This window comes from Myxocyprinus asiaticus, chromosome 8, assembly GCF_019703515.2.
Source record: "Myxocyprinus asiaticus isolate MX2 ecotype Aquarium Trade chromosome 8, UBuf_Myxa_2, whole genome shotgun sequence".
NCBI classification, from domain to species: Eukaryota; Metazoa; Chordata; class Actinopteri; order Cypriniformes; family Catostomidae; genus Myxocyprinus; species Myxocyprinus asiaticus.
The window spans coordinates 27,884,430-28,461,145 of NC_059351.1; the positions used below are offsets into that span (position 1 = coordinate 27,884,430).

Below are 576,716 nucleotides of genomic sequence, written 5' to 3' on the forward strand. Positions count from 1 at the left end.
CCACAAAGAAAAGAGATATAGACATAAATGTTAAATATAGTAAGACTGAAATGAAGAGTTTAATTAAACAACATATGAGCAGTAGGTGGCGAAAACAATTGGAGGAGGATACAGGAAGATGGTTTTATAACATTCAAAGAAATGCAGGTAAAGGTAAAGTAACAGGGCAAAATAGAAGAGAAGAAACAATAATCTCTAGACTTAAATTTGATCATAGAGCACTTAATAGTTCTTTGTATAGAATAGGGAAAAATGATACAGGGAAATGGGACGTTTGTAATCAGGAAGAAACAGTAGATCATGAGAGAAAGATAACCTATTTATTTCTAACCTTAAGAAAATTTATGATTTTTGAATTGACAGGCATTCTGGGAAGAAATTCATGGGACGAATGTTTTACATTTCTAATGCAATATCTGAACGCGACAGATTTAAATAAAAGAATATAGGTCAGTCAGGATGTACAGTGCATTTGTACTAAGAATAGCGTAATTTGATCCCGACCCACACTCCCAGCCAGCAGGTGGCGGTAATGCGCCTTTCGTTGTATGCCAACCGCCATAAAAAATTAAGAAGAAGTAGCAGCTCCGACTGTCATGGCAGCTTACAGAGGCACTGCTGGCTTTCAAAGAGTTTTGCATGTGGTTAAGGTGAGCGATTAATCTCCGAAGTCGGTGCAGGAAGGAAAGTATCTCATATAACGAATCTGAGGATTTGTCAGAATTGTTTTCAAAGCATTGACACGTTCTGTCAAGGTGGTCTGCCTTGTTTAGAGATAATCGAGAATGCTCACTTGTCATTCTGCATGGACAATTTCATTGGAATTGAGGCCCATCAACTTTGAAAACAAATGTTTATAAATGCTTAAATATGTGGGCCCCCTCAACAGCGAACAAAAAAGTATATTATACTACTCGTTGCTATAACGTATGTTTTCCCTAAATTACAAAAAATAACTTGTCTTAGGTGGTTGGGAAAAAGAAAATATTGATATTTTACTTTGTGTGGTTCAGAACTGCTGATTAAACTAGATACGTAAAGTTTGTTGAGACAAACTATATTGTTGATCTGACAAAACCTTGTCTGAAAGTTTAAAATAGTTTTAAATGCTTTAAGTTAGAAATTTTTATAGGTTTTACAGTTAGTTAGTAAGGAAGAAAGAAAAAAGAAAGGAAGAAGAGAGAATCTTAAAGCAGATTAAAGGGCTTATGTGTAAGTTTTGAGAGCTGCAGTTTGAAATTACGAACATTCCAAAACAGACTCTTAGCTCAGTTAAAACATTCTGTCAATGAAATGTAGTCTAGGGCTTTTTGGACACATTGAAAAGGCTTAAATGATGCCTTCACAGGGCTTTTTGATGAAAGAAGGATAATGGTAGCCAAGCTGTAGGGTCATTCTAAACAGAATTTCCCAAAAAAATGACCACTATTTTTGAGCCCCACACTTTTCAGCCCTTCGAAGGTCTCACAATGGAGAATCTTTGAAGGAAACAGGGTGTAGGGATGATCACTTTTGAATGGAACGCACCCCATCATTCAGATGAGTTGAAAAGATGTAGCAGTGCAAGCCAGAACTGCCTGAACTGTTGAATTTCACCAAACCCATGCATACTGTAGGAGCTTACTGTATTTGTTAAATTCATCAATATTTAAAGTGTTTGATGAAGTATTTCATAATTCATTATGGTCCCTGTAAATATCTGCATTTTGTATGCATAATTTGTAGTATTTACATTGAGTTTACATTATGTATAACAAATAATAAAATGGTACTGTCTCTTTAAGAACAGTGGCTGTTCAGCGAACATGTTTTGGTTGATCGGATTCTTTACCACATCCATGCTGTGTGCTTGAATTAATCTGACTGTAAATAACAGGACAGATATTAAAAGACACTTAAATCAATGTAGATCTCAACTTTAAAAGATAATTGGACCAGGGGGCCCTAAATGAAAATTGGCCCTGGTGTCCTTGCTAGTCATTATCCACCCCTGGGTAGGAGTGTTTGTTATTAGTGGGTGTTTGCATGCAAACCGTCGGTGTATAGTATGGCAATGAAGTGGCGCAATTAGCTATTTTCCTGAGAAATAGATCATTGCGCTAAAATCACGTCTGTTTTCAGCGCAAAGTCTAAATTCAGTTCCTGCATTTGCAGTTTGGAGATTCCACCAGCAGGTAGTGATTAAGTTCATGTCCAAACTCTGAAAATATAGTGGAACATCATGTTGTCTCTGACAATCTGCGTTTTATGAAACAAAAATGTATGAGATTTGTGTTTATAGGTCATGGTTTATTTTTTAAACTATTATTATGTGTATTTTTACAATTGTATTTATGATCTAATTTGTATTTTTTATTTTTTTTTCCGACCTGTTGTCTAAGTGATTTTAAGGCTTTGCAAAAGAGGCCAGAGGAAGATATATTTTTGGTTTAATTTTTTCGTGTTTCAGTAAATTGTATTACATTTTTCAAAATTAAAATCAACAGGTAAAAGTAAAATGAGTGCTGGTACAATCACTGTTAATACTAGCCATGATTTGTGTGTCAGTTGATGAAAATGATTAATATGAAAATGATTAATAATACTTACACCTTTAACCAAACATACATCCAAATCATGGTAAAAATAAAAAATGTTATGCTTATAAAAGGAGCGTGTCACTGTCATATAAATATTTATATTCTAATTCATTGCATACAGCCCATTTACACTACCAACTTCTTATGGATGTGCTGTCATTGTTTATATCGCTGGTGCTTGACAGATAATGGACTATATAATAGGAAGTATATGATGCAATAACTGGAGGAGAACCTCAGAATTAAACTGCACTTAGCTCATTAGCGCTTTGCGCTTGAGATTTTGCTAAACCCACTTGCGCCTAGACTTAGCACGAAAATACCAAAATTTCATGGCCATGCCCATTGATGTTGTATTTATGATTTATGGCATAGCACTGTGCTTAGCCCTACCTTTCCTAATATAGTGCCCAAACCTTGTTAGATAAAGCATTCTTTTGCTTTATAATGTTTTCCAAAGTTTTGTCAGTCTGAGCCATGTTCTCATTGTGGGGAGTTTAAAAGTTGAATTCAAACTGATAGTTTGTTTGTTGATGACACCTTTAATGTTTCATTATTGAGACAGAAAATACATTCAGTGCCAGCTGTCATAGCAGGGCTCAAAATTTATTATTTATTTTTTTGTCTGATCAACCTGACAACCTGCCAACATTTTCACTGGCCCCACCACAAAAGATTATGCATTTTATTTTTAGAAATACATTTTGTGTGTTTTATTAACGTTGTTTTAATTAACCAATCAATCATTTACTCACCCTCATGCCATCCAAGATGTGTATGACTGTCTTTCTTCTGCTGAACACAAACAAATATTTTAAGAACATCTCAGCTATGTAGGTCCATTCAGTGCAAGTCAGTGGTGGACAGAACTTTGAAAATCACAGAGTCAGCATAAAATTAATCCATATGACTCCAGTTGTTAAATCCATATCTTCAGAAGCAACTTGATAGGTGTGGGTGGGAAACAGATAAATACTTAAGTCCTTGGTTACAATAAATCATTCTTCTTTTGTTTTTTGTCAATTTGCATTCTTCATTCATATTGCCACCTACTGGTCGGGGCTAGTCAAATGTGTAGATTTAAAGTAAAAAAAGGACTTAAATATTGATCTGTTTTTCACCCACGCATATTGCTTCTGAAGACATGGATTTAATAACTGGAGTCATATGGATTACTTTTATACTGCCTTTATATGCTTTTTGGAGATTCAGTGTTCTGGCCACAATTCGCTTGCATTGTATGGAACTACAGAGCTGAAATATTCTTCTAAAAATCTTTGTTTGTGTTCTGCATAAGAAAGAAAGTCATACACATCTGGGATGGCATGAGGGTGAGTAAATGAGACAATTATCATTTTTGGGTGAACTATCCCTTTAATTTGGAATAATAGCTGGAAAAATTATAATGTAATTCCATGACAACTATACATTCATAAACCCTTTTTGTTTAAAAAAAAAAAAAAAAAAAAATACAACCCAAAACATCACTGATATGTTTATAATTGTCAGTTCATTCTAACTGATGTTTTCACAAGTCATTCTCGCAATTTCAACAATCTGTAGTCTAAGTTATCCAGCTAGATAACTTTACCTTGTTGTCATATTTAAATATTTTTATACATTACAGTGTTTCCAAGGTATAATGAGACATATAATCAGCAAACGTAAGATATAGTGACATCGCAGCACTGGCTGCTCTTGAGCAAGTGACAGTTTAGTCAACTGGCCTCTTACACACTATTACACTTGCCCTGGGCCACCGGTTCATCCTATTTGTTAAATCCTGGATAGTCAATTTATTTTGCCTGTCATTAATGAAGTAAACAATCCCATTCAGTGGTTACAGCACAGTCTCTCTGTCTTTTATCAAATCACTTTTATTGTCACACAACCATATACACAAGTGCAACAGTGGGTGAAAGTCTTGGGTGCAGTTCCGAGCAGCATAGCAGTCATGATAGTGATGAGACATACCAATTTACAATAAACATCAGATTTACACAACACAATTTACATATCTAATATACACATAATTACACACAACACAATATACAAATAATATTATACAATGTACAGTATAAAATACATACAATATAGAATACACATTATACAATAAAAATAGTATATATAGTATATATAAAATATACAATATACAGTAGGTTGTATATAGTATATATAGTATATATATAAAATCTACAGTAGGTTTTAGCATGTCTGTCTTGCGTTGATATGTGGTGTTTTAATCTGTCGGTACTCTATAGTTTATGACCCAACTGAGAAGGTAAGTGCTTTAATCGGAGTGTTTGGTTTTCATATATAAGGCTCAGACTTCTCTTGGCCTCATTTTCTCCATTCCTTATACACCCCCCCCCCAAACAGCCTGTTGCGTCCATGTAGCTTTGATCTGCCATTCTCCAATAATCAGCCTGTGCCTGGAGGGGATTTATGTGTGTGTTTGTGTGTTGTGGAGTTAGGGGAGTAACAAGTAATAAGAGCAAATGGGGAAATATGCTTTTAGTTTAGGAATGTGTTCTGGTGAAAGAGATGAAAAAACTTGGGATTCACTTTTGCCCTAGGCCCATCTTGACACGTGGTTTATAGGCTTCCTTGAGTTTTTCCATAAATTGTTTACATGTGGCTGACAACATGAGCAAAGTCTTGTGCTGATCTTAAAGGCACACTAATATCCACCTAAGCATTAGGAATGCTATAGATTCTTCCACATTAGATCTTGTAAATGTTAAAGGGATACTTCACCCAAAAATGAAAATCCTCTCATGATTTACTCACCCTCCTGGCATCCCAGATGTGTATGACTTTCTTTCTTCTGCTGAACACAAATTAAGATTTTTAGAAGAATATTTCAGCTCTGTTGATCCTCAATGCAAGTGAATGGGCACCAAAATTTTGAAGCTCCAAAATCCACATAAAGGGAGAATAAAAGTAATCCATATGACTTCAGTGGTTAAATCCATGTGTTCAGACATGATATGATAGGTGTGGGTGAGAAACAGGTCAATATTTAAGTTATTTTTTGTCATAAATTCAACCCTCTCTGCCAAGTAGGGGGTGATATGCACGAAGAATGTGAATCACCAAAAACAGGAGGAGAAAGTGAAAGTGAAGGAAAAAGGACTTAAATATTGATCTGTTTCTCACCAACACCTATCATATAGCTTATGGAGGATATGGATTTAACCACCAGAGTTGTCAGAAGTACTTTTATGTTGCCCTTATGTGGATTTTGGAGCTTCACAATTTTGGCACCCATTCACTTGCATTGTATGGACCTACAACTAACCCTTTAATGCACTTCCTGGATCAGATAACACACACTCACATTTACATGCACTTTAGAAGTTCAGTTTCAGTCAGACCAAAACTATAATTCGTATTTTTAAAAATGTTGTTTGAATGCTTTATTCTGACTGAAATCAGACTAACAGATAGAGGTAGACCGATAAATCAGTTTTACGATTAATCGGTGCCGATAGTTGATTTATGGAACTATCATTATTGGCAAAAATCTATGGCGATAGATGCCGATAGTTTTTTTCATCATTTCAAAATAAGAGTCCAAGGTGTGTTTTGGGCTTGTTTATACTTAAAAGTCCCGCATTATGCGCCAAATCTTCATTTGCATACATCCGGAAAGTATTCACAGCGCTTCACTTTTTCCACATTTTGTAATGTTACAGCCTTAATCCAAAATGGATTAAATTCATTATTTTCCTCAATTCTACAAAAAATACCCCCTAATGACAACGTGAAAGAAGTTTTTGAAATCTTTGCAAATTTATAAAAAAAAAAAAAAAAAAAAACCCACACACATGTACATAAGTATTCACAGCCTTTGCTCAATACTTTGTTGAAGCACCTTTGGCACCAATTACAACCTCAAGTCTTTTTGAGTATGGTGCTACAAGCTTGGCACACCTATTTTTGGGCAGTTTCTCCCATTCTTTTTGCAGGACCTCTCAAGCTCCATCAGGTTGGATGGAGAGCGTGCCATTTTCAGATCTCTCCAGAGATGTTCAAGCGGGTTCAAGTCTGGGCTCTAGCTGGGCCAATCAAGGACATTCATAGAGTTGTCTCGGAGCCACTCCTTTGTTATCTTGGCTGTGTGCTTAGGGTTGTTGTCCTGTTGGAAGATGAACCGTCGCCCCAGTCTGAGGTCCAGAGCGCTCTGGAGCAGGTTTTCATCAAGGATGTCTCTGTACATTGCTGCATTCATCTTTCCCTCAATCCTGACTAGTCTCCCAGTTCCTGCCGCTGAAAAACATCCCCACAGCATGATGCTGCCACCACCATGCTTCACTGTAGGGATGGTATTGGCCAGGTGATGAGCGGTGCCTGGTTTCCTCCAGACATGACGCTTGCCATTCAGGCCAAAGAGACCAGAGAATTTTGTTTCTCATGGTCTGAGGTCCTTCAGGTGCCTTTTGGCAAACTCCAGGCGGGCTGTCATGTGCCTTTTACTGAGGAGTGGCTTCTGTCTGGCCACTCTACCATACAGGCCTGATTGGTGGAGTGCTGCAGAGATGGTTGTTCTTCTGGAAGGTTCTCCTCTCTCCACAGAGAAATGCTGGAGCTCTGTCACAGTGACCAACGGGTTCTTGGTCACCTCCCTTACTAAGGCCCTTCTCCTCCAATCGCTCAGTTTGGCCGTGCAGCCAGCTCTAGGAAGAGTCCAAACTTCTTCCATTTATGGATGATGGAGGCCACTGTGCTCATTGGGCCCTTCAATGCTGCAGAAATTTTTCTGTACCCTTCCCCAGATCTGTGCTTCGATACAATCCTTTCCCGGAGGTCTACAGACAATTCCTTGGACTTCATGGCTTGGTTTGGTTTGTGCTCTGACATGCACTGTTAACAGTGGGACCTTATATAGACAGGTGTGTGCCTTTCCAAATCATGTCCAATTAACTGAATTTACCACAGGTGGACTCCAATCAAGTTGTAGAAACATCTCAAGGATGATCAGTGGAAACAGGATGCACTTGAGCTCAATTTTGAGTGTCACGGCAAAGGCTGTGAATACTTATGTACATGTGATTTTGTTTCGTTTTTTATTTTTAATTAATTTGCAAAGATTTCAAACAAACTTCTTTCACGTTGTCATTATGGGGTATTGTTTGTAGAATTTTGAGGAAAATAATGAATTTAATCCATTTTGGAATAAGGCTGTAACATAACAAAATGTGGAAAAAGTGAAGCGCTGTGAATACTTTCTGGATGCACTGTAATGCCTTTTAGACTCTGCTTCGTACCGTATGTATACTCATTACTTGGACCAAAACTGGCCCCGGCATTGTGCGCATGCTAATTGTATTATTGTAACAAGGAAGTCGAGCACAACACAAAAAAGGTAGTGTTATCATGGCAAAAGCTTGGAACATAATTTTTTTTTTTTTTTATGATGAGGAGGCGGAGGAGACGGCTGTTGAGAAGCTAGATAGCTCACTTCTTTTATTTGGTTTTGTGCCCTTATATGACGCAAAAAGTCAACCGGAAAACATTTAAATGACTTCCTCAGCTGACCTCATCCCTTAAAAATACAATATACTTGAACAGACAGGTAAAGACTGCAGCTCGACTATGCATGAAACCCACTTTAGCTTTATAAATGTGTATGTACTGACTGATTTAGTATTTGTGGTCTTGCATTTTATGCAGTTTAATTATGATGGATATCCAACCAGAGTTTGTTCAGTCCCTCACAGAGTTTGGGATGAACATGCAATCTTAGAACTTCTCACCTTTATCTCTGTAGTGTGGTTCGTGTCATCTAAAAAACGGCATGTGTTGTGTTGAACAGCTTTCACTCACTGCTGAATGAGTTGAGATTGAGCCATTGTTTAAAGCACACACACTATAGACAAATCCAAGTGTTGACAAAACAAACGTCTTAATCGCCCTGTTCCCTGTTCCTTTCTACAGACCTTTGATAAAATCCAAATTGCAAACAGAGGCGAGATCGCCTGCAGGGTAAGTGTGTGTGTGTGTGTGTGTGTGTGTGTGTGTTCTTCAGTATAATGCTCCTATTTGTGTCTTTTTTTAAGGCAAAACATTTGATTTTTTTCTTTAGGTCAGTTTTATTTTAAAACATTGAATGGGTGAAGTCCTGCATGTGTGACTATAAATATCTGGTTTGTGGAAATCTAGCGAATTGAAAGTCAAAAAGTTTACGATTTTACTGTGTTGTTAAAGAATGAGGTTATGTGATGGCTCCAGTGTTTTACCATTATGAAGCATACACACTCAAATGTAACAAAAGTTGTCATCTTAAAGGAATATTCCAGATTCAATACAAGTTATGCTCAATCGACAGCATTTGTGGCATGATGTTGATGATTACCACAAAAATGTATTTCAACTCATCCCTCCTTTCTTTAAAAAAGCAAAATTCGAGGGTTCATTGAGGTACTTGCAATGGAAATTAATTTTTAATGTAATCAACATTATACCACAAATGCTGTCGATTGAGCTTAACTTGTATTGAACCCGGAACATTCCTTTAATTTTCATTATTTCCATACACAGGTGATAAAAACATGCAAGAAGATGGGCATCAAGACAGTTCACAGTGTTGTGGACTCCAGTGCAGTGAGAATAAAAAATATTTAGACATACCATAAATATAGAAATATTGGTAAATATATTGGTAGTGGTAATAGTGGTCGACCGATAGGTTTTTTTTAAATGTCCGATGCAGATATCAGGAGAGCAGGGTGTCCAAAAGCCCAATATAATGCTGATATATCACACTTTTTATTAGAGTAAATAACATACATAAAATTGCAAAAAAATGTATTAACTTATTTAGCACTATATTTACTAAAAAGTACACAAAACTTTATAGTACCTTTAAGCTCCTGACAGCTTTCAGTTTACGCTGCCCGGATCACCTGCTAGGAGTGCCACAGTCTGACTGTCATGCAACATTCCTAAATCTGAGGAACAGAGTTTTGATCCAGGCTGATGGAATACACGCTTCAGAGGAAGGTATCGGAGCACTCCAGAGGAAGAAAACACTGTATTTGCTCAAGTTTTATAGGGTTCTTAAAGTACATTTGTTTAAATGAGGTATCTACATATTTGCAGATTGTGTATGATAGAAGTTTTATTGATATTTGCCTTTATGTCATTGGACAAGACAGAGAGAGAGAAAGCGAGAGAGAGCAAGTGAGCACTTTAAAAGTTATGAGCTCTGGCGCATCTGTTGCGGATATGCAGGACAGTTTAAATTAGATGTTGTATGCCGGTCTATTATTGTGGTAACACGGTGGCACATAACAACAAAACAAACAGTGATTGGTCGTTTACATGTCTCAGAAGGCTCCTCCACATGCAAGCTTGACAAATAGGAACATTTTTCTGCCGATAATTACAAAATTCAGAATATTGGCTGATTTATCGGCCTCTGCGATATATCAGTCGACCACTAATTGGTAATTGGAATTAGTTTTTTGAAATTGTGAAGTATCAGAAAACTTTTATTGTGATGTGCAGGCCTGGAAAATTCATGGAAATGAATAAAATCTTAAAATATGAATTTAAATGTTTCTAGGTATACTTGGCTCTAAAATGTTTAATCGACTTGAAGTTTCTCTTTGTGAGTGCAATCTAAATAATATTATTTTTAAAATTCCTTATTTGGTAGTCACAAACAGCTTGAAAAGTTGTGGAAATGTCATGGAAAATCATGAACATTCATTGGTAAAAATGTATGAGAACCCTGTATTTCAAGCAAAAGCTTCCACGCCACTCCGTACTAAAACCATTGAAATGAAATAAATAACTAATACAAATGCAGTTTTTATGGACTGCTCATACAGTAGATGCAGTTTAGGCATATTACAAAGCTTTTGAAATAAACCTCAGTGCACTTTTACAAGCATTGTAAGATAAACCAAAGCTTTTGCTTCTCTCACCTTTATCTTTTCAAGGAGTGTAATACTCTGTCCCCTTGATTGATAGCTGTCAGTTATCACCTCCCCTATTCCATATGCACGAGAGTTTGATAGAGGCAATGTTTTAAACTCTGCTTGGTGCACTTGCGGTGTTCTGTTCTACATTGGGAAGTGATGGGGGGTTGGAGGTGGGGATCTTTTGCATTTGATTTGCATCCTCCAAAGAGCATGTAAATGAAGATGTTTAAACAGAGCAGTGGGGATAATCTGGACTCTGTATGGGGGAACAAATTTACATCAGAAGTCCATATACTGACCCCAGGATTGAGATGTTAAAATTTTTTGCAAAGACATTTCTTATGTAGGATCTTTTTTTTAGCCCACATTATACTTATAATTCTTTAACATAAATGAAGTAAATATGTGATTGTGTGTAATTTAAAGTTTCATCACATGTAGTGGAACTAGGCCTACAGGCTGCTTCATGTCCTCTCTGATTAACAGGGTAGGTGCTGACAGAAAAAGTAGTTTAATAGTTTTCTGAAACAAATGGTGGGAAGCAAGTTTTGTGTCATCTTTAAGCGCCCAGACAGAATGCTGTACCTGTTTAAGTGCTCATTAAAAGCATTAACGATGAAGATGAAAGCATCTCTAGAGATCTGTGGTATGTACACTCACCAAGCACTTTATTAGGAACACTGTGGTCCTAATAAAGTGTCTGACGTGGTCTTCTGCTGTTGTAGCCCATCCGCCTCAAGGTTCGACATGTTGTGCATTTTGAGATGCTACTCTGCTCACTACAATTGTACAGAGGGGTAATCTGAGTTACCATAGCCTTTCTATCAGCTCCGTTGACCTCTCTCATCAACATGGCATTTCCATCTGCAGAACTGCCACTCACTGTATGTTTTTTTTGTTTTTGACACCATTCTGAGTAAGCTCTAGAGCCTGTTTTGCGTGAAAATCCCAGGAGATCAGCAATTACAGAAGGACTCAAACCAGCCCATCTGGCACCAACAATCATGCCACGGTCGAAATCACTGAGATCACATTTTTCCCCATTCTGATGGTTGATGTGAACATTAACTGAAGCTCCTGACCTGCATCTGAATGATTTTATGCATTGCACTGCTGCCACATGATTGGCTGATTAGATAATCACATGAATACGTAGGTGTACAGGTGTACCTTATAAAGGGCTCAGTGAGTGTAAATCTAGGTGCATTTCAAAACCTAAAATCAGACCTGTTAATTTTTTTTAATGTAAAGTCAGGTAGTCCGAGCAGCTAATTCAATAAGCAATGATCAAATATTAAATTATCCATAATATAATTGAAAACCGAAAGTCAGAGTTTGCAGTTGGGTCAATGATGTGACGCTCATTAAAATTTTTTATTTATTTATTTATTTATTTATTTGTAAAGTTATATATCTATTAAGTTATTAAAATACAAATTAAAAATGCAATTTACACAAAAACAGTTACTTGAATACACCTCTACTATGATGAACATGAACACCATTTCTAAATTCAGTATTATTTTGCTATTATTTCTGGGGCTTAAAGTGTTGAAACCATCTGGAGACAGTAAAAGAAAAGCTGAAATTCTGGAAAAAAGAAATGTTGGTATAAATAGTTAGGAATAATCGTTTTAGAAGTAAACTTTTAAAAAAATATTTTAACAAACTATTTTGTTTTAAAGATTATTAATATTTAAAAACTTTTTGGTGGTGTAGCCAACATGTGGGTACCCTGCAAGATTTTGTGGAGTGGCGGTGGGCTAGTGGACTAAAGCACAGAACTGGTAAGCAGAAGGTTGCCAGTTCAATCCCCACAGCCACCACCATTGTGTCCTTGAGCAAGGTGCTTAACTCCAGGTTGCTCCAGGGGATTGTCCCTGTAATAAGTGCACTGCAAGTTGCTTTGTATAAAAGCATCTGCCAAATGCATAAATGTAAATGTATCCATTCTGTTGTCATGAAAAAACAAAAACACCCAGAGATGAGCCCTTTTGACACTCATGACTGTTCATGAAGTCTTTAAAAAAATATCCAGTATTTTCATTTTTATGAAAAGGCACATTTTGTTGAGATCAAATGGAGTAACCCTAAGAAAACTTCTTGATATTTGTGAATTTCTTTTATGAATTATTGATTTGTGTACACTCGTGTATTCAAAATGCAAGAAATGATTTTTATACTGTACAAAGACATTAAATATATATATATATATATATATATATATATATATATATATATATATATATATGTATTTTTTTTTAGAAAATGCTATAATGTTTAATATTTAATGAATTTCCCAAAATAATGAAACCAACATGGACACAAAAATTACAAATGTGTGATACGTGTTTTAAACTAGATTTTTAAGAATTCTTATTTTTATCACCTTGAAAACTTTATTTGTCAATGTTAGTGTGTGGCTACTTCAGTCTCATCTTAACAGTAAACATGGTCTTTGGGCTCATTTGAACATCCAACAAGCACTCCAGTTCTTTGACTGAGCTCCTTCAGTCAACCCTGGTTTGCATCACCCTCATTAAATGTGAAAAAATATGATTTCTCGTCTCCCTCTTTATGCATGTGTGGAAAACATTAGCGGAGAAACAGCAGTTGGCTAACAAGTCTTTTCTAAACCTCCCCTGTTGATGCAGTTGTCAATATCAATGCTTCCCCAGAGTGAGGTCTGTCACTCCGTCAGCTCACGGTCACAGCTGCTTCATACCATGTGTGTATTTGGTGACAACATGGCTACACAGACATTGAAATGTATTTGTGCTTTCTGCAATGAACACAATCATTGTCAGCAATAAATAATTTTTGATTTAGATGATATTATGAATGCCGTGTAAATTTGACCTGTAGGATATTTGTGTGTGTGTGGGTGTTTTTGTTTGACTACTTGTGAGGGCCAAGATTTAAAAAATGTCCTCACAAATACTGTGACATTTAAGGTGGTCCTCACAACTTGAAATGCTTAAAAATCAGCCAAATCATGTTTTGCATCGAATGTAATGCCAACAAGTTTCTGTGCAGGTAGGTTTAGGGATATAGTAAACATTATATAAAAAGTCATTGACAGATAAAAACCAAAGTATACTAGTGTTTTGCGTTCAAGTTCAGGTTGTCCGAGGTGATAAAATGAGAAATCTTTAAAAAGTCAAGTTTAAAAATGTCATGTTTGTAGAAATAACATCTTTGCGTCCATGTTGTTTTCATACATTTTTGAAACATATTTTCTAAAAAATAAAAATATATATAGTCAAATAAAAAATTTAAGATTTAAAATATTAAGTGGTATAAAATGAGAAATATTTTCAAAAACTAGTTTAAAAATGTCATGTTTGTAGAAATTACATCGTTGTGTCGTTTTGTAAATTATTGAAAAACATTTATATTATTTTCTACAAATTTCTTTTTTAAAGATTTAAAATATGAAGTGGTTAACCAAGTACAAGGAACTACAATGCCGTTCTTGCACACTGAAAACACATGAATGTACATCAGTAATTTCCAAAAAGTTTTCAAATAGTTTTCAAGAAAAAAAAAAAGAATACAAATATCATGATTTTTTTTGTAGTCACAAATATCAAGAAGTTTGCTTAGGGTTACTCATTTTGACCTGAACAAAATGTGCCTTTTCATAAAAATATCAAAATATCTGTTATATATATTAATAATAATATTTTCAAATATTTTATTTTTACAAATACTTATGCCAACATTTTTTTTTCAAGAATTTGAGCTTTTAATGAGGCTTATTATTAATATGTATATTTTTTTACTGTCTCCGGATGATGAAACCACTTAAACATGTTTGACTTTAAGCCCAAGAAAATATCAAAGTGACTTTAAACTCAGAAATTGAAAATATGTTCATCATCAAAATAGAAGTGTATTCAAGTAATCGTTTTGTAATGAATAACTTAATAGATCCAGACAAACAAATGAGCAACACGTCTTAGTATGAAAACCATTGTGTTCATGAGAGATCCTCACTAATATAGCTTGTGTATATGTGTTTTCTATTTCTTCAGATTCATGTGAAGATGGCTGACAAGGCTGTGTGTGTCGGTCCTGCCCCTACTTGTCAAAGTTACCTGAACATGGATGCTGTCATGAACGGCATCCAAAAGACTGGAGCTCAAGCTGTAAGCGTGTGAGTAAGACAGACATGCTTTAAGTACATCTTAGGACACTTTAGTACAGTTGGAGCCTAATCCAAGTTAGTGTAAACAAGGCTATATATTATCAACAGTATGGTACACTGATTAAGTTATAATCTATAAACCTAACCGATTGATACAGTGGGGCTGTTGCTGAGTAATTCTTTTCAATAAATAATTAGATTGGAAAACTATTCAAATTATTTTATTCTCATGTTACCTCTCTCTCTCAAAGGTTCACCCAGGCTATGGATTCCTGTCTGAAAGTAAAGAATTTGCGAGGAGATTGGTGAGTCTGCCTCTCCACTACAACAGAAAGAATGAGAAGTTGGAAAATGAGTAGTTGAATATTTAAATGACTAAGTGTTAGAGTTTGGGGAGAGTAGCCATTTCACTTATTGTTTTTCAACAGCCAGTTTCCCTCACACACAATTTGCAATTAACAGCTCGGACCCCCCAATAGTAATTTAATTAAAGGTGTGAGTTCTGAGGTGAGAGGATTATTTGCAACCCAAATAAAGGCAAAAAGGCCAAAAGGGTCATTTGATAAAGAGATTTCCACTGTACCACATTTTGAAGGACAGTGCTGTGTTTATAATAACATGGCCTGTGCTGTTAGCTACCAATTAATTTACACAATAATTAGGTTGTTGTTTAGGGTTAAAGTTCGATATTTAATAATCTTAACACCTGTACCCCAAAATACGTAAACTAAGCTCTTCAGTACCAACAAGTACATGTGCCAACCTCCAGCTTAGCCTCGGTGTTGCCATGGCAACTAAACTCAGAAGCTAACCTCTTCAATGGATTGTGACTAAACAAGGACATGGTCAGTGTCATGTCAGCTCTCAAACTCTCGCATGGGGCCGCGACTCTCTATTATCTAGATCTTTTTGCGTTTAGGATTCCAAATTTCTTCTCCTCTCTGTTACATTTGCTGAGTTTCTACGTTGAAGTACAGAGCAAGGAGGAACTGACAGAATTTGTGAATAGAGACGAGAGAAAACAACATGAGACGAGACATAACATCTTTCTCTCTCTCCCTCTCTCATTTCACATCTCTTGCTTATATTTTGGATAATACACCAGGGCCATAACCACCATAGACATAGGCACATGCTCCTAAATATTCAGATTAGTGGTCAGTCGGTATGGATTTTTTTCTACGGCTGATTTTTCAAACTTCTTCATTTTGTCACCCCAATCTTATTTGGTTACTTCCTTTCTATACACCAATAGATATTGCGATTTGTATCTCCTTTGTATATCATTAAATAATGAGATTTCTGGGAGCACGTCAATGCAGCTTGAAACAACCCCAACGGCTCTGTTACTGTCTGACTCTCTGCAGTGTAGTATGCAGTTTGAAACTCTCCTGGCACAGTTTCTGGCAGCTGTGCTGACGTGCTCCCAGAAATCTCCTTTGATATAACTGGCATGCAAGCAGGAGGGAAACACACACAGGGGCATCGTCACAGCAACTACAGTGTATCCGGAAAGTATTCACAGCGCTTCACTTTTTCCACATTTTGTTATGTTACAGCCTTATTCCAAAATGGATTAAATTCATTATTTTCCTCAAAATTCTACAAACAATACCCCATAATGACAACGTGAAATCTTTGCAAATTTATAAAAAATTTAAAAAAAAACAAAAAAAAATGAAAAAAACAAAAACAAAATTACATTCACAGCCTTTGCTCAATACTTTGTTGAAGCACCTTTGGCACCAATTACAGCCTCAAGTCTTTTTGAGTATGATGCTACAAGCTTGGCACACCTATTTTTGGGCAGTTTCTCCCATTCTTCTTTGCAGGACCTCTCAAGCTCCATCAGGTTGGATGGGGAGCGTTGGTGCACAGCCATTTTCAGATCTCTTCAGAGATGTTCAATTGGGTTCAAGTCTGGGTTCTGGCTGGGCCACTCAAGGACATTCACAGAGTTGTCCCGGAGCCACTCCTTTGTTATCTTGGCTGTGTGCTTAGGGTCGTTGTTCTGTTGGAAGATGAACCTTCGCCCCAGTCTGAGGTCCAGAGTGCTCTGGAGCAGGTTTTCATCAAGGATGTCTCCGTACATTGCTGCATTCATCTTTCCCTCGATCCTGACTAGTCTCCCAGTTCCTGCCGCTGAAAAACATCCCCACAGCATGATGCTGCCACCACCATGCTTCACTCTAGGGATGGTATTGGCCAGGGGATGAGCGGTGCCTGGTTTCCTCCAGACATGACGCTTGCCATTCAGGCCAAAAAGTTCAATCTTTGTTTCTCATGGTCTGAGAGTCCTTCAGGTGCCTTTTGGCAAACTCCAGGCGGGCTGTCATGTGCCTTTTACTGAGGAGTGGCTTCCGTCTGGCCACTCTACCATACAGGCCTGATTGGTGGAGTGCTGCAGAGATGGTTGTTCTTCTGGAAGTTTCTCCTCTCTCCACAGAGAAATGCTGGAGCTCTGTCAGAGTGACCATCGGGTTCTTGGTCACCTCACTTACTAAGGCCCTTCTCCCCTGAGTCCTGGTGGTTCCAAACTTCTTCCATTTATGGATGATGGAGGCCAATGTGCTCATTGGGACCTTCAATGCTGCAGAAATTTTTCTGTACCCTTCCCCAGATCTGTGCCTCGATACAATCCTGTCTCGGAGGTCTACAGACAATTCCTTGGACTTCATGGCTTGGTTTGTGCTCTGACATGCACTGTTAACTGTGGGACCTTATATAGACAGGTGTGTGTCTTTCCAAATCGTGTCCAATCAACTGAATTTACAACAGGTGGACTCCAATCAAGTTGTAGAAACATCTCAAGGATGATCAGTGGAAACAGGATGCACCTGAGCTCAATTTTGAGTGTCATGGCAAAGGCTGTGAATACTTATGTACATGTGATTTTTTTCGTTTTTTATTTTTAATAAATTTGCAAAGATTTCAAACAAACTTCTTTCATGTTGACATTATGGGGTATTGTTTGCAGAATTTTGAGGAAAATAATAAATTTAATCCATTTTGGAATAAGGCTGTAACATAACAAAATGTGGAAAAAGTGAAGCGCTGTGAATACTTTCCGGATGCACTGTACAGACTCACGTTGATAGGTTGCCTAATCGTAGTTGTAGATCAGATTTTTATATCAAAACTGCACCAGAAAAGCTCATTAATTTTAGATTTTGAAGCCTTTTCTAGGCAGAGCATCATACTGTTAATCAACAGAGTCTGTTAAAAATGAATCAGCATGTCAAAAGTGTTAAAGATTAAGCCGTCAGGGACCTGCAGCAGCTCCGCTGAACCCAGATTTGTTTTATGTCTCTTCAAGGTCGTCAGCTTCTGTGTAGAGGAAATTTAGCACTTTAACTGTTATCCTGTGGTGAATCAATCACAAACCACTTTTTTATATGTACATCAACTTTATAAGGGAAATTAAAATCTGCCTAGCAGCTCAGAATTTTTAAAACTGGTTTGAAACCTGTTTGTTGCTACTAATAGCACAGAAATCTTACAGTTTTACAGTCATTTTACAGTTTTCAATCAGTGTCTTCCAGTTACTAATAAAGACTATAGAACACTGTTAAAAAAAAATTTTGTATAGTAAAGAACTGATAATTGGTTGATCTTACCATGTACGGTGATAATACATGTAACTACAGTAAATAGAATGTTTTTTTGTTTTGTTTTTTTTAAGTAAAAGATTTACCTTATATTAACGGTGGAAACTTATGTTTAACAAGACAAAAATTTTACAATAAAATTATGGTGAAAAACAAAAATTTGGTGTCATCTCATTTGATTTTATTGTAATATTTTTTTTATATAACTTAAGTAAACTGGAGTGTTATATGGTACATTTTATGTCGTTTTGTTAATGTTTATTGCAATATATTATTGTCACGTGTGTTACCCTGATTGTGTTTTGTGTGTGTGTGTGTGTGTGAGTGAGTGACACTGTGCACTATCTATACATATTTATTGACCATTAGTCTTGTAAGGGACACTCTTATATAATTGAAGTCCACATGTGTTTTTTTTTTTTTTTTTTTTTTAAACATCCTTTGCTACTGTGGTGGTTAACAGTACATTTAAAAGTGCGATGCAGATTTTAGTAGCTCCAGTAGAATGGGACATTAACATTATATCATTTAATTATATACAGTAGTGAACTGTAAAATATACAGGTACTAAAATGATATTTCGTAATGCCTGAGACTTTGACACTTTATTTTGTTACAGTGATTTTTCTGCAAATACAGCTGCCAGTTATTTACTGTAAATTGCACAGGATTTGTACAGTCAAGTCATTGTTATATGTTCAGCGCTTTTCAAAACACACATTGTTTCAAAGCAGCTTTACAGAAAATTATGATGTAACAGAAAATTATGCTGTCATAGGTCCTCATTGTGCGGTTTAAATGAATAATGCGATTGAAAATGAAGTCTTAAAAATTATTAGTATTACAGTGTACTCTCATCTCAATTTAAAGGGATATTTCACCCAAAAATGAAAACTCTCATCATTTACTCCCTTTCATGCCATCCCAGATTTTGAAGCTCCAAAATGCACATAACGTCAGCATAGAAGTAATCTATAAGATTCTAGTGGTTAAATCGATATCTTCTGAAGCGATATGATAGGTGTGGGTGAGAAACAGTTAAAAATTTAAGTCAGTTTTTACGATAAATTCTCCTCCCAGCCCAGTAGGGGGCGATATGCATGAAGAATGCAAATCAACAAAAACAAAAGGAGGAGGACTTAAATATTGAACTGTTTCTCACCCACACTTATCATATCGCTTAAGAAGGCATGGATTTAACCACTGGAATGAATTATGAATTACTTTTATGCTGTGTTTATGTGCATTTTGGAGCTTCAAAATGTTGGTACCAATTCACTTGCATTGCGAGGAGCTACAGAGCTGAGATATTTTTCTAAAAAGCTTAATTTGTGTTCAGCAGAAGAAAGAAAGTCAAACACATCTGGGATGGCATGAGGGTGAGTAAATGATGAGAGAATTTTCATTTTTAGGGAAACTGTTCCTTTAACATATTTTACCATGTTTAAATACAGTTTAAATATTTTACAATCAGTGCAGAAAAAAAATCACAGATTCTGTTTAGCTTTCAATATGTCACAGGACTGTTAAATCATTGCATCACTTACAGAAAAGTAAATCATATGTATTTTTCATTTGATCTCATATTTTCCCCAAGTTTTCCAGCTTATTTCTCCCAGCTTTGCTCTATATACTCTCTTTATATATTTGCTTTGATAAAAGCACCTACTAAATGAATAAATAACTGTTTTATTCATGTTTCACAACCAGTGCCTCCACCAAACCTATACCTGTCCAGCTCCCTCCACCTTTCCATCCCCCAACACACATACATGCGCGCAGCACACACACACTACCTTCTGTGTGTGTGTGTGGAAATGAAGATGTCATTTAATTTGCAGTTGAATAGCGACACCCCCCTCACATGAATAAGAGGTGAATGAGCCCACTATCCTGAATAGCTGCCCCCTCTTCTCGACTGTTAGTACAGTTTTACCCAGCGCAAATGATTGGCCAGAGCCTCTAGGCATGCGCAGATTCAGCTCTGTTAGGATTACCTCTACGGCCTCATTAGCATGTTAAAAGAGAAGTGCTTTACAATAGGACAGAGGAGTGAGTTTGAGTAGAGTGAGTGTGTGTGCCTGTTTTCATGCCTTTTCACTCTTTGGATGCTGTCTTGCAGAAGATGTTTTCGTTATCCTAGTGTTCTTTCTCACATTCGCTGTTGTACACGAGTTGTTAACATTTCTATACACACTCTCTCACATGCTCTTAACTTTAGGGGCTCACACACGTTTAACTGTTTTTGTAGGGGCTTGCTGGTTAATTTGTCTTTTGAATGTCCACATGCACACACACAACAACACACTAGGGTAGTGTAAAAATGGACAGAAGGAGTGGAAAGAATGACTGACATCTGAATGGGCAGAAGCGCTTTATTGGATTTAAATTTTCAGATTGCAACAAAGACAAGGGTTTGAGTAAAAGGTTTTCAGTGTGTTTGGGGCCAGTTTGATTTTCCAGGACATATCAAAGAATAAACTGTGATATTGTGACTGATTTTATTTAACTCTGTATGTTTGGTTTTACGAACTTGAATTAGAGTTATAAATGGTTGTTAGTTACTCTAAGGACATCATTTGTTCCAATACTTTCACAGACATCAAACAAAAGAGAAAATTGGGAATCTCTTGTTTCTTAGCTCATTGTGCATGTGAACTCTTGATACAGAGAAAAATAAACTCCTCTATTGTATTTCTCCACTTTTTCATATTAGCGATGCATAAGGAACTTTAAGTGATTCATAGAAGTTCAGTTTGTTGACACATGTTTTTTCAAGCACTTGTCAAGCACAAACAGATCACTTTTTTCACCTCATTTAGATTTATCCTTTATCTCATGACACTATGGGTCCAGTTGGAGCTGAAAGAGTCATGGGGTCAAATCCCTCTTTTAATTAGAGAGCTCCGTGGGTTCTGCATGCCTCAGGCATACTATCTGTATTATATTAGCCAGGAAGCAATTGCCTCCCGATTCTCGAGCCCAACAAAGAAAAGAACAGATCTCCTTTTTCCCGTGCTTTTCTTCTGGCTTCGTTATGTAGATGTATGTTTCTGCGGGCGTTACCTGAAGCTACGTTTCTTTACCTCACCAAAGTATATACCCTGGGGTTCTTTTTTGTGAAGGGATTTGGTTGCCCTGGTAACAATAGTATGGTAGCTTACCCTTTTTTAAAGTGTGAATTTTAAAGTTTCAAGATTCAGAGATTTTATATTTTTGTATGCAGTGCGTGACCAGTGCTCTGGAGATGTTTGGTACTCCTAATAAGTTCATGTTCTCCAAATAGCATATGAATAGTTCGAGTATATTATTACTGAAGACGTTTACATGATTTTGTGTGTATCTGTCCAGCTCACCCTTTAAAAAAAAAAAAAATTAAATGTATTGTGTAGTTTTTTTGTGTGTGTTTTTTTTTTAAGTTGAATTTTGTTTAACACTTGTGCACTGTTCGGTCTTTTTGACTGAAAGCAATTTTGTTTCTTTTATTAATTCGTACAGATAACAAAGAAAAACAAAAAATATATACACTGAATCAACATTTAACCCCCACTATTACCCCTCCCCAATCACCAACCCTACCCTGACCCTCAACGATATGTGGTCACTGTAACAACTTCACAGCAGAAGGGAAGGAAAACACAGGGAAGCGGGTTTTATTTAAGAAGCGGGTAAGATTTCTGTGCTATTAGTAGCAACAAACAGGTTTCAAACCATTTTTTACAAATTCTGAGCTGCTAGGCAGATTTTAATTTCCCTTATAAAGTTGATGTACATATAAAAAAGTGGTTTGTGATTGGCCTTCCTTGTGCCAGACTCTCTCTCTCTCTCCTCTGCTGGTTGCGTGGCTGCTTATATGCCGCTCTCCCCATCCTCACTGGAATTAGAGACAGGTGTTAACCATATTCTAGCTCAGGTACAAGCACCGCTTTCTTTCTCTCTGGACGGATGCTTGACCACGCCCCCAATGCCACAGTCACATATAAGTATACACATAAAAAAAATAAAAATATAATCATGCACATTTAAAACTATGCTTCTCTCTCCACATCCCCTCCCCGAGAGTCCCCCAAAAATGCCAAATAACTACCCCTTCTTCAGCTGCCACCCTCCCCATCTCCACACACCACTCCCGAAATGAGGGCGCTCCAGCCGACTTCCATCTCCTTAAAACAATCTGTCTGCCTATCATAACACTGGTCAGGACCCAATTTTTTATGTGTTTATCCCCTATATTGATGACCGCCCCATCGCCTAAAATACAGAGTCTGGGACAAAATGAAATTTGAGTGCCCAATATGTCACACATAAAACTCTGAACCTTCAACCAAAATTCTTAGATCTTAACACACCACCAAAAAACATGGGTTATGTCTCCATCTTCTGATTGGCATCGCTAGCAGATGGGTGTGTCTTTAATACCAAGCCTATACAATCTAGAGGGGGTTCAATAGAATCTATGTAAAATCTTGAATTGCATAAGGCACACCCTTGCATCTCTAGATACAGACTTGATGTTTTTTTAGAATCCTAGCTCACACTCCCTCCTCCAATACCAAGTTTAAATCTTTCTCCCATAATCTCTTGATCGAAGTTAAAGCTCCGTCCCCCAGACTCTGAATTAGCAGGGAGTAATACACTGATGCCTCATGACCTTTTCCAAAAGCAGTAATCACCACTCCCAGAGTATCTGCCGCTTTAGGGGGGTGTATGCTACTCTCAAAAATAGTACAGAGCAGATGGTGCAGCTGTAAATACCTAAAGAACTGAGATCTGGGAATCCCAAAATGTTGAACCAAATTTTCAAAGGATCTCAACACTCCACTCTCATATAGGTCCTCATAATCCACTCTGACCAGCAGAAAGGGGACTTACTAATACATAATTTTGAGTTCAACCATATGCTCGAGGCAACATTTAAATAAATGTCCGAATTAAACACGTTTGTCCATACCGAGTACAAATGCGAGATAACGGGGTGTAACTTAACTTCTCCGAATAGTTTGATAGAAAGGCTTTGCAATGGCGAAATAGGGGCAAGAATTTCCTGTTCAATACAAAACCAGGGAGGGGCTCTCTCAGGTGGAAGTGACATATAAGCCAAATGTCTGAGACTGAATGCATAATTATAAAACAAAATCTTGGGAAGGCCTAGTCCACCTTTGTCAATCGGCCTATGCAATTTACTGAAATGTAATCTGGGACATTTACCATTCCAAATGATGGACTTCGCTATGCTATCAAATTGCTTGAAATAAGAAAGGGGGACATCTATTGGGTGAGACTGTAACAGGTAGTTGAATTTTGGAATACAATTCAATTTAATAACATTAACCTTCCCAATCATAGATAAATGTAATGAAGCCCACCTGCCCACATCGCTTGAAAATCTTTTTAATAATGCGTCAAAATTAACTCTAACTATTCACCCAAATTTGCTGAGAATAAAATACCCAAATACTTAATGCCTTGTTTGGGCCACTGGAAGGCAGCCGGCTGAAAAGCCATTACTGGGTAGTACACTGTTAGAGCCAAAGTTTTGGATTTAGACCAATTAACTCTGTATCCTGAGAAATTAGAAAAGGAATTAATAATTCTGTGGAGGCAAGGCATAGATCTAGTAAGGTCGGAGACGAATAATAAAATATCATCTGCATAAAGCAAAAGCTTATGCACCACACCTCCCACCACCACCCCTGGAAAATCATATTCCTTTCTTATCGCGGCTGCTAATGGTTCCAGGGCAAGACAGAACAATAATGGGGAAATATCCAGAGTAAAATAATCTGAAATGAATCTATTTGTTTGTACTGCCGCTACTCGGTGTCTATGAGGTAACTTAATCCAACCAATAAAAGTATTCCCAAACCCGTACATTTCCAAAATCTTAAAAAGATAATCAAATTCTACCATATCAAATGCCTTTTTGGTGTCAAGTGAGATGGCAGCGACCGGAGTCTGAAAATTCGCCACTGACCACATGATATTGATGTAATGCCTAAAGTTATCAGAAGAGCTATGGCCCCGAATAAACCCCACCTGATCTATATGTATAAGAGATGTCATAACCTAACTTAATCGATTAGCCAAAATTTTTGACAATATTTTAATGTCTAGCTGGATTAGTGAAATTGGACGATAACTCTTACACTCGCTTGGATCTTTGTCCTTTTTAAGAATTAGACTGATCCAGGCTTGTGTCATGGTTGGCGGAAGCTTTCCATTCTTTAATGATTCCGTATAAACTTCTAGCAAATGTGGAGCCAGTTCTGTAGCATAAGATCTAAAAAACTCAACGGCAAAGCCATCAGGCCCCGGAGACTTACCTGTTGACAAAGCCTTAATTTCCTTGCCAAGCTCCTCCAAGATTATCTCAGAATCAAGAGAATTGTTTTGCTCAGCCGTCAGTGTAGGAGGTTCTAATGGTTCCACAAGGTTTCTAATATCCTCATCAGTAGATGAAGACGTGGAACTATAGAGATCAAGATAGAATTATTTAAAAGCATTATTAATATCAATGGCCGAGGTAAATATTTCACCACCAACAGATTTCACTGAGGGAATGGTAGAAAAAGACTTTCTCTGCTTTATATATCTAGCCAGAAGTTTTCCTGCCTTGTCCCCTGACTCAAAGTATGACTGTCTTTCCCTGAACAGCCAAAACACCACCTTCCGTGACAAAATAGTATTATATCTGTATTTCAATCGGGTGAATTCTCTGAAGCCATCAGACGAGATTCGGCACTTCAGCTCTGCCTCTGCACTTTTAATATTCCTTTCCAACTCCACGAGTTCTTGTGCTTTGAATTTTTTGGTGAATGAGACGTACTGTATGATCTGGCCCCTAAGAACCGACTTAAGTGCCTCACAAGCCATGCCCACAGAGGATACTGAGGACCGGTTGATCTCCATATAAACATTGATTTCAGCCTTTAACATTTGTTGGAATTCAGGATTTTGTAAAAGGGATTCATTAAAGCAGCAACTATATGATTACCTTTTCTCCATATGTGGCAACACCTCTTAACTCACCAGGGCATAATCTGAGACTAAAATGTTTCCAATTGAGCAATCAACAACAGATGAAATGAGGGACTTAGATATAAATTAAAAAAAAATCTATTCTAGAATAAATCTTATAGACTGATGAAAAAAATTATAGTCCCTACCATCTGTAAGACCAAGATTTTTACACATCCTATGAAGTGTCAGTGTTGCTCTAGGGGGCTTACACACTTTTGCTTCACTGTGATCAAGAACTGAGTCCATCAAAAGATTAAAGTCTCCTCCCAATATTATACCATGAGGGGTGCCAGTGGCTTGCAACATCCTTTTGAGCTCTATAAAAAAGCTCTGATCATCAGCATTAGGTGTGTAAATATTAGCCAAAATCAACCTTTGCCCCTGAATTTCTGCTAAAACAGTAATGACTTTTCCTAATTTATCTTTAATCTGTTTGAGACATTTGAATTGTAGATGTTTACTTATCAATGTAATGACTCCCCTGCTCTTACTTGAGCCAGCACTAAAGAAAACATGTCCACCCCATATCTTCCCAAATTTTTCAGCTTCCTGCGGGGAAAGATGTCTTTCTTGAAGAAACACTATATAATATTGCTTACGTTTAAGAAAAGAAATAACCTTCCTTCTTTTTATGGGGTGCCCCAGCAGATTCACATTCCACGTGGAGAGAAAATCCACTCATATTAACATTTGACATTCTGACATGTTAGAAATAATAGATTGTGTGTCAAAAATCAAAATTATAAAGACCATATTCCCCATTAGTGCAACAATCAAACACTGAACTTCCCCCCGAATCAAATGAACAGAAAAAAGAAAAATGTGCGCATGACAGCGCCAACTGGCGTCCATCCCTCTAAACTCAAACAGTCCATGCACGCCTATGAGAGCCCCTGTGACAACTTTGCCGTCAGATTGCTCAAGTCCGGTGTTCCTATACAAATTTTTTGAGAAAGAATTACACAACAGAAAATAATCTATAAAACAAACTCCAGCCAATAGACAAAATAAGCACAAAAAACCTGTAGATTAATTCCCAAATCTGTATCAAAGGTGTGTTCCTCCACAAAACTCCTGCTGCTAGCTTTTCAAGGTCTTCCAATTTTTCCAAAACGTGTTCCAAATCCACCTGTCGCTAGCGGATTAGCAGCTAATTCCCTCTCTGATGATTCCAGATAATTGATCCGTCTCTCGACGTCTGACAATCTTGTAACCAACTCAGAAAATTTCGTCTCCATGGAAGTAATCGATCAACGTATTACAGCCAGATCCTCCAAATCTGCAATGACTTTCGTCAGCATTGCTGACACATTCATCAATTCACGCCGGATTTCTTTCAGTTTACCGTCCGAATTAAGTCCGGGGCTTTCAGTCTGTTGCTCCGGGGAATCAGCCTGAGCACGTAAGTGTCTTTTAATATCTCCAGAGCCTGAGGATTTTAAATTTTTTGACATATTGTCTTCCTAGAACAGTTAAGAATCAGGGTGTATCGAATCTCACCGGTTTATGACACAAATAGTAATAAAATTAGCAAAGCGCGCAGAGCTCGCCGCTCACACATCCGCTCCTCGCATGGCATCAAGTGACTCCTCGTTCTGACATATTTCTTAAAATTAAGCCACTTGGTTTAATATTTAGTTATATAATGCAAAGACATTCATACTTTTTAAGTGTGGCTTAGGTGTTCAAATACTTTTTGGGCCCATTACTGGATGTCACTTTCGCAAAGTTGCAAACCCCATAAAAAGCTCAACCAAAATCAAGCAAGCTATTTATACTTTCAATCCTTCAAAACTAGAGAACACACAGTACTTTTAAATGATCTCTTTTCTCTCTATTCCTCTTTTCCTCTAACCCCTCCCTCCATCCCCTCCTCTTCCTCCTCCATGCTATTTTAAATGGCCGTGTGTAGTGGCCGTTTTTACACTTCCTGAGCTGATAGGGCTCTATAAAGCAGAGATGTGCTGCATGACACTCTGATTGTATGGACATTACCATTTGTGAACCTCCCCAATGACCCTGATAAGATCAGCATACTGATCACAGTCTGACTCTCACACACACACAAAAACCTCTCCTTTAGTCCCTTCTGCTGGATTTCGCACCTTAACTTCATTTAATGCCCATGTAGAACAAAGCTGTTAATGCATTTTGACGTCTGGTGACAAAGGCGTTCCACTGTATGTGTTGTAAACATTTCAATAGTTGTTTCACCATTTAAATAAATGTTTGTAAACAGTTGTTTTCACACCATTTGTGAATTAGTTAAAACTACCTACAATAGCTGCTCACACTCTGAAATAAATCACTGCAACCACATATCTTAGAATTTTTGATTTGTATATCAATAACATATTTCCACAGGAAAATATTTAGAACTGAATCTTACAGCTTGCTAAATTCACACAAAATGGTTGATGCCTTTCATTTTTAACTGTTTTAGATCAAATTTAGCAATCTTCTTAGTAAGTATTTGACCTGTAAATACTGGCTTGTATATTGCTTTTTTATTAAGACATAATTATCATAAATGTGGCTGCTTAAAGAGGTGTCTTCTCTCTCTGTTCTGTCTGGTCCTGGTCCAGTGCTGTAACTTTGAATTACATTAAATTATGAATTGTCAGGGTACTAAGAACTATGCTGCAATGTTGCTCCCTCTGCTGGTAAAGTTTAGGAACTGAACTATCTTACCTAAGCTACAATGCACTTGACGGCCACATACAGATGTGTATTTACTGAGCAAGATGTAATGGCTTATTATTTATTTCAGGATGCAGAGGAGGCTGAGAGAATTGCAGGGGAAATTGGTAAGAAATATTGAATTCAGACTGATTTTTTTCTGCTATTTGTACCAAGGAAGATGGCATCTACTGTCCTCAGAAAAGGCCAATGAATTTTATTTTCTTGTATACTTTCATAATTTGGCTGGACAGCAAAGAACACTGATTTTGTCCATGAACAGAAAATTATATACTGTTTTTTTTATTTTATTTTTTTTATGTAGAAATTGTCCTGCAGTGTGACACTATCATGAACTGTGCAAAACAGAAACATATCTAAATTTAAATATATTGTGACTATCTAGTTGTGGTCTATTTTCAGAAATGAGTTGTCATGAATTTATACATTGTAAAATGTAAAAATAATAAATGTCTACAGAATTGTCACCTCTTATTCCTGTTGAATGACTCACAAAATCCATTTCTGAAATGGTAATATATTGGGGATCCTTGAAAATGAAGTTGTAAATAAATAATAAACTGCATTTTTCAAAATGTATTATAATTATTGTGCATGCAGTTTTCATAGCCTCATATTAATTGAGAGACTACATGGAATATTTGTATTTTTAAAAATGTATTTGTCACACAGCTGCAGGGCCATTGAATTGAAACAGAGAAGGCAAATGTTGATCAAAAGTGGTAAAAAACTTGGTGAACCAGTTATAGAGTCTAAAACATGTATACTTTCTCTTATATAAATGCATGCATTTTGACCTAAAAATCTTGATTTAATGCCCATGTTAATTTGTCAACTGTCCATTTGTCCTAGTTCAGGACTCACATTTGTGTGTCTTTCTTGTAGGCTACCCTGTTATGATCAAAGCTTCTGCTGGTGGAGGCGGCAAAGGCATGAGGATAGCTTGGAATGATGAGGAAACCAGGTGAGACATGAGAAGTCCAGACTCAGGGATCTGTTTTATACAGTAGGGTCACAGACATCAGATAACTAGACAGAACCAAAGTCTTTCTAGCAAGTCAGTCCACTGTCGGCCATCTTTTTAATGGTCTCGGGAGACTATTTCCAGTTATGCCAGTGCAGCCTATCTACTTGAATGGGAAAAGACAGAAATCTCCTAAACGGCTGGTCAAGATTATGATCAAATGACATATTTCAAATCAGCAGTAAAATTTGACAACACTGGTATCATAAATTGTGCTTTACCTCAGATTACACACAAAAAAATTATATTTTACACGGCTTGTATAACTAATGCACATGCGGGTTGTCGAGTTGATTGACAGGCAATGTCTGTACCTAAAAGGTGATTGGCTCTTTTACCTTTAAGGCGGGACTTCCTTTCTCCATCTGTTGTCCGTTAGCTGCCATTGGGCGTTCCAATTTCTCCCATTCATTTTAATAGAAGTGGCTCATCTCTGCTAAATAATCTGACAGAACCTGACACCCAGAGTGAGCATGTTTTCTTCAGAGAGAATCGGTCTCAAGTTCCACTAACAAGGAATTTGACTTGGTGCTCCAAGAACACATACACACACCATAAACAGTATATACACAGAATTATTATTATTATTATTATTATTTTAACCATTTTAAGTGCATTTTTGGAGTTCTGTGAACGTTTACATCACAAATTAAATGAAAATGAAACTTCTAGGATTATGGAAACTTAAGTTTAGTTAACTTGGATTTGTGTTGATAAAAAGTAGCATTTTTAATTGCCAGAAACATGTACAATAGTCTGAAATTAACAAGAGATTATCATCTGTTGTCTGTATTTTAATCAGACTTGTACTTTTCTATCAGACACACACATGTCCATCAATACTTAACACACACAAACCACAATAATGATAACAATCTACAAAAACATTAAATACAAAGATTTAGGATCATGGATAGAAAGTGACAACAAACACAATGTGCCAAATAAAACCAGCAAACCATTAAAGAATACAAATATTGCAAAATACAGTCCTGTAAATGATATTCAAATTGACACGATGATATGGTATACCATATATATGATATACAAGACACTCATCTTACCATTGGAAAATTTCAACCCTCTTTCTCTCTTCCTCATCCTTTTCTCTCTCCCTCCCTATCTCTCTTTTCTTGCTAAACTTCAGTGGAATATGTTGCTGTTAATTGCTTCTTTTATAGCTGTAGGCTGAAGACAGGCTTTTGTTTTAGCTCTAATTGGATTTATCTCGAGAGGCAAAACAGTTGCTGACAGCAATTCAGTGGAGACAACACAGAGAGAGAGTGAGAGTCCTCGGGCAAAGAGATGATTATCTGCCAAAAGGAAGCCTCTTGCCACAAATGTCAAGCTCCCTTACAACAGCCACTTGAACCGACTTTCAGGGAGTTTAGCCAATCAGAGAATCCTCTGCTAGTTCACAGTCAATCACTCTTTTCTCTTTGTCAGTAAGGCAAACTCAAGTTAACTTGTTTTGTTGAGATAAAAAAAATAATAAACTGCTTTGTCTAAAGTTTTGGTAACACTTTGTTAATATCTTTTGTTAATAAATTATTAAAATCAAGTCCTCAATATATACACTCATCGGCCACTTTATTAGGTACACCTGTACATCTACTTATTCATGCAATTATCTAATTAGCCAATCATGTGGCAGCAGTGTATTGTATAGAATCATGCAGATATGGATCAGGAGCTTCAGTTAATGTTCACATCAACCATCAGAATGGGGAAATAAATTTGATCTCAGTGATTTAGACCGTGGCATGATTGTTGGTGCTGGTTTGAATATTTCTGTAACTACTGATCTCCTGGGATTTTCATGCACAACAGTCTCTAGAGTGTAAAGAGAATGGCGCGAAAAACAAAAATCATCCAGCAAGCAGCAGTTCTGTGGGCAAAAAGGGCTTGTTAATGACAGAGGTCAGATGAGAATGGCCAGACAGGTCCAAGCTGACAGGAAGGTGACAGTAAAACCACACGTTACAACAGTGCTATGCAGAAAAGCATTTCTGAACGTACAACACGTCGAACATTGAGGTGGATTGGCTATAGCAGCAGAAGACCCCTCCAGGTACCACTACTTCAGCTTAGAACAGGAAACTGAGGCTGCAGTGGGCACAGGCTCACCAAAACTGTACAGTAGATGATTGGAAAAACATTGCCTGGTCTGACAAATCTGGATTTCTGCTGAGGTACACAAATGGTAGGCCTACTCCAGCCTCAGTTTTCTGTTTTTGGCTGACAGAAGTGGAACCCGACGTGGTCTTCTGCTGTTGTAGCCCATCCGCCTCAAGTTTCGACGTGCTGTGCATTCTGAGATGCTATTCTGCTCACTACAATTGTACAGCGGGGTAGTCTAAGTTACCGTAGCCTTTCTGTCAGCTCAAACCAGTCTGGCCATTTTCCGTTGACCTCTCTCATCAACAAGGCATTTTCGTCCACAGAACTGCCACTCACTGGATGTTTTTTGTTTTGCTCACCATTCTCTATACACTCTAGAGACTGTTATGTGTGAAAATCCCAGGAGATACATTTTTTTCCCCATTCTGATGGTTGATGTGAACATTAACTGAAGCTCCTGATCCATATCTGCATGATTTTATACATGACACTGCTACCATACGATTGGCTGATTAGATAATCGCATGAAAATGTAGATGTACAGGTGTACCTAATAAAGTAGCTGGTGAGTGTATATATATGTGTGTGTGTGTGTGTGTGTGTGTGTGTGTGTGTGTGTGTGTGTGTGTGTGTGTGTGTGTATGTATATACAAAGCTGTTGGAAGTTTTGAATGTTTGTTTTGTTTTGTCTTGTTTCAGGGAAGGTTTTCATTTCTCCTCTCAGGAGGCAGTGTCCAGTTTTGGAGATGACCGTCTGCTGATTGAGAAGTTAATAGATAACCCTAGACATATTGAAATTCAGGTATTTGTTAGATAAGACCAGCTAACTTCTGTACACTTTACACAAATCTGTATTATTGGTTCTTTATTATTGCTATTTTATTTGTTTTACAATAACAGAAAAGTCAAAATGATAAAACCAAGAAATGGAAGTATGGGAATTATGTAGTGACCAAAAAATTTTACACATATCTTGCATTTTAGCTTCTTCAAGTAGCTATAGTTTGCCCTTCATGGGGTATCCACCTAGGATGCTTTTCTAATAGTCTTGGAGTCCCCAAATATACAGGACACTTGTTGGACAATTGATCCTTTAAAAACTAAAATAAGTAATTGAAATATTCAAATAAAAATTTTAGTTCATACATGGGCACAATTTATATTTGTCTATACAAAACTAATTTAAATAATTTAAGCCCTTTAGATCCAAAGGTTTTTAAGATTATGGAAAACATAAATTCAGTCAGGTGCGTCCAAACTTTTGTCTAGGAAACTGCTTTTCCACCGTAGGTTCGAACACTTCTGAGCATGGTGGGTAAAGGTTCCAGTAGCATTTCCACTTGAGAACGGTTCAGTATGGTTCTATTACAATCTGTTCCTTTGCCCAGAATTGTCAGCACGGTTAGATAACCATACTCAGGATAGAGCTTTTCTGGTGGAATGGCTTTACTGACATGGTGACTCATGATTTGTCACTTGCCCAATCAGTTCATTCTAAGCCTGATTTTGCAGCACCACAGTGGAAAAAGAAACCTTAAACTTGCCAAAGGATCAGTATGGAATGGCATGGTTCCGCAACAAGAAACTTTAGCCTGATGGTGGAAATGTGTCTGTAGTGTAGATTGGTGATATGAATATTAAAGAACAGATCAGAAAACAATAGAGTAATTTTATATGTCAATATATATGTATATATTTTTTACCCTTTTTTTGGAGAAGTGGCTAAGTGTTTAAGGCTCAGGGCTGGTAACTGGCATTTTCTTACTACAAAAAACAAGCCATGAGTCATCATCTTTGAGCCCTTGAGAAAAGCACTTAACTTCTCTGTAAGTTAATGGCACTGTTCTTTGGGGATATTGCATAAAAGTCAAAACAGTTTCACCAGTCCTTGTCTGATTGTACACACATATTCTAGATTCATTTCTATCTAAAGCTAAGAAGTAGTCTAATGGAAGAGATGTGTGGTACTCTGGGTGTATTCATGGGAGTCTTAAATTCCTCTCTACAAAAACTCATTCACTATGTTGTGGAGCTGCTTTTGAAAGAGAGACTGTCTGGATGGTTTTGAAACCACATGTAGCCATTTTGATGAAAGTGAAAATTTTGTGTTTTTTTATTATTATTATTTACATGTATGATTGTCTTTATGTAATTATTTGTATGGTAATTTTCCACCTGTTGTCAATAGATGGGTACTTTCGTAACTGCAAATGGGGCAGGTGGAGGTAGTAGGAGACCGTGTATGTTTGGATTTGGGGGGATGGTTTTGTATGATTTTTTTTTACCACTTGGATCACTGTCTTTCTCTTCAACAGAGATTGTACACTGCAATGTCATGGGATTTAGTTTGTATTTTTTTGAGGGGTCCACAGTATGGATATTCATGCTAATGGTTTTAATTCTGTGTATGTTGTCTGCAGGTGTTGGCAGACAAACACTCTGTGGCTGAACGAGAGGGAGTGCTCCATCCAGAGAAGGAACCAGAAAGTGGTGGAGGAGTCACCCAGGTTTGTTTGAGAGTTATTTTACTCCAGCAGATTGAGAGAATATTGCCCTAAGGCATGAGTATAGCGTTCCTGACTCATATTTTTTTGTTTTGTTATGACAACATCACAAATTTACCTATCTACTTTATTCCTGTGTTTGCAATAAAATAAAGAAATGAACAACTAAAAATAAGAGTTAAATATAAAATAATAAATGGTTGTCTGTATAAAGTGACAAATTTCTTGAGAAATATAATTTTTATAAAGAACCTAGTAAAATTGCAACTGTATATTAACAGTGAATACATATTAGGAGCCAGGCTGCTTTTTATTTTGTGATTTGACTGACTTGATTTGTATTGGCTTCTAGCAGGTAAAGGGATGATTTTTTCATGGTTGCAGACGTGAGAAGTTAGAGCGGGTGGAGAAGTATAGCACAGGTAGCTGCTCAGAAGTAGTAACCTGCTAGGTTAAAATTTATTAATGAGATGGACAGGCACAACTGTGAAACTGACATGGATGAGAAATAGAGAAGTAGATTGTGTGGGGAGCTGTGTATGGACAGAGAACACTGCTGCCCAAGGCGACTGTCTGGATTGCCTATGCCAGGATCCGCCACTGTGTACCAATTATCAGCGAAAGCTAAGTGTTTGTGTGTGTGCTGTGTGTCTGTTTAGCACCTTTCTGGACCCAGACACTCGAAGAGCAATGGGAGAGCTGTGTCTCTGGCTAAAGCAGTGCAGTACTCCTCAGCTGGCACTGTGGAGTTTCTTGTCGACTCCCAGAAGAACTTCTACTTCTTGGAGTTGAACACTTGTCTACAGGTTTGTATGTGCAGGAGTGTTTTGTCCTACATAGAAAAGTAGAGTTTCTTCAATGCATACAAGTTTTGCTCATTACATTTACATTTACATTTAATAATTTAGCACAAATGAGGAAAAGCACAAGTAATTTATCACACAGGAGCACCAGTGCTGTTGTAACAAAATTAGTACAAAAGTGTAACTGGGAAAAAGTAGAGACTATTGTCTCTGCAGAACAAAAATGGGCATTTCCATTTGGAATTGGAGTTTTTCAACAGCTGTACTCAATTTGTGTTATTGTCTACTTTCATTGGATATTCAAAGTATCTGATCTGAAAGCCCACGGAGGCCATACATTTTTTTTTTTTTTATCTCAACAAAACAAGTTAACTTGAGTTTTTCTTTTTTTGTGACAAAATTGAAAAACAACAGTAATGCCTCTAGGAAACGAAATTTTTTTTTATTGATGAAATATGTATTTATGGAAATGGTTATGCTCTGGTGGCTCAAGGGTCCGGCCAATAGAAATAGGTTTTGCTTAGCAAGGGGAAATGATAGGAAGAAGAGTGGGGAACAGTGACTGACATGAGCTGGACTCAAATTTGTATCCCTGCATGACCACCTCAGCTTAAGCTGGCGCCACAGTAGCAGACCTCAAACAACTCGATTTTGGCTGAGGTTGTCACATATGCAGACTGTTTTGCTATGATCTCGCTCTCTTCAGTCGGAGGTATGACACACTTGCCGATACAAAATGGTGGAGTGATGACAATCATATGTACTAACTCACTGCAACTGTCTGATTCCCTGACACGTGGAGTTCGCCGAAATAACAACAAGAGTACCACATGAGCATTAACAATTGCAATAGAGTGATTTAGGGCATTTTCAGACCTGTAGTTTGCTTGATTTGTTCTGAAACAGCGGTTAAAATAGTTACAATTTTGCATTTTCTTCCTGGTTCGGTTTGCTTTGTCAAGGTTATATTTCAAAACGGACCAAAACTGTAAAAATTCCATTGTGGTTATTTTTATGTGTCATTAGTTGCTTTTGCATTATTTCTGCATTGAAAAGTACCTGTTGCCACGGAGCTCTCTCTCTCCCTTTTGTGCTCGCACACTTGCATACACACAGAAGGAGTAAACCCACATTTTTATCTGTCAAAAAGTTGCTGACTCCGTCCTACCTGTGTCTGTTCTGCCGCTATCCAAAACGGAGAAGGGATCGTGAAGATCACCTTATATCTCAATGACGAGCTGACATACAGATTTCTTCTGCTTCCAGGTAGTCTTGGACCGATTGTCTTGGTGCGGATCAGAGTGCGATTGCCGTGTTCATATATGCCTATACGAACCGATCCAAGGGAGAAAATGCACCAGGTTCAGAAACAAATGCTGTAAATGAGCCAGGTGTGAAAGCGCCCTTAGGAAACGATTCATGGAGTAACTTTACCTTGGGAAAGTGCGTGACTGTATATTTATCCACTCCAGGCTTGCCGTAGAATGCGTATGTCCAAATGCAGTGATGTCTCCGCTTTCTGATGTCAGATTAGTTTACGATAAAAGGCTTGGTGACAGAATCACTTTGGATTATAATCAGCGATTTTTAAAAAACATTTTTTTTAAGCAATCCTGATATGCTTTTTCAGTTTTTTAATCCCCGATAGTCAAGTGATTAACGACCGCCCCCTGGCAGCCACAAATGCACATTTCGTCTCCCTCCGTCTGCCCAGCGATTATGTTAATGAAGCCAACACCCGAAAATCACTGGAAAAATCAGCTAGTGTGGCGTCGGCTTTAGTGTATCAGAGCACATACACCAACCATTAGTCCTCATCTCCAACAAAAATGGCTTTTTAACACTACTTCACTTGCCACCTCACTAGAACCCTGGGCCAAATATGGCATCTTGACTTGTCAGTGGTTCCAGATCAAAGTGTCTACAAAGCTCATTAAGGTGGACCTCCCAAAGGGAGACAGGCAGAGAGGGAAGGGCAGTTCTGCTCTGGGAAGGAAAGGGTTTAATATTTCCGCTCAGGGCTAATGACTAGTTGTTAAAGGGGACTGTCTGGTTAACGAGAGTCTCTTAAACACCCATGTTAGTGTTTTTGTTTAGGGGGATTTTGCTGAGGGGTTTGTGGATGTTTTAAAGTATTACTCTTGGATTTTCTAACTTTCTGGGTTCTTTCTGATTCCTGGACATATTTCAGTAGAAAATAGGATTGGAGCACCATGTACATTTGTCACTGCAAGGCAGCTATTTGTATATTTATTATTGGATGATGTAAGTGAATGTGTGTGTGTCTCTCTCTCTCAGGTGGAATACCCCATCACAGAGTGTATCACAGGGCTGGATCTGGTTCAACAGATGTTCCATATTGCAAAGGGTCATAAACTTCAGTATAAACAATCAGACATACCCATAAAAGGCTGGGCCATTGAGAGCAGAGTGTATGCTGAGGTAAACCAAGAAATAAACTAACAAACAAATAATACAATGAATTGCATTCTTACTTATTACACTGAGAATAGACAAATATATTTTGGACAGGCTGATTAATTAACAAAAATTTGAAATGGCCAAATATTGAAAAATAACTGTACTGGCATAGCAAATCAGGTGCTACGACATACAATTGCAGCCTGGTCAATGAATAATGTGGGTTCCCATGGTCATGGGAATATTAGGAAATATAGAAACTGACTTCCATGCTTGAAGAAGTCATGGATATGGAAAAGTCTTGAAAATATCTGTAGTGATTATAAAATGTTATGCTCAGCTCTTAAATATTTAATTGGCTAAAATTTGCTCTTTGTGAGTGCAATCTCTATTATATAATTTTAAAAATCCTTATCCAGTATTCAAAAATGACTGGAAAAGTCATGGGAAAGTCATAGAAATTCATCGGTCAAAAGGTATGGGAACCTATAATAATATTTATAATGCACATTTTCTTTCTTCAAATATTTTGAGTGATTATTTTTCAACAAATTAATTATTAACAACATAAATTTCCATTGGATTTTAGAAATTTTGTTTATGTCCTATTAAAGGATTTGTCTTTTTGATGATGGATTATTCTTCTATATAATGACATGAAATGCTTCCCGTTCAGCTTTCAAGATTATTTCCATTTACATTTTGGTTTAAAAAAAGTGGGATCCTCAGCATTTTCATTCCTTCTGCAGAAGTGTTTATTCCTGGACTCTCCTTAATCTGTGATTTACATTTTGTTTCTTTTTGTGCTCAGGATTATTATAGTCAAACATTTTTATAAGCCTGAATAACAGCTATTCAGATGATGAGAATATTGAATTCCGTCTGGGTCTTCTCTTCCTCCTGATGATGCTGAAAGGTGCCGAACCGACCCAGTCTGGACGACAGAAGTGTCTGTGGCAGCCGAAGATGAGAGAAAGAGAGCAAGTCTTGTTAATTAGGCCACAGTTTGAACCAGATTGAGACTCATGCTTAGAGGAGAGGCACTTGACCTCTTGTTTCCTGTGTTTTATTTGAGAGCTAATATTTCCTCTCTCTTTCTCTGTGTCTCTGTGTTTCAGGATCCTTATAAATCATTTGGTCTCCCCTCCATCGGCCGACTGTCTCAGTACCAGGAGCCGCTCGACTTTGCTAATGTCAGTACACATATCTGTTCAGCATCATATAGTTGTTGTTTTTTTTTCCTTCATTTTAAGTGAGAACATGTGTTTTGAAGTGATTCCCAGAATCATCCATGCTTAGATGTGTTTATGTATCAGCAGGGACCTGTCGATACAATATTATAACAGTATCTGGGTCATGATACAATAATATGGCAATTCTTTAAGTGTGTGGAAGATTGTATCACATTTATCAATTACTATACAATAGTTTCACTTTCATCTGCATTAGACTTCAATAATTTACACAATTATACGCTTAAAGGAATGTTCCGTGTTCAATACAAGTTAAGCTCAATCGACAGCATTTGTGGCATAATGTTGATTGCCACAAAAATTTATTTTTATTTTCTTTAAAAAAGAAAAGCGTTACAGTGAGGCACTTACAATAGAAGTCACTGTGGGACAATTTTTGAAGATTAAAATACTCATTTTTTCAAAAATATAGCCACATGATATAAAGGATATGCATGTAAACATGATTTTAGTGTAATAAAATCGCTTGCTAACCTTTTCTGTGTAAAGTTGTAGCCAATTTTATAACTTCGTTACCGCGACGATGTAATGTCAACAAACCCTAAAATGACTGTAAAAATAACAATTTATAAACTTTACAGCTCAAATAATACACAAGTTTTAACAGAAGAATTAATGCAAGTGTTTTTATGAAATTTCAAGCTTTACATTTCTGTTTAAACCCTCCAAAAAACTGTAAATTGTAAGTGCCTCACTGTCACCTCAAGTTTTGCTTTTTTAAAAGAAAAGGAGGAACGAGTCATAATACATTTTTGTGGTAATCAGCATTCTACCACAAATACTGTCGATTGAGCTTTACCTGTATTGAACCCGGAACATTCCTTTAATTTGTTCCGAGTTCGGATTTTGGTTGAGAAGGTTTAGTGTGGATTGACCTAATGTTTCAGTCAGTACATTTATACACACTTTGAAAGTTTGATTTCAGTTGGACTAAAGCAATAATTTGCCTTTTTAAATGCCATGTACATTAGGTAAAAATTATTATTATTATTTTTTTTTTTTTTTTAAACAAAGTCGGCTTCACCTGGCGTGTATACACATTAATCAGACCACATTTGGTCTTGCGCATGTAAATGTACTAAACATGCTTAGCCTTCTTACAGACTTGCTCTAAATGTTGAACTGTCTCGTTTTCCCCAGAAAACAATTATGTGAAAAATTTAACTAAAAATATTGATTCTTAACATGAGAAAATCGATACAGAATTGTGAGGTACAATATTGCAGTACTTTGAAATCCCCACCCCTAGATGTGATTTGAAGTGTAGCTGTAGAGTTTGAGCAGTGGGGCGGCTGCCTTCCTTTGACAAATCTCTATGTCTTATGTAAAAATATAATTGATACCAGCTACTAAAGCCAGTCGTCCTGTGAGTGTTTGTGTGTGTGTGTTCTCTGCAGGAACAAGTATTTTAGTATGTTAAAGTGACAGTAGATGTATCTGTGTGTAAGTTGATTCGCATATCTCTCAATACAGGAAGCACAAATGTCTCTTTCGATGAAAGATCATCGGCTTCTACTCAGAACAGGATGTAAAATGTTTTGACTTCAGAAACACACACATCAACATGCACAGGAAGATATTATCCTTTCATTTATAGGCAGGCCCAAAAAAATAACATTGTGTGATGTGTTTTTTTTAGTGATTATTGATAGTTTTGTGTTCTGGTAATTTCTGCCCTAAAAAAAGATTGTTTTTTGATAAGTATATATATATATATACATATATATATTTATCACGTGAAATGCAGGACACAACTAGTCAAATATTGTCTCTTATTTGTGGACTATAGGCAGAAAATAGATAAAAAAAATCGGTCATTATCATATTTCAAGTAATATTTAAAATATATAATATTAGAACACTGTAACATCAACATTTTGCATAAAATATTTACGAATTGGGTTTTAGAATGATGATTCTTTTGCTTTTCTGTTGAAGGTTCGAGTGGACAGTGGAATTCAAGAAGGAAGTGACATCAGCATCTATTATGATCCCATGATTTCTAAGGTAAAATAAATTATCAGACTGTCTGATTTGGTTGAAAATATCATTCCAATCCTTTTATTTGTTGTTGTTGTCATTGAATAGCTGGTCACGAATGGTAACACACGAGCGGAAGCTCTGAAAAAAATGGAGGAAGCGCTTGATAATTACGTCATCAGAGGTAAACTGCATAAAGGCGTATGCACACATTTTTAAATGTAAAAATATTTAACATGCACAGCATTTCTTTAATTTCTTATTCTCTTATTCCTTCAGGTGTGACTCACAACATTCCTCTACTGAAAGAGATCATTGTTCACCTGTGGTTTGTGTCTGGCAATATCAGCACTAAGTTTCTCCCAGAGGTGTATCCTGATGGGTTCAAAGGTCACTTGTTAACAGCTGGAGAAATGCAAGAGCTGCTGGCCACGGCGGCACTCTATGTAGCAGCACAGCTCTGTTCTCAAAAGTTACTGGGAGATCTGAGGTGGGCATCTGGATTACATGCTCACACTTACAAGTTAACATTTTTTTATTTTTCAGTCAGGGGCCATAGTCTTCACTTTTGTAGCACTTTATCCTTTTCTCTGAATCCCACTTATAATCTTAGTCAAGGATTCTTGCATCAAAAACAGTCATAGTTTATGTCTCTGCACTTAAAATTACAGTAGCAAAAATAGCCAATTTTAATTCTTAGACTTCTAAATGCAAATTACTTTTGTTGTTATTGGCTTGCCTCTTTGCATGCTAAATGGCGATTTTTTTTTTTTCCAAGTTGCTGAATACTAAATAGGCTTTAACCCTCTGGGGTCGACGGACGCACCAGTGCATCCTGCTGGATTTTTTTCCTCATAACAGCGGAAACAACTTAAAATACTCCATCATTTTTGGGCATACAGATAAGTGTAAAATAAAGAAATTTTACTTTTGTAAAATAAAGAAAATAAACAGGGTGCACAAGTGCTGCTGGCCCTCTCTGTCTCCGCAAGCATCTTTCTGAAACACATCACAAAAATTAATTGAAACTCAGCGAATTCTTATCACACAAACATCAAACATATGTCTAAAGAAAGCTTAAAATGTCTGCTTTTCAATAAAATTATTCAAATTTAAAACAAATATTCTCCTGCAATGTAATCTGTATGAAACAAAGCGATGTACAGTTTCTCCTGGCTCAGCTAATTATCGCTAATGTGATCACACCCACCAGCAGAGTGCGCTATTCATATGGTAATGTGCTGAGGCGAATCAATGCAAATGGTAAACGCCCCCAACAATGCCTTAAAAAGCATCAAGTTCATCATCAGATTCATTCACTTTCCTGCACGTTTGGAAGATGGCACGCTACACAGGTGAGGAAGCTCTTCAGTTGGTCCTGGATAGTGATGAAGAGTTCACATTTTCCTCAGCAGAAGAGTGGGAATCTGATGAGGAACGTTTGCATTTTGAAGAGCGACTTGATCCAGCCGAGGATACAATTTCGGAGGAGTAAGTCTTTACTTACATTAGTTGACATACTATTTTATATAAACATGTACATATTTTACTAGTTGGACTATTTCCAAACTTGCCAGCCAGTATTCAAAGTATTGAAATTTGAAATATGTCCTAATAGGCAAGTTTTAGTTACATTTAAATGTTGTTTCGGCTACAGCAGGTATTTAAATTGTATGCTGTATGATATAAATATGATATGTAATATGATATAAAAATAATATGAATGTTTATATTATATTTTAACTAGTGTTTATGCTGCCTCATTATCATCAACGAAGCTTGTGCTTGCAAATATCTGTTCGGGTGTAAATGTGTAAAATGTGCTGTAAATATGCCCATATTAGAAAAGCAGCATATTAGAATGAATTCTGAAGGATCATGTGACACTGAAGACTGCAGTAATGATGCTGAAAATCAGCTTTGATCACAGGAATAAATAGCATTTTACAATATATTCAAATAGAAAAGTTATTTTAAATTGTAAAAATATTTCACAATATCACTGTTTTTGCTGTATTTTGGATCAAATATATGCAGCCTTGGTGAGCAGAAGAGACTTCTTTTAAAAACATTAACAAATCTTACAGATCTAAAAACTTTTAAACGGTAGTGTAGGTCTAAAGTTTTTAAGTAAAGTCTTTATGTAAAGAAAATGTATAGTCAGATTACTTTTAACTTAAACTTGATTTTGTGAATAAGCTGCAAACAATACATTCAATCATTAAGTCTCCTCACAATCATTCTCTCTCAGGGGAGGGGTCTTTGTCTCCTCAGGTGTGAATATCTATGATCATCCACGCCTCCTCGCATATGGCCTTTCTAACACTAAAAGTGTCTTACAAAAGTTAAATGACTATATTGTTTTGTATGAATGAGTGATCAGGATGGTTTCACATCATTTTGTAACAAAAACTCTAGGCTACAAGATCCAGTTCTCAAACGTCTTATGAACAAATGTTTAGTATGTGTTATATGGCCTTATTTCAGTGACTTAAAATTTTTGTTTTTTCAAAAACCACGCATAAATGTTATTTTCTCAAAAATACAAACATGTACATACATGTTGTTCACATATTATTGTAGCCCAGTTTGTGCTAAATAGTGTTATCAGACTTTAGCCATTAATATGTTTTTAAGCAACTGAAAAAAGCACAAATGTCAAGGCATGTCAAAACTTCTCCAGGGCCCAAAACACCCTCAGACCCCAGAGAGTTAATATGTAAATATGGATGGTCATATGTTAATGTCCTAATTTGCGCTCATCCGATAAGGGTTTTTTAATGGCCGACGCTGTGACTCGGGTGATCCAATCACATGTGGTCAGGTGAGACACATCGCTGTTTACACCTGGTCGCTTAAATGCTTCTTCTGTGACCACTTCTGATTGGATTTGGAGGGGAGGGACTCTGTTTCATGAGGACATACGTCACTATGTCAGTGTGTTACTGCATGACATTATAGCGCAACAAAGTCAGAAAAGACAATGAAAGTGTGAAAAAAATGGCATGCTATTTCTCCCAGATGCAGCTGAAATTTAATCTAAGCACCAAAGCAACATTTCGAGCATAACTGTCTGTTATTTTAGTGGATTAGTTGTATTTACCTGAGCTGCAGATTAGGGATGGACATTTTTCAATAATTTTGTATTCGAATATTTGAGCTTATAAAAAAAAAAATAATACTTGATTATTCGTTTATTTAAGTTAAGGTAATTAATGAGAAAGAGACGTGAAATTATTTTTTAATCATTATGGTTGTCACCATTTCAAAACAAGCTTTTATTTATATCCAAAACAAGCTTATATTATATCCTGTGTTTTTTTGTTGAAAAGTTTTAAATAAGCAATGTGTGGAAACAAAAAAGTGTAGAACAAAAGCATTTAAGCTCACCCAAAGCGGAGAAACAGAAACTGTTTATAAAGTAAACTGCTGCAATTAACGTACAGAACATATATAATAAACCCTTGGCATTTAATGGTTATCAAGTTTATATTGTTTCACATGTCATGTTCTTGTTGAGGAAAACAAGCACATCCACATGCTCAGGTGAAAGTCAGCTCCTTAGTCTGTTAACAATAAGGCCGGCTGAAGAGAAAACGCGAGCTCTTTTCTCACAGTTATGGTTTTCCATGAGGGAATGTCGTAATCTGGCTTAAATCCATCTCCCCTTGCAAGGAAACATATCTCTCGCGATCATTTTTGCTTTTAGGTGAGTGGTCTTCTCGCTCGGGGCTACATCTGCACCTACCTGCAGTGGTGAATACAGTGATGGGCAGAAGGCTTTCCTCATTCAATTGGTCAAGTGCGGTGTTTAAACTTGATATGATTTCTCATTGTGGTCGTGCTGTCATGATAGCTCAGTTTCACCTGTCAAAGCTTGCAAACGACATGTTGATAATTTTGATCAAAGCAATTCCAAACTTCACTGCGCCTGGAGGCAGACGACGCTATTCTCTCATCAAATGTGACCATCTTGTGTCCACAGCGCCACCCAATGCATTCAATTATAACTGCGAGTTTTAGTTTGAGTGTTCAGGATTTAACGTGGATTTCACTGTACTTACGGCCAGCAAAGCAAAATGTTGCGAAATTCGAGTTGTATTTTTACTTTTCGAATAATTATTGCAGAAAGAATACTTGACTATTCCCTACTGCAGATGTTCGTGCTTATCATAAGTGTCCCTGCATGTTGATATCAGACACACTGAAGAAGATCTGAGAAGTTCTCATGATTGTGTAACTATCCGCTTTTTTGTATTTTTCAGATCGGATGGTTATATCCTTTTAAAGCCGCTCATAACCAGCAAAGTTTAAACTCTTGTTTTAGTGCAGTGGTTGATTGACAGATGAGGGTCGGCGCTTCGCTGCTGCCGGGACACATACAGAAATTATAACTTTTTACACTTTAAATGCCTTTTTGACCACATTTGAATGTGGTTTTTGTGATCCGTTTTAGACCCCATTAAGACCTGTATTTAGCGCTGACCACATGTGATCGGATCACTAAAATGCATATTAATACCAGGTGTAAACGCACACCTAGGGAGCAGTGTGGCCAAAAGGCAATATAATGGTGATATAACCAATATAATACAATTTAATAATAGCAATTAGGATGTACACAAACTTGCAGAATTTAAATGAGCACTTCTTTTACACAATATTTAAGAAGGCAAATGTGACGATTTTTGAATGACTCGTTTTTGCAGCTTTGCTTTCAAAAAAGTCTTGTTGGATGGAGGAGAGAGAGCTTTGTTTGCATAGTTTATCAAACTGTTTTCCTTTAAAGGAGAAGGGAAAATGCTGTTTTTCTTGATTTTGTCTTCCTTAGCAAAGATTCTGTCTCTTATGGTGGTAGTAAATAAATAAAATAGCTGTGTTTTGTAAGTTTAAATGATTATGTGGCCCAATTGTTACACAATCTTCCCTCCATCCAGCTGTTTTAGACAAAGTATCAAACATCTGCTGCAGCCCAATGTGATGTGAGAGAGAGAACTTATGCCTTGAGGGTGCAACATGTTCCATATTAACCGTTTTCTTCCTATTTTCCTCTCTCTGTAAATCCTCTTTCTGCTCCTCTGTCCTTCCACACTTGTACATTTGGCCATTCGTCCAACACTCACTCTTGAAATGTACAACTAGTGTCTCAAAGAGTCCCAGTTTCCCTCCACAACATCACAATTCCATAAATGTTTTAATTTTCAGAAATTAAAGGAAAAAGGATATTCTAGGTTGAAAGGTAAACTATGGACAACATCTGTGGTATCTGTGGCTGTCAATTACCACTGACAGTAATTTAGACTCATTCCTCAGTGGCAGATGGGGGCCGTGTGGGAAACCATTGTTCATTATTTTTGCAGTTCCATTTGGAGACCATAGCAGCACAGGAATTATACTCTTAAGCTTTAAAAATGCAACTACCACACTGTTTCCAAGTAAAAACATGAAGCTTAAACATTACATGTGGAATGCAAGTCGTATTTAAAATGGAATAGTCCTTTAATAATTGTAAATATTAATTGTTTGTGAATGTACATCACAGACCTTGCCATTGAAACTCTTCATCTGGAAAAGAAGACCAAATTACACTTTAAAAAAAAGATGCAGAGAGACCATCTGTCCAAACATCTCTCCAGTTTCCCCCTCCACCGTCTATTTCTTTTCTCTTTTTTATGTGTTCCAAAGTTATTGGTGGGGGGTGGGCTTTCTCTTTGTAATGAATGCATCCCACCACAGTGGAAAAACACTGCATTCCTCCTAGTACGTTAGGTCTCCTAGCAGAGGAGCTGTCAGTCAAACAACCAGTGACCAGGTGGTTAGAGAGTGTGTGTGTGTTGTGTTTGAGCTCATCTGTAAAGGAGAGAAAGCTTTATAAATGAAAATGATGGCAAAGACAGACCTTTTTATAGACTGTAAGGGGAGAGTGTATTTCTAACACCTATGACAGATGATGAACATTCTGCATCTTTGTGTTGCAGGGTGTCCAGCATTCCTCCAGTGAACAGACATTGGGAGTTGTGTGTGGAGCTTGATAAAGGTGTTCAAATGCTGGGCCTGTCTTGCTCTGGGAACAACTGTTCAGTGAGTGGAATTGTCCTTAATTTTCAAAATATTAAATTATAAGTTACATTCCACATGTCAGAGCTGTGATGCAGGACTTAGCACATGTACTTTTGACACATGTACTTTTAATAATGATAACTGAAAAATAAACCATGACCTCTAGGAAATTTAACACAAATCTCATAAATATTTGTTTCATGAAACGGCTTCAACAGTGATTGTCAGGGACAAAATGTGATGTTCCACTATATTTTCAGAGTTTGGACATGAACTTTATTACCACCTGCTGGTGGAATCTCCAAACTGCAAATATAGGAACTGAAATTAGACTTTCTTCTGAAACATCTTAGCGCAATGACCTATTTCTCAGGGAAATAATAAATTGCTCTTTGCGCCACTTCATTAACATACAATACACTCACAGATGGCACAAACACTTCCACCCACAGCCACTTGCACTGTCCGCTGGCATGAAAATTGCTCTTTGAATTAGCGCTCTCACAATAAACTTTTAAATTATCCATCTTGCCTGCACTTGTCTGCACTCGACTCATAGCAGACGGGTGACGTGAGCTCCACTGTTTTCACTCTTGCTGGTAATCGCTCCCGAAAATTGCTCTCTCTTTGCATTAAGTTAAACATTGTCTTGTCGCTCACCACGGCAATCTCTGTCGCCAGTGGTCACTGTCGCTTGTGTCGCTGGAAGTCACTCTGCTCTCATTGAAAATGAATGGGATTGTGTCGCTTTGTCGCTCTGTCGTTTGCATTGTGACGGAGTTAACAGCCACAAAACTTCAAATATGAGTTTTGTCAACTTCTTTGAGATAGTCTGTTCTCTGCTTCTGTTCCAGTGAGTAGTCCTTCCACTTTCCACTTCAACATTCTCTCTATTGGTATTTGCGCTGAAATGAATCCCTCAGCTCTGAGAAATTTTTTTTTTTTTACATTATTTGTGTGTCTTCCTTTTCTGTAACTGAAAGACCCTCACAGAGCGGCTGCTCTCTCCAGCTCTCACACTTTCTCTGAGACGTCACTCACTAACTGTGTGTTTAGACAACTGTGGCCCTTCAGTTAGGGATAAAAGGAGCCTCGGGGGATCAGGGGGCCTCACCTGATCTCCGTGGACTCTCTCTCTCTCTCTCTCGCTCTCTCTCTCTCTTACAGCTGAGGGGTGGATATTTGGTCCTCTTCCAGAACTGCACATCAAACTGGACCCCCCCACTCTAGAGAGGGTCTTGGAGGTTTCAGTGTCCCAGCATGCTTTGGAAATGAAACTGATTATTCAGAACTGTTGTTTATACAAGTGTTTGAGGGCTAAGGGTGATCAGCTTGACCAAAGACATGTATTTAAAGACGAGACTAACATGAAACACCCCCACCTTCCCTTACAGACATCAGTTGGATTTGGGAGAAGAAATTACTAACTGACCTGGCAGGGGCTCAGAAGCTCACATTTGCTGTTTCTCTCACATGTGTGCGCTCACACCCTCACATACATTATGTTTATATGCCGATCCAAATGGGGACATACCATAGACCTCTTGTTTCTATATTAGCAATTAAGAATTTCTATAGACTAAACTTATCTAATTTTAGAGGCTAATTTAAAAACAACAGTAATCACTGGATTTATGAATTCATTTTCTAGTTGTGTAAAATTTACATCCCTGAATGTCCCCAAAGGTTTGGTCAGATTTTTTTCCCTCACTTTTGTGGACAATTCTCCCCCATACTATAGCTGAGTACAAGTATACACACGGATCGTACACCTCAGTCTTATCTCTCACACATAGAGTATCTTAAAAATAATTTGTTGCCCTTCATCTAACTCCAATCATTCCTGTGTGTTTGTTGGTGTAGGTGGAGAAAGATGGAAAGATGTTTGAGGTGTCAGGAGAATGGAATCTGTCCTCAGCACTGCTGCCCATCACCATCAACGGAAAACACAGGACTCTCCAAGTTCACACACACACACACACACACACACACACACACACACACACACTATATTTGGGGGATAACTGAATTGGAGGTGTACCTGTGGATGTATTTTAAGGCCTCCCTTCAAACTCAGTACCTCTTTGCTTGACATCATGGAAAAAACAAAATAAATCAGCAAAGACCTCATAAAAAAAACAAGTCTGGTTCATCCTTGGGAGCCATTTCCAAACAGCTGAAGGTGTGCCACGTTCATCTGTACAAACAATAGTTCGCAAGTATAAACACCATAGAACCACGCAGCCATCATACTGCTCAGGAAGGAGACGCATTCTGTCTCCTAGAGAGGAACGTAGTTTGGTGCGAAAAGTGCAAATCAATCCCAGAACAACAGCAAAGGACCTTGATGCTGGAGGAAACAGGTAGACAAGTATCTATATCAACAGTAAAACGAGTCCTATATCGACATAACCTGAAAGGCTGCTCAGCAAGGAAGAAGCCAGTGCTCCAAAACCACCATTATAAAAGCCAGACTACAGTTTGCAAGTGCATGGGGACAAAGATCTTACTTTTTGGATAAATTTCCTCTGTTCTGATGAAACAAAAATGTAACTTTTTGGCCATAATGACCATTGTTATGTTTGGAGGAAAAAGGGTGAAACTTGCAAGCCAAAGAACACCATCCCAACCGTGAAGCATGGGAGTGGCAGCATCATGTTGTGGGGTGCTTTGCTGCAGGAGGGACTGGTGCACTTCACAAAATCATGAGGAAGGAAAATTATGTGGATATATTGAAGCAGCATCTGAAGACATCAGCCAGGAAGTTAAAGCTTGGTTGCAGATGGGTCTTCCAAATGTACAGTGGACCCCAAGCATACCTCCAAAGTTGTGGCAAAATGGCTTAAGGACAACAGAGTCAAGGTATTGGAGTGGCCATCACAAAGCCCTGACCTCAGTCTGACAGAAAATTTGTTGGCAGAACTGAAAAAGCATGTGTGAGCAAGGAGGCCTACAAACCTCACTTAGTTACACCAGTTCTGTCCGGAGGAATGGGCCAAAATTCCAGCAACTTATTGTGAGAAGCTTGTGGAAGGCTACCCAAAACGTTCGACCCAAGTTAAACAATTTAAAAGCAATGCTGCCAAATACTTACAAAGTGTATGTAAACTTCTGACCCATTGGGAATGTGATGAAAGAAAAAGAAAAGCTTAAATAAATAATTCCCTCTACTATTATTCTGACATTTCAAATTCTTAAAATAAAGTAGTGATCATAACTGACCTAAAACAGGGAATGTTTTCTACGATTAAATGTCAGGAATTGTGAAAAACTGAGTTTAAATGTATTTGGCTAAGGTGTATGTAAACTTCTGACTTCAACCATACAAAACACACTCTGACTTCCATACCAACACACCCACACAATTTTAGCTGTATAATTTATTCAATTGGCCTGCAGTGCTCTATAATACAGCAAACAGAAAATAGGCAAAAAGCATGTATTTTCTCCATAGGCTAAACATGATAAAAATGGCGCCATCAGGGGGAAAATATTAAAAATGTACATTTTGAAGTCAGGGCTCTGGAATGAAAACATAATATCATAGAATTCATGATTTTATGCTTTAATGTCACTGGGATCAAATATTGCAGTTTTAATGGGTTTCAAAGGGGACATTTTTGTACTTAAGGTCCTGAGTGTAACTATTTTGTGTACAAAGTGTATTATAGATGTATTAGAGGAACTGAGGTTGAAATATCAAAATTCCCCCCAAAATACACATCTTTGGCAAAATGTATGCCGTTGGCATTAACACAGCTAAAATTATCGAAAAAACAAAAATGAAAAAGAGAAAAATGTCCCTAAGGTCGCACAAGGGTTTAATGACAGCAAAATATGATTGACCATTGTTTCAAGCACAAATTTATCAGGCAATGTCCATTAATTTATTTATTTAGCCGATTGTTATCCCAAAATAAGTTTTATTTCGCATTGCACAAACAATATGAAAAGACGCCAGTATTACCGGTAATATCAAAAATCAGAATAAACAGTTCTTCTGCCAAGTAATATACTTAATCTTACTGTAGGCTGTTTACAGTGCAAAGTAAAATTCATTAACATAGAATGAGCAATGGCAGGTGTGTGTTTATCAGCATTTTACTACGGATTCGAATGCGGCTCATCCAGTCAGTCAGAACTATCTGTATTGTATTTTGTGATAATGCCACAAAATGCATTACCCTTACTTATACCACAATTACAACATGAACTTGTTTATGTGTGGAAGTGGCAAAAACCTAAATTATGTTTAAATATTGAATATCTTGCAATTTTAATATTTCAAAACTTTAACAATTCAGTAAGGACGTGGCAAAGTAACATTTAACAGTAATATGGTCAGTGAACTACAACAAGCAGCTACTTATAGCCATGCATTTCTGAAAAATATATCAAAACCCTTGGAATGTGTATCAGCCAATCAGAATGAAGAATTCAACAGTACTCTAGGATAAGCATACAGCATTATATATTTAACGACACTGCAACACACATCATGTCTTACTTTTTGTATTGCCTCTGAATGCAGTGCCTCTTGCAGACAGCGGCTGGGGAGATCACCCTGCAGTTTCTTGGCACTTCAGTAATTTCTTTTTTACAGAGCTGCTCCTTTACCTCGCTCACCCTCAGTTTTACTTTTATAGCCAGTGGCATGAAGAAATAAACTTTGTTAATAAAAGTTTTTATTGATTCCATATATATATATATATATAAAAATAACAGAATATTTGGAATCACATTATATTATTTACAACCCTTCCTCCCGAACATTAACCACCCCACCACCCAACACAAACAGATACCCCAGTGGTCAAATACAATTGACTTTGACACACAAACAAACAATAAACAGAAGAAAATATTTAGAAATACATTTTTAAAAAGTATATGTTCAAAAACAAAAAGGCTACAACATACACATTTAAAACAACACATCTCCCTCCACTGCCCCTCCTGAGAGCCCTCCAAAAAGAACAAATAGCTGCCCCACCTTCTGATGAACATATCCATGTTGCCTAGCCTTCTATATGACAACTCTTCCCAAGCTGCCACCCTGCCCATCTCCTCGCACCACTCACGAAATGAGGGGGCTCCAGCTGACTTCCATCCTCTAAGGGTAACCTGTCTGCCCACCATAACACCAGCCAGGATCCAATTCTTCATGTACTTATCTCCTACATCAATGACCGCCCCATCACCCAAAATACAGAGCCTGGGGCAAAAGGAGATCCGAGTACCTAATACGTCGGCCATAAAATTCTGGACCCTCAACCAGAACTCCTGTATCTTACGACAACCCCAAAAAACTTGGGTGGTGTCTCTATACAATTTAGAAGGGGTCCAATAAAATCTATGTAGAATCTTAAATTGCATAAGGCGCACCCTTGCATCTCTAGATGCAGACTTGATGTTTTTAAGATTCCTAGCCCACACTCCCTCCTCCAAAAACTAATTTAAATCTTCCTCCCATAATCTTTTGAGGGAATTTAAAGCTCCGTCCCTCAGACTCTGAATTAGCAGGGAGTAATACACTGATGCCTCATGACCTTTTCCAAAAGCAGTAATCACCACTCCCAGAGTATCTGCCGCACTAGGGGGGTGCGTGCCACTCCCAAACAGTGCAGAGTAGGTGGCGCAGCTGTAAATACTTATAAAATTGAGATCTGGGAATCCCAAAATTTTCAACTAAATTTTCAAAAGGTCTCAATACTCCACTCTCATATAGGTCACCGAGTGTATTAACCCCCCTCACAATCCAATCTGACCAACAGAAAGGGGACTTATTAATGCATAGTTTAGGGTTCTGCCATATGCTCAAGGCTACGTTTAAATAAATATCCGAATTTAACACTCTGGACACTTTTGTCCATATCGAGTGTAAATGCAAAATAACGGGGTGTGACTTAACTCCTCTGATTAATTTGATCGAAAGGCTATGCAGAGGCAAGATAAGGGCAAGAGCTTCCTTTTCAATACAAAACCAGGGAGGGGCTCTCTCAGGTGGAAGCGACCAATGAGCCAAATGTCTGAGACCGAATGCACAATAATAAAACAAAATCTTGTGTAGGACTAACCCAACTTTGTCAATCGGCCTATGTAACTTATTGAAATTTAACCTGGCATACTTACGATTCCAAATGAAGGACTTCGCTACGCTATCAAATTGCTTGAAATAAGAGAGGGGGACATCTATAGGGAGAGATTGTAACAGGTAGTTGAATGTTGGAATACAATTCATTTTAATTATATTAACCTTCCCAAACATCGATAAGTGTAATGAAGCCCACCTGTCCACATCATTTGAAAACCTTTTTATTAAGGGGTCAAAATTAACTCTGACTAAATCAGACAAATTTGCTGGGAATAAAATTCCCAAATACTTAATGCCCTGTTTGGGCCATTGGAAGGCGCCCGGCTGGAAGGCCGTTATGGACAGTATGCTGTCAAAGCCAAAGCTTCGGATTTAGACCAACTGACTTTGTATCCTGAGAACTTAGAAAAGGAATTAAGAATTCTATGGAGGCAAGGCATAGATCTAGCAGGGTTGGAGACGAATAATAAAATATCATCTGCGTAAAGCAGAAGCTTATGCGCCACGCCTCCCGCAATCACCCCTGGAAAATCATCCTCCTTTCTTATCGCGGCTACTAATGGTTCCAGGGCAAGACAGAACAATAATGGGGAATGAGGGCAACCCTGCCGAGTGCCCCTATTCAGAGTAAAATAATCTGAATTTAATCCATTTGTTTGTACCGCTGCTACAGTGTGTTTATAAAGTAACTTAATCCAACCAATAAATGTACTCCCGAACCCATACATTTCCAAAATCTTAAAAAGATAATCTCATTCTACCACATCAAACGCCTTCTCAGCATCAAGTGAGATGGCAGCGACCGGAGACTGATCATTCGCTACTGACCACATGATATTGATGAGACGCCTGATGTTATCAGAAGAGCTGTGGCCCTAAATAAACCCCACCTGATCTATATGTATAAGAGTTGTCATAACCTTACTTAATCGGTTAGCCAAAATTTTTGACAAAATTTTTACATCTAGTTGGATCAGGGAGATTGGATGGTAACTTTTACACTCGCTTGGATCTTTGTCCTTTTTAAGAATCAGACTGATCCGAGCTTGTGTCATGGTTGGAGGAAGCTTTTCATTCTTTAATGATTCAGTATAAACTTCTAACAAAAGTGGAGCAAGTTCTGTAGCATAGGATCAAAAAAATTCTGCGGCAAAACCATCTGGCCCCGGAGCCTTGCCAGCAGGTAGGGACTTAATTACCTCGTCAAGCTCCTTCAAGGTTTCTCAGAATCAAGAGCGTTTCAGTTTAGGAAGATCTAATGGTTCCACAAAGTTTCTAATATCTTCATCACTAGACGAAGACATGGAACTATAAAGATCAAGATAAAATTCTTTAAAGGCATTATTAATATCAATGGCTGAGGTTTCACCACCAGCAGATTTCACTGAGGGAATGGTAGAAAAATACTCTCTCTGCTTTGTCCCCCGACTCAAAGTATGACTGTCTTGCCCTGAATGACCAAAACTCCACTTTCTGCGACAAAATAGTATTATATCTATATTTCAATTGGGTCAGTTCTCTGAGGCATCAGATGACATACAGAGCTTCAGCTCTGCCTCTGCACTTTTAATATTTCCTTCCAATTCCACTAGTTCTCGTGCTTTGGATTTTTTGATGAATGAGGCATACTGTATGATCAGACCCCTAAGAACCGCCTTAAGTGCCTCCCAAGCCATGCCCACAGAGGATACAGAGGACCAGTTGGTCTCCATATAAACACTGATTTCAGTCTTTAACAATTGTTGGAAATCAGGATTTTGCAAAAGGGACACATTAAAGCGCCAACTGTATGATTTATTTTTCTCTATATGTGGCAACACCTCTAACTGCCAACTTTATAAAAGACATCCTTTGTGTGGGCATGTAGATATTTTGTGGTCATCCGTTCATTGTAAAAGTGATCTTCTGTCATTGCAAAAGTTTCTTTAAGGAAAAGTGTTAATCCACAAAACAAAACAAACTCCAGCTGCTCGGCGGAGCCAACGCAAAAGGAAAAAAAATGGCGCCCAGCTTCCTTCGAAAGCCAGAATATGTATAGTGAGTCAATCCACTCACAAGAAAAACACGAGAAACAAGAGTTTCTTGCATTCCTTAAACCGATCGCGTTTCTCTCTTGTCAGGTTTGCAAAGTCCGGGAACAAGAAAATATTGTAATTCTTCCAAGAAATCTTTCCTTTGCTCCTCACCTGGTGTAACACGAGATCTTTATTGGATGACCTAAAAAATTTGGCCAGAATTGATCGGGGCCTTCCTCCCTCAGCAGATCTGTGAGCTGGGACTCTGTGAGCTCACTCTGCTATGTCGAGCAGATTCGGGAAAAGCTAGGAATTTCACCATATCTCTGCCCTCCTCATGCTCAGGAATTCCAACAATTCGAACGTTATTCCTGCGGCTTCTATTCTCAAGATCTTCAAGCTTTTCAAGAACACGTTCCAAATCAACTTTGGTCGTGGGCGGATTAGCGGCTAATTCTCTCTCTGATGACTCCAAATAATCAATTCGTTTTTCAACATCTGTCACTCTTGTGACTAGCTCAGATAATTTTTTTCCATCGCCGTAATCGACATATTACAGCGAGATCCTCCAAGTCCGCAAGTACCTTCGTCAACATCACTGACATGTTGGACAGTTGATGCTGGATTCCTTCTCCCACACAGGCCACACAGGCCTGTCTGGGCTTTCATCTTGAACCTGTAAGTGTCTTTTAATGTCTCCAGAGCCCGAGGATTTTGACTTCTTTGCCATGTTTACATCAAACAGTAAATGTGTAACTGGGTGTATTGAATTTCACCGGATTATATCATTAAAATAATTTCAAAAATTTGCAAAGTGCGCAGAACTGTCTCTCACACGTCTGCCTTTCGCATGGCGTCACCGTGCTCCCATGAAGAAATAAACAAATTCTACATCCTTTTCAGTCTAATTCAGAAAAAAAGAGAGTTGGGAAACTCTACGTCATTGTATTGTAGTAGAAAGTTCTTTAGTTACTCTTATAGGGGTAGTTCACACAGGAAGTGTTCTTGCATCCAAAAACAACCAGACACAGAGCAACAGAATAGAACAGAATGCTAGTGTCTTCAGACACATTTTTAAAAGATAAGAACCTTTTATTTCTACACTGTCTTAAAAATGCGCTGCTCATGATGCAAGATGTGGTGGATGGACATTTGACCGATGCATGGATGTTTACAAGAAAAACAACTAAAAAAAACCCCACAGCTAACAAATTCAAAACATGTCCTGCATGAACCACCCCACAGATATTTCTTTGTTTTTTATATTTACATATCTACAACTGTTAAATAGCTACAATTTGAACCATACAATGATGTGTCTAATGTATATATGTCAATGAACTAGACTGTGTGTGTGTGTGTGTGTGTGTGTGTGTGTGTGTGTGTGTGTGTGTGTGTGTGTGTGTATTCATGTGTAACCAATGGTGTTTTTCTGTGCACCTCATACTGGGAGATATATGCTATATTGTGTCACTCACTGGGGAGTTTATCTTGTCTTTACACTCCAGTCAAATCACCAAACACACAGGGACTCAAACACCCCTCGGTGCAGTCAGAGTTAAAGCAGTGCACAGGTGTAACTACAAATGAAATCAAGCTGTCCCGTCTTTGTTGACCCAAAGGGACCTAAACAATCAGCATCAATGTTTTGCCAGCTTAAACAAACAAACAAGGTTAAAAACAAAACTTTTACTCTGTAAAAGAGGATGAAATGCCGGTTTCCAGAGTGCACACGTGTATGCTACATGTGGGGTCTCTGCTTCAAAGACCCTCTGTGACTGTGAGGCGGTTTGTTTCACTGTGGTCACAGCTATTACGGGATGCCTTCCGTTCATTCTATGTTTATCAGGTTAGTGGGCTGTAGTTGTTGGTGTTTGACTGTTTCCCCATCAAGGCTAGCAGAAACAAAAGTTTCTTCCTGTCATGAGAGCATTTTGGATGTTTCTTCTCAGGACACTCAGAGATACTGTGTGACCATTAGTAGAGCACATTACACCTCATACCACCCTCACAAACCTAACCTTAATGTTAGCAAAAGTGTTAAGGACAGTCCACCCTCATTCATAGAGTGAGAAGCAGGGCCCTGTTTACCAGCATCACAATGACTACGTTTACATGGACACCAGAAAGTGACTTATTGCGAGAAAACAGTGTTTCTGTTTACATGCACTGAATAAGTGGTGTACTCTTTACTCCCATATACATAGAAAATAGATTTGCATCATAAAGGTTGTGAATTTGCCTCAAGCCATGTGAATACATAATTTGTTCAGGGAATATCATCACATAGCTTCATATCATCTATCATCGCATGGCATTTGCAGCTTAAATTTAGCACACATGAAGTTCATCAAAGTGTTTTGAATGCACATTCTAATTTATTACATTTAATAAAAGAGCCACAGTGGCTTCAGTATCCATTTTCATTTTTATTGTGTGCCAATTTCCCCAGAAGTGATGATATTGCTTTCTTAAACACAGAGGATGGAAACGCTGCTTTATATGTATACTGTTTTTAAGATATTCTGATTTTTATAAATAGAATTCATAACTTGGATGGAGGCATACTGTAGCTATTGTTATAGTTTTTATCCCAACTTGCATATTTAATAGATTGCAAGATTAGGATCAGTGTGTCCCAAACCATGGTGGATCGGAAATAGTATGGCAAAGTTGGTGGATTTTCAACATGTGCATCTTGACTCTTTTAGGGCTAATATCACAATTTTGGCTGATTGGCTTTTGACTTTTGATCAGCTATAGAAAAAGGGGAGAAATGTCAGGCCAAATCAGCCACAGCAGTTTTTTGTTAATGAATTTTAAAGTAGTAGATCTAGCCAAGCTAGACAAAGGGGTCAGTGTTATGAGGACAATCTTATTTTAATAAAATGTATGTTTTTATTTTTATTTTATTTTTGTGGTAAATTTTCTGTAAATTTTACAGTATGACAATGTTATGTTATAGTTTACCCCAATACTGGTGCACTGTTTAAATATGTACTCAAAATTTGATAGGGACTAAAAGTTTATAAAGGGCCCAAAAGTATCACAAAAATAGTATATTCAATTTGTGTTCTGAAGTCATACAATAGGTTTTAGTGAAAAACATATTGACATCTGTTGCAAGTTGGTGAGCGCTATGAGAGAAGCTTGTTGACATGGCTTGCAGGTTCATGCGAGAACTTTTGTTGTTTTGCAAGTTGATCACTTTTCCAAGTAGTACATCATGTGTATGTGAATTTGGATGTAGCCATAGTGTATATGTTCATATAAACCTGGTAAAAAAAAAAAAAAAAACAGTTTAAGATTTTGAAGAATTTTAAACAAGGGAAAGTTTATGATGTGAATAAGAAACATTGAAGATTCTGCGCTACTTCTAAGTCACTGATCAAATAAGCAAATTTGTAACATTGACCGTTTTAGCTTGTATACGAAAGGTCAGATATCCTTGCTGCCATTCACACAAGAGGCGCTTGTTGAAACCCTCTCAGACCATGCTGGGATAACATGGAGCATCAGGTTTTGCAACTTGTGTGGTCCATGCAAATTTGAGTTCATGTTTAAAGTACTATAATTTATAAAAAGTATTAAATCAGTGTGGAATGCAAAGAAGCATTTTCACGTGTGGCCTCTGATTGCATTTCAAGACTTCAGGAACTTTGTTGTAGTACTTCTCATAGCTTATGCTGGTGACCTCTAAATATCTCTAGTTGTAAATTTACCTTGTAGCTCAGAAATTTAGTAAGTTGACCATGCTTACAGAATTACCACCCTTCATATGACCATGTGTGACCTCAGTTTACTACAATGATGTAAGGCTTCCTTGGTTGAATTCCTGGAAAGCAAATATATTCCCTTCAGAGAGGTTCCTAATGATTTATGAGTCACCATTTCCTTTTTGCTAAAGATAGCACTGAATTGATGACATCACTAATAGACAGGGCCTTTACAACATTTGTCAGTAAGTGACACTGGACATAAGAAACGTTAAGAAACTAGTTCAACAAAAGCATCTAGGTCTTTTGTTGATCAAAGCAATTAAAAGTTTTTAGAAACTGTTTATATAGCGGATAGTACAGTAAGCTGTACCACTTTTTACTTGTCTTTTAAACAAGTAGAAATGAGATAAAGGGAAAATAAAATATGCCTAATTATATTTCAGAATGTCTGTTATCAGCTGAAATTAGAAGTAAGCATCTATAAGATAGGACCATAGAAATATGTTCCCTCAAAAATATAACAATTTACTAATGCAAAATCCTATTCCATTGACTTTTGTAATTGTGATTATCTGAAAATGGCCCTGGAGGTATGACCCTCTTTGCACCCAAATATCCATCTCACCAACCTCTCTTGCTGTCTCATTCTCACTTTCTCATCCCTATATAATCCTGTTGTGCCAGTCTCATGCTCTGTATCAGGGTTGTAAATTTGAATCTCAAATTAGCAAAAAGTGTTCTTCCACCATGGTCTTAAAAATGTAAATGTATTAAATATAGTGAAATAAATGAAAAAAAAAATTCTATAGGTGGCAATTTAAACATCATTACATTGTATTACATTTACTTTTGATTATTAATACTGTAAAAAGTTATGTTTGTAAAACAAAGAAAAAATAAATTTGTTGAATTAATCTACATTTTAAGGTAATTTTACTTAAAGGAACTTAAAACATCAGCTTTTACATATTAGCTGTACATATTAATGACATATTTAACAATTACATATTTAATTGAAGTTAACTTTAAGAAGATTCCATAAACTCTGTCAACCTAGTCCTATGACAATTGCTTCCCTCATTTGCATGGTTTCAAATGGTTCAATATTCATGCACATTTCTATAAACATATATTTCATTGAGAGTGATGTGCTTGCTGTCGTAAACCAATAATGTCACATTTTTACTCATCACATGAACACTTGAGAAAAAACAACATATAAAGTATTTTAATATAGCACACACAGGGTTAACATTTAACAAATTGATAATTTTATTAGAGAAACAAACTCATCCTGACATCGCAAAACAACTTTACCTACCATGACAACAAAATCAGCAACAACGATGTAAATAAAACAATGCAAATGGCCAAACAATGTAACCAAATTATTCAATTTTGAATGATGCACTGCTCTGTATGTGACTGTATTAATTAGCTCTTCCTATTCTCTGCAGATTGAGAGCTAATTACTCTCCATTAGTGTCTGTACAGAGAGCAGGGGGCTGATGCTCTTGGTTTGGGGCTGCAACTGTGTGTGTGAAAGAAAGTTTGTGTGAGAGTTTGTAATCATTAAATTGACAGCTCTGCTTTTCATTCATTGAACGGTGCATGGTCTGGAGGTCCAGATTTCACTGGTCTGGTAATTGAATTAGGGCACTGACAGAGCTTTTCATCTCTTGAGACAAATTAAGAAAAATAAACGTTGTGTGTGAGTGAGTGCAGAACTATGCTGCCATCTAAAGGTGGAGATGGGAAGATTAGGAAAGTAAACAAGCAGAGACTTCTGAAAAAGTTTAGCATCTGCATACACATATTGCACAAGGATGTAAATGATTTTCAAGATTGGGAGGGAACCAAATGTTTTGCAGCATTGTATCCTTTAAGTAATTGTTACTTATTACATTTAGATGGATTCCTGACCATAAATTTTCTTGGCTGTCTGTACAAACTTGATGTTTTTTTGTTTGTTTTTTAGGGGGTTTCTGTTATACTTGCTTGTGTGTGTAGGTCTGATAGTAGTCAGTCTTGTGGAGGATTGGTCCTTTCTTTTGTTTGTTTGTACCATTACAGTGTGCCATATTTAGTTTATTGCGGTATCTGTGTATACTCATTATGCCTACTTTTTACTTTGTGTTCAGTTTAATTTGCATGTGCTGAGGAAACTGGCGCCGTCTTTCAGTAAGCACATGCCAGAGAAGGTTCCAGAAGACACCAGCAGTATCCTCCACTCTCCCATGCCAGGATCTGTGGTGGCTGTGTCCGTTAAACCAGGGGATAGGGTAAGTGACTAAAATACACTAGTACACTAATACACTACTACACACTTAGTGTAACAGTTGACTTACAGTGCTGTGGAAACTATTTGCCCCCATCCTGATTTCTTTTAGACCATCAAACTAGATATAACATAAAACAAAGGCAACCTGAGTAAACACAAAATACAGTTTTGCCCCCTTAAACTTAATAGCTGGTTGTGCCACCTTTAGCAGCAACAACTGCAACCAAACGCTTCTGATAACTGGAGATCAGTCTTTCACAATGCTGTGGTGGAATTTTGGCCCACTCTTCTTTGCAGAACTGCTTTAGTTCAGCCACAATGGATGGTTTCCGAGCATGAACTGCCTGTTTAAGGTCCTGCCACAGCATCTCAATCAGGTTCAAGTCAAGACTTTGACTAGGCCACTCCAGACCTTTAATTTTGCTTCTTTTGAGCAATTCCAGAGGTGGACTTACTCCTATGCTTTGGTTCATTGTCTTGCTGCATAATCCAGTTGCGCTTGAGCTTCAACTCACGTACTGATGACCGGACGTTCTCCTTTAGGATTTTCTGGTAGAGCGCAGGATTAATTTTTCCCTCAATTATTGCAAGTCATCCTGACCCTGAAGCAGCAAAGCATCCCCACACCATCACACTACCACCACCATGCTTGACCATAGGTATGATGTTCTTTTTGTGGAATTCTGTGTTTGATTTACACCAGATGTAATGGGACCCATCTTCCAAACAGTTCCACTTTCGACTCATCAGTCCACAGAACATTATCCCAAAAGGTTTGAGGATCATCAAGGTGTGTTTTGGCAAAATTCAGACAAGCCTTAATGTTCTTCTGGGTTAGCAGTGTTTTTTGCCTTGCCACACTTCCATGGATGCCATTTATGGCCAGTGTCTTTCTGTTAGTGGAGTCATGAACAGTGACCTTTATTGATACAAGAGAGGTCTACAGTTCTTTGGATGTTGTCCTTGGCTTTTTTGTGACTTCCTGGATGAGTTGTCACTGTGCTCTTGGAGGAATTTTGGAAGGTCGGCCACTTCTGGGAAGGTTCACTACTGTGGCAAGTTTTCTCCATTTGGAGATAATGGCTCTCACTGTGGTTCTTTGGAGTCCCAGAGCCTTTGAAATAGCTTTGTAACCCTTCCCAGACTGATGTATTTCAATCACCTTTTTCCTCATCATTTCTGGAATTTCTTTCATCCTTGGCATAGTGTGCTACTGGGTGAGACCTTTTAGCCAATTCATGCTGCTAAAATGTTTTATTTAGGTGTTGGTTTGATTGAACAGGGCTGGCAGTTATCCAGTCTGGGTGTGTCTAGTCCAGTTGAACCCCATTATGAATGCAGTTTCATCGATTTGGGGATTTAGTAACTAAGGGCAAATACTTTTTCACACAGGCCCAGTTGGTATTGGATAACTTTTTTGCTTCAATAAATAACATTATCATTTAAAATCTGTATTTTGTTTTTACTCAGATTGCCTTTGTTTTATGTTAGATTTTTTTTTTTTTTTTTTTTTTATAAGATATTCACACAAAACAGAAGAAACCAGGATGGGGGCAAATACCTTTCCACAGCACTGTATTCCCTGTTCCCTACTCAGCATATGAGATAAAATTCAGTATGAATTGTTTAAAGGTCTCTAGGTAAAATGTTGCAGATGATTGTAATAAGTTTAAATTACATTGAACTGACCCTTAAATATAAAGGCTCGGACACATTTACCTTTGTGAAATTCCCAACCTGGTCTCATAGAATGAACGTTACTCTATATACATTTTTGCAAATTGACTTGTACGTGCCGCTTTCTAATTTTTGCTGCAGTTTCCTGGTGAAATGAACACTATAGGCGCTACAATATATGTGTGGTTTAAGCATTGTCACACAAATCACAAAGTACAATTTTGATTTTATAAAAAGTTTATACTTGGACTTTGTGCTTGAGACGGCCACAGTTCGAGTCCAGCCAAAGACGCGCAGAAGTGAAAGTGCCATAGAAGCAACACAAAATGCATGGATGATTCAGCTAATGTGTGTTTTCTTTTTTTAGAATTTGCATTTTCAAACACTATTGGTTAGGTGTTGGTTAAGGGTAAGTATGTCTGTTAAACTCTTATTTATATTTTCAGACACTGTTGGTTAGGTTTAGGGTACACTTTTAGGTTAGTACGGTACATTTTACTTATTAAAACCTCCATCTAAAATTCACCTTAAAAACTTAGTCTGATTACAACCTCATTTCACTCGATTTTGACATGCCCCGCTGGACATTTCTCTTTAAAACTGCAGCTAAACATGTAATGAAGCACGTAATTTCAGTTTTACAAAAACGTTGCAATGCTCACGTAAGTTTCATGAAATCGGGCTGGAAATTTCGCAGGCGAAGGCGTGAGCAGATATTAAGAGGTTCTGGCCAAGCAGCTTTTTTTATGCTGCTATTTAAACTCTGCGACAGCGAAAGTGAAGTTATTAAGAAACTTACCGCTAAAATGACTTGCTCGTCCATTGTCAATTTTTAGCATAGCTATTTAGGAAGCGCTGCGCAAGCAGAGGTCACTGGCAAACCAAGCAATTCCTATTGGTCAATGCTGCAAATTTCTGTGTCAGTGTTCATCAAACTTGAAACCCACACAAAATTTGCATAGCGAAATTCCTCAAGTCCATCAAGCACAATTCCTGATCACTCAGATTCCCTTTGAGATGACTGTATTCCGTCCGCAAAATTTTGCAGTGAAAAGGAAAAGTGACTGAGCCTTTGGAAATTAAAACAGTCAGACAAGTAGCCAAATGCCCTTTCTTCTAAGAAACACAGTAGATTGATTGTAGAGCTGACAGTGCACTTGTTTGAATGTCTCTGTGTGCTTGCACATGCGTGCTGTTGTCAAGTTGAATTGAATGAGTCCTGACTCAGTCTGTTAATTACTTGTATATAATGCACAGACTGACTGGCTCCGGCTAATACATCTGAGCCCTTACAGTAAAACATCTCGTTCACTCAGAAACAACACACACACACAGAAGAGCACTCCAATGAAGAGCTCTCACACTGATTAGTCACAACACGCACACAGTAGTGACATGCACGCCACCTGATTTCTGCACTCCTGCATTGATAAGGCAGAAATTAGTCATTGTGGGTGGAGAGGAGACAGCAGTTCCTCAGTGCGTGCTTATTTCCATAATCCATTTCCCTAATGGAGAACTTGATAGATATAAACAGAGATTTCTTTTATTGATTTTGCTCTTGTGTAACACTGAGCACTGTGTTTGTTAACCGTTATCCCCCTTCTAATGCATGTGCCCTTATAAAATTATATTACAATATTCTCTGAGATAAAGTGCTTTTATATACTATACATAAGTCTATAAGTTAAGAAATAGAGTAGCAGGATTCAACTAACCAAGGGCCTGTACCATGAAGCTAGTTGAACAAACTCAGGGCTCCAGGATTGGTTTCGAGTTGACAAACAAACCAGTCAAATCAAGTTTAATTGGTACCATGATGCTGCTTATCAACTTTCTCTGTCAACTAAGACTTTGATCCTGAGTTTAAGATTAGTTCGCACATGCACATGAATGAGACATTTGCAGCGAACAACCAATTGGATTAAACATGAGAGAAACATGATAGAGATCGCAATTCACTTCTCGTAAGAGAGTAAGCGTGATGTACCTCCGCTGAGGCGCTGAAGAGATTGTTACTGTATAAAAATATGAAAAATTTAAATGCATTCACATTGCACAAGAATTCATCATGAAATCAGGAAGAATTAAAACACATGATTTACACAGCACAAGTGATCACTTACCAATTATAAAGAAATTAAAGACATTCACACAGCAAGAAGAAACATAGAGGACCGCTGGAAACTATTAAAATGTAAAACAGCTGATTTCAATGAAAAGTGAATTCGTTGAGGTCACAACAAGAACTCAAAAAAAAGTCTACTATTGAATAATTAAAAAAAATTAACACTCAGAATACTGCATGCAATAATTGTTATGCATTAATAAGACACTTTTTTTTTAAAGACTTTTATTTTTATTTTACAGTTTACAGTATAGTGAACTTCAAGTGAAATACTGTTGTTATGTTCTCTAGTCCATGAATGAAGGGGCTTGGGGGTATTCATCCCTTTCAATAGCCATCTTGCTGAATGATTAAGATTTTAATATTTTAAAATGGATCACTACTGGCAGGTATTATATTAATCCATCTTACTAGTTGTTTTATAGATAGCCTAATGTTATATTATGTTTATATTTTCATAGATATTTTAATGAAAAACAATAATAGTGTATTTTAATGAAATACAAGTCTCCATCTGCTGAAAATCTATATTTAGACTAAATTTATCATGAAGAGTCGATTTTGTGGATTTCTACGATTTTATTTTATTATTATTTTTTTTTTTTTTTATTTAAAATGCGCTTTAAGAGATACGGGGGAGTGACTTCATTGTGACAGAGATGTCACTTTACTCACAGATGATTGGTTCAGTATCCGTTAACGATTTGTTCCCAGCCCAGAACAAAATCTGCTGCAGAGCAGGTTAACCGTGGCGCATGTTACTATATGGTGATGAACACCGGTAAAGATAGACAAAACCCAGGGTTGACGCAAACTAATCTAAAACTTACCTGTCTAGCCATTGAAACCGGCTTCATGGTACAGGCCCCTGGAGTCCAGTCAGTGAGACTGAGTGTTGGTCAGAGCCACTCTGCCCTATGAAAATACAATTAAAAACTTTGAGTGTGCTATTCACAATAATAATTCCTCTGAGGAAAAAAAAAAAAAAAAAAAAAAAAAACATTTTGTGTTGCTTAAAGTGCGTATTGATTTACATTTTCTTAAGTATTTAAAATACTGGCGTGGCACGCGGAGGGCGGGGCCGGGTCGTGATTCCGCACACCCGGCCCCTAATTAGGCTGTTTAAGCCTGAGAGGGATAAGGCCGACCGGAGAGAGAGAGAGAGAGAGAGAGAGAGAGAGAGAATTAAGCACGTATTAAGGCATTTACTAGAACATCATCTTTACCAAAACATTTAAATATCCTTAAAACAAGATCAATTTACCTGAATAGCAAAATTAAGATAATAAATCTTGTGTTTAGAGAAAGTATCTTAAATCAGGTTTAAACCTAGCTTAATTATGATTGTGTAATGAATTATGAACAATTTGTGAATGGGGTAAAATCTAAAATCTATTCAAGATATACTCTGTTAAAAGTCTTAATATATTATGCGATTTTGCTGCTAAGTAAATTTAGCTTGTTTTAAGGATATTTAGTTAGTTTTACTCATAAAACAAGACAAAAAAACAAACAAACAAAAACTGTCTTTGCATTATGCAGCTGTATCTGAAGTGAATAAGTCATGCAGTTCAGGGCATTATTAGTAAGTACTTGTTGTTGTTTGTGTATTTGTCCATGTGTATTTGTGTGTTCTGAAGGTTGCCGAGGGGACAGGAGATCTGTTTTTTTGAAGCCATGAAGATGCAGAACAGCATGACCGCTGCTAAGACAGCCAAGGTGAGCTCACACACACACACACACACACACATTGATACATAATCCTCCTCATTACTCTCTACATCATAAATCAAAATGATATAAAGAACACACTCTTCCACATACCTCAGCTATATTACAGTACCTAACACCATGAAAGAGAAACGACAAGAGAGAGAGATAGTGAGGGGCCTCGGTTCATTATCCACACTATTCGGATCAGACAACTTAGCTACTGAGAAGTCTCTCCCCCCACGGTCAGAAGTCTAAAACCAGTTTGTGGACCACATAGTGTTTATGGATCATTTGATGGAGAGTTTTATTGTACTTCACTCAATTCTTATTCTTAAAATACTCAGGAATTGAAGAACAGTTAAGCACCACTCAAGCACTGACATAGATTAACAACTGATGTTTTTATAAGTCAGAAATGTATTCTTCTTTATGTCTTCTATACTCTAAGGCTTATATACATCACATGGTCAGAACAGTGCCCACCCACTTTATCAGCCTTCTTGGTTTTGGAAGTATTATTCCCATTAATTTTTTGCCCTAGGTTTAAATAATTAATAATTATTTCTGTAGTTATTAATCAATATTTAAATTAATTAATTGGATCTAACTCATTAAAACCTCATATGGGACTCCAGTAAATGTAGTGTGCTACGTTTAGGAGCAAGTCTGGTTATTAGCAATAATTAATAATTATCAAAGATAATTATTAATTATTAAAATCAATAGAACATTGATGAGAATCAGTGTTAGCTTTTTTTTAATCCTTTAAATCAACAGTTATCAAAGATAATCGTTAACTGTTAACGTCGATGAAACATTAATTAAAATTAACACTAGCTTATTGATCATTCAAATTCAATCAAAGATAATGATCAATTATCAAAAATCAATAGAATATTAATAAGGATTAACACTGACGGGGCACCACCCTGGAATCAGGGACTAATAACCGAATATTAAAACAGTCTCAATATTAGATTGTTTTCTTAGGAAAATTGACATCCGAAGAATATCGATTTTCGGGAAAAAAACAATGAATGAAGGTTTGAATCCGAGCACTGACATCCAGTCAGCATGACACAGGCGTATGCAAAACAAACCAAAACACTTCTCTTTGTAATATAAACAAAGTTTATTTATGCAATAATATCAATTAATAATTAATACAATGCAGTCAATAAACTTCTGACTTACAACTACAAACTAAACAGTGATATGATTAGATATGGAAATAAAATAATCCTATAACACATAAGGTGTGTGTGTGACAGTGTGTGTGTGTGTGTGTGTGTCAGTGTGGTTAGTGAGAGAGAGAGAGAGAGAGAGAGAGAGATTATTAAGTGACAGCCCGAAAGCTGATTTCGCGATAGCTGGAGATAAAGCAGCTGTGCTTATCACTCAGAGACGCGGTTTTACGAGCGGGGCTCGTAAAAGTCCTGCGTTATTTGACTCTAATGGATGAACTCAGTTTCTGTCTCACCCGCAATGGCGAAAATGCACAACAATCCAATTTGGTTGGACCACAATACAGCAAAACAAATTTGTGATAATTAATACCCTGAGTATTAATAATGAGCAGACATGGCGGTCCGTAAACTATACAAGCAAAAACCTTGAAACACAAGAATAACACGCTATAATATTCTGTCTCTGCCCAGACGTAACCTCTTACTTGAATTGCATGAGGACACAGGTAGAATGTGTTTTCCTCCGTCCTTTAACTTTGACCTGGTTCCTTGAGGCTCGTGTGATGACGGGAGGCCGTTTCCTCGCGTTGTCGGCGGGCGGTACGGCTGTTGATTCTCGGCGGGCTGGCGGAGAACTCAGAAATGTCGACTTGATTGAAGATGGAAGAGAAATCTTTAATCTCTTCACTTCTGTAGGCCAACGGATGAAGATGCGAATTGCTCGGCGGTCTCCTTCGGATCCCTTAGAGTGTTCGGTTGAACACAGAGTAATCTCAACTCGTCCAGCGAGATGGAGATTGTATGGCTACAGTTTCAAGTCGGACATTACTTCCTTAAGCCACGAGGTTGCACCGGAGAGCAGCAAAAAGCTACGTCCTTATTCGGTGAACGAAGTCGCTGGAAGCAACTCTGGAAGCATTTCAGAATTATTTGAAGTCCTGATGATGTCATGTTTGAGGGACGTTCTGTGGTGTGCCTCATCCAATAGGAGTTGAGCGCTCGATCCTTTAGTGAGCAAGGCTTCATGGATCTGTAGTCTGTTTTGGACTCCCTTTGTTTGATTTTGGCGCGATTTTTATCAGTAAAATTTACGACTTAGAAGGTGGGGGCTTGAGTTATGTTTTTATGACTGTTAGGCCTGCCTTTGTCTTCTATCTGAATACATGAGGCCCAACATGTTTAAGGCTTGGGATAGAGACATTAAAAACATAACTTGCTGTATGTACCTACAGTTGAAGTCAGAAGTTTACATACACTTAGATTAATTTAAAACTCATTTTGGAAAATTCCAGAAAATGATGTCAAGCCTTTAGACAATTAGCCAGTTAGCTTCTGATAGGAGGTGTACTGAATTGGAGGTTTACCTGTGGAAGTATTTTAAGGCTTACCTTCAAACTTGATGCCTCTTTGCTTGACATCATGGGAAAATCTAAAGAAATCAGCCAAGACCAAAAAAATTGTGGACCTCCACAAGTCTGGTTCATCCTTGGGAGCAATTTCCAAATGCCTGAAGGTACCACATTCATCTGCACAAACAATAGTATGCAAGTATAAACACCATGGGGCCACGCAGCCATCATACCGCTCAGGAAGGAGATGCATTCTGTCTCCTAGAGATGAACGTAGTCCCAGAACAACAGCAAAGCACCTTGTGAAGATGCTGGAGGAAACAGGTAGACAAGTATCTATATCCACAGTAAAACGAGTCACATATCAACATAACCTGAAAGGCTGCTCAGCAAGGAAGAAGCCATTGCTCCAAAACCACCATAAAAAAGCCAGACTACAGTCTGAAAGTGCACATGGGGACAAAGATCTTGTCCTCTGGTCTAATGAAACAAAAATTGAACTGTTTGGCCATAATGACCATTGTTATGTTTGGAGGAAAAAGGGTGAGGCTTGTAAGCTGAAGAACACCATCCCAACCATGAAACATGGGGGTGGCAGCATCATGTTGTGGGGGTGCTTTGCTGCAGGAGGGACTGGTGCACTTCACAAAGTAGATGGTATCATGAGGAAGGAAAATTATGTGGATATATTGAAGCAACATCTCCAGACATAAGCCAGGAAGTTAAAGCTCGGTCGCAAATGGGTCTTCCAAATGGACAAGCATACCTCCAAAGTTGTGGCAAAATGGCTTAAGGACAACAAAGTCAAGGTATTGGAGTGGCCATCACAAAGCCCTGACCTCAGTCTGATAGAAAATTTGTGGGCAGAACTGAAAAAGCGTGTGCGAGCAAGAAGGCCTACAAACCTGACTCAGTTACACCAGTTCTGTCTTGAGGAATATGCCAAAATTCCAGCAGCTTATTGTGAGAAGCTTGTGGAAGGCTACCCAAAATGTTTGACCCAAGTTAAACAATTTAAAAGCAATGCTACCAAATACTAACAAAGTGTATGTAAACTTCTGACCCACTGGGAATGTGATGAAAGAAATAAAAGCTGAAATAAATCATTCTCTCTACTATTATTCTGACATTTCACATTCTTATAATAAAGTAGTGATCCTAACTGACCTAAGACAGGGAATGTTTTCTATGGTTAAATGTCAGGAATTGTGAGAAACTGAGTTTAAATGTATTTGGCTAAGGTGTATGTAAACTTCTGATTTCAACTGTAATTTATAACTAGTGGGAAAACTGGTCAGCATGAAACCCATTACTGTAATTAAAGTTTTGATTAAATATGTTGTGTGCATGATGTCATCAACATCCAATCACACCCTCCTCCTCTTTAGCTTTCTTGGTCACTTGGTTTTTCATGCCACAAACTAAACTTACAGAAGTTTGGGAGCTCAAAGACGACTAAGAAAATGCAGTACATAACAGCTGTTGCCTTTTGTACTTAAATCACTGAAGGAATTTTAGCTGCTTGCTGTTTTTTTTTTTTCTTTTCATATACCATATTAAGTGCTGATAAAATGTATATCTGGTTTTTGGAGAGACTAATTTTTGTGGCCAAGAATGTGAACAGAAGGTGATTTATTTGGAGACAAGCAGGTATGAGAAATCCACAATACCATAATTGCTTCCATACCAGAGTTCACTTAACTGTATACCAGATCACCTTTTCAAGTGGGTCAACCCAGGTCCACACCTAAAAAGTGCTAGTGTGAAAGCACCTTTAATTAAATAGACCCTCACACAACAGTTAAACCAGTTTGTCTTTTTTTTTAATTTTTTATGTAGCAACCTTTTTTTTTGCACATATTTAACAAATGTATACAAAATAATTCAGTTGATTTAGATCTGCCTCAAATTGGGCCACTTTTTTCTTTTACATTTTCGAAAAGATTTCAATACTACAGGTTGCCTCCACTGTAATGTGTCTTCCTGTTATTGATGTACAATACTTTCAAAATCAGAGGTTTGATTTACCTAACAGCAGAGCTGACACTTATAAATGCCTGTAAGTGTAAACAATAGTTTGATCCTTCGATATCACATTTGGATTGAACGGTTAGGAAACATATTTAGACTTGCTTATTGTCACAAGTTCTGCATTGACCTTAATAATAAGATTTAATCTGAAAATACAGCTTGTAACCATTTGGAAACCTGTGCAATGTTGTTTTTTATGTACAACACCTTTATTCTTCACATTGCACTGATTTGGTTCAGCAGAATGGCTCACAGACCGTGTAGAAACTTAATGTGGATTGCATTGTTATGGTTGTGCTTCAGAATGGCTACAGCTCTGACTGGCCTTGAGCTGACAACAAGCTCAACACACACACTCAGACTCTGCTTCACTGACCATTCACCCTTCCCACTCTGTCTCTCGATGGCTTATACAACCTCCAGTATGCTTTATGGCATTGGCCAGACTAAATATTTCTTCACACAGCCACTGCGAGAGTAAATGTTTTTCTTGTTTTATTCAATACTGTAAAAAAACAAAAACAAAAACACCTTACACCCAGAATAGTACTGCACTGGGTCCTCTGGAAACACTGTTTAATTTCCTTTCTTTAAATTTGTCACATGCAGAGCTTCAATCATAAACTAGGCCTTAACAGAAGCCTCAGACTGTAGTAACTCTCATGACCAGTTCACGGTTGTTATTGCTGGACTGTCCGCGGGGCTCCTGATGCCTCACGTGGTGGCTAAAGAGATGAAGGATATTGTAAGCACAGTGGTGGTCTGGCAGCAAGGGCTGCCCGTTGCTAGGCTCAGATGAGTCCTGTGCCTCCATAGTGGCACCAGTTGGCAATGGGACAGAGTTTGCAGTGGGGGCCACGGTAGGAGCTGCGGCCACTGCGGCGGCAGCCATGAGGGAGGTGGAGGATTCGCCCTCCATGCCGGTGGGCCCCATGCAGTGCGTCAAGGGCAGGGTGAGGGTCCGGAATGTGGCACCAGTTTTCTGGTGCTCCTCATTGTCTTTTACCTTGTCATAGTTGAGGACTTTCCACTGCTGATTAACAGCCTGCCAACGGTTAAAGATGCGAAATACAGAGGGACCCTCATGCACAATCAGAGCTGAAGGAAGAAGGAAAGATGAATTAACAAGTGTCATAGATATTGATAGACCCTGAAGTCCCTCCCTTTCATTTTAGTCCACTTTAAAAGTCTGACCCTTAAAAATCTGTCATTATGTGATCAAAAGCCATGTAGGGCTGGACTGTTTGTCTGCTCCGAGCATTGCCCTGCAAAGAGTTGTCATAGATGCAAGCTCCATTTCGTTATCTCATCCAAATACTTTCCATTCCTGTGAAATCAAAAAATAGAATAAAAAACAAAAACAAATATGCCACCATTACTGATATACATCAACTGACAAATAAATGTTTTAATACTTTTTTTTTCAGTTCTCGGTAAGATTTAAACTTGCAACCCCTTGCACTTGTGGCAAGAAACCTTTCTCTGAGCCATACACTGACTCATGGTGGGAGAGTGGACTGACCCCATTTAAAGACTAGGGTACATTTAGTCTTTCTTCTTGCTCTTCTGTCTTGCACTCGGTCGACTGCTCTGCATTTCACATTCGATGCAGTACAACTGCCTTGTATGTGGACAACACACAAAGTTGCAGATTGTCCGCATGTCTGGAAAATCTAGGTTGATGTACTATGTTTTGATGACAAAATATGTCTCACACACACTGTGTGCAAGACATACCGGCATGCAGAAAACCAAATATACTCTGGCCTTAAAGGTGCTGTAAGCAATTTTAGCCATTCTGGAACTTCCACAAGACTGAGCCATTGAATGAGGCATGCCCCCTCTTTCCAAAACTCTGCCCTCCAAAGATACGGTTGTATCGTTGAGACCAGCAGCAGTGCATCTTCTCACAACAGCAGCACAATAGTGGCATCAACTGACGACTGTTATGAATCTGAATATGGCATTAAACCTGAATGATCCGCTTCAACTACCACACTATGGGAACATGCAAAATGATTGACAGGCACAAAGCACATCAAAGTCTTCTGACTTCAGAAAGATACTGTTTGCACAGTCTAGTGCTGTCACAGAGACTGGTGTGGTATTTTCAAACATTTTCAAATATATCTATCAGGGAGTAAGAATATTTTATCCATACCATTCTATAAATAAAGCGAATACAGCACCATAAAGGATGCTGAAATCCTAAAATCTTCTCTGACTAGTAGCTTGTTTCCACCACATGTACAAACAGGGCCACACTCGTATAACAATAAACATTGACTCTAGTGACCCAGGAGGTGGAGGCCACTCTAATCATACAAAGCAGGGGCTTGTAAACTTCGGAAACACTCCAAAGAGATTATATAACTTTTAGGATGGAGGGCGTAGAGGTCCAGATGGAACTACACACGAACACACTAAATCCATCCATAAACAGGTTGCTATGCGTTTTCATATTTTCTTGAGAATGCTAATTCTAAGTGCAAATTCTGCCAGTGCAAAGCACAAGTGGGTGGGAGTGATTGCGTCACTGGGTGTACATGTGCAAACTGTGGGTGTGTTGAATGTTAATGAAGTAGTGCAAAGCGCAATTTACTATTTTCCTGAGTGCCTTCTATTTTCCTGTAAATTGCACTAATAAGCAAGATGTTTTTTTCAGCGCAAAGTCTAAATTCAGTTCCTACATTTGCAGTTTGGAGATTCCACCAGCAGGTGGTGAATAAGTTCATGTCCAGACTCTGAAAATATAGTGGAACATCAAATTAAGTTCCTGACAATCACTGTCGTAGCCATTTTATAAAACAAAAATGTATGAGATTTGTGTTAAACTAACTATAGGTCATGGTTTATTAGGGTGCCAAGCAGTGAAGCTGCTGAAACCCTGTTGTAATTGTACTGATTTTCTTCTTATTCCTACTTTTTTTCTGCCCTAAAAGTGTCTGGGCATCAGAGACCGCAAGTCGTGGAGACACCACACTTGGCAGGATTATCCCAAATCCCCCCCACTACTCAGGTGCACAAACGCACACCCATCTGACCCTAGGTGGCGCTATAACAAACATTTTTACGTTTTGGCTCATATCTCTGCAATGGTAAGGGCTAGAAATTATTTTTTTGAAATCTCCAATTTTATTTCCGTCTATAATTTTCTTTTTCGCCATTTTGAATTTTATGAAAAACCTACTTTTTCTAACTCCTCCTAGACCGTTTGTCTGATCAGCAAGCAATTTGGTATACATCATCTACAGACCGCCCTGACAAAAATGGATCAAAAGAATTTCGATACGTGAAATCGTTCTGAAGATATTAACGATACAATTCCTTCGGTTTAACCAATTTGAGTAACTGATCAATATCTACTCAAAGCAAACTCTAAAAGTAACCAAACTCGGTACACATAGTCAACAGGACGTTTAAAAGACATCAGACAAATTTTAGTACAATTTCACCTCTTGGGGGCACTACAACTAAAAAACTCATAACTTTACAGCCATTTGAGTGACAAAGTTCAAATTAAATATGCATCTTCTTTGGTTCAAATGCAAACATATTCTTAAAAAAATCGATTTGTCAAATTAACAAAAATGGCTGCTAACAGCCAATCAAATTTCAGCACCTTATAACTCGTATTGGGAATGGACGAGGGTTATGGAAATTACTATACACAAGCAGGGTGTCAACTCAAAGCCGCATATCAAATTTTCTGACAATCGGCCACACGGTGGTGGTATAATTAGCTAATTCACATTTTTGATCATAACTTCAGAACCGTATAGGATACAATACAAATTTATAGCTTCTCTGAATCCACCAGTGCCCCCAATTATATGGCCACAAGGATTTCCATTCCCGCAAGAACTTTATCACAAATATTTTTTTGAAAACCTACTTTTTTCGAACTCGTCCTAGTCCGTTTTTTCGATTCGCACAAAAATTGTTAAACATCATCTCTAGACCCTCCAGACAACAAGTTATCAAAATAATTTTGATATTTCAAATCGATCTGAAGATATAATCAAATACGTTTTGGGCTGTGGCCCATTATAACTAATTGGCCTGTATCTTGTTAGCACAATTTTCAAACTTAGCAAAACTGAAAAAAAAATAAATAAAAAATAATAAAAAAAAAATAAAAAAAAGGGGGAAAAAATAACAAATTTGGCTAGAGCTATAACAAGAAATAGCTATTTATAAAACTGAATTTTTTAGCTATTAAAAATATGGAGATAAAACAGGCTGTTTTACTGTTTGTCCACCAGAGTGAGCCACACGACAAGACGGTTATATTCGGCCATTCAGCCACTCCTTGTAAATCAGATAAATTATTAAATTAACAGTTTTTATTTTTTCCCTTAATTTCTCCTTTGGAAGAATAGCTTCTGTTGTTCTTATTTGTCAATTGCCAGAGCTTCAGTAATTTTAATTCCTTGTCATGTCACAAATTTTATTTAGACTTTTTATGGTGTGCACGTTCCTGCACTGGTTAAAAAAAAAAACAAAAAAAAAAACAAAAAAATACAGCGTGTTTTATCTACTATAAAACGCCCTATAATAATATGCTTTGGTGATATTAATAGCCTGCGAATTTACATGTTGGTAAAAAAGCCTGTAAATCAGCACATTCAAGCGATGCTGGTTAAAAAGACGCCAGAAAATGTAAGACGCACTTTATGCTGCTGAGTTCACTCCACGAACATACGTAAGATTCGAGTTGGGCTCTCTGCGTCATTATTCAAAACTGTTTGCATCCATATGACCAAAGTAAGTTCATAGTTGTTCTTCCTCGAATACAATTTAATATGTTAATATTGCGATTGTAGACTGTATCAACCACGCACTATTCGGCTCAAAGGTGGTGGGGGCATGGTTGAGCGCCGGTTTGTGAATGGAGAGTGAGATCAGGACCTGGCAATGATTGTGTCTAACAGCTGTTTGTCATTATAGTGAGAGTTGGCGAGGATTAAGTGCGAACCGGACGCCAGCGAAGGGGGAGAGAGCCCCGCACACATCTGTTGCTACTGTGTTTCATGAGTGTGCTAAGAAGCCTGTTTTTTTTATTATTATTATTATAAAAATTAAAGATACCTTTTGAATTCAAGTTGACTGTTCCCCGCTACCTCCTTTTCCACCCCAGGAACCTGAACCATTTACAGGCTCCTAATGAAACCATCCCGAATTTCATTCACAAACTCATGCACATAGGCATAGTAATGGGAGAGTTTATTAATAATATTTAAACAAACAGCATGAAAGACGAGTTTGTGCCCATAATTGCACTAATTTGCACAATGGGGAAAAACAGCTGAAAATAATAATGAGACAGCGGTTCGGTAGACATGGTTGATGTTTTTATTTTCTAATTATTTTTATTAGGCTACTATGTGTCATTGTATATAAAACAGGGCTTGACATTAACGCTTGAGCAAAAAATAAAAATCAGATCTGGGCCACATTCAGCTGCGGTGTGAACGTAGCCCTAGATCATCAGTGCTACAGCTTCTCTTGCAGCAGTCCCCGGCTCAATGGACACGTGTGGAGTTTAAGTGTGAGCCAGCAGTGAGCAGCAGGCTGCCATATTTTTGCTGATTTTCAACTTGTTAATTTGTAATAATATCGATACATCTAGCCTATATAGAAAGAGCAATATCTGCAAACAAGCGACGTAATTAAGCTTTCGCTCCTGTTTTTGAACAACAAAGCACACTAGTGCTACACCTGATATTGGAGTGATCTGATTTTGCCTCATCACATGGTGTGGCTCATATTACAGGACCTTTCACTAGAGGCAGAAATATATATATATATATATATATATATATATATATATATATATATATATATATATAAACAAAAACAAAACAAAGCTTTGTGAACCACTGAACTACTCAGCTGCTGGGTGAAGAGAAATGCTTAAAACAGACAACTTTATCCTTAAACACCCGTTACATCTCTCATCTCCATCTCTCTAGATCTCCATCAGACATATAGAGGTATTTTTTTTCTTCCTTTTGAATAATATAAGTAGGCCTATCTACTGATTTTCGTAACATAGATAATATATTAATAATATACATCTTTAAAACATCATCCTATTATCTACCTTTATATATATGTTGCTGGGATAACATAATGGTTAAACATTCCGTGCATCTTAATTCAGCTCATTTTTAACATAGTGATTTAAAACCGCTCATCAATGTCGTTTGAAATGACCAATCAAATCAGAGGAGAGGAGCAGCAGGCAGCTGGAGGCAAAGCAAGTTGTTCAGCAGTCAGTGCCATGTATGATGTAAGCAGTTAAACTATATGGCTTTGTTTCTTTCAACATACCCTCTGATGTTCATTTGTTTTTTTGTGGGGTTTTTTTCATGCTCTATTTTGGAGAGTGAGGGCATTTTGCCCTGCTCCGTTTGAAATTTTATTGCAATCTGTCACACACAGCATTAAAGAGCATGAATAAAACATTTATTGTTTGAATTTGGTGATAAAAGTGATCAATTGAAAGCTGAAGCTAAAATCGTGTTTCTCATAAATCTACTTCTCACTCACAAATGATGGAGCATATCACATTTATGGATATGTTGCTGTAGCTGGTGCTGTTCAGTGCTTCAAATCTTCATTATGAGTGTGCAGATAATGATGCTGGTTTCTAAGTCAAATCTGGCTTGTTTATTGGTAGTCTGAAGTTCAGTGCAGACTGACAACAAGCAAAACCAAAGCAGAAAGCTAATGGCTATGGCAAACACATTTGGACATCTGTCCAAATTTTTCAAAATAAAAGTCCCACATTGAATGAACTAATTTTTAAATATGAACATGAATTACATAATTACAAAAATAAAATAAATTAAAAGTAGTAATAAATAAAATATTTGACTACACTTTTAGGATATCAAATAATATGGTGAAATTAGCTTTATATTCATATGCTCATAAAAAACAAATAATTGAAGATACATTTTAATATCTACTATATACCTAATGGTAAAACTGTGCATTTTATACACAGTCAATGCAATTTGGAACAAAACACATTTATATTTGTGATCTCTATGATAAATGGTCCTTTTTATTCCAATAAACTTCAGTTTATTTGCACGGTGGGGGTTCTGTCGTTCTGCATGCTTTTTGTTCAGAAACGTTTTTTTTTTTTTACAATTTCAATTTATTTGAAAAACTTACTTTTTTGAACTCGTCCTAGGCCATTTGCTCGATTCTCACGAAACTTGGTATATATCATCAGTGTTGGGTAAGTTACTCTAAAAAGGTAATTAATTATTAATTACTACTAATTACATCTACAGTGTACTTAGATTACTGTACTAATTACTCTGTCTGAAAAGCAATATGCTTTAAGATAATTTCTTTCTTCTAACTACAAGAATTGAAAACTATTTTAAACTTTTAGACAAGGTTTTGTCAAACAAACATTATAGTTTGTTTCAACAGACTTTACATATCTAGTTTAATCAGTACATTTGTACCACACAAAATAAAACATATATATATATATATATATATATATATATATATATATATATATATATATATATATATATATATATATTATTTTTTTTTTTTTTTTTTTTTTTTTTTTCCCAACCACCTAAGCCAAGTTATATTTTGTAATGTAGGGCAAACATGCAGTTCTAGCAATGAATAGTTTGTGTATCTTAAGAGGACACCCTGGGCTTTTCAGTGATGCCAAATGTTTCTGCGTTTGGCCATGACAACTTCCTCTCCTTGCTCTATAGAAATGTATGACATTACAATTCAGCACATCAAATGCAATAATTTAAAAAATCAATGATCATATTTTTATACACCAAACACTAGGGTACAATTGGGTTAAAGGCTCCGCGGGGTAAAAGGCTCCTTTGATTTGATTTTCTACCAAAACACTGAATAGCAACAAAAACTACCACATGACTTTCCTAAACATATACAAGTCAGGAGCTTCAGTTAATGTTCACATCAACCATCAGAATGGGGAAAAATTTTGATCTCAGTGATTTGGACCATGGCATGATTGTTGGTGCCAGATGGGCTGGTTTGAGTATTTATGTAACTACTGATCTCCTGGGATTTTCACACACAACAGAATTGACTCAGAATGTTGCCAAAAACAAAAAACATCCAGTGAGCGGCAGTTCTGTGGACAGAAATGCCTTGTTAATGAAAGAAGTCAACAGAGAATGGCCAGACTGGTTCAAACTGACAAAGTCTACAGCAACTCAGATAACTGCTCTGTACAATTGTGGTGAGAAGAATATCATCTCAGAATGCTATTCTGAGATGTGGGTTGGCGCTGTTTTGGCAGCACAAGGGGGACCTACACAATATTAGGCAGGTAGTTTTAATGTTGTGGCTGATTGGTGTACAGTATATAAAACCATGAGATCTATATAATGACAGAGCAAGATGCATATGTAAAATAAATCACACTTTAAATATAAACTCAGCAAAAAAGAAATGTCCCTTTTTCAGGACACTGTATTTTAAAGGTAATTTTGTAAAAATTAAAATAACTTTACAGATCTTTATTGTAAAGAGTTTAAACAATGTTTTCCATGCTTGTTCAATGAACCATAAACAATTAATGAACATGCACCTGTGGAATGGTCATTAAGACACTAACAGCTTACAGACGGTAGGCAATTAAGGTCATAGTTATAAAAACTTAGGACACTGAAGAGACCTTTCTACTGACTCTGAAAAACACCAAAAGAAAGATGTCCAGGGTCCCTGCTCATCTGCGTGAACGTGCCTTAGTGGTGAATGGAGGCATGAGGACTGCAGATGTGGCCAGGGCAATACATTGCAATGTCCGTACTGTGAGACGCCTAAGACAGCGCTACAGGGAGACAGGAAGGACAGCTGATCGTCCTTGCAGTGGCAGACCACGTGTAACAACACCTGCACAGGATCGGTACATCCGAATATCACACCTGCGGGACAGGTACAGGATGGCAACAACAACTGCCTGAGTTACACCAGGAACGCACAATCCCTCCATCAGTGCTCAGACTGTCCGCCATAGGCTGAGAGAGGCTGGACTGAGGGTTTGTAGACCTGTTGTAAGGCAGGTCCTTACCAGACATCACCGGCAACAACGTCACCTATGGGCACAAACCCACCTTCACTGGACCAGACAGGACTGGCAAAAAGTGCTCTTCACTGATGAGTCGCGGTTTTGTCTTACCAGGAGTGATGTTCGGACTGCGTTTATCGTCGAAGGAATGAGCGTTACACCGAGGCCTGTACTCTGGAGCGGGATCGATTTGGAGGTGGAGTGTCGGTCATGATCTGGGGCGGGTGTCACAGCATCATCGGACTGAGCTTGTTGTCATTGCAGGCAATCTCAATGCTGTGCGTTACAGGGAAGCAATCCTCTTCCCTCACATGGTACCCTTCCTGCAGGCTCATCCTGACAGAATTCTCCAGCATGACAATGCCACCAGCCATACAGCTCGTTCTGTGTGTGATTTCCTGCAAGACAGGAATGTCAGTGTTCTGCCATGGCCAGTGAAGAGCCCAGATCTCAATCCCATTGAGCATGTCTGGGACCTGTTGGAAAGGAGGGTGAGGGCTAGGGCCATTATCCCCAGAAATGACCAGGAAATTGCAAGTGCCTTGGTGGAAGAGTGGGGTAACATCTCACAGCAAGAACTGGCAAATCTGGTGCAGTCCATGAGGAGGAGATGCACTGCAGTATTTAATGCAGCTGGTGGTCACACCAGATACTGACTGTTACTTTTGATATACACAATATATGGTCCAGTGATTGCTAGAGTACATAATCTATGTCAGGGCCGTTTCTGACCATTTTGGCCCCCTAGGTGAAATCACTATTGTCGCCAGTTATCTTCTGAGTTATGCCAAACAAAGGCACAAAACAAATTATTAATTTGTATAAATTATAAATTACAAATATGGCCTACTCTTAATAAGGTCCCCAATTGTGGACCCAGTCACCCTGTCTTTTTCTTCTCTCTCTACTTTGTCCTATCCTATCAACCTGATTTTTGTATCACTATGTATCTGAGTATCATTATTAAATGTAAAATTAATGAAAAACATTGAACATGAGCATTAGAGTTAACACTCTAAAGTTCTGGTCTCTTTGCTTTGAAGTGTTTGTGCTTACTTTAACGCACTTTAACGTATTGTTTGTTACAGACAGCAGTGAGCTGCATTAATCATTTATGTCACAGTAGCTTCCCCTCTGTACATCTGCAAGATGGAGAGACCGTCCATATCTCTACATCCTCTCTTTTTACACATACACACAGAGTGTTGCTATCTTTCTTTCTCTCTCCCCTGAATACACACCTATTTTGATTTTCACTCTAGCACTCTGAGCTTTTCTCTGAGCTCTGATGACAGTGAAGCTCAGTTTTTTTTTTTTTACCCTGAGACCACCTTTACCATTCTTCTGCCAATGTTAGATAACAAAGGCTTGGGTTTTGTCAAGATCAAAATGATCTTGGATCGTTGGGAAAGTGTAGTGCCCTCCCTGGAGCATTGAGGTTCTCAGCTCACTCTAGCTGCTCCTGAATCAATGAGACTGACCACTAACAGACGTTATCACCGTTCACAGCTCACCACTAAAACAACCAGTGTGTAAGAAGGTAATAATAACCCACAGTTTTCTATCGACTTTTCTACAACAGCTGGTGCCTGTTCACAGCCAAAACCCTGAGTGCTTAGAAACTATGAATACTGGAAATAAAACTAGACTGCACAGAAATTGTTTCACCTTCCATGTCACATCAGTAATATCAGTTCAGTTAAATGGGGGAAAAGGCACTTATCTTGGTGTTTGTTCTGTAGTGGTTGCTGTTATTAGCTTTATTGAAACAGATAACAAGAGTTTCAACAGACAGAGAAGAATTAATGTGAGCACAGTGACATTTATATGCAGCAAATGTGTACCAGTTGAAATTAGGTTGTGGAGGAGTTCATTAGCTTTTCTGCAACATGAAGATCCCTGTTACTGCTGCATCCTGATTTCCAGGCTCCCTCTCTCTTTCTCGCAGTCACTCTTCCCCAGTTGGACCTCACATTCTCTCATTACTGGTAGAGAATGTGAGTCATATATTGATTTAACACACACACACAGACTCACGAATACACATATTTTACTTGAGCTGAGACGAAAGCTAAAGGAAATTCTCAGGGCAAAGCTTGAATTTTTATTAGCAGTTTATTTTGCTGTACTGTGGGAATTTTTGGCTTCCAATCAGCTCCACAGTTGATGGGAACAGGACTCAGTGCTCAGAAAATTTGCAACCTGTCTCTTCTCTTAGTTTCGCTTCCAAGCTTTCTCTTTACTTTTCTTTCCCCCCAGGGCTTTCCCTTTCAGATGAACTGCAAGACTGCAGATGATATTAAAATAATGCTCATAATTAGGCACAAAATGACAGAACATTACTCTTTTAAGCAGAAAGAGCTTTCTAAGCAGCTCTCATCTCACCTAAGCAATATAACTTTTCCCCTCATCTGGAAATTAACCACAATAGTGTGACACTCCTTTAAAACAAGCTATTAAGCATTCCTCCATTTGTAAATAATTAGTTTGTACAAGGCAGAATTAGGGGTGTAAATAAATATTGTATCGTATCATACAATACAACGCTCAAGATTCAATACCATATGTATCGTACGATATACAGTGGTGTGAAAAAGTGTTTGCCCCCTTCCTGATTTCTTATTTTTCTGCATGTTTGTTACACTTAAATGTTTCAGTTCATCAAACAAGTTTAAATATTAGTCAAAGATAACACAAGTAAACACAAAATGCACTTTTTAAATGAAGGTTGTTATTATTAAGGGAAAACAAAATCCAAACCTACATGGCCCTGTGTGAAAAAGTGTTTGCCCCACCTGTTAAAACATAACTTAACTGTGGTTTATCACACCTGTGTTCAATTTCTCTAGCCACACCCAGGCCTGATTACTGCCACACCTGTTCTCAATCAAGAAATCACTTAAATAGGACCTGCCTGACAAAGTGAAGTAGACCAAAATATCTTCAAAAGCTAGACATCATGCTGAGATCCAAAGAAATTCAGGAACAAATGAGAAAGAAAGTAATTGAGATCTATCAGTCTGGAAAAGGTTATAAAGCCATTTCTAAAGCTTTGGGACTCCAGAGAACCACAGTGAGAGCCATTATCCACAAATGGCGAAAACATGGAACAGTGGTGAACCTTCCCAGGAGTGGCCGGCCGACCAAAATTACCCCAAGAGCGCAGCGATGACTCATCCAAGAGGTCACAAAAGACCCCACAACAACATCCAAAGAACTGCAGGCCTCACTTGCCTCAGTTAAGGTCAGTGTTCATGACTCCACCATAAGAAAGAGACTGGGCAAAAATGGCCTGCATGGCAGAGTTCCAAGACGAAAACCACTGCTGAGCAAAAAGAACATTAAGGCTCATCTCATTTTTGCCAGAAAACATCTTGATGATCCCCAAGACTTTTGGGAAAATACTCTGTGGACTGACGAGACAAAAGCTGAACATTTTGGAAGGTGTGTGTCCCATTACATCTGGCGTAAAAGTAACACCGCATTTCAGAAAAAGAACATCATACCAACAGTAAAATATGGTGGTGGTAGTGTGATGGTCTGGGGCTGTTTTGCTGCTTCAGGACCTGGAAGACTTGCTGTGATAAATGGAACCATGAATTCTGCTGTCTACCAAAAAATCCTGAAGGAGAATGTCCGGCCATCTGTTCGTGACCTCAAGCTGAAGCGAACTTGGGTTCTGCAGCAGGACAATGATCCAAAACACACCAGCAAGTCCACCTCTGAATGGCTGAAGAAAAACAAAATGAAGACTTTGGAGTGGCCTAGTCAATGTCCTGACCTGAATCCTATTGAGATGCTGTAGCATGACCTTAAAAAGCAGTTCATGCTCCAAACCCTCCAATTACAACAATTCTGCAAAGATGAGTGGGCCAAAATTCCTCCACAGCGCTGTAAAAGACTCATTGCAAGTTATCGCAAACGCTTGATTGCAGTTGTTGCTGCTAAGGGTGGCCCAACCAGTTATTAGGTTTAGGGGGCAATCACTTTTTCACACAGGGCCATGTAGGTTTGGATTTTGTTTTCCCTTAATAATAACAACCTTCATTTAAAAACTGCATTTTGTGTTTACTTGTGTTATCTTTGACAAATATGTAAACTTGTTTGATGATCTGAAACATTTAAGTATGACAAACATGCAAAAAAATAAGAAATCAGGAAGGGGGCAAACACTTTTTCACACCACTGTATAAACAAACACATTAGAGTGTAATTAAAACCAAGCAGCTCAACATTGAGAGCTGTGAAACAGTCGCCTCCCCAGAGAGGCGGCGCTGAGGGCTCACAGGACAACATATCTACAGTACGTAGGCAAGAAGATCGATGGTAAACAGCAAGTAGATTGTATTGTGGCTGTACAGCTTGATGAATATGCCAAACAACATTGCCATGCGCTACAGTACATCAAACACGTTGTTTTATTTACACTGAAATCACAGTGCAAATTGGTGGATTTGCGATGCAGAAACACAGCAGTTGCAACTCACCCCGACGACACGGAGCATGACACTGAGCAAGATGCTCATAAGTAACAAAAACAAGCTTATTCAAAAATCTGACAACAAAAGAAACCCATGATTACATTAGACTTATTATTCTCTGATTTTGATGTCGAATTGTAAACAGGTATGAGTACAACACTTGCACACGTGTTATAAGCTGGTAATAACGCCGGTAAAGTTAACATGCACGTGAAATGGGGAAGAGGCCAAAAAATTTTGTGCCAATTGGTTCCCTATCGATTCAGTTCACTTCGACATTGCGAATCGCTAGGGGATTCTTTCCCTGATTACCTAGTTGAAACCCTTGTACAATAATGCCAATCCTGTGATAGGTAATAGTGTTTAAGCCCCTCTTCTTTAGGTGGGCAGTCAGCCTATACATGCGGGTGCACAAACACCATTTCAGAATTTCTTCCTACAAGGCCGAGGACATCTTTGTTTTGGAAACCCTCTATGCTTCACCATTGAAATACATGTCTCAGCAGACATATCTTCTGTGCGAGAGCAGACAGAACGACTTGTCACCTGCGCCTATAGCGAGAAGGTTCACTGCACCCTGCAAGTGTTCTGGTGAAGAGTTTCTCCGCTACGCCTTCGAGGACGCTCTGGTGTACGGGTTCTTCGCTTCAAATTTTGCCTTTGTCAACACGACGCTCAGCGAGATACCACCCGCCTCCCGCAGTGATCCGGTTGAAGTTACTGTATCCTTTACATATACAGAATATATATTGCTTAAGCTTCAGAGCTTTCACAAAAAGAGTAGCTTGTGTGTACGTGTCTGTGGCAGCGGGGGCGTGGTCAAGCGTCCGTCCGGAGAGAGAGAAAGCGGTAAGGGTGCTTGCACCTGAGATAGATTATGTGTAACACCTGTTTCTAATTCCAGTGAGCATGGGGAGAGCGGCATATAAGCAGCCATGCCACCAGCAGAGAGAGAGAGAGAGAGTCTGGCACAAGGAAGGCCACGGTGCTCCTGAAGCTGCTACGTTTAATCTGTTATGTTTGTGAAGCTGATGTGTTTAAGATACTACGTGCCTGTGAAGCTAATGAGTTTGTGAAGTTGTAAAGCATTGCAGTGGCCGATTAAAAGTCCTACCTGAGCCTGGAAAAACCTGCTTCCCTGTGTTCTCCTTCCCTTCTGTTTGTGAGCTGTTACAGTGTCTTTTTCAAGATGTCATTTCACAAGTGTTCTACATGAGAGCGGCACATTCCATCGTCAGATGAGCATGAGGGCTGCATTCCTTGCCTGGGCTGTGCCCACGCCGAAGCAGCTCTCATGGAGACAAACTGCCCTCACTGCGAGGGCATGAATCTCCAGATGTTACACTCTAGGATCACCCTCGTTCTGGGGGATGATCCAGCCTTCCGTGCTCTCCTGACCACCTCCTCTGTGTTAGATCCCGAGGGTTCCCACAGGGAGGCACGGCAGAGCCGTGAGGTAGATATGGGTGCTTTCGAGGAGGACCTCATGCCGGCGCAAGCCCCCCCAAGCATCCAATATAACGTCCTTGCCTGTGCAATATGCACACGATGAGCTCTGGCCCTCTATTGAAGCACACGGCCTCATTACATTTAGCAGTGGAAGATGGGGATGACGCTGTATCCCTTACAGCATCTGGTGAGTGGTCCACGGAGGATGTAGCCACCCTTTCCCCCAGCGAGGGCAATAAGCATGCACATTCCACTGATAAGGAGCTTCTTCGCATCCTTGTGAGGGCGGTTGAGGAGTTCAGTCTTGAATGTCCCCTCCGGAAGAACCACAAAAATCTTGCCTAGATGAATGGTTCCTGCAAACTGCCCGTCGCCAACAGACCACGGCCCGTAGGCATGCGCCATTCTTTCTGGAGGTCCACACAGAGCTCACGAAGTCCTGGCATGCAGCCTACTCGTCGTGCACTCAGGTCGGAGGGGCTACTGTCCTCACGTCAGTCTGTCTCAGTTCAAACTTGGGAAAACAATTCCTCTTAAGTAATTTCAGAGAATACTGGGGTTTATGGCGGCAGCATCCACCTTCATAACATTAGGTCTGTTACACATGAGACCACATCAGTACTGGCTCAAGCAACATGTACCGCAACACACCTGTTGCCATGGGTGCATGTGCATAGGCATAACTCACAGCTGTCTAGTTGCTCAAGCACCATGGACAGCTCCAGCCTTATACCAACAGGGTGTTATGATTGGTCTGTTTTTCAGGTGAAAAGTAGTGACCACAGATGTGTCCAACACAGTTTGGGGTGCAGTGTGCAAAGGCCGCCCAGTCTTCGGCACCTGGACATGTGCGAAGCGGGCATGGCACAACAACCGCCTAAAACTGCTGGGTGTCTTTCTAGACTTGAAGGCATTTCATTCCGACGTAGTGAATCACCATGTGCTGATTCATTCAGATAGCATGACAGTAGTGGCATATATAAATCACCAAGGCAGAACTCAGTCACTGAGAATGATGAGCCTGACACAGTGCCTCCTCCAATGGAGTGGGCGCCATCTACTGTCCATATGCACTATATATGTCCCAGGTCACCTGAATTGTGGGTCAGATCTGCTGTTGCGCCATGGCACGTTACCGGGGGAGTGAAGACTTCATCCTCAGACGGTTCTGAGGATTTGGGAAATATTCGGCAAAGCGGAAATCGATCTGTTCGCCTCCGTGGAAAACGGCCACTGTCCCCTTTTGGTACTCCATGCCCCAAGCCCCGCTGGCTGTGGACGCCCTAGCCCACAACTGGCCAATGGAACACAAATTAGCATTTCCCCCAGGTTGCGCCGAAATGGCACAATCACTCCTGGTTTCCGGAGATGATAGAGATATTGGACGGCCCTCCATGAGAGATACAGCTGAGGAGGGATCTCCTCTCTTAAGTGCAGGGCATGATTTGGAATCCACAGCCAGAGCTGTGGAACCTGCACGTGTGGCCTCTGAACGTTGCACATCGAACGAACCAGAATTTGCTCTGTCGGTGACGAACACCAAATTACAGGCCAGAGCGCTGTCTACGAGATGCCTCTATGCACTGAAATGGAGCATGTTGACTTATTGGTGCTTCTTCACGTGGTAAGGACACTGTGAATTGCTCTATAGCTGAGATCCTCACATTCCTTCAAGAGTGGTTAGACGCAGGTCTTACCCCGTCAGTGCTTAAGGTTTATGTAGCAACTGTCTTGGCATATCATGTGCTGGAGGCTGGCTCCTCTATAGGCAGACATGATCTTGTCATAAAGTTCCTTAGAGGAGCAAGGTGTTTGAACACCCCCTCGCCCGGCTACAGTGCCAACTTAGGACTTAAACCTGGTGCTGAAAGCACTCAAGAGGCCACCGTTCGAGACATTAGAATTAGCTGAGTTGCGTGTGCTCTCACTAAAGACCACACTCCTGTTGGCTCTGGTATCACTTAAACGGGTGGGTTACATGCAGGCACTGTCAGTCGACAGCTCATATCTGGAGGTCAAACCGGGTCTTTCAAAGGCCACCATTAAACCTAGAAAAAGCTACGTGCTAAGGTTTTATCAATGCCCTTCAAGGCTCAGGTGGTTTGTTTACAATGCCTCTTAACCCCTTTTGTGCACAGGGCTTACCCATGGATTTGTGGGGTCCTAGGCCGAGATCCATGACTGGTCTCCATTAGGTTTTTCACCATTTAATTTACCTTATCACCTTTCAGCTGTTCGCAATTCACTATAGGCTAAATAGAATTGCAGTGTGTGACAAATTATTAAAAGTACAAATAAACCATATAGTTATCAATATGAGGTCATACTGTAAAATGTATTTTAAAAATAGTTTTAGATGGAGTATGTTATACCACAGGACACTGATGATAATGCTTGAAATTTCAAATGAATGTAAACATTCATTTAAAACATCAGTGAAAATCAGGTGCAGCAGTGTGAAAAATAACAAAATAACATATAAATAAAATTTGATAATTTAAATAGGGCCTACACACAGAAACACAACACCTCAAAAATCTATTAAAGCATATACAAATATAAAAATAATATCTAAATACACATACCTCTTAAAGGGCAGATATTTGCAGAAAGGCTAATTTGTTTATTGTGCAGAATAAATGCTCAATTTCATTCTGTATGAATTTTTTGCATCTTTATGTCGCCAGTGTTTGAATTTGTTGCCTAGATTATTATTGAGAATATAATAATGTTTCCTCCATTCAAAAGTGAGTTACTCATCCACATCCACAAAGTTATTTTTTCTGTTTCTGTTGAACTTGAGCACTTTTGAGTAAGGTGCAGCATCATTGTTGGTGGTGTGTTAAGTGATAAGTTCCATGCGCATCTGAAAGAAATAATAAACAAGCACTGCTCGCTTTGACTTTATTTTAAAAAAAGTGAGGAAAACAGTTGCCTTAAAAAAAAATCAAGTAAATATACTTATTTGGCTCAAGTAAAGTGGACTATTCCTAGTTCACTTTAATTGAGCCAAATAAGTACATTTACTTAGATTTTTTAAGTAAGGTTAACTAATTAGATTTTACAGTGTGGTATCTGGAAGCTGAAATAGATTTCACCTTGATAGCTGTAGGAAAAACTAAATTATGTACCTCCTCAGGGTTCCCCTCGGCACGTTGGGGTGCTAGGCGGCTGCCTATATCGCCTATAGGAGGGGCTGGCCTTATTTGCGAAATTCATTCAGGGGGTCAAGATTTGGCTGGATGGCATGGACTAGTTAGCCTCTGCTAGAAAATGACATAACTAAACCATTTGGGCTCAAAAACCATCATTCTTTTGTTACAGTTCAGTGTAGTTGCTAATAAAGGGCTTTGGACCGTGCGCTCTTGTGGTGCATCAGCCAGTCAGTGCTGTCATAACATAATTTTCCTGCTGCTCCAGAGTGATAATTTATTTTGATTAGTCATGATTATGGCATTTATAGCTCAGGCTCCAAAACGTCCTTGCACAGAACTGAGTGCCCCTGAGCAAAAACAATATATTTTAAACCACATACTTCTGGGGTGGGCCAGCCAAGCAACTGCCATTAAAACTTGTTTTAAATGCTGATAAAACTAAAGCCATGTTTTTCTCTAACTCATAGAAATCAACAACAAATCTAGCATCTCTTCACACTTTGCAGATTACTATAACAGAGTCTGTATCTGAATATAAATATCTTGGTTTTACACTTGATGATTATCTTTTAAGTCTCATGTAAATCAGTTAGGGACAAAACTCAAGGTAAAGCTAGTTTTTTTTTTTTTTTTTTTTTTTTTCAGAAATAAGTCTTGTTTTTTATTTGACGCAAAAAAGAAACTAGTCTCAGCTACTTTTCTGCCTGCGCTTGATTATGGAGATGTTTTGTATAAATCTGCACCATCCTATATTTTACGTTCATTAGACACTATTTATAATGGTGCACTTAGATTTATAACAAATTGTAACTTTACTACTCATTATGTGAGCTGTATAATAGGGTCACTTGGCACTCATTGTCCACACATAGACTAAAGCATTGGTATCTGTTCATCTATAAATCTATTTTGGGCTTAGTGCCATCATATCTCTGTCCTCATACCCAACAGAAAATTGCTGTGAAGTATTCCTTATGCTCTCAGAATTTTATACCCTTTTGGTTCCATTTGTTCGAACAGAATTAGGGAAACAAGCTTTTCGGTATGCTGCCCCATGTAACTGGAACATTCTACAAAATGATTTAAAGATAAAAAGGCTGGTGTCAATGTGTACTTTTAAATATCTTATTCAAGAATTTGAGAAAGATGTATCAATTTGCAAATGTTTTTAAATATTTTTTTATCTTTTAACTTCTTTGAGAATGTATTTTTTATTTGTATTTGTATCATTATATGTTATTTAAGACTGTAAACATCTGCGGCTGCCTGTCTTGGCCAGGACACTTCTGTAAAAGAGATTCTTTTTTTTATCCCCTTTTCTCCCAATGTTAGAATGCCCAATTCCCACTACTTAAGTAGGTCCTTGTGGTGGTGCGGTTACTCACCTCAATCCGGGTGGCGGAGGCAAGTCTCAGATGCCTCCGCTGAGACCATCAATCCGCGCATCTTATCACGTGGCTCGCTGTGCATGACACCACGGAGATTCACAGCATCTGGAGGCTCATGCTAAACTCCGCGATCCATGCACAACTTACCACGCGCCCCATTGAGAGCGAGAACCACTTAATTGCAACCACAAGGAGGTTACCCCATGTGACTCTACCCTCCGTAGCAACCGGGACAATTTGGATGCTAAGGAGACCTGGCTGGAGTCACTCAACACACCCTGAATTCGAATTCAGGACTCCAGGGGTGGTAGTCAGCATCAATACTCGCTGAGCTACCCAGGCCCCTGTAAAAGAGATTCTTAATCTCAGTGAGTTTTATTTCCTGGTGAAATAAAGGACAAATTCAAATTCAAATGAATGGGAATGCCAACGGATAACTTTCTGCAGGTATTGTAGACCTTCTTTGGATACATTATTTGTAATACTCAGGGCTGCCCATAAGGGGGGGAAAAGGGGATAGCTTTTAGGGGCCCAGCCACTGAGGGGGCCCAGGAGAGACAGATCAGTGCCATGACGTCCGGAGATCGCCCACCGGAGATCGTATGTGCATTGCCTGTGACAAATACTGCCGCTCCAACATATACCAGCACGCCAGACTGAGGGAGGCCCATTAGGTATAATTTTTCAGGCGCCCAGTCGGGTGTTTGGATGGGCCTGGTAATACTTATATTATTTGTAATATATGTAGACTGGTACCCACTTCCTGAAGGTATAGATATGGGTAGGTAGGTTAAAAAAAAAAAAAAAGCTAATGTTATTGCCATTGGTAAAGTTTTTAATGAAACTGTTGACTTTTGACATTAAGGAAATTAACTTTTGCTCACTCATTTTCTCTTAATTTTCTCTCATCTCATTCAGACAGAATGGATTCTTGCTCAGTCTCTCCTTCTCTGTCTGGCTGCTTACAGAGACAATACATCATGGTGTGAAACTCTGAGGAACTCTGCCATTGATCTACAGCTCACACACACACACACAAATGAATGAGACACTAAAACAATCTGAACACCACTATTGTTCAGCTCTGTTCCATTCACCCTCTCTCTGTTTTGTCTTGCAGTAGCGATTACCCAAGGTAGCGATGCTCTTCTGCTGCTCTGAAAGAGCTCAGTATTCCCCCTGAGCCACAACACACCCTCCACTTCATTCTACAGCTTTGTGATTCCTATTTGGACTGTAGGCAATTGGGCAGAAGACATTTTATGTCTCAGCTGTCATTGGTGGATGTTAAAGAGTGGACTGCAGTTGTTGACACTCTTGTTGTAATTTCTGTTTGACTTTGTCAAACCTGCAATACAATAGTAAAGAGCATGAGTGCTCTCAAACCCTAGTCAAAAGTCTGCTGGCACAGATGCTGTGCCCAATACCCATGTATTTATTAATTATATGTAGAACAGTGTCAGAAATTAACTTTTTATTAAGGTACAATATCTATACCCTGAAATTAATTTCAGGGGCATTTTTACCTTTTAAGAGGCCATTTTTTCTATAGCTATATAAAAATAAAAATAAAAACATAGCATTCTGTCCATTTATGTGTAGGGCTTTACTGGTTGTTTAGATCAGTGTTACTATCAGAAATAATTAATAATTATTTCTTTAGTTATTAATTAATATTTAAATTAATTAATTGAATCTAACTCATTCAATCCTCATATGGTGCTCCAGTAAATGTAGTGCACTACGTTTAGGAGCGGGTTTGGTTATTATCAATAATTAATAATTATCAAAGATAATTATTAATTATTAAAATCAATGGAACATTGATGAGTATCAATGTTAGCTTTTTTTAATCCTTTAAATCAACAATGATCAAAGATAATCGTTAATTGTTAACATCGATGAAACATTAATTAAAATTAACATGAGCTTATTGATCATTCAAATTCAACAATCATCAAAGATAATTATCAATTATCAAAAATCAACAGAATATTAATAAGGAGTAACATTGACGGGGCACCACCCTGGAATCAGGGACTAATAACCAGATAGTATAACAGTCTCAATATTAGATTGTTTTCTTAGGAAAATCGACATCCGAAGAATATCGATTTTCGGGGAAAAAACAATGAATGAAGGCTTGAATCCGAGCACTGACATCCCGTCAGCATGACACAGGCGTATGCAAAACAAACCAAAACACTTCTCTTTGTAATATAAACAAAGTTTATTTATGCAGTAATATCAATTAATAATTAATACAATGCAGTCAATAAACTTCCGACTTACAACTACAAACTAAACAGTGATATGATTAGATATGGAAATCAAAATAATCCTATAACACATGAGGGTGTGTGTGTGAGAGAGCGAGTGTGTGTGTGTGTGTGTGTGTGTGTGTGTGTGTGGTTAGTACGAGAGAGAGAGAGAATAAAGTGACGGCCCTAAAGCCGATTTCGCGATCCTGGGAGAGAAAGCAGCTGTTAGTTTATTGCTCAGAGATGCGGTGGACGGCTCGTAAGAGTTCTTTGACTCTTTAATGGATAAACTCAGTTTGCCGGTCTCACCTGCGATGGCGAAAATGCACAACAGTCCAGTTTGGTAGGACCACAATACAGCAAAACAAATTCATGATAATTAATACCCTGAGTATTAATAATGAGTGGACATGGCGGTCCGTAAACTGTACAAGCAAAAACCTTGAAACACAAGAATAACACACTATAATATTCTATCTCTGCCCAGATGTAAACCTCTTACTTGAATCGTATGAGGATGCAGAATGTGTGTTCATCCGTCCTTTAACTCCGACCCAGTTCCTTGAGGCTCGGGTGATGATGGGAGGCCGTTTCCTCGATCTGTTGGCGGGCACGGCTGCTGATTCTCGGCGGGCTGGCGGAGAACTCAGAAATGTCGACTTGATTGAAGATGGAAGAGAAATCTTTAATCTCTTCACTTCTGCAGGCAAACGGATGAAGATGCGGATTGCTAGGCGGTATCCTTCGGATCCGTTAGAGTGTTCGGTTGAACACAGAGTAATCTCAACTCGTCCAGCGAGATGGAGATTGTATGGCCACAGTTTCAAGTCAGCCGTTACTTCCTTGTGCCATGAAGCTGCACCTGAGAGCAGCGATGAGCTGCGTCTACACCCGGCAGGCAAAGTTGCTGGAAGCAAATCCCGGAAGCATTTCAGAGATATTTCTACTCCTGATGATGTCATGGTTTGAGGGACGTTCTGTTGTGTGCCTCATCCAATAGGAGTTGAGAGTTTGATCCTTTAGTGAGCAAGGCTTCATGGGATTTGTAGTCTGTTTTGGATTCCCTTTGTTCGATTTTGGCGCGATTTTTATCAGTAAGATTTACGACCTGGTATGTGGGGGCTTGAGTTAGGTTTTTACGACTGTGTTAGGCCTGCCTTTGTCTTCTATCTGAATACATGAGGCCCAACATATGTCAACTGAATCAATTAATTTAAGTAAATTCTCAGTCTAAATTTGTATGGCTGTTAATTATAAAATCAAATCAACGTCAAATATAAAAGTAGCAGTAAATAACACAAAAGCTGTGTTTCAAATGACACACTATACACTATGTACTTACAAAATATATTCTGCACTCAGCCATGTAGTGTATGAATTTTCAAAGTGTAGTATCATCCCAAATGGAACACTTACAGTTTTTTCACTAAACGGAAGTGTTCGCCGTTTAACAGCTGATGGAAGTGACGTTTCAAGCACACGTGATGTGTTGCTGCTAGCTTTAGCGCGTTAGCCAACCTCAGTTCAACACTTGTATCTTAAACAATGTACATATTCACACAGCTTGGGGTGATGATAAAGCATTCAACTCACATTTGTAAGGTGCTGTAAGTTTTGCTAGTTGCTACATCCTTCATTATTTACAACTGTTTTGTCAGAATAGCAGCACAGCCAGGTAACTCCACCCCTTCTGCAAGTACGGCAAGCCGCGTGTGCTGAGTGCATGAAGTGTCCAACATTCCACACTCAGTTTTGACAGTTGAAAAAATGCATTATCTGTGTACTTAAAGTACACTTCTTTTTGCTGCATTTACAGTGTTAACATACTACTCGCACTACTTACACTACAAAATGGCATAGAATAGTGCAGAAGTGTGCGGTATAGGATGCACCTAACACTTTGCTAGAACACGTTAAAGGTGCTGTAATGATTTTAGCCGTTCTGGAGCTTTCACGAGACAAAATCGTTGAATTAGACATGCCCCCTCTTTTCAAAACACTGCCCTCCAAAGATAGTGTTGAGACCCTCACTTTTTGGTTCTTTGCACATAGCCAAAAAGACGTTCGAAACAGCAGAGCAACGGCATAATGTCACAGAGCAACGGCCACACTGCTGTGGGAGGCATTTAGAGGTACATTTACACTGGTGGCCAAAAGTTTGGAATAATGTACTGATTTTGCTGTTTCGGAAGGAAATTGGTACTTTAATTCACCAAAGTGGCTTTTACATTACTGATGTAAAAAACAGTGCCATCACTATTTGAAAAAGTCATTTTTGATCTAATCTAAACAGGCCCCATTTCCAGCAGCAATCACTCCAACACCTTATCCTTGAGTAATCATGCTAAATTGCTAATTTGGTACTAGAAATTATTATTATTTTTTATTTTTTTTGCCATTATAACAAACACAGTTGAAATATATTTGGTTCATTAAATGAAGCTTAACAATGTCTTTGTGTTTGTTTTTGAGTTGCCACAGTATGCAATAGACTGACATGTCTTAAGGTCAATATTAGGTCAAAATGGCAAAAAAGAAACAGCTTTCTCTAGAAACTCATCAGTCAATCATTGTTTAGAGGAATGAAGGCTATACAATGCTTGAAACTGCCAGAAAACTGAAGATTTCATACAAAGGTGTACACTACAGTCTTCAAAGGACAACTGGCTCTGACAAGGGCAGAAAGAGATGTGGAAGGCCCAAATACAACTAAACAAGAGGATAAGTACATCAGAGTCTCTAGTTATAGAGAAATAGACGCCTCACATGTCCTCAGCTGAGAGCTTCATTGAATTCTACCCGCTCAACACCAGGACTCAGGCCTTATGAGAAGAATTGCAAAGAAAAAGCCACTTTTGAAACAGAAAAACAAAAATAAAAGGTTAGAGTGGACAAAGAAACACAGACATTGGACAACAGATAATTGGAAAAGAGTGTTATGGATCATAACCCCATTGAACTTTTGTGGGATCAGCTAGACTGTAAGGTGTGTGAGAAGTGCCCGACAAGACAGCCACATCTATGGCAAGTGTTACAGGATGCATGGGGTGAAATGTCACCTAAGTATCTGGACAAACTGACAGCTAGAATGCCAATGATCTATATATGCAGTAGATAATGAGTAATTTGTAATGTTTAGTTTTTGCATTAATGGCGCTAATGCCCTAACACGCTAGGCCTGTACGTGACCATAATATGCACTGATTACACTCTGTTATTGTAATGTATGATGACACTGATATTACTGCAAATATGGATGTACAAAAGAGTGTTAATGGGCAGAATACAGACAAAAGAATGATGTTTGGCATATCTCACTTTGGGCAGATGTGTGAATGGCTTTCGTCTGCAGAAGGCACATGTATGAAGCAGCATTTCATACAACAGAGTAAGTGGGTACTTGAATTAGTTTTCAGCCCTAAAGTAGGTGGAGCTCAAGGACCAATGGCAGTAAAAAGGCGTTTAGCAGCTGGTACAAAGTTTTCCTGAAACTATGGCGGGCTGTTACAAACAAACTCAAAAATACCTTTGTTTTGGACAGATTGTGATCTAAAAGATGTCACACCCATTTGTTCTTCGATTTCGTATGAGGTGTGCAGGGGCCCTCACAGTTGTCAAACACAACAGTAGCAAAATAGCGCACTCAGCTGACTATTATTATGAACCTGAATATGACATAAAACCTGAATGATCCGCTTCAACTACTACACTATTAAAACGCACAAAATGATTGACATTTTGGCAGAAAGCACATCAAAATCATCTTATTGGCTGATCAAAGAATGTGTCCATGGCCACATTTCTGTTTGCTTTTTACACAGTCTAGTGCAGACCAGTAAGATATCTCATTTCAGTGATATCTTTCAGGCAGAAGGAACATTTTCTGCACACCATTCCATAAAAAATTTGCTTCACCTTTAAATGGTCAGTCTCTATGTTAGGTTATGTACAGTGCATTCATAAAGTATTCATTTTTTCACATTTTGTTATGTTGTAGCCTTGTGCTAAAATGCTTTAAATTATAATTTTTTTCCACATCAATCTACACTCCATACCCCATAACAAAAATCAGATTTTTGATAACTTTGCAAATTTATTAAAAAGAAAAGCTCTCTATTCTTAACACCACGGTAGATTGAAATGTAATCGATTTTTATCGAAAAACACTTTATATATCCACACATTCAACAACACTATCCTCCGAGACACCAAATACAGAACTAATCTGAGAGCTACAGATCACTACGGTGTATGCAGAGGTCCTAAAACTATACAAATGTAAGGAATTCACTACAGGGACATTTTTGGCCCTTACATTTTAAATATCTGGAGCATTTTTGAAATGTTGTGCTTTGATGCACAGTGTAAGATGTTTAGGCTTTTCTTGAACTTTTTCTTTGTTTTGGTAATAATTAAGCCCAGCATTAGACAAAATATAGGGAAAATAAGACCTGCCATTTGTGGTGAAAATGGTTATGGTGTTTAAACTCTGTTTTTAAAGTGTCTTCATACTTTCGTAGACATGCAAATTCCATTTGTCTTCCTTTGTTGTCCTTCTAAAGATTGACTTCGTGTGAGCCAATAGCATTAGAGAGTTTTTTTTACAGGATTATGATTGGCCTACAAGGTGCACGTGATCCAAGTTGACCGTTACACCCAGGGGTGACACTAGGGCAAAACATTTGGGGCTCGAGCCATAAATGATTTAAAAGTGCACTCAGTAATTTATTTCCTTATTTTAAAAATGTTTAGTAATTTTATATCATAAGTACAAAATCATAACTCTTGTGACATGAAAAGTTCAATCATATCAGTAACCTTATAAAAGCTCTTTTATTCTATATGGATGGGGTGCCTCATGGAGGCAGCCGTGTTAGAATCACACGACCAGCTAAATACTACTCGCTTCATCTCAGTAACTGCCCTGTTATTGGACACTTTAATTCACAGATTAAATTAATCCTGGTTTACTGTGCATTGTGAATTTCTACAATGGCATCTGTAACTGAAAATTACTGTGTATGAATTATGCAGCAACCACGCCACTAGGTGTCAGTGTAAACCATACTTTGACATACTTCAAAAAAATTACTGCACCTATAAGTCTTGAAAGTTTTTTGTTCAGAACTGCCCAGGTGTTGGGGTGGAACAGAAGTGGGAGTTATTAAGCAAGGTGTAGTGATGTTTCGTTAGTGAATTAATCTGTCTTTTTGAACAAATCTTTAAGGTGAATGAATCGTTCTCACTCACCTCCATACACTGACTCATATTTTTCATTCACTGATGCCTCTCCCTTTCGAAGCCAATGAGGTCTGCTGCTTTTCATGCCTGTTAAGACTGACTATAGCACAAGCCAATAGCATTCGTGTGCACTCTGAACGAATACACCCCTTCACTGAACTATTCAGTAATTTGAGTCTGAACGAGTTGAGAGGTGTCATTCATGAACAAACAGAATGTACTGGTAAACTCGTTCGTGAATGACTCGTGAGCGAAGATCTGCTGAATGACTGAACGAGATAGTGGCGTGTCATTCCTTCAGTTCGGCATGTGAGTCAATCATGTTCAACAAGAGAAAGGGGTGAAATGCACTTAAAGTAATAGTACACCCAAAAATGAAAATTCTCTCATTATTCACTTACCCTGATGCCATCCCAGATGTGTATGACTTTCTTCAGCAGAACACAAATTAAGATTTTTAGAAAAATGCTGAAGCTCTGTTGGTCCTTATGATATAAGTAAATGGGTACCATTAGGCTGCTGGCTATTTGATAGTCCAAAAGGCATATTTAGGCAGCATAAAAGTAATCTACACGACTCCAGTCGATCAGTTAATGTCTTCTGAATCAAATCGATAGGCTGGTGTAAGAAACAAATCGATAATGAAATTTTTTTTAACTTTAACTTTAATCGTTGCTTCTGTCCGGCGCTGTATTTCTGTTTGAAGTGAACTAACTCTCGCATGGTGTTCGTTCCTCAGTTGTTTACAAAGCGCCCGCATAGGGCAGAACAGTTCTCATTGTGAAAAACTATACCATTCCATGCTGATCTGGGCCAGTTGGCAGTTATGGTGCTTGAATATATGTAACAAATACATCAGTTGGCGATGACGAAAGATGTACACTTTGGAATGTATGCACTATGGAGGATGATCGCATATTCCAGTTTTTATTACTGCTTTTCCCCTGGTTTTTACTCTGCTAAAGCACAGGAAAGACATATCCCATGTCGCAAAAAGGAAAGCAATGAGAAAAAGGTGAGAGGTTTACATTCATTTGCTGAAGGGTTGTGTATGCCAATGAACACAGAAAGGTAAAAGTTCCCAGACTAGCTAAAAAGGACATTTATTGACAAAATATTATAGAGTAATACAATGATATATTGGTAACACTTTACAATAAGGTTCCATTCGTAAACATTAGTTAATGCATTAGGTATCATGAACTAACAATGATCAATATATATTTCTACTACAAGTTTTAATATTTGTTGAAGTTAGTTGATAAAAATACAATTGTTCATGTTAGTTCATTAACTAATGTTAACATATCCAACTTTTGATTTAAAAAAATGTATTGGTACACAATATGTTGAAATTAACATGAACCAAGATTACTAAATGCTGTAAAAATAATGTTCATTGCTTGGTGTGCACATCAGTAAATGGCAGCGCTTAATAAATAAGAGTGGGACAATTTTGTATTCGAACAGGAGGAATCATGACCATATAGCCCAATACCCAACCGACTGGCCCCACCACTCAACAAGCCCACCAGGAAAAGTCCCGGTGCTCCAGATGGCCTAACATTTTGTTATTTGATAACTACTGCTCTAAGTTCCACCCCTACCCTCACCCTAGCGGTTTTGTTACAACAATGCAAATTTAAGCTCTTCAGCTGCTGCTTAATTGAAACACAATTTTATAATTTAATTAGGAGCAGATCTCCTTTGAGAGACAAAAAGACCAATATCTCTGTGTGTGAGTGTGTGTGTGTGTGTGTGTGTGTTATTTACTGCTTTAATTGTGTCGGAATCGTGAGGGAGAAGTGTTTGTTTTCTCTCATAGCGACCCATTAAAAGGATCACGCTGGCCTGATTGGACTCTCCCTCATTGTCTAGTCTGTCCTACAGAGATCAGACTCAGCATGTCTTTCCCTGTAATACTTTGGACCAGCGTAACAATGAATTACCACAGAAAGCCCTGAATATTTGATCTATTCACTTCCTAAATGAAACTTACAATAATCCCTTGCTTGGAGATGTTTTAGCTGCAAGATAAATACACCTGTCAGATTTGAGAAACCGTGAATTTGTTCATATCTGCACGCTCATCATTTAAGACTGAAATTGTCCAGTCTTAAGGCCCATTTGTACTTCTACATCAAACCTACGCTGTAGGCTATGCATAGCTATGGCGGTTACAGCGTAGCCTATGCCATAGCCTGACATCCACCTCCAAAAATGTAACATCGTGTTGCGTTAATGCAGACCACAACAGCTGTAATTGGTCAACTTTGTGACCAGATGCTGTCCCCAGGATGACAAAAAGATATCTGAGGTAGCGTTGCATTTTCTCCAGGATTATTTTAAAATCTATGCATTGTATTCACTGATCAGTAACCGTGTCACATTGTATTTGGACCCGTTTCACTTTACAGAAGCACCTGCTGTTTTTTTATTCTGTTTAAAACTAAAAATGAAATGTTTTTCTATCGGTTCGTTCTGAGCAAAAACTGTATCTTTTTCATTCCGGTTCAAAAGTTCCACAGCTTCCTTTCCAAATGGTTACCAGTTAGAACAAAATAAAAGAACGCTTAATAACATATTTTTTTTACCGACAGCACTCTGCGTGAAGGGGTGGGTGAAATACCAATTGCAGCCTTGCCAGATCTCACAAGAGAAGCAAGCAATCTGGTCTGTAAAAACAAGCTCAAAATAAGCCATTTGCCGATATATCACAAAAGAATTCATAACAAGCATACAGTTAATTAACAGTTCAATAAAAACCCAGCAGCATCAAATCTGTATTAATGCATCATATCTGACAACAATTCAGTGAAGACTTGGAAACAAATGAGAAAAGTACTTTTTACATCTAATAATGCTTTCCTCGTACCTGAATTAGCCGTGCATGTATATGTAGTAATTATACATACGTAGTTGTTAAAAAGGTCTTCATTCACAGAATACAACGGACAATTAGGCAAAGAAATGTGTGATGCAGCAGTTTCCTTCAGGTTCAAACAAGTTTAATTTTTTTGAAAATCACTTTGTTCCGGTTTTCGGTTACTGTCTACTAAAAATTTTGTTCATTTTCGTTTTTCGATTTTGTTCCTTGTACCGTTTTTAGTCCCTGACTCCCTGGTTTAAGTTTCATGAAGTTACAACCGAAAATGCGAGAAAAGACATCTGTTTACAACTTAACATATAAATTCTGTACTTTTTACTGTGGCTTTTACTTGATATATATTTGGTATGTGAGCGACACAATATTTGTTGTATTTTACTCAAGACCTTTCCGACCTGTATGATGTTTTGACCGTATATGTTTGACAGTATTTTGTACAGTAAAATAATGATATTTCATAAGTTATTAAAACTTAACACTTCTAATTTGTCATAAAATTAAAAAGCACCTGTTGGTTATGTTGCCTATAAGTATTGTAAAGTCCAGCTTAGAAGCTTTAAAATGACATGCATTTTGTGTTGCACAATCGAGTAGTTATTTATTAATTTGATGGGGATATTTTTTCAGTAAAGCACATCAAAGAGTGACAAAATATTTATTTATTATAATTTAAACGACTCAAGAGCTAGCATACAGTATATGACTGATTTATTTCTATCTGTATGGCAGACAACATGTATAGTATGTACCTAAATATAACATAAATTGATGAACATATTTTGAATGCTACAATAATTTAATAAATACTTTTTATTCCATGAATGGCACTGCTTTTGTTTATTTATGAATTGTATAATTATTTCAGAAATAAAGACATTTTCTCTCAATTCACTAGCATTTTGTCTGTGTAGGCCTACACACAGATCAACGCACAACAACCCAGAACTATAAATGCAAACCACCGCTTTGGCCACTACGCAGAGCCTACATTGTAGGTTTGATGCAGAAGTATAAATCGTTTTTTACTAGCGGGAATGGACTATATAATAGGATGCACCTTACCTATGCACACCAGGTCCATGAAGCCGTACATGGCGTAACAGATCTGGAAAAGCAGGTCCTGCCGTTGCCACCTGGCCGATGGGCTGAGGGAGGACCACACCAGCCAAGAGATACTGGCTATCAGGAACAGGGAACCCAGTATAGCTGCAGCTATCTGTACTTTCTCAATCACTGTCAAAGAGATAGCCTGCCACTGCATGGAGACAAAAGAAATCCATCAGAGACATCATTAACTGATGCACTAACAGATAGATATCAGTCAAACTGATCTTGAAAGAATGAAACAAACAAACAAATTAATTAATTGACACACAATTTAACACAGCATTGGCTTACCTGAAGTGGGTTTTTGGTGCTGATGGCAATGACCTGGTATTTGTAGTAGCAGAGTTCACAGCTCCAGGAGCCTCTCTCACTAATCCACTTAATAAGACAGGGTTCATGAGTGCAGCGAACAGAACCACTACAGCGACACGGGCTCAGTAACTCCCCCTACAGGATACACAACATATTCTCTCATTAGTAACAGCTAACCCAAGCTGCTGTTAGACATTACATCAGTGTTGGCTTGGCTTGAACGTGAATCATAAAACATTTTAACAACAATATATAATTACTGTATGCATAAATAGTGGTGTAGTAAAGCAAAAGCAATAGGGTTCCAGGAGCCTTACTAGCTATATTGAAAATATAGTCATCATCAATAAAGGCCGTTGTGTACGATGTGCAGCAGAGTGCCTGCAACCCCTTTAGCCTTGAGAATATAACATGGCCTTGAGTGCCTTATTGCCTTTATAAAACATTTACTACATAATAAGTGTAATAAGGGGAAGAAACAAGCAACAAAAATAGCGAACAGCTATAGGTGCTACACAATGATATGCATGCACGTCACATGTGCAGCGTTCTGTGTGTGTCAAGTGCGAGGAAGTGTAATCGAGTTTCAAATCATGATTGATTGAACTGACTGAATTTCTTGAGAAGCCATGAATTAAACCACTGGAGTTCTATGAATAATCTTTATGCTGCCTTTATGTCCTTTTTGGACCTTGAAAGTGTTGGACCCCATTGACATCCATATTCACATAACAGTATATGTTCATCAGAATATCTTTCTTTGTGTTCCACATGTTACGTCCCTGGACATATTTTAAGTGTATTTTTATTTGTGATCATTTGTTAATTACATCCATGGATGTATGGCTTTGGCCTTGCCCCCTCCTGAAGCCTTTGATATTTCCTTTTTCTGTTTCTTTAATAAATGTACTTTGATTTTAAAATAGTTTAATTATTTTTAAGTGCTGGGACGGGAGAAGGCAACCCACAACCTTTTTGTTACTCCTCCCCAACCCTAGACTGGGGTGGGTTGTAACACACAGAACAGACAAGGTCATAAGTGTTTGAGACGCAATAACGATGAGTAAATGATGAGATAATTATCATTTTTGTGTGAACTATTCCTTTGAACCAGTCTTTTCAGTCATGTTTGTACAGTAACTCCTTCGGGCAGACTGTGAGGCACCATTTTCTATACATGTACAGCTCCTATCTACTTGAATGGGGAAAAAGCGAAATCTCCAAAATGGTTGGTCAAGATTACAAGCAAATAACCTATTTCAAATAAGACAATAATTGTTTCATAAATTGTGCTTCTTAAGCTCAGATTGTGCTAAAACAAATTTTTTTTGCAAGGCTGATTCAGTTAATGTGTATGTGCATTCTCGAAGAAAACTGACAGGTGATGTGTCTCTATTAAAAAGGTTATTAGCTCTTTCAACTGTAAGGCAGGACTTCCATTCCTAGAGCCATACAGCATTAAAAAATGTTCCCATTCCTAAATATACCAGTGGCCCATATCATTCTATACAGTTTCTGGCTGTATTCACCAATCAGCAAACTGGGGCATGGTTATGTCCCACCCACTTTTAAGTATAAAAGTATTTCTATATTTGTCCCCCACACGTTTTGGGAAAGAAAGTATTTTTAAAAAAAATCCATGTGCTAATGTGTCTCCCCTGACTTTTCAAATTGTTCTGATACCCCTGCACATAAACATACATTAGTACAAATTTATGGGATCCATTTAACAGTCCTCAAATGCTGGTTGAAATATGACCCTTGTAATCCTTACAAAATCTATACCTATGAGACATTCATTTTGGAAAGATGGTTTTTACAATATTGCTTGCCTTGATAAAGCACTCAAACAGAGCTGTGTCCAGTCTCACTTCAGAAGATAAATACAACTTGTGTTCCCAAATCTCTCTTATGAGCAGGCATGGGATTGTAATTTGATCGATTGCTGCTTTGCAGTCGGTGTGAATCATGCCTTGAAATCACACTTCTTACTACAGGCTTATCCATTTCAAGTGCTGTATGTCAAATTATCTTCACAGAAGCATTGCAGCAGTATTTACAATGTTTCAAAACACTGCACATCTCAAATGTGCCACCAGTGAGGTTTGTGTGGGTGGAAAATGGTTGCCTAAACCAGTGTTTATTCTGAGATAATTTAACCAGTGCATGTTATTTTCTGCAAATCCATTTGCTAATGTCAAAATAACACAATTAATTACAGAAGTACAAACACTTATTGCAGCAAATTCCTTTAATTAACACCACTGCTTTATGAATAGGAACCAGATACCATGGTTGCACTTGCATCCATCCATCCATCCATCCATCCATTTGGCCTTACGAACACACACATATACAAACGTCTACACATGATAATGAGGGATGATCAGATAAAAGCAACTGTTGGGTCCCTGACAACAGTGTTGGGACTGGCTCACTGATCAATCTGGCTCATGAGTCAATCTGATCCACATTGCACTTATAGAAATTATCATCCTGTGCTGATCAGATTCTATGCAATCTCCTTAAAATTGCTTAAAGGGATAGTTCACCCAAACGATGTAAATTCTGTCATCATTTACTCCCCTTCATGTTGTTCCAAACCTGTAATACTCTTTTGTTTCTGTGGAACACAAAAGGGGGTGTTTGGCAACATGTTAGCCTCAGTCACCATTCACTGTAATAAGATGCATAGAAAGTGAACGGTGTAGAGGCCGTGATTCACATCTCCTTTTGTGTTTCACAGAAGAAAGCCATACATATTTGGAACAACATGAGGGTGAGTAAATGATGGTGAACTATCCTTTTAAGTTTAGTACCAAAATAAGGGTGGCTGAATCAGCATAAAGTATAAATTATTTACCCAGACTGTTCTCAGATGGAGCTGTTTAGGAAGATATCAGGACATAAGCTGGCTAAGAAAGTACAGATCACCTGACCTCTGGAACTCTGTGGAGCAGTACTAATGAGCAGTGTTTCCTACAGTCCCTCACTGAACTGACACCCTTGTTTAGCTCTACATACACATATTTGTGAAGTCTTTAAAGGGTTACGAAACCCACCTAGTTGAGCCCCAATTTTTCACACCTCAGACTGAGAAACGACTCTCAAAATGGGTGGTAAAATATGTAAAAATCTGGGCAGGTATTGTGGGCTGGAAGAGGTAAAACAGTTATTCCATCAATGTGTGCTACCCCGATGGCTTTCACTGTTGCGCACTGTCTCCGTGTTTATATCCGCATCTCCTGCTGAACACGTTTAGATGCGCTCTACAATATGGAACAGCCTTTCTGTGGGCCCCCACTCCAGTCCGGGCCCCCCTCAAGCCCGGGCCCGGGACAAAGGTCCAGTTGTCCCCCCTTATCAGCGGCCCTGAGAACAGCACTCAGAGCAGAGATTACCATCAAAACCAGCACTGCTTTAAGACTTTATGACAATTCAACAATTAATTGATATTTATTCTTATATATTCTTATATTATATTTATTCTTACATGGAGTGTTCCATTGACATTGATTAACAAACTGCTGAAAAATCACCCCAAACTAGCACACACAAACAAATGCTGTTAATTGGTTTGCATATGTTTTCCAGTGTTGAGTTCATTAGATCTTCCTTCCCTTCACCAGCAAAACTGAGCTGGTGAAAATTGATGTCCAACAAGTCATCAAGGCCAACAAGTCGAAACCTTCGGACATATTTTCGCTGCCGTTTAGCGAGGTTAGAAACCAATTTAAATGTGTTTTTATGCCAATTTAAAATCTATCAAAAACTGTTGCTTTGCATAAAACTGGAAAGGGTTGCAAAGTTATTTAGAAGTGCTTAGATATTCATCTGTCCCAGTTAGACAACTTGTGTATAAATGGAGAAGTAGCCATCCAGCCAAGATGACTCAAAGGGCACACTGCAGAATGCTCAATGAGGTAAAAAAGAACTCTAAAGTGACAGCTAAAGACTTGAATGTATAATTGAAACTATATTAACATCTCTGTTCATGAGTTCACTATGAGGAGAACATTAAACAGGCATGGTGTCCATGGCAAGACACCATGAAGGAAGTTGCTTCGTGCCTGAAGTTTGCCAAAGACCACTTTGACACTCCACAATGCTACACAGAATGTTTTGTGGACTGATGAAACTAAGGTTGAACTGTTTAAGAAGAACACGCAGCACAGCACATACCAACATAAAAACATCATCCCAGAATGGCTTCAAAAAAAGAAAGTCTACCTTTTGGAGTGGCCCAGTCAGAGCCCAGACCTTAACCCAACAGAGATGCTGTGGATTAACTTCAAGATCATTCACATCAGACATCCAAAGAATATGGCTCAGCTGAAGCAGTTCTGTAAGGAAGAACTGTCCAAACTTCCTTCTGAACTTCTGGAAATGCCTGGTTGAGGTTACTGCTGCCAAAGGAACATCGACCAGTTATTAAATCCAAAGGTTCACTTACTTTTTACACAGCACCGTGAATGTTTAAAGGGATGTGTTCAATAAATACATGAAAGATAATAATTGTTTGTGTGTTATTAGCATAAGCACCAACATCTTTTTCTATACTTGTGACTTTGATGAAGATGAGATCACATTTTATGACCAATTAATGCAGAAAACCAGCTAATTCCAAAGGGTTCACATACTTTTTCTTTCCTCTGTATTTGCGAATGGCTTTCTTTCTCCATTTGACATTCAAGTTTAAAAATGCCATTGGACGGTTGACTCTTGGGAGCAACCAGTTATAAGATATAACTGAAATATGCCCATCCCTACCTAATAGCAAGGTGGTCGATGGCTGATATCAACGTAACTTACAGAATTCTGGCTTTGAAGAGGGGAAGCCCAGCACCGCCACTAAATTGCGGTGCAGGAAACACTGGTACATAATATAATTTAACAACAGCAAATGATATGTACACAAAATTGCTGAAATTAAATTGATTTTACACAATATTTACTCAAAATTCACTAAAATATTTGATAACATTAAATATTTATTATCCATTGACAATGTTTACAAAAGATTTAGCAACTGACACAAAGGTCAAGTAAAACTTTTATTCATCGGCTAAGGAGATATCCGATAATCTGAAAAGAACTAAATATCAGCCAAGATATATCGGTCTATCACTAATTAAGATCAAACAAAATTCAAGATCAACATCAGAAACATTAACCCTCTGCAATAAAAAAAAAAAAAAATGTTTTTTTTTTTTGCACATCCCCACTTTGTCATGGCTCCACCTCTCACCACTCTCTCCGTCAGCTCTCGCTATCTCTGACACCTTGGCAATGTGTGAACATTTATACCCCAACTCCTCTAATATGTTTCTGTCTGTCCTGACATCCCAGGCACCCTGCTACTGCTGATACTGAATCTTTTCATTCATATACTTGTATTTTTTGAGGTTGTTTATTCTTCCATCAAATTATGATACAGGCCTGTAAATATTCTAGAGTGATATGTCACAAGCTCAGCAGTCACTATGAGGAGACAAGTTTCCCTAAACCACATAACAACCAAGTTGCTGGCATGCCATACAGAAGCACATAAATGACAGTAATGTTAGCATCATATCAGAGATGTTTCATTTTTATCCAAAGCACACTTAACAAGGGTACAGTGATGGTAATTCAATGATCTCCCCTTGTGTGGTCCGAATCTAACGTTGTCTGAGCTCTAACACTGCTGATGTGATGTTGAACTAATTTGTGTACACAGGGTCCAAAATAATACTAGCCAAGAGCCAAATGCAAGTAAAGATTGGGTTTGGCGTGTTAATAAAACGGAATAACTCGCCAGTTTGGTCTATTACTTTAAAAGGAACTGCAACATAATAAATTATTAAAGTTGAACTGTAGGGCTATAAGAATGACAGTCTGACCTTTACTGATGACTTGCGCAATTAAATTCACATAGTCACCAAAAAATAAAGAAAGAAAGAAGCATAAATGCTATTCCACCATCAAGTTGAATGGTTCAGCATGGTAACGGTTCCAGCAGAAGCTCACAGCTCAGTACAATTACAAACCATTTCCTTTACACGATTATAAAATGTTCAAATTTTAACTATTTTTGAAGTTTATCTAAAGTTTATTCTACAGATTTCCACGTGCCATCACTTGTAGAATATATCTTGTATTAGGGGCTGTTCATACACCCTATTGTGTCCAACTGCGCTGTTAATTAATTGTTTGTCGGTATAAATATTAGATCAATGGATGTCTTTGCCCATTGCACCATGCCTCACTGATTACTTCAGCTTTAGCTGCAACACACACTAATGTAGGCATCCATTGATCTATGAAATCTCAGAGAGACTGCTCTAGTTGTTCTTTCTGAAGTACAACTTGCTGTATTCCCACTTGATTTCAAACTGACACAGCTCTTTCCACACCCTCCAAACTGAGTTGACACATTCCTATCTGTCAAACACTCCATCTAAGCTTTCCCTAGTGTGTAGGCACCCTTAGCCACAAAAATGAAACCCAGAGGCAGAGACTAGCTTGCTCATGCTGTGAGTAACACAATGACCTGCCTTAAATGGATTTAATCCACTACTTAGTCGATTTCCGTAACGTAACGTAACACAGTCGGCCATTATTTTTTAAAGCTGTTCAGTGTCTTACTTTTCCCACAATGAAATGCGAATTTGACTGTTTTACTAAAGACAACTGTGAGCTTGATTTATGCAACAGGCTTTCTATGTCATCTTTAGCTAGTCAGACTAATTGTTAGATGAAGTCTTAAGTTAATGACTGTTTATGCATCCGGCCCCAGCAGTTACAGAAATACTCAAACCAGCCCGTCTGGCACCAACAATCATGCCACAGTCAAAATCACTGAGGTCAAATTTTTTCCCCATTCTGATGGTTGATGTGAACATTAACTGAAGCTCCTGACCCGTATCTGCATGATTTTATTCATTGCACTGCTGCCACACAATTGACTGATTAGATAATCGCATGAATAAATAGGTGTACAAGTGTACCTAATAAAGTGGTCGGTGAGTGTATAGATAGATATTTTCAGTCACTAATTTTTGGACAGCACAACAAGGACAAATAAAAATGTGTAGTACATTTTTATTTCCAAAACGAAGTTAAGATTTTATTCACAAATCAAATTAAAGTAATAGGGCTGTATATGTTCTCAAAACATATCAAACAAATAAAAAAACAAAACAAAGCATACTTACTGTATATTGGTCATCATCCATAACAAACAAATTCATTAAAAATACTTAGCAGTAATACCTCTCATATTCTTTAGAAGACTAAAATCCCAGATGCTTAAAAGTTGTTAGTACGCTATCCTATAATACTAATATTAAACACTGATTAAGAAAATGCAATCGTTATTACATTCTCTCACTCTTTATTTACACATAATGCTACATACTGTACACGCTGAATAAAATGTTTGCATTAAAAATATCTTGGCTCTGAACATTTTGCACATTTGCATTAAAACATCCACTATGTCACGAATATCCATTACGTAGTGGATAAATCCACTTAAGAAAACGGTTTATTCCAGGGTTTTAGTATAACCCCAATTCTGAAAAAGTTGGGACAGTATGAAAAATGCTAATAAAAACAAAAAGGAGTGATTTGTAAATTATATTCACCCTTTGCTATATTGAAAGCACCACAACTACACATAATATGATGTTTTACCTTGTGAATTTTATTTTATTTTTGTATTTTATTTTAATTTCTTTTGGAAAATCTACAGTCATTTAAAATCAGATGATTGCAACGCACTCCAATATAGTTGAAACAGGGGCAATTTAAGAATAATAACAATTTGATGAGTTGAAATAACAAGGCGATGTGAAACAGGAGATGTTAAACAGGTGAGGCAATTGTGTCATAGTACTGTATACTGTATAAGAAGCCTCCAAAAACAGCCTAGTCCTTCAAGAGCAAGGATCATTCAAGACTTGTCAATTTGCCAACAGATGTTTCTGCAAATAATCCAGTACTTTGAGAACAATGTTCTCCAAAGACAAATTGGAAGGAGTTTGGGCATTTCACCCTCTACAATGCACAATATAGTTAAAAGATTCAAGGAATCTGGTCAAATCTCGGTGCGTAATGGGCAAGACGAAAACCACTTCTGAATGTACGTGATCTCTGATCCCTCAGACGTCACTGTCTTAAAAAATGTCATTTATCTGTAATAGATTTCATGAACATGGACTTGGGATAACTTTAGTAAACCTTTGTTAGTCAACACCACTCTCCACTGCATCCAAAGATGCAAGTTAAGACTTTACTATGCAAAGCAGAAGCCCTACATCAACACTGTCCAGAAGCGCTGCTGACTTCTCTGGGCTCGGTCTCATCTTAGATGGAAAGTAAAACAGTGGAACTGTGTTTTTTGGTCCGAAGAATCCACATTTCAAAAGGTTTTTGAAAACACAGCCATCATGTTATCTGGGACAAAGAGGAAAATGACCATCCAAGCTGTTATTAGTGTCAGGTCCAAAAGCCAGTGTCTGTATGGGCCAGGGGTGTGTCAGTGCCCATGGCATGGGCAACTCGCACATCTATGGGAACACCATGAATGCAGACAGATTTGTAAAAATTTTGGAGAAACTTATACTGCCATCCAGCACCGTCTTTTCCAGGGACGTCCCTTCATTTTCCAGAAGGACAACTTCAAACCACATACTGTCCAGATTACAAGTGCATGGCTGTGTAAGCAGAGAGTGGGGGTGCTAGATTGGCCTGTCTGCAATTGTGCAGCTAAAGATTTACATATTGGATTAATGGGGGAAATTTCCACTTTCTAAACTTAACAAACTTGCCTTCAGTGCCCAAATGCTTAATAAGTATTATTAGAAGAAATGGTGATGTTTCACAGTGGTAAACACTCGAATGTCCCAACTTTTTTGGAGTATGTTGCAATCATCTGATTTGAAATTACTGTACATAAAAAAACAATAAACAATGAAATTCACAGGGTATCATATAATGTGTAGTTGTAGAGATTTCAATATAGCAAAGGGTTATTATAATTTACAAATCACTTTTTTGTTTTTAATAGCATTTTTCATACTGTCCCAACTTTTTCGGAATTGGGGTTGTAGAAAGCGGCATTCTGAAACGTCATGTAAACAAGAACACTGATTTCCTTAGGCCGTTTAAGGGATTAAGAGAAAGTGGTTTAACACACCTAGGTTTCTCTCGGAGAGCACAGCTTAATTTAGCCATTTAAACATATAAGCGGTGTTCTAATGGGTGTTTGAAGAGTGCGCATGCGTGGAACAGACAACAAACGTCATTGGATGGAGCCCAACGAAATGTCAAAAGTGGAAAGAATTCAACATTTCTGGGAGTACAGTGGGAAAATCACACACACTATAAACTATACCCATTTATACACACGAATGTAAAATATCGACTGTCCCCAATGTCCACATATACAGTTGTGCTCAAAAGTTAGCATACCCTTGGAGAATTGGTAATATATGTACCATTTTAAAGAAAACATGAGTGAGCAGGCAAAACACATTTCTTTTATTTCTTATGGATTCATATTCAACTGTAGGTTATAACAGAATGGCAAAATCATAAAACAAAACATGGCAACAAAGAAAAAAATGAAATTACCCCTGTTCAAAAGTCTGCATACCCTTAGTTCTTAACACTGTGTATTGCCCCCTTTAGCATCAATGACAGCGTGCAGTCTTTTGTAATAGTTGTCTATGAGGCCCAAAATTCTTGCAGGTGGTATAGCTGCCCATTCGTCTTGGCAAAATGCCTCCAGGTCATGCAAAGTCTTTGGTCATCATGCATGAACCGCATGTTTGAGATCTCCCCAGAGTGGCTTGATGATATTAAGGTCAGGAGACTGTGATGGCCACTCCAGAACCCTCACCTTTTTCTGCTGTAACCACTGGAGGGTCAACTTGGCCTTGTGCTTAGGGTTATTGTCTTGCTGGAAAGTCCAAGAGCATCCCATGCGCAGCTTTCGTGCAGAAGAATGCAAATTGTCTGCCAGTATTTTCTGATAACATGCTGCATTCATCTTGCCATTAATTTTCACAAGATTCCCCATGCCTTTAGAGCTCACACCCCCCCCAAACATCAGTGAGCCACCACCATGCTTCACTGTGGGGATGGTATTCTTTTCACTATAGGCCTTGTTGACCCCTCTCCAAACATAGCACTTATGGTTGTGACCATAAAGCTCTATTTTGGTTTCGTCACTCCAAATTACAGTGTGCCAGAAGCTGTGAGGCATGTCAAGGTGTTGTCGGGCATATTGTAACCGGGCTTTTTTGTGGCATTGGTGCAGTAAAGGCTTCTTTCTGGCAACTCGACCATGCAGCACATTTTTGTTCAAGTATTGTCGTATTGTGCTCCTTGAAACAACCACACCGTCTTTTTCCAGAGCAGCCTGTATTTCTCCTGAAGTTACCTGTGGGTTTTTCTTTGTATCCCGAACAATTCTTCTGGCAGTTGTGGCTGAAATCTTTCTTGGTCTACCTGACCTTGGCGTGGTATCAAGAGATCCCCGAATTTTCCACTTCTTAATAAGTGATTGAACAGTACTGACTGGCATTTTCAAGGCTTTGGATATCTTTTTACATCCTTTTCCATCTTTATAAATATTTTGACAGTTCTTTTCTGCTCCCCATGGCTCAGTATCTAGCCTGCTCAGTGCATCCTCGTGAGAGCTAACAAACTCATTGACTATTTATTCACAGACACTAAAAGTAATTTTAAAAGCCACAGGTGTGGGAAATTAACCTTTAATTGCCATTTAAACCTGTGAGTGTCACCTTGTGTGTCTGTAACAAGGCCAAACATTCAAGGGTATGTAAACTTTTGATCAGGGCCATTTGGGTGATTTCTGTTATCATTATGATTTAAAAAGGAGCTAAACAACTATGTGATAATAAATGGCTTCATATGATCACTATCCTTAAATAAAAGCATGATCAGTCATATTTTCAAAATCAATGCCAAAATTTCACAATTTCTGTCAGGGTATGCAAACTTTTTAGCACAACTGTATGCGCTGGTACACTGGGGGAATCCCAGAGTTTATGTAAGAGGGAAAACCCCACGTCTGAGTCGCAATTCACCTGCAGGTTGCGATAGTAAGTTAAGGAAACAAACACAGCAACAACTCTGGAATATCTGGAAATAAAGCAAATCAACAGAGAGTAAAATAGTGAAGTCTTACTCGGATGCCCTGTGTGTTATTTACACAGTGTCGCGGGGCTGTGGAGAAAGCTGCTTCCTGACGGAGCCACATATATACAGGAGTAAAGAGTATGCAGCTTATACAGTGCATGTAAACCGGAATGCTGTTTTCTCTGTTTTCTCGCAATAACCCACTTTCTCGCAGTAAGCCACTTTCTGGTGTCCGTGTAAATGTAGTCAGTCACTCGAATGATGTAGCAGTGATCAAATATCCATACAGAACTGCTTTCAAAACTCAGTGCAGATAATTCCCCATGCATAGTCTCACTGATTTCATTTGACATGTATTATTATGAGTGTAATCTGGATGGGGGCATTCTAGAATTAAATGTAGATCCATTTGTCAAGTAAATTCAGATACACTTGATTTTCTCCATGCTAATTATTCATAATTACTGATGGTTTGGAGTTGTAATGATATGTTGTGCAGCAGGGAAGTGAGATGGAAGAGATGAGGCAAGAACAGGCCGCCAGAGTGTCAGAAGAGGCCACTTTAAACTGGAACTATCAATACAATCTGAATGAGGGATCCTTTATACATAACCCCTAACAGCCCTTGGCGGTGAATGCAGCCTCATTTTATTGCACTGGACATTAGGTCAGCATTACATGGCAGCAGATTCAAGGGAGCAGAAAGGAATGAGCCCTCAGTAAGCAATGAGCCCACATTCTATAATGACAGAGATGCACTACAGTACACACAAGTTTGTGAATTAGAGAGGCATGAAGGGGACAGAAAAAAATTAGAGAAACAGGTCAGTAGTTCCTGTCAATAGCCTACTTGAAGGGTGGTGAGAAAATGTTTGAGACAGTGAGAGAGAGACTTTTTCTTGTTTTTTGCATTGCCCTGTGTGTACGGTGCTTCCTTACAATATATTTCCATACAAATTTTCCTTTCAGCTCCAGGTCACACCTACCGATGATGTGGACCAGTGGCAGTAAGGTGTTTAGCAGCCATCAGCTGGTAAGAAGTTTTCCTAAAAGTACTCCCCGGCAAGCTGTTACAATCCACCAAATGAACTCAAAAACAGGTTCTTCTTAGACAGATTTTGTTCTAAATTATATCACACCTGTTCATTCTTCGATTTTGTAGGAAGTATGCAAGGGCCTTCAGACTTTATAAGGAAGAAATTTAGAAATTTGAGACATGCTGAAAATTTCATTAGACTCGTTTTCACTATTCTTGTATAATAACATCAGTTTCACTACATATAAGGTAAACAGATTCACATTGCAATGTAACAGATACACATCATAATCCCGTTGTATCTGTTTTTGTCCACTTTGTGATAGGATCTTAGCCCACTTTTCATCATTATGTTTTGGAACCCAATAATATTATTATAATAAATAATAGTGAAAATATTTTATATATTATTATCATTATTATTAATAATATCGTTATAAAACAGTAGCATATTCATGTACTAAATTTATGTATGTACTAATTTACAATTTACATGCTGCATAGCTATGCTGTCCGGTTAAACCCTCAAGCCTTTATTTTGGCAGAAGCTTTTATTTTGGTGGAACACGGAAGGAAGACGTTTGCAGTACAGTTGATAATGCCTTTTAATGCAGAGAAATGGGCTAATCCACTCTTCTGTCCACAAAAACCCTTTGTTATGGGGCTACTTTAGATGTGGATTTTAACTTTTAGGGGCCCAGTGTATTTGAAACTATGAATATTAATTTGAATTCAAATAGCATTATTCTAGGTGGTCCTGTGCCAGCCGAGCAACTGTCATAGAGATGATTGGAAATGCTAACAGATTGCTTTCTCCAGGTATAATAGGCCTCCATGAAGTGTTTGTGAAACCATTTGATAATATTCATTATTTTTGCAAATCTGTTTGGTGCAGCTAGTGGTGCAGAAATTGCACACTTCACATTTCCCTAACAACAAATACAGCAGTCAACTATTTTCCACTGTACATATCGGAAGCTTCACAAGTAGAACTTAATGTGAACTGGATTTATATTTTAATAATGCTACACTAAGGGTCTGTTCCAAAACTTAGTGAGCTTCGGAGGCAGCACTTTAGGGCATCATAGGCGTGCTCCCGACACTAAAGGTGAAATGATGTCCACATAAGTCGCTCCTGATATTAGGGTGTGAACAAGAGTTATGCTACTTGAAGCACCTCCAGGATCTCTCTCTCCCTCCCTCCTTTTCTTGTTTTCACACTGGTTAAAACAAGACCTAAGAAGTCCAGGGCATTTTTCCTCTGTGGCTGAGAGAGAGCAAGAGGACAGGTGTGAAAAACAAAACCATTATTTCTTTTCTCAAGCATGTAATTATTCTTGCATGCTCTGTGTACACAAGAGAAAGAATAGGGAGCCCCCCTTACTCTCCCTGTTGGATTTAGGAGAACAGGTACATCAGGAGACCTTCCTTATCTACTGCTTGGGTGTTTGAAAGGGAGAGAGATTGATCTTGAGAAAGAGAAAGTGAGAGTGAGGCTAAATAGGTAAACCAAAAGCAAACCAAATTCACTTGCTTAAATGACTGGCGTCCTGTTGCTCTGACTCCCATCATCAGCAAATGCTTTGAGAGACTAATCAGAGATTACATCTGCTCTGTGCTGCCTCCCTCACTGGACCCACTGCAGTTTGCTTATCGCAACAACTGGTCCACTGATGATGCCATTACATCTACACTACACACTGCTCTCTCCCACCTGGAAAAAAGGAACACTTATGTGAGAATGCTGGTTGTAGACTACAGCTCAGCATTCAACACCATAGTGCCCTCCAAACTTGATGTGAAACTCTGGGCTCTGGGCTTAAACAGCTTGCTGTGCAGCTGGATCCTGGACTTCCTGTCAAGCAGACACCAGGTGGATAGAATGGGCAGTAACATCTCCTCAACACTGACCCTCAACACTGAAGCCCCACAGGGCTGTGTTCTCAGCCCACTCCTGTATTCCCTGTACACACATGACTGTGTGGCAACACATAGCTCCAATGCCATCATTAAGTTTGCTGATGATATGACGGTAGTAGGTCTGATCACTGACAATGATGAAACAGCCTACAGAGAGGAGATGCACACTCTGACACGCTGGTGTCAGGAGCACAACCTCTCCCTCAACTTCAGCAAGACAAAGCAGCTTGTAGTGGACTTCAGGAGAAGAGAAAGAGAACACAGTCCCATCACCATCAATGGAGCACCAGTGGAGAGAGTCAGCAGCTTCAAGTTCCTCAGTGTCCACATCACTGAGGAACTCACATGGTCTGTCCACACTGAGGCCATTGTGAAGAAGGCTCATCTGTGCCTCTTCTTTCTGAGACGGCTGAGGAAGTTTGGAATGAACTGCCACATCCTCACACAGTTCTACACCAGCACTGTAGAGAGCATCCTGACTGGCTGCATCTCCACTTGGTACGGCAATAGCACCGCCAACAACCACAAAGCCCTGCAAAGGGTGGTGCAAACTGCCAAACACAACATCGGAGGTGAGCTTTCCTCCCTCCAGGACATATACCGTATATTCTCTCTTGACAACACACTGGCAACTGACTATCAACCGACAGCCTGAATGTCAATACAGTACAATACAACCTACTGTACATTTTATATATACTATATATACTATTTTTATTGTATAATGTGTATTCTATATTGTGTGTATTGTATACTGTACATTGTATGTTATTATTTGTATATTGTGTTGTGTGTAATTATGTGTATATTAGATTTTAAATTGTGTTGTGTAAATCTGATGTTTATTGTAAATTGTTATATGTCTCATCACTGTCATGACTGCTATGTTGCTTGGAACTGCACCCAAGAATTTCACATACTATTGCACTTGTGTATATGGTTGTGTGACAATAAAAGTGATTTGATTTGATTTTAAATAAATGAGTGAGGCAGCATGAGCAAGTCAAAAAGTATACAGTAGAGAGAGAAGAGTGAGAAAGAAAGGGTGTATGTGTCTGGACTGGAGACGTACACATAGCTCAGTCAGAGCAGAGAGAATCTCCTCAGTCCCATCTGCTGTCTACACAGCTATCATTACACACATCAACCCTTAGCCACACTACACCACCACAGCCCACATAAATGGAAAGAGGAAAGGGAAAGAGACATGGAGAGAGTGAAAAGAGAGACAGGAAACAACAGAGAGAGAATGAGAGAAAGTGGGGGAGAGGAGGAGAAAATAAAATAATTTCACATGCATTTACAGGTTCAGTGACAGTGCTAAATCAGCCTGTGAAAAAGAAAGAGACTCTTTAATTCTGAATGTGTAAAACTGTCACAACAGATCGAACAGAACACACCGTTAAAAGGAGGGCAAGTAGCCAACCAGACAATAATAATACCATTCTGCTACTACGAAGGTGTCCAGATGGCAGTTGTAAAATGGGCGATGTGGTGCTATTCTTTTTAATGGTCCTCAATCTTTGATCAATGCTTTGAGTCCAAACCCTTGACCTTTTAGTAATGTGTTGCTTACAGTTAGAACAGATCGCATCAGCTATGGATAAATGCCACTGCCATAAAACCATTGGGGCAGAGTAGCACTTTATGGGGACAAATCACTTCAAGAATAGGAGCAATCACTCACATACATACAGAATTTCACATGCAGTACCAAAACGTACAGTATTTGGACACATGTGACAGATAAACGTTTCTCGACCTTTTATCAGATCAAACTTTCTAACACTTTTTCTAGCCATTCAACCAACTGGTCCCAAGGCCATTTTAGTATATGAAGCCAGTTTACCTCAAGTTCACAAAGGTGTCCTAACAGAGAAACCAAAAATGAAAATTCTCATATCATTTACTAATACTATTTTATAGTATTATAAAACTCTAAAGTAGTAGTGCAGCCAGCTTTCACAATGTCTCGCACCCTTAGAGGACAGGGCGGGAATTTGTTTCCTGAAATAGTTTTGCATGCCATTGCAATAAGTTTTGAATGGTGAATTTCTTGCGAGAGAATGCAAACTATTGTGAGGGCATGCAAAATGTCTCCGGTTACACATGTGAAAGAAATAATAATAGTTAGGTATATTAGAACATTATTATTTATGTGCAAAATACTTTAAGCTAGAAAATGCAGTTTTGGAGCAGCCCTGTGTTGTGCTTATGAGTTGAAATGGATGACCAGTTTGTTTTTCAGGCAGAAGACAATATCTCTTTGTTCATACTGCTAAGGGTCTGATCGTGTGACAACTTGTTTGTTCAAGGATATACAATACATCCCTAGCAAACATTTTGCTGAGTTCTTATCACATGAGAAATCTGCTGAGGTCAAATCACATACAACTTGTTAACAACCTATATAAGCCTGCCATGTATGTGTGTTCGGGAGAAGCCACAGGAGCTTCTCTTCCAGGCCAGTTGATATGATTAAAGCGCTGAGGAAAAGACTGCACTGTGTCCTGTAATGTGTTTGGAACACTCTCACTCATGTGAATTCCAGGTGGAGAATTTCTATGACACACATGTAACCTAAGTTCCCTGAGATGAAGGAAACAAGACATTGCTGTAAGCACTATGGGGAGTGTCCTTATCACGACCTTGTTGAAACCTTTATACAATCACGCCAATCTTCTGATTGGCAATGGTGTCTGAGCCCCGCCCCTTAATGCACGCAGTAGGCCTAAATAAGTGCTCAGTCACCATTTCTTCAGAATTTTCTGACTGAGGGACAAGAGTGAGTCACTCATATTATAAAACTATGAAGTAGAATTGCAGCCAGCTTTCATAATGTCTCGTTCCCTTCATCTCAGGGAACCGAGGTTACATGTGTAACCAGAGACATTCCCTTTCAATTCAGTTCACTCGACATTGCTATTAGCATTAAGGGGAATGATATCCCATCATGCCGCTCTACATGACATTAAATAGATATATTCATAAGGAGTCACAGGCCACAGCAAACAGCTCTTTAGTTAATATTGTATATATATATATATATATATATATATATATATATATATATATATATATATATATATATAAAGGATACAGTAACTCTGGCCGGAGCTCTGTGGGAAGCAGGTAGGAGTTCCGTTGAAATGCAGCATTGATCAACAATGAGCGTTGCGATGAACTGAAGCGAAGAATCCATTCACCGAGAGCATTTTTGACCGTAATGTGGAGAACTCTTCACTGCAACACACAAGGGAGCGGAAAGCCTCTCGGTGCAGGTGCTGAGCACAGGTGACGAGTCGTCCTGTTTGTGTCTTGCTGAGAAGTTTCGTCCGCTGTAAGTGTATATCGACGACGAAGCAGAAAGGGTTCCAAGATGAAGACGAAGTTCGCAGACTTGAAGGAAGAAAATTCGGAAAGTGCCCGCTTAAATAGGCCTACTGCGTGCCTACAGGGCCGGGGCTCAGACACCATTGTCAATCATAAGATTGGCGTGATTGTACAAGGGTTTCAACAAGGTCGTGTGAAGGACAATGCCCATAGTGCTTACAGCAATGTCAAGTGAACTGAATCAAAAAGAAACTTAATGCAAAGGCACGCAAAACTATTTCAGAAAAAAAATTCCCACCCTGTCCTCTAGAGGGCTCCGTACCCTAATGCACTCCCAGCTGCATATGACTTTCTTTCTTCTGCTGAACAAAAAACAAAGCTTTTTATACAAATATCTCAGCTCTGTTGGTCCATACAATGCAAGTGAATGGTGACCGGAATTTTGAAGCTCTAAACAGAACATAAAGGCTGCATAAAAGTAATCCATATGACTCCACTGGTTTAATCCATGGATGTCAAATGATAGGTGTTGGTGAGAAATAGGTCAATATTTAAGTGTTTTTTTTTTACTATCAATTCTCCTCCCTGCCCAAATGGTGATATGCACGAATATGAATCAACAAAAACAAGTATGTGAAAGTGGAGATTTGTAGTGAAAAAAGGACTTTAATATTTATATGTTTCTCACCCACACCTATCATAGTGCTTCTGAAGACATGGATTTAACCACTGACATTGTATGGATTACTTTTATACTGCCTTTATATGCTTTTTGGACCTTCAAAGTTCTGGAGACCATACACTTGCATTGAATGGACCTACAGAGTTGAGATATTCTTCTAAATATATTTCTTGGTGTTCTGCTGAAGAAAGAAAGTCATACACATCTGGGACAGCATGTGGGTGAGTAAATGATGTGAGAATTTTCATTATTGGGTGAACTAACCCTTTAACTATATTTTGACTTAATTTTGAATGGAACATCTGTTGTTTTATCATTTGAAGCCTAATTCAATTTTTGTTAAATGATTTGCTTAAAAAAGTGTGCTTACACTATATTTTCTTTAAAATAAATGCCACTTGGTTTTATATTTTAAAATCTAATGTAATGACATTCATACATTTTAAGCATGGCTTAAGCGTCCAAATACTTTTTGGGGCCACTGTATGTATATATTATTGTACTACTAAGCAATTTTCAGATGTTATGTAATATGGAGAAAATTTCTGTCACAAACCATCGACATACACACAGCCTTGAACGCAGTATAAAGAAACAAACATAAGCAGCATGTGGGCTTCCTACCTGCTCTGGGCCCTGAAAACAGATCCGACACAACGGGGTTCTGACTCCACTGTCCGTGCTGCTGTTCAGAGATAACCTCTCGTCAAGCTTCTCTTTAGAACAATCCTCCGATGAGCTGCAGCAGTCCAGCGTCCTCGGCGGATCCACTGCGTTATGAGTCCAGTCTTCGTTCTCTCTTGTATCCTCAGCCTCACCTGTTGGCGTCCAGCCCGCCGGCTGATAATGTCCGTTGGCTAAAGAGTTGCTCTCCGTGGCGCTGCTCGTCGCATTGTCCTCCGCGTTTAGTTCGTTCATGGGTGTTAAGGCAGATGGCGACGCCGATGGTGCCGGTGGCCTGAGTAGGAAAACCTTCAGGTCACTCAACAAGACGCAACAGCGGACTTTCTGCTTGCCCTGCCGGCGCAGCATCGGTCTGCGACTCAACAATCCCCAACACCATACAATGACACCGATAGCCAACAACATGTGCCCGTCTTATGAATAATGGAAAGGCGGTTTATGTTTTAAAACGTCCTTTAATGTTAAGGCTATCTGTTACTGGACTCCAGCAGGTCACATAACAGAGCGTGTAAGGATAAAACTTACTGTTTGGTTTCCAAAGAGGAAAAATAAAAAACTGTATCGCTGGTTCGGTTTCTTGATCGTTAACTCTTTCTACTTACCCTCACTGTAAGTGACCGCTTGGCTCATTCTAAGTGTTTATTTTCAGTAGTTCAACGTTCTGAGCGCAACGCCAGTGACTTCAGATGCACCAATGAGCGAGCCTCGAACGCTAGTGTTTCCATTGAAAAGGTAAGGGGCCGTTCAGACCGATCGCGTTTATGAGCTAAATAGAACAGAACACATGTGTCTCGAGACGCGTTTTTAAAAATGTAAGTTCATTTTAATTTGACACTGCGTCTAAAAACGACGTAACTGTCGAAGCAGTCCATCTAGCGCATGTTTATATAGAGAAACAAATTAAAAACAGCGCAGACGGACGCAAAAACGCGTTCGATGTGAACGGTCCCTAATGATGCACACGCTGAAACAATGCCGCATGTAATAGTACCTGTCAGGTATATTGGAGCTGTTTTAACTTCTGACAAAGGGCGTTCACAGCAGCTGGACCAGCATATCTAGCCTATAAACAACAACAAGCTTACCTGACCCTATCATCACAGTTGCGCATATCAAGCATGTTCAAGTAAACCAGCTGGTTTAGAACACAAACAAATCGATATGAATGAAAATGTTGGGGATTCCCGTGAACAGTCTCTGACAAAAAGCTTTTACCATGAGGTTACTCTTGCCAATGGCATAGATTCATCAAAGCAGGAAAACAGAAATACGGGCTATAGGTTAGCAGAGCCAAATAAATGACTGCCTTGGGTTGTCTAAAAATGAAACCACTGGAAGTCTAGGATATGCCAGGAGTGAAATGCAAAAACACAGAGGAAAAGCCATGAAATGTCAATTTCTGTTCGTCAATTCACATTCTCCTTGATAATTAGCAATCTTCCAAAAGCGATACGAATACACCTGACTACCATGTAATTGGGTTCATGTAAAAGCAAAGTGTCTCGCGTGAAACGGTATTAGCCAAATTCCTGCCAATTAGCCAACAATTGTCCTTGGCGATCATCTCATGTTATCATCAGCAGGTATAGGTCCTGATCGCTTACAAATGCATCCCGCACTATCAACCAAGTCCCCTCCGGAAAGATATAAGGTGCCAACGTCTTGTTAGTAAAGGCAGTCTATCTCCTCAAACACCCAACCATTGTGGAAGAAATCCCAAGGCAATTTGGATCACTGTCCCGTGTAATGTCAGACATGTCTCGCGAAAATCTGTCCAGATCAGAACCAGTTGACGGAGAGGAAATGTTTTTGCCATCCACAGCCCGTCGTTTTGTCACAGCATCCTTTTTGCGTACTGTAACTAACGCTCTATTGCCTTCCCTCTTAGCCAGATTGATGCCAAAAAATATTAAAGTGTCTCCTTAGTGGTAATCCAAAGCGATGCGGATCAAGCGACGTGCAGTTTTAACTCGAGTTGTTTTTATGATGTAAAGCCGGAGAATGCTCGTGCTTGCTGCGGTTTCAGCACCATGTTGCCTGGGACAGCTCCCAGGCGTGCGGGCCCGTCTCTCTACGAGAGTGTGATGCAAGCAAAGGGGGCGAGCGTATGGGCATCAAAATTAATTTGATCACAGACCCCATTTTAATCCACCCGGACATTCAAATCCCTATTTCGGAATTAGAAGTTTTCTAATTTAAACCTGTGGGGATAATTTTTTGTCTGAATTCCTTATATATTTGACCAGACAAAAACGGATTTGTTATTAGCCCTCATGTGGGACCTGTTCATAAGAACACAAGATATGGACTAAATGTTTTGTACACAGTTCCTGAACATTAAGTACACGCCTGCAAGTGCACCATATTTTCCAGCGTAAAGCTACTGTTGGAGATCACAGAATCAGTCTAATTGAGTCTAATATCATCTGATGCAAATTTTGTTCTAAAAATTAGAGGTTTTGAACAATCACTTCAGAATAATTGCAACATACATGTTGAAATAACTATTTTTTATAGCACTATGTGTCAGAATACAATTCACATACTGTAATAATGGCATGACTGGATACAGTAGGCCAGATTGAGCCATTACAGTTAGTCTTCAGATAACCTGTAATAGTTTAAGGTAGCACTGCTGACAGGATATGTTTTCTGTTGAGTTCTTAAACAGGTTATACCAGCCAAATAACAAAATAAACTCCCTCAATTTAATATAGATCAATTCTACATATCAAGAATACAAGATTATAGATTCTTCCTTTGGGGAAACGACTACCCAAGGTGTCTTGCAGAGCATAATAATCCTTAACAAGTGAAGCTGAGAGAAGTGGATAGAGGGAAAATATACAGAATAGAAGAAATATTTGTCTTGCTGAAACACTAACACTCTTTGGCAGACTGACCTGTATCTTTCACTGGATGTGAGCCATTTAAGCCATGATATGAGGGAGAAAATCAACTTGGTATAGTTTCAACATTTCTACTGTATGAGCCAATAAAAAGAATTGAATGATCCCCTGGGTCTCAGGAAACTAAATGATTATTTATCTTAATTAAAGATACAGGTATTTTAAGTAAAGTCATGCTGTTTTGAATATCCCATGAGATTCCTGGGCTATTGCACACTATTTTTTCTGTGCTTTTGTAGTATACACTACCTATGGCGCTTCAATAACACAGCATTGATCATAATATTAAGACTTAATGGCACTTACTATTTATTTAATAAAACAACAAACAAACAAACAATAATAATAATAAAAAAACCTTTCTGTAAAAAGTGTCCTGCCATTTTAAAAGAATGCAAAAATGCTACAGTAAAAAAAAAAAAAGAGAGAGAAGTTAATTGGTTAACGGGTAGTTACCTTAACATATATGGTAGAAAATTTGAAAATATTTAACAAGACAATGCATAAAAAAGCTGTATTTTTAGATGTTAAAAGTGTGATTTTACTGTATAATTAACTGTACAAATGTGTATTATGTTTAACAAGAGAATACATGTATACATGGTGTTCTGTGTTATATTTTATGTAGTTTAGCTAATGTTTATTGCATTATTTTAGTGTCACATGTGTTGCCCTGATGGTGTTTTGTGTTTGGGTGAGTGACATTCACTGCACTGTCTCTACATGTGTATTAATTATTGCTCCTGGAAGTTATTCATAATAATTATAATTATTATGATTATTGCTACTGTTCTCTTGATGAGCTTTAAGTTATCATGTGGTCTTTTGTAGTGACTACGGTGATTTTAAAGTGAAAAGTAGACTTTTATAGTACAGGCATCAAAATTACATCCCGTAAAGCCTGAAACATGGTCATCATATTTTTTATTTTTCATAGAAATGAATGGCTTTGTGCATGTTCTAGAAGGAATTGTGGTGGCTCACAGCCTCCTCCACACTGCTGTGAAGATAAGCCATGGAGACAGAGCAAGGTGAAACAGGGCAATAGAGCCACAGGAAGATTAAATCAAGGCTAAGAGAACCAGTCGTGAGTGAACTGATGGCCCTATCTGATTGGTCATAGTTTTCATAAGACTGAGGGGTTCACAACTGCTTGACAAAGAGGTGTTGTAAGGGAGAGCATTTTATTATGCCAAGTAGAGAGAAGCATGATGCTTATGATTATGATGTCTTGTGTTTGTCAGCAGTAATTTAACAGACACATTTAGACATGCAACTAACAGTATTTTTTCCATTTTTAATTATTACTACCCCCTGGAACAACCTGGGCTCTTATAAGGACACAGTTGTAATGGATCATTCCTTTCGAGGTTTGAAATATAAAAATACTATCTTGGAAATCCTCAAAATCAAAAGTAATAGTCAGTATCTGGTGTGGCCACCATCTGCATTAAGTACTTCAGTGCATCTCCTCCTCATGGACTGCACCAGATTTGCCAGTTCTTGCTGTGAGATGTTACCCCACTCTTCCACCAAGGCACTTCCACCAAGTTCCCAGACATTTCTGGGTGGAATGGCCCTAGCCCTCACCCTCCGATCCAGCAGGTCCCAGACGTGCTCAATGGGATTGAGATCCGGGCTCTTCGCTGGCCATGGCAGAACACTGACATCCCTGTCTTGCAGGAATCACGCACAGAATGAGCAGTATGGCTGGTGGCATTGTCATGCTGGAGGGTCATGTCAGGATGAGCCTGCAGGAAGGGTATCACATGAGGGAGGAGGATGTCTTCCCTGTAACGCACAGCGTTGAGATTGCCTGCAATGACAACAAGCTCAGTCCGATGATGCTGTGACACACTGCCCCAGACCATGACGGCCCCTCCACCTCCAAATTGATCCCGCTCCAGAGTACAGGCCTCGGTGTAACGCTCATCCCTTCGACGATAAATGCGAATCCGACCATCACCCTTGGTGAGACAAAATTGCGACTCGTCAATGAAGAGCACTTTTTGCCAGTCCTGTCTGGTCCAGCGAAGGTGGGTTTGTGCCCATAGGTGACGTTGTTGCCGGTGATATCTGGTAAGGACCTGCCTTACAACAGCCCTCAGTTCAGCCTCTCTCAGCCTATTGCGGACCGTCTGAGCACTGATGGAGGCATTGTGTGTTCCTGGAATAACTCGGGCAGTTGTTGTTGCCATCCTGTACCTGTCCCGCAGGTGTGATATTCGGATGTACCGATCCTGTGCAGGTGTTGTTACATGTGGTCTGCCACTGCAAGGACGATCAGCTGTACTTCCTGTCTCCCTGTAGCGCTGTCTTAGGCGTCTCACAGTACGGACATTGAAATTTATTGCCCTGGCCACATCTGCAGTCCTCATGCCTCCATGCAGCATGCATAAGGCACGATCACGCAAATGAGCAGGGACCCTGGGCATCTTTCTTTTGCTGTTTTTCAGAGTCAGTAGAAAGGTCTCTTTAGTGTCCTAAGTTTTTATAACTGTGACCTTAATTGCCTACTGTCTGTAAGCTGTTAGTGTCTTAACGACCGTTCCACAGGTGCATGGAAAACATTGTTTAAACTCTTTACAATAAAGATCTGTAAAGTTATTTGGATTCGTACAAAATTATCTTTAAAATACAGTGTCCTGAAAAAGGGACGTTTCTTTTTTGCTGAGTTTATATCTTTTGCTTAATTTTTACAGTGATGCATTAAGAATGTTTTTGGTATAAAGGGAGAACATCAACAACTATTTGACCGTTAGTACATGGGAGGTTGTGTTTTTAAAAGAAAGCTTGCTCTAGGAACATATTGCAATCTATTGCAAAGATTCTTAGAAATGTTCTGTCTTCACTTATCAGTAATGAGACAAATGTGACTCTGTTTGAAACAATAAAGACCTGTGAGAGTAGCTTTGCTGTATGTAAAGTGGCAACCAGCTGTGTGCACTGATGTGCAGATACGTTTCTTTGAGTTGTTAGGAGGATAGACACATTCGGTTATAAAAGGTATTTTAGAGGATTATCTCAGATTTAATCGCAGAGCTGCTCAACACTGATACATGCCTTACCATTCGTTTGAGCAGAAAAACATGTACACATCGGCACATGTACACACAAATACATTTGCTCAAACGTACAAAGGCACACAAAAGAGGGCACATCTCTGTTTTTAATGGTCTGTGCTGCTCAGGAACAGTTTGCTGAGAAAGTTTTTTTCTCCTCTCATAGGAAAAGGCTTACTGTAAGTGCAGTCATGTGACAGACAGAATTTTTTAAGTTCTTTAGAACTGGTCGTCTCTTTCAGCTTAACGAGACCCACTTTTCTAAGAGGTGGAAAATGAATGTGGATGTCTCTCTGTGTCTGCTTTTGGCAGAATCAGAAACCAGACTGAGTCCGGCCCTGCTGAAAAGACCTGGTCACCAGCATATGTTTTGGATGCTGGTCCCCAGAAAGTGAGACTGGTGTGCTGGTGTCCCCAACAGGCTTCTTCACTAGCTAAAAATGTTAACAACATGCACATCCGAAAAAATCTTGATACAGGTGCTCGACTAAAACACACACACGCACACGCACACGCACACGCACACGCACACACACACACACACACACACACACAAATATTTTCACCACAAAGGTTTCGCTTCAGTAAGTGACATTCTGTGTAGAAAGCTCTTTATTAGACTAAATATTTTAAACTGCAATTCAAAAATACAGTATATCACCTGGCAATGTCACATGCAACTATACACCTGGTCAAAAATCAGATGTTCAAAACACGGACACACCCAAACACATGAATAAAGTTACAAAATATACACATAACCACATATTACAAACATACAATGTTCTAGAAGCAAAAATATATTATACAAATACAAACAATGCATAGAAAAATATGTAAATTTAAACATCCCTCACCAGCTGTTTTGGCATAAACAATGCTGGACCAGCACTATACCACTGTCTAGACCAGCACAGAAAGTAGTACTGGTCTTAGCAGTTTTTATACATCACATCCTGATCTCGTTCCCCCTTTCTGACCCCAACTTTCCTGTCTACTCAACACTATCCTATAAATTAAGGCAAATTACCCAGAAATAACATAATAATTAAAAAAACAAATCCCACCTTACATGCATTGCATCACTTAATGAAGTATTTTGAACAAACAGCATTATCTAATGATCCTGCAAAAGACCTTGAACCAGACGTATATTTTTGAACATGCATGTCTCCCTTTTGAAGCATAAGAGAAGTTTTTTAAGCCCTCGACTGAAATTATAATGCTTTTGCATGTCTATCTCTCCCGTTGTTGCTCTATATCTACTCACACTCACCCATAAACACACGCACGCACACATGCACAGATTTGTTTCACTATATAAGTGAGGACATCTCATAGACATCCACTGATTTCATTGCAGGCTAATTATATTTTCTATTCCCTAACCCTACACCTAAACCTATGCACATCAGTAGATTTAAAGCTAAACATAATTGTGGCAGTGGGGTCAATTAATAGTTCCCTACCTGTGTTTGAAGAATCCAGTTCCCAGTGTCCTTCATTGTTACACTGGTGCTGAAACCCGGGACCTGATTTGAAGACTGCACACCCCATGGAGTCCTTCACGCTGACCAACATCATGAAGTCCCTCGCCGACCTACATCACACCCACCAACAGGCTCTGCTTGAACTCCGGCAAGATCAGGAACGCCGCTTCCATGAAGTCCTTAGAGTTCAGGCAGAGAACCGGCAGGTCATTTGGAGCCTCCTCACCCAGGAGAAAGCCTCGGCAGTGACCCTGGACAACAGCAGACCCCTGCCTCTGCCCACGCTGTTGAAGATGGGGGTAGAAGACGACCCTGAAGCCTTCCTTAACATATGTGAGCATACCGCTAAAATCTGGGGCTGGCCGCATGCTCAGTGGGTGGCCTGGCTCATCCCTCTGCTGTTCAGGGAAGCCCAGCTTGCAGCACAACAACTGCCAGCGGCTAATCTCCTGGTCTACATCGATATGAAGAAGACCATCCTGTAGCGGGTCGGCCGGAGCCCAAAGCAATACCATCAACTGTTCCGCTCGATGAAGTTGGAAGGGGCCGGTCACCCATTTGCCTATTCTCAGTGGCTCCAAGATGCCTGTCTGCGGGCGGGGGACCGCGACGTTGAGGGAGTGGTTGACCAAGTGGTGCTGGAACAGCTGATCCGCTTGCTTCCAGAAGGGATGGCAGAGTGGGTCCTGTGCCATCGCCCGGCGTCACTGAAGGAAGCGGTCCAGCTGGCGGAGGCCATATGGTGGCATGCTCAATCGCGGAGGAGCCCTCTCTCTCTCTCCCCCCTCCCGCTGTGTTTTCTCCCATCTCTTTCCACTCCCCTCTCCCCTCTCACTCTGTCCTCTCTCCAGGCCCTGTTCCTGCACCCCGGAGGGGTGGAAACCCGCCAACGAGCCGGCTCCTCACTTGCGCCAGTTTATCCCTTTCCCGGCGACTTCAGGGTCAACCCGCTCTCCCTCTCAGGTGGATGTACCAGCCCCCACAAGTTCGAGTGTAGCACCTGGGCCGGCCTGCTGGCATTGCAGGGATCCGAAACACTTCTGGGATCAGTGTCCTGTGATGGAGCTGGGAACTGTAGTCCGGATCCCCGATGGAGCTTGAAACTGTAGTCCGGATCCCTGACGCACCACAGGCTGCCCCCGATTGGGCTGGAGGGTACAGGATACTGGTAAGAATCAAAGGGAGTACACACCAAGCCTTGGTGGACATGGGTTGTAACCAGACCACTATCCACCAATGCTTGATTCAACAAGAGGCTTTGGGCACAACTAAAAGTGTCAGGGTGAAAAGTGTACATGGGGATATTCACAACTACCCTGTGGTGACCCTCATTATTAAATTTCAGGGAACAAAGCATAGAGTGGAGGCCGCGGTTAGTTCCCGCATCACCCATCCGCTGATTTTGGGGACTAATTGGCCTGATTTCAGAAATGAGTTAAAGGGAATATGAGCGGATGGGTCCTGCACAAAAGTGACGAGATTTGAAATGTGCAATGCTCTGGTAGGGGAGGCGGAGCAGGGGCCGTCTTTGTCAGCTTCATGTCAGGATGACGTGGGGGGGGGAAAGAGGCTGCAGCCCATCCCATCCTCGGGGGATTTCCCAAAGGAGATTTCCCTTTGGAGCAGTCACGAGACGAAACCCTCAAGCACACCTTTGACCAAGTGAGAGTGATCGATGGTCAACAACTGTTGCACTTTCTTATCCCTATTTCGCAATTATAAATGAGCTGTTGTATAGAGTAATGCAGGACGCTCAAACAAAGGAAGATACAACCTAGCTCTTAATACCGCGGCGCTGTCGGGAAATGGTGTTTCAGGCAGCTTATTATAATCCCATGGCAGGGCATCTACGGGAGAGACAAACACTGAACTGACTAATAGCCCATTTTTATTGGCCGGGCATTGGCGAGAGAATTGGCATGGACCTCGTCGGGCCATTAGTGCAGTCAGCACACAGATATCTCTCTGTATTGGTCCTAGTGGACTATCCGGGAGCAGTACCCCTGCGCAACATCTCAGTACGCAGTGTTGCGGAGGCACTCTTCAAAATAATCTCCCGGGTGGGGATCCTGAAAGAAATCCTCACCGATCAGGGCATAACCTTTATGTCACGGACACTATGCAAGCTTTACGAAGTTCATGCATGAGGATGCTAGGAATTGGGACAAATGGCTCGATCCCCTGTTATTTGCAGTACGAGAAGTCCCGCAAGCCTCCACAGGGTTTTCCCCATTCAAGCTGCTATATGGGCGGCGCCCGCACGGCGTGCTTGATGTCATATGCGAAGCATGGGAGGAGGGACCTTCAAACAGTAAGAATGAAATTCAATACGTTCTTGATTTTAGAGCAAAACTCCACACCTTGATGCAACTAACACAGGAGAATTTGCTCCAAGCTCAAGAACGACAGAGCCGACTGTACAACAGGGGAACTTGGCTAAGGGAATTTGCACCGGGAGATAAGGTACTCGTATTACTCCCCACATCGAGCTCCAAAATACTCGCCAAGTGGCAAGGACCCTTTGAGGTCACACGATGAGTGGGGGATCTCGATTATGAGGTAAAACAACCCAATAGAGGGAGCACACATCAAATTTATCACCTTAACCTCCTGAAATTGTGGAGGGAGGCGGCCTCTGTGACGTTGGCTAAGGTAGTTCCGGAGAGGGCAGAGCTTGGGCCGGAGGTAAACACAAAACACAATCATGTCACCCCGGTCACTTGCGGAGACCACCTCTCACCGTACCAACTCGCAGAGGTTGCCAAACTACAACAAGAATTCGCAGATGTATTTTCCCCTTGTGGAATATTTTTTATCAAGTTAAATATAAATTAATCAAGTATAATCAATGTAAATATAGACATTTTTGTCTACAATTATTTCTAATGGTTAAGCATGGATTTTACTATGTGTGTGTGTGTAGAAGCCTGTGTAAAGGAGGCCCCTCAAAATGGAATATGTGATCACATATGGTACTCATATAAGGTAATCTTGAGTCTCATGTTTTGACACTAGAGGAAATATAGGATAAGGCCCCGTAGAGAGATGGAAAGGGCCCTCTCAAATAGTTTCATGTTCTCTAACAGTCTGAAGACATAGAACAAAATGTATGGGGTGTATTGGTCACGCCCTAGGTGAATATGTGTATACAGGCCTGTTTGAATACAGAAAGTCAGTTGTGCAGGGAGCAACTCGGCTTTGCTATCTCTGATAATAAAGTCTATCTTCTGGCATCAAAACCCCAAGACTTCAAGAGTGATGTTTCACAGAGGTGGCAGAAGCCACAACAAATTGCCGCCCAACGTGGGGCACTGGAAAGGAGCAGATCTGTAGCCACAATGGGCTATCTGGACAAGCAACTGAAACAGTGGCCACTTAAAAAGGTAAGCATTTTTTGCTTATATAATTAGTTTGTGTTGCTTGCCAGAATCTGCCCGTGGTGGTAAGGACATAAAGCTCCTCCAAATTCAAATAACAAAAAAGAATAAAGGGTTCTGATTCCAGAAGAAATAATTGCATGCAATGATCTGTTTTTACTGTTAAGGGGGCCTTGACGGTTAACAGTAAATGAAGAGCAGATAAAATTTTAAAATAAAAAAGCCAGGAAGGCAAGAGAGACAGGTTTTTGACCAGGTAGGCAAATCCTGCAATGATCTGTTTTTACGGTTAAGGATGAATAACAGTAAATGAAGAGCAGATACAATTTTAAAATTTTAAAATAAAAAAGCAAGGAAGGCAAGAGAGACAGGTTTTTGACCAGGTAGGCAAATCCTGCAATGATCTGTTTTTACGGTTAAGGATGAATAACAGTAAATGAAGAGCAGATACAATTTTAAAATTTTAAAATAAAAAAGCAAGGAAGGCAAGAGAGACAGGTTTTTGACCAGGTAGGCAAATCCTGCAATGATCTGTTTTTACGGTTAAGGATGAATAACAGTAAATGAAGAGCAGATACAATTTTAAAATTTTAAAATAAAAAAGCAAGGAAGGCAAGAGAGACAGGTTTTTGACCAGGTAGGCAAATCCTGCAATGATCTGTTTTTACTGTTAATGGAGCCTTGATGAATAACAGTAAATGAAGAGCAGATAAAATTTAAAAATAAAAAATAAAAAAGCCAGGAAGGCAAGAGAGGCAAATCCTGCAGGTCACCTAAGAGGGGTGTTTGAATAGTTGCGTTTAAGAATTTTATAGTATTTTTTTGAGAGCTCTGTGTTTATAAAGGCCTTGTGTTTGTAAAAAGTGTGAAAGTTGCTGTGTCTGTGAGAGTGTTTGTGTCTGTGTTTGAAAGTGTGTGAAGTGTGACTGAAGTGCAATTGCGTATGGAAGTGTATGATTGAGTACAAATATGAGCCCAGTAGAGGGACTGGAATGTATGATGTGTCCTTAAAATAAAAGGAACACAAAGTGTATGTTATAGGAGTCCTATAAATAAGAAAGCAAGTGTGAATTTGAATGAAATATGAGCCCTAAAAATAAAAAAAATATTTTTTAAAGGGACACGATGAATGGAGTAAATGTCTAATAAAGAAGGATTGTCTTTTATATGTTGAATGACTATTGGGAATGAAAGTCTATCTCTTGTGAAAATTTGGAAAGGAATTTCCTTTGTTAACACAGAGAAAACTAAAATGTTTCAAGATATTGGCATTGTAGATTATTCTAGAAGCAAATAAATTATAGTAAGATATAAGTTTATCCTCTAAATTTAATGATTTATCTAAATGAACGGTGATCAATTAATTTTTCATTCTTTATATGCCAAGTAAAAATAACAGTGAAAGAAATAAAGACTCAGCTAATCTAAGAAAAAACAGCTGTTATTGTGATTTGGCACTATTTGGATACAGAGTGATCCTAAAAGTAAATTGACAACATGTAGACAATTTGGACATGTATGTGGCATAATAATTATTAAAGTGCATGTTATAGAAGAAGAAAAGGGAAATTGGTTGATAAATAAATGAAATAAATTTTTTTTACATTTCTTTGGGAAGATGATGTTATTTGAACAAATAAAAAATTGTTACAAAAACTGATACATTGGTAAATTTGTAAGGGTTTGTTGTATTATAGGAAAAATCATGGCAGCCACTCCTGTGGACAAATTAAAGATTAAAATATCCATTGTGTAGAGAACTCATAAATAAGCTCTCAAGCAAATGGCAAAAGAGAACAAAGATATGTTGACAAAATGGCCAAAGGAAGGGACATCTGATGTAGCGTTGTGTGAGAAAATGGAAACTTTGATAAAAAATTATAAAACTAAAGATAAGAGTAAAAAAGTAAAAAGAGAAATGTGCTAGCACTGAAAGGAGAAAATTCTAAGAAAAGATATAAGACTGGCAAGAAAAATACTGAAGGATGCAGAAAAAGAGATAAGTAAAAAAGGAGAAGCGCTTGTCAAATCACCTCCATATGTGCCCTCAGAAGGTCAGTTCCCAATACTCAAGGGAACTGTAGAAGTTTTAGGAGAAATGCAGATGGAGGGTCGTGTGGAGTTAGAAAATAATGAAAAACAAGACTGGGACCAAAGAAGGGAAAGGATAGAAAAAATGAGAGAAACAGAAAAATTAATACGAGACACAGATAAATTGGTGAGAAATAAAAGTAGACTATTAGACAGTAGGGAGAGAAAAAGTGAAAAGTGGGCACAGGGAAGAGAAAAGGGCTACAAATCAGACTCCTGTTAATGTGTTAGGGAGAGGTTCATTATGTAAATTGGGAATGTTTTTTGGAATTGCAATAATGATAGGAGGGCTATTGTTTTGTTGTGTACTTCCTTTATTGAGGTCACTAGTTATCAAAGCCACGGTTAAGCAAATGGAAATGTAAGATGTCAAGAAAATGAGGAAGAGAAATTAAAAATAAGGGTGAAAATGACTAATAAGAAAATTATATTTTGTAACTTGAGTATGAAAAGTAAACCATAAATGTGAAAACCTCACATTCATGTGTCTGTTTTATGTTCTGTCTGGTCCAGTTTATGAGAGAATACAATTTTTAATATTAAATTAAACTATAAAGTCTTGATATCTAAATGTAAGAACCCATGATTATTTGTTTTGTTTTTGATTTTCTGTGTTTAAATATGTCTGGAACACAAATTTACATGTGAGTTGCAACTTCATCGGTGTAAACTTGATCAACCAACAAAACTAAGATAGGTAGAGTTTATTATTTTTGTTAGGGACTGTCTGATGGAGAGATTGAATGAGACCTGAATAAACAGGGACTTATGCTCTGTAAGGAGAGTGAGTGGGAGGGGTTAAACCCTTTACTCTCTAAGGATGGTGTCTGCAGACTTTGAATGGGAGAACTCATCTCTCTTGGTGTCTCCACTCAGACAGGGGCACCCCAAATTTAGAAAAGGAAAAAAAAAAAATAGATAGCAGATTGTTTTAGTTAAGATTAGATATTTTTCTTTTATTTTCTTGTTTTATATAACAGTGTAGGCATTGGTTGATCATGAGTACACTGAGAAGATGCCTTTGAAACAAAAATTAAAGGAAAGAACATTAAGAATAATTTGGATCATTTCATGTTCTCTGTTTTTTCAATTTGCTGAAGTTGTGCTCTTAATATCTGTTCTCATGATCTTTGTGTGACAACCTTACCAACATAGTGATGCATTTTCTTAGGTTTGTTCTGTGACCAATCATGCCAGATAAAATGGAAAATAAAGTCCCAACCTCCAATAAGGAGGCAGAACTAAGCAAACATTGTAAATAGTTTTGCTCAGATGTTCTGATATCTAACAAAATAGAAGTTTACTCGCGCTAGAAGTTCTGATTTGAAGATTTAAGAAATATCTTGGACCTATTTGATTGTAAAAATTATTGATAATGCTAAGGAAAAAAAATTGGTGATTGGTAGTAAGTGAAACCCATGAAGAAACATTAAGATTAAATTGAACATCATAAATAACTTCATACTCATGCATCTAGTCTTTGATACTAACTATGTTGTATTTCTGTTATCATCATTATGTGTATGTTGTTTCATTAACTCAGTCTGGAACCAGTCTCTCACCATTGCAGATGGCTAGGCCAGATGATTTATTGAAGCTGATAATACTGCAGGAAGAAGTCCAGAGAAAAAACACTGAGAATGATGTGGGCTTTTATACGATTGATCCTCCCGCTCACATGACTGCTGGTAATCATTACTGATTTAACATTTCAAATGTGGATTCAAATCTCTCTGGATAAGTTGATTTCAGTCTTATACCATCAATGAGATGTATAATTTACCAGACTGCCATCAATGGGTTGAATACCCAGGTCTAAATTGTTCTGAGGGTCTAAATTTAAATCCAGCATCTAACCGCTGATTTATTGATTTAAAGAGTAAATATTACAAACTTGATGGCAAAGTTAGAGTTATCTATTGGATTGGTTACTCCCCCAAATTTTCCAGAGAATACCCTCACTTTAAAGAAAAAGGTTAGTGGGTGCTACAAAGAGTTGATTGAGTTTCTTTTTCTAGTAAACTATTTCTATTTGGAGATATATCCATTAAAGTATCACTTTAGAGGCCTACAGTTTCTGCACTGTGAATCTTGGTTTTGCCATTTAACTGAATCATTTGTCAAAAAATGCTGAGAAGTATAAAAGAATAATAACTAAAAAATCTTATTGTTAAATGATGCTGAAACAGTAAATAAAAAAAAAATTATAATAATTAAAAAAAAAAAAAAACAAGAGAATGAAGGGAAAAAGAAAGTTGTATTAAATGTAAAGAGAATGTTGGGGAAAGAAAGGCAAAGGTTGTGTTTTACTAAAGATTTGATAATTTTTGTTTTAGGGATCATTTGGGAAATCATGCAAGATAAACAGTTGTGAAAAAAGACAGAGATTATTTTCACAATATTGCATTCGATCTTGTTCTGCTCAACTAACAGAATTAAAATCTCTTACCACTGCTTGTCAGTTAGCTAAAAGACAAACAGTTAACATTTTCACTGACTTGGCTTATGCTCATGGTGTTTGACATCTATTTGGAGCAATATGGAATACAAAAGAATATAAGGAATGAGTAGATTGAAAGTTCTGGAAGAAGTTTTCGTGAAGATGATTTAAGATGGGTAAGTTTGAAAGCAGTTAATATAATGAATTATTATAATAATCACTATTTTTACTGTTGAAGAATAACTTAAATATATTATAGTTGTAAAATGAAAAAGAAGGAGTGACTGTAATAACAATGGAGACAGTGTGGGGGAGTGGAGTGTCCCCCTCCGAGTTCCTCCCTCACCCGGCACTCTTTCACACTCTCAGTCTAAGTTTGATAAGTGTCTGCTTGAGACAGAAAGACATAAGCAGATGTTGAAGAGTGTGCTAAAAGCACATCTCTAAACTGTTTTATATTCTTTTGATTTTCTTTTCTTTTCTTTTTATATGTAAAATGATGTGATTTGGCAATGATGTTAGATACAGTGAAATGAAGGAGAGGTTCAAACAGCTTTCCTCATCATGATTAGAGATTTTATATATTCAGAGGACATTTTGAAGTTGTGTTTATACTAAAGATAAGAGATTCAGTTTAGCGTTCATATGAAAGAATAAATGTACCTTCAAAAACTATCTAGAGACTATTATTGAATTAAGGTGATGTTTTTTAATTAAGCTTCCTAGAAGTTTGACAGAGGCTACACTTTATTTTGTTTTGTTTTGATGTTAGTCCCCACCATGATACATGGTCTTTTGTGATGTTTGCTAAAGGAGCAGAAATACAACTTGAATGAAAATTAATGATCTGTAAATGAGTTCAATTGTAGCATTCTTACTTTTAATTTGGACAATTTTAATAGATTGTTGAATTTTGAATAATGCTTTGTGAATTTAACCATGTTTAGAACTGTCTCCATATTTAAGCAGTTGTAGATGGCTCTATTGGCTGTGACAGTTCTCAGGTGATACTCCCTGAAACAACAGAAAATATCTGTTTACTGATACCAAATTATTAAGGATTGGCTAATAGGACTGAGCATTATCAAGACCAGTGGCAAGAGGTGATGGCCCAATGATGGGTAAGACTCTCCAATGGCAAGAAAGGGGGGCAACCTAAGGCAGGGCATCACCATCCTGGAAGGGGTGATATGGGTTTAAGGAAGTGGATGGATGTCTTTAGGTCGGAAGCATCAAAAGGGAGGTATAGAAGAAACCTGCCCGAAAATTGTGAGTTCCACTCAATCCGACTGCATTTTATTAACCGCTTTATTAAAACAAATTATCATAGTGTTAAATACCAAGCATTCTGTCACTGTGCCATCAGGGGATCATACCCTGTGTGGAAGATTAATTATAGAATTTGGGGGTAAAGTTTTGAGAACCGTTGCAGACAAATGAGTGCCTGACTTATTAAAGAAGTATTAAACAAACCTGGGAATATTTGTATGATGAAGAATTAAGATTGAAAGATGATTTTTTACTTTTACTTATGCTTTTATTGAACTCATATACATTTAATATTAATGAAGAATGGAAAAAGAAGACATGGTGGTGACTAAAGATTAACATTGCTTGTCTTGTTTGTTTATAACCATTTAAATAGAATTGTTTAAGAAATGGGGTACACGATTGGCTAAAATTAATATAATGATTGGAATAACAATCCTTGTGGGAGGAATAATATTCTGTTGTTTGTTACCATTAGTAAAATTATTCTTGATCCAAGCAATAGTGAAGCAGATGACACTGATCAATGTGAATGATCCAATGCAATGCAATTACAACTACCCTGAATGGACAGAAAGACCAAATTGGGAGGAAATTGATTCCTCCAATGAATATATATGATGAAATGAATGATGAGCCATGCCCCGGGATGAAAGTGCTAGCCTAACCTCTCCCCGAAGGTGACCCTCTACGATGCGCAAAGTATCTGGGTTGAAGATATCTACACTACAAAAGAGAACTCTTAATATGATAATGAATATTTGTTTCATGTACTCTACATAACTATGACAAACACAGGCAAGGCTGAACCAATTGCACGCTCATGATTACAGTATAACGTGCTTATAGGTTTAAGAGGTATAAGAGATAAGGAGACAGAATATTTTTAATCCGTTCTTAATCAAACATGGATGGAGACGTTTGGTTCTGTAATCTCCACCGGAGTGCGGTTGCATAATCTGGTCATTGGTAATGAAGCTGTGTGACTTAACTTAGTCACTACATAGCATAACTGACACAACTGAATTATGAAACTGCACTCTGGATAAAGACAGTGAAGGTGAGACTTATGTAAGTCTCAGAGGGGGGATATGTGGAATATTTTTTATCAAGTTAAATATAAATTAATCAAGTATAATCAATGTAAATATAGACATTTTTGTCTACAATTATTTCTAATGGTTAAGCATGGATTTTACTATGTGTGTGTGTGTAGAAGCCTGTGTAAAGGAGGCCCCTCAAAATGGAATATGTGATCACATATGGTACTCATATAAGGTAATCTTGAGTCTCATGTTTTGACACTAGAGGAAATATAGGATAAGGCCCCGTAGAGAGATGGAAAGGGGCCTCTCAAATAGTTTCAAGTTCTCTAACAGTCTGAAGACATAGAACAAAATGTATGGGGTGTATTGGTCATGCCCTAGGTGAATATGTGCATATAGGCCTGTTTGAATACAGAAAGTCAGTTGTGCAGGGAGCAACTCGGCTTTGCTATCTCTGATAATAAAGTCTATCTTCTGGCATCAAAACCCCAAGACTTCAAGAGTGATGTTTCACAGAGGTGGCAGAAACCACAACACCCTCTACCGGGTCGCACAAACCTCATCCAACACCACATTGAGACCGAGCTGGGGGTGGTGGTACGTACCCGTCCCTACCGATTGCCCGAACATAAAAAAAAAAAATTGTTCGGGAAGAATGCAATGCTCGATATAGGAGTAATAGAGGAATCCCACAGTGACTGGTCCAGCCCAGTTGTTCTGGTGCCTAAGAGTGACGGGTCTGTACGGTTCTGTGTGGATTATAGAAAAGTCAATGCGGTGTCTAAATTTGATGCCTACCCAGTGCCTCGTATTGATGAGTTGCTCGATCGGTTGGGCACTGCTCGTTTTTACTCGACACTGGATTTGACAAAGGGTTATTGGCAGATCCCCTTGACACCAATTTCCCGTGAAAAAATGGCTTTCTCCACTCCATTCAGATTGCACCAATTTGTGACACTTCCGTTCGGTTTGTTTGGGGCTCCGGCCACATTTCAGCACCTCATGGACCGAATCCTCAGACCGCATTCGGCTTACGCCGCTGCCTATTTGGATGATATCATTTATAGCAATGATTGGCAGCAGCATATGCATCATCTGAGGGCGGTTCTGAGGTCGCTGCGATGGGCGGGCTCACAGCAAACCCAAAGAAGTGTGCGATTGGGCAGGTGGAGGTACGGTATCTGGGTTTCCACCTGGGCCATGGGCAGGTGCGTCCCCAAATTGACAAGACGGCGGCGATTGCGAGACCCAAGACCAAAAAGGGGGTGAGACAGTTCCTGGGGCTGGCTGGCTATTATAGGAGGTTTGTGCCTATCTATTCAGATGTCACCAGCCCGCTGACTGATCTCACTAAAAAGGGAACTCCAGACCCAGTCCAGTGGACGGAGCAGTGCCAACAGATGTTTACGCAGGTTAAAGCCGCACTTTGCGGGGGGCCGCTTTTACATGCACCTAATTTCTCTCTCCCTTTTGTATTGCAGATGGACCCTTCAGAGAGGGGCCTGGGGGCCGTACTCTTGCAGGTGGTGGAGGGGACTTCCTGTCCAGAAATGGGGGGGGAGTGGTAGGCAGTCCGGATGTCTCCCCGGCCTGAGTTTGGTGGTGGGGATATGTGGCAGCGGGGGCGTGGTCGAGCATCCTTCGAGAGAGAGAGAGCGGTAAATAGTCAAATTATGACTAACACCTGTCTCTAGTTGCAGTGAGATTGGGGAGAGCGGCATAAAAGGACCATGCCAGCGCCAGATCGGAAGAGAGTGACTGGGTCGAGAACATTACTGTGAAGCTGATGAGTTATTGTGAAGCTGTAAACCAGAGAAGTGGTCAATTAAAAGTTCCCTACCTATGTTTGAAGAATCCAGTTCCCGGTGTCCTTCCTTGTTACTCTCCATAGACTTCCATGCATTTTATGGATTTTATATAGATCTAACGATAATTGCTATCCCCTAACCCTACCCCTAAACCTAACCCTCACAGACACTTTTTTTTTGCATTTTTACATTTCCAAAAAAAAAAAAAAACATTGTTTAGTATGTTTCATAAGCCATTTTCCTCGTGGGGACTGCTGGCTGGGCCCCACAAGGTAGGTGATCTCAGGTTTTACTATTCTTGTGGGGACATTTGGTCCCCACAATGTAGTATAAACATGTACACACACGCGCGCACACACAAGCACCTTATTTCTTCTGTTCCACCAGGGACATTGGAAGGCCAGTCTCTGCTGCTATAGCTCTGGTCTCTGGTCCTTTGTGAAAAAAACTGGCCTGGCTCATTAACAGTCATGCCAGAGAATTCTCCATGAATTATACAGCTCTCTTCTTATAGCTAGATTAAATTATATCTGCTTCCTTTGGGTGTTTCTCTGTTACAGATGACATTTAGTTATTTATTCTTTCTTGATGAGGTTCAATTAGAAATGTATGTTTCCACCCCCTCTCCCTATCGCTCTGTTATCTTGCAGTGAATTGAGATAATGATGTTGACATTTGCCATGGCATAAGACAACTTTTGTTGCACCTCACTACCCCATAATTTCATAATGTGGGTCAAATATGACCCGTATTTGTTTTCTATGGTATACATATTTTTATCCAACGTGCATGTCATTACACCTATTACAAGGACAGACCCCATGGTATAATATAATATTTAGTAATTATTATACAATATATTATAATTGTTATAAACATCATAATAAAAATTAGGGGTGTAACAATTTTCTCATGGTTTGGTTTTATATTTTTCAAAGAGCCACTTTCTACTGCAATATAGAAAACATTTTATATCAGTTGTATTTTCACAGTCAAAGACACCCAACTAACAAAATGAGTGTCAGCATCACACTCACCTGAGATATGTTCAAAAACAAGAGGGATATCCAATACTAGATCCAAAACTAGGATAAACTATTGATTTTTCAGTTATTACTGTGATTCGCGCTCTGAGTCAAGTGAGATTCAGAACGCGCATGTTTGACAGGTAGCGTTTCTGTGAACTCACGCGCAGACTGACCGCCGCTCTCATATAACATCAGTTTACTCAGATATTCTTTGTTTAATCCATTTGTTGCATCCTTTTAAGTTTATTTCTCCAAAAGTACTGAAACTAGCGATACAGAGGTTGACCGTAAATACTTTGAAAACTGACACCTCAGAATTCATACACATTTGATATTGATCAATATATTTTTGATGAGGACAACATAAACTGGGTCACAAAAAGTTGGCTCGAGGCTGCATGTTGAGTAGCGCTGCTGTGTTTGAACCTGCAACTTGCACTCCCAACAACAAATAAAGCTTTTTGAATACATCATGTTGTTATTTTACATGCTTATAATTGAATTGTTAGTAAGAAACATGTGATCCTAGTACTTTTATGTGTTTGTGTGTGTAGGGTTGTTGAGACATTTCAGCTGGTAGCCAACAACCAGACATGGAAATGGTATGAAATACAGCTTTCTGTATATTATCACTCACAAATTCTACTCCATTTTGAATGTGTGTGAAACTCCTCAGAATTAAAGCAAAATCTTTCTAGCAAGTCTGTCCACCATTGGCCATCTTTGGAATGCTCTAGGGAGGCTATTTCCAGTCATGCCAGTGCAGCTCCTATCTACTTGAATGGGGAAAGGCAGAAATGTAAAAAATGGTTTATGATCAATTTAACGGCTCTATGAAAGCTTCAGAATGCTAAAATCGCTTACAGCACCTTAAAACAAAGATATACCAACCAATTACAAATGTAAATTATTTACAAAATTATCACATTTTTGATCTGCATATGCATTCTAAGGGGTTAAAGTGTTAAAAATGTATTTGGCAACACCATAGAAAAATTAAAATGAGCACCTAAAGAAATTAATTGTAATTTTGAAACATATGTATAAAATCATGACCACTCACATGAGATGAGGACCCTTGTCATATCAGTAAACTTATAAAAGATGTTTTATTTTATACATGGGGAGGGAGGCCGCCATTTTAAAATCACATGACCAGCTGAATAATACTGCTTAATCTCAGTAACTGTCTTGTTATTGGACAGTTTCACTCTTGGATTAAATTAATCACGGCTGATTGTGAAAAGTGAATTTCTAAAATGGCACCTGTAATTGAAAACTATTAATTTTGAATGATACTACATCCACACCACTAGGTGTCACTGTAAGTCCAAGATGACACAAAAAGTTATTGAGTGCACCTTTAAAAATAACAACTGAAGGCAAAAAGGTATCAAAAATGGTGAATGGTGGTCAGTTACAAGACATAAGATATACTCTCTCTTACATTCATATAAATCTTGATGTTTATGTTGATAAAAAGTCCATGGACATGTTAAGTGTCAGTCACCCATATGCCCTCTGCAAACAGTATACAGGTGCATCTCAATAAATTAGAATGTCGTGGAAAAGTTCATTTATTTCAGTAATTCAACTCAAATTGTGAAACTCGTGTATTAAATAAATTCAGTGCACACAGACTGAAGTAGTTTAAGTCTTTGGTTCTTTTAATTGTGATGATTTTGGCTCACATTTAACAAAAACCCACCAATTCACTGTCTCAAAAAATTAGAATACATTATAAGACCAATAAAAAAAACATTTTTAGTGAATTGTTGGCCTTCTGGAAAGTATGTTCATTTACTGTATATGTACTCAATACTTGGTAGGGGCTCCTTTTGCTTTAATTACTGCCTCAATTCGGCGTGGCATGGAGGTGATCAGTTTGTGGCACTGCTGAGGTGGTATGGAAGCCCAGGTTTCTTTGACAGTGGCCTTCAGCTCTTCTGCATTTTTTGGTCTCTTGTTTCTCATTTTCCTCTTGACAATACCCCATAGATTTTCTATGGGTTCAGGTCTGATGAGTTTGCTGGCCAGTCAAGCACACCAACACCATGGTCATTTAACCAACTTTTGGTGCTTTTGGCAGTGTGGGCAGGTGCCAAATCCTGCTGGAAAATGAAATCAGCATCTTTAAAAAGCTGGTCAGCAGAAGGAAGCATGAAGTGCTCCAAAATTTCTTGGTAAACGGGTGCAGTGACTTTGGTTTTCAAAAAACACAATGGACCAACACCAGCAGATGACATTGCACCCCAAATCATCACAGACTGTGGAAACTTAACACTGGACTTCAAGCAACTTGGGCTATGAGCTTCTCCACCCTTCCTCCAGACTCTAGGACCTTGGTTTCCAAATGAAATACAAAACTTGCTCTCATCTGAAAAGAGGACTTTGGAACACTGGGCAACAGTCCAGTTCTTCTTCTCCTTAGCCCAGGTAAGACGCCTCTGACATTGTCTGTGGTTCAGGAGTGGCTTGACAAGAGGAATACGACAACTGTAGCCAAATTCCTTGACAAGTCTGTGTGTGGTGGCTCTTGATGCCTTGACCCCAGCCTCCATTCCATTCCTTGTGAAGTTCACCCAAATTCTTGAATCGATTTTGCTTGACAATCATAAGGCTGCGGTTCTCTCGGTTGGTTGTGCATCTTTTTCTTCCACACTTTTTCCTTCCACTCAACTTTCTGTTAACATGCTTGGATACAGCACTCTGTGAACAGCCAGCTTCTTTGGCAATGAATGTTTGTGGCTTACCCTCCTTGTGAAGGGTGTCAATGATTGTCTTCTGGACAACTGTCAGATCAGCAGTCTTCCCCATGATTGTGTAGCCTAGTGAACCAAACTGAGAGACCATTTTGAAGGCTCAGGAAACCTTTGCAGGTGTTTTGAGTTGATTAGCTGATTGGCATGTCTCCATATTCTAATTTTTTGAGATAGTGAATTGGTGGGTTTTTGTTAAATGTGAGCCAAAATCATCACAATTAAAAGAACCAAAGACTTAAACTACTTCAGTCTGTGTGCATTGAATTTATTTAATACACGAGTTTCACAATTTGAGTTGAATTACTGAAATAAATGAACTTTTCCACGACATTCTAATTTATTGAGATGCACCTGTATATATGCTAGTGATAATGTAGTCTTTAAGTGGTCAATGTTGTCTTGCAGTATATGCTGTACTGTTTCTTTACTGTAATCTGTGCTGCAGCCGAGCTAAAGGACCACTGTATTTTAGCAGGATCAACAGGACAGGAAAAAGTTCTTGCATAGAGAACCTGATCTGTCAGATGATCTACAGGTTTGGGTGAATTCTGTCAAGACTCTGAGTTGAATCATGAATTATAGATTGACTCTGCTGGCTTGATCTGGAGACAGCCAGTGAGAATAACCTTTGATGTGAAATGTGAATCATGGCCAGCATACTTCTCTCTCAGTGTGTGTGTGTGTCACCATGGAGACATTCCTAATTTCAATCCCTGATGTACCATTGACAGATTAACTGTCTCTTACTCCTGCAATGACGGCTACATCTAAAGACTTATTCTCTTGAGTGTCTTGTGTGTAAAATACACCCTGGTTTCTCTCAGGTGCAGAGCCAGTATCAATAAAAATCAATAAAAATGCCTCCTCATAACGACAATTAAAATGAGCTTTTCAAATGATAGAATTGTATTAAAGTTGACATGGTTGGCTTTAAATTTTTTGCATTTGAAGGAAAAGTCCTGCATACAAAATCTCTATGCATACTGGAATACAATTTATCTTATGTTGTAGGCGCATTTTGGGGTATTTAAAGGAATAGTTCACGAAATTCAGTGACAGTATTTGTCTTTAATAAACATTAAAATACGACTGACTTCTTGGAAATATAGACACACCATCAATTCATCAACGAATTCATCAATATTTCTCTAAATAGTACACTTTTGGACTAAATGTTCTCTTTGATGTTGTTTACTGAAGCCTGCTAAAGACAAATCAATGGGAGTTTACACCACTGAATTTTTATGTGCGTCTTTATTCCATTTTTTATATTTTCATGACTGTTGTTTTTGATGTTTTGATATGTTAAATTAAGAAATTACTCTCACTGAAACATTTATATAGTAAAACTGTGGCGAAATATCAAAGCTGGAGTGCACTTTTCTAATGAATTATACGTAGGTTGTCATGATTAATTGTATGGCAATAATATGTATTAAATGAAAACAATACCGAATTCGATGCTGCCAGCGATCTTTCTGTGACCCCCTCCAGTTCCACGAAAACTCTCACAACTCCATGTTTTTATAACCATACATCATGTTTATGCCATGCTATATTATGTTTGTCATAGTAATGTTTACTCATATATATATATAAAATTTTTTTTATTAAAAATACTGACTTCTTTATTAGTATTAAAATAATACAGGCTTTTATTGGACTTTCTTCTTATACAAACAACAGGCACTATATTAAGCAACACATAACCTTTTCAAATGAACAATGTTTCTGGTTATTTTATGTAAAATTCAAACATCTGTCTATCTGAATTCCACTTCATCTAGCTTTAAGCTTTAAAGAAAGCAAACACCGCACAATCTTTCATGACTGATGTAGGTTCAGCAGACGACAAGAAGCGCAAGTGTCCAACTTGACAGCTCTCTTTTCAACTCCTCCGCCAACTGCAACTGACAAATCTCGCTGATCGGCAAATCGAGATGCAGTTCAAGTCGAACACACCTGTTATTGGATCTGTGAATCCCGTGCATAAGACACGGATGTGAAGCATATCAGATGTTAATGGTGGCTCATTCACTATTGCTGTGAAATTCTGAACACGGCCATACCCGAGCGTGCACAGTGATGTGTGTTCAGGATGGGAGCTGGTAATCGTGATGCTGTCAACAGAACCAGACTCTTAACCTGCGCCCCGAACTGAAACACGAGCAGCAACTGCCATTTGCCTCACCCTACTTCACTGCTTGAAATACTGAGCCGATGAAAAATACCACCAGATCCTGTACTAAAGCACCTCAGTGAGGTTGGCACCCCTTATAATTAAATCTTTACTAAATCTATAACATTAAAAAATGAACATTTGTGCTGGTTCGGTGTTTGAGATATTAGACATTATTTTTCGGCTGTGTGACGTCGCTTTCCACCCCATGAGGTCCAAATCGCTCCAAACCGGTGCCGTTCGTTTGTGCTCGGTTTGTGCTGTTAAAAGAAACATAATTTCAGTAGTTCGTATGTTAATGTAATCTTGTGTTGAAGTAGTAAACGTATTTGGCTTGCTGTCCGTATACTGGAGGGCTCGGAACTCGAGACTTGACTCGAGTCCTGATTACCCCCTAAAAAAGGCGTTAAGATGAAAGATCGATACCAGCGAGCCAACAACAATTCTATTTGGTAAATTGGCTTGGCGGATACTTTTGAAATGTTCCTCCCCCCCAAAATCTGTATAGAGGGAGCACTTTATGCGTGTGTTTGAAGGTGCCTTCTTGTACGATGGCTGGTCGAGAGGGCTACACTGCGATTTGAATGGGAGACCACCACTCGTCGTAGAAGTGGATGGGCTCACAGCATGCAAACAGGGAAGGTGAAAACGAGAGTTGGCTCATGCTGTGTTCGAAAGGGAGGGCTCACACTACGATTCGAACGGGAGACTGCTCTATAGAGAGAGAGAGAGAGAGAGAGAGAGCTCACAGCATTCGAATGAGTAAGCCCAGCAAGCAATCGAACGGGGAAAATGAGAACGAGAGTTGGCTTGCGCTGTGTTCGAAAGGGAGGGCTCACACTGCGATTCGAACGGGAGACTGCTCTACAGAGAGAGAGAGAGCTCACGGCATTCGAACGGGTAAGCCCAGCAAGCAATCGAACGGGCTTGCTTGCAGAGGTAGCCTCACTCAATAGACTACCCATAGACAGGGAAATATGGTGCTTTAAGAACAGGAGGAGGTGGTGACCACTATCTCCTGCAATGCTAGCTGCAGCTGCTGAGAGGCGAAGACAAAGGGCTTAGGCGGAAGCATGGTAAAACACTGCTGCAGCTGTAGAGTAAGTGAGCCTCCTGCAGGAGCAGAATTTAAAGTACTGTTGCTGCAGTGGATTGAGTATTTGGGGGTATGGTAAAGGGGCTCCTGTGGGAATGCCGCGGTGCCTGTGGAGAAAATATTAATAACCGTGTACACACATTTGTCATGGGTGGGGCACTGTTGCTGTGGTAGGGCACAAAAGACTTCATTAGATTATCAACACCTGTAAGGGAAGCAAAGGTTAGTTTGTACTTACCTGTAGGGGGAGCAAATGGTTAGTTAGAAATACGTCAATTTATTACCTTTATATATGTCTGTAAGGGAAGCAAAAGGTTAGTTATGGAAAACGTGTCAATTACGTTTATGTGCAGCTTTGAGGGAAGCAAAATGTTAGTTAAAAATACAACTTTATTATGTTTGTCATGGAGGGGCACTGTTGCTGTGGTATCGAGTAGGGCACAAATAATTCATTAGATTTATCAACACCTGTAAAAGCCCACACTGCGTTCGAATGGCAGGTGGCGCCGAGTACAGAACTTTGCAGGGTTGTGGTTTACGATGTGTATATATATTTATGAGCTACACCCCCAGACTTTGATAAGAGGAAAACAAGCCCATGAATCCAGTGCTTGGACAGTGCATTTGCACCGTTTGCAGGAATGACGCCACAGTTGTGGCACCTGTACAGCATGTTTGTGCTGCTTTGCAGAGTCAGGTAGCTCGTAATACACCGCAGTTGGCACCTGGACAGCCCATTTGTGCTGCTTAGGGATGTTTTGAGCCAATGGTAGGAGCACCATGTTTGTGCTTTCTTGCAACTTTTATTTAGGGCGTTTCAACATGCCCCCAAAGATGCCGCCCTGAGCAACTGCCCATGTTGCCCATGCCTAAATCTGCCACTGGTCATTAGTTTATCGGTCGATTGGAAGGAGTTCTCTGTTGCAGGATACCCCTGTGTTCAGAATGGAATAAATCACAATCCGAAGGGCACTTTGGAGGGAGAAACAATCATGTTAGAAGATGACAAACAATCGCTGAATAGAGCATGCCCTAAACAAGCTGTGGCGAGGTAATGAAGCTGACAGGAATCAGCTGTGCAGCAGAACCTGATTAAAAATGCAGGGGGTTGAAATGGTGGTTGGATTGAATAGTTAATTGCTCTCGCTTTCAAATAAAAATGGAACTCTAATGGCATGAAGCCGGAAAGGCGCCCGTTCGCGGAGGCAGCTCGCACTGCTTTCCGGGTGAAAAGTTTAGATAAGAGAACATATGAGCAGTCATAGAGAGCTGTTACACATTTTTAAAGAGACGGAGCAGCCATTTTGCGGAAGCAACTTCACGCTATAAACTGCTTTGGGAATGGACCATAGAAAGAAAGACAGGGTAAAAAAAATATAACACTTAACATGGTAGCCGTCAATACTGCTAAAAACAATAGAGCTGCTGTGGCATCTTTTGTTGAAAAACGATATTGTTTGGATGGAAGAGCTACTCTGGTGGAGCCGAATGCCTTGCAGCGAAGTTGCATACGATGATCAGACTAGTGATGGGTCGTTCATGAACGATTCGTTCATTTTGAACGAATCTTTTATGTGACTCAGAAGAACGAGTAGTCTCAGAGAGTGATTCGTTAATTTTGTGTTGACCGCGCACGTGCATTGCGCAACCTCCGTTCATTTGTTACGTGAAAATCGCATAGGCGCTGTACAGGAAACAGAAATGATTAGTTCACCTCTTGAGTCTTCTGGTCCGAGTTGTTCGTTCTTTTGTCAAATGAAAGCCGTATACACTACGCATTGCACACACAGGCTGTGATTTGTCAGATTAAAATTAACATGCTCCTCCCGAACCTCTGTTAATAAACTCCATAACGTTTTCATTTCTTTGTATTTAACAAAATAGCTTTTGGGAGCCATGAAATCGCACAGGCTAAACCCCATGTCAGTCACTCTCACCTGCAGGGGCAGGTTTATGATTTGTGAGGCACCAAGCAACCGACCAAGCTGGGGCCCCATTATGAACATTTTTGCTTAAATTACATAAAATGTATTTTAAATCATAATTTTAAATTCATCCTATCAACCAATGTAGCCAAGTACATTCAAAATGTTTAATGAAATAAAAATCTAGTTAAAGATAATTAATGCATGTTTTCCAGTTTTTCCACAATACAGTAATAAAAAAAGCAATATTTACCTACATAAATTTATACAACACAATTTTTTTTGAACAGGGTGTGCAAAACCTACTACTTCACCCAGTAACATTTTGGAATTCAGTTGTTATTAATTTTATAACCCAACAATTATTTATTGTCCAGTTTGCCATTATAATATGATACAGTATTTGTATTTCTTTGAGGATTTGTTGTATACAATAGTAATATATTCCTGTCTTATTTACTTTACTTTCACCTGGAACTTATATACTGATGCAGAGGCTGTATTTTATGTGAGCATTGTAGGCAACATTCGTAACTAACAATAAACATACAAAGCACGGCGGCCCACAGCACACTAGAGCAGAAGGGAAAAAAATGTGCCGTTTGTAAATAATAAAGAATAGGCAAGTGTGATCACTCTTTTCTAAAGAGTTCTAGTCTTACACTGAGGTGCCGTTCACATTTAGCACATTTTGTGTCCATCCGTGCTGTTTTATAATTGATTTAAGTATAAACATGCACTAGATAGACGTGTTTGATGGCTTGTTCGTGTTTTTAGACGCCATGTCATGTTAAAAAGAACTTAAACTGTTAAACGTACGTCTCGAGTCGAGACACCTACATTTTTCTCTTTTGTAGCGCTGCGTGTAATTTTGGTGCAACAACAACGCATTCCAGCATGTGAACGGCACCTAACATGTTTTCAAACATTGTGCTGAAATTTCAAAGAAATATTTTGAATATTAGCTAGCATATTGGCCTATGCAATTACTAGTGATGGGAAAATTGGTTCATTTTACTGACTTGGATCTTTGAGTCTCGTTCAGCAAAATTAACAAATCTTTATTCAAGTCATTTAGTTCATTTGAGCAGAATTAAATTAAAATTTTACATCTTCAATAGCCAAATCCCCCCCAACACATCTACTTATGCAAACTTTGATTATAGTCCTGTAACACTTCTCGGTTAAATGAGGAGGCAAGAAGCAGATTTTTGTGGTCCAGGTAAGCCTTTTATTCTCCCCACTGCAGCAGATGCACTCTTCCAGGGCTTTCACCGTGTTCAATAATTCGGTCTAAACATAAATAACTATTTCAGAAAAATAAACTCTCAGCTTCGCAATAATCAGCTCTTGGCTTCACAATGAGGTCTCTAGTACCCAGGCTCTCTCTTTCTTCTGAGTGCTGCGTGGCCCTCTTTATGCCGCTCTCCCCGTGCTCACTGAAATTAGATACAGGTGTTAGACATAATTTAGCTCAGGTGTAAGCGCCCTTACCGCTTTCTCTCTCTCCGGAGAGATGCTTGACCACGCCCCCGCTGCCACATATCCCCACCGCCCGACTCAGGCCGGGGCGGCATCCAGCCTGCCTACCACTCCCCCCCCATTCCTGGAAAGGAAGTTGGCCCCCGGTCTGTGGACCACCTTGAACTTAAACGGCTGAAGAGCCAGATACCAACGGGTGATCCGGGCATTAGTATCCTTCATGCGGTGGAGCCACTGGAGTGGGGCGTGATCCGAGCAGAGGGTGAAGGCCCGCCCCAGCAGGTAGTATCGGAGTGTGAGGACCGCCCACTTGATGGCGAGACACTCCTTTTCCACGGTGCTGTACTTAGTTTCCCTTAATGAGAGCTTACGGCTAATGTACAGCACCGGGCACTCCTCCCCCTCCACCACCTGCAAGAGTACGGGCCCCAGCCCCCTGTCTGAAGCATCTGTCTGTAAAACAAAAGGGAGAGAGAAGTCAGGTGAATGTAAAAGCGGCCCCCCGCAAAGTGCAGCTTTAACTTGCGTGAACGCCCGTTGACACTGCTCCGTCCACTGGACCGGATCTGGAGCTCCCTTTTTAGTGAGATCAGTCAGCAGGCTGGTGACGTCCGAATAATTAGGTACGAACCTTCTATAATAGCCAGCCAGCCCCAGGAACTGTCTCACCCCCTTTTTGGTCTTGGGTCTCGGGTTGGTCGCAATCGCCGCTGTCTTTTCAATTTGGGGACGCACCTGCCCGTGGCCCAAGTGGAACCCCAGATACCGTACCTCCACCCGTCCAATCGCGCACTTCTTCGTATTCGCTGTGAGTCCCGCTCGGCGCAGCGATCTCAGAACCGCCCTCAGATGTTGCATATGCCGCTGCCAATCATTGCTATAAATGATGATGTCATCTAAATAGGCAGCGGCGTAAGCTGAATGCGGTCTGAGGATTCGGTCCATGAGACGCTGAAACGTAGCCGGGGCTCCAAACAAACTGAACGGAAGAGTCACAAATTGGTGTAATCCAAACGGTGTGGAGAAGGCGGTTCTCACGGGAAATTGGTGTCAAGGGGATCTGCCAATAACCCTTCGTCAAATCCAATGTCGAATAAAAATGAGCAGTGCCCAACCGATCGAGCAACTCATCAACGCGAGGCATTGGATATGCATCAAATTTAGACACCGTGTTGACTTTCCTATAATCCACACAGAATCGCACAGACACGTCGCTCTTAGGCACTAGAACAACAGGGCTGGACCAATCACTTTGGGATTCTTCTATTACCCCCATATCAAGCATCGCATCCAATTCTTCCCGAACGATTTTCTTCTTGTGTTCGGGTAATCGATAGGGGCGGCTACGTACCACTACCCCCGGCTCGGTCTCGATGTGGTGATGGATGAGGTTTGTACGTCCCGGTAGAGGGGAGAACACATCTGCGAACTCCTGTTGCAACCTAGCAACCTCCGCGAGTTGGCTCGGTGAGAGGTGGTCTCCGCAAATGACCGGGGTGAACTGATTATGTTTTGAACTCACCTCCGGTCCGAGCTCCGCCTTCTCGGGAACTACCATAGCCAACGTCACGGGGACCGCCTCCCTCCACAATTTCAGGAGATTGAGGTGGTATATTTGACATGCGTCCCCTCTATCGGTTCGTTTAACCTCATAATCGAGATCTCCCACTCATCGTGTGACCTCAAAGGGTCCTTGCCACTTGGCGAGTAATTTAGAGCTCGATGTGGGAAGCAAGACAAGCACTTTATCTCCCGGTGCAAATTCCCTTAGCTGAGTTCCCCTGTCATACAGTCGGCGCTGTTGTTCTTGAGCTTGGAGCAAATTCTCCTGTGTTAGTTGCCCCAAGGTGTGGAGTTTTGCTCTAAGATCAAGAACGTACTGAATTTCATTTTTACTGTTTGAAGGTCCTTCCTCCCAGGCCTCTCGCAATACATCAAGCACGCCGCGTGGGCGTCGCCCATACAGCAGCTCGAATGGGGAGAAGCCAGTGGAGGCTTGCGGGACCTCTCGTACTGCAAATAACAGGGGGGTCGAGCCATTTATCCCAATTTCTGGAATCATCGTGCACGAACTTACGAATCATGTTTTTGAGTGTTTTATTAAATCGTTCCACCAGGCCATCCGTTTGAGGATGGTATACACTGGTGCGAATCGATTTAATATTTAACAGCTCGTACAGTTCGCGTAGTGTTCGTGACATAAATGTTGTGCCTTGATTGGTGAGGATTTCTTTCGGAATCCCCACCCGGGAGATTATTTTGAAGAGTGCCTCCGCAACACTTCATGCTGAGATGTTGCAAAGAGGCACTGCTTCCGGATATCGTGTTGCATAGTCCACTAGGACCAATACAAAGCGATGTCCGCGTGCTGACCATTCTAATGGCCCGACGAAGTCCATTCCAATTCTCTCAAAGGGGACCTCGATCAGAGGGAGAGGGCGCAATGGCGCTTTTGGGGTGGCCGGTGGGTTAACCAGCTGGCATTCGCGGCATGTCGCACACCACCTGCGGACATCGCCGGCAATGCCCGGCCAATAGAAACGGGCTATTAGACGGTTCAGTGTTTTCCTTTCTCCTAGGTGACCTGCCATGGGATTATAATGAGCCGCCTGGAATACCATTTCCCGACGGCTCCTTGGAATCAACAGTTGGGTTGTATCCTCTTTGGTCCGAGTGTCCAGTGTCACTCGATACAACCGCTCATTTATAATTGCAAAATAGGGGTATGAAAGTGCGATGTCAGTCTGGAGTTGTTGACCATCGATGACTCTCACTTGGTCGAAGGCGTGTTTGAGGGTTTCGTCTCGCGATTGCTCCAAAGGAAAATCCCTGTCAGGGAATTCCCTGAGAAGGGGAGGGGCTGCAGCTTCTCCCCCTCTCTCGTCATCATGACGTGGAGCTGTCGAGGACGGCCCCGGCTCCGCCTCCCCTGCCAGAGCATCGCACATCACACATCTCCCTATTTTCATACAGGACCCATCCGCGCAAATTCCCTTTAATAAAACTCTAAAATCAGGCCAATCAGTCCCCAGAATCAGCGGATGGGTGAGGCGGGAACTAACCGCGGCCTCCACTCTATGCTTTTTCCCCCAAAATTTAATTGTCAGGGTCACTACCGGATACTTGTGAATATCCCCATGTACACATTTCACCTTCACCGTTTTGTTTGTGACCAATGCCTCGGGTTGAACCAGGCGTTGGTGGGTAGTGGTTTGATTACACCCGGTATCCACCAACGCTTGGCGAGTACCCCCCTTGACATCCGGTACGCTCCGGCCCGGTCGGGGGCAGCCTGTGGGAGGTCAGAGACCCGCACCACCGTCCCCAGCTCCATCAGAGGGCACTGATCTCGGAAGTGGCTCGGGTCTCCGCACCTCCAACAGGCCGGCCCAGGCGCTACGCCCGCACTTGCATCGGCGGGCGCCCCCCCCGAGGGGGAGAGCGGCGGGGCATTGGAGTAGGGGAAGGTGTCGCCTCCCACACCCGGGGAACTGGTCTCAGGGGCTGAGGTCCTCCTCGTCTGCGTGGGGTAGGAATGGGACCTGGAGAGAGAGCAGATGAGAGAGAGAGAGGGGAGGGGGAAGAAACAGAGGGAGGAGAGAAAACGTAGGAGGGATCTTCCACCCTCGGGATCGCTGCCATGTGGTCCTCCGCAAGTCGGATAGCTTCATCCAACGACGCCGGGCGGTGGCACTGGACCCACTCCGCCATCCCTTTTGGCAGTCGAACTATGAACTGTTCCAGTACCACCTGGTCGATAATTCCCTGGACGTCGCGATCCCCCGCTAGCAGCCATCTTCGGCAGGCGTCACAGAGCCGCTGAGCAAAGGCAAACGGGCGGTCGGAGCTCTCCAACTTCAAGCTCCAGAAGAGTTGACGACTTTCCTCCGGAGTGCGACCAACCCGTTGCAAGATGGCTCTTTTCAAATCTCCGTAGACCAGGAGGCTCGACGCTGGCAGTTGTTCACCAGAATGTCTATGCCCAAAAGGCGATATTTCCGGTAAAAGTCAAAGAACTCTGCGAGAACCAACGTCATAAAACTCTCTCACTGAAGAGCATCTCCACCTGAGACAACACACCCTACTGAGTAAGGACCATAAAACGCAAATCTCACGCACATCTTCCCCCCTCTCTTACATACCTCACCTCAGGTCATTTTAGAATCACCAAAAACTAAGTTATGACTCATCCTGTTCTGTAATGAAAAATGTTTTCTGATCATACAAATTTGGTATCATTCAAGAGGTCTCAGTGCAACTGGTAAAACGGTCTAATTCCCTTTCAGCAAGGTCAAATCACAAGTAAGATTTAAGAACTTAGTAAAATACTGTATTCTATCAGGGGCATGCCCCTCCCTCTATCTCCCAGGACTCTCAGATTAGGTACATTCTTTGTAAACATCAAACAACCTACTCAATCACAAGTTTCAAAGGTCTACTTACAACCCCCTAAATTGTAAACCAAATCTTGAATAACATCAAACAAACACATCTGAAATAACAATAGAATCATTTGGTATTTAAGGAAGGTTGGCCAAGAGCTCGGGGAGTCTGTAGTCAGATATCCCACACAATTGCTGTGTGTAGTTTTTCTCTACCAGGTATGCAATTCTTATTGATGTTTAAATTTGACTTATTATTGTCTAATTGGAATTAATGAATGTATTATTTTACCTGGTAAATAAATTGTTACATTTGAGTTTATTCTAATTTACTCTGAAATTATTGTCTTTAGTAGATTACATTAAGTCCATGTTTCAGCAAATCTACAACAAGGTTAGTAGCGGACTAAAGCTCAGTTCTGAGTGGAGCATGGGGCACACTCACTGAGACTTTAGAGCTCTGACTAACAAATTGGCATTAGTTCAAGTGTACTTAGAGTGTACAGGCTCGATATGGAATTTCCGTTTTGGACAACATGAAATTGTCGACCAAGCTTAAATAGGGTGAAGTCTAAACCTCTGGTTATTGTAATATTTTCTAGCTAAGTGTACATAGGAAACTATGGCATGATTATATAAAGCTACTCTAACTTAGGTATTGTTGGTCTACCTTTGTAAATTTAGTGGTCATGACCTCTGGGTAGAAAGAATGTTACTCTAAGTGTTTACTATCTAAGGGGACTAAACAAAATACTTTTAGATAAAAGGGCAAGCATGAGCAGCCATCTAATTAGTATTTAGTCAATTACTGTTTTAATGACCAATACTGCCGTGAGATCCGCGTACACGGCCAGCATGAGACTCTCTAAGCGACAAGAATCCGAATGAACGAATACAATATAAAATAGAGTTAAATATGATGATCAAATTTTAAACCAAATTTAATAATAATAATTAAGACCAGAACATTAATATATCCTTGGAAACTTTTATAATTGGAGTCAGATAAAATAAATGGGGATCATAAAACGAATAATATAGTTATTTAGTTGGAACTAAATAAATTGAATGCGCACGATAAGACAGAACGCGCAGAAGACCTTCAGCCACGCCACTGGATACCTTCCTTGGGCCATTGGGTGGACCCCCCCCCTTACAGCCGTATACGCAATGCACACAGCTAACAGAAATGATTAGTTCACCTCTCGAGTCATCTGGTCGGATGACTGGAGAGGTGAACTAATAATTTCTGTTTCCTGTGTGAGCAATGCATAGCGTATACGGCTATCACGTGACAAAAGAACAAACGACTCGGACCGAAAGAGTTGAAAGTTGAACTAATCATTTCTGTTACCTGTGTGAGCAATGCATAGCATATACGGCTGTCACAACTCGGACCAAAAGAATTGAAAGGTGAACTAATCATTTCCATTTCCTGTACAGCGCCTATGCGGTTTTCACGTAACAAATGAATGGAGGTTGCGCAATGCGCATGCGCGGCCAAAACAAAATGAATGAATAACTCTCAGACTACTGGTTCTTCTGAGTCACAAAAGATTCGTTCAAAACAAACGAATTGTTCATGAACGATCCATCCATCACTAGCAATTACACAAACACCGTCAATGCAAGTCGCGCCAGCTTCTAGCAAAATTAAAAACGAATAAAAGCAAATTCAGAGCTGAAAACTGTGGCTGTTCACTTGCGAAAAAAAATTCGGAATAATTAACCTATATAAATATGATGTACAGCTTTGTTCAGCAGTCTCACGAAACTCATAATTTGCAGCACAAACACGGACAATTTTTGCTGTTACATTTGGAGTTTGATGGGCAGAAAGATTAATCTTTGTCAAAAAATTAATGCTTCAACGATACCAAACACGGCTCAAACCAGAAGTGAGCACAAACGATGAAGACAGATGAGAGTGATTGACATGGGGTTTAGCCTGCCCGATTTCACAGCTCACAAAAGCTATCTTGTTAAATACAAAGAAAGGAAAACGTTGATGTTTCTTTTAGTGGCACAAATCGAGCACAAACGACAGTGGTTCGGAGCGATTTGGACTATATGGGGTGGAGAATGACCTCGCTGCTCCCAAAAAGTTTCTTACTATCTACAGTTTTGCTGAGCAACCACTGGGCGGCGCCATGATGATTCTAATAGCCTGTTTTGTGTTTCTGGTCTCGAGACGCTAAGTAAAAACTGCCAAAATGAGTGATCCAGAGGAGACCAATGACCATTTAAGTGTTATTTGGTGTAAAAATGAATTTCAGCCTCAACTTGTGCAGTTGTCAGCTGTCATAACAACTCAGAATAATGAATGATATCAACGTAACTAACATCGGACCATCACTTCAAATCATCTACATAACTCAGGTGAGGCACTGTCTATAAAAAAACGTCATCTGTACTCTGTGAAGAATCAGCATGTTTTCTGACAATTTTTTTTTTTTTTTTTTTTTAACAAATATAATACCTTAAAGACCCTGTGAAATCAAAATGAAAGTTTTGCTGCTTTTAGTCCATATCTATTAGCTTTAGGGTGATCAATATGCCATTGTACTTCTAAAGATTGACAAAATTAATTTTCAGATGATATAAGCATTTAAATTCTGAGTCATTCTATGAAACGGGTGCCATTTCCACTTTGCAATTTTCAGCATTTTCATTAAGAACAAATTTATTTATTTTTCAACTTGAAAAATATGTTAATCCTCCAAAAAAACATATTTTCCCACCTAAGGCACAAAATCCTTAGTAATATTATCCTTTTTATTCAGGCAAGGGAGCCTTTCTTGTACCACCCCGTTACGGACAATATGTACGCCATTAGAGTAGTAAAACAAGAAATAGATTTTTTAAATCTAATGTTTTCCTAATAGTAAAATGTCCCTTTTTTGGAAACCATCAGTAGAAAGTCTGTAATTTAATCAATTTTTCATAACATCATAACAGTGACTCGGAGAGTCGCATCCACACATCCCTTTGGATTTCCATGTGGCGGGATGTCACAGGCTGTGGTGCTCGAATGATTTCGAGCACATCATCAAAGAGATACCACAGGAAGTCATCTCTTGGAGACCAGAAGAACCTGTTGGCACCAACACGGTGCATACATTTTACAAGGGCATGTGTTTCATCTGTATCCATGATGATCCCAGGATAAAGGTCATTGTCGTATTTAAGCATGCACCACTTTCCAATGAGATCTCCACTTTCCCAAGCAATTGCTTCTGTTGGCACCTTTTGGGTTGTCTTGTTAAAAGTGAAATGCTGTGTGGTGAAGCACTGACATGTCAGCTGCTTTTGCATGGAGCACATGCAACTAAATTCCCGGTAAAGGATTTCTCCTGGAGTGAATGTGATCACTTGGTGGGTTTTCATTGTTGATGGCACTGGTGGAATCTGGCCTGGCATCTTTTCCATTGCCTGCTCCACTGCTTCAGATGCTACATAAAACAACTTAACAGTTGTAGATGTTTCTGTGAGGGCCTTATATAGGTCATGGGCATCGGGTATGACACGGCCATTGGTCACCAGCTTGTCCGCTGTTCTTTTCAAGGTTCCCCCAACACCGTCAGGGGACCCCTTGCCATGGCTTGCCTCAAAAAAGTTCCATGTTCCACCTTTCAGACCTCGTCTTGCGAGCTCTGTGCTGAAAAGGAAGAAATTCCCTTTCTGTTTGTATTGGGTACATGGTCCATCACCCAGAAAGTGTAGAACAGATACATGTTGGTATGTGGCTTGTAGATAATTCAGCACCAGATTCACGTGTTCCCATATAGCTGGGGGGCTTTTGTGTTTGGAGGGTGACACTGTGCTAAAACAGATGGACTCTTTTTCACCACCTATGTACAAAACACCAGTGTGCAGAGTAGCTTGTTGGTGCGAGGAGCCAAAGTGGACAGCTTGAATCTCTGAGCTGTATTTGCATGTGTAATTTTCAGAGAAGTCAATGTTGATCACTGCCTTCTTTTGACAGGTTCTTTTTTAACTCTCTGCAGTAGGAGTACTGTTGATTTATGTTGAATGTGTGTCTTTTGAATTTATGAAGAAGAGTGTGGAATAACTCCACAAGATTGTCTTGTGTGTCCTCCATTGTTTTCTTCACTGTGATCTTAACAGTGGTAGGACCCTCCCTCGCATCTTCCCTTGCTTTCTCTGCTGTGGCCCATTGAGTGAATGCAGCCTTTGCTGAGCCATCAAATCTGGGGAGCTGAACAGTCTTGTCTTTGCATTCCTCACACTCATCATACATGCACATTTTCCTGGAGGTGTCACAGGTTATCATTTTAGTCAAACTCTCGAGATCTGAAGTATCTATTAGCCTCAAATTATGCAACTTCTCAACGACAAATCTGAGATTTTCATGGATCTTGCACAGACATGTGTTCCATTCAGAGAGAGTGGGATGTACAACCCAAAATGGGCAAAGCTTACAGAAAAGGGAGTATGATATGTTGTTTGTGTTTTCAGTGAGACATTTTTTGTGAAGATTTTTCATTGTGTCAACCAGAAACCTTTTCTGCTTCTTCACCTTGTTCCTGGTAATTGTTTGTTTGCGTCCAGTCGTTATCCGACTGTTGTCATCTCGGGTGAAGAAGGTTTTGACTAGGGCTGCACCTAACGATTATTTTTTTATCGATTAATCTAACGATTCTTTTCCAATTAGTTGATTAATCTAACGACTAATTTGGCAATTATTGTAACGATTTTTTATAATTATTACTTGATTAATATAACAATTATTTAACCCAAAATAAATATACAAAACTTGTATACATTAATATTTCAATATTTTATTAAATCATCTTCTCTTAAACACAATCAAATGTAAAGAAACAAAGTGTGCACTGCAGGGCATTATTCTGCAACAAAAAACATATGCATGAATGCAAACTTTAATACAGTGAAAAAGACACTCTATTAGCATAACATATATATATATATATATATATATATATATATATATATATATATATATATATATATATATATATATAAATACAAATTTTCAACATTCTTTTGAATGTCCATGTACTAAAATAAAATATTTGATGCCATGAGTGTACCTTCATTAACTATTAGTATTATTTTGAATGGCCATGGAAAATGAAGCAATGTGATAACAATTTTACCTGGTTGCAAAAAGTAGTCCTGATGAACTTTCACCTTTTGCTGACCCTTTATGCTTCGCAGAGCTAAATGTGTGCTTCTAAATCACTTGCACCTTTATTAGCAACTGACACATAAGTGCCAGCTTTACATGTCATACATTCTGCTTCCCACGGATCTCGACCTGGACGAAAGCATGGTAATTTTTTTGTAAATCTTTTGTAAATTTGCACTTTCATTTGGGCATTGTTTCCACTCAGCTGTCATTTGCTGCTGCTGTCAAGCAACTGTTTGATGCCGAACACAACAGCACGTTCGCGGAGAGATTGACAGGCAGGAATTTGGCCAATAGTTGCTGCAAGCCTCTTATAATTGACCAATTGGTGTGCGAGAAGGCGGGACTTACAAAGAGAGGTTAAAGCAATGCAAATATGCGCGCACACACAATGAAGTATTAGACCAAATGCACATCATAATGCAACTAAAGCCGAATCCCGGACATTTGTCGCAAATTTAGAAATCCCGGCCGGACGCTTTTTTAAGGTCCGAAAAAGAGGACATGTCCGGGAAAAAGAGGACGTATGGTCACTCTACGTAAACAGCGGTGCAGAAATTACTTTTAACATGGGGGCGATGAGGAAACATTTAGAAAATCAAATTAAAGTGACTACTACTAACTGAAACACGTGTTGTAATACTAATATGTCATGCTTGGGTGGGGACAAAAAGTAAACAGGACTTACGATGCTGTCGTCTTGACAAAGCGCTCTGAGATGCTTTCGCTTCAAGTGTTCGTTCACGGCAGTTGTACTGCTGTGATAAGCCATTTCCAATTTGCATAGCTTACACAGCACCACATTGTTGGGTCTCTGGCTAAAATACTCCCACGCTTTAGATAACTGTAGCCGAGTTTTATTTTAGCTGCAGCTTGTTCTTCGTGGGAATCCATACTTAAACCGGGCGCTGCCATTTTAATTACTCCATTGCGACGTGCCGACGCATGTTATGCAAATCGACGTATTCCTGTAATCGATGACGTCGATGAATCGTACCAGCCCTACTCACAGCATAACTCATCAACACTAACATCACTTTTTTTGGTATTTCTTCCACTTGAAATTCTATCATTACTCTTTCAGTTTCTCTTCTATTTCCTTCCACATTTGATTTCATTCTTTGCACATTCAATATTATTCCTCCCATTATGTTACTTTTAATTTCATCCATGCCTATGTTAAGTGGTACCCCAGAAATAACACCTCTTTGTCCCCTATTACTACCTTTTTCTCCTACTTTGTTTGTACTAACCACTTTAATTCTGGCGATTTCCTTAAGTTTAAGAGCTTTATTTGCCTGTTCTTCTTTGTTACATCCCATTAACAAATTTCCATCAGATAGTACTTTTGCTAAATCTATATTTCCAGTAGATTTATTTATCAGCTTTGTCAATTTTAATGGATTAATTTTATTTACCCCAAACTGATCACCAAACCTCATGATGCATTTAATATTTTTCTCACTCTGTTCATCTGGTTCTTCTGAACCACTTCTATCCTTCCTTTTTTCCCATCGTTTACTTCTTACCTCTTTCCAACTTTCCCTATAAGATCCACCATTTTCTCCTTCACTTCCTACCCCCCCCCCCCCCATACTTTCCTCGCTATCCCGCCATTCATGCCTCTCTGTTCCATTCCCGGAGCAGATGTGCCTCCCCGCCTTTCCCTTTCTACTTCCCGCTGACGACACCGCCATCCAGCAAAAATCCACCAAACACGTCACCCAGAAGACAATAGTCGATCGAACCTCGCTGTCCTCCTCTTGTTCTGTTCCTTCGCACTCTCCTCGTTAACTCTCCTCCCGGAGGCGGGACTAACCTCCGACCTCACCCAATCAAAACGTACTTTAGACTATTTCTTTTTCTAGATTTAAATATATAATACAGTATAAATTAACTTTAATCTGCATTCTTTTGCTATTAATACTAAAGAGATATTAATAAATTAAAATACTTATAATTACTAGTGACCTAGTCAATGACCTGGGTTACAGATAGCAAAGTCTATTTTCGAGTTTAGAGTGTTCCCAATTTGATTTGCAACGGCAATCTTCATTCATTATTCTAAAGATGGCAGGTAGAGCAAGAAATTCCGAGGATGAGTTCGTGTCCAGTAGCAGAAATGAACACGATTACACTGACACGATGGAGGTATCTGCGGTGGATAACAAGTGCATCTTGGAAGAAAGTGGTGCTGAGAGTCTATCTAAAATATTATGAAGAAACCATGCCCTGACCTGGAGGGAGAGATTTCTAATGCGGATATTCTGGAGGCTATTTACTCCATCAGTAGGAGATTCGACAAGCAGGAGGAGGAGGAGCTTTAAAAAAACAAATTGAAGAGAATTGTAGCGTTATCTTAGAGGTTAAGGAAGAGCTGAAAGCTCACAAGCAGAAGGTAGTGGAATTGGATCTGGATCATTCTGATCTCAAAAAAGAAAACATAGAGCTGAGGTCAAGGGTAGGAGAATTGGATCATTACAAAAGGTGCTGGAATTTACGCATTAAAGGCTCGCTGGAGAAACAGAATGAGAAGATTAGAGCGGAGGTGATCTCTTGATTGCTCCAGGAGGTGATCTCAAGATTGCTCCAGGAGTGCCATGGGAGATGGAAGAGGCGGTTGACACGGTCCATCGAATTGGCAGAAAATAAGGAAATCGAATGCGGCAGATCATCATTCAATTTTCAAAGCAAATCTATATATATCAAATTTGGGCATTGTCAAAGGGTTCAACCATGTGCAAGGAGGCAGGCATTCATTTCGCAGAGGACTTAAACAAAGAGGACAGAGCGGCAAGAGAAGTGCTTTGGCCACGCATTAAACAAGTGAGAGCTGATGGGAAAGTGGCGTACTTTCATGGTCCTTTTGGTTTCATAGAGGGGAAGCAAATATTTGCCTGATGATGAAAAGTTAGAAAAATGGGAAATGAGGTGGGGCCTGGGTAGCTCATAGAGTATTGACGCTGACTACCACCCCTGGAGTCACGAGTTTGATTCCAGGGCATAATGAGTGACTCCAGCCAGGTCTCCTAAGCAACCAAATTGGCCCAGTTGCTAGGGAGGGTAGAGTCACATGGGGTAACCTCCTCGTGGTCACAATTAGGGGTTCTCGCTCTCAATGGGGCACGTGGTAAGTTGTGTGTGGATCACGGAAAGTTGCATGAGCCTCCACGAGCTGTGACTCTCCGCAGTGTCATGCACAGCGAGCCACGTGATAAGATGCGTGGATTGACGGTCTCAGAAGCGGAGGCAACTGAGACTTGTCCTCCGCCACCCGGATTGAGGTGAGTAACTGCACAACCACGAGGACCTACTAAGTAGTGGGAATTGGGCATTCCAAATTGGGAGAAAAGGGGATTAAAGAAAAAAAGAAAAATAGGAAATGTGTTGGTTTCTGAGGGACTTTTTAAGTGTTGCATTTTGAATCTTCCGATTTCGACTGTTTTGTGACAGTCTAAGTTGTCTGTTTATGTACTGTGAGTTCCACTGGACATATGATCTCTGTAAAGTCTTGTTTATCTTTTTGTTCGTTAAACGCAAGGGGACTAAAGGACAAAGTAAATCCTGAAGGTATATTTATGGTTTGTAAGGGGCAGAAGTCACATTTTGTTTTTCTGCAAGAGACTCATTCTACTGAAGAGGATACTACTTTTTGGAAAATGCAATTGGGAGATACAATCTTGATTAGTCATGGTTCCAATCATTCAGCAGGTGTCGCCATATGCCTTAACAATTGCCCTGTGAATGTTGTGACTTTTCAGTGTGATGTTAATGGTCACTGGCTTGCTGCTGTGGTTAATACTGAAGGTATTTTTCTTATTTTGGTTAATGTTTATGGTTATAACAGTAGTGGGCAAAACAAGTTTTTATTTTCTAATATGACAGATGTTGTCACACTTCTTCAAACAAAATTTCATACTCATTTTGTACTAATTGGAGGTGATTTTAACATGACACTGACGAATGGCTGGACAGATGCCCTTCTAGTTATACTAGTCATCATTTCAATAACACTATACAGGAGTTCTGCAGGTTAAATTCTCTTAAAGATATCTGGAGAGTTAAGTACCCTAATGCTAGTCAGTTTTTGTGGGTCAAGCCTAATGGATCCTTTAAGTCACGAATAGATTTTTGGCTTATTAGTGATGAATATACTGAGTTTGTCTCTAATGTTACAATTTCCATTGCACCATTGACAGATCATTGCTTTATCTCATTCATTTTGACTCCAGCAACAAAAAATAATTAAAAGTTTAAACTACTGGAAGTTTAATGCAAACCTTTTAAGGGATAAAGATTATTGTAGGGAAATAAGAAATTTGATTATTGAGATTAAGGATGACATCACCTTAACTTCTAATGGGAGTAAATTGGAGTATTTTAAATTCAAAACAAGGGAACTTTCAATTGAGTTTGGTAAACGAAAGAGTAGAATACAGAAGCAGATGGATTTAAGGTTAATTCAAGACATTAATGCCTGCTGTAATATGCAGGAAATGTCTGAAGAAGATGGAGATGAACTACATGCTCTTCAAGCTAAATTAGACCATTTGTGTTTATGGAAAGCACAGGGAGATTTTGTGAGATCTCGTGCAAAATGGATGTAAGAAGGAGAGAAAAATATGGCTTTTTTTGCCTTTTAATGACAGAGAGAGTGGAGAGAAGACAGGAAAGAAGAGTGTGAATGGAATCAGGAAAAGACCTTATGAGCCAGGATTTGAACTCTGGTCACCTGCGATGCATCAGTATCACATGTCATGAGCCCAGCCTGCTAGGCTATGGCTCTGACAAATATGGCTTATTTTTTTCAGTTAAAAAAGAGGAGACAGGTGAGCAATGCAGTTCATAGTTTAATTATTAATGACTAGGAAATCACAGACCCAAAATCAATATCTGAGGAAATACATACATTTTATAGTGATATTTACTCTTCATCTCACTCTGGCAAAAATGATAGTGAATTTCTTGAAAAGATAGAATAATTTATCCCACAGATTGATAAGGATTTTAAAGAAACCTGTGATGCAGAACTGAAAATAGAGGAACTGGATTCTGCTATTAAAAAAATGTCTTTAGGAAAATCTCGTTGTCAGGATGGTTTGACCACAATTTTTTTTTTATTTTATTTATTTTTTATTGGGAGGATATAAAGGACATGCAGTTTAATGCTTTAAAGGAGTGTTTTGAACGTAATACTTAGCTTCCAACTATGAAACAGGGGTTGATCATCTTATTCCAAAGACAGGAATAGACAAGAAAATTATTGATAACCTGAGACTGATCACTCTACTTAATGTAGATTATAAAATACTTACATCTGGAATCGCAAACAGATTAAAATTTAGGCTAAGTCAAGTTATAAGTGAAACCCAGTCTGGTTTTGTTAAAGGTAGACTGATATGCAACAATATTAGACTCATTTAGGACATAATGGATTATGGACATTTCATTAAGGATGACAGATTTTTATGATTTTTACAAGGCATTTGATACTGTAGAACATAAATGCATCTTGCGTACGCTGGATTTCTTTGGTTTTGGCGATACATTTGTTAAATTAATAGAGATGTTGTATAAAGAGATAAATAGCTCAGCTTCACTTCCTTTTGGGACTTCTAAGCGATTTGACATTAACTGGGGTATTAGGCAATGGGATTCGACAAGTCCATATTTATTCATTTTAATAGCTGAACTTTTGGCAATTTATGTTAAAAACAGTAAAGAGATCAAGCCCTTGAATGTTTTGGGTAGTCAGTTATTAATAAGTCAACTGGCAGACGATACCACATTGTGTCTTAGTAATGCAGAGCAGATTCCGGTTGCCATTAATTTAGTCTCATTTTTCGAAAGCTTCAGGCTTGCAATTTAATTGAAAAAAGTGTGAGTTGATGGCAGCTCATAATCATACAGAAACTCAATTGTTTAAAATTCCAGTAAAAAATGAAGTAAAATATTTAGGAATTTTTATTACAAAGGATTCCAAAATGAGAGAAAAATTAATCTGGGCTATAATATGAAAAAAAGTCAAAATATCTGCAAAAAGATATTTCTATTTTTGGTAGAATTCTCATACAGAAAACAGAAGCACTTTCTAGACTGATTTATCCTGCATACACTAAGTATTTCTGACAGATGGATTAATGATTTTAACCAAATTAAGTATAATTTTATTTGGAAAAACAAACACCAATATATAAGAAAGGGAGATATAGTGAAGCCGGTCAGTGAGGGTGGGTTAAATGTAATTGATTTTGATGTTATGAATGGCAGTCTTAAATTGAAGTGGCTCCAGGCTTTCCTTAGAAATGAGCATTCTATTTGGTTCAGTTTTTCCTCTAAAATATTTGAAGCTTTTGGGTGCATTGATTTTATTTTGAAGTGTGAAAGTTAAAGTGTAAATTATCTTCCTTCCATAGTCAGGTATTGTTATACTGGAAATTGTTATACAAACACAATTTTTCCCCACATAGTTGTTCTTTGTGGAACAATATGTATATCCTCATTAATAGAAAATCTGTGTTCTTTCATGATTTAATGGAAAAAGGTGTCTGGTCTATTGTACACATTATGAATGGAGAAGGAAATTTCCTCAGTTATAATGATTTTTGTGGAAAGTACAATATCACATGTACTCAGAGATTACAGTATATATATATATATATGTCTTTGTTAAAAACCATTCCTGCCAGTATGGCTCAGTTGTTTAAATGTGCATTGTGTTATTCACCTGTGATTCCAAGACTGAGTAATTTAATCATCTCTGGGTTTAATTTTATGGAGGAAAGTTGTCATAATAATGTTTTAAGGTCTTTGTTGAATGCATAGGCTTTTCCATCTAAAGTTAGAAAGAGAGCACTTGTTTTCGATTTTACTAAAGAGAAAGTGGTCCAAATCAGATCTAGACATCTTTCTTTTCCTCTTCTACCAAAGGCTAAAGAGGTTCAGTTTAAAATTATTAATGACACTTATCCTTGTAATGAGTTCCTGAGACACAGGTTTAATATGGATTGTAATGAGTGTACCTTTTGTGAAGTGGACATAGAGTCATTGGAACATTTATTTTATTCATGCAAATTTTCTAAAACATTCTGGGATGACCTTCATGTCTGGTTAAGTTGGAAGTATGTAGTACCTGACTTGGATTTTAAAAGTATAAAATATGCTTTTTTTCATAGTGAATTCTGCTGCTAAATTTTTTTATTAGTAATATTGTGGTTTTGGCCAATTATTATATACATTTTTTAAATCCTCCCATCTGCTTGCTTTTCCAGAAGGAAATTTGTCTTCTACAAATCATTAAAACTATTGCATAACTAAAGTTGTGTAATCTTTTGGAGGTGTATTTTGATGATTAACCCCCTTGTGTGGTTTCCTTTTGTCTTCTTTTCCCTTCCCTTTGTTGTTTTTTTTTAAGGCTACAATTTATTTATTTAGTATATGCTTGGCTGCTACTTGGATTTCTTGATGTTGTTGTTTATTGAGGCATCTTATGTAATACGTTCAAGCAATAAAGCAAAAAAAAAAAAAAAAAAAAATCGGATATGCTTTGGATCCGTTTCTTATGCGTGGGATTCACAGATCCAATAATATCAGGTAAACTGCTCATACCGTTGTCCAGTGACAGGCCATCTTACATCCTCTTTGTGGCATGTGGGAGAGGGGGAGTGTCTTATAACTGAATCAAAAGTTCATTGGTTGCTCCCACAGTCAACAGTCTAATGGCATTTATTTTTAACTCTATTATCAATTGGAGAAAGAAAAGCAAAAGCAAAACAAAAAAGAAACCCATTGGCAAACTGACAAGGAAAAGCAATTGGCAAATGAATTAAGAAAAGCAATTGCCAAATACCTTTTTAAAATGCAATTAAAAAGTGCATTTAAAAGACTCATTAATGTACTCATTTATTGCTACATTTAATGACAATTTAAATATGAAATAAATATGATTTATTAATGGACAATTTTATTGTTAAATATGACATTTTAAACATGAATTAAATAAACACATTTAAATGTATCTTTTTATTTGTCCATTTGACTAATTTATTCAAGTTTTTATTTTCAAATTAATAGATTGATAATTTATTCTTTCATTCTTTTGTAAATGGCACCCAAATTGGAAAAGCAATTGCCAAATGCTTTTTAAAACACAATTTAAAAGGTGCATTTAAAAATGACTTATTAATGTGCTGTTTTATTGCTAAATATAAGTACATTTTAAAACATGAATTAAATAAACACATTTAAATGTGTCTATTTAATTTTCCATTTATAAATTGGTTTATTTATTCACATTTTTATTTTCAAATTAAGATTGATAATTTATTCCTTCATTCTTTTGTAAATGGCACCCCTGGGCTTCCATATGCCTTTAACTGTCACAGAAATGCAAAGAGATGTACATATTAACATTATTCATATATTAAAACGACTTGTGTGCAATATTCCAAGTCCTCTGAAGACATCTGATAACTTTGAGGAATAGACTTAAATGTAAGTTTTTATTAACTAAAGGTCATGCCTTGAGAATCTTGCACTGACAACCATCACTTTCACTGTATAGAAAAGAGCAGCTTGGACATTCTGCTATAAATTACATTTAAGTTCCACAGACATGTGGAAAGAAAGTCATATGGGTTTTTGAGGACATGAGATTTAGCCTACATTATGACAGAATTCTCATTTTTGGATAAACTATTCCTTTAACATAGCACCCTTTATCTACAGTTCCTGAACACTAACACCCTCTGAACACCTACTCTTCCATGGGGCAATACAATACGAATATAAAACACAAATCTGGCCTTAAAATGATCTTGTTCCAGTCTTTTGGTCTCTTTTATATGTATCTGGAGACACTGGTTCTAAATATGTGCATAAGTTGAGCCTGAATCAGAAACAATTTTTTAATCTGTCTTTGGCTTTATCACCAGATTCTCTCATTTAAAGAACTGTGTCTGTGTAACAGACTCAGGAGAATCAGAAGTTAGAACCATTTGCAGCTTTACTTGTAAAGTCACAGAGAATATACAACAGGCAGAGGTCAGTATTCAAAACATACAGCAACATAGGCAAATCCAATAAAAACAGGCAGAGGGTCGATGCAGGCAGAAAACAATCACAAAGAGTATATCCAGGAACAGATCAAAGTCAAAAGGCAGGCAGCAGTGAATCAGGATGACAATAACAGGTAGAAGATCAAACACAGGCAGACTAATATGGAAAAACGCTCAGAAATGTTAGCCAGGGCAAAAACAAGACTTTGCACTGAACCCAGTGTTTGCAGTGCTTAAATAGTACATGAAATAAGGTACATGTGTGTAGTAATCAGTCCCACTGAGGATGATGGGAATCGTAGTTCGTAGGAACAGTTAATACTCGGGTGATGGCGCTCTCTGGTGGTTATCGAGGTGAGTGTTCGTAACAGAGCCCCCCCCCCCCGAGCGAGCAGTTCCCAACGCAAGGAAGCACACGACGCCGGGGTCTTCCACGGGGTCTGGGGGCAGGTCTTTGCGGATGAGTCCTGTGGAATTCTGTTATGAGGTTGGGGTCAAGAATATCCTCAGCATTGACCCAGGAACGCTCCTCCGGACCATATCCCTCCCAATCTACCAGATATTGAATTCCGCGACCCCTCCGTCTGGAGTCTATGAGTTCTTGAACCTGGTAAGCTTCCTCACCATCCACGATTATGGGGGGGTTGCAGTATTGTCCTCCACTTCCTCCCTCGGACCAACAGCAGGTTTGAGCAGCGAGACATGAAATGTGGGAGAAATACGATAGTTAGCGGGCAGTTGAAGACGGAATGATACGGGAGTGATTTGCCTTATGATTTTGAAGGGACCCACATACCTGGGATTGAGCTTTCTGCAGGGCAGACGAAGGCGTAGGTCGCGAGTGGAGAGCCAGACCCATTGTCCTGGTGTCCTGGTGGGGACTCGGACAACGATGCCGATCGGCCTGCTCTTTCTGTCTCCTCACGGCTCGCTGTAGATGGACATGCACCTGGATCCATACTTCCTCGCTCTGCCGGAGCCAGTCATTGATGGCCGGTAGTTCCGCGGGCTCTCCTGACCAGGGGAACAAGGGTGGTTGAAATACCAGCACACACTGGAATGGAGTCATGCCCGTGGATGGTTTTTGTAGTGAGTTTTGGGCGTATTCTGCCCACAGCAGGTTCCCGGCTCCAGTAACCGACAGGTACTTTTTATACAGATATTTGTATCCCTATAAATCTATTAAACTAAATGACTATAGAATTATAATATCTGTATAAAAAGTACTGAACATTTACTCCCAAAAACAAGCCTTGTGCTATATAAAGAACAATATTCTGAGTATTTTACAGTTAGTTTCATGCCTCTAGGTCAAACAGTCATTGAGTTTAATAGACTTATAGGGATACAAATATCTGTATAAAAAGTACTGAACACTTACTCCCAAAAACAAGCCTTGTGCAATATGAAGAATAATATTCTGAGTGTTTTACAGTTGATTTCATGTCTCTAGGTCAAACGGTCATTGAGTTTAATGGAATTAGAATATTACAAACATTTACACTACTATATTTATTTGAAAACATAGAATGTAAATTCCACAAACAGAGCCTTGTGTCATGAAAGGGATTTTAAGAACATTTCATATTTGTTGTGATGTCATAATATCAAATGGTTAAATTGTTTAATTTATTTATAGAGCTAATCAAATTGATATTAAATTTATTTATTTTTATTTATTTTTTTTTTTAATTCAGCTTTGTGCTAGGCAAAGAAAACCTATTCATGCATTTCCAAGTTGGTTTGGCTTGAAAATGTGATTTGCACGGAGAGTTTAACGGGTATTGTAGCGAATGTCAAACGAATGTCAAATATAAAACTAACTTTACCGCACTTGATTAGTATACTTTTAATGATTTCTGAACCGGAAGTGGACAGTGACGTGTGCTGTCAAACCACACCCCTTCCGACAGCAACAAGGATGTAAGCTGCTGTAGAGCAGGATGACTGGAGCCGGTAAATATATGATATAGTTTATATTGTACCAGAGGGCTGATTTCTGACTGAATAATGGCCGAATCTCCAGACAGCCGCAGTCTTGTTTCTGCGTCCTCACAGCTCAATTTAATGGAAATAGAGCCAGTAAGTCTGAGATTAGTTCAACTGGTTCAGTTTCGTTATTTATTGTCATTATTATAACAACAGGTTTCGTTGTTGTGCTGTCCTCAATGCATTGCCATATCTTTGTCATCTCATGTTGCGTTTCAGTTTGCGTCAGAGATGCACTGGGTGTAATGTGTTGCGTCTTGGTTCTCTCAGTCAGTGCGTTCGTGATTGGTCTCATGTTTTATTTTTTTGTAATTGTGCATGTTTTGTATATGTAAAGCTGTTATTCTCGATGTATGGTAAGAAGCGTGTAGCACTTCCAAGCAAACATGTGGTGTTTTTAATATTTCCCAGATTGATGATAAAGAGTTTGACATCCCTCAATTGGACACTCCTCCGACCCTAGAGAGCATCCTGAATGAGGTGAGTGTGTCAGGTTATTCTATTTCTGTCCTATGATTAACTGAAATCTCATACTCATCTTATAAACATCAGAGCAGTGAAGGCAAAGGATTCTCTTGAAACTTTGTCGTATTTTACTCCAAAATCAATAAGAATCAAAACGAAAAAGAAATACATTTTTGCATATTGAAAATGAGGCCTATTTATCTCTAGGGCCATTAAGATTTTCTACACTGAAATTATTTTCATGACAGTTATGCACATATACACTATATTGCCAAAAGTATTCGCTCATCTGCCTTTAGACGCATATGAACTTAAGTGACATCCCATTCTTAATCCATAGGGTTTAATATGACGTCGGCCCACCCTTTGCAGCTATAACAGCTTCAACTCTTATGGGAAGGCTTTCCACAAGGTTTAGGAGTGTGTTTATGGGAATTTTTGACCATTCTTCCAGAAGCGCATTTGTGAGGTCAGACACTGATGTTGGACGAGAAGGCCTGGCTCGCAGTCTTCACTCTAATTCATCCCAAAGGTGCTCTATCGGGTTGAGGTCAGGACTCTGTGCAGGCCAGTCAAGTTCTTCCACACCAAACTCGCTCATCCATGTCTTTATGGACCTTGCTTTGTGCACTGGTGCGCAGTCATGTTGGAACAGGAAGGGGCCATCCCCAAACTGTTCCCACAAAGTTGGGAGCATGGAATTGTCCAAAATCTCTTGGTATGCTGAAGCATTCAGAGTTCCTTTCACTGGAACTAAGGGGCCAAGCCCAGCTCCTGAAAAACAACCCCACACCATAATCCCTCCTCCACCAAACTTCACAGTTGGCACAATGCAGTCAGACAAGTACCGTTCTCCTGGCAACTGCCAAACCCAGACTCGTCCATCAGATTGCCAGATAAAGAAGCGTGATTCATCACTCCAGAGAACGCGTCTCCCCTGCTCTAGAGTCCAGTGGCGGCGTGCTTTACACCACTGCATCCGACGCTTTGCATTGCACTTGGTGATGTATGGCTTGGATGCAGCTGCTCGGCCATGGAAACCCATTCCATGAAGCTCTCTACGCACTGTTCTTGAGCTAATCTGAAGGCCACATGAACTTTGGAGGTCTGTAGCGATTGACTCTGCAGAAAGTTGGCGACCTCTGCGCACTATGCGCCTCAGCATCCGCTTACCCCGCTCTGTCATTTCACGTGGCCTACCACTTCGTGGCTGAGTTAATGTCATTCCCAATCGCTTCCACTTTGTTATAATACCACTGACAGTTGACTGTGGAATATTTAGTAGCGAGGAAATTTCACGACTGGACTTGTTGCACAGGTGGCATCCTATCACAGTACCACGCTGGAATTCACTGAGCTCCTGAGAGCGGCCCATTCTTTCACAAATGTTTGTAGAAGCAGTCTGCATGCCTAGGTGCTTCATTTTATACACCTGTGGCCATGGAAGTGATTGGAACACCTGAATTCAGTTATTTGGATGGGTGAGCGAATACTTTTGGCAATATAGTGTATATATATATATATATATATATATATATATATATATATATATATATATATATATGTTGTACAACAGATTTTGTTGTATATAAAAAAAAAACAAACAAACAAACAAAAAAAAACAACAACAGTATTTGTTGTCTAACGTATTTTTAATAATGTATTTGTGATACAGTAAAAATGAACTATATAATGATAACTTGAATCTTCCTCAAACAATGAATGGGAATAGTAAATTTCAAACTTCTGGCATGTCACGGTAATGTGAGATAAAATGTGCTTGCAGAAGTCCTTAATGGTCATAAACGAGGGCTTAATTTTTTTAAATGCTAAAATAATTTAATCTTTTTTTTTATTGTGTTGGTTTAAATATGACTAGGACATTTCCTTGACATATTTCATGAGAATTACGCAAAGAGGTGAAAAGAAATGGCCAGTAACAGCACCTAAATTATACATTTATACACACATTATATATTCATATAAACGTTAACTGGATGTATTTCTTGATGCTGATTAAAAAAGGCTTGTGGATTCTGCATTACACTTGTAAAAAGTTCCTAAATTTACCATGGTACTTTCACGTCGTTTTGGACATGTACTTTAGTAGTAGTACCATGGTATTCTTTGAAATACCTGGTGAGTATGATGTCAAATACAGTACTATTATTATAAAATACATATCAGTGTGCCATGATAGTACCATCTGGTAACTCGTGGTACCATCACGGTGCTTTTTTATAAGGGGAGTGATGGAGATAAATGTTTCACAGTGTTTGTATGATTTTTAAATTTCAGCTCTGCTGTCTTTCTTTTAAAGGCAAACCTGTTTAAATGATCTACATTGTTTGTTTTTTTGCTCAGCCTGAAGATGATGATGAGCCTTTTATTCTGGAAGTTATGTGTCTTCTGAACACAGAGAACACTGATGCCCACTCGTTGGCTTTTCTTGGGTTGAATGTTCAGGAAAAGGTAACATTAACATTGTACAAAATGTGTTCATACCGCAGTTTTGTTTTGTCCTCATTCCATTCTGTTGAGCATTACAACGTAATTTATCCTGTGAATGATATGGACTGAAGGGTTTGTCATCGCTGTTTGCACGCTCTTTCCCTGTTGGTGTTCTGTTTGCTGCTGCATTTGCAAATATTGTTTCAAAACACAGAATACTGTTATGTTATGTTATACAGTAATTCTGTTGTTGATAAAGCTTTGAATACATCATTCCATTATGTGCACCATCATGCTTTCAAATCCCCAAATTCTTTTCTGTTTTACCTTATGGGAATATTGTAATTTCAGATCAGAACCAGGCCCTGCGGCTGTGTTTGGGCACCACAGTGACTGGAGCAGAGTGCGGGGCAGTGTCGGCTCTCAGTATTAATCATGACTGTACATGGCTGCTGTGTGGCTTTGCTAAAGGACAGGTGAGCAACAGTTCGAAGGTCAAAGGTTATGAGTTACAGTGCTGTGAAAAAGATGTTTTCTTCTGTATATCTCATACTACATTGTTTCAAAAATTCTAACAAAATCTAACATAAAACAAAGGCAATCTGAGTAAACACAAAACATAGTTTTTAAATGATAATGTTATCTGTGGCAGCGGGGGCGTGGTCAAGCATCTCTCCGGAGAGAGGGAAAGTGGTAAGGGCGCTTACACCTGAGCTAAATTATGTCTAACACCTGTCTCTAATTTCAGTGAGCATGGGGAGAGCGGCATAAAGAGGGCCACGCAGCACTCAGAAGAGAGAGAACCTGGGAACTAGAGACCTGATTCTGAAGCCAAGAGCTTATTAGTGTGAAGCTGAGAGTTTATTTTACTGAAGTAGTGAGAGCCCTGTAAGGGTGCATTTGCTGCAGTGGCCCTCTTTATGCCGCTCTCCCCGTGCTCACTGAAATTATAGACAGGTGTTAGACATAATTTAGCTCAGGTGTAAGCGCCCTTACCGCTTTCCCTCTCTCCGGAGAGATGCTTGACCACGCCCCCGCTGCCACATAATCTATTGAAGCAAAAAAGTTATCCAATACCAACTGGGCCTGTGTGAAAAAGTATTTGCCCCCTTAGTTACTAAATCCCCAAATCTATGAAACTGCATTCATAATGGGGTTCAGCTGGACTAGACACACCCAGGCCCGATTACTGCCAGCCCTGTTCAATCAAATCAACACCTAAATAGAACTTTTTCAGCAGCATGAAGTTGGCTAAAAGGTCTCACCCAGTAGCACACCATGCCAAGGTTGAAAGAAATTCCAGAAATGATGAGGAAAATGGTGATTGAAATACATAAATCTGGGAAGGGTTACAAAGCTATTTCAAAGGCTCTGGGACTCCAAAGAACCACAGTGAGAGCCATTATCTACAAATGGAAAAAACTTTGCACAGTAGTGAACCTTCCCAGAAGTGGCTGACCTTCCAAAATTCCTCCAAGAGCACAGTGACAACTCATCCAGAAAGTCACAAAAAAGTCAAGGACAGCATCCAAGAATCTGCAGGCCTCTCTCGCATCAATAAAGGTCACTGTTCATGACTCCACTGTCAGAAAGACAATGGCCAAAAATGCCATCCATGGTAGAGAGGCGAGGTGAAAACCACTTTTAACCCAGAAGAACATTAAGGCTCGTCTGAATTTTGCCAAAACACAAACACTTTGATCCTCAAAGCTTTTGGGAGAATGTTCTGTGGACTGATGAGTCGAAAGTGGAACTGTTTGGAAGACAGGGGTCCCGTTACATCTGGTGTAAATCAAACACAGAATTCCACAAAAAGAACATCATACCTGTGGTCAAGCATGGTGGTGGTAGTGTGCTGGTGTGGGGATGCTTTGCTGCTTCAGGGCCAGGGTGACTTGCAGTAATTGAGGGAAACATGAATTCTGCTCTGTACCAGAAAATCCTAAAGGAGAATGTCTGGTCATCAGTCCGTGAGTTGAAGCTCAGTTGCAAATGCAGCAAGACAATGATCCAAAGCATAGGAGTAAGTCCACCTCTGAATGGTTCAAAAGAAGCTAAATTAAAGTTTGGAGTGGCCTAGTCAAAGTCCTGACCTTAACCCGATTGAGATGCTGTGGCAGGACCTTAAACGGGCAGTTTATGCTCAAACCCTCCAATGTGGCTGAACTAAAGCAGTTCTGCAAAGAAGAGTGGGCCAAAATTCCACCACAGCATTGTGAAAGACTGATCTCCAGTTATCAGAAGTGTTTTGTTGCAGTTGTTGCTGCTAAAGGTGGCACAACCAACTATTAAGTTTAAGGGGGCAGTTAGTTTTTCACATGGGTGATATAGGTGTTGGATAACTTTTTTGCTTAAAAAAAAAAAAAAAAAAAATATATATATATATATATATATATATATATATATATATATATATATATATATATATATATATATATATATATATATATTTGAAAACTGTATTTTGTATTTACTCAGGTTGCCTTTGTTTTATGTTATATCTCGTCTGAAGGTCTAAAACAATTTAGAATGAAAAAACAAAGAAATAACTGTATTAGAAGAGTTCACACAGAATTTAGTCTTGTGTTCAAAAACTGCTAGATCCAGTGCAGTGAAATGGACCAGAATGCAGGTGTCTTGAGGCACATTTTAAAAAGTGGAACTTCTTATGACACATCTTAAAAACATGGCACTCATGGCCCAATATGTAAAAACAACGAGACTGTTACAATGGACAAAGATGGCTGTCTAGTGCATGTTTACCTAGAAAAACAATTAAAAACAGTGCAAACGGACACAAGAACATGCCCTTTGTGAACAGCAGAGTTAAAATTTTAAACTCTAACTTTAAACTAGAGTGTAAATATTGACGGACTTTACATGTGAATGGTTTACTATTTGGACAGTCAATAGAAGGGATGTGCATGGATAGTCCACATTCGGTTAACCACTCGACACGCCACTATTCGAATACCAAAATCACTATTCGGTTATTCGACATGTGCAATAGAGGTCTTCAACCTGACCTGACCCGGGTCAAACCCGTCAGGTTTTGGGTCAGTTTTTCAAGTATAAGGCGAGTTAGGGGCAGTTCAAACATGCTTTTCTGAGCATCTGCATTGTTTTTCAATAAAGGAATGTTCTGGGTTCAATACAAGTTAAACTCAATCGACAGCATTTGTGGCATAATGTTGATTACCACAAACATTAATTTTGACTCGTTCCTCCTTTTCTTTAAAAAAAGCAAAAACAGTGAGGTTACAGTGAGGCACTTACAATAGAAGTGAATGGGGACAATTTTTGAATGTTAAAATACTTTTTCAAGAGTATAGCTACATGACATAAAGGATATGCATGTAAGCATGATATTAGTGTGATAAAATCACTTACAAACCTTCTCTGTATAAAGTTATAGTCCATTTTAAAACATGGTTACCATGATGATGTAATGTCAACAAACCCTAAAATGACTGTAAAAATTACATTTTAAACAACTTTACAGTTCAAATAATACATGAGTTTTAACAGAAGAATTAATGCAAGTGCTATTATAAATTTGTAAATTTCACATTTCTGCCTTTAAACCCTCCAAAAATTGGCCACATTCACTTTCATTGTCCCCGTTCACTTCCATTGTAAGTGCCTCACTGTAAACCACAAAAGAAGTCAAAACAAATTTTTGTGGTAGTCAACATTATGCAACAAATGCTGTCGACTGAGCTGAACTTGTATTGAACCTGGAATATTCCTTTAACACACGCTGGACGGGTGTCTTTGACTGTTGCACTGAATCTCAGTTTTTTCTTTCAGCGTCTCGCTTAAGATCGGCACATATTTAGACACCAAGTAAAGTTAAAGAGAACTTTAATTTTAGAAAATGTATCACGAAACACCTGCGTTGTTTCATTCGTTGCGCTCAATGCACTGCGTTGTGCTGCTTTATGAAGAAGCTGCAAAGAGGACTTCATGTGACTGTTACACCTGTTACTCTGTGACTGTTACACTGATTCGAGGTTGTTTTTCACCAAGGAAAGTTTTAGCGCTTCATAAATGGTAAGACAGTGTTTTTTACATTTTGTTCTGGTGTGCATATTTATGTACAATAATCAGACAAGTTCAATGCCATTTGATTTTTAACCTTTTAAAAATGTAAAGCACCCAGAAGAGGATATTTATCTGCAGCAGTGTTAACTCCACGCACATGATAATACTTGCACTTGCTGCCTCACGGAAATGTCAGCCCGCCGGGCAGAGCTCATATACAGACAGTGACAATTTGATTATATTTGTTTGAATTTAATGTGAGATTGAATCATTTGAAGATCTATGTATTTTGCTATTTAGGCTCCTAGCTCACTGTGCACTCTATTTGCTGGTTCTTTAGTAGTGTTTTGAGGAAATTCCATTGCAATAAACTTTCTTTATTCCCATGTCCTGACTCCCAACAAAAAACCAATTAACAGTTTGTGAAACCTCACGGTTAACTGAATGTTAAATACGGTAACCGTGCACATGCCTTGTCAATAGCTAATTCATAAGGATCAGGTCAACATCTTGAATATTACTGTTTCTCATCATTGAAGGAATGTTTTATTACTCTGCCGTTCTGATGCAACCCACATACAAATTTATGGAAAATCTTTCTTACCTTTGGCCTGTTGTCAATCAGATCACCATGTGGGATCTGGCCAATGGGAAACTGCTTCGAACTATCACAGATGCCCACACACCTGGCACTGCCATCCTTCATTTCAAGGTACTGCACTGCACTTCTGTATTTATTTTACAAGTCGTCTTGCTCATTGATATTGATTGTAACAACACCAATCTCTCTCTCTCTCTCTCTCGTTCTCTCTCTCTTTATAGTTCACTGACAACACGACATTAGCTGTGTGTAATGATAGTGGGGGATCAGTGTTTGAACTGTCATTCAGGTGAGATGTGCTTTATAAAACTTATTATGTGATTAAGATAAAGCACTTCCTTTTGGTGTGTAATGTGTGGATTCTATTTAGATTTAATGAGCCTGGAACACATGAAACTAAAGCCAATTTCAGAGAATGAAAACAGTGCAGTACATATAATTGGGCGGCAGGGGGCAGTAGAGCCTAAGAATCATGCACTCCGTGGCTTTGTCTCAGTCGCATTTGTCGGCCGCATATGTCATCAAGGCTGTCTCGTTTATTTTTTTTATTTATTTTTTTTTTTCTTATTTTTAATCTATTGTCAAAGCCTTTTATGTATATGCACTTACATTTATACAATTGTTAACCTTTTTTGCATTCCCAATAAAATTATAATTTTTTTTTTCAGTGAAACGAGACAGCCTCTGACGTATGCAGCCGACAAATGTGACCTGCGGAGTACACATTCTTGCAAACGAGACACAGCCCGTGATAGGAAACTGAATCATTGTAGCGGTATTGTCCAGAATTTGTGTTTTTAATAAGAATTGAACAAAATTTAGATATTTAACACAATTATAGTTTTTTTTTTTTTTTAATCACTTACCACAAAAAAACTACCATGGTAATACCATGTTTTCTTGGAAATGTACCATTGTAATACCATGGTATTCTCTGAAGTACCTTGATATTCATATACCATGGTATATATGAATATGGTTTTTATTCAGTACCATAGTATGTAACAAGTTGCCATATCAATAATCTAGTGTATAAAAAGGTGCCATGGTCTCATCATCTGATTCTGTCGCTAGTAATATAAATAAATCTGATGAATTCCATCACATATTCTTCTCAGTCTTACATCTTACAAAATATAAAAATATCTACATTTACTCCGTATTCATGCAGACTCCAAAAGATCATTCCATGACAAATGTTTTAATGTATTGCTAAAGCATTTGCAAGGATTACAAAGAGTAAAGCTGTGTATTTCTTTCTCTTTCTCTGTAGGAGGGTGATGGGGATGAGGACATGTGAATCCAGGTGTTTATTCAGTGGTTCAAAAGGTGAGGTTTGCTGTGTGGAGCCTCTACATGCTGGACCTGAACTGAAAGATCATCCCATCACTCAGTACTCCCTGCTGGCCATGGCCTCACTCACCAAGGTATACTCATACATGCTGCCAGTACTGTCTACTACTGCCTAGTATTTCACCAGGGTGTACTCTAACATACAGGACTGTTTACTGACATTTATGTCACTAACTGAAGTGAGTGCAAACGCACACAGTTTCTATGTTCAATGTGAAGGCCTATTTACACTGAGAGCGTATTTTCATGGTACATTTCATCAAGACAATTGCAACACATTCATATGGACCTTTTCACACTGGGGATTAATTTTATTCTGGGATAAAGCAGTTTTGTTTTTTTTTCCAATGTCCATTTTTACATTTTACTTCACTTCATTTGTATTACTTAATTTCTACAAAACTCTCCAATCAGTAAAAACAAGCTTTCGAAACAGATGTCCGTAGTCGATATTCCATATAGATGTAGAACTGACAAGGAACATGAAAGCCACAGTGGTAAATAGGGATGTTAATGATTGATAGAAAATCAGTTAATTGTCGGTAATAGCTTATCGATCGTCGATTAATTAATTTCAGGATAAATGCGTTCCGAAATCAAGCCAGCAGACGTTGATAAGGCTGTCTATACAGTCACCCGCCGCTAGAGGGCTCTTGCGGGCTGCATGTCATTATCCGGTTCACAGAAGAAGACGCACAGCTACTAGATGAAGTGGGCTCAATGTAAACAGTGTTGGAGTGTTTCTTTTTAAATGAACATTAATGTTTTGAGAAGGGTATAGCTGCAGGCATTGCTTCAAAAGGGGGCGGGAGCTCCAAACTGCCATTAAAGAAATAGGGAGCCCCTAACCCCCTTTTGGAGTAACCCCGCCCCTTTTGGAGATTCTGCCTTCATTTGGAGGCCTCTGGCCTGCAACTATACCTACTTGATGTGTTATGCACACACCGTGGTAGTGTGTTAAAGTACATGACAACAAGCACTTGATCTTCTTGTTTCATCCCAACCTACAATTACGGTCAGCGGTTGCTGGGAAAGCATAAAGTATATTCAGCTGACATCTCACCATCGTCACTTTAGAAACAGTATGTTAAGTACTATGTTTACGTATTGTGTTATAATTTGTCTTAATTTTAAATAAAAAAATAAGTCCAAAGATCCGAAATATCCCACGATCCGCAACGTGAAGTTTTAATGAACTCAAATATGCATAAGTGATGTGTCTTGTATACAAGTTATTTTTAACAGTAGCCTAATTCATTAACAGTACTTAAACTACTCACAAATTCGTACTAAACACAGCCTAATTGTATTAAAATACACTAAACTAAGAATATTTTCTTAGATGAAAATGCCAATACTTGCATTCCTTAAGTGTATTAATGTAAATTATATTTAAACAGTAGGCTACATGCACATTATTGGGAGACATCCATGTGCATTTTGCGTTATTAACGTTAACAATTAATTGATTGTTAATTTCCACGACGATCGATTATGAAAATGTCTGAAAATTTACATTCCTAGTAATAACTATCAAGCAGACCAAAAAGATGTGTAATAAAAACAGATTACTGACAAAATGAGAAAATGTGTTGAATATATACACTGATCAGCCACAACATTAAAACCACCTGTCTAATATTGTGATATCTAATATACCCCCTCGTGCCGCCAAAACAGCGCCAATTGATCACTACAATTGTGCGGTTATCTGAGTTACCGTAGACTTTGTCAGTTCGAACCAGTCTGGCCATTCTCTGTTGACCGCTCTCATCAATTTCCATCCACAAAACTGCCGCTCACTGGATGTTTTTTGTTTCTGGCACCATTCAGTGTAAATTCTAGAGACGGTTGTGTGTGAAAATCCCAGGAGATCAGCAGTTACAGAAATACTCAAACCAGCCCGTCTGGCACCAACAATCATCCATGCGATTATCTAATCAACCAATCTTGTGGCAGCAGTGCAGTGCATAAAATCTTGCAGATATGAGTCAGGAGCTTCAGTTACTGTTCGCATGAACCATCAGAATGGGAAAAAAATGTGATCTCAATTATTTGGACCGTGGCATGATTGTTGGTGCCAGATGGGCTGGTTTGAGTATTTCTGTAACTGCTGATATCCTGGGATTTTCACGCGCAACAGTCTCTAGAATTTACTCAGAATGGTGCCAAAAACAAAAAAACTTCCATTGAGTGGCAGTTCTGTGGATGGAAATGCCTTTTTGATGAGAGCGGTCAACAGAGAATGGCCAGACTGGTTCGGATTGACAAAGTCAACAGTAACTCAGATAACCAATCTGTAAAGTTGTGGTGAGAAGAGTATCATCTCAGAATGCTATTCTGAGATGCAGGCTGGCGCTGTTTTTGCGGCAGGAGGGGGACCTACACAATATTAGGCAGGTGGTTTTAATGTTGTGGCTGATTGGTGTATTTAAACTGTACCCACCTATGATATTAAAACAGTTGTATTGTTATTACTAACAAAATACCACTGTTGTTGTCTGTTATTCTATATCACTTCATTATTAACCATTTATTGGCCATCTTGTATGATGCATGTGCTTACAAAGTGAAGCAAATGGATTTGTTACCCTGAGGCAACATCATGCCATAGAAGGTTAAAGTGAGAGAAATTATCAAATGGCTTGTGTTTTGCATTTAAGTGAGTTGTTGGATGTTTTTCATTAAAATTAGTGAAATCTGTTTTGGTCAGATGAGATTTGTTTTGCATTTAAATGAGTGATACCTGTATTGTCAGATGGATTTTTACTTTACATCACAGCAGGTGACTGACTAGAGTGCGGATAGGCCATAAAGCTTACGTGTTTACTTGATAAGCATAATGTAAACTTCCTGTTAAACCGTTTTCTGTATAACCCCCCCCCCACCCCCCACCCCCCCCCACACACACACATACACCCCTCCACACACTGTATACAGTCATTACCAAGGTAAATCATTGCTAATTTGGTTTAGGCCACCAGTCAGCCTCCAACATCCAGACTCGCTCAACCACTCTCTGTCTGACTGCAGTTTTATGAAGCCTCTGAACTCTGTATTTTGACAGATACTGCTGATAGGACTGAAGCCTTCACTCAAGGTCTGGATGACTTTTCCCTACGGCAAGGTGCAGTATACACACTCATTCTTGGTGTGTCTCTGTGTGTGCTTTTCCACTAGCTATAAACACAGAACCTCAAATATAATCTTTTAATCTGTGTATTTAAAGGGATAGTTCACCCAAAAATGAAAATTCTCTCATCATTTACTCACCTTCAAGCCATGTCTTCTGCAGTGCACAAGTTATGAATTTTAGAAGAATAAAGTTCTGTAGTTCTGTAGTTCTGTAGTTCCATACAATGCAAGTGAATGGTTGCCAAAATTTTGCTGCTCCAAAAAGCACATAAAGGCAGTGTTTTAATCCATATCTTCAGAAGTGATATGATAGGTGTGGGTGAGAAACAGATCAATATTTAAGTCCTTTTTTGCTAGAAATTCTTCTCCTTGCCCAGTAGGGGTCAATATGCATGAAAGTGCATCACCAAAAACACAAGGAGAAAATTTTTAAAGTGATCTGTTTCTCACCCATACTTACCATATCGCTTCAGAAGATATTGATTTAACCACTGGAGCCTTATGCATATTTTTTTTGCAACCTTTATACAGTATCCTTTTTGGAGCTTAAACATTTTGGTACCCATTCACTTGCCATGTATGGACTAAAAGAGTTGAGAGATTCTTCTGAATGTTTTCATTTGTGTTCTGCAGGAGAAAGAAAGTCATACACGTGGGATGGCATGATGGTGAGTAAACGATGAGAGCATTTTCATTTTTGGTTGAATTATTCCTTTAAGCATAACATTAGAATCGCCTTTCGCAGCACGTACGTTTTATCCGCTCCATCTGTAGGTTTTTTTTCTTCCCTCAACTGCAAAGATATTAAACATGTTACATTCATTTGCCTTACCTAACATTAACCAGCCCTGATTTTGCTCTCTGTCTATATACCATTTCAAGGACTGTTCGTCTGTTTAAGGAAGTGACGTCTTTGTCCCTTGAACATTTCCTACTAGTTGTCAAACTCAATCAAAACAACAGCGGGAGGTGCTTCATTCATAGTGACATTCACACAGTTAGTGTTACTAAATTTAATAAGATTGTAATAGAATGTCATTATTAAAATTTGGACCATGTTGTTCGGGGGCTGGATGCTCCCTGGATGTCTTGAACTAACTAACTGTTTAGATCTCCGAAAATGCAACTACAAACCTCTGCAGTGAAGCGAGATGACTGGATACGTGGAGTACCAACAACTGTAGCACACATCTTATGTGAACAACATTTTTGCCAACTAATAGTAAGTTTGATAGGTAGAGTTTAACTGGCTAGTTAAGTCAAAGTATTTCTTTACAGGCTCTGAAAGTGACTATATATCACCCCCATAATAATGATCATCATTTATATTTAGCCATTTAGCAGACACATCTATTCAAAGCGACTTACAAATGAGGAACTCAGTTCTCAGAGAAGCTGGAAAGAGACACACAAGGATTGTTTTTTTTATAATAATAAAAAATATTTTTTATAAAATTGCAGCTACTGGAAATGCTTCAGGGCAAGACCTGCACATAAGTGTTCTAATTCCTATTGTTTACTTCCTTGAAATGGTCTGTAGCAGATGTTCTCAACTGGTTTTACTGCAGAACCTAGATTTTACATTGGACATCAAGTGACTATCCTAACACAGTACCAAAATTGTTTATGATACAAAAGTACACAAAAAATGTCTTAAAAATGTGGTATTGAAATGTAGTATTATTTTTTTATTACATATTAAGCTAGTAATTTACAGCACAAAAATCATTGTGATTAACTTCCTTGCTGCAAGTGAACAGATATTTATTGTAGTCTGGGTCAAATGTTCTTGTACCTTGCGTAATTTTGCCCATGTTGGCATCTGCTTAATTTGGCTGGCCTATATCAAGTGACCGCTGAATTTGTGCCAAAGAGTTTGATTGGATGTCCGGCTTTTGAATTCAACATCAAAAGGAATGGGAAGCATTTTCTCCTCCCTTTTAAAAGTTAATAAGCATATTTTCATTGCTATATTAACTGTGCACAACTGTATATGCTTAGTTTTTAATTATTTGCATTTAGCAATGATTTATAGTCTCTCTTTCTTTCTCTCTCACGACCATCCCACTTCTTCTAGTAAGATGTCCAACTATCTCTCTGTTTCCATCTCTCTTCATTGTCATTAATTTACTCTGCAGTGTTCTCCATGAAACTAATGTCAGTGTCAGCTCCCAATTCTTTCTTTATGCACCTTGTTATGCTTTCTTCAAAATAAAGCAAACCACCTTCTAAGATTGTAGCAAACCTGGGAAAATTACACATTTATGATTTATTGTCTGGTCTATCGTCTCATTTATGTCTGTGTGGAGGTTGTTCTCTTCAAATAAAAGGTAACTTAATTGAATTAATTTACCTCACAAGACATGTGCCAGCTGTTCATAACCAAGCAAATACCTTTCAGTTAACTCATCAAATGACTGATTTGAGTTGTGATTTGATTTTTGACATGTCTACAAACATTTAGGATTGACTATGTGGCAATTATTTCTGCTGGTGTGTTCTGACAATAAGAACATACTGCTATTGGTCAATCTAAAGAACATGTCCAGCTCACTTTTCACCTCAAAATAATAGTAATTAAAAAAAAAAACTTTAAGCAGCTTGGAAAATTCCAGAAAATGATGTCAAGCCTTTAGACAATTAGCTTCTGATAGGAGGTGTACTGAATTGGACGTGTACATCTGGATGTATTTTAAGGCCTACCTTCAAACTCAGTGCCTCTTTGATGACATAATGGGAAAATCAAAAGAAATCAGCCAAGACCTCATAAAAAAAAATTGTGTACCTCCACAAGTCTGGTTCATCCTTGGGAGCAATTTCCAAATGGCTGAAGGTGCCATATTCATCTGTATAAATGTATTGAATATTAAGGGAACACAGGTGGTATTCAGTGTACAGCTGCAAATTAGTTGAGGGTAGTTAAGTGTGCTTTCTTTTTGTTTTTATGTAGTCAAGCTCTACATTGAGAGAAATGGAACAACCCTCAAGGGAAAAGATGCATTAGTTGTCTTAGTTAATTATTCAAAACTGTGTCTTAGTTACTACTTCAAAGTTAAGTTTACAAATAGTTTTAATGACTTCAACCTAAGTGTATGTTAACTTCTGACTTCAACTGTATACACTACCGTTCAAATGTTTAGGGTCACTTACTCATATTTATTTTTTATTTTTTTTTGTGTGTGGATTTTTTCCCCTTTTTCACCCAATTTGGAATGCCCAGTTCCCAATGCGCTTTTAAGTCCTCGTGGTCGCGTAGTGATTCGCCTCAGCCCAGGTGGCAGAGGATGAATCCCAGCTGCCTCCGCGTCTGAGACCGCCAACCCGCGCATCTTATCGCGTAGCTTGTTGAGCATGTTGCCACGGAGACATAGCGCATATGGAGGCTTCACGGCATCCACGCTTAACTCACCACACGCCCCACTGAGAGCGAACCACATTATAGCGACCACAAGGAGGTTACCCCATGTGACTCTACCCTCCCTGGCAATCGGGCCAATTTGGTTGCTTAGAAGACCTGGCTGGAGTCACTCAGCACTAGTGAACTCCAGGGGTGATAGCCAGCATCTTTTACCACTGAGCTACCCAGGCCCCCCACTTACTCATTCTTTATTATTTTTATTTTTATTTTTTTTCACTTTTTAGAATAATAGTAAAGTCAACAACTATGGAATAATAGAAATGGAACTATGGGAATTATGTTGTGACTAAAAAAATCAAAAATAAATCAAAATTATGTTATATTTTAGCATCTTCAGTGTGGCCACACTTTGCCTAGATTTTGCAGAAATGTACTCTTGGCATTTTCTCAACTAACTTCTTGAGGTATCACCCTGGGATGCTTTTTAAACAGTATTGAAGGAGTTCCCATCTATATCCTGGGCACTTAGTGGCTGTTTTTCTTAATTATTCTGAATAAATTATTTTTTAATTTATTTTTATTAAAACAAAGTTTTAAATAAAATATTTGTTTTGTAATTAAATAAATTAATATGTTGGCACAATTATATTTTTTCAGATCAAAAGATTTTTAAGATCATGAGAAACATTTCAAGCAAGTGACCCCAAACTTTTGAACGGTAGTGTATGTGTGTGTATATATATTATATATACACACATATACATACACCGATCAGCCACAGCATTAAAACCATCTGCCTAATATTGTGTAGTTCCCCCTCATGCCGCCAAAAGAGTGCCACCACAATTGCATAGAGCAGTTATCTGAGTTACCGTAGACTTTGTCAGTTCGAACCAGTCTGGCCATTCTCCATTGACCTCTCTCATCAACAAGGCATTTCTGTCCACAGAACTGCCGCTCACTGGATGTTTTTTGTTTTTGGCACCATTCTGAGTAAATTCTAGAGACTGTTGGACATGAAACTCCCAGGAGATCAGCAGTTACAGAAATATTCAAACCAGCCCATCTGGCACCAACAATCATGTCACGGTCCATTTTTTTATGTTTGATGTGAACATTAACTGAAGCTCCTGACCCGTATCTGTGTGATTTTATGCACTGCACTGCTGCCACACGATTGGCTGATTAGATAATCGCATGGATGATTGTTGGTGCCAGACGGGCTGGTTTGAGTATTTTTGTAACTGCTGACCCTGGGATTTTTATGCTGTGGCGCTATTTTGTCAGCAATAATATACACAATATTAGGCAGGTGGTTTTAATGTTGTGGCTTATCAGGGTGTGTGTGTGTATATATATATATATATATATATATATATATATATATATATATATATATATATATATATATATTATTAACACAAAAAATATTAGATTTTGCATATAGAAAATGAAGCTTATTTTTATAACATAATTTCCATGACAATTAAACAAACCCCTAATTCTCATTACAATAATGGAAAAACAAATTCTGTATTGATCAAGTGATCAACTTTATACATCATGGTGGTGTTTGATCTACTGCTATTTATGTTGATTTTAATAAATAAAAAAGTAATTTAATTACAGTATATTCAGTACTGTGTAAAAGTCTTAGGCACATAAGAAGTTTCACAAAAGCATTTGTCTTAAGATGGTTATTTATATCTTCAGCTTTAGTGTGTCAGTAGGAAATATAAATGTTAGACTCCCAAACATTACTTTTGCAAATAGAAAAGATTAGAATAGAAGAACAGGGAGCCCTGCAACAGATGTCATGGCCCCCACAAAGCACCCCACTGAACATCATGTCAGTTTGAGATGACATAAAGAGACAGAAGCAATTGAGACAGCCTAAATAGATAGAAGAACTGTGGTGAATTCTCCAAGAAGCTTGGAACATCCTATCTGACAACAACCAAGAAAAACTGTGTCCAGGTGTACCTAGGAGAATTGGTGCTGTGTTAAAGGCAAAGGTGGTCACACTATAATACAGTAAAACAATATTGGATTACAGCAATGACAATCTAATTGTGACCTGGGCATGTTCTTGACAGGTTTTGTCAGATTCACCCTATTGTCAGAACAAGTGTTAAACATGGTCTTTGGTCTGAACTTTCATCATTGAATTTCTAAACATCTTATAATTGTTTAAATGCTATTTGAATGCAGACGGATCCTGCCAGTGTCCCCTTGTTGGCTTGGCAGTTTGTGGCAGTGCAGAAAGCAATCAACCCTGTTCTGGCCTTCTGCAGAGGAGACGGCATCCACTTCCTGCTGGTGTGTTTGAATAACACTTTTTTTTATAGAGTGTAAAGTAAATAAAGCTTAAACAGAATAGCTTAATATTCAGCCCACTCTCTTGTGTCTGCTTAGGTTAAAAAGGATGAATCCGGGACCATCCATGTCATCAGACAGCGACAACTCCAACTCAGCTGTGACCTCATCAGTCTAAGCGTGAGTCAGACCCTCACTATGCTTTGTCAGTCATTTCTGTTTGGTCTTGAATGGGAATGTACAGTTTTATGTCCCTCTCTCTTGTTCTCTTTCTCTGTTCACTGTACAGTGGATAAACCCCCGTACATTGGTGTTAATGGACATCACAGAGAAGCTGCGTGTGGAGGACAGACCCAGTCAGGAGGAGCTGGAGACAGTGGACGTAGCCAAGCTGCAGCTGGTTTACAATAGCAGCCATTTTAAATCCCTCGCCACCGGAGGAAATATCAGCCAAGCACTGGTGAGGACCAAGATCATGATAGAAACACACACCAAAGATTTAGTCTTGTGCAAATTGTAGCTTATTCTGGCCAAGAACAACCAACTTAGACAGGAAGGGTCCATTTGCAGTCAACCAATGAGAATTGTTGGATTCCACCAGCTCTAGCCATCTTATACAATATACATCAGACGTAAAGACAGACAACCAAATGCCAGAGGCTCTGTGGCTAATACATGAAATGTCAGGTTTCTTTCTACCGGTAAATTTCCTCTAGATTTTCTCAAAGTGATTGGTATATAGAGACAGGTGAGTTTGTGTTATATGTATAAAAATGGGAGGACAAAAAAAAAGCAGTCTTCCTCTGTTCATCTTCAGGCTCTAGTTGGAGAGAGGGCTTGTTACCAGTCTGTGTGCAGCTATGCAAGCCAGATTATCTATCTGGGAACAAAGGTAAGGCTACCATCATGATAACACTGAACACAAGCTAACAAACAAGCACATTGCAGCATCACCTCATTGCATTCAGGGCCATAACCACCAAAGACTTCGAAGAGGATGCCCATCCACCCCTCACAGTTTTCAGATACTTGGTCAATCAGCAGGCCCCGATGGAATCCGCAGACTTCTTTAGCATTTTTTTTTTGGCCTGATTCTGTGGGAAAAATCTGAATAATTGTGTAGAAAAGGTTTAAACATGGTAAAATGTATAATAAGGAGAGTACTACACCCTTATTGGTGTCCGAAAGCATAAATAAATCAGCCCTTTTATATATACAGTATATATAAAAGGGCTGATTTATTTATGCTTTCGGACACCAATAAGGGTGTAGTACTCTATATAGTTTATATATATATATAAAAAAAAAACAAGGGTCTGAGAATTAGTTGAATTTAGTGAATGACAGGCATTCCAATTCTGTTGATTTCTGTGGGTGCAGATTCTGTGGTTCCCCCAATCTTTAATATTTTGTTATATCCTTGCATTGGAGCTTGACGGAGTGTGTTCAGCTGTAATTTTGGCTGACTGACTCCTCCAGCGCCCCTCTGGCTGAGCTCTGGCATGCTCAAGTGCTATTATGCTAATCAGGCATCACGCATACTCTGAATATTCATTAAGGTCTGCTCTCTGAGCTGTCCTCGCTGAACTTTTTGTTACCTGCAGCCAGAGGGAGGGAAGGGGAGAGATAGTGATGGAGAGAGGGGTAGCTGGAGGGAGGGACAAGAAAGAATGATTGCATTAAAATTGCCCAGGGGTAATCCATTATACATGATAGTGTGCCAGCTCTGGGAGGTCACACTGATTCTTGTGTCCTGTATCACTTCTTCCAAGTGGTAATTATTAAATAGCTTAGACATTACTGGAATAAACACCTAATGTGTACTCCATTGTATGAATGAGGCTAATTTTCTGCTTTATTAGTACATTTGCTCTGTGTCCGAAACTGCGTACTGTCACAGTATGTACTGTTTTTGGACATACTTCATCCGGGGACATGGGCATTAACCCGTGACCCACATATATGATGTAAGAACAACAACCGTGAAAATTATCTGTTCTGGTTTTGTTAAAAAAGCTCAATTTAAGTGCAAGGAACAATTATCTTGGTAAAAATAGCACTTACTGTTGAGAAGAGCCATCCGATTCGTGGTTCACCACCATTCTTTTAAATCCAGCACTTTGAACGTGACGTCGCCTCAGCTCCCAAGGGATTATGGGATCGTTAAGTGTCCAGTCGATCCGCACTTCAGAATCTCACAGTAGTAGGTCATCCGGGTATTTCTCGCTTACTGCTTCATGAACACTATTTTTGGCACACTATATATTAGGGAAGTATGGATATTCAGACACAGCCTTGGTTTATACGTGGCAAATAAATATTTCTTCAACTATGGGCAGTTTTGATGTTGTGGACTATGTTAAAACACACTTTTCACACATAGTATTTTATTTATCACAGTAAGTAGTTTATTTAATGTGTCTGCTAATAATGTCCATGCATCACAAATTATAATTTTTTCTGAAATGTCATGAACTTTCCACCACAATGTAATTTCCACCACATCTCAAAGTATGTATTGTGTTTGGCAGCATTCTGTGTTGAAAGGGTTTTTTTTTTTTTTTTTTTTTTTATAAATACAATAGCAGACTTGTTCATCTTGCTAGTTTCATAATTAGCGTTTTTTGTGTCCTAAATACAAATAAATATTGTGAGACTTTTTGCATAATGACAATCAAAATTACAGCTTAATTGGAAATTACACAAAAATTCCCAATGATATTTACCTTTCTTTTTCACACCATGTGTCCCACATTAGATTATCATATTTTCAAAGTGTAATTATTAATTTTGTTGTAACTTTTTAAAATGTTTTACCTTTAAAGACTAGGACTGGGTCAAATGTCAAAACGTATTTGAAAAGGAGCAAAAATAAATGATGAAAATATGGTAAAAAGTTTCCAAGACAGTTTTGATGTGACCTTAAAAGGTCTCTGAGTTTTTATTTAAACCCCTGGGGCAAAAAAGTGCTAATAGTTGAAGAAACACCCTTTGATGTCTTGGTTAATCATTGTGTTTTTTTTCCATAGTCTGTGCATATCATGACACTGAGGAACTGGCGTGAGGTAAGGCATTGTTTTCTGACACGTCATTGTAATTATATTATTGGCATGATTAGCATGCTGAAGATGAGTGACACTGGTTTTGGTGTCCTGCAGCATGTGGACCATCTGCTGAAGCAGGAGAAGTTCATGGAGGCTCTGTCTCTGGCCTGGTGCTTCCATGAGGGCACTGCAAAAGCTGTGCTAGGTCAGTCCAACTGTTTGCTGTCCATTCAGCCATTTTAAACTTCTTTGTTTGATTTATGAATGCAAATGTTTCTGTGACAGAAAACTCTGTTACTTCTTGGAAAATGTTTACAGCTTTCAGACATTTTAATTTAGTTTTACAAAGGTCAAGTCATTTTTATTTGTATAGCACCTTTCACAACACACATAGTTTCAAAGCAGCTTTACAGAAAATCATGCATTAACAGAAAATGAAACTGTAATATCTACAATGTCTTAGAGTCATTATTGTGTAGTGTAAGACTGGCACAAAATTTTTGAATCACTTCCGGGAAAGTCAAAGAACTCTGAGAGAACCAACGTCATAAAACTCTCACACAGAGGAGCATCTCCACCTGAGAAAACACCCCCCACTGATTGGGGACCATAAAATGCAAATCACACTCACATCTGCTCTCTCTTACCTCAGATCACTTTAATTACACCAAAAACTAAGTTATGACATATCCTGTTCTGTAATGTAAAAGGTCATACATGTTTGGTATCATTCAAGAGGTCTCAGTGCAACTGGTAAAACGGTCTCATTCCCTTTTAGCAAAGTCAAATCACAAGTAAGATTTAAGAACTTAGTAAAATACTGTATTCTTTCAGGGGCATGCCCCCTCCCAGGTCTCTCCCAGACTAGATGCAGATTAGGTGCATTCTTTGTAAACATCAATCAAACACTCAATCACAAATTTCAGAGGTCTACCTTCATACCCCTAAATTGTAAACCAAATCCTGGATAACATCAAACACACATCTGAAATAACAATAGAATCGTTTTGGTATTTAAGGAGAGATGACAAAGGAATCAGGGTCTCTGTAGCCAGATGATCCACACGTAAACATTGTGTGTAGTTTTTTCTCTACCAGGTAATTGCAATTTGAATTTCTTATGTTTGTTAAATGTTTGAATGGAATGCAACTTTAATTTTATTATTATGCTTGGTTCACTGATAGCTTTGAGTTTGATTTGTTATTTTAATTGGATTGTTTGAATGTATTAATATTACCTGGTAAATAAATTGTTATTATGATTCATTCTGAAGGACTGTTTTCTAGTATATTTCATATTAACTACAAATCTATGGTCAGAGTTGGCTTAACTAAGCTACTTCAGATGTAACCCATTAGTTAAGTATGTACTAAAAGGCTAAACGGCGAACCGAGAATTTATAATAGAACTTAGCCAAGTTGAATTAAACGGGAATACTAAGAGTAGGACCGAAAATCAGTAAAACAGAACTTAATTGACTGGGGCTAAACGGTGAGTCGAGAATCTATATGAACTTAGCCAAATCAGACTAAACGGATAAAGCAGAGAATCTATAAGGACTTAGTCTAAAACTTACTAATATCTGAAACTGATGAATTTGTAGTTAAAGGACCTGTGTCCGGCCGGCACAGGACCCAAATAACATTGAAATAACAAATGCAGTCTAGAAGAGAGAATTACTAAAATTCATAGATACATCAACAAGGTTTTTTCATATTTGGAGTCAGATGAAATAAAGAAAATAATTAATGATAAGATTAATAAAACATGGAAGTCAAATCAAATAATCTAAGTATTATTTAATGTCGTGCACGATAAGACAGAACACGCAGGAGACCTTCAGCCACACCATTGGATACCATCCTTGGACCAGTGGGTGACTCCCCCCTTACAGTAGTTTGATAAAATAAGGTTGTGAATTGTGTTTAAAAATAAGTAATTAAATAATAATTGTATTTAGAACCCCAGTGAGCAAGCCGAAGGCGACTGTGGCAAGGAACACAAAACTCCATAAGATGTTGGTTAATGGAGAAAAATAACTTGGGAGAAACCAGGCTCACTGTGGGGGCCAGTTCCCCTCTGGCTAACATCATGAATATAATGCCAATATTACTTATGTATAGTGCAAGTCATGGTTTAAAATTATTAAACTAAGCAAGTGTTAAAGGTCAGTGTTTAAACAAAGATTTTGTATGAACTGTAAGATTAATGACTGAAGTCCATCCTGGATTAACTGCAGAAGTTCACATAGATGCAGTTGTCCTTGTTAGTTGGCTGATGATGGGTTTTGTTGGCAGTTAGTTGATAGTCTATGTATTCCATTTCAAGAGTGTAGTCCCTCATTAGACCAAGGTGATGCAGGCAGAGATCAGTTAGGTGCATCGCAATTCAACCGGCCTAAAGTTTCATTGAGGTCTATCCTAAATCCAAGGTTCAGGCAATGGCATATGAAGTATCCCATGTCTTATGGTTGGAGTTGGCATCAGTTCATCCTCTGAAGTCCATTGTAATAGACTGAAGTGATGTTTGGCTGGCACCGGCTGCTGTTAGTCATCGTCACTCAGAGACATGTAGCAGTGGAGTCCAACACGAAGCAGGAATGGAACTGGATCCAGCCGGTTCTGGAGACCTCAGGATAGTAGTCCCGAGGTTGAGACAGGGAAACAAATAGAATAATATTAGCATAGATGCCATTCAATTTATTGCAGAGTTATTGAAGTAAAATTTACGTTTATTTATTGATCTTGCTGGACATCCTCCCAGTAATGCATTACAACAATCTAGTCTTGAGGTCATGAACGCATGAATTAGTTTTTCGGCATCAGCAACAGAGAGCATGTGTCGTAATTTAGCAATATTTCTTAGGTGGAAGAATGCTGTTCTACAAACATTGGTAATTTGATTTTCAAAGGACAGATTGGTATCAAATATTACACCTAAGTTCTTCGCTGTTGAAGATGATGTAACAGTACATTCATCGAGAGTCAAATTATATTTTAGTGGCTTGTTTTTAGAGGTTTTTGGTCCAATAATTATTACCTCTGTTTTGTCAGAATTGAGTAGAAGGACATTTCTGGCCATCCAATCTTTTATTTCATTGATACACGCTGCTAATTTGGAGAATTGTGAAATTTCATCAGATTTTGAAGAAATATAAAGTTGGGTATCGTCGGCATAACAGTGGAAACTTATTCCACAATAATATCTCCCAGGGGAAGCATATACAAGGAGAAACCAGAGGTCAGGAGAAAAGCAGAGGCCTGTCCTCTGGTAATTTGTACAGTCTTTTATTTTGTGAGACCAAAGCTGTAGTACTTTTCTACCAAAATAAAGCGAATTGTTTGGCAAATAGCAAAAGATACAGATAGACTGCATCCTCAAACTACCAATTCAAATACTGTATGAATACAATTACAGCTAGAAATAATTTGCATGCTCTAATGATACTACGAAATGCAGATTGGCACACTGAACTAATGTGAGGTATTTATGTTACAGGTCTGTTTGCAGACCCTGCCAAGAGAAAAGGTGTGGTAGCAGACAAGGTAATAATCTTGTGAGATTAATGTGGGCACTGTTGTACCTCCTGAAGTCAAGTTTCACAATTTCAGACAATTTCCTGTTAGGCCAGCAAGTGCATGGAATAAATTAAAAGTCAAATTTTATGTGTCAACCAATAAAACCCTTGAGCAGTGCTGATTTGTGAATGAATATCAGTTTCAGCTTTGATTTGTTGAACTGAAAGTGTTTTGAACCCAAACAATTTGACAAATTCCTCCCCTGATCTTCTCTCTTTTCAGATGGTGGAGATTTTGTTACAGTATGTGGATCGTTCTCTGAAAAAGTGTCCAGAGCATGGGAAGATCCAGGTGATGGAGCAGCACTTCCAGGTAATGGGTCATCCAGAGAATCCCTCCGTTTAGCCAGCACTCATTACTGTGGTCAAGCCAGAGCGCTCAATTGTGCTGTGCTGTTTTCTTATGGAATCATTAGTGTGGACAGAGCTTAAGAAGTTTTTCTACTGCCTTGTTACGGTTGAGAATTATTTAACAGTAACAAGAGAGAAAGACCAAACTGAAGAATTGTCCAGCTTTTTAGAGGCGTTTTGGAGAGCTGACAGAGAGAGTGATGGCGAGAGTCTCGTTTATGTCAGTCTTCAGGCCTGCGGCATCCATTTTTAATCTGCATCTCATCATAAGGAAGAAACCACATTCAATAATGGCCCACTAATGTCATCTCTCTTCTGCCTCCGGGTCTCACTCGCTCTCTGACTTCCTTTTTCCATTAAAAAGCACTCTGTCATCACAAAAATAAGGCACTCACCATGACCAAATGGCAGATTGAGCTCTGTATATTTATGGCAAAGGAAACAGAGTTAGTCTAATGTGGAGTGTTCTGCTGTGCCAAAGGCCTGTCTGTCAAACACATTTTTAAAGTCATTTTACTGGGAGGCAGTGATGGGGAAGCTACTTTTGAAACTGTAGTTTGACAAGCTACTCATAATTTAAAGTAGTTAAGCTACAGTTAAGCTACTCATTTGAAAAAGTAGTTAGCTACACTACAAGCTACTTTCAAATGTAGCGGAGTGGAGTTGGTTATTAGCAATAATTAATCATTATTAAAGATAGTCATTAATTATTAAAATCAATAGAACATTGATTAGAATCAACATGATTTTTTAATCATTTAAATCAACAATCATCAAAGATAACTATCAGTTATCAAATTCAATAGAATATTATTACAAAAGATAATTCATCAAAGATAATTATTAAAATCAATAGAACATCAATAAGGATTAATATCGCCGGGACACCACCCTGGAATCAGGGACTAATAACCAGACAGTATAACAGTCCCAATATAGGATTGTTCTCTTAGGAATGTCGACGTCCGGAGAACATCGACATTCAAAAGGAAAACAATGAAGGCTTGAATCCGAGCACTGACATCCCCTGCCAGCCCTTGACACAGATGCATGCAGAACAATACCAAAACACTTCTCTTTAAACTATAACGAAGTTTATTGATGCAGTAATATCAATTAATAATCAATACAATGCAGTTGATAAACTTCCGACTTCCAACTACAAACTAAACAGTAACATGATTAGATATTGTAACAGATAAGCCTATAGTACATGAGAGGAGGGTGTGTGTGTGTGTGCATGTGTGTGTAAGGAGAGAAGGAGGGCACAAAATGGCGGACATCGCTCTCATGGATAGTACGTCATACGAGGTTTCCGGCCAGAGAATGTGGCTGCGAATGTGGGCGGACTGGTTCATGGCGTCTGCCTGTTTAACACGTGTCTCCGATGGCACAATAACTTAGGACAAAGCTGGGCTCTATCGCCAAGTTATCTGCTCGCCAAATGTGTGTGCAGGTATGTTTGTGAGGGGTCGTGTGTGTGTGCAGTGTCATGGCATATTCCCCACAGCAACCATCGAATAGATTACACAGTCGAGTCAAAGATTTCTCTGAGGCACAAAGTTCTGATTCCAAAAATAGACTTTTTACAAAGTAACAAAGCCGAGGTGGTCCATGGAGCATCTGAAGTTACATTTTAGAACATGCTTTTTTTATACAGTTTCTGTTCTCTTTTCATCTAATAAAGATTATCCAAAAATCTTCCCATACTGTCATCTAATAATATTATCCAGTGAAATATTTTGCCCCTCTATTTGCATCATCACTCTAGCCAGACATCCTGCATGACTTCATTTTACTTTGATGGTGCCTAAAAGCATAATTATCATATATGCATAAAACACACTATAATTACCTTATATAGTTACATATTCTATACTGACTAACAATTATTACTTTCTGCATTCATTTGATTATTATATTAAATGATTTCCCTTATTTCAGTTTATTGGTCACACACAAAACATCCCTGAGAGATGGAGAAGTACGTGCGCTGCCACAGGTGGTTTGCCTTATCCTTAAAACTCCCAACTCATTCGCTTGACAAATGCATCCTGTCTCATCCTGTTTCCCATGGACTCTCACTGTCTGCATCACATCATGCACTGTTCTCACATTAACTCATTTTCCCTTGACACAGAAAGGCCTTAAACAGAGAGAGACTGCAATCTAAGCTGTTTTCCATAGTTCTGCACTTTCAAACTGCATCTAAATCAGTAAATCAATAAAATAATTATTAAATATGTAACATATTGAATAACATTCATAATGCAGTTATTCATAGTACATTGATTACACATTGTCATTTTTAGATCATTGAATATTGCATACATGCTTAGTCAATCATTAAAATGGATTAACTGAATGATTAAATAAAAATATTCCATTGCGTACGAGAGATAGAGAGAACAGAGTGAGGGCACCGAAGCCGGGTTTAGCGATCATGGGAGAGAAGGCAACCGTTATTTTATCACTCAGAGTCTGGTGCTTTATTTAATAATTTGCAAAGTTGGGGAACGTACTTTTAAAAGTGTACTTACTGTGGTGGAATGACCAGCCCCTCCCTCTCGTCATCGTCACCCCGCCTCTTAGGGCCGTCCTTCAGCCAGGCTCACGACGGGAGTTGGCCAGGAGAGCGAGAAGAGGTGCATTCAGTAGTTAATAAGCCTCGTTCTGACAGTGGTGGATGAACAGCTCATAATCCGTCCGCTGCAGTCGTTGGCTCTTTAATAGATAAACTCAGTGTGCCGGTCTCACCCGTGATGGCGAAAATGTACAAACAGTCCAATGTGGTTGGACGACAACACAGCAAATCTCATTCATGGTAACAGTAAGTTACAATAATACCTTGAGTGTTATTAGCAGCAATGAGCGTACTCGGCCATCCGTAAACTGTACAAGCAATAGCCTCGATACACAAGAATAACAGACCATAATAATCATTCTCTGCCCAGACGTAAACCTCTTACTTGAGTCGTGTGAGGACGCGGGTAGAATGTGTGTTCGTCTGTCATTTGACACCGACTCGGTGCCTCGAGTCTCGGGTGATGACGGGAGGCCGTTTCCTCGCGCTGTCGGCAGGCGGTACGGTGGCTGATTCTCGGTGGGTTGGCGGAGAAATCAGCGAAGTCGACTCAGTTGAAGAGGGAAGAGAAATCTTCTTTCTTCACTTCTACATGCAAATGGGTGAGACGCAGATTGCTCAGCGGTCTCCTTCGGATCCGTTAGCGTGCTATGTTGTCTCTATATAGTCAACATTTTCAGTTAAAAATGGCTTTGCATAGTAAGTGTGAGTCTGGTGCTCTATTTAATAATTTGCAAAGTTGGGGGAACGTACTTTTAAAAGTGTACTTACTGTGGCGGAACGACCAGCCCCTCCCTCTAGCCATCGTCACCCCGCCTCTTAGGGCCGTCCTTCAGCCAGGCTCATGACAGGAGATGGCCAGGAGAGCGAGAAGAGGTGCATTCAATAGTTAATAAGCCTTGTTCTGACAGTGGTGGATGAAGCACACATGATGTGAATAATGCTTCATCACCGCTGTCGTTAAAATGCAGAGCGCACCTTTTCGGGGATCCGGCTTCAAATCTTCATGTGTGCACATGCTGGCATCCTCCCACAGCCAGGACCAGAGCAGGGAGGGTTCGGCTGAATTAGATGCATTGCCGGACCCGCTTCTCCATGGGGAGAACAGCATGCATCGCGGTCGACGGACTAGAGGCCGGGCCGCCTTCCCCTCTCACCTGCCGTGGGCCTGGGAAGACAGGCCGCCAAGGATGCCGCGGACCCAGGAGGGAAGTGCGTGTGGCCGTCGGACCCCGCTCATGCCTGGGCCATTCCACTGACACTTCCCTGCCCTTCATGGAGCCCCGTTTCACCGCAAGGATGCCAGATTCCCCTTTAATTTTGAACACCATTACCCCTGGACACTTAATTTTCTCCTTTAATAGACATTTCATGTTTATTATTATTTCCAATAAATGCCTCTCCGAGGCTTGATTCCACATCCACTGTGTCTGTCTCTTGCTCACCCCGCCACATTATGTTCGATTGATGTTTCTTATTGAAAGCGGCAGAGCACATCTATCTCTTTCCCGCACACAGACAGCGCACGGAGAGCAAGGGTGGGAGGCAAGGGTGGGAGAGAGAGAACGTGTGAAAAAGAAAAGTATCTTGAAAGAGTGCACGCTCTGCCGCTCTATGCCAGAATAATCACATAAGGACACATATACACAGAAAAATTGATGTGCTTATCAAAAACACAGAATGTATTGAGCACATCAATATGAAGACAAAGCCAAATCCTGGTCATTTAAAGGTTGAAGTCCTGGCTGGACGTTTTTTTCAGGTCCACAAAAAGAGGACATATTTGGGAAAAAGAGGACATATGGTCACCCTATAAAAGATAGAAATAGACCACATGCTAGAAATAATACATGCCAAAATTTGCGATGCCACATTTGTTTTACCTGTAATTTTATAAATTTAACCTAAATAATATAGTTAATTAAATGCTAAGAAATAAAGAAAATGTGTTTTCCAATAGTTATGCATGATATGAATTATTATAATGTACAGATAATGAGAAATGAAATAAAAATATTCAGAACAAAAAATAAATCTCTCAAAAGGCAATAACTGTAACATTGGTGTCTTGGAGAGGAAAACGAACAGAGGAGACACAGGAGTAGATTCCTTTTAATCTTAATTATAAACGTTGGAGTGGAATAATCGCTGGAGTGAAAGATAAAAGCTGATGATCCATTGACAGATAGAGGCAGGAACAGAGAGCTGGGTTAATTTAGTCCATAGGAGAGTGGGGTTGATGGTGTTAAAAGCCGAACTGAAGTCAACAAATAGTATCCTTGCAAATGTCCCTGGTCTGTCTAGATGTTGAAGTATGTAATGCAGTCCCATATTGACTGCATTATCCACAAACCGGTTTGCTTGATAGGCAAACTGCAGGGGATCCAGAAAGGGTTCAGTGTTATCCTTCAGGTGGGCCAACACCAGTCTCTCAAATGACTTCATGACCACAGACGTCAGAGCGATGGGTTTGTAGTCATTAAGGTCTTTGATCTTGGGTTTCTTTGGGATGGGGATGATTGATGAATTACTTCTCCTCACCTGCAAACATAAGGACTTTGCAAATTCTGATGCATTGTGCTTCACGGAAACCTGGCTGAGTGAAACCATTCCGAACAGTGCATTACCTCTGCCGAGCTTCCAGCTGTTCAGAGCGGATTTCACCACGGAGTTAATGGGGAAAACAAGAGGCGGTGGAACGTGTTTTTACATCAACGAATGTTGGTGTACAGATGTGTAAGCCTTTCTACTCGCTGCAGGAGTTTTCCTTGTGTATTCTTGTGTGTGTTTATATTCCTTCACAAGCGTGTGTGAGCGCAGCGCTGCAACAGCTGGCTGATCAGATCACAGACACGGAACAACAATACCCGGACTCATTCACTATTATTATTGGGGATTTTAACAAGGCTAATCTCACATGTGAACTGCCCAAATACAGACAGCACATTACATGCCCCACCAGAGACAGAAATACACTGGATCATAAAATGAAAAATATATGATAAATGCAAATATATGAAAAAAAATACAAAAAGAATATATATATATATATGAAAAATAGAGCTACAGTATCAATAGATTAAATAATTGTGATTAATGTGATTAATTGTAATCTACTTATCCTCATGATGACTTTCCTCTGTGGAATACTAAAGAAGCCGTTTAGAATGTCCAAGCTGCTCTTTTCCATACAACAAACGTGAACAGGAGATGGGCCTGTCAAGTGCGAAAAAGTAAAAAAAATAAATGATCAGAAAAGTACCATAAAAGAAAACCTCAAATTTTTTATTAGTTGAAATTTGCCTGTAAGCATTATTTTTCCTTTCACAAGGTAATACAATGCATTTGGTTCTTTTAAAGAAAAGAAGATAACATACTTTTTTTTTTTTTTTTTTACTAGCCCACAACAATCCACTGCTTTCTTAATGGTTGTGATGAGGAGGAGGGTGTTGCCGGGCCGTGATGGAGCATGGCCAGCACTGAATCAGCTGATCAGTGGGAGAGCAAGATAAGGGGCAGCCGGAGACGGCGGTTTGGGAGAGAGACGCACACGGCCGCGCTGCATGTTGGTTTTAAGTTGAGGTTGCTATTAAAACTTTATGTTGACTGTTCAGCCGGTTCCCACCTCCTCCCTGCCCAACCTTTACCTGTTACAGTGGTGCTGAATCCTAGGAGGGAGGAGGGATGTGCTGTTGCGGAGTCCTCACCACTGCCATCCGCCAGGCGAGCATCCGCGGCCGTCTGCCTGGGGACGGACGGCCTGGCCACACCCTCCTCCTCGTCACAATTGTGTTTAGCTCATAGGTGTTATTTGACAAAGCCAGCATAATGTTATTCTGTTTTTTCCAAAATCCCTAAACCGTCCCCAATCCCCAGACAAGTACTAACCCAACGTCAACTTTTTCTTGACAAACTTGATCTATCTGGTTGACTATTTTTGTCCCATCTGGATTTAATTTATGAATTAGCTGCTAAGAAAGTCTTTCACTGAGAGTTTTCCCATCATTTACTGATAAATGAGAGCCAGTGGACTTGTTAATTTGTGTTAGTATTGAGCATGGAAACCTGTAGTGGTTTAATTTGTCTTCTTTGTCAACGTTGTTAATTCTGATAAAAATAAAAATAAAATGTTTAATAATGTCACTCATTGTTCCCTACAGTATACAGAAGTAAGCATCACTTGAAATTTTTCTTTCTTTTTCTCCTTTTCTCCTCTGCAGGACATGGTTCCTGTCATGGTGGATTACTGTCTCCTTTTACAGAGGAAGTGAGTGTAAACACATTCACACACACACACACACACACACACACGACTCTCCATAAACATAATAATTTTTATACTGTACAAACTATAGATTCTATATCCTAACCCTCACAAAAAACTTTCTGCATTTTTACATTTTCAAAAAAACATCGTTTAGTATGTTTTTTTGTATTTATTTTTTTAAGCGATTTGAATTATGGGGACACGAGAAATGTCCTCATAAACCACATTTATAGAATAATACCCTTGTAATTACCAGTTTGTAACATACAATGTCCTCTTAAACCACCCAAAACACACACACACACAGGGACAGAATTGTGTATTATATGTTTGTACATTGCACACAGTAGATTCTGAGCTTGTTTTTTTTTTTTTATCTGGGATGTATTTCAGTAATGAAAAGAACCATGAAGCATTGAAAGAATGTTTCAGGTTAAAAAGATGTTAAGATCTGTGGAAAACATTTGTGGCATATTGTCGATTTACCACTACAAATAATTTCACAGGAGTTACAGTACTTCAATAACACATAACCACAAGTTCATCTACCTATAAAAGTATGCCCACCTCAAAAGGGAAGATTTAGACAACTTTAAAGCTCATATAATAAACAGGTTTTTCCTGAATAATTCGGGTTTTTATTCATGCTTTCAAAAAAAGACCTTTACATACCTGCTCTTAAACTCTCTGAAACACACTATAGACATTACTGTAACTGGGATTTTTGCTTTAAATAAATGTGGGATGAGTCAAAATTCTTGTCTGTGGTAATTAATATTATAACACAAATGCTTTTGATTGAGCTTAACTTGTATTGAAACCAGAACATTGCTTTAACTTTGCACAAAAATAGAATATAAGCATTTCATGTTTTAATGTGTAGAGTTTCCTGCAACCTCATGTAAAAAACTTGGCGTAGATTTCATCCTAAAAGTGTGCGTATGCATAAAAGTGAGTTTTCATATTTATAAAATTGTACGTACGCCAGAACCTGAACAAATTCCTTTTATAAATCCCAGTTAGCTGAATATTTTGCATACATGCACGTGCTTTATTCCCCACCCTGTCTCCTCTCCAAAATAACCATATATGGAACTTGCAACAGCTGTTTTTACTATGCATAACCCTCATCTGCATATAATTACCATTGCATATTGCCATCCAGACATGTGATACTACTGTGTTTAATGGTACGAGAAACTATAGATAATATGCACACTGAAGCCAACATGTTGCGTGTACTGTAAATTGACTGTTGTTAAAAAATTCTTTGTCTTGTTTTATTGTAAAAATATCGAAACATCCCTTTAGCAAGATCAGTTTACCTGAGAAGCATAATTTTGTATTAAGACTTGTTTGCAGAGAATATATCTTATCTTATTTAATTGTCCTATTCTCACATTTTATGCCAGTGTTGTCCAGTTCTGCACCTGTGTGCGGCTGTACAGCACCAATCAAGCTGACCACCAGTCTTTGCAGTGGTATAATTGCGTCAGTTTTACCAGGCCATTTCCTTTTTACAGCTTATATTTATGCATTTTCAATTATTTACGTAAAATTAATATAGCCTAATAATGGCTGCTTAACAATACTTTTGATCTGAGTGCTTAACTCCTTACTTTTTTATTCTAAATGTGGGTTATTATATGAAAAGTTTTAAATCAGTCTGTTCAGTTAATTACTTGGCCAGTTAGAATCGTCAATTCACACACACCAGTAAAAGAGTGCGTACGCATAGTCAAGTGTTTATGGATGGTTCACACATATTTACGGCAAGTTATTTTTTTATAAATCCCGATGTGTGTGTGGGAAATGGCCTATGCACATTTCAGTGCCCATTTTGTGCATACGCAATTTCCCACGTACACACATAGGGATTTTTAAAAAAAGAACTTGCCATAAAAATGTGCGCACAGTCTGCAAGATTTATACATCAGGCCCCTGCGGCCTCATTAATAAAGATGTCCATAAAATTATCTTAAATATGTACATATGACAATTTTTTAAATGGTTCTTACGAACGGAATATGGAATGTTCTTCTGCGGTTGGTATGGTATTCTAAAAAACCTTCCTTACCAGATAATGTAGCCTAATCAACAAATCATCATCAGTTACTGTATTTTTTATTATCAATTATAAATCCATTTGAATCACGTTTACTGTAAATCCACACCATTCTTCAACCAATGTCCACATTCTTATGGTGTACGCTCCTTTACATGTAATGAAATATTAATAGTCTACATGGCAATCGTGTTCTGTATAAACTACATGCTTGTTCTTTTCTCGCTATTCTGCTTGCTCTTGCCATTGATTATGCTGCATTTTAGTATTTTAGTCAAATTATTCGTTTTTATGTCCTCAACAATAGAAGACAAGAGGCTAAAGGATGAATTGATGTAAAAATTTAGGTGAGTTTTAAAAAAGAGACATGCTTTTAACCATCTGTATTGAATTAGTTATGTTTTGAGTGCTGTAAACTGTAATCCCTCCTTCTCCCTTCAAAATGTGCTTGACATATTACATACCTTATATTACACCTGCCTGTTATCTCGTAGGTCTCAAAATTAATTTATTATGGAAACTATATTATGGCTATAAAGAAATATTCAGTTACAGCAGATACAGTATATAAAATACTGTAAAGCATTTACATTACACATACACAAACATTCTGACTTCTATATGAATATTCCTGTTCACATAAACATGCTCACTGATTGATTACTCAGTCAGAGTCTAGCTTTTCATATTTGAAAATTGTATATCACCCCCTCAGCCCATTTTCAGTCTCAGATCAGCATGATGCAGCGCCCTGATCACATCTTCCCTTTCTCCAGCTCAAGTCAAACCACTTAATTCAAGTTTTTCTAGCTTTTCATATTTGCATAGTAAAATCTGGCACACAGCAGCATAAGCGCAAAAAACTTCAAATGCATGCTTGTTATCTTAAGTACACATAAGAACATTTTCACGTCAGTTTCGTCCTTTATAAATTCCCAATTGTTCCTCACTTTTGATGCAGGTGAGTGAATGAGTGGGTATGTAGGACTGAGTGTTGCTTTGTTGACATGAAGGGCATGTCTCAGGTCTTTTAGCTTCTCACCTCAGATCAAGTGCTAATGAGAATCTGAAGAGGTGTGTGTTTGTGTGTGGACATATAAATCTGCTTGCTTGTTTTATCTTCCCTTAAGTTAATCTTCCTCTTGTTCTGACGTCTTTCTGTATCTATGACTTCATAGGGGATTTGATCATTGTAACAGTATAAGGACGGGCAAGGAGGAGGCGGGAACCGGCTGAACAGTAAACAAAATTTAATGTTAAAACTCAACTTAAAATAACAAAACAAACATGAACACAGACACACACAGCATGGCCACGTGCATCTCCCTCTCTCTCGAACTGGAGTCTCTGGCACCCCTTTATCTCGCTCTCCTGCTGATTCAGCACTGGCCATGCATCCTCACGGCCACGCCCTCCTCCTCGTAACACTCCTTCCCCGCCCGATTCAGGCCGGGGCGTACACTGGACTGACCTAATCCCCCCGCCATCTCTGGAAGAGAGATGTTGACCTTCCAGCTGTTCTGTCAGCCGGTGGTCCACCCGCCTCCTGGGAACCTGGGAGAAAGACGAGAGGAGGCGTGGGGACCTCCCTTTCCCTCGAAAGGGCAAGCGAAAGAGACAAAGAGAGAGAGAGAGAAAACTTGCCTGCCGGTTCACGGACGCGCTGTTGCCTGGTCCTCAACCGCTCTTCCGCCCTCTGGCGGACGACATCTCGCTCCTCCCCTTCTCGGCGGACGGCAGCCGTTCCTCCGGCTCTCGGCGGATGGCAGCGACCTCTCCGTCCCCAGGCAGACAGCCACGGCTGCTCCCCTGCCGGATGGCGGACTCCGCGACAGCACATCCCTCCTCCCTCCCGGGTTTCGGCACCACTGTAACATTATAAGGATGGGCAAGGAGGAAGCGGGAACCGTCTGAACAGTAAACATAAAGTTTAATGGTAAAACTCAACTTAAAATAACATAAAACAAACATGAACACAGACACACACACAACGCGGCCGTGTGCGTCTCTCTCTCTCGAACTGGCGTCTCCGGCTCCCCTTTATCTCGCTCTCCCACTGATCAGCTGATTCAGCGCCGGCCGTACACCATCACGGTCCAGCCACGCCCTCCGCCTCGTCACAATCATATTTTAACTTCATATTAGCTGGTAAAGTTTCACCCAGTAAATTTTCCCCTCATTAAAAAAGTTTTACACAAGGAAATTAATAGGACTTGCATATGATAGGATTGGATATGTAAAAGTATGTTTAAAATTATGTACACTCTCACTTGAGATGAAGACTCATATCAGTAGCCTAATAAAAGCTGTTTTATTTTACATGGAGTGGGTCGCCTTATCTGGGCTGCAATGTTGAGATCACATGACCAGGGAAATACTGCTCACGTTACCTCAGTAGCCCCCTATTATTAAGCACTCTTGCTCCTGCAATAAGTTAATCAAGACAGACTGTGAATAGGGCATCTCTGAAATGGCATTTGTCATTAAAAACTTTTTATTTTGTGCTAGGTGGCAATGGAAGTCCAATACGACTGCCATATTTGCCAGCCCAAACTTAGTCTAGGGCATCAGCAAAATTTACTTCATTGATACAGCCCTTATAAAAAGTTCTGTAGCAGTACCATAGTGTATTGACGGGGTTCAAAGTGCCAAGTCCACTTTCTGAGCATTTCTAATTGAGTTGTGTAATTACAAATTATATAATCAACATAGCAATTTGAGTGAAAAGTTCAATTAAAATACTAACATGAATTTCTTAGTATTTGGTATGTCCCTTTTGCTTTTATGACAATATGCACTCTAGCTGGCATGGACTCCTCAGATTTTTGCAAATCCTGACAATCCATGTTATCCCTGCATGATTTAAGATTGTTCCAAAAAGCATCTTGTGTGCTTCAATGAAAGCATCTGACCTTTCATGCAAAGGAGTTAACAGCCAATATAACTATCACAAATTTGCGTATTTAAGTTTTTTTTTTTTTTTTTCAAGGTTTTGAATCCAAGATTTTCAGTATGGACTTTTGAACCCTGCTGTATACAATTTTTCTGAATATAGATCGGTTAGCATAGTTGACTGGATTGTGCATGCAGTATGCTTTATGGAGACACAAAAGGTCTCTTTTGTGAGAGCTGTAGTTGTGCAATAACCGGTTAATAACAGGTTTTGATAGTGCCGCAGTATTTACACTTTTTTTGGGAAATGGCTTGCTTACATTTGCACACTTATCTGCACATTAAAAGAACATTTCTCAAACTCACATGACTTTATTTTTTCTACGAAATGTTTTTTTTTTTTTTTTTTTTGGTAGAGATATTAATTGAATATAACCATACAATGCAAGTCAGTGTTGTCCAAATAGAGGTCTGCACGGGCCTTAAAATGAAACCTGACCCGTAGCTGAGACTGTGTGACTTGACCTTACCTGACCCAGATGCTACCCTTAGATTTTAAGCCCGAACCCAAAATCCAGGGGCGTTGGACTGTGGGTAATGTTATGTAAATCCCTTACAGGAGGGGGTCCCACGGAAAGGCAAAATCGATGTTGCACGATATTATCATGAAAAAGTTACATATAGTAATAACATGCTATGAGGAGGAATAAAACATTGTGAGACCCTGTTGTCCATCCTTAAAATTAGGGAATTTACCTCTTCTGCCTTGTCTATTATGGACCCCCTCCCCACCCCAAAGGAAATCAAAAGTGTTATGGTCTTAATGTTCAGCCAGCCACAGTTCAAATTGTGAACACATATGTACATTACTACTAATAGCGTATCTACGAAATTAAGCCGAAATCAGACTTTGAAAAGAGAAAGCAGCAGAGAGAGACACTTTATGAGTTTCGTACAGAAAAAAGTCAGCCATACAATGGAAACAGGGTCCAAAATTAACACGTGCCAAATGACATAAAAGTTGTGAGGGACTTGTCTGGTGACATTATTAGCAACTGCATCATTGCATGCTTTAAATTGAAATGTGAGACTAGAAATCTGATGCTTGCTAAATAAAGTGACATGCACGATTCAAATCAGATTTTCTGTTCGCTGATCTAACATCTTAATTTCCTGGAATATAAGTCAAGTTTTTTTTAAACGTCTGAAAGGTCCTTTGACTTATAGTCTGAAGTGATTTATAAACATAATTTATATGTAACTGATGTCAGACGGTTAAACACACGTGCACCAAAACACATAAGCTTAGACACAAACATTAAAACATCAATCATAGAGATGATGGTGGTGTTTTAGAGTTCCCTATTCAGAGTATTTTTCCCTTACAAATTATTTTATGCAGCCAGTTTAAATATTTTGTCCATCATAACATTATTGTTCTAATAAACTTGTCCATTCGCGCATCTGTGAAAGAGAGCACGTGAGCGTGCGAAACATGAACACGACCTGAACCCGAATATATTAACCAAATCTAAAAATTAAACCAGGATAAAAAGGAATGTGTAGACGGAGCTCTAGCGCTCCGAATAGTGTTTATAACTTCTTTTGAAAGTTCAAGCGCATTCAATTTTTACCTTTCACGGGCCAGACCCAAAAACTGACCCGTTCCGGGTGGGGATGAAATATCTGCCCATTTGCTTGTGACAGAATGTCCCTGCATAATGGAAGGGGCCAGGGTTCCCTCTGCAGAAGTTGAACAATCTCTGCCAATAACAATAACCTCCTCAGCCAATGAGGGGCTATTAGAAGGAGAGATAATCCGCCTTCCCTGACCCTGCTTAGGGTGGGAGAAATTAGACTTAGAGGTGGGAACCCATTGCAGCACATCCGGCCATGGGTGTGCTAGTGCATCCACACCCAAAAGTGCATTTTCATCCACAAGATAAAAAACAGTGGACACTATACCTTCATCCAAAACCATGTACTGTCACAGTATGCACTGTATTTGATGAAGGACTCACTTATCTGCTGGCAAAACTTCTTTTAGGTATGTATGCGAGGACTATGAATAGATTTCTGACATACTTCATCCAGGGACGTGGGCATTGTATCATGACCCGAATATATGATGTAAGAACAACAACCACTAAAACTATCTGCTCTGGTTTTGTTAAAAAAGTACCAGATACAGTAAGCACAAGAACAATTATCTTGGAATATATAGCACTTACAGTTGAGAAGAGCTGTCCAACTTGCAATTCACTGCTGTTCTTTTTGCTGCATTTGAAGCAGCGGGGTGGCGAGGCTTCTGCTCAGTGCTCTGGGGCTTTGTAGTCCTGCGTGGCCTCATTCACAAATCTCTTGTTCTGAATCATGGGAACAGGTCGTGAAAGGGCAGGAGGATGCAGACTTTCTTTTCAAGGTTACATCTCTGTCTCAGGACCGCAATCGCCAGGCCAAACATATACTTCAAATCAACCTGGGCATTGAGAAAATCGAATTTCCCTTGGACACTTGGGCTGAAAACAAAATTGAGTCATCCTCATCATCATCCGGCTCAATACGGAGGAGGCGAACTTGCATCTCCTTGTCATCACCATCTGCCTAGATGTGTATCTGCCTTCCACTAGTAACTGTTGGTCAAATAGTGGCTTAAGCTCGGGAGACTCAGCATCCATAATATCGCCCCATGAAAAAAGATTCCACGGGAGTGAGGATTGAGCCCTATTTTCAGTTGGAAGGTTAACTGAAAGGCACAGATCATCATTGGACGATGCAGCCAGCCAGCCACACGAAGCCTCCTCTTCAAGATCTTAGTCGGCATTGCACTACAGTGGCACAACTTTCCGCATCCACTAGAACTGCCTGTGCGTGCTTTTATAGGGAGGGGGTGAGCTCCTTACTATAAGCTGTGATTGGCCTGTTCTTAGGACAGATGGGGTGTAATTGGTGCTTCCATTGTCTGTCATGGCAGAGACATTTTTTGTAGTAAGATACAGAGCAAATATTTGAAAAAGAACCATGCAATTACTGTGGTCCATGTCCAAAAAAATCGTGATGCTAAGATTGTACATGTCAGAAAACATGGTAATACCGTAACACTTTTGGTACTTTTTTGTTAGCGAGTTCTTATTCTTTACATGCCTTATAATATAAGATAAACGGACTCAAGATGGCGCCGAGTATGGCTGCTGCGTTGCGAGCTCCGACACAACATAGCAATGGTTTGTTTGTTTTGTTTACAATTCTTATGTTTTTTGTCTTGGATGTTGTCTGCCTTATTGTCTACGACAGACAAACACTTTTGGACATTGGTTCAGCGATCTCACACCGAAAACCGGACTTCAGATTCCTCAATGCCAACCCGCTGTTTACAAACACGCAAGCGGAGCCCTTTGTCTGGGCAGCACTGCCGCGGAAACACAGGAGGAAAAGGGGAAACAGAGCCGGCGTTCTCATCAGAGTAAGACGCAGCGCAAATCGACCCCCGCTACCCACTATTCTACTGGCAAATGTTCAGTCTCTGGATAACAAGCTCTGCGAGCTGAAAGCGCGGATCTCTTTCCAACGAGAGACGAGGGACTGCTGCATTATCTGCCTTACGGAAACTTGGATGTCTGCGGAGATTCCAGACTCAGCCATTGAACCCGCGGGGTTCTCCATGCTCCGAGCGGACAGAGCGAAAGACCTCTCAGGTAAAACTAGAGGAGGTGGTGTATGTTTTATGATCAACAAATCCTGGTGTGATCAGAGGAACGTACATTCCATCAAGTCTTTCTGTTCTCCTGATCTGGAATTTCTTATGCTTCTGTGTCGACCATTCTGGCTACCGAGGGAATTCACAGCGGTCATTATCACTGCTGTGTACATTCCCCCACAAGCCGACACAGACCGGGCACTCAAGGAACTGTATGGGAGTATAAGTGAGCAGGAAACCGCGCACCCTGAGGCCGCGTTCATTGTGACCGGGGACTTTAAGAAAGCCAGTTTAAAATCAGTCGCACCAAAATATCACCAGCACATTAGTTTCAACACACGAGGGGACCGGGTTTTGGACCATTGCTATTCTCCGTTCCGGGATGGCTACAAATCCCTCCCCCGCCCACCATTTGGCAAATCGGACCACTCTTCCATTCTGCTTCTGCCCGCTTACAGGCAGAAATTGAAACAGGAAGCACCCACCCTCAGAACGATCCAGTGCTGGTCGGACCAATCAGACTCTACGCTACAAGACCGCACGGACTGGGAGATGTTCCGGTCCGCCTCTGATGACGACATCGAGCTTTACGCTGATAGCGTAATGTGTTTCATCAGAACGTGCGTAGAGGAAGTGATTCCGACCAGAACTGTGCGAATCTATCCGAATCAGAAGCCGTGGATCAATAGCGATGTTCGCGCGGCACTTAATGTGCGGACCTCCGCTTTTAATTCCGGGAACGCGGAGGAGCATAAACAAGCCAGTTATGCCCTCCGAAAAACAGCAAAACGCCAGTACAGGAGCAAGATTGAAGGACAGTTTAACACCACCAACTCTAGAAGCATGTGGCAGGGAATTAACATCATCACAGACTTTAAAGGGAATAAAAACTCCGCCATGAACACCGCTGCCTCTCTACTGGATGAGCTAAATACTTTTTATGCTCGTTTCGAGGGAAATAACACCGCCCTCGCGGAGAGAGCTCTCGCTGCTGAAGCTACAGAGGTTAGTTCACTCTCCGTCTCTGTAGCGGATGTAACCCGATCCTTCCGACGGGTGAATATCCGCAAAGCCGCGGGTCCAGACGGCATTCCGGGCCCCGTCATCAGAGCGTGCGCGAACCAGCTGGCTGGTGTTTTTACGGACATTTTCAACCTTTCCCTCTCTTTGTCTGTAGTCCCCACATGCTTTAAAACATCCACCATTGTGCCTGTTCCAAAACAATCAAAAATAACGTGTTTAAATGACTGGCGTCCTGTTGCTCTGACCCCCATCATCAGCAAATGTTTTGAGAGACTAATCAGAGATTACATCTGCTCTGTATTACCACTCAATCTTGACCCGCTGCAGTTTGCTTACCGCAACAACCGCTCCACTGATGATGCCATTGCATCTACAATACACACTGCTCTCTCCCACCTGGAAAAAAAGAACACTTATGTGAGAATGTTGTTTGTAGACTACAGCTCAGCATTCAACACCATAGTGCCCTCCAAGCTAGATGAGAAACTCCGGGCTCTGGGCTTAAACAGCTCGCTGTGCAGCTGGATCCTGGACTTCCTGTCAAGCAGACGCCAGGTGGTTAGAATAGACAGCAACATCTCCTCATCACTGACCCTCAACACTGGAGCCCCGCAGGGCTGTGTTCTCAGCCCACTACTGTATCCCTGTACACACATGACTGTTTGGCAACACATAACTCCAATGCCATCATTAAGTTTGCTGATGACACGACGGTGGTAGGTCTGATCACTGACAATGATGAAACAGCCTACAGAGAGGAGGTGCACACTCTGACACGCTGGTGTCAGGAGCACAACCTCTCCCTCAACGTCAGTAAGACAAAGGAGCTTGTGGTGGACTTCAGAAGAAAAGACAGAGAACACAGTCCAATCACCATCAATGGAGCACCAGTGGAGAGAGTCAGCAGCCTCAAGTTCCTGGGTGTCCACATCACTGAGGAACTCACATGGTCCATCCACACTGAAGTCATTGTGAAGAAGGCTCATCAGCGCCTCTTATTCCTGAGACGGCTGAGGAAGTTTGGAATGAACCGCCACATCCTCACACGGTTCTACACCTGCACTGTGGAGAGCATCCTGACTGGCTGTATCTCCGCCTGGTACGGCAATAGCACCGCCCACAACCGCAAAGCACTGCAAAGGGTGGTGCGAACTGCCAAACACATCATCGGAGGTGAGCTTCCCTCCCTCCAGGAAATATATACAAGGCGGTGTGTGAAAAAAGCTCGGAGGATCATCAGAGACTCCAGCCACCCGAGCCATGGGCTGTTCTCACTGCTACCATCAGGTAGGCGGTATCGCAGCATCAGGACCCGCACCAGCCGACTCCATGACAGCTTCTTCCCCCAAGCAATCAGACTTCTGAACTCTTGATCTCCCACGATCAAAATACATCGGCCCTGCACTTTATTACTCTTTTATCTCACACCGGACTGTCATAAATTATATTACTGTTATTATATTATGTCTCTCTTAACAACTGACTATCAACCGACAGCCTGAATGTCAATACAGTACAATACTGTACATTCTATATATATATATATATATATATATATATATACTTTTTTTATATATATTTTAATTTTTATTGAATAATGTGTATCTATATAGTAAAAAACAAAAAAAAACAAAAACAGCATATTGTATACTGTACAGTGTATGTTATTATTTGTATATTGTTGAGTGTAATTATGTATAACAGATGTTTAAATTGTGTTGTGTTAATTTGATGTTTTAAGTTGAGTGTAATTATGGGAATAACAGATGCTTAAATTGTGTTGTGTTAATGTGATGTTTTAAATTGAGTGTAATTATGTATAACATATGTTTAAATTGTGTTGTGTTAATTTGATGTTATTGTAAATTGTTATATGTCTCATCACTGTCACGACTGCTATGTTGATCGGAACTGCACCCAAGAATTTCACACACCATTGCACTTGTGTATATGGCTGTGTGACAATAAATGTGATTTGATTTGATTTGATTTAAACGGTCACAAAACCTCTCTGTTTTCATAAGAAAAAGACATACGATTCTGATTAGCCTGTCACATCTTTTACAAACTAAACATAGACCATAATCCCTTTCCTCTTGTCCGTTCTTATTGTCATGGTATTTGCATTCACTGTGGCTTCCCAGACTTTGGAATAATACACACATGCACACACTGACACAGAGATAAACTGGCACCACACTATCCTTAGGCCATTCTCTCAAACATCTCATTATTGGTCTGAACATCTCTCTTTTATCATCTCCATCTGTTCTAGTTCTCTAGCAGTGTGACTGTGTTAGTCACTTTCAGCAGATAACCTCATCTCCCCTCTGATCCAGGACCTGTGTCCTAAAGCCTTCCCTAAACCACCTGTTCCCAGATCAGCTGCAAAGGCCAGCTGCTCCCAGCGGCGGTATCATGCTAAACCAGGAGGATCAAACTCTACTCTTATGGGGTGTTCTGGCTGTTCAAGCCACACATGTAAACTTTACTCCACCCAAAAAACATTACATCAGCATTGGATAAATGCAACACTTAATACTTGTTACCTAGTATTTGCATAGGACTCGTGTCGTGCAGTAAATAATAACAAAGAAAGAAACAGGTGCATGTTTGAGGAGACACAGAACTTAATTTATTTGATGCAGATAGCTGATGAAACTAAAACTAAACACTTACAATAAGCGCAGCAAGGGTAAATGGAATGTGCTTATTCGATCGGATAGCAATCCTATCAGTAAAAACGCATGAAGTGTCCAAGTGTAAATATTCCCTAGGGCAGGGGTATCCTAATTTTATTTAAAGGGGGCAATATTTGATGCTGTGGACACACCTGGGGGCTGGATACTTCTCATATACATATACAGGAGTCGGCCGGCCACTCCTGGGAAGGTTCACCACTGTTCCATGTTTTCGCCATTTGTGGATAATGGCTCTCACTGTGGTTCTCTGGAGTCCCAAAGCTTTAGAAATGGCTTTATAACCTTTTCCAGACTGATAGATCTCAATTACTTTCTTTCTCATTTGTTCCTGAATTTCTTTGGATCTCGGCATGATGTCTAGCTTTTGAAGATCTTTTGGTCTACTTCACTTTGTCAGGCAGGTCCTATTTAAGTGATTGATTGATTGCGAACAGGTGTGGCAGTAATCAGGCCTGGGTGTGGCTAGAGAAATTGAACTCAGGTGTGATAAACCACAGTTAAGTTATGTTTTAACAGGTGGGGCAAACACTTTTTCACACAGGGCCATGTAGGTTTGGATTTTGTTTTCCCTTAATAATAACAACCTTCATTTAAAAACTGCATTTTGTGTTTACTTGTGTTATCTTTGACTAATATTTAAACTTGTTTGATGATCTGAAACATTTAAGTGTGACAAACATGCAAAAAAATAAGAAATCAGGAAGGGGGCAAACACTTTTTCACACCACTGTATATATGTATGTATGTGTGTGTGTATATATATATATATATATATATATATATACATACACACACTGGCGGTCAAATGTTTGGAATAATGTACAGATTTTGTTCTTATGGAAAGAAATTGGTACTTTTATTCACCAAAGTGGCATTCAACTATCACAATGTAATTAATAATTTATAATTATAATAATTATAATTTTCTTTATTGATCACACATTATACATTTGCACATATACAGTGAAATTCTTCTTTTCCACATATCCCAGCTAGGCTGGGGTCAGAGTGCAGGGTCAGCCATGATACAGCGCCCCTGGAGCAGATAGGGTCAAGGGCCCAACAGTGGCATCTTGGCAGTGCTGGGGCTTGAACCCCCGACCTTCTGATCAGTAACCCAGAGCCTTAACCGCTGAGCTACCACTGCCCCTGATATGTATAGTTTAACTTAAACTACTTCAAAGTGTTCTCATTTAAAAATCCTCCACATGCAGCAATGACAGCTTTGCAGATCCTTGGCATTCTAGCTGTCAGTTTGTCCAGATACTCAGGTGACATTTCACCCCACGCTTCCTGTAGCACTTGCCATAAATGTGGCTGTCTTGTCGAGCACTTCTCACGCACCTTACAGTCTAACTGATCCCACAAATGCTTAGTGGGGTTAAGATACATATCACTGTTTCGGTGAGGTCTTAGGATAGACCTCACCAAAATGACCGGCCGGTTGAACTGCGAAGCACCTCAGTGATCTCGGCCAGCATCACCTCGTCTAATGATGGACTACACTCTTAAAATGGAATACACAGACTATCAATAAATTGCCAACAAAAGCCTTCATCAGCCAGCTAACAAAGGACAATGCATCTATATGAACTTCTGCAGTTAATCCAGGATGAATTTCAATGACATTAGTCATTAATCTTACAGTTCTTACAAAATCTTTGTTTAAACACTGGCCCTTAACACTCACTTAGTTTACTAATTTTAAACCATGACTTGCACTGCACATAAATTACTAATATTGGCATTATATTCATGCTGTTAGCCAGAGGGGAACTGGCCCCCACAGTGAGCATGGTTTCTCCCAAGGTTATTTTTCTCCATTAACTAACATCTTATGGAGTTTTATGTTTCTAGCCACAGTCGCCTTCGGCATGCTCACTGGGTTTCTAAGTACAATTATTATTTAATTACTTATTTTTATACACACGTCATAATCGTATTTAATCAAACTACACAATGATGACTCTAAGACTTTATAGATATTACAGGGATATTATAAGGTTTCATTTTCTGTTAATGCATGATTTTCTGTAAAACTGCTTTGAAACTATGTGTGTTGTGAAAGGCACTATACAAATAAAAATGACTTGACTCTTTTCCAATTATCTGTTGTCCAATGTCTGTGTTTCTTTGCCAACTCTAACCTTTTTGTTTTTCTGTTTCAAAAGTGGCTTTTTCTTTGCAATTCTTCCCATAAGGCCTGCACCCCTTAGCCTTCTCTTTACTGTTGTACATGAAACTGGTGTTGAGCGGGTAGAATTTAGTGAAGCTGTCAGCTGAGGACATGGGAGGCATCTATTTCTCAAACTACTAGAGACTCTGATGTACTTATCCTCTTGTTTAGTTGTACATCTGGCCTTCCACATCTCTTTCTGTCCTTGTTAGAGCCAGTTGTCCTTTGTCTTTGAAGACTGTAGTGTACACCTTTGTATGAAATCTTCAGTTTTTTGGCAATTTCAAGCATTGTATAGCCTTCATTCCTCAAAACAATGATTGACTGATGAGTTTCTAGAGAAAGCTGTTTATTTTTTTTGCCATTTTTGACCTAATATTGACCTTAAGACATGCCAGTCTATTGCATACTGTGGCAACTCAAAAACAAACACAAAGACAATGTTAAGCTTAATTTAACTAACCAGATAGCTTTCAACTGTGTTTGATATAATGGCAAGTTATTTTCTAGTACCAAATTAGCAATTTAACATGATTGCTCAAGGATAAGGGTGGCTGCTGGAAATGGGGACTGTCTAGATTTGATAAAAAATTACTTTTTTCAAATAGTGATGGTGCTGTTTTTTTTTTCACATCAGTAATGTCCTGACTATACTTTGTGATCAGTTGAATGCCACTTTGGTGAATTAAAGTACCAGTTTCCTTCTGAAACGGCAAAATCTGTACATTATTCCAAACTTTTGGCCGCCAAAGTAGAGAAAATTATTTATTTCAGCTTTTATTTCTTTCATCACATTCCTAGTCAGTCAGAAGTTTACATACACTTTGTTAGTATTTGGTAGCATTGCCTTTAAATTGTTTGTAATTGGGTCAAAATGTTTTGGGTAGCCTTCCACAAGCTTCCACAATTTGCTGGAATTTTTGTCCCATTCCTTCAGACAGAACTGGTGTAACTGAGTCAGGTTATAGGCCTCCTTGCTCGCACATGGTTTTTCAGTTCTGCCCACAAATTTTCTATCGGGTTGAGGTCAGGGCTTTGTGATGGCCACTCCAATACCTTGTCTTTGTTGTCCTTAAGCCATTTTGCCACAACTTTGGAGGTATGCTTGGGGTTATTGTCCATTTGGAAAACCCATTTGCAACCGAGCTTTAATTTCCTGGCTGATGTCTTGAGATGTTGCTTTAATATATCCACATAAATTTCCTTCCTCGTGATACCATCTATTTTGTGAAGTGCACCAGTCCCTCCTGCAGCAAAGCACCCCCTCAACATGATGCTGCCACCCCCATGCTTCACGGTTGGGATGGTGTTCTTTGGCTTGCAAGCCTCACCCTTTTTCCACCGAACATAATGATGGTCATTATGGCCAAACAATTCGAGTTTTGTTTCATCAGGCCAGATGATATTTCTCCAACAAGTAAGATCTTTGTCCCCATGTGCACTTGCAGACTGTAGTCTGGCTTTTTTATGGCGGTTTTGGAGCAGTGCCTTCTTCCCTGCTCAGCAAGCAACCTTTCAGGTTATGTCGATATAGGACTCGTTTTACTGTGGGTATAGATACTTGTCTACCTGTTTCCTCCAGCATCTTCACAAGGTCCTTTGCTGTTGTTCTGGGATTGATGTAAAGTTTAAAAATTCTGGGTCATCAGAAAAGCTTACCTTTGTAAATCCTTACTGTCTTGGGGGGTTGAATAATTTCGATTGCAACTGTATATACAGCTCTGGAAACTACTGCGAAATTATCAGTTTCTCTGGATTTACTGTTTATAGGTATGTGTCTGAGTAAAATAAAATAAAAAAAAACATTTTATTCTATAAAGTACTGACAACATTTCTCCCAAATTCCAAATAAAAATATTGTCATTTATAGCATTTATTTGCAGAAAATGACAACTAGTCAAAATAACAAAAAAGATGCAGTGTTTTCAGACCTCGAATAATGCAAAGAAAACAAGTTCATGTTCATTTTTAAACAACACCGTACTAATGTTTTAACTTAGGAACAGTTCAGAAATCAATATTTGGTGGAATAACCCTGATTTTCAGTCACAGCTTTCATGCGTCTTGGCATGCTCCCTACCACCCCCAGATCATCACCGATCCTTCACCAAATTTCATAGTGGGTGCGAGACACGCCTCTCCAGGTCTCCGTCTAATCATTAGACGACCAGGTGGAGGATCGGTGATGATCTGGGGGTGCTTCAGCAAGGCTGGAATTGGGCAGATTCGTCTTTGTGAGGGACGCATGAATTAAGCCATGTTCAAGGTTATCCTGGAAGAAAACATGCTTCCTTCTGCTCTGACAATGTTCCCCAACTCTGAGGATTGGTTTTTCCAGCAGGACAATGCTCCATGCCTCACAGCCAGGTCAATGAAAGTGTGGTTGGAGGACCACCGGATCAAGACCCATTCATGGCCAGCCCAATCTCCAGACCTGAACCCCACTGAAAACCTCTGGAATGTGATCAAGAGGAAGATGGATAACCACAAGCCATCAAACAAATCTGAGCTGCTTGAATTTTTGTGCCAGGAGTGGCATAAAATCACCCAACAGCAATGTGAAAGACTGGCAGAGAGCATGCCAAGATGCATGAAAGCTGTGATTGAAAATCAGGGTTATTCCACCAAATATTGATTTCTGAACTCTTCCTAAGTTAAAACATTAGTATTGTGTTGTTTAAAAATGAATATGAGCTTGTTTTCTTTTCATTATTCGAGGTCTGAAAACACTGCACCTTTTTTGTTATTTTACAATATTTTTATTTGGAATTTGGGAGAAATGTTGTCAGTACTTTATAGAATAAAACAAAAATTTTCATTTTACTCAAACACATAACTATAAATAGTAAATCCAGAGAAACTGATAATTTTGCAGTGGTCTCTTAATTTTTTTCAGAGCTTTTTACAGGTAATAACATTTATAACAGTCAACCGCAAACTCAGACCAGACAGGCAACTCAATGAGATGGATGGTACTGCAATCTGCATTGCAGCACATTAGTGAAGTCTGGTTTGACAACCGTGGTCGCAACCCACAAAACGTCATACAGATGGGCATCGGTTATTCTGGACCTCAAGCGATTTTGTTCAAGTTCACGAGAGAGAGCATCTGTTCACAAAGGTATGTGGACCCAAAGAAGTTCAACATCCTCTTGGCATGTGCTTGAAGTTTGGGGTATTTTTCTTTATTCAGATGTCGATAAAAGTCGACTAGTGAGAGCTGCTGATGTTGACAGCGCAACTCATCATTGCACTGCATGTCTATGTGCTCCAGTTGCAGTTCGTGGGGAGCATCACCGGGATCCACGGAGAAAGGGGATGAGAAAAGATGCATATCTTGCTCAGTGATGGCAAAATCCTTAAAACGCTAGTTAAACTCAGCAGAGATGTCTTCGATCACTTTTGCATACTTCCCCACATGCCCGCATGTTTCTTGTGAGAAACAGTCCATTACCTCTTGCAGCACATGGAAATGTGAGCTGTTGGGTTCACTTTGTGTCAGTTGTCTTTGAACAGTTGAAGTTTAGTCGCAAACACCTTGATGTGCACATACAGCTCACCACTGCGTCTTTTCCTTGAAAGCTGATGTTTAATGCTTTCAGATGTTTGGTAATGTCAGTTATAAATGCCAGACCTGCCAGCCACTTAGAGTCTGACAGTTCTTTCATTGCATGACCCTTCTCATCCAAAAACTGGCCTATCTCTCTCCAAAGAGAGAAAAAACGCTGCAGTGCAATCTGAAACACCTAACATCATTGCAATAAATTACATCTCCATATTGTGCCTCTATGTCAGAGAGAAACTGCTGAAACTGGCGGTTGTACAGGGCTTTGGCACGAATAAAGTTAATGGCTTTCAAAACCGGTGACACAATGTGATTGAATTGCAGACATTTGGTGAATTAAACAATGCCGTTTAACGGCATTGCCCCCTTGCTCGCTGACTTTGTTGCAGATCAATGATGCTAATCCACTTCTTTCTCCCATCATTGCGGGTGCTCCATCGGTAGTGATTCTGCATAATTTTTCCCACGGCAGTTTCATGTCATCACTAGCTTCAGAAACACTTCAGTAAATCCAGAAACCTCTTGTCTGGCCCTTGAAACTTTTGAGGTCCAGCAGTTCTTCTGTGATGTTCATGTCCTCATCAATTCCTCTACAAAAATGAGTAGCTAGGCAGTGTCTGAATATTGGTGCTCTCATCGAAGGCCAAAGAAAAATTATAAAAATTACGGCCTCGTTTAGTAACTTGTCTTTTGATACCGGATGATATTTCTTCAATTCTCCGTGCAATAGTGTTGCGAGCAAGACAAACATTCGCAAAGTCTGGCTTCATATCTGGACAGCTGTTTTCAGCAATCTTCATTACACATTCTTGATCAAACTCTGAGAAAGGTTTTCCATGTTTAGCAATTAAGATTGCCACCTCATAGCTTGCTTTGGTGATGTTTTCATTTGACTCTTTTGCCCTGATGAATAATTGCTGCTGGGAAACCTGGGAGGCTTCCAGTTTTTTTTTTTTTTTTTTTTTTTTTGGAAGTGCAGAATATTTTATAGTTATTTCTTTTTTTCCAATTAACACTTTTTATTGATTCCAACACATGAAACAGAAAAGCAAAACATAAATGCACAGAATCAACTTTTAACCCCCATTATTCCCCCTCTCAATCCCCAACCCCACCCTAACCCCCAACAAACATCCCTGTGGTCAAAGCCAAATCACACACACACACACAACAAAAGAAAAAAATCGGTAATCGGTGAATTTTCACCGATATATATATTTGACACACATATATATATATATATATATATATATATATATATATAAAATAATAATAATTAGAGCCTGACCGATATGGGATTTTTGAGACCGATACCAATTTTAGAGAGGGAAAATTCACCGATTACCGATATGGTGGCCGATATATTTAATTTTTAATTAAACCAAACTTTTAAATGCAGCGACTGGAATTGTTCGGTTGAAGGGGGTACCAAACTGTGAATCCTGAACAAAATAGCTTGGTGAATACATGTTTACTCATTAGCTTCCACTCAGCTGACAACAATGAAAGTAGCTATGTGATTAGCTAGTTAGCTATAAGCTCGTTGTCACAGAGAGTAAAAGGCGGACGTTGTTTATTTTACTTTCCAGCATTGTGTCTCACCAACTAGGTAATAACATAGTGTGAAATCAACACTCAACAGACAAAATCCACCACTGCACCATTGTCTGCTGAGCTGCAAAAAGATGCTCTGATGTTTACCTTTCAATCTGCTACATTACTGACTGCACTGACAAACTATAGCTGGCTAACAGCAAACAGACATGAGTGACATGGTTGTCAGGGACAAAGTTAATGTTATATTAGTTATATTGAAAAGGGAAAATGATGGGGTCATTGTTTATTAAGTTTCCAGTATGTATTTAACAGACTAGTCAACAACTTACCGTGATGACACCGCTGAACTCCGTCCTGTCTGCAGAGCCACCGTCAGTTCAGCTCTGTAAACTATGGAGTCGGAGTGCACTCTGCTGGACAAACTACACTATGACACCAATTCTAAAGCATTGTTTTCTGCATTATATGTTCTGAAAAACGTTTACATATCGGTGCATATCGGTAAAATATACCGGCCGACCGATATATCGGTTGGGCACTAATAATAATCACACATATTCATACTATAAATCCCTCTCCACTGCCCCTCCCCAAGAGCCCTCCAAAAAGGTCAGATAGCTGCCCCACTTCATATCAAACACCCCCAGGGTGATCTGACATCTCCTCAAATGCTGCCACCCTGCCCATCTCCGTGCACCACTCCCGAAATGAGGGCACACCAGTCAACTTCCATCCCCTAAGAATGATCTGTCTACCGATCATGACACTGGCTAGGACCCAATTTCTTATGTTTTTATCCCCTATACCAATGACCGCCCCATCGCCTAAAATACAGAATCTGGGGCAAAATTAAATTTGAGTGCCCAATACGTCACACATAAAACTCTGAACCCTCAACCAGAATACTTGGATCTTAACACACCACCAAAAAACACGAGTTGTGTCCCCATCTTCTGATTGGCATCGCTAGCAGGTAAGTGTGTCTTTTAAGACCCAATAGAATCCAATAGAATCCAAGGTCCAATAGAATCTATGTAAAATCTTGAATTGAATAAGGTGCATCCTTGCATCTCTAGATACAGATGATGTTTTTTAGAATCCTAGCCCACACTCCCTCCTCCAATACCAATTTTAAATCTTTCTCCCATAATCTCTTGAAAGAAGTTAAAGCTCCATCTCCCAGACTCTGAATTAGCAGGGAATAATACACTGATGCCTCATGGCCTTTTCCAAAAGCAGTAATAACCACTTCCAGAGTATCTGCCGCATTAGGGGGGTGTATGCTACTCCAAAAAATAGTACAAAGCAGGTGGCGCAGCTGTAAATACCTAAAGCAGTGGTTCCCAACCCTGTTCCTGGATGCCCCCCAACACTGCACAATTTGTGTATCTCCCTTTTCTGACACAACCAATTCAGGTCTCGGAGTCTCCACTAAAGAGTGGATGAGTTGAATCAGGTGTGTATGATTAGGGAGATATCCAAAATATGTAGTGTTGGGGGGCCTCCAGGAACAGGGTTGGGAACCACTGACCTAAAGAATTGAGACCTGGGAATACCAAAATGTTGAACCAAATTTTCAAAGGATCTCAACACTCCACTCTCATATAGGTCACTGAGCATATTAACCTCCCTCACAATCCACTCTGTCCAGCAGAAAGGGGACTTATTAATACATAACTTTGGGTTCAGCCATATGCTCGAAGCAACATTTAAATAAATGTCCGAATTAAACACTTTTTGCCCATACTGCGTGCAAATGCGAGATTACGGGGTGTAACTTAACTTCTCCGGTTAGTTTGATAGAAAGGATTTGTAATGGCGAAAAAAGGGGCAAGAACTTCCTGTTCAATACTAAACCAGGGCCGAATGCATAATAATAAAACAAAATCTTGTGTAGGCCTGGCCCACCTTTGTCAATCGGCCTATGCAATTTACAGAAATGTAATCTGGGACGTTTACCATTCCAAATGAAGGAATTCGCTATGCTATCAAATTACTTGAAATAAGAGAGGGGGACATCTATAGGGAGAGATTGAAGCAGGTAGTTGAATTTCGGAAAACAATTCATTTTAATAATATTAACTTTCCCAATCATAGATAAATGTAATGAAGCCCACCTGCCCACATTGCTCGAAAACCTTTTTATTAAAGGGTTACAATTAAATCACACAAATTTGCTGGGAATAAAATACCCAAATACTTAATGCCCTGTTTGGGCCACTGGAAGGTGCCTGGTTGAAAAGCCGTTACCAGGCAGTACGCTGTCAGAAACAAAGCTTCGGATTTAGACCAATTAACTCTGTAACCTTAGAACTTAGAAAAGTAATTAATAATTCTGTGGAGGCAAGGCATAGATCTAGTAGGGTTGGACACGAATAATAAAATATCATCTGCGTAAAGCAAAAGATTATGCGCCACACCTCCCGCCTCCACCCCTGGAAAATCATCCTCCTTTTTTATCGTAGCTGCCAATGGTTCCAGAGCAAGACAGAACAACAATGGGGAAAGAGGGCAACCCTGCTGGGTGCCCCTATCCAGAGTAAAATAATCTGAAATTAACCATTAGTTTGTACCGCCGCTACTAGGTGTCTATAAAGTAACTTAGTCCAACCAATAAAAGTAGTCCCGAACCCGTACATTTCCAAAATTTTAAAGATAATCCCATTCTACCATATCAAATGCCTTTTCGGCGTCAAGTGAGATGGCAGCAACCAGAGACTGATCATTTGCCACTGACCACCTGATATTGATGAAACGCCTAATGTTGTCAGAAGAGCTACGGCCTGAATAAACCCCACCTGATATATATGCAAGAGATATGATAAATTAATCGGTTAGCCAAAATGTTGACAATATTTGAACATCTAGATGTATCATGGAAATTGAACGGTAACTCTTACACACGCTTGGATCTTTGTCCTTTTTAAGAATCAGACTGATCCATGGTTGGCGGAATCTTTCCATTCTTTAATGATTCCGTATAAACTTCTAGCAAAAGTGGAGCCAATTCTGTAGCATAAGATCTAAAAAACTCAGCGGAAAAGCCATCTGGCCCCGGAGCCTTGCTTGTACGCAAAGCCTTAAGTACCTCACCAAGCTCCTCCAAGGTTATCGCAGAATAAGATAATTGTTTTTCTCAGCCATCAGTTTAGGAAGTTCTAATGGTTCCACAAAGTTTCTAATATCCTCATCAGTAGACGAAGACGTGGAACTATTGAGATCAAGATAGAATTCTTTAAAAGCATTATTAATATCAATGGCTGAGGTAAATATTTCACCACCAGCAGATTTCACTGAGGGAATGGTAGAAAAAGACTCTTTTTATATATCTAGCCAGAAATTTTCCTGTCTTGCCCTGAATAGCCAAAATTCCACCTTCCGTGACAAAATAGTATTATATCTGTATTTCAATTTGGCCAATTCTCTGAGGCCATTAGATGACATTTGGCACTTCAGCTCTGCCTTGGCACTTTTAATATTCCCTTCCAATTCCACAAGTTCTTGTGCTTTGGATTTTTTGGTGAATGAGGCATACTATATGAGCCGGCCCCTAAGATCCGCCTTAAGTGCCTCCCAAGCCACGCCCACAGAGGATACTGAGGATCAGTTGGTCTCCATTTAAACATTGATTTCAGCCTTTATTATTTGTTGGAATTCAGGATTTTGCAAAAGGGATACATTAAAGCACCAACTATATGATTTCCTTTTCTAAGATTTTCTAAGACTAAGATATTTCCAACTGAGCAATGCACAACAGATGAAATGAGGGACTTAGATATAAAAAAAATAATAATAAACTATTCTAGAATAAATCTTATGGACTGATGGAAAAAAAATTATAGGCCCGACCAGATGGGTTCAAAAGTCTCCAAATATCTGTAAGACCAAGATTTTTACACATCCTGTGAAGCGTCAGTTTTGCTGTAGGGGGCTTGCACACTTTTGCTTCACCATGATCAAGGATTGAGTCCATCAAAAGATTAAAGTCTTCTCCTAATATTATACCATCAGGGGTGCCAGCGGCTTACAACATCCCTTCAAGATCTATAAAAAGGCCCTGATCAGCAACGTTAGGTGTGTAAATATTAGCCAGAATAAGACTTTGCCCCTGAATTTCTGCTAAAACAATAATGATTCTTCCTAATTTATCTTTAATTTGTTTGAGACATTTGAATTGTAGATGTTTACTTATCAGTGTAATGACTGCCCTGCTCTTACTTGAGCCAGCACTAAAGAAAACATTACTCACTCCATCTTCACAAATTTTTCAGCTCCTGCGGGGAAAGATGCGTTTCTTGAAGAAACACTATATCATATGTCTCACGCTTAAGAAGAGAAATAACCTTGCTTCTTTTTATGGGGTGCCCCAACCCATTCACATTCCACGTGGAGAGAGACAATCCACTCATATTAACATTTGACATTTTGACATATAAGAAAAAATAGATTGTGTGTCAAAAACAAAATTATAAAGACCACATTCCAAGATTAGTGCAACAATCAAACCCCGAACTTCCCCCAGAACCAGACAAACAGAAAAAAGAAAAACATGCTCCACGACAGCACCAACTGGCGTCTATCCCTCTAAACTCAAACAGTCCATGTATGCCTACGAGAGCCCCCGCGAGAACTTTGCCGTCGGATTGCTCAAGTCTGGTGTTTCTATACAAATTTTGTGAGACACAATTACACAACAAAAGATAATCTATAAAACAAACTCCAGCCAATAGGTGGAATAAACACAAAGAGCGTGTTGATTCATCCACAAAACTGTCCCGAAGGTGTGCTACTCCACAAAATAAACTCCAGCCGCTAGGTGAAACCAGCACCAAAAAAAAAAAAAAAGTGTTCAATTCCTCAGACATTCAAACGAATGTTCAGTGAGCCGGCCCACTTGGATGCTACCTGAGTGCAACAGATGACCTAATCACTTCAATGTCTTGCAAGAAATACTCCAAAAACTCCAGACAGTAGGAGGCATAAGCACAAAGAGTATGCAGATTCATCCACAAAACTGTCCCTAAGGAGTGTTACTCAACAAAACAAACTCCAGCCGCTAGGCGGAGCCAGCACAAAAAGAAAAAAAAAAAGGCGCTCAGTTTCCTTGAACAGTCAAGTGAATGTTCTGTGAGTCAGTCCACTCGGCTGCAGCGTGAGTACCACAAGATAACTTACTCACTCCATTGACTTTATGAAGGACATCGCTTGCTGTGGGCATGTGAATGTTTTACGGCCATCCTTAGCATCTATTGTCAATTTGGCCGGGAATATCAGGGCAAAAGCGACCTTCCGTTGATGTAAAAGTTTCTTGCATTCCTTGAATCGATCGTGTTTCTCTCTTGTTGAATTCGCAAAGTCTGGGAAAAAGAAAATTTTGTGGTTTTTCCAAGAAAGACTTACTTCCTTTACTCCTCGCCTCATGTAACACAAGATCTTTATCGGATGATCTCAGAAATTTGGCCAGAATTAATCGGGGCCTGCATCACTCCGCAGCTCGCCAAGATGGATCTCTGTGAGCTCGCTCGATTTCCAGCTTATGGCCTGTTACGTCAAGCATATTCGGAATTTCACCATATCCTGACCTTCTTCTGCCTCAGGAATTCCGATGGTACGGACGTTATTCCGCCGGCTACGGTTTTCCGTGTCCTCCAACTTCTCCCAGACACACTCCAAATCCACCTTGGTCGCTAACGGATTAGCAGATAGTTCCCTCTCCGATGACTCCAGATAATCGTTCTGTTTCTTGACATCCCCCACTCTTGTAACCACCTCAGAGAATTTCGTCTCTATGGCAGTGATCGATCGACGTATCACTGCAAGATCTTCCAAGTCAGCAACGACCTTTGTCAGCATTGCCGACATGTTCAACATCTCTCGCCGCATTTCCCGCACTTCTCCGACTAAATCGACTCCCTGGCTCGGGGCCTTCTCGGGAGTGTCAGCTTGAGCACGTAAGTGTATTTTAATGCTCCAGAGCCCAAGGATTTTGAATTCTTTGACATATTGTCCTCCTAGAACAGTTATGGAACGGAGTGTATCGAATCTCACAGGTTTGTGTCATTAAAAGTGTTAAAACTAGCAAAGTGCGCAGAGCTCGCCATTCACACGTCCGATCCTTGCATGGCGTCATGTGACTCCGAGGCTTCCAGTTGTTTATCTTTATCCTCTCGTTCGCTGCTGGAGAATCTCTGATAGGAGTTTGCATGCTTTGTCTCATAATGCTTCTTCACGTTATATTCTTTCATAAAAGAGACTGTCTCTTGGCAAGTGAGACAAACGCAATTATTACATCTCTTAGTGATAAAATAATTAGATTTCCAATGCTCATTAAAGCGACGGCCCTCCTGATCTACTTTACGTTTCTTTGATGTGGCCATGGTGGCATCCAGATAACAATCCTTGTCCTAACGTAAAGGTCACTCACTCACCGTTTACAACTACACCTGGCCTAAAATGTAGTGTTGCCACCATGTGTTGACTTTGCATGATTTGTAAATTATGTGTGGCGGCCACATATAATATATTTTAGTAGACAAGCTGCGGGCCATTTGGGCACCCCTGCATAGGGCAACCTTCCTGTAGAATTTAGTTCAACCCAGATCCAATACACCAGGGGTCGGCAAACTTTTTGACATGGAGTGCCATTTTTTTATTTTCCTGATTGTCAATGGTTGTGCCAAGTCCACTTGTGAAAATGTTTCTATTTTGCATTTTTCTATTTTAATAATTTATTTTTCATTACAAATGATATTATCAGCATAACAGTTTGAGTGAAAAATTTGTGCAAAACCCGGATGTGAAAAATCTTACATGTGAATTTTCACAGAGCATCTTGTGAAAGTGCTTTAATGAAACAAAACCTGTCCTTTTGTACAAAATGAGTTAACACAGTTAATGTCACAAATTTGCTTATTTGATTACTGATCATAAATTGTGTGGATTCTTAAATATTTCTTACATTATGCCATACATTTTTAAAAATCACACAGAGGGGTGATTGCTAGCACGCAAGCAACAGCGAGAGAGAAGCAGCCTATTTTATTTATATGACGTTTTTTCGCACTTGCATTCCAATCTACATCTTGATGTAATCCTACCTCATGATCACGCAGCATGTTTTCATTAAATGAACGGGAGGCTAAACACTATTATAGTGTGACGAGACTCGCACTGCGTGTGCAAGCCATTCGTGCATCACAAGCCAATCAACTGTTTAGCCCTTTTCAGTGAATCGAACCTGCAAAATCCTAAAACTTTATTTCCAGGTTTAATTTATATTTTGAATAGACTTGAAAAGATTTTTGGACCCCACGATGTGGGTTTATGTTTTCTCTCTTAATCTTTTAATGTAATTTTGAATGTGTCCATGGTTTAAGCATGGTGTACCTGTATGGTGAGTTGGAAATCTCAAGGATAAATATTTGTGTTGTCCTTATTACATCACGAGTTGTTGAGTGAAAGCAAAAAGAAACAAATCAAACACTGTAAACAAAGTAGTGGTTGTTCAACTTCAGTGGTTAAACAATGTAGGCTGTCATCTGCGCAGCCTGACCAAAGCAAAGCGGGCGTGTGTACTCGCGCGATTAACCGAAAGTGAAGCGCTGCTGGCTCGTGACGCTGGGTTCACACATCCTCCATGAGCGTGGCGTGAGCGGGGCGCATAAGTGAGGCGCATGAGTGGGGCGCATGAGCGGGGCGGTCGTGTTGGACATTCACATTGGCAAGAAACAGCAGTGCCTCTGCGCAGGAAGTAATATTATCTATGGGGTCCTACGCCAAATTGTTTCTTTAATAAGGTCTAAATAAGCTGAGGTTATTGCTGCTTCAAGGACAACAGCGGGCAGTCACGTGCTCTTCATCTTTATCAGCACACCTATATACACAGAATTACAAAATGTCTGGCAGTTTATTAATTCTTTCCTTTATTAAGTTGAGTTTACTTGCATGCAGCCATATAAATTGTATTGTACTCTAGGTTCATTTTGAATCATTTTGATTTGCTTTTATGTCTTTTCTATAATCTCCTAATAATTTTAGTGTTGTACTGCACCCAAAGCCGCTGAGCTCGGCGTGAGCTGCGCGGCAAAAATAGGCTCAACGCCGAGATTATCCGCTCGCTGCCACTTCTGGGACTTGTCACCTCGTGACTCACACTTGCGGTGTAAACGGTGTCATCTGTTAATATGAGCGGTGAAACGAAAACTCGCAGCTCACGCCTCGTCCACAGAGGATGTGTGAACCCGGAGTGATGCGCGAATGGCTTGCACGTGCTGCACGAGTCTGTTGGGTATACTGCAGTCTCATCACATTTTAATTTTTTGTTTAGCCTCCCATTCAGCTCATGAAAACACGCTGTGTGATCATGAGGAAGGATTACATCAAGATGTAGACTGTAGTGCAGGTGCGGAATTTCATATGAATAAAAGTCTACTTGTCTCTCGCCGTTGCTGGTGTGCCAGTGATTACCTCTCCGCGTGCCAATGCTGGCACGCATGCCATAGGTTGCCGACCCCTGCAATACACTGACCTGTAATTTTCATGTAACCCCTAAGACCTATCCCGTGAATCAAATTTGACTACATTTATTCTATATAGTATGCCAAAAGCAGTATGTCAAATGAGTAGGATGTCCGATTGCTCAGTATTCATAAAACAACAGGCGAAAAATACAGATGACCTACTGCATCCCCCTGATTCTAAAGTTTGCATCCGTTAGACATTTTACTATAATGCCACGGGAACTGAGAAGCGTTCAGATCCTCTATATATATATATATATATATATATATATATATATATATATATATATATATATATATATATATATTATTAGAGCTGTGAGGATTCAAATTTTTAATCGCAATTAATCTCGTGATTTTTCATAGTTAACAGTGAGATTTTAAAAGTGCTGAAATTTTAATCTTTATATACTTATTTTCTGTCAAAATGCATTTATTTCCTTCTTTGGAAAAAACAACAAAATAGAACAAAATATGTAACAATAATGCTTTTTTAACATTTTCCAAACTCTACAGTATAAAGACAAAAATTTACTCTAATAGCACCAATTCAAGTAACATGAAATCAAGTTGACTAATTGCTAGAACTACTTTTCATTGCAATGCACATTAAATCTCTTAAACCCTCATCCTCCACAATATTTTTCGTCATCAGGCTGTCTTTTCACTTTGGATAAAGAATGCACATTATTTGTTTCAGGGCAGCATGCGCTGCATTGAACTCCATATGAAAAGCGCATCTTGTTTTGCTTTTAGCACTGGCACTGCAGATGGAAATATCATTAATCAGAATTGTCTGATAGTCATTAGCCGACACTTCAGAAGCTCGGCGGCAATGGTTACAAAGTTGAAATTATGTTAAATTTGAGTGGAGCGTCAGCAGACCCTCCACGAGAGAGAACAAGCTGCACAGCAGGCTTGTAACAATTGACATGCTTATGTGGTAAAATGCTGACTTACAAAATTAAGTGAAGAACTTAACTTTTGTCACAACAAAACCAGAGTAAACTATTTATGTGGTTGTTACTACTTTATATGTTTGGGTCAAGGGATGAAGTTTGTCCGGAAATGTATTCATAACACTCACTTGCATACCTGAAGAACATAGTTTATTAATAGCCGAGACGTAAGCTCCTCATCAAATGCAGTCCACACACTGACATTGCAGAAAAATTTGGACGCAAGCTTCAAGAGCAGGGATTTAACACTTCTGCCCTAAAGAATAAAACACTGGGATCCCATGACCATGGAAAATATGGAAATATCAGGTGATTTTAAAATGGCATTTTCCAGGCTTGGATAAATCATGGAAATGAATAAAGTCTTCGAAATCATGGAAAAGTCAGTTAAATTAAATTCTTGTGTAGAGTAAAACTTGCTTTCAAGCCATAGTGATGTCTGAATTGTGAGCTAATCGGTCATTAGAGGTGGTTCTATTCAATGAATTGTCTGAAATGATTTGCCAATTGGTCTGAATGGTGAATTTGTCTGAATTTGAATGATTTTCAAAAATCACTATTCAGTTATCCTAAACAACTTGAAAGGTCTTGGAAAGTCATCTAAATTAATTGGTCAAAAAGTGTTGGAGCCCTGAAAGCAACCCTCAAAGACCAAGTTTCAATAACTCTTCAAATACATTCTGAGCATTAAGGTTGGTTATATTGAGGAATGGAGCTATAAAATCAGAGGAATGTTCATGCTGCAGTTGTGTCCTTCACAGCAGCATCTCCTGCATTACTGCCAGTGTTTGTCAAGCCACGCCCAGGGGTTTACTCCTTCAGTTCATCTGCTTTTTTTTGGAAATGTCAGGCAAGAGAAAGACAAAACGATCTTTGATGTCATTTTCCACATGTTATCAGAGCATTATTTTCTGTTCCTGCCACAAGCCAATTTCCTGTCCTGTGTAATTTGGTTTCTCGTTGTATTATCAGTGGCAGTAAATGTCAGTGGCTGCCTTTATCAGACCTGCCTTGCGCTCTTTACCACCACTCTTCTCTTCCTCTCCTTTCTCATTATCATCATTGCGCCTGTCACTCCTTGTTAATATACTGTACTTCAGTGGTTCTCAACTGCTGGGTTGTAGGTCTGTACTTAAATGATTGCAGACAGCAAGGAGAATGTTATGATAAATGAAAACAATAAAATACAACTAACTATATAATCGTGCTGTTAAGATAGCAAAATAATAACTTTTTTGTGAACAACTTGTATTTTGGTAGAAGCTAGCCAAATGAGACAGAAACCAACATGGACATGTTGTGTGACATGAGTTTATCTGTGAGGAATCTGTTTCATTTAACGACTGACCTACTGAAGAGTCAGTCATAATTTGTTTTCTATCTACTGTGTATTTGTATGATTATTTTTTCTAAAATACTTTTACATTCTGAATACTGCTTACATTCACACTTCGGTATAACTCAATTACTCGCGTCACATCACGGACATTGAACAACAACACTTATTGCTATCATATTGTTCTATGTACTACCTGTTACCATATCGCTGCAACATTTAACCTACTGCTATTATTCAATATGTAAATTCTTGAATATTATATAATATATAAACCGATCAGCCACAACATTAAAACCACCTGCCTAATATCGCCTAGGTCCCCCTCGTGCCGACAAAACAGCTCTGACCTGTCAAGGCATGGACTCCACAAAACCTCTGAAGGTGTCCTGTGGTATCTGGCACCAAGACATAAGCAGCAGATCCTTGAAGTCCTGTAAGTTGCGAGGTGGGGCCTCCATGGATAGGACTTGTTGGTCCAGCACATCCCACAGATGCTCAGTCGGATTGAGATCTGGGGAATTTGTGAGTCACACTTGTGATGTTTGCGGGTCAAAAATTACCTGAACATACATGTGTAATATTTTCCTTTTTCAAATTTTTTTTTTTTAAAGATATGTAATAACACTCATTTTACTAAAGTAAAAACACTTTTGGGGGATTTTAAGGTATTTAGACCTTATTTAGCTCTAAATTACTAAATTACACGTTTATACTAAATTATGTTATCTTCAGTAAAAAACCTTTTTGTCAAAACATCACAATTTGACATGCATTGAGGGTCTCTGGTGACATCTGCTGGAATAAAAAAAGAAATAATTACATGAAGTAACAACTCTGGCCAGTAGATGACTTCAGTGATTGGCTGATCTCTATAAGCTCATGTTCTAACAAACTTAATTTCTAGATATGATCAAGTTATGCACTGGATATATTTAGACATTATAAAAAACTATTATTTTTCAAATTGTAGCATTTTTCTAAACCACTTGTTTTGAAGTGTCAGATTTTGCAATGATGCCCCCATATGCTGTCAAAAATGACAAAGCTCCACAGTCAAATCTGATTGTGTAACAAAGAAAAGATAGAGTTATTATTTTGTTACCTGTCATTTATTTCAAACATCAAAATTCTTGCATAAACTCTGTCACACAGGGGTCAGACTCAGACTTAGACCTTTGTGGAATGTCTGGTATTTGTGGACAGGTTTGTCTACACATGTGAGAGCCAAATGTCCTCGTCTTTTTTTTTTTTTAAAAAAAAGCTCTTAAATTGGTCAGATAATGTTGATCTTCAAATCTAGTACTGTGCACATGTTTTTGCGATGATTAGGTTTTGGGGTAGAGTTTGGAATTAGAAAATATTGTTAGCCTGATACGAAATCAGTGGAAGTCAATGAGAGATCACTAATATAGCCAAACAAACCTGTATGTGTGTGTGGGTTTTTTCTGTATTGTGCATGTTGTATAGTCTCACCCCTTCATTTATGTGTGGTTGTGTTCTGCATTGTGTCTGATTTACTGATTTTTATTTGACAAAAATACTCTGTATTACAGTATTTCCCATTCATTTCCTATGGTGGGTCAAACATTACTCAGAACATCACAAGTGTTGCTTTTTTTGTTTTGTTTTTTTTTTTACGACCCCTTAGACTTATCAAATCAAGTCCAGATTTGTTTGTGTGTTCAAATAGCTAGTACAGGAAAAGTCACCAAGTCTTTTACCACTCAGATAAAGGATACCATTTTTTTATTAAAGAAAAAAAAAAAAAAATCAAATCGTGTCCAAAAAGACCCGAACAGTGCACAAGGGCTAGAGATTACTTTAGCCTCTATGTTCTGGTCAAAAAGCCTCCCTAAAAGGGCCGCCATTGTTTCAAGAGAGGAGTAGTCCTCCACAATCGACAGCCACTTCACATTAAGATCTGGATTCATTTTGTTGTGGAACGCTCACTTTTCAAGATCCTATCAATTCCCGATAGATAAAATCATGTCTTGTCCTACTTTTTTTTTTTCCTCATTGAATGTTCTCTTTTACTTGGAAATGTGTCACATTCTGAAGTAAATGAGTTGTGAATGCTCTTTCATGTTTACTTTAAAAAAAAAATAAATAAAAATCTTTCTCTTTTGAGCTTTTACCTTTTTTCTGCTGTTCCAGAAACTCTTTCAGGCAATTGGTCCTCCTCTTCGTGAAGGAAAGTCTCCTCCAGGTAGAACATGGAAATAAATTGCACCTGTACACGTAGAACAACAACACTCACACACATATGCACCTGCTAAACTAAAGTGCACATATTCACGTTTTCCCATTTGTTTTCTTTCGTAGATGAGCATGTTGTAATGGGAAATAAACTGCTGGTGTACAACAGGTGAAGTGACTTTTTTGCATAAGTACTTCCCTCATACCCACATCACATGTTTATTTAGCTATGGGTCCTTTTTCATTTAAAGCACATTGTTACACTATATGGCCAAAAGTTTGTGGACACCATATGTGCTTGATGAACATTTGATTTCAAAACCTTAGGCATCAATTTCCCCCTTTGCTGTAATAACAGCTTCCACTTTTTGGGAAGGCTTTCCACTATACTGTATGTAGTAACATGGCTGCAGGGATTTGCTCTCAGACACAAGGCTATCAGTGAGGTCAGGAACTGATGTTGGTCGATGGGGCCTGACTTAAAGTTGCTGTTCCAGTTCACCCCAAAAGTGATCAGTGGGGTTCAGGTCTGGGCTTTGTGCAGGCCAATCAATTTCTTCCACGCCAGACACAGTAAACCATTTCTTTATGGACCTCACTTTGTTCACAGGGGCATTGTCATGCTGGAACAGAAAATGGCTATCCCCAAACAGTTGCCACAAATTTGGAAGCACACAAAGCCCAAGCCATTACATAAAGAAATATTAAGATTTTTCTTTACTGGATTTAATGGAGTAACCAGGTTTGTTAATTAGAAGGGAGTGCCCACATACTTTCGAGCATATAGTGTATAATGACTTAATTGGCTGGTTAACTTTTGTAGCTTTAAAAAGTATTAAAGCCTGTTAATCATACAGGAAGGACAGGTCATTTAATGAGTATTATGTTACATTTTAATCCTTTTTTTATTTTCTAAATGTATAGGCTACTTGAATCCTTGATACTGCTGTTAAAAAATTCAAGCACTGTTTTCTTTATGTACACAGTATCTCTGTTCTATTGTTTTTATTTGTTTTATTTTATTACTGGCTGTTTACTTGTGAATAATTGCTTGAGAACTTGAAACAATGTTTATTTAATTCACAAATTAGTTTGTGTTAGTTTTTTTTTTTATATGGAAATTGGTATCAAGAAACGTCAAATTTCACTGATATTAGTACCGGCTATTGAAATTTTGATATTGTGACATCACTACTTAGAATGCATTTATATTTTAAATTGGCTGATCCCTTGCCATAGAAGTGTGAGAACCCCTGCAATCGACTAGCCCTAACCCTAAAAGAAAACGTTTAATTAAAAAAAACTAACAACTTATTTTAAAACTTAAAGTATGTAATTTCTGCTCCACTAGTGCCATCAAATGGAAATGCAAAAATAAACTTTGTATTCAAAACAGCTTTCTGAATACGCCCCTGGTCTGCCTTTGGTCAAACAAAGAGATAGTCCCACCCCAACTCACGCCATTGGTTGTGTAACGTTGTTGGGGTGGGTCTAAGTGAATCGCTCAAAACAATCGGAGCAATTTTCAAAGCACTATAGAAAGACAGTGCTTACAATTTTTGAGAAAATGTACCTATGAATGGCTTACTTATAGTTGTCTATGCATATTAAGATGGGATAGGAGAAAGTATATTAACACAGAAAAAGCTACTTACTTCAGCTTTAAAAATTGTTTTACTGAATGAGGAAGTCCTGGAATGTTCTCCAAGGGAGATTTTGTCAGATTTATCTAATTACAAGGGTCAAATTTTGTCCCCAACCAATAGCTAAGGACTGTATGTACACTCACAGTTGCATAAATTAACACACCTGGTTCCTTTTTCAGTTGTTGCTTGGCAGGACAGGCCTATCCTTTAGGAAATATTCCTGAAAATTTGGTCACTCAGGTGAAAAACCAGGTCAGTAGTTTGATTAAAGTCAGACTGCACTGAGTAAAGATGAATGTGTACTTTTGGGGTAGTGTATTGCTAATTTCCACAGCCACACACTCATGTTCAGTACAGCTCAACACAGCGACATTTAGTTGTATTCTGTTTATAAAGGGTCTGTGTGAATCACCTCTCATTCTCCATCTATCATATACAGCACAGCTCTCACAGAAGACACAAGTGTGTGTGTGTGTGTGTGTGTGTGTGTGTGTGTGTGTGTGTGTGTGTGTGTGTGTGTGTGTGTGTGTAGTATTCTCAGCAGGGCTTTCAGAGTGATTTCCTCTGTGTTAACAATCAAAAGTGCTCAAGTGATTTGATCTGTGCTGGACAACCTCCAGGAAACATAAACATAGACATGGAACTCACTCACACACACACACACACACACATACGATCTAAAGCAATTCTCTCTTTCTCTCATACAACCACACAGAGTGCTGTCACTCTCTATAGGTTTGACTGAAAAGCGTGACAGACAGGATTGTTTACCCTGATGAGGTGCAGAGATGATCTGTACTCAGGCAAGAGCCAGAGGTTGTGGGAATGTCTCAGAGAGTGTGGGGTGCAGGACGCAGGACAAATTTGCTACAATGAAGCGTAGTGCTACACATCAGCTCTCAATAAGGTGTGGCCGATATGACAAATCTTATATAACAGTATGAGAAATATTTGTATATATTATTGTAATTTTATATATTGTTGCGGAAATTCAACCCCAAAATGTGTTGTACTGTAAATTACATAATAGGGCTTAATGGTAAGGTTTTTTTCTGCTACTGAACTTTTTATTTTTCATTAAATATTGAGTTTTCTTTACAAAAAAAAAAAGAAAAGAAAAAAGTTACAAACAAAAAAATAGCTTGACAATGCAGAACATTACTGATCGATTTGTAGATTTTATCCCATTCCTACTGATGGTATTCTCACAATTTTGACAAAACCTTATACTGTATAGATACTATAGATAACGTTATCATGGTAAAACGTTTAAATCTGCATTATTCACAACAAAAAATAAGTTAGTTCAGTTTGCAAGGCATAAAAACACATTTACAAGATTTTGCAATTTATCTAACATTTTGCAAGAACACAGAACTGGCCCGACAGGTCAAGTGAGAGTTCTGTAAACTGAGCCAAACCTATCTCAAACTGGCCCGGGGCCAGCGGGCCATCCTTATTGTTGAGCAATGTAGTAATGTATATATTTTTAAATCCTGATAAACCAAATAGTTTGATTATTCATTACAAATAAATCTGGCATTATCATAAAACATCTTTAAAACAAGACTTAAAACAGTAATACATTATAAAAATGATGAGGTGATCAAGGTTTGAAGCCATTGTAAGCTAGCGGTCATATGCACCTGTGACCATACATCAGTTGCTCCAATTTGCGACATTGTTCTGCAACTGTAAACATCCACTGTCTACACTGGGTGTGAACAATGTATCGAGAGGCATCAAAATTTCTGTAAGTCACTCCCATTAAATAACTCCCATAAATCGAAGCTGTCTACAGTGGAAGTGCTTGTCTGTGACACAGTTTTCAGAGTAGGCTGTAGTTGTCTGCATGGTTTGGGATTTTTTTTAAATCGTGACACAGATATACTGAGGAATATAGCAGAATCTATACCAGTTGACACATCCCTTCACATGGTAGAATATACTGTTATGCTGTCCATCCCTATTCTCAGTGGCTCCTCCTTTGTTTTACTACATTATAATGTTTGTGTGTGTGATGTCTCTGATGTGTGATTTTAAAGGTGTGTGTGTGTGTGTGTGTGTGTGTGTGTTTAAAAATAAGAGACATTTGTCACTACGTAAATGTAATGTTTTATTTGAAGTATTATCTTTTGGGCCCTAAGAGGTCATGTTCAAAGAGACACACATGCACAGAGAGACTCCTGTTCTTCTTTGATCCTGCAACGCAGTGACAAATCCACACAAGCCCAGTCACACACACACAATGGACCTTCTCTATCACACCTCCCCTCCCCTCCTCCCACTATGAAACACAACATGGGTATCACAAAGATGAGCACCTCCAAATCATGCAAAATTACCTCTCTTTAGGTGTGTGAATAGGAGATAATGGCTAATCTTCTGGTTCTGTTCTTGCAAAAACATACACTTTCTAGGTGGAAAGTGTTCCACCTGGTCACCATGGCAACTAGTCAATCCTGTACTGTACTTCAGTGATAATGGGCTGAATTTTGTTTCAGTTATTATGTGGAGGTATTGGCCCATGAACGCATACCTGCAGAATAAATAAGCGAGAGCTTAATAATACAGTGCTTTTGGAAACTTGAAACCTGTATATACAGTACAGGATAATACATAATAAATTTATTTGTAATGCATTCTTAGAATATACAATATCATTGTGTCTAAAATCACTTACTGTTAGGGTATGTAATGTATTTCATTAAGGACACACTTCGTGACCGGGAAAACAGTACGTTCTTTTGGAATGCATGCTAGTATTCCAGACATACTTCATCCGGCAATGTGCGTATTGACCCGTGATTAGAATACTGGATATGATGTAATAACAACCACAAAAATAATTTACTCTGGTTTTGTTAAACAAGCACAGTTTAGGCACAAGGAACACATATCTGGTTGTTATTGCACAATAAACCCTGACAGGGTGATCAGGACCCCAACACGAAGTGGAAGGATCTTGTACCACCCTAAAGGGGTTTATTTTGTGATAACCGGCTGACTGTACACTATCCCGCTTATTATTCATCTACTAACCAAATAAATAAATACATGGACATAAAATATTGATTTGTGTTGAAATGATGTAATTTGACAACAAAGAAATTGAACAGCTGAAATCAACCTTCGGTTGTGTTGGTGTTTACTTTGTAAAAATGACTGTCTGACTCCTCAATTTTCAGCCTGTTACAAGACTACTTGCCAAATAAATAAATAAATGGATATGAAACATTGATTTGCACTGAAACTGTGTAATTATGCAATAAGAAATAAATCGCTGAACAGCTGAAATCAACTTCCGGTTTGCGTCAGAATTCTGTTGGTGTTTACTTTGTAAAAATAACCATCTGACTCCTTAATATTCAGCCTATTACAAGACTACTTGCCAAATAAATAAATAAATGCACATGAAACATTGATTTGAGTTTAAATTATTTTATTAGCTAGCTTGTAGAGATCGCACAGTGAGCCAAGAAGCAGGCGAGACGGCTCGCAGAACCCGGATGAGCGGTTTGAAATGTTATCCCCAGATGTGCGGTTGTTGCAGAGCAATGTCTGACCGCTGGATGGCGCCATTGGACAATCAGAATCAAGTGCTCCAGAGAGCTATGTAATAAATGCGCTTATATAATATCTGAATGTGTGCACATAACACATGATGTAACATTAAATTTGGTGCATGTTTTAATGAATTATTTTCTTTAAATGTATGGAGCGGCAAGCACCACTATTACTATTGCTAATACCTAGGATTAAGCTAGCCGATCTTTGCAAGACGGACAATGAAACGGGCAAAAAAATCCAATAGACTTACATTGAAGGAGGGATCCAAGTCATTTCTAGGGACCAGAATATTATAGAGACATAGGGTTGGGCTCTTTTGACTTAGGCCAATAAGCATCCACCCAGAACACCCTAGTAACCACCAAGTAATGTCCTAACAACCTCACAGCAACATTTAAGAAACCACTTAGAATGCCTAAGAAACTGAATTACAACATCCTGGCAACCACCCACAACACCCTAGTATCATGCAGGCAACTTTTGCATGGGCGAGCACCTCTCACATTTTCAGAATGTTAAAATCTATTTATGTATTATAACTGTGGATATGTTTATTTACAAGAACATACAGTACTGATAAAAAGGTTAGTAAAACTTTATTTATATAGCACCTTTTAAAACCTTGTTTACAAAGTACTTTAAGCTCCTCAGACCCCCGTGTGACTGCTGTGTTCATTTTCCATTTCCCTTTAGTACCTAATAACCAAGCAAAAAAACAAAAAACAAAATCTACAGCAAATAATTTTCATAATTTATTTCCACATATGTGGACAGCGGGACTAAGGGGCCGTTTACACGACAACATTTTCAACTAAAAATGGAAAACTTTTTATGCATTTTGGCTGTTTGTTTACACGACAACGACATTTTGGGGCCTGAAAACGGGTTTCAAAGTGCACGTTTTTGAAAACGATGCCATTATCGTCTCCGTGTAAACATACAAAAACTCGAATTTGTGAAAACGATGACATCATGCGCACGCGTATTACGTGTTATATAAAGAATGATGGATTGATAGGCATCAATTTGAGATGTATAATTATCAATATGAATACTGGTGTCTGTGCAAATAACAATAATCAACAATTTATTCATTTGGAGTGTTTTGTATGGAGTGTGAACATTGTACAGTAGGCAGAACCTGCAATTCTTGAAATTAATGTATGGATTCAGATGGGGAAAATGTATTTGTATTTTAATTATTTATTTATTTACTTATTTTATTTAATGTACCTTTACCCTGCAATTCATTCACCCACTGCTTTTGTATATAGCCTATAGACAGAGATGTGATGCCATGTACAGTATTCAATGATATGCTTAGAATATGAAAACATGAGGCAGTGAAAATGCATGTTAGATCCAGTGTACACAAGACCTCTCTCTCCATCAGAAGATATCCATATATCAGAGTTCTGTCTGATATCCAAAGCAGTCAACATCAACAGCTTGTTATGTTAACTTACTCTCCTACCAGCCCAAGAGTCAGCAGGGGGAATAAGTTGTGACATTTTAAGTAATACCAAGCTATAGAAAGTCAGATTTGTTTTTCATCAAATATTTTATTATGTGTCCAGGAGTGTTGGTTATTCATGTTTTTGAGACATTATAGGCATTACAGCTGATTTTCTATAAAGCTGAATTAATAATTCTTATAAAAGTAATGGCCAGCATCATCAAATCACTGCCAATATTAAAATAAAATTATACATTATACAATTTTGAATCTATGTACTGATTATCTTTGTCCCATGTCTGCCAAACAAGTGGTCCAGATATCATCTGCAGCCTGAAACTGAACTTTTGGTCAGATTTTAGGAGTGAATGCACTTAGCTGCATAGAAAGCTATAGGATGCTCCCTTGCCCCCTATTTAGTGAATGACTTAACCTCCAGTGTACTATCTGTCTGCACTGGTCTCAGAACTGTTAGAAATGTACCTTATTTTCATCCAAACTCCATATAAAGCCTCTGAAAGCAACATATTCTCAATGTGAAAATGCTTAGTAAATATATAGAAATGCATTTACTATGGGGGGGCCTGGGTAGCTCAGCGAGTAAAGACACTGACTACCACCCCTGGAGTCGCGAGTTCGAATCTAGGGCATGCGTAGTGACTCCAGCCAGGTCTCCTAAGCAACCAAATTGGTCCGGTTGCTAGGGAGGGTAGAGTCACATGGGGTAACCTCCTCATGGTCGCTGTAATGTGGTTTTCGCTCTTGGTGGGGCACGTGGTGAGTTGTGCGTGGATGCCGCAGAGAATAATGTGAAGCCTCCACACACGCCATGTCTCCACGGTAACGCGCTCAAGCCACATGATAAGATGTGCGGATTGACAGTCTCAGACTCGTCGTCTGCCACCCGGATTGAGGCGAGTCACTACGCCACCACGAGGACTTAGAGCACATTGGGAATTGGGCATTCCAAATTGGGGAGAAAAGGGGAGAGAAAAAAAAAATGAAATGTATTTACTAATGTTAACGAATAGAACCATATTGTACAGTGATAACAAAATAAAACAATAACCAAATTTCAATTAATATGAAGAGAATTTACCACAGATGTGTTAATGTTAAAAATATTAAAAATAACCAACATGGTTTTTCAACTTTTGAGGGAACGCGGTCCTAATTTCAACATATGTGGACATCATGTTTATCAGCACGCTGACGCACAAAAAATTTACAGATTTTTTTAAAGCCGCATATCAAATGAATCTTGAGATGCTACTCTTTACAACCAAACAGGTTTCAAAGAAGGCACTTTTGTTGGCGCTGCACCAGTAGCAGTGCTTCCTGTATATCAACGTCATGCTGACGTGGTGCACCAGAAGTTTAACCTTTAAATGACAGTGTAGAGTCTTGCGAACAGTATTTCAGTTTTAATTCATTTAAATTATGCATTGCTTATAGTGAAGCCAGAATGCAACATCCACACATGTGGACACGGGTTGCAGAAGGTAAATTAAGACATACTGTATATATGCACACAAAGATTCACATACAGGACCTGCTGTGTATTATTAGGTGTGCCAGGTGTATTATAAATGCATTATAATGCATTAACAATACCTTTTCATATTGCATTATAAATACAGGTTTCAACTAAGGTATTAGTATGATTTGTTTATATTTTACACTTTCATGCTTTTTAGGTGTTTGAGTTCCTCATTCGTCTGCACTCAGTGGAGGCTGAACAGGAAGAAGTTTATCCCTACATCCGATCTCTCCTCCACTTCGACACTCAAGAGTTCCTCAATGTCCTGGCGCTGGTGTGCATCAGCTAGGCCATAAATCAACACTTCTGACTCAATAAATCAGAGTTTAACTGATATTTATGTTCTTGTCTCTTGGCTATCAGAATGTAGAGCTTTATTGTACATCAATTCATTTGACATCCTTTAATCAGAACTGAATGTTAAAATCTCCTCACTCTTTAGACATTTGAGGACTTCAAAAATGACAAACAGGCTCTGGAGTATCAACAAAGGATTGTGGACATTTTACTGAAGGTGACAGAAGCATATTTCTTTCTCTTTCTCCCTCATGCCTCAATCTCACTCACTCTCGCTTTAGCTCACTCACTCGCACACACATGCTCACCGAGTTTTCCCCCCATCTGTGTAAAAAGCATTTGGCTCTGGAAAGATACTTCTCTCTGTTATTAGAATGTAAATCATGGGAATGGGGTAATTTTATCTGCTGGAGAGCATGCAGCCTTCCTCCCCCTCCTCATCACTGCTTATCAAAGAGTCATCTTGAGCTACTCAAATCAGCATCCACTCGCTCTCTTTCCCCTACCCACTTTCTATCACCTTATCTCCTCTCTCTCTCTCTTTCTCACTCTCTTTCCAACGGTAATCATTTGTTCATTCATAAAACACAGAGAAAACTACCTTGTAACACAATAGACTTAATACTGTAACATGTTCTCCTAAAGATGACATGTAATTTGATGTTAATAAAGTTTTAACACCTTTTCCAGTTTAATATGCAGAGACAGTCATTCAAAGGTTAGTTCCCCCAAAAAGTGTAAATACTCTGTCGTTATGAAATCATTCATCTGTTTGAGCATCCCGATTAGCTCGACACAGCAACATTCCATTGGTGCAGAAATGAAACACTTTAGCTTGAAAGACCCCACTGAAATTAGAGTTTTGTAGTCCATATCTATTAGCTTTGAAGCCATCTGTATGCTAGTGTACTTCTAGAAGTTGAAAAAATGTATAGTCATCCTCATACATTTTTTGTCCATTAAAATGCTTTCTAGAATGAGAATGTCCCCCCTTCTAATACCAACTACTACAAAGTTTCTGTATGTGTGTATATGTTTTCGTGTACTGTCCAGGTCATGGTGGACAATTCTGACTTCACCCCCGTCTCAGGTCGGCTGTCTTTTCACCTTCCTGGCACGCCAGCTCGCTAAACCTGATAACACCCTCTTTGTTAACCGGAAGCTGTTTGACCAGGTGCTGTGTCTCTACTTTTCCTCGCAGTCCATTTATCAGTGCCTTTCCCATTTGCAGCTTTCTGGTGTTTTTTTTTTTTTTTCTTCTTTTTTTCAAACTGAGAGATTTGAAATGTGTTAGTTTGGTGAAAACAATTAGCAGCTTCTATAAAAATAGCTGTTTCACATTGGAAGTGTTATGCTTGTTTTTCTGCATGTTAAGTAGTTCAGGATTTTGCACTCTTCTCTGGGGCCTGTTCTACCTTAGACTGCATCAGTCAGGAGATCTTTTCTGCTACCATCGGGAAATCTGACATTTTATTTACTTATGTTTTGGTTTATTTGACAGGGACAATACAGAATACCATTGCTACATAAGTTTTAAGCAGCAGATGCTCTGTACACAGGCTTCTAGCTAATAGCTAATTTGCTGCACATGTCCCTGGTTAGGCTTTTAGTTAAAAACAAAGCAAGGGACAACAAAAAGAAAAAAAAATCAAAGGAAACTAAAAAATAGGACATATAGAAAATGTTGTAGACAATATATAGACTGTATACAGCAATTTTAAGCAATTTTTTTTTATACAATTGAACACTTTCAACTCTGTCTTTTGATTTCTAATGGTTTTTAATTTACTTTAAGAATTATTCTAACTTTCATGCTCTAAAGGATGTTGTTCGATGTATATTTTATCTACTGCTCATCTTTCTTAGGTTCTGGAATTCCTGTGTAGTCCAGATGATGACTCTAGACATACAGAAAGACAGCAGGTAGAAGCACAACACCATTTTTTTTTTAATTGGGTTTAGTATGACTCAGGCGTAGTAAAACATTGTTTGTTGGGTCATTTGATCACATATTAATGTGATGCCTTGATATTGATTGTGTCAGGTACTTCTGGAGCTGCTGCAGGTTGGGGGTGTGGTCCAGTTTGATGAGGGGTGTCTCCTCGACCTTGCAGAGAAAGTTGTAAGAAATCTCCCAATCAGAAAGCAGACTAGTATTGCTTCATCCACCAAACACATGCATCTCAAACTCTGAAGACGGCCATTTGCAACATAGAAACAGTTGAAGTCAGAAGTTTACATACACTTAGGTTGAACTAATTTTTTAACCACTCCACAGATTTAATATGAGCAAACTATAGTTTTGGCTAGTCGTTTAAGACATCTACTTTGTGCATGACATGAGTATTTTTTCCAACAATTGTTTACAGACAGATTGTTTCACTTTTTTTGACTATATCACAATTCCAATGCGTCAGAAGTTTACATACACAAAGTTAACTTTGCCTTTAAGCAGCTTGGAAAATTCCAGAAAATGACTGTCAAGCCTTTAGACAATTAACCAGTTAGCTTCAGATAGGAGGTGTACTGAATTGTAGGTGTACCTGTGGATGTATTTTAAGGCCTACCTTCAAACTCAGTGCCTCTTTGCTTGACATCATGGAAAAATCAAAAGAAATCAGCCAAGACCTCAGAAAACAAATTGTGGACCTCATTGGGAGCAATTTCCAAATGCCTGAAGGTACCACGTTCATCTGTACAAACAATAGTACGCAAGCATAAACACCATGGGACCACGCAGCCATCATACTGCTCAGGAAGGAGACTGTAACAAACTTCACAGCAGAAGGGAAGGAGAACACAGGGAAGCGGGTTTTTCCTGGCTCAGGTAAGACATTTAATCGGCCACTTCAGTGCCTTTCAACTTCACAAACTCATCAGCTTCACAGGCACATAGTCACTTAAACACGTTAGCTTTTACAGGCACGTAGTTACTTAAACACATTAACTTTTACAGGCACCTAGTTACTTAAACACATCAACTTAACAAATACAACAGAATAAATGTAACAGCTTCAGGAGCACCGTGGCCTTCCTTGTGCCAGACTCTCTCTCTCTCTCTGCTGGTGGCGTGGCTGCTTATATGCCACTCTCCCCATGCTCACTGGAATTAGAAACAGGTGTTAAACATAATCTAGCTCAGGTGCAAGCGCCCTTACCGCTTTCTCTCTCTCCAGACGGACACTTGACCATGCCCCCGCTGCCACATATCCCCACCGCCCGACTCAGGCCGGGGAGACATCCGGCCTGTCTACCACTCCCCACCCCATTTCTAGAAAGGAAGTCAGTGACAGCCATCTGTGCTCCCGGTCTGTGGACCACTTTGAATTTAAAGGGCTGGAGAGCCATATACCACCGGGTGATCCGCGTGTTGGTATCCTTCATGCGGTGGAGCCACTGGAGTAGGGCGTGATCCAAGCAGAGAGTGAACGCCCACCCCAACAGGTAGTACCGGAGAGTGAGGACTGCCCACTTGATGGCGAGACACTCCTTTTCAACGGTGCTGTACTTAGTCTCCCTCAGCAACAGCTTGCGGCTAATGTACAGCACCGGGCGCTCCTCCCCCTCCTCCACCTGCGAGAGCACGGCCCCCAGCCCCCTGTCTGAAGCGTCCGTCTGCAAGACAAAAGGGAGAGAGAAATCGGGCGAATGTAAAAGCGGCCCCCCGCAAAGTGCGGCTTTAACCTGCATGAACACCTGTTGACACTGCTTCGTCCACTGGACCGGATCTGGAGCTCCCTTTTTAGTGAGATCAGTCAGAGGGCTGGTGACATCCGAATAATTAAGAAATGTAGCCGGGGCTCCAAACAAACCGAACGGAAGTGTCACAAATTGGTGTAATCTAAACGGCATGGAGAAGGCTGTTTTTTCATGGGAAATTGGTGTCAAGGGGATCTGCCAATAACCCTTTGTCAAATCCAGTGTCGAATAAAATCAACCAGTGCCCAACCGATCGAGCAACTCATCAACGCGAGGCATTGGGTATGTGTCAAATTTAAACACCGCGTTGACTTTTCTATAATCCACACAGAACTGTACAGACCCATCGCTCTTAGGAACTAGAACAACTGGGCTGGACCAATCGCTGTGGGATTCCTCTGTTACCCCCATATCCAGCATTGCATCCAATTCTTCCCAGACAATTTTCTTTTTGTGCTCGGGCAATCGATAGGGACGGCTACGTACCACCACCCCCGGCTTAGTCTCGATGTGGTGCTGGATGAGGTTCGTACGACCCGGTAGAGGGGAAAACATGTCTGCAGACTCCTTTGCAACTTGGCAACCTCTGCGAGTTGATACGGTGAGAGGTGGTCTCCGCAAGTGACCGGGGTGAAATGATTGTGTTTTGTATTCGCCTCCGGCCCGAGCTCTGCCCTCTCCGGGACTACCGTAGCCAACGTCACAGGGACCGCTTCCCTCCACAATTTCAGGAGGTGATATATTTGACGTGCGCCCCCTCTATCTGTTCGCTTTACCTCATAATCGAGATCCCCCACTCGTCGTGTGACCTCAAAGGGTCCTTGCCAATTTAAAGCTCGATATGGGAAGTAATATGAGTACCTTATCTCCCGGTGCAAATTCATGCAGCTGAGTTCCCCTGTCATACAGTCGGCTCTGTCGTTCTTGAGCTTGGAGCAAATTCTCCTGTGTTAGTTGCCCCAGAGTGTGGAGATTTGCTCTAAGATCCAGGACGTATTGAATTTCATTCTTACTGTTTGAAGGTCCTTCCTCCCAAGCATAAAATCAAGCATACCACATGGGCGCCGCCCATACAGCAGCTCGAATGGGAAAAACCCAGTGGAGGCTTGCGAGACCTCTCGTACTGCGAATAACAGGGGATCGAGCCATTTGTCCCAATTTCTAGCATCCTCGTGCACGAACTTACGAATCATGTTTTTAAGGGTTTTATTAAATTGCTCCTCCAGGCCATCTGTTTGTGGATGGTAAACTCTGGTGTGGATTGATTTAATGCCCAATAATTCGTAAAGCTTGCGTAGTGTCCATGACATAAAAGTTGTGCCCTGATCGGTGAGGATTTCTTTCAGAATCCCCACCCGGGAGATTTTGAAGAGTGCCTCCGCAACACTGCGTGCTGAGATGTTGCGCAGAGGCACTGTTTCCGGATATTACGTTGCATAGTCCACTAGGACCAGTACAAAGCGATGTCTGCATGTTGACCACTCTAATGGCCCAACGATGTCCATTCCACTTCTCTCGAAGGGGACCTCGATCAGCAGAAGAGGGCACAATGGCACTTTTGGGGTGGCCGGTGGATTCACTAGCTGGCATTCACGGCTTGCCGCACACCACCTGCGGACATCACCGCCAATGCCCGGCCAATAAAAACGGGCTATTAGGCGGTTCAGTGTTTTTCTTTCCCCTAGATGACCAACCATGGGATTATAATGAGCCGCCTGGAACACCATTTTCCGACGGTTCCGCGGTATTAAGAGCGGGGTTGTATCTTCCTTTGTTTGAGCATCCTGCGTCACTCTATACAACAACTTGTTTATAATTGCGAAATATGGATATGAAAGGGCGACACCCGGCTGGAGTGGTTGACGTTCGATCACTCTCACTTGGTCAAAGGCGTGTTTGAGGGTTTTGTCTCGCGACTGCTCCAAAGGGAAATCCCCTGAGGACGGGAGGGGCTGCAGCCTCTCCCCCCCTCAAGTCATCCTGACATGGAGCAGACGTAGACGGCCCTGGCTCCGCCTCCCCTGCCAGAGCATCGCACATTTCACATCTCATCGCTTTTGTGCAGGACCCATCCGCGCATATTCCCTTTAATAAATTTCTAAATTCAGGCCAATTAGTCCCCAAAATCAGCGGATGGGTGAGGTGGGAACTAACCGTGGCCTCCACTCTGTTTTGTTCCCCGGAATTTAATCACAAGGGTCACCACCGGGTAGTTGTGAATATCCCCATGCACACACTTCACCCTCACCATTTTAGCTGTGCCCAAAACTCATGTTGAACCAAGTGTTGGTGGATAGTGGTTTGATTACAACCCGTGTCCACCAATGCTTGGTGAGTATACCCCTTGACTCTTACCGGTATCCGGTACGCTCCGGCCCAATAGGGGGCAGCCTGCAGAGTGTCGGGGATCCGGACCACCATTCCCAGCTCCATCACAGGGCATTGATCTAGGAAGTGTCCCAGATCCCCGCAACTCCAGCAGACCGGCCCAGGTGCCACGCCCGCACCTGCGTTGGCGGACACCTCCACCTGATGAGGAGAACGGCGGGGCACTGTTGATGCTGTGGGCAACAGGAAACCCTGTGCACGGGGAACTGGCTTCAGTGGCAGGACTTCTCGCCTCCGCGGGGCAGGAACGGGCTCTGGGGAGAGAGCAGGGTGAGAGAAGAGGAGAGGGGGAAGAGATCGGGGAAAACATAGGGGAGGGGGAGAGAGAGTGGGAGGGCTCTGGTATGCCGTCAAATGGTCCTCCGCCAGTCAGACAGCTTTCTCCAGCGACGCCGGGCGGTGGCACTGGACCCACGCCGCCATTCCTCTTGGCAGTCAATGGATTAGCTGCTCCAGCACCACCTGGTCAACAACTCCCACATCGTTACGATCCCCTGCCAGCAGCCATTTCCGGCAGGCGTCTCGGAGCCGTTGGGTGAAAGCAAACGGGCGGCCGGTCTTCTCCAGCTTCATGGACCGGAAGAGCTGTCAGTACTGCTCTGGACTACGGCCAACCCGCTGCAGGATGGACTTCTTCAGGTGTTCGTAGACCAGGAGGTTAGCCGCTGGCAGTTGTTGTGCACCACGATGGGCCACCCACTGATCTCGCAGCCAGCTCCAGATCTTGGTGGTTCTCTCAAACAAGTCGAGGAAGGCTTCCAGGTCATCTTCCACCCCCATCTTCAGAAGTGTGGGTGGGGGCAGGAGGCTGTGGTTGTCCGGGGTCACAGCCGGGGCTCTCTCCTGGCTGAGAAGGCTCTGAATCGAATGCCGGTCCTCTGCTTGAGCTCGTAGGATCTCAAAGAACTGGTGGTCTTGGTCTTGATGAAGCTCAAGCAGGGATTGTTGGTGCGTCTGGTGTAGGCCGGCGAGGGACTTGAGGATCTCGGCCAACTGCGAGGACTCCATGGGGCGTACTTCAGGATCCCGGGTTTCGGCACCAGTGTAACAAACTTCACAGCAGAAGGGAAGGAGAACACAGGGAAACGGGTTTTTCCAGTCTCAGGTAAGACTTTTAATCGGCCACTCCAGTGCTTTTCAACTTCACAAACTCATCAGCTTCACAGGCACGTAGTCACTTAAACACATTAGCTTTTACAGGCATGTAGTTACTTAAACACATCAGCTTAACAAATACAACAGAATGAACGCAACAGCTTCAGGAGCACCGTGGCCGTCCTTGAGCCAGACTCTCTCTCTCTCTCTCTGCTGGTGGCATGGCTGCTTATATGCCGCTCTCCCCATGCTCACTGGAATTAGAAACAGGTGTTAAACATAATCTAGCTCAGGTGAAAGCACCCTTACTGTCTCCTAGAGATGGACGTAGTTAAGTGCAAATCAATCCCAGAACAACAGCAAAGGACCTTGTGAAGATGCTGGAGGAAACAGGTAGACAAGTATCTATATCCACAGTAAAATGAGTCCTATATCGACATAACCTGAAAGGCTGCTTAGCAAGGAAGAAGCAACTGCTCCAAAACTGCCATAAAAAAGCCAGACTACAGTTTGCAAGTGCACATGGGGACAAAGATCTTACTTATTGGAGAAATGTCCTCTGGTCTGATGAATTTTTTTTTTAACTGTTTGGCTATAATCATCATGTTTAGAGGAAAAAGGGTGAGGCTTGCAAGCCGAAGAACACCATCCCAACCGTGAAGCATGTGGGTGCTTTGCTGCAGGAGGGACTGGTGCGCTTCACAAAATAGATGGCATCATGTGGAAGGAAAATTATGTGTATATACTGAAGCAACATATCAAGACATCAGCCAGGAAGTTAAAGCTCGGTCTCAAATGGGTCTTCCAAATGAACAATAACCCCAAGCATACCTCCAAAGTTGTGGCAAAATGGCTTAAGGACAACAAAGTCAAGGTATTGGAGTGGCCATCACAAAGCCCTGACCTCAATCCGATAGAAAATTTGTGGGCAGAAATGAAAAACCATGTGCAAGCAAGGAGGCCTTCAAACCTGACTCAGTTACACCAGTTCTGTCTGGAGGAATGGGCCAAAATTCCAGCAATTTATTGGGAGAAGCTTGTGGAAGGCTACCCAAAACGTTTGACCCAAGTTAAACAATTTAAAGGCAATGCTGCCAAATACTAACAAAGTGTATGTAAACTTCTGACCCACTGGGAATGTGATGAAAGAAATAAAAGCTGAAATAAATAATTTTCTCTACTATTATTCTGACATTTCACATTCTTAAAATAGTGATCCTAACTGACCTAAGGGAATGTTTTCTATGAATAAATGTCAGGAGTTTAAATGTATTTGGTGTAGGTAAACTTCTGACATCAACTGTAGCTTTATCATATAGGCTGAAGTCTTTTATTTGACATCATAGTCAAAACCAAAAATGTACAATGTGTTTTTTTTCCAGTGATAAGAACAGCAAACATCTGCACCATCAACTGGCCCTTCTTAGATGCTTACAAATCATAAATTCTAGGCTTCAAACATATGGTTTGAGGAGAATGATCTTGTAAAACCCTTTATAAATGTGGTGAATTAATGTGATTTTCTCACATTTTCATTTTTTAAGATTCTATAAGAAATCAACTCTCTAAAATGCAACTGAATTAGTTTACAGTTATTTTTCTCATGTCCATTACTATAATGAGATATAATATTGAAATAATTTGTTTACAGTAATGAGAATTAGAACACCTTTAAGATTAATAGGAATTACAAATTAAATACAAGTAAAATGTCAGGATGCATTAGGCCTCTTTCACACTGCTCACAAAAGCAGTGCACAAGCAGCACATATTTTTTCAGCGCCCATATTAATAGGTTATTTACATTGCGTGCATGAGCTGCACGTTGTGTTGTTGCATCGCAGGATCATGCCACATGTGACAGTGAGACGAGTTTCGGTGCTGAGCTTTTTTGTCTCTGTGTTGAGTACTGAACTCTGTGAAAATACGGTGAAATTGCAGTACAAACCTATTTAACACTATCTTTTACATTATATCCTTTTATAAAGCAATGTAAAATACTGGAGTGAACTACTCACTTGTATGAAACGAGACTTTTGTTGGGCTTAATGCAAGTTCCACATGCCGTGACAGGTACACAAACACACTTTCTGTTCATTAAAGCTTAATGAATCCAGATGATTTAAGCAGTTTATAGCTACACTTTGGGGTTTGTGTTCCCTTCCATTTAGATTAATCACCATTTGCATATAATGTGATCCCTCACCTCATGTAAATTAGATTTCACAACAGTAGCTCTGTCACGCAGAAAAATTGTAGCCAGTGTGTAACACTCATCACTAACCTGCAGCTGTAGTTACGCTAAAGTTTCACGTACGCACTGCTTTTCTGTGCACTGTGTTATGGCCACGTTTAGGGTGAGGCTGCAACATAAAACTGGAACCCAGAATGAATATCTTTTTGCAGCTTTTTATTTGAAATACACCACAGTGGAAACAACAACTTCAGGAGTGAGCATAAGCCAAAACAACAAAACCAAAGCCCAAATGAACTCCTGACAAACAGCAAATAAACCAACAAAGAAAAAGTAAATAAAATACAACAAATACTTGTATACTCTGACTAATACTAAACATAAGAAAAGGGATATATACAAAAGAAAAAGGCACCCACACCCTACAGGTGAATTGGCTATTTACAATATTTACACAAATGTACTAAAAGGAAATGAGATTGACAATCAACCATCAGCACCCCCTGTAGGATTAGTAGTCTCTTTTATACTCCTGTCTCTTTCCCTGCCACACAGATCACAGGTGGAGGTCAGTCCATTCTGATCCAATCCTGTAAAAGGTGGAGAGACAACAGATAGAGAGAGGGAGAGAACAACACAGATAGAGCAAAGAAAGAACAACGCAACATGTATAAACACAACATTAAGTCACGTTACGACATAACTATGAAACAAGCGTTGCGATAATGACAATTAGGGGGGTGCTTAATTGTCATGATAATGAGGTCACAATGCAAACTTTTTTTTAGGTAAAAAAGCTTTTTTTAATGTATATATTGGGTTTAAATGTGTCCTGACAATGTGTTTTTGTGAGATTCAGAGCATATCAAATGACAGTTACCAGAAAAAAAGGTCTATCTTACCAGGTACCAAGTCACAAATGTTACGGTAAAATCAATGATTGAGCTAATGACTGCACGGTTAGGGTTAGGCTAACACTAACCTAACCCTAACCCTTGATTCCTTCATGGTGAAGACATTGAAGAACTGATCGTTATACAGAAAATCAGATCTGTTTGTTGTTATTACTGTTAATTAGTATTTTTTTTTATTTTTATTTTCTCTTTTAGTTATCAAATCTGCGAGTTTATGTTTGACAAAAATCACCTTTATGACAAAATCGTCGACTGCTACCTGAAAGACCCTTTGAGAAAGGTACTCCTTAATCCCTTCCTTTTCACTCTTTCCTATCACCTCTACTTATCGTCATGCTAAATATTTCTCTCTCTCTCCAGGAGGAGCTCTTCATCTACATCCATAACATCCTGTCAATGCCCGGCTACAGCCCAGAGGAGAAACAGTCTGTGTGGGTCAAAGCCCTTCAACACATCAAGGTGAGTGAAACAAGGCTTCAAATGATTCTTCCCCCAGAGGAAACTCCATGTAGAGAGAGCTCAAAATTCAGTATGCTCATTTTGACTCCGTTTACACCTAGAATTCATATGCGTCCCGGGCAATCCGATCACATGTGGTCAGGTGAGACACATCGCTGTTTACACCATGCGTCTCAAATGCGTCTCCACTTGTGTTCGGATTTCGAGGGGAGGGTCTCTGATTACATGAAGACATACATCAATCACTATGTCAGTGTCTTACTGCATGATAGGAAAGTAAAACAAAGTCATAAAAGACTAAGAAAGAGCAGTGTTTTTCCCAGATGCTGCTGAAATTTAATCTAAGTACAAATGCAACATTTCAAGCAGAATTATCCATTATTTAAGTGGAGTACCTGTATCAAAGAAGTTTCAGCTGTATGGGTCATTTTACCACGTGTTTCGGTTTTTTCCGCTTTTCTACTGTTTCATCTGTGTATTTTACCTGTTGCTGCTGGCGCCTAGCTCGAGTCTGTGTTTGTAGCCTGCTATTTTTTTTTAGCATCACTTATCTATCTGTTTTCAGCTTTTAATCCTTAACATCTGCCATTTTTTAGTGCGCATCAGGTTTTCCCCTGCATTATTCTCTTATCGTGATTCAACTGCATGCATTTTCCATGTGCATCCACTTTCTATTTTTATCGCGATTAAACTGCGTGCATTTTACAGCGCAGTTGTATGGATTATTGCATCTATCTCAAAGCGCTGCTTATCAAGAACAACCATAACAACAAACAATTGTGTGAGGGATTCACATCGATCTCAAACCCTCACCACTCAGGAACAACCAACAACAACAACAAACAATTGCAGTAAGTCATGTCATCCGCTCATGTTATTTCTTCCTGCATTGCATGCCACATGTTTACTATAGCTTCTTCCATCAGCAGTGAAAGATTCACATGTGATAAATGTAAGGAATTAGTCAGGCTGACGGAGAAGTTTAATGAGTTAGAGACACGCATCCGAACACTAGTGGAGGTCAGTGAGAAAGAGAAGCCAGTAGATACTGTTTTGGATGGGGGTAATACAACAAGCAACACACACGCTTTGGTTCCGGCTGAAGAGCCCCCACAGCAGAGCGTTTGGGTGACGTCTCGGCAGCATACTCGCTCAGCAAAGCGACACCACTCTCCCATTCCTGTTAGGGTTTCCAGTCAATTCTCCTCACTCAGTGATGCACCCACTGAGAATCATGTTGGAAGAGCCCTATTAATTGGTGATTCTATTGTAAGGAACGTGGAAATAGAGACTCAAGCCACTATTGTTAAAAGCATTTCTGGGGCTCGAGTGTCTGACATCAAATCAAATTTGCAAGTGCTGGCAAATGCTAAATGTAGATTTTCTAAAATTGTTATTCATGTTGGCACTAATGATGTATGGCTTCGCCAGTCGGAGATCACTAAAGATAATTTTAAAGAGGTGTGTGAACTTGCAAAAATGATGTCACACACTGTAATATGCTCTGGCCCCCTCCCTGCTCATCATGGTGATGAGGTTTATAGTAGATTAGTGTCACTGAATGGCTGGATGTCTGAGTGGTGGAGTTTTTGGGGTAGACCTGACATGCTAAAGAGAGACGGACTCCATCCCTCCAGGGAAGGTGCTGCTCTCCTCTCTAGTAATTTGGCTCATAGTATTTGACTAACTGGGGCCCAGGTCAGGAAACAGACAAACTGGTTAATCCGAATGTCTGCTAGGTGCCTTGAGACGTCACACAGGTCACATAAACTACAACACATAGAGACTGTATCACCTAGATATCATATAGAGACTGTGTCTGTTTGCCGAACTACAAAACACAAAACTCTCACAAAATCATTTAGAAAAAATTTGATTAAGGTCAAACTTGAAAAAAACAAAAAAATTAAAGATAAACATCATATGAAGGTAGGGCTACTAAACATTAGACCTCTTTCTACCAAAGCACTAATAGTAAATACAATTATTACAGATCATAGTTTGGATGCACTCTGTTTGACCAAAATCTGGCTTAAACCGGATGAATATATTAGTTTAAATGTATCTACTCTCCCAGGTTATTATTATAAACATGAGCCTCATCTGAAGGGTCGAGGAGGAGGTGTTGCTACAATTTACAGTGAAGTATTTGGTGTTACTCAGAGGACAGGATATAAGTTTAAGTCTTTTGAATTAATAATGCTTAATGTGACACTGTCAGATACAAATAAAAAACTCTGTCATCTTTTGCCCTTGCTACAGTATATAGATCACCCGGGCCTTATTCTGATTTCCTTGGTGAATTTGCGAATTATTTTATCAGATCTTGTAGTTACTGTAGATAGAGCTTTGATTGTTGGTGAATTCAACATTCATATAGATTATAAAAATGACACATTGGGATTAGCATTTATCGATACTCTCAACTCTCTTGGAGTCAGACAAAATGTTAAAGGACAAACTCATCACCATAATCATATGCTAGACTTAATTCTGTCATATGGAGTTTATGTTGATACTATAGAAATTCTTCTGCAGAGCGATGACATCTCAGCTCATTACCTAGTCTCTTGTGTGCTGCAATCAGCTAATGTTACTCAATCTACACCACGCTATCATTCAGGTAGAGCTATTCTTTTGGCCACTAAAGATAGCTTCACTAATAATCTTCCAGATCTATCTCATACACTCAGTAAGCCCCAAAGTCTAGAAGAACTTGATGAAATAACAGAAAATATAAATACAGACTTCTCTAGCACTCTTGATAGTGTCGCCCCACTTCAATTAAATAAAAAAGCCCCGCACCATGGTACAATGATCACACTCATGCTCTCAAGAGAGCAGCTCGAAAAATGGAGCGCAAGTGGAAGAATTCAAAATTAGAGGTATTTCGTGGTGCATGAAAGGATAGTGTCTGTATCTACAGACAGGCACTAAAAGCTGCCAGGTCAGCATATTTTAGCAAACTCATAGAAAATAACCACAACAATCCTAGGTGTTTATTCATTACTGTGGCTAAATTGTTTAGGAATAAAGCCTCAACTGAACCAGATATTCCGTTGCAGCACAAGAGTAAAGACTTCATGAATTTCTTTACTGATAAAATTGAAATAATCAGAAATAAAATTGGAATTATGCAATCATCTGTCACAGTACCTCAGAAAACAGTGTCTCATAATTTTCCTAACATGCAACTTCAATCCTTTGCTGTCATAGGCTTTTGATTGTGTGGCTTTTTATTGAAACATCAAAAGCCACAACATGTGTGTTAGATCCAATACCAACTAAGCTCTTTAAAGAGGTATTCTCAGAACCTCTTCTTAATATTATGAACTCCTCGCTATCCTTAGGACATGTCCCAAGAAACTTTAAAATGGCAGTTATCAAACCACTTATTAAGAAGCCACAGCTTGATCCTGGAGAACTGGCTAATTATTGACCGATTTCAAATATCCCGTTTATGTCGAAAATACTAGAAAAGGTAGTGTCCTCCCAACTATGTTAATTTCTACAGAGAAATAGTATATATGAACAATTTCAGTCAGGATTTAGGCCCCGCCACAGTACAGAGACTGCACATATCAGAGTTACAAATGACTTGCTCTTATCATCTGATCACAGCTGCATTTCACTTCTAGTGCTTTTAGATCTTAGTGCTGCCTTCGACACAATAGATCACGACATTCTCTTGAATAGGTTGAGAATTATGTTGGCATTAGTGGACTTGCAGTAGCATGGTTTTGGTCCTGTTTAGCAGACCACTACCACTTTGTCTATGTAAATAAGGAATTGTCAAACCAAACAAAAGTTAAGTATGGAGTGCCACAGGGATCAGTTTTAGGGCCTCTGCTTTTCTCCTTGTATATGCTTCCCCTGGGAGATATTATCAGGAGTCGTGGAATAAGTTTCCACTGTTATGCCGACGATACCCAACTTTATATTTCTTCAAAACCTGACGAAATTTCAGAATTCTCCAAATTAGCAGAGTGTAGGGTTAAACAAGCCACTAAAATATAATTTGACTCTCGATGGATGTACTGTTACATCGTCTTTAAAACTTACGTGTTATAATTGATACCAAACTGTCCTTTAAAAAAATCAAATTACCAATGTTTGTAGAACAGCATTCTTCCACCTAAGAAATATTGCTAAATTATGACACATGCTCTCTGTTGCTGATGCCGAAAAACTAATGCATGCATTCATGACCTCAAGACTAGCTTATTGTAATGCATTACTGGGAGGATGTCCCACAAAAATCAATAAATAAACTTCAATTAGTTCAAAATGCAGCAGCCAGAGTGCTAATTAGAACCAAGAAATATGATCATATTAGCTGCATTTTATCATCGTTACATTGGCTACCTGTTAAATTTCGTATTAATTTTAAAATTCTGTTAACTACGTACAAAGCTTTGAATGGCCTAGCTCCGCAGTACGTAAGTGACCTTCTACCATGCTATATTCCATCACGTTCATTATGATCGCAAAATTCTGGCCTGTTAATACTTCCTAGAATATCAAAATCCACAAAAGGAGGTAGATCCTTTTCATATTTGGCTCCTAAACTATGGAATAGTCTCCCTAACACTGTTCGAGATGCAGACACATTCACTCAGTTTAGTCTAGACTAAAGACTCATCTATTTAGCCAGGCATACACCTAATTTATCCTTCAACTCACAATTAGGCTGCTTCAGTTATGTCTGCTGGAACCAGAAACATTGATCATGATCTATAACTCTGCAATAAATTCAGTGGCATCAATGCTAATATTATTCTGTTTGTATCCCTGTCTCAACCTCTGGACTCCTATCCTGAGGTCACCAGAACCGGCTGGATCCAGCTCCAATCCTGCTTCATGTTGGACTCCACTGCTACGTGTCTCTGAGTGATGATGACTAGATGCAGCCGGTGCCAGCCAAACATCACTTCTGTCTATTACGGTGGACTTCAGAGGATGAACTGATGTCAACTCCAACCATAAGACATGGGATACATCATATGCCATTGCCTGAACCTTGGACTTAGGATAGACCTCACCGAAATTACCGGACAGTTGAACTGCGATGCACCTCACTGATCTCTGCCTGCATCACCTCGGTCTAATGATGGACTACACTCTTATAATGGAATACATAGACTATCAATTCATTGCCAACAAAACCCTTCATCAGCCAACTAACAAGGACAATGCATCTATGTGAACTACTGCAGATAATCCATGATGAACTTCAAAGACATTAGTCATTAATCTTACAGTTCTTACAAAATCTTTGTTTAAACACTGACCCTTAACACTTACTTAGTTTAATAATTTTAAACCATGACTTGCGGGGCCTGATGTAGACATGGGCATGGGTGGGCTGAGCCCACCCAAACGTGAGTCTTGCCCACCCAATCAAACATTTGGGAAAACAGTTTTAAATAAAATATATATATATACTTTTCCAATTTGTGCATTGGTTAAAAGCAATATGGGGGCGGGCTGTGTGTTGCAAACATTGAGGGTGGGCTGTAGACTGCCCAACCAATCACAAAACAGCACCAGAAATGTGTAGTGTTTTTCTGTTTTTGTCATTGGCCGAAAGCAACGACACACTCAAGAAGCAGCTGCTGCAAACCAGCGAGTCCGAGACGTGATGTGAGCGAGAACGGTAATAAGAGATATTTTTGTGTAATGTATAGGTTTTTAATACCCATAAAGAAGCCTGGTGCTGTCTCAGTGTGCTGTGACCATGTGGCTGCTGTTAATGTATCACAGGCTCCCTCTTATCAAATATCTCCCTCTACCTCCACATCAGCTACCTGATACTACCTGCATTACTTCAATCTTATGAGTCAAGTCAAATTTATTTGTATAGCGTTTTTCACAACAGCCATAGTTTCAAAGCAGCTGTACATGAAATTATGCTATAACAGAAAATGAATATAATGCCAATATTAGTTATCTTTAGAACTATTAGTGGTTAAAATTAGTAAACTAAGTGCGTGTGTATGATTATATACAATGTTTATCAGTTTATTTATTTCAATATATTTTTTTAATATGGGGAAAAAGTGTAAAATATAGTTATATTGGGTCTTATTATCTTGACAGTTACACCATGTTACGCCAATTAAAGACATTAAATTAGTAGTTTGTGTAACCCCTCCCCCATCCCAAATGCCCACCTATGATATCCCCCAGCCCTCCCTAGCATAGCTGTCAGAAGCCGGGCCTGATGACTTGCACTATACATAATTAAGTAATATTGGCATTATATTCATGATGTTAGCCAGATGGGGAATTGGCCCCACAATGAGCCTGGTTTCTCCCAAGGTTATTTTTCTCCATCAACCAACATCTTATGGAGTTTTGTGTTCCTAGCCACAGCCGCCTTTGGCTTGCTCAATGGGTTTCTAAATACAATTATTATTTAATTACTTATTTTTAAACACAATTCACAATCGTATTTTAGCAAACTAAACAATGATGACTCTAAGACATTATAGATATTACATTTTCATTTTCTGTTAATGCATGATTTTCTGTAAAGCTGCTTTGAAATGATGTGTGTTGTGAAAGGCGCTATACAAATAAAAATGACTTGACTTGTCTTCTGTGTCTCTTCATGTTGATATCAGACACACTGAAGAAGATCCATGAAGTTCTCGTGCTTGTGTATGTATTCACTTTTTCAAATATTTTGTTCGGAATGTTATTTCCTTTTTAACCGCTCGTAACCAGCAAAGTTTAAACTTGTTTTAGCACAGCATTTGATTAACAGGTTTTTAAAAGCATCCAAATGTTTGAAGTCATACATGCTACTTGTGCTTCATTTTCCAAGTCTTCTGAAGGCATACAATCACTTTGTATGATGAACATGCCAAAATAAATGTTGTCATTCTCAGATCGAATAAAATTTTTGTAAACTCATGTAAAAAGTGCACAAATCAAACATGACACGTCAATAACATCAAACCTTATTGGTTCTTGTACTATGACATCATGACGTTTGGTCATGAGATGTGCAATACCACAGAGGTTTGATGTTATTGACATGACACAGCATTGCATTTGTGCCATATTAGATTTATGACATTCTTAATAATATATCGTTTTGTGTTCTGAAGAAGAAAGTTAAATAGGTTTGAAACGACATGAAGTGAGAAGAAAAATGGCAGGATTTTAATTTTTGGATACATTTTTCCTTATTTGGAAAGCAGAACGATGTTTGTGTATGTTTCTGTTGATCATGGCAGCAATTATCATCAGATGATGATCAAATGAAAGAGAAGAGCACTTTAACCAGGCATATCTCCAGAAGCGCAGCAAAGGAAAGTGCACTTTTGACCTTCTAAAGAGCCAAATCAGGTGCCTGTATCATAGTGGCAGAGGAATGTTGTGCTGTCTCAGTAAAGTGTACCAGATTGTGGTATTCTGCTGCATTCTGCACAACCTAGCACTCAGAACCAGCCCGCGTTCAGCACTGAAATTTGGTTTGGAGAGTAAACTGATATACATAATTCCTTTAGGCAATAAACAACACTATCTGTGGGCACAGTTTATTCTTAGTGAGTTTCCCCCACTTGATATGCCTACTTTCAGTTTACATTAGATATAAATACTACTTCTACTACTGAAAGCTGATTGACTGATTTGATGAGTTCTGATTGGGTCCTATCATGGTTGCTCTGTTGCAGGACCTGGTCAGCATTAACTTGTTCAAGACCACAGAGTTGGTGGTGATGCACTTTGCAGGTGAAGTGCAGTCTATCATCACAGCTCTGCAGGTACGAGTCATTTGTCCCTCTGTCCTGACAATATCTTATGTCAGCAGTCGCTATTTTGACTGCTCTGTTACAGTCTCTATTTTGACTTGTTGAATATTCCATTGAATATTCCTCGCAGTAGGCACACATATTTCAGACATGTTGAGTAGTGATGCTCAAACAGGAGATGAATATTTATATTCGGCATGCATAGTTTCCCAAATCCATTCCCCTCTTTTCATAATTTTGTTACATTCAGTTTCAATTACCACATGTGTAGAAAAGTGAGACTGAGAGATATGATAGCATGCACACACTCACGTACACACTTCTGCACACACACTTTATTAAAGGACAGTCTAGACTATAAAGGAAGCCTCACTAAAAGACCCTGTCAGCATGGTATTACGTGTATTTCGTTCCTCTTTTGTGTGCGTATATATGTGTGTGCATTGTCTCTCAGCTCCTATTCACTCATCTTAAGATAGTGTCAGTGTACTGTATATCTGGGAGAGAGGAGCACCCCCTGAGGCAGGTGTGTGTGTATCAGTAAATTGATTTGGCTCTATCTGCAGTGCTGTGTGTAATTGGGTTTGCGTTATCTCTCACACACTGTCAGAAAGGTGCTAACTGAAAAGTGTGTTTGTGCAAACACATGCACCAATGAAAAGAATATAGAGGGAACAAGAGAAAATAAATGGGTGTTAGAGTTTTTTTTTAACAGTCACAGAGTAGTGTGAGAATAACATTAGTGCTGTTTCCATGAAAGCGTGTAGCAAATTGATGATGATAATGACGAGAAGAATAAAGATCAAACTGATGAAGATTTTAAGTGACTTACACCAGGTCCTAACCATGCCCAGGGTTGCGTTGTTTTGTGTCACTGGAGATGATGTCTTCATGCTAAATGTTCTCAAACTTTCCAAATATTTCAGAAAAACTAGCCTACAACAAAGTATCAGTTACACAGTATTGTTCAAATTAAGCTGCATTATTATATGTAATTGTATTCAGTCTGCTCCTCCTGTTGATCTGGTGTGAGTCCAGATTTAGTGTTAGTTTAAACAGAAACATTTGCTGGAATGTGAACTGTCTAATGACAACTCATTTCAACTGCAAGATACGGTGAGGTTCAAAAGTCTTGGTCCACTTGCGACAATGCTTCTATTTAGCATTTTTCTATCTGAAAACCATAAACTAGAACTTTATGGTAACTATTTCATCATAATAATTTAAATGAATTTAGAAATTTACATGAATTCACAGAATTTCTTATTTTTGATAGGATAGGGTGGCCCCAGAAAGTATTTGGAAGCTTAAGCTGAACTTAAAAATGCTTGAATTCCTTTACATTTTAGAACAAAACATAAAACCAATTGGCATTTATTGTAAAGAAAGATAACACAAGCACACTTTTCAAGCAGAGCATTTAACAATTAAAAGCTTGTTACATTTTAAATTATAAAACAAAAGAATTATGGTTTAAAATTAAGACAAAAAATTATTTGGATACTTGATAATGGCTTACCGATACCGATAACTAAGTTGGGCAGTACCTGCTGATATCCGATTAATCAGCCGATAGTTTTTAAAATTGATACTGAATGAAAAATTACACTCAAAGTAAAATAGTGCTGAACTTTATTACAAAAATAAACAGTACTGACTGAGCCATGAAAATGTATTGTACTTTTTTAAATGAAATAAATATATTAATATTAATATATATGAACTAATATTCAAACTTTAAAGTCAGCTGATTTTTTAATTGACGTTGCTTCCTTTGTCCACAAGAGGGCGCAATAAATACATAAACCATTCAGCACCATTATATTATTGCATAGAACATTCCTATCCTGGCTGTTAAAAAAGAGCATTTCATTTTCAACTAATGTGCATAAAATAAATAAATAAATAAATAAAAAGTTTTAGTCCATATTCTCAAATGTTAAGTCAAAAGTAAAATGAAGGGGGAAAACTCTTCAACAGACAGTTCACATGGTGTTACACTTGCACTGATTCCTACTACTCTAGACTCAAGCTTCATAATAACGGCGAAATACTACATTGTTTTATTATTCAGTACAGTTGTATGTAGAGTAGCAATATTCACAGATAGCAGTGGTATTTGGCTGAACTCGGTGGTGAAGTGACTCAGACTATGAGCCCAGGCCAGGGGCTGTTCAAACAGACAGAACACAACAGACTGGAACCAAACGCGAGGATCTCGAGACACACATTTCCAAGTTGAACATCTTTCCTGACAAAGCATTTAAACAGCTCATTGCTTACTCTGAGAAACGCTTATAAGAGAGCAAGATCCAATGGCCAAAGACCTCCACCAGCTGTAAGGGGCTGTTCAAACCGAACGCTTTTTCTGTGTAAACGTGCGCTAGACGAACGTCTTTGTTTTTGTTTATTCAGTGTCTCGTGCAGGAGCGCTGTTTTTTTAGATGATTTGTCTAATTAAAAAGAACTTTAAAAGAATACTGAGACACCTGCTTTCTGTTAAACTGTATTTGTTGCGCTGTGCCTAGCCTTTTTTAGCGCAAGAATGTGATCGATCTGAAGTCATTGTATTACAGTGAGGATAAAATTTTTTCATTTAAATCAGATGCGTTTCTGATTGTTTATACGTTACTCTTGGCTGCATGAAGATAGTAATTTGCTTTCTCACCTCACTAGCTTTAAATATGCAACTTAGCTGGCCAATGAATGCATAAACGTGACTAGCTGGATGTAAAATAATGCTAATAGATGGTAACAATCGTGACATTTAAACATTTGGGTAGGACTTGCGTGTATTTTTGTCACATTGTTCTAACCGCTTGAGGTTAGTTTTAATGTTAGCGTCCTCTCAGCCTTGTCGGCAAACATATGCTGTTCTCTACTAATGCAGCATCTAGCCAACAAATTACAACGTGTACTGTAGTGTACTGTATACATACCTTTTCGTTGTTGATTTTTTAAATCCGCATCTGAAGTGTTCCACTCCATGCAGAGTGTAGTCTCACATGTCAAAACTGTAGGGCCTTGGCCCACTTAAAATGGCAGCAGAGACCGCATGGCCCTTTGTTCTATGATCAAAAGGAGAGACATTGAACTCAGTTTCCCAGGATCCTTCACAAATTCACAACTGGATGCGAAGACTCAGTCTCAAACGCCATTGGTCGAGCGGCCTACGACCGATGACGTCATCTCGTCAACAAAACCCGCGGACAGATGAATTTCGGCCTCTCTGTGCTAAGCTCTGCCTGGCTGTTAAGGGACATCTGTACTGTGCACGTACTGAAGGAGTTTTCCCTCCGTTTGGACTGAGAACAAAGAGACCACGTTTTTCTAACCTCACCATTTGGCCACGATAGAGTAAGATTAACTTAGCTTTGTTCAAGTCTTATAGTATACTTATATCAACCAGTTCAGTTTCACTGTAAAGCAACAGTGAATTTATTTTGAAAAAACGGAAAGGCGACCAGTTTCCCTTCTCCCTCTTTTTCATTCAACGTTGACTACTTTCTGCATTCTTCTCCATCGCTGGATCCGAAGAATAAAGCAGACGAGTGTAAGACAAGGTACCATCTAGACCGTTTCTCCTGACCGCTCAATGCAACAGGAATTCCAACGGACAAACCTACTGAAATCACACAGGATTTCCCAAGTAAGGCTTGATATCTGGGCAGATTTCGTTTAGAAACTGTGATTTTTCTTGTGAATCTAAATCGTATTTTTGATTCTAAATGCTGATGTTTTGAGTATATTTGTATGTTAAACTCTGCTCGCTGCTTCGAGTTGGGAGATTTGTTTTAGTTTCTTTTGGGGTTACGTTTGTTTTGTTGAGTGATCTGAACTAGTAATTCAGTCCCGCTGTTACGAGCGGTTACCCTTAACTAAACTGCATGCATTTTTCCTCTCTCTCTCGCTCTCATTCTCTCTCTCTCACTGATATTCATTGAGTGAACGGCACCTCGGTTTGTGTTCGACTCAGGCTGGTGAACCAAATTCTCCCGCCTGTTTCGTCAGTTCCTTTGTGTGTCCACTCATTTCCACCTCACGTGGTATCAGCTCCATTTTGGATTTAACCCGCCATTTTGAACCTGATCCTCCATTTTGATTCCTTTGTTACCACACCTGGACACACACACACACACACTAGCATATAGCTCCACTGTTAGCTTAGGATATCCTTGATTTTATTTTTGGATTATATTCGGATAGTATTGGCTGTGTTCACTACTGCTTGATTATAATAAATCTTGTTATATTAAAATAAGTACTCCTGTTTGTTTTTGTTTGAATGTTGTGTTGAAGCCAACCTCTGCCACGTGAAGAACTCCCAAGTTACCTCAGAGTACTATTATGTTATTGGTGTTAGAAACTAACTGTAACTAGATTACTATTAGATTTGTATACCAATAATTTAACTGGTTTTTCCCTTTTTTGATTATTTTGATTAACAATTAAGATACTCAACCTACAGGGTAGATTTTGTTTTATGAGACTCAATCAGTAACTTGCTATCATTTTTCTCTTTTCAATGAGTGGTGCCCCGAGAATAGAGTTTAATGAATTAAATTCCATTTAATTACTATTTAGTTATTTAATTGTTATTTGATTATTCCATAATTAATAACAATTAATTATTGATTATTTCTGGAGAATAGTTTAATGAGTTAAATTCTATTTAGTTATTTAATTGTTATTTGATCATTCCATAATTAAGAACAATTAATTATTGATTATTTCTGATAGTAAAACTGATTTAAACAACCAGTAGCACCTACAAAACAAACACCACAAGGTATCAGTGAAGTGATTTTTATTTTATTTCGCCTCTAGAGGCTGCTCTCATACTGTATAATGACAGCGGACTCTTCCCAGCCGCTCCAGCACCGGACGCAACGGGGAAAAACTATCGGTGTGGATTTTTGCTGATAACCGATAGTTCCAGAAATCTGTTGTCAGTGCCAATTAATTGGCAAAACCGATATATCAGTTGACCTCTAATGTCTTATTATAAGAGTCCAAATTGAACCTGCATGTATCTGATAGCATAGTATTTTTGTGGAGAAGGGCAGGGGAAGAATTACAGCCACACTGCAGTAAGGGTACTGTAAAGCACAGAAGTGGAAACGTCACAGTCTGGGGCTGTTTCTCTTACAGTGGTGTCAGTGAGCTTGTGTTCATTGATGGAATCATGAACCTTGAAGTGTAATTCTGGATGCAAACTTGCAGAAATCATTGAAGAAATTATTTAAGACACAGAAGTGGCTCTTTCAACAGGATAACGATCCAAAGCAAACTGGCATCCTATTGAAAGAATACTTTGCAAAAAAGAAAATTAAGGTCCTAGAATGGCCTTCCAAGAGCCCTGACCTAAACTCTATAGAGCACCTATGGGATGCAATGGAGAAGAAAATGTCAGATTGTCGATGTTCTAGGATGAATTGAAAGCTTTGGTGGTTGAAATCTGGAGGAAACTTTCAGCACAGTTTTTACAGAAACTTGTCAATTCTATACCCAGATGTTGTCAAGAAGTTCTGCCAAAGAAAGTATTGCAAACTAAAAACTAAAATACTTGAACTTGTCATCTTTAATGAAGCCATTAGCAAGTATCCAAATAATTTTTTGTCTAAATTTTAAACCATATATCTGTTGTTTTATAATTTGAAATGTAACAAGCTTCTTTTTGTTAAATATTCTGCTTGAAAAGTGTGCTTATATCTCTATTATATATTACTTTACAATAAATGCCAATTGGTTTGATGTTTTGTTCTCAATTGCGAAGGAATTAATGCATTTTTAAGTTCAGCTTAATACTTTTTGGGGCCACTGTATGTCCCCCTTTTACTGTAATGACAATACACTAAAACTGGCATGAATGTCACAGTTTTGTGCAAAACATGATGATCCATGTTATTCCACCAAGGGCATTTTGTGTACTGCAATAGAAGAAACAAAATGTGATCTTCCATACAAAGGAGAAAACATGGTCAATGTCACAAAGTTTGCTTAATTGATTAGTGACTTAGAAATAGTGCAGAATTTTAAATATTTCTTATTAATTTCACATTTTTATTCATTATTAATTTTTTTTCCTTGAAATTTTCGATCCCACATTGTCATGTGGTCTTTTTTCAGTTTCACTCTTTATACTGAATTAATCTTGTATGGTTTTGAAGCACTTGCACAAGAATCACTTGCAAGAAACACTTGCATAGGCAAGTTGCAATTCCACAAGAGGGCAATCCATTTGAAAGTGAAGTAAATAATATTTTGATGTTGAACTCTGTGTCTGCAGGATGACTATTTGGTATTCCAGTTTCTGAAGTGCCTCCTGGACCCCAGGTAATAATACTGTAGCAGGACCCCTGCGATACTTTCTGTTTGGTAGAGGTTTTTTTATTTTTTATGTATCTGATATCTGTACTGTGCAGTGGCATGCATCATACTGTAAATCTCTCCCCAGGTTAGATGGAGAAACAGTATTGCTTTACATTCTTTCTCTTTTTATTACCTTATCTTACCTTACCTTATCAGACATTTTCTCTGCTGTGAACAGACTGATAATGTGAATGCATGACCCCATTTACACCTAGTATCAAGATCCATTCACAAGTGGTGCTTAATACAGGTGTAAATGGGGTCCAAAAGGTTTTGTGATTCAATAACTCATAACTAAATTTGAGGTAGTCAGAAAGGCATGTGACCACATCACATTTGTAGTGTAAAGACCAATTTATACTGCCCCATGAAACGCCAACATCCAACAGTTGTAGGGTTTTGTCGGATCAATGTGTTCACCCTGTTGGAATTCATCATTGTTCAATCCTGTCAACATGTACAATTGCCATTTGTCGGGTCTCGGAATGTTTGAGCAGTCTGACATTATCTGACTTCATTGAGAACTGTAGCTATAATAATGAGGTAAGGGTCTCTGGGGTGCTGCTAGGAGTGCCGCGAAATTTCTGCTCAGTTTCATATTTTAATAGCCACAAGTTAAATGTACCAGTAGTACTGACTCAATTCCTGCACACTATTTGTCTACAGCTGCAAGCGTTTTAAATGCTGACCTGCGTATGTGCCTGTGCTCTCTATAGAGTGCTCATTTCTCTGAATAAATGAAGCTGCGCGCATGAACATTTAAATGCGCTTCTTGATGCGATATGAATATGAACACAGATGCTAATGTATTACAGGAGTGTTAACAGACTGGACAAAAATCTGTGCCGTGGCGTGATATTAATGGAAGCCATCAATGTATTTGCATGATATAGACATGACAAAAATCGTATATCAAAATATCCGATCTGTGCGATGTGTAAATGCAGCCTAATAGACATGGTGCAGCTGTTATTAGCCTATCTTTAAGCCTATCAAACGACAATATTGACAAGAAAAAGAGAAAAGCACTCACTGTCTTTGGCTGGATAACTTCAGCTTTAGCTTTTTCAGCCCAATACATTTCAGTAACAGTTCTGCTTTTCAGTCAAACTCTGACTGAATCGAATCTTTATTAATGTGTATCTAATAATCACACACAAAATTTTTTTTTTTCATTTAATTACTTTTTTAAATGTTTTTATATCACAATTTTTTAATTATTAATTGCTGCTGTTCCTAAAAAACAAAAAAAAAACAAAGCACTGTTGACTCTGTTCTCTAGTATATTAGTCTATTTTATTACTAGCTCTTGAATAATTACTTTAAAAACCTGAAACGGATGTCTAGGAGAAATGCTTGACGGCTACATTATTTTAATTTAATTTGTTACTCAATTATTCAATATTAAACTTTTTAAATAAAGGAGTATTTTCAGTCACATATTTGTTTATTTACGGTTGAAGTCATTAAAACAACCACTCCACAGATTTCAATTTCAATCATTTTGGCAAGTCGTTTAGGATATCTACTTTGTGCATGACACAAGTAATTTTTTCAACAATTGTTTACAGACAGATGTTTTCACTTTTAATTGACTATATCACAGTTCTGGTGGGTCAGAACTTTATAAACACTAAAATAACTGTGCCTTTAAGCAGCTTGGAAAATTCCAGAAAATTATGTTAAGCCTTTAGGCAGTTAGCCAATTAGCTTCTGATAGGCTAACTAGCTAATTGGAGTCAATTGGAGGTGTAACTGTGGATGTATTTTAAGGCCTAACTTCAAACTCAGTGCCTCTTTGCTTGACATCTTGGGGAAATCAAAAGAAATCAGCCAAAAGTCCTTGTGAGCAATTTCCAAATGCCTGAAGGTACCATGTTCATTTGTACAAACAATAGTATGCAAGTATAAACACCATGGGATCACGCAGCCATCATACCGCTCAGGAAGGAGACACATTCTGTCTCCTAGAGATGAACGTAGTTTGGTATGAAAAGTGCAAATAAATCCCAGAACAACAGCAAAGGACCTTGTGAAGATGCTGGAGGAAGCAGGTAGACAAGTATCTATATCCACAGTAAAACGAGTCCTATATCAACATAACCTGAAATGCTGCTCAACAAGGAAGAATCCACTGCTCCAAAACCACCATAAAAAAGCCAGACTACAGTTTGCAAGTGCACATGCGGACAAAGATCTTTCTTTTTGGAGAAATGTCCTCTGATCTGATGAAATGAAAATTTAACTGTTTGGCTATAATGACCATCATTATGTTTTGAGGAAAAAGGGTGAGGCTTGCAAGCCGAAGAACACTATTCCAACTGTGAAGCATGGGGTGGCAGCATCATGTTGGCATCATGAGAAACTAAAATTATGTGGATATATTGAAGCAACATCTCAAGACATCAGACAGGAAGTTAAAGCTTGGATGCAAATGGGTCTTCCAAATGGACATTGACTCCATGCATACCTCCAAAGTTGTGGCAAAATGGCTTAAGGACAACAAAGTCAAGGTACTGGAGTGGCCATCACAAAGCCCTGACCTCAATCCAATAAAAAATTTGTGGGCAGAACTGAAAAACCATGTGCGAGCAAGGAGGTCTACTAACCTGACTCAGTTACACCAGTTCTGTCTGGAGGAATGGGCCAAAATTCCTTATTGTGAGAAGCTTGTGGAAGGCTACCCAAAATATAAGTTAAACAATTTAAAGGCAGTGCTACCACATACTAACAAAGTGTATGTAAACTTCTTACCCACTGGGAATGTAATGAAAGGAATAAAAGCTGAAATAAATAATTTTCTCTACTATTATCCTGACATTTCACATTCTTAAAATAAAGTAGTGATACTAACTGATTTAAAACAGGCAATGTTTTCTACGATTAAATGTCAGGACTTGTGAGTTTAAATGTATTTGGCTAAGGTGTATGTAAACTTCTGATTTCAACTGTATTTTTTCAGTGGTTGGGGTGCCGTGGGGGAAAAAAACACTATAAAGGGGTGCCGAAGTTTAAAAAAAGTTTGGGAACCACTGAGCTAGGCAACGGGTGTTCTGCAAGAAGGGTACAATGTTGTACAACTTGGCTGGAGAAGCAGTGAATTTCATGGAAAAAAAAAAGAGGGTTTCCGATCACAGCCAGAATTCCGATCACTACCTCACTAATAGAGCGGATATTTCGTAATGATCTGACTTCATGTTCTACTCCCCGAAATGTGGAGAAAAACTAGACTTAAAGTGCAAATTGGGACAAGTTAAACATTTTTTTTTTTTTTTTTTTGTACAAAGAAGCCACATTGCCCATCTCTAGAGTAAGAGGCATATCCCATGGAGCAATGTAATCATTAATGCTCTATTAAGGGCCAATGTAATATGACCCCTAAATTGGAAGTCATATTGTTTATCTTATTATTTTGTTTATGTGTTGAGTTCATGTTCATTACTGTTAAATTTAAGGTAGATGTCACAGTACATACGTATGTTAGACCAAGTAGTAAGAGACAACATTACAGAGAAGGTGGTTGAGCAGATAAAAGTTGCATAATTTAATGTAAATAGAATTCTTAATCTGGTAAAGAGCAGCAAAATTCTGACCAAACTAGAAAGAGAGAAAATTGACTTCGTATTGTTACACGTGGCACCTAAATTAAGTGGAACATAGTACATTGACTCGGATGGGTTTTAAATAAAAATGTTTTTTCAGCATCATATAAGGCTGGACATAGGGGTACCTATTATAATATCTAGAAGTATATAATGTCACTGTAACCTCCTTTGTTGCTTTTTTTTAAAGAAAAATTTTGTGGTAATCAACATTATGCCACAAATGCTGTTGATTGAGCTTAACTTGTTTTAAACCCGGAATATTCCTTCAACTATGAACTCTTTCCGAAATTAAAGATAATAGGGAGATATATATTGATATGTGGCAGAATAAAGGGTACTTTTAAAACTTTTTCAATGTCTATGCTCCACCATGAAGTAAATGTTCCCTTTTTTAACATAATTGAAAGGATAGCTTCTGAATCACAAGGAATCTTTATTTGTGGAGGAGATTTAAATGTTCTGTTCAATGTCTCGACCGTCTAAGGAAGCTGGGCACCATTTTTTGTTTCTGTCTGCATTGGCTCCGCCTAGTGGCTGAGGTATGTTTTGTGGCATGACACTCCAAGAAACTTTTGCATTGACGGAAGATCGCTTTTACACTGAAGTTCCCAGCCAGATTGAGAATGGACACTATGGATGACCGCAAAATATCTACATGCTCACATAAAGGACGTCTTTTATAAAGTTGACGGACTGAGTAATTCATGGTGTATTTTTTTTACAAGGCCTCCGAGTGAATTTGACACTTGATCATCCGAGGAACCGGGATGCCTGTTTTATTTCTTTATGTGCTGGCTCCGCCTAGCGGCTGAAGTTTGTTTTGTTGAATAATACTGCTTCGGGTCAGCTGTGGATGAATCTGATCTTTCTTTGTGCTTACGCCTCCTGTTGGCTGGAGTTTGTTTTTGTGGAGTGTTTTCAAAGGACATTAGAATGATTACGTCATCTGCTGCACTCATAACAGCTGGCTCACTGAACAATTGTCTGTCTGTCTGAGGAAACTGAACAGCTTTATATCAGCTGGAGTTTGTTTTGTGGAGGAACACACCTTCAAGACAGTTCTGTGAATGAATCTACATGTTCTTTGTGTTTATTCTGCCTGTTGGCTGGGGTCTGTTTTACAAAGTATTTTCTGTTATGTAATTTTGCCTCACAAAATTTGTGCAGAAGCACGGGACTTGAGCAATCCAATGCCAAAGTTGTCGCAGGGGCTCTCATATGCATACATGGACCTTCTGAGTTTAGAGTGATTGACACCAGTTGGCACTGTCCACACACGTTTTTCTTTTTTCTGTTTGTTTTGTTCGGGGAGAAGTTCGGGGTTTGATTGTTGCATTAATGGGGAATGTGGTCTTTATAATCTTGCTTTTGACACACAATTTTTTTTTATTATATCTATATGTCAAATGTTAATATGAGTGGATTATCTCTCTTCACATGGAATTTTAATGGGTTGGGGCACCCCAAAAAAAGAAGGAAGGTTATTTCTTTTCTTAAGCGTAAGAAATATGATAAAGTCTTTCTTCAAGAAATGCATCTTTTGCCACAGGAAGCTGAAAAATGTGGGAAGATATGGGGTGGACATGTTTTCTTTAGTGTTGGTCCACGTAAGAGTAGGGGAGTCATTATACTGATAAATAAACATCTACAATTCAAATTTCTCAAACAAATTAAAGATAAAATAGGAAGAGTCATTATTGTTTTAGCAGACATTCAGGGGCAAAGGTTGATTTTGGCTAATATTTACGCACCTAACGCTGTTGATCAGGGCTTTGATCAGATCTTGAAGGGATGTTGCAAGCCGCTGGTACCCCTCATGATATAATATTGGAAGGAGACTTTAATTTATTGATGGACTCAATCCTTGATCATAGTGAAGCAAAAGTGTGTAAGCCCCCTAGAGCAACATTGACGCTTCACAGGATGTGTAAAAATCTTGGTCTTGCAGATATCTGGTAACTTTTGAACCCACCTGGTAGGGACTATACATTTTTTTCATCAGTTCATAAGATTTATTCTAGAATAGATTTTTTTCTTGATATCTAAATTTCTCATTTCATCTGTTGTTGACTGCTCAATTAGAAACATTTTAGTTTCAGATCACGTCCTGGTGAGTTTAGAGATGTTGCCACATATAGAGAAAAAGAAATCATATAGTTGGTGCTTTAATGTATCCCTTTTGCAAAATCCTGATTTCCAACAAATGTTAAAGACTGAAATCAATGTTTATATGGAGACCAACTGGTCCTCAGTATCCTCTGTGGGCTTGCCTTGGGAGGCACTTAAGGCAGTTCTTAGGGGTCGGATCATACAGTATGCCTCATTCACCAAGAAATCCAAAGCACGTGAACTCGTGGAGTTGGAAGGGAATATTAAAAGTGTCGAGGGAGAGCTGCAGCGCCGAATGTCATCTGATGGCCTCAGAGAATTGACCCGATTGAAATACAGATATAATACTATTTTACAGTCATACTTTTAGTTGGGGGACAAAGCAGGGATGCTTCTGGCAAGATATATCAGAGAGAGTCTTTTTCTACCATTCCCTCAGTGAAATCTGCTGGTGGTGAAATATTTACCTCAGCCACTGATATTAATAATTCTTTTAAAGTATTCTATCTTGATCTCTATAGTTCCACATCTTTGTCTACTGATGAAGATATAAGAACATTTGTGGAACCATTAGAACTCCCTAAATTGATGAGGAGGAGCTTAGTGAGTTAATTAAGGCCTTGCCTTCAGGCAAAGCTCCGTGGCCAGTTGGTTTTGCCGCTGAATTTTTTAGATCTTATGTTACAGAATTGGCTCCACTTTTGTTAGAAGTTTATATGGAATCATTAAAGAATGGAAAGCTTCCACCAACCATGACGCAAGCCCGGATCAGTCTGATTCTTAAAAAGGACAAAGATCCAAGCGAGTGTAAGAGTTACCGTCCAATTTCCCTGATCCAGCTAGATGTAAAAATGTTGTCAAAAATTTTGGCTAACCGATTAAGTTATGATATCTCTTATACATATAGATCAGATGGGGTTTATTAGGGGCCGCAGCTCTTCTGACAACATTAGGCGTTTCATCAATATCATGTGGTCTGTGGCGATTGACTCCAGTCACGGCCATCTCACTTGACGCCGAAAAGGTGTTTGATATGGTAGAATAGGATTATCTTTTTAAGATTTTGGAAATATACGGGTTCAGGAGTACATTTATTGGTTGTATTAAGTTACTTTATAGACACACTGTAGCAGCGGTACAATCAAATGGATTAATTTCAGATTATTTTACTTTGAATAGGGGCACTCAGCAGGGTTGTCCTCTTTCCCCTTTATTGCTCTGTCTTGCCCCGGAACCATTAGCAGCTGCGATTAGAAAGGAGGAGGATTTCCAGGGGTGGTGGCGGGAGGTATAGAGCATAAACTTTTGCTTTATGCAGATGATATTTTATTATTTGTCTCTGACCCAACTAGATCTATGCCTTGCCTCCACAGAATTATTAATTCCTTTTCTAAGTTTTCAGGATACGAAGTCAATTGGTCTAAATCCGAAGCTTTGGCTTTGACAGCGTACTGCCCAATAACGGCTTTACAGGGCATTAAGTATTTGGGTATTTTATTCCCAGCAAAATTGTGTGATTTAGTTAGTTAATTTTGACCCTTTAATAAAAACATTTTTCGAGCGATGTGGACAGGTGGGCTTCATTACATTTATCTATGATCGGGAAAGTTAATGTTATTAAAATGAATTGTATTCCAAAATTCAATTACTTGCTGCAATCTCTCCCTATTGATGTCCCCCTCTCTTATTTCAAGCAATTTGATAGCATAGCGAAGTCCTTCATTTGGAGTGGTGAGCATCCAAAATTACATTTCAACAAGTTACATAGGCCGATTGACAAAGGTGGGCTAGGCCTACCCAATATTTTATTTTATTATTATGCATTTGGTCTCAGCCATTTGGCTCATTGGTCACTTCCACCTGAGAGAGCCCCTCCCTGGTTCTGTATAGAACAGGAAGTTCTTGCCCCTATTTCACCATTGCAGAGCGTTTCTATCAAATTAATTGGAGAAGTTACATCCCGTTTTCTCGCATTTGAACTCGGTATGGACAAAAGTATCCAGACTGTTTAATTCAGGCATTTTTTTAAATGGTGACTCGAGCATATGGCTGAACCCCAAATTATGCATCAACAAGTCCCCTTTTTACTGGTCAGAATGGATTGGGAGGGGGGTTACTACACTCGGTGACCTATATGAGAGTGGAGTGTTGAGATCCTTTCAAAATTTGGTTCAACTTTTTGGGATTCCCAGATCTCAATTTTATAAGTATTTACAGTTGCGCCACCTGCTCTGTACTGTTTTTGGGAGTGGTTTATATCCCCCTTAAGCGGCAGATACTCTGGGAGTGGTGATTACTGCTTTTGGAAAAGGACATGAGGCATCGGTGTATTACTCCCTGCTAATTCAGAGTCTGGGGGATGGAACTTCAGCTTCTCTTAAGAGATTATGGGAGAAAGATCTAAACTTGGTATTGGAGGAGGGAGTGTGGGCTAGGATTCTAAAAAAACATCAGATCTGCATCTAGAGATGCAAGGGATCGCCTTATGCAATTTAAGTCTATTGGACCCCCTCTAGATTGCATAGGCTTGGTCTTAAAGACACACCCACCTGCTGGCGATGTCAATCAGAAGATGGAGACACAACCCATGTCTTTTGGGGATGTGTTAAGATTCAAGAGTTCTGGTTGAGGATTCAGAGTTTTATGTGCGAGGTTTTGGCCTCTCAAATTTTATTCTGCCCCAGACTCTGTATCTTAGGAGATGGGGCAGTCATTAATTTGGAGAATAAGCATGTGAAAAACTGGGTGTGTGATTAGTTTTTTATTTTTATTTATATTGTTTTGTCTGTTGTGTGTCTATAATTATGTGACCACTGGGATGTTGTTGGGGGATAGTTAGGGTTAAATATTGATTCTGTGTATATATATGTTTTGCTGTTCCTTTCTAATAGATGAATCAATAAAAATGTTAATCGCCAAATAGTAGTATTTTAAATAATCAAGGGATTAAGCTACAACTCAAGACTGGAATTTAACAATATGTAGAAAATAATAATGGTCAGGTGACACCTGCCGTGGGACACCAGCAAAGCGGTCCTCAGAGGGTAAATTATTGCTATTACCTCCAACCTGAAGAAGTGTTCAGAAGAAAAAAATCACATTTCAAAATAGATTAAAACAATTAGAAATGAGTAATAAGAAAAATCCAAAGGAAAATCCAATTTAGAAAATTAAGAAAATGAAAACAGATATAGATGTTCTATGGAGATAGAAAAGTTAATGTATTTGAAGCAGAGATATTATGATGCTGGAGGTAAATCTATTAAATTATTAGCCAGAAAATTACACAAGCTGACACAACTACCTGTATATTAAAAATTCAAAACCCTATATCAAAATTAGAATGTCAAATGATATCCAGAGTGTGTTTGGAAGTTATTATTGGAAATTATATTCCCAGACTCAGAACCCTCCTAAATTAGTTTCTCTTTCATCTTTTGGACTCGCTTGTATAAGTGATGGTAAGAATGCTTTGTTAACAACAGAAATAACAGGAAGAATTACACAAAGCCATATCTAGACTTAAAACTGCTGTAAATCTGTCTGGACCTGGAGATTTATTAGAGTGGTTCCAAGCATTTAAACAGCAGCTTACTCCACCCTTTTTATCCACATTTAGTTTTGCACTGCAACAAGATGAATTACCACCTCCATGGCAGGAGGCTGTTATTTCAGTGATACCAAATGAAGGAAAAAACAGACAAGATTGTTCTTCATAAACTGTAGACCCGTTTTGGTCTTTAACTTAGATTATAAATTGTATACCTCAATTCTGGCAAGGAGAGTTGAGATTTTAATTATTAACTCATTAACTACAAATAAGGTACACCAACTTATTTGTACAAATAATATCTGCCCCTGTCTGCACCAGGGTGCAAAAAGCATTTGCCAAACTTGGTGATTAACAGTTTATTGATTCTTAATATTACTAAAAAAATATATACATGAACAAAATCAAACAATTACCCCCTTTTAACCCCCAGTATCCCCCATCTCCCTCCAATCCCAAACCCATCTCTGAACAACATCCCGTGGTCAAGCCCGAGTCACACATGTATACACACACACAAAATTCTTAAAAATAATTGTCAACAAATAAAGAGAAAAGGAGAAAATAATTCCACAAAGGATACAATTTACAATTTCAACAAACATACATGTTTCTCTCCACATGGTCCTCACCGAGAGCCCTCCAAAGAAGTATTTGTCCCATTTCTTCCCATACACGTCAAGTCTGCAAAGCTGTTTATCAGAATCAGAACTGACTTTATTGCCAAGTAAGTTTTCACATACAAAGGAATTTTCCTTGGTGTTTGATGCATACAATAACAATAAACAAAAGAAACTATATTTAAGATAGATATATATATATATATATACAGGTGCATCTCAATAAATTAGAATGTCGTGGAAAAGTTCATTTATTTCAGTAATTCAACTAAATTTGTGAAACTCGTGTATTAAATAAATTCAATGCACACAGACTGAAGTAGTTTAAGTCTTTGGTTCTTTTAATTGTGATGATTTTGGCTCACATTTAACAAAAACCCACCAATTCACTATCTCAAAAAATTAGAATATTTTGACATGCCAATCAGCTAATCAACTCAAAACACCTGCAAAGGTTTCCTGAGCCTTCAAAATGGTCTCTCAGTTTGGTTCACTAGGCTACACAATCATGGGGAAGACTGCTGATCTGACAGTTGTCCAGAAGACAATCATTGACACCCTTCACAAGGAGGGTAAGCCACAAACATTCATTGCCAAAGAAGCTGGCTGTTCACAGAGTGCTGTATCCAAGCATGTTAACAGAAAGTTGAGTGGAAGGAAAAAGTGTTGAAGAAAAAGATGCACAACCAACCGAGAGAACCGCAGCCTTATGATTGTCCAGCAAAATCGATTCAAGAATTTGGGTGAACTTCACAAGGAATGGACTGAGGCTGGGGTCAAGGCATCAAGAGCCACCACACACAGACATGTCAAGGAATTTGGCTACAGTTGTCGTATTCCTCTTGTTAAGCCACTCCTGAACCACAGACAACGTCAGAGGCGTCTTACCTGGGCTAAGGAGAAGAAGAACTGGACTGTTGCCCAGTGTTCCAAAGTCCTCTTTTCAGATGAGAGCAAGTTTTGTATTTCATTTGGAAACCAAGGTCCTAGAGTCTGGAGGAAGGGTGGAGAAGCTCATAGCCCAAGTTGCTTGAAGTCCAGGGTTAAGTTTCCACAGTCTGTGATGATTTGGGGTGCAATGTCATCTGCTGGTGTTGGTCCATTGTGTTTTTTGAAAACCAAAGTCACTGCACCCGTTTACCAAGAAATTTTGGATCACTTCATGCTTCCTTCTGCTGACCAGCTTTTTAAAGATGCTGATTTCATTTTCCAGCAGAATTTGGCACCTGCCCACACTGCCAAAAGCACCAAAAGTTGGTTAAATGACCATGGTGTTGGTGTGCTTGACTGGCCAGCAAACTCACCAGACCTGAACCCCATAGAGAATCTATGGGGTATTGTCAAGAGGAAAATGAGAAACAAGAGACCAAAAAATGCAGATGATCTGAAGGCCACTGTCAAAGAAAACTGGGCTTCCATACTACCTCAGCAGTGCCACAAACTGATCACCTCCATGCCACGCCGAATTGAGGCAGTAATTAAAGCAAAAGGAGCCCCTACCAAGTATTGAGTACATATACAGTAAATGAACATTCTTTCCAGAAGGCCAACAATTCACTAAAAATGTTTTTTTTATTGGTCTTATGATGTATTCTAATTTTTTGAGATAGTGAATTGGTGGGTTTTTGTTAAATGTGAGCCAAAATCATCACAATTAAAAGAACCAAAGACTTAAACTACTTCAGTCTATGTGCATTGAATTTATTTAATACACGAGTTTCACAATTTGAGTTGAATTACTGAAATAAACGAACTTTTCCACGACATTCTAATTTATTGAGATGCACCTGTATATATAGAAAAAGTAAGCTGACTGGTTTTAATAAAGGAGCTGTACAGTTGTTCAAAATATGTACAGTTGTGCACGGATGTGCAAAATATTTGCAGAATATGAACCATAGAATGTGCAAATGTTCACTGTTCAAAGAAAAGTTTACAGTTTGAGTATAATAAAAGTGCAATAGGTCAGATGAATGTTCTGGTCTATTATAAGACATCTTTTCAAATGCTGCCACCCTGCCCAAACTGGTGAACCATTCTTGAAATGAGGGAGCACCTTTTGACTTCCATCCTCTCAGAATAATCTGTCTGCTAATCATTACACTAGTTTGGACCCAGCTTTTTGTATATTTAATCACCTACTTTAAGAACCACCCCATCACACAGTATACATAGTCTGGGGCAGAATGAAATTTTAGTATCTAGTGCCTCACAGATACAATTCTGGACTCTTAATCAGAATTCTTGAATCTTAGCGCAGAACCACAGAGCATGGGCTATGTCTCCATCCTCCACCTGACATCGCCAGGAGGTATGTGTCTCTTTTAACCAAGCCTAAAGAATCTACAGGAGTCCAGTAGAAACAACGTAAAATCTTAAACTGAATAAGGCATACCTTTGCATCCCTAGACATAATTCTAACATTTTTTTAAATTCCCAGTCCCCATCCTCCAATACCAAGTTCAAATCTCTTTCCCATAATGTCTTAAGAGCTGTTAAGGCTCCATCACCCAGACTCTTAATCAACGAGAAGTAATACACCGACACTTAATGACCCTTTCTAAAGGCTGCGAGTACCATACAAAGTGTCAGCAACCTTGGGGGGCTGTGTACTACCACCAAAAATCTTACAAAGTAAATGGCGCAGCTGTAAATACCTGAAAAATTGAGACAGAAATCCCAAATTGCTGTTATATTTTCAAATGATCTCAAAGCAACATTTTCATAAAGGTCACCAAGTGTAGCAACACCCCTCTCGATCCATTCTTTCCAGCAAAAGGGGGACTTGTTAATACATAATTTGGGGTTCAACCATATACTTGATACATTTAACTATCAGAATTGAACATGACAAACCTTTGTCCGTACGGAATGTAAATGTAAAATAATAGGATGCATTTTTGCTTCTCTAGGCAATTTAATAGAAAGACTTTGCAATGGTGAAATTGGGGCAAGGACCGCTTGTTCAATGTTGTACCAGGGAGGGGCTCTCTCTGGTGGAAGAGACCAATGGGCCAGGTGTCTAAGATTAAAAGCAAAGTAATAAATGTTTTGGGGGAGGCCTAAACCTCCTTTGTCAATTATTTATATAATAATTAAATAACTTACTAAAATGCAACCGAGGTTGTTTACCATTCCAAATAAAGAACTTGGATATTCTATCAAATTGTTTAAAATAAGAAAGAGGAACTTCTAGAGGGAAAGACTGCAGTAGATAGTTGAATTTGGGGATACAATTAACTTTTATAACATTGACCTTCCCAGCCATAGAAAAATGCAGTGAACCTTTTCATTAATAGGTCAAAATTAACTTACTAAATCTCTCAAATTTGCTGGAAATAAAATGCCTAAATACCTAATGCCTTGCTTTGGCCTTTGAAAGCCGCCAGGTTGGAAAGCTATGGTAGGGCAATATTCTGTCAGAGCAAGACCTTCCGATTTAGACCAGTTCACCCTGTATCCTGAAAAATTGGAGAAAGAATGATTAATTATATGGAGAGTAGCCATAGATCTTCTAGGGTCGGAGACAAATAATAATTTAATCTGCATAGAGTAGAAGTTTATGCACCACTCCTCCTGCAACAAAACCAGGAAAATCATCTTTTATTGCATCTGCTAATGGTTCCAGGGCAAGACCGAACAATAAAGGGACAGCCTTGCTGGGTGCCCCTACCAAGAAAAAAATAATCTGAAATTAATCCATTAGTTTGCACTGCCTTTAACGGTTGTTTATAAAGTAACATGATCCATCTAATAAACGTTTTCCCAAACCCGTAAATTTCCAAAATCTTAAAATAGTCCCATTCCATACTATCAAACACTTTTTTGGCATCAAGATGGCAGCGATCGAAGTCTGATCATTCACTACTGACCACATAATTTGTAAAACGTCTAATATTATAAGAACTACGACCACAAATAAACCCCACTTGATCTATATGTATAAGAGATGCATTTACTCTGTTTAAATGATTAGCAAAGATTATAGACAATATTTTAACATAACTGGATCAGGGAAATATGATAACTTTTACATTCATTCGGGTCTTTATCTTTAAGAATAAGACTGATCAGGGCTTTCATCATGGTCGGCGGTAGTTCACCTTTCTTTAAAGGCTCGGCAAAACCATCAGGCCCTGGTGCCTTACCTGTTGGCAAGGCTTTAATTCAACAAGCTCCTCCAAAGTAATATCTGAGTCAAGAGAGTTTTTGATCATTTGTCAATTTAGGAAGTTCTAATGGCTCTTAAAAATTGCTAATATCCTTCTCGGTAGACAAGGATGTGGAACTATAAACATCAAAATAGAAATGTTTAAAGGCCTTATTAATATCTGTAGCAGAAATAAATATCTTGCCCCAGAAGACTTCACTGAAGGAATGGTGAAAGAAATCCCTCTCTGTTTTAATGTCTGTCTTGCCCTGAATAACCAAAACTCTACCTTCTGTGACAATATAGTGTTATACCTATTGTAGAAAATTGTCTACCCGTTTCCTCCAGCATCTTCAAAAGGTCCTTTGCTGTTGTTCTGGGATTGGTTTGCACTTTTTACACCAGACTACATTTGTCTCTAGGAGACAGAATGCATCTCCTTCCTGAGTGGTATGATGGCTGTGTGGTCCCATGGTGTTTATACTTGTGTACTATTGTTTGTACCTTCAGGCATTTGGAAATTGCTCCCAAGGATGAACCAGACTTGTGGAGGTTCTCAATTTCTTTTCTGAGGTCTTGGCTGATTTCTTTTGATTTTTCCATGATGTCAAGCAAAGAGGCACTGAGTTTGAAGGTAGGCCTTAAAATACATCCACAGGTACACCTAAAATTGACGCCAATTAGCCTATCAGAAGCTAATTGGCTAATTGCCTAAAGGCTTGACATTTTTCTGGAATTTTCCAAGCTGCTTAAAGGCACAGTTAACTTAGTGTATGTAAACTTCTGACCCACTGGAATTGTGATATAGTCAATTAAAAGTGAAACAATCTGTCTGTAAACAATTGTTTGAAAAATTACTCATGTCATGCACAAAGTAGTTTGCTAATATGAAATCTGTGGAGTGGTTAAAAATTTGTTTTAATGACTTCAACCTAAGTGTATGTAAACTTCTGACTTCAACTGTATATTTTAGTGGAGTCAGCTCTCTAAGACCACTGGATGACATATGGTGCTTCAGCTCTGTTTAAGCACATTTAATACTCTTTTCCAATTCCATGATTTCCTGTGCTTTGGTCTTAATGAGTGAGGCATATTGTATGATCCACCCCCTAAGAACCGCCTTAAGCGCCTCCCATGCCATGCCCACTGAGGACACTGTGGACCAACTGGTTTCTACATAAACATTGACTTCTGTCTTTAACATTTGTTGAAATTCAGGGTCTTGTAGAAGGGATGTATTAAAGCGCCATCTACAGTATATGATTTTCTTTTCTCTATATGTGGCAACATCTCTAAACACACCAAAGCATGATCTGAAACTAAAATATTCCCAGAAAAAAAAAAATCTATTCTAGTAAATCATAAGTAAATCTTAAGAACTGATGAAAAAAAGGTGTAATTCCTCCCAGATGGATTCAGAAGTCTCAAAATGTCTGTAAGACCAAGATTTTTACACATCCTCTGAAGTGTCAACGTTGCCCTAAAGCAGGGGTATTCAATTAAAGTTTCAAGAGTTCCGGTCCCTACATTTCCTTCCCAGCAAAGGTCCGGAAAATAATAACTTGCACGGTGTCAGTAGACAGTTTGGCTTTGAAATTACGTTTTGTTTTTTGTTTTTTGGTATAGTTATTATATATTTCCACGTTGGCAGCAATAGTAGTTTGTAAAAGAAAAGAAAATTAAACAGTTAAAATAGTCTCTTCAAAGCAGAGATTAGGACACTGGCCCAGAGACAAAGCCAAAGCAGTGGGGTGTGAGGGATCTTTTCTACCAAATGATTAGGCTAATATATTTCATAGAGTTCATTATTCGAGGGCACTTGGATATTAATATTACAAGATAAGATCAAAAAAAATTTCAAGCTGGTTGACAGCTGTCCAGTGTATGTGTTCGAATATTTTTACATTCTGAATATTTATTTTTCATTATTTTTACATTCAGATACCTTTGTATGGGACATAGGAGTACTTTTGACTGAGAAAATATAGGTTACTATATGGGAGTTCAGGAGTAACCCCTGAGAGAAAATTTAGAAAATGTAAAAGTCTGAATGGACCATTTTTATATTTTCCTAAAGTGAGAATCTAATAACAATAAACTAACAATTTACATTTTACAAAAATACTGTTTGCTTAAGTATAAATGGGCTGACTATGAAATACTGGGAACATTCTCCTCAGAAGCAGAGAACTCTACTAGCCAGGCTAATTAATAATTGTGAAGGGGTCCACAGCAGAATGAAAGGAGGACACAGGGAAACGGGCTTTTCCTGGCACAGTTAAGACTTTTAATTGGCAACTTCAACACTTACAGCTTCACAAAACTCATTAGCTTCACAGGTACGTAGTTTCACAAACTCATTAGCTTCACAGATACGAACACTCATAAACTCGTCAGCTTCACAGACACCATGGACTTCCTTGTGCCAGGCTCTCTCTCTCTCTGTCTCTCTGCTGGTGGTTTGGCTGCTTATATGCCGATCTCCCCATGCTCACTGGAATTAGAGACAAATGTTAGACATAATCTAGCTCAGGTGCAAGTGCCCTTACTGCTTTCTCTCTCCCCACTGCCCGACTCAGGCCGGGGAGACATCTGGCCTGTCTAGCACTCCCCACCCCCCATTTCTGGAAAGGAAGTCGGCGACAGCCATCTGCGCTCCCAGTCTGTGGACCACCTTGAACTTAAACGGCTGAAGAGCCAGATACCAACGGGTGATCCGCGCGTTGGTATCTTTCATGCGGTGGAGCCATTGGAGTGGTGCGTGATCCGAGCAGAGGGTGAAGGCCTGCCCCAACAGGTAGTACCAGAGAGAGAGGACTGCCCACTTGATAGCGAGACACTCCATTTCTATGGTACTTAGTCTCCCTCAGCGAGAGCTTGCGGCTAATGTACAGCACCGGGTGCTCCTCCCCCTCCACCACCTGCAAGAGTACGGCCCCCAGCCCTCTGTCTGAAGCATCCATCTGCAAGACAAAAGGGAGAGAGAAATCGGGTGAATGTAAAAGCGGCCCCCCGCAAAGCGCGGCTTTAACTTGCGTAAATGCCTGTTGACACTGCTCCGTCCACTGGACCGGGTCTGGGGCTCCCTTTTTAGTGAGATCAGTCAGCGGGCTGGTGACATCCGAATAATTAGGCACAAATCTCCTATAATAGCTAGCAAGCCCCAGGAACTGTCTCACCCCCTTTTTGGTCTTGGGCCTCGGGAAAGGTCGCAATCAACGCAGTCTTGTCAATTTGGGGACGCACCTGCCCTTGGCCCAAGTGGAAGCCCAGATACCGTACCTCCACCCGCCCAATCGCGCACTTCTTGGGGTTTGCTGTGAGTCCCGCTCGTCGCAGCGATCTCAGAACCGCCCTCAGATGCTGCATGTGCCGCTGCCAATCATTGCTGTAAATGATGATGTCATCTAAATAGGCAGCGGCATAAGCCGAATGCGGTCTGAGGATTCAGTCCATGAGGGGCTGAAACATAGCCGGGGCCCCAAACAAACTGCACGGAAGCGTCACGAATTGGTGTAATCCAAACGGTGTGGAGAAGGCTATTTTTCCACAGGAAATTGGTGTCAAGGGGATCTGCCAATAACCCTTTGTCAAATCCAGTGTCGAATAAAATCGAGCAGAGCCCAACCGATAGAGCAACTCAGGCATTGGGTACGCGTCAAATTTAGACCCTGCGTTGACTTTTCTGTAATCCATACAGAACCGTACAGACCCGTCGCTCTTAGGAACTAGAACAACCGGGTTGGACCAATCGCTGTGGTATTCCTCTATTACCCCCATATCGAGCATTGCATCCAATGCACCGGCTTGGTCTAGATGTGGTGCTGGATGAGGTTTGTATGACCCGGTAGAGGGGAAAACACGTCTGCAAATTCCTGTTGCAACTTGGCAACCTCTGCGAGTTGATACGGTGAGAAGTGGTCTCTGCAAGTGACCGGAATGATCTGATTGTGTTTTTTTTCACCTCCGGCCCAAGCTCCGCCCTCTCCAGAACTACCGTAGCCAACATCACAGGGACCGCCGCACTCCAAAATTTCAGGAGGTTGAGATGATATATTTGACGTGCTCTATCGGGTCGCTTTACCTCATAATCGAGATCCCCCACTCGTCGTGTGACCTCAAAGGGTCCTTGCCACTTGGCGAGTATTTTGGAGCTCAATGTGGGGAGTAATACGAGTACCTTATCTCCCGGTGCAAATTCCTGTAGCTGAGTTCCCCTGTTATACAGTCAGCTCTGTCGTTCTTGAGCTTGGAGCAAAGCAATGTCCGCGTGCTGACCGCTCTAATGGCCCAATGAGGTCCATGCCAATTCTCTCAAAGGGGACCTCGATCAGCAGAAGGGAGCGCAATGGCACTTTTGGGGTGGCTGGCGGGTTCACCAGCTGACATCCACGGCAAGCCGCACACCACCTAAGGATATTGCTGCCAATGCCCAGCCAATAAAAACGGTCTATTAGACGGTTCAGTGTTTTTCTTTCCCCTAGATGACCCGCCATGGGATTATAATGAGCCGCCTGGAATTTGTGGAATTTCTCGACGGCTCCTTGGTATGAAGAGCTGGGTTGTATCTTCCTTTGTTTGAGTGTCCTGCGTTACTCTATACAACCGCTCGTTCATAATTGTGAAATAGGTATATGAAAGTGCCGGAGTTGTTGACCATCGATCACTCTCACTTGGTCGAAGGCATGCTTGAGGGTTTCGTCTCACGACTGCTCCAAAGGGAAATACCCTTCGGGAAATCCCCTGAGGATGGGCGGGGCTGCAGCCTCACCCCTCCTCATGTCATCCTGACATGGAGCTGATGAAGATGGCCCGGCTCCACCTCCCCTGCCAGAGCATCGCACATTTCACATCTCATCGCTTTTATGCAGGACTCATCCGCGCATATTCCCTTTTAATTCATTTCTAAATTCAGGCTAATTAGTCCTCAGAACCAGCGAATGGGTGAGGCAGGAACTAACTGCGGCCTCCACTCTGTTTTGTTCCCCGAAATTTTATCACAAGGGTCACCACGGAGTAATTGTGAATATCCCCATGCACACACTTCACCCTCACCCTTTTGGTTGTGCCCAAAGCCTCACGTTGAACCAAGCGTTGGTGGATAGTAGTTTGATTACAACCTGTGTCCACCAATGCTTGGTAAGTACCCCCCTTGACTCTTACTGGTATCCGGTGTGCTCCGGCCCGATTGGGGGCAGCCTGCGGATGGACCACCATCTCCAGCTCCATCACAGGGCATTGATCCCGGAAGTGTCCCAGATCCCCGCAACTCCAGCAAGCCGCACCTGCATCGGCGGACACTTCCACCTGAAGGGGAGAGTGGCGGGGCACTTTCGATGCTGATGCGGTGCAAACCGGCTTCAGTGGTGGGACTCCTCGCCTCTGCAGGGCAGGAACTGGCTCTGGGGAGAAAGCAGAGGGAGAGAGAAGAGGGGAGGGGGAAGAGATCGGGGAAAACATAGGGGAGGGGGAGAGAGAGTGGGAGGGCTCTTCCGCCCTCGGGTACGCCTCCATATGGTCCTCCGCCAATCAGACAGCCTCCTCCAGTGACGCCGGGTGGTGGCACTGGACCCATTCCGCCGTTCCTTGCGGTAGCCGATGGACGAGCTGCTCCAGTACCACCTGATCGATCACTCCCTCAACGTCGTGATCCCCCGCCAGCAGCCATCTCCGGCAGGCATCTCGGAGCCGTTGTGCGAAGGCAAATGGGCGACCGGTCATCTCCAACTTCATCGATCGGAAGAGCTGGTGATGCTGCTCCGGACTGCAGCCAACCCGCTGCAGGATGGTCTTCTTCAGATCTTCATAAGCCAGGAGTTAAGTTGCCGGCAGTTGTTGTGCTGTGAGCTAGGCTTCCCTGGACAGCAACGGGAGGAGCCTGGCCACCCATTGATCACGCGGCCAGCCCTAGATCTCTGCAGTGCGCTCAAAGAGATTGAGGAACGTTTCTGGGTTATCTTCTGCCCCCATCTTCAAGAGCGGGGGCATGGGGCTGTGGTTATCCGGGGATGCAGCCGGGGCTCTCTCCTGGCTGAGGAGGCTCCGGATCGCATGCCGGTCCTCTGCTTGAGCTCGAAAGACCTCAAAAAACCGGCGATCTTGATCTTGCCGGAGCTCAAGCAGGGATTGTTGGTGGGACTGGTGTAGGCCAGCGAGGGACTTGAGGATCTCTGCCAACTGGGAGGACTCCATGGGGCGTACTTCCTCCAACTTCAGTTCCCGGGTTGCGGCACCAGTTCGAAGGTGTCCACAACAGAATGAAAGGAGGACACAGGGAAATGGGCTTCTCCTGGCACAGGTAAGACTTTAAAAATTTTTTTTAATTAAGACTCATTAGCTTCACAGGTGTGTAGTTTCACAAACTCATTAGCTTCACAGATACGAACACTCAAACTTGTCAGCTTCACAGACACCATGGACTTCTTTGTGCCAGGCTCTCTCTCTCTCTCTCTCTGCTGGTGGCTTGGCTGCTTATATGCTGCTCTCTCCATGCTCACTGGAATTAGAGACAGGTGTTAGACATAATCTAGCTCAGGTTCAAGCGCCCTTACCGCTTTCTCTCTCTCCAGACGGACACTTGACCATGCCCCCGCTGCCACAATAATTTATATTAATTATAACTAATAATCAGAGATGATGACATCTCTGATTAATTTTCACAAAATTAAAACAAAGAACTGTTTGTCATGAAAGGCATGTAGCATGCTGATTAATAAAGCAAAATTTAGATGGAAAAAGATGTTAGTCTAAAAAGGTGACCCGTGAACTTGTCCTGTCACAAACCTGCTTTAGCTGAACCATCCGAGTCATTTATCAGACAGATGAAGATAGTTTCACTTTGCTTTATTCTCATTTTCTGCAGTGTGTTTTAGTGAAAGATGCCAGTCTTCATCTACATTGCTGCTCACTGTTTCTCCGCTGCTGTTGTTAAAATTAGGCATGGGCGAATCAATACTAAAGTATCGATCCTTCCGATACGGATGTGCTATCAAGAATATCGATCCTCATATACAAATATTGATTCTGAAGGTTTTTTAAACTAGTGATCTTATTATTTAGATTACATGAATATTAATGCATCTCATAAGCTTCAAAGTGGAAAAAAAAATTATTACATTAGCGAATAGTTGCATGGCACCGGAATAATTTTTTTCTTCCACTCATCTTGATGCGCAGAAATTCTAAAATACACTGGCAGTCAGACTGCGCTCACCCTTTCAGTCATAGCGTTTGTTCAAATAGGGAGCAATGCTTTCCTGAGGTAATGACAGAAGAACAGTATCTTGAGTTGTTCACACTAAGTAATGACAAACCTAGATGTGACATTTATTATAATGGGCTTGTTTGACAATTTTAACAGGTTTATTTAAATTCAGAATTGTTAAAACATTAATAATGATATTTAATCCTTTTTAATAAATGATACCCTTATGAAAACTTACCATGGATTTGCTGTAGTAACCATGTTTTTTTCTTTCTCTTTTTGGCAGTAACCAAGCTTTTGATACAATTAACCATGGTTTTACTACAGCATTACTGTAGTATCCATATGGTAAATTGGTTTTAGTAATAGGAACCATATAATAATATCTATGGTTAATTTTGAAGTTTTATATGTGGCTTATACTAGCTAATTTTTAAAGGGTAAACAAAAAAGCCTAATAATTTTCTGTTAAGGCCTATAAATATATACAAAATTTAAGTAATTTAAATTACTAAATTTATTTTAAAAATGTAATTTAATAGAAGTATCGGTATTGGTATCGATATCGGCGATATTGGCCTAAAACTACTTGGTATCGGATTGAAAAGAAAATAAGTGGTATCGCCCATCCCTAGTTAAAACAATCGTGCCTGGAACTCTACGTACCTTAATCAGGCTTTATGCGATGCCTCGTGTATATCGCGAGGGAGAGAGGCAACATGCATGGAGCAGGAAATGAAGCGTGTTTTGTACTTGAAAAAAAAAAGATGATATAGCGCTGATCGCCCCTGAGTGCTTGTGGTGTGTATAGCTCCATTGTTTTGATGTACTGCTCACTAAAACTGTAGAAAAGTTAAGATAGGACAATGGTCCGGATGGAACCAAGCTGGGATCCGGACTCGGACCGCGGCCCGCTAATTGGTGACTACTGCTCTAAAGGGTTAACACACTTCTGCATCACTATGATCAAGGAACAGATCCATTAACAGATTGAAGTTCACCCTAAACCATATCATGAAGGATCCCAGCTGCTTATAACGTTACCTCAAGATCTATAAAAAAGTTCTGATAATCAGCATTGGGCGCATAAATATTAGCCAAAAAAAGATTTTGCCCCTGTATTTCAGTCAAAACAGTAATGAATCTTCCTAAATTATCTTTGATCTGTTTGAGACATTTAAATTGTAAATGCTTACTTAGTTTTTCAGCTTCCTGTGAAGAAAGGTGCATTTCTTAAAGGAACACTATATCATATTTTTTATGCTTAAGCAAAGATACAACCTTCCTTCTTTTTATTGGGTGCCCCAGACCATTAACATTCCATGTGGAGAGAAACATTTTACCTATGTAGGGCTTTACTGGTTGTTTAGATCAGTGTTACTATCAGAAATAATTGGTAATTATTTCTTTAGTTATTAATTAATATTTTAATTAATTGAATCTAACTCATTAAAACCTCATATGGGGCTCCAGTAAATGTAGTGCGCTATGTTTAGGAGCGGGTTTGGTTGTTAGCAATAATTAATAATTATTAAAGATAATTATTAATTACTAAAATCAATAGAACATTGGTGAGAATCAATGTTAGCTTTTTTTTAATCCTTTAAATCAACAATTATCAAAGATAATCATTAATTGTTAACATCGATGAAACATTAATTAAAATTAACACTAGCTTATTGATCATTCAAATTCAACAATCATCAAAGATAATTATCAATTATCAAAAATCAATAGAACATTAATAAGGATTAATATTGACGGGACACCACCCTGGAATCAGGGACTAATAACCAGATAGTATAACAGTCTCAATATTAGATTGTTTTCTTAGGAAAATCGACATCTGAAGAATATCGATTTTTGGGAAAAAAACAATGAATGAAGGCTTGAATCCGAGCACTGACATCCCGTCAGCATGACACAGGTGTATGCAAAACAAACCAATATAACAATATATCTTTGTAATATAACAAAGTTTATTTATGCAGTTATATCAATTAATAATTAATACAATGCAGTCAATAAACTTCCGACTTACAACTACAAACTAAACAGTGATATAATTAGATATGGAAACTAAAATAATCCTATAACACATAAGGTGTGTGTGTGTGTGTGTGTGTGTGTGTGTGTGTGTAAGGAGGGACGCGCACAAAATGGCGGACGTGATTCTCGTGGAGAGTATGTCACATGAGACTTCCGGCCAGGGAATATGGCCGCGAATGTGGGCGGAGAGAAACCAGTCAATGGTAGCTTAGGGACAAAGCTGAGCTTTATCACGAAGCTATCTACTACCCAAAAATGTGTGCCAGAATGTTTGTGAAGGGTCGCGCGTGTGTGTGTGTGGTTAGTATGAGAGAGAGAGAGAGAGAATTAAGTGACGGCCTCAAAGCTGATTTCGCGATCGTGGGAGAGAAAGCAGCTGTTAGTTTATCACTCAGAGAAGCGGTGGACGACTCGTAAACCGTCCCGTGGTCTTTGATTCTTTAATGGATAAACTCAGTTTGCTGGTCTCACCCGCAATGGCGGAAATGCACAACAGCCCAATGTGGTTGGACTAAAATACAGCAAATCAAATTCATGATAATTAATACCCTGAGTATTAATAATGAGCAGACATGGTGGGCCGTAAACTGTACAAGCAATAACCTTGATACACGAGAATAACGCACTATAATATTCTATCTCTGCCCAGACGCAAACCTCTTACTTGAATCGCATGAGGATGCAGAATGTGTGTTCATCCGTCCTTTAACTCAGACTCGGTTCCTCGAGGCTCAGGTGATGACGGGAGGCCGTTTCCTCGCTCTGTCGGCGGGCGGTACGGCTGCTGATTCTTGGCGGGCAGGCGGAGAAATCAGCAACATTGACTTGATTGAAGATGGAAGAGAAATCTTTTCTCTCTTCACTTCTGCAGGCAAACGGATGAAGATGCGGATTGCTCGGCGGTCTCCTTCGGATCCGTTAGAGGTTCGGTGGAACACAGAGTAATCTCAACTCGTCCAGCAAGATGGAGATTACATGGCCACAGTTTCAAGTAGGACGTTACTTCCTTGTGCCACGAGGCTGCACCTGAGAGCAGCGATGAGCTGCGTCTACGCACGGTGAGCAAAGTTGCTGGAAGCAAATCCCGGAAGCATTTCAGAGGTATTTCTACTCCTGATGATGTCATGGTTGAGGTGCGTTCTGTCATGTGCCTCATTCAATAGGAGTTGAGAGTTCAATCCTTTAGTGAGGAAGGCTTCATGGGATTTGTAGTCTGTTTTGGACTCCCTTTGTTTGATTTTGGCGCAGTTTTTATCAGTAAGATTTATGACTTATGTGGGGGCCTGAGTTAGGTTTTATGACTGTGTTAGGCCTGCCTTTGTCTTCTATCTGAATACATGAGGCCCAACACTATAATGTCTTAGAGTCATCATTGTGTAGTTTGATTAAATACGATTGTGAATAGTTTAAAAATAAGTAATTAAATAATAATTGTATTTATAACCCCAGTGAGCAAGCTGAAGGCGACTGTGGCAAGGAACACAAAACTCCATAAGATGTTGGTTAATGGAGAAAATTAACCTTGGGAGAAACCAGACTCAATATGGGGGCCAGTTCCCCTCTGGCTAACATCATGAATATTATGCCAATATTACTTATGTATAGTGCAAGTCATGGTTTAAAATTATTAAACTAAGTAAGTGTTAAGGGTCAGTGTTTAAAACAAAGATTTTGTATGAACTGTAGATTAATGACTAATGTCTTTGAAGTTCATCCTGGATTAACTGCAGATGTTCACATAGTTGCAATTGTCCTTGTTAGTTGGCTGATGAAGGGTTTTTTTGGCAATTAATTGATAGTCTATGTATTCCATTTCAAGAGTGTAGTCCATCATTAGACCAAGGTGATGCAGGCAGAGATCAGTTAGGTGCATTGCAGTTCAACCTGCTCGGTAATTTTGGTGAGGTCTATCCTAAGTCCAAGGTTCAGGCTATGGCATATGAAGTATCCCATGTCTTATGGTTGGAGTTGGCATCAGTTCATCCTCTGAAGTATATCGTAATAGACTGAAGTGATGTTTGGCTGGCACTGGCTGCTATTAGTCATCATCACACAGCAACATGTAGCAGTGAAGTCCAACACGAAGCAGGAATGGAGCTGGATCCAGCTGGTTCTGGTGACCTCAGGATAGGAGTCCCAAGGTTGAGACAGGGAAACAAATAAAATAATATTAGCATAGATGCCATTCAATTTATTGCAGAGTTATAGATCATGATCACTGTTTATGGTTCCGACAGACCTAACTAAAGCAGCCTAATTGTGAGTTGAAGGATAAATTAGGTGTATGCCTGGCTAAATAGATGAGTCTTTAGTCTAGACTTAAACTGAGTGAGCGTGTCTGCATCTCAAACAGTGTTAGGGACTATTCCATAGTTTAGGAGCCAATTATGAAAAGGATGTACCTCCTTTTGTGGATTTTGATATTTTAGGAACTATTAACAGGCCAGAATTTTGTGATTGTAATGAACGTGATGGAATATAGCGTGGTAGAAGGTCACTTAAGTACTGCGGAGCTAGACCATTCAAAGCTTTGTACATAGTTAACAGAATTTTAAAATGAATACGAAATTTAACAGGTAGCCAATGTAACGATGATAAAATGGGGCTAATATGATCATATTTCTTGGTTCTCGTCAGCACTCTGGCTGCTGCATTTTGAACCAATTGAAGTTTATTTATTGATCTTGCTGGACATCCTCCCAGTAATGCATTACAATAATCTAATCTTGAGGTCATGAATTAGATTTTCAGCATCAGCAACAGAGAGCATGTGTCATAATTTAGCAGTATTTCTAAGAATGCTGTTCTACAAACATTGGTAATTTGATTTTCAAAGGACAGATTGGTATCAAATATAACACCTTAGTTCTTCGCTGTTGAAGATGATGTAACAGTACATCCATCAAGAGTCAAATTATATTTTAGCGGCTTATTTTTAGAGGTTTTTGGTCCAATAATTAGTACTTCTGTTTTGTCGGAATTGAGTAGAAGGAAATTTCTGGCCATCCAATCTTTTATTTCATTGATACACTCTGCTAATTTGGAGAATTGTGAAATCTCATCAGGTTTTAAAGAAATATATAGTTGGGTATCGTCAGCATAACAGTGGAAACATATTCCACGATTCCTGATAATATCTCCCAGGGGAAGCATATACAAGGAGAAAAGCAGAGGCCCTAAAACTGATCCTTGTGGCACTCCATACTTTTGTTTGATTTGACAATTCCTCGTTTACACAGACAAAGTGGTAGCGGTCTGCTAAATAGGACCTAAACCATGTTAATGCAACTCCACAAATATCAACATAATTCTCCAGCCTATTCAAGAGAATGTTGTGATCTATTGTGTCGAATGCAGCACTAAGATCTAAAATCACTAGAAGTGAAATGCAGCCGCGATCAGATGATAAGAGCAAGTCATTTGTAACTCTGATAAGTGCAGTCTCTGTACTGTGAGGAGGCCTAAATCCTGACTGAAATTGTTCATATATACTATTTCTCTGTAGAAATGAACATAGTTGGGAGGATACTACTTTTTCTAGTATTTTCGACATAAACGGGAGATTTGAAATCAGTCAATAATTAGCCAGTTCTCCAGGGTCAAGTTGTGGCTTCTTAATAAGCGGTTTGATAACTGCCATTTTAAAGTTTCTTGGGACATGTCCTAAGGATAGCGAGGAGTTAATAATATTAAGAAGAGGTTCTGAGATTACTGGGAATACGTCTTTTAAGAGCTTGGTTAGTATTGGATCTAACAAACATGTTGTGGCTTTTAATGTTGCGATAAATGACAGCAAAGAATTGAAGTTGCACGTGAGGAAAATTATGAGACACTGTTTTCTGAGGTACTGTGACAGATGATTGCTTAATTCCAATTTTATTTCTGATTATTTCAATTTTATCAGTAAAGAAATTCATGAAGTCATTACTCTTGTGCTGCGATGGAATGTCTGGTTCAGTTGAGGCTTTATTCCTAACCAATTTAGCCACAGTAGAGAATAAACACCTAGGATTGTTGTGGATATTTTCTACGAGTTTGCTAAAATATGCTGACCTGGCAGCTTTTAGTGCCTGTCTGTAGCTACAGACACTATCCTTCCATGCACCGCAAAATACCTCTAATTTTGTATTCTTCCACTTGCGCTCTTTTTTCCGAGCTGCTCTCTTGAGAGCATGAGTGTGATCATTGTACCATGGTGCTAGGCTTTCTTTAATTTTCTTTAATCGAAGGGGGGCGACACTATCAAGAGTGCTAGAGATTACTATATTTATATTTTTTGTTATTTCATCAAGTTCTTCTAGGTTTTGGGGTTTACTGAGTGTATGAGATAGATCTGGAAGATTATTAGTGAAGCTATCTTTAGTGGTCGAAAGAATAGTTCTACCTGAACGATAGCGTGGTGTAGATTGAGTAACATTAGCTGATTGCAGCGTACAAGAGATGAGGTAATGATCTGAGATGTCATCGCTCTGCAGCAGAATTTCTATATTATCAACATCAACTCCATATGACAGAATTAAATCTAGCGTATGATTTTGGTGATGAGTTGGTCCTGTTACATTTTGTCTGACTCCAAGAGAGTTGAGAATATCGATAAATGCTAATCCCAATGTGTCATTTTCATTATCTATGTGAATGTTGAAGTCACCAACAATTAAAGCTCTATCTACAGTAACTACAAGATCTGATAAATAATTTGCAAATTCACCAAAGAAATCAGAATAATGCCCAGGTGATCTATATACTGTAGCAAGGGTAAAAGACAACATAGGGTTTTTATTTATATCTATATCTGATGGTGTCACATTAAGCATTATTAGTTCAAAAGACTTAAATTTATATCCTGTCCTCTGAATAACACCAAAAACTTCACTGTAAATTGTAGCAACACCTCCTCCTCGACTCTTCAGACGAGGCTCATGTTTTAAAACAATAACCTGGGGGAGAAGATTCATTTAAACTAATATTTTCTTCCAGTTTAAGCCAGGTTTCAGTCAAACAGAGCACATCCAAACAATGATCTGTAAAAATTTAATTTACAATTAGTACTTTGGTAGATAGAGATCTAATGTTGAGTAGCCCTATCTTTATAGGGTGTTTATCTTTAATTTGTTTGTTTTGTTCAAGTTTGACCTTAATCAAATTTTTTCTAAATTATTTAATGAGGGTTTTGTGTTTGGTAGTTCAGGGAACAGACACAGTCTCTACATGATATCTAGGTGATACAGTCTCTATGTGTTGTAGTTTATGTGACCTGTGTGATGTCTCAAGGCAGCTAGCAAATGTTCGGATTAACCAGTTTGTCTGCTTCTTGACCTGGGCCCCAGTTAGTCAAATACTATCATTATTAAGACTATGAGCCAAATTACTAGAGAGGAGAGCGGCACCTTCCCTGGAGGGATGGAGTCCGTCTCTCTTTAGCAGGTCTGGTCTACCCCCAAAACTCTTCCAATTGTCTATAAATCCTATGCTATTCTCCAGACACCACTCAGGCATCCAGCCATTCAATGACACTAATCTACTGTAAACATCGTCACCACGACAAGCAGGGAGAGGGCCGGAGCATATTACAGTGTCTGACATCGTTTTTGCAAATTGACACACCTCTTTAACATTATCTCTAGTGATTTCCGTCTGGCGAAGCTGGACATCATTAGTGCCGACATGAATAACAATTTCAGAAAATCTACGTTTAGCATTAGCCAGCACTTGTAAATTTGATTTGATGTCAGACGCTCTGGTACCTGAAATGCATTTAACAATATTGGCTGGAGTCTCTATTTCCACATTCCTTACAATAGAATCATTAATAACAAGGTCTCTTTCAACATGATTGGAAACCCTAACAGGAATGGGAGAGTGGTGTTGCTTTGCTGAGCGAGTATGCCACCGAGACATCACCCAAACTCCCTGCTGCGGGGGTTCTACAGCCGGAACCAAAGTGTGTGTGTTGCTCTCTGTACTGCCCGCACCCGAAACAGTATCTACCAGCTTCTCTTTTTCACTGACCTCCACTAGCATTCAGATAAGTTTCTCTAACTCATGAACCTTCTCCATCAGCCTGACTAATGCCTTCCTGAATCCCTCACTGCTGACGGAAGAGGCTATTGTAAACATGTGACATGCAATACAGGAAGAAATGACATGAGCGGATGCCATGGCTTACCGCAGTTGTTTGTTGTTGTTGGTTGTTCCTGAGTGGTGAGGGTTTAAGATCGATGTGAATCCCTCACGCAGTTGTTTGTTGTTATGGCTGTTCTTGATAAGCGGTGCTTTGAGATTGATGCAATAATCCGTGTAACACAGAGGAGAAAAACGTGTGCGCGCTGTAAAATGAGCACAGTTTAATCGTGATAAAAATAGAAAGCTGATGCACGTGGAAAATGCACGCAGTTGAAAATCGCGATAAGAGAATAATGCGGGGGAAAACCCGATGCACGCTGATAAATGGCAGATGTTAAGCATTAAAGGCTGAAAACAAATAGATAAGTGATGCTAAAAAAGCTAGCAGGCTACAAACACAGACTCGAGCTAGGCGTCAGTAGCAACAGGTAAAATACACACAGATGAAACAGTAGAAAAGTGGAAAAACCCGAAACGCGGTAAAATGACAAAGGATATAAAGACGAACGTATGAGAATAAGAATAAGCAATGCTAAGCAGGCTACAAACACTCGTATGATTTTAAACTAGTTTAATCATCGACACATTATGGGTTTTCATAGAGGTTTTACACAAATAATCGACGCTGAATCCACGACCCAGCCCGTGCTTCTCGCAGCACTGTTTATGATGATCTGTGTGGCTGAGCACTCGAGACTGGTCCACGTGTAAATGCACATCTCTACACTGATCTGTCCATTGAGTCTTGAGCCAAGCTGACTGATCCGGGTAGAGCTGTTTCCTTTCGCTTTTGGAATGTTTGCTGTTTGACATTTCTCATGCGCAACAAAAAAACAACAGTGCACAATCAGAGAGTCAGCCTACTTTGTAGTCGCACCAGTGCGACCTCTGGCAAAGTTTAATCGCACTGTTTGGAAAAGTGGTCGCAAAATGTGACCATTTAGTCGCAGTCTGGAGCCCTGTTTTAAATGACGTCACACCCGCTGGTTTGTCGATTTTTGTATGAAGTGTGCAGGGGCCTTCAGACTGCATCTTCTAGCAGTGGCATGGTGCGTTTTACTCTGGGATTTTATGATTGGATGAAAGGTGTTGAAAGAGGCTGTGATCAGTCAGTTTTAATTTGATGAGAGGCATTTGAAATGAATGAGTATGCTTAAATATGTGGGTTAAATATATGCAGTGTGTGTAATTGAATGTAATATGTTCTAATTAGTAGTGGTGCTTGCTTGCTAGCATGTGGAGGGTTGTTAAGGAGAAGTGTGCTAATTATTTAAACAATCATTTTTAAGCAATCCAATTTATGATTTAAGCCAGGCAGGCGATAAAACAAGTAAAAAAAATAAATGAAAAAAAATCCCATAGATTGATATTGAAGGAAGATTCCAAGCCATGTCTAAGGACAAATAAAATCATAGAGACTTGGGGTTAGGCTCTTTTGGCCAGTAAGCACTAAGCAACCGCCTAGTAGCAACCACCCAGAATACCCTAGCAACCACATTGCAACTCACTAAAAACCACTCTGAACACCTTAGTAACCTCACAACAGCATCCTGGCAACCACCCACAACACCTTAGCATTGCAGCAGCGAGTTTTGCATGGCAAGCACCACTCACATTTTCTGCAGAAAATGTAAAAACCTAGATTTGTAATTTTGCTCGTATACCTTGACCCTAATCTAAAATTGCTTTAGTTTCAGACATGCGCGCACACGCATCAGTGCTAACTCATTTCTGTGGCATGGCACATAGCCTTAGAGCTATGACACTGTTTTTGCTGAAGCTGATCTACGGTACCCCCTTTAGAGGAAATATGGCACCTCTGGTGTAAGACCTCTGTATTTACTGCTTCCTTCCCATGTGACTGCTGTCTCCTCTCAGGCCAGACCTCAGAGCCCCCAACACAGTCTGTGTGTTTCTCCTCATGTTCTGGCTGTCCTTAGAAACCTCCCATCTCCATTTGTCATACAGCCTCGCCCTGAACAACAGAGTGGAGATCATTTAGGGTAGTTTGTATAAATAAAGACCTCAATCCTTGTCCTGTTGTAGTAGAATCATTCAGGTGTGGTGTGGACACACTACAGCAAAAAATGACTAACCTGTGAGAACACCTTCTGGCAGAAGCCTTAAATGTTACAACATAATACAGGTAGTAAAAGTCCCCTCAAACACTGATTTGTTATTGGCACTTCTTATTTTTAACAATAACCGATATGATGGCCAGCATAGAGCACAACATTCTGGTTCGGAAGTGAAAATCCCATTCATTTTTTTCATAGGGTAATTGATTTTTAATGATAACTTATAAACCTTTAATTAATGAGCTCAAAGGTTGTTAATCAATGTAATATGCTTCTGTTGAAGTCATCAGTTCGCGTTATTTCAATGTCATATAAAAAAAAATCATGTGTTATGTGGGGATTTGTGCTGAATAACTACACTACTGATCCTGTAGACAAAGATTCACCAATCAGAAGGCAAACAGAACCTGGAAAAGAGAGCTGAGCAACATCCGCCCACTTCCATGACGCAATCATGTCTGTTTCCTAATGCTCTCAAACCACTAAAAAATTATATATTAGTTTGTAGCTGAATATTTTGCAAAATAAACTTAAACCATATTGTTTATATACTTTATTAGCCAATTTAAATCAATAGTTTTATATTTTTCCATTGTTTTTATATTGATTACATCATTCACAATGCTTCATGGGATTATAATTCATGTCCTCATGAAAAAAAGGTTAAGTACACAGTTTTACTTTTGTCTTGTAATTTATTTTCAAATAATTTTTTGCTTCAATTCAAAGTTTTTAAAATTATGATTCTTTTTGGAGCTGGTTGGTTTGGTTCATGGCTTAGAACTTTTTTGTGGAGGATTTTATGAAATCCGTATGGAAACAATGAATGGGAAAAAATACACCTGGAACCAGGAAGGCTGAAAAAGTGGGCACTGTTTTGCTTTTTTTATGAATCTATACTGTTTTATCTGTTTTCAGTCAGGAATTTTAATGACTTTCAAGTGTAATATCCTTTCTAGAATTGTAGTTTTGTAAACATAATACACCGATCAGCCACAACATTAAAATCACCTGCCTAATACTGTGTAGGTCCTCCTCGTGCCGCCAAAAAAGTGCCAACCTGCATCTCAGAGTAGCATTCTGAGATGCTATTCTTCTCACCACAATTGCACAGAGCGGTTATCTGAGTTACCATAGACTTTGTCAGTTCAAACCATTCTGGCCATTCTCTATTGACCTCTCTCATCAACAAGGCATTTCCATCCGCAGAACTTCCGCTCACTGGATGTTTTTTGTTTTAGGCACCATTCGGAGTAAATTCTAGAGACCGTTGTGTGTGAAAATCCCAGGAGATCAGCAGTTACAGAAATACTCAAACAGCCCGTCTGGCACCAACAATCATCCATGCGATTATCTAATCAGCCAATTGTGTGGCAGCAGTGTGGTGCATAGAATTATGCATATACGGGTCAGGAGCTTCAGTAAATGTTCACTTCAACCATCAGAATGGGGAAAAATGTGATCTCAGTGATTAGGACCATGCCAGATGGGCTGGTTTGGAAGGCAGCTCCACACACACATAATCTGTTCTTTCACATGCCTCTTGCAGCAGGAACTGATGGCTGAGGCTGATTGGACTTTGATTTGAGAGCTCAGCCTTGATTGAGTTCTGAGAAAGCAACTCTACATGATAACTTGATTGGGAGTGTGTTTGGAAGAGAAATATCGAGAGCCAGAGGGAGATGCATTAATGATACGATTTAGGTTTGGAGCACTATGAATGGGAGCCTTTTTCTTCAAGAGAGATAGGGTTTGTGTTAAAACTTCGTGAACTGCCTCTAAAGGCAACACTTTAAGACATCATAGGTGCACTCCCAATGTGAAGGCTGTTCCAAAAGGAAGGTATCTTAATCGTGCTGCCTCACAAAATATCACGTTTTGGCCAAAATTTTAGCATCGTATGTATCCTTCCCTGGGTAAGCGATCCAAGAATGCACTGTGAACAGTTTGGTGGGCAAAGTGAGAAAAATTTCCATTATAGTATTCCAATATTCCATTATAATCCATTCAATAATGAAAAGTTTTGATAAGAAATAGTTTAATATGATAGAAAACTAACTATTTTACCCAAAATGTGTATTTATGCTCATTAGAGTATCATGCTGTTTCTCTTGTGTTACCTGTATTGAAATAATTTGCAAAATGAGTCTTCCATGCGCTACATGTGAGGATTTTTGAATGACTTGAGGAATTGCCACCTGTTTAGAGCATTCCAAATTGGTCTCTTATGAGGCTCCATTTCAGTAAGGATGCTGCCAGAGAAGACTGTTGCCTAAGTAGGCAGGAGACAGCAAGGCAGCTCAGTAAGTTTTGGAACAGACCCATAGACAGACTAGTAAACAGAAATGTAAGATCCTTTGACATAGAGATCTGAAAGCTTTTCTTATTTACTTGACAAAAATTACCAAAAAATGTTGTGTGCTTCTCATTCTCCTGTTCTCTCATGGACACCAAGCATTTGGGTTTAGTTCAGCTGGTTTTGTACATGATCATTACAGAGAACAAGATCAGACGTCACACCCCTGCTACCTTCCACACTTTAGACCACATCTATCATCATGATGGTGCCGTGGATGTCCGCCTCAGTGTGGAGCGCTCCTATTGTTTTGTTGTTTTTGTTTGTATGTCCTGTGTTTAATAATCTTTTTCCAGTCAGTTTTACCAGAGATGAACTGCTGAACATTCGACAGCATATACCAGACAATCTTTTCCCGGTTTTTGAATATTCAGATGCTTTGCTGGACATTTTAGTTGGCGGCTGTGTTGTTCAAGAGACGCAGGCGAGGGAGACGAGGTCAAGCTCTGTCAGCGCGGCTTTCGAACAACGCTGAACAGCGCTGCCGAATATTCATCTTGCGAATCTCCGTCTCTTCCTAACAAAAAGGATGAACTACATCTCCTCACCCGCACAAACAAGGACTTTTCAACCTCTGCTGCCTTGTGCTTCACAGAAACCTGGCTGAGTGAAGCCATTCCGGACAGCGCGTTACATCTGCCAGACTTCCAGCTGTTCAGAGCGTATCGCATTGCGGAGTTAACGGGGAAAACGGGAGGTGGTGGAACATGCTTTTACATCAGTGAAAGTTGGTGTACAGATGTAACAACATTAAAGATGTGCTGTCCTAATTGGGAAGTGCTCTTTATTAACTGTAAGCCTTTCTACTCACCGCGGGAATTTTCCTCTTTTTTTCTGGTGTGTTTACATCGCGCCAAATGCGTTTTTTTTTATTTTATATATATTAACAATTTTTATTGATTCCATTCAACAAATTAAATAAACATCACAGAAAATGCGGAATCAAATTATGTGCAATTAAACCCTTCCCCCTGAACACCCCCACCTGACACAAACACACCCCAGTGGTCATAAATATTTGAAAAAAAAAAAAAAAAAAAAACCCCACACAAAATAAATAAATAAATAAATAAATAAAAAGCATATTTTCAAAAAACAATCAAATTGCACACACATTTAAAACTAGAGATTCCTCTCCACTACCCCTCCCCGAAAGCCTTCCAAAAAGGCCAAAATAACTGCCCCATTTCCTATCAAATAACCCCAGATTTCCCAGCCTTCTATACGTCCCTTCCTCAAAGGCCGCCACCCTCCCCATCTCCGAGCACCACTCATGAAATGAGGGTGCTCCAACCAACCTCCAACCCCTTAAAATAACCTGTCTGGCGATCATGACGCTCGTTAAGACCCAACTCTTTATGTGCCGATTCTCAACGTCGATGACCACCCCATCACCCAAAATACAGAGTCTGGGGTAAAGTGAAAGCCGAGTGCCCAATACATCACATATAAGACTCTGAACTTTCAATCAGAACTCCTGGATCTCAACACACCCCCAAAAGACATGAGTTATGTCTCCAAACTCTGATTGACATCGCCAGCAGATGGGTGTGTCTTTAAGACCAAGCCTATACAATCTGGAGGGGGTCCAATAAAATCGATGTAAAATCTTAAATTGCATAAGGCGAACCCTTGCATCTCTAGATGCAGACTTGACATTTTTTAAGATCCTAGCCCACACCCCCTCCTCCAATGTCAAGTTTAGATCTTTCTCCCATAATTTTTTGAGAGAATTCAAAGTTCCGTCCCCCAGACTCTGAATTAGCAGGGAGTAATACACTGATGCCTCATGACCCTTCCCAAAAGCAGCAATCACCACTCCCAGAGGATCTGCCGTACTGGGGGGGTGCGTGCCACTCCCCAAAACAGTGCAGAGTAGGTGGTGCAGCTGTAAATACTTATAAAACTGAGATCTGGGAATGCCAAAATGTTGAACCAAATTTTCAAAAGGTCTCAATACTCCACTCTCATAAAGGTCACCAAGTGTATTAACTCCCCTCACAATCCAATCTGACCAACAAAAAGGGGACTTATTTGTACATAGTTTAGGGTTCAGCCATATGCTCGAGGCTACGTTTAAATAAATATCAGAATTAAACACTCTGGACACTCTTGTCCATATTGAGTGCAAATGCAAAATAACGGGGTGCAACTTAACCTCTCCGGCTAGTTTAATCGAAAGGCTTTACAGTGGCGAGATAGGGGCAAGAACTTCCTTTTCAATACAAAACCAGGGAGGGGCTCTCTCAGGTGGAAGTGACCAATGGGCCAAATGTCTAAGACCGAATGCATAATAATAAAACAAAATCTTGGGTAGGCCTAACCCACCTTTGTCATTCGGCCTATGTAACTTATTGAAATTTAACCTGGGACGCTTAACATTCCAAATGAAAGACTTTGCTATGCTATCAAATTGCTTGAAATAAGAGAGGGGGACATCTACAGGGAGAGACTGTAGCAGGTAGTTGAATTTTGGAATACAGTTCATTTTAATAACATTAACCTTCCCAATCATCGATAACTGTAATGAAGCCCACCTGTCCACATTATTCGAAAACCTTTTTATTAAGGGAGCAAAATTAACTCTGACTAAATCAGACAAATTTGCTGGGAATAAAATTCCAAAATACTTAATTCCCTGTTTGGGCCACTGGAAGGCACCCGGCTGGAAGGCCGTTACTGGACAGTACGCTGTCAAAGCCAAAGCTTTGGATTTAGACCAATTGACTTTGTATCCTGAGAACCTGGAAAAGGAGTTAATAATTCTGTGGAGGCAAGGCATAGATCTAGTAGGGTCGGAGACGAATAATAAAATATCATCTGCGTAAAGCAGAAGCTTATGTGCCACATCTCCCGCAATCACCTCTGGAAAATCATCCTCCTTTCTTATCGCGGCTGCTAATGGACTCAAAGTGTGACTGTCTTGCCCTGAATAACCAAAACTCCACTTTCCGTGACAAAAAAGTATTATATCTATATTTCAGTTGGGTCTCTGAGGCCATCAGATGACATACGGCGCTTCAGCTCTGCCTCGGCACTTTTAATATTTCCTTCCAACTCCACAAGTTCTTGTGCTTTGGATTTTTTGGTGAATGAGGCATACTGTATGATCTGACCCCTAAGAACTGCCATAAGTGCCTCTCAAGCCACACCCACAAAGGATACTGAGGACCAGTTGGTCTACATATAAACATTGATTTCAGTCTTTAACATTTGTTGGGAATCAGGATTTTGCAAAAGGGACACATTAAGGCGCCAACTATATGATTTCCTTTTCTCCATATGTGGCAGCACCTCTAAACTCACCAGGGCATGATCTGAGACTAAGATATTTCCAATTGAGCAATCAACAACAGATGAAATGAGGGATTTGGATATAAAAAAATCTATTCTAGAATAAATCTTATGGACTGATGAAAAAAAATTTATAGTCCCTACCAGATGGGTTCAAAAGTCTCCAAATATCTGTAAGACCAAGATTTTTACACATCCTGTGAAGCGTCAGTGTTGCTCCAGGGGATTTACACACTTTTGCTTCACTGTGATCAAGGACTGAGACCATCAAAAGATTAAAGTCTCCTCCCAATATTATATCATGAGGGGTGCCAGCGGTTTGCAGCATCCCTTCAAGATCTATAAAAAAGCCCTGATCATCAGCGTTAGGTGCGTAAATATTAGCCAAAAATCAACCTTTGCCCTTTAATTTCAGCTAAAACAATAATGACTCTCCCTAATTTATCTTTAGTCTGTTTGAGACATTTTAATTGTAGATGTTTATTAATCAATATAATGACTCCCTTGCTCTTACTTGAGCCAGCACTAAAAAAAACATGTCCACCCCATATCTTCCAAAAATGTTCAGCTTCCTGCGGGGAGAGATGTGTTTCTTGAAGAAACACTATATCATATTTCTTACGTTTAAGAAAAGTAATAACCTTCCTTCTTTTTATGGGGTGCCCCAACCCATTCACATTCCATGTGGAGAGAGATAGTACACTCATATTAACATTTGACATTTTGAAATAGTAGAAAAAATAAATTGTGTGTCAAAAACAAAATTATACAGACCACATTCCCCATTAGTGAAACTATCAAACTCCAAACTCCCCCCCCCCCCCCCGAACAAAACAAACAGAAAAAAGAAAAACGTGCGCATTAACCCCACGCATGAAAGCGGCAACCGGCGACAATCCCTCTAAACTCAAAAGGTCCATGAACGCCCACGAGCCCCCACGACAACTTTGCCATAGGATTGCTCAATTTTGCCTCACAAATTTGTGAGGCAAAATTACATAACAGAAAATACTTTGTAAAATAAACCCCAGCCAATAGGAAGAATGAACATAAAGAACATGTAGATTAATTCACAGAAGTGTCTCAAAGGTATGATCTTCCACAAAACAAATTCCAGCTGATATAAAACCGTTCAGATTCCTCAGACAGACAAACGAATGTTCAGTGAGCCGGCTGTTATGAGTTCAGCAGATGACGTAATAATTCCAATGTCCCGTAGAAATACTCAAAACAAACTCCAGCCAGCAGGAGGAATAAGCACGAAGAACGAACAGATTAATCCACAGCTGTTCCAAAGGAGTGTTATTCAATAGAACAAGCTCCAGCCACTAGGCGGAACCACTACAAAAAGAAACAAAACCGGTTCCCCGGATGGTCAAGTCAATTCACTCAGAGGCCGCATAAAAGTATATACCATGACTTACACAGTCCGTCAACTTTATAAAAGACATCCTTTGTGTGAGCATGTAGATATTTTGCGGTCATCCGTAGTGTCCACTATCAAACTGGACGGGAACTTCAATGCAAAAGTAATCTTTCGTCAATGCAAAAGTTTCTTTAAGGAAAAGTGTTATTCACAAAACAAACTCCAGCCGCTCGGTGGAGCCAACGCAAAAAGAAAAAAGAAACCAAAATGACGCCCAGCTTCCTCAAAAGCCAGAGTAAGTACAGCGAGTCGACCCACTCATATGAGAAACACCCAATGGTTTACTCACCCATTGATTCAATAAAAGACATTGCCTAATTGGGACATGTAAATACTTTGCGACCGTCCTTCGTGTCTGTTCTCAGTTTGGCCGGAAACATCAGAGCAAAAGTGATCTTTCGCTGATGTAAAAGTTTCTTACACTCCTTGAACCGATCACATTTCTCTCTTGTCGAACTTGCAAAGTCCAGGAACAAGAAAATATTATGGTTCTTCCAAGAAAGCTTCCCTTTGCTCCTCGGATCTTTATCGGATGATCTCAGAAATCTGGCCAGAATCGATCGGGGCCTATCTCCCTCAGCAAATCTGTGAGCTGGGACTCTGTGAGCTCACTGGATTTCCAGCTTGTGGCCTGTTATGTCGAGCAGACTCGGGAAAACCTCATCTAGGAATTTCACCATATCTCTGCCCTCCTTATGCTCAGGAATTCCAACAATTCGAACGTTATTCCTGCGGCTTCTATTCTCAAGATCTTCAAGCTTTTCAAGGAGATGTTCCAAATCAACTTTGGTCGCGGGCGGATTAGCGGTCAATTCCCTCTCCAAAGACTCCAGACAATCGATCAGTCACTCTTGTAACTAACTCAGAGAATTTTATTTCCATCGCGTAATCGATCGATCGTATTACACTGCTACACAGCAATAAAGGATGCATATCGCTCTGTCCCTAGAGCAGCTCTGATCACTGTCTGGTTCATCTTCTTCCAAACTACAGACAGAAACTAAAATCTGCTAAGCCTGTAGTAAGGTCTGTAAAGAGATGGACCAATGAAGCAGAGCTGGAACTAAAAGCCTGCTTTGTCTGCACTGATTGGAGTGTTTTTGAGGTTGCAGACACCAATTTGGACGAGCTCACAGATACTGTTACATCATATATCAGTTTCTGTGAGGATATGTGCATCCCTACTAGGCCTTATTTAACGTTTAACAACGACAAACCATGGTTTACAGCAGAACTCAGGCAGCTTCATCAGGCCAAAGAGGATGCTTACAGAGGTGGGGATAAATCTTGTACAATCAGGCCAGGAATACACTGAATAAGGAAATCCGAGTGGCTAAAAGAAGATACTCTGAGAAGCTGAAAAACAAGTTTTCATCTAACAACCCTGCATCAGTGTGGAGTGTCTTGTTAGTTGGCTGATGAAGTGTTTTGTTGGCAATTAATTGATAGTCTGTGTATTCCATTATAAGAGTGTGGTCCATCATTAGACCAAGGTGATGCAGGTAGAGATCAGTGAGGTGCATCGCAGTTCAACCGGCCGGTAATTTCGGTGAGGTCTATCCTAAATCCAAGGTTCAGGCAATGGCATATGATGTATCTCATGTCTTATGGTTAGAGTTGGCATCAGTTCATCCTCTGAAGTCCATCGTAATAGACTGAAGTGATGTTTGGCTGGCACCGGCTGCTATTAGTCGTCATCACTCAGAGACACATAGCAGTGGAGTCCAACACAAAGCAGGAATGGAGCTGGATCCAGCCGGTTCTGGTGACCTCAGGATAGGAGTCCCGAGGTTGAGACAGGGAAACAAATAGAATAATATTAGCATTGATGCCATTCAATTTATTGCAAAGTTATAGATAAATAAAGCAGCCTAATTGTGAGTTGAATGATAAATTAAGTGTATGCCTGGCTAAATAGATGAGTCTAGACTTAAACTGAGTGAGTGTGTCTGCATCTCGAACAGTGTTAGGGAGACTATTCCATAGTTTAGGAGCCAAATATGAAAAGGATCTACCTCCTTTTGTGGATTTTGATATTCTAGGAATTATTAACTGGCCAGAATTTTGCGATCGTAATGAATGTGATGGAATATAGCATGGTAGAAGGTCACTTAAGTGCTGCGGAGCTAGACCATACAAGGCTTTGTACGTAGTTAACAGAATTTTTTAATTAATAAGAAACTTAACAGGTAGCCAATGTAACGACGATAAAATGGGGCTAATATGATCATATTTCTTGGTTCTAGTCAGCACACTGGCTGTTGCATTTTGAACCAATTGAAGTTTATTTATTGATCTTGCTGGAAATCCTCCCAGTAATGCATTACAATAATCTAGTCTTGAGGTCATGAATGCATGAATTCATTTATCGGCATCAGCAACAGAGAGCATGTGTCGTAATTTAGCAATATTTCTTAGCTGGAAGAATGCTGTTCTACAAACATTGGTAATTTGATTTTCAAAGCACAGATTGGTATCAAATATAACACCTAAGTTCTTCGCTGTTTAAGATGATGTAACAGTACATCCATCGAGAGTCAAATTATATTTTAGCGACTTGTTTTTAGAGGTTTTTGGTCCAATAATTAGTACATCTGTTTTGGCGGAATTGAGTAGAAGGAAATTTCTGGCCATCTAATCTTTTATTTAATTGATACAATCTACTAATTTGGAGAATTGTGAAATTTCTTCAGGTTTTGAAGAAATATAAAGTTGGGTATCTTCGTCATAGCAGTGCAAACTTATTCCATGATTCCTGATGATATCTCCCAGGGAAAGTATATACAAGGAGAAAAGCAGAGGCCCTAAAACTGATCCCTGTGGCACTCCATTCTTTACTTTTGTTTGGTCTGACAATTCCTCATATACATTGACAAAGTGGTAGCGGTCTGCTAAATAGGACCTAAACCATTCTAATGCAAGTCCACAAATGCCAACATAATTCTCTAGCCTATTCAAAATAATGTCGTGATCTATCGTGTTGAATGCAGCACTAAGATCTAAAAGCACTAGAAGTGAAATGCAGCCACGATCAGATGATAAGAGCAAGTAATTTGTAACTCTGATAAGTGCAGTCTCTGTACTGTGATGGGGCCTAAATCCTGACTGAAATTGTTCATATGTACTATTTCTCTGTAGAAATTAACATAGTTGGGAGGATACTACCTTTTCTAGTATTTTCGACATAAACGGGAGATTTGAAATCGGTCAATAATTAGCCAGTTCTCCAGGATCAAACTGTGGCTTCTTAAGCGATTTGGTAACTGCCATTTTAAAGTTTCTTGGGACATGTCCTAAGGATAGCGAGGAGTTAATAATATTAAGAAGAGGTTTTGAGATTACAGGGAATACCTCTTTTAAGGGCTTAGTTGGTATTGCATCTTTTGATGTTTCGATAAGTTTTGTTAGCTCTTCATGACCTATGACAGTGAAGGATTGAAGTTGCACGTGAGGAAAATTATGCGACACTGTTTTCTGAGGTACTGTGATAGATGATTGCATAATTCCAATTTTATTTCTGATTATTTCAATTTTATCAGTAAAGAAATTCATGAAGTCATTACTCTTGTGCTGCATCAGAATATCTGGTTCAGTTGAGGCTTTATTCCTAACCAATTTAGCCACAGTACTGAATAAACACCTAGGATTGTTGTGGTTATTTTCTATGAGTTTGATAAAATATGCTGACCTGGCAGCTTTTAGTGCTTGTCTGTAGCTACAGACACTATCCTTCCATGCACCGCGAAATACCTCTAATTTTGTATTATTCCACTTGTGCTCCATTTTCCAAGCTGCTCTCTTGAGAGCATGAGTGTGATCATTGTACCATGGTGCAGGGCTTTTTTCTTTAATTTTCTTTAATCGAAGGGGGGCGACACTATCAAGAGTGCTAGAGAAGACTGTATTTATATTTTCTGTTATTTCATAAAGTTCTTCTAGGCTTTGGGGCTTACTGAGTGTATGAGATAGATCTGGAAGATTATTAGTGAAGCTATCTTTAGTGGTCGAAAGAATAGTTATACCTGAAAGATAGCGTGGTGTAGATTGAGTAACATAAGCTGATCGCAGCATACAAGAGACGAGGTTTTGGACTTTTTTGGATGGCTGCTGCGTTGCGAGTTCCGACACAATATTGCAGTTTTTTGTTTGTTTTGTTTACAGTTCTTATGTTTTTTGTCTAGGATATTCTCTGCCTTATTGTATATGATAGACAAACACTTTTGGGCATTGATTCTGCAATTGCACACCGAAAACCGAACGTCCAGTTCCTCAATGCCGACCCGCTGTTTACAAACACGCCAGCGGAGCCCTTTGTCTGGGCTGCCCGGCCGTGGAAATGCAGAAGGAAAAGAGAAAATAGAGCCGCCGTTCTCATCAGAGTAAGACGTCGCGCAAATCGACCCCCACTACCCAGTATTCTACTGGCAAATGTTCAGTCTCTGGACAGCAAGCTCTGCGAGATGAGAGCGTGGATCTCTTTCCAACGAGAGACGAGGGACTGCTGCATTATCTGCCTTACGGAAACTTGGATGTCTGTGGAGATTCCAGATTCAGCCATCAAACCCGCGGGGTTCTCCGTGCACTGAGCAGACAGAGCAAAAGACCTCTCAGGTAAAAGCAGAGGAGGTGGTGTATGTTTTATGGTCAACAAATCCTGGTGTGATCAGAGGAACATACGTTCATTCTGTCAAGTCTTTCTTCTCTCCTGATCCGGAATTTCTCATGCTTCTGTGTGGACCATTCTATCTACCGAGGGAATTCACAGTGGTCATTATCACTGCTGTGTACATCCCGCCACAAGCCGACACAGACCGGGCACTCAAGGAACTGTATGGGAGTATAAGTGAGCAGGAAACTGTGCACCCTGACTTTAACAAAGCCAATCTTAAATCAGTCGCACCAAAATACCACTAACATATCAGTTTCAACACACGAGGGGGCCGGGTTTTGGACCATTGCTACTCTCCCTTCCGGGATGGCTACAGATCCCTCCCCCGCCCACCATTTGGCAAATCAGACCACTCTTCCATTCTCCTTCTGCCCGCTTACAGGCAGAAACTGAAACAGGAAGCACCCACCCTCAGAATGATCCTGTGCTGGTCGGACCAATCAGATTCTACGCTACAAGACTGTTTTGATCACGTGGACTGGGAGATGTTGCGGTCCACCTCTGATGACGACATCGAGGTTTACGCTGTTAGCGTAATGTGTTTTATCAGAAAGTGCGTAGAGGACGTTGCTCTGACCAAAACAATACGGATCTACACCAACCAGAAACCATGGATTAATAGTGATGTTCATGCGGCACTTAATGAGCGGAGCTCCGCTTTTAATTCCGGGAATGCGGAGGAGCATAAACAAGCCAGTTATGCCCACCGCAAAACTATCAGAGCAGCAAAACGCCAGTACAGAGACAAGATTGAAGGACAGTTCAACACCACTGACTCTAGAAGCATGTGGCAGGGAATTAATATCAACACGGACTACAAAGGTAATAAAAACTCCACCGTGAACACTGCTGCCTCTCTCCCGGATGAGCTAAATACTTTTTATGCCCGTTTTGAGGGAAACACCGTCCTCGCGGAGAGAGCTCTTGCGGCCGAAGCTACAGAGGTTAGTTCACTTTCCGTCTCTGTAGTGGATGTAACCCGATGCTTCCGACTGGTGAATATCCGTAAAGCCGCGGGTCCAGACGGCATTCCGGGCCGTGTCATCAGAGCGTGCGTGAACCAACTGGCTGGTGTTTTTATGGACATTTTCAACCTTTCCCTCTCCTTGTCTGTAGTCCCCACATGCTTCAAAACATCCACCATTGTGCCTGTACCAAAGCAATCCAAAATCACTTGCTTAAATGACTGGCGTCCTGTTGCTCTGTCCCCCATCATCAGCAAATGCTTTGAGAGGCTAATCAGAGATTACATCTGCTCTGTGCTGCCTGCCTCACTGGATCCATTGCAGTTTGCATACTGCAACAACCACTCCACTGATGATGCCATTGCATCTACACTACACACTGCTCTCTCCCACCTGGAAAAAAGGAACACTTATGTGAGAATGCTGTTTGTAGACTACAGCTCAGCATTCAACACCATAGTGCCCTCCAAGCTTTATGTGAAACTCCGGGCTCTGGGCTTAAACAGCTCGCTGTGCAGCTGGATCCTGGACTTCCTGTCAAGCAGATGGCAGGTGATTAGAATGGGCAAGCAACATCTCCTCATCACTGACCCTCAACACTGGAGCCCCGCAGGGCTGTGTTCTCAGCCCACTGTTGTATTCCATGTACACACATGACTGTGTGGCAACACACAGCTCCAATGCCATCATTAAGTTTGCTGATGATACAACGGTGGTAGGTCTGATCACTGACAATGATGAAACAGCCTACAGAGAGGAGGTGCACACTCTGACACGCTGGTGTCAGGAGCACAACCTCTCCCTCAATGTCAGCAAGACCAAGGAGCTTGTGGTGGACTTCAAGAGAAAAGACAGAGAACACAGCCCCATCACCATCAATGGAGCACCGGTGGAGAGAGTCAGCAGCTTCAAATTCCTCTGTTTGTAATGAACCACCACATTCTCACACGGTTCTACACCAGCACTGTAGAGAGCATCCTGACTGGCTGCATCATTGGTACGGCAATAGCACCGCCCACAAGTGTAAAGTCCTGCAAAGGGTGGTGCGAACTGCCAGACACATCATCGGAGGTGAGCTTCCCTCCCTCCAGGACATACTATATATACCAGGCGGTGTGTGAAAAAAGCTCAGAGGATCATCAGAGACTCCAGCCACCCGAGCCATGGGCTGCTTTCACTGCTACCATCAGGCAGGCTTTATATACTATTTTTATTGTATGTGTGTATTCTATATTATGTGTATGTGTATTCTATATTGTGTGTATTGTATACTGTACATTGTATATTATTATTGTGTTGTGTAATTATGTGTATATTAGATATGTAAATTGTGTTGTGTGAATCTGATGTTTATTGTAAATTGGTATGTGTCTCATCACTGTCATGACTGCTATGTTGCTCGGAACTGCACCCAAGACTTTCACCCAATTGTGTATATGGTTGTGTGACAATAAAAGTGATTTGATTTGATTTGAGGTAATGATCTGAGATCTCATCGCTCTGTGGTAGAATTTCTATAGTATCAACATCAACTCCATATGACAGAATTAAATCTAGTGTATGATTATGGCGATGAGTTGGTCCTGTCACATTTTGTCTGACTTCAAGAGCGTTGAGAATATCGATAAATGCTAATCCCACTGTGTCATTTTCATTATCTATGTGAATGTTGAAATCACCAACAATTAAAGCTCTATCTACAGTAACTACAATATTTGATAAAAATATTTGCAGAGAAATCCGAATAAGGCCTAGGTGATTTATATACTGTAGCAAGGGCAAAAGATGACAGTTGTTGTTTTTTTTTTGTATATATCTGATGGTGTCACATTAAGCATTATTAGTTCAAAAGACTTAAATTTATATCCTGTCATCTGAATAACACCAAAAACTTCATTTTAAATTGTAGCAACACCTCCTCCTCAACCTTTCAGACGAGGCTCATGTTTATAACAATAACCTGGGGGAGTAGATTCATTTAAACTAATATATTCATCTGGTTTAAGCCAGGTTTCAGTCAAACAGAGCACATCCAAAGTATGATCTGTAATAATTTAATTTACAATTAGTGCTTTGGTAGAAAGAGATCTAATGTTTAGTAGCCCTACCTTCATATGATGTTTATCTTTAATTTTTTTGTTTTGTTCAAGTTTGACCTTAATCATATTTTTTCTAAATGATTTAGTGAGAGTTTTGTGTTTGGTAGTTCAGGGAACAGACACACTCTCTTGGTGATACAGTCTCTATGTTTTGAAGTTTATGTGACCTGTGTGACATCTCAAGGCAGCTAGTAGACGTTTGGATTAACCAGTTTGTCTGCTTCCTGACCTGGGCCCCAGTTAGTCAAATACTATCATTATTAAGACTATGTGCCAAATTACTAGAGAGGAGAGCAGCACCTCCCTTGGAGGGATGGAGTCCGTCTCTCTTTAGCAGGTCAGGTCTACCCAAAAAACTCTTCCAATTGTCTATAAATCCTATGTTATTCTCCAGACACCACTCAGGCTTCCAGCCATTCAGTGACACTAATCATCTATAAACCTTGTCACCATGATGAGCAGGGAGGGGGCCAGAGCATATTACAGTGTCTGACATTGTTTTTGCAAATTCACATACCTCTTTAAAATTATCTCTAGTGATCTCCGACTGGCGAAGCCTGACATCATTAGTGCTGACATGAATAACAATTTTAGAAAATCTACGTTTAGCATTAGCCAGCACTTGTAAATTTGATCTGATGTCAGACGCTCTGGCACCTGAAATGCATTTAACAATAATGGCTGGAATCTCTATTTCCATGTTCCTTACAATAGAATCACCAATTATTAGGGCTCTTTCAACATGATACTCAGTGGGTGCATCACTGAGTGGGGAGAATCGATTGGAAACCCTAACAGGAATGGGAGAGTGGTGTCGCTATGCTGAGCGAGTATGCCGCCGAGCCGTCACCCAAACGGCCTGCTGCGGGGGCTCTAGAGCCAGAACCAAAGTGTGTGTGTGTGTTGCTTGCTGTTCTGCCAGCATCCAAAACAGTATCTACCGGCTTCTCTTTCTCACTGACCTCCACTAGCGTTTGGATGCGTGTCTCTAACTCATTAACCTTCTCCATCAACTTCACTATTTCCTTACATTTAGCACATGTAAATCCCTCACTGCTGACGGAAGAAGCTATTGTAAACACGTGACATGCAATGCAGGAAGAAATAATATGAGCGGATGCCATGACTTACCGCAATTGATTGTTGTTGTTGGTTGTTCCAGAGCGGTGAATGTTTGAGATCGATGTGAATCCCTCATGCAATTGTTTGCTGTTATGGTTGTTCTTGATAAGTGGTGCTTTGAGATTGATGCAATAATCCGTGTAACACAGAGGGGAAATACGGGTGCGCGCTGTAAAATTTGCACAGTTTAATCTCGGTAAAAATAGAAAGTGGATGCACGTGGAAAATGCACGCAGTTGAATCACGATAGGACTGGGGGGACACCCAATGAGTGCTGAAAAATGGCAGATGTTAAGGATTAAAAGCTGAAAACAGATAGATAAGCAATGCTAAAAAAAAAAGCTAGCAGGCTTCAAACACAGACTCGAGCTAGGCGCCAGCAGCAACAGGTAAAATACAGATGAAACAGTAGAAAAGCAGATAAACCCGAAACACGTGGTAAAATGATAAAGGATAAAACGATGAACATATGAGAATAAGAATAAGCAATGCTAAGCAGGCTAGCAGGCTACAAACACTCATGCAGCGTGCCGTCAGCAACAGGAACAGGAAGTCCATTTTCAATGCCCTTAAAAAGTGGTAAATTGACTTTATTTTTCCCTGTCTGCTGCCTTTGACATCACAACTGATGCATCACTAAAGGAATAGTTCACCCAAAAATTATAATTTTCTCATTGTTTACACACCCTTATGCTGTCTCAAACTCAAATGACTTTGTTTCTTCTGTGGAACACAAAGATATTTTGCTGGAGATATGATGTGAATATTTCACTCCAGTACAAGTCAAGGTGGTCTAACACGTCCAAGCTACAAAAAGGACATAAAAGTAGTTTAAGAGACTCAAGTAGTTTAATCCTTGTCTTCTGAAGCAATACTATCAGTTTTGGGTGAGAAACAGACAAAAATCATTTTCAAAAAAACCTTTTTCATTAAAAATTTTTAGTCTGCTCATGCTTCAAGCTAGAGGAAGTGTGAACAAGCTTCAAATCATGATCGCGCCTAGGAGACTGCAATCTCTAGATTTATACGAGTTTGAGAAGGCATAAAGGTGGGTAAATGATGAGAAATTAACAAATTAAGTTTAAAAAATCACGCTGAAAACAAAGGGATCATTAAAAATTTCCACGAAATCCCGGACACGAGTCCCCATTTTCACGACCAGCTCGTAAGCCACGACAGAAGCGAAAGTATAATTTATATATATATAAAAATAAGTAATTACATAAAATTAATTGTAAAAAAAAAAAAAAAAAAAACAATAACCAAAATAACAAGTGTCTGATTGGGAGAAAAAATTATGTGTATCTATATTGTGTGTATTATATACTGTACAGTGTATGTTATTATTTGTATATTGTGTTGTGTGTAATTATGTGTATATTAGACTTTAAATTGTGTTGTGTTAATCTGATGTTTATTGTAAATTGGTATATGTCTCATCACTGTCACAACTGCTATGTTGATCGGAACTGCACCCAAGAATTTCACACACCATTGCACTTGTGTATATGGCTGTGTGACAGTAAAAGTGATTTGATTTGATTTGATTTGATTTGATTTGAACTAATGAGCAGACTCATCAACTCGACTACTGCCAATCTGTAAAAAAAAAAAAAAACCTACAATCCATAGAGGGGATTGGAACAATTATCATTTTTGGGTGAACTTTTCATTTAAAATAGTTGCTAGTAAAAGGTTTATAATTGGTGCCATCAACCAGTCAGCCTTGTTTTAGGATGTAATTTTACTGCAGCTCCAGAGTAATACGTCAAGGCATTTATGGTTAAGTTGTTCGGCTCAAAAGACCCTGTGTCTGTTACTGAGTGCCCATGTGCAAAAATGTCAGAATTCAAAAATCACACACTTCTGGGGTTCCATGTAGCAGCCAAGCAACTACCATTGATATAAATGGGAATGCTAAATGATAGCTCACTCTAGGTATTATATCCGTCATTGATATCAGAGCATCTAGTTAAAAACAAAAAACACTTTGTAACAATTTCTATCCTCATGCAGTCACTATTCACTGAGAATGACCATACTGTGTGACCAACAGACTCCATTTATCATTGTATATGGTTGTTCTGTTCTATTCACATTATTGTTTTATTTTCTATTTGATTCACCATGGGTATGAGAACAACATCAGCTTCCAGTGGCAGCGTTCAGATTAACTGAAAATGTTTAGAATGTCATTGTTATACTAAAGCAATGCTAGTTGGCTAGGATATATGTAAATGTATTTATATGTACATGCACTTATTTCATATTCACTCTCTAAAATCAGCAGTTAATTAAAAAGAACAGTTTCAGAGAGCAGTGCATTGAATATCCCTGGTGAGACAGAAAGGGCAGGTGGAAATGTGCTATCGATCTGTTGATCTCTGCTTCTCAGACCCTGAAGGGCAAACTCCACAAACTTGCTCTAGAGGGCTCAGAGGATGACAGGCCCAACGCTGACGAGGCATGCGATAAAGTGCAGAGTCTGTTGCAAAGAGTGGAGGAAGCTCTTCATGACATCATTGCTTTGTGTCAGAGGAACTCACACGGCCTCAACCAGCAGCAGAGAGAGGTGTGTTTGTGTGTGCGTGAGTGTTATCTGGGAAGTGTGTAGTTTCAGCATCCTGATCTGTTTTTCAAGATCACAATATATTGATCTGTTAATTCCTAGTTTTACTTTTCTCTATCTTTGTTTGTGTCTCTGTGTGTAAATCAGTTATTTTTTTTCTCATAAAAAGGATACATTTATTTACACTATAAATTGTAAAATTACATGTGCATTTTGATATTTTTTAAATTTTTTGTTCCCCACCACTCATTATTTTGTATACATTAGTCATACAGAAACAAATAGTTATAGTTAACATATCACACATGTAATATTATTAGTTATGGAATATAAAAGTTAAATGCACAAATGTTATGTAGAATCACTCTAAACAGTTGGTAATCAAACATCTAAGATTTCAGGCAGATTTTTCAAACCATCAATATATTAGATTACAAAGCCCCATTTTGACACATGAGAAGACTCTGTAATTGTGTATTTTATTTTCTAGAGATGCAAAAACTATGAAGGTAAAATAGTGCCTAAATGATTTGCACGTGCAGAGTAAGATTTGTAAAAGCGTAAATTAAGTTACAAGCATGATAGAAAAATTTGCATGCACAGAGTAAAATTTGTGAAAGCATAAATCAAATTGCATGCGTAAAAATAAATTGCATGCACAGAACATTTTGTAAAAGTATAAATCAAGTTGCAAATATTAGCAATACTTTAATGCTTTGCATAAGTGTAATTCATGTGCTGTGAATCTGTAATTGCATATTAACACGAGGTAAATTTGGTGTGTATTCGTTTTTTTCGCGCTTACACTTTTGCCACTGTTTTTGTGCCTAAACATGGCCAAAAACATTGCAAACCTCCAATCAGAGGACTCAAGATGGCGCCGAGTATGGCTGCTGCGTTGCGAGCTTCGACACAACATAGCAATGGTTTGTTTGTTTTGTTTACAATTCTTATGTTTTTTGTCTTGGATGTTGTCTGCCTTATTGTCTACGACAGACAAACACTTTTGGACATTGGTTCAGCGATCTCACACCGTAAACCGGACTTCACATTCCTCAAAGCCGACCCGCTGTTTACAAACACGCAAGCGGAGCCCTTTGTCTGGGCAGCACAGCCGCGGAAACGCAGGAGGAAAAGGGGAAACAGAGCCGGCGTTCTCATCAGAGTAAGACGCCGCGCAAATCGACCCCCGCTACCCACTATTCTATTGGCAAATGTTCAGTCTCTGGATAACAAGCTCTGCGAGCTGAAAGCGCGGATCTCTTTCCAACGAGAGACGAGGGACTGCTGCATTATCTGCCTTACGGAAACTTGGATGTCTGCGGAGATTCCAGACTCAGCCATTGAACCCACGGGGTTCTCCATGCTCCGAGCGGACAGAGCGAAAGACCTCTCAGGTAAAACTAGAGGAGGTGGTGTATGTTTTATGATCAACAAATCCTGGTGTGATCAGAGGAACGTACATTCCATCAAGTCTTTCTGTTCTCCTGATCTGGAATTTCTTATGCTTCTGTGTCGACCATTCTGGCTACCGAGGGAATTCACAGCGGTCATTATCACTGCTGTGTACATCCCCCCACAAGCCGACACAGACCGGGCACTCAAGGAACTGTATGGGAGTATAAGTGAGCAGGAAACCGCGCACCCTGAGGCCACGTTCATTGTGACCGGGGACTTTAATAAAGCCAGTTTAAAATCAGTCGCACCAAAATATCACCAGCACATTAGTTTCAACACACGAGGGGACCGGGTTTTGGACCATTGCTACTCTCCGTTCCCGGATGGCTACAAATCCCTCCCCCACCCACCATTTGGCAAATCGGACCACTCTTCCATTCTGCTTCTGCCCGCTTACAGGCAGAAATTGAAACAGGAAGCACCCACCCTCAGAACAATCCAGTGCTGGTCGGACCAATCAGACTCTACGCTACAAGACTGTTTTGATCGCACGGACTGGGAGATGTTCCGGTCCGCCTCTGATGACGACATCGAGCTTTACGCTGATAGCGTAATGCGTTTCATCAGAACGTGTGTAGAGGAAGTGATTCCGACCAGAACTGTGCGAATCTATCCGAATCAGAAGCCGTGGATCAATAGCGATGTTCGCGCGGCACTTAATGTGCAGACCTCCGCTTTTAATTCCGGGAACGCGGAGGAGCATAAACAAGCCAGTTATGCCCTCCGAAAAACTATCAAAACAGCAAAACGCCAGTACAGGAGCAAGATTGAAGGACAGTTTAACACCACCAACTCTAGAAGCATGTGGCAGGGAATTAACATCATCACGGACTTTAAAGGGAATAAAAACTCCGCCATGAACACCGCTGCCTCTCTACCGGATGAGCTAAATACTTTTTATGCTCGTTTCGAGGGAACTAACACCGCCCTCGCGGAGAGAGCTCTCACGGCCGAAGCTACAGAGGTTAGTTCACTCTCCGTCTCTGTAGCGGATGTAACCCGATCCTTCCGACGGGTGAATATCCGCAAAGCCGCGGGTCCAGACGGCATTCCGGGCCACGTCATCAGAGCGTGCGCGAACCAGCTGGCTGGTGTTTTTACGGACATTTTCAACCTTTCCCTCTCTTTGTCTGTAGTCCCCACATGCTTTAAAACATCCACCATTGTGCCTGTTCCAAAACAATCGAAAATAACTTGTTTAAATGACTGGCGTCCTGTTGCTTTGACCCCCATCATCAGCAAATGTTTTGAGAGACTAATCAGAGATTACATCTGCTCTGTATTACCACTCAATCTTGACCCGCTGCAGTTTGCATACTGCAACAACCGTTCCACTGATGATGCCATTGCATCTACAATACACACTGCTCTCTCCCACCTGGAAAAAAAGAACACTTATGTGAGAATGTTGTTTGTAGACTACAGCTCAGCATTCAACACCATAGTGCCCTCCAAGCTAGATGAGAAACTCCGGGCTCTGGGCTTAAACAGCTCGCTGTGCAGCTGGATCCTGGACTTCCTGTCAAGCAGACGCCAGGTGGTTAGAACAGGCAGCAACATCTCATCACTGACCCTCAACACTGGAGCCCCGCAGGGCTGTGTTCTCAGCCCACTACTGTATTCCTTGTACACACATGACTGTGTGGCAACACATAACTCCAATGCCATCATTAAGTTTGCTGATGACATGACGGTGGTAGGTCTGATCACTGACAATGATGAAACAGCCTACAGAGAGGAGGTGCACACTCTGACACACTGGTGTCAGGAGCACAACCTCTCCCTCAACGTCAGTAAGACAAAGGAGCTTGTGGTGGACTTCAGAAGAAAAGACAGAGAACACAGTCCAATCACCATCAATGGAGCACCAGTGGAGAGAGTCAGCAGCTTCAAGTTCCTGGGTGTCCACATCACTGAGGAACTCACATGGTCCGTCCACACTGAAGTCGTTGTGAAGAAGGCTCATCAGCGCCTCTTCTTCCTGAGACGGCTGAGGAAGTTTGGAATGAACCGCCACATCCTCACACGGTTCTACACCTGCACTGTGGAGAGCATCCTGACTGGCTGTATCTCCGCCTGGTACGGCAATAGCACCGCCCACAACTGCAAAGCACTGCAAAGGGTGGTGCGAACTGCCAGACACATCATCGGAGGTGAGCTTCCCTCCCTCCAGGAAATATATACAAGGCGGTGTGTGAAAAAAGCTCGGAGGATCATCAGAGACTCCAGCCACCCGAGCCATGGGCTGTTCTCACTGCTACCATCAGGTAGGCGGTATCGCAGCATCAGGACCCGCACCAGCCGACTCCATGATAGCTTCTTCCCCCAAGCAATCAGACTTCTGAACTCTTGATCTCCCACGATCAAAATACATCAGCCCTGCACTTTATTACTCTCTTATCTCACACCGGACTGTCATAAATTATATTACTGTTATATATTATGTCTCTCTTAACAACTGACTATCAACCGACAGCCTGAATGTCAATACAGTACAATACTGTACATTCTATATATATATATATATATATATATATATATATACTTTTTTCATATATATTTTAATTTTTATTGAATAATGTGTATCTATATAGTATCTATATAGTAAAAAAACAAACAAAAAAAAACAGCATATTGTATACTGTACAGTGTATGTTATTATTTGTATATTGTTGAGTGTAATTATGTGTATAACAGATGTTTAAATTGTGTTGTGTTAATTTGATGTTTTAAGTTGTGTAATTATGTATAACAGATGTTTAAATTGTGTTGTGTTAATTTGATGTTTTAAGTTGAGTGTAATTATGTATAACAGATGTTTAATTATGTATAACAGATGTTTAAATTGCGTTGTGTTAATTTGATGTTATTGTAAATTGGTATATGTCTCATCACTGTCACGACTGCTATGTTGATCGGAACTGCACCCAAGAATTTCACATACCATTGCACTTGTGTATATGGCTGTGTGACAATAAAGTGATTTGATTTGATTGATTTGACTTTTGCCACTGTTTTTGTGCCTAAACATGGCCAAAAACATTGCAAACCTCCAATCAGTGATATGCAAGCAAAGAAAGGGTGTCATGAACAGCAAAACAGATTGACCGCATAGAATCAGTCTGTATGTGTAAAATAGGGGTGTAACAGTTCTCGGTAAAAAAAAAAAAACTGTACGGTTTGCCACCCACGGTTCGGTAAGCATTGGCACCGCGGTTCACCTCAAGTTTATTGACGCATCTGGAGCACAAGGTTTTGCAAAGAAAATAAAGTGTCAAATACACATGCCCAGTTACAACCTCCGCTAATGCACCTGAATGGATCTGTAGATGGATACACTCCGCCTGTGTTTCACGTGGGTCAACTTGATGACATCACTGTTCTGCAAGCATTGTGTGTAGGTGAAAATGACAAGTGGAGAAAACAACCCGCTGATCAAGAAGCCCCCTGCGTTATTCAGGTCTCCTGTCTGGAAGCATTTTCTTTTTGCATTTTCAAAAAACATTTACAAAACAGGCACTGTTTGCAGACATCGCTCGACGTGAGTGGTAAATGGTAAATACTGAACCGTACCGAAACCGTGACCCTAAAACTATAATATAAACCGAACCATGAGAAATCTTAACTGTTTCACCCCTAGTGTAAAATAAATTACTGCAAACGTGTAAATTACTTGTGTTTGTGGCATAAATATTTTCCAGAAATAATCCGATATACACTGTTCCGTCTTCTCTTTGTTGCACTCACACTTTTGGCACAAATTTCTCACTGAAAAGAGTTTTGCAAGCACAGTGGGGAAGGTGGGTCTACCTGCTTCTATTAACCAACCAAATGACGTTTTCGTTGACCAAATGCTCTGACTTGATTGGTTTAATAAAGTGACTGTCTTGAATCCCGTCTTTGTTGTTCCTCCCGCTCACCACCAGAGATCTCATCACCTGGGGATTGACTTTAACTCTCTGGACTCCATTTCCCATAATCCCTGTAATTGTCACTGATTACTTGCTCAGCTGTTTCTCATTTACTCAGCTATTTAAGTCTCACTCTCATTGACATTTCTGAGCGTTTTTTGAGTTTATTGTTTTTCCTGTGTATGATCCTGGACTGTTTACCCTGTTTTGACACGTTGCTGCCTTCCTACTATTACTGCCTTGTTTACCTGGATATAACCTGTGATTGTCTGCCGCCTGCCCTGACCTCTTGCCTGTTTATTGACTACCTCTCTGGATTAATGTTGCTGGTGATTGACCCTTGCCTATCTGTATTACTACGTTTATTGTTATTAAAGCTGCACATGGATCTCAAATCTATTGACTCATCATTACAGTGACAGACCGCTTCTTCTTCATATGGCTTAGCGCCGTTCCTCTGGGTATCTCTCCTCTTTTAATTATTAAACTGAAATATTAATACATACACAATTTAATTATATTTAGTATTAATTATCATTGGCAAGGCAATTTGGTGAATAGATGGAATTAGCTGGTATCACAGAACTCTTGAAAACAGATGAATAAAGTAAGACAACAAAACTTTGTGAACAGATAGATAGATAGTTTACTTATATCATTTTGTTTTTTAGAATGAGTTCAATGATACCAGCAAGTTCCATCCATCCATCCATCCATCCATCCACCCATTCACCATGCCATTGATAATTGAAAGTAATTAAAATATAATTAAAATAATGAACAAAATAAAGAAACATTTGAACACCAGATTGAGATTTATATCAATAAATGGTTACAGCTTAACTTTACACTCGCAATAAAAGAACGTATATGTATTAATATTTCAGTTTAATATTTAAGAGAGGAAAAATACCCAGAGGAATGACGCTGAGCCATATGAAGAAGAAGCGGTCTGTCACTTTATTAATTCCAATCAGGTCAGAGTAAACTATCATGTCAACGAAAACCTAATTTGATTGGTTGATAGAAGCTGGTAGACCCGCCTCTCCCCTTGCATTTGCAAAACTATTCTCAGTGAGAAATTTGTGCCAAAAGTGTTAGCGCAACAAAGGGAAGACGGAACAGCGTATATCGGATTATTTCTGGAAAATATTTATGCCACAAACACAAGTAATTTACACGCAGTAGTTTATTTTACACATACAGACTGATTCTACATGGTCAATCCGTTTAGCTGTTCATGATACCCTTTCTTTGCTTGCATATCACAGATTGCAGGTTTGCAATGTTTTTGGCCATGTTTAGGAGCAAAAACAGTGCCAAAAGTGTAAGCGTGAAAAAAGCAAAAAAGTCAGAAGAATACACACCAAATTTACTTTGTGTTAATACACAATTACAGATTCACAACACATGAATTACACTTATGCAAAGCATTAAAGTATTGCTAATATTTTTTTCTTATTCTTGCAACTTGATTTACACCTTTACAAAACGTTCTGTGCACATGCAATTTATTTTTATGCGTGCAATTTGATTTATGCTTTCACAAATCTTGCTGTAAGCGAAGCTACATGAGGGAAGGAGGACACTGGGACAGGGTTCTTCAGGTCTCATGTGAGCTTTTAATCACAAACTTTGGGTTTGCGGAGCCTGCGGAATGTCGGGGATCTGGACCACCGTCCCCAGCTCCATCACAGGGCATTGATCCCGGAAGTGTTCCCGGATCCCCGCAACTCCAGCGGGCCGGCCCAGGCGCCAAGCCCCCACCTGCGTCGGCGGACACTTCCACCTGAAGGGGAGAGCGGCGGTGCACTGTCGATGCTGTGGGCAGTGCAAACCCCCACGTGTGGGGTTCTGGCTTCGGTGGGGGACTTCCCTGGACAGCAGCGGGATGAGCCTGGCCGCCCATTGGCATGCTCAAAGAGGTCTATGAACACCTTGGGGTCATCTGCTGCCCCGATCTTCTGAAGCATGGGCGGGGGCGTGGGGGATGTGGTGTCCGGGGTCGTGGCTGGGGCTTTCTCCTGGCTGTGGAGGCTCCGGATCTGCTTGAGCTCGTAGAATCTTGAAGAAACGACGATCCTGGTCTAGTCTCAGTTCAAGCAGGGATTGTTGATGGGATTGGTGTAGGCTGGCGAGGGACTTGAGGATTTCTGCCAACGACGGGGACTCCATGGGGCGTACTTCCTCCAACTCGATTGTATTCCTGGGTTTTGGCACCAGTGTAAGCGAAGCCACTCAGAATGAGGGAAGGAGGACACTGGGACAGGGTGCTTCAGGTCTCAGGTGAGCGTTTTAATCACAAACTTTGGGTTAACACAGTCACAACTGGCACCGTAAGTTCTTCAGCTTCACAAACTCTTTAGCATCACAGGCTCCTAGTCACAGCCCCTTAATCATCACACAGTCTTTATCACAATTCTTTAACATCACAGCTCAGTAGCTTCACCGTGAGACTCTCGTGCCAGACTCTCTCTCCCTCTCTGCTGGTGGCGTGGCTGCTTATATGCCGCTCTCCCCATGCTCACTGGAATTAGAGACAGGTGTTTGACATAATCTAGCTCAGGTGCAAGCGCCCTTACCGCTTTCTCTCTCCAGATGGATGCTTGACCACGCCCCTGCTGCCACACTTACTCTGTGCATACAAATCATTTAGGCACTATTTTACCTTTACTTACTATTAGATTTATAAGCCATAAAGAATTCAATCTTTTCTGTCATTCTCAGGCTCTGTGGTTTCCTCTCCTGGAGGCAATGATGTCACCACAGAAACTACTCAAAGGTCCTGACGCCAGACACACTTCAGATGGTGAGACAAACACAAACAAGCTCTAAATTAAAAAGCAAAAAACAGTTTAAGTTGATCTAAAGTGACAATAGCTGAGGGCTCAGTCGTTAGTGTGGTCCTAATTGTTTTCCCCTCCATTCTTAGCATTAAAAGAGCTTACCATGAAGGTCTTAAACAGCATGTCCAGTTTGATCACCCCACCTGCCATCATTCAGCGTATACTGCAGGTGAACAGATCATTTTGTTGTTTAAAACAGCTTTCAAAGGTCTTATAACTAGGATGTTTTTATGCTGGACCTTTACTAACACCATCCATTGTATGCATGTGCAGAGACTGGTCTGTGTTCCAAGTGTGTTCCATTTTGTTGTTGTACATAAGAGATGTGTGTTTTGTTTTGTTTTTTCGTTGGCTGTCTGGTTAGGGGATCAGTTTGGAAAAATGTAAAGCTATTTGTCTTGACAATTGGGTAACGGGCTCAAGCTTAAATCCTATGGTTCCTACCTGCCTAAAATCACTAAGAATGAATAGTGAATGCTGATAGTGTTGTTTATGTGCATACACTGAATGCAATGTTTTCACTAAAGGACTATAGGACACAAATCAGACAATGCCACAAATACACCACAACAATTTCTGCTGAATGCAATTTGTACAGCTTAAATCCCAACCTTGCAGGCCAGTTCTGAGTGCTACGTTGTGAAGGAAGCAGCAGACTTCCATGATTTGTCATTTTTTACTGAGACTGTACAACATCGGTTCACCACTGTAATCCAAGCACCTGAATCGACTCTTTAAAATGCAGAAAGTGCACTCTACTGTGCAACTGGTATACTGTATGCCCAGTTATAATGGCCTTCTCCATAATTTGGTGAAATACTGCTTTTATGATTGCTAGAAAATGTACAGATGTCTCTTAAACAAACAAAACAAAACATTTTTAAACAAAATTCTTTCATTTATTGCCTGATTTCTGGTGGTTGGTTATAGCATAATGTTTAATTGTGATGGGCAAATAGCGCTGGCCTTTTTGAGTAAGGCTTAAACCTTATTAAGCCTAATTTACATTAAAGAAAGGACTCAAAAGAGGCCTGTTCTTGTTGCTTAACAAAAATGACTATTAATTTAAGGCAGATGCTATTTGCACCCTGGTGCAAATAAAGGTATATGCTATTTACACCCCAGTGCAAATAGTGGCAGATATTATTTGCACCCCAACCCTGGTGCAAATAATGGTAGATACTAATTGCATGTTGGTGCAAATAGTGTCAGATTCTATTTGCACCCATATTTAACTACTAACATACAGTATGGGAATCACTGCAGTGTGTTTGTTATGTTTATTTAAAGTCTAACAGACACCAGATTAACCCCCTAAACATAACCCTAACCTTACCTGAGAAAAAATAACCTTGGTTTTACTACATGGTTTCACCATGGTATTTTGTTGTACAGTAAATTTACAGTAATCACAAGATTAACCATGGTTACTATATTACCACCATATTACTGTAGTAACACCATGGTTAATTGCATTAAAACTATGGTTTCTGCCAAAAAACATGGTTACTACAATAGTGCTATATTAATACAGTGATGCAATCTAATATTAAATTAGCACCTGCCACTTGCCAAATGTGAGTATTTGATGCTCAGTGGCGGGTAATTTTGCTCATCTACCTGCCATTGTGCCAGGCGACCTGTAAGTCTTCTCAGAATGACAAATGACAAGAAATGACGTTATACACAAAAATGTGCGCTTGAAGAAGCACACTTGATTATATTTTGAAGAACAGACGAAAGAAAATCTGTTGATGCACGTGTCTGATTCGCCGTGTGTTCAGAGTTTTATTGGCAGAACATGTGCATATGGCAAGTTCTCACTATTTCTTCTCTGTCAGTCATCTGGGAACAATTTGCAAGAATAGTGTTGTCTATATGATCTAATTTTTGGATGCAACAATTTTGGGACAAAAGGTGAATTGTCATACAGTATGTGTCATAATTCAGTACAACTTCAAAAATGGTTCTTGAACAAGAAGTTTCTCTTCTATGTTTGTCTGCTCTTTTGAATGTTGCAAAATTATCATTATGATAATAATAATAATATCCTGGTATTATACATATATATGAAAAATCAAAGTGGCTGGTAAAAAATCAAAGTGTCTGGGAAAATTGGGCATTCACCTGTCACTATGGCTGGTGGGCAAAAAAGTTAATTTCATACCCTGTTAGTGAGTATGGTGGTATGGCAGTGGGGGCGTGGTCAAGCATCTCTCCGGAGAGAGAGAAAGCGGTAAGGGCCCTTACATCTGAGCTAAATTATGTCTAACACCTGTCTCTAATTTCAGTGAGCACGGGGAGAGCGGCATAAATAGACACACCGCAAATAGAAGAGGGAGAGAGACTGGGCACGACAGACCTGAACCAGAGCAAAGATTTTTTATTACAAGTAATGAGAGTTTATTTTATGAAGCGGTGTGTGATAGTGGTTTAACTTAGTGCATAACGTGAGACTGTAAATTGTGCTGCAAAGAGAGAAAATAAATCCTTACCTAAACAAGGAAAGCTGCTTCTCGCCTCCTCCTTTACACTGGTGCCGAAACCCGGGATTGAAGTTTGGGTCAAAGATGGATGGAAGTCGTCCCGTAGAGTCCTCCCAGTTGGCGGAGATCCTCCAAGCCCTCGCCAGCCTACATCAGAGCCACCAACAGACACTGCTTGAGCTCCGACAAGTACAAGACCGCCGGTTTGTCGAGCTCCTGCACGCTTAAGCCGAGGACCGGCAGGCGATCCGGAGCCTCCTCAGCCAGGAGGTGTCCTCAGCCGCGACCCCGGGCATTCCCACGCCATTACCCCCGCCAGCTTTACAGAAAATGGGGGCGGCGGACGACCCTGAGGCCTTCCTGGATTTGTTTGAGCGGACCGCCGAGATCTGAGGCTGGCCGCTCGGCCAATGCGGCTCAACAACTGCCAGCGACGAGCCTCCTGGCCTACGGAGATTTAAAAAGAGCCATCTTGCAATGGGTTGGTCGCACTCCGGAGGAAAGTCGTCAACTCTTCCGGAGCTTGAAGTTGGAGAGCTCCAACCGCCCGTTTGCCTTTGCCCAGCGGCTCCGTGACGCCTGCCGAAGATGGCTGCTAGCGGGGTACCGCGACGTCGATGGAGTTATCAACCAGGTGGTACTGAAACAATTCACAGATCGACTGCCAAATGGGACGGCGGAGTGGGTCCAGTGCCACCGCCCGGCGTCATTGGAGGAAGCTGTCCGACTTGCGGAGGACCACATGGTGGCGATCCCGAGGGCAGAAGAGCCCTCCTACATCTTCTCTCCTTCCTCTGTTTCTTCCCCCTCCCCTCTCTCCTCTCATTCTGCTCTCTCTCCAGGTCCCGTTCCTGCCCCACGCAGACGAGGAGGACTTCAGCCCCTGAGACCAGTTCCCCGGGTGTGGGAGGCGACACCTTCCCCTACTTCAGTGCCCCGCTGCTCTCCCCCTCAGGGGGGGGGGCGCTCGCCGACGCAAGTGCGGGCGTAGTGCCTTGGCCGGCCTGCTGGAGGTGCGGAGACCCAAGCCACTTCCGAGATCAGTGCCCTCTGATGGAGCTGGGGACGGTGGTGCGGGTCTCTGACCTCCCACAGGCTGCCCCCGACCGGCCCGGAGCGTACCGGATACCGGTAAGTGTCAAGGGGGGTACTCACCAAGCGTTGGTGGACACCGGTTGTAATCAAACCACTATCCACCAATGCCTGGTTCAACCCGAGGCATTGGTCACAACTAAAACGGTGAAGGTGAAATGTGTACACGGGGATATTCACAAGTATCCGGTGGTGACCCTAACAATTAAATTCCGGGGGAAAAAGCATAGAGTGGAGGCCGCGGTTAGTTCCCGCCTCACCCATCCGCTGATTTTGGGGACTGATTGGCCTGATTTTAGAGTTTTATTAAAGGGAATTTGCGCGGATGGGTCCTGTATGAAAATAGGGAGATGTGTGATGTGCGGTGCTCTGGCAGGGGAGGCGGAGCCGGGGCCATCCTCGACAGCTCCACGTCATAATGACGAGAGATGGGGAGAGGCTGCAGCCCCTCCCCTTCTCAGGGAATTCCCTGACAGGGATTTCCCTTTGGAGTAGTCGCGAGACGAAACCCTCAAACACGCCTTTGACCAAGTGAGAGTCATCGATGGTCAACGACTCCAGCCTGACATCGCCCTTTCATACCCCTATTTTGCAATTATAAATGAGCGGTTGTATAGAGTGACGCAGGACGCTCAGACTAAAGAGGATACAACCTAGCTTTTGATTCCAAGGAGCTGTCAGGAAATGGTATTCCAGGCGGCTCATTATAATCCCATGGCGGGTCGCTTAGGAGAAAGGAAGACACTGAACCGTCTAATAGCCCGTTTCTATTGGCCGCATGTCCGCAGGTGGTGTGCGGCATGCCGCGAATGCCAGCTGGTTAACCCACCGGCCACCCCAAAAGCACCATTGTGCCCTCTCCCTCTGATCAAGGTCCCCTTTGAGACAATTGGAATGGACCTCGTCGGGCCATTAGAACGGTCAGCACGCGGACATCGCTTTGTATTGGTCCTAGTGGACTATGCAACGCGATATCCGGAAGCAGTGCCTCTTCGCAACATCTCAGCACGCAGTGTTGCGGAGGCACTCTTCAAAATAATCTCCCGGGTGGGGATTCCAAAAGAAATCCTCACCGATCAGGGCACAATGTTTATGTCACAGACACTACGCGAACTGTACGAGTTGTTAAATATTAAATCGATTCGCACCAGCGTGTACCATCCTCAAACGGATGGCCTGGTGGAACGATTTAATAAAACCCTCAAAAACATGATTCGTAAGTTCGTGCATGATGATGCTAGAAATTGGGATAAATGGCTCGACTCCCTGTTATTTGCAGTACGAGAGGTCCCGCAAGCCTCCACTGGCTTCTCCCCATTCGAGCTTCTGTATGGGCGACGCCCACGCGGTGTGTTTGATGTATTGCGAGAAGCCTGGGAGGAGGGACCTTCAAACAGTAAAAATGAAATTCAGTACGTTCTTGATCTTCGAGCAAATCTCCACACTTTGGGACAGCTAACACAGGAGAATTTGCTCCAAGCTCAAGAACGAGAGCGCCGACTGTATGACAGGGGAACTCAGCTAAGGGAATTTGCACCGGGAGATAAAGTGCTTGTATTGCTTCCCACATCGAGCTCTAAATTACTCGCCAAGTGGCAAGGACCCTTTGAGGTCACACGATGAGTGGGAAATCTTGATTATGAGGTTAAACGAGCCAATAGAGGGGGCGCACGTCAAATATACCACCTCAGTCTCCTGAAATTGTGGAGGGAGGCGGTTCCCGTGACGTTGGTTACGGTAGTTCCCGAGAAGGCGGAGCTCAGTCCGGAGGTGAGTTCAAAACATAAACAGTTCACCCCGGTCATTTGCGGAGACCACCTCTCACCGAGCCAACTCGCGGAGGTTGCTAGGTTGCAACAGGAGTTTGCAGATGTGTTCTCCCCTCTACCGGGACGTACAAACCTCATCCATCACCACATCGAGACCGAGCTGGGGGTCGTGGTACGTAGCCGCCCCATCGACTACCCGAACACAAGAAGAAAATCATTCGGGAAGAATTGGATGTGATGCTTGATATGGGGTTAATAGAAGAATACCACAGCGATTGGTCCAGCCCAGTTGTTCTAGTGCCTAAGAGCGACGGGTCTGTGTGATTCTGTGTGGATTATAGAAAAGTCAACGCGGTGTCTAAATTTGATGCGTATCCAATGCCTCGCGTTGATGAGTTGCTCGATCGGTTGGGCACTGCTCGTTTTTATTTGACATTGGATTTGACGAAGGGTTATTGGCAGATCCCCTTGACACCAATTTCCCGTGAGAAAACCGCCTTCTCCACACCGTTTGGATTACACCAATTTGTGACACTTCCGTTCGGTTTGTTTGGGGCCCCGGCTACGTTTCAGCGTCTCATGGACCGAATCCTCAGACCGCATTCAGCTTACGCCGCTGCCTATTTAGATGACATCATCATTTATAGCAATGATTGGCAGCAGCATATGCAAAATCTGAGGGCGGTTCTGAGATCGCTGCGCCAAGCGGGACTCACAGCGAACCCGAAGAAGTGCGCGATTGGACGGGTGGAGGTACGGTATCTGGGATTCCACTTGGGCCACGGGCAGGTGCGTCCCCAAATTGACAAGACAGCGGCGATTGCGACCTGCCCGAGACCCAAGACCAAAAAGGGGGTGAGACAGTTCCTGGGGCTGGCTGGCTATTATAGAAGGTTCGTACCTAATTATTCGGACGTCACCAGCCTGCTGACTGATCTCACTAAAAAGGAAGCTCCAGATCCGGTCCAGTGGATGGGGCAGTGTCAGTGGGCGTTCACGCAAGTTAAAGCTGCACTTTGCGGGGGGGCGCTTTTACATTCACCTGACTTCTCTCTCCCTTTTGTTTTACAGACAGATGCTTCAGACAGGGGGCTGGGGGCCGTACTCTCGCAGGTGGTGGAGGGGGAGGAGCGCCCGGTGCTGTACATTAGCCGTAAGCTCTCGTTAAGGGAAACTAAGTACAGCACCATGGAAAAGGAGTGTCTCGCCATCAAGTGGGCGGTCCTCACTCTCCGATACTACCTGCTGGGGCGGGCCTTCACCCTCTGCTCGGATCACACCCCACTCCAGTGGCTCCACCGCATGAAAGATACTAATGCCCGGATCTCCCGTTGGTATCTGGCTCTTCAGCCGTTTAAGTTCAAGGTGGTCCACAGACCGGGGGCGCAGATGGCTGTCGCCGACTTCCTTTCCAGGAATGGGGGTGGAGTGGTAGGCAGGCCGGATGCCGCCCCGGCCTGAGTCGGGCGGTGGGGATATGTGGCAGTGGGGGCGTGGTCAAGCATCTCTCCGGAGAGAGAGAAAGCGGTAAGGGCACTTACACCTGAGCTAAATTATGTCTAACACCTGTCTCTAATTTCAGTGAGCACGGGGAGAGCGGCATAAATAGACACACCGCAAATAGAAGAGGGAGAGAGACTGGGCACGACAGACCCGAACCAGAGCAAAGATTTTTTATTACAAGTAATGAGAGTTTATTTTGTGAAGCGGTGTGTGATAGTGGTTTAACTTAGTGCATAACGTGAGACTGTAAATTGTGCTGCAAAGAGAGAAAATAAATCCTTACCTAAACAAGGAAAGCTGCTTCTCGCCTCCTCCTTTACAGGTGGTTTTCATAGTGGGTATGTTTGCTGCGGTAAGAATCCAAGTATGATTGTTCCCAGTGCCCCTGTAGCGTTGGTGTGGTTGCCATAATGTGAACCAGAGTGAACGACACTGGCACCCCTGTGTGTTGCGTGCTGTAATTCAGCAGATGTACATGTCCAGGAGAAGGCGACTAAATGCTGCTCACAGTCTATCTTGTTTGAGGAAACAGCTGGTGCATTTGCAGCCCTGCTTATTTTGCATGCTCGCTCACCACATATAGGCACCTCAGCACTTCTGTGTCCAACAACGCTCCCCTGCCACTCATGGTGCACGTGTGTGTTTGTGCAACTGATGATGTTGTTATAATTAAATCGGCAAAAAATGCATGCTATATTTGTTTTATTTTCTGAACAAGTGCGGACCCTAATACAAGTTGCGTTCTGTCTCATGTGAACCATACTAAGTTCCATTGACCACAGACCTACCCCTACAAGTAGTCTCAGGTTCAGTACTATGGTCGTCTCCCCGGTCCAAAAAACACCTTTCATATTACCAGTTTCTCAAGTGAACCATACCCTAAATCAGACTAAACTGCCAGTGTGGAAGGCCAATAAGATGCATGTTTTTGCACTGAAATTCCACGCACAAAAGTGAATTATCCCACATTCTTTTTTTCTCTCACTTACTCCTCATGTCACATGCTGAGACTCTATTTCACATTTAGTTGTCATATCTAGATGGACACACTACAGAAGCTGAACAGCAAATTTGCATTACAATGGCTCTTTCAGCTCAGAGCCCATGTGGCCGTTTCATCAACACACACTTACACGCGCACACATTTTTGCTTTCCAGGAGATCGATGCTGCTGCTTATGAATCGGTTGAGGCTCTAGGCAGTGGAAAGCCTTTATCTGTTTTCATCTGCACATATTCAGTGCTGTCAGCTTTCCACATTGATCTCCCAGCCTCTCTGCACCCTATCAGTGCTATTACAACAGCACTCTGCTGTTCTGCTTCATCCGGCTGTCATTACAACTTGTGTGATTCCTTTTGAATCAGCACTTCTGAATTTTTTATCATTTTTATCTTGTGGTTTGCAAAGATGCATCAGCAAGAATTTTGTTTTATAAAAATGAACATACAGTTGAAGTCAGAAGTTTACATACACCTTAGCCAAATACATTTAAACTCAGTTTTTCACAATTCCTGACTCCCTGTCTCAGGTCAGTTAGGATCGATGCTTTATTTCAAGAATGTGAAATGTCAGAATAACAGTAGAGAGAATGATTTATTTCAGCTTTTATTTCTTTCATCACATTCCCAGTGGGTCAGAAGTTTACATACACTTTGTTAGTATTTGGTAGCTTTGCCTTTAAATTGTTTAACTTAGGTCAAATGTTTTGGGTAGCCTTCCACATGCTTCTCACAATAAGTTGCTGGAATTTTGGCCCATTCCTCCAGACAGAACTGGTGTAACTGAGTCAGGTTTGTTGGCCTCCTTGCTTACACGTGCTTTTTCAGTTCTGCCCACAAATTTTCTATCGGATTGAGGTCAGGGCTTTGTGATGGCCAATACCATGACTTTGTTGTCCTTAAGCCATTTTGCCACAACTTTGGTCATATGCTTGGGGTTATTTTCCATTTGGAAGACCCATTTGCGACCGAGCTTTAACTTTCTGGCTGTCTTGATATGTTGCGTCAATATATCCACATAATTTTCCTTCCTCATGATGCCATCTATTTTGTGAAGTGCAAAAGTCCCTCCTGCATCAAAACACCCCCACAACATGATGCTGCCAACCCCATTCTTCACGGCTGGGATGGTGTTCTTCGGCTTGCAAGCCTCACCCTTTTTCCTCCAAACATAATGATGGTCATTATGACTGAACAGTTCCATTTTTGTTTCATCAGACCAGAGGAAATTTCTCCAGAAAGTAAGATCTTTGTCCCCATGTGCACTTGCAAACTGTAGTCTCGCTTTTTTATGGCGGTTTTGGAGCAGTGGCTTCTTCTTTGCTGAGCAGCCTTTCAGGTTATATCGATATAGGACTCGTTTTACTATGGATATAGATCCTTGTCTACCTGTTTCCTCCAGCATCTTCACAAGGTCCTTTGCTGTTGTTCTTGGATTGATTTGCACTTTTTGCACCAAACTACGTTAATCTCTAGGAGACAGAATTCGTCTCCTTCCTGAGTGGTATGATGGCTGTGTGGTCCCATGGTGTTTATACTTGTGTACTATTGTTTGTACAGATGAACATGGTACCTTCAGGTATTTGGAAATTGCTCCCAAGGATTAACCAGACTTGTGGAGGTCCACAATTTTTTTTGTGAGATCTTGGCTGATTTCTTTTGATTTTACCATGATGTCAAGCAAAGAGGCACTGAGTTTGAAGGTAGGCCTTAAAATACATCCACAGGTACACCTCCAATTCAGTACACCTCCTGTCAGAAGCTAATTGGCTAATTGTCTAAAGGCTTGACATCATTTTCTGGAATTTTCCAAGCTGCTTAAAGGCACAGTTAACTTAGTGTATGTTAACTTCTGACCCACTGGAATTGTGATATAGTCAATTAAAACTTAAACAATCTGTCTGTAAGCAATTGTTGGAAAAATTACTCATGCCATGCACAAGGTAGATGTTCTATACGACTTACCAAAACTATAGTTTGCTTTTATGAAATCTGTGGAGTGGTCCAAAAATGAGTCTAAATTACTTCAACCTAAGTGTATGTAAACTTCTGACTTCAACTGTAAATCTAGGAGACAAAACATTTGCCCTCATATCCATTTTTTATATAGTCTAGGTTGTGTTTTTGATTTTTATTCAGTCTGATTTTCTTTTTTGTGGATCATGTTGATTCATTAATCTTCCTGTCTCAGCAGTTAACTGAGTGGCCCTGGTTCTGCCGGGCTGCTGATGATGAAATTTGATGGCATTTGTTCAGCTACTGTGAATGCAAATGCATCTCTGACAGCAAACAGGAAAGGTTATGAAGAAACCTATTAAGTTATCCAAACATTTGATTCACAATCAATTACTGGTACATTATCGACAGGTGGACATTAAAGTAAACTCAAAGTCTGAATGTGTACTTGTGTAGTTGACTTGAAATACATTTGGAAAATGACCTGCAGTGTGACATCCTATGCTATACTTTTAATGCTGTACTTATTTTTACCACATTTTGTAATTTTATAATTATTATGTATGCAGCGTTTATGACTTTGAATTAATTGAGAGGCTATGTGAAAAACTGTATGTGTACTTTTAAAAATTATCTAGTCACACCGCAAGACCATTTAAAATGAAAGAGTGAAGGCAAAAAGTTGATTAAAATGCCAAAATGCTTAAAGAAATTGTGATCAGTCAAAGCAGCTAAAAACAAACTTTCCCTTATACATTCATATAACTTTTAACATAAAATCTTACAAATGTTGATTTAAAAAAATCCATGGACAAAGAGATCTCTGCTCAGGCTAGTTGGCTTATTTGTTTTCTGATGAAAATACACAGTATGTATACATTAATAATAGAGTCATAAAGATATGACTTTATGGGGTTAACTAACCCACACTATTTGCACTTACTACTGCAATTAACCTGCACTTAATGTGCAGAAGAAGAAAAAAAGAGGAAGCTTCAAAGGTCTGATCACCATTCACTTGCATTGTATGAACCTACAGAGCTGAGTTCTTCATTTGTGTTCTGCTGAAGAAAGACATACACGTCTGGGATGGCATGAGGGTGAGTAAATGATGAGAGAATTTTCATTTTAGGGTGAACTATCCCTTTAAGATGGAATGTGTGAAAATAGTCCATGTAAGATCATGAAAAAGGTTTTATACTTGTTTTATTAAAGAAAGACAATTATTGCTACTGCAAAGATTGGTGTTGGGTAACCACTTTGAAGGGAGAACAATCATTGTAGCCATGCTGTAATATTGCTTCAAACATAATCCCCCCCCCCCCCAAAAAAAGTAAAATTAAAAGGTGAGTTCTGAATAAACTTTATGTTTGAGCCCCACACGTTTCAGCCCTCCAAAGGTCTCACAGTGGATGGTAAAGTCTTTGAAGGGAATAGGGCATAGGTATGATAACTTCTGAATGAAACACACCTACTGTGTTGTTGTTGTTGTCGCTCTTATTCGTCTCTACTTTGTGTTGCGTTCAACTTCCGGGTTAAATACATGCCGCGTGGCACCTTTGTTTTTCGGAGCATGTTCATAATGGCAAGGCCTCTTGCGGACCGATTGAAGTGTTTACATGCTTGAAGGAACGATTTATATCCACATTATATAGGTCTGTTAGTTCTATTTCAAAAAAACCGTACATGTACGATTTAGTTCGGACTAACGCGTTTACAGTTTAAAAAGATGAATTTTTGCTTTATTTGACTGAAATCAGACTTTTAAAGTGCATATAAACGCACTCAGTGTTTTTCTGGGAGCTGTGGAATCGGCTCCATTCTTCTCGTGTGTGGAGGATCCAGAATGTAGTAACAAAGTTTTATGTTTACAATACAAAATAACATTTTTATTTCCCAATATCCCACACAGGATTAATAAAGTACCCACCTTTACTTGCTCTGAGAAAACATATTGACACAGGTGGTCTATGAAAAATTACTCCACATTGAGAGAGAGTTGGCAGAATGAGACAGTGAAAACAGGAGTGTTTTATGGTTTTAAATTAATGAATGAACACAAGTGTAATCAGTTAAAGGAATAGTTCACCCAAAAATGAATATTGTGTCACTCACCCTAATGTCGCTCCAAAGCTGCATGGCTTTCTTTCTTCCGCGGAACACAAATGGTACATTTATAAATGTACTTGCCTTTTTGTAAGTGAATAGTGACTAATCATTGCGTCTTGTGAGGAGATGTGATAAGAACCAGTGAGGTTTGATGTTATCAACATAGCCAACATATTTGATTGAAGTGCTTTACTTCAGTGGTTCTCAACCTTTTTTGAGTACTGGACCCCAATCATAACTCAAACCAGTCTCAACTGGACCCCCCTGGAACCGGATTATTAATGCATAGCAAAGAGGTTGGTAAATATCAGAAATATCCACATAAAGACAGTCGCTAATGTTAATAAATGAATAAAATACAACAGGCATATTGTTTTACTCACAGACTAAAAGCTGTTTATTTGTAAACATTAGATTTACATATGTTATAAATAGATTTGGCTTATTTGTGGTGTTTTTTCATGAAACATAAATAGAATATGAAAAACTGTTAAATATCATTACTTAAAGCTAATTCTTCCCATTAAAACAAGTCCCAGTGCACTGTGATATGATGTGAAGATGCTGAGGTAACGCTTCACGTATCACATCTGAGATATGAGTGGCTAATGGGATGTCGGGTGGCTGGCTGCTCCCAAGTCCTAATGCTTACTGCATACAACCTACCTAGACACAGATGTGCCTTATCTGTTTGTGTGTGTGTGTGTGTGTGTGTGTGTGTGTGTGTCTGTGTGTGTGTGTGTGTGTGTTTTATTTTTCTCTCAACAAAGCAATTTTAAAATATTTTTTTAAATGATTCTATGGATCCCCTGCAATTATGCCACAGACCACTAGGGGTCCTCGGACCCCAGGTTTAGAAACACTGCTTTATTAATATGATTTGATTAGAGAAAAACAACTTAAATTTCATTTGGTTCATCACACAAAGTGATTTTATCTCTTCAGACGACTTTTGATGAGTCATATCGATTACTGTTAAGGCACGGTCACACATACCTTTGCATGGCGAAATTCGATGGGCGAAATACATTCATCTCAATGGGAATCCGCACGATAGTGAATTTTCATGATGGACTTCTGGTGGTGAAGAATTTCTTCAGGCCGATTTCACCTGGAGTTCAAGTTTGGTTAACTTTGACAGGCGACAGGTTTTCTGAACACTCCCTTCATCACTATTGATCGGTCACACGGGTATTGGACTCAAGATGGCACCGAGTATGGTTGCTGCGTTGCGTGCTCCGACACAACATAGCAATGTTTTGTTTGTTTTGTTCACAATTCTTATGTTTTTTGTCTTGGATGTTGTCTGCCTTATTGTCTACGACAGACAAACACTTTTGGACATTGGTTCAGCGATCTCACACCGAAAACCGGACTTCACATTCCTCAATGCCGACCCGCTGTTTACAAACACGCAAGCGGAGCCCTTTGTCTGGGCAGCACAGCCGTGGAAACGCAGGAGGAAAAGGGGAAACAGAGCCGGCGTTCTCATCAGAGTAAGACGCCGCGCAAATCGACCCCCGCTACCCACTATTCTACTGGCAAATGTTCAGTCTCTGGATAACAAGCTCTGCGAGCTGAAAGCGCGGATCTCTTTCCAACGAGAGACGAGGGACTGCTGCATTATCTGCCTTACAGAAACTTGGATGTCTGCGGAGATTCCAGACTCAGCCATTGAACCCGCGGGGTTCTCCGTGCACCGAGCGGACAGAGCGAAAGACCTCTCAGGTAAAACTAGAGGAGGTGGTGTATGTTTTATGATCAACAAATCCTGGTGTGATCAGAGGAACGTACATTCTATCAAGTCTTTCTGTTCTCCTGATCTGGAATTTCTTATGCTTCTGTGTCGACCATTCTGGCTACCGAGGGAATTCACAGCGGTCATTATCACTGCTGTGTACATCCCCCCACAAGCCGACACAGACCGGGCACTCAAGGAACTGTATGGGAGTATAAGTGAGCAGGAAACCGCGCACCCTGAGGCCGCGTTCATTGTGACCGGGGACTTTAATAAAGCCAGTTTAAAATCAGTCGCACCAAAATATCACCAGCACATTAGTTTCAACACACGAGGGGACCGGGTTTTGGACCATTGCTACTCTCCGTTCCCGGATGGCTACAAATCCCTCCCCCGCCCACCATTTGGCAAATCGGACCACTCTTCCATTCTGCTTCTGCCCGCTTACAGGCAGAAATTGAAACAGGAAGCACCCACCCTCAGAACGATCCAGTGCTGGTCGGACCAATCAGACTCTACGCTACAGAACTGTTTTGATCACACGGACTGGGAGATGTTCCGGTCCGCCTCTGATGATGACATCAAGCTTTACGCTGATAGCGTAATGTGTTTCATAAGAACGTGCGTAGAGGAAGTGATTCCGACCAGGACAATACGGATCTATCTGAATCAGAATCCATGGATCAATAGCGATGTTCGCGCGGCACTTAATGTGCGGACCTCCGCTTTTAATTCCGGGAACGCGGAGGAGCATAAACAAGCCAGTTATGCCCTCCGAAAAACATCAGAACCGCAAAACGCCAGTACAGGAGCAAGATTGAAGGACAGTTTAACACCACCAACTCTAGAAGCATGTGGCAGGGAATTAACATCATCACGGACTTTAAAGGGAATAAAAACTCCGCCATGAACACCGCTGCCTCTCCACCGGATGAGCTAAATACTTTTTATGCTCGTTTCGAGGGAAATAACACCGCCCTCGCGGAGAGAGCTCTCGCAGCTGAAGCTACAGAGGTTAGTTCACTCTCCGTCTCTGTAGCGGATGTAACCCGATCCTTCCGACGGGTGAATATCCGCAAAGCCGCGGGCCCAGACGGCATTCCGGGCCGCGTCATCAGAGCGTGCGCGAACCAGCTGGCTGGTGTTTTTACGGACATTTTCAACCTTTCCCTCTCTTTGTCTGTAGTCCCCACATGCTTTAAAACATCCACCATTGTGCCTGTACCAAAACAATCAAAAATAACTTGTTTAAATGACTGGCGTCCTGTTGCTCTGACCCCCATCATCAGCAAATGTTTTGAGAGACTAATCAGAGATTACATCTGCTCTGTATTGCCACTCAATCTTGACCCGCTGCAGTTTGCTTACCGCAACAACCGCTCCACTGATGATGCCATTGCATCTACAATACACACTACTCTCTCCCACCTGGAAAAAAAGAACACTTATGTGAGATTGCTGTTTGTAGACTACAGCTCAGCATTCAACACCATAGTGCCCTCCAAGCTAGATGAGAAACTCCGGGCTCTGGGCTTAAACAGCTCGCTGTGCAGCTGGATCCTGGACTTCCTGTCAAGCAGACGCCAGGTGGTTAGAATAGGCAGCAACAACTCCTCATCACTGACCCTCAACACTGGAGCCCCGCAGGGCTGTGTTCTCAGCCCACTACTGTATTCCTTGTACACACGTGACTGTGTGGCAACACATAGCTCCAATGCCATCATTAAGTTTGCTGATGACACGACGGTGGTAGGTCTGATCACTGACAATGATGAAACAGCCTACAGAGAGGAGGTGCACACCCTGACACACTGGTGTCAGGAGCACAACCTCTCCCTCAACGTCAGTAAGACAAAGGAGCTTGTGGTGGACTTCAGAAGAAAAGACAGAGAACACAGTCCCATCACCATCAATGGAGCACCAGTGGAGAGAGTCAGCAGCTTCAAGTTCCTGGGTGTCCACATCACTGAGGAACTCACATGGTCCGTCCACACTGAAGTCGTTGTGAAGAAGGCTCATCAGCGCTTCTTCTTCCTGAGATGGCTGAGGAAGTTTGGAATGAACCGCCACATCCTCACACGGTTCTACACCTGCACTGTGGAGAGCATCCTGACTGGCTGTATCTCCGCCTGATATGGCAATAGCACCGCCCACAACCGCAAAGCACTGCAAAGGGTGGTGCGAACTGCCAGACACATCATCGGAGGTGAGCTTCCCTCCCTCCAGGAAATATATACAAGGCGGTGTGTGAAAAAGCTCGGAGGATCATCAGAGACTCCAGCCACCCGAGCCATGGGCTGTTCTCACTGCTACCATCAGGTAGGCGGTATCGCAGCATCAGGACCCGCACCAGCCGACTCCATGATAGCTTCTTCCCCCAAGCAATCAGACTTCTGAACTCTTGATCTCCCACGATCAAAATACATCAGCACTGCACTTTATTACCCTTACTCTTATATCTCACACCGGACTGTCATAAATTATATTATTACTGTTATATTATGTTCTCTCTTAACAACTGACTATCAACCGACAGCCTGAATGTCAATACAGTACAATACTGTACATTCTATATATATATATATACATATATATATATATATATATATATATATATAATTTTTATATATTTTAATTTTTAATTTTTATTGAATAATGTGTATCTATAAAGTAAAAAAAAACAAAAAAAAAAACAGCGTATTGTATACTGTACAGTGTATGTTATTATTTGTATATTGTTGAGTGTAATTATGTGTATAACAGATGTTTAAATTGTGTTGTGTTAATTTGATGTTATTGTAAATTGGTATATGTCTCATCACTGTCACGACTGCTATGTTGATCGGAACTGCACCCAAGAATTTCACACACCATTGCACTTGTGTATATAAAGTGATTTGATTTGATTTGATTTCTGCCCATCACTCATGCTGTAATTACTGTGTGGGGATGGTCGGTATGCTCAAACAAACAGAGCAATGTTTTCATTTCGCCACAGAGCCATAAATCAATCTAGCAAATGGATTACTTATGGTTGTCTCTGCATATTAGTGGGATTGGACAAGGTATTTTAAAAATGGAAAGAACTTCACATATCACCTTTATTAAGGGAGGACTACTGTGTTTGCCATTGCGTGACCTTTATCTGTTTTTCTTAATAAAAACAAAACAGTATCACTTCAGGGACACACCCTGGACTGTATTATAAAGGGTGTGTGTGAGAGAGACCTGTCCTCTGGGTCTTGATCTTTGTTGTTTTTTCAATCTGAAACTCTACTGAGGATAGAATATATTAGGTGTGTGAAGCCGTGTGAAAACAGCTAGTGATGGCTGTATGCGTGTGCGTGAGATGTTTCTGTGCGCAAACTATTTTATCACCTCTGCATGATTAGCCGTCACTGTATATGCAGTCTGATGGCATGCTCTGTGTTTATTTACTGATATGTTCTTGAGTTGGTTTACTACAAACTTTGCTTCAAATTACAGACTTTGCTTCAAAATCTTTGCTCACTGAGAGAAGCCAGCAGACAGACAGGATTGATCAAAGCTATACTGTGTTCTTTCTGCGCAGGACCCTGTATATGGGAAAGGAAAGCTGGTTGAGATCCAGGGTCTCATTTTAGGAATGCTGGAGACCTTCAACTATGAACAGGTACTGTGCATGTTCATGTGTGTACAGTATGTGTGCATGTGTGAATGCAATAGCAACCTGACCTCCTCTCTCACAGCTCTTACAGACCCTCTTGAGCCAGACTGCTTCTATGCATACACACAAACCCACGATGGTTCGTCTTATCTTCCTGTGTATATATCTGCTACTTTATCTATGACCCTGTTTCCACCTGGTTTTAAGATGTGTTTTGGGTGATCTTATCACAAGTGGTCAGCAATAAATACAGGTGTAAACAGGGTCTAAAAGATTTGTGATCAGATCACAAAAACCACATTCGGAGGTATTTAAAAACTAATCGCATTTGAGATGTAAATGGAATCTGTCCTAAATGCATCACAGACAGCAGCATCCCTCACCTGTCAATCAACTGCTGCACTAAAACAAAAGATTGAACTTTGCTGGTTATGTGTGGATTAAAAAGGAAGTAACCATTTGATCTGAAAATTTGAAAAAGCAAATATAATACATAAGCAAGCACAAGAACTTCACGGATCTTCTACAGTGTGTCTGATATGAATACGCAGTGACACAGATGACAAGCATACACATCTGAAGCTCAGCTAACACAGGTGCTCCACTAAAACAATGGATAATTATGGTCGAAATGTTGCATTTGTGCTTAGATTGCATTTCAACTGCATCTAGGAGAAACAGTTCAAAGACGCATCTTAGTAGGTGCAAACGAGGTCTGTTAAATTTTTTCTTTTACAATTCCTTACCTCCCAACCTTTACAAAAAGTTCCATGGTATTACCATTGTTTTTGTACATGATACCATGAAGATACCATAGTTTTTGACCAAGTGACCATGTGCCATGGTTTTCTATGATTTTTTTTTTTGTACTTTGTACTTGTACCATGGTAGTGCCATGGAATTTTTTGAAGTATCTTGGAGTAACTAACAAATACCATAATAGCCCTGTTAAATTATAAAGAGATCCTGTCATACTGCTCACACAGCTCAACTGTTCATAGTGTGTTCTGTGATAGTTTCAGTGACATGTGAAGGTCTGCTCTTACTTTCTTTCTTAATGGAGTGGTGGAGATAAAAACATAGAACTGGTTGCCCAACTTAAAGGGTTAGTTCACCCAAAAATGAAAATTCTCATAATTTACTCACCCTCATGCCATCCCAGATGTGTATTACTTTCCTTCTTCAGCAGAACACAAATTAAGATTTTTAGAAGAATATAGTAGAGATGGGTGAGAAATAGAAGAATGGGTGAGAAACAGATAAATATAAGTCCTTTTTACTTCACTTTCACATTCTTCTTCTTCTGTTTTTGGTGATTCACATTCTTTGTGCATATTGCCCCCTACTGGGCAGGGAGAAGAATTTATGATAAAAAAATGACTTAAATATTGATCTGTTTCTCACCCACACCTATTATATCATGTCTGAACAAATGGATTTTAACCATGGAGTCACATGGATTACTTTTATGCTCCCATTATGTGGATTTTGGAGCCTCCGAATTTTGGCACCCATTGCATTGCATTGACCTACAGAATTGAAATATTCTTCTAAAAAATGTAATTTGTGTTCTGCAGAAGAAAGAAAGTCATACACATCTGGGATGCCAGGAGGGTGAGTAAATCATTAGAGAATTTTAATTTTTAGGTGAACTATCCCTTTAAGAGAGAGTTAAGGATCTGTTAAGGCATGTTTTATTAATATTCATAAAAACAACACAGCAATTGGTCTGATGGGTCGCACATATACATACACATGCACCAAAATACATCTTCTGTTCCTTTTATGCCCAATTTCCCAGACGCATTACACATATGACATAACGCATCCTAAATTTTGAAACCATTTTTTTCTATGAATGCACGCACACTGCCGCTTGTCGTTTGTCGGGGGCTTGAGGATGCCTTGTGCTACCTGTGACATAAAATTTTCTGGCTCAAAAGTGTTTTTTCTGTGGTGGAAATGCACATACATTTGGGTAGTTGACAAATATGCAGTAAAAACCTTTTTTTTTTGTGAAGCACAATAAAAAAACAAAATAAAAAAAAATTCATATATTTATGTAGTGTAAAGTCTGATATTTAAGAAAATATAAGGGGTCACTAACTTTGTCAATTCTTTCACTGTTTTTTGAACATTTTCACTGAACTGCACTGTAAATGTGTCCTATGGTGTTACATAACAAAAATGAAGAAAAAAAAGATAGGTAATATACAAAGAGCATGAGAGAGATTTATTTTCATTGTTAGACACTTATTTTCATATGGTGTTTTTTATTTATTATGAAATTATGAATAACATCTTTCCCTCCATTACCTGTTGAACTTGGTGGACTTTTTCATTAAATGCAAGTCAAACTTTGCTGTCATCCTTTCAAAAATGTTGTTTAATATGGTTGTTATACCAGTTTAAGATGAGTGATGATTATATCTACCCTAATGCAATATTCAACAGTTTTTTTAAACATATTTTGAGATTAAAAATAAAATACATTTTTGGTTCTTTTATGTGTGTCACAGCATAGGATATTATGTCACACTAAAGGACAGAAATGGTAGTTGTTGAATTAAAGAGAAAGTAAGAGATATTACATTCAAGCATTTTTATTTAACAATTTATGTCAAAGAAGAAAGTTTAATTTCATACAAACAATATCAAACAGTTTTTTTCTTTTTAACAAACACAATCATTTTTGTCAACAAAATGCAAAACTATTATTATAAATCTATTATATGTGCTATTACATATAGCAAATATGTATGAAAGATTTTTCCATTTGTATAGAAGATAATTTTGGTATAAACAATATGAACCATGTTTTTAATAACAAAGCAATATTTTTTCATTAACAAAATGAATTTGACTCCATTACAGCACAAATACTTTTAAGACTTAAACACCAAAAAGTCTTTCTTTGTTTAATTCATGTATGTATTTAATTTCATTTGAAAACACAATTTCAAGAATTGTTTCTATTCAGATGCTTGACACAGTTTCATAAGTCCATCTTAGAGGCGGTAGCATTACCTTAACTGATTGAACATTAGCCAGTCAAGAGGCTTGAGTCGAGCAGCACGATGCATTGGCTCAGGTTCAGGTATGACACCAACTATATTCTGTTGTGAATAGTAAATGCAGTCAGGTCTCTCTGGCCACACAAATGAATTCTTCCCACCTTTCTGGATCATGCAATTGATTTGTCTCTCATCTCTGTGAAACACCGTTATCTGGCCAACATATGGCTTGCCATCATATTTCACAGTGACAAATTTCCCTTCTGTGTACTTATCTTCTTCCTCAAAGGAGTCATCCAATTCAAGTTGGTGCTGAGTGGCAGCATTGTTTCCAAACTGTGGAGCATTTCCAAAAGCCATTTATTTATTTTTTGGTTTGTAGCAAGAGCATACTTTGGGATATGTGCAGAAACAACTCACATCTCTGTACAGGATCACTCCTGGAGATGATGGCAACACTTGGTGTGTATTGAGGATTCCTGTGACTGGTCGAACAGATGGGGGAAGCATTTTGTTGAAAATATCAATGTCCGACTCTTCAATCCAGTTGAATTTCACGCTTGTCTGCGTTTTGGAGGACAGAAACTCATAGACATCTCTGGGAGATTGCAAATCATTGCCACTCTGTATATGCATGTCGGCCATTCATTTGATTACACCCCCATCACCATCCGGTGCTCGTTTGCCATGTGACCTTTCAGAGTAATTCCAGGTTAGATGTTTGAATCCCATTGTAAAGGGAACTGTGCTCATCAGGTAACAGCTGGTTTTATTTCGGTATTGTGTTACTGGTCCATCGCTGATGACATGTAATGTGTCAATGTCTCTGACATGTTTAGATTTGACATCTTCCAGAACAGGTTTGATGTGTGCCCAGACAGCTCTCTCGTTATGCCTTAAGGATGGTGACAGAGTTGCATAGCTCTGGGATCCTTGTGATGTGTATGCACCTGCAGTATGGATAGTAACTTGTTGACGATTTCCCCCAAAATGAAAGGCCTGGATTTCTGAATTAAGCATGCATCCATAGTTCTCTGAAAAGTCTATGTGTAGGACCATTTCATTTTCAGCAACCCTTTCTTTAATTTCCCTAAATGTTTCAGCCTGGTGTAGCCAGTTGTACTGGTGACTTCCAATTGATTCCAGCTCATGCCTGAACTCCTCAACCAGTTGTACAACAGTGCCACACTTTGTTTTCTTGATCCAGTTCTTGTAGACTTTCTCACCGACAGTCACATCCTCTCTTTGCCATTGTTGCCATCTTGCAGCATCAAGGGGATTGTGTTTGGCTAGCTGAATCTCAACATAACAGAATTTTGTGCATTTCCTGTACATGCATTTTTTGTTTTCAGCATTGCATGTAATGGCTTTGAGCAGCAATAACAAGCTTTGTGTTTGAATTATGCCCCTGTGTGCCATGCTATCAATGAGGAGCCGCATATTTTCATGCTGATAGCAGGCACATGTGTTGCGGTCAGTTGCTTTAGCCTCTGTGATGTAAAAAGGCCTATATCTCACAAACTGTCTGTAAGACATTGAATGTTTCCTACTGGAGTCTTTACAGTAGTCACTGTAGATGTCTCATAGAGATTTCGTGAGAACTCGTCGCTGCTTCTTGATCACAATTGTCTTTCTTTCCAGCCAGAAGTCTAATGTTTTCATCATTTGACAAGAAGGACACAACTTCTTTTCTCTTCTCAGTGGCTGTTTTATTTATTTTTTTCTGATGGCACACAACATTTCTCACTCAGTTGCCTTTTTGCCTTATTTTGAGTTAGTCGCTGCTTTTTTCTTCTTATACGTTTTGTCTTTCGTTCTTCAATTTTGATGCATTCTTTCAGCATTTTATTTTCCATCTATAGTCCTGCTATTTTTCTTTTCATTTTTTTTTTTGTTTGTTTGTTCTTCCATCTTGTTTGTGTGGCCTTTGATGGTGAAGGATTATCTCCTTCCACATTACGGGGTACCACTGGTTGAAGAGAGAACACTTCTTGAGGAGGCTTCACTCTGGAGACTCTGGAGTTGTGTTTAGAATAGCACTGAGTGCCTTTTCTTTTGACCTGCATCTTTTTTTGGATTCTCTCCACTTTTTGCGCCGTTCATTCTGCTTCCTCTTTGGCAGCAAGTTGATATTGAAGGTTTCCACTCTCCCCTCAACTTTCTTTTCATGATACCTGTTTGAAATATTGTAACATTTTCTATTCCAGTGACTATAATTCTTTACAAACACACTTGTGTGTTTCAATTGCATAATTCTACAGTTATAAGCACTCAATTATTCATGTGTTATAAATAAAAAAAACTCATTATAAAATTAGCTTTAAATTTATTAAAACTTAATTTTAACAAGACTAGGTAGGCTGTGCCTTGTACTATGCAACACAGCTAAATATGATTGATGCTCAAACTATATTCATTAAGATGAATGACATTTTTAAATACAATTATTGCATTTTTCAAAGCAACATTTAAACTATTAACTTTCTTCGTCGTTCTCTTAGGATCTCCTCCCTTCTGCGTGGATCCCTGTTAATTTTCTGTCTATACTTTCGTGTTCTCTCTCTCCCAATCATTTTTGGACAGAAAAAATTGAGGGAGAAAAATGAAGGACCACATTTTATACTTAAGTAGTTTGCATGTAAATGTAATCTTCAATAGAGTAAAGCATATTTGGCCTGCTGTCCGATATTGGAGGGCTCGGAGCTCGAGACTCGACTTGAGTCCTGATTACACCAATCCCCCCCCCCAGACTTTACTTACTTAGATGAATAGTGAATATTTGAAAATAGATGGAGATGGGGAGGAGGCGGGATGCCAAGAAAATCTGTCATGGGAAGCAGGTAAGCTGCGGCTTATATACTCCTGCTCGTGGGCTGTGATTTGTCAGATTAAAATTGGCATGCTTCTCCCGAACCTCTGTTAATTAACTTTTATAACTATTTACTTTCATGACACTGAATAGCAGTATCATCATACATCATATCATCACTATAACAGTACAAATGTTCTGCAAAAACAGCAGAAAGTAGTTTAATTATTGCAATTAAAACACTGAAAATGGTCAAAAAAAGAATAAAAATTAAACAAATTTTATTTAATTATTTAAAATGCTTCTTTAATAGACCTTGTCCTCTTGTGTGACATGTTTGTCCTCTGGTCTGACAGTACAGCTGTCACACCAGAGGACATTTTCTGTCACATCAAAGGATGTTTCAGCCTTTTGTGTGAGTTAATGACCTTGCTATTCTTAGCTAACATGTCATTAGCAGTTAGCAGGACACATTTGGACAATTTTCCATAATTATGCAGTTTAAAATAGTTTAAAACACTTTTAGAGCTTTGAAACAAGTTAAATATTTGAACAATTTAGAGACAAAAACTTACCATGTGCACATGTTCTGGCCTTCACAGGGGGCTTCAGAAACATGACCTTGACTGGGGTTATAGAAACTAAATAAAATCGTCCGTGGAATTGCCCGATTTAAAATGAGGATATGGTGTCACACCAGAGGACGTGGTTTTCAGTGACAAAATGTATCAACTTCCTACACTTTTAGATATATATGGATGAAAAAAACGAATTGCCATTTACTAAAATAGACACTTGTAAAGTTATGCCAGTGGTATTTATCAAAATTTTTATGCTTTTCTTTTTAATTTATAAAAGTTAAAATTTATTGAACCTTGCTTGAGACAGTCACACCATAAGACAATTTTGAGATTTGGCTCAAAAAATAAAAAAATCTAATGACAATGCAGTTTGTTTAATAACAGGTTGATGTAAAGCAAAGAAATGTTTAATAATTTAATGCATTTTTAAATGATGACAATACTATTTATTAATTTTTATCTTGTGTGACAGCGAAAATGCTATGTCATGTCAACAACCCATTTCCAGATTGGGAATGTATATTTCCAACAGCCTGTTGGTGGAAAAGGGAGTGACAGCATACAACATAACTGTCAAACTTTACTGCTAAACGTAACTAATTCTAGCTTTCCCTCACAGCTGTTTTAATTGGGTCAGTTAGAGGTGTGGAGTGTTATGATAACTCATTAATGGCTGTTTCATCACTAATTAACAAGCACATAATTGAAGGAGCTCTCTGGACCTTTCATGTCCCTTAATGGTTATCAGTGGCACACACGCACATATACACCCTACAGTTCTACTTTGTGAACAACTCCTCAATAATTGCTTTCCCTTGTCATAAACTCTCATAAAACCTCTTTTAACCTTTCTGAAAACTTCTGAAGCATTTTATATTTTAATGTAATTTTAAGTAGAAACTGGATTAAATTCCTGTGTGGTTTCATCTTGAAAATAGCCTCACTGGTGGTTTTTTTTAGAAAGCAGAGATGAAACAAGAATAAAGAGACTTTGTGTCTTTAGTTTCATTGAAGAGAATTCATCTCTGACTTTGTCTTCTCTGACACATCTCGACAGCTCTCTGCAATTATAATTTATTTGATAGATTTAATTTTTTTGATGTGCTTTCTTCAGCTTTAGGGTTTTCTTTTTATTGTTTGGTTGTCTTTCAGTACTATAAAAATATCACTCCTCCCCTGAGGTCACAGATCACAGCTAATAGTATCCAGAAATCTGCATCAGACTTCAGTGTGTTCCCTTTTATTTTTCGTTGTGACCATATAAATGCCAAATCAAGCTGTTGCCTTTGAGGCCTATGCCTCTTTAAGTGGATTCTGGGGGGCAATTTCTTGAGGTGTTTGCTGTGGCCATAGTGTTCATCAATCTGTCTGTAACAAAATCCTAACCTTTTTTTTTTTGGAGCTGAAATGTCTTCTATTAGTTTTTAGAGTCTGGGTTACTTAGCATGTACTGAATATTGGTTTTTTATAGGGCTGTCACTATTGATTATTTTGGTAATCAAGTAATCAAGCTGTTATTCTGAAGATTAATCATGTAATTGGAAAAATGATTGAATAACTCAGATTGCATAAAGTTGTCGAGGAGAAGTCATGTTTGGCTAAAATGCATTCATTAGTCTAAGTTTTGATGTATTTTACGATTGAATAACAACAACAAAACAATTGTGCAAACAATATCTAAAGCCAACAGACACCTAAAGCAGATCTATAATATAAAAAGTGTATATAATTAAAGCTGACAGAGATTGGCTTCTCCAGTTGTGCTCAACTTTTTTTTAAATGCAAGATCTACTTTTTTCTTTAACCAGTTCAACATGATCTACCCATTTTAGTTTAGAACTCAAATATGGGGAAATAGGGGGTGGGTGAAAATATTGTTTTTTCCGATTAATCGTGATCTTCATTTGAACGATCTCAATATCGATTCTTAAATCCCAAGATCAATCTTTCACTCAATGCACAACCCTCTACTATAATGAGAGAAAATCACTCGCATTTGCAACCAAATTTCACGCTATGCGACTACAGTGAAAATATTTGGCAGCTGGCTGGTAAATGTTTACATTTCACTCACCAGTAATTGTGTAGTTTAGTGTTCAGCAGCGAGATCCTTTCACTGCGTGTTGAGAATAAAAGTTTTTCTGTGTAATGTGTGTCCAAGACGAGATCCACGCAACCCATTTGTCATTAAACACTGTCTCTTTTAATACTCTTCTTTACAGCCAGTTGTTGATCAAAAACAACTACAAAAAAACATTTAATTCTAATCATGCATCGCACAGATGATGTAAAGCCATTTGAGTCCTCTCTAGTTAACGTGCTAATTTAAAGGTGCTGTTTACAGAAATGCAGTTTAAAGAGACAGTACCGGTTTTTAGCACTTGTTCAACAAATCAGTGTAAATACTTGTAAATAGTACATATTATGCAATTTAACAATAAATATGTAACAAAAATAATATATGAAATATAATATCTTATTTATTGATTGAATACATTTATTTGTTCATTTTTGAAAAGCCAAAATGTGACCAAAATGATGAAAAATTAATAAAATATTATTAGTAAAATTAATATTTTCCTAATGTACCTAGTTAAAAGGTCCCCTGTATAATTAACAACATTAGCTGAGAGATAATTTATTTTATATGTAACAAAAGGGACATTATAGCTGAAATAAACCCATATGAATCAATATTGAATCAATTCGAAATCGGAATTTAATCGAATCGAGAGCTTGTGAATTGGAATCGAACTGAATCAGGAAATCTGTATCAATAATATGGGGAAACACGCCATGGAAATAAATTATTTTATCTTTTCAGAAACTTCTTATTTATTGAGGATGAGTTATATACATGGTTAAACTATTTTATAGATATAAATGCCATTTTTTTGTATTTTTTTATCACTTGTATAGTCTGGGACTTAGCGCTGGTGTTTAATGTGCTTTTCGGTCCCCTGTTTGAGCCATTAGATGCAATAAGCTTGTGCATACTCTCTATTAAGACTATACTGCTGCTCGCTTTGGCTTCAGCTAAACATGTTGGGGATCTTCAGGCCCTGTTGGTTAAAGACTCTTGTTTAGAATTTGGACCTAAACAAGAGTCTTCAGCCTAGAGAAGGTTATGTGCATAATCTGAGATAAAGAAGCACAATTTATGAGACCAGTGTTGTCAGATTTTACTGCTGATTTGAAATATTTTCTTTGATCATAATCTTAACCAACCATTTTGGAAATTTTGGTCTTTCCCCATTCAAGTAGATAGGAGCTGCACTTGAATACCGCTTGTTTACATGGAAAAATAGCTGCCCAGCTTGCTCAAGATCATTCCAAAGATGGCCTCCGAATGAACTGACTTTGGTGTTTCTCACTAGGACAGTTTATTTTGAATGAGAGGAGCAAATGTTCATGGAATTTACGAAGAAATCTGAGTGGAACTAGACCACTATGCGGGTCAGTGGTACAAGGATCTGCCACTGACTTGGCAACATCTGCATAACAGACGAAGCACTACAAATAATGTTCAGTGAAAAGTTAAGTGAAGATCGCAATGTACATATGTATTTTTTATCAGATGTTATAAATGAAAAACAGGAATTTGCTGCGGGGGCAAATTTTTAATTTCGGAGGCATTTTTGTCAATTTAGTGCCATTTTTGCCCATTTTGATGATTCCAACCTGAAATCCATAGATCGTACTCACAGCTCGCCAGTGGAGGGAATTACCGGAGACCGGAAATTACACGTGGGAGGAATACGTGAAGCTAATATTAGAAACTCGCACTTCAGAGGATCCTCCTCTCTCAATCCCGATCCCGGCTTCCGAGCCTTCCATGTCTGAGTCTGCTACACGCCATGTCACAGCCACGTCTGAGTCTGCTTCACGCCATGTCACAGTCAAGTCTGAGTCTGCTCCATGCCATATAACAGTCAAGTCTGAGTCTGCTCCACGCCATGTCACAGCCAAGCCTTCCGCGACTCCTTGCTCAAAGCCTCCCGCGGCCCCTGTCTCGAAGCCTTCCACGGCCCCTGTCTCCAAGTTGAATGATTCGCCACTGATGTCGGTGCATAAGGCCATGAAGACCCTTCCTCACAAATTGTCAGTGCCCACGCCTGCCACGGCCAACGAGCCAGCACCCATGCCTGCCATGCCAACGAGCCCACGCCTGCCACGGTCAATGAGCCCATGCCTGCCACGGCCAATGAGCCCACGCCTGCCACGGCCAATGAGCCAATGCCCATGGCTGCCATGGCCAATGAACCAATGCCCACACTTGCGACGGCCAATGAGCAAACGAGTCAATGCCCACGCCTGCCACGGGCAACGAACTGGAAGCCTCACCCATCCCAGAGACAACATTGCCAGCCTCGTCTGTCCCAGAGCCAGCGTTGCCAACTTCGGCCATCCAGAGGAGGAGGAGGGGAAGAAAGGCTTCTATTTTCAAGTCTCTGTCCATGTTCGCGACCACGGAGGTCGTTTCCAAGTCTCTTCCCATGTTCACGACCACGGAGGTCGTTTCCAAGTCTCTGCCCATGTTTATGACCACAGAGGTCGTTCCCGAGTCTCTGCCCATGCCCACGACCACAGAGGTCGTCCCCGAGTCTCTGCCAGTGTTCACGACCACAGAGGTCGTCCCCGAGTCTCTGCCAGTTTTCACGACCACAGAGGTCGTTCCCAAGTCTCTGCCCATGTTCATGACCTCAGAGGTCGTTCCCGAGACTCTGCTTTATATGGCTTCACCCCTCGAGCCTCCCACGGCTCTGCCCCTCGAGCCTCCCATGGCTCCACCTTCCATGGCTTCACCCCTCGAGCCTCCCATGGCTCTGCCTGCCACAGCTTCACCCCACGAGCCTCCCACAGCTCCTTCTGCCATGGCTTCGCCCCTTGAGCCCCCTACGGCTCCGCCCTCAGAGTCTTCCACGGCTCCAGTCTCTAGTCTGTGGCTGCCTTCCAGGTCTCCTGACCCTATCTCAACCCTGTGGTCGCCACCCAGACCTCCTGACCTTGTTTTAGCCCTGTGGCTGCCAACCAGGCCTCCTGATCCAGTCCCGACCCTGAGGTGGTCTCCTGGCCCTCCTGGCCATCCACCTGATCTGCTCTGGTCTCCTGGCTGTCTGCCTGATCTTCTCTGGTTTCCTGGCTGTCCGCCTGATCTGCTCTGGTCTCCTGGGTCCCCTGGCCATCCGCCTGATCTGCTCTGGTCTTCTGGGTCTCTTGGCCATCCACCTGATCTGCTCTGGTCTCCTGGGTCTCCTGGCCATCCACCTGATCTGCTCTGGTCTCCTGGGTCTCCTGGCTGTCCGCCTGATCTACTCTGGTCTCCTTGGTCTCATGGCCATCTGCCTGATCTGCTCTGGTCTTCTGGGTCTCCTGGCCGTCCGCCTGATCTGCTCTGGTCCCCTTGGTCTCATGGCCATCCGCATGATCTGCCCTGGTCTCCTTGGTCTCATGGCTGTCCGCCTGATCTGCTCTGGTCTCCTGGGTCTCTTGGCCATCCACCTGATCTGCTCTGGTCTCCTGGATCCCCTGGCCATCCGCCTGATCTGCTCTGGTCTCCTGGGTCTCCTGGCCATCCACCTGATCTGCTCTGGTCTCCTGGCCATCCACCTGATCTGCTCTGGTCTCCTGGGTCTCCTGGCCATCCGCCTGATCTGCTCTGGTCTCCTGGGTCTCTTGGCCATCCACCTGATCTGCTCTGGTCTCCTGGATCCCCTGGCCATCCGCCTGATCTGCTCTGGTCTCCTGGGTCTCCTGGCCATCCACCTGATCTGCTCTGGTCTCCTGGCCATCCACCTGATCTGCTCTGGTCTCCTGGGTCTCCTGGCCATCCGCCTGATCTGCTCTGGTCTTCTGGGTCTCCTGGCTGTCCGCCTGATCTGCCCTGGTCTCCTTGGTCTCATGGCTGTCCGCCTGATCTGATCTGGTCTCCTGGGTCCCCTGGTCATCCACCTGATCTGCTTTGGTTTCCTTGGTCTCTCAGCTGTCCGCCTGAGCTGCTCTGGTCTCCTGGATCTTCTGGATCTCCTGGCCATCCACCTGATCTGCTCTGGTCTCCTTAGTCTCTCGGCCGTCCGCCTGAGCTGCTCTGGTCTCCTTGGTCTCCCTGCCTTCCACCTAATCTGCTCTGGCCTCTTTGGTCTCCAGCTCCATCTTGGCCCTGCCTCCCTTACCAGCCTCCCTTGGGTGTCAGGAGCCGCCCATTGTGGGGGGATGGGGGGGGGGGGGTTATGTCATGATTCACTGTTGCTTTGCCTTGTGTTTTGCCTCTGTCATCTGTTTCCCCTGGACTACACTTCCCATAATTCCCTGCCCTCATCACTGCCAGCTGTTCCATATTGTTCTCACCTATGTTTCATTTCCTCATTTACCCCTGTGTATATAATGCCTTGATTTCTACCCAGTCTTTGTGAGTTGTTGTGTTTTTATCTCCTGTTCATATGTACCAGTTCCCATCGTGGATGTTTTGTTTGTTTTATTTCCTAGTTCTTAGTTCAGCTTTGATTCAGAGTTTTCCATGTTATTTTTGTACTTTATTTCTTTATTAAACTTCTTTAGCCGCACCTAGATCCTGCTCTTGTGACTTCCTTCAAATCATTACAGGGACATTAAAAGTGATGTGATTTTTTTGGACTGCAACAAAGAAAGCAGTTCATGGGTCTCTTTCTTTCTATCTGTCTGCTTGTACATCTGTCTGGCTGTCTGAGTGTAAGAGTGTGTGTGTTTGCTCTCTACCTCCCCATGACCAATGGGAATTTGCAGCTTGTCACTCAGGAAATAGAGGGGAAGGGGCAAGCATGGCACCTGATCCCTCTCTTCTCTCACACACACTTGCACACACACAGTTGCCTCAGACACACTCCACTTGCCATCACTGCACTTTAAACCTCTGGGGTCGACGGACGCGCCAGCGTGTCCTGCCGGATTTCTTCCTCATAACAGCGGAAACAACTTAAAATACTCCATCATTTTTGGGCATACAGATAAGTGTAAGACAACATTAGAGACTATAAAGGGTCTACTTTTATTTGTGTACACTCACAATAACAACAAAACCTTGTGCTTTTGTAAAATAAAGACAATAAATAGGGTGCGCTTTCAGCCGTCTCTGTCTCCGTGAGCATCTTTCTGAAACATGTCACAAAAATGAACTGAAACTCCGCGAATACTTATCAGACAAACATGAAACATATGTCTAAAGAAAGCTTAAAATGTCTACTTTTAAATAAAACAATTCAAATTTAAAACAAATATTCTCCTGCAATGTAATCTGCATGAAACAAAGTGATGTACAGTTTCTCCTGGCTCAGCTAATTATTCCTAATGTGATCACACCCATCAGCAGAGCATGCTATTCATACGGTAATGTGCTGAGGCGATCAATGCAAGTGGTTTTCTGCACATTTGGAAGATGGCCCGCTACACAGGTGATGAAGAGTTCACATTTTCCTCAGAAGAAGAGTGGGAATCCGACGAGGAACGTTTGCATTTTGAAGAGTGACTTGATCCTGCCGAGGATACAATTTTGGATGTGTAAGTCATTTAGTTTTACTTACATATTAGTTGACATGCTATTTTATATAAACATGGACATATTTTACTAGTTGGACTATTTCCAGACTTGCCAGCCAGGATTCAGAGTATTGAAATTTGAAATGTTGTTTTGGCTAAAGTAGGTATTTAATTGTATCCTGTATGTATAAATATGATATATGATATAAAAATAATATGCATGTTTAGATTATATTTTAGCTAGTGTTTATGCTGCCTCATTATCATCAATGAAGCTTGTGCTTGCAAATATCTGTTTGGGTGTAAATGTGTCAAATGTGCTGTAAATATGCCCATATTAGAAAATCAGCATATTAGAATGATTTCTGAAGGATCATGTGACACTGAAGACTGCAGTAATGATGCTGAAAATTCAGCTTTGATCACAGGAATAAATTGCATTTTACAATATATTCAAATAGAAAAGTTATTTTAAATTGTAAAAATATTTCACAATATCACTGTTTTTGCTGTATTTTGGATCAAATAAATGCAGCCTTGGTGAGCAGAATAGACATTAAAAAATCTTACAGATCTGAAAACTTTTAAATGGTAGTGTAGGTCTAAAGTAAAGTCTTTATGTAAAGAAAATGTGTAATCAGATTACTTCTTTTAACTTAAACTTGATTTTGTGGATAAGCTACAAACAAAACATTCAATCATTAAGTCTCCTCACATTCATTCTCTCTCAGAGGAGGGGTCTTTGTCTCCTCAGGTGTGAATCACATCAATATTCATGATCATCCACGCCTCCTCACATATGGCCTTTCTAACACTAAAAGTGTCTTACAAACGTTAAATGACTATATTGTTTTGTATGAATGATCAGGATAGTTTTCACATCATTTATGTAGCAAAAACTCTAGGCTACAAGATCCAGTTCTCAAAAGTCTTGTGAACAAATGTTTAGTATGTGTTATATGGCCTTATTTCAGTGACTTAAAATTTGTGTTTTTTCAAAAACCATGCAAAAAACGTTATTTTCTCAAAAATACAAACGTGTACATACATATTATTGTAGCCCAGTTTGTGCTGAATACAGTGTTATCAGACTTTAGCCATTAATATGTTTTTAAGCAACTGAAAAAAGCACAAATGTCAAGGCATGTCAAAACTTTTCCAGGGCCCAAAACACCCTCAGACCCCAGAGGGTTAAAACATACAGCCACAAAATTGAAAAATCCCCATGAAAGGTAAACTTGTCCTAGCATACATCTGACACACATACACACATTGTGTGAATTGCCCCCTTTGCAAGTGAAATGATTTGACATGTACAGTATTTTTACAGAATTGTTAAAATATATCTTAACTTCTCACTCTTTCTCTCCAGTTCTGAGCTATGTCTGTGGGGGCAATATGTACAGTACATCCCTATGTGTGTGTTTTCACGCATGTGTGTATGTGTGTATTTTATTTGTGTTTGTGTGTGTGTGCACAATACCCTCAGCAAAATGCTGCACTAACACCTCTCACTCTTTCTCCCCCCATTTTCAGCTTTTTTATATGACCTTGCTAAATCACATCGCCTCTGGTGTAGAGACAATGTAAATTAAAGGAAATTCTTCCACTCACAGAAATAAACTAAACCAATTTTACTGTGAGCACAAGCTCAATTGTTAACCTATTTCATACATTTTAAAATATACGTATTTGAGTTGTGCTTGAAAAAAAAAAAAAAAATATATATAGGTATTTGAAATGACATTTGATCTCATTCAGATTCTGGGTTGGTTAGCATGCACCAGGGGTGGACGGTATGACCACAATCTTGTATTATAGTATGAGCAATTATATATCACTTAACTGAACAGAACAGTATACAGTATATCATAATATAGTTATTTTTGCTGTAAATACAATGAAATGTTAATTACATTTTAACTGTGAATTGAATTGTAACGGTTGTAAAAGTAACCATGGCACAATGCTTATTTTGGATAATCCAGTGAATTAAATACTTCACAAATAAAAGGTACCTACCCTCATTTGGTTATTTTTCTCATTTTATTTGAACTTTATTGATGCAGACTCTTAAATGATAATCCTGGCATCAGTGCAAAAACAGTTTCACATTATGTAACACTAAAACCAAAAAAAGAAAAGAAAAAAAGAAAGCAGCTTAAAAACTTACATTATAAAACAGTCCCGACTCTAAATTCTGCTTGGATGAGCAACATTCGAAGCTGATGTGCACACACCTGTGACTGCACACTAGTTGAATTTTATATACTTTTTGCTTGGTTAACTAAACTGCAATTCGCATTGGGCCTACCAACACCCCTTAATAAAAAGGATGTTCTGCCTCATCTTGATTTTTTGGGACATATCTTCTGTTTTTTAGTATTTTTCCATTACACTATGTTTATTCATTGTTTACACATGTAAATAACCTAAAGTAGTTCTGCTTACTGATAGCCACATGGATACGTTTACCATGATATTAACGTTCTAGTAAAATCTCAACTGGCTGACACATTTCTAACTTTGCAAAATATACAGTATATCATCATACTGGCCAGCTCTTGCATGCAGCATTGGTTTCAATATCAATAATTTCAATTATTATGAGGAAAAAAACAAACTATGTTGCCTCTGGAGAAAGAACTGTACAAAGAAATTGGTTCCCTCCTCTTTTGTTAAACTGATAAATAGTAGACTGTGACAGAAGGTTATTGGGGAGCGAGAGGGGTAAGTTGGATTTGGACATATCACTGGCTTGAACCTGTGTCACCAGCATGAGAAAACAGCTCATTGTGTCTGGACCATGTGTGCTGATAGCTGCACCATGGCTCTGACTTTTAAACATATTTCAAATGGTTTTCCTTTCTTTCTGTTAGACCTTGTTGGAGACAACCACCAATCTGTTGAACTCTGATCTTCACTGGTCTCTGTCACACCTGCGAAAGGCAGTCAGTAGAGGACTCCACCCACGACAGGATCACTGCAACATCTGCTTACAGCAGTACAAGAGACGACAGGAGAGTGAGGAGGAGATTATTATCTTCAGTTACACACAGACACACACATATACATTCTCTGCACTCTGCAGGAAGTCAGTCTAATACTTTTATTTGATACCACAAAGAAAACTGTTACAGTGCACACTCTGGCCAGTGTGGGATCAAAATTAATGCTCTCCAAGCACAAAATATGAGTAATATTTGGCTTTGACAAGAAAATAAAATGGAGTTTTTAAATAGCCTATTTAAAAAAAAGAAAGAAAAAGGGATAGTTCTGGTCCTGGATGCTGATTGGTCAATAGCCATGCTTTGTTCATGATAAAGCACAGCTATGACCTGTTCACCAAGCTTCTATTTGTATCACTGCACAACACCCATAGCTGACAGTTATTGTTGTTCTCTAGCAATGTCCTATTTATCGTTTACTGTCAGGCACTATCCACCTTTTTCCTGAAAGTGCAAGCGTTCCATGATTCATAACAGATGCCTGTTTTCGCTCTCCGATCTTCTGTGATTTCACTCGCAACGGCAAATGTTCTTAGTGGATCAAGGCCGGCTCAGCCTCTGTTGGCACCCTAGGTGAGATTTTAGATTTTAGATTGGCATTTTGGTAGTTTTTACATTGCTTCTTTTGGGGACCAGGACCAGAAAACGGCAATTAGAATCATCATGGTGCCGCTCAGTGGTTAGTCAGGAAAACTGTGGATATCTTCTAATGGAAGGGTGGCATTTAAAGGTGCTGTAAGTGATTTTTAATTATATGACATGCAGAAAACATTCCTATTACCTGTCAGAAATCACTGAAAGAGGTGCCATGAAATATCACACCATAAAGTTGAACTTTTCTTAACTTTGTTGTGTCGTCGGAAGATGCAATTCTCTCATTGAAAGTTAATTAGATCCATTTGTTGTGATTTTTATATGTTTGTATGTGTCTTGTAAATGTATAAAAAGCAATAATTAAAAAAAAAAAGAAAATGAATGAGATTGTGGGCTCTATTTTCGTGAGCACGCTAGTGGCAGCATAACGACCGTGTGCTATGTCTTATAAAATTTTTGTGAGAGCCCTAATTCTATGCTGAATTTTCGTGTCAGCTTAAAGAACAAGTGGGTGTGGGTGGGAGTGTTTGCACTATCTGTGGGTGTATGCGTGCAAATTGTGGGTGAATTGTATGTTAATGAATTGGCCATGCCCACTGACTTTGCATGTATGACATTTTGTATAGCGCTGCGCTTAATGCATAGCACTCTTTAAATAGGTCCAAATCCAATTTTTTGTGTATCCGATCAGAATCCGATCTTCATGACTGACTGTTCGCACTGTGTATCAAGTCAAGTAATTTTCGAGTTAACGTATTTGTAAAAATCTTATTTCATGTGATTTGGCTATGTTCAGACATATCCTATTGGAATTCGATCATATTTAGCAAGTCTGAATGGCAAAAAAATCTTATGAAATATGATTTTTACAAATTTGTTTCAAGCTCCAAACAACAATATGCAACAAGCAGCAATATGTGGTTTGAAATACTATTAAAATCACATTTCTGTAAATCTTTTTCAGTCTGACTGCTCTGATCAGACCTCAAATGGCTTTTTGCCGTATGTCACCTTTTCACGCTATGTAAAGGCACTTTATGTAAAGGCACTTTATATGTCACACATTATTGCAGGAAATGCTGGCTGTGGTGGTGGAAATAAGTTTTGTGGTGGCATAGTGTAGGTCCAGCTGAGAATTTTATGAATGGAATCTTCCCACACACATTCTAAAGTTTGACACAAAGGTGGCTACCACACAAGTCCACCAGTCACTGCTAGTCTGTCTGGACCACACACCACTTTGAACTATGATACCGGCGGAGATGGCAGCATGCAATAAACGGGCGCATGCCAGCTTCCTCCGTCTCAGCCACTGCCTCGAAAGGCATAGTTCCAGCGTCACAGCTACACATTGCCATGTTATAAGCTAAAATCTCTATTTCATTCCCCTCCATGTTGTTTTTTTTGTTTTGTTTATTTGTTTGTTTGTTTTTTTTTTGTTTTTTTTTTGCATACTGACACAAAGTCATTGCTATAGCAACCAATGCAGATGTGCCAGAAAATGGAGATAGCCACAGTACACACAAATCAGATCTGCACTGTTACGGACAGTCAATCAAGAAGATCGGATTCCGTTCGGATACACAAAAAATTTAATTTGGACTGACAGTCTGAACATAGCTTTTTTGCCATTTAGACTTGCTAAACATGTTTGGATTGTAATCAGATATGAACAAAAATTTTATTTGGACCGACAGTCTGAACATAGGCTTTGTCGCTGCGTGTCACTGGTGGTGTGAACGGGGCTTCAGTTGTCTCACATGTTGCTTGCTAACAAGTGGTTGTAACAACTACCATAATTCTGAACTCTTTTTCTCGTGTAGCTGTGGTCACCTGTACCACTGCCAGTGTCTACAGCATAAAGAGGTGGGAGTTTTGAGTGAGAGGCTTAACTTATGGAGCTGTTACAAATGCACATCCAGTCAGGGTTCATGGCCAGCGGACAAATCCAGCATAGAGAGCTCACGATCACGCTCCATGTCTCTGGCACAGGTCAGTCAATCAAATATTTTACTCACTGTGCTCAGCTACAGTTTATAATGCATTCATTATGGTTTGCAACATGCAGATTTGTATACAGTAACTGTTTTTCCTTCCATTGTCCTTCATTTCCATCTGAATAGGGTTATTCAAAATTCAGAATTTAAGGATTGGCTCCCTTTTAATTCATGAGTTGAAATTTGAATTGAATTTGTCATACCCCACCGTATATTGTATTGAAATTTCAATTGGAACAGCAGGTAGAGGAATTTAATATATGGCAACACAACAACAAAATGGTCCTGAACAGATACATGCTTAGGTGTTCTGTTTAAGGTTTCTATCTTGTAAGCTTGCTTCATGTTGTACGGTTCCACTTTGAAGACTTTGAGGTAAATTAGAGTGGTACACTTTACAATAAGGTTCATTTGTTAACATTAGTTAACATCATTAGTTGAACTAACAATGAACAATGCTTTTACAGTACCTGCATTTATGTATAAAATTGTCTTAAAATCTGGTTTGATCTTCATCTAAGTTACAAAAATGAACAAACACAATTTGTTTGAACTAATAACATACAAATTATTGTATTGCTCTTTTACATACTTAATACATCATTCAAACATTCACAATGTAGGTTAGAAAAAGTTATGTGAACCCCTGGGCTAATGACGTCAACAAAAGCTAATTAGATTCAGGAGTTGGCAAACCTGGCATCCAATTAATGAAATGAGATTGGAGATGTGGGTAAGAGCTACTTTTGAGTTTGCTACACCGATTCATGCATGTAGTAGGTAAATAACGAGTGAGGCAAATGCATGTCTACGCAGAAACCAAACGATAAAAATGGCTCCGAAGACAACAAGAGGCTGTGCATTGCCAAGTTGTGGAAAAACACAGTCTTTGCATTGCTTTCCTTCTGATCCCAACATTAGGAAAGAGTGGATGAACTTTATTTTTAATGAAGTTCCAGACCACGTCAGTAAGAACTTGGTCCTTTGTTTACTTCATTTTACCGTGGATTCGTTTACAAACAAGGCAGAATTCGACGCAGGATTTTCAGAAAGATTGAAAATAAAAGATGATGCTGTGCCGACTATATTGGATCCGACAGTAATGTCGCACCACACAAGTGTGAGTAACTGTTTTTATTACGTGGTCACTATTGCTTTGTCTGTTATTACAGTTCGTTTGATATGTACTGAGTATTTTTATGCGTTTTTAACCTAAATCACAGCAGCGTCCATCTATGAAGGATGTAGGCTGTCAAATATACATGCAGAAGTTTACATCGGTGGGCACACAGCTGTCCTTTGGAACAAGTTTTTTACTTTAATGAAAATGATAGACGATGAATTTAAGAATGACAGCTTGACCAACGATGGTACATTCATTTATACTTCGTTTACATGAAGCAGTGCGAATTATCCTTTGTCAGCTATAACCGTATTAACGCCTTGTATCTAAACTTTATATGCAACAGCAAATGAAATTTAAAACGTATAATATGCATAAATGTTAACAACATAACGACAAAAACAGCTTTCTGTATCGTCTTCGGCTAAACTTTAATATAATGTAATAAGCTAACTACCTCACAAATACATAAAGTATAAATATAAATAAAGATGATTATTTACCATGCTGTCGCAGGCTGTAGTACCCTTGCCATTTGAGGTGCAGGTTCGTTGTCTTCTGATTCAGGATCAGACTCTGGCTCAAACATGTATGGCTGAATTTCACCGGCTGCGATTTCTCAACATCGGAAGTTTTCAAAACAATTCCACACGTGTACTGACGGCGGCGTTGAAAATGTTTAAATATGCAAAACTGTTAGCCAATCATACCAGTGGGCATTTACTTCTGAGTCTACAATCTGCCACGCCTATTCAAACGGTGTGTTATGATGAGGGGGGTCAAAACAGGACAGAAAATAGCCTATTACTTCTAAATTATGATGTTTTTTTATGTAAAAATCTTGATAACATTATAAGTGGACCTCAGAGAACAGTACAAAATTAAAAAAAATTTCATCATACATAATTTTTTTAATCTCAGCAGTCTGGGCTGGTGGCTTTGAGTCATCCAAGCCTATTAAGACTTTTTTGATGAAGTTGAAGGTATGGGTCAATTCTTTAAGATAGTTGACATGCATCACATAAATCAAACTAAACATCAGAAGAAAAGCATAAGGCAAAGGGAAATCACTCTGAAATCACTCAAACTTTATAACAACTAACATTCCAGGTCTTGAAAGTCATCTTCACACAGGAAGACTGGAAGGGCCCAAAAAGTGGCTGCATGTATGTTGTTGATATCAACTTGTTCCTGGATAAAGAGAAGAGTGTTGTGTGACAGAAACAGCGATAGGGGGCAGGTGGCATGTGAAATCAAAAACAAAAAAAAATAAAAAAATTGTTTTATATATATATATATATAGATACACTATATTGCCAAAAGTATTCGCTCATCTGCCTTTAGACACATATGAACTTAAGTGACATCCCATTCTTAATCCATAGGGTTTAATATGACGTCGGCCCACCCTTTGCAGCTATAACAGCTTCAACTGTTCTGGGAAGGCTTTCCACAAGGTTTAGGAGTGTGTTTATGGGAATTTTTGACCATTCTTCCAGAAGCGCATTTGTGAGGTCAGACACTGATGTTGGACGAGAAGGCCTGGCTCGCAGTCTTCGCTCTAATTCATCCCAAAGGTGCTCTATCGGGTTGAGGTCAGGACTCTGTGCAGGCCAGTCAAGTTCTTCCACACCAAACTCGCTCATCCATGTCTTTATGGACCTTGCTTTGTGCACTGGTGCGCAGTCATGTTGGAACAGGAAGGGGCCATCCCCAAACTGTTCCCACAAAGTTGGGAGCATGGAATTGTCCAAAATCTCTTGGTATGCTGAAGCATTCAGAGTTCCTTTCACTGGAACTAAGGGGCCAAGCCCAGCTCCTGAAAAACAAGCCCACACCATAATCCCCCCTTCACCAAACTTCACAGTTGGCACAATGCAGTCAGACAAGTACCGTTCTCCTGGCAACCGCCAAACCCAGACTCGTCCATCAGATTGCCAGATGGAGAAGCGTGATTCGTCACTCCAGAGAACGCGTCTCCACTGCTCTAGAGTCCAGTGGCGGCGTGCTTTACACCACTGCATCCGACGCTTTGCATTGCACTTGGTGATGTATGGCTTGGATGCAGCTGCTCGGCCATGGAAACCCATTCCATGAAGCTCTCTACGCACTGTTCTTGAGCTAATCTGAAGGCCACATGAACTTTGGAGGTCTGTAGTGATTGACTCTGCAGAAAGTTGGCGACCTCTGTTCACTATGCGCCTCAGCATCCGCTGACCCCACTCTGTCATTTTACGTGGCCTACCACTTCGTGGCTGAGTTGCTGTCATTACCAATCGCTTCCACTTTGTTATAATACCACTGACAGTTGACTGTGGAATATTTAGTATCGAGGAAATTTCACGACTGGACTTGTTGCACAGGTGGCATCCTATCACAGTACCACGCTGGAATTCACTGAGCTCCTGAGAGCAGCCCATTCTTTCACAAATGTTTGTAGAAGCCGTCTGCATGCCTAGGTGCTTCATTTTATACACCTATGGCCATGGAAGTGATTGGAACACCTGAATTCAATTATTTGGATGGGTGAGCGAATACTTTTGGCAATATAGTGTGTATATATATATATATATATATTTTTTTTTTTTTTTTTGTTAAATACTTGACAGATATCAGTATCTATTATGAAGTGATTCATGTACATTTTCAAATAAAAAAATAAATAGAAATCAAATGTATATCATAGATTATTAGCACCAAAGATGCTTCTCATTGCTTCTGCCATCTTACCATTGTGGACAGTCTTCTGTCTGTGGATGGCCATCGGTCATGGAGTATGTTTGTCCAGCTCAGCGTTGAACTTGCCCTTTAGGTTGATATTTGCCTGAACATACAAATATGCATAATACATGAGAGTCAAACAAGAAAATGTAAGGAGTAGCAGAATGCTAAAAACAAAAATGAAACATAAAAGAGACAGCAATTGAGAAAATCTACCTGACACTCCATTGGAAGAGTCGGACAGTTTCCCAAAAAGTCTTAGACTGTTTTTGATGGATTGTCTAAAATAATCTGTTTGTGACACAATGCACATGTAGTCTGCATGAGCCATGTTGTACAAGTAGAATCCACTTTGGCACCTAAAGCAAGCCTTTTATATGCTGTAGACAGAAGGGGGGAACATGTCTTTAAAATCTGCTACTGATTTAACAGTTATTTCACCTAAACCAAGGTTATAAGCTATTAAATGGCTCTTAAATGTTCAACACAATAGGATTTTTGCTACCTTTGAGAGAGAAAGAAAAAAATGAAAATTGGAATTTCACTTACATTCACGTATGCAGTTGGCTCACAAACTCCTGCATAAAGAAAGGAAATAGCATTTGAAGTGAGGCACGGACACATAAAATGGATTCAAGTTTTTTAACAGGAGACAAATTTGACCTAATTAGAGCTAATCTAATTCTAAACATTGGCAAAAAAAAATAAAATAAAAATAATAATAATAAAATGCAACATTGAATAAAATTACTCTTATTTTCTAGTTTCACTTTGTTTCATAGTCAAAGTTGTAATTCAAGTTTAACTGCAATAACCAACAAGGCTGCAATACCCTGAAATATTCCAACTCTATGCCTAAATTTACAGTTCACACATTCTACACACTGGGGTACAAATAAAACTATACACTGTGCTCATAATAAATTATTTAGTAGCGATTGTCAAAACAAACAGGAAAATAGCTTTAGCTGCAGGAATACACTGTTCTTCTGCTTCAAACTACTAAATTTCCAAAGATCTTAGGGCCAAAAAAAGTTGTTAAAAAATTACTTAACAGATTTCAGCAGCAACCGACATAATAATAATGATGAGAAAATCTGGAGAAGCATGTTGAAGTAATGGCTCCCGCTTGCCATCTCTGACTGATGGTATGAAACTGGCGGGCTTCCAAGTTCTAATCTGAGCATGTGATTTGAAACTTGACTTCGGTTTATAATGTCCTTTATCTTACAGTCACATGAATAAAATATTAAATAAACATATACAGTAGTTTTAATGTTCACGGGTTCTCTCTACGATGTATGTTTTAAAACTTGCCTAATGAATTGAGTTTCCGCTGCCGGATGTTCATCCGCCATGTTGATTAAAAAATGACATTATGTAAATGAGATGATGTCGTTTAAAGTGTCATTTTTTATTTATTTTTTGTTGAGTAGCCTTTTCACTTATTTAAATTGTTTAAAATCAAGTGTTCAAATGATTAAATACACAAAGTATTTCAGTTCAATTAATTTTTTCAGAGTTTGGAGTATAATTCCCACATTTATTCCCACGTAGATTATACTGTTCAGGAATACAGTGTAGACAAATTGTCTATAAATGGAGACGATTTAGTACTGTGGCTACTCTCCCTAGAAGTGGCTGTCCAGCCAAGATGACTCAAAGGGCACACTGCAGAATGCTCAATGAGGTAAAAAAGAACACTAGAGTGACAGCTAAAGACTTGAAGGAATCATTGGAACTGGTTAACATCTCTGTTCATGAGTTCACTATACAGAAAACATTAAACAGGCATGGTGTCCATGGCAGGACACCACGAAGGAAGCTGCTGCTCCAACAAAAACATTGCTGCACTCCTGATGTTTGCAAAAGACCACCTTGACACTCCACAACACTACTGGGAAGTGCAGCAATGACAGCTTTGCAGATCCTTGGCATTCTAGCTGTCAGTTTGTCTAGATACTCAGGTGACATTTCACCCCTACACTTTCTGTAGCACATGCCATAGATGTGCTGTCTTGTCGGGCACTTCTCACGCACCTTACAGTCTAGCTGTTCCCACAAAAGCTCAATGGTGTTCCATAAAAGATCCATAACACTCTTTTTCCAATTATCTGTTGTCCAATGTCTGTGTTTCTTTGCCCACTCTAACCTTTTCATTTTGATTTTCTGTTTCAAAAGTAGCTTTTTCTTTGCAATTCTTCCCATAAGGCATGCACCCCTGAGTCTTCTCTTTACTGTTGTACATGAAAGTGGTGTTGAGCAGGTAGAATTCAATGAAGCTGTCCGCTGAGGACATGTGAGGCGTCTATTTCTCAAACTAGAGACTCTGATGTACTTATCCTCTTGTTTAGTTGTACATCTGGGCATTCCACATCTCTTTCTATCCTTGTTAGAGCCAGTTGTCCTTTGTCTTTGAAGTCTGTAGTGTACACCTTTGTATGAAATCTTCAGTTTTTTGGGCAGTTTCAAGCATTGTATAGCCTTCATTCCTCAAAACAATGATTGACTGAGGAGTTTCTAGAGAAAGCTTTTTCTTTTTTGCCATTTTTGACCTAATATTGACCTTAAGACATGCCAGTCTATTGCATACTGTGGCAACTCACAAACACAAAGACTATGTTAAGCTTCATTTAAAAAAACAAATAGCTTTCATCTGTGTTTGATATGATGGAAAGTGATTTTCTAGTACCAAATTAGCAATTTAACATGATTACTCAAGGATAAGGTGTTGGAGTGATGGCTACTGGAAATAGGGCCTGTCTAGATTTGATCAAAAATGACTTTATTCAAATAGTGATGGTGCTGTTTTTTTACATCAGTAATGTCCTGACTATAGATTGTGATCAGCTGAATGCCACTTTGGTGAATTAAAGTACCAATTTCCCTCCGAAACAGCTAAATCTGTACATTATTCCAAACTTTTGGCTGCCAGTGTATATCCACAGTAAAACGAGTCCTATATCGACATAACCTGAAAGGCTGCTCAGCAAGGAAGAAGTCACTGCTCCAAAACCGCCATAACAAAGCCAGACGACATTTTGCAAATGCACATGTGGACACAGATCTTACTTTTTGAAGAAATGTCCTCTGGTCTGATGAAACAACTGTTTGGCCATAATGACCATTCTTATGTTTGGAGGAAAAAGGGTGAGGCTTGCAAGCTGAAGAACACCATCCCAACTGTGAAGCTTGGGGGTGGCAGCATCATGTTGTGGGGGTGTTTTGCTGCAGGACTGGTGCACTTCACAAAATAGACGGCAACATGAGGAAGGAAAATTATGTGTATATGTATATTGAAGCAACATCTCAAGACATCAGCCAGGAAGTTAAAGCTCAGTCGCAAATGGGTCTTCCAAATGGACAATGACCCCAAGCATACTTCCAAAGTTGTGGCAAAATGGCTTAAGGACAACAAAGTCAAGGTATTGGAGTGGCCATCACAAAGCCCTGACCACAGTCCGATAGAAAATTTGTGGGATGAACTGAAAAAGCGTGTGTTAGCAAGGAGGCCTATAAACCTGACTCAGTTACACCAGTTCTATCTGGAGGAATGGGCCAAAATTCCAGCAACTTATTGTGAGAAGCTTTTGGAAGGCTATCCAAAACGTTTGACCCAAGTTAAACGATTTAAAGGCAATACTACCTCATACTAACAAAGTGTATGTAAACCTCTGACCCACTGGGAATGTGATGAAAGAAATAAAAGCTTAAATAAATAATACTCTCTACTATTATTCTGACATTTCACATTCTTAAAATAGTGATCCTAACTGACTTTAGACAGGAAAAGTTTTCTACAATTAAATGTCAGGAATTGTGAAAAACTGAGTTTAAATGTATTTGGCTAAGGTGTATGTAAACTTCTGACTTCAATTGTGTGTGTGTGTGTGTGTGTGTGTGTGTGTGTGTATATATATATATATAAAATAACACTCAGAAAATGTTCATATTACCTTCCAGATATCACTAAATTACACTTGCAATCGAAATTATTCAACCCCCCCAAAGTCAGTAAGGATTTACAAAGGTAAGCTTTTCTGATGACCCAGAATTTTTAAACTTTACATCTGTATCAGTTGAGTAACACATTCAAAGTCATAGTGTGAATATATAACCTAATATTTGTAAATAGCAGGATTTTTAAAAAATACATAATTATTCAACCCCTATTGCATGTAGCTGTTTCTTAAATATGTAAGGTTACACAAGTAATTGTTTTAAAACAAAATTAAGTCATCAGTCTGCAATGGCACTTATTTAAGTTTTAAAATTTAAGTTTAGTGTTGTAAGCAAAAATGTATTTCTATGCAAAAAAATGCAATTAAAAATAAGATGTTTCAAAAGCTAATAGAGGAGATTATTTCATTACACAAGAAAGGTCATGGCTAAAAGTACATTTCAAAGTCACTTAAATTTCCAATAGACAAAGTTGGCAGCACCTTTCATACATTTTTTAAATATGGAACAACAGCAACATTCTTGGGTTGTGGAAGAAAGCAAAACTTCACCAAGGGAAATGTTGACTTGAATATTCAAAAAGTAATTAAGAAAGACCTGTGGAGTCCTGGATGAAGGTTTTATAGACGTATGACACTAACTGAAAATGAGTTTTAGACCCATGGGTCAGCAGTACGTCTGGAATAAGATGACAAGGTGATGACAAGAACGACACCATCCCCACAGTCAAGCATGGAGGTGGGTCTGTCCTGTTATGGAGGTGTTTTGCGGCAGCAGGAAACAGCTATCCTGACTGTGACTGACACCATGGATTCTTTCAGGTATCAGGCCATTTTGGCATGAAAAATGTTATGTCTTCAGTGTGTAAATTGAAGCTCGGTGATCACTGGATTTTCCAGCAAGACAATAACACCAAGGATACATCCAAGTTGTACAAAATCTGGTTCAGGGATAGGTCGTGGAATGTCCTTAAATGGCCCTTTCAGTCCATCATTAAAATCCCATTGCAAACCTTTGTTGTGATTTCAAGGAAGCAGTGGCAGCACAGAAACCAAAGAATGTCAATGAGCTGGAAGTTTTTGCTCATGAGAAATGTGTAAAAATTCTAATAGAGAGGTGTCCGAAGCCTCAGAACACTTACCTGAAACATTGATTTGCTGTTATTAAGGATAAAGGGTGCTCCACAAATGATTGACTTTGGGGGATGAATATTTTTGACATGACATTTGTGGAGAGAATTAGTTATTTTTTATTTTAAAATTTGGGTAAACTGAACTCTTTGTTCTCAAAATCATTCAAATGTTTATTAAAAACTTACTTTGAATGTTTACTGAGGTTTTAGTTGATGTGTTTTAATTCACATCACCAGAATGTATTGCTGGTCAGGGGGTGTTGAATAATTTTGATTGCAGCTGTAGGTGCCATGAAATATGACACCTGTCGATGTGACAGCCCTAGGCTCTGTGAACAACTGAAAAAATAAATAAGTAAAAAATGGACAAGGGCCATGTCCATCAGAATATATTGAAGCACTTTCTGCCAGTCAGTGTAGTCCTGATAATAGAATCTATATATAAAATCTAAAGACTGTTATTGTAAGTGTGACGATTAAAGCAATAAATGAAATAATTGTAAGCAAAAACATAAGCACAGGATTTATAAGATGTTAAACAATTAATATTGCAAATCATTTAAAATGTTTCACGTTGCTTATCTATGACGTCTACGTTTACTTATGTGTATGATCGGGGTGTTTCTATATGGTTCAAACCATGGCAGATCAGTATTTGAGCCTGTCTGTATCTGTGTATTCCTTTTTTTATATTCTGTTAATCATGTTTCACCTGTAACTTTGTGTTTGTGTTTCAGACCAAGTGACATCAGCTCATTGTGGGATTGTGGCAAAGGATCATGAAAGAAAGGTAAAGGAGAATTGGGATTATTCAGCAACTGGATTGTATTTGATTAGATTAAGATTAGATCAAATCCAGAAGGGTTTGTGTCAGGTCAAGGGATTTGTTACCTTTGTGGTGAAATAAATTTCCTGTTAGATTTTGTTAGTCAACTCCCAAAGAAAAATCATTTAACCACAAATTTAACTTCTAATGAATTTGTTTAATTTAATTTACATTAGTTTTAATATGCATGGGGCCTTTACAATGCTTTGATGTCATGTTGCATTTTCCCTGTTGCTCTGTTGTGTGCTTCAGAGGGAATCACAGCTCTCTTCCACACTTTCTTTTGTGTATTCATTCATCCATGAAACACAAATGGCTTTTCTCCTGCTGGTCCAAAGCAAATTAGCCTGTTTATGATTGCGTTACACTCGCTCCTTCCTTTCATGCATTTGTTTACTGGCAGGAATGGAGTGATAAAACAGCCCTGCCCAGTTGTCTGTTTATCTGTCTGTCTTTCTCTTATCCACATCTCTTTCTCTTTCTCTTTCTCTCTCTCCATTGAGCATGCATGGCTCATCGATCAAGAGCCTCTGTTTCATGCGATGTGACAGTGAGTTTAAAAACAAAACAGGAAGTGACAAACCTTTTGACCTATTCCTCTCCTCCCAGCATCCCTTCATCCTCTCTCTCCACTAATAAACCTTCAGCCATTAGCATCACAAATTACCCTGTTATCTGTAACTGATGAAATTCAGCACTTTTTTTGGACTTTGAAAGTGTTAGAAACCTGTATTTTACTGCTAGCACATAGAATTGTACCTGTAGAGAATTTCCCTTTTATTAACACATAAAGCTTTTTTAACTGATGTGTGCTAATAAGAAGGCTGAAGGCTTCTTTTCTTCTCTTTGAATGCAGTCCACCTGCACTTTTACATGCACAGATAAAGATCTGAATGCTGGATTTTACTCGTACTCACATTTTCGGACATGGAAATAAATGTTTACGTTCGCTAAACGCCTGAAACATATTGCTCACAAAACTGCAAAGTAATTTATTGATCTGGCAAGATCTAATATAATTGTCTGACTTTATGAAATTTCCGGGTGTATTAGCACAAATTATTTTTATTAGTCCATCTGAAAACAAAGGTGTTTTACGAGATACCGTTTTGAAATAATGAGTTCTTTGGAGGATGAAGTAATTGTACGACCGTGCACAGAGAATGCTGTACCATTATTTAATTTTTTTCCATGCTTATCTATTGTTTGTGGTATCATCTGTTTCTGATAAACCTGCTCCTAAATTGTCAGTGAAAGCCAAATGAATGGTGGTTGGTCACTACATGTCAGTCTGTCTGTCTCCTCCTGTCTAGAATAACAACCTGGACTCATAGTAAAATCATTTCTATTATTACATTTTTGCTAAATTAGTTTTAGGTGCCTCGTTCTATGTATCGCTGCAGTTTTCTGGTGAAATAAACACTAAAGGCACTGCAACAACAATTACTTTTATTTACTTTCACACAAATCACGAGTAAAACAGCAGATTAACACTTATTTTTTGCTCTGTTCCCCACACTATACTATCTCATTACATCGAAACGTCATGGTTACTTTCGTAACCTCCGTTCCCTGATGGAGGTAACGAGACGTTGTGTCAATGTAGTGAAACTAGGGGTCACTCTTGGGAGCCCCAAACACCTCTGCTTTTTTGAAAAAAGGCCAATGGGAATTGGCGAGTGGAATTTGCATGCCACTCCCCCAGACATACGGGCATAAAAGGAGCTGATATGCAACCACTCGTTCAGGTTTTGTGCTGAGGAGCTGAGACCTGGTCCCAGCCATTTCAGCGGGTAGTTCAGCATTGTGGCAAGAGGGACACAATGTCTCGTTCCCTCCATCAGGGAATGGAAGTTACGAAAGTAACCATGATGTTCCCTATCTGTCACTCACTCGACGTTGTGTCGATGTAGTGACACTAGGGGTCCCTATACAAAGCACCACAACTAGCTGAACTGTGTTACGTGAACTGGCGGTGCGAGACGGGCAGACCGCTGTGTGCCTCGTAGCCAGTGCACCAGGCGTAACCTCCCCCAACGCTCTTATGAGCATTGAATGGTCCTTCAGGAACAAGTTGACTGCCCAACAATAGGGACAGGCTAGCCCAGCCGAGGCCTCTTTTCCTCTTTTTTTCTCCCCAAAAAGAGTGCAATTTGTTAACCGACTGGGAGCCATAAGTGTCTACGTCGGGAGGTGTCCCTCCCAAGGGGAAGACACCGCGGAGACCACACCCCGCCCACAAAGGGGGGGGGGTATTTTGAGTGGAATATGTCACATGGTCTTACCGAGTCTTGTTGGAAATATGTCATGTGGAGAGGTCCCATGGTAGGTCCTACCCAAAGGAGGAAGAGTTTCTACAAAGCACGGCGTCCGGGGGCAGAGGGGCCTCTGCCCAAGGAAGATGCAGTTTACCGACAGGGAAACTTTTTTATAGAAGATATCACATGGGGTCGCCTTCGGGGAACCAGCACATGTGGAGCACCTATCTCAGTACAGGGCCTCATTAGTGCACGTACTGGGCCGACAGCGAGTTTCTCCACAAACTCAACTGCCAGAGGGCTAAGGAGGAAAGTCATCCAGAGATCACAGTCTATGAACACGAATGGGAGTCACATCTTCATCTCAAGGGAGGGGAAAGGCACTATGTGCAAGCGGTACACCTGGCCAGCTGTCCCAGAACTTTCCTGCTCGTGCCTGCCAATACACAGGATGAGACCGGCTCAACCCGGAGATTGTAGAACCTCACAAAGGTGTTGGGTGCTGCCCAGCCCGCTGCTCTGCATATATCTGCCAAAGAGGCACCACTGGCCAGGGCCCAGGAGGCCATCACACTCCTGGTAGAGTGGGCTCGTAACCCCGCAGTCCTGAGCCTGATGTGCCATCGCGATGGAGTCAATGACCCAGTGGGTGATCCTCTGTTTGGAGACAGCGCTTCCTTTCCGCTGTCCACCAAAGCAGACAAAGAGCTGCTCAGAGCTTCTAAAGCTCTGCGTGCGATCCAAATAGATGCGTAAAGCTCGCACCGGACACAGCATCGGCAAGGCTGGGTCTGCCTCCTCCTGGGGCAGCGCTTGCAGGTTCACCACCTGATCCCTAAAAGGGGTCGTGGGAACCTTGGGATCATAGCCTGGTCGGGGTCTCAGGATCACGTGAGAGTAACCCATACTGAACTCCAGGCACGTTTTGCTGACAGAGAACGCTTGCAGGTCCCCTACCCTCTTGATGGAAGTGAGCGCAGTCAGGAGGGCAGTCTTCAAAGAGAGTGCCTTATGCGACCCCGAAGGACTACAGAGAGGTCCCACGAGGGGACGAGGTACGGTCTGGAGGGATTCAACCTCCTAGCGCCTCTCAGGAACCTGATGATCAAGTCGTGCTTCCCCAAGTACTTTCCATCTACTGCATCGTGATGAGCCGAAATAGCGGCTACATACACCTTCAAGGTGGAGTGTGACAGCCGCCCCTCCAGCTTCTCCTGCAGGAAGGAAAGCACCGATCCGACTGCGCATCTCTGGGGGTCTTCGCGTCGGGAAGAACACCACTTAGCGAACAGACACCACTTCAAGGCATACAGGTGCCTCGTAGAGGGAGCCCTAGTCTGAGTGATCATGTCTACCACCGCGGGTGGCAGGCCACTTAGGTCTTCCGCATCCCATCCAAGGGGCAGACATGGAGATTCCAGAGGTCTGGTCAGGGTGCCAGATGGTGCCCTATCCCTGAGAAAGAAGGTCCTTCCTCGGGAATTCGCTGGGGGGGGGGGGGGCTGTCGCGAGGAACGTGAGATACGACAACCACATCTGGGTGGGCCAGTAGGGTGCTACTAGGATGATCTGCTCCTCGTCCTCCATGTCCTTGCACAGGGTCTGTGCAAGTAGGCTCACTGGGGGAAATGCGTATTTGCGTAGTCCAGGGGGCCAGCTGTGTGCCAGCGCATTTATCCCGAGGGGTGCCTTGGTCAGGGCGTACCAAAGTGGGCAGTGGGTGGATTCCCGGGAAGCAAACAGGTCTACCTGTGCTCAACCAAATCAGCTGGACCACCTGGGGGTGGAGTCTCCACTCTCCCCTGAGGGTAACCTGCCGTGACAGCATGTCCGCTGCGGAGGGTGAGTTGTGACATGCAATGGGAGCGTAGACTGCCTTGACGGTTGATGTATGCTACTGTTGCTGTGTTGTCCGTCCGGACCAACACGTGCTTGCCCTGGATCAACGGCCGGAACCTCCTCAGGGCTAGCAGTACTGCCAACAACTGTAGGTAGTTGATGTGCCAATGCAGACGTGGGCCAGTCCAGGAGCCGGCGGCTGTGTGCCCATTGCATACGGCAACCCAGCCCATCTTGGAGGAGTCTGTTGTAACCACGACATGCCTGGAGACCTGCTCTAGGGGAACCCCTGCCCGTACAAATGCAAGGGCGGTCCAAGGACTGAAGAGGCGGCGACAGATCGGCGTGGCCATGCGACGTGTCCCACCGCACCATGCTCATCTCGGAACTCGAGTCTGAAGCCAGTGCTGAAGTGGTCTCATATGCATCAACCCGAGTGGTGTGGCAGCCGCTGAGGATGCCATTTGCCCAAGGAGCCTCTGAACAAATTTCAGTGGAACCGCTGTCCTCCATCTGAATGCCTTCAGACAGTTCAGCACAGATGCCCACTTCCCTTAGCGGGGCAAGGGCTGCCTCTGTGACCTTCATGAAGATGCGAGAGGATAAGGACAGGCCGAAGGGGAGGACCTTGTACTGGTACACCTGGCCTTCGAAGGCAAACCTCAGGAAGGGTCTGTGTCGAGGTAAGACGGAGACGTGGAAGTTGCGTCCTTCAGGTCTACCGCCGCGAACCAATCTTGATGCCGGACGCTCGCTAGAATGCGTTTTTGTGTCAGCATCTTGAACGGGAGTATGTGCAAAGCCAGGTTCAGTACTCGCAAGTCCAGGATTGGTTGCAACCCACCACCTTTCTTCGGTACGATGAATTAAGGGCTGTAGAACCCTTTCTTCATCTCGGCTAGAGGGTCAGGCTCTATTGCGCCCTTGCGCAGAAGGGTCGCGATCTCCGCATTCAAGGTAGCGGCGTTCTTGCCCTTCACCGAGGTGAAGCGGATGCCGATGAACCTGGGCGGGCACCTGGCGAACTGAATCACATAGCCGAGTTGGACGGTCCGGGTCAGCCATCACGACGGGTTGGAAAGCACGAGCCATGCACCCAAACTCCGGGCGAGGGGGACCAAGGGAATGATCACATTGGACATACCGATGGGTGGGGCCTCGCGGCGGGGCGGAGCTCGAGGTGCCACATCGAGGGGACTTGAGCCCCGTGGCCGTGCTGAGTCCAGGGACATCGAAGCACTTGCCTGGCTCCTACCACCCACCATAAGATTGGCCAGGGAGGGGGGAGGAGGAATCTCATCCCCATAGTCCACTGGAACCAATCCCATGTAGGCGTGTTTGTGCCACAGCTGGGCGCACAGGGGCGGGGGTCCGCTGCTGGAGCGCCATACCTGCAAAAATGGGACAGTGGATGATGGTCATGACGACGGCCGTGCACACCGGACATGTGACCCAGGAAACGAGAAAACCACTCTTTTGTTGAACTTTTGGGTACTTCAGCCTTTTGGGCATGCAGCAAAATATTAAACAAAGGATTCTCCTCCCGGCCCTCCACCGGGGGATGGAGTGGTCTTTTCACCAGCTCCAGAGAAGCAGGTCTCCTTGCCCCTAGGTCGCCCATCTCAGGGGTGCTTCGAAGCCTTCCTCGGGTTCTTAGCGGCCGGCCATGAGACGGGTGGTGTCTGCTTCCTGCATTGGGCTCCACGCCGGGGCCGGGCCACGGGGGTGGGCTGCGGCGGAGTCAGTGTTGTTGCTGCAGGAGGATGCCCTTGGCGACGAGCAGATGGGGTTTGGGGTCTTGAGCCGCGCCGGGGCAGGATGTGTTGTATGGCCTCCATCTGCTTCTTCACTGCGGAGAACTGCTGGGCAAAGTTCTCGACGGTGTCGCCGAACAGGCCAACCTGGGAGATGGGGGCATCAAGGAACTGTGCCTTGTCAGCCTCTTGCATCTCAACCAAGTTGAGCCAAAGATGGCACTCCTAGACCACCAGGGTGAACATAGCCTGCCTGAGAGACCGCACCGCGACCTTCGTCGCCTGGAGAGTGAGGTTGGTCGCCAAGCGCAGTTCCTGCATCAATCCCAGGTCAGAACTACCCTCGTGCAGCTCTTTTAGCACCTTGTACTAAAGCAGCTTGGTGTACTTGCAGGAGAGCCATGGCGTGCAGGGCAGAGGCGGCTTGTCCAGCAGCACCGTAGGCCCTAGTCATCAGGGACGACGTAAACCTACAGGCTCTGGACGGGAGCTTCGGGTGCCCATGCCAGGTGGTGGCATTCTGCGGACACACGTGCACCGCGAGCGCCTTATCCACCTGGGGGATCACCGAATACCCCCGGGCCACTCCACCATCGAGGGTAGTGAGAGCGGGGGAGATGAAAGACTGGGACTGGGCAGTAAAAGGTGCCTCCCACGATCTTGTGAGCTACTCATGCACTCCCGGAAAGAAAGGAACCGGGGCGGGGCGTGGCCGTGGAAAGCATGTCCATCATTTCCACGTTGGCCTGAGACTGGGCAACCTTTCTCGAAGGAGGAAGCCCAGCCGAAGCCTCTGCGTCTGACTGGACAAGCCCGCTCTCCGAAGCTGCGCTCGATAACTCATCGTCTTCCCGGGCTCCGAACAAGAGGTCGAACTCACCCTGAGACGAGCTGCCGGACTCGTCCAAGCACCCGACCAGGGCAAGCAAGCGTGCTGTGGAATTGGAGGTCCGTGGGGGGATACCAGACGGAGGTGGTCCCATTGATGTCCCCAAATCGCCCCCAGTGCTAACCGGCATGGCCACATACCCGTAGGTAGAAGGACCGAGGCGGGGAGCCACTGGTGTGGCTTGCTTTCTTACGAATGCAAGCCGCGACCACAACGTTGCCGTGGTTATGTTCTCGCAATGAGGACAAGACCCATCCACGAACGATGTCTCTGCGTGGGCAGCGCCCAGACACGTAAGACAGCGATTGTGGCCATCAGAAGCAGAGAGATAATGACCGCAACCAGGAATAACACACAAACGGAAAAGCATCTTTAAAAAGACGTTCCGTGTGTGCCGCTCATTTAGAATAAAAATTTACTCTTTTTAGAATATACTCTTTTGTTATTCTGCCAAAGCGCCCAGGGGCGTTCTCTGCACTCCACAGGTGCAGAGGGGGAGAAGCCGCTGAAATACACCGTAAAATCCAGCAGATGAGGTGAATGAACTCGCGGATGAATTCAGCTTCAATGAATAAATTAGCTCGGCTCCGAAGAGAAAATCTGAATGAGTGGTTGCATACCAGCTCCTTTTATACCCGTATGTCTGGGGGAGTGGCATGCAAATTCCACTCACCAATTCTCATTGGCCTTTTTTCAAAAAAGCAGAGATGTTTGGGGCTCCCAAGAGTGACCCCTAGTGTCACTACATCGACACAACATTGAGTGAGTGACAGATAGGGAACACTTATTATAATGCATGATTTGAAACTCAATACATTTTAACACTTGCAATACATAACCAATTACATATGTAATCTTTTTGAGCTTAACTAACTTGTGTGGTGGCACAACTGATAGAGCATTGCATTTAGAATGTGGAAGTGCAGGGTTCAAGATCAGCAAAGCACAATGTGAAAATGTTATACAAGCACCACCAAATGATGTGGCTGCTTCAGGCATTGTGTTGTTCATCTCACATTTGCTTTTATGACACTATTGGTTAGGTTCAGGGTAGGGATGTCTGTTTTGTTCACCTTTTGCATTAGGTTTTAGTTATTGAATTTAGATAGGGACATTGGTTTTTAGGGACATAGGTTTCCTTTAAAGGTTCAGGTGGTAGGTTTAATTCATTTAAAAATCGATAGAGCATTAACCGTAAAAACCTCATCTTTTTGGGACAACATTAAACTTGCTTTTAGTGCCCCTCAGTGTACATTTCACCTAGACAGTGCAGCAATGCTTGTAATGAGCCAAATTTTATTTAACAAAAAGTCCCGTAATTTTCATGAGATGAGGTTACCCAATAAGCTGCAATATGGACATGACCGCTTGCCATTTAGTCAGAGGTCTGGCTATGCGAGACTACTTTTGGTAGAGCCACCAAAGAATTCTCAAACATTTCACAAAAAAATACATTTTGTTGAAGCTTTCTTTTTTGTCTTTTTCTTTTTTTTTTATTTGGAATGCCCAATTCCCAATGTGCTTTTTAAGTCCTTGTGGTCGCATAGTGATTCGCCTCAATCTGGGTGGCGGAGAATGAATCTCAGTTGCCTCCACATCTGAGACCATCAACCCGCGCATCTTATCACGTGGGTTGTTGAGCGTGTCGCCACGGAGACATAGCACGTGTGGAGGCTTCACGCCATCCACTGCGGCATCCACGCTCAACTCACCACGTGCCCCACCGAGAACGAACCACATTATAGCGACCATGAGGAGGTTACCCCATGTGACTCTACCCTGCCTAGCAAACAGGCCAATTTGGTTGCTTAGGAGACCTGGCTGGAGTCACTCAGCATGCCCTGGGATTCAAATTAGTGAACTCCAGGGGTGGTAGCCAGTGTCTTTACCACTGAGCTACCCAGGCCCCCTTTTGTTGAAGCTTTCTAGGCACTTGAAATATGTGCCCTGACTATTATTGCATGTCAGGTGTTGTAGGTACCTGTAATTAAAAGGCAGGTGGGTTTGTTCATTTCAGTCCTATCCAAATCTGAACATGATGCTAAGGGACTTAACTATCACTGATGGGGCTCATACTCTTTTGAAGTCTCTTCAAAATCTGAACAAAACACACACTACCATTATAGAAGGGGCTGAAGGTAAGTGAGAGGAAAGACAAACAGCAGATCAGCTTTTGATCTTTTTTCTCTAAACAATTTCATCACCTTTTGTAGTTTGCTGTAAAGACTTATAGCCCTTTTCCACCGACATGGTTCAGGTGCGGGTTCCTGGGCCGGTGCGAATTCTCGAACTGTTCCGTGCATTTACATCACAGAAAAGGCCATTCTGGGGCCAAAAACCTGGTTCCGCACCAGCCCCCAAAGCTTGCTGGTCTCTACGCAGGAACGAGAATGAAGATACAGCACGAAATGATGTACGCCGCCTTCAATCGGATAATTGACCAAATCATAAACAAATTGAAAAGCACTTAAGGGAGTACAGGGACCATAAGAAGGACATAAGCAAAAGTGACAGTGGACAGAGCAACGATGTTTTGGACTTTGACCAGCCTGTTAACTAATCAGGGCATTGAATTCAGCCTGTAACGCTCCTGATAAACAGTGAATCGCCAGTGTCCTCTGCAGCTGATCTCAGTACGTTGTTATATTTGCCAACTTTGTTAGCTTTCCTTACACTGTTGTCATCTTATTTTGTGCATTGTTTTGTTCTGTAAGGGGATTTTTGACAGCTACTCATTAAGTTTGGAAGATCGCGGCTATCTGTTAAGTAAAACGGTGGGATTCTCAGTCAGTAATATTATATGTTATGGCAAAAATCCAAATACAACCATTTGCTACACCAATGTTAATTATGATTCCACTGTAACAGTTTACAAAACTTGCCAAATTAAGCCATAGTTCATACAATATAATGTAATTACATTACCTGTTGTGATTAGCATAGATGTCATCTCTGACAATCTTGTTGAGCAATGTAATTTAGGGATGAGCGGATCGATACTAAAGTATCGATACTTCCGATACAGATGTGGTATCAAGAATATCGATCCTCACATAAAAATATCGATTCTGAAGTTTTTTTTTTTTAAACTGTGTTCTTATTATTTAGATTACATGAGTATTAATGCATCTCATAAGCTTTGAAGTGGAAAAAAAAGAATTATATGAGCGAAATGTTGCATGGCGCCGGAACTATTTTTTTCCTCTCATCTTGACATGCAGAAATGCTGAAATACACCATCAGTCACAGACAGTGCTCACACTTTCAGTCATGATAGCGCTCGTTCAACGAGGGAGCAGTGCTTTCCTGAGATAATCACAGAAAAACAGCATCTGGAGTTATTCACACTAAGTAATGACAAACCTAGACATGACATGTATTATAATGGGCTTGTTTGACAATTTTTACTGGCTTATTTAAATTCAGAGTTGTTAATACATTGATAATCTGTAATCCTCATTAATAAATGATACCCTCATGAAAACTACTCATGGATTTACTGTAGTAATATTGTATTAACCATGACTAGTAACCATTACTGTAGTAACCATGTTTTTTTTGTTTTTTTTTCTTTTTGGCAGTAACCGAGGTTTTGATACAATTAACCATGGTTTTACTAAAGCATTACTGTAGTATACATATTGTAACTTGGTTTTAGTAATAGTAACCATATAACAATATCTATGGTTCATTTTGTGGTTTTATATGTGGCTTATACTTACAAATTTTTAAAGGGTAAACAAAGCAGCCTAATACATTTCTGTTTAGGCCTATAAATATATAAAATAATAAAAAAGTAATAATTTAAATTACTAATTTTATCCAAAGATTTCGTAATAATTCAGTTCATTAGAGGTATCAGTATTGGTATCGATATCGTCGATACTGGCCTAAAAGTACTTGGTATCGGATCGAAAAGAAAATAAGTGGTATCGCCCATCCCTAATGTAATTACGATGGATTGCATTAATCCGTATATTTAAATATGTCCTCAAAAACAAGAGAAAAAGCTATATACAATCACACTGTGACACGCCATGTTTGTTTATGTTTGAGGTAGTCACATGAAACTACCACGTAGACAGTAATCCGTTACGTCACCACTCAGCTCTCAGGTCAGTGGAAAAGCACGGCTGGTTTACAATAGGCTTCAGATTGCCCCAGCCGTGAACCAGTGGAGCACAGGCTTGGCATGAGAACCATCGCAATTTCAGTGGAAAAGGGCTATGTAAGTGAAGCAAAAAGAAAAAGAAAGAGAGACAAAAAGCCATTGATTGAACCATTAATTGGTTTATTTAAATTAGTTGTGTGTAAAAACACATTTAGTGAAAGCTTCACCAAATTAACCTGCTTTTCCGCAACATTGTCATGGAAAATTGTCATCCTCAAGCTTAGAGCCCTGTTGTACAGAGACAGCTGAAACAGCATGACAATGTTGATTATCTTTTTGCTGAAGGAGGGGCTCATTAATTGCATTTATTTCTCTGCAGTGACAGCAGCATTTGTCATTTGTGCCATTCAAAAGAGACTCAGATTATACATAGTGGCCCAGTATGGATACGTTGTTTTGTTCTGAAACATTCTGTTGAAAACCCTCTCTGGTGTGGGTGGAGGGAAGCAGATTTTTAGGGTGTGTGCACAGCTTCATGCCTTAAGGACTGGAGAAGTCATTGAAGAATGACATGGACTGAGAGGTTGAAATGTGATTAAATGATTCTGATTGGGGTTAAGGACACTGGAATATGTCTTTCAATTAGTGAATAGATGGAAGTGACCATAATATTTCAGAAACCTGAAGGTTTGTGTGTGTCTGTAATTTGTGCAATATAAACAGGGCATGCAGTTCTAAATGTGGGACAAACATGTAATGAAGTTAAATTATGTATATTTTCTTGTTGACATAATGATGTCTTTTATGAGTCATATAGAGAGATGACAGGGAGAAGAGGAGGTTGCAAACAAGGCAGGGACACAAACTGAGCTAGAATACCCTGGCATGAGCACCTAAGCTCAGTTGGGATTTTCACACTTGAAAATGTTAGCCCAGGGTCGTTCTAATCCCTGTGTTAACATACTCCTATGTTATTTTGTTTCATGTTTGATACTTTGTTCATACTTGACCCTGGGTTAGTAATTAATCCTGGATTTTCACGTTTCGAGATGTAAAAATTGTGTGTGTAAAATGTCCTGGTTACTTTCATAACCTCCGTTCCCTGATGGAGGGAATGAGACGTTGTGTCGATGTAGTGACACTAGGGGTCCCTATACAAACTGCCACAACTATCTGAACTGTGTTACTTGAACTGGCGGTGTGTGACGGGCAGACTTCTGTGTGCCTCGTAGCCAGCGCACCAGGCCGTCATGTAACCTTATGAGCGTTGAACAGTCCATCAGGAACAAGTCGACTGCCCAACTATAGGGACAGGCTAGCCCAGCCGAGGCCTCTTTTCCCTCTCTTTTCTCCCCAAAAAGAGTGGAATTTGTTAACTGACTGGGAGCCATAAGTGTCTGCATCGGGGGGTGTCCCTCCCAAGGGGAAGGGTGCCCAAAAGGGGGGGGGGGGGGTATTTTGAGTGGAATATGTCACATGGTCTTACCGAGTCTTGTCAGAAGTATGTCATGTGGAGAGATGCAGTTTACCGCCAGGGAAACGATTTTACGGAAGATATCACATGGGGTCACCTTTGGGGAACCAGCACATGTGGAGCACCTACCTCAGTACAGGGGCTCATTAGCGCACGTACTGGGCCGGTCAGTGAGTTTCTCCACAAACTCAACTGCCAGAGAGCTAAGGAGGAAAGTCATCCAGGGATCACAGTCTGTGAACACGACTGGGAGTTAAGAGTGCATGTCTTCATCTCAAGGGAGGGGAAAGGCACTATGCACAAGCGGTACACCCGGCCAGTTGTCCCGGAACTTACCTGCTCGTGCCTGTCAATACACGGGACGAGACCGGCTCAACCCGGAGATTGTAGAACCTTGAAAAGGTGTTGGGTTTGCAGATGTCTGCCAAAGAGGCACCACTGGCCAGGGCCCAGGAGGCCGCCACACTCGTAACCCCGCAGGGTGTGGCACGTCCTGAGCCTTATATGCCATCGCGATAGCGTCAATGACCCAGTGGGTGATCCTCTGTTTGGAGACAGCTCTTCCTTTCCGCTGTCCACCAAAGCAAACAAAGAACTGCTCGGAGCTTCTAAGGCTCTGCGTGCGATCCAAATAGATGCGTAAAGCTCGCACCGGACACAGTAACGCCAAGGCTGGGTCTGCCTCCTCCTGGGGCAGTGCTTGCAGGCTCACCACCTGATCCCTAAAAGGGGTCATGGGAACCTTGGGCACATAGCCCGGTCGGGGTCTCAGGATCACGTGAGAGTAACCCGGACTGAACTCCAGGCATGATTCGCTGACAGAGAACGCCTGCAGGTCCCCTACCCTTTTGATGGAAGTGAGCGCAGTCAGGGGGGCAATCTTCAAAGAGAGTGCCTTAAGCTCAGCTGACTCCAAGGGCTCAAAGGGAGCTCCCTGTAGACCCCAGAGGACTACAGAGAGGTCCCACGAGGGGACGATTTATGGTCTGGAGGGATTCAACCTCCTAGCGCCTCTCAGGAACCTGATGATCAAGTTGTGCTTCCCCAAATACTTACCATCTACTGCATCGTGATGAGCCAAAATAGCAGCTACATACACCTTCAGGGTGGAGGGGGACAGCTGACCCTCCAGCCTCTCCTGCAGGAAGGAAAGCACTGATTCGACTGCGCATCTCTGGGGGTCTTCGCGTCGGGAAGAACACCACTTAGCGAACAGACACCACTTCAAGGCATACAGGTGCCTCGTAGAGGGAACCCTAGTCTGAGTGATCATGGTAGGCCACTTAGGTCTTCTGCATCCCGTCCAGGGGCCAGACATGGAGATTCCAGAGGTCTGGTCGCGGGTGCCAGATGGTGCCTCGTCTCTGAGAAAGAAGGTCCTTCCTCAGGGGAATTTGTCGGGGGGGGGTCTGTCGTGAGGAGTGTGAGATCCGAGAACTACATCTGGGTGTGCCAGTAGGGTGCTACTAGGATGATCTGCTCCTCATCCTCCCTGACCTTGCACAGGGTCTGTGCAAGTAGGCTTACTAGGGGAAATGCGTATTTGCGTAGTCCAGGGGGCCAGCTGTGTGCCAGCGCATCTATACCGAGGGGTGCCTCGGTCAGGGCGTACCAAAGCAGGCAGTGGGAGGATTCCTGGGAAGCAAACAGGTCTACCTGTGCTCGACCGAATCGACTCCAAATCAGCTGGACCACCTGAGGGTGGAGTCTCCACTCTCCCCTGAGGGTAACCTGACGTGACTGCGGTGTTGAGATCGCCTGGGATGTGAGTGGCTCATAGCGACTTGAGGCGCTGCTGACTCCAGAGGAGGAGATGGCGGGCGAGTTGTGACATGCAGTGGGAGCGTAGACCGCCTTGGCAGTTGATGTATGCAACCGTCGCTGTGTTGTCCGTCCGGACAAACGTGCTTGCCCTGGATCAATGGCCGAAACCTCTGCAGGGCGAGCAGTACTGCCAACAACTCTAGGCAGTTGATGTGCAAACGCAGCCGCGGGCCAGTCCAGGAGCTGGCAGCTGTGTGCCCATTGCATACGGGGCCCCAGCCCATCTTGGAGGCATCTGTTGTAACCATAGCACGCCTGGAGACCTGCACTAGGGGAACCCCTGCCCGTAAAAATGCAAGGTCGGTCCAAGGGCTGAAGAGGCGGAGACAGATCGGCGTGGTGGTCACGCGATGTGTCCCACGGCACCATGCCCATCTCGGGACTCGAGTCTGAAGCCAGTGCTGAAGCGATCTCATATGCATCAACCTGAGCGGTGTGGCCGCCGCTGAGGATGCCATATGCCCAAGGAGCCTCTGAAAAAGTTTCAGTGGAACCGCTGTTTTCCGTCTGAATGCCTTCAGACAGTTCAGCACCAACTGTGCGCGCTCGTTCGTGAGGCGCGCTGTCATTGAGACTGAGTCCAACTCCAAACCGAGAAAAGAGATGCTGTGAACCAGGGAGAGCTTGCTCTTTTCCCAGTTGACCCGAAACCCCAGTCGGCTGAGGTGCCGGAGCACGAGGTCCATGTGTGCGCACAGCAACTCTCAAGAGTGAGCTAGGATTAGCCAGTCGTCGAGATGGTTGAGGATGCACACGGGCTCTATCGCGCCCTTGTGCAGAAGGGTAGCGATCTCTGCACGCAAGGTAGCGGCTTTCTTGCCCTTCACCGAGGTGAAGCGGATGCCTCTGAACCTGGGCGGGTGCCTGGTAAACTGAATCGCGTAGCCGAGTTGGACGGTCTGGGTCAGCCATCGTGACGTGTTGGAAAGCACGAGCCACGCGCCCAAACTCCGGGCGAGGGGGACCAAGGGAATGATCACGTCAGACGTACCGGCATGTGGGGCCTCACGGCGGGGCGGAGCTCGAGGTGCCACATCGAGTGGACTCGAGCCCCGTGGCCATGCTGAGTCCAGGGACATCGAAGCACTTACCTGGTTCCTGCCGCCCATCATAAGATTGGCCGAGGAGGGAGGAGGAGGAGTCTTGTCCCCATATTTCACCGGAAAAAAGATTCTCCTCCCGGCCCTCCACCAGGGGATGGAGTGGTCTGCTCACCAGCTCCAGAGAAGCGGGTCTCCTTGCCCCTGGGTTGCCCGTCTCAGGGGGCGCTTTGAAGCCTTCCTCGTGTTCTTGGCGGCCGGCCGTGAGACGGGTGGCGTCTGCTTCCTGGGCTGGGCTCCACACCGGGGCCGGGCCACGGGGGCGGGCTGCGGCGGAGCCGGTGTTGTTGTTGCAGGAGGACGCCCTTGGCAACGAGCAGACAGGGTGCAGGGTCTTAAGTCACGCCGGGGCAGGATATGTTGTAAGGCCTCCGTCTGCTTCTTCACCGCCGAGAACTGCTGGGCAAAGTCCTCAACAGCGTCACCAAATATGCCAACCTGGGAAATGGGGGCATCAAGGAACCGTGCCTTGTCCACCTCTCCCATCTCGACCAAGTTGAGCCAAAGGTGGCACTCCTGGACCACTAGGGTGGACATCACCTGCCCTAGAGACCGTGCCGTGACCTTCATCACCCTGGAGAGCGAGGTCGGTCACTGAGCGCAGTTCCCGCATCAATCCCGGGTCAGAACTACCCTCGTGCAGTTCTTTTAGTGCCTTGGCTTGGTGTACTTGCGGGAGAGCCATGACGTGCTTGTCTTCGGACACAAGGGCACCGCGAGCACCTTATCCACCTGGGGGATCACTGAATACCCCCTGGCCGCTCCACCATCGAGGGTAGTGAGAGCAGGGGAGCTGAAAGACCGGCACGGGGCAGTAAAAGGTGCCTCCCACAATCTTTTCAGCTCCTCATGCACTTCCGGGAAGAAAGGAACGGGGGCAGGGCGTGGCCGTGGGTGGTGCCCCGAGCCCAGGAACCAATCGTCGAGCTGCAAGGGTTCAGGGGAGTGTGGAGGGTTCCACTCTAGCTCGACGCTCGCGGCCGCCCATGAAAGCATGTCCGTCATTTCCGCGTCGGTGTGAGACTGGGCGACCGTTCCCGAAGGAGGAAGCCCAACCGAAGCCTCTGCGTCAGACTGGACGAGCCCGCTCTCCAATGCTGCGCTCAATAACTCATCGTCTTCCCGAGCTCTGAACGAGAAGTCGAACTCGCGCTGAGACGAGCCGGCAGTCTCGTGCGAGAGCCCGATTGGGGCAAGCGAGCGTGCTGGGGAATGGGAGGTCCGTGGGGGGATACTCGGTGGAGGTGGTCTCATTGATGTCCCCAAATCGGCCCCAGTGCTAACAGATGCGGCCTCAAACCCATAGGTAGAAGGACCAGTGCGGGGAACCGCTGCCGCGACCGCAATGTTGCCATGGTCATGTTCTCGCAATGAGGACATGACTCATCCACGAACGATGTCTCCACATGGGCAGTGCCCAGACACATAAGACAGCGATCGTGGCCATATGAAGCGGAGAGATAACGACCGCAACCAGGAATAACACACAAACAGAAAGGCATCTTTAAAAAGATGTTCCGTGTGTGCCTCTCTTTTTGTGAATGAAAATATACTCTTTTAGAATATACTCTCTTATTTTCGTTCTGCCGAAGCGCCCAGGGGCGTTCTCTGCACTCCACAGGTTCAGAGGGGGAGAAGCCGCTGAAATGCGCCGTAAATCCAGCAGTTTTGAGGTGCGTCTTTGGAGGGAATTGAATTCAGTGCACTGAATATAACCGTTCGGCTCCGAAGAGAAAATCTGAATGAATGGTTGCATACCAGCTCCTTTTATACCCATATGTCCGGGGGAGTGGCATGCAAATTCCACTCGTCAATTCTCATTGGCATTTTATCAAAAAAGCAGAGGTGTTTGGGGCTCCCAAGAGTGACCCCTAGTGTCACTACATCGACACAACGTCAAGTGAGTGACAGATAGGGAACATATATAAACAGAATCGACAATTAACCCCCACTGTTACCCCTCCCAATCCCCAACCCCACCCTGGCCCTCAACAACATCCCAGTGGCCATACATGATTATAGACACACACACAAAAAAAATAAATAAATAAAAATAATAATAATTATCACAACGTCAGATATCCACCCCATTTCCCCGCAAACAAGTTCAATTTCCCCAGTCTTCTAAATGACCCTTCTTCAAAGGCCACCACCCTCCCCATCTTCGAGCACCACTCCTGAAATGAGGGCACTCCAGCTGACCTCCATCTGCTTAAAACTATCTGTCTGGCAATCATGACACTGGTTAGGACCCAACTCTTTATATCTCTATTCTCTACATCGATGACAGCCCCATCTCCCAAAATATAGAGTCTGGGGCAAAATGAAACCTGAGTGCCCAATACATCACACACAAAACTTTAAACCTTCAACCAAAACTCCTGGATCTTAACACACCACCAAAAGGCACAGGTTATGTCTCCATCCTCTAATTGGCATCACCAGCAGGTGCGTGTGTCTTTAAGACCAAGCCTATACAATCTAGAGGGGGTCCAATAGAATCGATGTAAAATCTAGAATTGCATATGGCGCACCCTTGTGCCTCTAGATGCAGACTTGATGTTTTTTTAGAATCCTAGCCCACTCTCCCTCCTCCAATACCAAGTTTAAATCTTTCTCCCATAATCTCTTGACAGAAGTTAAAGCTCTGACCCCCAGACTCCCAATTAGCAGGGAGTAATACACTGATGCCTCATGACCTTTTCCAAAAGCAGTAATCACCCCTCCCAGAGTGTCTGCCGCTTTATGGGGGGGGTGTATGCTACTCTTAAAAATAGTACAGAGCAGGTGTTGCAGCTGTAAATACCTGAAGAATTGAGATCTGGGAATCCCAAAATGTTGAACCAAATTTTCAAAGGACCTCAAGACTCCGCTCTCACATACAGATCAGGTGGGAGTTATTCAGGGCCGCAGCTCTTCTGATAACATTAGGCATTTCATCAACATCATGTGGTCAGTGGCAAATGATCAGACTCCGGTCGCGGCCATCACACTTGATGCCGAAAAGGTGTTTGATATGGTAGAATTTGATTATCTTTTTAAGATTTTGGAAATATACAGGTTCGGGAATACTTTTATTGGATATGATTAATAAAGCAGAAAATAATTGTTTTTAAAGTCATAATCAGCAGTTGTAATCAGATGACAATGAATAAAACACACAGTTGTTGCAGCACCTCTAGTGTTCATTTCATCAGGACACTGCAGCGAAACGTAGAACACGGCACGTAAAAGTCAGTTTGCAAAAATGTATAGAGAGTAACGTTCATTCTATGAGACCAGGTTGCCATAGTCAGTGCCTGACTTCACCGATGCTCTTGTGTCTAAATGGGGCAAATTCCCAAAGCCATGTTCCTACATCTAGCGGAAAGTTTTCCCAGAATTGTGGAAGCTGTTGTAATAGTAAAGAGAGGATCAAATCCCTATTAATGGCCATGTTTTTTTAATTAAATGTTTAGCAAGCACATATGGGTGTTGTGTACAGGTGTCCACATACTTTTGGCCATAGAGTATACAGTTATTGTACAAACTTGGGTTAGGGTTGATTCAAAACCCCTAACCCCTTACTAGCTCCTTACTAAACCCCTCTTACTTCTCCTATAGCTTTCAAGCTACATCCACCAAACTCAGCACAGTCCTTCAGCTTGACATTACACAACTTTTAAAATCTGAACAAAAGTTAAAATATTAGGCATCACCACTGATATAATGTATATATAGAACTGGATTGCTCATGACGTCATAACAGTGAAGCCACTGTGCCGCCATATTGCTGTGCCCAAACATTCCAATGTCCCTATTGAAAAGGAAATCATCTAATTTCAGCGAGTAAACATTAGTCATTCAATCACCAATTTTTTATCTGAAATCTGCATGTACATCCCTACAACGCAAACATCCTATACATGTAATTAGTTATTTATTTAAAGTCTGGAATTGTTCCTGTTTCTTGAAAGCCCGAGAGAGTTGTGTATATCTGAATCAAACAGTGTACACCTCTAACAAACTTCAGAGGCGAACAGATCAGCTGAATGTAAACAAGTTCACTGAAACTGAGGTATGATACAAACAGACTCATTTACTGTATTGTGAATATCTAAGTGTTTGTTCAGAGCTACTTGTTTTATGCTTTCATCAAAAAGTACCATGTTCTCGAGGTCATCTGAATAAGAGTGTGCGCTCTCTCTCTCCCTCTCACACGTGCAGCGGGTGCTAAAAGTGATGGAGACATGCAAAGTTGGTTAAAATTAAACTGATACGCTAGGTTTAAATAGCAAACTAACATGTATTTATGACATGTATCCATGCATGACTACAGAAAGCACTTCAAGATGAAAACAAACAAATCCCGGGCATTTAAGGCAATTTTGAAATCCCAGTCTGACTTTTTTTTAAGTCCCTTTTGGGGGTTAGGGTTAAGCCTACACAATAAAGTAAGACACCTTGATTTCAAACTTTGAACCTTGATTTTTTATTTATTTTAACAAAAAATTCAAATGAAACTGGAAAAAAATAAGTGCAATTAAAATGTGTGTTGTTCAACTTTTTGAAAGATGGCTTTACAACAGTTGTCAACATCTCTCTGGCAAAGAACCTACTTCATCTGTGCATTCTCTACCGGACGGGTATTTCGTTGTCCGGGAAAATACATCACGTGTGTGAATAAATTATTTTTGTTCCCTCCTTCACGATATATATACATATATTAAACACTATCGGTCAAAAGTTTTGAAACACTTACCCATTCTTTATTATAATTTTTTTTTTTTTTTTTCACATTGTAGAATAATAGTAAAGTCATTTAAACTATGGAATAACATAAATGGAACTATGGGAATTATGTTGTGACTAAACAAAATCCAAAATAAATTAAAACTGTGTTATATTTTAGCATCTTCAAAGTATAGCTCCCTTTGCCAAGAATTTTCAGAAATGTACTCTTGACATTTTCTCAACCAACTTCTTGAGGTATCACCCTGGGATGCTTTTTAAACAGTACTGAAGGAGTTCCCATCTATATGCTGGGCACTTATTGGCTGCTTTTCTTTATAAGTCATACATTTCAAAAACTTTTTTTTTTTAAATTAAATTTTAGATTTATAATGAAATAAATTAATATGGTGGCACAATTATATTTTTGTCTACAAAACTAATTTCAAACATTTCAGATCAAAAGATTTTTAAGATCATGAGAAACATCTCGCAATATCCAATTACATCGGCAACCCCTTGGCTGAGGGATCGGTGAATATTCTTGCTTTAGTGATTTTGCATTGAAAATTAAATTAATTTATTATAAAACAAAAACTTAAATCAAATACAATTTCTAAATTCAAACTGCACTCCAAACCAAATGAAAACGCAAATAAAATAATGAAGTGATAAAAGAATAATATATATATATATATATATACATACACCTTTCCATTTACCATCAGGCAAGAATCCGTCTAAACATGCAGCCGGAAAATTACTTACAAAAATGCATACATAAAAACAATTATAAATGTAAAAATAATAATTATAATGATGATAATAATCACTGAAATAGAAACCATGGTTCGAGGTGAACGTGTTTTTGTATTATTTTATATATTTTGTATTATTTTACAGGTTGCAGAGTTGCGTTCACAGTGAACTGCTCTGTGGAAATAAAGCGAATGAACTCAAAGCACCTCCTGAGCTGAGATGTCTGAGGTCATTTGCAGCACTCATATACGATACTTTTCTTGCACACACACACACACACACACAAAAAAAAAAAAAATCAGAAGACAGAAAAAGTGTGAGAACCTTTTACATGCGCGTGTTCCACGAGACTGCACACCTCCGTATCAGTGCGTCACACATGCGCATAGATGCTTTTCTGTCATCTGTTCTTAATAATATAATAAAGTGTTTCTTCAAGCGCGTGTCTTTGTGTCTACGGACAAATTATTTGTAATATTAATTTGATAATAATAATAGCCTAATAATAATAATAATAATATTAATAACAATTTAATACATGGGAAACGGGCCAAATATCATCTTGACATCGTCAAAGGCATCAGCTATTGCCGATCACCCCGACCATCGTCGATCCCTGAGATCATCATCTGTTGGCACAACCCTAATGTGCAATTCTCTCTATAAATTAACAAAATGCTCAGACAGTCTCCTTGCTGGTTTTTCCGACACATTCATAATCATTACCGCTTTTGCCCGTGTCACTGCAGCTCGCTTTGTGCGTGCGCTTGTAAAATTTAGATTTTGAAGGCTCATTATTACGGTTTAGTATTTCTCTGTAATGTAGAACAGTGTTAGCAATGTTACTTATAACATTCTTTCTCAGCCCTGGAACTCAAACCATTTTCTGATGCCCCCCCCCACCCAAAATATATTCAAGTAATTAAATTTAATATCATAAACGTGCGACTAGTCGACTAATGGCTTAAATTAATGCCTACTAGTCCACTAGGAAAATCTTTGGTCGGGGGCAGCCCTACCAAAAACACAAGAAGAATGTGAAGGTGATCTGTTTCTCTGTTTTTCATCCACACCTATCACATCGCTTCTGAAGATATTGATGGAGTCTTATGGATTACTTTTATGCTGACTTATGTTTGTTTGTTTAGCTTTAAAATGTTGCCACCCATTCACTTGCATTGTAAGGACCTACAGAGCTGAGAAATTCTTCTAAAAATCTTCATTTGAGTTCAGCAGATGAAAGAAAGTCATACACATCTGGGGTGGCATGAGGGTGAGTAAATAATAAGAATTTACATTTTTGGGTGAACTATCCCTTTAAGGGCTCTTGTCAGATCTGGATGAATTTGTCAATAAGAGAGGTTTGGAACATTTCTAGTAATTATTACAGTGATTAAATAATTAATTTAAATAATTAAAACATGAAAATGTCCCACAAGGACATTATATATATAATGCTGAAATATAAACCAAAGCAAGATCATGCTTTATTAATGCCTTCTTTCGCTATTTTATAGCTTTTAAAGTCCTGCGTGGATTCTTATTTCAGTGTAGTTACAGTTTTCAGTGTCGTAAGTATTTAGATCATTAGTTCTGTACAGCAGTACCACTGCTCTCTAAATGCAGAGTACGCAGCCTGGTGCATAGGGCACCAACCCTGGTCCTGGAACACTCGCTGTGTTTGAAACCGCCCCCTATCCACTATATAATGCACTATTTCAAGTGTCTGCCATTTCAATAGGATTGTCACTCATTCCTTACTTTTGTTCACTCATTATTACCCACAATGCACTCTAATTTCGAATGTACATTTGATGTACACTCAACGACGGTTAATTGCCCACAATCCACCACGGGGAAGACGTAAGAGCTGGGAGTTTACTGCTTCCTTCACTCCTGCAATATTTTCTTTCATGCTGAATGTATTAAATTACTTTTTGACAAATCATTACTTGATTAAAATAACATAACATATAGAGAGGCAAAACCTACAGATACATTTTAAAATGTACTCTTTATTTGATCAAATGTGTTTACTCTTTATATTAACACACAGTATATATTAAAAATGACAAACAGAATTAAGATTTATTGTATTCAAATATTATTTAATAAGAATAACAAGTAAGGCCCAAGTATTTTAAAAGTTCATATGTGATGTTGCCCCAGAGATCCGACACTCGGTGTATACATCAGCGTCCGAATCACTCACTATTTCGTTCACTCACTGCTGAGATATAGTGCACTAACTGTCATTCACTATATAGGAAATAGTGAATGAGTGAACGATTTCAGACACAGCCACTCTCTTCGCCATACGATTGCCTCGCTTTTTTCACGCAGTAGAGCCAAGGCATTTATTTACACTTAACTTGGATGTTTACATGGATTTATAGTTAATCCGCCTGAAGTAGCTGCGATAGTTTCCAGTACCCCCGCGAGGGCGTGTGGTAAATGTGTAAATACTGCTCATGACATGCGGGACACGGGGCAAAGCGCACTGATTTAAAAATGTACACTTAAAAACTGATGTCATAAGAGCCCAGTTACAGAATCACCCTGAAAATTACCATCACATTACACAGAAAAGCCCATGTTAGCATTAGAGCCAAAACTTACCTCAGCGTGCTGCCTTAAATTGAAGCTGAGATTTTAATCTTGAAATATCAGCTTGTCTTGGTGTTAAATAAGAAACTATTGTTCCCTATCTGTCACTCACTCGACATTGTGTTGATGTAGTGACACTAGGGGTCACTCTTGGGAGCCCGAGACACCTCTGGTCTTTGACAAAAGGCCAATGAAAATTGCAGAGTGGTATTTGCATGCCACTCCCCTGGACATACGGGTATAAAAGGAGCTGGTATGCAACCACTCATTCAGATTTTCTCTTCGGAGCCGAATGGTCATGCTCAGTGAGCTGAATTCCCACAGCTGTTCATTCACCTCTGCTGGATCTGACAGCGCATTTCAGCGGCTTCTCCCCCCTCTGCATTGGTGCAATGCAGAGAATGCCCCTGGGCTTTTCAGCAGAAATAAGAGCATATTTCTCTAAAAGAGCGGCACACACGGAACGTCTTTTTAAAGACGCGTCTTTTTAAAGATGCCTTTCCGATTGTGTGTTATTCCTGGTTACGCTCATTATCTCTCGCCTTCTGATGGTCACGATCACTGTCTTTCGTGTCTGGGCACTGCTTACGCAGAGACAGCGTTCATGGATGGTCATGTTCTCATTGCGAGGTCATTGCGGTCGCGGCTCGCCTTCATAAGAAAGCAAGCCACCCCAGAGGCTCCCCGCCTCGGTCCTTTTACCCACGGGTATGAGCTAGCACTGGGGGTGATTTGGGGACCCCAATGGGACCGCCTCCACCGGGTATCCCCCCGTGGACCTCCCATTCCCCAGCATGCTCGTCTGCCCCAATCGGGCTTCCAGATGAGTCTGCCGGCTCATCTCATGGCGAGTTCGACCTCTTATTCGGAGCCCGCGAAAGTGATAAGCTCTTGAGCGCAGCATCGGAGTGCGGGCTCGTCCAGTCGGACGCGGAAGCCTCAGCTGGGCTCCTCCCTTCGGGGACGATTGCCCAGTCACAGGCTGACGCGGAGATGACGACATGCTTTCCCGGGCAGCCGCGAGCATCGGCTAGAATGGAACCCTCCGCTCTTCCCTGAACCCTTGTGGCTCGATGATTGATTCCTGGGCTCACGGCGCCGCTCAAAGCCACGCCCCCGTTCCTTTCTTCCCAGAAGTGCATGAAGAGCTGACAAGGTCGTGGCAGGCACTTTTTACTGCCCGGTCCCGATCTTTTCAGCTTCCCCGCCCTCACTACCCTCGATGGTGGGGCGGCCAAGGGCTATTCGGCAATCCCCCGGTGGATAAAGGCGCTCGCGGTGCACCTATGCCCGCAGAGCACCGCCACCTGGCTCTTTTGCCTAAAGACCCCATCCAAGGCCTGTAGGTTTACATCGTCTCTGACGGCCAAGGCCTACGGTGCCGCTGGACAAGCCGCCTCCACCCTGCACACCATGGCTCTCCTGCAAGTCTGCCAAGGTGCTAAACGAACTGCACGAGTGTAGTTCTGCCTCAGGATTGATGCAGGAACTGCGCTTGGCGACCAACCTCACTCTCCGAGCGACGGAGGTCACGGCGCGGTCTCTCAGGCGGACGATGTCCACATTAATGGTCCAGGAGCGCCACCTTTGGCTCAACCTGGTCAAGATGGGTGAGGACGACAGGACACGATTCCTTGCTGCCCCCATCTCCCAGGCTGGCCTATTCGGCGGCTCAAGATCCTGCACCCCATCTGCTTGTCGCCAGGGCGTCCCCCTGCGGTGACTGCACCGGCTCCGCCGCAGCCCGCCCCTTCGGCCCTGCCCCGGCATGGAGCCCACCGCAGGAAGCAGACGCCACCTGTCTCGCGGCCACCCAGAACCCATTAAAGGCTTCAAAGCGCCCTTGAGACGGGCAAACCAGGGACAATGAAACCTGCTGCTCTGGAGCTGGTAAGCAGATCTCTCCATCTTTTTGTTATCTTTTGCATTTAATTGCGCTGCATGCCCAAGTGGCTGCAGTACTCAAGAGCTCAGCAAGAGCGGTTTCCTTGTTCCCTGGGTCACGTATCCAGTGTGCTTCAGCCGTGTCCACTTCACCTTGGTGACGGACGAAAACGCTGCTACCTTGCGTGGAGATCGCTACCCTCCTACGGAAGGGCGCGATAGAACCTGTCCCTCCAGCCGAGATGAAGAAGGGGTTTTTCAGCCCCTACTTCATTGTACCGAAAAAAGGCAGTGGGTTGCGGCCAATCTTGGACCTGTGAGTTCTGAACTAGGCTTTACACAGACTCCCGTTCAAGATGCTGACGCAAAAACGCATTCTGGTGAGCGTCCGGCATCAAGATTGGTTCGCAGCGGTAGACCTGAAGGATGCGTACTTCCACATCTCGATCCTTCCTTGACACAGACCCTTCCTGCGGTTTGCGTCCAAGAGTCAGGCGTATCAGTACAAAGTCCTCCCTTTCGGCCTGTCCCTGTCTCCTCGCATCTTTACGAAGGTCGCAGAGGCTGCCCTTGCCCCGTTAAGGGAAGTGGGCATTCGCATTCTCAACTATCTCGACAACTAGCTAATCCTAGCTCATTCTCGAGACATGTTGTGTGTACACAGGGACCTGGTGCTCTCACACCTCAGCCGACTAGGGTTTCGGGTCAACTGGGAAAAGAGCAAGCTCCTCCCGGTTCAGAGCATCTCTTTTCTTGGTTTGGAGTTGGAGTCAGTCTCCTTGACAGCGCGCCTTACGAACGAGCACGCTCAGTCGGTGCTGGCCTGTTTGAAGGCGTTCAAACAGAAAACAGCGGTTCCTCAGCATAGATGCACTGGCACACAGCTGGCCTGGCATGTGCAAATATGTGTTTCCCCCAGTGAGCCTGCTTGCACAGACCCTGTGCAAGGTCAGGGAGGACGAGGAGCAGGTTGTTCTGGTAGCACCCTACTGGCCCACCCAGACGTGGTGCTCGGACCTCATGCTCCTCGCGACAGCTCCCCCCGGCGAATTCCCCTGAGGAAGGACCTTCTTTCTCAGGGACGGGGCACCATCTGGCACCCACGCCCAGACCTCTGGAATCTCCATGTCTGGCCCCTGGATGGGACCTGCGGTGGTAGACACGATCACTCAGGCTAGGGCCCCCTCTATGAGGCACCTGTATGCCTTTAAGTGGCGTCTGTTCGCTAAGTGGTGTTCTTCCTGTCGGGAAGACCCCCAGAGATGCACAGTTGGATCAGTGCTTTGCTTCCTGCAGGAGAGGTTGGAAGGGAGGCTGTCCCCTTCCACCTTGAAGGTGTATGTTGCCGCCATAGCGGCACACCATGACGCAGTCGACGGTAAGTCCTTAGGGAAGCACGACCTGATCATCAGGTTCCTAAGAGGTGCCAGGAGGCTGAATCCCTCCAGACCACGCCTTGTTCCCTCAACAGACCTCTCTGTAGTTCTTCAGGGTCTACAGAGAGCCCCCTTTGAGCCTTTGCAGTCAGCCGAGCTTAAGGCACTCTCCTTGAAGACTGCCCTCCTGACTGCGCTCACTTCCATCAAGAGGGTAGGTGACCTGCAAGCGTTCTCTGTCAGCAAAACGTGCCTGGAGTTCGGTCCAGGTTACGCTCATGTGATCCTGAGACCCTGACCGGGCTATGTGCCCAAGGTTCCCACCACCCCTTTAGGGACCAGGTGGTGAACCTGCAAGTGCTGCCCCAGGAGGAGGCAGACCCAGCCCTGTCATCGCTGTGTCCGGTGCATGCTTTAGGCATCTGTTTGGATCGCACGCAGAGCTTTAGAATCTCTGAGCAGCTCTTTGTCTGCTTTGGTGCACAGCGGAAAGGAAGTGCTGTCTCCAAGCAGAGGATCACCCACTGGCTCATTGATGCCATAACTATGGCATATGTCACCTAGGACATGCCGCCCCCGGTAGGGCTACAAGCCCATTCTACCAGGGGTGTAGCGGCTCCCTGGGCCCTGGCCAGGGGTGCCTCTCTAACAGACATTTGCAGAGCAGCGGGCTGGGCAACACCCAACACCTGTGCAAGGTTCTACAACCTCCGGGTGGAACCGGTTTCGTCCCAGGTAGTGGCACGCAACACAAGCGGATAAGCCCGGGATAGCTGGCCAGGTGTATCACTTGCACATAGCGCTTTCCACCTCCCTTGGAGCTGAATACGTGCGCCGTTAATTCCCAGTAGTGTTCACAAAATTTGTTCCCTGGTAGACTTCCTCCGAGCCCTGTGGCAGTCGAGTTTTCAGAGAGTCTCGCTGCCGGCCCAGTACACGTGCTATCTAAGAGCCCTGTTCTGGGGTAGGTGCTCCGCATGTGGCGGTTCCCTGTAAGGCTAACCCCATGCGATTATATATCCTCCGCTAATTCGTTTCCCTGTTGGCAAACTGCGTCTTCCTTGGGCAGAGCCCCTCTGCCCCATTCTCCATTTTTGTAGTAACTCCTCCCCCATTGGGCAGGATCTACCTTGAAGACTCTCCACATGGTTGGAAAGACCATGTGATGTATTTTTCCACTTAAATATCCCCCCTTCTCTTTGGGCGAGGTGTGGTCTCTGCGGTGTCTTCCCCTTGGGAGAGACACCCCCCGACTAGACCTGGCGGCCCAGTCGGATAATCCCCCTTCTTTTTTAGGGAGTGGAAAAAAGAAGGGGAAAAGAGGCCACGACTGGGTAAAGCCTGTCTCTATCTTTTGGGTAGTCGACTTGTCCCCAAAAAGGGCCGTTCGACACTCATAAATATGTTGGGGGAGGTTATGTGTTGAACTGGTGTGCTGGCTATGAGGCACACAGTAGTCTGCCCACCACATACCGCCAGTTCACGTAACACAGTTCAGCCAATTGTGGCGTTTTGTGTAGGGACCCCTAGTGTCACTACATCAACACAACGTCGAGTGAGTGACAGATAGGGATCGTCATGGTTACTTGTGTAACCTCCGTTCCCTGATGGAGGGTACGAGACTTTGTGTCCCTCCTGCCACAACGCTGAACTACCCACTGAAATGGCCGGACCTTATATCGGCTCCTCAGCATAAAACCTGAATGAGTGGTTGCATACCAGCTCCTTTTATACCCGTATGTCCGGGGGAGTGGCATGCAAATACCACTCGCCAATTTTCATTGGCATTTTATCAAAGACCAGAGGTGTCTCGGGCTCCCAAGAGTGACCCCTAGTGTCACTACATCGACACAATGTCAGGGAATGGAGGTTACACAAGTAACCATGACGTTGTTCTCCTTTATGTAACATACATTTTCTTTAAATCATAGTTTATTGTCATCTCATTTAAATAGACTATGTACATACATTTTATGCCCAAACAAAATGAACTCCCTAGACAGGTGGCCATTCAATTGCACTACAACAATACAGCAAAAAGCATATTTCATGTACATTTTATCTGTTCGCCTATTACTATTTATAGTCATCTTATTTTTGTATAATTTGTCACCTACTCCTTGGTAAACACGCAAGTTTCATGAAGGCTCGAGCTGCCACATTTTATGAGCAAGCGCTCAAGCGGCTCACTAGCACGCCATTTCGTGTTTCAAGTATTTCAAGGTCATTTTGATTTGGATATGACCAAAAGTGCTGTTGTCCGTGTCGGTTAGTTATTTACTGTGCAAATAGTTTTGGCCTATGATCCAATATGAAAGAATTTTGTAAAGAATGTTAATCGTAATTAAGTTACGATTTAAAAAATAAATAAATAACTAAATAAATGTGCTAGGATAGAAAAAAAATAGGCCTATGAGAAATGTACAATAAACCTAATGTATTGTTCTAAACATGACGTGCACACAGAATAAAAGATAGTTTAACCAGCTGTTGGCACCTTTTCAATCAGCAGGGTTTAACCAGCTGTTGGCACCTTTTCAATCAGCAGGGTAAAAATAATAATAATAAAAATATGGTATACCTAGCCTAAAATAGTCATTTTCTAGGCTACTTATTCAGAGCATTCTTGCACTTGAAAAAGTCAGCTTGGTGGGAAAATAGCTTACATGCACACACAGATTTAAAGAAGACTCAAATTTGAAAATAACCGAAGCCAACGTTTCGGAAATCTGCTTCCTGCACCACCACCAAAGTGATTTCCATAGCTACTTTGTTCGTCTTGCGATAGGACATTTTCCTGCATGCGCTGCAAGTGAGAGTGGGAAGAAGCATACGCGGCCTGAGGTGAACTTAAACTTTGTATACATCTGCTCCAGATGTCCTCTTTTTTAATAATTATATTATTACTTATATTTAAAATGTAACATTAACATGACATTAATTTAAACGCAGCTTATTTTGATTTGTGAGCTAATGACTCTGAGTTCTTTTTGAAGAAACTGTCAAAAAGATTGAGACATTACATTCGTCAGGTCCAAATCAAAATAAACCAAGAACTGTTTGTGTGTTATGTTTACTTAAAGGCAGTCGCACACCAGACAAGAAGCACCATGGCACAGGTATCAAACACTGGGCACGTCAATGCGGTTCAGGTTGCAGACAGTACACAGAAAAGTTACCAAGGTTTTTCCCTTGTTCAAGAATGAACAACGCTAAAGTAAATAATCTATATCCTTTAATTATGATTTGGGTCAAATTTAATGGAAATATGTGAGATGCACTCTGTGGCACGGCAGAAATTTCATAGATAGATAGACAGACAGCCAGCCAGCCCGGATCTCAACATCGAGTCAGTCACAGATTACATGAAGGCCTCATTTACACTTTGCATTAACATGCGTTTCATATCTGGATAGTATCTGGATATTCTGTAGCTGGATTGTATTCTCCACTGTGATTGGACAGAGATCCGAACAAAGTTACCTGTGCAAAATGCTACTTGCATATTACATCAGAGGCTGTGGTAACTGAAAATTCTCTGAATTTCAGCAAATTTGAAAAACACTGAAAGATAATAGGATAATAGTTTCTGTCACTTTTAACAGTCAAGGTTTTTCCCTCACTGTACATTTTCCGCCGGCCGCAGAAGCAAATTTAATGATATTCATCTCACGTTCTGCGCTGTGTGAGTGAAGCCTGGTTTCATGTGTGACATGCATTATTAGAAAAAAGGAGAGTGACGTGAGCGATTGGGGATTTGAGGAGAGAGACGAGATATTCCATGTGTATTCCAATGGAATAATTCATGGGATTTTTTTCATAGTTTGGGTGACAAGATTGAAAGACAGTGTCTGCTGTGGTCTTCACATTGTGATGGTTGAATTAAGAGGAAAAAGGCAAGAACCTGCAGCAAAGTGCTTTAACAGCAGATGACTGTAGCGGAACCCCATCACATAATTAATTACTTACGTAGATGAATCCGGATAAGGAAAATACATTTGCATTTACACCTTCTTTGAATGTGGTCAGAATCTGTTCCTGACCACCTCCAAATGTGGTTTCAGTGATCCGATCATGATCCAATCACAATGCATCTTGGGTGCATTAACACCTGCTAGTTAATGTGATCAAGTGCAATCCGATAGCAATCCAATTACCGAAAACTCATGCCAATGCAAGGTGTAAATGTGGCCAAAGAGACAGAAGCAACTGAGACAGCCTAAATAGATACAATAACTGTGGCAAGTTGTCCAAGAAGCTTGGAACATCCTATCTGCCAAAAAACAAGAAAAATTGTGTCCAGGTGTACTAGGAGAATTGGCGCTGTTTTGAAGGTAAAGGTTGTCACACCAAATATTTATTTAGCTTTTTTATGTTTTCTGGACTTTATATGGCATTAATTGAGTAATGAAAACTATTTATGACATTATTTTTGAAGACACCCTCACTATACAACATTTTTCACAAGTGCCTAAAACTTTTGCACAGTACTGTAGCTCTCACTCATTTATTTAATGTGTCCTACATAGTGAGTTTTGTAATAGAACTTTGAAAGGGAAACAGCTTTAATACGCGATAAGAAGCTTTTGATGAATTTTATTCATGCACTGTTAACAAATGGGCATTATTTTACATATCTGCCATAGGACAGCTACCTTCAATGTAGCATAGGCAATGTTTACAAGCAACAAGTTTTGTTAAATAGTGCAAATTATTTTATGCACCTACACTTTTGAAAAAATAAATTTTGCTGTCTGGCTCAATATTGAGGAAAAAGATTTAAAAGGAAACCTTAATTGCATTCATGGTCGGTCTATATTAACTACTTGTGCAGAAATTCAGAATTCAAGATGATTTAGGGCCCAGTTGCAAGAAACCAACCCATGAAGTTAGTAAAACCCTATAATTGTAAGGCTGTTGTCACTAAGGTTTTCTTAACTTGGGTTACTTGCAACCGACAACAGAAATTTTTTTGTCATTACAGCACATTAAGTTTCCCTAAAAAGAATATGAACAAGCTTTGCAGTACCAAAGTATACCCTTTAACACTCTTTTTTGTTGTTCAGCTGGCTATTCTGACAGAACTCACCCATTCTCATGGCAACGAGAGGGCCGGCCTTTCGAATCCCACCCATCCAGGAACAGGAAGTATTTATCACAGTGAGAACTTCCAGTTAAAGCTTTCTCCTTTGCCATTGGTGGAAGAGTAGATGACTCTGCCCATTGTTACAACTCTTAATAAAGCTCTACCATGTCTGTAAAAAATGCTTTCCCATGTTGTCATTTTGTATTTCAACAAATTAGCAAAGCTCTGTAACACTGCATCCTAACCAGATGTGACGCGACACCGCAACATGCGATAAAAGGTATCTCTTATCGTGTTATTCAGAGTTATTATCCTAACCAGGTGCAGGACATTCTGTCGATAGCGTGGTTTCTATTTTGCGCTGGTTGCCACATCCACTGTAAACTCTCATTGGTCCAAAATTCTTGTATTAACAATGCATTAAAGTCGGCATTTCACTGGCCAGTTCAAACTACTTGATTTTGGCCAAACTCCCTTTAAGGATGTCAGGTCCCTCAGCAACCATGCTTGTAAAGCGGCCTAATCACTGCACACGACAAACAACCTTCGATAGACCGAAAGTCATTCATTTCCTATGGAGAGTCGCAGGGGGGCTGCGTGGGGTGCCGACCATCTGCAGATGCAGAATTTTTGGAACTGATTTGAGATTTGGATGCATTAAAAAATTTGGACTTGAGCAACTAGACCATAATCGAGACCCCGACCGGATGTAATCTAATCCAATCAAATCTATGCACGTGAGGTGAGAATTAATAATCCTTTTTTTGTTTAACTTTATCATAAACACTTGATACTTGTAAAAATGCATGGATATTGATAAAGAATTAATAAATTATTAATTTGATATTTATATTTTATTAATGTTGTCTCCATATGTTCCCTCCAAATGTATTGCCGGTCATTTGTCCTCTATGCTTAGCTATTTATTATTTGTATTCATCTCAGCGATTATCAAAGTTTTGTGCAAGAGATGCGCCTCAGATTATGTTGCTATTATATGACAAAAAGCTTTTGCAATTACAGTAAATGTGTGATTTAATGTGTACACGTGTCATTTATTTCTGCACATGCAAAACATACATAATAAAAATCACATCTATGAATTTTTGCTTCGTATTTGCTGAATTATGGTTGTTGTAGCTGATAAGTATCATAATAATAACAATAAAACAGTATCAAAATAAATAATTATATTAATAATAAATACTGAAGTGAATATTAATCATGTATTTTCATTGAATTCATCCATCTGCTCAACAAAATCACTCACAGCAGTGTCATTTTAATCTGAGGTAAACTGTTGGTTCTCCCTTTGACTAAAAGCCATTGCGAGCAAACTGGCAGTTCATCACGACTGCCACTGCGGTCACATAAACACATGAATGTTGGAGACAGTGAAAAGGCAACTTAACACTTACTGACAGCCTGCAGGACTCTGTTTTGTATGGACACAAGTACAGTTCCTATCTACTTGAATGGGAATGACCAAATTCTCTAAAATGGTTGTTCAAGGTTACGAGCAAATAACATATTTCAAAGCAGCAATAAAATCTGACAACAATGGTATTATTAATTGTGTATCTTTTACTTAAATGTTTTAAAAAACAAAATAAATGTAGGCTAGTCCAGCTAATGGGCATACACGTTCTCAATAAAAACTGACAAAAAGGGTATTGACTCTTTTTAAGTCTAAGGCAGGACTTCCATTCCAAGAGCCGCCATATTCAGTTACAATTTCTCTGATTCAAAAGTATACCAGTGAACCGTCTCATCATATTCTGTCCCGTTCTGACCAAGGTTGTCACACTTTCTGACTGTTGTGCTGAAATCTCCCTCTCTTCAGAGGTCTGTCATACACAAGATTCAGAATAGAGGAGTGACAGACATTCTGACTTCCTCTGTCTATCCGATTGCCTGTCCCGTGAGGTTCACCAAAATAACAGGATTACCACAGCCATGCTGGGTTCAGTGTGGACAAACTACTCTATTTTGGCTAAGGTTGTCACACATGCAGACTCTTTTGCTGAGATCTCGCTCTCTTCAGTCGGAGGTATGACATACGTGTCGATACAAAGTGGTGGAGGGGTGACAAAAATACCAACTCTCTCTCTCTCTCTGATTCAGTTACATTTATTTTTGTCAAAATAACAACAAGAGTACCCCGTGAGCATGTGTGATTTAGGGTGTTTTCAGACCTGTAGCTTGTTGATTTGTTCCAAAATGGGCAAAAATGTTAAAACATTTAAAAGAAATTTTAAAAAAATTCCGCTGTGGTTTATTTTTTCCGTCATTAGTTGCTTTTGCATTATTTCTGCATTGTAAGGTACCTGTTCTCACGGTCACAGAGCTCTTTCCCTCTCTTGCCCACACACTTGCACACACACATATACAGAAAGAGAAAAGGGACATTTTTATCTATCAAAAAGTTGCTGATGCTGTCCTACCTGTGTCAGCCCTTACGAAACAAAAATATATGTGAATATATTGGAAAATATAATGTGATATATAAAATAACACATTTTCATATATGGGAATCTAGTGCTTATATTTTTCAATATTCTGCAATATATGCATGAACATTGTATGGCTATATATTGATACATATAAAAAATATAGCAATAAGACAAAAACTGTACTACATTTGTACATGTAATAGTTTTATTGAAACACTCAAATCATTTCTCTTTCATTAGTTAAAGCATGGGTTTACATACAGCATTAAATGTCTCAAAAATATATTCCCAATATGCCTACAAAGGTCCCCAATTCTTTGCAGATTCAGGCAAATGAAGACATAAATGTAAATTCAGTAACAGATTTGCTTTCTACATAGTATTTCAAACTGTTGGACAAAATCTACAACCATTTGTTTTTTTTTTTTTACATTTTTCACACACACACACACACACACACACACACACACACACACACATATATATATATATATATATATATATATATATATATATATATATATATATATATATACCTACCGGTCAAAGGTTTTGAAACACTTATTCTTTATAATAATTTTTTATTTTTTTATTTTTTATTTTTTTTTATTTTAGAATAATAGTAACTAAACATAATAATGTTGTGACTAAACAAAATCCAAAATAAATCAAAACTGTTATATTTTAGCATCTTCAAAGTAGTCACCCTTTGCCTAGAATTTGCAGACATGTACTCTTGACATTTTCTCTACCAACTTCTTGAGGTATCACCCTGGGATGCTTTTTAAACAGTATTGAAGTAGTTCTCATCTATGTTGGGCACTTATTGGCTGCTTTTCTTTATTATTTAGTCCAAGTCATCAATTTCAAAAACTTTTTTTAATTACATTTTAGTTTTATAATGAAATAAATGAATATGTTGGCACAATTATATTTTTGTCTACTAAACTAATTTCAAACATTTAAGCATACACCTTCAGATCAAAAAAATTTTAAGATCATGAGAAACATTTCAGTCAAGTGTTTCAAAACTTTTGACCAGTAGTGTAATATATATATATATATATATATATATATATATATATATATATATATACACACACACACACACACACACACACACACACACACACACACACACAAACAAAGAAATGTCCTCTCACTTTCAACTGCTTTTATTTTCAGAAAATTTAACGTGTAAATATTTGAATGAAAATAAAAAGATTCAACAACTAAGACATAAACTGAACAAGATTCACAGACATGTGACTAACAGAAATTGAATAATGTATCCCTGAACAAAGTGGGGGTCAAAATCAAAAGTAACAGTCAGTATCTGGTGTGGCCACCAGGTGCATTAAGTTCTTCAGTGCATCTCCTCCTCAAGGACTGCGCCAGATTTGCCAATTAATACTGTGAGATGTTACCCCACTCTTCCACCAAGGCACTTGCAAGTTCCCGGACATTTCTGGACATCCCTAGCCCTCACCCTTCGATACAACATGTCCCAGACATGCTCAATGGGATTGAGATCCAGGCTCTTCGCTGGCCATGGCAGAACACTGACATTCCTGTCTTGCAGGAAATCAGGCACAGAAAGAGCAGTATGGCTGGTGGCATTGTCATGCTAGAGGGTCATGTCAGGATGAGCCTGCAGAAAGGGTACCACATGAGGGAGGAGGATGTCTTCCCTGTAACGCATCGTGTTGAGATTGCCTGCAATGACAACAAGCTCAGTCCGATGATGCTTTTATACACCACCCCAGACCATGACGGACCCTCCATCTCTAAATCAATCCTGCTCCAGAGTACAGGCCTCAGTGTAACGCTCATTCCTTCGACGATAAACGCGAGTCCGACCATCATCCCTTGTGAGACAAAACTGTGACTTGTCAGTGAAGAGCACTTTTTGCCAGTCCTCTCTGGTCCAGCGAAGATGGGTTTATGCCCATAGGCGAAGTTGTTGCCGGTGATGTCGGGTAAGGACCTGCCTTACAACAGGCCTACAAGCCCTCAGTCCAGCCTCTCTCAGCCTATTGCGGACAGTCTGAACACTGATGGAGGGATTGTGCATTCCTGGTGTAACTCGGGCAGTTGCTGTTGCCATCCTGTACCTGTCCCGCAGGTGTGATATTCGGATGTACCGATCCTGTGCAGGTGTTGTTACACATGGTCTGCCACTGCGAGGACGATCAGCTGTCCTTCCTGTCTCCCTGTAGCACTGTCTTAGGCGTCTCACAGTACGGACATTGCAATTTATTGCCATGGCCACATCTGCAGTCCTCATGCCTCCATGCAGCATGCATAAGGCATGTTCATGCAGATGAGCAGGGACCCTGGGCATCTTTCTTTTAGTGTTTTTCAGAGTCAATAAAAAAGTCTCTTTAGTGTCCCAAGTTTTTATAACTGTGACCTTAATTGCCTACCATCTGTAAGCTGTTAGTGTCTTAACGACCCTTCCACAGGTGCATATTCATTACTTGTTTACTTGCATACTCATGGAAAACATTGTTTAAACCCTTTACAATAAAGATCTGTAAAGTTATTTGGATTTTTACAAAATTATCTTTAAAATACAGTGTCCTGAAAAAGGGACGTTTCTTTTTTTGCTGAGTTTATATATATATATATATATATATATATATATATATATATATATAGATATATAAATACATATGGATATATATTACAGAATATATTTCTCTCAGATTTGTGTATATATATTTAACATACATGTTCCCATATATATGTTAAAATATAGTGCATATATGTTCAAATGTATGTATACTCAATATAGATACAGTTGTGCTCAAAAGTTTGCATACCCTGGAATTTTGGCATTGATTTTGAAAATATGTCTGATCATGAAAAAAAAAAAACTGTCTTTTATTTAAGGATAGTGATCATATGAAGCCATTTATTATCACATAGTTGTTTGGCTCCTTTTTAAATCATTAATGGTAACAGAAATCACCCAAATGGCCCTGATCAAAAGTTGACATACCCTTGAATGTTTGACCTTGTTACAGACACACAAGGTGACACACACAGGTTTAAATGGCAATTAAAGGTTAATTTCCCACACCTGTGGCTTTTTAAATTGCAATTAGTGTCTGTGTATAAATAATCAATGAGTTTGTTAGCTCTCACGTGGATGCACTGAGCAGGCTATATACTGAGCCATGGGAAGCAGAAAATAACTGTCAAAAGACCTGTGTAACAAGGTAATGGAACTTTATAAAGATGGAAAAGGATATAAAAAGATATCCAAAGCCTTGAAAATGCCAGTCAGTACTGTTCAATCACTTATTAAGAAGTGGAAAATTCGGGGATCTCTTGATACCAAGCCAAGGTCAGGTAGACCAAGAAAGATTTCAGCCACAACTGCCAGAAGAATTGTTCAGGATACAAAGAAAAACCCACAGGTAACCTCAGGAGAAATACAGGCTGCTCTGGAAAAAGACGGTGTGGTTGTTACAAGGAGCACAATACGACGATACTTGAACAAAAATTAGCTGCATGGTCGAGTTGCCAGAAAGAAACCAATGCCACAAACAAAAGCCCGGTTACAATATGCCCGACAACACCTTGACACGCCTCACAGCTTCTGGCACACTGTAATTTGGAGTGACGAGACCAAAATAGAGCTTTATGGTCACAACCATAAGCGCTATATTTGGAGAGGGGTCAACAAGTATTGTGCTCCTTGAAACAACCACACTGTCTTTTTCCAGAGCAGCCTGTATTTCTCCTGAGGTTACCTGTGGGTTTTTCTTCATATCCCGAATCATATTCTGTTATCATTATGATTTAAAAAGGAGCCAAACAACTATGTGATAATGAATGGCTTCATATGATTACTATCCTTAAATAAAAGACAGTTTTTTTGCACAATCAGTCATATTTTCAAAATCAATGCCAAAATTTTCACAATTTCTGCCAGGGTATGCAAACTTTTGAGCACAACTGTGTAGGTTCTACTGGTTGTTTAGATCAGTGTTACTATCAGAAATAATTAATAATTATTTCTTTAGTTATTAATTAATATTTAAATTAAATAATAGAATCTAACTCATTAAAACCTCATACGGGGCTCCAGTAAATGTAGTGCACTGCGTTCAGGAGCGGGTTTGGTTATTATCAATAATTGATCATTATCTTTGATAAAACATTCAATAAATTAATAAAACATTGATTTGAATCAATGTTAGCTCTTTTAATCCTTCACATCAACAATCAAAGATAACCATCAAATTCAATAGAATATTAATTATTATTAAAAATAATCATTAATTATTAAAATCAATGGAGCATTGATTAGAATTAACACTAGCTTATTGATCCTTCAGATTCAACAATCATCAAAGATTATCATCAATTATCAAAATCAATAGAATATTAATAAGGATTAATATCGCCGGGGCACCACCCTGGAATCAGGGACTAAAAACCAGATAGTATAACAGTCTCAATAGTAGATTGTTCTCTTAGGAAAATCGACATCCGAAGAATATCGACCTTCGAAAAGAAACAATAAAGGCTTGAATCCAAGCACTGACATCCCCTATCAGCATTTGACAAAGGTGTATGCAAAACAAACCAAAACACTTCTCTTTGAAATATAACAAAGTTTATTTATGCAGTAATATCAATTAATAATCAATACAAGGCAGTCAATGAACTTCTGACTTACAACTACAAACTAAACAGTGACATGATTAGATATGGTAACCAAAATAAGCCTATAACACATGAGAGGAAGGTGTGTGTGTGTGTGAATGTGTGTGTGTGTGTGTGTGTGTGTGTGTGTGTGTGTGTGTGTGTGTGTAAGGTGTGACGCGCACAAAATGGCGGACGTGACTCTCGTGGACAGTATGTCACGCAAGATTTCCGGTCAGAGAATGGCCGCGAATGTGGGCGGAGAGAAGCCGTGTGTCTCCACTTGTATAATAACTTAGGGACAAAGATGAGCTTTATCACAAAGTTATCTATTAGTCAAAAGTGTGTGCGAGAATGTTTGTGAGGGGTCGCGCGTGTGTGTGGTTAGTACGAGAGATAGAGAGAGAATAAAGTGGCGGCACCAAAGCCGGTTTCGCAATTGTGAGAAAGCATCTGTTAGTTTATCACTCAGAGACACAGTGGACGGCTCGTAAACTGTCCCGCGGTCTTTGGTTCTATAATGGATAAACTCAGATTGCCGGTCTCACCCGCGATGGTGGAAATACACAACAGTCCAGTGTGGTTGGACTACAACACAGCAGATCTCATTCATGATAACAGTACATTACAGTAATACCTTGAGTATTATTAGCAGCAATGAGCGGACTCGGCGGTCCGTAAACTGTATAAGCAATAACCTTGATACACAAGAATAACACACTATAATATTCTATCTCTGCCCAGACGTAAACCTCTTACTTGAATTACATGAGGATGCAGGTAGAATGTGTGTTCATCAGTCGTTTGACTCCGACTCAGTTCCTTGAGGCTCGGGTGATGACGGGAGGCCGTTTCCTCGCTCTGTCAGCGGGCGGTATGGCTGCTGATTCTCGGCGGGCTGGCGGAGAAATCAGCGATGTCTCTTTTGAAGAGGGAAAAAGAGGGAAGAGAAGAGGGAAGAGAAATCTTGATTGAAGAGGGAAGAGAAATCTTTTTTTCTTTTCTGCAGGCAGACGGATGAAGATGCGGATTGCTCGGCGATCTCCTTCGGATCCGTTAGAGTGTTCGGTGGAACACAGAGTAATCTCAACTTGTCCAGCAAGATGGAGATTGTATGGCCACAGTTTCAAGTCGTACGTTACTTCCTTGTGCCACGAGGCTACACCTGAGAGCAACGATGAGCTGCGTCTACACACGGCGAGTAAAGTTGCTGGAAGCAATGCCCGGAAGCATCTCAGAGATATTTCTACTCCCGATGAGTCATGGTTGAGGGGTGTTCTGTTGTGTGCCTCATCCAATAGGAGTTGAGAGTTCGATCCTTTAGTGAGCAAGGCTTCATGGGGTTTGTAGTCTGTTTTGGACTCCCTTTGTTTGATTTTGGCGCGGTTTTTATCAATAAAATGTATGATTTTGTGTGTGGGCCTCAGTCAGGTTTTACGACTGTGTTAGGCCTGCCTTTATCTTCTATCTGAATACATGAGGCCCAACAACTGTATATTTGTAACTATATGAATATATATATATATGTATATATATATATATATATATATATATATATATATATATTACATATATGGATATATATTTCAGTATATATTTTGCTCAGAATTGTGTACATATATTGCTCATACATATGCCTATATGTACAATATATATGTTAAAATATATTTAAGCACACACTACCATTTTTTATCACATGCACATCTATATATTATGAAGTATATTACTGAATATAAAATGACATTTTTTTTTTTTTTTCACATTTTAGAATAATAGTAAAGTCATCAAAACTATGGAATAACATAAATGGAACTACGGGAATTATGTTGTGACTAAACAAAATCCAAAATAAATCAAAACTGTGTTATATTTTAGCATCTTCAAAGTAGTCACCCTTGCCTAGAATTTGCAGACATGTACTCTTGACATTTTCACAACCAACTTCTTGAGGTATCACCCTGGGATGATTTTTAAACAGTATTGAAGGAGTTCCCATCTATGTTGGGCACTTATTGGCTGCTTTTCTTTATTATTTGGTCCAATTCATCAATTTCAAAAACTTTTTTTTAAATTAAATTTTAGTTTTATAATGAAATAAATATGGTGGCACAATTATATTTTTGTCTACAAAACTAATTTCAAACATTTAAGCATATGCCTTCAGATCAAAAGATTTTTAAGATTGTGAGAAACATTTCAGTTAAGTGTTTCAAAACTTTTGACCGGTAGTGTACATTACAATATATAAGGACATACTGTATATTGTCATATATTTCCCAATATATGAAAAGCGGCAATTCCTTTTGTATTACTCAGTATATTGTAATATATTAACACAATGTATTATTCTATGTAATTATGAATATACTGAAAATGATTTAATATATTGAGCCTTAATATATAAGGAAATATATTTTCTTTGCGTAAAGGTGTTCTGCCACTATCCAAAAGAAAGAAGTTGTGAAGATCGACTTATCCACGTTTTGATAATGAAGTACAGTGACGAGCTGACCTACAGATTTCTTCTCCATACAGGTGGTCTTGGACAGATTGTTTTGGTTCAGATCCAAGTGCAATTGCTGTGTTCATATATGCCTATACGAACCGAATCAAGGGAGAAAACGAACCAGGTTCAGAATTAAATAATGCAAATGAGCCAGGTGTGAAAATGCCCTTAGGAAGCGATTCATGGAGTAACTTTACATTGGGAAAGTGCATGATTGTGTATTTATCCCATCGAGGCTTGTCGTATGTAACAGGTGTTATATTTATTTATTAATTTCACACAAAATCTCTCTTTTTGTTATTATCATTTGTTATATTTATATAATTATTTTGTATTCTGGAAATTCTTTTAATATTGATTTCTTTTATTTGAGATGTCATGTTTCTATGGTTATATGGTACTTTTTCAGTATTGTTAAAAATGGCGCGTGGCTCCTTTAAGACTTATGTTCCGGTTCCGGTTGCTCTCCTTCAGTTCGCGGTAAGCGCGACTGAAGAGAGGTTAGTTGTGCTGAAGCTCCGTCTAAAAAGTTTGATATGGGTTTTTTTTATTGTAATAAGACATGCTGGTGTTCCAGTTGTGAGAGAAGGCCACAGATTGATTAATTTGTTTCTTTATTCATGCAGAATAAAATCTGGCCTGAGTAATTCCTGTTGCCCGGTCTTGTTCATTTATCCACACAACGCAGAGCTAAACGAAGGCCGGTCACATTGGTGCCGTGACTTTTATTTGATGCAAGTCATCGTGGATCCTCCTTGATCAACGTCAGCTTGGTCGCTGGGGTTTGCTGCATTCAAACGTCCTAATTCTGCCTGTACCTGTGTGTAAGAAAAAAAAAAAATGGTTGGACATTAGACTGTACATAATTCAGAAAAAAGGTTGAAAGTTCATATTTACAGAAGAGAGAAAAGAAAAAGGTTGAATTTGTAATACCATTTTGTTTGATTATTTGGTTGCTGTGATCATTATCTGTTCTAATTTACTTTTGTTGATCTGTAAAACTCAAAATGTCAAAAAATAGTGAGAAGACAAGTTACTCTCCTAATGATGGGTTTGAATTGGGTTTTGCCAGGGGGCGTATCTTTGGTGAACTTGAACAGACACCACTCAGAAGGACAGTTAATATTGGTTCTCCTGATTTCTGTTCTACCCGTAACCCCGGTAGAGTACATAATACTGAATCAGAAAAGTGTGAAGGTGCTGCTTCAGACAACCGAGACTACAGTAACACTGACTTAAGTAGTTTAATCACACAGCTTGCTCAACAAATAGGGCATTCAATATCTGATCAGCTGAAAAAAAGCAGTGAAAAAAATGAGTGTCCTGATATTCAAACGCAGAGCATAGGGACGAGCCAGGTTCTCGTGGAGTCACCTTCTCTAAATTTGACTGGTATGAAGTTGGTGATGAAGCCTGATGTTAAGGCACCTCCCTGTTTCAGAGGGGATGGATCTGACAAATTATCAGTACACGAATGGGAAGAATTCATGGATGTTTATTTGAGGAAGAAAGGTGTTCCTTTAGCTGAACAAGCCGATGAGATCATGTCGAACTTAATGGGGAGAGCTAAAGATGTAATCAAGATAGCACTACGCAGCAATCCATCACTGAAGCCTAAAACAAACCCAAGGATTGTCACAGACATACTCAAACAGCACTTCAGCGAATTGTCATATTCATCTATGCCGCTTGCTGACTTCTATGGCACTTTACCTGTAGCAGGAGAGAATGCAATGGAATATTGGATTCGGCTTAATAAAGCTGTTGATGTAGCTGACGAGTGTTTGAGAAGACAGGGCAGAAGTATTGAAGATCCTACCCGTGAGGTGACACAAATGTTTGTTAAGCATTGCCCTGACCAATCTCTTTCTGCTATCTTGAAGTTCAAGTCTGCTGATAGGTGGACGGCGGCTGAAATACAAGAACGTCTTGATGAATATCAAGCTGAGAAAAGAGCACAAATGAAGGCACAGTCTAACCATTCTGCCTTTACGAAGACTGTAGCTACCAATGCCCAAATGTCAAATTTAGATGATGGAACATCTGGGAATGTGCCGAAAGTATCAGCAGGTCAAGGTGGGCTGTCAGTTACACCATCAGTTCAGACAAGTGACAGCTGTACTCAGTCCCTTATCAGTTTGCTCGATCGTGTGCTGAAGCATAACATGCAAACCCCCTCTGTACCTGTAGATTCATTTAGGCATGGGAATGCGAGCAGGAAGTTTTGCAAAGTGTGCAGAGGCATGGACCATTCTACAGTTGCACATTGTAGAAGAGATGGTTTATGCTTGTTTTGTTTTGAACATGGACACAGAAAAAGAGAGTGTCCGAAGTGGAGTAGTCATGACAGTCTGGAGGTAAACTACTCGCCACGAGGAGCTGGTCCTTTAAACCATTAGACCCACATTTGGAGAGGGGATGTGTGGGTGAGGATCAAACCCTCATAAGTGATCTGGAACAGCAGTATGAGAATGCATGTCATACAGCATCTGATGGTACTTGCGTGATATACGCACAAAACATGCAGAAAATAAAGGCTTTTGATGATCTTTTCTATACTTCTGTGATTGTAAATGACCAGTTCCACATGAGAGGAATGCTTGACACTGGCTCTATGTCTTGTACTCTTAGTGAGACAGCTGAACAAAAGTTGTTGGCTGAAAATGTTGTCTTGGACAAAAGATCACTACCTGAGAATATCATTCTTGTCGGTGTTGGGGGTAAGACCGCACAGCCAAAATGTTTGTACGAAGTTAGTATGAAAGTGTATGGCATCAGCTGTCGAGTTCCAATTCTTGTTGTTCCAGGACAACATGATGATTTAATTCTTGGCACCAACTTGATCAAGCATATTGTGAATCAAATGAAGAACACAGATGAGTATTGGGACTTCATATCGCAAAGCGCTACACAGTTATCACCGGATGGTGAACACTTTTTGGATGTGATGTCAAATCTCACTCGCTGGCGACATGATGAGATCCCTAGCAAAATCGGAACAATAAAGCTTCATCATGCTGTCACTCTTGCTGCTAGACAAGAACATTTAGTGTGGGGAAGACTGCCCAGCGACACTTTATTGTCCCTCGGGAGTACCATTCTTGTTGAACCAACTACCTCCAAGACTATGCCAAGAAACATCATGGTAGCTCGTGTGATAACATCTATGTGGGGTGATAGGTGGGTACCTATGAAAATAACCAATTTGTCAGACCAACCTGTCACGCTAAGAAAGAATCGGAAATTGGCAGATGTTTCACCTTGTTTGGCTGTTGAAGATTTCCCAGTTTTGCAGGGCACTGGAAAGATAAAGGAGGTTAGTTCAGAGATGCAAGCTTCTCCAAATTATACTTCAAATTTGAGACTGCAAGATGTTGGGTTAAGTGAAATTGACATTGATCTCTGCAAAGTTACTGATGCATCCAAAGAGAAACTTGTACAGTTATTGGTGAATTACAATGATGTGTTTTCAAAGCATCCCTTAGACTGTGGTGAGGCTAAGGAGTTTGAACACCGTATCCGACTTACAGATGAGAGGCCTTTCCGGTTGCCATATCGGAGGATCCCTCCTGCTCATTACCAGAAGCTGCGTCAGGTGTTAACTGAGATGGAGGAGCAAGGGATAATTAGAAAATCGGTAAGCGAATATGCATCACCTTTGGTGCTTGTGTGGAAAAAGGATGGAAGCCTCCGCATCTGTACGGACTTCAGGTGGCTTAATGCGAGGACACTCAAGGATGCTCACCCACTCCCTCATCAGTCCGACTGTCTCGCTGCTTTAGGAGGTAACAATTACTTCAGCACCTTGGACTTAACCTCCGGATTCTACAATTTGCCTATGCATGAACAAGACAAAAAATACACCGCGTTCATTACTCCTATGGGACTACATGAGTATAACCGCATGCCACAAGGCTTGTGCAACAGCCCAGCTTCGTTCATGCGGATGATGCTTAGCATTTTTGGGGATATGAACTTTAGCAGTCTGCTCTGCTATTTGGATGATTTACTTGTGTTTGCACCCACGGAGCAAGAGGCTTTAAGCAGGTTGGAAATGGTTTTTCAGCGGCTTAGGTTATATCACCTGAAACTGAGTCCCAAAAAATGTCATTTCTTGCGTGATTCAGTGAGATTCTTGGGTCATATTATTTCTGGCCATGGCATCTCGGTGGACTTCACGAAGGTGGATGTTATATCCAAAATGTCCAAGTTGCAACTTATGGAGGAAGATGGTTGCACTCCATCAGCGCGAAGAATCAAGTCATTTCTAGGAATGATTTTCTACTATCAACACTTCATCCATAATTGTTCTTCGATCGCCAAGCCTCTCTTTGCTCTAACTGCGGGTCAGAAGAGACGAGGTAAAGAGAAAGTTAGGAAGCCTGTTGGCACATTCAGAAAGCTGAATCCAAGTGATTGGACGGAGGACTGTGACATTGCTTTCAATACACTCAAGGAGAGGTTGTCGAACTGTGCTGTGCTAGCACATCCTGATTTCTCTAGGCCTTTGATTCTCTCAATTGACGCATCTTTAGATGGGTTAGGTGCTGTGCTATCCCAAGTTCCAGCAGGGGAAGAAATAGCTCGGCCTATTGCCTTCGCCAGCAAGACCCTAACCGTGTCACAGAGGAAGTACCCTGCGCACAGGCTCGAGTTTTTGGCTTTGAAATGGAGTGTGTGCGAAAAGTTCAGCCACTGGCTCAAGGGGCACAGCTTCACAGTTTGGACTGACAACAATCCACTTACACACATTATGACTAAGCCAAAACTCGATGCCTGTGAACAAAGGTGGGTTTCAAAATTAGCCTCTTATTCTTTTGACATAAAACATATTGCAGGAGTCAAGAACATTGTGGCTGATACCTTAAGCAGAGATCCATTTGCAAGGTCAATTAGTCATAGGCTCATGAATGAGAGTTACAACCGCTTACTTACCGAAGTTGATGCTGTAGGAGAAGAAGGAATACAGGATGTGTTTCGTCTGAAGGTTGAGTGTCACAAGATGAGTGATCAGCTTGGATGTCAGTCAAGTTGTCATGTGCAGTCATGTGATCCAGTAACCGTCAAGACACTTTGCCATGTCCAAGATGACTGGGAAATGGCGACAGTGACGCGAGCAGTTCAGCTGGTGCAGTTAGTTCAGCAGATTGCAGCTACTAGCCAAGGTGAACAGCCTCTACCCATGTTCTCTCATGATGAGTTGGAAAGAAGTCAAGAGCTCGACCTTACCATTTCCAAGGTTCTCCCTTTTGTACTTCGTAAAAGACGCCCTTCAAGAAGAGAGAAAGAAAAGCTCGACTACAGAGCTTTAGCCCTTGTCAAGCAATGGGATCACCTAAAAGTGTGTGATGGGATTCTGTACAGGTTAACTAAGGACCCAATAAGCAGACAGAGAAGACATCAGTATGTTCTGCCTCATAGCATGGTAGAAAAAGTTCTACACGGTCTTCACGATCTTGCCGGTCACCAAGGACAGGCTAGAACAGTTCATTTGGCAAGACAGCGCTTCTTCTGGCCCAAGATGGAGAGCGAGATCAGAGAATATGTGAAGTGTTGCAAGAGGTGTATTCTGGCAAAAACACCTGAGCCAGCTGCTCGAGCTCCACTGGAAAGTATTCAAACTTCTGCACCTATGGAGTTGGTTTGTCTTGACTTTTGGAGTGCAGAGGATAACAAGCAGCGTTCAGTGGATGTGTTGGTCTTGACAGATCATTTCACTAAACTCGCTCATGCCTTTCCTTGCATTAACCAAACGGCAAAGCAAGTTGCTCGAAAGTTATGGGATCATGTGTTCTGCGTGTATGGGTTCCCTGAGCGGATCCATACGGATCAAGGCACAAATTTTGAGAGTGAGCTCATTGCTGAATTGCTAGCACTTTCTGGGGTTTCCAAATCTCGTACAACTGCCTATCATCCTATGGGAAATGGCATCACAGAGCGGTTCAACCGAACATTAGGAAATATGCTTCGCTCCTTACCCCTGAGATCTAAGGATAAGTGGCCACAACAAATTCAGACTCTGACCTTCGCTTACAACTCAACAATACATGAGACGACTGGTTACGCACCTTTCCAACTCATGTTTGGACGTGTCCCACGATTACCCGTGGACATAATGTTCAAGCAAGTATCGAAGGATCCGGTGATTGTTGATTATAGCAGCTATGTTGCAACTTTAATGTCTCACCTTCACGAAGCAGCTGAAATTGCTCAAAAACATGCTGTACAAGAACAGAGGAAACAGACCAAGATTTATAACCGCAAGATCAAGGGAGTACATTTGAGCAATGGAGATAGAGTGCTCATTGCCAATAAAGGAGAAAGAGGAAAAAGGAAGTTGGCAGATAGATGGGAACCTACTGTGTACACCATTGTGGATAATGATCCCCAGACACACATATACAAAGTGAAGGATGACAAAGGGCACACTAAAGTGGTACATCGGAACATGCTCTTAGACATTAGTTTCTTACCAGTGATATGTCCTGAGGATGAAACATGTGGATCAACGGTTGCCGATTGCTCAAATGATTTTGAGTATGAGAGCCGATCAACAAATTCCACTGATTCCTTGGAGGATGAAGATCCTGAAAACAAAACACATTCATTAGTATTAAATGAGGATGTTTCAAAGAGTTCAAAACCTTTTGATGTACAAATGGAACAGGAAGAAGATGAAGGTGATGACACTTACTGTGTTAATTCTGGTCAAGACAGTCAAAACCAGATGCTCCCTGATAAAACATTGAACACAGGAAATTCTGATTGTGACAATGCATCAGTGGCAACATCTGATTTGACCAATTCAGGTATTACTGACTCTGATTTACCTGTCTGTGATGATGCGTCAATGCCAGGTCCTGAACAAGGCACAATTACAACACGGGCTGGTAGAGTAGTAAAAAAAGTCAACCGTTTGATTGAGACTATGGCCCAAAAGCCATTTAAAATGGCAAACTTGTCAAACAGATTCCAGAAAAAGTCACAGTCCCTTTTAAGCCTATTCTAAATTTCGTGATTGTGTAGGAAGTTTACTTTCTATTTCTTTTTCTTTTTGGGATCAATTTTTCATTAAGTGATATAAGAATAATGTGAGTGAGGATTTGTTGCAAAGGTTAAGTGTGGTATGGTGTATTTGGCAACATACTTTACTAAGAGGTTTTGAGGCTTGATCACCCTTAAATTTCTCTGTATCTGTCAAGACAGATAGCTTTCATTGCTGTAACTATGGTATTTTTGCATTGTGATTCTTTAGGAAATTCTCGTTACTCATGTAGAATTTTGGTGAAATTAGGGGAGGTGAATGTAACAGGTGTTATATTTATTTATTAATTTCACACAAAATCTCTCTTTTTGTTATTATCATTTGTTATATTTATATAATTATTTTGTATTCTGGAAATTCTTTTAATATTGATTTCTTTTATTTGAGATGTCATGTTTCTATGGTTATATGGTACTTTTTCAGTATTGTTAAAAATGGCGCGTGGCTCCTTTAAGACTTATGTTCCGGTTCCGGTTGCTCTCCTTCAGTTCGCGGTAAGCGCGACTGAAGAGAGGTTAGTTGTGCTGAAGCTCCGTCTAAAAAGTTTGATATGGGTTTTTTTTATTGTAATAAGACATGCTGGTGTTCCAGTTGTGAGAGAAGGCCACAGATTGATTAATTTGTTTCTTTATTCATGCAGAATAAAATCTGGCCTGAGTAATTCCTGTTGCCCGGTCTTGTTCATTTATCCACACAACGCAGAGCTAAACGAAGGCCGGTCACACGTAGAACGTGTATGTCCATATGCAGCTTTCAGTGAGAAAAGAAAGTAAGTTCAATAAAAACAGACTGTTGTGGCTCCGCTTTCTGATGTCTGTTTAGTTTACTAAAAAAGGCCGGAAAAAACACTTGGTGACAGAATCACTTTGAATTATAATCAGCATTTGTGATGATATGCAGCTGAGTGCCATGAAAATGTTCAAATTAGCTTGACGTCTTAAGTAAAAGAAGAAGTTCATTGATCACTTGACAAGAACACAAAACCCACCTTGGTGACAGAATGATTTTTTCAAGCAAGCCTGATGTGCTTTTTCAGTTTTTGAAGCCGTTAACTCAGCGAGTCCCGACGTTCAAGTGATTAACATCCTCCTGCTGAGAGATGCTAATGTGCGTTTCGTCTCCCTCTGCCTGACATTATTGATTATGTTAATGAAGCTCACACCTGAATATCACTGGAAAAATCGTCTAGTGTGGCACATTGCTCTAGAGCAGGGGTCGGGAACCTTTTTTCACTGAGGAGCCAATTTTTTTATTTTTGGTTGATGCTTATTTTCAAAAGAGCCATAGCACAAACTAAGTTTTTCAATAAAATAAAATGTTTATTATGCCCATAGACTACTCAAAAACACAAAAAGAAAACAAATATGCAACAATTAATAGGTAACATGTTGTAATATGGAATTGAGTACACGTGTTTGTGCAGGTCTCCATAAAATTACTTCATTTACAATTGTTCATGAAAAAGTTCACTTCCCTTTTTTGCTGGGCGATATGTAAAAAACTATTTGAAAGATAATCGCCTTAAAAAATATAGTAATATCCGATGATATCATCAACCCCCCTGCTGAGGGTCAGTGAATATTTTTGCTTTATTGATTTTGCTTTAAAAATAAAAATATTGAAACACGAAAAGCTTAAACAAAATACATTTCTAATTCAAATTGCACTTTAAACAAATTGAAAAAGCAATTAAAATAACGAAATGATCACAAAATCTTATATATAACCACCTCCCTGAATCCAAACATTTACCATCTCCAGTGGCCCCATTTGCCATCACGCAAGTATCAGTCAGCGACAACAGGTGAAAAATTACTAATAGCCTACAAATTGAGAACTAAAGACAATTATAAACGTAAAGATAATAACAATAATAATCATAATAAATAAGCCTAATAAATTCCCATGTTTTTCCAAAACAATGCTGCCAAATTATCGAATGTGTTTGTATTGCATTTTGGTAAAACAGTTTATGCTGCCTAAAGAAAAGAAAATAGAACTCAATTTTAGGTTCAAGGTGTCACATTATTTTATGATTTAATCACTGTCGTCATTGTTTCTTTAATACAAATATATATATTATATATAACAAAGTTGTGTTCACAATGCTTAAGAGCGAACTGCTCTGTGGAAATAAAGCAAAACTCACAGCACCTACTGAGATGATCGGAGATCATTTGCAGCATTCTCATAGATGACTTTTTTCTTACAAAACATTTTAGACGAATGAAACAGAGAAAAAGGAGTGATAACTCTTTTGTGTTGCATGAGACAGAGTCCTGCTGCACTCCTCAGAACAAACAGCAAATCAGACACGAGCAATGACGGCTTTTCTTTTGTCTGTTTTTATATAATAAAAATATAATAAAGTTTCTTCAAGCATGTGTCTTTGTGACTAACAGCATTTCTTGTCAAGTGTCACTCCGAGAGGTCTTACAGGTCACCCGCCTGTTGCGAGTAGATGAGAAAAATTACTCGTGTTTGAAATACCTGCATTTAGACAAAGGAGCTCGCAAACTGGATTGAGCCTCGTCATGGCGAGTGTGGCATTTGTAAAATCGCTCATAGAAAATGCTTAACCGCTAGGATCAATAGTTATTGGCAAATGAGGCCCAGAACTCTATGCATGTGCATGTCTTGCAGAAGCGCTTTCATTGCACTCGTGAACAGCAGAGCTCACTGCGCACACATATTATATCAGACACGCATCAGCGGCTTTTCTTTCATCTGTTCTTCAAAATTTAATCACACATGTTTTGTCAAACGCGTGTCTTTGTTTCTAATTTCTTGTCATACAGTATATCACTCCGAGAAGTCTTACAGGTCGCCCTCCACAGTGGCTGGTACATCAGTAAAATTACCCGCCACTGTGCATGAAAAATTCGCATTCGGCAGGTGTTAATTTAAAACCTTGATCACCAGGAGTAGGCTGTACGACAAATTCGGGAGAAAGGAAATCAAAACATTGTCTATGACTTCAAGCTTTGCAATCACACCCTCACTTTCTGCAGGAAAATTATATTTAGAGAGTTTTAAACGATCATGTGTTGGTGAATGGTGAGACACCTGGCAAGCCATATGTTCCCGACCCCTGCTCTAGAGTCTCCTTATTGGTTTCCACTGATTAGCACAGGGGCCAAAAAACAACAGAGTTAGAAGGCTTCTTATGGTAACAAGGTAACACATTAGGTCTTATTTTTCCACCTGCACGTTGCTCTAAAATCTACACGTTGCTCTAGAGTCTCCCTATTGGTCTCCACCAATTAGTACAGGGGCCAAAACCAACATAGCTAGAATGCTTCTTATGGTAACACAAGGTAACACATTAGGTCTTATTTTTCCTTCTACACGTTGCTCTAGAGTCTACACTTTGCTCTAGAGTCTCCCTATTGGTCTCCACCAATTAGTACAGGGGCCAAAAACCAACACAGCTTGAATGCTTCTTATGGTAACAAGGGAACACGCTAGGTCTTATTTTCCACCTACACTTCTGTACATAGAGCATTAATGGTCCCTGGACTGTTCAGCAAGACCTGATTGTTCCCACCTAACCTTCCACATTTAATACACCCATATGCACTTGAACACTCCGGATAAAAGCCAATTTCTAAGTGTGCCAGTGAGTGTTTACATGCGTGGGCAGCGGAAAAGAGTGAATCAAAAGGAATAGAGTGTTTTTCACTGATGGCATTCAGTTCCATAGTGCTGTGCTGCCTCTCTCTCTCGACTTGTGTCTCTCAAGTGCTGTAGGAAACATGACAAATATGTATTCAGGGCACTAAATTATTGCAGGTCATTAATGAAAAGTCTTTCGATGTAAGCTTTCGCACAGGTTAATTTTTAAAGCATTTGTGAGGTATAAATGGAAAAATGTTAAACTAAATTATTAAAAATAAAGAGAAAGACTATCTTTTCGTATACATGATAAATCTATTACTCTTGGATGCAATGAGAGAAACTGCGCTGAACACATGCAAAATGTTTGATGTAGTTTTATAGTGTAATCTCATTGAATGCATCAGGGTTTATGCTTTTTAAAAAGGCACATTCTCATTATCACTTCAAAAGAGAGCTACGCAGTTAAAACTCTAGAAAATGCTTCATAAGCTTTTCCATTCAAAGGCTGTACTCTTACTCTGAAAGGAATGGAGAGAGAGGAAGAGAGAATGATTGGCTTCATGTTGCACTGTATTTTGTTTTGAGGAGAGTACTTCATACAAATACGAAAAAAAGCATAGATTTGTGTTGTGGATTATGGAGTCAGGGTGAAGTGCAGTATTTGTGTTTCTTATTTAAACAGCATTAAGCAAGCTTCTGCTTAAAGTGTGGTCTTACAGAGACATATTTTAAAAGCAATTTGCTGACTCCATTGCACTGTTTTTCTTTGTCATGTTATCTGAACAGAAATTAGAGTATTAAATAAAATAACTTATTGTTAATTATAGTGAGTTTCACACTATAAAAAGAAATCCTGTAAAAAATTTAAAAAAGCTGTGGCTCCAGCATCATACTGTAAAAATACAATGTGCTACTCTTTTTGAAATTAACAGCTAGATACTGTTTTTACAGCTGCAGTACACAACTGCAGTTTAGCATTTTATTGCTGTTAAATTACATACTAGGTACTGTAGTTGAAATTAACAGCTTGTGATACAGTGTACAACTGTAATTTAGCAGCATATAGCTATTAAATTACATACTAGTCCACCCCATCTCAATTTCAAAAGTATTTTATACCCTGCATTTTCTATTTGTCAATGAGTTTTACAAAAGTGAAACAGTCAATGAATGACAAAAAAAAAAAAAAAAAAAAAAAAAAAAAAATTATATTCTGATGAAACAACAGATACAGTTAATAATCCATTCATACACTGTGTTGCAACAAAATAAGAGCACTATCAACAAACCAAATTACAAAAATGGCTTATAAAATACAAATCAACTCTTAAATCAAGCTTCAACAAACACCAGCCCATGTTTTTTAAAGAAAATATGCAAATGGTTTACAAAATACAAATCAATATAAAAATTAGGCTTCAACAACACACCAGCCCAAAGTGTCCTACTCGCTTTTCTGAAACGAGACAGCCTCGATGACGTATGCGGCCGACAAATGCGACCTCCGGAGGACGCAGCCTTCCAAACGAGAAACAGCGTGAAACGGTGTGCAACGGGCTTTGATGTAAGTTTTCTCTCGTTTGGTGGGTGTGTCAGAGGTGTTACCCAATCAGCAGCGACGTTTATATAAACCCTGCCGTATTAAAAAGGCAGTGCGCACAATGGATCCAACTAAAGTCCTTTACAAATGTGTCTACTGCAGCTTTGTGTATGCAACAACTGAAGACATTAGAAGAAATGTTTGCCTTGTCATCCTGAAATGCGAGGCAAATGTTGGATCAACATAATTAGGAACTACAGTTTCCATGTATCCCTTCACTCGATTGGGTTGTTCTCTGCTATTCTAGACGGCAAGGGCAGTGACTGTAACATCAAGAGTATTTTGTAGTATTAAACACGTATTTAAACCGATTTCATCAGGCTCCGAAAATTCTTCGAAAAGAACGCAAAGAATGGCCTTCTCAGCTGCCATAGTTGCAACGCTTGCTTAACACAACAGGGTGTTCAACACACCACCGTTTCCGTTTAAATAAATATTTTGCTACGTTTTGTCGGGGCTGAATGTGCCCCAGTTGAATCGTAACACCGGCAGTAGCTGTTGATGGCCATTTATTTTATTTATTTTTTTACCAAGAAATCACGCAAACTCTGATCGCAAACGACTGTTTTAAATGTTTTTAATAAGTGTTGACACTGTGACAGATATGAGGTCAAATATAATCTAAGGATGATCTTATATCAAGACCACCATATAAGATATAGGGGAGGAACGGGACCTGTCTCCACCACCACAGCGCATGGACTACTATTTGTAAAAGGATAAGTGAATACAAATTATGTCATACTGTAAAAATGATGTCTTTGCATTTATTCTGAATGCAGTAAATAATATTGTTCAATTGAAATGGCTGTTATTATGTTTTGATATGGAATATGATCATATTGAAGTAAAATATTATTTATTGTATGTGGGTTAATAATTTAAGCAGTTAAGACCCATATTGTATGTCAGATGGTAGTTTTAATTTCTAAGTACCCAAATTCGTAGGCTTTAGAAGTGTGTTAAACATGTGAGGATGTGTATTCATCAGCCTGTTACATGTCCGACATGAACATACAGGCTCATTGAACCAAGTTTAAACATGTTTTGCTGACATTTCAGAAAATAACCTACACACTTTCTTCAATGTAAACATAGGTATTCCTTTATAATAACTTTTATTATCATTAAAATAAATTTTTTACATTCTATAAAGCTTAAAAGATTATTTAAACTGCAGCGCTGCCTATTTCCTACAGTGTGACGTCAGAGTAATTTAATCTATAGTCCTACTGTGTGTGTGTGTGTGTATATATATATATATATATATATATATATATATATATATATATAAATTATATAAATTTGCTCAATGCTATTAGTCTGTTAGATTTTTTTCTTTTACACATTTCAATTTTATAACATAATTTCATCAAATTGAATTTAGTAATCTTAAAAAAAAATAAAATAAAAAAATGAATATTTTCAGTTTCAGTAATTTAGTTAAATTATGTTAAATATTTTGCTGGAATTTTGTTATGAAATTGAAATTCATACCTTAAAAATAAGCTACAATACTTTTTGTGTATTTGTTAATGTTTGATTGAAATATGTTATGAAATTGAAATCCATACCTTAAAAGTAGGCTAAAATATTTTGAGTGTATTGATGTTAATGTTCAATTGAAATATATGCTATACATGTGGTAATAAATAATGTTTTATTTCTTGTGTTTTTCGGTCATTGAACAGGTGTCCAGGAATTTTACAGGCCGGAGGTGGCAACCCTAATTAAAGTATGCTTGCCCGTCATCTGAATAACATTATAGTGGCTTCATTGCATGTTTGTAATCTGTAGAAGTAATAGATAATTTACAAATAATATAATCATAGGCAGAGTTGAAAATAAATGCTGCAGAAAATCCAAAATGTCTCCCTCAACAATGCACGTGCAGCAGGGCCGGAGTGGCAATCGGGAAGATCGGGAGAATTCCCGCTGGGCCGGTCAAAAATTGGGCCGGTTAGGTCCGCATATTGATTGACAAACTTTCATCATATGTCACATAACAATTGCCAACAGTCCGTAACATCCGGTATTTAAAGGATTGTAGCGGACGCAGTCTGTATTTTATCATCTCACACCCAAACAAATGAGAGTAGCATGTGAGAGACGAAACTGATGTGGCGCCGCTTCACTTGACAGCGCAGGAAGGATCAAGGAAGATCCATCGAGAATAGACAGGCTACTATAGCTGAATGGATGAACGTGCTTCAGGTAGCCTACAAGATCATCACAAGTTTAATACTGACTGCAGTCTCACAATCTCAGTCAATTAATCTCTAAAATCCTCTTCCTTAGCAGTGCAGAATGATAATAGCAAAATTATTTTTTTGTCACAAAATAACAGAATACTTAAAGTAAATGAATACAGATGCAACAGCACGACACGGTACGAAAATAATGGGACTTTACAGCTCTCAAAAGATTAAACTCAATGAAACAAACTGCACAGAGTGCCTTCAATGTTGTATCATGCGATAAAACCCTCTTAAAGAGACAGAAACCATTTTGGCTTTGTCCTGAATATTTACATTCCAAGTAAAAGAAAAGTACAAATGTGTTAATTTTAGTCTTTTATTTCACTCTTATCATTGTAAAATGCCACGTTTTTGAATGGCATGTAAAAATGTAAAAACAATTACTCAACCTTAATTGTTTCACTGGATCTGTTGCTATTTTAATGATCTAAAATACAAAGCACTGACCATTTAAAGTGTGAACCTGTACATCTTGAAAGAGTTATAAACATTTACAGTTCTATAGTGTTATGTGCTTAGATAGTATTTAAAATAAACTTAGTTTACCCAAAAATTAAATTTCTCTCATCATTTACTCACCCTCATGCCATCCCAGATGTGTATGACTTTCTGTCTTCTGCTGAACACAAATTAAGCTTTTTAGAAGAATTTCTCAGTTCTGTTGGTCCTTTCAATGCAAGTGAATTGTGATCAGAACTCAGAAGGTACAAAAATCTCATAAATGCAGCATAAAAGTAATCCATACAACTCCAGTGGTTTAATCTATGTCTTCAAAAGTAATATGATAGGTGTGGGTGAGAAACAGATCAATATTTAATTTTTTTTACTATAAAAAAAAAATTTGCACTGGCAATGACAAAGATGATGATGAATTAAAGAACCCAAGCGCAAATTTATTCCAACAAAAGTGAAATCCAAAAACCCTAACTATAAACGTGAACAAAAAACATGAACTTGACTTTAACTTGACATAAACTTGAATAGACTTCCAAAGCCATGGAGAACTGGATACCCGGAGAGTAGCCGAAGACTCGAAGGGCCAGGGTGGAGCTGGAGGCAGGGAGGACCAAGGCGGCACCTGAGGCTCGGAGAAGCAAGACGGAGCTGGGGGATCGGAAGGCTGAGGCAGAGCCGGTGGGACTGAGGTCCAAGGTGGAGCCATAGGGAAGGAGGTCCCCAGTGGAGCCGCAGGCTCGGATTGACAAAGCGTAGCTGTGGGATAGGAGAGCTCAGGTGGAGCCAGGTGACTGACTGACCAAGGCGGAGCTGGAGGGACGACAGGCTGAAGGACCACAGTGGAGCCGAGGGAACGTAGAGCCGAGGTGATGTCGATGGATCGACAGTCCAAGGCGGAGTCCAGGGCTCGGAGGGTCTAGGTGGGGTCGGAGGGTTGAAAGTTTCCCTTGCCTGATCAGGAGAGCTAAGGGTGGGTACAAGGGCAGGAACCATCTCCAGGTCCAATAGCTCAGATGTGGCTATGACATGGAGTGGAACAGACTCAGGTATGGCTGTGACGTGACATGGAGCAGGCTCAGGTGTTGCTGTGACATGGCATGAAGCAGGCTGAGGATCCAGGGCAAAAGATGACGTGGAACTCTGGCTCGGTGGCCATGACGTGGAACTCTGGCTCGGCGGCCGCCTCCCCCACAGTTAACGTGGAACCAATAATCTGCAGGGCGAGGTCGATATATTGAGCTAGGCTGTGGGTACTCTGACCGCCTGGCATCAGCAAAGAGATAGACTCAATCAGTCCAAAATGGAAAATGTCTTTGAGGGCGACATCATTAAAGTCCACACAGCATGCCAGAGCGCAAAAGTCCTCCACGTAATCCTCCAGGGGACGATTCCCTTGGTGAAGTCGAAGAAGCTGGATTGCTGGGTTCATATTGCGGTCAGGTATTCTGTAACGTTGTTGCTGGCACTGGCAATGACAAAGAAGAAGATGAAGTAAAGAACCCAAGTGCAAATTTATTCCAACAAAAGTGAAATGCAAAAACCCTAACTATAAATGTGAACAAAAAACATGAACTTGACTTTAACTTGACATAAATTTGAATAGACTTCCAAAGTTACATTCAACAAACAATACTTGACAATGGACCATGGAAAACATGAGGGTTAAATACATGACATGGGAGAACACATGACAATGATAACCAATAAACACAAAGAACTCTAAACAAGATAACAAGACAATCAACCAATGAAAAACAAGACACAAGAACATGGAGGGAAACATGAAATCACATGACAAGGGAACCACATGACATGAAACAGGAACTAGAATTTCAAAATAAAAGACATGAAAATCATGAACCAACAAAATACATATGACAATGGGATAATACAGTTAAAAAAAAGTATCATACTGTTACTGGTCATCACACAATTCAAATAGTCCAAGTCCACCCATAATGCATTGTGAAAAACAGCATCTTACTGCTATTCCAGGAAAACAGTATGTTACTGCTAAATTTACATGTAAATTTACAAGAATTTTTTACAGTGCAGCTTTAATGGAAATTATACTTTTTGTGTTGATGTTGATGAATTTCAGAAGGCTGTTTAACTCCTTTTAATATGCAAATGATGTTCTCAAACAAATTTCCAGCTGGACAAAAGGATGAGGATAAGATCGTGGCACATCTTCTTAGTGCTGTAGTAATAGCAGAGCTTGTTTTTCACAGACTTGCTATGGTGTTTAATGCTTACACTTCAGTTACCAATTAATTTTAATACAACACTAACAAAAATGTATTCACTGTTGTGACAGACTGATCTAACTTCAAAATCAACATGAGGTTGAATGTTTTGTCTGCTTAAAGCTTTTCAAATCTCCAAACTGTCCCCCAATGGCCAATGCTGAAACTACAGTCGTGGGCATGTGCACCTTTGCGTGACAAACTGCACAAGTGCAAGAAATTCTTCTGAATGGATGTGACCATGAAAGGCACAGCATGTCTGATTCTGGAAACATTTGAGCATTAATTACATTAATATACTGTCTACCCTTACCCAAACCCTAAACCTAACCATAACAGCACCAAATCACCATTCTTTCACTCACTTCTTTGCAAATGTAGTATCTCGTTAGCCGGAGATCAGAAAGAATGTGATGTCAATGGCACAGCAAAAGTGATTTTGAACATTTGCTGGCACATGGAGGCGCCTGTCCGGAATTTGGCACATTGAGTCTAACATGCCTATTTCCCATGAGTTCATGTTGATTATGAAGCACTATTAGCTTTAAATGAGTTTAAACAGGACAAACATTAAGACACCATCTGAGGCTCCATTTAACAGATTGCAGATTTAACGAGAGTTTCTGACTCATTCATGTCTATAAGCTATGCCATCCACTTCAGAAATGTTTGATGAAAATGTATTTTCTATATTCTTCAACATCTATATTCTTCAACAATGACTTTTATGCAACAGCAATTCACATAACCAACCAGGATTATGATTCATTACAAATTATACAGACAAACTTGAATTTTAAATGAAACAGTTGATTGAGGTTTGTGGAGGAGTGTTTGGTCTTCACTACTGTTTTTTTATTTTATTTTTTATGATCTGACTCAGCTGCAACTTGCCTTCCCTGAGTATTTAAACCACGGCATTTCTCCTAAGTGCTGTGGGGCTTTGCTAACGCTGTGAGTATTTAGTCTTTCAGGCTTAACAAATAGAAAGGACAATTATGGAGCCTTCACAAATTGACAGTGTGTGTTTTTGAATAATTCCACTGCCAAAGCTTTTGTTGGTTGTGCTGCATTTATTAGTGGCATGCTAATTCCATAGCCTTTGCACTAATGTGGGCAATTTACCTGTTACTGCCAACCCCACAATACAAAATAAAGCAAGATATCTGAGTTTATTGCTTTTGGACTTTACTGTGTCTTGGCTGGTTTGAAAACTTGTCCCCCTGAAGGTATCACCATGTTTAATTGTGTTTTATTCCTTGGGAATGCAATCACACTTCTGAGCGAAATTCCAGCATTTTTAGAGATGGTCATTGCTTATGAGCAGTCCCACACAGAGTCTGCACGTGCATAACTCCGTAGAGTTTTGACATCAATATCATTCATAAAAGTTTTGCGCATTCCCGACCCTTTGCATGTTTGTTTATGTTATATTTAGGCTAATTTAATGATGACTGTAGTACTGTTAACTCCATTTAACACATTTAATATGTTTCAATCCCTATAGCAAAATTTGGCAGATTTTCCAGTCTGTGCTTATGAGTGATGTTGCAATATATTTCCTCTATTTTCAAAATAATAATTCATCTTTAGAAGTGTTCATGCCCATATGTTTTTTTGTTTTTTGCTAAGCAGATTCTGAATAAATAAAATAATAATTTTAATAAGAATAAGAAGAATACAAGGTTTTTCCAGCAGGGTCGCTTGACTAAGGTGGCTTACCAGCCCAACCAGTCCCAACACAGTTCGTAGTCCAGCTTGGACCAACTAGAAACCAGCTACCATGTTCCAAAACACAGCTACCATCTTAAGAGTCTTAGTGTTACTGATTCCATTGTGATGAAGATGGTAGGAGAAAAACAGACAGAAATTGCTGTGCAGATGAGTCCAGCCCACAAATTAGCAACTCAAAGTCAAAAAGTGTCAAAAGTCTGAAACTTTAGCAGGATTGCCCTAAAATACTCATTAATAGTCAAAGATTTACCTTAATTGTCATTGAAGTGCAGAACAATCTCCTGGCTAACAACAGCTACTAAGTCCAGTATCACATCAAAAACACAGCAAGTAAACTACAGTTGTTGTGTTCATCTGATAGACCAAATTGCTTGTCCTGCCAGGACAATGAGAGAGGTGAAATGGCTGTGCAGGGCCTCTGTACTAATTCATGGAGCAGCTGAATCCTCATCCCTCTTACTCACTTTTGGGATTTTTCAAAGAGATTCACCTAGAGATCCCACAATGATTTACACTAAATCACACTTACCTCTGGTACCATTTAACTGTGAATAGCACATACCTATAGCTGTATATTAGTTTTATAGTTTTCTTTCTTCACTAATAAAAAAGTAACATGGTAGTATCATGGTATTCTTCGAAGTATCTTTGAGTACCATGTAAATATCATGTTATACATGTTAATCATGCAGTGACATGTATGAAACTGTCATGGAATTGCCATTTATCATCATCACTGTACAATGGTACTACCACAGTACTTTTTGTAAAGGGTTTTTCTTGCCATTTTTAGTAATTTCTAGTAAAAATAAAGGGTGGTGATTTGTTAGATAACAGTGGAAAGCACTGACAATGCATATTTTGCAGCATATAAGGGTGAGAGGGGCTATTTGTCACACTTTATTCCAGTAAATATTTCTCTGGGTAGGTTTAGTTTTGGAAGTCAATTTCTGCATAGCCACGTACCTTGAAGACCTCAAGCTATTGAACATTTTCAGCTTTATTGCCCAGCCAAGAAAAAAGAAACAGTTGAACACATGTTGACCTTTTGTGACAACTTGCCCCAATAGTGGGGCATGTTGCCAAACTATTTGGGGTAAGTTGTCACAATGGAGCCTGCCATTAAATCAGTGGCATAGGTTACATGTAAACATTAAAAAGCATATTATCAGCACTTTAATTTATCAGCAGTTTAAAAAATAAAATAATTATGAGGCACAAAACAATTAACAAAACACAAAAATGTAAAAAGCAACATATAAAAATATAAAAACATTCATTTGACCAACAAATATTGTAAATTATAAATTGTATATATTTATTGCATTTAAAACACATGCATAAGTAATGTGACAACCTGCCCTAGTAAAAATGTGACAACATGCCCCAACCTGACTTCCATGAATAATAAGAACATATTTAAACCTTTTGTTAAAAATCTGCCTTCATAATATAGTTGACGTTTCCTTAATGTATGCCAGTGTGGTTAGATTCTTTCTACTTTTTCACCCAAAAGCTATAACAAAAATACAATGATACTGAAAATTTAATTTGGAGGGCTGAATTCACAAAATGACTACATTTTTGTAACTTATTTAAAACCTACTTGTGATGATTATTTGTTCTAATCTTTTTATAGGCCTACAACATTAAATTGTTAATTATTTGACCCTGCTTGATTTAAAGGTGAGCTAGGTGACATATTTATCTGCCTATGTGGGGAGAGGAGTGAATCTTTAACATTTTTGTGATGGACTGATACTGAGGACATGTGACTTTGTATATAAAATCTGGTATCAACTCTTTATCTAAAAGTAAAAATGTATTTTCATGATTACTCATTATAAATGATCTGCCTACCGTTTGTTTGTGTTAGTTTGACAGACATGATATTATCCTTTATTCATATTGGCTGAATAATTAATGTCACATTGTAGCCTATATATATATATATATATATATATATATATATATATATATATATATATATATATATATATATATATAAAATTGTTTATAATTGCAATGACTCAAACTAAACCTCCCTGTACTCCCTGAATTTTCAGTAAAGATTTAGAATCTTCTAACTACTGTGCATTCTATTGTTCCGCATAATGAAACACACATTTATTTCTTATTAAAAAATAAAGGTTTTGAGCCAGTGAATGTAAAACCTGGTGTATTTTTGTCAATATTACCATATGGTGCATATAAATTGTCCCACCATTTGTATTTCACTGCTGAGTCCACGAGTAATTTCGAGAATTTCGTTAATGAGCAGGATACTAAAATTATATTCTAAATTCTAAAATTAAAATCAATCAATAATAATAAAATAAATAATTAAATGTACCACTTTATTTTGAAATTATATATATATATAAAACTCTTAATTGGTTAAAACAAATATTTATTGATTTAACTATTTCATTTTAGCTAAATGTAATGTACATTTTTCAACCTCTTACTCAAATTGTTATGAAAATATAATTTGTAATGAAATATATGAAAAAGATTTTGTATACTGTGCATGGGGATACAAACATTTAAAAGAGGCTGGGGAGAGGAGTGAATCGATAATATTTTTGTGAAAAATACAGTATTGAAAAGGGGGTCTCTGCAAATAATGAGGACATATGACTTTGAAAAGATAGCAGTTGATGCCAGACTTTATATACAATGTTATTTTCATGATTTCTACAAGTTATACAATTTAAAATGAAAGCAATATTTTAGAAAAAAACAAACAAACAAACATGTAAATATAAATTATGTAGGCCCCAATGTGTTGGACAATATGAATACATTTTAAAAGGTACTTATACATGCTTGTCCGTTTTGGGGTTAATGCACGATGCACAGATTTTTGATGCACAGATTTTCAGATGCACATTTTCTGATGCACACATACTTTTTTTTAATGCACAATTTTTGATGCAGAGACTTTTTGATGCACCATGGTTTCAACACAGACTTTCAGTTGAATGCTCCCATTATTGGTTTTGTGGTGTTTTACATCACCATTTGAGCAATCTCCATATGCTCGATGCAGCCTGGTTGGACTTCAGTGACTTTTTTTCAGCTTTCTTGATCCTTTCTTTGTCAGCTTTCAATTTTTTGTCCTTGGCCTTTATCTTAGCATTCAGCCTGCTTTCTTCTACCTTTTGCTGGGTCAGGGCTCTCTTTGTCTCCAACTTTAGCTGATCTTCAGCTCTCTTCATCTCCAACTTTTGTTGGGCTTCAGCTCTCTTCAGCTCTAACTTTTGCTGGGCTTTGGCCCTCTTTAACTCTTCCTTGGCTCTCTTTTTCTCTGCCCTTTGCTCAGCCTTGACATCCTGTTCAGTCTGCAGCTGTGTGATGGTGCGATTTCACTCCTCCAAAGTTGTCACATCATCATTCAAAGATTCTGTCAGCTGCCTCGTCAAGTCCTTTAAGGCGAAGATTGTGAAGTCCCCCTTTTGTATTTGTTCTTGCAGCCTTTGGACAGCGGCTTCAGACTGTTTGTTCTGTTCAAGCAGTCTGCTCACCTGCTGCTCCCAGTCAAGCCAATAATTTTTCCCATTCATCCGCCAGCCGATCATCAGAGAAAGAGCCATTCGTTGAGTGCATCATCATGTCTGATCTGTGCAGTAACCGACAGTCATCCATCTGTGGATATGCCCTAAGGAGCGATCAGTTTATACCCTTCAGGGATGTGACATCACAAACACTCTTTATGATGCCATAGAATCTCAGTCCTCAAGGAGACACAGAGAACGCGAGAGTTCTGTTGCCATTGTGACTCATTCAATGCTATGAGGTAAACGGGGAGAAATAGCCAATAGATTTGGCAATTTTAACAATGAAAAACGTAGTGAAAAGCTGCTGTGTAGTCTTGTGTGGAATTGAATTTAATTGCCGGCCAACGGACAAAAATAGAAGCCAGAAGTATTGCTTTAGAACTAGTAACGACAGACTGGGCTGTTTCTATGAAGTTATTGCAGTGATAAGGTCGGGTGTGTGTGATTATAAAGCTACATGTATATTATATTTCATATCTCTCTGCCTTTTTCTCTTTGAGAAAATTAGCAATTGAAAAGTGGCAATTAAAAATATTAACAACCCACTCAATACGTGCATGTGAACAGTCTTTTATTTTCACAAATATGTTATCAAAGACCAAATCCTAATAGAATTGGTGATTGTTAATGTTTAATTTAGATTAACCTATTAACAGATACTGTCTGTATCAATGCTGTATCCTGCATGTTGTAATGATGTTTTTTGTTATGACCCAAAGGACAAAAAAATTACACTAATTATAGTATTGACCATTTTCATTTTATATATAAAATGTAGCAGGCTGCTATAATACCTTTTTTTTTTTTTTTTTTTTGTGATCAGATTTGTATTACTATTTTTAAACAAGCAAAACACAACAAAACAATAAACACACATGAAGATCCAAATCTAGATCCAAAGACATGGGGGAGGAAAGAAAATAAATATATAAATATATAAAATAAAATAACCCTGCTAGAGTCTGTGGCAGGCACATACAAAACAGCATCAGAGGAAAAACATTTCTATAGTGCAGATCCTTTAAAATGTCCAGTATCTTAAAAGAAAGGGAATTCCAGGCCTCCACATTTGCAGGATTAGCCTTACTGAGTCGTGCTGTAGTGCATTCCAGATTTACGATTCTCAGAAAACTGTGAGTCCAATACAATCTTGTACAAATGCCGGGTGTGAACCAATTTTTTTGCCTAGGGCAGCCCAAGAGGGTTGGACGAATGGGCGATTTCCACTTAAAAAGTTGGTGTTATGCCATAGGGGTGTGGTATGGCAGAAATTTGAAAAGCCCCCAACATGCTGCTCTAGACTTTTCCAAACTCTGAGAGAATTTGCACCGATGGGGCCAAATTTAGAATTAGCCTTTTTGTTCTTTATGCGACAAAATAAAATATCTTGCAGCCTATATGGCTTTACCTTAGCAGATTCAATTGTTCTCCATAATACCATCGATTGATTGTCGAGCCATGTATGAAGGGTTGTAATTTGGAAAGACCAATAGTATAGCTCAGAATTTGGCACTGCTAGCTCCCCTGCAAATTTGGACTGCTGAAGTGTGGATAATTTAATCCTAGGGCGTCGACCGTTCCAGATAAATCTGGAGATCATAGACTTAAGATCCTTGAAGTAATTTAGGGGAGGAGAAAGCGGCAACATAAAGAACAGAAAATTAATTCGAGGTAGCACATTCATTTTGATGGTGGAAATTCTTCCCTGTAGCGATACCTTGTGATTGTTCCATCTTTGAAGATCATTCTTAATCCTAATTAGAATAGTGTTAAAGTTATCACTGGCAATCTTGCTAATTTCTTTTTTTAATGTTAATACCCAGATAAAACAATGAATTTTTCACTGGGATGAATGAAGGTATATGAGATTTTACATCAATATTGTTGATTGGCATTAAAGCTGACTTGTTCCAATTTATCTTATAGCCTGCTAAGCCATGAAAATAGTTGAATTCCTTGATAATTAGGGGGATTGCAGTATCAAAATGATTTAGGTATAAAATTATATCATCCACATATAGCGATATGATATGGTTATGACCGTGAATCTTGATAGAGGAGATATTAGACTGCCTAATCGCTTGCACTAAAGGTTCAATGGATAAACAGAATAACAATGGGGAGAGCGGACAGCCTTGCCGTTTTCTGCACTGTAGAAAAAATGGGGATGAAATCACATTGCCTGTCAGCATGGATGCCAAAGGAGAATGATAAAGCATCTTAACCATTGAAATAAAGTTAAGACCAAAGCCAAAGCACCTTAATACCACCCACAGATAAGTCCACTCCAGCCTATCAAAGGCTTTCTCAGCATCAAGTGAAAAAACAGCACATGGACTCGGGTAAGATTCTACAACATCAATTATATGAAGAAGCCGCCGTACATTATCAGATACAAGACGGCCCCTAATAAAGCCAGTCCGATCCTCATTGATTAAACAACGAATTTCGTTTTCAAGACGGATGGAAAGCGATTTGGCATATACACTATATTGCCAAAAGTATTCGCTCACCCATCCAAATAATTGAATTCAGGTGTTCCAATCACTTCCATGGCCACAGGTGTATAAAATAAGCACCTAGGCATGCAGACTGCTTCTACAAACATTTGTGAAAGAATGGGCCGCTCTCAGGAGCTCAGTGAATTCCAGCATGGTACTGTGATAGGATGCCACCTGTGCAACAAGTCCAGTCGTGAAATTTCCTCGCTACTAAATATTCCACAGTCAACTGTCAGTGGTATTATAACAAAGTGGAAGCGATTGGGAATGACAGCAACTCAGCCACGATGTGGTAGACCACGTAAAATGACAGAGCGGGGATAGCGGATGCTGAGGCGCATAGTGCGCAGAGGTCGCCAACTTTCTGCAGAGTCAATCGCTACAGACCTCCAAAGTTCATGTGGCCTTCAGATTAGCTCAAGAACAGTGCGTAGAGAGCTTCATGGAATGGGTTTCCATGGCCGAGCAGCTGCATCCAAGCCATACATCACCAAGTGCAATGCAAAGCGTCGGATGCAGTGGTGTAAAGCACGCCGCCACTGGACTCTAGAGCAGTGGAGACGCGTTCTCTGGAGTGACGAATCACGCTTCTCCATCTGGCAATCTGATGGACGAGTCTGGGTTTGGCGATTGCCAGGAGAACGGTACTTGTCTGACTGCATTGTGCCAACTGTGAAGTTTGGTGGAGGGGGATTATGGTGTGGGGTTGTTTTTCAGGAGCTGGGCTTGGCCCCTTAGTTCCAGTGAAAGGAACTCTGAATGCTTCAGCATACCAAGGGATTTTGGACAATTCCATGCTCCCAACTTTGTGGGAACAGTTTGGGGATGGCCCCTTCCTGTTCCAACATGACTGCGCACCAGTGCACAAAGCAAGGTCCATAAAGACATGGATGAGTGAGTTTGGTGTGGAAGAACTTGACTGGCCTGCACAGAGTCCTGACCTCAACCCGATAGAGCACCTTTGGGATGAATTAGAGCGAAGACTGCGAGCCAGGCCTTCTCATCCAACATCAGTGTCTGACCTCACAAATGCGCTTCTGGAAGAATGGTCAAATATTCCCATAAACACACTCCTAAACCTTGTGGAAAGCCTTCCCAGAAGAGTTGAAGCTGTTATAGCTGCAAAGGGTGGGCCGACGTCATATTAAACCCTATGGATTAAGAATGGGATATCACTTAAGTTCATATGCGTCTAAAGGCAGATGAGCGAATACTTTTGGCAGTATAGTGTATCTTTAAATCACATGAGATTAGGGAAATCAGCCTATACCTAGAACATTTTAATGGATACTTTCCTTTTTTCAAAAGTAAAGAAATCAAAGCTGTTTTCTGGTCTCTATGGAATGTTCCAGAATTAATTGCAAAATTAAATGAATCTAACATAATCGGGCCCACAAGGTCCCAAATTTCTAGATAATGATCAGAAGGGATACCATGTAAACCAGGCAATTTACCCTTCTGGAGACTTTTTAAAGCATTATGCAACTCATCTAACCGCAGAGGAGAGTCTAAAGGATCCTTGTCCATCTGTGAGATACAGGGTAGATTCAGCTTGTCTAAATGCTCCTTACACAGGGATTCATCTGGATAGGCTTCAGCTGTATATAAATTAGAGTAGAATGTCTTAAATGTGTCATTGATGGATATAGGGGCCATAACTCCATAATTGTTAGATGCTTTAATTGCATAGATATGCGCTTTAGTCTCACATTCTTTTAACCTTAGGGCTAGTAAGTGACTAGGCCTGTGTAATGTTTAATGTTTTTGTTCATTTGTTTCATGTCATGTGGTCCCCTGGTCATATGATTTCATGTCTCTCATTTGAGAGACTGGTGTTGGCCCACCTGAAGAACATCACTGGACCCTTTCTAGATCCCCTTCAATTTGCTTATCAAGCAAACAGGTCTGTGGATGATGCAGTCAACATAGGATTGCATCATATCCTGCAACATCTGGACAGACCAGGGACATATGCAAGGATCCTTTTTGTGGACTTCAGTTCAGCTTTCAACACCATCATCCCAGCTATACTCCAAAATAAATTACACCAACTCTCTGTTCCCATGTCTATCTGTCAGTGGATTACCAGCTTTCTGACGTACAGGCAGCAGCTTGTGAGACAGAGGAAACACACTTCTAGCACCTGTACAATCAGCACTGGTGCCCCCCAGGGATGTGTGCTCTCCCCACTACTCTTCTCCCTCTACACCAATGACTGCATTGCAAAGGACACCTCTGTCAAGCTCCTGAAGTTTGCAGACGACACCACTGTCATCGGCCTCATCCGAGATGATGATGAGTCTGCATACAGAAGGGAGGTTGAACAGATGGCTGTCTGGTGCAGTCAAAACAACGTTGAGCTGAACACGCTCAAAATGGCGGAGATCATTGTTGACTTTAGGAGAAACACCCCAACACTGACCCCCCTCACCATTCTAAACAGCACTGTGGCAGCAGTGGAGTCATTCAGGTTCCTGGGCACTACCATCTCACAGGACCTGAAGTGGGAGACCCACATCGACTCCATTGTGAAAAAGGCCCAGCAGAGGTTGTACTTCCTTCACCAGCTGAGGAAATTCAACCTGCCAAAGGTGCTGCTGATACAGTTTTACTCAGCAGTCATTGAGTCTGTCCTCTGCACTTCAATAACTGTCTGGTTTGGTTGAGCTACGGAATCAGACATCAGAAGACTACAAAGGACAGTTCGGACTGCTGAGAGGATTATTGGTTGCCCCCCCCCTTCAAGAAGCGGCGACAGATCTGCAGTCATTAAGTCCTGTGATTTTTGGTTTCTTTGGGACAGGAATAATGATTGAGCGTTTGAAGCAGCATGGGACTTCACACTGCTCCAGTGATCTATTGAAGATCTGTGTGAAGATGGGGGCCAGCTGGTTAGCACAGGATCGAAGACACGCTGGTGAGACGCCATCTGGGCCTGAAGCCTTCCTCGTCTTTTGTTTCCGAAAGACACGGCTCACATCATCTTCACAGATCTTAAGTGCAGGTTGAGTAGCATGAGGGGCAAGGAGGGGGGTTGCAGGAGGTGTTGGTGTTTGTGTGAAGTGAAGGTCAGAGTGGGTGTGGGGTGTGAGATTGGGCCTTTCAAATCTGCAGTAGAACACATTCAGGTTGTCAGCCAGTTGTTGGTTCCCTACAGGGTTGGGGGTAGGAGTCCTGTAATTTGTGAGTTGTTTCATGCCACTTCACACTGATGCAGGGTCGTTAGCTGAAAACTTGTTTTTCAGCTTCTCAGAGTATCTCCTTTTAGCCACTCTGATTTCCCTTTCAGTGTGTTCCTGGCCTGATTGTACAAGACTTTAGCCCCACCCCTGTAAGCATCCTCTTTGGCCTGACGAAGCTGCCTGAGCTCTGCTGTAAACCACGGTTTGTCATTGTTTAACTTTAAATAAGTCCTAGAAGGAATGCACATATCCTCACAGAAACTGATATATGATTTAACAGTATCTGTGAGCTCGTCCAGGTCTGTGGCTGCAGCCTCAAAAACACTCCAATCCGTGCAATCGAAGCAGGCTTGTAGTTCCCGCTCTGCTTCATTGGTCCATCTCTTTACAGTCCTTACTACTGGCTTGGTTGATTTTAATTTCTGCCTGTAGGTTGGAAGAAGATGAACCAGACTGTGATCAGAGAGTCCCAAAGCTGCTCTAGGGACAGAGCGATATGCATCCTTTATTGTTGTGTAACAATGATCCAGTATGTTCCTGTCTCTGGTGGGGCATGTGATGTGCTGTTTGTATTTGGGTAGTTCACGTGTGAGATTTGCTTTGTTATAATCCCCCAAAATAATAATAACTGAGTCTGGGTATTGTTGTTCCATGTCTGTGATCTGATCAGCCAGCTGTTGCAGCGCTGTGTTCACACACGCATTTGGTGCGATATACACACTCACCAGAATAAACGAGGAAAACTCCCGTGGCGAGAAGAAAGGCTTACAGTTAATAAAGAGTGCTTCCAAATTAGGACAGCACATCCTCTTTAACGTTGTTACATCTGTACACCAACTTTCACTGATATAAAAGCATGTTCCATCGCCTCTCATTTTCCCCGTTAACTCCGTGATGGGATCCGCTCTGAACAGCTGGAAGCCCGGCAGATGTAACGCGCTGTCCGGAATGGCTTCACTCAGCCAGGTTTCTGTGAAGCACAAGGCAGCAGAGGTTGAAAAGTCCTTGTTTGTGAGGGTGAGGAGATGTAGTTCATCCATTTTGTTAGGAAGAGAGCGGAGATTTGCTAAGTGAATACTCGGCAGCGCTGTTCGATATCCGCCTCGACGAAGTTTGACCAGCGCACTGGCTCGTCTCCCTCACCTGCGTCTCCTGAACAACAAAGCCGCGCCTCCAACTAAAATGTCTAGCAAAATGTCTGAATATTCAAAAACCGGGAAAAGATTGTCTGGTACATGCTGTCGAATGTTCAGCAGTTCGTCTCTGTTAAAACTGACTGGAAAAAGATTATTAAACACAGGACAAACAAACAAAAACAACAAAAGAACTGAGGAGCTCCTCACCGAGGCAGCCATCCGCGGCGCCATCATGATGATCATGTAATGTTTAATGTGTTTGTTCATGTGTTTCATGTCATGTGGTCCCCTGGTCATGTGATTTCATGTTTCCCTCCATGTTCATGTGTCTTGTTTTGATTGGTTTATTGTCTAGTTACCTTGTTATCAGTTCTGTCTTGTCATTGGTTAACTCGTTTGTCTTGTTACCCTCGTCCATGTATTTAAGCCTAATGTTTGCCATTGTCCAGGGTCAGGTATTGTTTGTTTGTGTAATGTTGTTTCAAGTCATGTTTATGCCAAGTTCATAGTCAAGTCATGTTATGTCAAGTCTAGTTAAGTAGTTCATGTTTTTGTATTTGTTCATGTTTGTTGTTAGGGTTTCTGGATATCACGTTTGTAAATAAAACTGCACTTTGGTTCATCACACATCATCGTCTCTTCGCCTACATTACAGCCTGTCAGATTCCAAATAATATTTTTGCCTGGTTCTATTCAGACTAAATTCTGCCTTTGATAACGTAAGCATGTTGTATTCCCCTTCCATAGAGGACAAAAGTGCAGACTGGTCATCTGAGAAGTTCTGCTTTTGTAAGGTTTCCAGTTATTGTATTTTATTTTCTAACTCTGCAAAACGACAAGTTTTCTTTTTAGCGAGGCTGGAGGAAAAAGAAATGCAGAAACCCTGGATGATGCATTTAGTTGTCTCCCACAGAATTTGTGGAGTGACACAATTTGGACTCATTTTTGACTTGGACTCAAGATGGCACTGAGTATGGCTGCTGCGTTGCGAGCTCCGAAACAACATTGTAGTTTTTTTTTTGTTTTGTTTACAATTCTTATGTTTTTTGTCTTGGATGTTGTCTGCCTTATTGTCTACGACAGACAAACACATTTGGACATTGGTTCTGCAATTATACAACGTAAACCAGACTTCAAATTCCTCAATGCCAAACCGCTGTTTTCAAACACACCAGCGGGGCCCTTTGTCTGGGCAGCCTGGCCACGGAAACACAGAAGGAAAAGGGGAAACAGAGCCGGCGTTCTCATCAGAGTAAGATGTCACGCAAACCGACCCACGCTACCCAGTAGAATACTGGCAAATGTTCAGTCTCTGGACAACAAGCTCTACAAACTGAAAACGCGGATCTCTTTCCAACGAGAGACGAGGGACTGCTGCATTATCTGCCTTACAGAAACTTGGATGTCTGCGGAGATTCCAGACTCAGCCATCGAACCCGCAGGACAGAGCAAAGACCTCTCAAGTAAAAACAGAGGTGATGGTGTATGTTTTATGATCAACAAATCCTGGTGTGATCAGAAGAACGTACATTCTATCAAGTCTTTCTGCTCTCCTGATCTGGAATTTCTCATGCTTCTGTGTCGACCATTCTGGCTACCGAGGGAATTCACAGCAGTCATTATCACAGCTGTGTACATCCCCCCACAAGCCGACACAGACTGGGCACTCAAGGAACTGTATGGGATTATAAGCAAGCAGGAAACTGCGCACCCTGAGACCGTGTTCATTGTTACCGGGGACTTTAACAAAGACTTTAAATCAATTGCACCAAAATACCACCAACACATCAGTTTTAACACATGAGGGGACCGGGTTTTGGACCATTGCTTCTCTCTCTTTCCGGGATGGCTACAAATCCCTCCCCCACCCACTATTTGGCAAATCGGACCACTCTTCCATTCTGCTTCTGCCCGCTTACAGGCAGAAACTGAAACAGGAAGCACCCACCCTCAGAACGATCCAGTGCTGGTCAGACCAATCAGACTCTATGCTACAAGACTGTTTTAATCACGCAGACTGGGAGATGTTCCAGTCCTCCTCTGATGACGACATCGAGGTGTACGCTGATAGCGTAACGTGTTTCATCAGAAAGTGCATAGAGGATGTTGTTCTGTCCAAAACAATACGGATCTACCCGAACCAGAAACCTTGGATTAATAGTGATGTTCACGCGGACCTCTGCTTTTAATATGCCCTCCGAAAAATCAGAGCAGCAAAACGCCATTACAGGAACAAGATTGAAGGACAGTTTAACACCACCAACTCTAGAATCATGTGGCAGGGAATTAATAACATCACGGACTTTAAAGGGAATAAAAACTCTGCCATGAACACTGCTGCCTCACTCCCGGATGAGCTAAATACTTTTTATGCATGGTTCGAGGGAAATAACACAGCCCACACAGAGAGAGCTCTCACAGCCGAACCTACAGAAGTTAGTTCACTCTCCATCTCTGTAGCGGATGTAACCCGATCCTTCCGACGGGTGAATATCCGTAAAGCCGCGGGTCCAGACAGAATTCCAGGCTACGTCATCAGAGCGTGCGCGAACCAACTGGCTGGAGTTTTTATGGACATTTCAAACCTTTCCCTCTCTTTGTCTGTAGTCCCCACAAACATCCACCATTGTGCTTGTACCAAAGCAATCCAAAATCACTTGCTTAAATGACTGGCGTCCTGTTGCTCTGACCCCCATCATCAGCAAATGCTTTGAGAGACTAATAAGAGATTACATCTGCTCTGTGCTGCCTCCATCACTGGACCCATTGCAGTTTGCTTACCGCAACAACCGCTCCACTGATGATGCCATTGCATCTACACTACACACTGCTCACTCCCACCTGGAAAAAAGGGAACACTTATGTGAGAATGCTGTTTGTAGACTACAGCTCAGCATTCAACACCATAGTGCCCTCCAAGCTTGATGAGAAACTCCGGGCTCTGGGCTTAAAAAGCTCGCTGTGCAGCTGGATCCTGGACTTCCTGTCAAGCAGATGCCAGGTGGTTAGAATGGGCAGTAACATCTCCTCATCACTGACCCTCAACACTGGAGCCCCGCAGGGCTGTGTTCTTAGCCCACTCCTGTATTCCCTGTACACACATGACTGTGTGGCAACACATAGCTCCAATGCCATCATTAAGTTTGCTGATGATACGACGGTGGTAGGTCTGATCACTGATGATGATGAAACAGCCTACAGAGAGGAGGTGCACACTCTGACACACTGGTGTCAGGAGCACAACCTCTCCCTCAATGTCAGTAAGACAAAGGAGCTTGTGGTGGACTTCAGGAGAAGAGAAAGAGAACGCAGCCCCATCACCATCAATGGAGGACCAGTGGAGAGAGTCAGCAGCTTCAAGTTCCTGGGTGTCCACATCACTGAGGAACTCACATGGTCCATCCACACTGAGGCTGTTGTGAAGAAGGCTCATCAGCGCCTCTTCTTCCTGAGACAGCTGAGGAAGTTTGGAATGAACCACCACATCCTCACATGGTTCTACACCAGCACAGTAGAGAGCATCCTGACTGGCTGCATCTCCGCCTGGTACGGCAATAGCACCGCCCACAACCGCAAAGCTCTGCAAAGGGTGGTGCGAACTGCCAGACACATCATCAGAGGTGAGCTTCCCTCCCTCCAGGACATATACACCAGGCGGTGTGTGAAAAAAGCTCGGAGGATCATCAGAGACTCCAGCCACCCGAGCCATGGGCTGCTCTCACTGCTACCATCAGGCAGGTGCTATCGCAGCATCAGGACCCACACCAGCCGACTTCATGACAGCTTTTTCCCCCAAGCAATCAGACTTATGAACTCTTGATCTCTCACGATCAATATACATCAGCACTGCACTTTATTAATCTTATTATCTCACACTGGACTGTCATAAATTATATTCTCTTAACAACACACTGGCAACTGACTATCAACCGACAGCCTGAATGTCAATACAGTACAATACAACCTACTGTACATTTTATATATACTATATATACTATTTTTTTTATTGTATAATGTGTATTCTATATTGTGTGTAATGTATAATGTACATTGTATGTTATTATTTGTATATTGTGTTGTGTGTAATTATGTGTATATTAGATTTTAAATTGTGTTGTGTAAATTTGATGTTAATTGTATATTGATATATATCTAATCACTGTCATGACTGCTATGTTGCTCGGAACTGCACCCAAGAATTTCACACACTGTTACACTTGTGTATATGATTGTGTGACAATAAAAGTTATTTGATTTGATTGATTTGAACTCATTGGGTTAGTGTCTAGAAAAATCTGTATATGCTGCCTCAATGCACTGACAAATTTAGAGTTAGTAAGCAAAGACGTGTTAAAACACCATCTGAGAGCCTTAGTTTTAGTATTAGAGTTATCAGTGTTGCACAATATTGCAGAGTGGTCAGACACTAAAATTGGTAAAATGGAAATAGAGGTATCTGTCAAGATTAGAGAAGGACTAAGAAATATATAATCTATCCTAGAAAAAGTTTTATGCCTATTTGAGAATAAGGTGTAACCCTCGCATGTAGTATTTTGAGCTCTCCAAGGATGAACAATATTAAGATCTTCAATGAATTTATTTAACAAATTGGAAGACAGATTAGCTGTTGCCTCTGGGTGAGATTTATCAAGTGTGGGGTTTAAAACTGCACTGAAATCATCACCCACCACTAAGGGGCATTCAATCTGCTCTAGTAACATGCTAGAGATGTTCGTAAGAAATGTTTTATCTGGTTCGTTCGGTCAATAAACAGAAACTAGCGCCAGTCTGACATTGTGCAGTGAGCCCTGGATGAAGACAAACCTGCCCTTGTTATCATTTCCTATATATTCAATATTTAAATGGATCTTCCTGTTATTATACGGAGACCCTAAAGGGACATGGTAGTGCAAAAATTATGAGATGGGAGGAAAAAATATTTTTCAAATCTTTTGCGTTTCCCCGAGAAACTTTGCGTTCTCTCGCGTTCTCTCGCAAAACGTTTGCGTTCTCTCGCAAAGATATTTGCGTTCTCTCGCAAAACTTTTGCGTTCTCTCGCAAAGATATTTGCATTCTCTCGCAAAACTTTTGCGTTCTCTCGCAAAGATATTTGCGTTCTCTCGCAAAACTTTTGCATTCTCTTGCAAAACCAGTTGTGAGTTCGAACAAACAGCACTTCCGGTTTAATTTCGCACTGGCAGCCAAGCAGTGGTACAGACATCACACGTTCACAATGGAGCAGTTCATAGAGTTTTACTTTGAGCTTGGACTCAAGTATAAAGAAATAAGGTCAGTGCTAAGCTCAAGACATAGTTTTCACTTAAGTGAAAGACACCTTAAAAGGATATTACGCGATAGAGGATGATTTCGACGGAAAAATTACTCGGACTTAGTGGACCTTGTTGAGTTCATCCGTAATCAGCTGCAGTACTCTGGACAACTTCATGGGTACCGATGGATGTACGCCAAATGCAGAGAAAGGGGTCTGCGTGTGAGAAAAGAGGATGTGCGCTTGGTGCTGAAGGAATTGGACCCTAGAGGAGTTTCTGTGAGGAGAGCCAGACGTCTCAGACAGTGCAACTACTTTGCTAAAAGACCAAACTTTATTTGGCACTTGGACTCGTACGATAAATTAAAACCATATGGTATTTGTATTAATGGTTGCATTGATGGCTTTTCGAGGAAAATTATCTGGCTTAATGCCTACACAACTAGTAGCGATCCGAAGCTGATAGGAAGTTACTATATTGAAGCGGTGCAGCGTTTGGGGGGATACCCTAGAGTTGTTAGGGGGAGATCTTGGAACTTAAAATGGTCATGTTAGAGACTTTCAGAGTTTTCTTCACATAAATCACGCAGATGAAAGCCTTGACAGCTATTTGGAAGGTGCAAGTACTGCCAACCAAAGGATAGAATACTGGTGGGAGTTTCTGAGCAAGGAATGCATGGAATTTAGGATTTCCCTGTTTGCTGACTTCAGGGACAACGGATTCTTCGATGGCAGATTCTTGGACAAAAGTCTGCTCCAATTCTGCTGCATGGGACTCATCCAAGTGAGTTCATCTGAAATTATGTTTTGCTGTTTGCGTGTGGTGAGTGAGTGAGTGAGTGTGTGTGTGAGAGAGAATTCTGTCCTCGTTAACTTCCCATTGTTTCAAAGACATATGACTGTTTTTCTGTGGAACACAAAATGGTATATTTGAAGCAGAATTTAACATCTTTTTTGTCCAAGATGTCTGGATGTTTGGAACAATGAGGCACTGAGAAATGAAGACAGGATTTAATTTTTAAGTAAACTATTCCTTTGAATTTATTAAAAGTTTTGAGTAATTTTGTGGAGGGGGGTTTATTGTTATGTTTTGCAGGATGAGCTGGATGACACTGCACAGGTTTGGAATGCACACACCATTAGGCCATCAAAGAACATCAGCAACCCCAGTGGATGGCCCAGTGTGATGTATGTACTGCCTGAACTCTACCTCACCAGACTTCCTCACCTCATCTGACACTGAAAGTGTTCAATTGTGCAAGAATGAATGCACTTTCCAACGCCCAATACCATGTGATCCAGATGTAAATGAACTGTGCAACATTATAATTTCTGAGTCTCAGTTGAACCTTCCAAGAGACCCATATCAAGCTGTGAACTTATACATGCATTTAAGAGATGTGATCAGGGCATTACTGTAACAAATACAAGGTTCTTTTTTTTTTTTTTATCTGAAATGTACTTACATAGCTAGTAGACAATACTCCTGCAGAAATCCTGCAATATCGTAGAATGTTTTTATGAAGAATTAGAATCTACCAAACCTCAATATTGATACATGAAGAATTAGAATTTGCTACATTACAATATTGATACATAAAACTCATTAAAGAATAAAAACAACATTTGCAAAATTGTTTATTGTTCAAAGTTTTGTATAACTGGACATAAAGGCTACTGAAGAAATATGTCCATTTCAGCCAAATTTGAACACGTAACACCATATAAACAGACTTTAAACACAAAGTTTATGGAATATACAAAGAGGTTAAAGAGTTATTTCCTTACTAACAACCAACCTGGTATTGCATAGAACGGAAAACAGATTGAATTCAAAAACTTTGCAAAGCCTAAAGACCATTAATCCATATTTCAAAACAATATACTCACATTTATCTTTTTGTCTGTATAAATATAAATACATAAAATTTAAATAACAAATAAAAATCAAATAACAAAAATAATAATCATATAACAATTTATCAGTATTAATGGCTGTAGTGATGTGTTTTGAATGAAAACAACCTGACCACTTATTGTTTGTGGTTCAGTGTTACATTTTATGGAATTAAAGGGATAGTTCACCCAAAAATGAAAATTCTGTCGTCATTTATTCACCCTCAAGTTAATTTAAACCAGTATGAGTTTCTTTCTTCTGTGGAACATAAAAGAAGGTATTCTGAAGAATGTTGTATTTTTTTTCCATACTATGGAAGTCAGTGGGGACCAACAACTGTTTGGTTACCAACATTCTTCAAGATACATAGAAGAAGATATCTTGAAGAATGTTGGTAACCAAACAGTTGTTGGTCCCCACTGACTTCCATAGTATGGAAAAAAAATACAACATTCTTCAGAATACCTTCTTTTATGTTCCACAGAAGAAAGAAACTCATACTGGTTTAAATTAACTTGAAGGTGACTAAATGACAGAATTTTCATTTTTGGGTGAACTATCCCTTTAACAAACAGGTTAAAGATTCAGAGTACTTTCCTTACTAACAACAAAAGTGATATTGCATAAGATTAAAAACAGAATAGCAATCTGTTTCAATACTTTGCATCAGCAGCCTAAATTAAACATACCGGTACAGAGTATATTTCAAAACATCATACTTAAATTTCTTCTTTTCTGTGTAAACAAAACACATGCAACAATAAAACTCAAATTCAACAGTACTCTGAGTACAGTTCTGGTGCTATGCTTTGAGGAGAACAAACCATATGGTACTATATAAGAGAACCACTTATTAGAAAACTCCAAACCTATTGGAATAAACTAAATTGAATGTTACAACAATCAAATGTAAACAAATTTACAGGATGTCCATTTCAATGTAATCACTGGACAGAATGTTATCAAAGTCTGTGCGGAGGTCTGGGTAAGAACTGTAAGTATATGGTAAATCAAGAGTAGCTCCACAAGTATGAGCAACTGGCCTTCTGCTGAGGCCAGATTCTGCATTGAAGCTTACCTTGATTTGATCAACACATATAACAGAAGAACCAGTGCAGGAGCATAGACATTTTTCTGCTTTGCTTTGTTCAGCATTTCTGACATAACGTGGCAGATGATTGAATACCATCCGTTCTTTCTGAGAGCGAATCACCTGTGATTTTTGAAGTAGCTGTGCCACTTTTTTGCCATTGGCCTTCTTTGTGTCATACAGAGACACTAGGTTTTCTTTGTCTGGTATTTTCATCAGTGCAAATTGCATGGTGTTGGAGAAGCAATCTATTATATACCTGGGCTCTTGAAGAATGGCTTTATGAGACATTGTTTGTATGGCAGCCTCTATGGTGTTTTTTGGAGGGATACAATGAGAGCCCATTCTTGTAAAGAGGTCAAGCAAGTCCTCTTCATCACATTCCTCCAGTGTGCCTTGAAGAGCCTTTGCAACGGCAGATCGTTCAGTTGAAGAGAGATAGTTTTGGAAGGATGACATCAGGACATCAACATTGACCGAGTCAATTCCATGCATGCACGCTAAAATGAATACACTGGAAAGCCTCACTGGCAGCACACCGAGATCAAGTATTCCTTTTACCCAGATCCTTCCTACTGCTTCCCATTCAGCTTCAGAAAAGTCTGGTCTTGGTCTAGGAACCCGCTCATCTTCCCCTTCGCACTGTTCAAGGAACTGATCCCAGAATGCAGTGTAAACTTCTCTGGACACTCCAGCATCATCTACAGCATTCTCGTTTACAAATTCCATTGTCACTGTAGAATGAATTATGCTGCTATCCATGAACACAGCCACAAGATCTTCTACAACCTTTACCCTGTGTATTAAAGTGTGCACATCTTTTGGATTTGCAGAATTTTCAGATGAAATTGTAGGAGACAGGTGGTTTCCTGAATGTGATTGCAAATGTTCTGGTGGTGAAGGCATTCCGCTATCCATCTAGAAAAAGTAAGGTAAAAACAATTTAGAACAGTTATTCCCACCAAGTGCCAAGCATAATACAAGTATATGTATTATGTATTGTATATATGACCTATACAATCTTTGTCCCACCTTTATTCCTTTCTGTGCATTCTTTTAAATAAAAAAATGTATTTCTCTAAACAAACAAAAGCTGTATTTTACACAAAAATATGCAATTGTGTATTGAATTGACAGTGCAGGTCTATTAGGACTGATTATCCAATAAGAAACAACAGCCGTTTTCTAAAGGGCTTCAACATGCAAAACATGTTTTTAGCTCTTACCTGCGGTACAGCATTGCTATTACTTGAGGGTGGTGATGATGCCTCAGTTTCAGATTCATTCAGCTCTGCATTCTAGAGGATCAATAAACATGCATAAAATCAAAGTGAGACACATTGTCAAAGCGAAAGTAAAAAAGTAGTGTCACTGATAACAATTGCCTAGTGATAAGGGAGTAGCAAAAAGCAGACAAAAAGACAATTAATATCCAGTAATATTATCGATTTGACTGCACTGACACTATCAGATGAGAACAAAACTTGAACTGAATTAAGCTGAATAATGACATTATTGTCTTCTGTAGAGCTGCATTTGAAGCTGCTTCATAACTGATGAACTGTGCAACATCTACACTTACTGAACTGAATTAGCACAGAACTGACTTAAGCTAAATATTGACACTATTGTCTGCTGCAGAGCTGCTTTACAGTGGAGGAATCTGATTAATCAAGTCAATGAACTCATAGCCTCGTTGAATATCACAGAGCTCATGTGAATGCTGTGGACTCTTTGGATGCAGCACACTATTATTCCGCAAGTCATCAGTCTCCTCATCGCTTGAGCTGCTTATGAGCCTTTGGACTGTGTGTGTTCTTTGGGTATCTTTCGATGGAGAAAGAGAATTGTGTGAAGTGCGGGGTGTCTCCATATGCATGGTCTTTGAGGTCAAATCAGTCTGTGGAACATCCTCCGTTCTCCTTGTTCTCTGTGCGCTAGTTCTTAGTCGTTTCTGAAGAACATCCAACAAAATGTTCAATGATTAACTCAGCCATTTTAAATTAAATTATAATTTACAACTCTTCTATCACTGTATAATAAAATGATGCCAAAAATGCATTCAAGTAACTAAAAGTTTAAACCTAAAGTCAAAGCCTTCCTGATCTTACTAACCTTCCTCCTGGTGTCTCTGTTAGATGAATGTCTGTCATCTAATAATTGTGTCCTTGAATCCTCAGCATCACTGTCAGATCCATGGCTGGACAATTGTGCAGCAGGTCTTTCAGTATCACTGTCTATTCCATCCTGTAGTAATGATTGTTCATTACATTCCTCTTTATCTCCATCAGATAAAGATTCTAAGTCTGAGAGACACACCTCTTGTTTAGTGCAAATATAAAATCTCAACAATTTCTGTTTAGTTTGTTCATACAGGTTTCCAACAGTGCTATCCAAGGGAATTTGTTTTCTTTTAAAATCACAGACATGAAAAGTGAAGTCTGTTTCTGGACCTTTTGGTGACTCCCCATTTGGGAAAAAAAAGTTCTTTCCCATTTCCATGATTTGTAAAACAGTGGTCTTTTTTTGAACTGTCACATGTCTTGTGCCACCACCATTACTGGTCCTCACTTGTTGGTATCAATTATGGCAGAAATGAAGCCATCCAATTTCAATTCTTCAGGAGGTTTTTTCTGCAGGTACATTTTTGTGTCTTGCCATCGAATACTGTTGCTTACGGTAGACACAGGCTTTACCATGCAAAGCTTCAGCTGACTTTGATCCCAGCTTCCTTGCTTCAATTTTATCTCTCAAATTCTGTAACAGAGTTTCTTTATCAGAGCAGGCAGCTGTTTGTTGACAGAAGGAGAGGACAGCCAGTCGGTCACCATATGAACTGATATACTTTGCTATTTGCTCATCAGTCATAACAGAGAGCACAGATTTGTCAATCTGAAAATATAAAGAATATCAGATTTTATATATTATTTCTTGAAAGAACATAAATGCACCCATGAATTCATAATACATGAATTAACACTGTCTAGACTTATTAATGTGGAACTTTTAAATGTGTAACACTTACAATAAAAGTAACAGTCATATCTCTTCATCTACATGCCATGCTGAAAATTGCAAATATTATGCCAATATTCAATATTATAATTCAAAAAATAGTTAATCTTAACTTGTAATTACAGTTAAGTGCACTGTGTGGTCCCCATCCTGCAGACTACAAGAGTTTAAAAATAAGAGGGATCATAAGAATTACTTAAAATTACCAAATTTTATTTAGAACTGCCCTGATAAAGCTATTTCACACAACATATATTTACATATATTTCACAAGCATAATAACAATAACAAAAAAAAAAAAAAGAACAAAAAAAACAAAAAAACAAAAAAAAATTATACAATGGTTCAAAATAGTTGTTATTTTGATATGTCGCTGGATTGATGATGATCAATGACTGTTTTTTTTTCTTCTGTTACACATGTCAAACCCCTGCTTGTATCTGTCCACTAGTTACCTGTAGCTGCTTACATCAAATTTAAAGCTTTTAAGCTGACCTTCAGGTCTGCCAATGGCACCTCTTACCTAAATACCTATAGGTGTATGAAACCTCTGAACATCTATGGTCAGTAAATGAGCAGTGCCTGATTGTTCCTCTAGTCTAGAACAAGGGACAAAATCACTTTCAAGAACCTTTACTCTCACTATTCCTTTATGGTTTCCAAACTGCTCCCGATTTGCAATGATTAACACAACTTTCAAAACAGCTTTTAGACACACCTTTTAAACAATCACTTAACTGATCAAGAACAAACATAATTCTTTGTAATTTAAACCCCTCTTTTTCATTCTCATTTCTGCATTTTTAATTGTGCTCTAGCCTAGTCTAATTTGCTGCTACACAAACTTGTACTGTACTGCAGATATTGTTAATAGCTCTTATGATACATTTATTCTCATTGTGTAAGTCACTTTGGATAAAAGTTTCTGCTGAATTAATAAATGTAAATTTATAGTGATGCATGAGTCTTTCAAGCAGTGCCTATATGAGATTGAGATGCAGCTTTCACACTTTTATGTTTGACACATGCACAACTACTATAAAAGGTGCAAACATTCACTGATGCTCAAGAAGGCAACACATTATATAAAACTATGGTGAAATAAAACTTTTCAGTATATTATCTGTGTAATTTATATATGGGATAAATTATTATATTTAGTACTGTCCTTCATATTTCCCACAAAATAATAGGTTTACACAGATCATATCCTGATATAAAATGTACCCTTGGTTGTTAAAATATTGTGCTGCCTTCTTGAGCAGGCATAGTTATTGTTTGTAATAGTTATGCACATGTCTCTTAAATTGTCCTAAGTGAAAAGTTGGTTATCAACATCATATAATCAGTGTAGGGAACAGCTAAACTGTGCAGAAAATGCTGGAAATCCAAACAAAGTGAAGTAGCTGGAGGATTTTTCTTAGGAACAGTAAGCATTTTTACTTCTCAGGACAAAGCAGGGACACACACACACACACACAAAAGAGAAAAAAAATACAGTCACTGATCATACAGGAAGCCAAACATAGCAATAAACAGGAGGATGCAAAGTTTTTAACAGGCTCATTTGTGTCATTTAAGTTATTGTGAATTAAATGTAAGTATCTCATGTAAAACAGCTTCATCAGGACAGTACTAAATTAAAAAAAGTTTTTTTTTGATCCCTCTTTTTAGATTTTGCAAGGACACAATTATGACACCATTATTAGTGAACCAGTAAGTATTTAAGGTATGAAAAATCAATTCTGATTTCAAAACAAAGATGAGACTTAAGAAGTGGTATGGCTATACACTAGCTTTGGATTCCTTGGTTAGTAAGAACAATGCAAACGTGTACAAATGTGGTCATGGTTTTTAACGATAATATTAAAACCTTTACACGCACAGGGATACGCGTCAACACATTTGGTTACATCATTATCATTAACATATCAGCTACATGTAGGCCCATTGTACTATAATGACACATTACACACCTTGTCCCTTTTCATGTGAATGATGTCCTCTTCAGGAACATGTCGTGACCTTAAAAACTGTTGAAGATCCTCCTCCATTGTTGAGCTACAACAATTCATTGTTACAGCATGTTGAGTATAATCACATGGAAGTTTGGTTTATTCTTCTATATACGAGTAAATATATATTAACTTACCGCGAAAGATGGACAATGTCTTTCACCAGTGCAGGAATCACCAGACAGGAATGCGATGATCACATGCTGAGGAGCAAAGTACCGCGCAAAAGTCTCTCGCGATAACACACGTTTCGCGAGAGAACACAAATGTTTTGCGGGAGAACTCAAATATCTTTGCGAGAGAACGCAAATGTTTTGCGAGAAAACGCAAATATCTTTACGAGAGAACGCAAATGTTTTGCGAGAGAACGCAAAGGATTTAAAAAAAGTTTTTTCCTCCCATCTCATAATTTTTGCACCACCATGTCCCTTTAGGGGCTCCGTACTATTATAAGTACCCCCTTAGTTTTATTAGGGGCACAGGATGAGGCCACCAATTTAAAGTATTTGTTTTGAAAACAGGAAACATCACAATGTTTCAGGTGCTTCTCCTGTATTAATGCAATAGAGGTCGATTTACGGCGTAAATATTCAAGAACACAGGTATGCTTAATAGCAGAATTCAGACCATTCACATTCAGTGATACTATATTAAAAGTGGGTGCCATAAGAGTGGATAATTAGTCATATGTGAGTAGGGGAAAAGAGAAATAGTATACCAAAGTGAGATTTGAGTGAAGGACAAATTTGAAAACTGCCTGCTTCGGATGTAGCGCTGCCAGAATAATATGATAAGATAGTAGTTGTCGCCCCCCCCCCCCCCCCCCCAAAAAAGTGAAACACCCTGTATCTGGTATCAGTTGTAAGGCATAGAACAAACAAACAAAACAAGAAAAAGAAAGAAGGAAAAAGCAACTATATACAAACACAAGAACAAATGCAGACTGCACAGGGAGAGTGCTGTAGGCCTGCTGAAATGCAAACATTAGCTGATCTGTGGCCAGTCCACTACAATGCCACATCATAGTCCCAGGTACACCCCCACAGCCAATATTACTCCTCTAAAACATTCTCTGACATCCCAAGAAGATCTCACGAATGCCCAGTGGTCACCAGCACCGAACAGGCATAGTTGTTTTACGAGCTACCTTAACAGGCTTCCATATCCGCAGTAGCTCCGTCCTCTGCCACATGAATATCTGCATGACGCTTATTCTTGGATTCTCTTCGGCAAGCTGGGGATCCGGGTTTGACAGCCGAGCCCTTGTTAGTACTTTGAATGGCTGCAGCATAAGAAATCTTCAGGGACAATGAGCCGATGAAATCCTCCACTTTTTAGGGGAATCGAACATCAATGCCTCACCGTTGTGCTGCAGCTTAACCGTTGCTGGGTAGATTAGAAAAGGATGCAGGCCCATAGCTGTCATCTTCTCATGACTGGACTAAAGCTCTTACGCCTCGTGGTTGTAATCAAACTGAAATCAGGAAAAAATAAAAGGGTGACATTGTTGGGGACGTGTTTGATGGGGTATGCCTGTCAAGCGCCCTTAAGGATAACGATCCTGTCTTGCCATCTCAGAACCTGAAAAATCATAGTGCGCAGCCGTTCATGACATCATCCCTGACGACTGTGGCCTGCGGTACTGCTGGACAAGCCACCTCCGCCCTGCATGCTATGGCTCTCCTGCAAGTTCACAAAGCCAAGGCGCTAAAAGAACTGCACGAGGGTAGTTCTGACCCAGGATTGATGCAGGAACGAAGGTCACGGCGCGGTCTCTCAGGCAGGCGAAGTCCATCCTGGTGATCCAGGAGCACCACCTTTGGCTCAACTTGGTTGAGGTGGGAGAGGCGGACAAGGCACGGTTCCTTGATGCCCCCATTTCCCAGGTTGGCCTGTTTGGCGACGCCGCCGAGGAGTTTGCGCTTTCCAACCCGTCACGATGGCTGACCCGGACCGTCCGACTCGGCTACATGATTCAATTCACCAGGTGCCCGCCCAGGTTCAGCGGCGTCCGCTTCACCTCGGTGAAGGGCGAGAACGCCGCTACCTTGCGTGCGGAGATCGCTAACCTTCTATGCAAGGACGCAATAGAGCCTGTCCCTCCAGCTGAGATAAAAGGGTTCTACAGCCCTTACTTCATCGTACCGAAGAAAGGCGGTGGGTTGCGACCAATCCTGGACCTGCGAGTACTGAACCAGGCTTTGCACAGACTCCCATTCAAGATTCTGATGCAAAAACGCATTCAAGCGAGCATCTGGCATCAAGATTGGTTCGCGGCGGTAGACCTGAAGGACGCGTACTTCCACGTCTCGGTCTTACCTCGACACAGACCCTTCCTGCGGTTTGCCTTCGAAGGCCAGGCGTACCAGTACAAGGTCCTCCCCTTCGGCCTGTCCTTGTCCCCTTGCGTCTTCACGAAGGTCGCAGAGGCAGCCCATGCCCCGCTAAGGGAAGTGGGCGTCCGCATCCTCAACTATCTCAATGACTGGTAATCCTAGCCCACTCTCGAGAGTTGCTGTGGGCACACAGGGACCTCGTGCTCCGGCACCTCAGCCGACTGGGGCTTCGGGTCAGCTGGGAAAAGAGCAAGCTCTCCCTGGTTCAGAGCATTCCTTTTCTCACTTTAGAGTTGGACTCAGTCTAGATGACAGCGCACCTCATGAACGAGTGCGTGCAGTCGGAGCTGAACTGTCTGAAGGCATTTAGATGGAGGACAGTGGTTCCGCTGAAACTTTTTCAGAGGCTCCTGGGGCATATGGCATCCTCAGCGGCGGCCATACCGCTCGGGTTGATGTATATGAGACCGCTTAAGCACTGGCTTCAGACTCGAGTCCCAAGATGGGCAAGGCGCCGCGGGACACATCGTGTGGCCATCACGCCGATCTGTCGACGCCTCTTCAGTCCTTGGATTGACCTTGCATTTCTATGGGCAGGGTTTCCCCTAGAGCAGGTCTCCAGGTGCGTGGTGGTTACAACAGATGCCTCCAAGATGGGCTGGGGCACCGTATGCAATGGGCAAACAGCCACCGGCTCCTGGACTGGCCCGCGGCTGCGTTGGCACATCAACTGCCTAGAGTTGTTGGCAGTACTGCTCGCCCTGCGGAGGTTCCAGCCATTGATCCAGGGCAAGCACGTGTTGGTCCGGACGGACAACACAGCGACAGTTGCATACATCAACCGTCAAGGTGGTCTACGCTCCCGTTGCATGTCACAACTCGCCCGCCGTCTCCTCCTATGGAGTCAACAGTGCCTCAAGTCACTATGAGCCACTCACATCCCGGGTGACCACAGTGGATGCGCTGTCACATCAGGTTACCCTCAGGGGAGAGTGGAGACTCCACCCTCAGGCGGTTCAGCTGATTTGGAGTCGATTTGGTCGAGCACAGGTAGACCTGTTTGCTTCCCAGGAATCCTCCCACTGCCCCCTTTGGTACGCCCTGACTGAGGCACCCCTCGGTATAGATGACACACAGCTGGCCCCCTGGACTACACAAATATGCGTTTCCCCCAGTGAGCCTACTTGCACAGACCCTGTGCAAGGTCAGGGAGGATGAGGAGCAGATCATCCTAGTGAACCCCCCCCCAAGTGAATTCCTCTGAGGAAGGACCTTCTTTCTCAGGGACGGGGCACCATCTGGCACCCGCAACCAGACCTCTGGAATCTCCACGTCTGGCCCTTGGACGGGACGTGGAAGACCTAAGTATCACCTGCGGTGGTAGACACGATCACTCAGGCTAGGGCTCCCTCTACGTGGCACCTGTATACCTTGAAGTGGCATCTTTTCGCTAAGTGGTGTTCTTCCCGACGCAAAGACCCCCAGAGATGCGCAGTCGGATCGGTGCTTTCCTTCCTGCAGGAGAGGCTGGAGGGGCGGCTGTCGCCCTCCACCTTGAAGGTGTATGTAGCCGCTATTTCAGCTCATCACGATGCAGTAGATGGTAAGTACTTGGGGAAGCACGACTTGATCATCAGGTTCCTGAGAGGCACTAGGAGGTTGAATCCCTCCAAACTGCGCCTCGTCCCCTCGTGGGACCTCTCTGTAGTCCTTCGGCTCTACAGGGAGCTCCCTTTGAGCCCTTGGAGACAGCTGAGCTTAAAGTACTCTCTTTGAAGACTGCTCTCCTGACTGCGCTCACTTCCATCAAAAGGATAGGGGACCTGCAGGCATTCTCTGTCAGCGAAATGTGCCTGGAGTTTGGTCCGGGTTACTCTCATGTGATCCTGAGACCCCGACCGGGCTATGTGCCCAAGGTTCCCACGATCCCTTTTAGGGATCAGGTGGTGAACCTGCAAGCGCTGCCCCAGGAGGAGGCAGACCCAGCCTTGGCATTGCTGTGTCCGGTGCGAGCTTTACGCATCTATTTGGATCACACGCAGAGCCATAGAAGCTCCGAGCAGCTCTTTGTCTGCTTTGGTGGACAGCAGAAAGGAAGCACTGTCTCCAAACAGAGGATCACCCACTAGGTCATTGACGCCATTGCAATGGCATATCAGGCTCAGGACGTGCCACACCCTGCGGCGTTACGAGCCCACTCTACAAGGAGTGTGGCGGCCTCCTGGGCCCTGGCCAGTGGCGCCTCTTTGGCAGACATCTGCAGAGCAGCGGGCTGGGCAACACCCAACACCTTTGCGAGGTTCTACAATCTCCGGATTGTACAGTGCTACAGTCCCTGCTACAGTCCCAGCTTGGTATTCAAACCTGGTGCTGAAGGCGCACACAAGGCCCCCGTTTGAACCATTGGAATTTGTTGAGTTGCATATGCTTTCTCTGAGACTGCACTCCTATTGGCTCTGGCCTCAGTTAACAGGTGGGTGATATGCAGGCGCATATACCCTGGTATTTGGGCTGGGTTTTTCAAAAGCCACCATCAGCCCAGAAAGGCTATGTGCCTAAGGTTCTATCCAGGTATCTACTGGTACTTTTCCACTGCACGTTACGGTTTGACTCGACTCTGCTCACTTTACTTTTCTGAGCTTGCTTTTCCACTGCAGTTTAGTGCAGCCTCAACGTGGGTGGGAATATATGCTGATCGTCATAGTTGCGCTGCCTCTACTGCCGTGACATCATCTTAAATGTGACACAAACACACAACAAAATAAATAAAGTGAAGCTTTCAAGCAGAATATAGAGTTAACTTAACAAAACGTACCATCCTCCATCGTGGACTCCAACAACGCTGAGTCCAGGGCACTCTCCCTCCCATTGCTCGCTGGTCTATTGCCATAGATAGCGTCCATTTGGTCGAACCACTTCCACTTTCTTCTGTTTGAACCACTCCGGCTGTTGTGGTCCTTGATGGTTCTGTAGTCACTTTTAAGTTTTTTTTTTTTACTTTTCCCTACACTGTTGGTAGGTCCGGTGGTAGCCGTGTGTGGCCAACAGCTGCTGAGACACTTCCTGAAAGACTTTTTTGTTTCACATTGCCCCATCCAGTTCTCATTGGATCCTCTCCTCGGCTACAAACGAGAGGAACGTCTGCGCCTCGTTTATTGACAACGTCTTGCACACAGCCATTTCTTTTTACAATTCGAAAGTCGCATGAACAATGATACTGCTATCGCTGTTGCTAACTTTAAAACTAGCGGGTTGATGTCCCGTGTCGCAAATCCAGTGACGCGGGTAGTGACGATTCTCTCTGACCAATCAGTGATCTTCAGGGTTTTGACGTCACATTTAGTATCGGCTCGGCTCGCTTGGAACCTCGACCGAGGTGGTACTAAAAAAAGTAAAAGATATCAGGTACTATCCACAGTCGAGCCATACTGTGCAGTGGAAAAGCCCTATAAGGTGCTCAGGTGGTCCGGTTACAAGCCTTCTTTCCCCCACCATTTAATTTGGATGAGGAGCAATTGATGCATTTGTTTGTTATACCCTGTGCAGGCATTACACATGTATGTGGAGCGCACCAGCCAGTTTAGGCTGTCGGATCAGCTCTTTGTTTGTTATGGAGGACGCACAAAAGACATATCCGTCTCCAAGCAAAGGCTCTCTCACTGGATCGTTGGTGCGATCGCCCTTGCTTATGAATCACAGGGCGTGCCCAATTAGTGTGAAAGCGCATTCAACCAGAGGCATGGCGTCTTCATGGGCATGGACAAATGGTGTACCCCTACAGGATATATGCCATGCAGCAGGATGGTCTTCGCAGAATATGTTCGCAAGGTTTTATAACCTAGACACGGCGACCATTGCTTCGCGAGTCCTCTCTGTCTAGAGAGCTTGCTATTCCAACACCAGCGGGTGAGCCCAAGCTCCTTATTACGGGTGGGCTACCTGTTATAATTTTAATACAACCGCCTGTGTAGGCTGTTATTCAGTTTACTCCCACTAGAAGTCACAAGCACTTCCAATAAGAATAAACCTCCCTCCCTACCTCTAGTTATGAAGGGGTTAAATTTATACTTTGTGTATAATATGACTCATACATATATCCCCAGCATAAGATTAACTTCCCGTCTGGTTGTCACCATGTGGGGTTATTCATTATTCTATATACTTAATGAGGCCGTAACCTCATATACATATTCTTTTACAAATGGTTATACCCTGCTGTATCTCTCGTGGTATGACGTCATGTAGTGCGGCGTGATGGGACTTTTTTCGGTCCCCAAAAGTGTTTACCACAATGTAGAGTGAACTGAATTGATAGGGAACGTCTCAGGTTACACATGTAACCTTGGTTCCCTGAGATGAAGGGAACGAGACATTGCGAAACCTGGCCGAACTACTACTTCAGAGTTTCAAGGTAGGAGTGATGCGTTCTTGTCCTTCAGTCAGAAAATTAGGAAGAAATGGTTTTCGCGCACACGCTTACATAGGCCAACTACGCGCCTAAAGGTCGGGGCTCAAGCACCATTGCCAGTCATAATTTTGACGGTATTATACAAAGGCTTCAACTAGGTCGTCGGAGAAGGAATTCCCCAAAAGCGTTTACTGCAATGTCTCGTTCCCTTCATCTCAGGGAACCGAGGTTACATGTGTGACCGGAGATGTTTTGTCACATCGCATCACTCCACTCACTTGCAAAATAGACACTGTGTTAAACTGGGTTTTACATCGCTTTACATCGCAGATATGATTCTATTCTTACACAGTTTGTGATCACAAAACCCATCTGAGAGTTACACTAAGTGACTCTCCAGATGTTTACCAAATAGGGATGCAAGAGTGGGACGCACAGCAACAGGGGAGTTTTGTACAGCGGTCTTCTATTTCATTGGCTCAGGCTTGAATTCCATGGAGCCTCTTCCTGTTAGTTCTCCAGGATAATCTAGATTTTAAAATGAACAGATAAAGTTGAGCAAAACCCTTTTCCCACTCTCAACTGTCTTTATGAATAAAAAGGGGAAAAATCCCGAAAATAAGATAAAAATTGCAAATAGTATGTTACTATTATATGTTATTATACTTGTTATAGTAGAAATAACATCTACCCAGACAACAAGAATGAACGACAGATGCAGTTTTAGTATTTTCTGTACTTATTTAAAATGAGAGGTGCGTTAACAATAATTGATATAAGAAAAAAGAGAAAGGGGATATATTTTAATATTACAGAAACATTTTTGTATCTACATTGTATATTTGTAACTACAGTATCAGTCCCTGATATAAAACTGTAGATACAGGGTCATTCATCCACTCATCACACCCTCACCATATCTGGATCGTGGTCCTTCAGGGAGGTTCAGAGGGTCCATAACATTTTCTGCATAAATCCAAAATAGATAATTTTCTTCAGGCAGTAAGGTTGCCTCTGCTTAAATTTTACATGGGTTTGGCAAATGGTAAGCCATTACTGGAGGTAAACAGGGGTGGATCATCAAAGGGGTTCACTTAGTTTCCATCCAGCAAATACATATTTTCCAGTAGACCTTTAATGTTTTTTGATTAACTAAGTTGTAATCCCTTTAAAAATGCTGTTGGCAAAAAAACTGATGCGTGAATTTTCTTGTGCAATTTTGATATTTTATATTAAAATTGTGCTCCAACTCAGCAGTGATTGAGATTGTATAATCACAGCTTTCAAGCGCTTTAACCTCCAATATGCTGACACCCTTTTCCAAATTCTTAAAAAAACAAAAAAACAAAAAACAAATCATCACACTAAAGGTGGTTCCCTATCTATCACTCACTCGACGTTGTGTTGATGTACTGACACTAGGGGTCACTCTTGGGAGCCCGAGACACCTCTGGTCTTTGAGAAAAGATTAATGAAAATTGGCAAGTGGTATTTGCATGCCGCTCCCCCAGACATACGGGTATAAAAGGAGCTGGCGTGCAACCACTCATTCAGATTTTCTCTTCGGAGCCGAACGGTCGATGTTTACTAAGCTGACTGTTCATTCACCTCTGCTGGATCTGATGGCGCATTTCAGCGGCTTCTCCCTCCTCTGCATTGGTGCACTGCAGAGAACGCCCCTGGGCACTTCAGCAGAAAAAAGAGAGTATATTTTCCTGAAAGAGTATATTTCTGTAAAAGAGCGGCACATACGGAATGTCTTTTTAAAGATGCCTTTACATTTGTGTGTTATTCCTGGTTGCGGTCGTTACCTCTCAACTTCAGACGGTCACAATTGCTGTCTTTCGTGTCTGGGCGCGACCCACACGGAGACAGCGTTGTGGATGGTTCATGTTCTCACTGTGAGAACATGACCATGGCAACGTTGCAGTCGCGGCTTGCACCTTTTACTGCCCGGTCCCAATTTCTCAGTTCCCCCACCCTCACTAGCCTCGATGGCGGGGCGGCCAGGGGCTATACGGCGATTCCCCCGGTGGATAAGGTGCTCGCGGTGCACCTATGCCCGCAGAGCACGACCACCTGGCGCAGACGCCCAAAGCTCCCGTCCAAGCCCTGTAGGTTCACGTCATCCCTGATGGCCAAAGCCTACAGTGCTGCTGGACAAGCCGCCTCTGCCCTGCACGCCTTGGCTCTCCTGCAGGTCCACCAAGCCAAGGTGCTAAAAGAACTACACAAGGGTAGATCCGCCCCAGATCTGATGCAGGAACTGTGCTTGGCGACCGACCTCGCTCTCCGGGTGACGAAGGTCACTCCGCGGTCTCTCAGGTGGACGATGTCCACATTAGTGGTCCAGGAGCGCCACCTTTGGCTCAACCTGGTCGAGATGGGTGAGGCCGACAAGACACAGTTCCTTGCTGCCCCTATCTCCCAGGCTGGGCTATTCAGCAACACCGTCAAGGACTTTGTCCAGCAGTTCTCGACGATGAAGCAGCAGACAGAGGCTCTCCGGCATATCCTGCCCCGTTGCGGCTCAAGATCCCGCACCCTGTCTGCTTGTCGCCAAGGGCGTCCCCCTGCAGTGACAGCACCGGCTCCGCCACAGCCCGCACCTTCAGCCCGGCCCCGGCGTGGAGCCCACTGCAGGAAGCAGACGCCACCCATCTCACGGCCGGCCGCCAAGAACCCGCGAAGGGCTTCAAAGCGCCCCTGAGACGGGCGACCCAGGGTCAACGAAACCCACTGCATTGGAGCTGGCAGTAAGACCACTCCATCCCCTGGTGGAGGGCCGGGTGAAGAATCTTTTGTTGCCTTTTCATTTGATTTCGCCGCATGTCCAAGTGGCTGTGGTACCCAACAGTTCAGCAAAAGAGCGGTTTCCTCCTTCCCTGGGTCACATACCCGGTGTGCACGGTCATCATCATGACCACCGTCCACCTTTTTACCCTTGCAGGATTGGTGCTCCAGCGGTGGTCTCCCCGCCCCTGCACGCCCAGTTGTGGCACACATCCGCCCCTGATGTGACAGTTTCCACGGGTTGCGAGGACAGGCCTCTTCCTCCCCCGTCCCAGGCTTTTCTGGGGGTGGTCACAAGGAGCCAGGTAAGTGCTTCGATGTCCCTAGACTCAGCACGGCCACGACATGGTGTGGCACCACAAGATCTGCCCACCGCGAGGCCCCACCCTCCGGTACGTCCGAGGAGGTTGTCCCTTTTGTCCCCCTCGTATGGAACTTGGATGTGTGGCTTGTGCTTTCCAATCCGTCGCGATGGCTGGTCTGGACCGTCCGACTCGGCTACGCAATTCAGTTCGCCAGGCGTCCGACCAGGTTCAGCAGTATCCACTTCACCTTGGTGAAGGACGAAAACGGAAGGGTGCGATAGAACCTGTCCCTCCGGCCGAGATGAAGAAGGGGTTTTACAGCCCCTACTTCATCGTACTGAAAAAAGGCGGAGTGTTGCAGCCAATCTTGGACCTGCGATTACTGAACCCTGTAGCTTTACACAGACTCCCGTACAAGATGCTAATGCAAAAACACATTCTGGTGAGTGTCCAGCATCAAGATTGGTTCGCGGCGGTAGACCTGAAGGACGCGTACTTTCGCATCTCGATTCGACCTCAACACAGACCCTTCCTCCGGTTTGCATTCGAGGGTCGGGTGTATCAGTATAAGGTCCTCCCCTTCGGTCTGTCCTTGTCCCTTTGCGTCTTCATGAAGGTCGCAGAGGCAGCTCTTGCCCTGTTAAGGGAGGTGGGCATTCACATTCTCAACAATCTCAATGATTGTCTAATCCTAGCTCACTCTCGGGACATGTTGTGTGCACACAGGGACTTGGTGCTCTCGCACCTCAGCCGATTAGGGCTTCGAGTCAACTGGGAAAAGAGCAAGCTCCTCCCGGTTCAGAGCATCTCTTTTCTCGGTTTGGAGTTGGACTGGCTCATTGACGCCATAGCTATGGCATATCATGGCCAGGACGTGCCGCCCCCAGTAGGGCTATGAGCCCATTCTATCAGGGGTGTAGCGGCCTCCTGGGCCCTGGCCAGGGGTGCCTCGCTAACAGACATTTGCAGAGCAGTGTGTTGGGCAACACCCAACACCTTTGCCAGGTTCTACAACCTCTGGGTGGAACCGGTTTCATCCCAGGTAGTGGCACGCAATACAAGCAGATAAGCCCGGGATAGCCGGCTGGGTGTATCGCTTGCACATTGCACCTTTCACCTCCTCTGAGCTGAAGACGTGCGCCATTAATTCCCAGTAGTGTTCACAAACTATGTTCCCTGGTTGACTTCCTCCGAGCCCTGTGGCAGTCGAGTTTTTGGAGAGACTTGCTGCCGGCCCAGTACACGTGCTAACTAACAGCCCTGTTCTGGGGTAGGTGCTCCGCATGTGACAGTTCCCTGTAAGGTAACCCCATGCGATGTATATCTTCTGCTAATTCATTTCCCTGTTGGCAATCTACGTCTTCCTTGGGCAGAGCCCCCTCTGCCATAGTCTCCATGTTTGTAGTAACTCCTCCCCCGTTAGGTAGAATCTACCATGAGACTTCTCCGCATGACATACTTCCGACATAGTTCAGCAAGACCATGTGACGTATTTTCCTCTTAAATATCCCCCCCCCTCTCTCTGGGCGAGGTGTGGTCTCCGCAGTGTCCTCCCCTTGGGAGGGACACCCCCCGACTAGACTTGGTCGGCCCAGTCGGATATTCCCCCTTTTTTTAGGGAGTGGGAAAAAAAAGAAGGGGAAAAGAGGCCACGACTGGACTAGCCTGTGTCTATCTTTTGGGTAGTCGACTTGTCCCCAAAGGGCTGTTCGACACTCATAACTATGTTGGGGGAGGTTACGTGTCGGCCTTGAGCATTGGCTATGAGGCACACAGTTGTCTGCCCATCACACACCGCCAGTTCACGTAACACAGTTCAGCCAGTTGCGGCGTTTTGTATAGGGACCCCTAGTGTCACTACATCGACACAACGTTGAGTGAGTGACAGACAGGGAATGTCATGGTTACTTGCGTAACCTCCGTTCCCTGATGGAGGGAATGAGATGTTGTGTCCCTCCTGCCACAACGCTGAACTACCCGCTGAAATGGCCGGACCTTGTCTCGGCTCCTCAGCATAAAATCTGAATGAGTGGTTGCACGCCAGCTCCTTTTATACCCGTATGTCCGAGGGAGTGGCATGCAAATACCACTCACCAATTTTCATTGGCCTTTTATCAAAGACCAAAGGTGTCTCGGTCTCCCAAGAGTGACCTCTAGTGTCACTACATCGACACAACATCTCGTTCCCTCCATCAGGGAACGGAGGTTATGCAAGTAACCATGACGTTACATGTGCTTGATAATGCAGGGTAGTGAAGCACTTCTTAACACACCAGTCCTGTCACATTCTGCTAACTGGTTTCCTTTTGGGCCAGTGCTTTTGGGTATTTTCTTAGGTTACATATTTGTGGTCCTAATACATAAGATGCATTTAAATAAGAGGAAAAAATGCTCAAGTTTTCCGGACAGGCCCACAAGTCTAACGGGGGAAATGTTCTTAGAAAAAAAACGTAAACTTTTGCAGCCAGAAAAGATCTAAATTTCAGTGATCATAAGCGTTCCTCTTGCATTAGCATTTTGAAACTACATTCTCCAAAGTGGCATAATTGCAGATTCATCTGTGATGAATTAATTAAATTAAAGGAAAAGTTCACCCAAGAATGAAAATCATGTTTTTTTTTTTTACTCACTCTCATGTCGTTGCATACTCTTACACTGTTATTTTTTTCTATTGAACACAAAAGGATAAAAAGTTCACAAAACTCACTTCTGTCATATAATAGCTTTGTGTGAGCAACAGACTGTAATTTGCATCATTATTCACTGATATTCCTTCCCTCCACTGCAGTCCTCAAATTCATCCTACATTCCACATATTTAAACTGGCACGACGCATTGGATAAAGACACTTTAGAATCAATTGCAACTGGCATCAACAACGTCAAACCTGGCGCGATGTGTAAATACACTGCTTTTAAATCCGAATGCGGCATGAATGAGATTTCAGAGCTTTGGCAGACTTTTGGTCTGTTCCTAACGCAAAGCTTTTATATGACTTCTGAAGACTTGAAATATATCACACAAAATGTATGGACTAAAAGTATTGTGCTTTTATAGGTTTTTTTTATTTTATTTTTTTACCTGAAATCCCATGTTCACTATGAATTGTCCACTTATAGAAAATAGCTGCATAAAGAAATACTCTTATGTTCTATGGAAAAAAAAAAACAACAGCAAACAGTTTTTGGAACAACATGAGAGAGAATAAATAATAACAGAATTTTCATTTTTGGGTGAACTATTTCTTTAAATGTACTGCACTTTATTATTAAGTGATTGTCAAAAAGCTTGAATGTATTCCACTTTAAAGAAGCTGCTAACCTTGAGGAATGTATACTATAAAGATGGGAGGATCTGTCCCTCCTACTCACTTTAGTGCCAGAAAACAACATCTGGTAATGTACCCTTGGCAGTGCCTCTAGGGAATCTCTGTGTGTGCGTGAGTGTGTGTGTGTGAGTGAATGAGAGAGAGAGAGAGAGAGAGAGAGAGAGAGAGAGAGAGAGAGAGAGAGAGGGGGGGGGGCATTCCCTCAAGCATGAAGCCTCAACCTCCTTCCACCACAATGTTTCATTACCGTCTTCTTAGCTCATGCATGATTTAGCCAGTGCTCTGACTGATCCTGCTAACAGGAGGTTGAAAGCTTCTCTCTCTGTCTCACTTTTGTTCCTTCTATACTTGTAATGCTCTCCATCCTCCTAACACACACACATACACACACACACACACACACACACACACACACACACATACACAGGCTGCCTTATTTTTTATCTCTCCGTATTGCATCAGCCTTTAGCTCTTCCGCTTCTATGGGTTGAACAGAATGCAGCTGGGCTCTCTAGGGAGTCAATATACCCCCGGGCAGCTTCAAACTTTTGAGTTAGACTTTTATAGATCTGTTCATCCATGAAATATTCTATCATGTATTGAGTCTCGTTTGGTGATAGCCTACACTATGTGTGTAACCTACATCAGCCTCGACATGCGTAAGGGAACAGACTATAGGGAGACTGAGAGTTGCGGTAAGTACAGGAGAGAAGTACCCATGACATATCTAGAGTTTTTCTGGGACAACGTCTGATGCCACTATAACAGCGTGTGTGTGCTTGTATTAGCTGATGGAGCTCATGCACCAGTAGGACAGTTTGTGGATGTGTTTACATGACTGAAGTTCCATTTCTTAGTTGGGATATGAGCTGACAGACACATCAAACTGTAGTCTCAATCTTCTCAATGATCTCAACAGCTGATTTGGATGGTGACAGTAAAGTGCACTCATCCTGATCCCAGAGGCTACAAGGGCTGGAGTCACCATCGGTACTCAGCTCCTCATCTTCCTCTTCCTCCTCGTCTTCATCCACACAGGAGTCCTCATCATATGATTCCATGTAGTGCAGACCCAACGCATTGATTCCAGAATCTTCTGAGCTGGAGGGAGAGGAGCAATGGTCCATTTTAGGGCCTGATATCTCGCTCAGTTGGACGTGTTTTACAGTGAGGCCCACATGGCATGTGTGCTTGTTGGTATGCTGGGGTGCAGGTTGAGGTGCTGGCGATTGGTGTAGGTGTGTAGGGTTTGCTGTTGGTGGAGGCGGTCTTTGTACGTAACACATTTTACCATTGATACGTTTGACCATGTAATCATCCACAAAGAGGTCAGAGATGACACAGAACTTGAGCAACTCTGAACAGGGTGGAGCCCGAAACTTGGGAGCTGTCCTGAGGAAGCGCTTGGTCATGGAGATTGACAGGTTCATGGTGTGGGTATGATCTGAGGGGGCAACAGGAATTGATGTGCTGGGAAGCTGGCAAACGCTGGTCATGGGTTGGTAGACGTATTTACCTGCAAAGAGGTAGTGGAGATAGAGAGAGAAGATGAACATTGTGACGAGGAGGAGGGCGTAAATTGATCCCTCTAATTCTTCTTTTTAAATATTTTTCATTTTTAATTCTTAATCAGCCTACAGTACATGTTTGATAAGTCTTCGAACTGGAAGAACTTGGTGGAATTGCACATACAGACCTGATACTAGCCACCAGCCATAATTACACTGAAGATGGAGCGGTAATCAACACATAAATTCAGAACTGATTGCATTATTGCGGTTAAGTTTAGTTCACTATCTGTCACTCACTCAAAGTTGTGTCGATGTAGTGACACTAGGGGTCACTTTTGGGAGCCCGAAACACCTCTGGTCTTTGAAAAAAGGCCAATGAAAATTGGCGAGTGGTATTTGCATACCACTCCCCCGAACATACGGGTATAAAAGGAGCTGGTATGCAACCACTCATTCAGATTTTCTCTTTGGAGCCGAACGGTCAATGCTCACTGAGCTGAATTCCCACGGCTGTTCATTCACCTCTGTTGGATCTGATGGTGCATTTAAGCGGCTTCTCCCCCCTCTGCACTGGTGCACTGCAGAGAATGCCCCTGGGCGCTTCGGCAGAAATAAAAGAGTATATTCTAAAAAAGAGCATATTCTCTAAAAGAGCAGCACACACGGAACGTCTTTTTAAAGACGTGTCTTTTTAAACATGACTTTCCGTTTGTGTGTTATTCCTGGTTGCAGTCATTATCTCTCGCCTTCTGACGGTCACGATTGCTGTCTTCCATGTCTGGGCACAACCCATGCAGAGACAGCATTCGTGGATGGATCATGTACTCATTGCGAGAACATGACCATGGCAACATTGCAGTCGCAGCTTGCCTTCGTAAGAAAGCATGCCACCCCAGCGGCTCCCCGCCTTGGTCCTTCTACCTACGGGTATGAGGCCAGCACGGCTAGCACTGGGGGTATTTTGGGGACTCCAATGGGACCACCTCTGCCTGGTATTCCACCACGGACCTCCCATTCCCCAGCACGCTCGTCTGCCCCGATTGGGCTTCCGGATGAGTCCGCCGGCTCATCTCACAGCGAGTTCGACCTCTTGTTCAGAGCCCACGAAGGTGATGAGCTCTCGAGTCGGGGAGGAGAATGTTTTGTAGCATTTTCATTTAATTTCGCCGCATGCCCAAGTAGCTGCGGTACCCAAGAGTTCAGCAAAAGAGTGGTTTCCTTGTTTCCTGGGTGACATACCAGGTGCGCACGGCCGTCATCACGACCACCGTCCACCATTCCATTTTGGTAGGTTTGGCGCTCCTGCGGCGGTCTCCCTGCCCCTGCGTGCCCAGCTGTGGCACAAATCTGCCCCCGATGTGATGGTCTCCATGGGTCACGAGGACAGGCCTCTTCCTCCCCCATCCCAGGCTGTTCCGGGGGTGGTCACAAGGAGCCAGGCAAGTGCTTTGATGTCCCTGAACTCAGCACGGCCACGACACAGTGTGGCACCTCAGGCTCATACCCGCCGCGAGGCCCTACCTGCTGGTACGTCCGACGAGATTTTCCCCTTGGTCCCCCTTGCCCGGAGTTTGGACGCGTGGTGGTAGACCTGAAGGACGTGTACTTCCACATCTCGATTCTACCTCAACACAGACCCGTCCTGTGGTTTACATTCGAGGGTTGGGCGTATTAGTACAAGGTCCTCCCCTTCGGCTTGTCCTTGTCCCCTCACGTCTTCACGAAGGTCGCAGAGGCAGCCCTTGCCCTGTTAAGGGAAGTGGGCATTCGCATCCTCAACTATCTCAAAGATTGGCTAATCCTAGCTTACTCTCGGGATGTGTTGTGTGCACACAGGGACCTGGTGCTCTCGCACCTCAGCCAACTAGGACTTCGGGCCAACTGGGGAAAGAGCAAGCTCCTCCCGGTTCAGAGCATCACTTTTCTCGGCTTGGAGTTGGACTCAGTCTCGATGATGGCACGCCTCATGAAAGAGTGCGCACAGTCGGTGCTGACCTGTTTGAAGGTGTTCAGACAGAAGACAGCGGTTCCACTGAAACTGTTTCAGAGGCTCCTGGGGCATATGGCATCCATTCCGTTCGGGTTGATGCATATGAGACCGTTTCAGCACTGGCTCCAGGCTCGAGTTCCGAGATGGGCATGGTAATTTATAATTAATAATTTAATTAATAATAATAATTTAATTTATAATTTTTCTTTATTTATCACATTATACATTTGCACATATACAGTGAAATTCTTCTTTTTTTCACATATCCCAGCTAGGCTGGGGTCAGAGTGCAGGGTCAGCCATGATACGGCACCCCTGGAGCAGATAGGGTCAAGGGCCTTGCTCAATGGCCCAACAGTGGCATCTTGGCGGTGCTGGGGCTTGAACCCCCGACCTTCTGATCAGTAACCCAGAGCCTTAACCGCTGAGCTACCACTGCCCTGGTGCCGTGGGACACATCACGTGGTCTGTCACCGCCTCTTCAGCCCTTGGACCGACCTCACATTGCTACGGGCAGGCGTTCCCGTAGAGCAGGTCTCCAGGTGCGTCATGGTTACGACAGATGCCTCCTAAATGGGCCGGGGCACTGTATGCAATGGGCATGCAGCCGCCGGCTCCTGGACGGGCCCGCGGCTGCATTGGCACATCAACTGCCTCGAGTTGTTGGCAATTCTGCTCATCCTGTGGAGGTTTCGGCCATTGATCCAGGCAAGCATGTGTTAGTTCGGACAGACAACACGGCATACATCAACCATCGAGGTGGTTTACGCTCCCGTTGTATGTCACAACTTGCCTGCCGTCTCCTCCTCTGGAATCAGCAGCACCTCAAGTCACTGCAAGCCACTCACATCCCGGGCAAACTCAACACTGCAGCAGACGCGCTGTCATGACAGGTTACCCTCAGGGGAGAGTAGAGACTTCACCCTCAGGTGGTCCAGCTGATTTGGAGTTGATTCGGGCAGGCACAAGTAGACCTGTTCACTTCCCAAGAATCCTCCAACTGCCCGCTCTGGTATGTGCTGGCACACAGCTGGCCCTCTGGACTACGCAAATATGTGTTTCCCCCAGTGAGCCTACTTGCACAGACCCTGTGCAAGGTCAGGGAGGATGAGGAGCAGGTCGTCTTGGTAGCACCCTTCTGGCCCACCCAGACGTGGTTCTCAGACCTCATGCTCCTCGTGACAGCCCCCCCCCCCGACGAATTCCCCTGAGGAAGGACCTTCTTTCTCAGGGGTGGGGCACCATCTGGCACCCATGACCAGACCTCAGGAATCTCCATGTCTGGCCCCTGAATGGGACGCAGAAGACTTAAGTGGCCTACCACCCGCTGTAGACACAATCACTCAGGCTAGGGCCCCCTCTACAAGGCGCCTGTATGCCTTGAAGTGGCGTCTGTTCACTAAGTGGTGTTCTTCCCGACGCGAAGACCCCCAGAGATGCGCAGTCGGATCAGTGTTTCCATCCTGCAGGAGAGGTTGAAAGGGCAGCTGTTCCCCTCCACCTTGAAGGTGTATGTAGCCGCTATAGTGGCACACCACAACACAGTGGACGGTAAGTTCTTAGGGAAGCATGACCTGATCATCAGGTTCCTGAGAGGCGCCAGGAGGTTGAATCCCTTTAGACTGCGCCTCATTCCCTCATGGGAACTCTCTGTAGTTCTTCAGGGTCTTAAGGCACTCTCTTTGAAGACTGCCCTCCTGACTGCGCTCACTTCTATCAAGAGGATAGGAGACCTGCAAGCGTTCTCTGTCAGCTAAACATGCCTGGAGTTCGGTCCGGGCTACTCTCACATGATCCTGAGACCCCGACCGGGCTATGTGCCCAAGGTTCCCACGACCCCTTTTAGGGATCAGGTGGTGAACCTGCAAGCGCTGCCCCAGGAGGAGGCAGATCCAGCCCTGACGTTGCTGTGTCTGGTGCGTGCATTACGCATCTATTTGGATCGCACGCAGAGCTTTAGAGTCTCTGAGCAGCTCTTTGTCTGCTTTGGTGGACAGTGGAAAGAAGCGCTTTCTCCAAGCAGAGGATCGCCCACTGGCTCATTGACGCCATAGCAATGGCATATCACGCTCAGGACGTGCTGCCCCTGGCAGGGCTACGAGTCCATTCTACCAGGAGTGTGGTGGCCTCCTGGGCTTGACCAGTGGTGCCTCTCTAACAGACATTTGCAGAGCAGCGGGCTGGGCAACACCCAACACGTTTGCGAGGTTCTACAATCTCCAGGTGGAACCGGTTTCGTCCCGTGTAGTGGCAGGCACAAGCAGGTAAGTCCGGGACAGCTGGCTGGGTATATCGCTTGAGCATAGAGCCTTTCACCTCCCCTGAGCTGAAGACATGTGCTGTTGACTCCCAGTAGTGTTCACAAACTGTGTACCCTGGATGACTTCCTCCGAGCCCTGTGGCAGACGAGTTTGAAGAGAAACTCGCTGCCGGCTCATTACAGGTGCTAACTAAGCCCTGTACTGGGGTAGGTGCTCTGCATGTGTTGGTTCCCCATAGGTAACCCCATGCGAAGTATATCTTCCGCTAATTCATTTCCCTGTTGGTAAACTGCGTCTTCTTTGGGCAGAGGCCCCTCTGCCCCAGTCACCATGTTTGTAGAGTTCCTCCCCACTCAGGTAGGACCTACCATGGGACTTCTCCACATGACATACTTCCGACAAAGCTCGGCAAGACCATGTGACATATTTCCACTCAAAAGGACCTGGTGGCCCCAGTTGGTTAACAAATTTCACTCTTTTTTTGGGGAGAGAAAAAAAAGAGAGGATAAGAGGCCACGACTGGGCTAGCCTGTCTCTATCTTTTGGGCAGTCGACTTGTCCCCGAAAAGGCCGTTCGACACTCATAACAGCGTTGGGGGAGGTTACGTGTTGGCCTGGTGTGCTGGCTACGAGGCACACAGTGGTCTGCCCGTCACACACCGCCAGTTCACGTAACACAGTTCAGCCAGTTGTGGCATTTCGTATAGGGACCCTAGTGTCACTACATCGACACAACGTTGAGTGAGTGACAGATAGGGAACATCCTGGTTACTTGCGTAACCTCCGTTCTCTGATGGAGGTAACGAGACGTTGTGTCCCTCCTGCCACAACGCTGGACTACCCGCTGAAATGGCCGGGACCTTGTCTTGGCTCCTCAGCACAAAACCTGAATGAGTGGTTGCATACCAGCTCCTTTTATACCCATATGTTCGGGGGAGTGGTATGCAAATACAACTCGCCAATTTTCATTGGCCTTTTTTCAAAGTCCAGAGGTGTTTGGGGCTCCCAAGAGTGACCACTAGTGTCACTACATCGACACAACGTCTCGTTCCCTCCATCAGGGAACGGAGGTTACGCAAGTAACAGGACGTTTCGTGAATTGCTTTTGAACTCTGCTTAAAAAATGTACATGAACGCGCTTTTGCGACAACTTTTGCGACTTTTTTTGTGATGTAGATTCACAAATATAACTGTTGTGATCTGTTACCACACATTGATACCATTTGTAATGCCAAAATAGCCAGAGTAAGGACATTTTAAGTGCCTTTTTTACTTCACACAGAAACAGACAAGTAGAGAGTAAAACACACAAAAAAAATCATATCAATTCTTATATTTTATATTTAGTAAATATATTTAATTAAAGATGAAGCAATATGTCGAGCTGGACGTGTCGCTTTAAACAAACAGAGGAATTTTTATAGCGTCCTAGAGACACAGTATTTACTGTTTTTGAGAAAATTAACATACCACTAGCTTACTTATAGTGAACTCTGCATATTAAGATGGGACAGGAAAAAGTGTTTTAACACTGACAAAATTACACACTTCAGCTATACTGCAGACGGCATTCCAGGCCGCGTCATCAGAGCGTGCGCGAACCAACTGGCTGGTGTTTTTACGGACATTTTCAACCTTTCCCTCTCCTTGTCTGTGGTCCCCACATGCTTTAAAATGTCCACCATTGTGCCTGTACCAAAGTAATCCAAAATCACTTGCTTAAATGACTGGCATCCTGTTGCTCTGACTCCCACCATCATCAATTGCTTTGAGAGACTAATCAGAGATTACATCTGCTCTGTGCTGCCTCCCTCACTGGACCTATTGCAGTTTGCTTACCGCAACGACCGTTCCACTGATGATGCCATTGCATCTACACTACACACTGCTCTCTCCCACCTGGAAAGAAGGAACACTTATGTGAGAATGCTGTTTGTAGACTACAGCTCAGCATTCAACACCATAATGCCCTCCAAGCTTGATGTGAACACACAGCTCCAATGCCATCATTAAGTTTGCTGATGATACAACAGTGGTAGGTCTGATCACTGACAATGACGAAACAGCCTACAGAGAGGAGGTGCACACTCTGACACGCTGGTGTCAGGAGCACAGCCTCTCCCTCAATGTCAGCAAGACAAAAGAGCTTGTGGTGGACTTCAGGAGAAAAGACAGAGAACACAGTCCCATCACCATCAATGGAGCACCAGTGGAGAGAGTCAGCAGCTTCAAGTTCCTTGGTGTCCACATCACTGAGGAACTCACATGGTCCATCCACACTGAGGTCATTGTGAAGAAGGCTCATCAGCGCCTCTTCTTCCTGAGAAGGCTGAGGAAGTTTGGAATGAACCGCCACATCCTCACACGGTTCTACACCAGCACTGAAGAGAGCATCCTGACTGGCTGCATCACTGCCTGGTATGGCAATAGCACCGCCCACAACCGCAAAGCCCTGCAGAGGGTGGTGCGAACTGCCAGACACATCATCGGAGGTGAGCTTCCCTCCCTCCAGGACATCTATACCAGGCGGTGTGTGAAAAAATCTCGGAGGATCATCAGAGACTCCAGCCACCCGAGCCATGGGCTGCTCTCACTGCTACCATCAGGCAGGCGGTATCGCAGCATCAGGACCCACACCAGCCGACTTCATGACAGCTTCTTCCCCCAAGCAATCAGACTTCTGAGCTCTTGATCTCTCACGATCAATATACATCAGCACTGCACTTTATTAATCTTATTATCTCACACTGGACTGCATTAATTATATTCTCACTTAACAACACACTGGCAACTATCAGCCGACAGCCTGAATGTCAATACAGTACAATACAACCTACTGTATATTTTATATATACTATATATACTATTTTTATTGTATAATGTGTATTCTATATTGTGTGTATTGTATACTGTACATTGTATATTATTATTGTGTTGTGTAATTATGTGTATATTAGATATGTAAATTGTGTTGTGTAAATCTGATTTTTATTGTAAATTGGTATATGTCTCATCACTGTCATGACTGCTATGTTGCTTGGAACTGCACCCAAGACTTTCACCCACTATTGCACTTGTGTATATGGTTGTGTGACAATAAAAGTGATTTGATTTGATTTGATACAGTACATGTAATAAACTACATGTTATTGTATGAACCAAGGTAGAAGAACACTTCATTTCTCAGGATGCTCTAATTTATTCTATATATTATATAATCAATAGATTTTTATGTTAATATTTATTTTTATTTTTATCTGAAAACAATTTAGTGGACATTTTGTTTTGATGGCTGGGTTTATTGTTTTGACAGTATTATACTTAGTTTAGAGAAACATGTCAAATCAGTTGAGAAAGAAAAAGGGAATAAATGAGCAGTGGCAGTCCATCAGAGGACACAAGGGAGGCTGAGCCTCCTCAAAAATGTATTAAAAATGAACATAACAACAACAATTAAATTAACAGTTTTAATAGAGTTGTTTTATCAATTTACTTATTAATCTGCATAACTCAGATGCATATAATGTTAAAAAAAAAAAAAAAAAAAAAAGGATTTGTTTTTCTTTTTCTTTCATGAGCTGTAGCCCAGTTGAATTTAAATCATTGTTAGGCCTTTTCCACCAACATGGTTCTGTGGGGGTTTCAAGCAGGAACCGATTACCTCAGGGGGCGGAGGGCGGGATAATGTTTCGTCACCAGGTTAAGTTTTCCCAAACAAACTACCATCCGCAGCAAGTACTTCTTTACTCTGTAACAAAAACAATAAAAAATCCACAAAGCTTTCAGACATCAAAAGCGTTCAAGAAACGCTGCGGAAACGAGCACTGTACTTGAGTGCTATCTAACCTGGGCATTGAATTCAGTCAGTCATGCTCGAGACAAACACCGAATTGCAGATGTACTCTGTTGTTGATCTCGGTAAGTATCTGTTAATAGCATCCCACACTGGTGGGATTCTCAATCAAGATGTAAACATAATATTATATGATATGCCAAAAGTTCAAATATAACCATCTGCTACAACGATGTTAATAATGATTCCACTGTTACAGTTTATAGTACTCGTCAAGATTATCCACGTTAAAAAGTTCATACAAAATAATTTAATTAGGTTATCTGTCATCTTGAGTGTAAGTGTTGCCTTATGTGAGGCAGACACATAAAAAATCCCACGCTGCCACGTAAATCGTTACGTCATCATTCAGTTCTCAAGATAGTGGAAAAGCATAGACGGTATTCGATAGGCTCCAGCACAGGCTCGGCGCAAGAATCATTGTCATTTCGGTGTAAAAGGGCTATATCTGAATCTGTATGAATGCCAGAGAAGGCCATTGGCATAAAGCCTCCTCATTAGTAAACCAAACAACTGACCAATCAGAATGGATATTCAAATTACACAGTTAGGGCTGGGCATGTTACAGATTTCCTGATTCAATTCGATTCCAATTCACAAGCTCTTGATTTGATTAAAATTCGATTAGATTCCGATTCACATGCTCTCGATTTGATTCGATTTTGATTTGATTCAATATCGATTAATATGGGTTTATTTCAGTTATCATGTCCCTTTTGCTTACATATAAAATAAATTGTCTCCCAGCTAATACTGTTAATTATACAGGGAGCATTTTAACTAGGTACATTATATAATATTTTATTTTACTAATTATATTTTATTACTTTTTTCATCATTTTGGTCACATTTTGGCTTTTTAAAAATGAACAAATAAATGTATTCAATCAATAAATAAGATATTATATTTCAAATATTATTTTATTATACATATTAATTGTTAAATTGCATAATTTGTACTATTTACAAGTATTTACATTGATTTGTTGAACACGTGCTAAAACCGGTACAATCTCTTTAACAAAAAATGTAAACAGCACCTTTGAATGAGCACATGCTAACTAGAGAGGACTCAAATGGCTTTACCTCATCTGTGCGATGCATGATTAGAATTAAATGTTTTTTGTAGTTGCTTTTGATCAACAACTGGCTATAAAGAACAGAAAGGGTATTAAAAGAGACAGTATTTAATGACAAATGGGTTGCGTGGATCTCGTTTTGGACACACATTACACGGAACAACATAACACTCTCAACATACAGAGAAAGGATCTCGCTGCTGAACACATCACGACTAAACTACACAATTACTGGTGAGTGAAATGTAATCATTTACCAGCCAGTTGCCAAATATATTCACACAGCATGAAATTTGGTTGCAAATGCAAGTGATTTCCTCTCATTGTAGTAGAGCAGGGGTCAGCAACCTATGGCAGAGGTAATCACTGACACGCCAGCAACGGCAAGAGAGGAGTAGACTATTTTATTTATATAAATTCTGCACCTGCATTCCAATCTACATCTTGATGTAATCCTTCCTCATGATCATGCAGCATGTTTACATGAGCTGAATGGGAGGCTTAAAAGAAAGATAAAATGTGACGAAACTGCAGTATACTCCACAGACTTGTGCAGTGCATGCCAGCCATTCACACATCACGAGCCAGCAGCGCTTCACTTTCGTTAATTGTAAACATGCCCGCTTTGCTTCGGTCAGGCTATGCGGATGACAGCCTATATTCTGTGTTTCATTTGTTCCTTTATGCTTTTTAGAACAACATGTGATGTAATAAGGAAACTATTTATCCTTGAGGTTTCCAACCCAACAGACAGGTACACCCTCCTTAAACCATAGTCACACTCAAAATTACATTACACGATTAAAAGAGAAAATATATTCCCACATCGTGGGATTAAAAAATCGGAGTCTATTAAAAACATAAATTAAACCTGGAAATAAAGTTGTAGGATTTTGCAGGTGCGATTCACCGAAAAGGGCTAAATAGTTGATCGGCTTGTGATACGCGATTCTCGTCACACTTTAATAGTGTTTAGCCTCCCATTCAGCTGATGAAAACACGCTGCGTGATCATGAGGAAGGACTACATCAAGATGTAGACTGAAATGCAGGTGCGAAAAACTTCTTATAAATAAAATAGTCTGCTTCTCTCTCGCTGTTGCTTGCGTGCTAGTGATTAGCCAGGCATTTTGTCATAAAAGACATAAAGAGAGAGCTAGCACAAGAAAAGCTAATTATTTCACCTTTTAACCATAGTTTTTGGTGCATAGTTTTGCTGTTGGTCTCTGCAATGTCACTGGAGGTGTGCCTCTTGTAGAAGCAATTCCACTGCATATGCCCCGTACAGTGAGCAGTGTTTGAGTGTGATGGCCAGTTACTTGGAGGCACAATTCCCTACAGAGATGGAATGGATTCTTCACACTGGAACATTCTGAAGCACAGCTGGATGCAAGGCTGGAATAAGAATAATTTCAATCTAATCCTGATCTCTACTCTCATTTAGAGATGACACAAAGCTGTCTGGTGTCACAGATATATGGGCAGAAACAGCATTATCTGTAGCATAACACATAAATGACACTGGTAGTTACTGTTATCCAATTTGATGGAATGAGTCTTTAATGCATTACATCAGTTTCAAATGAAGGCATGGTGTTTGAATTCCCCAAACAAACTACTTTTCTCAAAAACATTTGACAGAATCTCTTACTGTTTCTCTTGTCTCACGTATAAAGTGGTAGAAAAGAAAATTAGAATCTGATGATTAGATAAACATTGAATTTCTCATTATGTTTGTCCTTGGCTATGCTACCATCATTAATCCTGGCTGTGCTTTAGATGAATTAGGCTTTTGTGCACTGCTTAATCATGACGAGGTCCTGGAACAAGTATATGACTACCTACACAATATATGAAAAAAAATGAGTGTTTAAAGTCAACATACTATAAAATGGCATCCGCAACTCATTTTACTTCAATAATTATGGTGTATTTCAGAGTGAAACAGGACATTACATGAGAGAAAATATAGAACAGAACTTGATTCTATCCATCAGGAATTAATAAATAACCTTGTTAAGTGTGCATTCCATACCAGAATGACGCCAGACCTGAATTTAAGTTTTAAGTCAGTTTATAGTACTTACTAGTAGGACCACTCACCTCCTGAAACATCGCCAGCACACACTTTTGAGGAGGTGAGCTTTATGATCGGGCCGTGGTGGCTGAGGTTCAAGTTTACCCTTTAGAGTATCTCAGTGTAAAATACCACGTTACTAGGGTCACCCGTCCCGTAAAATACAGGATCATCCCGTATTTAAAGATGAAATGATGCGTCCCATATCGAATCAATACGGGACGAAATTTGTCCCATATTTAAGGTGATCTGATGGCATCACGGCAAAATAGTTCAAGAACATTAATTTAACCTATGATATTCATAGAAAATTTTGCCTACGATGGGTAAGGGACCATCTGAATGGTCCACATATTGGTGTGGAGGGTGTGGTAAGGTACCGTGTGAAAACGTCAGCCCCCCCCCCCCACAACTCTAGAGAGAGTGTCGTGTATTTTATGATTTCAAAAGTGACAATCCTAACGTTAACCATTGGCTGCATTACTGCATTACCTAAAACAATGCCTTAAATAACTGTTTGGCTATAGACATTATTCATAGTAGCACCCTCTTTGATTTTTAACGGGAATGAAAACAAGGCTGTGAGGGATGGACTTACCATCTCTTCAATGGCTAGCAATGTATAAATCTATCAAAAAGCTCCTAGATAGGAGCTTTCTTGTCTACTGAATGTTCTTGGAAAGATATTTTTCAAAGTTTTGATCCAAAAACATTGTATTGACTATCCCTCACAGCCTCGTTGTCATTCTCATAAAAAATGACACTGCTGTGAATAAGGTCTATTGGTTAACATTGCTCAAAAGTAGAAAAAAAAGGAAATGCACACCTGCAAAGCTCACATTTACACGATTTTTTATATATAAGTAGTGACGTTTTGAGCATCCCGCTCTTCCTCAGGCTTGAAGTGTGCATTTCCGTTTTTTCTACTTTGGATTGTTGCTTTTTTGATTCTGAAACTTATTATCGTTTGACTTGGATTTGCGTGCCTTTTTTTTGGTACTTTTTAACATTAATCAATGGCCTGCATGGCCTAATGGAAAATTAGCTCATGTCAGGCAAAAAGGAAAGCCTTTTTGCCCAGAGGTGGATCATGTTTTTACATTTTGTAGAAAGTTTTCAAAGACTAATCTTTGTTTTCCTATGGATTAAATTGCACAGATGCATCCTGAATTATAAGACCAGGAATGTGTATCAAGAAATTAAATAGGGTTCATTTTAATTTTGTGTTAACTTTTATCACCCAATCAACACTACTATTGAGTGGCTCAATAACTACATCCATCCCAAAAAACATCAACAAACCTGCCTACAAAACAAATAGCACAACATCAGGCTCTTCCAATGTAGACAGTTTTTTTTAATTACTGTGGGAGCGATCTAGGGACTCAAAAAAATAGGTAGCAGATCCAATTCTGGAGGCGGCGGATCAGGATCCGGCTTGTTCTGGCAACAAATTAAGCCCTGCCTAAATGCCCGAATTTATCTTTTTAGCTGTGGTAGACTAAATGCTAATCTGATATGAAGGAAAAAAGAAGACATTGCAGGCCTAGCTCACTGATATTTCAAGAAAAAATAAAGAAAGGAAAAAATGCCCAGTTAAGTAGTCATAAGAACAAGAGCCAATACCTTCTAAATCCCAGCATTCATTATAGTCCTTGACCATTTTTTTTTTTTTTGTCAATGTAATGTTTCTTTTTCTACAGTCAAGCTAAAGAATCTACCTTCAGCTCAAAAAATTTGAAAGAAGGACTGTGACAGATTTATCGACATAACAATAGCCTTCACGTTACTATGGATTTGAAATAAGTGTTTGCAGTCATGTGTGAAACGTGAAATGATAGATGCTTACAAGACTGAAAATTAAGTCTTAGCTAAGAAGAACAAACTGTCTCTTGTAAAGTAATAATCACATCGACATCTAGTTAAGAACAAGTATTCATCTGAATCTCTAATTGTAACCTAAATGTCTGTGTTAATTATCCAAAAAGGAAAAGGAAAAGGAAAAAACCCTAATGTCTTTTAAAATAAATATCTGTAACGTGGATAATGTGTTTGTGTTTGTCAGTTTGTCATCTGATCACAATTTTTTTATTTTAAGTAGGTGCTACTTCTGTGAAAGTGTAGATCTATATTGCATGGATGAAATGCTAACAACAGATGAGAATAAAACAAAAACTTGAATGTGTTAAGTACTTGCGCCACTGATTGGAATGTTTCCAAGAGTAGTTAAAGTACAGTGCATCCGGAAAGTATTCACAGCGCTTCACTTTTTCCACATTTTGTTATGTTACAGCCTTATTCCAAAATTGATTAAATTCATTATTTTCCTCAAAATTCTACAAACAATACCCCATAATGACAACGTGATAGAAGTTTCTGAAATCTTTGCAAATGTATAATAAATAAATAAATAAATAAATAAATCACATGTACATAAGTATTCACAGCCTTTGCTCAATACTATGTTGAAGCACCTTTGGCACCAATTACAGCCTCAAGTCTTTTTGAGTATGATGCTACAAGCATGGCACACCTATTTTTGGGCAGTTTCTCCCATTCTTCTTTGCAGGACCTCTCAAGCTCCATCAGGTTGGATGGGGAGCATCGGTGCACAGCCATTTTCAGATCTCTCCAGAGATGTTCAATCGGGTTCAAGTCTGGGCTCTGGCTGGGCCACTCAAGGACATTCACAGAGTTGTCCCGGAGCCACTCCTTTGTTATCTTGGCTGTGTGCTAAGGGTCGTTGTCCTGTTGGAAGATGAACCATCACCCCAGTCTGAGGTCCAGAGCACTCTGGAGCAGGTTTTCATCAAGGATGTCTCTGTACATTGCTGCATTCATCTTTCCCTCGATCCTGACTAGTCTCCCAGTTCCTGCCGCTGAAAAACATCCTCACAGCATGATGCTGCCACCACCATGCTTCACTGTAGGGATGGTATTGGCCAGGTGATGAGCGGTGCCTGGTTTCCTCCAGACATGACGCATGCCATTCAGGCCAAAGAGTTCAATCTTTGTTTCTCATGGTCTGAGAGTCTTTCAGGTGCCTTTTGGCAAACTCCAGGTGGGCTGTCATGTGCCTTTTACTGTGGAGTGGTTTCTGTCTGGCCTCTCTACCATACAGGCATGATTGGTGGAGTGCTGCAGAGATGGTTGTTCTTCTGGAAGGTTCTCCTCTCTCCACAGAGAAATGCTGGAGCTCTGTCAGAGTGACCATCGGGTTCTTGGTCACCTCCCTGACTAAGGCCCTTCTCCCCCGATCGCTCAGTTTGGCCAGGTGGCCAGCTCTAGGAAGAGTCCTAGTGGTTCCAAACTTCTTCCATTTACGGATGATGGAGGCCACTGTGCTCATTGGGACCTTCAATGCTGCAGAAATTTTTCTGTACCCTTCCCCAGATCTGTGCCTCGATACAATCCTGTCTCGGAGGTCAACAGACAATTCCTTGGACTTCATGGCTTGGTTTGTGCTCTGACATGCACTGTTAAATGTGGGACCTTATATAGACAGGTGTGTGCCTTTCCAAATCATGTCCAATCAACTGAATTTACCACAGGTGGACTCCAATCAAGTTGTAGAAACATCTCAAGGATGATCAGTGGAAATAGGATGCACCTGAGCTCAATTTTGAGTGTCATGGCAAAGGCTGTGAATACTTATGTACATGTGATTTTTTTCATTTTTTATTTTTAAGAAATTTGCAAAGATTTCAAACAAACTTCTTTCACATTGTCATTATGGGGTATTGTTTGTAGAATTTTGAGGAAAATAATGAATTTAATCCATTTTGGAATAAGGCTGTAACATAACAAAATGTGGAAAAAGTGAAGCACTGTGAATACTTTCCGGATGCACTGTACACAGTATAATTGCACAGCTGTTCTGTAAAAGTTTCCTAATGAAATGTGATATGTCTTCTTGTGATTCACATCTCAGTTGATTTACTTTTATACCACTTTTTTCCATCCTATCTGTTGTAAAAATTCTGTTTCTGTACATCAATTTCACAAGTGCACACTCTGACAATAGTCTTAACAGGCCTCTTGCGAGTTCACAGGAGAAAATCTTTGCAATAGATTTTTCTGTTTAAAAAGATCAGTAATTGGGCCATCTGACACATGACAGATAATAATGTACCTCTAGAGAAGACCCAACAGTATATTACAATATATTATAGGCCCATTTCAAATCATTGACAGTTAGCCCATAGAAAGGTTTAAAGGCAAGTCCACTCTTCTGCCATGTTGGGAACGCTCCTAGGCAGCTATTTTCCATGGATAAAAGTGCCATGAAAGTACAACTCCTGTCTACTTAAATGGGGGAAAACTGAAATCTTCAGAATTGTGGGTTAAGATTATAATCAAATAACATTTCAAATCAACAATAAATTCTGACAACAATAGTATCATAAATTCTGCTTCTTTAGCTCAGATCAAGGAAAAACGTCCTGGTTACTTTCATAACCTTCGTTCCTTGATGGAGGGAACGAGACGTTTTGTCGAGGCAGTGACATTAGGGGTCACTCTTAGTAGCCCCAAACACCTCTGATCTTTGAAAAAAGGCCAATGGGAATTGGCAAGTGGAATTTGCATGCCACTCCCCCAGACATACGGGTATAAAAGGAGCTGGTATGGAACCACTCATTCAGGTTTTGTGCTGAGGAGCCGAGACCAGGTCCCGGCCATTTCAGTGGGTAGTTCAGTGTTGTGGCAAGAGGGACACAATGTCTTGTTCCTTCTATCTGGGAACGGAGGTTACGAAAGTAACCAGGACTGTCTGTCACTCACTCGACGTTGTGTCGATGTAGTGACACTAGGGGTCCCTATACAAAACGCCACAGCTAGCTGAACTGTGTTACGTGGACTGGTGGTGCGAGACGGGCAGACCACTGTGTGCCTCGTAGTCAGCGCACCAGGCCATCACGTAACCTCCCCCAATGCTCTTATGGGCGTCGAACGTTCCTTCAGGAACAGGGGGGGGGGGGTCACTCCCAAGGGGAAGACACCGCGGAGACCACACCCCACCCAGAGAAGGGGGGGTATTTTGAGTGGAATTACATCACAGTGTCTTACCGAGTCTTGTCGGAAGTATGTCATGTGGAGAAGTCCCATGGTAGGTCCTACCCGAGAGGGGAGGAACTCTACAAACATGGTGACTGTTTGTCTGCTTTGGTGGACAGCGGAAAGGAAGCACTGTCTCCAAACAGAGGATCACCCATTTGGTCATTGACGCCATCGTGATGGCATATCGCAGTTTACCAACAGGGAAACGATTTAGCGGCAAATATACATCACATGGGGTCACCTATGGGGAACCAGCATATGTGGAGCACCTACCCCAGTACAGGGCTTAGTCAGCACATGTACTGGGCCGGTAGCGAGTTTCTCTGCAAACTCGTCTGTCACAGGGCTAAGGAGGAAAGTCATCCAGGGATCACCATTTTGTGAACACTACTGGGAGTCAACAGCGCATATCTTCACCTCAAGGGAGGGAAAGGCGCTATGCGCAAGCAGTACACCTGGCCAGCTGTCCCGGAACTTACCTTTTCGTACCTGACAAACACGGGACGAAACTGGCTCAACCCGGAGATTGCAGAACCTCGCAAAGGTGTTGGGTGTTGCCCAGCCCACTGCTCTGCAGATGTCTGCTAGAGAGGCGCCATTAGTCAGGGCCCAGGAGGCCACCACACCCCTGGTAGAATGGGCTCGTAGCCCCGCGGGGGGCAGCACATGCTGAGCGCGATATGCCATCACGATGGCGTCAATGACCAAATGGGTGATCCTCTGTTTGGAGACAGTGCTTCCTTTCCGCTGTCCACCAAAGCAGACAAAGCAGCTGCTTGGAGTTTCTAAAGCTCTGTGTGCGATCCAAAATAGATGCATAAAGCGCGCACCGGACACAGCAACGCAAAGGCTGGGTCTGCCTCCTCCTGGGGCAGCACTTGCAGGTTCACCACCTGATCTCTAAATGGGGTCGTGGGAACCTTGGGCACATAGCCCGGTCGGGGGTCTCAGGATCACGTGATCAAACTCTAGGCACGTTTCGCTAACAGAGAACGCCTGCAGGTCCCCTACCCTCTTGATGGAAGTGTGTGCAGTCAGGAGGGCAGTCTTCAGAGAGAAGGGAGCTCCCCGTAGTCCCCGAAGGACTACAGAGAGATCCCATGAGGCAATGAGGCGCGGTCTGGGGGGGTTCAACCTCCTAGCGCCTCTCAGGAACCTGATGATCAAGTCGTGCTTCCCCAAATACTTAACATCCACTGCATCGTGATGTGCCGAAATGGCGGCTACAAACACCTTCAAGGTGGAGGGGGACAGCCGCCCCTCCAACCTCTCCTGCAGGAAGGAAAGCACTGATCCGACTGCGCATCTCTGGGGGTCTTCGCGTCGGGTAGAACACCACTTAGCGAACAGACGCCACTTCAAGGCATACAGGCGCCTCATAGAGGGAGCCCTAGCCTGAGTGATCGTGTCTACCACCACTTAGGTCTTCTGCGTCCCGTCCAGGGGCCAGTAGGGTGCTACCAGGATGACCTGCTCCTCGTCCTCCCTGACCTTGCACAGGGTCTGTGCAAGTAGGCTCTCTGGGGGAAATGCATATTTGCGTAGTCCTGGGGGCCAGCTGTGTGCCAGCTGTCTATACCGAGGGGTGCCTCAGCCAGGGTGTACCAAAGCGGGCAGTGGGATGACTCCTGGGAAGCAAACAGGTCTACCTGTGCTCGACCGAATCGACTCCAAATCAGCTGGACCACCTGGGGGTGGAGTCTCCACTCTCCCCTGAGCATAACCTGTTGTGACTGCGCGTCCACTGCAGTGTTGAGGTCGCCCGGGATGTGAGTGGCTCGCAGCGACTTGAGGTGCTGCTGACTACAGAGGAGGAGACGGCGGGCGAGTTGTGACATGCTACAGGAGCGTAGGCCACCTTGGCAGTTGATGTATGCCACCGTTGCCATGTTGTCTGTCCGAACCAACACATGCTTGCCCTGGATCTAAGGCCAAAACCTCTGCAGGGCGAGCAGTACTGCCAACAACTCGAGGCAGTTGATGTGCCAACGTAGCCGCGGGCCAGTCCAGGAGCCGGTGACCGTGTGCCCATTGCATACAGCTCCCCAGCCCGTCTTGGAGGCATCCGTCATAACCACAACATGCCTGGAGACCTGTTCTAGGGGAACCCCTGCCCGTAGAAATGTCAGGTTGGTCCAAGGGCTTAAGAGGCGGCAACAGATCAGTGTGACAACCACGCGATGTGTCCCATGGTGCCATGCCCATCTCTGGACTCGAGTCTGAAGCCAATGCTGAAATGGTTTCATATGCATCAACCCAAGCAGTGTGGCCACCGCTGAGGATGCCATATGCCCCAGGAGCCTCTGAAAAAGTTTCAGTGGGACCACTGTCTTCTGTCTGAACACCTTCAGACAGTTCAGCACCAACTGTGCGCGCTCGTTCATGAGGCATGCCGTCATCGAGACTGAGTCCAACTCCAAGCCGAGAAAAGAGATGCTCTTTTCCCAGTTGACCCGAAGCCCCAGCCGGCTGAGGTGTGTGAGCACCAGGTCCCTGTGCGCACACAACACATCCCGAGAGTGAGCTAGGATTAGCCAGTCATCGAGTTAGTTGAGGATGTGAACACCCACTTCCCTTAGCGGGGCAAGATTTGCCTCTGTGACCTTCATGAAGATGCGAGGGGACAAGGACAGGCCGAAGGGGAGGACCTTGTACTGGTACGCCCGGCCTTCGAAAGCAAACCACAGGAAGGGTCTGTGTCGAGGTAAAACCGAGTCGTGGAAGTACGCGTCCTTCAGGTCTACTGCCGTGAACCATTCTTGATGCCGGACGCTCGCTAGAATATGTTTTTGCATCAGCATCTTGAACGGGAGTCTGTGCAAAGCCCGGTTCAGTACTCGCAGGTCCGAGATTGGCCGCGACCCACCACCTTTCTTTGGTATGATGAAGTAGGGGCTGTAAAACCCCTTCTTCATCTCAGCCAGAGGGACAGGCTCTATTGCACCCTTCCGTAGAAGGGTAGCGATTTCCGTGTACAAGTTCGCGGCGTTCTCGCCCTTCACCGAGGTGAAGCGGACGCCGCTGAACCTGGGCGGACGCCTGGCGAACTGAATCGCATAGCCGAGTCGGACGGTCCGGATCAGCCATCGCGACAGGTTGTAAAGCGCAAGCCACGCGTCCAAGCTCCGGGTGAGTGGGACCAAGGGGACAATCTCGTCGGATGTACCGGCAGGTGGGGCCTCGCGGCGGGGCAGAGCCTGAGGCTTCACCGCCGAGAACTGCTGAGCAAAGTCCTCGACAATGTCGCCGAACAGGCCAACCTGGAAGATGTGGGCGTCAAGGAACCGTGCCTTGTCAGCCTCTCTCATTTCAACCAGGAAAGCCAGGTTGTGGCTTTCCTGGACCACCAGGGTCGACACTGCCCACCCGAGAGACATGTAGCATATTTAATATTTCCAATAACTTCACTATTAATAACAAAAAATACAGGACACTATTGATCACCAAGGTATCGTAACATCAAAATAGCTGTTTATATAGTGTAATTTTATTGGGTAAGCGATAATGAAACTTTCTACATACTTAGTTTATTAAACACAGACACTATAATAGTCATTTTTATGTAAAACAAAGAGCTTTTGTTAATTTCACTGCCCTTGGGTTATTCACATTTTCTCTTCATCATGTCCATTCAGTAGCAATACACATACACCTGCGGTGTTGTTAAGTATGATGTTACAGACTTCAGATGGCTATAAATGATAGGTCTTCATAACTCTTTCGTTTGATCAAAATGATCAGGCTCCTCTCATTTGGTTGGCAAGCATGTGCATGCATAGCGATTAGACAGCAATCAAAAAACATAGGCAAAGTCAAAGACAATAAGCGCACTCTCCGATGCCCTCCCTCTTGTAACGTTGTGATGTCCGTGGCTGTGAATCGTTTTGAAACATCTGAATAAATCAACCGTTGTTGAATGATCCGCAAACTGCCAAGCGCTACTCGCAAGAGAGGAAAGTGTGCTTGAGAGCCTCAAACATCCAACCGCGAAACAAAAAATCAACCCGCGGAAACAGTTTAAAATAGCCAAATTCTGCGGGACAACCGCGTACTTGACAAGAGATATATCTATCTGCAGAGCAGCAGAGCCATACGTCATAGCAGTTTCAGGCCAGCAGTCTCAGGCCGCAGGTATGGGCGGAGCTAAAGGAGCCACAGCAGTCTCCGGACCGATACTTGCGCCGCCTACAGTTTTGAAGTGTAATTTCTTACATTTGTTTGCTTTATTAAATTTAAAACGTGCTGTTTTCACATCGATTTCCAGTTCATGACTATCTTAAACATTTAATGGTAACACTTTTCAATAAGGTTCCATTTGTTAACATTAGTAAATGCAGTAGTTATCATGAATGAACAATGAACTATATTTTTAACCATTATTTATTAATCTTGGTAATGTTAATGGATAAACACAATTGTTCTTTGTTAGTTCATAGTGCATGAACTAATGTTAATATATACAACTTTTAATTTTAAAAATATATTAGTAAATGTTAAAATTAACATTAAACAAGATTAACAAATGCTAAAAATGTATTGCTCATTGTTATTAATGTGAACAAATTTAGTAAACTAATGTTAACAAATGGAACCTTATTTTAAAGTGTTACCCATTTGACTATTTTATATGAGATAATATGATTTCCTTCATGTTCATGATGTTACAAATAGTACTTTAGGAACAATGCATAGGCATTTAATGTCATATATATTTAATCATATCAAATTAAAAATAAACATTTCATTTCAAAGCTTGGCAAAAATATACAATTAGAAACATTGAACAATTATAAAACTAATAAGAAATGTTCATATTGATAAAATAGAACTAAATTAATAATTTAAACAACTTGTATACAACAGCAACACTTTAACAAAAACGCTCTTTACAAAAAGTGTGTTTTACAAACTTTATACAACAAATAGACAACTTAAAAACACATCAAAGGAACAATTGACTCTTGGGCCCGTCTTATCATGTAATTCCAAGAAACAAATCTCCATGTCATCCCTAAAAAGAAAATTAAATGTGAAGGTCTCTCTGGAAAGTTCTGGTTCTTCAAAAAGATTGCGGATGACCCTTTTCTTGTCCTCTGCACCTGTGCCCCTGAGCTGCTGTTCACTTCCATGCAGCCATTTCACAACTGTTTTGAGGTTTTTAATTATCGGTAGCTCCTTCATTAGAGAAGAGTAAAGAATAATGTAATTTTTGGTTTTAATATTTGCAACAACACCTACATATATATATATATATATATATATATATATATATATATATATATATATATATATATATATATATATATATATATATATATATATATATATCCCCTGACCTTCTGATCAGTAACCCAGAGCCTTAACCACTGAGCTACCACTGCCCCAAACAGTAGTGCGTGCGCACGTGTGTATTCAAATTACAGTGGTAGCTCAGCGGTTAAGGCTCTGGGTTACTGATCAGAAAGTCAGGGATTCAAGCCCCAGCACTGCCAAGATGCCACTGTTGGGCCCTTGAGCAAGGCCCATGACACAGTCTGCTCCAGGGGTGCCATATCATGGCTGACCCTGCACTCTGACCCCAGCTTAGCTGGGATATGTGAAAAAAAAAAAAATTTCACTGTATATGTGCAAATGTGTGATAAATTATTATAAATTAATTATTACCTAATTGCTGCTGGAAGTGCCTTGTTCTCCTTTTGGAAGTGACTCCTGAACAAAGGCTTCTGTCCAGAAACATACATTTTTGGTTGATTTAGAATCGTCTTTCAGGGGGTGGCTAGTGTGGTCTGGAGGGAAATAGGGAGATACTTTCAGAGATCATTCCAAAGTTCTCCAAAATAATTAGAGTCCACCATTTCCTTATAATGGGAAGGTTACACTTGAAAATAGAAAAAATATTATTTTAAATATCAGCTGCAACAACAGCATGAAGTCCAATTTAATTACTTGAAGTGGTAATACATTACTTACAGAGGTAAAATCAAAGGGTGCACCCAAGTCAATGTGCAGAGCATACTGAAAAACAAAACAAACAAAAATGTCAAGAACAGATCAAATTGCATTAAAAGTACTATGCAAATATGTGTTTACAGTATTGTATATGCCAGGTTAAGCATGATCCATGCTTTACCAGTTGAGCTACAGAGCTCCTGCATTTCAACTGGTAGAGCTAGAGAAAGGATGATAGTAATGACAATGTTTTGGGTTCCCAGGAAATGCATAACCTTATAAGTCAATAGACTGAATGCATTGTAAGTTGTTTTCAATAAAAGCATCTGCCAATTGAATAAATGCATGTGTCCTTATTCTTTCTTTCAACAAATACTTATAAAGCACACCAATTATAGGTTTATTTATGTCAAAAACATGATTTCTCTATATTCCTCACCATCATCATGAAAACCCCACAGTCTAACTACTGATGCATTCACTGTTGCACTGGTGGTTGATGGTGTATCTCTGACCGCTGACTTGGGCACTGTTGCATTGGTGGTTGGTGGTGTGTCTCTGACCACTGGCTTGGGCAGTGTTGCACTGGTGGTTGATGGTGTGTCTCTAACCACTGGCATGGGCACTGTTGCACTGGTGGTTGATGATGTGTCTCTAACCATTGTCGTGGGCACTGTTGCACTGGTGGTTGATGGCGTGTCTCTAACCATTGTCGTGGGCACTGTTGCACTGGTGGTTGATGGTGTGCCTCTGACCGCTGGCGTGGGCACTGTTACACTGGTGGCATTTTAGCTGAAGTGGGATGCTGTTTATGTTTACAAACATGTGAATGATTTTCAAAATCATCACTTCTTAAAACTGTAGTTGCTCAGTACAGACAGTGGAAATGGAGTGATGCTCCACAGCCCAAGCCACATCTGTGAAAAGTAAATATAAATATTTGACAAACAACCCAAGGAGTTTATATCTCCATGGACAACTGCCTTGTTGGAGTGGCTTTGGAGATGTAATTTTAATTTGTCCAAACTTGTCGGCTTAAACACACTTGCCATGCAAAAAGGGCAGTGAAAATCGCTTGATTTATTAAAGCATGTCAAAAAATTCAAGCTTCAATAAGAATAACAAGAACCACACCTACAGATTGAGTAGTAAGCAGATAAAAACTAAGCATTAATATATAGATTCAGTGTTCACCAAATAATGATAGATTTATTAAGATATTACAAAGACAACAACTCACCGTGTTCTCCGCTATGATTGTTGTGTTGTGATTAGCTCTGCTCTAACGCCAGACGTATGGCTCTGTGGCTCTGCAGATGGATACTATTGGGTAGCCAACTCCTAAGCTTACAGAAATGGTTTAACCCTAGTGCTCAGCAGCCAGTGGGAACTTATGACACTCACCCATTCTAATTGGACAAGTGGCCAAATGGCTCAGAAAAATTTGAAACTGACATCTGAGATCACACGTTGACAACGTATTTTTTGCGCATTGTCAACACATTATTTACGCATTGATTTTTCACGTGTAAACAACGCATTGACAACGCACAAACAACACGTTGTCAGTGCGTTGCTGACGTGTTACAAATCAAGTATTTTTGAACTGCTTGGTGTTCCATAAATGTGAAAGTCCAACACGACCGCCCCACTCACGCCACGCTCACGGAGGGTGTGTGAACCCGGCAGACAGCCAAGGCCATGTTCACACCTAGGTCTCGGTTCATCTCAGGTAGAATCCTCTCTCTCTTTCTGTCTCTCTCTCTCTCCCTTCCATTTGTGTGCGTGTGTGTGTCTGATAGGTTTACTCACCAGTCCAGGCTGACTTCAAGTATATTTCATGTTGTGCTTATAGGATGCTACACTGAGCATTGACTACACTTTCAGTTTTGGAGAGTCCTTTACAGAGGGCAAAATTCTGCATATAGCCCAGACCAGGGGTCGGGAACCTTTTTTCACTAAGGAGTCAATTGTTTTATTTTTTGGTTGAAGTTTTTCAATAAAATAAAATGTTTATATTGCCCATAGACTACTCAAAAACACAAAAACAAACAAATATGCAAAAATTAATAGGTAACGTGTTTCAATATGGAATTTATTACATGTGTTTGTGTGGGTCTCCATAAAATTACTTCATTTTACAATTGTTCATGAAAAATGTAACTTCCCTTTTTGGCTGGGCGATATGTAAAAAATATTTTAACGATAATCGCCTTTAAAATATCACGTTATCCGATTATATGGTCAACCCCCCTGCCAAGGGTTGGTGAATATTTTTGCTTTATTGATTTTGCTTTAAAAATTTAATTAATTTATTGAAACACGAAAAATTCAAATTGCACTTTAAACTAAACAAAACAACAAAAAAAGCAATTAAAATAATGAAGTGATTAAAAAATCTTATATATAACCACCTCCACAAATCCAAACATTTGCCGTCTCCAACGGCCCCATCTGCTATCACGCAAGCATCAGTCAACAACACCAGGTGAAACATTACTAATAGTCTACAAATTAAGAACTAAAAACAATTATAAATGTAGAGATAATTATAATAATCATCATAATAAATAAGCCTAATAAATTCCCTTGTGTTCCTAAAAAATGCTGCCAAATGTGTGTTCTTTTTGAATGTGTTTGTATTGCGTTTTGGTAATACAGTTAATGCTGCCTAAAGAAAATAAAATAGAACTCAATTTTTGGTTCAAAGTGAACGTGTCCTGTATTACTTTATGATTTAATCACTTTCATCTTTGTTACTTTAATACAAAGATACCTGTATATTTGACTGAACCTGCAGAGTTGCATTCACAATATGTAAGAATGAACTGCTCTGTGGAAATAAAGCAAACTAAAGTCACAGCACCTCCTGAGATGACCGGAGATCATTTGCAGCATTCTCATAGACTACATTATTCTTGCAAGGAGTGATAACTCTTTACATGCGCTTGTTGCACATAAAAAATAATGAACGTTCATAAAATCACTCATAGAAAATGCTCTTAAAAGCTAAGATCAATAGTTATTGGCAAACGAGGCCCAGAGCTCTATGAATGTGCACGTCCTGGAGAAGGGCTTTCATTGCACTCGTGAGTAGCAGAGCTCACTGCACACACACATCAAATCAGACGCGCATCAGCGGCTTTTCTTTCGTCTGTTCTTCAAAATAGAATTGTGTTTCATCAAATGCGCATCTTCGAGTCTAATTTCTTGTAATTCTTGGAAGTCTTACAGGTCGCCTTCCACAGTGACTGGTACATCAGTAAAATACTCTGCATGAAAAATCTGCATTTGGCGGGTGTTCATTTCAAACCTTGTTCACCAGGAGTAGGCTGTACGACAAATTCAGCAGAAAGGAAATCAAAACTGTGTCATTGACTTCAAGCTTTACAATCGCATCCACAATTTCTGCAGGAAAATTATCTCTAGAAAATTTTAAACGATCATGTGTTGGTGAATGGTGAAACACCCAGCGAGATTTTTAACAAAGAGCCACTTGTGGCTCGTGAGCCATAGGTTGTGGTTCTGGCCTGTGGTTCTCAACTTGTTTTGCTTCAGGACCCAGATTTTACATTGGACATCAAGTGGCGATCCACCATAGAAAAAAAACAACAACTTGTATGTAGCCTGGATTGGATTTTCTTGATAGTTTCGTTCATGGTTTTCAAGTATAAGGGCATGTATCAAGTGCTTAAAATAAATAAATATATATATATATATATATATATATATATATATATATATATATATATATATATATATATTGTGTTATATACTGCTGTTTATAATGTCGGGGCTGTCAAGGCCAGGGGTCGGGAGCCTATGGCTCATTGTTAAAAATCAAGTGGCTCGCTGGGTGTCTCACCATTCACCAACACATGATCGTTTTAAAACTTTCTAGAGATAACTTTATGGTTTATGTGGTCCCACTTTACATTAAGCATCAATTTTTAAATAATAATAATAAAAATTGCATTTGATACAATGCACTTTTTGTGTATGTGTTGTTTCAACATGATCACACAGGAAATTTGGAGTGTTAGTTCTGAATGATTTGCTATTTGGACCCAATGTGTTGAATTGCAGACATGCGTCACCAATGTTCATACCCCCAAAATTGCTGGCGCTGTGCCTTTAACATCTCATCTGCAACAAAATACTTGTACTGTTAAGGTTAGGGTGTGGGTTAGGGTAAGGAGTATATTAATGTAATTATTTTCCATAGTTACAACTCTAATGTTGCAGAAAATTGGATGTGCTATGCCTTTCACATCTCATCCATTCAAGCACGTTAGAGAAAGAATGCTGTTTTGGTCTCATCACTGTTACGGTTAGGGTTAGGTTTATCTTTCAGATTAGGTTTAGGAGTATATGAATGTAATTACCACTCAAATGATTCCTTTTATGACACATTAATTCAAAGAATTTAGTACTTGCACTTGCACATTGTGTCGCAACTGTAATTCCAGTATTTGCAAAGCATACACCGATTTTGGCAGACAAAACATTCGTCCTCATGTCATCTTTCTTTTTCGTGAGATCAGTCTGGTTGTTCTGTAAAACTCTCATGAGATTCCAGTTTGCTACTACTACGGCTGAGGTACATGACGGGGTAGATCTGGGACTAGGGATAGGTTTAGTGGTAGTGTCAACAGTGTATTTATAGATGTATTTACATACAGGTACATTAAATAAAAGTACAATGTAACAACACTTAAGTACACTATAAGAACATTGTATCAAATGCTTAATTTTAATGTAATGGCACCCAATTCAAGTGGGTCTTTTTATGTTTGTCTGAATAATTTGATGATATGATGAGATTATATTTGTTTCAAAAGCTTCATCTGATTCTGACATTTGACCATCATCACAGAAGACAGTGAGCGGAAGCTCTGTGGACAGAAATGCCTTGTTGATGAGAGAGGTCAACAGAGAATGGCCAGACTGGTTTGAACTGACAAAGTCTACGGTAAATCGGATAACCGCTTTGGGGTGCGTTTCCCGTAAAACGGAACTCACTGCTTAACCACCATAGTACGATGCATCGTTAGAGAAATTAACTAGCTAGTCACGACTGTTTCCCGAAACCCTAGTAACTATATTGCACATCCATCGTTCGAACCACGTTGGTTCAACAATGTAGAGCTGTCATTAATGACGTTACACAGGGGGTGGAGTGATAACTTCTGCAGAGATCGAATGGATGTCAAATTATGACAGCTCATTTACATGGACAGAAATGTTGTGAAAAAACTGCTTAAGACATGAAATAGACATTTACGTTTATATGCACTTTGTAAGTGGCATACTCTTTACTACAGTATACAAGCAGTTCGGTCAGTAAGCAGCTCCACAGCAACGTTATTTCCCCGCGACGCTGCTGTAAGTAACGTACATGGCATCTGAGGACTACTTCTGTTATTTTCTGTTCTCCGTTGTTTCGCTTTATTTTCACATACCCCTCTGTTGCTGGTGTGTTTGTTTTCATCGTGACCTCTCGCAGCATTGAGCTGCAATAGTGGGGTTTCCCTCTTACCTCACTTTACCACACTTGAGCACATACATACGCACACTTTTCAAAAACCAATAAGAACGGCACTTTTATTCTTGACACAATGAAAGATATAGAATTAAATATATATGGAGTGAAAGATAGAGAAAGGATCTGGCAAATAGGGCTCTGGTGAAGCTGTGTGGTGCTGCATGGCAACAAACATATGATTTTCAAGTTGCTTTTCAGTGACAGAGAAGTTAAAACTCTTCACAATCTGAATTTAAACACAAAACATAATCCCATTTGATGACCAAACATACTCTGTAATTTTTTAACATGTGTTTTGAGTTAGTGCTTTTCTAATACACTGGGAATTCATCCAGAAGTTTAACATGTAGAAATTAGCACAATACTTGTGACTTGGTGCATCACAGTAGCAATGGAATGCCAGATCAAATGTTAGCAATTATTTTGCGAATCATGTCATGCAAAGTTATTACTTCATTATCAACTACCAGAATAATGTCATTAATAAATTATACACTGTAAGTGTGATTAAGAATCCTATGTATGGAATGAAATACAAACCTTTATTGTTTTGCAGTGGTGATGACCCACCATCGCATACACTACAACAGTCAAGTAACTAAAGCTGGCTATGTAAAGATTTTCTCAATTCACACAATAGCCATGATAATATAAGCCAAACGTGACACAAAACACATCCTTTATTTAAATCCTCAGACAATTCTAAAGAGAGGCCTTCTCAAGCCACAGCATGATAACTATGAAAAAACCCCAGCATGAAAGCAGCCTATTTTAAAACCAAAAACCCATTAACAGATGAATACAATAATTTGATAATCAAATTAAGCTGTGCCCTATTACTGTCACAAATCATTGATGAAACACTCACATTTAGCTAATTAATTTAGATGACTATTAGCCACCAAGGTGTTTCTATCCACTCCTCAGGTGTGTCAGTAGCAACTGTATTAATGACTATCCTAACAAATACAGTATCTATGTGTGTATCAAATGCCCAACAATGGCAGCTTTACAAAGAATCCTACAGCTTGAGCACAGAAGGCGATGCAGATGTCAGGTAGTGTATATAAATACCTACATAAGGACACATTTCTCCCCACTTGACTCTCTATCTGATGACGACATCATAAGAAAATTCCATATTTCAAGGACCTAGATCCTTGAATTGTTGCAGGTTGTGAAACCACACCTTCAGAGGGCCACAAGAAGAGACTACGCCTTAAGTCCAGCAGTGCAGTTCTTAGCTGCACTGCATTATTGTGTTGTGGGAAGTTTTATGGAGGTGGTTGGTGATGGCCTGTGGCTCAGCAAGTCTTAGGTCAGCAAGGCTGTGAAAGCAGTAACACCTTTGCTGTTACAACTTACGAACACCACGCTGACTTTTCCCCAAAACTCCTCAAAATTCCAGTCACAACATTGCAGTCATGGAAATTTGTTCAACTTTCTGAGGAGGAAGAGGGGGTCATGCTTGTGCTGCTGATGATGAAGATGCTGCTGCTGCTACTGATGATGATGATGATCCACTGAACCCACATCAAGGCAGAATGCATCCTGCAGGAGCAGAAGATCGTTTCAAACTGAATTTCCAATAAAAATAACTTTGAGCACCACAAAGAGCCTTTCAAAGCTCTCAGAGTGGATGGTGAAGTCTTTGAAAGCAATAGGGCATAGGGGTGATAATTCCAAATAGAACACACCCCAGCTGCGGAAAAATCAATGACGTCGACACCACAATCTAACAAGGTACTATGCTTCTAACCACAAGAGCTGTAGTTGAACTATGGAAACCACTGGAACTACGGTTTCAGGAAATGCCTAATCGGTAACGATGAAACTTGCGACCATAGTTCGCTAACGATGCTTTTGGGGAACGCACCCCTGTACAATTGTGGAGAGAAGAATAGCATCTCAGAATAGCATTCTGAGATGCGGGTTGGCGCTGTTTTGACGGCACGAGGGGGATCTACACAATATTAGTCAGGTGGTTTTAATGTTGTGGCTGATTGGTGTATATGCATGGTACCTAAAGCCACCCATTAGAGAAATATGACGTATTAGTACTGACTCCAAACACGAAACATAGCATTGATTGCACTTGCCTGCCCCTGCTGGGAGAAACATAGCACTCTCACTTCCTTTTGCATCAGAGCTTGACAAGTATAGAAAAACATTACACCACACTTCTGTGTGTCCACCAACACATGACAACCTCTGGACTTAAGTACACCATTATGTCTCAGCTCTTTTTGGAGGGATGGTGTAGTAGTTAATATTAGATTTTACATAAATCTAGTGGCTTAAACACAAGAATTTTAACAGTCTGAAATAAAATTGCATTCCCAAGGTACTAAAAATTTAACAACACAAGAGGTAGATTTAGTGGACTCTAAAAAGCATCTTCTCTGTTTTGAAGGTCCCCATATCCTTCTGCTAAACTTTAGGGAGGAAAACAAGAACAACGCTTCCTTTGTTTACATGAATCAAAACAGAAAATACAAATAAAATACAGAGAAAGAGGAATATGAGAGGAGAAAACATCTGAATTGCCCAGGGTCTGCACAGAATTCCTCTAAAACACCCATCTCAAAGGACAAAACCAATCTGTATTCAGTTATTCAGTCCCGCAAGTGTGTGTAATTATACACTGTATATATACTTATGTGTGTGTGTATATATATATATATATATATATATATATATATATATATATATATATACACTACCGGTCAAAAGTTTTAAAACACTTACTCATTCTTTATTATAATTTTTTTTCACATTTTAGAATAATAGTAAAGTCATCAAAACTATGGAATAACATAAATGGAACTATGGGAATTATGTTGTGACTAAACAAAATCCAAAATAAATAAAAACTGTGTTATATTTTAGCATATTCAAAGTAGTCACCCTTTGCCTAGAATCTGCAGAAATGTACTCTTGACATTTTCTCAACCAACTTCTTGAGGTATCACCCTGGGATGCTTTTTAAAAAGTATTTAAAGAGTTGGGCACTTATTGGCTGCTTTTCTTTATTATTTGGTCCAAGTCATCAATTTAAAAAACGTTTTTTTGTCATCAATTTAAAAACCTTTTTTTTTTTAATTACATTTTAGTTTTATAATGAAATAAATTAATATGGTGGCACAATTATATTTTTGTCTACAAAACTAATTTCAAACATTTAAGCATATGCCTTCAGATCAAAATATTTCTAAGAACATGAGAAACATTTCAGTCAAGTGTTTCAAAACTTTTGACTAGTAGTGTATATATTCACTTCTTCTGGGCTTTATACTGTACAATGACTGTGTTAACACCAGCATTTTCTCTGTGTGAAACTAACAGACAATAGTATCACATGGTGTCTTGGGAACAGTTTTTCCACAGGTCTCTAAAGCACAAAATATGTTTTTCCTCAACTTTACTGAGCTAAACATACAGAATATTATACATTGTATACAATGCCCAAAACAGCATGCAAAGAAAGCAAAATAGTATTGTGATTTGGACTAAATATTACATATATACTGTAAATGCATATTGTTTAAAAAAAAACTTAAACTTTAACAAATCATTGGGGGGAGTCACGTGATGCTATGCGAGTGGAAGCAGCCTAGTGGCGTTCTCCGCTACACTTTGCTACAATTATCCTTTCAGTCAACATTAATCAGTAAGAACTGATTTAGTTTTTATTTTTAAACTGCACAGCGAGTGTAGAATGTCAAAGAATTTGAAATCGTCGGCCTGTGAGGACATTAAAAATCATCCATTCTAGCGAGATTCTTTGGGTAGGCAGACAGAGACTTTATTTTACGTGCGGAGAGGAATAAAGGCAAGTTGTGCTGGGAGGATTACAACATTCATGTTTTTCTGGACTTTGCAAGTGTTGCACAAGCAAACCGGGAGAGATTCAAAGAGTGTAAGAAATTACTTCACGCTCAGGATGTGAGCTTCGCTTTGCATTTCCAGGCTAAACTGAGAACTGATGCCAAGGATAGATGTAAGACTTTCACATGCCCACGAGAAGCTATGGCCTTCATTAAATCAATGGAGTGAGTGGTGGCTTTGCCTGTGCTGAATCAGCAGGACTACACATCATGCATATTGCTGATGCGGTCTGAGAGGGTTTATTATGCAGTTAGTTGCCAACTGTCTATCTCTCTCGGTCTACTTTAAAAATATATATATATTTTCCTTTGTTGGTTAATTGTTGAGTTTATTTGTTCATATTGTGGGTTTGATGTTATTTACTGGGGCCTATTTGATTGAAAACTTTCATGTGCAGTTCAACTGTATGGTGTACATAAAAAAAATAAATAAATAAAAATAAAAACACCAGACTGAAGTAATCTTGTAACAATGGTGTCATGGAGGGTCTCGTGTGTGTGCATGGACCATTGGATTTCCAGGGGATGGACACCAGTTGGGACTGTTATGCGTGAGTTTGAAGCACATTTTTTCTGTTCTGTGGGTTATTAAGGATTTTATGGTTACATCAATGTTGAATCGTAAGTCTATATAATTTAGCCTTGGGTACACAATTTTTCTTTGCATGTCAATATGTCACACTTTCATATACAGTTGAAGTCAGAAGTTTACATACACTTAGGTTGAAGTCATTAAAACTAATTTTTTTAACCACTCCACAGATTTCATATTAGCAAACTATAGTTTTGGCAAGTCATTTAGGACATCTACTTTGTGCATGACACGAGTAATTTTTGCAACAATTGTTTACAGGCAGATTGTTTCACTTTTAATTGACTATATCACAATTCCATTGGGTCAGAAGTTAACATACACTCAGTTAACTGTGCTTTTAAGCAGCTTGGAAAATTCCAGAAAATTATGTCAAGCCTTTAGACAATTAGCCAATTAGCTTCTGATAGGAGGTATACTGAATTGGAAGTGTACCTATGGATGTATTTTAAGGCCTAACTTCAAACCAGGTGCCTCTTTGCTTGACATCTTGGGAAAATCAAAAGAAATCAGCCAAGACCTCAGAAAAAAATGTGTGGACCTCCACAAGTCTGGTTCATCCTTGGGAGCAATTTCCAAAAGCCTGAAGGTACCACGTTCATCTGTACAAACAATAGTACGCAAGTATAAACACCATGGGACCACGCAGCCATCATACCGCTCAGGAAGGAGATGCATTCTGTCTCCTAGAGATGAACGTAGTTTGGTACAAAAAGTGCAAATCAATCCCAGAACAACAGCAAAGGACCTTGTGAAGATGCTGGAAGAAACAGGTAGACAAATATCTACATCCACAGTAAAACAAGTCCTATATTGATATAACCTGAAAGGCTCTCAGCAAGGAAGCCAGTGCTCCAAAACCACCATAAAAAAACAGAATACAGTTTGCAAGTGCACATGGGTAGAAAGATCTTACTTGTTGGAGAAATGTCCTCTGGTCTGATGAAACAAAAATGTAACTGTTTGGCCATAATGACAATCATTATGTTTGAAGGAAAAAGGATGAGGCTTGCAAGTGTTGGGCCTCATGTGTTCAGACAGAAGACAAAGGCAGGCCTAACAGTCATAAAAACATAACTCAAGCCCCACCTTCTAAGTCGTAAATTTTACTGATAAAAATCGCGCCAAAATCAAACAAAGGGAGTCCAAACACAGACTACAGATCCATGAAGCCTTGCCCTCTAAAGGATCGAGCTCTCCACTCCTATTGGATGAGGCACACCACAGAACGTCCCTCAAACATGACATCATCAGGACTTCAAATAATTCTGAAATGCTTCCAGAGTGGCTTCCAGCGACTTTGTTCACCGAATACGGACGTAGCTTTTTGCTGCTCTCCGGTGCAACCTCGTGGCTTAAGGAAGTAATGTCCGACTTGAAACTGTAGCCATACAATCTCCATCTCGCTGGATGAGTTGAGATTACTCTGTGTTCAACCGAACACTCTAACGGATCCGAAGGAGACCGCCGTGCAATTCGCATCTTCATCCGTTGGCCTACAGAAGTGAAGAGATTAAAGATTTCTCTTCCATCTTCAATCAAGTCGACATTTCTGAGTTCTCCGCCAGCCCGCCGAGAATCAACAGCCGTACCACCCGCCGACAGCGCGAGGAAACGGCCCCCCCCCCGTCATCACCCGAGCCTCAAGGAACCGGGTCAAAGTTAAATGACGGAGGAAAACACATTCTACTTGTGTCCTCATGCAATTCAAGTAAGAGGTTTACGTCTGGGCAGAGATAGAATATTATAGTGTGTTATTCTTGTGTTTCAAGGTTTTTGCTTGTACAGTTTACGGGCCGCCACGTCCGCTAATTATTAATACTCAGGGTATTAATTATCACAAATTTGTTTTGCTGTATTGTGGTCCAACCAAATTGGACTGTTGTGCATTTTCACCATCGCGGGTGAGACAGCAACTGAGTTCATCCATTAAAGAGTCAAATAACAAGAGACTTTTACGAGCCCCGCTCGTAAAACCGCATCTCTGAGTGATGAACACGGCTGCTTTATCTCCAGCTATCGCGAAATCAGCTTTCGGGCTGTCACTTAATCATCTCTCTCTCTCTCTCTCTCTCTCACTAACCACACTGACACACACACACACTCTGTCACACACACACCTTATGTGTTATAGGATTCTTTTTATTTTCATATCTAATCATATCACTGTTTAGTTTGTAGTTGTAAGTTGGAAGTTTATTGACTGCATCGTATTAATTATTAATTGATATTACTGCATAAATAAACCTTGTTTATATTACAAAGAGGAGTGTTTTGGTTTGTTTTGCATACGCCTGTGTCATGCTGACGGGATGTCAGTGCTCGGATTCAAACCTTCATTCATTGTTTTTTTTCCCGAAAATCGATATTCTTCGGATGTCGATTTTCCTAAGAAAACAATCTAATGTTGAGACTGTTTAATATTCGGTTATTAGTCCCTGATTTCAGGGTGGTGCCCCGTCAATGTTAATCCTTATTAATATTCTATTGATTTTTGATAATTGATAATTATCTTTGATTGAATTTGAATGATCAATAAGCTAGTGTTAATTTTAATGTTTCATCGACATTAACAATTAACGATTATCTTTGATAACTGTTGATTTAAAGGATTTAAAAAAAGCTAACATTGATTCTCATCAATGTTCTATTGATTTTAATAATTAATAATTATCTTTGATAACTATTAATTATTGCTAATAACCAAACTTGCTCCTAAACGTAGCACACTACATTTACTGGAGTCCCATATGAGGTTTTAATGAGTTAGATTCAATTAATTAATTTAAATATTGATTAATAACTACAGAAATAATTATTAATTATTTCTGATAGTAATACTGATCTAAACAACCAGTAAAGCCCTACATTAATAATTGGTGCCCCGTGTGAGGCATCCTATGTGCCAGTTCTGTCACAGTGTGTATGCATAAGAATCCAAAGTAATAACTTGAAATCCTTACTTCAAAGTTTGGTTCTGTTTGACAATTTACTTCTCACAACTTGCCAAACATAAGCCAGTGTGGTGTGAAAGTGCTCTTAAGAGTGAATTAGGAGTTGGTAAATTTACTATAGTCTGCTTAACCTGCTGTTGTTGTTATTTAACTCCTAACGCTTTCATCTAAATGTTATAGAGAGGTGCCAAGTCACTTCATTGACGTCCACCAAAGAGAGAACGCAGTGAAATTTGCACATTACATAACAGTAGACCGTAAGCCACAGGTCGAAGCCTCTCAACTGTGCTTTCGTGTTAGCATTATATCAACTGTAAAACAACAAGCTGTCAGAGCCACTATCACAAGAATTTTTACGGCCCCAGTAAAATGAGTCACCAATCGCCCTGCGTGACTGGAGCTAAAGCTCCACAGAGGTTAGTCCACCCAGCACTGCAAGATGTAGTTGCTGCTGTCCTCCGTCTCCCTCCATAGAGGAGAGAAATAACCTTAACGGCTACAATGTTAGTCGTTGTGATGAAGCATTGCAGGAACTAGTTGATTATGTCAACAACCCGGTCGGGAAGCCAATGTGCACAATCCTGGACCTTGTGGGCCAAATGTTCCTACTTCATCACCGCAAAACCCAACTGCAAACCGCCGAGCACCAGGCCCAGCTCGCACAGCTGCAGAGCAGCTATGAAGCGGTGCAGAAGGAAAATCTCAGCCTGCACCAAGAAATTAGGTGCACTCAAGCTGAGAAAGTCCAGGCACAGGAAAATAATGCCTGGATGCAGGAGGAAAACGAAGCCCTGCGCAGGCAGCTTCAAGCTGCCCAGTTAAAAGTAGAGTCAGATCAGGTAAGTGCAGCTGAAACACACAGCACAACATCTGACGTAGAAGAGGGCTCCCTTTTTAGCGATACGCGTAGAAGTATGCCCCTGAGAAACCCAGGAACACACGCTAGGAGACGAGCTGCCCCAAGTGGTACAGTCTCTGACTTCGTCCTCCAAGACACCTTTCAAAATCCTCCAGCAGCCCGCTGGTTGGATGCAGGTGCCCCTCCTTATAGTTGCCCTCCTCAGTCATTTTTCAGTCACGCCACCGTGCGTTTCAAACCAATTGATTCCACACCACGAAGGGGGGACGATTATTTTCAAGCCCAGAGTGGTGTAAGCGGCTCGAATATCCCATTAGCCAGGGAGCTGTACGCAACCCGGGGTCCACCCCCACGCGTCGACTGGACTCCTTCCCCACCACGAAGGGGAGGAAGTCGTCCTCATCGCTATAGCGATCCAAGTTACTATGATGTTTCGGATGACTCGGACGACCCGTGGTCATACCGACACCAACGTTTGCGCATCCGACAACTCGAGTCCCTCGCAGGGTCATAGAACGCTTTGACCCAAATAATCGAGATTCAAACATCGACAGTTATCTTAGGGAAATTGAGCACTGCCTGATTGATTTGCCTTACGCTTCGTCGCGCGAAAAACTCAAGCTCATATGGAAGACCACGGTAAGGAGTGTCCATGCGTTCATGGAAACGCTACCGACTGGTACACGAAACCGCTACTCAGCTCTGTGTAAAGCCCTACGCGAGGAGTATTCACTGTATATCGACGAAGCCTCCGCTACCATAGCTGCTTTCGCCATCACCCAGAAGAGGCACGAGCCTCCGCGTGAGTATTATAGACGCCCGAGAGCCACGTACTTCCAAGGAAGTAATGCACCAGGTCTGGAGGAGGAACGAGCTTTCAAGTCTCTTTTCCTTCACAACCTCCACGAGTGCGTGCGATATGACATCACAATGCACTGCAGAATGGGCAACCCCACCATGCAAGAAATCAGAAAGTACGCGCAACTGGCATGGGAGACACGCGTGCGCCCTGCCCGAGGGCACGAAGGTGACGCCAGAGCCCTGGGGATCCAAGCCTCATATGCAGACCTAGCGCTTGAAGGCAACGAAATGCCTCGCGTTAAGGTGAATGCTAGAACCGGACCCCAGAGGCGCCGATCACCCCGCCAGCAGGGTAAGCAACAGAACCAGGAGGGTGGTAACCAGACACACCCCCAGGGTCACGGCAGGCCTAAACAACAAAACGTTCGCCGGCCGAAAGGAAATGCACGTTTCGAACGAAAACCCAAACAAGAAGGTGAGTGGGTAGGCAAGGTTTCAAATACCCTCAGAGAACAAGATTTGAGAGAGGAAATGGAGGATATTAGGAGACGCTTGACTGAGTTAGTAACTAAGCTTGACGTGCTCCGTTTTTCACCAGGTCCGTCGACCTCCTCAAAGGAACACGGCACTGAAACCCCGTCAGTATGACTAGACGATGTACCCCCTCCCGTTAACGCCAAAGTTTACTTCGTAGGTCGGGAAAAGGGGAACAGTGTCCAAGTTGCTCCCCAAAACAGTCACTCCTAACATGCCACACCCTCCTTTTCTGACCTTCTTGGGCAATCTGTACCGTAAGGGCAACGCCTGACACATGGGTCATTCAACTCCCACGCACTACTCAACACCGGTTCCGAAATAGTCTAATGGGTTCCAACACCTTCGCAGAGGTGGCTAGAGCAAAGCTCTCCCTTGGCAAACCATTATAGACAGAGACCTACAACGCAAGCATCACAAGCTACATGCAAGATAGGTCGTCTATCACAAAACGGGCCTGGATTGACACCTTTCAAGGGATGACGCTAGTACACCCTGTTTACATATGTCCCATTAATACAGAACCACTGTTAGTTGGCCAGAACCTACTGAACCGATTGGCTCCGCTCATTGACTGCCGTCGTGGACACATGTGGGCTCAGGTTGACATACCGAGACCACTTGGTCCAGAAAACAGTTCGCCAGCTTCAGATACACACGTCGCCATCTTCCAAAAATCCAGCAGAGACGACGACTCCAATAAGAACAATTACAGGGCCTGGGTAAAACCCTTCAGGGTACTACAGTCACTGTAAATTTGCAATCCGTTCTTATCAATAACACTTTGCACACTTCAGGGATTTTGTCAGAGAAAACAACTTATGCGTGTATCGTTAGAGATATAATGCAGGACCTCCTCAGGGAAATTAGCTCCTCAGTCAACAGTCTGAGTGGTGGAAGGATTCCAGCTTACCTGGTCTCCCTAGACCTTTTCGAACAAATCCTTAGATCTGCTACTATCTCCATTGTGCAACCTTCACAGATACACATGGCATATAGTTTTGGCATTGAAATTCCAATCCATGTAAATCCTCAGAACCTCAAAATAGGATTTATCCTCAATCTACCGTCATAGGCAGAATATATATAGACTAAAATCTGTATTTAATGTTGGTTTTCAGAGAGGTAATGCACACATTCACCTCAAAACACCACCAACACTCGCCTACCATGATGAGGACCCCTCGCTCTACCTTATCTTTAATCTAAACATGTGTACTAAGACAAAGTACATTCATTGGGTTTGTCAAAACGCAACCCCTTTGTTAGAGAGGTGACTAACTACCTCTGCGGCCAAAGAGCCGAATTCCATGAACAAGTGTCATGATAGCATGTCCATCAAAGATGAAGGAACAGAGACAAAGGTAGAGCGAGCAGGCAGTCGCTGGCTCGTTAACACCAGCCACCGAAGTCATACGACTGCCATGATACAGCCACTAAGCTAAGGCCACTAAACTAAGGCTACCAAACCAAACGGTGTTCTTAATGGTTCCCCAAAGAGCCATCGTGCACACTGACGATATTGTCCTCCATCATCTCAACGTCAACAAACATGACGCAGAAATTGAGATCATGGACGCATTTAGAGGTCACAGCCTCACCGTTGATGACACCCTTCAACACCAGCTTCAGGCTGAAGGGATGGAATTAGTGAAGTTCAGTCGCAAACCGACTGGCTTGACCACTATATTTCATAGTCACATAAGCAGATCGTCATCTTACAGAGAACACCCTATCAGTTTGGTTGCCCTCTGGCTCCTCCTTAGTGGTTGGATCATCATCGCAATTATTGCACATGCCATGTACAGGTACATTCAACACCTACAGGCCAGACTGGACTCACTTCTCATACAGCCGCGTTTTACACACCAGTCTGAGCCCATCACACAGGTTAACTCCATCATTTCCAAGGATAAGCCTTTTAACCTTTAACCCTCCTTTCCTCTAACATTTTGTTCCTAGTAACCAATGTCAGGTTCTACTTTGACTTTGTGTTATGACCAAAGAACAACAAAGGATTGTGTTATGGTTAATGCTGTGCCTTCCAATAACTTGAAATGTTTATGTGTGATGAATGTAGTTTTAGAATTAGCTAGAAGTTCTATGCCCAGATGTGCCTCAATCTCTGTCCAGACGATAAAACCTCTGTGAACTCTAATGAACTGTATGGACTGTGCAACCATTTCTCTTTCCTATCAGGAATACATGGATGGCGTAACCCACAGGTTACTGTGAACCGACAAGAACTGTTCGGTCCTTCAGTTGCTCTAAAGATGCTGGACAACAACCAACTCTTCAGAACAAAGGGGGGAGTGTTGGGCCTCATGTGTTCAGATAGAAGACAAAGGCAGGCCTAACAGTCATAAAAACATAACTCAAGCCCCACCTTCTAAGTCGTAAATTTTACTGATAAAAATCGCGCCAAAATCAAACAAAGGGAGTCCAAACACAGACTACAGATCCATGAAGCCTTGCCCTCTAAAGGATCGAGCTCTCCACTCCTATTGGATGAGGCACACCACAGAACGTCCCTCAAACATGACATCATCAGGACTTCAAATAATTCTGAAATGCTTCCAGAGTGGCTTCCAGCGACTTTGTTCACCGAATACGGACGTAGCTTTTTGCTGCTCTCCGGTGCAACCTCGTGGCTTAAGGAAGTAATATCCGACTTGAAACTGTAGCCATACAATCTCCATCTCGCTGGACGAGTTGAGATTACTCTGTGTTCAACCGAACACTCTAACGGATCCGAAGGAGACCGCCGAGCAATTCGCATCTTCATCCGTTGGCCTACAGAAGTGAAGAGATTAAAGATTTCTCTTCCATCTTCAATCAAGTCGACATTTCTGAGTTCTCCGCCAGCCCGCCGAGAATCAACAGCCGTACCACCCGCCAACAGCGCGAGGAAACGCCCCCCCCCCCCATCATCACCCGAGCCTCAAGGAGTCAAAGTTAAATGACGGAGGAAAACACATTCTACTTGTGTCCTCATGCGATTCAAGTAAGAGGTTTACGTCTGGGCAGAGATAGAATATTATAGTGTGTTATTCTTGTGTTTCAAGGTTTTTGCTTGTACAGTTTACGGGCCCCCATGTCCGCTCATTATTAATACTCAGGGTATTAATTATCACAAATTTGTTTTGCTGTATTGTGGTCCAACCAAATTGGACTGTTGTGCATTTTCGCCATCGCGGGTGAGACAGCAACTGAGTTCATCCATTAAAGAGTCAAATAACAAGAGACTTTTACGAGCCCCGCTCGTAAAACCGCGTCTCTGAGTGATGAACACGGCTGCTTTATCTCCAGCTATCGCGAAATCAGCTTTCGGGCTGTCACTTAATCATCTCTCTCTCTCTCTCTCTCTCTCTCTCTCACCAACCACACTGACACACACACACACTCTGTCACACACACACCTTATGTGTTATAGGATTCTTTTTATTTCCATATCTAATCATATCACTGTTTAGTTTGTAGTTGTAAGTCGGAAGTTTATTGACTGCATCGTATTAATTATTAATTGATATTACTGCATAAATAAACCTTATTTATATTACAAAGAGGAGTGTTTTGGTTTGTTTTGCATACGCCTGTGTCATGCTGACGGGATGTCAGTGCTCGGATTCAAACCTTCATTCACTGTTTTTTTTCCCGAAAATCGATATTCTTCGGATGTCGATTTTCCTAAGAAAACAATCTAATGTTGAGACTGTTTTAATATTCGGTTATTAGTCCCTGATTTCAGGGTGGTGCCCCGTCAATGTTAATCCTTATTAATATTCTATTGATTTTTGATAATTGATAATTATCTTTGATTGAATTTGAATGATCAATAAGCTAGTGTTAATTTTAATGTTTCATCGATGTTAACAATTAACGATTATCTTTGATAAGTGTTGATTTTAAAGGATTAAAAAAAGCTAACATTGATTCTCATCAATGTTCTATTGATTTTTATAATTAATAATTATCTTTGATAATTATTAATTATTGCTAATAACCAAACTTGCTCCTAAACGTAGCACACTACATTTACTGGAGTCCCATATGAGGTTTTAATGAGTTAGATCCAATTAATTAATTTAAATATTGATTAATAACTACAGAAATAATTATTAATTATTTCTGATAGTAACACTGATCTAAACAACCAGTAAAGCCCTACAGTGGCATAGTGACTCGCCTGAATCCAGGTGGCGGAGGATGAATCTCAGTTGCCTCCGCGTCTGAGACCGTCAATCCACGCATCTTATCACGTGGCTTGTTGAGCGCGTTACCATGGAGACATGGCGCGTGTGGAGGCTTCACACCATTCTCAGAGGCATCCATGCACAACTCACCACGCGCCCCGCTGAGAGCGAACCACATTATAGGGACCACGAGGAGGTTACCCCATGTGACTCTACCCTCCCTAGCAACTGGGCCAATTTGGTTGCTTAGGAGACCTGGCTGGAGTCACTCAGCACGCCCTAGATTCGAACTCGTGACTCCAGGGGTGGTAGTCAGCATCTTTACTCACTGAGCTACCCAGGCCCCCCAATCAGTCTCATTCTTAAAAAGATAAATACCCAAATGTATGTAAAAGTTATCGTCCAATTTCCCTGATCCAGTTAGATGTAAAAATATTGTCTAAAATTCTGGCTAATCGATTAAGCAGAGTTATTACATCTCTTATACATATAGATCAAGTGGGGTTTATTCGTGGTTGTAGTTCTTTTGATAAGATTAGACGTTTTATAAATATTATGTGGTCAGTAGCGAATGATCAAACCCCGATCGCTGCCATGTTGACGCCGAGAAGGCGTTTGATAGGGTGGAATGGGACTATCTTTATAAGCTTTTGGAAATTACGGGTTTGGGAACACTTTTATTGGGTGGATTAAGTTACTCTCATATAAGCAGTGCAAACTAATGGATTGATTTCATATTATTTTTGTCTTGGTATAGGAACCCAGCAAGGATGTCCTCTCTCCCCTTTGCTGTTCTGTCTTGCCCTGGAACCAATAGCAGTCGCAATAAGAAAAGAGGATGATTTTCCTGGTATTGTAGCAGGAAGTATGGTGCATAAACTTTTACTATATGCAGATGACATATTATTTGTCTCCGACCCTAGAAGATCTCTGCCAAGCCTAAAAAGAATTATTAAAATTTTCTCCAAATTTTCAGGATACAGGGTGAATTGGGCTAAATCGGAATCTCTTGCTCTGACAGCATATTGCCCTACCACATTAGGTATTTAGGCATTTTATTTCCGACAAATTTGACTAATTTTGACCCATTAATGAAAAAGTTCTCATGTGATGTTGATAGGTGGGCTTCACTACATTTGTCTATGGCTGGGAAGGTCAATGTTATAAAAATGAATTGTATCCCAAATTCAATTATTTACTACAGTCTCTTCCTCTAGAAGTTCCCCTTTCTTATTAAATTGTTTTTTATTTGTAATGGTAAACAACCTTGGTTATATTTCACAAAGTTACATAGACCAATTGACAAAGGAGGTAGGCCTCCCCATAAAAATGTTTATTACTATGCTTTTAATCTTAGACACTATTCTTTTCCACTTGAGAGAGACCCTCCCTGATACAACATTGAACAAACTGTCATTGCCCCAATTTCACCATTGCAAAGTCTTTCTATTAAATTGCCTAGAGAAATAAAAATGCATACCATTATTTCACACTTACATTCAGTTTGGACAAAGGTTTCCTTTATGTTCAATTTTGATACTTTCCTAAATGAATGAATGAACATTTATATAGCATTTTTCTGACACTACACTCAAAGTGCTTTACACAGTGAAAAGGGGACTCTCCTCAACCACCACCAGTGTGCAGCATCCACCTGGATGATGCGATGGCAGCCATAGTGCGCCAGTACACTCACCACACACCAGCTATTGGTGGGGAGGCGAGAGTAGAGTTATAGAGCCAATTAATGGATGGGGATTATTAGGAGGCCATGATTGAGAAGGGCCAATGGGAGGAATTTGGCCAGGACACTGGGGTTACATCCCTACCTGGAATTTTTAATAACCATAGAGAGTCAGGACCTTGGTTTAATGTATCATCTAAAGGTCGGTGCCTTTTTACAGTATAGTGTTCCCATCACCCACACAGACCGCAGGGTGAGCCCCCCCTGCTGGCCTCCCTAATACCTCTTCCAGCAGCAAACTTAGTTTTCCCCAGGAGGTCTCCTATCCAGGTACTGGCCAGGCTCAACCCTGCTTAGCTTCAGTGGGCAACCGGTCTTGAGCTACAGGGTGATATGGCTGCTGGCTATGTTTCCTCAAGCATATGGCTGAACCCCAAATTATGTATTACTAGTGATCAGTAATCAGTAATCAATTGCTGGTTCGATCCCCACAGCCACCACCATTGTGTCCTTGAGCAAGGCACTTAACACCAGGTTGCTCCGGGGGCATTGTCCCTGTAATAAGTGCACTGTAAGTCGCTTTGGATAAAAGCATCTGCTAAATGCATAAATGTAAATGTATTAACAAGTCCCCCTTTTTCTGGAAAGAATGGATGGAGAGGGGTGTTGCTACACTTGGTGACCTTTATGAAAACAGAGCTTTGAGATCATTTGAAAATATAACACAGCACTCCCTCTTGATTGTTTAGGCTTGGTTTAAAAGACACACCTAACTGCTGGCGATGTCAGGTGGAGGATGGAGACAGCCCGTGCTCTATGGTTCTGCGCTAAGATTCAAGAATTCTGGTTGGGTCCAGAATTTTATCTGTGAGGTTTTAGATACTCAAATTTCATTCTGCCCCAGACTATGTATATTGGGTGATGGGGAATTTATTAAAGTAGGTGACAAATATACAAAAAGCTAGGTCCAAACTAGTCTAATTATTGGCAGACAAATAATTTGTAGAGGATGGAATTCAATTGGTACTCCCTCATTTCAAGAATGGTTCACCGAATTGAGCAGGGTGGCGGCATTCGGAAAGATGTCATACCAGCAGCTTGGCAGATTAGATGCAAATGGTAAGAAATGGGACAAATACATGACCTTTCTGGAAGGCTCTCGGTGAGGGCCATGTGGAGAGAAACCCTTTCTCTCTCTCTCTTTTTCTCTCTTCGTGTTTATATGTGTATACTCAGGTCTGTCACCGTCTTTTCAGCCCTTGGACTGACCTCTCGTTTCTACGAACAGAACTGGTCTCCAGGCGCGTCATGGTCACGACAGACGCCTCCAAAATGGGCTGGGGTGCTGTTTGCAATGGGCACGCAGCCACCGGCCTCTGGACGGGTCCACGGCTGCGTTGGCACATCAACTGCCTCGAGTTACTGGCAATTCTGCTCGCCCTGCGGAGGTTCCGGCCGTTGATCCAGGGCAAGCATGTGCTAGTTCGGATGGACAGCACGGCAGCGGTAGCATATGTCAACCGCCAAGGCGGTTTGCACTCCCGATGTATGTCACAACTTGCCTGCCGTCTCCTCCTCCGGAGTCAGCAGCACCTCAAGTCGCTGCGAGCCACTCACATCCCGGGCAACCTCAACACTACAGCGGATGCGCTGTCACGGCAGGTTTCCCTCAGGGGAGAGTGGAGACTCCACCCTCAGGTGGTCCAGCTGATTTGGAATCGATTCGGTCGGGCACAGGTGGACCTGTTCGCCTCCCAAGAATCCTCCCACTGCCCGCTCTGGTACACCCTCACTGAGGCTCCCCTCGGCATAGACGCGCTGGCACACAGCTGGCCCCTGGCATTCGCAAATATGCGTTTCCCCCAGTGAGCCTACTTGCACAGACCCTGTGCAAGGTCAGGGAGGACGAGGAGCAGGTCATCCTGGTAGCACCCTACTGGCCCACCCAGACGTGGTTCTCGGACCTCACGCTCCTCGCGACAGCCGCCCCCCCTGGCAAATTCCCCTGAGGAAGGACCTTCTTTCTCAGGGACGGGGCACCCTCTGGCACCCGCGCCTAGACCTCTGGAATCTCCATGTCTGATCCCTGGATGGGATGCGGAAGACCTAAGTGGCCTACCACCCGCGGTGTTAGACACGATCACTCAGGCTAGGGCGTAGCCTTAAGTGGCGTCTATTTGCTAAGTGGTGTTCTTCTCGACACGAAGACCCCCAGAGATGCACAGTCGGATCAGTGCATTCCTTCCTGCAGGAGAGGTTGGAAGGGAGGCTGTCCCCTTCCACCTTGAAGGTGTACATTGCTGCCATAGCAGCACACCATGACGCAGTTGACGGTAAGTCCTTAGGGAAGCACGACCTGATCATCAGGTTCCTAAGAGGAGCCAGGAGGCTGAATCCCTCCAGACCGCCCCTCGTTCCCTCATGGGATCTCTCCGTAGCTCTTCAGGGTCTACAGAGAGCCCCCTTTGAGCCTTTGCAGTCAGCCGAGCTTAAGGCACTCTCCCTGAAGACTGCCCTCCTGACTGCGCTCACTTCCATCAAGAGGGTAGGTGACCTGCAAGCGTTCTCTGTCAGCGAAACGTGCCTGGAGTTCGGTCCGGGCTATTCTCACGTGATCCTGAGACCCAGACCGGGCTATGTGCCCAAGGTTCCCACCACTCCTTTCAGGGACCAGGTGGTGAACCTGCAAGCGCTGCCCCAGGAGGAGGCAGACCCAGCCCTGTCGTTGCTGTGTCCGGTGCACGCTTCACGCATCTATTTGGATCGCACGCAGAGCTTTAGAGTCTCTGAGCAGCTCTTTGTCTACTTTGGTGCACAGCGGAAAGGAAGCGCTGTCTCCAAGCAGAGGATCGCCCACTGGCTTGTTGACGCCATCACTATGGCATATCTCGCCCAAAACATGCCGCCCCCGGTAGGGCTACGAGCCCATTCTACCCGTGGTGTAGCGGCTTCTTGGGCCCTGGCCAGAGGTGCCTCTCTAACAGACATTTGCAGAGCAGCGGGCTGGGCAACACCCAACACCTTTGCAAGGTTCTACAACCTCCGGGTGGAACCGGTTTCATCCCAGGTAGTGGCACGCAACACAAGCGGATAAGCCCGGGATAGCCGGCCGGGTGTATCGCTTGCACATAGCGCCTTCCACTTCCTTTTGAGCTGAAGACGTGCGCTGTTAATTCCCAGTAGTGTTCAAAAAAAATTTATTTTGTTCCCTGGTTGACTTCCTCCGAGCCCTGTGGCAGTCGAGATTTCGGAGAGACTCACTGCCGGCCCTGTACACGTGCTAACTAAGAGCCCTGTTCTAGGGTAGGTGCTTCGCATGTGGTGGTTCCCTGTAAGGCTAAACCCCATGCGATCTACATCTTCCGCTAGTTCATTTCCCTGCTGGCAAACTGTGTCTTACTTGGGCAGAGCCCCTATGCCCCAGTCTCCATGTTTGTAGTAACTCCTCCCCCATTGGGCAGGATCTACCTTGAAGGCTCTCCACTTGGTTGGAAAGACCATGTGACGTATTTTTCTACTTAAAAATATTCCCCCCTCTCTTGGGGCGAAGTGTGGTAGCCCAGTCGGATAATCCCCCTTCTTTTTTAGGGAGTGGAAAAAGAGAAGGGGAAAAGAGGCCACAACTGGGTTAAGCCTGTCTCTATCTTTGGGTAGTCGACTTGTCCCCAAAAAGGGCCGTTCGACACTCATAACTGTGTTGGGGGAGGTTACGTGTCGACCTGGTGTGCTGGCTATGAGGCACACAGCAAGTTTGCCCGCCACACACCGCCAGTTCACGTAACACCGTTCAGCCTTGTGGCGTTTTGTATAGGGACCCCTAGTGTCACTACATCGACACCAATGCCGAGTGAGTTACAGATAGGGAACGTCATGGTTACTGGTGTAACCTCCGTTCCCTGATGGAGGGAATGAGACGTTGGTCCCTCCTGCCACAACGCTGAACTACCCGCTGAAATGGCCGGACCTTATATCAGCTCCTCAGCGTAAAACCTGAATGAGTGGTTGCATACCAGCTCCTTTTATACCCGTATGTCTGGGGGAGTGACATGCAAATACCACTCGCCAATTTTCATTGGCCTTTGATCAAAGACCAGAGGTGTCTCGGGCTCCCAAGAGTGACCCCTACTGTCACTACATCGACACCAACGTCTCGTTCCCTCCATCAGGGAATGGAGGTTACACCAGTAACCATGACGTTCTCTCACGCTGTCTTCAAATTATCATCAAACTGATCTACTCCTCTGGTTCTTAATTAAGCACCTGCCATAGTTTCAGTGTAATACTGGTATTGGCTGTTTCGGGTCATGAGAGAAGAAACAACTGCAATTCAGCTCTCAAGTAGGGCAAATGTCAATCAAGCTCCCCGGAGGACCCTTGTTGTTTTAATTTTAAATAGCATTGGTTCTACCTGAAAACTTTTGCTGCTTTGCAAGAAGAACAGGATTTATATTAAGCATGTTTACATTATGCTCATAGTGCAGTCATACACGTCCTCCCCTTAATGAGAACAGATAATGGCTTAGTTGTGTGGGTGTGTCTGGGCAGATATAGCTTTTTCACTGACGTAGTACTGAAATCCTGCAATCAAAACCTAAACTTCATGAAGTACATACCAAAGGTGTGGCTGCTCAGCTCTACGTATAAAGCTTTAACGCCAGATTATCCATGCAAGTGCTACAAGCTAACAAGACATGCATATGCCATTGCCATTATCTTTGATGGGAAATTTGGCTGAAAACTGGCATAAGTGGGAACAAAGATTTAATTTGTATCTTATAAAGTCAAGACAAATAGCCGTGCTGCAACACTGCATAGGAAAAGAGGCTCTTGACATTTATAACTCACTTGAGATCGAGTATGCAGATCCATAAGACAAAAAATTATCAGAGGTCCTCGCGACATTCCAGAAATACTGTGCACCGTGAAAGAATACTGCCTTTGAACAACATCATTTCTGGGCCCACATATTCTCTGAATATGCAGGCATTAACAAATTCGTAACAGAGCTAAGAAACAAAGCATGTACATGTGAATTCGGAGACACAGAATATCTCATGATATGAGACTGTAACAAACTTCAAGCCAGGAGGGGAAGGAGGACACAGGGAACTGGTTTTTTCGACTCACAAGTAAGGCTTTTAATTAATAAACTCCAGCGCTTTACAGCTTCACAATAACACAACAGCTTTTCAGCTTCACAATAACTCATCAGCTTCAAAACCGGTCTCTTTGTCCCTGACTCTCTCTTCCAGAGCTTTACAGCTTCACAATAACACAACAGCCTTTCAGCTTCACAATAACTCATCAGCTTCACAACCGGTCTCTTTGTCCCTGACTCTCTCTGTCTTCCTGCCGTTGGTGTGGTCTCTTTTATACCGCTCTCCCCAAGCTCACTGCAATTGAAAACAGGTGTTAATCATTATCTGGCTCAGGTGTATGCACCCTTACTGCTTTCTCTCTCTCTGGACGAATGCTCGACCACGCCCCCACTGCCACATATCCCCACCGCCCGACTCAGGCCGGGCTGCCTACCACTCCCCCCCCATTTCTGGATAGGAAGTCGGCGACAGCCATCTGTGCCCCCGGTCTGTGGACCACCTTGAACTTAAATGGCTGAAGAGCCAGGTACCAATGGGTGATCCACGCGCATTGGTATCTTTCATATGGTGGAGCCACTGGAGTGGGACGTGATATGAGCAGAGAGTGAAGGCCCGCCCCAACAGGTAGTACCGGAGAGTGAGGACCACCCACTTGATGGTGAGACACTCACCATTCACTTGCGGCTAATGTACAGCACCAAGCGCTCCTCCCCCTCCACCACCTGCGAGAACACCGCCCCCAGCCTTCTGTCTGAAGTGTCCGTCTGTAACACAAAAGGGAGAGAGAAATCAGATGAGTGTAAATGCGGCCCCCCACAAAGTGCAGCTTTAACTTGCATAAATGCCTGTTGACACTGCTCCGTCCACTGGACTGGGTCTGGAGCTCCTTTTTTAGTGAGATCAGTCAGCGGGCTGGTGAAATCCAAATAATTAGGCACAAGTCTCCTATAATAGCCAGCCAGCCCCAGGAACTGTCTCACCCCCCTTTTGGTCTTGGGTCTCGGGCAGGTCACAATCGCTACAGTTTTGTCAATTTGGGGACGCACCTGCCTGTGGCCCAAGTGGAACACCAAATACCATACCTCCACCCATCCAATCACGCACTTCTTGGGGTTTGCTGTGAGTCCTGCCCGTCGCAGTGACCTCAGAACTGCCCTCAGATGCTATATGTGCCGCTGCCAATCATTACTGTAAATGAAGATGTCATCTAAATAGGCAGCGGCGTAAGCCGAATGCGGTATGAGGACTCGGTCCATGAGGCACTGAAATGTAGCCGGGGACCCAAACAAACCAAACAGAAGGTTCACAAATTGGTGTATTCCAAACGGTGTGGAAAAGGCCGTTTTTCATGGGATATTGGTGTCAAGGAGATCTGCCAATAATCCTTTGTGAAATCCAGTGTTGAATAAAGTTGAGCGGTGCCCATTTGATCGAGCAACTTATCAACACGAAGCATTGGGTAGGCGTCAAATTAGGCACCACGTTGACTTTTCTATAATCCACACAGAACCGACATGTGACCTCAAAGGGTCCTTGCCACATAGCGAGTAATTTGGAGGTCGATGTGGGGAGTAATACGACACTTTATCTCCTGGTGCAAACTCACATAGCCGAGTACCCCTGTTATACAGGCGGCTCTGACATTCTTGAGCTTGGAACAAATTCTCCTGTGTTAGTTGCCCCAGAGTGTGGAGTTTTGCTCTAAGATCAAGAACATATTGCATTTCATTTTTACTGGTTGAAGTTCCCTCCTCCCACATTTCCCATATGACGTCAAGCACCCCGCGCGGGCACCGCCCATACAGCAGCTCGAATGGGGAAAACCCATTGGAGGCTTGTAGGACCTCTCGCACTGCAAACAACAGGGGCTCGTGCCACTTATCCCAATTTCTAGCATCTTCGTGTACGAACTTACGAATCATATTCTTCAGGGTTAAATCGCTCCACCAGGCCATCTGTTTGCGGATGGTACACACTGGTGCGAACTGATTTAGTACCCAACAATTCGTAGAGTTCGTGGAGTGTCCGTGACATAAATGTCGTGCCTTGATCAGTGAGGATTTCTTTCGGAATCCCCACTCGGGAGATAATTTTGAAGAGTGCCTCCGCAACACTGTGTGCTGAGATGTTGTGCAGAGGCATCGCTTCCGGATACTGCGTTGCATAGTGAACCAGGACCAATACAAAGTGATGTCTGTGTGCAGTCCGGTCTCATGGCCCGACGAGGTCCATGCCAATTCTTTCGAAGGGGACCTCGATTAATGGAAGGGGGCGCAATGGCGATCTTGGTGTGGCCAATGGATTCACCAGCTGACATTCACGGCACACCACCTGCGAACATCACTGCAAATGCCCGGCCAATAAAAATGGGCCATTAGTCGGCTCAGTGTTTTCCTCTCCCCTAAGTGACCTGCCATCGGATTATAATGAGCTGCCTGGAACAACTTTTCCAGGCGGCTCTGTGGTATTAACAGCTCGGTTGTATCCTCTTTTATTTGAGCGTCCTGCGTCACTCGATACAACCACTGTTTTATTATCACAAAATAAGGATATGAAAGTGCGATGTTCGGCTGGAGTCATTGACCATCAATAACTTTCACTTGGTCGAGGGCGTGGCTAAGGGTTTCGTCTCTCGACTGCTCTAGAGGGAAATCCCTTTCGGGAAATCCCCTGAGGATGGGATGGGCCACAGCCTCCCCCTCCCTCATGTCACCCTGACGTGGAGCTGACGAAGACGGCCCCGGCTCCGCCTCCCCTGCCAAAGCATTGCACATTTCACATCTAACCGCCTTTGTGCGGGACCCATCTGCACATATTCTCTTCATCACATTTTTGAACTCAGGCCAATTAGTTCCCAGAATTAGCGGTTGGGTGAGGTGGGAACTAACCGCCGCCTCCACTCTATGCTTTGTTCCCCGAAATTTAATAACTAGGGTCACTACAGGGTAGTTGTGAATATCCCTGCGCACACACTTCACCCTCACCCTTTTGTTTGTGTCCAAAGCCTCGTGTTGAACCAAGCATTGGTGGATAGTGGTCTGGTTACAACCCGTGTCCACCAAGGCTTGATGAGTACTACCCTTGACACTTACCGTTATCCTGTATGCTCCAGCCTGATCAGGGGCAGTCTGTGGAGTGTCAGGGATCTGGACCACAGTTCCCAGCTCCATCACAGGGCATTGATCCCGGAAGTGCCCCGGATCCCCGCAACTCCAGTAGGCTGGCCCAGGTGCTACGCCCGCACCTGCATCAGCGGGCACATTCACCTGAGGGAGAGAGCGGTGAGGCACTGAAGTCGCCGGGGGGGGGGACAAGCTGGGGAGCCGGCTTCGGCAGTGGAATACCATGCCTCCGTGATACTGGGCTGGGCTGTGGAGAGATAGCAGAGAGAGGGGGAGGGGGAGGGAGAAGAGATCGGGGAAAACACGGGAGGGGGGGAGAGAGAGTGGGAGGGCTCTTCTGCCCTTGAGTACGCCGTCATATGGTCCTCCGCCAGTTGGACCGCTTTCTCCAGTGATGCCATACGATGGCACTGGACCCATTCCACTGTCCCTTTCGGAAGCCGATGGATAAGTTGCTCTAGGACCACCTGTTCGAACACTCCCTCGACGTCGCGGTCCCCCACAAGCAGCCATTTCCAGCAGGCATCGCGGAGTCGTTGAGAAAAGGAAAATGGGCGGCTGGTCCCTTCCAACTTCATTGATCGGAATAGCTGACAGTACTGTTCTAGACTCCGACCGACCCACTGCAGGATGGTCTTCTTCAAGTCGCTATAAACCAGGAGACTAGCTGCCGGCAGTTGTTGAGCTGCAAGTTGGACTTCTCCAGACAGCAAAGGAATGAGCTGGGCCACCCACTGAGCACGCAGCCAACCCCAGATCTCAGCAGTTTGCTCGAAGAGGTAGAGGAAGGCTTTTGGGTCATCTTCCACCCCCATCTTCATGAGCGTGGGTGGGGGCATGGGGCCGGGGCTTTCTCCTGGCTGAGGAGGCTCTGGATCGCCTGCCGGTCCTCTGCTTGAGCTCTGAGGATCTCGTGGAAGCGGCGTTCTTGGTCTTGTCGCAGCTCAAGCAGGGCCTGTTGGTGGGTCTGATGCAGGCCGGCGAGGGACTTAATGAATTCAGCCAGTGGTGAGGACTCCATGAGGCATACTATCTTCGATTCAATTCCCGGGTTTCGGCACCAGTGTAACAAATTTCATGCCAGGAGGGGAAGGAGGACACAGAGAACTGGTTTCTTTGACTCACAAGTAAGGCTTTTAATTAATAAACTCCAGCGCTTTACAGCTTCACAATAACACAACAACTTTTCAGCTTCACAGTAACTCATCAGCTTCACAACCGGTCTCTTTGTCCCTGACTCTTTCTGTCTTCCTGCCATTGGCGTGGTCATCAGCTGACCTTTGTGCTTTCAACTTTCCGTGGGGCAGGTACCGGTTTCATTGCATGCCCTGTATGGGCGGTGCCCGTGCGGGGTGCTTGACGTCATATGGGAAATGTGGGAGGAGGCAATAAATCAGCGAGCGAAGTGGTCCAGCTTCTGAACTCAGAGAGTTTTGGGGACATTGAAGGTGTTTTCATGGTGGCTGATGACATGATCATAGCAGCATCTACCAAAACAGAGCATGATGCCATCCTGGAGAAAGTGATGAACAGAGTAGTAAGCCTCAATATGAAATTCAACAGAGACAAACTGCAATATATGGTCAACGAGGTGAATTACCTAGGCCATGTCATCACAGCAGAGGGAGTGAAACCTGATGTATCAAAGGTGTCAGCAATCTTGCAGTTTCCTCCTCCCATCAACAGAAAGACACTTCAGGCTACTGGGTATGACACGCAACCTGTCACAATACATACCCAATGAGGCCACTCTTACGGCGCCACTCAGATTGCTGCTAAGAAAAGATATATCCTGGCAATGGCACCCTGAACAGCAATCAGCACTTGAGCAGCTGAAAACAGCCATAACAACGGCACCAGTTCCGAGATATTTTGACCCCAGAGAGCCTATCGAGGTGCAGGTGGATGCCTTAAAAGATAGTCTGGGAGCCACATTGATGTAAAAACAGCCCACAGCATATGCTTCCAGAGCAGTATCAGCAGCTGAAAAGAACTACGCCCAGATAGAAAAAGAACTTCTGGCTATAGTGTTTGCTTTAAAGAAATTTCACCAATCTTCAAAGTAGTCACCCTTTGCCTAGAATTTGCAGACATGTACTCTTGACATTTTCTCAACCAAATTCTTGAGGTATCACCCTGGGATGCTTTTTAAACAGTATTGAAGGAGTTCCCATCTATATGCTGGGCACTTATTGGCTGCTTTTCTTTATTATTTGGTACAAGTCATCAATTTCAAAAACTTTTTTTTAAATTAAATTTGAGTTTTATAATGAAATAAATTAATATGGTGGCACAATTATATTTTTGTCTACAAAACTAATTTCAAACTTTTAAGCATACGCCTTCAGATCAAAAGATTTTTAAGATCATGAGAAACATTTCAGTCAAGAGTTTCAAAACTTTTGACCGGTAGTGTATATTCAGTCTAACAGAACAGAGAGCTTTGACCTGGGTGAAGAGAAAGTCATCTACGCAGTGAATGGAGAATCACTTTGTGGCAACATCATGCACAAGATCCAACAAGCCACACAGTCAGATCCGGAACTTCAACAGATACAGCAGCTACATGAGGAAGGATGGCCTGACAAAAAGAAAAGCATCCCACTAGCTGCTCAAGCATACTGGCCAGTCAGACACACTATAAGCATAGAGGATGGTCTACTCTTGAAAGATGATCGTATTATTATCCCTCATGCACTGCGACCAGAAGTGCTGAAACGACTTCATGCTGCATATCAGGGTATACAGAGATCCCTAGCTCATGCCAGATCATGTTTCTACTGGCCAGATCTCAGTGATGCTATACACAGAATGGTTGAATCCTGTGGTCCCTGTCAAGAGAGCTCTCCTGAGAATCAGAAAGACACATCCAGTTCCAGAGGGACCCTGGCAGAAAATAGCTGCAGACATTTTTGACTTTCAAAGACGACCATTTCTTTTGGTAGTGGATTATTTCTCTAAATACCCGGAGGTCCTACAGCTGCCAGACAAAATTTCAGGTTCTCTGATAGCTATATTCAAGGCAGTGTTTGCGAGACAAGGTATAACTGAGATCCTGATTGCAGATCATGTACCTTTTGCCAGAGCCGAAATGGCTCGATTTGCTAATGACTGGGGTTTCAGCATCAAACACTCCAGCCTTAACTTCCCTCAATCAAATGGCATGGCTGAGCGAGCCATAAAGACTGTTAAAGCTATGATGAAAGCTGCTACTCAGTCTGGCACTGACCCACACCTTGCTCTATTGACTCTCCGCAACACTCCTGTCACTGGTCTCAAATACTCACCTGCCCAGATCTTTATGGGTCATGTTCTGCGCTCCAACTTACCAGTGAGCAAAACTGTCCTGCAACCTTCCACACCTAAGCGTGTCCAAACAGCACTGCAGCATCGTCAATCACAACAAAAGAGATGGTATGACAGAACGGCTGCTATGCTGCCAGCTCTTCAGAGGGGACAGAGAGTATACATGAGGATCAAAAACACATGGAAGCCAGCAACAGTAGTCAGAAACAGAGATGAGCCTCGCTCATATGACGTTGTCACACCATCAGGCACAGATCTGACAGATCAGACAAATATGATCCACAACTTGACTGTTCTATGCACACTGACATTGACTTGAGTGACAATACTGTTCCAGAACCCGATCGAGTTGATCTACCTCAAAACATGGAAAGGAATGTTGTACAAAGTCCTGAACGTACAAGAGCTGGAAGAACCATCAGACGACCAGCCCGGTTCAAAGATTGTTTTTACTTAAATATGCTAGATTAGTATTAATATTGCCGTTCATAACTATGTTTATTTGAACACTTGATATCTGCAGTATACTGTGTTTGTTTCAAGTTTTGTAGTTACTTTGATCAAAGCTTAAGAAGGGGGATGTAGTATATGCAGTGAGTGGTTCAGTCCAGGCTTCATCCACTTGTGTATGTAGTTGGTACACTCCACAGTAAGAGTGTGTATGTTCCTTTAACTGTGTGTGGTTGAGGACATGAGGCAACCCAGTAAAAGATATTAAGCATGAGAACAGCTCTGTGTACATGTCTGTATGTTAATATATAACCATACAAAGAACACAACACCTTGAACAAACTTAATCGGCGAACAGATCAGCTGAATGTAAACAAGTTCACTGAAACTGAAGTAAGATACAAGTAGACATTTTCAGACATATTTATTGTGAACATTGAAGTGTTTATTCAGAGTTACTTGTTTTATGTTTTCATCAAAAAGTGCCTTTTACTTGTGGTCACTTGAATAAGAGCGCGCACTTTCTCTCTCTCCCTCTATCACACGTAGCAGGTGTGCAGAGAGGGATGGAGACACGCAAAGCAAAGGTGGTTAAAATTAAACTGATATGCTAGGTTTAAATGGCAAACAAACATGTAATGTATGACATGTATCCATGTATGACTACAGAGAGCACATCACCATAAAAACAGGCAAATTTGGGGCATTTAAGGTGATTTGGAATCCCGGTCTGACTTTTTTAAAGTCCCTCCGAGAGAAAGGATATGTTGTCACCCAATAACAAGCAGATATTACAGCTTTTTGAATTGAACATTAAACATGATTGTCACTAGAGGGCGAAATGCGATTGTCATATCCGGATGTCGGAGATGGTGAAACGGTCAGTCATTGATGCTCTATGAGAGTTTGGGCACACCAAGATGGCTGCTCGAACACTTCCAGTGGCTTCTCCTCCTGTTGGCAGTTTACTGTTGCATCAGCGATCCAGTTTTATATTATATATCAGTGGGTACTATCCAAGTCCACAAGTTTTTTGTCCTCCAACTGTCTCCTAATGGACTGCCCACAGTCTGATGCATTTTGCAGACTTGCACAAAACTGGAATACACTTTCAAAATATAGTAATGGCTAATCTGATTGGCTGGCCTTACATAACTCAGGAGTAAAGGCATATTTAATTTTTATTGGAAACAAAGCAATGTTTACAAGGTACTGGGTTGATACAACAAGTGTTTTTGAGGATGAAGTAATGACTGGATCTGGCAAAGTTTGTCAGGTTAGAAACATCAATTCTTTAAAAGATATTCAGAGGTTTGTTTGAGACACTTATGGCTTAACATGGTCACACAGGAAGCCTACATGTTGCTACCAAATTTTGCGGTACCTAGACATCCACCTCATTCTCCCGAATTACTAAGAAGTGGCATCTCCCATTAGACATGTTCAGTTCAAGTATGTTTACCTTTTTCTGTGGCATGACTAGTGTTGTCAAGGTACCAAAATTTCAGTAGTCGGTACTGATACCAGTAAAATTTCATGATTCTCTCTACCAATTTCGATACCACAGAAAAAAGTTAATATGCAATTGAACACATGGACTGGACTCAAGATGGCACCAAGTATGGCTGCCGCGTTGCGAGCTCCGACACAACATTGCCATTTTTTAAATTTTTTTTATTTCTTATGTTTTTTGTCTTGGATGTTGTCTGCATTATTGTATACGATAGACATTGATTCTGCAATTGCACACTGAAAACCGGACTTCAAATTCCTCAATGCCGACCCACTGTTTACAAACATGCCAGCGGAGCCCTTTGTCTGAGCTGCCCGGCCGCAGAAACACAAAAGGAAAAGGGGAAATGAGCTGGCATTCTCATCAGAGTAAGATGTCGCGCAAATCGACCCCCGCTACCCAGTATTCTACTGGCAAATGTTCAATCTCTGGACAACAAGCTCTGCGAGCTGAGAGCGTGGATCTCTTTCCAACGAGAGACGAGGGACTGTTGCATTATTTTCCTTATAGAAACTTGGATGTCTGTGGAGATTCCAGACTCAGCCATCGAATCCGCGGGGTTCTCCGTGCACCGATCAGACAGAGCGAAAGACCTCTCAGGTAAAAGCAGAGGTGGTGGTGTATATTTTATGATCAACAAATCCTGGTGTGATCAGAGGAATGTACATTCTATCAAGTCTTTCTGCTCTCCGGATCTGGAATTTCTCATACTTCTGTGTCGACTATTCTGGCTACCGAGGGAATTCACAGCGGTCATTATCACTGCTGTGTACATCCCCCCACATGCTGACACAGACCGGGCACTCAAGGAACTGTATGGGAGTATAGGTGAGCAGGAAACCGCGCACCCTGAGGCCACGTTCATTGTGACCGGGGACTTTAACAAAGCCAATTTCAAATCAATCGCACCAAAATACCACCGCTCTCCCATCCGGGTTGGCTACAGCTCCCTCCCCCACCCACCATTTGGCAAATCAGACCACTCTTCCGTTCTCCTTCTGCCTGCTTTCAGGCAGAAACTGAAACAGGAATCACCCACCCTCAGAATGATCCAGTGCTGGTCGGACCAATCAGATTCTACGCTACAAGACTGTTTTGATCACGCAGACATGTGGCAGGGAATTAATATCATCACAGACTACAAAGGGAATAAAAACTCCACCGTGAACACCGCTGCCTCTCTCCCAGATGAGCTAAATAATTGTTATGCTCGTTTCGAGGGAAATAACACCACCCTCGCGGAGGGAGCTCTCGCGGCCGAAGCTACAGAGGTTAGTTCACTCTCCGTCTCTGTAGCGGATGTAACACGATCCTTCCGACGGGTGAATATCCGTAAAGCCACGGGTCCAGATGGCATTCCGGGCCGTGTCATCAGAGCGTGTGCGAACCAACTGGCTTGTGTTTTTACGGACATTGTCAACCTTTCCCTCTCCTTGTCTGTAGTCCCCACATGTGCCTGTACCAAAGCAATCCAAAAACACTTGCTTAAATGACTGGTGTCCTGTTGCTCTGACCCCCATCATCAGCAAATGCTTTGAGAGGCTAATCAGAGATTAAATCTGCTCTGTGCTGCCTGCCTCACTGGACTCACTGCAGTTTGCTTACCGCAACAACCGCTCCACTGATGATGCCATTGCATCTAAACTACACACTGCTTTCTCCCACCTGGAAAAAAGGAACACATATGTGTATCCCTGGGTCACATGTCCGGTGTGCACGGTCATCATCACGACTACCGTCCATGGGATTTTCCTTGCAGGATTGGTGCTCCAGTGGTGGTCTTCCCACCCTTGAGCGCCCAGCTGTGGCACACAGCCGCCCCCGATGTGGCAGTCTCCATGGGTTACGAGGACAGGCCTCTTCCTCCCCATCCCAGGCTGTTCCTGGGTGGTCACAAGGAGCCAAGTAAGTGCTTCGATGTCCCTAGACTCAGCACGGCCATGATGTGGTGTGGCACCTCGAGCTCCGCCCCGCCGTGAGGCCCCACCTGCCGGTACGTCCGATGATGTTGTCCCCTTGGTCCCCCTTGCGCGGAACTTGGATGAGTGGCTTGCACTTTCCAATCTGCCGCGATGGCTGATCCGGACAGTCTGACTCGGCTATGCGATTCAGTTCACCAGGTGCCCGTCCAGGTTCAACGGTATCCACTTCACCTTGGTCAAAGACAAACTGTTGCTATCTTGCACGCGGAGAATGCTACCCTCCTACGGAAGGGCACGATAGAACCTGTCCCTCCGGCCGAGATGAAGAAGGGGTTTTACAGCCCCTACTTCATCGTACTGAAAAAAGGCGGTGGGTTGCGGCCAATCTTGGACCTGCGAGTACTGAACCGGGACTTACACAGACTCCTGTTCAAGATGCTGACGCAAAAACGCATTCTGGCGAGCGTCCGGCATCAAGATTGGTTCACGGCGGTAGACCTGAAGGACGCGTACTTCCACGTCTCGATCCTTCCTCGACACAGACCCTTCCTGTGGTTTGCATTCGAGGGTCAGGCGTATCAGTACAAAGTCCTCCCTTTCGGCCTATCTCTGTCTCCTCGCATCTTCACGAAGGTCGCAGAGGCAGCCCTTGCCCCGTTAAGGGAGGTGGGCATTCGCATTCTCAACAACTCATCTCGACAACTGGCTAATCCTAGCTCACTCTCGGGACATGTTGTGCGCACACAGGGACTTGGTGCTCTCACACCTCAGCCGACTAGGGCTTCGGATCAACTGGGCAAAGAGCAAGCTCCTCCCGGTTCAGAGCATCTCTTTTCTCGGTTTGGAGCTGGACTCAGTCTCTTTGACAGCGTGCCTTACGAACGAGCGCGCCCAGTTGGTGCTGGCCTGTTTGAAGGCATTCAAACAGAAAACAGCGGTTCCACTGAAACTTTTTCAGAGGCTCCTTGGGCATATGTCGTCCTCAGCGGTAGCCACCCCGCTCGGGTTGATGCATATGAGACCGCTTCAGCACTGGCTTCAGACTCGAGTCCCGAGATGGGCATGGCACCACGGGACACATTGCGTGGTCATCACGCTGGTCTGTCACCGTCTTTTCAGCCCTTGGAATGACCTCTCGTTTCTACGGGCAGGTGTTCCCCTAGAACTGGTCTCCAGGCATGTCGTGGTCACGGTGGACGCCTCCAAAACAGGCTGGGGCACTGTTTGCAATGGGCACGCAGCCGCCGGCCTGTGGACGGGCCCGCGACTGCATTGGCACATCAACAGACTCGAGTTGTGGCATTTCTGCTCACCCTGCGGAGGTTTCGGTCGTTGATCCAGGGCAAGCACATGTTAGTTCGGACAGACAACACGGCAATGGTAGCATATGTCAACCGCCAAGGCGGTCTGCGTTCTCGTTGTACGTCACAACTCGCCCACCGTCTCCTCCTCTGGAGTCAGCAGCACTTCAAATCGCTGCGAACCACTCATAACCCTGGCAACCTCAACACTACAGCGGACACGCTGTCATGGCAGGTTACCCTCAGGGGAGAGTGGAGACTCCACCCTCAGGTGGTCCAGCTGATTTGGAGTCGATTCAGACAGGCACAGGTGGACCTGTTCGCCTCCCAAGAATCCTCCCACTGCCCGCTCTGGTACGCCCTGACCGAGGCCCCCCTCGGCATAGACATGCTGGCACACAGCTGGCCCCCTGGCCTGTGCAAATATGCGTTTCCCCCAGTGAGCCTACTTGCACAGACCCTGTGCAAGATCAGGGAGGACGAGGAGCAGGTTGTCCTGGTAGCACCCTACTGGCCCACCCAGACGTGGTTCTCGGACCTCACGCTCCTCGCGACAGCCCCACCCCCCCCGGCAAATTCCCCTGAGGAAGGACCTTCTTTCTCAGGGACGGGGCACCATCTGGCACCCGCGACCAGACCTCTGGAATCTCCATGTCTGGTCCCTGGACGGGACACGGAAGACCTGCGGTGGTAGACACGATCACTCAGGCTAGGGCCCCCTCTACGAGGCGCCTGTATGCCTTTAAGTGGCGTCTGTTCGCTAAGTGGTGTTCTTCCCGACGGGAAGACCCCCAGAGATGCGCAGTTGGGTCAGTGCTTTCCTTCCTGCAGGAGAGGTTGGAAGGGAAACTGTCCCCTTCCACCTTGAAGGTGTACGTTGCTGCCATAGCAGCACACCACGACGCAGTCAACGGTAAGTCCTTAGGGAAGCACGACCTGATCATCAGGTTCCTAAGAGGCGCCAGGAGGCTGAATCCCTCCAGAATGCGCCTCGTTCCTTCATGGGACCTCTCTGTAGTTCTTCAGGGTCTACAGAGAGCCCCCTTTGAGCCTTTTCAGTCAGCCGAGCTTAAGGCACTCTCCTTGAAGACTGCCCTCCTGACTACGCTCACTTCCATCAAGAGGGTAGGAGACCTGCAAGCGTTCTCTGTCAGCGAAACGTGCCTGGAGTTCAATCCGGGCTACTCTCACGTGATCCTGAGATCGGGCTATGTGCCCAAGGTTCCCACCACCCCTTTTAGGGACCAGGTGGTGAACCTGCAAGTGCTGCCCCAGGAGGAGGCAGACCTAGCCCTGTCGTTGCTGTGTCTGGTGCACACGCAGAGCTTTAGGATCTCTGAGCAGCTCTTTGTCTGCTTTGGTGCACAGAGGAAAGGAAGCGCTGTCTCCAAGCAGAGGCTCGCCAACTGGCTCATTGACGCCATAACTATGGCATATCACGCCCAGGACATGCCGCCCCTGGTAGGGCTACGAGCCGATTTTACCAGGAGTGTAGCAGCTTCCTGGGCCCTGGCCAGGGGTGCCTCTCTAACAGACATTTGCAGAGCAGCAGGCTGGGTAACACCCACCACCTTTGCAAGGTTCTACAACCTCCGGGTGGAACCGGTTTCGTCCCAGGTAGTGGCACGCAATACAAGCGGATAAGCCCGGGATAGCCGGCCGGGTGTATCGCTTGCACATAGCGCCTTCCACCTCATTTGGAGCTGAAGATGTGCGCCATTAATTCCCAGTAGTGTTCACAAACTTTGTTCCCTGGTTGACTTCCTCCAAGCCCTGTGGCAGTTGAGTTTTCGGAGAGACTCACTGCCGGCCCAGTACACGCGCAAACTAAGAGTCCTGTTCTGGGGTAGGTGCTCCGCATGTGGCGGTTCCCTGTAAGGCTAACCCTATGCGATGTATATCTTCCGCTAATTCGTTTCCCTTTTGGCAAACTGCATCTTCCTTGGGCAGACCCCCTCTGCCCCAGTCTCCTTGTTTGTAGTAACTCCTCCCCTGTTGGGTAGGATCTACCTTGAAGACTCTCCACATGGTCGGAAAGACCATGTGACGTGTTTTTCCACTTAAATATCCCCCCCTCTCTTTGGGCGAGGTGTGGTCTCCGCTGTGTCTTCCCCTTGGGAGGGACACCCCCTGACTAGACCTGGCGGCCCAGTTGGATGATCCCCCTTCTTTTTTAGGGAGTAGAAAAAAAGAAGGGGAAAAGAGGCCACGACCAGGTTAGCCTGTCTTTTGGGTAGTCGACTCGTCTCCAAAGGGCCATTCGACACTCATAACTATGTTGGGGGAGGTTACATGTTGACCTGGTGTGCTGGCTACGAGGCACACAGTGGTCTGCCCGCCACACACCGCCAGTTCACGTAACACAGTTCAGCCAGTTGTGGCGTTTCGTATAGGGACCCCTTGTGTCACTACATCGACACAATGTCGAGTGAGTGACAGATAGGGAATGTCATGGTTATTGTGTAACCTCCATTCCCTGATGGAGGGAACGAGACATTGTGTCTGTCCTGCCACAACGCTGAACTACCCGCTGAAATGGCCGGAGCTTTTGCTCCTCAGCATAAAATATGCTCCTCAGCATAAAACCTGAATGAGTGGTTGCATACCAGCTCCTTTTATACCCGTATGTCCGGGGGAGTGGCATGCAAATACCACTCGCTAATTTTCATTGGTCTTTTATCAAAGACCAGAGGTGTCTCAGGCTCCCAAGAGTGACCCCTAGTGTCACTACATCGACACAACGTCTCGTTCCCTCCATCAGGGAACGGAGGTTACACAAGTAACCATGACGCTTTCTGACAATTTTTACAAATGTAATACCTTAAACATTACATTCCTGCTAAGAATATACACTGATGCAAGTGACAACAACTTTTAAACTAGGTAGGAGTTATGAAGTCAGGTTTTGACCCGTCTCAAACACACAGTTTAGGCAAAAATTATTCTGCTTGACTGTACAGTAGATATCGGATTCACAAAACTTCTCTTGAACAATTTGTCAGGTTGATGGTAAATCTGAAACAGGAAGCCTAACTGAAGCATCAGACAGTGAGGGTGCAAACTGAAATCTCTGTCCTGATGTGGCTGCATAATAAAACTAATTTTACTGTCACTTTCCCAGCAGATTAAGAATCTCTTCACTGAGATGTTTTTACAAAGCTTCATCTGACTCTCTTTCTTCCTCTTACACAGGGCCGTAACCACAATATAGTTTTTTTATGTTTTTTTTATTTTGACCCTTTTTCACCCAATTTGGAATGCCCAATTCCCAATGCACTTTTAAGTCCTCATGGTCGCGTAGTGATTCGCCTCAATCCGGGTGGCGGAGGACTAATCCCAGCTGCCTCCGTGTCTGAGAACATCAACCCACGCATTTTATAATGTGGCTTGTTGAGCGCGTCGCCACGGAGACATAGCGCATGTGGAGGCTTCACGCCATCCACCGCGGCATCCATGCTCAACTCACCACGCGCCCTACCGAGAACGGACTACATTATAACGACCACAAGGAGGTTACCCCATGTGACTCTACCCTCCCTAGCAACCGGGCCAATTTGGTTGCTTAGGAGACCTGGCTGGAGTCACTCAGCATGCCCTGGGATTCGAACTAGCGAACTAATTGATATACTTGTTGCTGTTCTGCTGCAGTCCATTATGCACCGCTGTCTAATTGCCACTAAGTTATTACAGGAATAAAATAATGGTTTAAAAAAAGTTACATTTTTAGTGTGGTCAGTGGTCTAATCCCGCTCGTCAATGTCACTTGAGATAGCCAGTCAAATCGATGAAGGCGAGACTCAAGTTCAAGAAGTTAAGTGGGAACTTAGTGGATTATTCCAGCGCCACACATCAGCAAGCAGTTCAGGTTAAGGGTGTTAGTGTCATGTAAGATATACTGTTAGTATCTAACTAAACATGCAATATTTGACCACTGTTTTATGATTGAAATGTTGTACCGACCAACAGTAGTTTCCAAGGGTGCAAACTATTCACCATTTGGCGAAATTCGCCGTTTTGAATTGAAAATATTTCACGTAAACAAGGGGCGTAGACACATCCCCCACACTCTTTAAAAAAGGTGATTTTTGTCCCCCGCACTTTTCCAAGCTAAACCCATACTGAGTCCAAATGGTGGATTTGTATACAGTATTCTTTGCATTTTGTTACTTTGGGCTGATTGAGCAACCATCCAACCAGTCACAGGTGAGTTTCCTGAGCTGAAACAACCCTTACATAATAGGCCGTCAGTCAGACAGTCTAATCAACGTGGCTCCGTTCATTTCTACAAAGTTGCTTTCAACAATGCTCATTTATCCATGTTTTTATTTGCCATTGATGTTGATCTAAATTATTAATCTAGAGATGAAGAACACACTTGAGTAATTAGTATATTGTTCTTTATTGGCAGCATTACGTGAAATGCACTGCAGAAAAAAACAAAGGACAAACCTTCTTTTAAGCACACATTGTAAGTGGAGTTTATATCAGCGCATGATTCTTCATTAAGTTATGCTTTTTACATTGTTTGTGAGGTAATAGTTTGATCAGTTGTTTTTGCCAATTTAAGCAGATTACTAGATCTGTGTTAAATATGTAAAGCTATTTTTAATATCAGCTCCAGTTTTTTACCTCTATGTTGGTGTGTAGTCAACAAATTGTAGGAAAAAAGATAGATCTTCTGTGTTGGTAGAACACTTTTTTACTGAAGTGAACAGATATGTAGACACGCTTTTTTATACATGAAAACGTATGGACGTTATTGAAACTCATTATAATTATTATAAGACTATTGTTTTCTTTTGATAGAAGTCATGCTCAGCAGGCTCACAAACTGTAAGGAAATGATAGATTTGCTTTGTTCTTAAAATGCTTAAAACCTCTACTAAAGTCTCTTTGTAGGTCTGTAGTCATAAACATTTGAAAGGATTAAAATTTTCATTTGATCGTTGATTCAGTGACTAACTAATTTTTACACAAGACACACATTTGTCACCACCTTCTGGCATCACCAGAAATGTTCACTGAATCATTAAATGGATCTGAACTAATTTTGGTGAATGTAGTCAAAACACTCAAGCCACTTGGTTACATTTAAATCCCACAATGCACAAGCACAGAGAAAAAATTAAATTGTGCACATGCACAATTGTCATTATTGTAAATGATTAAATAATTTATTCAGTACCAGCTTGTGCTCAGTCTTTCATTGTCATGTGTGAAACAGAAGAAAATGCTCCAGAAGATACCCTTTATTTTTGCAAAATTCTGCAATTATTTTGCAATACTTAAATCTTTAATATACTAGAAATATTCAAATTAAATAATACATAAATATTAATATAATACATATATCATACTTGTACATTAATATATACTGTAATATATTAATACTGCACTGTAAGTGTTGGGTCTGTGCGAGCCACTTACTCAGTCATTTACTCACCCTTATGCAGTTAAAAACCCATATGCTGGGTTTTTTTTCTTGGAACATAGAAATAGATATTTTAAGCAGCTCTATTCCACAGAATAACAGTTTATAGTGAGCAGGAGCTGTCAAGCTTCATAAAGGACAAATACTATAAAGCACTAGTAAAGGTTCAGTATAAAGACATCCTAACAGTAGTCCATATTACTTGTGCACTTTATTCCAAGCGTTTTGGGGCCATACAGCAGCTTAATGGTGGGGTGGTGGGGGTGGGACCACAATGTTTGACATCTTGAGGGTACTAAAAATTTTGTATATTTTCTTTTTGCTAAACAGCTGACACAGTCATGCCATTTTACAGATACATCAGAGATGAAAAGAAATTCAAATTATATTTGTCTTTTCTTTGAGATGGCACAAAAATGAAAAGATGACTTAAACTTGCTATCAATGCAGACACAGTGTTAGTCTTGTACTGTGTGAACTTACAAAAAAAGTGTATCTTTTAAAACCAAATATTATACAATTATGGACCTTTATCGCATTTAAAGCCTTTATTCAGAAAATTATTGCATTTAGTGCCTTTTCTATTTTAAAGGACCAAAGAGAGGGGACCTGGGTAGCTCAGTGAGTAAAGACGATGACTACCACCCCTGGAGTCACGAGTTTGAAACCAGGGTGTGCTGAATGACTCCAGCCAGGTCTCCTAAGCAACCACATTGGCCCGGTTGCTAGGGAGGGTAGAGTCACATGGGGTAACCTCCTTGTGGTCACTATTATGTGGTTCTCGCTCTCGGTGGGGGCGTGGTGAGTTGTGTGTGGATGCCGCGGAGAATAGCGTGAAACCTCCACACGCGCTATGTCTCCGCGGTAACACGCCCAACAAGCCACGTGATAAGATGCGCGGATTGATGGTCTCAGATGTGGAGGCAACTGAGATTCATCCTCCGCCACCCGGATTGAAGCATCACTACGCCACGACGAGGAGCACATTGGGAATTGGGCATTCCAAATTAGGGAGAAAAGAGGAGAAAAAAAAAAAAGGGACCAAAGAGGACCACTATATTTGTGACCTCAACACCCATGACCCCCCCAACCCCAACCCCAACCCCAACCCCAAAATGGTTTGGTACCCCCCAGTGTTCAAGACATGGTTATGGCCTTGCTCTTACAGGAAGACATAAACACACACATTTGGAGATGATTATTTCACAGAGGTCGCAGGAATCTAAAGAATCTGCTCCTTCCTTCACAGTCACATTACATTTATTATCCTCGTAATGGCTGCCATTTTTAACAGACCCCGGATGTTCATACACCAGAAATGGCCTGATCCTATTGCTGCCTTATAAAGACATCTCAGTGCTCTGCTTTATTTCTCTGTTGACTTCCTCTACATTCTCTATAACATTAAGTCATTGTAGAGTCAATTCCTTATCTAATACAGTCTTGCCAAGTTTCATTTCAGTTGTAAAGTCCCTATGTGTCTATTATTAAGGAGGTCTCTCTTTTAAGTAATGGTCTATTAAGGACAAAATAAACCTCTGTTCAAAAAGGATATCCTCAACTGCTCCCTCTAAAGGCGGTAAAAGGTGTATCTGATCTGGTTATCTCATGAACTGTCCATTAAATAACCAACTTTAATGTTGCAGCTGCACCATAGCATACTGCTTCTTTATGCTGTGCAAACTTGTCTCTTTGATATTTCACATCTTTTGGCAAGAGATCCACAATGACAAGGTAATACATGCCAGATGCACTCCCATCTACTTTTATGATCTAAAGGTACAAGTGGTTTGATCAGTTTTGAAAATTAAAATCTTATTGTTTGGAAAAACAGAAACTACATGTAAATCCACAACCAGTGGCACCTCATTCATTTTAGAAACTGTTTATGCATCATTTATCGACTTGTTTAATATTTAATATAGGTCTCAAACACAAGTTTAGTTTAGCTGTTATTACAGCACTGAAGAAACAAAATACGCCTCGTTATATTATGTCTATTTAACGTCTGATAAAGTGAAAATGTGTTGGCATTTAAAAGGTACATTTTGATTAAAAAGAGACTGCCCATGTTTAGGTCTCAAATAATTATGCATATTTAACACTGGGACATTTTTTTCAACATGGTACCAAAAGCAAGACCTTCAGTAGTACAAATAAAACAATAAATAAATAAAAACAATTAAAGAAACGCTTATCTGACGTCAGCATACGAGAACTCTGGAGGGAAATGGGAACAAAAGAATGTACCTGATGTTGTGGCTAAAACCTTTGTTTTATTGGAGGCAACACAAAGTTTAATGCTTCATTGTAGATAATAATAATAAAAAATAAAAATTAAAAAAAAATCTGCTTAGCAAGTTTGTTGTAATTTGTCTTATACATTTGAACGTTTCCTCAACTAATACTGGCTAACTGAGTTTTCCTTTTAATCTGAAAAGGTTCATCATCACAAACTCACTTTGTGGGTGATAAATTTTGAGTCCAGAGGCATTTCGTTCCCATGTCCGACACACACACAAAAAAAGGCACAAATACTCATAGTGGTTCATCCAAGTGGATAGCGTATCTGTATGCTCATCTTAGAGTATAACCTGCTGCCTCCAACGATGTTGTAGAAACAATGTATCTATACTTACAGTGGCACCAACCCAGATGACAGCACCAGTGCAGCTTGAAGCACTTCCCGTGGCTGTGTGTGGCGCAGATTGATAGTCCATCGCAGGGCAGAAAGTCCGGTCGCCTCGCACAGCTCCTCGCCAGAGCCTGCGCTTCATCTAACTTCTCGCTCTTCTGTCCGCACGAAGCGGCCATCGCGCACGGATCACACCGTCAGCAAACCCCTCATCAGCTCTGTGTGCTCGGGGAAGATCAGATGCGCTCAACGTCGGCTGTTTTTCAATTCGACAGAAACAAACAGTTTCTGGTTGATTCGCGACTATACACACTCACTGTAACATAAAAGATCGCTGTGCCCGAATGTGTACACGTAAACAGCTTAAGATTAGCACAGAGACTGATATTGATGCTTATTGTCGAAGACGGATTTTCTCTCGTGCCTCCGACCCCCCCCCAACTGTGATTCAACGGTAGCCATCCGAGAGGAATGTCTTTTTACACTAAAAATGTCTTCTAGTTGAAAACGCACGCATCAAATGAACTTTTCTGTGATGTAGGTGTGCTATCAGGGACAGCACACTGTCTCGTTTGATAATGTTTTTATACAACAGTTCTACAAACAAGTGAATAATATTTAATTACGTTTTAGACAAAAATTGGCTAGTAGTTCATGCATTTCTTCTCCTTCCAGCGAAAATAGTTACAAAAGAAGCCTATTAAGCACAACTCCACTCTCTATCGCTCTCATTCTCTGGTTTTGAAGTAATGGTGTTTAGTTTATAATGAATCACAGTTTTCGGTTTCTGTCCTGAAAGACTCAGTGTTGTTTAATAGATCAGTTGAGTCAATAACTCAAACAAATGTAATCACATAAAGACGCCACCTTAGGTAAATAACAGACCGGGCCACTGGGGCCAATGCAAGGTCATGCGGCCCATCAGTATTAAAAAAAAAAACAACAACAAATGTTTACATTCGCTTGAATATTTGGGCCCCACCAGAGCCAATACAAGACCCCTACAATAGGGCCCTGCGTCTATGAGGGCCCCCAGCCCTCTTATTTTGCCTCCCTGTTTCTACAAGCATTTTTGAGCCACAATTTCAATTTCGCTTTTTCAAATATCAATAATGTGTTTGGAGGGGAAAAAAATGATAACAGTAATTGTTTATTGAAAAAAAAAAAAAAAAACACAACACACATACATATTATTCATATTGTATTGGATGTGCTGAATTGTAATGGTGTACAATTTTATAGACCAAAGAGAGGAAGTAGTCATGGTTAAACTCCCAAAATTTGGTATCTCTGTTTTCAGAGGATCATCACCGATCCTCCACCTGGTCGTCTAATGGTTAGACGGAGACCTGAAGAGGCCTTCAAGCCACAGTGTCTCGCACCCACTGTGAAATTTGGTGGAGTATCGGTGGTGATCTGGGGGTGCTTCAGCAAGGCTGGAATCGGGCAGATTCGTCTTTGTGAAGGACGCATGAATCAAGCCACATACAAGGTTATCCCAGAAGAAAACTTCCTTCTGCTCTGACAGTGTTCTCCAACTCTGAGGATTGGTTTTTCCAGCAGGACAATGCCCTATGACACACAGCCAGGTCAATCAAGGTGTGGATGGAAGACCACCGGATCAAGACCCTGTCATGGCCAGCCCAATCTCCAGACCTGAACCCTATTGAAAACTCTGGAATGTGATTAAGAGGAAGGTTGATGGCCACAAGCTATCAAACAAAGCAGAGATGCTTGAATTTTTGTGCCAGAAGTGGCATAAAGTCACTCAACAGTAATGTGAAGGACTGGTAGAGAGCATGCCAAGACGCATGAAAGCTGTGATTGAGTTATTCCACCAAATATTGATTTCTGAACTCTTCCTATGTTAAAACATTAGTATTGTGTTGTTTAAAAATGAATATGAACTTGTTTTCTTTGCATTATTCGAGGTCTGAAAACACTGCACCTTTTTTGTTATTTTGACCAGTTGTCATTTTCTGCAAATAAAACAAAAATGTTCATTTTACTCAAACACATACCTATAAATAGTAAATCCAGAGAAACGTCATGGTTACTTGTGTAATCTCCGTTCCCTGATGGAGGGAACGAGACGTCATGTCAATGTAGTGACACTAGGGGTCACTCTTGGGAGCCCGAGACACCTCTGGTCTTTGATAAAAGGCCAATGAAAATTGGCAAGTGGTATTTGCATGCCACTCCCCCGGGTTTTATGCTGAGGAGCCAATATAAGGTCCGGCAATTTCAGCGGGTAATTCAGCGGTGTGGCAGGAGGGACACAACGTCTCGTTCCCTCCATCAGGGAACGGAGTTTACACAAGTAACCATGATGTTCCCTATCTGTCACTCACTCGATGTTGTGTCGATGTAGTGACACTAGGGGTCCCTATACGAAACGCCACAATTGGCTGAACTGTGTTACGTGAACTGGCGGTGTGTGGTAGGCAGACTACTGTGTGCCTCATAGCCAGCACACCAGGTCAACACATAACCTCCCCCAACATATTTATGAGTGTCAAACAGCCCATTTTAGGGACAAGTCGACTACCCAAAAGATAGAGACAGGCTTAACCCAGTCGTGGCCTCTTTTCCCCTTTTTTATTTCCACTCCCTAAAAAAGAAGGGGGATTATCCGACTGGGCTGCCAGGTCTAGTCGGGGGGTGTCCCTCCCAAGGGGAAGACACCGTGGAGACCACACCTTGCCCAAAGGGGGGGGGGGTATTTAAGTGGAAAAATACGTCACATGGTCTTTCCAACCATGTGGGGAGTCTTCAAGGTAGATCCTGCCCAATGGGGGACGAGTTACTAAAAACATGGAGACTGGGGCAGAGGGGCTCTGCCCAAGGAAGATGCAGTTTGCCAACAGGGAAATGAATTAGCGGAAGATATATAATCGCATGGGGTTAGCCTTACAGGGAACCGCCACATGCAGAGCACCTACCCCAGAACAGGGCTCTTAGTTAGCGCGTGTACTGGGCTGGCAGCGAGTCTCTATGAAAACTCGACTGCCACAGGGCTCAGAGGAAGTCAACCAGGGAACAAAGTTTGTGAACACTACTGGGAATTAATGGCGCATGTCTTCAGCTCCAAGGGAGGCGGAAAGTGCTATGTGCAAGCGATACACCTGGCCAGCTATCCCGGGCTTATCCACTTGTGTTGTGTGCCACTACCTGGGACGAAACCGGTTCCACCCGGAGGTTGTAGAACCTTGCACAGGTGTTGGGTGTTGCCCAGCCCGCTGCTCTGCAAATGTCTGTTAGAGAGGCACCCCTGGCCAGGGCCCAGGGAGCCGCTACACCCCTGGTAGAATGGGCTTGTAGCCCTACCGGGGGCGGCATGTCCTAGGCGACATATGCCATAGTTATGGCGTCAGTGGGCGATCCTCTGCTTGCTTCCTTTCTGCTGTGCACAAAAGCAGACAAAGAGCTGCTCAGAGATTCTAAAGCTCTGCGTGCAATCCAAATAGATGCGTAAAGCGTGCACCGGACACAGTGACGACAGGGCTGGGTCTGCCTCCTCCTGGGGTAGCGCTTCCAGGTTCACCACCTGGTCCCTAAAGGGGTGGTGGGAACCTTTGGCACATAGCCCAGTCAGGGTCTCAGGATCACATGAGAGTAACCTGGACCGAACTGTCTGAACTAACACGTGCTTGCCCTGGATCAACGACCGAAACCTCCGCAGGGCGAGCAGAATTGCCAACAACTCGAGGCAGTTGATGTGCCAATGCAGTCACGGACCCATCCAGAGGCCGGCGGCTGCGTGCCCATTGCAAACAGCGCCCCAGCTTGCTCTTTTCCCAGATGACCCGAAGCTAGTCGGCTGAGGTGTGAGAGAACCAGGTACCTTTGTGCGCACAACATGTCTCGAGAATGAGCTAGGATTAGCCAGTCATCGAGATAGTTGAGAATGCGTATGCCAATCTCCCTTAACGGGGCAAGGGCAGCCTCTGCAACCTTCGTAAAGACGCGAGAAGACAGGGACAGGCCGAAAGGGAGGACTTTGTACTGATACGCTTGACTCTCGGATACAAACCGCAGGAAGGGTCTGTGTCGAGGAAGGATCGAGATGTGGAAGTATGCATCCTTCAGGTCTACCGCCGCGAACCAATCTTGATGGCAGACGCTCACCAGAATGCGTTTTTGTGTCAGCATCTTGAATGGGAGTCTGTATAAAGCCGTGTTCAGAACTCACAGGTCCAAGATTGGCTGCAACCCACCGCCTTTTTTCGGTACGATGAAGTAGGGGCTGAAAAACCCCTTCTTCATCTCGGCTGGAGGGACAGGTTCTATCGTGCCCTTCCGTAGGAGGGTAGCGATCTCTGCGCAAGGTAGCAGCATTTTCGTCCTTCACCAAGGTGAAGTGGACACCGCTGAACCTGAGCAGACACCCGGCGAAGTGAATTGCGCAGCCGAGTCAGACGGCCCGGACCAGCCCTCGCGATGGATTGGAAAGTGCAAGCCATGCGTCCAAGTTCCGCGCAAGGAGGACAAAAGGGACAACGTCATCGGACGTACCGGCAGGTGGGGCCTCGTGGCGGGGCAGAGCTCGAGGTGCCACACCCTGTTGTGGCCGTGCTGAGTCTAAGGACATCGAAGCACTTACCTGGCTCCTTGTGACCACCCCCGGAACAGCCTGGGACGGGGGAGGAAGAGGCCTGTACCATCGGAGGGTGGAGACCGCCGCTGGAGCGCCAAACCTGCCAAATAGAGTGGTGGATGGTGGTCGTGATGACGGCCGTGCACACCGGATACGTGACCCAGGGAACAAGGAAACCGCTCTTGCTGAGCTCTTGAGTACTGCAGCCACTTGGGCATGCAGTGCAATTAAATGCAAAAGGTAACAAAAAGATGGAGAGATCTGCTTACCAGCTCCAGAGCAGTGGGTTTCATTGTCCCTGGGTCGCCCGTTTCAAGGGCGCTTTGAAGCCTTTCACAGGTTCTGGGCGGCCGCGAGACGGGTGGCCGGTGCAGTCACCGCAGGGGGACGCCCTTGGCGATGAGTAGATGGGGTGCGGGATCTTGAGCCGCGCCGGGGCAGGATATGCCGGCTAGCATACATCTACTGCTCCACCATCGAAAACTGCTGGGCAAAGTCCTCGACGGTGTCGCCGAATAGGCCCGCCTGGGAAATGGGGGCAGCAAAGAATCGTGTCTTGTCGGCCTCGCCCATCTCGACCAGGTTGAGCCAAAGGTGGCGCTCCTGGACCACTAGTGTGGCCATTGTCTGCCTGAGAGGCCGCGCCGTGACCTCTGTTGCTCGGAGAGTGAGGTCGGTCGCCGAGCGCAGTTCCTTCATCAATCCCGGGGCGGAACTACCCTCGTGCAGTTCCTTTAGTGCCTTGGTGGACTTGCAGGAGAGCCATGGTGTGCAGAGCAGAGGTGGCTTGTCCAGCGGCACTGTAGGCCTTGGCCGTCAGAGACTACGTAAACCTACAGGCCTCGGACGGGGGCTTTGGGCACCTGCGCCAGGTGGCGGCACTCTACGGGCATAGGTGCACCGCGAGTGCCTTTATCCACTGGGGGATTGCCGAATAGCCCTTGGCCGCCCCACCATCGAGGGTAGTGAGGGCGGGGAAGCTGAAAAGATCGGGTCCGGGCAGTAAAAAGTGCCTCCCGCGACTTTGTCAGCTCTTCATGCACTTCCGGGAAGAAAGGAACAGGGGCGGGGTGTGGCTTTGAGCGGTGCCGTGAGCCCAGGAACCAATCACCGAGCCGTAAGGTTTCAGGGAAGAGCAGTGAGTTCCACTCTAGCCGATGCTCGCGGCTACCCGGGAAAGCATGTCGTCATCTCCGCATCAGCCTGTGACTGGGCAATCGTCCCCGAAGGGAGGAGCCCAGCTGAGGCTTCCGACTGGACGAGCCCGCTCTCCGATGCTGCGCTCGAGAGCTCATCACTTTCGCGGGCTCCGAATAAGAGGTCGAACTCGCCGTGAGATGAGCCGGCGGACTCATCCGGAAGCCTGATCGGGGCAGACGAGCGTGCTGTGGAATGGGAGGTCCGCGGGGGGATACCCGGCGGAGGCAGTCCCATTGGGGTCCCCAAATCGCCCCCAGTGCTAGCCGCGCTGGCCTCATACCCATGGGTAAAAGGACCGAGGCAGGGAGCCTCTGGGGTGGCTTGCTTTCTTACGAATGCGAGCCGCGACCGCAACGTTGCCATGGACATATCCTCGCAATGAGAACATGACCATCCACGAACGCTGTCTCCGCATGAGCAGTGCCCAGACACGAAAGACAGTGATTGTGACCGTCAGAAGGCGAGAGTTAATGAGCACAACCAGGAATAACACACAATCGGAAAAGCATCTTTAGAAAGACACGTCTTTAAAAAGACGTTCCGTGTGTGCCGCTCTATAAGAGAAATATACTCTTTTAGAGAAATATACTCTTTTATTTCTGCCGAAGCGCCCAGGGGCATTCTCTGCAGTGCACCAGTGCTGAGGGGGTAAGCCTCTGAAATGCGCCGTCAGATCCAGCAGAGGTGAATGAACAGTAGTATTCAGCTCAGTGAGCATGACCGTTCGGCTCCAAAGAGAAAATCTGAATGAGTGGTTGAATACCAGCTCTTTTTATACCCGTATGTCCGGGGGAGTGGCATGTAAATACCACTCGCCAATTTTCATTGGCCTTTTATCAAAGACCAGAGGTGTCTCGGGCTCCCAAGAGTGACCCCTTGTCCCACAACGTCGAGTGAGTGACAGATAGGGAACTGATAATTTTACAGTGGTCTCTAAATTTTTTCCAGAGCTAATAAATACAGTTGTGCTCAAAAGTTTGCATACCCTGGCAGAAATTGTGAAATTTTGGCATTGATTTTGAAAATATGACTGATCATGCAAAAAAAACGGTCTTTTATTTAAGGATAGTGATCATATGAAGCCATTTATTATCACATAGTTGTTTGGCTCCTTTTTAAATCATAATAATCAAATGGCCCTAATCAAAAGTTTACATACCCTTGAATGTTTGGCCTTGTTACAGACACACAAGGTAACACACACAGGTTTAGATGGCAATTAAAGTTTAATTTCCCACACCTGTGGCTTTTTAAATTGCAATTAGTGTCTGTGTATAAATAGTCAATGAGTTAGATACTGAGCCATGGGGAGCAGAAAAGAACTGTCAAAAGACCTGCGTAACAAGGTAATGGAACGTTATAAAGATGGAAAAGGATATAAAAAGATATCCAAAGCCTTGAAAATGCCAGTCAGTACTGTTCAATCACTTAGTAAGAAGTGGAAAATTTGGGGATCTCTTGATACCAAGCCAAGGTCAGGTAGACCAAGAAAGATTCCAGCCACAACTGCCAGAAGAATTGTTCGGGATACAAAGAAAGACCTACAGGTAACCTCAGGAGAAGTACAGGCTGCTTTGGAAAAAGACAGTGTGGTTGTTTCAAGGAGCACAATACGACGATACTTGAACAAAAATGAGCTGCATGGTCGAGTTGCCAGAAAGAAGCCTTTACTGCTCCAATGCCACAAAAAAGCCCGGTTACAATATGCCCGACAACACTTTGACATGCCTCACAACTTCTGGCACACTGTAATTTGGAGTGACAAGACCAAAATAGAGCTTTATGGTCCCAACCATAAGCACTATGTTTGAAGAGGAGTCAACAAGGCCTATAGTGAAAAGAATACCATCCCTACTGTGAAGCATGGTGGTGGCTGACTGATGTTTTGGGAGTGTGTGAGCTCTAAAGGCATGGGGAATCTTGTGAAAATATATGGTAATATGAATGCAGCATGTTATCAGAAAATACTGGCAGACAATTTGCATTCTTCTGCACGAAAGCTGCGCATGGGACACTCTTGGACTTTCCAGCACGACAATAACCCTAAGCACAAGGCCAAGTTGACCCTCCAGTGGTTTCAGCAGAAAAAGGTGAAGGTTCTGGAGTGGCCATCACAGTCTCCTGACATTAATATCATCGAGCCACTCTGGGGAGATCTCAAACTTGCGGTTCATGCAAGACAACCAAAGACTTTGCATGACCTGGAGGCATTTTGCCAAGACGAATGGGCAGCTATACCACCTGCAAGTATTTGGGGCCTCATAGACAACTATTACAAAAGACTGCACGCTGTTATTGATGCTAAAGGGGGCAATACACAGTATTAAGAACTAAGGGTATGCAGACTATCTTTGTTGCCATGTTTTGTTTTATGATGTGCCATTCTGTTATAACCTACAGTTGAATATGAATCCCATACGAAATAAAAGAAATGTGTTTTGCCTGCTCACTCATGTTTTCTTTAAAAATGGTACATATATTACCAATTCTCCAAGGGTATGCAACCTTTTGAGCACAACTGTATATATATATATATATATATACAGGTGCATCTCAATAAATTAGAATGTCGTGTAAAAGTTCATTTATTTCAGTAATTCAACTCAAATTGTGAAATTCATGTATTAAATAAATTCAATGCACACAGACTGAAGTAGTTTAAGTCTTTGGTTCTTTTAATTGTGATGATTTTGGCTCACATTTAACAAAAACCCACCAATTCACTATCTCAAAAAATTAGAATACATCATAAGACCAATAAAAAAAACATTTTTAGTGAATTGTTGGCCTTCTGGAAAGTATGTTCATTTACTGTGTATGTACTCAATACTTGGTAGGGGCTCCTTTTGCTTTAATTACTGCCTCAAACTTTTGGTGCTTTTGGCAGTGTTGGCAGGTGCCAAATCCTGCTGGAAAATGAAATCAGCATCTTTAAAAAGCTGGTCAGCAGAAGGAAGCATGAAGTGCTCCAAAATTTCTTGGTAAACGGGTGCAGTGACTTTGGTTTTCAAAAAACATAATGGACCAACACCAGCAGATGACATTGCACCCCAAATCATCACAGACTGTGGAAACTTAATACTGGACTTCAAGCAACTTGGGCTATGAGCTTCTCCACCCTTCCTCCAGACTCTAGGACCTTGGTTTCCAAATGAAATACAAAACTTGCTCTCATCTGAAAAGAGGACTTTGGACCACTGGGCAACAGTCCAGTTCTTCTTCTCCTTAGCCCAGGTAAGACGCCTCTGATGTTGTCTCTGGTTCAGGAGTGGCTTAAAAAGAGGAATACGACAACTGTAGCCAAATTCCTTGACACGTCTGTGTGTAGTGGCTCTTGATGCCTTGACCCCAGCCTCAGTCCATTCCTTGTGAAGTTCACCCAAATTCTTGATCGATTTTGCTTGACAATCATAAGGCTGCGGTTCTCTCGGTTGGTTGTGCATCTTTTTCTTCCACACTTTTTCCTTCCACTCAACTTTCTGTTAACATGCTTCGATACAGCACTCTGTGAACAGCCAGCTTCTTTGGCAATGAATGTCTGTGGCTTACCCTCCTTGTGAAGGGTGTCAATGATTGTCTTCTGGACAACTGTCAGATCAGCAGTCTTCCCCATGATTGTGTAGCCTAGTGAACCAAACTGAGAGACCATTTTGAAGGCTCAGGAAACCTTTGCAGGTGTTTTGAGTTGATTAGCTGATTGGCATGTCACCATATTCTAATTTTTTGAGATAGTGAATTGGTGGGTTTTTGTTAAATGTGAGCCAAAATCATCACAGTTAAAAGAACCAAAGACTTAAACTACTTCAGTCTGTGTGCATTGAATTTATTTAATACACGAGTTTCACAATTTGAGTTGAATTACTGAAATAAATGAACTTTTCCACGACATTCTAATTTATTGAGATGCACCTGATATATATATATATATATATATATATATATATATATATATATATATATATATATATATATATATATATATATATATATATATATATATATATATATATATATATATATATATATATGTGTATATATATATATATATATATACACACACACACACACACACTGGCGGCCAAAATTTGGAATAATGTACAGATTTTGCTGTTTCGGAAGGAAATTGGTACTTTAATTCACCAAAGTGGTATTCAACTGATCACAAAGTATAGTCAGGACATTACTGATGTAAAAAACAGCACCATCACTATTTGAAAAAAAATCATTTTTGATCAAATCTAGACAGGCCCCATTTACAGAAGCCATCAGTCCAACACCTTATCCTTGAGTAATCATGCCAAAATGCTTATTTGGTACTAGAAAATCACTTGCCATTATATCAAACACTGCTGAAAGCTATTTAGTTTGTTAAATGAAGCTTAACATTGTCTTTGTGTTTGTTTTTGAGTTGCCACAGTATGCAATAGACTGGCATGTCTCAAGGTCAATATTAGGTCAAAAATGGCAAAAAAGAAACAGCTTCCTCTGGAAATTCATCAGTCAGTCATTGTTTTGAGAAATGAAGGCTATACAATGCTTGAAATTGCCCAAAAAACTGAGATTTCATACAAAGGTGTACACAACAGTCTTCAAAGACAAAGGACAACTGGCTCTAACAAGGACAGAAAGAGATGTGGAAGGCCAGATGTACAACCAAACAAGAGGATAAGTACATCAGAGTCTCTAGTTTGAGAAATAGATGTCTCACATGTCCTCAGCTGACAGCTTCATTGAATTCTACCTGCTCAACACCAGTTTCATGTACAACCATAAAGAGAAGACTCAGGGGTGCAGGCCTTATGGGAAGAATTGCAAAGAAAAATCCACTTTTGAAGAAACACAAACATTGGACAACAGATAATTGGAAAAGAGTGTTATGGATCTTAACCCCATTGAGCTTTTGTGGGATCAGCTAGACTGTAAGGTGCGTGAGAAGAACCCAACAAGACAGCCACATCTACGACAAGTGCTACAGGAAGCGTAGGGTGAAATGTCACCTGAGTATCTGGACAAACTGACAGCTAGAATGCCAAGTATCTGCAAAGCTGTCATTGCTTCATGTGGAGGATTTTTTTGATGAGAACTCTTTGAAGTAGTAACATTTTTTTCAAATTGTAATAGTAATTTTTCACGTTATTAAGCTAAATCCCTTTCAACAAAGCAAACAGACAAAACACAAAGAGGGCTTTCAATTTTTATTTGTAGATGACAAAACCAAGCAGTTTCCTGATTCTGGTCCCAAATGGTTAAATCCGGCATCTCAGAAAAACTATACTCAAGCATTCCTTACATATTGGCGCTGCAACCACAGCAGCCCAAAAAGGCCTGCCCAAGCATCAAATATGCCTACTTGGCCATTGGTCATCTGATGCCTACCTCAGCTAAATCTGTACCAACCATCTCCAAATCAGAAATGCACAACAAGCCCTCATCAGCTAACCATGATGCATTCACGATCAGGGTCAGGGGAACGCTTGCTTAATCCTGGTCAAACCACCAGGCCGGCCACGCTGTTTAGGCACTGCGGGGGCTCCTCCGGCTAGTCCGGGAGCCCCACCATCTCAAATTGCTAGACTGGCCCGCCTAAAACACTCAAGGGCTCTTCTGTTCGAATCGCAGCAGGGGGTTCTCCCGTTCGAATGCGTGCGAGCTAACTCATGTTTATTTGTATCATGGGCTCCCCTTTCAAAGCGCAGCGATTGCATGTGGAGGGAGGGCCCAGGTCAGTTTCAAGCAGCTAAGATACATGCCTCCACTCAGGGCGATCCTACCAGACCACAGGGGTGGCCCCTCCAACATAATTATGCCAAGGGTTCTCCCGTTCGAGCCGCAGTAAGGGATCTCCCATCTGAATGCAGCTCGAGTCATTCATGTTCATTTGTATTGTGGGCTCTCCCGTTCATGGCCCGGGACAAGCTCAGGGTAGCCTCTGCGACCTTGGTAAAGACGCGAGGGGACAGGGACAGACCGAAGGGGAGGACCTTGTACTGGTATGCTCATCCCTCAAAGGCAAACTGAAGAAAGGGTCTGTGTCGAGGAAGGATCGATACGTGTAAGTACGCGTCCTTCAGGTCGATGGCCGCAAACTTATCCTGATGTCGTATTGATGCCAGGATGCGCTTCTGCATTAACATCCTGAACGGAAGCCTGTGTAAGGCCTTGTTCAAGGCACGCAGGTCCAAAATTGGGCGCGACCCTCCCTCCTCTTGGGCACGATAAAATAAGGGCTGTAAAAGCCCTTGTGTGACTCGGCTACAGGGAGGGGTTCTATTCCTCCTTTCACCAGAAGGGTGGCAACCTCCACACCCCTCGCCACACACCAAAGTGGAGAGGATGCCACTGAACCTGGGCAGGCGTCTGGTGAACTGGATCACGTGGCCGAGACGAATCTTCCTGATGAGCCACCGCGAGGGGCTGGAGAGCACTAACCAGGCCTCCAGGCTCCGCGCCAGCAGCACCAAGGGGACGACTGGATTTATCACGCCTGGGGAGGGTGGTTCGCGGCAAGGCAGAGCAGGCGCCCTGCCGGAAAGATAACTCTGGGGGGACGTACTGCTCCGCAAGCCCGCAATTGTGGCCGGTGGCTGAGGCGGGCAAGCGGCCCCAGAGACCAGAGTACTTACCTGTTCGCCGGTTGTCTCTTGACAGAGAACAAGGGCACGTGAGGTACTCGCGTCCGACTGGTTGACCAGAAAGAATTCCAGCGCATGGCCATCACGAGCGCGCTGACCCAGGGAATGAGGAAACTGCTCTTTCATTGACCATGTGGGTGCCGAGGCCCAGAGGGCACCCGGCGATTTCATACTCACCACATGCTGGCCCAGGGGCGATGGTGGGGCTGGCAAGTTCAGTTGCCTTATCCCTGGGTCGCCCATGTTAGGGCCACCTCGAAGCTTGTCCGGGGTTCTTGGGGGCTGGCTGACGGGCAGATGGAGCTGCCTTTCTGTGCGAGGATCTTCTTCTCATAGACCGGCATATGGGCTCCGATGGTGCGGGAGCCAGGGCTGGCGCCGCAGGAGGACGGCCCTGGCGAGAAGTAGACGGGGTGTGGGACTTCTGAGGCCTGAAGGCGGCCGAGTCACGCTGCGGCAAGATGTGTTTGATCGCCTCTGTCTGCTTCCTCACCATCGAGAACTGATGGGCGAAGTCCTCGACAGTGTCGCCAAAAAGCCCCCCTTTGGAAATGGGCGCATCGAGAAGGCGAACCTTCTCGCCGTAACGCAAGGTTGAACAACAGGTGCTGCTCTTGGACCACCAGAGTAGACATCGTCCGGCCCAAGGCTCGCGCCGTGACCTTCATCGCCCGTAGGGCGAGGTCAGTCACGGTACACAGTTCCTGTAAGAACCCTGGGTCGGTTATACCCTCATGCAGATCTTTCAACGCCTTGACCTGGTGGACCTGCAGGATGGCCATGGCGTGCAGGGCAGAAGCGGCCTGACCCGCGGCCTTGTAAGCCTTCATCATCAAAGAGGAATAGAACTTACAGGCCTTGGAAGGGAGCCTTGTTCGGTCCCTCCAGGTGGCTGCGCCCTGTGGGCATAAATGCACCGCTACGGAGCGCTCTACCTGGGGAAGCTTGACGTATCTCTTAGCCGCTCCACCGTCGAGGGTAGTTAGGATGGACGAACCCACTAAGCGTGTACGGGCAGAAAAAGGTGCCTTCCACGACTTTGTTAGCTCCTCATGCACTTCCGGGATTGGATCCCAGAAAATAATCATTCAGCCGCAAACGCTTAGGGCAAGGTGGAGGGTTCCACTTTAGCTCAATGTTCACAGCCGCCCATGCAAGCATGGCTGCTATCTCAGTGTCAACGGCTGCTATCTCAGCGTCCGCCTCATCCTGAGCTCTACCGCCCGTGAGCAGGAGCTCAGAAGATTCGTCCGCTTCCGACAGCAGAAACCCACCCTCCGATGCTGCGACCGATAACTCATCCTTGTCACGAGCCGTGAACGAGACATTAAATCCGCCCTGAGGCGGACCGCCTGCATCGCTCGACAGCTCTTCCAGGTAGAACGAACATGCAGGGGGATGGGAGGTCCACGGGGGCTGAGCCGGCGGAAACGTTCCCATGTCCTCATCCAGATCGCCCACGGAACTCGCCGACCCGGTTGTCTGAGCTTCAGCATAGGCCATCTTTAAAAAGACGCCGATCTTTTGTGTGAGCTCTTTTAGTAGAAAATATACTCTTTAGAATATACTCTCTTAGCACCTGTAGACTCGGCCGACGAAGCACCCAGGGGAAACACAACACTCGACCGTGCGAGGGTGACCGCTGATATGGCCGTAAAATCCAGCAGCGTAAGCGTAGGTGATGGGATAAACACAATACATGCATTAGGCTCCGAAGAAAAAATGTGAATGAGTGGTGCACGCCATCTCCTTTTATACCCGTATGTCCGGGGCGGAGAGTGGCATGCAAATTCCACTTGCCAATTCTCATTGGCCTTTTCTATTTTAAGCAAAGGTGATTGGGGCTCTCAAGATCGAACCCCTAGTGTCACTACATTGACACAACATCGAGCGAGTGACAGACAGGGAACATAGAGACATGAAACCAATGTCATTCAATAGTGGAGGACAGTGCACAACTTTCACAACCATTCGATTTACTCCTAGTAGTTGTATAGGGAACTGAATGTCCAAAATCACCATTATTTTTATAATAGCTTTTCTGTTGAAGGAGATAGAGACACGAAACCAATGTAATTCAATAGAGTAGGACCATGCACAACTTTCACAACCATTTGTTTTACCCCTAGTGGTTGTGCATGTCCAAAATCACCTTTCTTTTTGTAATAGCTTTTTTGTTGAAAGAGATAGAGACACGAAACCAATGTCATTCAGTAGAGGAGGGCAGTGCGCAACTTTCACAATGATTCGTCTACAACAAGCTCATCAGCAGCCTGCAGGAGCAGGAATATGGATGTCAAAGATTGGGGAAATTGAATGGTCTTTTGGCCCAAGGAATGAGCCACCCCGTATGGCTGACAATGTTATAAGGATGCAACCAGGGTCGACACGGGTGGCGGTTCCTTGTGTGCAGGACATAAAGTCTTCTTTTGAATAAGAATACAGCAAATCTTCTGGACTGCACTAACTTTGAGAGAAGTCGTGTTTTTGGAGAGAGATGGAAGGAGATGGACCAAAGTCATTTACATGCATATTTTGGGTTAAAAAAACAAAAATGTTGTGGCTCCCTCAGACCCACAAACATTGGGTGAATAACATAAAAATGAACACCGCTCAAGGGTTTAAAAACCCAATAATGTTGTGTGTCCATCAAACATTGGATGAATAATCAAAGTTTGAAGACCACACAAGGGTTAATTATCTTCATATATTTCAGATTGTGTGATTGTCTTGCATGGCTAAACCATAAATGACAGCTTGTGTATTGCCTGCTTTACACATTAATTGCAAAAAAGTATAGAATCTTGAACAGAAAAAAACATTTTTATTTCTATATGCCTATACAATCTTTAAATGTGCCGAAGTTTTTACCCACAGATCACACACAACCACTTTATTCTCTTAAATTTGATGATGTATTGTTTCGCCATGTTGTCACAGAAGGAGTGGTATCATTGTTCGCAGTTACTGCACTGAATCTGGTGGGGGTAAATTGTGACAGTTAAACTTTGTATGCTTTTATATTATAACAAACAAATTAATGTACAGATGATCTTTACTACATTTGTTCATACTACATTAATGACATTACAATATTAACTTATACATATAATCATATACACTTTTATAAGTTGTGGCAGATAAAAAATATCTTTAAAAAAAGCTTATATACAAATAAGCTTTTGATTAACTTAATAAAAGTTGACTATACAACATTTGTTATGATGTTATTTGTAACATGAGGTTAACTGCATCAAGTAATCAGCAGGGCAACACTTGACCTAAACCTGTAGGTACTTAGTAGGGAGTTAAATATATTGCCGTATCATCATGTCATTGTTTTTAACTGATATTTACATCGCATTTTGAATTGAATTAGCTGGGAGCAAGGGCGGCTTGTGTTTTGCTACTATAGTGGAATACATGCAGGCTATCACAGCACAGGAGTGTCCCTCGGTTTAACGGTCTACCGCTATTAACACAAACCTACATAGTGTATTTTCAGCTGTCATAACTTTCACAAAACATATTCACTCTTCAAAAACTAACACCTATATGTAATAGTTTCACTCATTACTGTATGGGTCTTTCATACACAGTACTGTCTATACAATATGGTTTTTAATTCAAAGCTGGACAACAGTTAAGTATAATATACACAGATATTTCCTACATCATGCATGTTTCCATCTTGACAGCTTACTGTACTGCAAATCCTGTTTAAAGTTTGTTTTCCACAAATATGTTTAACCAGAATTTGGCACGTAGTACATGTACTTTGGCACTGTCTTGTCTGAATGACATGTTGCTAGCTTCCTAATCTTTTGGGATACAGCATGTCCCCTGACACACTAGCATCTGTACCGGACAACAAAATCTGTTGGTGATCTGAGGTATGCTATGGGCAGTTGCTGACCAGCCCGTGGCATATTGTAGGTTGAATAACTGCATCATTACTTAAGTTTATTTATGGTCATACCAATTAGGGTCAGAAAGAAGGTTCTACATGATACATCATGTGTATAAATTCTAGTAATAGTGGGAAATTGTCATTACCATTTAACCCATGCTGCAACACTTACTTATATGTAATGAAAATGCTACAGGAGCAGTCTTTACTGAAACTATACCTTCAAGAATTGTAGAGATGGTTGTGTTACTGGACACATTGCTAATCGATTGAAATAGTAGTTTATAGGTATTACATTTGACAATAACTTTGTAGTTATTGTATTTAATTATTAACTCAGTAGTTGTCTATTACTGATGAAGATTCAGTGTAGTCCAACGAATAATGCTTGATTTCTATGTTATTACTTGTTACCTACACAGGCATTACTGTTCTTTAACTTCAGTATTTGTATGCAGGTGTGAGGTAACAGCTATGACATGATCACAACGTTGTGTGAATTACAGTGAATGTCAGAGGACATATCAGGTATTGCTATAATTGGCTATAGATAATCCTTTTACTTTAAATCACTAGTAGAACATAAACATTTTAATGACTTTACAGCTACTTTAAAGTTTACTAATATTAAACACATTTGGGTCGTAATAGTTACACCATTACTAACTGTTCCTACATCATATTTACCCAAAATTGTAACATGAAGTTTAACTAATGACCACACAGGAAATCAATGTATAACAGAATAGTCAGTTTGAGCTAATTTCTTAGAACAGGACAAAAACCCATGTGTTTGGACCTACGCATCCATCTGGACATTCTTGACCACAAATGGAGCAATGATCTTTGGGGTTGAATATTGTAAGTAGATCATTTATCACAGTCAGTTGTGTGTTGCTGTTTCATCATCATAAATATTGGAATAATAAAAAAACATATAACTGACAGATAGATAGATAGATGATAGATAGATAGACAGACAGACAGACAGACAGACAGACAGATCGATAGATAAACCGACCGAAAGACAGACAGACAGACCGACCGAATGATAGACAGACAGACATGTAGATAGATAGATAGATATATAGACACAGACAGACAGACAGAGAGAGTAATATGAAGACGTTAGGTGTTGTGTGTCAGTTTATAAGTTTAAAATTCTGACAATTGAGGTTTGAAGGGTTTTGGCCCATCTGAACATTCTGTCAATGTAAGTCTATGGGATTTTTTTCTGAATTTTGAATGTCTGATACCGGAAAAGTCCTATTAGTTAGAAAAGATATAGCAACTCAAGTCAGAACAGGCTGAAGGTCTGTGCCGAGTTTGGAGGATGTATCTTGAAGGCTCTAGGAGGAGCTGCAGTCAGAAATGTGGGTCTTTGAATAAGAAGAAGAGGAAGAAGAAGAAGAAGAAGAAGTAGGAAAAAAGAAGCACAATAATAATGACAAGCTTAAATTGGAAAACAATATGTTGGCTTTGTCAAGTCAACATAATAATGAGCATAAAACATCACTACTATGGCCATCTTGGCCTCTGCAACAACACATGACAGGGGGGCCAGGCTTTTCACGCCTACATATGTAATACTAGGGGTAAAATGAATGGTTATGAAAGTTGCGCACTGTCCTCCTCTACTGAATGACGCTGGTTTCATGTCTCTATGTCCTTTAACAAAAAAGCTCAGTTAAGGTGTCTTTGACCATGTTCAACATTTAGTTGAAAATGTTTCAGATTATAAGAGAATTTGCATCACAACCCCTAGAATGCATATATGGGTCCTATACAAGATTTGACCCATATACTGTATGTTTACTATGGTGTTCAATGCATTTAACACTGGTATTACATTTGTAATACTTAGAGTTTTCGGTTTCCATTTGTTACAATTTAATATATGTTAAATACCATGTTCATATTTATGTGTAGTTTGCAAGTATAGCAAGTTGTCATTCAGCCAATGCTTTTATACAAATTGCATGACATTATACCCATTACAGGGACAGTCCCCATGTACCAACATGAGGTTAGAGGCCTTGTTTACAGCAAAGGCACAATGCTAATAGTTCCTGGACCACTTCTTAATGTGTTTAAACCTGCAGCTTTTCTTTATTTAGTGCACCTTAACATTTGAAACAACAAATATCTACTTAGAGTAATATACAAATATACTGTAGTGTCATACAGCAATAAAGAGTTGTCATATTATAAATAAATACATAAATAAATAAATAAATAAATAAACATTTATCTTGGTCCATTGGACTTACACAGTATGTTTGTGTGGGTAGGGTTGTTTAAACTTTTCATATTTTACCACCAAACATGAAAATTGCCCATATTTCTGTTAGATAGCCTTTTTTACACTCACCCAAACGTATTTCTTCATTTTCAATCTGTGTGAAACTCTTTAGAATTTAATAAAAGATATATACCAACCATTAAAAATGATCAAAAATAAGCACTTTTATAAAGAATGAGCATCTAGATTTCACCTGGGTCTTTTTAGACCCACATATTCATTTTAGGGGGGTAAGGTTGTATATGCATATAAGGATTAAAGTGACACTGGACAGATTTGAGGAGAGGAAATTGTCACCCCTCACTCAAGTTACAGTATGTTATGGTTTATAAAGCATTTAGTTCTGGTCCTCTAATTTGATTGGACAAGCAGCATTTTGATATTTAATGGAACCTTGCTACCTGTCTTGCTACCTTTCTTACAGTCCTTGCTATGACCCCAAGGTCAGACATAATTGCTAGACAAATAATTGGTTCTACTTCAATTACTGGAACAAGGTAAAAAAAAAAAAAAAAATAGGAATTTGAAATTAGGATAGGAAAAGGAATAAGACTGAGATCATTCAGAGGAAAGTGGTTAAGTGGCACAAGAAAATGAGCAAAGCTCATTGATTACACAGCAAGATTGTAAAGCAATTATACAACACATTCTTAGGACTATTGAAGGCTGTTTTTACAATGCTACAGAGGCAGGTAAATAAAAGATGATCTAGTACATGGAATCCTCCTTAAGATGTTCAGCAGTTCAAAAAGCGCTTTTTAATCACTTTTTAAGCACTAAATGCGCTTCCCATCTGTACAGCAAACGGCTTGACTCGCACGCATCCTCACGTTGGACGCATCATAAACCAGGCTTGAATGGATCGCAAAGAGCGCTAAACAGCGTGGTACAAACCACAAAACCTGAATTAATTTATGGAGAATGTTATACATCTCATAAGATCACACAGACCCAACATTCTAAACAGCGCTGATGAGAAAAGACAAGAAAACATAACGTGTGTGTACCATTACTGCATCATCACCATCTGTAGTAACGGGTATGATTTGTCAGAAATGCTATAGATTAATTTTAAAACGATAAAAAGTGAAAAAGTCTACTTAGTTTTATTATAACAAAGGCAGTTTTAGCTTTTTCCCCAAAACAAAATGCTATAGTTTGTTTTATAGAAACCATAGTTACATTGACCTATTCAATAATGATGAGCCATCCATGGTTAAACCTGTGTTAATTCTTCAAAAAAAAAAAAAAAAAAAAAAAAAGAAAAAAAAAGAAAAGGAAAATCAAGGGCATTAAAGCCTGGACCTCTTTGAATTGTGGGCTAAGCTATCAGTTTTTAACCTATATAAAATCTGTTCTATTCTAATGCTCTTGTAGGGGGAAAATTTTGGTTTTGTTTGCCTTCAGATACTCCAAGAGTTGACTTAACCCTAGAATGCATATGTAACATCAACCCTCTTTATTACATATGTCGGTCAAAAAAGACCCAGGTGAAATGTAGATGCTTACAGTATTCTTTTTAAAATTACTTTTTTTCTAAGTAAATTAACTCTAATATAATTGTATTAGTAATTTACATTTGAAAATATTTTAGATATATTGTATTCAATTCTGAAGACTTTCAGACACATTGAAAATGAAGTATACACTTATGGGTGAGAGTCTAAAAAAGCCTGTGTAACAGAAATATGGGCAATTTCCATGTTTGATGGTACAATATTAAATGTCTCAACAACTCTATCCACAAAAACGTGTGTGTGTAAGTGCAATGGATTAGGATAAAATGTTTTTCACAAAAAAAAAAAATAATAATAATTTTTTTTTTTTTTTTAATTGTTATATACTTGTAAAATTACAACCTTATTTACTCTTTATTGCCATATGACACTATATTTCTATATTCACAATCAGTCAATGTATTACCAAAATAACACCAGTGTTAAATGTATTGAATTCCATAGAAAATACATATAGGACCCACATATGCATTCTAGGGGTTTTCATGCAAATTCTCAACAACATTTACAAAAGTAGGTTCACATGATAGAAGATACCTTAATTGAGGAATATTTGGAGTGGCAGATGAAAAGACCACTTCATGTAAAAATAATGTCTTAAGAACTAGATTCTGAGTCATTTTTGAACCACATATGAGGTGTTTTTTTAAAACACAAAAAATCCAATAATTCCATTAGAAACACAGTCCCAACTCACTAAAATGACATTCATTTATTTTATAGTTATTTATTTTAAATGCATTGTTATTTGAATGAACTTTTCAAACTCAAACTTGTTTTTAGTGTCTCTTATTGAATGTGCAATCATGATTATGTTCACATTTATTATTAATGATAACTTTTAATAAAAAATAAAAATGTTATATGGGTTGTGACAAGATAGGGGGCCCAGAGTGCAAAGTTGTCAAGGGGCCCAAAAATCCATCAGCTAAGATTTTGTCATGAAGGATTTTTTTTTTTTTAAAGGTACTTTTGACAAGTCTAGTTTAGAATGTTTATTGCAAATGTTGCTGGACAGAGATACATTTCTGGAAAGGCTCTGCTATGTATGATTGGCACAATTATGTGAATGCTGTAATTTCCATGTGCGCTCCTGTCACCTCTGGCTGGAGGTCACAAGAAAGTGTGTTTCTTTGTAGACGGCCCAGCGCAAGATCAGAGAGATCATTCAGCAGGACAAACAGCAAGAACAGAAACACCAGCAAATGGTGCCAGCACCCTCACAACAATCAGAATGATCACCGGCTGGCACCAGCCAGCAACAGCTAACGAATGTAGCTCACGTGAGGACAAACCTATGTGAAAGAAAGTATTAGACAGAAAAGTATGAAAATCAGGAGAATGAGCTAGACAGTGAGAGCATGAGATGGGGTGGGAAGCAGAGAGACAAAGAAGATGAAGAGGACTAGCATTTGGGAAAAAAAAGAAAAACCTCCAGTTCCTCTTTATCACTGCTGAGTCTGACTGTTCTCTGCTTGCTGCCCTGTTCTTTTTTTGTTTTTATTTTTTTATTTTATTTCCTTTACATTTCCCTGTTCCTCACACAAGAGCATCATCTGTGTGCCACTACTATGATGGGGCCTAAATCTGTACTGAAATTCTTCAAAGATACCATTTCTCTTTAAAAATGAACATAGCTGGGAGGACACTATCAATTTTCCCATTTATGTTGAAAATACTAGAAAAGGTATAGTTCTATACTGTAATTAGCCAACTCTCCTGGATCAAGCCGTGGTTTCTTTATAAGGGGTCTAATAACTGCCAGCTTAAAGTTTCTTGGGACATTCCCTAAAGATAGCGAGGAGTTAATAATATTAAGAAGAGGTTCTGAGATTACAGGAAACATCTCTTTCAGGAGCTTAGTAGGTATGGGGTCTTGCGTACTGTACATGTTGTTGCTTTATTAAGTTTTGTCAGCTCTTCCTGACCTATAAGAGTAAAGGACTGAAGTTGCTTGTAAGGAATAGTGTGAGACACTTCTGAGGTGCTGTGGCAGACAGTTGCATAATTCCAATTTTGTTTCTGATGATTTCAGTTTTATCAGTAAAGAAAGTCATTATTACAGTGCTGTGATGGAATATCTGGTTCAGTTGAAGATTTGTTCCTTGTCAATTTAGCCACGGTACTGAATAAACACCTAGGACTGAGGTGGTTATTTTCTATGAGTTTGCTAAAATATGCAGACCTGGCAACTTTTAGAGCCTGTCTGTATCCTTCCATGCACTGCAAAACGCCACTAATTTTGTACTCTTGCACTTGTGCTCCATTTTCCGAGCTGCTCTTTTAAGAGCATGAGTGTGATTATTGCACCAAGATGCAGGTCTTTTTAACTTTCCATAATCGAAGAGGGGCAACACTAGATGATTGCTAGAGAAGACTGTATCCATATTTATAAAGTTCTTCTGAAATTTTGGGCATACTACAAAGTATTTGAGTCAGATCTGGAAAATTATTGGTGAAGCTGTCTTTAGTGGTCAAAATTCTTGTTCTACCTGATCGATAATGCGTAAATTTAGTGACCTTATCTAAGCACAAATTATAAGAGACAAGGTAATGATCTGCAATTTCATCGCTCTGTGGCAGAATGTCTATATTATCAACATCAACTCCATATGACAGTATTAAATCTAGCGTATGATAATGGTGATGTGTTGGTCCTGTCACATTTTGTCTGACCCCAGCAGAGTTGAAAATATCGATAAATGCTAATCATTTTCATTATTTATGTGAATCTATACGACTCAAGTTTTCCATGTCTTCTAAAATTTGTCCATGTCTTCTAAGTGATACAATCGCTGTGGGTAAAAAACAGATAAAAATCTAAGTCCTCATTTACTATAAATGTTGACATTGGGGACAAATGGAACACAGAACAGGCTTCAAGATGCTTTGACGCTGCACACAGTTGCCAGGTACTCAATCCCTGTATCGTTATCAGTATTGGGTGTAATGCAATTTTAAGCAATTAATTACTGGAATTAAATTACTTTTTCATTAAAAAAGTAAAGTAAGGGATTACTCTTAATTTTTCAGTAATTTAATTACCGTTACTTCTGATGTAATTGTGTTAAATACTGTATAGACTATAGAACAATCCTATATAAAACAATAATTATAAAATTTAAATTCTAATGTTAAAATTTGTTTTCTAATTTAATACAGCCCCCTTAAATTTTTGGCCAGTTCATGAATTAATTTGATTTAATATGATTTATTTGAAAGAATTAAAAGAACAGTTTCATGTCTATACATGTATTTTTCATCTGGTCGATGTTGATAAGGGTTTTAAAAAGTAATTAGTAATAAGTAATGCAATTACTTTTCAGACAGAGTAATTAGTACATTAATCTAATTACACTGTAGATGATGTAATTAGTAGTTAGTAGTTAATTACTTTTTTTGAGTAACTTACCCAACACTGATCATTATACATCAGTAAGACCTTTGCATTTTCTAATGTTTCCACCAACCTTTTAGGGTGACCACGGTACATTCTAAAAACTGTTCCAAGGAAACTCAACCCACGACTAACATTTTAACTAACATATGCATTTTCAAAATAGTCCAACTGAGCTTGAAAACAGCGAACCTGGCAACATTGTGTCTGAATTCTCATTTTTGGATGAACTATTCCTTTAATGTGGGATTTTATAAACCAAAAGAACACATGAAACATGGACTATAATTGAAACAGTTTATTGATATCACCATTATTGATATCAGTAAATTTAGATATCAAGTTGATTTTGCTCTTGTTGGTTGAGTGACAATGATGTCCCTAGAAAGGAGAAAATGTTTGTTTTAATCTAAAATCAGATCACCGCATAACCAGATTTAAGTGGCAATCACCAGTTTAAACTTTAATAACACCCATTGTAAGAAAATACAAATTAAAAAACTCAAAAAAACCTCTCACCAATGATTATGTGAAGAGAGCCCTCCTTTTTGTGTTTAATTAATTTGGCAGGATATCTTGACCCTTGACTCTAAAATGATGTACATTCATTTTAATGCATAAATTCGGTAGGCTGATCTCACAGTGAATTCTCACGTGATCATGTTGAAATTAGGACCGACAGAACTAAAAGCCAGACAGAGGGCTTTGGTAGGGACATATCTAAAAGACTACACCCACCACAAAAATAATAATGAATGATTAATAAAAAAAATAAAAAATAAACTTTGATTGGCTGATGAATCTTCCAATATGTCATCAGATGCCTATATACAGTATTTGCACTATTGAGGGATTCAGTTGAAATTCTGAAGGTCCTAAGGGGTGGAGTTCAGGCTCTTGCTTTGTTTCTGATTGGTTTATCTTTTCGTTACTATTCGTACACTGACTAAGTCTGTAAAAAAAACAAAATCAGAGGATAGCAATTGAAAATAAATTAGCAAATGGAAATAAATAAGAGTAAAAGTTAAATAATATTATTTATTTTGAGAAATGTTATGCCAGAAGAGAAGGCTTTGCTGGTCCTCAGAGTTTGCCACTGACATAACCCCATATTTTGCTGATATTTATCTCAATAAAACTGAACCAAGGATATACACAAGTGAGAATTAATCTTGCTATAATAGCATATTGTTGCTGCATCATCATGACATCATGTACCATGAAAAATGGCATTTATAATGACATAATAATGGCATTTTGTTTTTTTCTACACAGAACATGTCACGTTTAATGTGTTTTTGTTTATGTTTTGTGTTCATGTCTTTTATTTTGGAAGTCTAGTTCCTGTTCTATAGTCATGTGTTTCCTGGTCATGTGATATCCTGTTTCCCTCCATGTTCATGTGTCTTGTTTTCATTGGTTTATTGTCTTGTTAACTTGTTATCAGTTCTAGTTTGTCACTGGTTTAAGTTTATTAGTGTTGTTATCTTGTTTATAGTTCTGTCTGTTCATTGGTTGTCTTGTTACCCTTGTCCATGTATTTAAACCCTCATGTTTGCCATGGTCCTTTGTCAAGTATTGTTAATGTAACGTTGTTTGGTTGTCAAGTCCATTTTTATGTTTTTGTTTACGGTTTTTGGATTTACATTTATAAATAAACTGTACTTGGGTTCTTCAGGTCTTCGTCTGCCTGTCATTACCAACACGCATTACAGAATAATTGTTTATTAAACATTAATAACATCTGACTTAATGTCTTACTATTTGACAAGTATTGCATGCCAGTCACGCAATGCTTATGCCTCTTTTATAACTGCATAGCAATGATTTCTAACGTACCTGGATGTAAATTATCAGTCAACAAGAAACAATGAACTTGAATGCAAAGTGATTACATAATAACAATTAGACCCTTTATCACATTATATATCTTAAAGTTTTACATTTAGACCCTTTATTGCATTTGGCCAAAAGTTATAACATTTCCCATTTATTACATTTAGGACCAAAAGTTATTATATTTAGACAACATTTTACATTTAGGGCCTTTAATTACATTTAGGGCTTTTTTTGCATGTAGGAAAAATTATTAAATTTCATCCTTCATTAAGGATACTTAAAAAATTCTCCAAAGAAACAACAAAAATGAATGTCAAGTTTTTATGACATATTGATAATGATGCACTCTTGACATTGGGTTGACTGATCTTTACACAGGTTCAATTGTGTAAAGATCAGGCAACCCAGTTGGCCTCTCTGAGAGATTTATTCATAGTGCCATTTTACACTGTAAATGCAAATACAGGTAATTAATACTCACTGTCAAATACAGGTCATTAGTAATGTTTATGTAGCAAGAGATATATGTGCAGATACATGATTGAACTCTATAACTTAAACTCAGAGTTTCATGTGTGCAATTTCTGAATGTGAATGTACTAAGTACAACTTCAGAAGATTTTGTGTAAATGATTAGTGCACAAGTATATATTTGATAGAGCTGGTTAAAATGGTTAAAATTATAAGGCTTAAAACACTTTGAAAAACACAAAAATGCCATATTAAAAGCTAAAAAAGCACCTTTGGATGCACTATATTTGAAAGAACTATTAATAAAAAAACAATAATTTCATGATTAACACAAGACAGACATTTGTATATAGATATACATATTTTTGAAATACAGCTCTTAAGCAGTTGCAGAATATATAAATAAATGTAGAGAAATATATGTATATAATTTAATACTAATTACTAGTGTGTTATTTATGTGTGTGTGTGTGTATAGACAGACTCAATAGTGCTGGTTAAGCACACTCACACACAATGTAACAAACAAACATGAAAAAACTACAACATACATTTATACCAGAGACTAGCAGCCTGGCAAAGGTATTTACAGACCAAACAAATAGATAAAGCCACAAACATATTTGGCAACATAATTAAACACTTTAATTTCTTTAATATCCCCAAAATATCTTTGCATCTATAAGAACTTAAAGCTGTTCAAAACAAAGCTATCCAATTCTTGATTCCTACAAATTTATGCATTGTCTGGTGGTGTACATGTAGTAGTCAGTAATCCGAGTGTGTAATCTTTTTAAGACATTAATAGTCTATTTGGCACTTTATCTTCATTAGACATCTGGCAGCTAATTTTGTCCCTCAATATTTAAGATTAAGAACATTTCTTCCAGCAGATTAGATCCCGACCAAATATGGACCATTTTTCAATTCCAGTCTCCACACGCCCCTTCATTACTACCAAATCCTCCAGACAAGACTCCAGACCTATGATCAGTCCCATATCAATAGGATGCAGTCCTATTCTGTCTGTCTTTAGATCATCTGGTCTTGCGATCATTTAGGACCATTTGGTGTCTATTGGATTCCAGGCCATCAAGTTTGAGGTGAGACTGACTATGGCGGCGGATTAGAGTGCCAGGGATTAGAGTGACACATGCGATTAGCAGAAGCTGCAGCAAAGTACCCCACGAAAAGATGTCATCCAAAGATTGAATCTCAGACAAGATGGCTCCCGTCCGGACACAGATAAAATTGTAAGGGATTAGACCTGGGAAGCAATAAAATAATTCAGAATCATGAGGTTAAGAAGAAACTATTTTTAATGTCATAATTATTTTAAAGTATGAATTAAGTCTGGCCCACAGACTTGTTCTAATGGACAACCATTAGAAAGATTCAGAAAAAAGATGAAATCAAATTACAGTGAAAGTACCTGTACACCCACCACATAGAAAACAAATAGGGGTGAAATCACTTTTGTGCATGGTATTTCAGCGTCACCTTCAATCCAGTTTAACAAGGCACTAAATGCGCTGAAATAGTGCTGCACTATCACTATTTATACTAAGTCATTGTCATTCTTTTCATGCAAATTGTGTTCAGCACATTTTTTTTGTGTTTGTACCATTTCCTGATTTGCAATATTCCTTTAGTATTGGCAAATAAACAATGTACTTGTACAAAGTTCTACAATACAACTGGTATGGCAAATAAACAACACTATCAGTGGGTGCAACCCCTCTCCCCCTTGTAACATCATTCATAACTGTTATGTAATGAAAGCTCACCGATGAGAACGGAGAAGAAGAATAAGGGGATGGGGATGTTAAGCATTGGGGAGGTGACATTCAAGAACCAGTTAGGTGTCATGGGAAAGAACCGCAGAAAAAGCAAAAAGAAGAACAAACTACTCCTGCTCTGTTCCACCTAAGGGAGAGACAGAGATTATATAATTAGGTGTTCATGTATCACTTTTCTACTCCAACTCTCTGAGGTAAAGGTTCTATAGACAATAAGATATCACTACTGTCTGTAACTGATCATGAAGTTTATTTGGGAAAGCTTTTGGGAAAGGAATTGTTTTCATGTCTGACATGTTCATTTCTAACCAGTCCAAAATGCATACTGACTGGACGAACCACATTCAAAGCCATTAATCCTATTACTGCACATTATACAGTATATTAATGCTAGTTTGCTATGTTGCTTTGAAACCACAAACAGTCTGGATAATAAAAAATCTTACTTGGTGAAATTGTTTATTCCAATAATTATTAATAAATACAATTCTATTGAATATTGGTGTCTTTTATCAAAGTGCTGTTGCTGCTGTTTTAAAGAAAATCAATAAACTACTCGAATCCATGCATTACAGTGATTTTAAAAACACCACTTACCCTTTCTAAAATCACTGTAAAGCACAGGCCCTTGTGATTTCTTGTTTTATGAAACAAATCAAACGTGTACGTACAGAGTTCACAAAACATATTTATAGATTAACTTGCACATAACACATCCAAAAGCACAGTCACACACTGTACTTATTTGTACTTTCACTCATTGTTTAATTTTAGAGTACTGATTAATGGGAAATCCCTCCATCATGTGCTAAACACAAAGAGGTGACCCACCTTTCTCTGCAGCATGGCCACTTTCTCAGGGAAGAGCCTGACGATGTGGCATTTGCCAAATGTGCAAGACAGCAGGTAGCAACTGGTGGAGCCCACTGTGGTCAAAGTGCAGGCAATGAGGAGTCCATGCCATGGCCCAAACAACGCCCCCGCCAGCATGTTCTAAACATGACAAGAAAGATGTGCAGTAAAATATGTTTTTATCAGATTATGCAAATCGGGTACATATACTTTATTCAAATAACATATTTATATACCAGATATAATATATTGCATTTTCTCCAAGAAAGGATAGATGCTGCAGTTTGGTGAGAGAAATTGCTGTCAATACATTTAAAGTTCAAACTATGAGGTGACCCATAGGTGTATTCATAGAGCAAACCCTTTAACACAGTAGTGATTATTTTTTTGAATGAGCCCCCTGTTACTAACCAAAAAGGATGAGCCTGGGATGGCAAAGGACTGCTTGTAGAGGTAGGCACTGCAGTAGAGTATGAACACATAACTAGTGTGTTCTGTCTTATAGAACTTCAGCAGATTGGCTAGTTCCCTCAGCTCATCCAAGCCAGATGGGAACTTCAATCTAGAAAAATTAGAAGACACTGTGGGATCAGTAAAGCACTTAATTTTCAATAAACAAATGCAAGAGATGTTTCCCTCCAATCCTCTCATTAATTTGTGCAAAATTTCATCTTTATGTTACCCATCATTGCTTACTTATATAGAAATCAACACTATGAGATAGAGATAGGAAGGAGAAGGAAGGTTTAAAGCAATAGTTTGCATGGATCCCCTGGGTTGCATTGCTGGTATATGACCAGAAATAAATATAAACATACATGAAACTAATTATCTGAAAAAGCTCAATGCCCCCCTCTAGTGGGACTATGTTAACCCTCTCTAGCATGCATTGTGAAATACTTGTTCACTTTTCTTGCAAAGAATAGACCTCATTACTGAAATTAAAAACAAATTTAGAAAATTATAATTTAATATAATAGTTTTAGGAATGTTGCTCATAGACAAGATTGTGTGATGATAGAAAGACAGGTTTTTATTTATTTAAATGTTTGAAGTGAAAATGAGTGACAAAAAATTTATTGGAACACTAAAAATGTAAAAACAAACAAAAACAAAAAACAAAAAAACAAAACAGCAATGAACAATGGTGTAAAACAATTTTACTACACTTAATTTTAGTTTAATAGACTTCTTTAATAGACACCATCTATATGACACAATCTAATAGAATTGTCTCCTAGCTATTTTTTTTAACCTAAATTCAATTTAAATGTTGAGTAAATACTAAAGAAGGTAGATAGTTTAAAAATAAAATAAATGGCTGTGATTTTTTATATATTTAAAATAAATAAAAATGACAACTGCAATATTTTCTATGACTGCAAATGTGACGTCACTTCACAGGTGAGCTGCATCCATTCCACTTCTAGGCAACAAACATATTTTAACAATTCCTCACAGCATACAAATTATTTTACAGAAGCAATTGATTTTTGAGTAGTATAAAGACTCCTCTGGGACCACATGCCTGAAGTTTATATGAAGTGTTACATCAGAGTTCAGATCATAAAAAGGTGAGACCAAATACTGAGCTGATTTTTTTAGAAAAAAGTTTTTAGAAATGCTTTAAGAAACATACAATAAAATGAATGGGTGAATAATCTGGACACCAGCCTGTCTGAAAGATGAGAAAGAATCATCACTGAAGGATTCACTTGAGGCCATTCGCTCCTTAGGAGTATAACTGTCACCTGTAGTACAATATACTGTACATCTTGCATAGGAAATGCATCGCATAGCAATAGGTGTGAATTATCTAGGAATGCACTGAGTTGCAGCTCTGCACTGCATACAGAAATGCAGGAGAAATGTGCTGGGTAATACAGTACGTCTTAAACAATGTGAAAAACAGCATAAAATGATCTGAGAAATAAGAGCTTTGGTTCTGTACTGCATGCAGATTGTAGGAGAAATGGACTTGCAATCATTACGAAAGAATACACTTGTGGTCATTCTCTCCTTAGGAGTTTGACTGTCCTCTGCTGTACAATATACGTCAAAAATGCTGAGAGCAAACGAGAAGCATTGCAGGACGTTTATGAATGAGTTGGGAAGCGGCGCATGATCCGCCTCTTGCGGAGCCGAATTCAGCTTGTGTCTGTTCGGACAGAGGCTGTGTATAACTGCAGTGTGCTGTGGAATAGTCAGAGCGAGTGTTGCGCAGCAGCGAGCTTGCATTAAAATGTCTGAGTTAGTTTGAAAAGAAGTTGTCATTAGATTATCGGTCGATTGAAGGAGTTCTGTGATGCATGATGCCCCTGTGTTCAGAATGAAACAAATCATGCTCCGAAGGGCACTTTGGAGGGAGAAACAATGGTAGTAATGGTAGACTCACATGGATTCATTTTCAAAGTTGTATTTTATTTTGCAGCATTTCCATCTTATACCTATGACTGATCTTAATATTTTAAGTTATTTTAAGTTGCAATATTAATGGCCTAAATGGCCCCCGCAAGCGTACAGGTTTGTTGGATTTCTTACGAAGAAGACAGATTGATATAACTCTTGTGCAAGAATCCCATTTGAAGGAGGAGGATGTACGCAGGTGCAATAATACGTTTTATGAAGCGGTATCTCATTCAGCTACTGATACTTAAACTAAAGGTGTCTTGATATTGGTGCGGAGGACTTTAGATATGTCTATTTTGGATAAAGGCTGTGATGCAGATGGTAGAATAATGCACATAAAATCAGCGGTGGAGAATAGGAATATTGTATTTCTTTCAGTTTATGCTCCCTGTACCCCTCACCCCACATTTTCCCCCCTACTTTCAGCTTACCTCTCTAAATTTTCTGACTCTGAAATTGTAATGGGTGAGGATATGAATTCTGCAATGTCCCACAGTTTAGTGTCAGGTGTATTTTGTTGATTCATGTCTTTTATTTTGAAATTCTAGTTCCTGTTTTATGTCATGTGTTCCTGTTTCCCTTGTCATGTGATTTGTTTTCCCTCCATGTTCATGTGTCATGTTTTCATTGGTTTATTGTTTAATTAGCTTGTTATGAGTTCTGTTTGTTCATTGGTTTATGTTCTCCCATGTCTTGTATTTAAGCCCTCATGTTTTCATTGTCTAGTTGTTAAGTATTGGATGTGAATGTTGTTTTGTTGTCAAGTCTAGTTTATGTCAAGTTCATGTTTTTGTTAAATCATGTTTGTAGTTAGGGTTTTGGATTCACTTTTGTAAATAAACTGCACTTGGGTTCTCATCTTCATCATCGTCTTTGTCTTCATCATTGCCAGTTCCAGCATATGTTACATTTAGACAGATATGGACCGAATGAATCACACTCCCAAGCTCTTTGCTCTGATAAACTCCGACAATGTATAACCTCATCCTCATTGGTAGTTATTTGGCGCTTATTAAATCCTTCAGCTAGGTCATATACTTTCTTTTCCGCCACTCATAAATCCTATTCACGAGTTGACTATATTTTTATCTCCACTACTTTATCTCCGGCTGCTCAAAATGCCAATATTTGCTCCCTATCGCTATCTGATCATGGTGGCAATTTGAGCAGATTATCTTTGGTCCCTCGACCATCTCGGGCCGCTAGATGGCGATTTAACCCTAAATTGTTACAGGAAGATATCTTAGGAAGAAAAGATATGAGCTTGAATCACAGCTTCAGAACTTAGAGCGCGCCAATCAACATTCTTTCTCTGACAATATGCTCAGCAAAATCATGGCTATTAGGACGGAACTTAACTCATTACTGAGATCTAGGGCTGAATTTCTGATTCAAAGATCCAGGCAGAACTACTATTTTCAGGGGAATAGACTGAGACACCTTTTAGCTCTGAGATTATGTAACAGTGAAAAGTTTGCTAACATATCTGCTGTGAAATCCCAATCTGGGGACATTATGATATTATGACATTAGCCTTTCACCAATATATCGGTATCAGCGTATATTTTACAGATATGCGCCGATATGAAAACTTTTTTTCAGAACATATAATGCAGAAAACAATGCTTTAGAATTGGTGACATAGCATAGTTTGTCCAGCAGAGCGCGCTCCGACTCCATTGTTTACAGTGCTGAAATGAAGGCGGCTCTGCAGACAGGGCGGAGTTGAGCTGTGTCTGGGTAAGTTAACTAGTTTGTAAAATACATACTGGACACTTAATAAACAATGACCCCATCATTTTCCCTTTTCAATATAACTAATATAACATTAACCTTTCCCTGACAACCATGTCACTCATGTCTGTTTACTGTTAGCTAGCTATAGTTTGTCAGTGCAGTAAGTAATGTAGCAGATTGAAAGGTAAACATCAGAGCATCTTTTTGCAGCTCAACAGACAATGTTGTGGTGGTGGATTGTGTCTGATAAGTGTTGATTTCATGCTATGTTGTTATGTAGTTGGTGAGACACAATGCTGGTAAGTAAAATAAACAATGTCCGTCTTTTACTCTCCATGACAACGAGCTTATAGCTAACTAGCTAATGAGTAAACATGTATTCACCAAACTGTTTTGTTCAGGATTCACAGTTTGGTACCCCCTTCAACCAAACAATTCCAGTCATTGCATTTATAAAATGTAATATTTAGAAGTCTGGTTTTCCATCGCTGAAAGATTCCCCTGAACTTGTATAGCAGAATACAGTGTAACACTGCTGCTTATCTGTTTATCTTGACTCGGTAGTATTAATATAGTCAGCATTTGACTGATACTAAACAGTAGTGATGTTTATTTAGCTATTTATTTTATTTTTATTTATTCTTTATTTAAATGGTCAGCATTTGACTGATACTAAACAATATTGATGTTTATTTAGCTATTTGTTTTATTTTTATTTATTCTTTATTTAAATGGTCAGCATTTGACTGATACTAAACATACAGTACTGATGATTATTAAGCTATTTAGTGTATTTGTATTTATTTATTTTCTCAGTGTTCATTTCTAGAATTTGTTGAAAATGTATAATAATAATGTCAAATATTCTTTGATAAAAATATTTGTTTAAGAAAGCAGCCTTCTGAGTTCCTTTGCATAGTCATATCGGTGAAAAATCCACATAGAAAAGGTCTCTGTTTTCATTCCAGCTCAAAAATTAAATATATCTGCCACCATATCGGTAATCGGTGAATTTTCCCTCTCTAAAATCGGTATCAGTCTAAAAAATCCCATATAGGTCGGGCTCTAATAACTATATTAGCATTTTCAACAACACATGGTAAATAATTTATGAAAATAGAAAATAAAAGTGGACCTAAGCAACTGCCCATGTGGGACACCACAAATAAGTATATTTGCCATCAGAAAAGGATCCATTAAAAAACACTAATTTGTGTTCTGTCAGAGAGATAACGTTCTATCCAGGCAACGGCTAAAGGTGAGAAACCATAATGTTTAAGTTTAGCAACAAGAATACAATGGTCAATGACATCAGAAGCTGCAGTGAAATCTAAAAGAACAGCTCCAACTAATTTTCTGTCATCTATACTTGTCAACCACTCATTAGACATATGTATCAGAGCAATGCTGGTGGAGTGTCCTGGCCTGTAGGCGTGTTGTGTATTAGTAAGTAGCTCATTTACACAAAAATAATGTACAATTTGATTAAAAATAATCTTCTCCAGAATCTTACTCAAAATAGAAAGAATACTAATTAGCCTGCAGTTAGAACCAGTAAAATCAGCTTTCCCCCCTTTGAGTAAAGTTATAATTTTAGATTCTTTCCAAAGCCTTGGGCAAGTCCCACTAAGTAAGCATCTATTAAAAATATGGTATATTGTTTGAGAAAGTTGCCTAGCTACAATTTTAATTAATTTTCCATCTAAATTACCTACTCCACAAGGTTTGTCATCTTGTAAGGAAAGTAACATCTTCTCAACTGTGTCTGGGTCAACCTGATTAAACATAAAACAACAATTGTTGTCTTTCATCATATTTACAATAGGATTACAAGCTAACTGTACATCATTGCAGTGCATACTAGATTTTAAATTATCCACTTTATTGATAAAGAAGTTGTTAAAATAATTAGCTATATCCAAAGGTTTAGTAATAAACTGTCCATCCCTATCCACATACTTTTGAACATTGTTTGACTTTCTACACATGACTTCAATTCAAAGTTTTCCATAATTTTTTGCTATACTTACTGCGCAGCTTATTTTTTACTTAAAATATTCCCTGTTTTTAATGTAATATAATTTTGTAACCTTATTCCTTAACTTACAGTAGAACTGTTTATCCAGATAACTGCCTGATTTTTGTGCAACTTCCTTTGCATTGTCTCGTTGTAGCATTAATAATTTCAGCTCCGCATGGAGCCAGGGAGCATTATTACATTTCACTGACCTTTTTCTAAGTGGGGCATGTTTATTCACTATCTTGATTAATATGTCTTTAAAAGATTTCAGGACAATGTCTGCATCGTTTTCCTGACATACTGTTACTGAAACATATTTTTTTCTCATTCACATATTTAAAAATATTTTGGCTATTAAATTAAATGCAAAGACACAGCAGATGTAGATGACAGCATTTCTCTGGATTTGGAATGAGGAGCTTATAAAGAAAACTTAGCAACTCCAAGTCAGTTTAATAAAACGATGAACATTAGTCAGAGATATGAAGTGGTTAATATTCTGTAAAAGTATTATTGTATCATTAATAATGTTTTATTTAACATCAAGGCTATTTAACACATCCAGATATTATTTTTGTTAATATTATTATTATATTTTTTTACATTGTAGCATTTGATAATTTTAGTGTGTGGGCATGACACCGAACTGACTCGGCAACATCTGCACAATAGACAGCACGAAACAAATAATTAATTTATATTTATATTATATTATTATTATTATTATTATATTTATATATTATTATATTTATATTAATTTGGAACTATATCAGATTGCAGGGGGATTTGTTTTGGCCCAGAGCCTTTATTAATTTCCGACCCTGGATGGAAATAGAGATGGAAATGAGAGATGTAACAGGTGTTTACGTGTTTCTCTTCACCATGCATGTGGTACATTACACAAAGTATTTTTGCTATTTCTGCCTTTCTTGCAAATGTGCTGCATTATGAATAATGAGGGAGCGCCAAGATACACTATATTGCCAAAAGTATTCGCTCACCCATCCAAATAATTGAATTCAGGTGTTCCAATCACTTTCATGGCCACAGGTGTATAAAATGAAGCACCTAGGCATGCAGACTGCTTCTACAAACATTTGTGAAAGAATGGGCCGCTCTCAGGAGCTCAGTGAATTCCAGCGTGGTACTGTGATAGGATGCCACCTGTGCAACAAGTCCAGTCGTGAAATTTCCTGGCTACTAAATATTCCACAGTCAACTGTCAGTGGTATTATAACAAAGTGGAAGCGATTGGGAATGACAGCAACTCAGCCACGAAGTGGTAGGCCACGTAAAATGACAGAGCGGGGTCAGCGGATGCTGAGGCGCATAGTGCCTCAAGAACAGTGTGTAGAGAGCTTCATGGAATGGGTTTCCATGGCCGAGCAGCTGCATCCAATCCATACATCACCAAGTGCAATGCAAAGCGTCGGATGCAGTGGTGTAAAGCACGCCGCTACTGGACTCTAGAGCAGTGGAGACGCGTTCTCTGGAGTGATGAATCACGCTTCTCCATCTGGCAATCTGATGGACAAGTCTGGGTTTGGCGGTTGCCAGGAGAACGGTACTTGTCTGACTGCATTGTGCCAACTGTGAAGTTTGGTGGAGGGGGGATTATGGTGTGGGGTTGTTTTTCAGGAGCTGGGCTTGGCCCCTTAGTTCCAGTGAAAGGAACTCTGAATGCTTCAGCATACCAAGAGATTTTGGACAATTCCATGCTCCCAACTTTGTGGGAACAGTTTGGGGATGGCCCCTTCCTGTTCCAACATGACTGCGCACCAGTGCACAAAGCAAGGTCCATAAAGACATGGATGAGCGAGTTTGGTGTGGAAGAACTTGACTGG

General features: G+C 40.8%; 7 protein-coding genes, 1 long non-coding RNA gene and 1 pseudogene across 9 annotated transcripts in view; 4 read left to right on the plus strand and 5 right to left on the minus strand.

Annotated features, from left to right (window-relative positions):
* The first annotated feature begins 587 nt into the window (after positions 1–587).
* Positions 588–49,330, plus strand: LOC127444743 (propionyl-CoA carboxylase alpha chain, mitochondrial-like; annotated as a pseudogene).
* Positions 49,331–70,129: 20,799 nt separating this feature from the next.
* Positions 70,130–121,470, minus strand: LOC127444937 (E3 ubiquitin-protein ligase MARCHF4-like). Its single transcript, XM_051704606.1, has 4 exons — positions 120,473–121,470; positions 101,706–101,861; positions 101,370–101,562; positions 70,130–71,446 (listed from the first exon to the last, which is right to left on the minus strand). The coding sequence occupies exons 1-4, from the start codon at positions 120,935–120,937 to the stop codon at positions 70,992–70,994; spliced, it is 1,269 nt and encodes a 422-aa protein (XP_051560566.1). The 5' UTR covers positions 120,938–121,470; the 3' UTR covers positions 70,130–70,991.
* A 49,647-nt stretch (positions 121,471–171,117) lies between these two features.
* On the plus strand, positions 171,118–255,325 carry LOC127444744 (vacuolar protein sorting-associated protein 8 homolog). The gene is given in 28 exon segments (XM_051704306.1): positions 171,118–171,189; positions 171,508–171,576; positions 174,021–174,033; positions 174,364–174,488; positions 178,682–178,768; positions 178,879–178,946; positions 179,931–180,084; positions 183,078–183,137; positions 188,715–188,822; positions 188,919–188,999; positions 189,109–189,279; positions 189,637–189,711; positions 191,849–191,884; positions 191,978–192,068; positions 195,363–195,409; positions 195,665–195,754; positions 202,597–202,643; positions 233,454–233,570; positions 235,292–235,343; positions 243,703–243,819; positions 243,988–244,059; positions 244,896–244,922; positions 244,924–245,016; positions 245,709–245,765; positions 245,887–245,964; positions 254,328–254,412; positions 254,493–254,591; positions 255,300–255,325. Coding segments are annotated over 26 exon segments (2,034 nt in total). The 3' UTR covers positions 254,355–254,412; positions 254,493–254,591; positions 255,300–255,325.
* LOC127444918 (uncharacterized) lies at positions 208,174–447,407 on the plus strand. The gene is made up of 2 exons (XM_051704580.1): positions 208,174–213,081; positions 447,337–447,407. The coding sequence occupies exon 1, from the start codon at positions 210,773–210,775 to the stop codon at positions 213,038–213,040; it is 2,268 nt and encodes a 755-aa protein (XP_051560540.1). The 5' UTR covers positions 208,174–210,772; the 3' UTR covers positions 213,041–213,081; positions 447,337–447,407.
* LOC127444745 (vacuolar protein sorting-associated protein 8 homolog) lies at positions 254,466–406,201 on the plus strand. The gene is made up of 10 exons (XM_051704307.1): positions 254,466–254,591; positions 262,277–262,366; positions 318,541–318,717; positions 326,811–326,892; positions 327,016–327,098; positions 344,152–344,232; positions 361,022–361,166; positions 363,568–363,736; positions 373,415–373,467; positions 403,172–406,201. Exons 1-8 carry the CDS (start codon positions 254,466–254,468, stop codon positions 363,621–363,623), a joined length of 840 nt encoding a protein of 279 aa, XP_051560267.1. The 3' UTR covers positions 363,624–363,736; positions 373,415–373,467; positions 403,172–406,201.
* Positions 447,408–451,815: 4,408 nt separating the features above from the next.
* LOC127444946 (uncharacterized) lies at positions 451,816–457,627 on the minus strand. 2 transcript variants are annotated; one of them, XM_051704626.1, is made up of 5 exons: positions 457,377–457,627; positions 454,501–455,277; positions 454,071–454,339; positions 453,612–453,683; positions 451,816–453,303 (listed from the first exon to the last, which is right to left on the minus strand). In XM_051704626.1, the coding sequence occupies exon 5, from the start codon at positions 453,301–453,303 to the stop codon at positions 452,215–452,217; it is 1,089 nt and encodes a 362-aa protein (XP_051560586.1). In that variant the 5' UTR covers positions 453,612–453,683; positions 454,071–454,339; positions 454,501–455,277; positions 457,377–457,627; the 3' UTR covers positions 451,816–452,214. The 2 variants fall into 2 exon arrangements, with proteins under 2 accessions (XP_051560586.1, XP_051560585.1); XM_051704625.1 differs by having other exon boundaries at positions 453,612–454,339.
* Positions 457,628–471,466: 13,839 nt separating this feature from the next.
* On the minus strand, positions 471,467–540,457 carry LOC127444961 (UPF0524 protein C3orf70 homolog A-like). The gene is made up of 2 exons (XM_051704651.1): positions 540,195–540,457; positions 471,467–472,101 (listed from the first exon to the last, which is right to left on the minus strand). The coding sequence occupies exons 1-2, from the start codon at positions 540,367–540,369 to the stop codon at positions 471,467–471,469; spliced, it is 810 nt and encodes a 269-aa protein (XP_051560611.1). The 5' UTR covers positions 540,370–540,457.
* Positions 493,413–495,316, minus strand: LOC127444981 (uncharacterized). The gene is made up of 4 exons (XR_007897907.1): positions 494,802–495,316; positions 494,384–494,428; positions 494,078–494,199; positions 493,413–493,588 (listed from the first exon to the last, which is right to left on the minus strand). It is a non-coding gene; the product is annotated as an uncharacterized LOC127444981 (long non-coding RNA).
* A 26,163-nt stretch (positions 540,458–566,620) lies between the features above and the next one.
* LOC127444746 (transmembrane protein 41A-B-like) overlaps positions 566,621–576,716 on the minus strand; it is a 22,167-nt gene continuing 12,071 nt past the window's right edge. The window contains exons 3-6 of the mRNA XM_051704308.1: positions 569,118–569,268; positions 568,686–568,847; positions 567,843–567,981; positions 566,621–567,322 (exon numbers count right to left, since the gene is read on the minus strand). Coding sequence (XP_051560268.1) covers positions 567,093–567,322; positions 567,843–567,981; positions 568,686–568,847; positions 569,118–569,268 — 682 coding nt within the window. The 3' untranslated portion in view covers positions 566,621–567,092. The remainder of the gene's footprint in view (positions 567,323–567,842; positions 567,982–568,685; positions 568,848–569,117; positions 569,269–576,716) is intronic.

What these genes read in the sequence shown, in the direction of transcription:
- LOC127444937 (XM_051704606.1), bottom strand. Translation starts at nt 120,937, where the DNA reads ATGTTGTTGGCTATCGGTGTCATTGTATGGTGTTGGGGATTGTTGAGT. An exon ending in GCACCAAAAACCCACTTCAG is followed by an intron (nt 101,563 to 101,705) that starts GTAAGCCAATGC and finishes GTCTCCATGCAG; the next exon opens with TGGCAGGCTATCTCTTTGAC. An exon ending in CATGGACCTGGTGTGCATAG is followed by an intron (nt 71,447 to 101,369) that starts GTAAGGTGCATC and finishes TTCTTCCTTCAG; the next exon opens with CTCTGATTGTGCATGAGGGT.
- LOC127444946 (XM_051704626.1), bottom strand. Translation starts at nt 453,303, where the DNA reads ATGGATAGCGGAATGCCTTCACCACCAGAACATTTGCAATCACATTCA.
- LOC127444961 (XM_051704651.1), bottom strand. Translation starts at nt 540,369, where the DNA reads ATGGCCGCTTCGTGCGGACAGAAGAGCGAGAAGTTAGATGAAGCGCAG. An exon ending in TCATCTGGGTTGGTGCCACT is followed by an intron (nt 472,102 to 540,194) that starts GTAAGTATAGAT and finishes ACCTCTTTGCAG; the next exon opens with GTAAATACGTCTACCAACCC.
- LOC127444745 (XM_051704307.1), top strand. Translation starts at nt 254,466, where the DNA reads ATGCTAAATATTTCTCTCTCTCTCCAGGAGGAGCTCTTCATCTACATC. An exon ending in AAGCCCTTCAACACATCAAG is followed by an intron (nt 254,592 to 262,276) that starts GTGAGTGAAACA and finishes GCTCTGTTGCAG; the next exon opens with GACCTGGTCAGCATTAACTT. An exon ending in CTATCATCACAGCTCTGCAG is followed by an intron (nt 262,367 to 318,540) that starts GTACGAGTCATT and finishes TCTGCTTCTCAG; the next exon opens with ACCCTGAAGGGCAAACTCCA.
- LOC127444918 (XM_051704580.1), top strand. Translation starts at nt 210,773, where the DNA reads ATGGCGCCGAGTATGGCTGCTGCGTTGCGAGCTCCGACACAACATAGC.